The sequence below is a fragment of the Canis aureus genome, chromosome 25 (genome assembly GCF_053574225.1).
Source record: "Canis aureus isolate CA01 chromosome 25, VMU_Caureus_v.1.0, whole genome shotgun sequence".
In the NCBI taxonomy this organism is placed as follows: Eukaryota; Metazoa; Chordata; class Mammalia; order Carnivora; family Canidae; genus Canis; species Canis aureus.
Genome location: NC_135635.1, coordinates 37,799,137 through 38,357,511, shown reverse-complemented (window position 1 = coordinate 38,357,511; position 558,375 = coordinate 37,799,137). Strand labels below are relative to the sequence as shown.

General features: G+C 41.0%; 13 protein-coding genes, 1 long non-coding RNA gene and 4 other non-coding genes across 65 annotated transcripts; 9 read left to right on the top strand and 9 right to left on the bottom strand.

The window, feature by feature from the left end:
- Window positions 1-29,528: 29,528 nt before the first annotated feature.
- On the bottom strand, window positions 29,529-35,693 carry NANOG (Nanog homeobox). Its single transcript, XM_077871888.1, has 4 exons — window positions 35,543-35,693; window positions 33,238-33,503; window positions 30,510-30,596; window positions 29,529-30,370 (listed from the first exon to the last, which is right to left on the bottom strand). Exons 1-4 carry the CDS (start codon window positions 35,691-35,693, stop codon window positions 29,969-29,971), a joined length of 906 nt encoding a protein of 301 aa, XP_077728014.1. The 3' UTR covers window positions 29,529-29,968.
- Window positions 35,694-61,961: 26,268 nt separating this feature from the next.
- Window positions 61,962-65,607, bottom strand: NANOGNB (NANOG neighbor homeobox). Its single transcript, XM_077871795.1, is given in 5 exon segments — window positions 61,962-62,391; window positions 62,393-62,743; window positions 63,812-63,833; window positions 65,140-65,219; window positions 65,330-65,607. Coding segments are annotated over 5 exon segments (987 nt in total). The 5' UTR covers window positions 65,603-65,607; the 3' UTR covers window positions 61,962-62,130.
- Window positions 65,608-93,989: 28,382 nt separating this feature from the next.
- DPPA3 (developmental pluripotency associated 3) lies at window positions 93,990-179,597 on the bottom strand. 10 transcript variants are annotated; one of them, XM_077871170.1, is made up of 9 exons: window positions 179,171-179,201; window positions 167,458-167,530; window positions 138,723-138,803; window positions 130,607-130,781; window positions 128,145-128,410; window positions 127,893-127,925; window positions 126,624-126,730; window positions 116,235-116,340; window positions 93,991-94,671 (listed from the first exon to the last, which is right to left on the bottom strand). In XM_077871170.1, exons 4-9 carry the CDS (start codon window positions 130,689-130,691, stop codon window positions 94,543-94,545), a joined length of 726 nt encoding a protein of 241 aa, XP_077727296.1. In that variant the 5' UTR covers window positions 130,692-130,781; window positions 138,723-138,803; window positions 167,458-167,530; window positions 179,171-179,201; the 3' UTR covers window positions 93,991-94,542. The 10 variants fall into 10 exon arrangements, with proteins under 10 accessions (XP_077727289.1, XP_077727296.1, XP_077727295.1 ...); XM_077871167.1 differs by lacking the exon at window positions 138,723-138,803 and adding an exon at window positions 134,864-135,074 and having other exon boundaries at window positions 93,992-94,671; window positions 179,171-179,208; XM_077871169.1 differs by lacking the exon at window positions 167,458-167,530 and having other exon boundaries at window positions 179,171-179,303.
- Window positions 108,384-108,486, top strand: LOC144297780 (U6 spliceosomal RNA). Its single transcript, XR_013364645.1, has one exon. It is a non-coding gene; the product is annotated as a U6 spliceosomal RNA (small nuclear RNA).
- On the top strand, window positions 164,540-168,209 carry GDF3 (growth differentiation factor 3). The gene is made up of 2 exons (XM_077871162.1): window positions 164,540-164,889; window positions 167,318-168,209. The coding sequence occupies exons 1-2, from the start codon at window positions 164,622-164,624 to the stop codon at window positions 168,145-168,147; spliced, it is 1,098 nt and encodes a 365-aa protein (XP_077727288.1). The 5' UTR covers window positions 164,540-164,621; the 3' UTR covers window positions 168,148-168,209.
- A 37-nt stretch (window positions 179,598-179,634) lies between the features above and the next one.
- APOBEC1 (apolipoprotein B mRNA editing enzyme catalytic subunit 1) lies at window positions 179,635-191,006 on the top strand. Of its 2 annotated transcripts, none has more exons than XM_077871174.1 (6): window positions 179,635-179,759; window positions 180,087-180,250; window positions 186,617-186,644; window positions 188,448-188,845; window positions 189,245-189,363; window positions 190,490-191,006. In XM_077871174.1, exons 2-6 carry the CDS (start codon window positions 180,235-180,237, stop codon window positions 190,637-190,639), a joined length of 711 nt encoding a protein of 236 aa, XP_077727300.1. In that variant the 5' UTR covers window positions 179,635-179,759; window positions 180,087-180,234; the 3' UTR covers window positions 190,640-191,006. The 2 variants fall into 2 exon arrangements, with proteins under 2 accessions (XP_077727300.1, XP_077727301.1); XM_077871175.1 differs by having other exon boundaries at window positions 179,711-179,824.
- An 8,385-nt stretch (window positions 191,007-199,391) lies between these two features.
- Window positions 199,392-369,597, top strand: RIMKLB (ribosomal modification protein rimK like family member B). Of its 10 annotated transcripts, XM_077871157.1 has the most exons (11): window positions 199,392-199,854; window positions 201,223-201,312; window positions 213,819-213,886; window positions 314,073-314,305; window positions 345,046-345,276; window positions 349,609-349,695; window positions 350,988-351,191; window positions 357,443-362,047; window positions 364,216-364,293; window positions 364,742-364,903; window positions 368,664-369,597. In XM_077871157.1, exons 4-8 carry the CDS (start codon window positions 314,131-314,133, stop codon window positions 357,904-357,906), a joined length of 1,161 nt encoding a protein of 386 aa, XP_077727283.1. In that variant the 5' UTR covers window positions 199,392-199,854; window positions 201,223-201,312; window positions 213,819-213,886; window positions 314,073-314,130; the 3' UTR covers window positions 357,907-362,047; window positions 364,216-364,293; window positions 364,742-364,903; window positions 368,664-369,597. The 10 variants fall into 10 exon arrangements, with proteins under 10 accessions (XP_077727283.1, XP_077727285.1, XP_077727282.1 ...); XM_077871159.1 differs by lacking the exon at window positions 201,223-201,312; XM_077871156.1 differs by lacking the exons at window positions 199,392-199,854; window positions 201,223-201,312 and adding an exon at window positions 201,455-201,604.
- Window positions 219,880-229,658, bottom strand: AICDA (activation induced cytidine deaminase). The gene is made up of 5 exons (XM_077871886.1): window positions 229,500-229,658; window positions 223,169-223,316; window positions 221,347-221,617; window positions 220,980-221,095; window positions 219,880-220,596 (listed from the first exon to the last, which is right to left on the bottom strand). Exons 1-5 carry the CDS (start codon window positions 229,607-229,609, stop codon window positions 220,543-220,545), a joined length of 699 nt encoding a protein of 232 aa, XP_077728012.1. The 5' UTR covers window positions 229,610-229,658; the 3' UTR covers window positions 219,880-220,542.
- LOC144297768 (U6 spliceosomal RNA) lies at window positions 227,196-227,298 on the top strand. The gene has a single exon (XR_013364635.1). It is a non-coding gene; the product is annotated as a U6 spliceosomal RNA (small nuclear RNA).
- MFAP5 (microfibril associated protein 5) lies at window positions 251,617-265,235 on the bottom strand. Of its 3 annotated transcripts, XM_077871148.1 has the most exons (10): window positions 264,974-265,234; window positions 264,372-264,431; window positions 263,369-263,404; window positions 260,053-260,097; window positions 259,707-259,739; window positions 259,048-259,083; window positions 257,118-257,147; window positions 255,957-256,044; window positions 255,197-255,270; window positions 251,617-253,323 (listed from the first exon to the last, which is right to left on the bottom strand). In XM_077871148.1, the coding sequence occupies exons 2-10, from the start codon at window positions 264,427-264,429 to the stop codon at window positions 253,211-253,213; spliced, it is 513 nt and encodes a 170-aa protein (XP_077727274.1). In that variant the 5' UTR covers window positions 264,430-264,431; window positions 264,974-265,234; the 3' UTR covers window positions 251,617-253,210. The 3 variants fall into 3 exon arrangements, with proteins under 3 accessions (XP_077727274.1, XP_077727275.1, XP_077727276.1); XM_077871149.1 differs by lacking the exon at window positions 259,048-259,083 and having other exon boundaries at window positions 264,974-265,233; XM_077871150.1 differs by lacking the exons at window positions 257,118-257,147; window positions 259,048-259,083 and having other exon boundaries at window positions 264,974-265,235.
- On the top strand, window positions 354,586-354,689 carry LOC144297776 (U6 spliceosomal RNA). Its single transcript, XR_013364643.1, has one exon. It is a non-coding gene; the product is annotated as a U6 spliceosomal RNA (small nuclear RNA).
- Window positions 369,598-420,315: 50,718 nt separating the features above from the next.
- A2ML1 (alpha-2-macroglobulin like 1) lies at window positions 420,316-450,435 on the top strand. Of its 2 annotated transcripts, none has more exons than XM_077871147.1 (29): window positions 420,316-420,362; window positions 420,785-420,899; window positions 421,225-421,334; window positions 423,093-423,260; window positions 425,300-425,527; window positions 427,465-427,525; window positions 427,775-427,920; window positions 428,613-428,762; window positions 429,316-429,474; window positions 430,732-430,825; window positions 431,204-431,324; window positions 432,363-432,591; window positions 432,722-432,848; window positions 434,432-434,553; window positions 435,128-435,179; window positions 435,540-435,623; window positions 437,230-437,406; window positions 437,571-437,652; window positions 438,185-438,341; window positions 439,869-439,943; window positions 440,300-440,462; window positions 441,856-442,070; window positions 445,464-445,679; window positions 445,845-445,972; window positions 446,130-446,220; window positions 446,581-446,649; window positions 447,985-448,087; window positions 448,542-448,583; window positions 449,559-450,435. In XM_077871147.1, the coding sequence occupies exons 2-28, from the start codon at window positions 420,821-420,823 to the stop codon at window positions 448,580-448,582; spliced, it is 3,447 nt and encodes a 1,148-aa protein (XP_077727273.1). In that variant the 5' UTR covers window positions 420,316-420,362; window positions 420,785-420,820; the 3' UTR covers window position 448,583; window positions 449,559-450,435. The 2 variants fall into 2 exon arrangements, with proteins under 2 accessions (XP_077727273.1, XP_077727272.1); XM_077871146.1 differs by having other exon boundaries at window positions 449,554-450,433.
- Window positions 450,436-470,378: 19,943 nt separating this feature from the next.
- Window positions 470,379-474,789, bottom strand: LOC144297273 (uncharacterized). Of its 7 annotated transcripts, none has more exons than XR_013364340.1 (3): window positions 474,702-474,789; window positions 472,472-472,685; window positions 470,379-470,941 (listed from the first exon to the last, which is right to left on the bottom strand). It is a non-coding gene; the product is annotated as an uncharacterized LOC144297273 (long non-coding RNA). The 7 variants fall into 7 exon arrangements; XR_013364336.1 differs by having other exon boundaries at window positions 474,616-474,763; XR_013364338.1 differs by lacking the exon at window positions 474,702-474,789 and adding an exon at window positions 474,141-474,254.
- Window positions 474,530-497,618, top strand: PHC1 (polyhomeotic homolog 1). Of its 10 annotated transcripts, XM_077871129.1 has the most exons (16): window positions 474,611-474,665; window positions 474,955-475,064; window positions 477,619-477,776; window positions 479,283-479,393; window positions 480,383-480,463; window positions 481,034-481,183; window positions 481,786-481,941; window positions 487,359-487,854; window positions 489,891-490,690; window positions 491,501-491,648; window positions 491,900-492,111; window positions 492,688-492,802; window positions 493,660-493,786; window positions 494,000-494,150; window positions 494,603-494,834; window positions 496,205-497,618. In XM_077871129.1, the coding sequence occupies exons 3-16, from the start codon at window positions 477,663-477,665 to the stop codon at window positions 496,357-496,359; spliced, it is 3,048 nt and encodes a 1,015-aa protein (XP_077727255.1). In that variant the 5' UTR covers window positions 474,611-474,665; window positions 474,955-475,064; window positions 477,619-477,662; the 3' UTR covers window positions 496,360-497,618. The 10 variants fall into 10 exon arrangements, 9 of the variants coding, with proteins under 9 accessions (XP_077727253.1, XP_077727255.1, XP_077727254.1 ...); XM_077871127.1 differs by lacking the exon at window positions 474,955-475,064 and having other exon boundaries at window positions 474,530-474,665; XM_077871128.1 differs by lacking the exon at window positions 474,611-474,665 and having other exon boundaries at window positions 474,772-475,064.
- M6PR (mannose-6-phosphate receptor, cation dependent) lies at window positions 496,227-506,847 on the bottom strand. Of its 5 annotated transcripts, XM_077871134.1 has the most exons (8): window positions 506,639-506,780; window positions 505,792-505,849; window positions 503,001-503,180; window positions 501,774-501,940; window positions 500,433-500,542; window positions 500,019-500,149; window positions 499,362-499,488; window positions 496,227-498,887 (listed from the first exon to the last, which is right to left on the bottom strand). In XM_077871134.1, exons 3-8 carry the CDS (start codon window positions 503,177-503,179, stop codon window positions 498,765-498,767), a joined length of 837 nt encoding a protein of 278 aa, XP_077727260.1. In that variant the 5' UTR covers window position 503,180; window positions 505,792-505,849; window positions 506,639-506,780; the 3' UTR covers window positions 496,227-498,764. The 5 variants fall into 5 exon arrangements, with proteins under 5 accessions (XP_077727260.1, XP_077727258.1, XP_077727259.1 ...); XM_077871132.1 differs by lacking the exon at window positions 505,792-505,849 and having other exon boundaries at window positions 506,639-506,847; XM_077871133.1 differs by lacking the exons at window positions 505,792-505,849; window positions 506,639-506,780 and adding an exon at window positions 506,309-506,502.
- LOC144297798 (small nucleolar RNA SNORA76) lies at window positions 501,101-501,205 on the bottom strand. The gene has a single exon (XR_013364660.1). It is a non-coding gene; the product is annotated as a small nucleolar RNA SNORA76 (small nucleolar RNA).
- Window positions 506,848-507,002: 155 nt separating the features above from the next.
- Window positions 507,003-510,328, bottom strand: LOC144297272 (uncharacterized). Of its 2 annotated transcripts, XM_077871143.1 has the most exons (4): window positions 510,204-510,328; window positions 509,710-509,746; window positions 508,732-508,883; window positions 507,003-507,607 (listed from the first exon to the last, which is right to left on the bottom strand). In XM_077871143.1, the coding sequence occupies exon 4, from the start codon at window positions 507,491-507,493 to the stop codon at window positions 507,098-507,100; it is 396 nt and encodes a 131-aa protein (XP_077727269.1). In that variant the 5' UTR covers window positions 507,494-507,607; window positions 508,732-508,883; window positions 509,710-509,746; window positions 510,204-510,328; the 3' UTR covers window positions 507,003-507,097. The 2 variants fall into 2 exon arrangements, with proteins under 2 accessions (XP_077727269.1, XP_077727270.1); XM_077871144.1 differs by lacking the exon at window positions 508,732-508,883.
- Window positions 508,193-552,757, top strand: KLRG1 (killer cell lectin like receptor G1). 6 transcript variants are annotated; one of them, XM_077871138.1, is made up of 9 exons: window positions 508,193-508,620; window positions 513,465-513,613; window positions 519,836-520,466; window positions 524,511-524,913; window positions 527,644-527,692; window positions 531,529-531,633; window positions 534,050-534,219; window positions 551,219-551,319; window positions 551,613-552,757. In XM_077871138.1, the coding sequence occupies exons 4-9, from the start codon at window positions 524,821-524,823 to the stop codon at window positions 551,722-551,724; spliced, it is 630 nt and encodes a 209-aa protein (XP_077727264.1). In that variant the 5' UTR covers window positions 508,193-508,620; window positions 513,465-513,613; window positions 519,836-520,466; window positions 524,511-524,820; the 3' UTR covers window positions 551,725-552,757. The 6 variants fall into 6 exon arrangements, with proteins under 6 accessions (XP_077727264.1, XP_077727265.1, XP_077727263.1 ...); XM_077871139.1 differs by lacking the exon at window positions 519,836-520,466 and having other exon boundaries at window positions 524,794-524,913; XM_077871137.1 differs by lacking the exon at window positions 519,836-520,466.
- Window positions 552,758-558,375: the final 5,618 nt, after the last annotated feature.

Genomic DNA, 558,375 nt, shown 5'->3' with positions numbered 1-558,375 from the left:
TTTGAATGGCTTTTTATTTCTGTTTAGCTCAGGCATGAGCTCCATAAAGACTGCCTTATTGGCAAACAGTCCCTCACACTTCTCTTTAGTGAATGAGAATGAAACCCTGAATGTCCTGAAAGAACTTGGTGACTGCACCATAACCCCCATAATTGTGGGGATCTTAGCTCCCTTTTTCCATCTTTTATTTATTGATTGGAGAAAGAGTGGGAGAGGGAGAACCAGACTCCCCAGTGAGCAGGGAGGTGGAGACACAGGTATGGATCCCAGGACCCAGAGATCACTACCTGAGCAGAAGGAGGAGGATTAACTGAGCCACCCAGGTGCCCCTCCCTTTTTCCATCTTTTAATTCATTCTCCAGGGGCACCTGGGTGGCTCACTGGTTGAGTGTCTGCCTTCAGCTCAGGTTGTGATCCCAGGGTCTTGGGACTAAGTCCCACATAAGGCTCCCTGCAGGGAACCTGCTTCTCCCTTTGCTTATGTCTCTGCCATTCTCTGTCTCATAAATAAATAAAATATTTAAAAAATAATACTGCATTCTTGAATAACCAGAGTAATCAAAACAGATCCTGTCACTGCCCTTAAAGCCTTCCCATTACATCTTGTCACACTTAAAATATCATCCAAACTCCTTTACTCTGGCCTGTAGATTCTGTGACCGTACATCCCAGCTCACTCCTATTACCCTAGTGTAACTTAGGGTATACTGCTTCTCATTCATTATCAAAATCACTTTAAAGATATCTTACGGTTACTCTACCTAAAAGGTTTGCTTCCCCAACTTCATCTCTTGCTATTCTGCTCACAGAAGTCTAGCCCCACTGGCCATTATAGTTCTCAACTCAAGTTCATTATCAATAGCTTTTTTACATTTGTCCCATTGTGCTTAGAACATTTTGCCTAAAAGGAAAAAAAAAAAAAACATTTTGCCTCAAAATTTTGTATGGCTCAGTCTATTTTGTAAGTTAGGTCTTAATTAACAACCACTGAAATATAAACTCAAAAGCAAATACCTTGTCTGTCTCACTGCTACTTTGAACACAGCGGAACATGGCTGGCTCCTATCAGAAGATAAAAACCACACAATGATTTAAACAGTGTAATATAGGGGATCCCTGGGTGGCGCAGCAGTTTAGCCCCTGCCTTTGGCTCAGGGCGTGATCCGGGCTTGTGGGATCAAGTCCCACATCAGGCTCCCTGCATGGAGCCTGCTTCTCTCTCTGCCTCTCTGTGTCTCTCATGAATAAATAAATAAATCTTTTTAAAAATATATTGTCAAACTGGGGCACCAGGCTGGCTTAGTGACTCTCAATCTCAGTGTTGAATGTGAACCCCACATTAGATGTAGAGAATACTTGATTTTTTTTTTTTTAAGTAAAAAATAATAGGAGGGGCACCTGGCTGGCTCAGTCGGAGCATGCAACTCTTAATCTAATCTTGGAGCTGTGAGTTCAAGCCCTACATTGGACGAAGAGCGTACTTTATTTTTATTTTTCAAGAGACATAGGCAGAGGGAGAATCAGGCTCCCTGTGGGGAGCCCAATGCAGAACTCCATCCCAGGACCCCGGGATCATGACCTGAACCAAAGGCAGACACTCAACCACTGAGCCACCAGGTGCCCTGAGGAGTGTACTTCAAATATATATATTTACATATATTTACTTATTTATTTATAATTAAAAAGAAAAATAATAGCAGAACTCAATATGGTACCCTAGAGCTAAGGGAGAGTACCCAAGGAGAGACACACTTGGGAGAGAAGGTTCAGATGCTTAACCTAAAACTGAGCCACCCAGGCATCCCCTGAGGCTGTGGTGTGGGAAGCAAGGTCACTTCAGGTGAGCCACAGCTGGTGGCCAGATATGTGAGTGTACAGAAGAAGTCAGGGCACCAATATTGTGGGGTGGGGGGCGGTACTTGAGGCCTTTTGAGAAGTGATTGCCAGACATGGGCTGGGGCTGTGAGGAGACTATGGGAACTTGCATTCTGGGTGCATGGCTGAAGCAGGGTGCCACCAAATGTTCTGTTATTTATGGTGTAGCCACTGGAAATAGCAGGAAAAGACCCTTCTTTCTACAGTATTTTTCCAGCACCATCTACTGAGAAAACTTCATTGGGCTTAACACTCTCAAGAAGAAATGATTTAAAAAAAATAAAAAATAAATAAATGATTTAGGGGCACCTTAGTGGCTTAGTCAGTTAAGCATCTGCCTTTTCTGGGGTCATGATCCCAGAGTCTTGGGATTGAGCCCTTGGCTCCCTGCTCAGCAGGGAACCTGCTTCTCCCTCTCCCCCTGCTTGTGCATGCCTGTCTCTGTCAAAGAAAATCTTTTTTTTAGGGCACCTGGGTGGCTCAGTGTTTGAGCATCTGCCTTTGGCTCAGGTCGTGATCCCCAGAGTCCTGGGATCAAGTCCCACCTCAGGCTCCCCACAGGGAGCCTGCTTCTCTTTCAGCCTATGTCTCTGCCTCTCTCTCTGTGTGTCTGTCATGACACACATTCATGGGTAGACGCTCAACCGCTGAGCCACCCAGGGGTGCCCCCCAAATTTTTTTTTTTTTTTTTTAAATAACGATTTAAAGGAATTCCATCCATTACCAAAACAGTGAAGGACGAATTGGGAGCTGAGAGGCAAATAAATCAGTACTGGCACGTTAGATGGCTGGCTGGCTGAAATGAACCGAGTTTGACAGAATGTACTCTTTCCACATCTCCCAAACCTACCCGTGCTTTTGATAAAATTCAGGTTGAACATACCCTTTTTTTTTTTTTTTTTTGGAGCCTAAGATGTTGCACCACCTCTGTTCAAGGTTCCAACTAGAGGTCTGCAGCGGAAGTAGGGGGGTGGCCCCCGCCCAGCGTTGGGCAAGGGAGGAAGGGGAGAGGAAGGGGGGCCCCTGAGCCTGGATGCTGGCCGCAGGTGAGCCCCACCCTCAAGCTCTGGCTCTGCGTCCTGGAGCTTCCCTAGGCCGTCCCATCACCACCGAGAACTCCTTGGACGTCGATCCCCAAAGTAACCGCAACGAATCCCCCAGCGTCAACTCTGTCTTTGATCATGGTCCTGGGTGCGGGCCAGGGCACCCGCGGCCTCGCCAGGAGCCCTCCTTCCTTTGGGTCGTCGCCCTGCACCCCCGGCTCCCGCCGCCGGCAGAGAGCCCTGAACCTGCGGTTTCCGGCGCTACGCCCCGCCAGCCGCAGGCCTGGCCCTGAGGCCGGCCCCGCCCACGCCCACGGCCCGCCCACGGCCCCGCCCTCCCCTGCGGCGCGGCTGGAGGCCCGCGGGGCTGGAGGAAACCACGGGCACCGCGGGAGGCGGGGCTTCGGCCGCGCCTTCACTGCGCAGGCGTGGACGGCCCCGCACCTGTCCGCGTTCCATTTCTTTGCTTTGGCATCATTGAAACGATTTCTGGCTCTAGTCTAGGGCATAACCCGGCAAACCATCCAATGCAGGTATTTCTCACCTGTCCTATTATAAAGTGATTTTAACGACTCTTCCTCGGTTGCTCTAGGCTTAGTGACTTAATAAGGCCGAAGCATGTGAATTAGATTTCAGAAATTAAATCCAAATCTCACTTTTTTTAGATTTATTTATTTATTTATTCTTGAGAGACACACAGAGAGAGGCAGAGACACAGGCAGAGGGAGAAGCAGGCTCCTTGCAGGGAGCCCGATGTGGGGCTCGATCCTGGGACTGCGGGATCACGCCCTGAGCCAAAGGGAGATGCTCAACCGCTGGGCCACCCAGGCGTCCCTTTTGTTGTTGTTGTTGTTGTTGTTGTTGTTGTTGTTTTTTGTTTAATGAGGAAATTGAGCCCAATGAATGAATTGGCAAAAAGGGCTGGCACGGCACCTCTGTCTCTCGACTCAATGCTTGAGGACTGGAATAAAGTTAAGTAGCCGATGAGGTGTAAGGGTGCCAGTTTCTGCATATAGTTACCAAAATATTTTATTAACAAGTATTTAAATTATTTTAAATATTTTACTTATTTACTTGAGAGAGAGAGTATGAGTAGGGGAGTGGGCAGAGGAAGAAGCACAGTCCAGCTCAATATTGGGGAGTTACCTCCAACCCAGGACCCTGGGATCACGACCTGGGCAAAGGTAGACCCTTAACCCAGGTGCCTCAAGAGGTGTTTTATCTTTACCAATCTGAAGTGTGAAAGGGATCCTATACTTTTAGGTTTACATTTTTATTATGACATTGGGTATTTTTTTAGAGCTAGGAGTTGTTTGCATTTCCTTATCTGAGAACCATTTGTATGTATCAGAGGTAAAATATTTTGAAAAGGACATGTTTTAGTGAAGAAACAAGACAAACTGAATAGAAAATAGATTTTTTTTTGAAAATAGATTTTATAGGTAAAATAGTTATCATATGACACACCAAGTCCACTCCTAGGTATATTACCCAAGAAAAATGAAAAAAGATGCCTGGGTGGCTCAGTCGAGTGGCTGCCTTTGGCCAGGGCGTGATCCCTGGGTGCTGGGATCCAGTCCCACATCAGGCTTCCCTCAGGGAACCTGCTTCTCCTTCTGCCTATGTCTCTGCCTCTCTCTGTGTGTCTCTCATGAATAAATAAATAAAATCTTTTAAAAAAAATGCTTAGGGCAGCCCTGGTGGCACAGCGGTTTAGTGCCTCCTGCAGCCCAGGGCATGATCCTGGAGACCCTGGATCGAGTCCCCCATCAGGCTCTCTGCGTGGAGCCTGCTTCTCCCTCTGCCTGTGTCTCTGCCTCTCTCTCTGTGTGTGTCTCTCTCATGAATAAATAAATAAAATCTTTAAAAAAAAAAAAGGTTAATGTCTTAGCCTGTTCAGGCTGCTTTAACAAAATACCATGGACTAGGTAGCTGATAAACAACAGAAGTGTGGAGATCCTTGGGGTGGCTCAGTGGTTTAGCACGTGACTTGGGCCCAGGGCATGATCCTGCCTGCTTCTCCCTCTGCCTGTGTCTCTGCCTCTTTCTCTCTCTGTGTGTGAATAAATAAATAAAATATTTACCAAAAAGAAAAAACAACCAGAAGTGTATTTCTCACAGTTTTGGTCTAGACACTGAAGTCCAAGATGAAAGTGCCAGTTTGGTAAGTCTTATAAAAGCATTAATCTCATTCGTGAGGTCTCTTCCCTCAAGACCTTATCATCTCCCAAAGACCCCACCAACTTATACCATGACATTGGGTTAACATTAGGACTCTAACATATACATTTGGGGGGACACAAACATTTACAGTATAGTTAAGATGGTTTTGATTTTTTTTTAATTTGATCAAGTTTAAGTCATCTATTGTTCATGTCTACTAGATTGACAAAACTTTACAGATTGTAAGTATCAACTGTGGGCAAGCATGCAAAAATGGGAACTGTCTTTACCGCTAGTAAGAGTATAAAAATATACCACCACTTTAGAAAGCAAAGCACGGCTTTCTAGGAAAGTTGACTGTGCCCCAATTCTTCATCCACCCCCCCCCACCCCACCCCCCATTCCATGCTCTTTTTCAAATGGTTTTGTAGTTTTGTTATGGTCTGAATATTTGTGCCCCCCACAATCAGGTGTGGCCTTCGGGAAATGATTAGATCATGAGGGTGAAGCTCTCATGAATAGGATTAGTGCCCTTACAGAGGCTCCCTACCCCCAAAGAATTCCCACTCCTTCCCTCATGTGAGATTACAGCAAAAAGGTGGCAGTCCATGAACCAGGAAGTTAGCTCTCATCAGACACTAAATCTGCTGATGGCTTGATCTTGGACTTCCCAGCCTCCAGAACCGTGAGAAATGAATTCCTGTTGTTTATAACTCACTTAGTATGGTATTTTTGTTATAGCAACCCAAATAGGGGTATGCTTCCATTTGTTTGTTTATTTCAGCCAAGTTGTGCTTGAACTCCAGACTATGAGATCAAGAGTTGCATGCATTTCCAACTGAGGCAGCCAGACACCTCTCTTTTTTTTTTTTTTTCCAATTTATTTTTTTTTCATGCTTCCCTTTAATTTTAGGTTCAGCCATTTGACATGACTTGGCCAATAAAATAAGGCAAAAGAAGTACCTGTCTCAGCTCTAAGCCCAGGCCTTAAGAGATCATGCCTATTATCATTTACCCACTTGCATATCTGCCATTGCCAGGAAAGAGCTTCCCTGGGTAATGGCTGCAAACTTAGCCTGGCCTCCAGAGTAAACATATAGAGATCTCTTAGTCCAAACCAGAGAAGCCTCACTCAGCTAAATCTGTAGCTTGAGGCTTAGCCAAACTCAACCTGTATCTGCTGACCACTCCTAGCCTATTTCACAGATACCAGAGTGGTAATAAATAATTGTTATTTTATTTATTTTTTAAGATTTTATTCATTATTCATAAGAGACACAGAGAGAGAGGCAGAGACACAGGCAGAGGGAGAAGCAGGCTCCCTGTGAGGATCACGACTTGAGCCAAATGCAGACACTCAACCACTGAGCCACCCAGGTGCCCCAGTAATTATTTTAAGCTACTGAATTTGGGGGCTTTATGAGCAAAAGATAATTGTAGGATACTACTACCTAATGTCCCGTATAACTCCATGCTTAATCATATACCTAAAAGAAATTTTGCACTAAATTTAGGCAAAGATAGATGCTGAGAGACCGTTAGAAACTATTGCAATTATCTAGGTGAGAGGTGACTCTGACTTGGTACCAGTGGGGCTGGAAGAATTGGCAACAGCTATGTGGCTTTAATAACAGATGTATCTCAAGTCTAAAGATCTGGAAACTCAAAAGAAAAAGAATCAATAAATGCCAGGCAAACTTTAATTAAAAGAGAGTTATTTGAAAAAAAAAAAAAAGAGAGAGAGAGAGAGTTATTTGGGCAGCCCGGGTGGCTCATAGGTTTAGCACCACCTTCAGCCCAGGGTATGATACTGGAGACCCGGGATCGAGTCCCACATCAGGCTCCCTGCATAGAGCCTGCTTCTCCCTCTGCCTGTGTTTCTGCCTCTCTCTCTCTCTCTCTTTCTCTCTCTGTGTCTCTCATGAAGAAGTAAATAAAATCTTAAAAATAATAATAAAAAAGAGTTATTTGGGGGCACCTGGCTGGCTGGTGGAATATAGGACTTTTTTTTTTTTTTTTTTAAGATTTTATTAATCTGGGTGACTCAGACACCTGGGTGGCTCAGCAGTTGAGCCTCTGCCTTTGGCTCAGGGCCTGATCCCCAGGTCCTAGGATGGAGTCCCACATGGGGCTCCCTGCATGGAGCCTGCTTCTCCCTCTGCCTGTGTCTCTGCCTCTTTCTGTGTGTCTCTCATGAATAAATAAATAAATAAAATCTTTTTTAAAAAATGCTACTAAAAATATTTTATTCATTCATTTATTCATTCATTTATTCATTTTTGCCCTGGAGCATAGGACTCTTGGTCTCAGGGTTGTGAGTTTAAGCCCCACATTGGGATTTAAAATGAAATTAAAGTGCAGCCTGGGTGGCTCAGCGGTTTGAGCGCCTGCCTTCTGCCCAGGGCGTGATCCTGGAGTCCCAGGATGGAGTCCCATGTCGGACTCCCTGCATGGAGCCTGCTCCTCCCTCTGCCTGTGTCTCTGCCTCTCTCTGTGTGTGTCTATCATGAGTAAATAAATAAAATCTTAGATAAAAAAATAAAATGAAATTAAAGGGGGATGCCTGGGTAGCTTAGCGGTTGAGCACCTCCCTCTTGCCCAAGGCATGATTCCCTGGATCCTGAGATCTAGTCCCACATCAGGCTCCCTGCATGGATCCTGCTTCTCCCTGTCTGTGTCTCTGCCTCTGTGTGTGTGTGTCTCTCATGAATAAATAAGGAAGATCTTTTAAAAAATAAAATAGGGCAGCCCCGGTGGCGCAGCGGTATAGCGCCGCCTGCAGCCCCAGGCGTGATCCTGGAGACCCGGGATCGAGTCCCTCGTCAGGCTCCCTGCGTGGTGCCTGCTTCTCCCTCTGCCTGTGTCTCTGCCTCTCTCTCTCTCTCTTTCTCTCTCTCTCTGTGTGTGTGTGTCTCTATGAATAAATAATCTTTAAAAATAAATAAATAAATAAATAAATAAATAAATAAATAAATAAATAATAAAATAAAGGGCAGCCCAGGTAGCTCAGCAGTTTAGAGTCACATTTGGTCCAGGATGTAATCCTGGAGATCTGGGATTGAGTCCCGCGTTGGGCTCCCTGCGTGGAGCCTGCTTCTCCGTCTGCCTCTCTGTGTCTCTCATGAATAAATAAATAAAATCTTTTAAAAAATAAAAAAAGACAAAAAAGACCCAACTTACCATGAACATATAGCAGTTTTAAATATATATAAACCAAATAAAATGATACCAAAATATATAAAGCAAAACTGATAAAATTAGCACACCAACCATAACAGTTGCAGAATTTGACATGTCAATTTCAATTATTGTATATGAAATAAATTAACATTTTGTTTGTCGGGATCCCTGGGTGGCGCAGCGGTTTGGTGCCTGCCTTTGGCCCAGGGCGCAATCCTGGAGACCCGGGATCGAATCCCACGTCGGGCTCCCGGTGCATGGAGCCTGCTTCTCCCTCTGCCTGTGTCTCTGGGCCTCTCTCTCTCTCTCTCTCTATCATAAATAAATAAAAATTAAAAAAAACAAAAAAAACCCATTTTGTTTGTCATATATTTTGCAAATGTAGATTTCTCTTTTCTTCCCCTATGCTATGGAATTAAAAAATAATTATTATTAATCAAATTTAATAATCTTGGGGCACCTGGGTAGCTCAGTCAGTTAAGCATCTGTTCAGCTCAGGTTGTGATCCCAGAATCCTGGGATCCGCCAGCACCAGACTGCCTTTCCCCTTGCTGGTGCACTCTCTCTCTCTGTCAAATAAATAAATAAAATCTTAAAAAAAGAAAAAAGACTTTTATCCGAGTATTATAAGTATTAAATATTAAAAATATTTATCGGAAAAAAATATATATATATTTATCGGGATCCCTGGGTGGCGCAGCGGTTTAGCGCCTGCCTTCGGCCCAGGGCGTGATCCTGGAGACCCGGGATCGAGTCCCACGTCGGGTTCCCGGTGCATGGAGCCTGCTTCTCCCTCTGCCTGTGTCTCTGCCTCTCTCTCTCTCTCTCTCTCTCTCTCTCACTGTGTGCCTATCATAAATAAGAAATAAAAAAATAAATAAAAAATAAAAATAAATAAAATAAAAATAAAAAAAATAAAAATATTTATCAATGTTTCTTCTAGTAATTTTGTAGCTTTCACTTATGTTTAAATCTTTGATTTCTTTGGGATTTATTTGTGGGTATGCTGTAAAACAAGAATTCATCTTTGTGTTTTTATCAATACCTAGCCAATATCTTTTACTCAACAATCCATCTTTTCTTTTTTCTTTTTTTAGATTTCATTTACTTATTCAAGAGACAGCACAAGGGGGAGAGAGACAGCAAGAAGGACAGAGGGAGAGGGAGAAGCAGACTCTCCACTGAGCAGGGAGAGTCAGTGCATGACTCAATCCCAGGACCCGGGGATCATGACCTTAGCCAAAGGCAGACACTCAACCAACTAAGCCACCCAGGCACCCCTCCATCTTTTTTACTTTGATTTGAAATACCAACTTTACCATACATTAAATTTTCATATGTACTTGGTACTATTTTGGGCCATCTTTGTCCCATTGATCTATTTTTTCTGCAGCACTAAATTACATACATATTTCAAAAATATCTGCTGGGCTACTCTCTCATTTTCCTTTTTTGGAATTTTTCAGGATTAATTTTTTCAGCTTCCAAAAAGAAACACATCCTATGTGTATATATATACACATACACACATAGATATCTATATATATATACACACACACATAGGATAGATAGATAGATAATTAGTGTGTGTGTGTAAAGGGATAGAAGTTTATTAAGTAAAGATACAGACAAAGCTCTCAGGAGTGAAAGGGGTCCCCACAAATTTGCCCCCATCCTTCTAACATTTTAATTGAGATAACATTGAATGTAAATTCATACAAGGAGCACCAACATTTTAAAAATATTAAGTTTTCCTATCTGTACAGTCCTCACAAGAGTTTTGGTGGTTTTTTTTTTTTTTAAGATCTTTCTTTCTTTCTTTCTTTCTTTCTTTCTTTCTTTCTTTCTTTCTTTCTGAGAGAGAGCACATGAGCAATGGGAGGGACAGAGAGGGTATGGGAGAGAAACTGAAACTGACTCCACACAGAGCAAGGACCACAGAGCCTGACTTGGAGATGATGACCTGAACCAATATAACACAGCTGGCCATTTAAATGACTAAGCCACTCAGGCACCGCTTCAGAAGAATTTTCTAGTTTTACTCATACAACTTCTCATAAAATACTTAGGAGATATTTTATATAATTTTATTTTATTGGTGCTTATTGCAAATGGCTAGTTTAGTAATGAAAAATAGGTTTAGGGACACCTGGATTGCTTAATGGTTGAACATCTACCTTCAGCTCAGGTCGTGATCCCAGGGTCCTAGGATCAAGTCCCTCATCGGGCTCCCCACAGGGAACCTCTCTCCCACTGCCTTTGGCTCTGCCTCTCTCTCTGTGTCTCTCATGAAGAAATAAATAAAATCTTTAAACCAGATAAGAAAAACAGGTTTAGTAGAACCTGAAAAATAAAACAATGGAGTATTTTCCATCACTGCAAGTGTATCTCAGCAATGTTTATGTAAGAACTCTTTAAAATAGGGATCCCTGGGTGGCGCAGCGGTTTAGCGCCTGCCTTTGGCCCAGGGCGCAATCCTGGAGACCCGGGATCGAATCCCACGTCAGGCTCCTGGTGCATGGAGCCTGCTTCTCCCTCTGCCTGTGTCTCTCTCACTGTGTACCTATCATAAATAAATAAAATAAAATAAAATTAAAAAAAAAAAGAACTCTTTAAAATATTATTTTAGGGGCACCTGAGTAGTGTAGTCAGTTGAGTGTTGGACTTTCACTTTCTGCTCAAGTCATGATCTCAGGATCATAAGATCAAGCCCTGTGATGGGCTCCACACTCAGTGGAGTCTACTTTTAGATTCTCTTTGCCAAAAAAAAAAAAAGATTCTCTTTGCCTCTGCCCTTCCTTTTTTTTTTTTTTTTTTTAAGATTTTATTTATTTATTCATGAGAGACACACAGAGAGAGGCAGAGACACAGAGGAAGAAGCAGGCTCCCAACAGGGAGCCTGATGTGGGACTTGATCCCTTGGCCCAGGGTCACACCCTGAGCCAAAGGCAGATGTTCAACCGCTCAACTGCTGAGTGACCCAGGCATCCCTCCCTCTGCTCAGGCTTGCTCTCTCTCTCTCTCAAAAATAAATACATAAATAAATGAATCTTTATGTTAAAAGTAGTATTCTAGGGCAGCCCGGGTGGCTCAGTGGTTTAGTGCCACCTTCGGCTGAGGGCCTGATCCTGGAGACCTGGGATTGAGTCCTGCGTCGGGCTCCCTGCATGGAGCCTCTCTGCCTCTCTCTCTCTCTGTGTGTCTTTCATGAATAAATAAATAAAATCTGGGGGATCCCTGGGTGGCTCAGTGGTTTAACGCCTGCCTTCGACCCAGGGCATGATCCTGGAGACCTGGGATCGAGTCCCACGTCAGGCTCCTGCTTGGAGCCTGCTTCTCCCTCTGCCTGTGTCTCTGCCTCTCTCTCTCTTTCTCTCTGTTTCTCTCATGAATAAATAAATAAAATCTTTTTAAAAATTAATTAATTAATTAATTAATTAAATCTTAAAAAAAAAAACAACAACCATAGCATTCTAATCAACACTGGTATATCCAATCAATGTGAGTGGAAGGATGGATTTATATGCCTTCTGTTTTACAGTGCTAAGTAGAGAAAGCATTTCCCAGTCAGATACAATATCCATTCCTAAAATATATTCAGGCAAAGGAGATATAACCATTTCACATAAAGCCAGTTCAAACATACCACTTTCCACCCAAATTTTCACCTTAATCTCTTCCCTTGAATTCTTATATCTTTCCAACATAACTGTAGCCCCTATTAGGACTTCACCAACAGATTTTAGAACCATAGTGCATGGGGCTGCCATGTCAAGCATCCTAGAAATGTCGGGACTACTGGGTGGCTCAGCGGTTGGGCATCTGCCTTCAGCTCAGGTCATGATCCTGGGGTCCTGGGATCAAGTCCCACATCCGGCTCCCTGCATGGAGCCTGCTTCTCCCTCTGCCTGTGTCTCTGCCTCTCTCTGTGTGTCTCTGATGAATAAATGAATAACATATTAAAAAAAAAAAAAAGGATCCTAGAAATGTCACTTCTCCACCCACTGACTATTTTACTTACTCATGTGCATATGGCTTTGAGTCCCCAAATGGAGTCAGGCCAACAAACCAAGGCTGTTTCATCATTTCTTTTTTTTTTTTTCCATCATTTCTTATTTTGATTAATTGCAAGAACATCACTCCAGGTAATTGGAGATCAAATTTCTTGAATTCTTCTAAACTAAGGCAAAGAAAGCATGCTTGTTTAGGGCCATTCAATTTTTTTTCAATTTTTAAAAAAAATCAGCAGCAGCTAATTTATTTTAAAGATTTATTTATTTATTCATTCATTCGAGAGAGAGACACACAAAGAGAGGCAGAGACACAGGCAGAGAGAGAAGCAGGCTCCAAGCAGGGAGCCTGATGTGGGACTGGATGCCAGGTCTCCAGGACCACCCCCTGGGCCGAAGGCGGCACTAAACCGCTGAGCCACCCAGGCATACTGTAACAGTTTCATAGTCTTATGGTTTATGTTACTCCAGGTCCTTCCTGTAATATGCCAATTTTCTGTAGAAAGAGACCACAGAAACAAATTAGAAATAAGGCATTATAATTTATGAGAATTATAGTGTAGAAAGTAAGCAAAATGCTTATTAAATAGGACTAAGGTATCAGCACTCCAGGCTTTAAAATTAAAATCATAGGTTCTCAGGGTACCTGGGTGGCTCAGTGGTTGAGCATCAGGTTCTGATACAAAGGTCTGGGATCAAGTTCCATATCAGGCTCTCCATAGGGATCCTGCTTCTCCCTCTGCCTATGTCTCTGCTTCTCTCTGTGTGTCTCTCATGAATGAATGAATGAATGAATGAATGAATGAATCTTTAAAATAAAATAAAATAAAATTATAGGCTCTCTTTTATATATGTTAATATACCAAAGACCCACTCCAATATTTGCCTGGGGGTACGTAGAAAAGGAAGGGCTTGGGGCGGCCCCCACGGCACAGCGGTTTAGCGCCACCTGCAGCCCGGGGTCTGATCCTGGAGGCTCTGGATCGAGTCCCGCGTTGGGCTCCCTGAGTGGAGCCTGCTTCTCCCTCTGCCTGTGTCTCTGCCTCTCTCTCTCTCTCTCTGTGTGTGTCTCTCATGAATAAATAAATATTTAAAAAAAAAAAGAAAAAGAAAAGAAAAGAAAAGAAAGGGCTTCATGACACCATTATAGAAGATTAGATATTTGATGCTTAGCAGGTAAGGAAAAGATGGGCTTTACCATAAATTAGCAATTTCCGAAAAGGTTACTAGAAAGTTAATAACATACATGGGAGTTACTGATAACATACTTTGAAAACAAAAATATAACACTGTTTAGAATAACAAAAAGGGTATATTTTTTTTAAGACTTTGTTTATTTATTCATGAGAGACACAGAGAGAGAGGCAGAGACATTGGCAGAGGGAGAAGCAGACTCTCCGCAAGGAGCCCGATGTGGGACTCGATCCCAGGATCCCGGGATCACACCCTGAGCCAAAGGCAGATGCTCAATGGCTGAGCCACCCAGGCCTCCCGGGTATAATATTTAATATCTTTTTTTTTTTTTTTATAATTTTCATTTATTTATGATAGTCACAGAGAGAGAGAGAGGCAAAGACACAGGCAGAGGGAGAAGCAGGCTCCATGCACTGGAAGCAGGCTCCATGCACCGGGAGCCGGATGTGGGATTCGATCCTGGGTCTCCAGGATCACGCCCTGGGCCAAAGACAGGCGCTAAACCGCTGCGCCACCCAAGGATCCCTAATATTTAATATCTGTAAATGTACTATGATGTTTGTTCAAGGGATTTAAACATTAACCAAGTTTTCTATTAATTGAATGCTTATCTTAATGCATAACTTAGAGTTTTTTTATTATGGAAAGGCTGATTTCCTCCTTATAGTCTAGTAAGACAAAGACTGAGATTTGTCATTGCCTTTAGCACTATGGAGACCATTAGTGATCGTGAGTGGAACAATTTTCATGCAGTGATGGTGTTGAAAATTTGGTTGTGGGGACACCTGGATGGCTCAGTGGTTGAGTGTCTGCCTTTGTCTCAAGTCATGATCCGGGGATCCTGGGATTAAGATTTACATCAGGCTACCCTGGAGGAGCCTCCGTTTCCCTCTGCCTACGTCTCTGCCTCTCTCTCTCTGTGTCTCTCATGAATAAATAAATAAATCTTTAAAAAGAAAAAAAGAAAAATTTGATTGTCATGGGTTCAAAATAGAATGTGAGCATTTCAGACAAAATATACTTAAAGAAGAAAGAATAATAGTGTAGTTGGCTGAATAACGACAGCATACATTCCTAGGAGTGGATCAAAGGTTATTCATATCTTATATTTCCATGCCTATAATTGACATTATTGCGTATATTCTAGGAGCTAAAAAAAAATCTTATTAAACGATTGTCTCATTAAATCCTCACAGGAACCTTTTGAAATAGCTTTGAAGCATTACGTACAAGAAAATTGAAACCCAAAAGACCACAAAGAAACTTGTCCAAGGTCACAAATGACAGAGCTGGGATTTTAATTTGAGTGTTTTCTAACTCAGAAAACCTGATTGGGGCCCTCTTATCTGACCGCCTTTCAGAAGGCCTTACCAAATTACTCTCCTTTCAGTCTTTTTTTTTAATGGTCCCTTTCTTTTATTAATCACATAATTTTTTAAAATTTTATATATTTATTTATTTATGATTTTATTCATTTATTTGATAGAGCAAGCAGGGGAGCAGTAGACAGAGGGAGAGGGAGAGAGAGAGAAGCAGGCTCCCTACAGAGAAGGGAGCTCCATGTAGGGCTCCATCCCAGGACCCTGGGATCATGACCTGAGCCAAAGGCAGACGCCTAACCAACTGAGCCACCCAGGCACCCCTCACATTAATTTTTAAAAGATTTATTTATGTATTTATTTGAGAGAGAATGTGTATACACACACACAGATACAAACACAGGCACACACAGGATCAGGGGAGGGGCAGAGGGAGAGGAAGAGAAAATCTCAAGCAGACCCCTCACTGAACAGGAGCCCAATACAGGACTTGATCTCATGACCTGGAGATCATGACCCAAGGCAGAATGAAGAATCTAGTGCTCTGGATGACTGGGTGGCTCAGCAGCTGAGTGTTTGCCTTGGTTCAGTGCATGAGTCTCACATCGGGCTCCCTGCATGGAGCCTGCTTCTCTCTCTGCCTGTGTCTCTGCCTCTCTCTCTGTCTCTCACGAATAGATTTTTTAAAAAGAAGAATCTGGGGGATCCTTGGGTGGCTCAGTGGTTTAGCGCCTGCCTTCGGACCAGGGCATGATCCTGGAGTCCTGGGATTGAGTCCCACATCGAGCTCCCTGCATGGAGCCTGCTTCTCCCTCTGCCTGTGTCTCTGCCTCTCTCTCTCTCTCTCTCTCTCTGTGTCTCATGAATAAATAATAAAATCTTTAAAAAAATACTAATAGCTAATATGGGAACCTGTTGGTTGGTTTGGAATATATTAAAAAGGTAGACTTGACTAGTAACTATTTGGATATGGTAGGTGTAGGAAAGTAAGTATCCTAGGATAACTGCCAAGCTTCTGGCTATGATAATAGGGTGAATATTGCCATGAACCAGCACAGAAAATCCTGAAAGAGGAGTGTGGGAAGAACATGATGGGTTTGATTTTGGATGTGTTAGATTTGTAAAATTTCCATGAGAACTGTGATTACGGAGTGCTTATCCTGGGAGGTTTTGCATAGGTTAGTACCAATCTTCACCACAAAATAAAAAAATTATTACTTACATTTATTTATTTTATAGACAAGAAAACTGAGTGTCAGAATCAGTCTCAATGAGGATACTGGTGTCTGGATGGCTCAGTTGGTTAAGTGTCTGCCTTCTGCTCAGGTCATGATCCCAGGGTTCTGGGATTGAGTCCATCTCTCTGCTCAGTAGGGAGACTGCTTCTCCTTCTCCCCCTGCCCCCCGTTCAAGCTTTCTCAAATAAATAAATACATCTACTTTTTTTTTTTTTTAAGATTTTATTTATTTATTCATAGAGACACAGAGAGAGAGGCAGAGACACAGGCAGAGGAAGAAGCAGGCATCATACAGACAGCCTGATGTGGGACTCGATCCAGGGTCTCCAGGATCACGCCCCGGGCTGCAGGCGGTGCTAAACTGCTGCGCCACCGGCGCTGCCCCATCTACTTATTTTTAAAATTGTAAAAAAATAAAAAATAAAAAATAAATAAATAAATAAAAAATAAATAAAATTGTATTTAGGGGACCCCTGGGTGGCGCAGCGGTTTAGTGCCGCCTGCAGCCCAGGGCGCGATCCCAGAGATCCTGGATCGAGTCCCATGTCAGGCTCTCTGCATGGTGCCTGCTTCTCCCTCTGCCTGTGTCTCTGCCCCCCTCTCTCTCTCTCTCTCTCTCTCTCTGCGTCTCTATGAATAAATAAATAAAATCTTAAAAAAAAAAAAAAAAAGAGGCTCAATCCCAGGATCCTGGGATTGCGACCTGAGCAGAAGGCAGACACTTAACCAACTGAGCTATCCAGGCGCGCCATAATAAATAAAATCTTTTTAAAATAAATAAATAAACAAGTAAATGGAGATGCCAAGTTGGCAGATATGTCTGATGTGGGCACTGCAGACTCTTAAAGTGAAGATCCAGATTTGAGCAGAGTGAGCCTAGAGGTGCAGAAGTGCAGGTAAAACAAACCAGAGCAAAGCATGAGGACTGATCATAGAACAGGTATGATGGCAGAATGCGGTGGAGTCCTTCAGTCCGCAGAAGAGGAGCAGCCCAGAAGAAGTCTGCAGGGGGATCCCTGGGTGGCTCAGCGGTTTGGCACCTGCCTTTAGCCCAGGGCATGATCCTGGAGTCCCGGTATCCAGTCCCAGCATGGAGTCCCGCATCGGGCTCCCTGCATGGAGCCTGCTTCTCCCTCTGCCTGTGTCTCTGCCTCTTGTGTCTCTTGTGAATGAATACATAAAATCTTAAAAAAAAAAAGAAAAGAAAAAAGAAAAGTCTGCAAGGTAACAGCGGGTGGGAGAGGCATTCACATGCCTCAAGAATAGAGAATTGTTTTTTCAGTAAAGGTGTGATGCAATTAGAAATAAATACATCCGGGATCCCTGGGTGGCGCAGCGGTTTAGCGCCTGCCTTTGGCCCAGGGCGCGATCCTGGAGACCCGGGATCGAATCCCACATCGGGCTCCCGGTGCGTGGAGCCTGCTTCTCCCTCTGCCTGTGTCTCTGCCTCTCTCTCTCTCTCTCTGTGTGACTATCATAAATAAATAAAAATTAAAAAAAAAATAAATATATCCCAAAAGTGGAGGTGTGGTCAATGGAGAAGCTGACAGCAGGCTGCCCCAACAGAAAATTTGGCCCCTCCCTTAATTACTCTAAATTGGGGGGTATTTCCCAGAAAAAGGGTTATTAGCAGAGATGACATTTTATTTTTATAGTCCTGTCTGTACCACAGGGGCCAACATCTAATTAGCAAACATCTGCTTTTCTTTTTGCCCCATGAGTTGCAGTCCTTCTCTTCACAGTTCTCTATCACCAGCTTCTTAGTTCAGTTTGACATACAGACCTCATTTTGCTTGACTGCCTTTGGAATTTCCATATCTGCGTGGATTCCCCATACATACGCTATTAAATTTGGTTTTCTCTTGTTAATCTGTCTTATGTCAATTTGATTCTTAGTCCAGCTGGAGGGACCCTTGAAGGAAACAGAATTCTTTTTTTTTTTTTTTAAGATTATTTATTTTTTATTTGAGAGAGAGCAGAGCTAGTAAGAACATAATTGGCGGGGAGGAGCAGGGGCGAGGTAGAAGCAGGCTTCCAGAAAGGGACAGAATTCTTGCTCCCTGACCTCAGCATTCTGAAATGGAAATAAGTGTGTATGGTGGCTCAGCGGTTTAGTGCCTGCTTTCAGCCTGGGGCATGGTCCTGGAGACCTGGGATCAAGTCCTACATCGGGCTCCCTGCATGGGGCCTGCTTCTCCCACTACCTGTGTCTGTGCCTGCCTCTGTCTCTCATGAATAAATAAATAAAATCTTTAAAAAAATTATTTTAAAAAAAAGGAAATAAGTGTATAGAAATATAGCTAAGGTTATGGATTCCAGACTCAGTTCTTCTTAGATACATGTCCATTGCGAAATTATTACCCTCGTCATCTGTAATAAGATGGCAATGCCTCATCTTGTTTTATGAAAATGAGAGATGCATTTAAAGTAGTTATCATAAAAAAATAAAATAAAATAAAATAAAAATAAAGTAGTTATCATACAGACACCCAAAATAAAGCATTTATCACAGTACTCGGAATATACTTGCTATAAATGTTAGTTTAGAAAGAGTCGGGTTGGGATCCCTTGGGTGGCTCAGTGGTTTAGCGCCTGCTTTTGCACCAGGGCGTGATCCTGGAGTCCCGGGATCGAGTCCCAGTCAGGCTCCCTGCCTGGAAACTGTGTCTCTGCCTTTCTTTCTCTCTCTCTCTCTCTCTCTCTCTGTCTCTCATAAATAAATAAAATCTTAAAAAAAAAAAAAAAAACTCAGGTAAGGTAATATCTAAGGTCAAAGCATTTAGCCATCTGTGTCACCTCCAAGAAGACTGGCACATGTCTCTTCTGCTCACCTCCAACACCTAGCAATACCTGATACCTAGGAAGTATTAATAAATATTCCTTGAATGAGCTAATGAAGGATGAATTTTGAGATGATTTTTATATTTTATTTTGATTTATTACAATGGCTCATGAAGGACCGAAAATGAATTACAGTGGATTGAAAAGGGATGGGGCAGTTTCTCAGGGGAGACAGGCAGGGTTATAGTCAACTCAAACTGGGAAGAAAAGGCAATATACCATTGGATGGGTAATTTAAACTTCCAGAATTTTTAGTTTCTTTACATATAAATGGTAGTTAACCTCAGAGTGTAGTTTAAGGATCATGTGAAATAATATTTATAAATATTTTCCCAGGAAAAGGGAGTGATATAAAAATATGTACTCATAGTAATTTTCTTCCAAGTTGAAACTCGCTTATTTTTCACTGTTCTTTTGGAAAATGCAAGTAGCATAAGGAAAGACACAGTTGGGACGCCTGGGTGGCTCAGTGTTTGAGGTTGAGTATCTGGTTTCAGCTCAGGTGTGATCCCGTGATCCCAGGATCCAGGATGGAGTCCCACATCGGGATCCCTGTGGGGAGCCTGCTTCTCTCTCTGCCTGTGTCTCTGCCTCTCTCTCTATGTCTCCCATGAATAAATACATAATTTTTTTTTAAAAAAAGGAAAGACATAGTAAAGAGCCATTGATGGAGTTAAGAATAATCATATTTCTCTTATCCTGATGAAGGACTTAGAGTGTAGAGTCTCAATAGATCAAAAGAACTGTTTTTCTTTACCTAATGAATAAGAATTGATCAGAGAACCAACCAGTGGAAATTAACGTATCTATGCTGAATGGTTCGTCCAGCAGCGCCCAAGACACCTGTAAAGCTACACAGTTTAGGGAATGTTAAGTATGATCGTAGGATTAAGTGGCTGAAGAAGGATTTGAGATTTAAGAAATGAGATCTGGGATGTAGGAGAGGCTTTAATCAGGGAAGATCTAGGGTTGCAAAAAGGACAGGAATGTGTAGCTAATCTGGTGTTATGTGCACTTGCTAGATAGTCTGAGAACGTTCACTTCAACTGTGGAAAACAATTGAAATTTATGTAACACATAAGGGGCGCTTCCCTGGCTTAGTTGGTGGAGCATGTGACTCTTGATCTTGTGGTTGAGTTCGATCCTGGCATAGGGTGTGGAGATAACTTAAAGAAAAAAATTTTTTTAAGATTTTATTTATTTATTCATGAGAGGAAGAGAGAGAGAGAGAGAGAGGCAAAGACACAGGCAGAGGGAGAAGCAGGCTCCATGCAGGGAGCCTGATGCCAGATTTGATCCCACATCCCAGGATCATGCCCTGAGCTGAAGGCAGATGCTCAACCACTGAGCCACCCAGGTGCCCTAAAAAAAAAAAAAAATTATAGGGGCACCTATGGTGGCTTCAGTCAGTTAAGCATCAGCCTTCGGCTCTTGTCATAGTCCCGGGAGCCTAGAATCAAGCCCCAGGCAGGCCCTGGGGAGCCTGTTTCTCCCTCTCCTCTGCCATTCCCCCTGCTTGTGGTCTCTGGCTCTATCAAATAAGCAAAATCATTTTTAAAAAATTATAGATAAATTAACCAGTAAGACATATTAGATTTAGATAGGCAGAGTACATGTGCATAGAGCCCAGAAAGGAATGAAAGGAGCAAGAGGCACCTAATTCTTTTCTTTAGCCTAACACTAAATATCCTTACATAGCCAAGGCACTCAATCTGTAACTCCGAACTTCAATTGTCCGTCCGTCGTTGACACCCATTCCAACCCCACATGTATTCTGCTCAGCAAGCTAAGGAGAGCTGCTTTTGTGGCCAGGAGTACTTGTGGTGTCTGCGATAGGGCAAGCCTGTGGGATCCTGGCCGGGTACTTTTATTCTGCAGAACCCAGGCCTCCGGTCTCAAATTCTCATCCTCCATCATTGCACCAGACATATCCTATGAACATCCTTGCAACCAGTTCTAAGTACAAGAGCATGACCCATCTCAATCCCCATACTTTGCTCCCTGAGAGTTTGATTAGGTGGATTTTTTTTTTTTTTTTTAAAGATTTTATTTATTTATTCATGATAGTCACAGAGAGAGAGAGAGAGAGAGGCTCAGAGACACAGGCAGAGGGAGAAGCAGGCTCCGTGCACCGGGAGCCCGACGTGGGATTCGATCCCGGGTCTCCAGGATTGCGCCCTGGGCCAAAGGCAGGCGCCAAACCGCTGCGCCACCCAGGGATCCCTGATTAGGTGGATTTAATACAATTCTAGCATCTTAATTTGATCTGTGAGCTCCTCGGGTAGCTTACTTGGTAGGATACTTGGAGCTAGCGCTACCGTTGTATTCAAGTAATTCCTTAGTTTAACCTTCTAGAATTCTCAAGAACACTTTCTTTCTAGGACCACAGAGTTGTACGTCAACCACCCTGAAAGCAGGAATCTTTTAAAGAGACTGGCCACCAGCTGCTGCTTCTTTTCAATCGGGTTTCACTACAACCTCACAGAGGAACCTATTCAAATGCTTACCTTTCAGCATCCTTAGTCGAACTAACTTCCTGTGCCAGAAGCTTTTGTCTGACCCAATTGGCCTTCTTTATTTAACAAATTCCCTTTATCTCCCGCTTGCGGCAAAGCTCACTTGGCCCCAGGGGGCACGCAATATTTACTGAAGTTCCTCCCCCACTTTCCTGCCCCTGTCTGGCAGTTGTCTGACTTTACCTTTAGGTTTGCAATCCTGGCCTGTTTTTCCCCTGTAGACACCAAGTTTTCTGAATAGTAGGATTATTCAGAACAGAATTAAACACGTTCTTTACCCTGAGAACTAGGTGCTTGAAATTCAGTAAGCAAGGCTTTTAATCCTCCCACTTTAGAGCTTTGAATCCGGACTGTAAAATCCAGAAAAGCCAGGCAAATTGACCCAGCATGCTTCTTCCTTTCAAAAGGCACAAACTGAAAGAGAAATGCTAGCTGAAAATGAAGGAAAAGTGAGTTTTTAAAAATAAAATATGATATAGTAACTAAGGACACTGGAAGTAACCACCTCCTTTTGGAAGATGGAGAGAGCAAGATTTCCAAAAGAAAGGGATGTGAGAAGATGGAGCGGTGGCAGGTGAATTTATAATTAATTCCCTTTCTGCCTTATCTCTATTATAGGTAAATGTTCTTGGTGAGTCTGGTGACCAAAAGGATAAGTGGAAGGCTTTACATTGAGTTTGCACCTCTCCTAACTCCTCTTGGCAACTTTTTCAAGCTCTTATGTGGCTTACTTATGAAGATAGTGAATTTTGTTTTTATTAACTTTATTCTCAAACAGCAATCTTACACCTTCTTAGGTATTTATTACATATACATATATAAATTATGTACACATATGGAACATATGTATATATATGTTAATAGTAAAATAATTTGTAGTGGCAAATAACATGTAATATTATAAAACTATTGAGTCATCTTAATTTACTGTTGTGGAAAGATCTCTATGATATATTATTTAAAAAATAAAACAAAACAGGGGCACCTGGGTGGCTCAGTGGTTGAGCATCTGCCTTTGGCTCAGGTTATGATCCTGGGGACCTGGGATCAGTCCCGCATCAGTCTCCCCCGTCAGGGAATCTGCTTCTCCTCTGCCTAAGTCTCTGCCTCTCTCTTTGTGTCTCTCACTCATAAATAAATAAAATCTTTTTTAAAAAAAAACCCAAAACACTCATGTTTCAGGGCACCTGGCTGGCTCAGTGGGAAGAGCCTGCTACTCTTGATCTCTCGGTCATTGGGTTTGAGCCCCACATTGGGTGTAGAGATTACTAAAAAACAAAAAACGGGCAGCCCCAGTGGCTCAGCAGTTTAGCTCCACCTTCAGCCCAGGATGTGATCCTGGAGACCCGGGATCGAGTCCCACATCAGGCTCCCTGCATGGAGCCTGCTTCTCCCTCTGCCTGTGTCTCTGCCTCTTTCTCTTTCTGCGTCTCTCATGAATAAATAAATAAAATTTAAAAATATATATATTAAAAAAAAAACAAAAAATCACAAACCAAAAAACCCACTCATATTTCTGTGTTCATGCACACCATCCATTTTATCTTATTTATTTATTTTTATTCTTTTTAATTTATTTATGATAGTCACAGAGACGGAGAGAGAGAGAGAGAGGCAGAGACATAGGCAGAGGGAGAAGCAGGCTCCATGCACCGGGAGCCCGACGTGGGATTCGATCCCGGGTCTCCAGGATCGCGCCCTGGGCCAAAGGCAGGCGCCAAACCGCTGCGCCACCCAGGGATCCCTATTTCTTAATTTGTAAGCAAGCTCTGTGCCCAATGTGAGGCTCAGACTCACAACCCTGGAGATCAAGAGTCACATGCTCTCCTGACTAAGCCAGTGGGGCACACACTCTGTGACATCTATATACATTTTTTTCTGATGTATTCGTAAGTAGAAAAGGCAGGTTGCAGAAGAAAATATATGATGAAATTCCATATTTGGACAGGAAAAATGTGTTTTAATTCTGTTGTGTGTCATGTGTACACACACAAATGTCTGGAAAGATAATATTAAAGTTAACAGTGATTTTTTTTTTTTTTAAGGGAATGACGAAGTCACATTGAGCTCTTAAGGAGAGTCCCAAAACTCAATCTTTCCCTTAATTCAACTACCTCAGCTTCACCTTTATGTTCTTCATATCAGAAAGATTTTGATAGGAGAAGATTCAAGAGAGAAACCATCTCAACCTTGGCTGATACAGTTAGGAAAATAAAATTTTTTTTTAAAATGTAATTATCAGGGTGCTTTCCTGGCTTAATCAGAAGAGCATGTGACTCTTGATCTCAGGGGTTGTGAGTTCTGGCCTCATGTTGGGTGTAGAGGTGACCTAAATAAATAAATGAATAAATAAATTTAAAAATGTAATTATAAATTTTTATGATTTTTCCAAATAGATATACACCTCTAAATTCTGACATGCAAAGAAGTTGAAGATATAATGCTAAGCGGAAAAAACAAAACAAACTTTTGGAGGAGAATGTATGCTATAATCCTGTTGCAAAATCCATGAAAATTCACATAAAACCATCCTTCTTGGGACTGGGACGTCTGGATGGCTCAGCAGTTAAACTCTGCTTTTGGCTCAGGGCATGATCCTGGAGTCCAGGGATTGAGTCCCACATCGGGCTCCCTGCATGGAGCCTGCTTCTCCCTCGTCCTATGTCTCTGCCGTGCTCTCTCCTGTCTCTCATGAATAAATAAATAAAATCTTAAAAAAAAACAAAAACCATCTATCTTATATACGTCAAAATATTTATTGGAGAAATTAAATAAATTATTCTTACTAGATTCATTTTATGATTCATTTCTCTATGGCTTAATTTGTTTTCAATGGCAAGTTTTAGTTTTGAAATAAAAAAAGCCCGGGCACCTTCTTTCTGCCCATGGGCTCTGCCCCAGGGCTTTCATAAAAACACCTATTTACATGGGCGACATGCAGGGGAAGGGAGGGGGAAAAAAGAGGTCCAATCTTTTATTTATTTATGAAAGAGAAAAAGAGAGCAGAGGTTGCAGCAGGCATAGAAGAGAAGCAGGCTCCCCCCTGAGCAGAGAGCCCGATGTGGGGCTTGATCCCAGGGCCCTAGGATCATGACCAGAGCTGAAGACAGGTAACCAACTGAACCACCCAGGTACCCTTATTTATTTTTAATAGTATATTTATTTATGACAGAGAGTGAGAAAGAGTGTGCATGCAGGGGGGTGTGGTAGTGGGGAGAACAGAGGGAGGGACAGCTCTCTCTTGAGCTGAGTCAGAGCCCACCATGGGGTTTAATTTCAGGTCCCTGAGATCATGACCTGAGCAGAAGGCAGATGTTTAACCACCTGAGCCACCCAGATCCTATCCTTTGAAAAGATAAATCCAGACTGTCTCTGGTTCCCTGATGATCCTGGGTTTCACAGTCCTCTGCCTTTGAGGGTTTGACTTTACCCCAACATTTCACCTGTTGGGAAGAAGAGACAGTAGGTGAATGGCATCTCCAAAATGGCTAATCTCCAAAAGAGAAGGCTGGACACCAGAAGTCATCTTTTTCCTTTTTTCTTCTTTCCTTTCATCTTTATTTTCCCCCTTTTCCTTTCCAGTAATCAAGCATGTTTTATTTTATTTATTTATTTTTTTAAAGATTTTATTTATTCATTCATGATAGACATAGAGAGAGAGAGACAGAGGCAGAGACACAGGCAGAGGGAGAAGCAGGCTCCACGCTGGGAGCCCAATGCGGGACTCGATCCCGGGACTCCAGGATCGCGCCCTGGACCAAAGGCAGGCGCCAAACCGCTGAGCCACCCAGAGATCCCCCTCAAGCATATTTTAAATAGGCATTCTTTTTGGCACTCTGAATCTTAATCCTTGCCCATTCCCAGTGTTCTATAGCTGAACTTAATCCAAAGCAGAAACAAGCAAAAATCAAGCGTATAAAAACATTGTTCCACAACAAAGTTCAGTACTGGAGAGATAACTTTAGGGGCACCTGGGTGGCTCAGTGGTTGAGCATCTGCCTTTGGCTTGGGTCATGATCCTGGGGGCCTGGGATGGAGCCCTGTGGCTGGCTCCCTACTCTAAGGGAGCCTGCTTCTGCCTCTCCCTCTACCTGTTGCTCCTACTGCATGTGTGCACACATACTCTCTAATAAATAAAATCTTCAAAAAAGGGGGGGGGGGAAGACTACCATTTTATAATAGCTATTTTCCTTTTTTTTTCTCTAAGATTTCATTTATTTGTTCACAAGAGACACAGAGAGAGAGATAGAGGCAGAGAAAGAAGCAGGTTCCATGCAGGGAGCCCGACGCGGGACTCGATCCACGGTCTCCAGGATCACACCCTGGGCTTAAGGCGGCGCTAAACCGCTGAGCTACCAGGGCCACCCACTATTTTCCTGTTTCTAGGCTATGGGTCACCATTTAGTATTAACTCATGTGTTGGTAATTCATTATGTGCAATGAATTTTGTAAAAATGGGACATACGGGGGGGATCCTAGAGTGGCTAAGTGGTTTAAGGCCGCCTTCGGCCCAGAGGATGATCCTGGAGTCCTAGGATCAAGTCCCACATCGGGCTTCTGCATGGAGCCGCTTCTGCATGGAGCCTGCTTCTCCCTCTGCCTGTGTCTCTGCCTCTCTCTATCTCTGTGTCTCTCATGAATAAATAAAATCTAAAAAAAAAAAAGACATATTACCAACCCCCCACCCCCATTTCCTTACAGTAAGTGCTACGCCCTAGGTGGGGCCTGAACTCGTGATTCTTGAGATCATAGGTCCCGGCTCCACTGACTGAGCTAGCCAAGTGCCCCTATTAAAAAAATAAATCCTCTACCCTCTTAATTTTTCCTTCACTCAATACGTTTTAAACATAAATGAGGGGCAACCCTGGTGGCGCAGCGGTTAAGCGCCATCTGCAGCCCAGGGTGTTATCCTGGAGGCCCCGGATCGAGTCCCACGTTGGGCTCCCTGCATGAGTCTGCTTCTCCCTCCGCCTGTGTCTCTGCCTCTCTCTGTGTGTCTCTCATGAATAAATAAATAAAATATTTAAAAAAAAACAAAAAAGTTTCAAACTGGGACGCCTGGGTGACTCAGCAGTTGAGCACCAGGGCATGATCCTGGAGTCCCAGGATCGAGTACCACATTGGGCTCCCTGCATGGAGCCTGCTTCTCCCTCTGCCTATGACTCGGCCTCTGTGTCTGTGTCTCTCATAAATAAACAAACAAATAAATAAATAAATAATCTTAAAAAATAAAAAAATAAAAATAAAATAAAACATAAATGAGGGAAGCCCATGTGGCTCAGCGGTTTAGCACCGCCTTCAGCCCAGGGCATGATCCTGAAGACCCGGGATCGAGTCCCAATTCGGGCTCCCTACATGGAGCCTGCTTCTCCTTCTGCCTGTGTCTCTGCCTCTCTCTGATTCTCATGAATAAATAAATCAAATCGTAAAAAAAAATTAAATAAATAAATGAAAAAGCCAAGTGGCAGAACAGTAAGATCCTGTGTTTTTCAAATATCATACCCAGGAGACGCCTGGGTGGCTCAGTTGGTTGGGTGTCTGCCTTTGGCTGTGTTGTGGTCCCAGGGCCCTGGCATCAGACTCACACATGGGGCTCCTTACTCATAGGGGAGTCTCGCTTTCCCTCGTGGGCTCTCTCAAGTAGAATTTTTTTTTTAAGATTTATTTATTTGTTTATTCATGAGAGACACACAGAGAGAGGCAGAGACATAGGCAGAGGGAGAAGCAGGCCCCATGCAGGGAGCCCAATGTGGGACTTGATCCCAGGACTCCAGGATCACACCTGAGCCAAAGGCAGATAGATGCTCAACCGCTGAGTCACCCAGGTGCCCTCAAATAGAATCTTTAAAAAATGAATTAAAATGGGATGCCTGGGTGGCTCAGCAGTTGAGCATCTGCCTTTGGCTCAGAGCTAGATCCTGGGATAGGGGATCAAGTCCCACATCGGGCTCCCTGTGAGGAGCCCACTTCTCCCTCTGCCTGTGTCTCTCTCTTCACTCTGTCTCATGAATAAATAAATCTTAAAAAAAATATAAAATGTCATACTTAAATCTGATTGAATTATAAAACTAAAAATGAGGATTTAGTGGTGATTTCATATACTATTTTAATTGTATCGATGCTGTTTTTATTATCTATGGAATAATATAGTACTTGGCACAAAACTCAAATATCTGGCAGTTTAAAAGAATATTGTGTTGTCCTTGCATCTTGGCAGAAATGATCTCCAATTGCTTCTACAAGATTTTTTTTTTCTAGATTTATTTACGATAGACAGAGAGAGAGAGAGAGAGAGAGGCAGAGACACAGGAGGAAGGAGAAGCAGGCTCCATGCTGGGAGCCCGACGTGGGACTTGATCCCGGGACTCCAGGATTGTGCCCTGGGCCAAAGGCAGGCGCCAAACCGCTGAGCCACCCAGGCATCCCATTTTAATTCATTTTTTAAAGATTCTTTTTGAGGGCACCTGGGTGACTCAGCGGTTGAGCATCTATCTGCCTTTGCCATCTCCGATTTCTTCTGTCAAATGCCTAGATAATTTGATTGGTTAAGGTTACACAGAAGCATTGGAAAATTGGAGGAACCATGAGGGAAATGACCAGGAAACTGCCTGGTTGGTGTCTCTGCTGCTTTGGAAAGTGGATATTCTTGTGGAGGAGCGAGACAGTACTGACTGAAAGGGTGCTCAATCAGATCAATTTGGGGGTGAGCAAGGATGGAAAAGAGTAAAAGCATTAGCATTGTTCCTAGATGCCTGCCTTGCCTCTTCTAAGGTGAGAAGATAATTTACCAGGAAAAAAAAAAAACATCTATTTCAAACTAGCCTCAGACCTTAACATTTCTCTCTGATCCCGTTTATATTTGTCTCTGATGCAGCTTGTAGCATTAATATATATATATATATATTTTAATATATTTATATATACCTTAAACCACATTAAATTGTGCTTTGTAGTCCATAAATTTAAGGGTTTTTTTGTTTTGTTTTGTTTTTTAATGCTGGCTTTGCGGCTCACTGGTTGAGCATCTGCCTTTGGCTGGAGTGTGGTCCCGGAGTCCCAGGATCGAGTCCCACATCGGGCTCCCTGCAGGGAGCCTGCTTCTCCCTCTGCCTGTCTCTCTGGATAAATAAAATCTTTTTTAAAAAATAAAAAATGTCTTAAAATAAGCTTGTTTCAACTTAGTTTTTTCTGGCAGTGTAATTGGACAGAAGGGTGGACACAGAACCTTCCCTGTGAGTTACATTAGCTGACCTTCTCCCCATCCCCTCCTTTTTAAAAAGATTTTATTTACTCATCAGAGATAGAGAGGCAGAGACACACAGGCAGAGGGAGAAGCAGGCTCCATGCAGGGAGCCTGATGTGGGACTCGATCCCAGGTCTCCAGGATCCTGTCCTGAGCTGAAGGCAGACACCCAACCACTGAGCCACCCAGGCATCCCAACATTCTTTTAACTGCAAATAACCACAAATTTTATTGTTTCATTATTATACACATAAGGGAAATAAATTAGTTAAGATTAATTGGTCCGTCACTTAGCATTGCATACTTGGTTATCTTTCCTTTCTTTTTTTTTTTTTTTTTTTTTAAGATTTTACTTATTTATTCTTGAGAGACAGAAACAGAGGGAGAAGCAGGCTCCATGCAGGGAGCCCGACATGGGACTCGATCCTGGGTCTCCAGGATCATGCCCCGGGCAGTCACCCAGGGATCCCTCACTTTTACCCATTTCTTTTTCTTTTTTTTTTTTTTTTTAATTTTTATTTATTTATGGTAGTCACAGAGAGAGAGAGGCGCAGAGACACAGGCAGAGGGAGAAGCAGGCTCCATGCACCAGGAGCCCGACGTGGGATTCGATCCCGGGTCTCCAGGATCGTGCCCTGGGACAAAGGCAGGCGCCAAACCGCTGCACCACCCACGGATCCCACTTTTACCCATTTCTAATAGCAGCCTCCCCCCAATGGCTAGAGAAATTTCAGTTGTTTCCTGTCCCATTGGACTATAAAGACCCATGTTTAGTCCAATTTTTACTCACTGAATGACTGGTGAGATCAGGGTAGAGACAACAGAAGGTAAAGTGGATATTTTATTTGTACTTAAACCATCCAAACTGGTACTATTATCATGATACATTAAAAATACAAGACATCTTTCTACAACTACTAGAATGAACAAATTAACAATTCTAGTAAATCACAAAGGGCAGAGGAAACCAATGAAGCATATTGTATATAGCTTAACCCTTCACCGTTAATTGAGGTGATGAAAACAAGACTCACAATCTCAGAAAATACAATTATCCTTTATCACAGGTCTTTGTATTTTTACTTCCTTTTCTTGATAGAATCTACAGCCTAAAGATACCTGAATTAGTATTACATCTAGTTATCTATAGCCAGAAACATCTTATCATGTTGTCCATAGCAGCCAACGCTACTGAAACCTTTGACTCCAATCCTATCCCCTCAATGGATACAATAAGCATAATGGGACACTATCGAGGCAGAGCTGTAGGACCCTAAAAGACAAATCCTATCAGAAATAATAGTGCCCAAATTGAGATCGAATAATATACTTATCATTACACATCTTCAGGTTGAATGTTCAGAGTAATTTGGGAAAAAATCCATTATTTGCGGAGTACTAAAATACTTAGTGGATTGCTGTAGGACACCATGGCTTTCCCCAGCAGTTTCGAAGATGGACTCCAGATCACCCATAGAATTTTGCTGGAACTGGATCGGGGGCTGCAGCGATTCCTCTTCACAGTTGTGGAGCGGATTGTTCCAGGCCTGGTTGTTCCAGGCTTGAGGGCACCAGGTCTGACTGTTCCAGGAGTGGCTGCTCCAGGATTGGCTGTTCCAGGTCTGGCTGCTCCAATTCGGGTTATTCCAGGCCTGGCTGCTCCACAGTGGGAGGTTTCCAGAAGGGTTCAGCAGGTACCCCTGGCGACAGGGGTAGAAGCCTGCGTATTCCGTGGTGGCAGAGCTGTTCTGAAAGGGAATGGCGGGTTAACCCAAGAGCTCTAAGGAAAATCAGAATTGTGTGTGGGCCGCGTCTTAAGCTTTAGCAATGAGCAGAACGGGAAAGTCCTTGAAAAGAAAGCAGAAAAAAATAAAAGCTTCCTGTTACCTGAGTCACACTGTTGCTCTCCTTTGGCCAGTTGCTTTTCTGCCACCTCTTGCTTTTCATCCTCTGGTTCTGGAACCAGGTTTTAACCTATAAGGGAAAAGTGACAGGAAGACATGAAATACCAGTAGTGCGGATATGCTAGGGATCAAAGATTATTGTTGACATTGTTTCCCCAGACAACAGCTATCTAAAGCTCAGGAACAAGACAGAAACTTCTAGAGTCCTACCTTTCATTCACGGAAACAATGTTCTAGGGATGGAGGTCAACGCCCTTTTTCAATGAGCCTACCAGTTATTTTATTTTATTTTTTTAATTTTTATTTATTTATGATAGTCACAGAGAGAGAGAGAGAGAGAGAGAGAGAGAGGGAGAGAGAGGGGCAGAGACACAGGCAGAGGGAGAAGCAGGCTCCATGCACTGGGAGCCCGATGTGGGATTCGATCCCGGGTCTCCAGGATCGCACCCTGGGCCAAAGGCAGGCGCTAAACCGCTGCGCCACCTAGGGATCCCGAGCCTACCAGTTTAGAGAAGACACATTACATATCTATTCACTAGGAAGTTCACGTTTACTTTTCTTAAAGGATTTTATCTATTTATTCATTGGAGACACAGAGAATCAGAGACACAGGCAGGAGAAGAAAGCCCCACATGGAGAGCCTGATATGGGTCTCGATCCCAGGACCCCAGGGTCACACCCTGGGCCAGAGGCAGATGCTCAACCACTGAGCCACCCAGGCACCCCTAGAAGATTCACATTTATTTTTTTTTTTAATTTTTATTTATTTATGATAGTCACAGAGAGAGAGAGAGGCAGAGACACAGGCAGAGGGAGAAGCAGGCTCCATGCACCGGGAGCCCGACGTGGGATTCGATCCCGGGTCTCCAGGATCGCGCCCTGGGCCAAAGGCAGGTGCTAAACCGCTGCGCCACCCAGGGATCCCGAAGATTCACATTTAAATAAATGTCTAGGAGTGCCTGTGTGGCTCAATGGGTTAAGCGGCTGCCTTAGGCTTGGGTCATAATCTCAAGGTCCTGGTATCCAGCCCCATATCAGGCTCCCTGCTCAGTGGGAAGTCTGCTTCTCCTTTTCCTTGAATGTCCTGCTGTCTTTCTGTGTCAAATAAATAAAAATAAATAAATAAAATAAGAATAAAAAAATGAATGAATGAATGTCTACCCACCTCTTTATTCATACTTACTCACGCCCCTAGTTGGTTAAAGGTACTTTGTGATTAAAAAACCTCGGGGGGGGGGGGGGGGATAAAAAAAAAAAAAACCTCCTCCATAAGCACACTTTTTTTTTTTTTAAGATTTTTAATTTATTTGTTCATGAGAGACACACACAGAGGCAGAGACACAGGCAGAGGGACAAGCAGGCTTCACGCAGCAAGCTCGATGTGGGACTCGATCCTGGATCCTGGGATCACACCCTGGAGCTGAAGGCAGATGCTGAGCCACCCAGGCATCCCCATAAGCACACTTCCATTTAATACAATAATAGTGGTAATTTTAACTCAAAAATTATGAAATATACCACTAGGACAACTATTGAGAAAATATCAAGTTATGTAGGAGCACACAATAAACTTAAACTTCCAAATGATTTACAATGATAAATTAGAAAATGAAATTAAGAAGGACCAGAAGTATGTATGTACAGGTGTACACACACACACAATAACTTATGGAACGGAGGTCTTTGGGGATGCCCGGGTGGCTCAGCGATTGAGCATTTGCCTTTGGCTCAAGGTGTGATCCTGGAGTCCTAGGATCAGAGCCCCACATGGGGCCCTCCTGCGTGGAGCCTGCTTCTCCCTCTGCTTGTTTCTCTGCCTCTCCCTCAGCATCTTTCATGAATAGAGAAATAAAATCTTAAAAAAAAAAAAAAAAAAAAGGAATGGAGGACTTTGTCTAAGTATGGCACCAGTGATAGAAAAACACCATAAAAATATCTGACTGAATAATAAGAATATGAAAAATAATTAACCTTATTAGTAATCATGCATACAGATAAAAGATTCCATTTTAATTTAATAAGCAGTGTTGGTTAAGGACTCTCCCTATCCCGGAAGATGAGATTATACAACTCCTTTGATCAAGGAGAAATTGGAAATATTTTTATGATCTTGGCATGTGCAACATAGAAAAACTAGTTAAGTAAATTATGGCATATTAAAGAGAACCTTTTTTTTAAGATTTTTATTTATTTATTCATGAGAGAACAGAGAGAGTGAGAGAGAGAGAGGCAGAGACACAGGCAGAGGGAAAAGCAGGCTCCATGCAGGGAGCCCGACGTGGGACCCGATCCCAGGACCCCAGGATCACGCCCTGGGCTGAAGGCAGGCACTTTAACTGCTGAGCCACCCAGGTGTCCCAAGATTACTTTTTAAAAAAGATTTTGTTTATTTGACAGAGAAAGCACAAGCAGGGGCAGCAGCAGGCAGAGGGAGAAGCAGGCTTCCTGATAAGCAGGGAGCAATATGTGGGGCTCAGTCCCAGGACCTGGGCACCACGACCCTAGCCAAAGGCATAGACTTAACCGACTGACCCACCCAGGTGCCCTAAAGAGAACATTAAAGATGATCGTGAAATGTTAGAAAGATCTCACTTTCATATTAAAATTATTTGTAGGGTAGGCCCAATAACAGGCTACATGGATGTTAGTAACACTCAGCTGCAAATTAGCGTTTTTATTTCTCACTGCAAGGACAACAAAACCAACACTACCTGCTTATAGCTGAGGTTCAGAATGTTGGAAAGTTCTTGCATCTGCTGGAGACTGAGGTATTTCTGTCTCTGAAATCGATCATTGAGAACATACAGCTGGGTCTGAGAGAACACCGTCCTCATCTTCTGTTTCTTGCCCTGGGTCGCATCTTCCTTCCTCGCTGTTCTCTCCTCTCCAGAGGTGGGTGGGAGTTTTACCCGCGGACTGGTGGAAGAATCCGGGCTGTCCTGAGTAAGCAGATCCATGGAGGAAGGAAGAGGAGAGACTGTTGGGAATAAAAAAGACACTTTTCTCTAAATCTTTTCAAATACTAAATTATCTTTGCAAATTTATGGTTTTCAAAGCATTTTTAAAGTCCTCACAACCTCAGAATTAGGGAGTAAGTAAAAATTTAACTCTTACATGACCCTGAACACTTTTTCTAGTCTTTGTGTGATGCCACTACAGTAAGTATACTAGTTGGCACCTTAAAAAAAAAAAAGTATACACACACACACACACATAACATACACACCCAACATGGAGCTCAAACTCACATCAAGACATCAAGATGAAGAGTCATTTAAAAAAAAAAAAAAATCAAGAGTCACATGGTCCACCAACTGAGCCAGCTAGGCACCCCTTGAACCTCTTTTGACAAAAGCTTTTACTGCAAATTGATGCTCAAGAGCCTAGGCTGTGGCTACTCAGGTGGGAATGATCGCGGGACTCCCTTCGGTAAACGTAACCATCACCCACAGCAGATTCTGGGGACCCTTTAAAATCCAGTTTATTACTTCCCAGTTCTAAACCCCAGGACTAGCAGGAACTGGGAATTCTGCTAGGCTTCTGTTTCAATACAGACTCTGCCCTTTACTAGCTCTGTCACCGCATTTCCAGAATTATTTGTCTCCCTCCCAGAGTTCCTTAAATTGAGTAAAGCAAAGTGGCTGAGAAAGTTGGCTAGCACAGGACCTGGCATATATGGACTTTCTAAGTAATAATTAACTTCCTATATTGCCTACATTTGGTAGCCACTTAGTCTTAATTACAATGCGGTATTTATTCCCCGTGCTCAAATTCAGCTCTCCCCTAGTCATGGAATAAAGTGACAGCCTTTATGGGGCAAGAATTCACAATTTTATGCATTTTGTAAATAGATCGAGAAGGAAAGAAAGTGGTGGTGGACCAAGGACTACAGCGGGGCATCGCCTAAAAATTAGTTCCACAAACTAGCACTTGGCTCGCTAAGGAGATTGTGCCCATTGCTTATTCCTACTTGCTCACACCCAAGGGATGTCTCACGATCCAGCACTGTATTTTCCACATTAGAAATTATGAAAGGACATCAACATGAAGCTTAGGAAAACAGGGTAACGTGTAAATAACTTTTAAGTCACTTTTTATCAGAAGCTTTTAAGAGATGATCTTTTTACCTCAAAGCTTTTAAAAAATGGTAAAAGCTAGTTTTACATTTTCATTTTTAACAACTACTGCGGGATTGATTTACCAAAAAAGTGGTACTACCTTACTTACCTTTACAGTGTCCTCAGCACATCCCCTCCCACATGTGGTTACCATTCAGAAGCCGAACTGGGTTTCAGATCTGGGCTCTAGCCACTTTGACGGTCAGAAGATTAAACCTTCTGGAATTATCTACCATTAAATGGGATGGACATTTCTTCGGGATGTTGGAGACTGGGCATAGCAGCCTCCCAGAAACTCAGAACCGCCCCCTAGTTAACACCCACAGAGCCAAACCAACTACTAGTGTCGTACAAAGGCAAGATATTTCAACAAGGTGACATCCAAGACTAGCCACGCTACTTCTGGCACTCCTGGAAAGACAGACGAGTCAAAAGGGGATGCTCCTCGCACCCCCACCTGCAGCGGTGATGTTAGGATTTCTGGCTTAGCAGTAGCATTAGTATTTAATAGTATTAGTACTAATACTAATTAGTAGTAATTAGTATTAGTATTTACGGTGACTGTGGGCTCAGCACTCCGTGACCACTCGGGCATCAGCTCATTTATCACAACCCATGGGCTTCCCACAGCGCCTGTGCACGCGAGGCCTCAAATACCCCGTCTACTACCGAAAGGCCAGCGCCCCGTGGCCCTCGTCTCTTGCCTGACATCTGACACAGGTGAAAGGCACAGGCCACCAAATTACAACGGAGACAGGTGTCAGAGGTCTAATCGAGGACACCTGCTTAGATTAATGCGCTACAACTGCTCAGGAGGGAAACGAATGGCCCTGCCCCTCCCTCTCCTATCACTCTCCCCGCAGGAGATCAGCTCTTCGAGGGCTGACTTCCCCCTTACCGGTCTCCGCGTGGGGCGTCTCAGCAGAGGACATTGGCAAGGATGCAGGATTTCCTCGGGGCCCGTAAACCTCAGGCATTGGAGAAGGGTCCCTAGAGTTGGGTGCTTGGGGGCCAGGCGGGCATTGGGGAGGAGCTGGATCCGCACTCATGTCGCTGGGTCGGGGGGGGGGGGGACAAAAACAAAGAGCGAGATTGTAAGAAAGGCCCGGGCTTACGGCTCTAGGTGCAAGAGCGGAGCAAGTACGAAGGCCTCCACATGTAAAGAGTAGGGGAAAGACAAGATGCGGCGGGCACCACGCACAGCGAGAGGCCAGCCCCTGGGCAGAAGGGGACTAGTTTGGAGGCCCTGGATTTATAAGGCGGGCTCCGCACCCTCAGCCCCGCCCCTGCTGGCAGCCCCACGCCCACACACACCCCTGCGAATTCGGGTTAATCCTGTCTGCCAGTCTCACCGAGGCCATTGTAATGGAAAAGGTCGCTGCCGGGTAGTCCAGACGGGGTGGGGATCGGGAAAACCCTGGCCCCAGAACCTCGAGAGAAGGCGAACCCCACAATTAAATATTTCTGGGTTCACCACGTTTCCATCCTTTAAAATCAAAGATACCCCTGAAGCTACCTCAGGGGATGGAAACTGACCCCAGGACAATTCATCTCTCCACTTCAGACCCCCTAGGGTCTCAAACCCGAGCTCGTGCTGACAGAAACTTCAACCAGGGAGCTGTTTTCCTCTTCGAGTCCCCCTACGGTCACGGTAAAAAGCATATTGTATGTTGCTAAGGTGTCAGTTGGTGTTAAAAACAGTACTTATTTTCAAGGCCCTCTTAATGTGTTTTAGCTTTCAGAGAGACAGGCAAGTCTTTCCCCCAGGACTGTTGTTTCTCTTTTTTTAAAAAAACAAAAGCCAGAGGAAAGGAGCCGGGGCCTGCTGATCAGCTGACTTTGGTGCCCTGAGGGTAATTACGCACAGGCCATCCGTATGGAAAATTTTACAGTAGTTTTTCTATACACATTGCTGGATAGACTCTTGGCTCAGTTTCCTCATCTGTCCCTCTTCTGTATTGTGTAAAAAGTGAAGAAAATACAAGCTAAATCCTCATAATAGTTGACACATCAGTGATCTATAATATTTGGAACATCAGATCTACACATTTCTGTTAGTAGAAATTCTATCTTTATCCTATGCTCGTGATCTCCAAGTTCTAAATTACCTTTTTGTCATGATTATTATTTTAATATAGTGAACAACATGATAGATTGGGAGCACCCCCTTCTTATTTTATCCGGGACATTCCTAGATGTAAAATAATGAAATTAATTGACCTGTAAACCAACTCAATTGAAAAGAGGGAGGTCAAGAAGAACATCCCCTTAGCAAATGATATTCCTGTAAATGGTCTTGCCAAAGCGTTTGTGACAGGTTCCTTTTAGAGTATGTGTTGGGCCTCTTATCTCTTCTTCCTGAGCAAGCCTCTTCTGGCTTTTCTTCCTCCTCTGGTCCTTTTTTAAATTTTCTTTCTCTGGCCTGGCAATTCTGTCAGTGTCGGGCAATCCCATTCCATCCCCACTCTCATTTTTTTTGTAGTTGTTTTTTGGTTTTGGTTTTTGTTTCCGGTGTGCTTTCCAAAGGACCAGTTTTTACACTTAGGTTTCATCCCCAAGACAAAGATAACTGTGTAGCTTCAATCTTCCTCCCCACTCTCAAATTCAATAATCGAGAAACCTAAGATTTCTTCCTCTTTTCCAATCTCCCCCTCCTAAAAGTATACCCTTAGCCAATTCCAATTATATATTTTTCAGAGATGCAAGTCTGACTAATCCTCCTGTGTACTCCACCACTTGGGTATCCACCTAGAGCTGCTGCTTTGGTTGCACGAAAAGAGATTTTTTTGTTCTTAAGGATGCCAATTCATGAGCATAGGAGTATTGCCTCCACCAAAGCACGGAGATCAATTCTATGTAATCTTTTGTCTTCTCAGACCATCATTCTGGAAGGGAAAAGAAGAGGAACAGGAGTGTCAAGGAAAAGGTGGGTGGAAATACAATGTGCTCAGGCAGACAGTCTCTGTCTCGTTACAGAGGAGGATTTCTTTCTTTCTTTCTTTTTCTTTTCTTTTTTTTTTTTTTAGATTTTATTTATTAATTCATGAGAGACACACATAGAGAAGCGGAGAGACACAGGCAGAGGGAGAAGCAGGCTCCATGTAGCGAGCCCGATGTGGGACTCGATCAGGGGACCCCAGGATCACAAAGGCAGACGCTCAACCACTGAGCCAGCCAGGCATCCCCCAAATAGGATTTCATTAAAAGGGGGAACATGGGATGTCTGGGTGACACAGCTGTTGGGCGTCTGCCTTCGGCTCAGGTCATGATCCTGGTCTGGGATCAAGGCCCGCATCGGGCTCCGTGTGAGAAGCCTGCTTCTCCCTCTGTGTCTCTGCCTCTCCCTCTGTGTCTCTCATAAATAAATTAATTAAATAAAATAAATAAAAGGGGGAACCTGAGTGATGGATGTGAACTGATTGTGCTAATCCTTCTGCAACATCTATGTGTATCAAACCATTATGTTGTGCACCTTACACTAATACAATGTCATATGTCAATTACATCTAAATAAAATTGGAGGAAATTTTTTAAAAAGCAGAAAACTTGACTTCCTGGCTTTCAATTAGCACAGTTGGTAAATGAGTGCAGTCAAGGCCACCAAACACCTTAGTTTGCCCGCAGCTCTCTAAACGGCAGGTACCAGAAGCTTTGTTCTTTGTTGATGGGGGTCTTTGCCTGAAAGCCTGGGCTGAATTCACCCCCATCCCCCACCCGTGTCTCATTGTATTTAGGGTCAGAGCCTCTGCAGTGAAAGACCAAAGGGAAGGGGGCTGGTAGCTAGAAGGCAAAGTCACTACATTCTTTGCCCAGGAAAGCAATTTGAATAAGGTTGAGAATGCTTGGGAAGGTGTCAGAGACCTTGAATTTGTGGGGTGGGCTGTGTGTTGGAGGAGGGGTGTGTTATAATGTGCTTAGAGTCCAGGGCTGCAAATGCAAAAGTGATTTTAGATTTTGTCTTCCTAGGAGTGTAATCCAGAAGGGGGAAGAAAAACAAGAGCTAAATATTAAAAATGAAAAATATTTTTCACTTAAAGGTAAGAAATGCACCGTAGGCAATGTGATGTTTTAAGAGCACAGATGTCCCAACTTTGCATCAGAGTTTGGTGACCTGTCAGGATAAGGAGGTAGTGACAATCATTATAAGTATTTTTAAAAAAGATTTTATTTATTTATTCATGAGAGACACACAGGGAGAGGCATAGACACAGGCCAAGGAAGAAGCAGGCTCCCTGCAGGGAGCCCGATGTGGGACTCGATCCCTGAACTTTGGGATCATGACCTGAGCTGAAGGCAGATGCTCAACACTGAGCCACCCAGGTGTCCCTGTTTCTACTCAATTCTTGTGTACATTTCTGTTCCTGTTTCTCTCTTCTTTACATTGTTTCACTCTACCTAATAAACCCAGTGTATAATTGTTTCTTGTCCCCATATGTACAAACATATGTGTGTATATAGATATATTTAGTGATTTTTAACATTTTATTGGCCAGAAGTATTTATTTATTGCTTATTCAACTAATAGTTCATGAGTGCTTGTCATGTGCTGGAGAGAAAAATAATTAAACATCATCTCCACTTTTGAGGAGCTAACGGTTCAGTAGAGTAGATAAAAATACACCAAAAAGACAGTTATAATGTCGTGTGATGAGAAAAAGTAAAAAACCAAAAAGGAGATATGCATTAGATGCTAATGAACAAATAAGGGAAGGTGTGGCTAGGGAGGGGAATCAGGAAAGACTTCTTGGAGGATGTTCTTTCCATTGAGGCAGAGATTGCAAAAAGGTTGAGAGCATAGGGAAGCGAATTCCAGAAAATGAACACTTTTGGCAAAAGGCAGTATCAGTGTCTTAGAGAAAATGACGGGTTATTGGAAAGTACAGTTGAGAGACCTCAGAGGTAATGAAGTGACCACAACTAGTGGTCAAAACAAAAACAAAAACAAACTAGGGATGCCTGGGTGGCTCAGTGATTGAGCATCTATCTGCCTTCCGCTCAGGGAGTAGTCCCAGGAGGAGTCCCGCATTGGGCTCCCCGTGAGGAGCCTGCCTCTCCCTCTGCCTGTGTCTCTGCCTCTCTCTGTGTGTCTCATGAATAAATAAAGAAAATCTTAAAAAAAAAAAAAAAAAGAGGGACGTCTGGGTGGCTCAGCAGTTGAGCATTTGCCTTTGGCACAGGGCATGATCCTGGGATCTGGGATCAAGTCCCACATCGGGCTCCTTGTGGGAAGCCTGCCTCTCCCTCTGCCGGTGTCTCTGCCTCTCTGTCTGTATCTCTCATGAATAAATAAATAACATCTTTTTTTAAATAAATAACATCTTAGGGCAGCCCCGGTGGTGCAGCGGTTTGGCGCCGCTTGCAGCCTGGAGTGTGATCCTGGAGACCCGGGATTGAGTCCCACATCCAGCTCCCTGCATGGAGCCTGCTTCTCCCTCTGTCTGTGTCTCTGCCTCTCTCTCTGTGTCTATGAATAAATAAATAAAATCTTAAAAAAAAATAATAATAAATAACATCTTAAAAAAGAAAAAAAAGAAAGCAAAACAACCTTGTTAAGTTTTTTTTTAAGAGGTATTTTTTTTAAATTTTTATTTATTTATGATAGTCACAGAGAGAGAGAGAGAGAGAGGCAGAGACACTGGCAGAGGGAGAAGCAGGCTCCATGCACCAGGAGCCCGACGTGGGATTCGATCCCGGGTCTCCAGGATCGCTCCCTGGGCCAAAGGCAGGCGCTAAACCACTGCGCCACCCAAAGATCCCACCTTGTTAAGTTTTTTTTTTTTTTTTTTCCACCTTGTTAAGTTTTTAATTAAATCTTCTTTCTTTAGTTTATCCTCTATTGGTGTTGTACCTGCTAACTTAATGGTTCTCTCTCTGTCTCCTCTCTGGTTCTTCTCATCCCCAGACGTCAAAAAGTTAGAATGTACCAAAGCTTAGTTCTCAAACCTCTTTTCTATCCACACTCACTATATTGGTGATTTTACCCTGTCTTCTTGACTTTCAATACCATCTGTATGCTTTTGACCTTCAAGTGTACATCTTTAACTCAGACCTATTCTGCAAACTCAATCTCATATATTCAACTGCCCACTTAACCTCCCCACTTGGAATTCTAAAGGGCATCACAAAATTAATATTTCAAAAACCAAACTCCCAATATGCCTCCTATAGTCTTCTCTATCTCAGTGTACGACAATTTCATCTTTTTAGCTGCTCAGACCAAAACTTTAAAACCATCCTTGTTGACTGTTCTTCAAAATATATTTAGAATGCAATTGCTTTTTTCTTTTGATTTTTGTGTCCTCCAGTGTTTCTTTTTTCAATTGGTGGAGTGAGTTTTGATCATCACATGGACTAGTGCTTGGGGAACCAGTAGAATAGCAAGAAATGGTTATTTCTTTTAAAGAACATTTATTTAATTTGTTATTGCCTGCATCCCAGGAGAGCTGGGGGCTTGAGATTACCTGTGTCCTCTAGCAAGTGTGCCATTCCAAGCTGCATTTGACTTTTTCTAGAATCTCCAAGGCTACCACTCTCTCTATCCCTTGGATTATTCCAATAGCCACCCAACTGGTTTCCATGTTTGCATCCTAGCCTTCCCATAATCTAGTTTCAACATACCAGCCAGAATGAATTTTCATTAAGACAGGTCATATCAAGGGCACCTGGGTGGCTCAGTCAATTAAGCATCTGCCTTCAGCTCCGGTCATGATCCCAGGAGGATGGAGCCCCAAGTCCAAGTCTGCTCCCTGCTCAGCAGGGAGTCTCCTCCTCCCTCTGCCTCTGCCCTCCCCTCATGCACACTCACTTGTGCTCTTTCTCTTACTCTCTCAAATAAATGAAATCTTTAAAAAAGAAAAAAAGACAAGTTATATCAAGCTATTCCTTTACTCAAAATCCTCTTTCGGCATTCTCACATTTCAAGGAATAAGTTAAAGTCCTGGATTACGTGAACCCTTTTGTTGCTTTGTACTTAACCTCTGTCCTGTCACCTTGTGTTGTCCTCTGCCCACCATGACACTGACCTCCTTGCTGATTCTGGAACAAGCCAGGAAATCTCCAGATTCAAGGCTTTTGCTATCACTCTTATCTCTTGCTGATCTGTTCTTCTCCCAGAAATCTAAGCAGGTTGATCTCTTACCTCCTTTCCATCTCTAATATTACCTTCTCTCTTTTTTTTTTATTTTAATATTTACCCTTCATTTATTTATTTATTTTTAAGATTTTATTTATTTATTCATGAGAGACAGAGAGAGAGAGAGAGGCAGAGACACAGGCAGAGTGAGAAGTAGGCTCCACGCAGGAGCCTGATGTGGGACTTGATCCCGGGACCCCAGGATCACACCCCAGGCCAAAGGCAGGCACTAAACCGATGAGCCACCCAGGGTCCCCTAATTTTACCTTCTCAATAACAACCCCCTATCATTTTCCTCTTGATTTTTCTTCATAACTTTTGTCACCATCTTGCATAGTATCTCTGTTACCTAGCATCCACCTATCTATATCATCTATCATGTTCTATTTCCCTACAACTAAAATACAAGCTAAGGGACGCCTGGCAAGCTTAGAAGACTAAGGGTTATGGGTTCCTCCTAGTCAGAAGATCTTGGGGTTATGGGTTCGAGCCCCACACTGAATGTAGAGATTACTAAAATAAATAATATACTTAAAATAATTATTAAAGGGGATCCCTGGGTGGTGCAGCGGTTTGGCGCCTGCCTTTGGCTCAGGGCGCAATCCTGGAGACCCGCGATCGAATCCCACGTCGGGCTCCCGGTGTATGGAGCCTGCTTCTCCCTCTGCCTCTCTCTCTCTCTCTCTCTGTGACTTTCATTAAAAAAATAATAATAATAAAAAATAATAATAATAATTATTAAAGTATAAGCTGTGTGATGGGGTTCCTGGCTGGCTCAGTCGGAAAAGCATGCAACTCTTCAACTCAGGGTTGTGAGTTCAAGCCTCACATTGGGTATAGAGATTACTTAAATAAATTAATTAAAACTTTTTTTTAAAAGATTTTATTTATTTATTCATGAGAGACAGAGAGAGAGAGAGAGAGAGAGAGGCAGAGACACAAGCAGCGGGAGAAGCAGGCTCCATGCAGGGAGCGGTACTCGATTCCAGGACTTTTAGGATCACGCTCTGAGAGGAAGGCAGACACTCAACTGCTGAGCCACCCAGGCGTCTCAATAACTAAGATCTTAAAAAAAAAAAAAAAAAAAAGGTTCTCCAGGTGGTTCTTTAGCATGCCTTTTTTGAGAACCACCATCTAGAAAGGTACTAGGAAGAGAGTAGATATTTAATCATTATCTGTTGATGAAGGAAGGGGTTTAAATGAGACCTAGGACTTTGTAAGCAAATAGAAGGTAGGAGCCATTTCCTTACATTTAAATATTAAACTGCCTTTCAATGTAATATAGAAAATAATCCTGAAAAAGCAACAATGCTTTTTGCCTCAAGTCCTCTAAACTGAATTCAATGATCCTGAAGCTCTTCTAAAAGAGTCCACATTAGGGATCCCTGGGTGGCACAGCGGTTTGGCGCCTGCCTTTGGCCCAGGGCACGATCCTAGAGACCTGGGATCGAATCCCACGTCGGGCTCCCGGTGCATGGAGCCTGCTTCTCCCTCTACCTATGTCTGCCTCTCTCTCTCTCTGTGTGTGACTATCATAAATAAATAAAAATTAAAAAAAAAAAAAAAAGAGTCCACATTAAACTGCAACAAATCGTCTTTCTGGCCCCTCTGGGAGATAGATTACTCTCAATTTAGCTGTGTGTTATCAAGATAAACCATACAGCCACCAAAACTGGTGGGTTAGAGATTACAGATGGAATTACAAAAGTATATTCTCTACTTACTTTGTCTGTTATCACTATAAGAGCAAAAATACACCTTTCTCCCTAGAAACTTATTATGAAAAATTTCACACTTACATAGGGGTTAATATGATAAATCCTCAATGTATCTGTCACCCAGTTCAAGTAATTTATGGCCACTCTTGTTTCATCAATGGCTTTACCATGAGCACAAGTTTTGAAGTTTAGTAAAAGTTCACCCAACAAAATTTGTGGCATATCATTGACCCCTTTTCCACCATCCAGACTTCTTTTCAGTCAATCAATAGCTATGCCAGGATAATCTTATTTTCCAACACTTCTCCAGGCTGCCATCTCAATGTTCAATACTATTTCCCTGATTCTTGTTCAGGCACCATCTCTCGCCCAGACCTCTGTACACTCCCACTGAACCTGAACCTTCCACACTCTGAACCAACTGTGTACCACAGTGATCTACTTTTTTTTTTTTTTAAGATTTTATTTATTAGAGAGTGACAGAGTGAGCACAAGTGGGGGGAGGGGCAGAGGGAGGAGAAGCAGGCTCCCCTCTGAGCAGGGAACCTGAAGTAGGGCTGGATCCCTGGATCAAGACCTGAGCCAGAGGCAGATGCTCAACTGACTGAACCACCCAAATGTCACTGGAGTGATCTACTTTCAGTTCAGCCCTAGTATCCCTCTGCTTAAATTGTCTAAGGAAGCACCCTGTCAACTCTCTGCCTGCCTCTCAAATCCGTTCTAAGCCTTGGCAAATTACTCTACCCAAGCAATCCCTCCAGTCCTGAATGCTTCCGTCCCCTTCTTTGTTTGGTTCATTTTTAGTTAACTTATTTTATTTTTTTTTTAATTTTTTAAGATTTATTTATTTATTTATTTTTGATAGAGAGAGAGAGAGAGAGAGAGAGAGAGAGAGAGGCAGAGACCCAGGAGGAGGGAGAAGCAGGCTCCATGCCAGGAGCCCTTGAGGGACTCCATCCCGTGACTCCAGGATCGCGCCCTGGACCAAAGGCAGGTGCTAAACCGCTGAGCCACCCAAGGATCCCCAACTTTTTTTTTAAGTCCCCCCCCCCCTACTTAGTTATCTTTTAAGACAGGGATCAGGTGTCAGCTTCTCCACCCCCCTTCTCCCAATAAATTAGGTGTCTCTCTTCTGTGCCTAAATCTCCCACAGCAGTGGTCACTATGCATTTTAGTTATAAGTTTTTGTGTTTGGAATAATAATAACTGGCTGGTGGGGCAGCCCTGGTGACCCAGCGGTTTAGCACCGCCTTCAGCCCAGAGCCTGATCCTGGAGACCCTGGATGGAGTCCCACGTCGGCTCCCTGTGTGGAGCCTGCTTTTGTCTCTACCTCTCTGCCTCTCTGTCTCTCTCTTATAAATAAACAAGTAAAAAATCTTTTTTTTTTTTTAAGTTTTTTTTTTTTTTTTTTTTTAATTTATGATAGTCACACAGAGAGAGAGAGAGAGAGAGGCAGAGACACAGGCAGAGAGAGAAGCAGGCTCCATGCACCGGGAGCCCGACGTGGGACTCGATCCCGGGTCTCCAGGATCGCGCCCTGAGCCAAAGGCAAGCGCCAAACCGCTGCGCCACCCAGGGATCCCAAATAAAAAATCTTTAAAAAAATAAATAGTCTATCACAGTTTTTAAAAAATATTTATTTATTCATGAGAGGGAGGCAGAGACAGAGGCAGAAGCGGGCTCCATGCAGGTATCCCGATGTGGGACTCGATCCCGGGACTCCGGGATCACGCCCTGATCTGAAGGCAGATGCTTAACCGCTGAGCCACCCAGGCGCCCCGTCTATCACAGTTTAAAAAATAATAATAATAATAACTGGCTGGAATAATAATTCCTTAAGGGCCTTATTTGTTACTGTAACCTAATGTGATGCTGATTCAAAGTATAGTCCCTTCCGGCAATAACATCATCACCTGAGAACTTAGTAGAAATCCAGATCATAGGCTTGGTGATACCCTGACCTACTGAGTCAGAATCTCTCGGAGTAGGACCCAAGAATCTGTCTTTTAGGAATCTAATTTATTTTTTAATTTTTTTTATTTATTTATGATAGTCACAGAGAGAGAGAGAGAGGCAGAGACACAGGCAGAGGGAGAAGCAGGCTCCATGCACCAGGAGCCCGACGTGGGATTCAATCCCGGGTCTCCAGGATCGCGCCCTGGGCCAAAGGCAGGCGCCAAACCGCTGCGCCACCCAGGGATCCCTAGAAATCTAATTTTTTTTTTTTTTTTTTTTTTTTTATTCATGATAGTCACACAGAGAGAGACAGAGAGGCAGAAACACAGGCAGAGGGAGGAGCAGGCTCCATGCCGGGAGCCCGACGTGGGATTCGATCCCGGGTCTCCAGGATCACGCCCCGGGCCAAAGGCAGGCGCCAAACCGCTGCGCCACCCAGGGATCCCTAGAAATCTAATTCTTGTGCATCCTGAAGTTTGAAAGCCACTGCTCAAAAAAAAAAAAAAAAAAAAGCCACTGCTCTAGAATACAGTGCTTATCAGTAGCAAAAAATCTCAATACATATTTACTAAATTAATCAGCTCTTGTGTTTAAAACAGATATTCAGAAAATTGGGGAATTACAAGAATTCTCGAAAGAAAAACATCCAAAGAACCACTTCTTTGGTGTGATTCTGTTTCTATTTGTCAAAGTTTAACCAAAGGCTTTTCATATTTAAGAACTAAATTGTACATGTAGCAAATTCTAAGGTCTCCTTGGGGAGAGTTCTGAAGGGTAAACTGAATTGTCAAAGAGCCCTGACCTAGAGCAACACTATTGGTATCAAGGTGTGACTCCCTCTTTCCCACCCTACCCTCCGGGGACCTTCAACCCAACTTGAAAAGGGATTCCTTTTTTCACTCCTATTTGGGCAAGCCCCCAGGGAGGGGAGGAATACCTAGGAATGCCTACCAAAATTTAGGGGAAGTATAAAATTGCTCTGGAACAATGTGATATAATTGGCCCCAAAGAGACAGGCTCCTGGGTTTCTCAGTGGGTGTGAGAGCAGGAGAAAGAATTTGGAAAAATTAGAGGGTGGGAGGGGCTGAAGGAAGTGTGTGTGGGGGAGAATGAGGGAAAAATCTAGCACCTTATTTGTTGCTTTCATTAGCTGTAGTGGGATGAAATAAAGCTGTTAACCCTCAGAATACCGCATCTATATGTTTTATTTGTAATATCTCAGGACACCAGAGTATTCTAATATTGTAAGAGGAATAAAAGGAGAGGGAATAAGAGTGTCCTGCCTTCAGGAGTAAATGAATTAAATTGTGTGAAAGAGCTCAAAGTTAAAAGCAAAATGTGTGATGTTGAAACCTTTTTTTTTTTTTTTTTTTTTTTTTGAGTAATCTCTAGGCCCAACTTGAGGTTTGAATTCACAACCCCGAGAGTTGCATGCTTTTCCAACTGAACCAGCCAGGCGCCTTAGAAATTCAAATTCAGGAAAGCATTTGTTGACTGTACTAGAAAGGGTTAGCACAAAAAGATGAGGCAAAGCTTTTTTTTTTTTTTTAATTAAAATTGAGAAATAACTCGCATACAATGAACAAATCTCAAGTTGTACAACTTGATGAATTTTTTACTCATATATACAGATCAAATGACAACCGTCCAAATAAAGAGAAGGGGATCCCTGGGTAGCTCAGCGGTTTAGCGCCTGCCTTTGGCCCAGGGCATGATCCTGGAGTGCCGGGATCGAGTCCCACATGGGGCTCCTGGCATGGAGCCTGCTTCTCCCTCTGCCTGTGTCTTTGCCTCTCTCTCTCTCTCTCTGTCTCTTATAAATAAATAAATAAATAAAATCTTTAAAAAAAAACAAAACAATAATCAGAGAAGCCACTTCCAGCACACAAGTAGGCCAGCTTGCATTTTTGTTAAATGCTCAGAATCTCAAAATCCAATGTCCTTAGATCTTTGTCATTTTCTTTTGTGTTTCAGACATGAGATAAGACAGCCTGAAATATTTTTTTTTTAAGATTTTATTTATTCATGAGAGACAGAGAGAGAGAGGCAGAGACACAAGCAGAGGGAGAAGCAGGTTCCTCGCAGGGAGCCCCATTCGGGACTTGATCCCAGGATCAGGATCCTGGGATCACGCCCTGAGCCAAAGGCAGATGCTCAACCACTGAGCCACCCTGGTGCCCTACCCCCTCTTTTTTTAAGTAGGCTCCATGCCCCAATATGGGACTTGAACTCAGGAACCTGACAATCAAGGGTTGCATGCTCTAGGGACTGAGCTAGCCAGGCCTCAGTTTTTTTTTTTTTTTTTAATTTTTATTTATTTATGATAGAGAGAGAGAGAGAGAGAGAGAGAGAGAGAGGCAGAGACATAGGCAGAGGGAGAAGCAGGCTCCATGCACCGGGAGCCCGATGTGGGATTCGATCCCGGTTCTCCAGGATCGCGCCCTGGGCCAAAGGCAGGCGCCAAACCGCTGCGCCACCCAGGGATCCCTCAGGTGTTTTTAGATCGATGTATTTGAGATATATTCAAATATTGTTGGAATAAGGGATGAAACTCTTTTTTTTTTTTTTAAGATTTTATTTATTTATTTATGAGAGACACAGAGAGCCTGAGACACAGGCAGAGGGAGAAGTAGGCTCCATGCAGGGAGCCCGACGTGGGACGAGGGACTCGATTCCGGGACTCCAGGATCACACCCTGAGCTGAAGGCAGACGCTTAACCTCTGAGCCACCCAGGCGTACCAGGGATGAAACTCTTGAGAGAGATCTCATTTTAGATTAGTGCATTCATAGTCCATAGCTGGTAACTGAAGCTATAAAATCAACCAGAGTGAACGGGTGGTAACTCACTTTCCCCTTAGGTTTTATATAAGGGTAAAATAAACATTTCAATAGGAAAGACACTTGGGAGATCTCACTCAGATTAGAGTGCGGCAGGGAGTCCAAGAGACAATAGGGCGTGGTGGGGACTAAAATGATGACAGGAATGAAGATTATGTATAAACTCACTCTGGACTTTCACTCCAAGACTGACCTGGCTACAGCCACTGCTGAGTGCCCCATCTGCCAGCAGCCAAGACCTATACTGCATCTCCAACATGGCACCATTCCCCAGGGTGGTGACCAGCTGTCCACCTAGTGACAGGTGGATTACATTGGACAGGTTCCATCTTGGAAGAGGGAACACTTTGTTCCAATTGAAATTGACATTTACTCTGTATAGGAATTTGCCTTTCCTGAACGCAGTGCTTCTGCCAAAACTACCATCTGTGGACCTACAGAACACATATTCACACATTATTGCTTCGGATTGAGGAGCTCATTCCATTGCAAAGGAAGTGCTGCAATGAGTTTATGCTTATGGAATTCACTGGTCTCACAATGTTTCCCACCATTCTTCTTCTTTCTTCTTTTTTTTTTTTTTTTAAGATTTTATTTATTTATTCATGAGAGACACACAGAGAGAGAGGCAGAGACACAGGCAGAGGCAGAAGCAGACTCTATGCAGGGAGCCCGATGCGGGACTCGATCCCGGACTCCAGGATCATGCCCTGAGCTGAAGGCAGATGCTCAACCATTAAGCCACTCAAGCATCCCATCCCATCAATTCTAAGGTAACCAGGTTGAGAAAATGATGGAATAGCCTTTGGAAGACTCAAGTATAGTGCCAGCTAGACGGCAATACCTTTTAGGGCTGGGGCAGTGTCCTCCAGGAAGCTGTGCATGCTCTAAGTCATCATCCAATACATGGCGTTGTCTTCCCATAACCAGAATTTACAAGTCCAGGAATCCAAGGTGTAGAAATAGGTGTGGTATCCCTACTATTATCTCTAGTGATCTACTAGCAAAATTTTTTTAAAAATTTTACTTATTTATTCATGAGAGACACAGAGAGAGGCAGAGACACAGGCAGAGGGAGAAGCAGGCTCCATGCGGGGAGCCTGACGTGGGACTCGATCTCGGGACCCCGGGGTCACCACCTGGGCCGAAGGCTGGTGCTAAGCCACTGAGCCACCCAGGCTGCCCTACTAGCAAAATTTTTGCTTTGAGTCCCAATGATCTTATCCTCTGCTGGTCTAGAGATCATGCTCTATCATTAAGGTCAGTAGAAAGTTATAATAACCCAATCTAGGAAGGACCACTAATGGCCTAGACCCCTGAAGAATAAAGATTTAAGTCACTAGCAGGAAAAAAATTACTATCAGCTGAAGTGCTTGTTGAGGACAAAGGGAATATGTGCCGGTTTCTTAACAAGTTTGATGATTATAATACAATATTGTTGTCCATATCCACTATACTTGTGTTAGAGCTCTAGCGCTTATCTGCTACTGATTGGATTCAGAGGAAATAAGGAATGGGTACTGAAAGAAATTAGATATAAATACCACCGATGCCCATGAGACCAGTTGCAGAAACAAAGGCTGTGATTATTATAAGTGTTTCTTCCCCTTTTTGTTACTGTGTTAGTCTGTTCAGGCTGCCATAACAGAATACCACAGACTTGGTTGCTTGAACAGCAGAAATTCATTTTCTTTCTTTCTTTTTTAATTTATTATTTTATTTTATTTTTTATTTATTTTTATTTTTTTAATTCATTTTCTTATGCTTCTAGAGGCCAGAAGTCCAAGATGACAGTGCTTATATGGTTAAGAAGTGGAGGAAGAAGTTATCCTTAGTCCACATTTCATCTAGCTAGACCAAGGATTAAATTTACATAAGAGATTAATAGGAGAAAAACCCAAAGTTTTATTACATGAACACACAGAGGCCCAATAATAGAATTGAGACCTGAAGAAGTAACCGAAGACAGGCAGTTTTTATACTGTTTAGACAAAAGACAATAAATCTGTGAGGAAATGAAAGGACAAAGAAAACTTAACATTGGGAGTTTCAATTAGTAAGAAATTCTAAACAGAATTTCAGCTGTGGTAATAAATTAGTATAAAGTTAACAAAAGTTATTTCTACAGCCTTCTAGGCTCTGAATTTCCTCTCTCTGGTGAAGGATGTTTCCTTCCCTCCTGGTAGAGAGAGGCTGCCTTTCACCTGGGAGATTTATTCCCTGCCTTCATGGGACAGAGGAGGATATGAGTGTCCTTATGGCACAGGCTATCTCTTAAGTAACTTTTTTTTTAAGTAACTTTTTTTTTTTTTAATTTATTTTTGTTTATTTATGATAGTCATACAGAGAGAGAGAGAGGCAGAGACACAGGCAGAGGGAGAAGCAGGCTCCATGCACCGGGAGCCCGACGTGGGATTCGATCCCGGGTCTCCAGGATCGCGCCCTGGGCCAAAGGCAGGCGCCAAACCACTGCGCCACCCAGGGATCCCTTAAGTAAATTTTTAAAAAAGATTTTATTTATTTTTTCATGAGAGTCACAGAGAGAGAGGCAGAGACATTGAGGGAGAAGCAGACTCCCTGCAGGGAGCCTGATGTGGGAGGAGATCCCGGGACCCTGGGTTGAGTACTTGAGCTGAAGGCAGATGCTCCACCACTAAGCCACTCAAGCATCTCTCTTAAGTAACCTTTGTTGAAAATAATCAATATGCCGGAGTGCCGGAGTGGCCCATTTTGGGGCAGCATGCCTTTGGCCCCCTGCAGTTGGGTTCTGGTGAGAATTCTTCTGGGATTGCAGGTGGCAGACTTCTTGATATGTCCTCACATGGCCTTTTCTCTGTGTGCATACTCTTGGTATCTCCTCCTCTTCTTCCTCTTTTTTTTTTTTTTCTTCCTCTTCTTTTTGAAAGACTTTATTTAGAGCATGAGCAGAGGGAGGGGCAAAGGGAGAGGGAGAGAGAGAATCCCAAGTGGACTCTGCACTAAGCACAAAACCCAAGGTGAGGCTGAGTCCAAGACACTGGGATCATGACCTGTGCCCAAATCAAGAGTCATTTGCTTAAATGACGGAGCCACCCAGGTGTCCCTGTCTCTTAATCTTCTTCTTCTTCTTTTTTTTTTTTTTTTTTTTTTTTTTAAGATTTTTAAATTTATCTATTCATGAGAGACACACAGAGAGAGCCTGAGACACAGTCAGAGGGAGAAGCAGGCTCCATGTAGGGAGCCCGATATGGGACTTGATCCTGGGACTCCAGGATCACCCCCTGAGCCAAAGGCAGACACCCAACTGGTGAGCCACCCAGGCGTCCCTGTCTCTTTTTTTTTTTTTTTTTTTTTAGATTTTATTTATTTACTCATGAGAGACACAGGGAGAGAGAGAGAGAGAGAGAGAGAGAGAGGCAGAGGCAGAGGGAGAAGCAGGCTCCACTCAGGAAGCCTGATGCGGGACTTGATCCTGGGACTCCAGGATCATACCCTGGGCCGAAGGCAGGCACTAAACCACTGAACCACCCAGGGATCCCTCTCTTACTCTTCTTTTTTTTTTTTTTTTAAATATTTATTTATTTATTTTAGCCCTTAAATATTTATTTTACTATTCCAAGTAGTTCTGTTTTGGTACTTTTTTTTTTCCTTTTTATTTATGATAGTCACACACACAGATAGACAGAGGGGCAGAGACACAGGCAGAGGGAGAAGCAGGCTCCACGCACCGGGAGCCCGACGTGGGATTCGATCCCAGGTCTCCAGGATCGCGCCCTGGGCCAAACGCAGGCGCCAAACCGCTGCGCCACCCAGGGATCCCCCTCTCTTACTCTTCTTACAAGGACATCAGTCCTGTTGGATTAGGGCCCTACTCTTATGATATCATTTAACTTAATTACCTGCAGAAAAGTCTTTTCTGCAAATATAGTCACATTGGGAGTTAGGGCTTCAACATACTAACTTGAGGAGGACGTAGTTCAGTCCATAACAGTTATAAATATATGTATGTATATGTGTGTAGCAAATTTTTTTTTTTACTTCCATTTCCTTTTCTTTTTTAAGATTTGAGAGACAGAGAGAGAGTGGGGGGAGGGACAAAGGGAGACAGTCTTCTTCTTCTTCTTTTTTTTTTTTTTTAAGGATTTTATTTATTTATTCATACAGACACACAGAGAGAGAGAGAGGCAGAGATACAGGCAGAGGGAGAAGCAGGCTCCACGCAGAGAGCCTGATGTGGGACTTGATCCAGGGTCTCCAGGATCACGCCCTGGACTGTAGGTGGCGCTAAACCGCTGCGCCACCGGGGCTGCCCAGGGAGACAGTCTTCAAGCTGACTCCTTGCTGAGTGTGGAGCCTGACACAGGACTCCATCTCAAACACATGAGATCATGACCTGAATTGAAACCAAGAATTGGATGCTTAAATGACTGAGCCACCCAGGGTCCCCGTTTACTTCCTTCTCTTATCCTATATCATGGAACATAAGATGTATTCATAATTGTTAACTTCCTATCAGAGTATTTAAGTTATAGGATATGAAGGAAAAGAGTATACATCACCCAAAGACTGCATCATCTCATTGGGAGAGAGCATGTTTTTGGCTGTATGCAGGATAGTTGTATTATCAGAAGTATGACTTTGCTATTTGCCTTATTTGGAGATTAAATGTAGTTTAAATGTATATGGGTGCCAAGTTGCCAAGGTTTCCAGTGTAGGGCTATTGCTAACAAGGTTATGACATTCTTGTATATTTTTTCCTGGTGTACATAAGTAGTTATAAGGACATATACTGAGTAGTGGAGTTGCTGATTTATAGCATATGGGTATTTTTGGCTTTGAAAGATATTGCAAAATGTTTATTTTTCAAGATGTTTTTGCCAATTTATATTCCTATTAACAGTTGATATGAGGTAGTTACTGCATCCTTGCTTATACTTGACACTATCAATTTTTTCAATTTTAGCTATTCTTGTGAGTATATAATTATATTTCATTGTGTTTGCAACTGGCATTTCTTTTTTGGTATCAGTAAAGTTGGGTCATTTGCATTTCTTTTGTGAAATGTCTGCTTAGCTCTTTTGCCCATTTTTCTATTGGGTTGTTTGGCTTCTTATTGATTTGTATTAGTTCTTTATATCTTTTGATGAACAGAAGATCTTAATGCAGTCTAGTTTACCCATTTTTTTTTTGTAATGCTTTTTGTGTCTTGTTTGAGAAATTTTTCTGTCTTGAGGTCATTACACTTCTCTTTTCTTTCCTTTTTTTTTTTTTTTTTTTTGGTGAAAGATTTATTTGATCTGAAGAGAAACCAGAGTATCATTACACTTTTCTATATTGTTTTTTTCCCCATTTTTTTTTATTGTGGTGAAACGCATATAATGTAAAATTCACTATTTAATATTTTTCAGTGTACAGTTCAGTGGCAATAAATACATTCATGATGTTGTGCAGCCATCACTACCATCCATAATCCCAGCGTCTCAGGATCCAGTCCCATATCAGGCTCCCCACTGGGAGCCTACTTCTCCCTATGCCTGTGTCTCTGCCTCTTTCTCTGTGTCTCTCATGAATAAATAAATAAAATCTTAAAAAAAAAAGATTTTATTTATTTATTCATGAGAGACACACACACATAGAGAGAGAGAGAGAGAGAGAGAGAGAGAGGCAGAGACACAGGCAGAGGGAGAAGCAGGCTCCATGCAGGGAGCCTGATGTGGGACTGGATCCTGGGTCTCCAGGATCAGGCCCTGGGCTGAAGGTGACACTAAACCACTGAGCCACCCAGGCTGCCCAAATAAAGAAAATCTCTTTTTTTTTTTTAATTTTTATTTATTTATGATAGTCACAGAGAGAGAGAGAGAGGCAGAGACACAGGCAGAGGAGGAAGCAGGCTCCATGCAGGGAGCCTGACATGGGACTTGATCCCGGGTCTCCAGGATCAAGCCTCGGGCCAAAAGTGCCACTAAACCACTGAGCCACCGGGACTGCCCTTGAGCATCTTTTCATGCACTTATTGGCCATTTATATATCTTTTCTGGAGAAATGTCTTTTCACGTATTTGCCCCCTTTCCCACCAGGAACCCCCACCTTGCAATCCCATTATTTTATTTAGAAAAAATTTTTATTTTATTTTTATTTTATTTTTTTTTAAATATTTTTTTTTCAATTTTTATTTATTTATGATAGTCACAGAGAGAGAGAGAGAGAGAGGCAGAGACACAGGCCGAGGGAGAAGCAGGCTCCATGCACCGGGAGCCCGATGTGGGATTCGATCCCGGGTCCCCAAGATCGCGCCCTGGGCCAAAGGCAGGCGCCAAACCGCTGCGCCACCCAGGGATCCCAGAAAAAAATTTTAAATTGAAGTATAGTTGACACACAATGTTAATCCTTTGTGTATTTTTTTTAAGTTAAAAAAAATTTTTTTAAGTCATCTCTATACCCAACATGGGGCTTGAACTCACAACCCTGTGATCAAGTCCTGTGCTCCACCAACTGAGCCAGCTAGGCACCCTTCCTTTGCCTAGTTTTGAATTGAGTTGTTTGTTTTTTTGTAGTTGAGTTTCAGTAGTTCCCTAAATATTCTGAATCCCTTATCAGATATGATTTGTAAATATTTTCTCCCATTCTGGAGGTTGCCTTTTTACTCTGTTGATCTTGTCTTCTAGTGTACAAATTTTTAAATTTTTACAATTTTGGAGTTTTATTTTATTTATTTTAAAAAAATATTTTATTTATTTATTTGAGACAGAGAGAACAAGCAGGAGCAGCATAAAGGGAAAAGCAGACTCCCCACTGAGGCGGGAGCCCAACATGGGGCTTGATCCCAGGACCCCTGGATCATGACCTGAGCCCAAGGCAGACATTCAACTGAGTGAGCCACCCAGGTGCCCCCAATTTTGGAATTTTTTTTTGTTTTTGTTTTTGTTTTTGTTTTTGTTTTTGTTTTTGGAATTTTTTTTTTTGTTTAAGATTTTGTTTATTTATTCATGAAAGACACAGAGAGAGGCAGAGACACAGGCAAAGGGAGAAGCAGGCTCCATGCAGGGAGCTTGACGTGGGACTCAATCCCTGGTCTCCAGGATCGCACCCTGGGCTGAAGGCGGCGCCAAACTGCTGAGCCACCTGGGCTGCCCTTCTTAAATTTTTTATTTTTTATTTTTTATTTTTATTTATTTTTAATTTTTTCCCCTTCTTAAATTTTTTAAATTAAAATATAGTTTTCTCTGTAGACATGTTACTTATCATTTGTTACATCTAGTTCTAGGTCCTTGAGATTTTTTTTATGCTATTGTACATCACATTCTTTATATATATATATATATATATATACACACACTATATATATATGTATTCTAAAGATATATCTAAAGATATATTCTGAAGATATATATATATATATATATATATATATATATATATATTCTGAAGATTTTATTTATTTACTCATGAGAGATAGCAGAGACATAATGAGAGGCAAAAGGAAGCTCCTTGTAGGGAGCCCAATGTGGGATTTGATCCTGGAACTCTGGGATCACACCCTGAGCCGAAGGCAGATGCTCCACTGATCCACCCAGGTATTCCTCACCTCATATTCTTTTATTAAATTTTATTTTCTTCTCTTGTAAGTTGAAATATGATAGAATTTTATATATTGATTTTTGATCTAGCAACCTTTCTAATTTTTAAATTCTAATAATTTATCTGTAGAATTATAATTTTTATGTACATAATTATGCAATCATATTTTTTTCCTCTTTCAAATTCTTATACCTTGTAATTTTGTGTGCATGTGTCATTATTGTACTTGCTAGGGTTTCCAATACAATAGTAAACAGAAAGTAAAATAATTTGTGGCTACAAATTATTCTCAATCTAAAAGGGAAAGCTTTTGGGGGATCCCTGGGTGGCTGAGCGGTTTAGTGCCTGCTTTTGGCCCAAGGCTGATGCTGGAGTCCCGGGATGGAGTCCCCGGATCGAGTCCCGCATCAGGCTCCCTGCATGGAGCCTGCTTCTCCCTCTGCCTCTCTATGTCTCTCATGAATAGATAAATAAAATATTAAAATAAATAAATAAAAGTGAAGGCTTTTAATGTCTTACCATTAAATATTATATTTGCTATGGCTCAAACTTACACTTTGATTAAGAGGCATGCCTATTTGTAGCAGAACACCTTGTCCTCAGCCCACTTCCTCTAGAAATGTAGGGCAAGTAGGCCCTGTGAAGCCTTGTAAATCTTCCAAAAGCCCTGCCCTGTTCTTGTGGTGGCCCCGGTGTCCTGTAGAGAGGAAAGCGGAGGGGAGGAATTCTCACTAATGCTTCAGTTACAGATGGACCTAGTGGGGGCAATCTGCCTTTGGGGATTACAGTTGCTCTTCAGCCCAACACTGACACCATCTGGATGGAGGAAGAATGATCCATTGCAACCAATGGATTGAATTTAGAGCAGTAGGGTGATTACTCAAAAACCCTGGCCATTAACCTTTGTGTGGACAATTGGACTGCTCTAAGGGATTCATCCTATGGCTTGGACAATGAGAAGGTCTTGTAGGACCAGTATGCATGGAAACAGGGGAGCCTGGCAGACTTACTTGATGGAGCAGGAGACTTGTCCTCAGGGTCGTGAGTTTGAGCCCTACGTTGGGTGTGGTGATTACTTTAAAAATTTTTTAAATAAAAAAAAATATATGTGGAAAGACTTTGGGGTTCACTTGCAAGATCATCACTGTCTTCCCATGTGTAAGGCGCTGATACCCTCTAGCAATCAGGAAGCGAATGCCCTATTTCTGGTACAAGTCCTAGCAACTGGCCCTTCAGTAGATATAGCAAATTGGGTGCATAGAAAGAGTGGCCACTGAAGTGCTTGGATGGGATGGCATTTTGCCAAGGATGCTGGGTTGCCCTTGAAATACAATGACTTGGGGACGCCTGGGTGGCTTAGCATTTGGGCACCTGTCTTCTGTTCAGGTCGTGATCCTGGGATCTGGAATCGAGTCCCACGTTGGGATCCCTACATGGAGCCTGCTTCTTCCTCTGCCTCTCTCTCTCTCTCTCTCATGAATAAATAAATAAAATATTTTTTTAAAGATTTATTTATTTATTTATGATAGACATAGAGAGAGAGGCAGAGACACAGGAGGAGGGAGAAGCAGGCTCCATGCCAGGAGCCCGACGCGGGACTCGATCCCGGGACTCCAGGATCGGGCCCTGGGCCAAAGGCAGGCGCTAAACCCCTGAGCCACCCGGGGATCCCCAATAAATAAATAAAATATTAAAAAAAAAAAAGAACATATCCCTGGAGAGTAAGGGGGAGGGGACATTATTACTGTCTTGTAAGGAGGCACCTGTGGCATTATCCAGAGAATGCTTTGTGGTCATAGTTGATGATTCTGCTCATGTATCATCTTTATTAAATCACATGAGAATACACGTGAACACCCTGAGTGATTTAAACTCTAGCCTAGGGGAATTAATAAATCATGGGGCTCTTGGTAGAAAAAAGTTTATTACTTATTTTGGGAATTATTATCTTAATCTGTGTTTTCTCTTGCATGTGCCTGTATTTCTGCTATGGTATCTGCCTCTAGTGCAGCCAGAGAGCCACCAAATGAGCCAACTCTGTGCTAATGAAACCCTTTGCTCACCCCTCAGGGCACACTTGAGAAGAGGGCATGCAAGATTTTAAGAGCCTGTCACACAAGAAGTAGTGTTGGAGAAAATCAACCAAGAAGATGTGATTGCTGGTTGACCTATGACCCAGCCCTGGGCAGTTGGAGGCTCCTCACCCCCTCCCATGTCCTTGGAATGTATGTTCTGTCCACAGTTCCCACAGTGGGGGGCCATTTTCAAGGACAGAGCCTTGAGGGAGCAAGGTTTTGTTGAGACCATCTGGACGGCATACGTGACTGAGTCCACGGAAGGCCTCTCTACAACTTTGAAGACTGGCAGGCAGATTCCGAGATCCATTCATCTTGTGGCTGCCCAAAGCAAGGCTCATAATTAGTTCCCTGGCTTATTAACTCTGCCACCTACTCATCTGGAACGGTCGGTCTCTTTCTGCTGTCTTTCATTGCCCTCGGTGTGGGGCGCCAGTTACAGATTTCCCTGGGAAAAGTCATGAGGTTACAACCAACAGGGTAGAAGGCAAGAGTTTTTGCTTTTGTTTTTCCCCCTGTGAACTTCAAGCATTTATTTAGAAGGTCCTAGTTCATACCTGGAATATTTCTGGAGCTGTTTTTTACTTCTGCTTAAGTATAATGCCTTATTCAGTAGAGTGCACAGCAGGGTGCGAGGTACTTTCAGGAACAGTATCTCATTTGATTTTTTTTTTTTTAAGATTTTATTTGGGGCAGCCCGGGTGGCTCAGCGGTTTAGCGCCACCTTCAGCCCGGGGTGTGATCCTGGAGTCCTGGAATCGAGTCCCGCATTGGGCTCCCTGCGTGGAGCCTGCTTCTCCCTCTGCCTGTGTCTTTGCCCCTCTCTCTCATGAATAAATAAATCTTTAAAAAAAAAATTATTTATTTGAGAGAGAGCAAGAGAACACAAGCAGAGGGAGGGGCAGAAGAAGGAGAAGCAGGTTCCCCACTGAGCAGGGAGTCCCATGCAGGGGGACCCCCCGGACCCTGAGATCATGACCTGAGCTGAAGGCAGACGCTTAGCTGAGCCACCCAGGTGCCCCACATTTGATTTTTACAATTCAACTGCTTTTATATAAACACAAAAGTATTCCAAATCATGTACAAAAGAAACCCTGCCCTCATCTATGACTCTTTCCCACGCCTGAGGCATCAATGTTGACAACCAAAAAGCCCTATTTTGGGAGGTGCCTGGGTGGCTTACTCCGTTCAGCATTTGACTCTTTTGATTTCAGCTCATGTCATGATCTCAAGGTTGTGAGATTGAGCCCTATGTCTGGGTCTGTGTTGTTCCAATTTAATTTAAAAATTTTTTAAAGATTTTATTTATTTATTCATGAAAGATAGAGGAGAGGCAGAGACACAGGCAGAGGGAGAAGCAGGCTCCATGCAGGGAGCCCAATGCGGGACCTGATCCTGGGACTCCAGGATCACGCCCTAGGCTGAAGGCAGATGCCCAACTGCTTAGCCACCCAGGTGTCCCATCGTTACAATTTTAGTATATGTGCTGCTGAATCGAGAACAATGTCTGGCTCTGTGCTGGGCCTGGAGCCTGCTTAAGATTCTCTCCCTCTCCTGTTCCCCTCTGCTCATTCTCTTTCTTTCCCTAAGAAAACAAAACAAAAAACCCCAAACCCTATTTTGTCTTACTCTTCTGTGATTTTTAAAAAGATTTTATTTATTCATTCATGAGAGATACACAGAGAGAGAGACAGAGACACAGGCAGAGAGAGAAGCAGGCTCTCCACAGGGAGCCCAATGCAGGACTTGATCCCTCCCCTGACCTGTGATCACATCCTAAGCCAAAGGCAGACGCCCAACCACTGAGCCACCCGGGCGTTCCTGTGATTTTGTTAAAAACTGATTTTCCCAGGGTACCTGGGTGGCTCAGTCGGCGAGGTATCTGCCTTCAGCTCAGGTGATGATCCCAGGGTCCTGGGATTGAGCCCTGCATTGGACTATTTGCTTCCAGGGGAGCCTACTTCTCCCTTTCCCTCTGCCTGCTGCTTCCCCCACTTGTGCTCTCTCTCTCTTAAAAACCAAAACTGGTTTTGCCAACTATATTCAACTGTCTCAGTACAGAACATTTTGAGACTCATTTTGAGATTTTGCCAGGCATGTGGAAGGGCAACAGGGCAAAAGACAACCAAGATAAGATGGTGATTCAGGTTTTTTTTTTTTTTTTTTTTGATTCAGGTTGTTAACTACATAATCCAGACTTTAAAGAACTGAATGAGACCAGCGAGTGCTACTAGATCAGAAGAACATAGAGGCATCAAGTCACAAGTTCTCTTTGAGGTTGCATCGAAGCTAGGGAAGGGCAGTACAAACCAGTTGAAAGAACAGAAAAAAAGTTAAGAGGAAAGTGTCTAGGGGATCCCTGGGTGGCTCAGGGGTTTAGCACCTGCCTTTGGCCCAGGGTGCGATCCTGGAGTCCCAGGATGGAGTCCCGTGTCGAGCTCCGGCATGGAGCCTGCTTCTCCCTCTGCCTGTGTCTCTGCCTCTATCTCTCTCTATGTCTATCATAAATAAATAAATAAATAAATAAATAAATAAATAAATAAAATCTTTAAAAAAAAGCATCTACAGTTTGAGATTTCCAGTGTGAAATACCCGTATAACAAGGTCAGATCTTAACCATAAGTGAGTGAAAGTCAGTGAGTTTCAGAAATCTCAAAAACTATAAGGCTTAGATAGTTGGACGGTTCATACTCATGAAATGAAAAATCACACTGATACCAAAGTCCGATGAGAGCTGGGGAGAGACCAGAGCAGTGGTAGATAAGGATCTAGTTTCTTTACTGATCATTTTCCTTACTCCCACTCAAGCTCCAACTTCTCTCATCTTTTTGCCTTCACTTCCTTGTCGATGGTTCATGTGTCTGTTCCCTCTGGCAGAAAACCTGAATAAGCCTGCTTCTCTCTTTTAGTCACACACACCAGATTAAAAAAAAATCACCCTTCCAGGAGCACCATTATGTTTGCAGAGAAAAGTCAAAAGGGGCTGGTTAGAGATATGTTGACAGATGGCAGGATATATCAAACCCTTTAGATCCTACAGTGGGTTTCCCTTTCATTCTCTGAACATTTCCACAGAGGCTAGTCATTTTTTCATTGTTTTTTTAAAAACAAAATCAATGAATATATGTTATACAGAAAAACTTCAAATCCATAGTAGGGAAAAAAATGTTTAGAAACTCCTTTACAGGGCGCCTTGGGTAGCTCAGTGGTTGAGCGTCTGCCTTTGGCTCAGGTCATGATCCCGGGGTCCTGGGATGGGATGGAGTCCCGCAACAGACTCCCTACTGGGAGCTGCTTCTCCCTCTGCCTATGTCTCTGCCTCTTTCATGAATAAATAAATCTTAAAAAAAACCCAAAAACCAAACTTCTTTACACTCACCTCATCCAGTTCTACTCCACAAAGTTAACAATTGTTCTAATTTTTTGTTTATCCTTCTAAAACTCCACTTACACATGAGAATGGTGTCACACAATATTTCACAAGACAGTCCATGTGTTTAACATATATCAAAATGTGTTAAATCTGGAAAACAATTTAAACAAATATGTTAAATCCCCAGAACAAAAGGATCTTCCTAAAACACATTTGAAAATTTCAAATAGGGGATGCCTAGGTGGCTCAGGGGTTGAGCATCTGCCTTTGGCTCAGGGCGTGATCCCAGGGTCCTGGGATTGAGTCCCACATCGGGCTCCCTCTTAAATAAATAAAATCTTAAAAAAATAAAAATAAAAAAAATTTCAAAGAGGTAAAGAGATAAAAGTTATGGAGAAGGTGCAAGAAATTTGAAATCCTCTTGCCCTGGAATGTTAACAGAGAGCATTATGAGTGTATAAACACTATATATGAAATACAAATTGATACAGCCTAGAATATTTGCTAGGTTGTAACTGAAAAGACAGTGTTTACAGCTAAGAGATGCAAGCAGAAATTGAAGCTTAGGCATTAGGAACTGGTATTTTTTTTTTTTTTTTTAAGATTGTATATCTATTCATGAGAGACACAGAGAGGCAGAGACACAGGCCAAGGGAGAAACAGGCTCCTCAAAGGGAGCCCCATGCAGGACTCGATCCTAGGACCCCGGGATCATGCTTTGAGCTGAAGGCAGGTGCTCAACCACTAAGCCACCCAGGTGTCCCCCTCCCCACCCTTTTTAAACAAGTAGGATTTATTGACAGACATGAATAGGGAGGGGGCAGTGTCCAGGTTCTCATGAGTGCAGAGCCCACCATTTTTCCAGGGGGCCATGAGTAGGGATATATTTGACCCCACAGCCATCTGGGATGAGCGGCTTTTCAGTCACCATGTCTTCAAATCCGTCCACATTAAACTTAGTAAAGCCCCACTTCTTGGAGTTGTGGAGCTTCTGGCAGCCAGGGAACTTGAACTTGGCCCTATATAGGACCTCAATCAGCCACTCCTTGTCTTTCAGCTTGGTACAGATGGACACGATGACGTGGCCAGTGTGGGCCCTTGGCCACTGTGCCCTGGGGCTTCCCAAAGGCACCTGGCATACCTTTCTGGAACCTGTCAGCCTCAGCACAAGACAACACCTTGATATAGATGATGTGGAAGGGGTGGAGCCTCACTCAGATGTGAAAACCATCTTTGCCACAGCTTTTCACCATGTACTTGCTAGAACAAATATGGGCAGCCTCCGGAGCTTCAGAGAAAGGCTGCACATATCCATCAGACACTATCTGGCCACATGGTGGGAACTCATCCACTTTTGCCTTCTTCTGCCCCACCTCAAAGATGCAGATTTTGGCATCAGGGGCACCTCTGCAGAAGGGAGATTTTGGATATGACCTGTTCTTCCAATACTACTAATACCTGGAGGAGCAGCAGCCCATGGCGGCACCAGGTTCTTCAGTGGCTGGGAAGGAAAAGAGAGGAACTGGTACCTATTGGTAAAATCACATTTCCCAGCAGTTCAGTTTTCTCATTTATGGTTTAGAATGATGATCAAGTTGAGATAATGCATTAAAAATTGTATATAAATATACATATATAAAAATTCTATATAAAGGCTATTACTTTTAAAAATGTTGATGTTCTGGGATGCCTGGATGGCTCAGCGGTTGGGTGTCTGCCTTCGGCTCAGGGTGTGATCCCAGGATCCGGGATCAGGTCCCGCATGGGGCTCCCTGAGAGGAGCCTGCCTCTCCCTCTGCATGTCTCAAATGATTAAATCAAATCTTTAAAAAAAAAAAGGTGATGTTCTTTTTTTTTTTTAAGATTTCATTCATTTATTCATTTTTAAAAAAAATTTATTTATTCATGAGACACAGAGAGAGAGAGAGAGAGAGAGGCAGAGACACAGGCAGAGGGAGAAGCAGGCTCCATGCACCGGGAGCCCGACGTGGGACTCAATCCCGGGTCTCCAGGATCACACGCTGGGCCAAAGGCAGGCCCTAAACCGCTGAGCCACCCAGGCTGCCCTTGTTTATTTATTCATGAGAGATACAGAGAAAGAAAGGCAGAGACACAGGCAGAGGGAGAAGCAGGACTGGATCCCAGAAGCAATCCGGAGCTGAAGGTGCACGCTCAACCGCTGAGCCACCCAGGTGTCCCCAAAATGTTGATGTTCTTATCTTAATTTTTTCCAGTCATGTGAGGTTCTACCAATAGGAAACACAGAAAAGACAAGCGTCATAAATATTCAGTGTCTAAGGAACAAAAAAAGACAAGATTATGAATTCTATACCGCAATCAATAACCATCTAATGGTTGTAGTTGTATATTTGATAATATGGCTACATGGTAGATGGTGTCGTGTCTGTGTATCCATATGCATTTTTTGTGTTGAGCAGAATAACAAATAGGGCAGTCAACAGTTCTTTGTGTCAGCAGCCAGAACAAGAAGTTTCTTTTTTTACATGTATTCTTACTTTATTAAATCTTGCTAGCATTCTTTAAAGGAAAAACACACAGATAAGTAGGTTACACTGAAGAAATCTAATTTTATAGGAGAATTATTAAGAAGCGTTGGGGCGCCTAGGTGGTTCAGTCGGCTAAATGTCTGCCTCATGATCCCAGTGTCCTGGGATGGAGCCCCATGTCACGGTTGGGCTCCCTGCTCAGCGAGGGGCCTGCTTCTCCCTCTCCCTCTGTTGCTCCCCCTGCGTTTGCTAGTTCTTTCTCTCTGTCTGTCTCTGTCAAATAAATAAAAAAGAAAGGAAAAGAAAAAGCCTTTAAGACACTTCCAGAAGGACGCCTGATGGCTCAGTGGTTGAGCGTCTGCCTTTGGCTCAGGGTGTGATCCCAGAGTCCTGGGATCCAGTCCCACATGAGGTTCCCTGCAGGGACCCTCCTCCCTCTGCCTGTACCTCTGCCTCTGTGTCTCTCGTGAATAAATAAAATCTTTTAAATATATATATATATATAAAGACACTTTCAGGTATTATCTTCAGTGATGCTTGTCTTTATTCTGGGACTTCAAGTCATATTCAGCCCCTACAGCTACCACAAATGCAGCAAATCCCTATTTGAATAATGCACCAAAGGAAACATTGTTTGCAAAGCCAGCCAATGGTTGGCTCCAAGCTTCCTAGCAGCCCCATGGATCCCTTGGCTTATGCGCAGTCAGCTTCTCCTGGACAGATTGAAATGGTTTTCCTTCTGTCTTCCACTGTTTATAATCTGAAGTTCCAGTTTAATAGGACAGCGTCTGATAGCAATCTGACCTCTCGTAGCACTTAATATTCAACCCTCCAGCCAGAACCAAAGGGAAACGGTGGTATATGAAAAGTTTTTGGGGTATCTGAGAGTTATGGGACACAATCTGTCTCTAAAAGTCAATATATGCCGCCTGAAGCCCGGGGTGTGATCCTGGAGACCCGGGATCGAGTCCCGCATGGGGCTTCCTGCATGGAGCCTGCTTCTCCCTCTGCCTGTGTCTCTGCCTCTCTCTCGCTATGAATAAATGAATAAATCTTTAAATAAAATAAAATAAAATAAAAGTCAATATAGGGACGCCTGGGTGGCTCAGCGGTTAAACGCCTGTCTTTGACTCAGGGTGTGATCCTCAGGATGTGATTCTGGGGTCCTGGGATTAAGTCCCACATTGGGCTCCTTGCATGGAGCCTGCTTCTCCCTCTGCCTCTCTCTCTCTGTATCTCTCATGAATAAATAAATAAAATCTTTAAATAAATAAAAGTCAATATGTTCCTTTTTTACTTCCTTACAACTTAGTGTTCTGCATATAAAACAATCTTACCTCTTAGATCTTTTCTTATATTTCTGCTTGTACATATCTTTATTGTAGCTCTTCCTCCTTTTACGAAACCATTGCTTTATCTAAAAAAGTGAAGTTAGGGAAATGATGAACCAAGGAATAAGACCACTGGTTTATATGGGTGATAGCACTACACAGGTGACTCTTTCAATAAAGAAACATGTTGTCATACCTGTTTTACTGTCATGTTAAATTCAAATGCCAGTGATTGGCTATCTCCTCTTGTGGGGCATTTGTTTAACTTAAACATTGCCCAGAGAGTGTCCATGAGGGGTTTGCTGACTAATCGTTCCTGGGGACATCGTTCTTCCTTTTCCTCTTCCTCTTCCAGTTTTTCTTCTACTTCCACTTCTTTTTCTTCTCCTCTTTCTCTCCATTTTTCTTTTCTCCTTTCATCTTCATGATGATTCCTATTTGATTGCTCTGGATTTTGACCACAAAGCATAGCTGGTTCTTTCTGTATAGCAAAATCTGTGGAATAAAATCAAACTGCAGCTAAATTTGACTTTTAGATCATAGTCAACATTCTTCAGTGAAAGAATATATTTGATTCTCATAAAGTAACAGTGTTGTCCATTGTTGGAAAAAAGAGAGGAAAGGAAAAGCAAAATTATTAAAAATCAAGATATTAATAAAAAGATCAGTTTAAAAATAATTTACATTTGGATTTAAATATAGACTGAGTAGGAAAGGGGCTATGTATTGAAATTAATATGTCTTCTTGTGATGTTAGTAAAAAATAGGGACGCCTGGGTGGCTCAGCTATTGAGCGTCTGCCTTTGGCTCAGGGCGTGATCCTGGTCCCAGGAGGGAGTCCCGCATTGGGCTCCCTGCGAGGAGCCTTCTTCTCCCTCTGCCTGTGTGTGTGTGTGTCTCTCTCTCTGTATCTCTCATGAATAAATAAATAAAATCTTTTTTAAAAAAGTAGGTTACCTTGGGGTGCCAGGGGTGGCTCAGTCAGTTAAGCGTCCAACTGTTGATTTTTCCTGAGATCATGAGATCAGAGTTGTGATATCAAGCCTCATGTAGAGACCCTCAGACTCCATGCTCAGTGCAGAGTCGGCTTGAGGTTCTCTTTCTCCTTCTCTCTCTACCTCTCCCCCTGCTTATTCTCTCTATACATACATATATATACATACATACAATCTTAAAAAATATTCACCTTGAAAAAATTATAAATGACCTTACTTTATTATTTTTTTTTAAATGACCTTACTTTAAGGATTATCTAGGCTTTTTATTTTCTCTTGAGAGAATTTTGGCAAGATATATTGTTTTTAGAAATTTGTTCATGTTTCAGTTTTTTCCCAGGATATTTCTGGCATGCACCCATAAACTGACATTATTATTATTATTATTATTATTATTATTAATTAAGTTAGGTTTATACTGAATGTGGGGCTTGAACTTAGGACCTCTAACTAAGAGTTGCATGTTCTATTGAACAAGCCAGCCAGACACCCGATAATTATTAATAAACCACTTTTTACTATAAAGTACTCTGGTTAAAACTACATATAATCCCTCTACTTATACTATTAAAGAAATCAAATCAGTAATTTAAAAATGACCAAGATAAGGCCTCTGGGTAGCTTCGTTGGTTAGGCATCTGACTCTTGATTTTGGCTCAGATCATGATCTCAGGGTGATGGGATTAAACTATGCATTGGGCTCTACACTCAGCATGGAGTCTACTTGTCCCTCCCCTTCCTCCCACTCTCCTCCTCTCTCTCTTTTTCTCTTGGATAAATAAATAAAAATCTTTCTTAAAAAGGAAAAGAGGCTACCTGGGTGGCTCAGTGGCTGAGCATCTGACTTTGGCTCAGGTAGTGGTCCTGGGATCCTGGGATCAGGTCCTGCATCAGGCTCTGTACAGAGAGCCTGCTTTTCCCTCTGCCAAAGTCTCTGCCTCTCTCTCTGTCTCTCATGAATAAATAAGTAAAATCTTTAAAAAAAAAATAATAAAAAAGGATAAAAATAAAACACATCAGAAAAAGAATATATTCAAGAACTTAGTAGAAAGCAATAGTCATTGAGATGGTAAAGTGTTGTACAGATGGACAAATTAACTACTGAAACTGAAAGGGAGTCTAAAAACAGATCCAGGGGATCCCTGGGTGGCTCAGCGGTTTAGCGCCTGCCTTTGGCCCAGGGCATGATCCTGGAGTCCTGGGATCAAGTCCCACATCAGGCTCTCTGCATGGAGCCTGCTTCTCCTTCTGCCTGTGTCTCTGCCTCTCTCTCTCTCATTCTCTCTCTGTCTTTCATGAATAAATAAATAAAATCTTAAAAAAATAAAAACAGATCCATGTATATAATCAAAAGTTGATATATGATAGAGGAAAATTACAGCTCTGTAATGGGCCATTTAATAAGTACTGCTACAGGGATGCTGGGTGGCTCAGTGGTTGAATGCCTGCCTTCGGCTCAGGTCATGATCCCGGAGTCCTGGGATTGAGTCTTGCATTGGGCTCCTCTCGAGGAGCCTGTTTCTCCCACTGCCTGTGGCTCTGCCTCTCTCTGTGTGTGTGTCTCTCATGAATAAATACTATATATATATAAGATTATTTATTTATTTATTTATTTATTTATTTATTTATTTATTTATGATAGAGAGAGAGAGAGAGGCAGAGACACAGGAGGAGGGAGAAGCAGGCTCCATGCCGGGAGCCTGATGTGGGACTTGATCCCGCGACTCCAGGATCGCGCCCTGGGCCAAAGGCAGGCGCTAAACTGCTGAGCCACCCAGGGATCCCAAATAAAATATTTTATTTATTTATTTTTTAGAGATTTTTACTTATTTATTCATGAGAGACAGACAGAGAGGCAGAGACACAGTCAGAGGGAGAAGCAGGCTCCATGCAGGGATCCCGACATGGGACTCGATCCCAGGACTCCAGGTTCACACCCCGGGTGTGAAGGCAGGCAGTAAAACCTCCGAGCCATACAGGGATCCCCCAAATAAAATATTTTAAATAAATAAATACTGCTAGAAAAGATTGATAAAATTTATATTAAAATTAAGAACTGCTGGGATCCCTGGGTGGCGCAGTGGTTTAGCGCCTGCCTTTGGCCCAGGGCACGATCCTGGAGACCCGGGATCGAATCCCACGTCGGGCTCCCTGCATGGAGCCTGCTTCTCCCTCTGCCTATGTCTCTGCCTCTCTCTCTGTGTGTGACTATCATAAATAAATAAAAATTAAAAAAAAAAAAAAGAACTGCTGTGCAAAAATCCCATAAATAAAGTGGAGAGAAAAAACATAAAACTAGAGAAAATATATGTAATAGACTTATGTAATTTATTTCAGGCACCTGGGTGGCTCAGATGGTTGAGTGTCTGTCTGCCTTTGGCTCAGGCCATGATCCTCAGATCCTGGAATCTAGCCCCACATTATGCTCTGGCCCAGCAGGGTGTCTGCTTCTCACTCTTTTCACTGCCTCTCTCTCTCTCTCTCTCAAATGATAAATTTTTTAAAAACTTAAAAAAAAATTTTAAATTTATTTATTTAGAGAGACAGCACAAGTGTGAGGGGCAGATGGAGAGAATCTCAAGCAAGCCCTGCACTGAGCGTAGAGTGCAACACAGGGCTCAATCCCTCCGACCCTGAAATCAGAACCTGAGCTGACACCAAGAGTCAGAAGCTTAACCACCTGGGGTTCCCGTATGCTCCTGTTTAGAAAACAATTTAATGCATTCTTAGAAAATTTTACATTCTGGGCAGCCCCATGGCTCAGCGGTTTAGCGCTGCCTACAGCCCAGGGTATGATCCTGGAGACTCAGGATCGAGTCCTACATCAGGCTCCCTGAATGGAACCTGCTTCTCTCTCTGCCTGTGTCTCTGCCTCTCTCTCTCTCTCTCTCCTCTCTGTGTAGTCTCACGAATAAATAAATGAAATCTTAAGAAAGAAAATTTTACATTCTCTTATCCTTGATATATATACATAGAAAATCTCTTGCAAATGTGCATCAGGAGATGTAGGAATGTAATAGCAATGTGAAAAAATAGAAGTAGAAATAATCCAATGTCTATTGTCACAGGAAGTTAGTGAATTAAAGCCACATTCAACTACAGTTAATTGTAGAAACATAAATTTTGTTTTTTTTTTTTAGATTTTATTCATTTATTCATGAGAGAGAGAGAGAGGCAGAGACGCAGGTAGAGGGAGAAGCAGGCTCCATGTAGGGAGCCTGACGTGGGAGTCAATCCTGGGACTCTAGGATTATGCCCTGTGCCAAAGGCAGGCGCTAAACTGCTAAGCGACCCAGGGATCCCCGTAGAGACATAATTTTGAGTATAAAAAGAACAAGTCTCAAAAGTACATAATAATATTTTTTATTTTATTTTTTCTATTTAAAAAAATTTAAATTAATTTACTTATTTATTCATGATAGACAGAGAGAGAGAGGCAGAGACAACAGGCAGAGGGAGAAGCAGGCTCCATGCCGGGAGCCCGACATGGGGCTCGATCCCGAGACTCCAGGACTGCGCTCTGGGCCAAAGGCAGGCACTAAACCGCTGAGCCACCCCGGGATCCCCATAATAATATATTTTAAAAGCTCAAAAACCAAGGGACATCGGAGTGGCTCAGTGAGTTAAGCAATTGACTCTTGGTTTTAGCTCAGGTCATCATCTCAGGGTGGTGAGATGGAGCCCTGCATGAAGCTCCACGTTCAGCACAGAGTGTGCTCAAGATTCTCTCTCCTTCTCCCCCACCGACTCTGCTCCTCCCCTTGGTCTCTCTCTCTCTCTAAATAAATAAAATCTTTAAAAGCTCAAAAACCAAGTAATATTATTGAAGGGTGCATAAATATGTGATAAAAACTATAAAACTAAGGCAATAATAAAATTCAAGAAGATGGTTAGAAAAACAGGATAGACTAGAGGAGGCATACAGTAAGTAAATGAAATGTATGGATAATGCTATACTTACATTGGTAATGTTACATTACTATATTATTATTTTTTTATTTTTATTTTTTTAAGATTTTATTTATTCATGAGAGACAGGGAGAGGCAGAGACACAGGCAGAAGGAGAAGTAGCCTCCACGCAGAGAGCCCGATGTGGGACTCGATCCTGGGACCCCGGGATCACGACCTGATCCGAAGGTGGCACTAAACCACTGAGCCACCGGGGTTGCCCACTATATTATTTATATATATTTTTAGTACACAGTATATGTTAATACGTAGTTTTATATTTCATAAAATATATTGTTTTTGGAGTTGGTTGGTTGATTATGGGGATCCCTGGGTGGCTCAGCGGTTTAGTGCCTGCCTTTGGCCCAGGGCACAGTCCTGGAGTCTCGGGATCGAGTCCCGCGTCGGGCTCCCTGCATGGAGCCTGCTTCTCCCTCTGCCTGTGTCTCTGCCTCTCTCTCTCTATCTATCAGAGACAGAGATTGGTTCTTGCATGTTCATGTGATTGATTTGGTTATAAATTAAATATATATCAAATATGTATTTGTATATTTCAAATATTACATATAATTTTAAAATATTTTATTTATTTGTCTTGAGAGAGAGAGAAAAAGAGCACAAATGAGGGGGAAGTGCAGAGGAGAGGGAGTCCAATGTAGGGCTCGATCCCAGGAACCCTGGGATCATGACCCGAGCTGAAGGCAGATGCTTAATTGACTGAGTCACCCATGTGTACCTACATATAATTTTTTAAAAAGTAACCTCTAGGGGCACCTGGGTGGCTCAGCAGTGGAGCATCTGCCTTCAGCTCAGGGTATGATCCCAGAGTCCTGGGATCGAGTCCCACATTGCGCTCCTTGCAGGGAGCCTGCTTCTCTCTCTGCCTGTGTGCCTGCCTTTCTCTGAGTCTCTCATGAATAAATAAATAAAATCTTAAAAAAATAAAATAAAACAAACATACTTCATATATTATACTATGGAATATAATACAGCAATAAAAGTATTCAGTCGATCAATAAATACTAACATGGAAAGATGGAAGTCCCAGATATATTTGAAATAAAAGAACCACTTTAAATTAACACATACGGGCATCCCTGGGTGGCTCAGCGGTTTAGCACCTGCCTTCAGCCCAGGGTGTGGTCCTGGAGTGTCAGGATCGAGTCCCACATCCGGCTCCCTGCATGGAGCCTGTTTCTTCCTCTGCCTGTGTCTCTGTCTCTGTGTCTCTCATGAATAAATAAATAAAATCTTAAAAAAATAAACACATACAGTAGAACACATTTATTAGAACAAATCTTTTTTTTTTTTTTTTTTTAAATACAGAGAGAGAGAGAGAGGCAGAGACACAGGCAGAGGGAGAAGCAGGCTCCATGCAGGGAGCCCGACATGGGACTCAATCCTGGGACTCCAGGATCACGTCCTGGGCCGAAGGCAGGCGTTAAACTGCTGAGCCACCCAGGGATCCTGAAAAAGAAATCTTATAAATGTTCACATAGTCAGAAAGTTTCACTGGGAAAATCTACCAACATTTAAATAATAAACACTTCACAAATTCTTCCCCAAACCTCAATTCATTCTGTGAGGCCAGTATTACTTACCCTGTGTTATCAGTCAGGGCTCATCTAGAGAAATAGAACCAGTAGGAGATGTATATGAAGAGACTTACTGCAAAGGAATTGGCTTGCACAGTTAGGGGAACTGTCCAGGCAAGTCTGAAATCCGTAGAGTGGCCGTCAGAAAAGGAAGGCTGGCACTCTTGGGCATCTGGTGAAGCAGCTCTCCACAGGCAGAATTTATTCTCTTCAGAGAAGCCTCAGCTCTACCCCCCACCCCCTGTTTTTTTTTTTAAGATTTTATTTATTTACTCACGAGAGACACACAGAGGCCAAGACACAGGCAGAGGGAGAAGCAGGCTCCATGCAGGGAGCCTGATGCAGAACTTGATCCCAGACCCCAGGGTCACGCCCTGAGCCAGAGTCACGCCCTGAGCCTGAGCAAGTTCAACCACTGAGCCACCCAGGTGTCTCTACCTCAGCTCTACTCTTAAAACCTTAATTGATTGAATTAGGCTTACTCAGTCTATCTAGGATAATCTCCCCTCCTTCAAGTCAACTGATAGAAACTTAAATTAGATTTATAACTTTAAAATACTACCAATACCTACATTAGTGTTTGAGTAACTGGGATCTTTAGCCTAGGTAAGTTGCACATAAAACTGACCATCACACCCTGATGCCAAAACTAGACAGATATTTTAAGAAAAGAAAACCAATTTTTTAAAGATTTATTTGAGAGAAAGACAGAGAGAATGAGTGAGAGGGGTAGAAGGAGAGAATCCCAAGCAGACTCCCTGCTGAGTGTGGAGCTGGAAGTGGGGCTCAATCTCACGACCCTAAGAGGGATCCCTGGGTGGCGCAGCGGTTTGGCGCCTGCCTTTGGCCCAGGGCGCGATCCTGGAGACCCGGGATCGAGTCCCACGTCAGGCTCCCGGTGCATGGAGCCTGCTTCTCCCTCTGCCTGTGTCTCTGCTTCTCTCTCTGTGACTATCATAAATAAGTAAAAATTAAAAAAAAAAAAAAAAAAAGAATATCACGACCCTAAGACCTGAGCCTAAAGCAAGAGTCAGACATCCAACTGACCACACCATCTACATTCCCCTCCCACCCCCATCTTACTTGAAGTATCAGGAGCTTTCAAAGTGTCAGGAGTCCTCTCCACCTTGAAAAGCTTTCTTCTCATAGCTTCCAGCACATCATCTTTTTCCGAGTTTCCTTTTAAATCAATGGCTGCTCCCTCAAATTTTCTTTGGGGTGCCTGGCTCGGTCAGTTGGTAGAACACGCAACTCTTGGTCTCAGGATAATGAATTTGAGCACTGCATTGGGTTTAGAGATTATAAATAATTAAACTTTAAAAGAAAAAAAACAGGGATCCCTGGGTGGCGCAGCGGTTTGGCGCCTGCCTTTGGCCCAGGGCGCGATCCTGGAGACCCGGGATCGAATCCCACGTCGGGCTCCCGGTGCATGGAGCCTGCTTCTCCCTCTGCCTGTGTCTCTGCCTCTCTCTCTCTCTCTCTCTCTCTCTCTCTCTCTCTGTGACTATCAAAAATAAAAAAATAAAAAAAAAATAAAAGAAAAGAAAAAAAACAGTTTTCTTTGTTCCTTCTCTTTCCTCCTACCTTTCCCCAGCCTTGGTCCTATTGAGTCACTCAAGGCTAAATCCCTAGATCTCTTCTCTCCTATTTATACATGGTCCTAGCCTCAGTAATCCATTCTGAAGGATTTAATGCCATCCAAATGGTGACTACCTGCAGATTTTTATCCCTAGGCTCATATATCCAACTCCTAATTCAATATTTCTGCCTCGATGTCCACCAGGTAACTTAAGTGAAACTTAAAATTCCCAGATTTGGAGGCACCTGGGTGGTGTAGTCAGTTAAGCATCTGACTCTTTGTTTTGGCTCAGGTTGTGATCTCAGAGTCATGAGATCGAGCCCTGCTGGGTTCCTTACTGAGCGTGGAGTCTGCTTGAGATTCTCTCTCCCTCTGCCTCTCCTCTTTGCCTATTCTCTCTTTACCTCTCTCTGAAATAAATAAGTAAATCTTAAAAAAAAAAAAAAATTCCCAGGCTCAGTCACAATCCCTTTCACTGAACCCTGACCCACTTTCAGTGCCCCCCACTTGAGCAATGCCAACTCCATTTGTCCAGCTAATTGAGTTAAAAACCTTGGTGGTATCTTTGATTATTTTCCTTTTCTCATAATCCAAACTCAATTTGTCAGAAAAATCTTGCTTTTCTTCCTTCAAAATTCTCAGAATACTACCACTTCTTAACCACCATTATCTCTAGATATATTTCATAACTCTCACTTTTTGTCTTTGCCCTTCCCACCTCATAGTCTGCTTCCAACATAGAATAGTCCTTTAAAAATATAAACTAGGGGATCCCTGGGTGGCTCAGTGGTTTAGCGCCTGCCTTCAGCCCAGGGCTTGATCCTGGAGTCCCGGGATCGAGTCCCACATCAGGCTCCCTGCGTGGAGTCTGCTTCTCCCTCTGCCTGTGTCTCTGCCTCTCTCTCATGAATAAATAAATAAAATCTTAAAAAAAATAAAAATATAAACTAGGTAATACCATTACTCAAAAGTTGACAATGCCTTCCTATTTTTTTTTTCAGAGCAAAAGCCAAAGACTTTACAACAGCTTAGAAAATCCTATAGGATTTGATTTCTTGCTACCTTTCAGATTTCTACTACCATTTCCCTTCACTCCCTTTGCTCCATCCCCTCTGGTTGTCAGGCTTTTTAATAAACAAGCCAAGCACAGTCTCAGTTTAGGGGGCTGCTATTTCCTCTGCCTACAAAGTTACTTCTCCAGATAAAAGCACAACTTTTTCTCCTACCTTCAGTTTACTCTTCAAGTACATTTATTGGTGAAACAGTGACCAGAAATGAGACTTGAGTCAGTATTTGGTGAGACACTTAGGGTTTTTGGATTAGGGTTGGAGGGTAAATGGAAACTACTGGGGAGTTTTAATCTGGGTTGTGATCAGGTAAAATTTATATTGGAAAATTGATTAGAGCTATTCTAACCTGGGGACCATCAGGAGGCTGAAGTCTTTTCCAACTCAGGCTAAGGGTTTTGTGCTGAATATTTAAGACTACTGAATACCATTGAAGAGTTTTAAGGGATGAGATAAACTACAGAGTAAAGAATAGATTGGATTAACAACAATTAGAGACTAGTTTATTCCCGGGTAGTAGAGATTACAGTGATAATAGTGACTAGAACTAAGATAGGTATCATCTGCATCTTGGTTTGTCGATGGGTTGCAAAAAATGAACAGCCAGTGAATTGGATAAATGGGTATGCTGAATCCCCTAAATGCATTGTCTGTTTTTTCTACTTATTTTTTTTTTATTTTTATTTATTCATGATAGTCACAGAGAGAGAGACAGAGAGGCAGAGACACAGGCAGAGGGAGAAGCAGGCTCCATGCACTGGGAGCCTGATGTGGGATTCGATCCCGGGTCTCCAGGATCGTGCCCCGGGACAAAGGCAGGCGCCAAACCGCTGCGCCACCCAGGGATCCCCCAAACCATCTTTATACCAGTGGGTCTTAACTCTTTTTTATTTTATTTTATTTTATTTTATTTTATTTTATTTTATTTTATTTATATCTTATCTTATCTTATCTTATCTTATCTTATTTTATTCATGAGTGACAGAGAGAGAGAGGCAGAGACACAGGCCGAGGGAGAAGCAGGCTCCATGTAAGGAGCCCAACGTGGGACTGGATCCTGGGACTCCAGGATCACGCCCTGTGCCGAAGGCGAAGGCGCTAAACCGCTGAGCCACCCAGGGTTGCCCTTAACTCTTGATGCTCATTAAAATCACCTGGGAGAGCCTGGACTGCACCTTAGAGCAATTTAATCAGAATATCTGTAGGGCAGGGCTCAGGCATTAGCAGCTTCTAAAGTACCTCAGGTGATTCCAATATGCAATCAAGAATAAGCCCACAGCTTTCCTTTTTTTTTTTTAAATTTTTATTTATTTATTTATTTATTTATTTATTTATTTATTTATTTATTTATTTATGATAGTCACAGAGAGAGAGAGAGAGAGGCAGAGACATAGGCAGAGGGAGAAGCAGGCTCCCAGGGATCCCAGCCCACAGCTTTCCATTCAGTCTCTCCTCTTTTGATTAAATCACAGAGAGATGTAAAATGATGATTGTATCAGCACACAATTTTTGGTAGGTATAAATCTGGTTCTCAGAAAGGATTTATGCCTGTTTGATATATTTTAAAAAATAGTAAGTGTGAACTGCTTGGTATACACCTCCCAGGCTAAGGCAACATTGGAAATTAATGTCATCCGCTCTTTTCTTGAGCAAATGAAAAGAAAAAAATAGTGTTGGGAGTATAGTACTTATGGAAGAAGTTTCAGACAAGGAAAGATAGTGTGTCTGATGTATAGATTGACAGTGGAAAGACATTTGAAAGTTTGATACTTGGGATCCCTGGGTGGCGCAGCGGTTTAGCGCCTGCCTTTGGCCCAGGGCACGATCCTGGAGACCCGGGATCAAATCCCAGGTCAGGCTGCGGGTGCATGGAGCCTGCTTCTCCCTCTCCCTGTGTCTCTGCCTCTCTCTCTCTCTCTCTGTGTGACTATCATGAATAAAAAAAAGAAAATTGAAAGTTTGATACTTTAGATAATGGGTTGATAAAGGTCATGTGAAATCATTAGACATTTTGTGCTCTTGTTGATGTTATTTGCCTCTACAGTGGAGATTTTTTAAATGGTGCACAATCTATCTATAGTGATATATATTCTGGTGATTTTAAAAAAAATAATTGATCATTGATCAATTAATATTAATTTATTTTAAAGTAAAATAAATTTTACTCTACACCCAAACTGTGGCTCGAACTCATGACCCTGAGAGCTAGAGTCACATGCTCTACTGACAGCCAGACTCTATTCTGGTGAATTCTTGAAATTCCAGAAAATGGGCAGAATTAGTTATACATCTTTTTAAAAAAAAAAAAGATTTTAATTTATTTATTCATGAGAGACACAGAGAGAGAGAGGCAGAGACACAGGTAGAGGGAGAAACAGGCTGAATGCAGGGAACCGGATGTGGGACTTGATCCCGGGACTCCAGGATCACACCCTGGGCCAGAGGCAGACGCTAAACCGCTGAACCACCCAAGCATCCCACTTTTTTCTTTCTTTTTTTTTTTTTTTACATTTTATTTATTTATTTGACAGAGAGAGAGAGCACAGAGGAAGAGGGTGAAATAGACTCCCCCTACTTGTTGGACTCAATTCCAGGACCCTGAGATCATGACCCAAGCTGAAGGAGGACACAACTGAGCCACCCAGGCACCCCTAGTTAAACATCTTTGTTGGGAAAAAAGATATAAATTTAATTCAAATTTAAATTAATTTTTAGGGCAGCCTGGGTGGCTCAGAGGTTTAGTGTTGCCTTCAGCCCAGCGCGTGATCCTGGAGACCCGGGATGGAGTCCCGCGTTGGGCTCCCTGCATGGAGCCTGCTTCTCCCTCTGCCTGTGTCTCTGCCTCTCTCTCTGTGTGACTCTCATGAATAATTAAAGTCTTTAAAAATTAATTTTTAAAAGGCATTAAATTCATAATACTAGACTTCTCCACAACATGAATTAATGTCAAAAGGTGAAGACACTGATGTCGAGTGACTAAGTTTAGAGATTCTTATTCAGTAAATCTGGGGTAAGGATTGGAATTCTGTATTTTTAAACCTCACTGCAACAAATCATAAAACATCAAGAGAAAGTGTCTGACACAAGATACGGTGTTTAAATAATTGAGAAGATAGTCTTAGGTCTACATTTCTGAGAATTTTTGAAACCCAAGATACAATAAAAGAAAAAAAATAGAACAAATATTCTATGAAGATTAGGCACCGAGGCAGCCCTGGTGGCCCAGCGATTTAGCGCTGCCTTCAGCCTGGGGTGTGATCCTGGAGACCCGGGATGGAGTCCCACCTCAGGCTCCCTGCATGGAGCCTGCTTCTCCCTCTCCCTGTGTCTCTGCCTCTCTCTCTTTCTGTGTGTCTCTGTGTTGTGAATAAATAAATAAAATCTTAAAAAAAAAAAAAGAATAGGCACCGAGGATAAGAACTGTCCAGAAGGAATTGGTTATAGTGATAGAACTGAGGCATGTCATTGGTTTGAAGAAACAATCCTCCAAAAGTTCAACCAATCTCACACTGTAAAGACTAGGAATTGGGGTGCCTGGGTGGCTTGGTGGTTGAGTGTCTGCCTGTGGCTCGGGACATGATCCTGGGGCCCTGGGATCGAGTCCTGCATCAGGCTATCCACAGCGAGCCTGCTTCTCCCTCTGCCTATGTCTCTGCTTCTCTCTCTGAGTCTCTCATGAATAAATAAATAAAATCTTAAAAAAAAAAAGACTGTAGGAATTAAACTACTATTATTGTCTCTGAATTCTCCCAGACAAATTTGGAAGCTCTAAGCTTTCTCTGATCTCTGGAAAATGATTCAAAGGTAAGTTTGAAACAATTATCATATTAATAATATTATCATATTTCATCATTAGTATGCACCAGCATCATAGTTAATAGTTTGGATTAAATATTCCCCTGATGACATTATTCCCAATGGGCTGACATTAAACCTGTCTTACATATGAGTAAACTGGGGCTTAGAAAAATTGAGTAACTTGCTCAAAGTCACATAGATAGCAAGTGATAGCTGAGTGAAGTAAGTCAATCGGAGAAGGACAAACATTATATATTCTCATTCATTTGGGGAATATAAATAATAGTGAAAGGGAATATAAGGGAAGGGAGAAGAAATGTGTGGGAAATATCAGAAAGGGAGACAGAACGTAAAGACTGCTAACTCTGGGAAGCGAACTAGGGGTGGTGGAAGGGGAGGAGGGCGGGGGGTGGGAGTGAATGGGTGACAGGCACTGGAGGTTTTTCTGTATGTTGGTAAATTGAACACCAATAAAAAATAAATTAAAAAAAAAAGATAGCAAGTGATAGAGCCAGGCTCGAGACAAGCTGTCTGATTTCAGTGCCTACGCTTTTAAGATTACACTGTATTTCCTCTCACTAAAGGTAATGGATATTTCCAACTTTGGGAAAGGGCAGAAGTGGAAAGTGTGATATGCATGTGAGACTTCTAGGAGAAATAATTTATTTGAAAGGAATAAAAATGTGAAGAGCAGTATTACAATTTAGACATTAAAGAATATTGATGTCAAGAGGTGTGTTGGTGGCTCAGTTGGTTAAGCATCTGCCTTCTGCTGGGGTCATGATCCCAGAGTCCTGGGATGGAGCCCTGTGTCCAGCTCTCTGCTCCATGGGGAGCCTGCTTCTCCCTCTCCCTCTGGCTCCGCTCACCCTGCTTGTTCTCTCTCTCTCTCTCTCTGTCAAATAAATAAAATCTTTTAACATTTAAAAAAATTAATTTCAAAAAGAAAAAAATTAATTTCAATTTGCTATTTTACATATACCAATCATGGTAAATGATTTAATCAATCATGCCTATGTGATGAAGCATCTGTAAAAACCTTATAAGAAAGAATTTGGAGAGCTTCCAGGTTGGTGAACCTGGAACATATCACATGTCACTGTGTGGGGCCCCAAACCCATTAGACAGAAGCTCCTTCATCTGGGGCCTTGACATGTGTATCTCCTCATCTGGTTGTTGATTTGTATCCTTTAATATTCTTTGTAATAAACCAGTAATCTAATAAATAAACTGGTTTTCTGAGTTTTATGAGCTACTCTGGCCTATTAATCAAACCCAAAAAGGAGGTCATGGGAACCTATTACTTGTAGTCAGTTGGTCAGAAGCACAAGTAACAACCTGGATTTGTGATTGACATTAGAAAGAGAGGTAGACTTATGGGTCTGAGCCCTTGACTTGTGAAATCAGATGCGAACTCTGGGTAGATGGTGTCAGAATTGACTTGAATAGGACAATCAGCTGGTGTTCAGATAATTGCTTGGTGTGAGGGGAAAAAAGCACCCATCAGAATTGGTGTCAGGATTGTATTAAGTATGCATTTTTAGTGTTTAAGTTAATTTTATGTGCTCATTTGCATACATGAAATCAGAGAGAATTGAAATTTGTCTGGAATGTGTGACAAATTTTGTGAGAATATTTTCAGGTGGCAAGTTTAAAGGTATAATGCTAAATACACTGTAACCAGATGCAAATTTGATCTTTCTTTCTTTCTTTCTTTCTTTCTTTCTTTCTTTCTTTCTTTTCTTTTCTTTTCTTTTCTTTTCTTTTCTTTTCTTTTTGAGTTTTATTAGCATCCCCCCAAACTATAAATAGGATGTTCTGTATAAAACATGCTAAGAGATTATAAAACAGGGGCGTCTGAGTGGGTCAGTCAGTTAAGTGTCTGCTTTTGGCTCAGGTCATGTCCCAAGGTCTTGGGAGGAGCCCCACACTCTCCCCTCAGCAGGGAGTCTGCCTCTCTCTCCCTCTCTCTGCCTCTCCCCCTGGCTTGTTCTCTCTCTCAAATAAATAAATAAATAAATAAATAAATAATATTTTAAAAAGATTTTATTTATTTATTCATGAGACACATAGAGAGGCAGAGACATAGGCAGAGAGAGAAGCAGGCTCCATGCAGGGAGCCCGAGGCAGGGACTGGATCTCAGGACCCCTGGATCATGACCTGAGCGGAAGGCAGATGCTCAACCACTGAGCCACCCAGGCATCCCAATAAATAAAATCTTTTTAAAAAAAGGGAAAGAGATTATGAAACAGATTTTGCTATTTATTAGTAGCTTATCACCCACCAAAGTGTTTCTGAGGCAAGGAGGATGATCAATAAAGGTAATCAAATTTCCCTAAAAAGAGTTGGTGGAGAGCTGAGCTAGCCTTCCCTGTCCACACACCAGCCTCACGCTCTGGTGGAAGAAAGGGTTGCAGCTTTGTCAATCCCCGTCAAGTAAAGAGAGTATCTCAGAGTCACTCACAGAGCTGGACTTTGTGTTTGGAAATGCGCAGGGCCTGACACCTGACTCAAGCCGGAGAATGCTTGTGTGAGGCACAGTTGGGAGCTGTCCATGGTGGCCAGAAGGTCCTCCTGGCAGCGGCTTCACTAAGAAGCTGATCAGGCGGCGGTAAGCCATATATATAACCATGTGACAGGGTCTGGGCTGGGCCTGACATGACAGGGCTGCTTTCTCTGGCTTCCCAGGTCATCTATACTAGCAGCCCCTCTTGAAAGGGACGCTGACTACTGGAAGGCTGGTTCTGAGGAGGAAGAACCCTGGGACAAGTGTAAGAGGTACAGCCCTCATATAGAAATTCATGAAAAAGGCACCCAGGGTGGAGATATTTTAAAAGACAATAGAAAATGCCTTGGGAAGACAATCCTGAAGCAGGATCTCTGCCATGTCCAAAGGGCACACTTGGCAGAGTTACAATCACACCAGTAATGTAGGACTTTGTCCTTTTTCTTTAATTTGCCTATCATCTAGCTGAGTCAGACCTTGTTAGGCTGGGGAGGTGCACGCTTTATCATAATTTTTTTTAGGTTTTATTTATTCATGAAAGACACACACACACAGAGGCAGAGACAGAGGCAGAGGGAGAAGCAGGCTCCCTGTGGGGAGCCCAATGTGGGACTCGATCCTGGGATCCTGAGATCACACCCTGAGCTGAAAGCAGACTCTCAACTGCTGAGCCACCCAGATATCCCTCTCATAATTTTTAGATTTCTTAAAATTTCTTTATTCATGAGAGACACACAGAGAGAGGCAGAGACACAGGCAGAGGGAGAAGCAGGCTCCATGCAGGGATCCCGAAGTCAGACTCGTTCTGGGGTCTCCAGGATCACACCTCAGGCTGAAGGCGGTGCCAAACCACTGAGCCACCTGGGCTTCCCCCTCTCATAATTTTTCAAACATTTCCAATGATATATTTGAAATTGTTTTCAATTAGAAAATGAGTTTCACCCCATGGCTGATTTGTCTATTATTTGAAGAATATGTTAAATCCTAGACAGATAACTCTTTTGACAATCTTAAGCCACTGATTTGTTTATTTGTTTATTTTTTTAATTTTTATTTATGAGAGACACACAGAGACAGAGGCAGAGACATAGGCAGAGGGAGCAGCAGGCTCCATACAGGGAGCCTGATGTGGGACTCGATCCCGGGACTCCAGGATCACACCCTGCGCTGAAGGCAGGCGCTTAACCTCTGGAAGGAAGAAAGGGTTGCCATTTATTTTATTTTATTTTTTTTTAATTTTTATTTATTTACGATAGTCACACACACACAGAGAGAGAGAGAGAGAGAGAGAGAGAGGCAGAGACACAGGCAGAGGGAGAAGCAGGCTCCATGCACCGGGAGCCCGACGTGGGTCTCGATCCCGGGTCTCCAGAATCGCGCCCTGGGCCAAAGGCAGGCGCCAAACCGCTGCGCCACCCAGGGATCCCAGGGTTGCCATTTAAATGACAGTTCCTTAAAAGTCCAAACTTTGAGGTCCAAAATCTTTGGGAACACAACTGGACAACATATTCAGCACTGTTTCCATCTCTAGTCCTGTCCATATGCCACTTATGCTGCATGGTAAGATTAAGGAATCAACTAACTTCGTGTATTTTACCCTTTGTTAATTAAGCCGAAACTTAATTGTGTACCGACAAACCTGTAAAAGCCAGTAGAAATTCTGGATTTTCAAGAGTTACTTCAGGGAGGAAAAGTAATGAATCATCACCCACTTTATCTCAATTAGCCAATGATGGTGCCTTCTTCTTCTTCTTCTTCTTCTTCTTCTTCTTCTTCTTCTTCTTCTTCTTCTTCTTCTTTCTTCTTCTTCTTCTTCTTCTTCTTCTTCTTCTTCTTCTTCTTCTTCTTCTTCTTCTTCTTCCTTCTTCTTCTTCTTCTTCTTCTTCTTCTTCTTCTTCTTCTTCTTCTTCTTCTTCTTCTTCCTCTTCTTCTTCTTCTTCTTCTTCTTTGTCTTCTTCTTCCTTTCCAGTCTTTTTTTCAAATTCTATTTTCAAGTCAAAACTTGTCCCTCTAGGGGCACCTGAGTGGCTCAGTCAGTTAAGCGGCTGCCTTAGGCGCAGGTCCTGATCTCAGGCTCCTCGCCCAGCAGGGAATCTGCTTCTCCCTCTCACTCCTCCCCACTGCTCATGCTCATGCTCATGCTCTGTCTCTCTCCCTCAAATAAATGAATAAAATCTTAAAACACAAAACAAAACAAAAAACTTGTCCCTCCAATCTCCAATGAAAACCTGGTAAAAGTTGAACTGTCGGGGCACCTGGGTGGCTAAGTGGTTGAGCATCTACCTTTGGCTCAGGTTGTGATCCTGGGGTCCTGGGATCAAGTCCCACGTCGGGCTCCCCGCATGGAGTCTGCTTCTCCCTCTGCCTGTGTCTCTGCCTCTCTCTCTCTCTCTCTCTCTGTGTGTGTCTCTCATGAATAAATAAATAAAATCTTAAACAAACAAACAAACCAAGAAACCAAAATTGAATTGTCCTGACTGCAATGTGAAAGTTGGCTAGAGACCCTTAGAACTTTAAGGCATCCTAGAGGTATAGTTAAATCACAGAACTAATGTCTATTTTTTTTTTTAAGATTTTATTTTATTTACTCATGAGAGACACAGAGAGAGAGAGAGGCAGAGACACAGGCAGAGGGAGAAGCAGGCTCCATGCAAGGGAGCCCGACGTGGGACTCGATCCCAGGTCTCCAGGATCACACCCCAAGCTGAAGGTGGCACTAAATTGCTGAGCCACCGGGGCTGCCCAAACTAATGTCTATTTTGTCCAGACCTGTGTCTGGGAGCATCAGGCAATCTGCAGCAGTTTCATGAGTGTTATTATGCATTTAATTTAAAATGCCTATTTTTAAAAAAATTTATTTGTTTATTTGACAGAGAGAGAGAGAGCACATGAAGGAAAGGCTTCAGGCAGAAGGAGAGGGAGAAGCAGGCTCTCTTTGGAGCAGGGAGTCTGATGCAGGGCTCAATCCTAGGACCCCAAGATCATGACCTGAGCCAAAGGCAGGCACTTAACTAAGCCACCCAGGCGCCCCTCTATTGTTATCTACTAGGGAAACTTTGGGGAATATCTTAGTCCTCTCACATACAGACACTGAATAAACTCAGTTCTACTTAGTGGTTTGCCATATCAGAGAACTTACTTGGAAAGTGACATGAGGTTGTCTCTATTCTCGTATCTCACAAAAAAGGGGAATCCCCTCACATTACCAAGTCTTGGACTTTGTTTAAGATCATACATTATACTCCCATTATACTCTTGATGTGGTTCAGGAGATACTACTCCAAAATATAGCACTTTGATATATCAAATATTCTAAGCTGAAAGAGTCTGAGAAAACTGCAGGAACAGGAAGGTCACTCTGATCCCACGCCCCTTCTCCCTTGAAATAGGCCATAAAATCCTCCTGTGAAAGGTGCTCTTCCTATACCCAGAGGAAAAGAAAACATCCTTATCTCTGAAGACAAAGAGATGCCTAGAAGAATCCTAACAAACAGGCCTGGCTGGGTTTCTCCTAGTTTACCACAATTAACTCAAACTCTTTGATACATCGTATTTCTTCTCAACTGTCTGCTGTTCATCATACCTAGCATAAAAATACCCAGGTTTAACCATTTCTTTGGGTCTTCATTTTCTTATTTGTTTATTTTAAAATTATTGGGCGGCCCGGTGGCGCAGCGGTTTAGCGCTGCCTGCAGCTCAGGGTGTGATCCTGGAGACCTGGGATCGAGTCCCATGTCGGGCTCCCTGCATGGAGCCTGCTTCTCCCTCTGCCTGTGTCTCTGCCTCTCTCTGTCTCTCATGAATAAATAAATAAAATCTTTAAAAATAAAAAAATAAAATTATGTATTTATTTATTCATGAGAGACACAGAAAGAGAGGCAGAGACACAGGCAGAGGGAGGAGAAGCATGCTCTATGCAAGGAGGCCGATGTGGGACTTGATCTCAGAAATCTGGGATCATGCCCTGAGCCTGAGCCAAAGGCAGACAGAGACTCAACCACTAAGCCAGCCACCCAGGCATCCCTAGGTCTTCATTTTCTTATGAAGTCTCCAGTGTCACATCAAACTTATATGTTAAATGAATTTGTATGCTTTTTTTTTCCTGTTAATCTGTCTTTATTACTTTAATTTTTAGACCCAGCCAGGAACCCTAAGCAAGTTAAAGAAAACTTTTTCCTCCCCTATACTCTATAACTTAGACTGTAAACTCCTTCCAATATGTGAAAGGGTCTTTGACCTACACATGGTAAAGAAGAGAGGAGCAAAGCTAGTTCTGTTTAATTTTTTTTCTTTAAAATCTTTTGTGTCTTTTTTTTAATCTTTCGTATTTTTTAAAAATATTTTGTGTCTTAAACCAGATTGCACACTGTGGACTTAGAAGCCAAGAACTTGGACACTTTTGTTGTCTGATTTTACCATGCCTGGGTATAAGCAAGTGAACTGGTGCTGAAGGGATCCACAGGAGAAGAGACATATCTGTTAATTCTTTGCAGAATTATCCTACCTCAATGGAGTTAAGGACCATCCTCTTTTTTTTTTTTTTTTTTTTAAGGACCATCCTCTTATCATCCTATTTCAGTGGAGTTAAGGATCATCCTCCTATTATCCTACCTTAGTGGAGTTAAGGATGGAATTCTTTGGTTTTTAGCTGATGAATGATGGTTCCAACAGCAGAAACTGAAAATTTTGGAAAGAAATAAGTAGGTGTGTGAATTAGTTTCAGACAACGGGTATAAATGAAGAATATCCCCACCAGTTGAAGATATGACTTTAAAGACCTCAGGAAAGTTCAGAGCTAGACAGTGAACTTGGGAGCCATTAGCATGGTAGTGCAATGATTCATTTAGATGAGATGCATCCAGAAATTGCTTCAAATGGCAAATGGATTTTTAGAAGTTACTTCAGGGTGAAAAAAAAAAATGAATCATCACCATTTCCACCTCAACTAGCCAATAATTTTTTTTTTCTATCTAGACAGTTGTTTCTTCAAATTATATTTTCAAGGCCAAAAATTTGTCCCTCTAACCCCTTATGAAAACCTGATTGTTCAGAAGATGAATATTTTGGGAACAACAAAATTAAAGGGGAAGAATTAATCAGCTATATGATGATAATCATTGATGATCTTTTTTTTTTTCAACTTAAATAATCTCTACACTCAATGTGTGGCTCAAAATCACAACCCCAAGATTGAGAGTCATGCATGTTCTTCTGACTGAGGCACCCAGATGCCCCTCTGTCAGTCTTAATGTAACTATTTTATGTGGCAGGTTGTGGGGAGGTGTGCGGGGGAATGGCAAGGAAATACAGATAACCCTTATCAGAAGTTTGAATGGAAAAAGGAAACAGGTGGGTGAAGCTATTGTCAGACCAAGTTTGTTTTTTTGTTTTGTTTTGTTTTGTTTGTTTGTTTGTTTGTTTGTTTCAGACCAAGTTTAAAGGACAGAGGAAAAGGCAGCAAACGTCTCTGGACTAAGCAAAAGGGTCAGAGTTAAGGACTTAGGTGAGTGTGGTTGGCCTTGAGTAGAATGAAGACAAGGAGGAGTCCCTCAGCTTTTATTCTTAGACCCCAGAAGTGACAGTGACAGGTACCAGGTACCTTTATGAGATGCTTGGGCAGGAGGGGGCATTCCTGGGGGGCAGGGAGGAAATTGAAGAAAGTCGCTTACTGGTCTTAGTTTTTGTCACTGAGTTAGGAGAGAGGATATCTGCTTAGACAAAGGGGAGCAGGGTTCCATGGGGGATATGAGGATTGATGAATAAAAATGATATAAACTGTTTATTGAATACTTTCTATTTAATATAAACTAGCAAGATAAGAATATTACATAATTTTATTTATTTTTTTTTCATAATTTTATTTATGTAATTACAAAATACTTGATTTTATTTATGTAATTATGTAATTACAAAATACTTAAAACAACCCTATAAGATGGAAACTACTAGACTCCTCATTTTATGAACAAGGATGCTGCTGCTTAGAGCAAGTCAGTAGCTTGTCTTAGATCATGGTTTATTTAGTGAGTGGTAGAGCCTGGAGAGAAAGAAGGACTGCTGGATTCCAAATTTCGAAAGTCAGGATGCCATCCAGGAAAGCTCAAGAGATCATCCCCAGGGGATCTGAGAGTCATGAGGTGAGATATCTCTACTCTGATCTGCCTAGCTGCTTGAGAATAATAAGCATCTGTACTTAAAACATTAACAGAAGTCTTGTGTTTCCAGAGTGAAAAAGAACAGGGCAGGTAAGCGATAAAAAGAGATGTGTCAGAACCTTTCTAGCCGGAGTGCAATCAGCAAATCTGAAAGCTCTGCAGGGCGCATTTATCCAAAGGACAAATCTGCTTAACAACAACCCGGTTAAAGTGTGCTGCAGAGGCCTTGTATACAGGTTCTCGTACATTTTCTCCTACAAATGCTCCTTATGGCAATTTTATTGAAGAAGCCACATATGAAATGAGATTAGCAAAACCCCTTTGGCAACATTCCCTGGCACCTCCACCTCTACCCTGCCAAAGGCTCTCAAATTTTGGCATGCATGATAATCCCCAGGAGGCCTTGTTAAAACAGAAGCTCCTGCTGCTCAACCCCATAATTTCTGATTCTGTAGCTCAAAGGTGAGCCTCCAGAATTCGCATATTTGACACACCCCCGGGTGATGGCCAGTGGTGGCCACGCTGCTTCTCCTCCGGGGAGCACACTTTGAGAATCCCCACTCTGGCGTGCTTCACATCCATGCTCAACTGAAGGATTACAAAGGGTAGACCCGTGGGTTAGATTGGAAGTCCTGGTGCACCAACTAATGCCTGAAGGAGAGCTGACCCTCCTGCTCACCACAAGGGACTCCCCATGGTTTGCTTCAAAGGACAGAGCAAAAAAATTAGGACTTTCAGAGCACTAGTTAAAACATTATAGGGATTACACAGATAGCTGAGCTCATCTAAACTTTAACCAACTGAAAGAAGGTTTTTTTTTTTTTTTTTTAAGATTTTATTTATTTATTCATGAGACACAGAGAGAGAGAGAGAGGCAGAGACACAGGCAGAGGGAGAAGCAGGCTCCACGCAGGGAACCCGATGCGGGACTCGATCCTGGATCCCGGGATCACACCCTGAGCCAAAGGCAGATGCTCAACCAGGAAGCCACCCAGGCATCCCAAAAGCAGGTTTTTATTACAGTCTTCTCTTACATCAGACCAGTAATATCTTTATGAATCATAAAGAGCTGCTATTTAGGTATTTTCTACTAAAGAAATTTTAGGAAAACATGGTGCTTTATGACAGAAGACAGAGTGAAAAACTTCAGTGGTCTGTGCCCGATGCTTCTGATGGAAATTTTTTTCAAGCATTCTATTGCTCCATTTCTGGGAAAAGTTTTGTTGTTTTTTTAAAAAAAATTCAAATCACATTGATAATAAATTTTCGTGTGGACTTGAAAAATGTCCTGGTGTTTTAGATGCTGGCAGTTTTAAAATATGAAGTATAAATTCCCAGAGGGCCATTGGTAGAGAAGCACTCACCATATCATTATCTCAGAGACTTTTAAAATATTTTTGAAGAGGGACAATAATAGTATTTATTTTCTTTTTTTTTTTTAATAGTATTTATTTTCAAAGTATGATTAAAAAAACAATAGCTTAAGACCTGATACATATTTTTTTTACCTCTTTTCAATAAAGTTAAACTTGGTTTGTGTAGTAGTTTGCTAGCGCTGCTGTAACAAAGTATAACAATCTGGGTTATGGAGACGTTTATGACATAGTTCTGGAGGCTAGGAGAATAAAATTGAGGAGTTGAAGAAGTTGGGAAGGATCTATAATATTGTTTTTAATTTTTAAATTTATTTTTTAAAAAGATTTTATTTATTTATTCAAGAGAGAGAGAGAGAGAGGCATAAACACAGGCAGAGGGAGAAGCAGGCTCCTTGTGGGGGGGAGTTGATCCCGGGACTCCAGGATCAGGCCCTGGGCTGAAGGTGGCGCTAAACCGCTGAGCCACCTGGGCTTCCCAATATAATACTGTTTTTTAATGGAGATATAAACTTTGCCATAGAGGAAATCTAATGTCTGAGATTAACAAACAAACAAACAAAAAAAAAAAAAAAAAAAAAAGGAGGGGGAGCGGAGAGGGTAAAATGTCAACTTGTTGCTTGAGAAAAATTATTGTTAGGTGAAAGGTACTGGACTATCATCTGAATGCCAAATACAACTGTTCTTTATATCCCCAGGGACAAACATAATGTTCTTTTCCACCTTGGGACCCACTTGCTGGGAAGCTTCTAACTTTGTTTCTTTCTCAGGTACAAATGGATTGTCCAGATCAGGACTCTAGTGCTATAGATGTGCCTGGGGCAGTCTCATTTCTTTTTTTTTCTTTTTTATTTATTTTTTAAATTTATTTATGAGAGACATAGAGAGAGAGACACACACACAGGCAGAGGGAGAAGCAGGCTCCATGCAGGGAGCTCGATGCGGGACTTGATCCCAGATCTCCAGGATCAGGCCCTGAGCTAAAGGTGGCACTAAACCGCTGAGCCACCCGGGTGGGGCGGTCTCATTTCTAACTGCAGGCCTCCCTTGAAAGCTCCAAGAAGTATGTGATGTATAAACATTACATTGTATACTTATGGATAGTAAGACTGGGAAGAAACACAAAAATGTTCAGGCTGATTCTTTCTGAGTAATTCACTTGCAGATGATTTTTATTTTTTCTTTTCACTTTTTGTATTATTTAAATTCTCCAGGATAAAAATGTGATACTTTCAAAGTTAAAAGAAAATACTGTTGTTGTTGTTTTCGTTTTAAGGCTATGACTTATTGATTCATATTAGTGCTACCACTTCTGATAAATATTTATTGCAATTTAGAAGGGCCATTTATTTATTTATTTATTTATTTTTAAAGATTTTATTTATTTATTCATGAGAGACACACAGAGAGAGGCATAGACACAGGCAGAGGGAGAAGCAGGTGAGCTTGTGGTGAGCCCAATGTGGGACTCAATCCCAGGACTCTGGGATCATACCTTGAGCTGAAGGCGGATGCTCAACCACTGAGCCACCCAAGCATCCCTGGAAGGGCCATTTAGACAAAATATAAACACTGACACATCCTTGGTACATCTCAGTTCAGTAAAAAAGCCCTTATCATTTTTACTTGATTGTTAAGTCATCCCCCCACCACACACACACACGTGAATGTGTCCATGTACTGCGTCTGATGTCTCAGTGAGCACTACTGCCATGATTCTTCTGAACCCATAACCACCCAGATTTCAGTACTAAGAATAACCTGAGAAATATTAAAACAAGGAAACAAATAGCAAACTATTGACCACAAATGACATTTATATAATTCAAGGGACTTCTAGTTAAACAGCAGCCAACCGAGGATATTTTTGAGTAATTGCTGAATTTCTTTCTGCATCTAGAGAGAGCGAGTTGCAGTAGAGCTAATCCTCATCCCAAGCAGCAGACTGGGCAACTGAGATAGGAAGAACTTGCCAGGGAGAAAGCAAAGCTGCCTCCACCCAGGCCAGTTAGAGATTTTCCAGGACAGATTAAAACTACTGAGAAATCTGCCCCGATGGGACTTCTCACTCTCGTGTACTTGCTCTGTACACATGAACTAGAAGATAATTAGAAAATGGGGCCCAGGGGCACCTGGCCGGCTCTGTCAGTAGAGCTCGGAACTCCTGATCTCAGGGTTGTAAATTCAAGCCCCCACACTGGATGTAGGGATTACTTAAAAATAAAATCTTAGGGGGCAGCCCAGGTGGCTCAGGGGTTTAGTGCTGCCTTCGGCCCGGGGTGTGATCCTGGAGACCTGGGATCGAGTCCCACATCGGGCTCCCTGCATGGAGCCTGCTTCTCCCTCTGCCTGTGTCTCTGCCTCTCTCTTTCTCTCTCTGTGTGTCTCATGAATAAATAAATAAATAAATAAATAAATAAATAAATAAATAAATAAAATCTTAGGGACCCCTGGGTGGCTCAGTTGTTGAGCATCTGCCTTTGGCTCAGGGGATGATCCTGGGTCTGGGGATCGAATCCTGCATCGAGTCCCACATCGGGCTCCCTGCAAGGAATTTGCTTCTCTCTCTGCCTATGGCTCTGCCTCTTTCTGTGTCTCACATGAATAAATAAATAAAATCTTAAAAAAAAATTAAAAAATAAAATAAACCTTTTTAAAAAGTGGGGCCCAGAGAGGAAGGAAGCAAGGAAGCCTACTGTTTCCTAAACCCTGTGATTGTACATTGCTTTTTATTCACTCACCAAAAAAGTAGAAGGTTTTTTTTTTTCAAGATTTTATTTTTAAGTAATCTCTATACCCAGGGTGGGACTCAAACCCACAACCTCAAGATCAAGTCACACGCTCCACAAACTGAGCCAGCCAGGCATCCCTCCCTTTTTTCCTTGTCTTGCTAAAGGTTTGTCAATTTTATTTATCTTTTTTTTTAATAGCTCTTAATTTTGTTAATCATTTTTGTTTTTCTGCTATTTCATTTATTTCTGCTCTGGTCTTTGTGATTTTCATAGCTTTTTTATTTAAGAAAATTGGATGGATTTGTGATATTGAGTTCTAATCTGGAGCAAAAAGAATCAGATGATCACTCAAGATAAGAAGCTTGTGACGGTCATATTATGATCACTGTTTTACAGATGTGGAAATTGTGTTGATAAGGTCACATAGCTGGTGTGGGGGTGGGGGATGGGGGTGGAGGAGAAGGAAATCTTGGTCTAACCACCTCATGGTCCAATCTTCAGAAATACTCTTTGGAAGTTAGGAGGATGTCTTTTCCAGCCAAAGCAAGTACCTGATAAGATATCAGCATTCCAGAAAAAGTCTATTTTTTCCTGAAGTTATCATGACTTCAGTCATTTTTTTTGTATAAAGAGATTACACCAATAGTCAACCACCTAGGGAAAGAAAAAGTTTTACTTTAGTGGCTCAAACTGGTGCTACTGGAAGAAGCTTTAAAAATACTAAGCCCTGCACTCCATCCTTAGAGATTCTGATTTAATTGGTTTGGGGTATGTCTTAGACATTGGGATTTCTTAGAGCATCTCCATCTCCAAAGCCACTGGTCTAGTTTGGTGCTTTTCAAAGTTCTGTAGCACCTAGGAATCTTGTTAAAATGGAGATGATTCAGTAGGTGTTGAGTGGGACCCAAGAATCTGTGTTTCTAATGACCTACTGCTGTTAATTCACCTTTTTAGTGTCAGGTGTGCAAGGTGACAGAATTATTTTCCTATAACTTAACTAGAGGTTGATGAGCGGGAAGCAAGTTGTAGTGTAAAAAAAAATGCAACTGACTTGAACAAAAGGGGTAGGGGAACTCCTGAGGGAACCAGACTATCAGAGAGGACAAAAGCATTGGGTGGCAGGAAGCAACAGGTGGCCATTAGGGTAGTGAAGTTCTCAGGATTTCAAAAGTTGAGAAAGGGGCTTTGTTGAAGGATCCTATATTAGTCCTCATCGTCCCCCCTGGAGGTGCAGGCTAGGAAAGCACCAACAATTCAAGCTACCATTCTGAAATTTGGGGCGTGGGAGTAGGGAAGTGAGTTGAGTGGCTCACTGGGTGGCTCAGTCAGTTGAGCATCAGCCTTTGGCTGAGGTCATGATCCCAGGGTCCTGGAATTGAGTCTGCCTTGGGCTCCCTGCTCCATGGGGAGCCTGCTTCTCCTCTGCCCCTCCCCCTACTCATTCTCTCGCTCTTTCAAATAAATATATAAACTCTTCTTTTTTTAAAAAATTTTTATTTATTTATGATAGTCACACAGAGAGAGAGAGAGGCAGAAACAGAAGCAGGCTCCATACACCGGGAGCCCGATGTGGGATTCGATCCCAGGTCTCTAGGATCGCGCCCTGGGCCAAAGGCAGGCGCTAAACCGCTGCGCCACCCAGGGATCCCTATATAAACTCTTCAAAAAAATAAAGTACATTTGGTAATGTGGGGTGGGAGAGTCTCCCTGAGTTATAGGGTTCACTGTCCTAAGAAATCCCAGAGTAGAAGATGAACACAGCAAAGACTGAGAATAGGAACATGTGTGTGGAGGGGGCACTGGGCCTTTGAGCAACACACATGTAGGATTTGCTGAGAAGCTCGCCTATTTTTCACTGTAATCTACCTACTAGTCTAAGCTCAATTCTTGGGGAGCCAGGGATGAAAAGGAGAAGTAAAAGGAAAAAGAGAGCTTTTATGTACATAATGTTGACACTAAAAAGTGAAGGAAAGTCCCAGGAAAAACCTAATGGGTTGATGGTGCCACTTTTGCAAATTTCTAAATGCAGCAAGAAGGCAAGAGTGCATTAGAGGTCATTATTGATGAATTCATTTATCGAGTCCTTACTGAAGGCCTGTTATGTGCTCAGTGGTCTTCTAGGTCTTTGGGATACATTAATGAACAAAGCAGACCAGAGACAGAGCTAATAGAGCTTTCTGTGGTGAGAAAAGGGAGATATTTGCAAGACTACAAGATTTTTCTCCAGGAAATGAGAAGCATAGAGGCACAGTTAACCTTTAGAAATTGGTGAGAAATTTCTAAGTAATTTTTAAACTAATAGGTGAAATTTGTTCCTAAAAAATTGTCAGCATTTTGAATGTGAAACCATGAAAACATTTCTCTCTTCTGTTTCTCCGGCCTATTTCTTGTTTATAGCCATCACAAGTCTTTTTTTTTTTTTAAGATTTAATTTATTTATTCATGAGATACACACAGAGAGAGAGGCAGAGACACAGGCAGAGGGAGAAGCAGGCTCCATGCCGGGATCCCGACGCGGGACTGGATCCTGGTCTCCAGGATCACGCCCTGGGCGGAAGGCAGGTTCTCAGACGCTGAGCCACCCAGGGATCCCACCATCACAAGTCTTTACTCTGATTGTGGGTAAATAACAAAGAGGAGGATTTCAGACTTGAGCGTTGGAGGTGCCTAGGTGGCCCATTTGGGCAAGCATCTGCTTTTCACTTAGGTTGTGATCCTAGGGTCCTATGTTGGACTCTGCTCAGGGGGAAGCCTACTTCTCCCTTTCCCTTTGTGCTCTATCCTCCCCCTCAAATAAAAAAAAAAAAATTCTCAAAACAAAACAAAACAAAACAAAAAAAAAAACAAAACCGCACAATACTTGAGCCTGGGAAGAACTTTGTTTGGGATGTGCTATTTTTCTTTCTTTCTTTTTTAAGATTTTATTTATTATTCATGAGAGACACAGAGAGAGAGAGGCAGAGACACAGGCAGAGGGAGAAGCAGGCTCCATGCACCGGGAGCCCCATGCGGGATTCGATCCCGGGTCTCCAGATCACACCCCGGGCTGAAGGCGGCGCTAAACTGCTGAGTCACCGGGGCTGCCCTCATTTTATTTTTAAAGATTTTATTTGTTTATTCATGAGAGACAGAGAGAGAGAGAGAGAGAGAGAGAGAGGCAGAGACAGAAGCAGGCTCCTGAGGGGACTCCAACGCACAGCTCACGTCATTGCACACCGATGTTTCCTGGGCTGAAGTTAAAACCACGGAGAAGCCCAAGCATAAACCAGACACCAGGAAACTTCCTGTCAACCAGGAGTGTCAGTGTGCACAGGCCTTTGCTGCATGTGTTGCCTGATTATGATTGCTTTATGCTTCAGGAAGGTGCAGGTTATCCTCTGTACTAGAACTTTTTTTGCAGTGTTTTGCTGTCTAGATTCTCATTCCTGGTAGTGTGGGCAGTGTGCATTATTATTATTATTTTTAAAGATTTTATTTATTTATTCATGAGACACACACACACACACACACACACACAGGCAGAGACACAGGCAGAGGGAGAAGCAGGCACCATTCAGGGAGCCCGACGTGGGACTCGATCCCGGGTCTCCAGGATCATGCCCTGGGCTGAAGGTGGCGCTAAACCGCTGAGCCACCTGGGCTGCCCCTGGCAGTATGAATTATGATGAACACTTGCCCAAGCAGTGAGGATCCTGCAGTTCGTTTATATGAAGGTCCTGGTAGGTTGGTCCTGGTAGGTTGGGACTGGGGACGCAATGGTGCGGGCTCCACAGGAAGGAGGACTTGATCTGTGGAAGAGCAAGTTATAAATGGCAGATAAGAGTTTGACAGCATGAGATGCTATCACTGGTTACTCATACTATAATTTTTTTTTTTTTAGTATTTATTTATTTATTTTTTTTTATGATAGTCACAGAGAGAGAGAGAGAGGCAGAGACACAGGCAGAGGGAGAAGCAGGCTCCATGCACCGGGAGCCTGATGTGGGACTCGATCCCGGGTCTCCAGGATCGCGCCCTGGGCCAAAGGCAGGGGCCAAACCGCTGCGCCACCCAGGGATCCCCCTCATACTATAATTTGATGAAAATCATAGAGTAGGAGCAAGCGATTTCATGTCTATAGTTTTTAAATAAATCTTAATCCAGTTTTCATATTTGATGTGGCTTTCCAAATCGTTAGTACCGAAGTTAAGCCTCAGACCCTTAATAACCTTAGTGTTTATTGGGGCAGCTGGGTGGTTCAGGGGTTGAGCTTCTGCCTTCAGTTCAGGGCGTGATCCTGGAGTCCTGGGATGCAGTCCCGCATCAGGCTCCCCTTTCTCCCGCTGCCTGTGTCTCTGCCTCTCTCTCTGTGTCTCTCATGAATAAATAAAATCTTAAAAGAAGAACATTAGTATTTATTAAGAGATTTTAGCTATTATATTCTTTAAAGTCTTTTTGTTTTTCTCAAATGTGCCTTTGTACTGAGTATAAAAACAACAGTGCACAAATTATTTTACACTACAATTTACTGAGTTTCTTACTCTGAGACATTTTCTTCTCCTCTAAGTATGAAAAGAGGCAGTCTTTAAAAAAAGAAAAGAGGCAGCCTTCAATGAGAAATTAGTAATTTAAAAAAAAATTAGATCTTCTGTAAGGATAGACTTAAAAAAATATTTTATTTAATTATTCAGCAGAGAGAGAGAGAGAGAGAGAGAGATAAAGCATGAGCAGGAGGGGCAGCAGAAGGAGAGTGAGAAGCAGACTGACTGCAGAGCAGGGAGCTTGATGCAAGGCTCAATCTCAGATCATGACCTGAGCTGAAGGCAGGTGCTTAATGACGGAGCCACGCAGGTGCCCCTAGAATATGCTTTAAAAAAAAAAATTTTTTTTTTAAGCTAGGTTCCATACTCAATGTGGGGGTTGAACTCAAGACCCTGAGATTAAGAGTCACATGCTCTACCTACTGGGCCAGGTGCCCCAAAAATAGACTTTTATTTTTATTTACTTATTTTTTTTTCTTAAAGATTTTATTTTTTTATTCATGAGAGACACAGAGAGAGAGGCAGAAACATAGGCAGAGGGAGAAGCAGGCTCCCTGTGGGGAGCCTGCTGTGGGACTTGATCCCAGGACCCCGGGATCACTACCTGAGCTGAAGGCAGACATTCAACCACTGAGCCACCCAGGCACCCAAGAATAGATTTTTATATCCACAAAATAAACACATATTTACTAGACAAGATGAATGGATCCATGTGGATTTTAAATGGAATGAAATTCATGTAAAAAGTGTGGCCATGGGCAGCCCAGTTGGCTCAGCGGTTTAGCGTCGTCTTCTGCCCAGGGCGTGATCCTGGAGACCCAGGATCGAGTCCCACGTCAGGCTCTCTGCGTGGAGCCTGCTTCCCTCTCTGCCTGTGTCTCTACCTCTCTCTCTGTGTCTCTCAGGAATAAATAAATAAAATCTTAAAAAGAAAATAAAGTGTGGCCTTTTGGCCTCACTGCTGTATCTACCTTACCAAGGTTTCTAGAGTGTGACTTTAAGGCAAAGCAAATTGTGTAAAACTGGGGGCAAGCCAGCTTTATCAACCCTACTTTACTCACATATACAAAGAACATGTATAGAATGGGGAGCTATGGGCAGCCCCGGTGGCGCAGTAGTTTAGCGCCGCCTGCAGCCCAGGGCGTGATCCTGGGGACCCTGGATCGAGTCCCGCGTCAGGCTCTCTGTATGGTGCCTGTGTCTCTGCCTCTCTCTCTCTCTCTCTCTCTCTCTCTGTCTCTATGAATAAATAAATAAAATCTTAAAAAAAGAAAAGAATGGGGAGCTATAATCGAGGGCCACCAAAGTATCGTAGAACATTCACTACAGATTGTATCATCACAAAAGTCAGATGTTTTTGCCCATTTTTTTCTGAGTCCGGATTCGACCTAATATGTTTTCTACATCCCGAGGAAAGAAATCGGGGAATTTTTTTTTTTTTTTTTTTTAGATTTTATTTATTTATTCATGAGAGGGATCCCTGGGTGGCGCAGCGGTTTGGCGCCTGCCTTTGGCCCAGGGCGTGATCTTGGAGACCCAGGATCGAATCCCACATCGGGCTCCCGGTGCATGGAGCCTGCTTCTCCCTCTGCCTGTGTCTCTGCGTCTCTCTCTCTCTCTCTCTCTCTCTATCATAAATAAATAAAAATTAAAAAAATATTTATTCAAGAGAGACACAGAGAGAGAGAGGCAAAGACACAGGCAGAGGGAGGAGCAGGCTCCATGTAGGGAGCCCGATGTGGGACTCGATCCCGGTCTCCAGGATCACACCCTGGGCTGCAGGCGGCGCCACACCACTGCGCCACCGGGGCTGCCCTGTTTTTCTTTTCATTAGAAAACAGAGTCAATTGGAAGAGGTATTAAAGAGTGAAACAAAAAAAAAAAAAAAAAAAAAAAGAGTGAAACATTGCTGGTTTGGCTACAGATAAGCCGATGTCTTTCCTTTCAGACCACATTGTGAATTCCCTTTAAAAACAATTGTAGGGATCCCTGGGTGGCGCAGCGGTTTGGCGCCTGCCTTTGGCCCAGGGCGCGATCCTGGAGACCCGGGATCGAATCCCACGTCGGGCTCCCGGTGCATGGAGCCTGCTTCTCCCTCTGCCTGTCTCTCTCTCTCTCTCTCTCTCTCTCTCTGTGACTATCATAAAAAAAAAAAAATTAAAAACAATTGTAATCTAGGGGTGTCTGGGTGGCTCAGGGGTTGAGCATCTGCCTTTGGCTCAGGGCGTGATACTGGGTCCTGCGATGGAGTCCTGGTCAGGCTCCCCTCGAGGAGCCTGCTTCTCCCTCTTTCTATGTCTCTGCCTCTCTGTGCCTCTCATGAATAAAAATAAATAAATATGTAAATATAAATAAACAAATAAATCTTTTAAAGAATTGTAATCTAAATATTTCGGAATTAAGTTTTTATAACATAGATCCTGCTGAAACTTTTCAGTATAAATGGTATCAGTTATCTTAAGAAGAGACAAGGGCACCTAGGTGGCTCAGTTAGTTAAGCATTCAACTCTTGATTTCAGCTCAGATCATGGTTTCAGGGTCCTGAGATTGAGCCCCGCATCAGGTTCCCTGCTCTGCTTGTCTCCCCTCCTCCTCTCCTCTCTCACAAATAAGTAAATCCTTAAAGTAAAAGAGCTACTTAATAAGCACATTAGTTACATTTTTAAAAAAAGATTTTATTTATTTATTCATGAGAGACACAGAGAGAAAGAGAGAGAGAGAGAGAGGCAGAGACACAGGCAGAGAGAGAAGCAGGCTCCACGCAGGGAGCCCGATGTGGGACTTGATCCCTGGTCTCCAGGATTACTTCCCGGGCTGAAGGCGGCGCTAAACCGCTGAGCCACCTGGGCTGCCCTCTTTTTTTTTTTTTTTTTTAAGATTTTATTTATTTATTGAGAGAGAGTGAGCAAGAGAGAGAGCAGGAGCAGCGGGAGGGGCAGAGGCAGAGGGAAAAGCCGGCTCCCCATTCAGCAGGGAGCTTGATCCAGGACTCAGTCTCAGGACCTGGGGATCCGGGTGACCCGAGCTGAAGGCAGATGCTCAACCAACTGAGCCACCCAAACGTCCCTAGTTATATTATTTCAATGCTATTTTTTATTTATTGCCTTAGATACACTTAGGCACTTACACTTAGATACACTATTTTTTATTTAGTGTAACAATGTTAAAACTTTAGTTACAACTTTTTATAGGCATATATTTGATCAAAAAAAGTATATATTTTTTACTTATGCAGAAACGTATACAGTTTTGTTTCTTTTATCTGACCATGTAAAAGCCGACTATTTAATGGCTTATATATTCTTTTTTTTTTTTTTTTTTTTTTATGATAGTCACAGAGAGTGAGAGAGAGAGGCAGAGACACAGGCAGAGGGAGAAGCAGGCTCCATGCACCGGGAGCCTGACGTGGGATTCGATCCCGGGTCTCCAGGATCGCGCCCTGGGCCAAAGGCAGGCGCTAAACCGCTGCGCCACCCAGGGATCCCCTATATTCTTTTTAAGGCAGAATTTCTCAGACATACTGCATTTGTGCACCTGTCAAAGTTTTTTTACTCCTTTATGAAGAATCTCACAAGGAGATAATGGGCTCTACCCATTCACGGTGACTTGGGAAGTAAGAAGGTTTATACACTTTAAGTAAGCTTCCCCACTAAGTACAGCTTATTATTGACTGCTGCTGTTTTATTTTTTATAGTCATAAACATGTCATGTTTTTATTACTTGACATGAATTAAATTTAGGACACAAGTTGGAGCTATCTTCCCAGAAATACCATTAACAGAAACAATAAATAGTGTATCTGAGATGCAAACTGTAAGCAAATTGATCTGTGGATATTTGTCAGTTCCAAGCAGCAAAATTTGATCCCTGTCCAGGTGCCTGTTTTATTTAATTTTTTAAAAGATTTTATTTATTTATTTGAGAGAGAGAGAGAGAGAGCATAGAGCATGAGTATGGGGGAGGAGCAGACTCCCAGAGAAGGAGAAACAGGCTCCCAGCTAAGCAGGAAGCAGGACAAGGGGCCGACATAGGGCTCGATCCCAGGATCATGACCTGAGCCAAAGGCAGACCCTTAACCAACTGAGCCCCCCAGGCACCCCCAGGTGCTTGTTTTAGCTAGCAGAGAAGCACCAACTGTCCAGGAGAATTCTGTTTGCAGAGGAGTGGGATCGTCCTTTTTTCTCAAACAATTATCTATACTTTCAGCATTCAATTTCAATTATTCAAAGATTCTCTTAGATTTTAATTTTTTTCATATTGTCAGTGTTGAGTTTCTCAGAACTGCTTCTTTTCCTGTGTTCAGCTTTGAGAATACAGGTTTTCCTAACAGAAAAATGTTAGTAAAAAGAATCTTAGAAACAATTAAGTATTCTTCTTCCCCTGAAACTACAAGCAAAGGCTCTCTAGTTCTGCATCATAAAACTGTCCTTGAGTGAAATATCCACGCTCCTTTCTAAGGCCAGTACCTCTTGCCTGATGCTTGAGCTCATCCTCTCAGATTGCTCCCAGCTGTGACTCCGGGAAATCTTGCGGCTGTCTAGTGCGTCATCACTCTTTCCCTCAGTACTTCAGCTTTCCCCTCAGCATACCAATATACTACTAATGCAGAATTCTAGAGCCATCTGGGGACATCTGATGGTAGACTATTAAAATTCCTTAATCCATTTTTAAAGACTTTCCCAGCTGCCTCTAAAAAACAAGAGAATTGAACTTCTTGACATAATTGTGTTCATAAAAGACTCAATCTCAAAACTGGGTTGCCCCTCCCCAATAGCTACTGAATCAGAATCTGCATTTTTAGCAAGATCCCTAGATGCTACATAGAAGTTTGAAAAGCACCAAACTCAACCAATGACTCCCAACGCTAGAATCTGATGTCTGGGCACACTGCAGAGCAATTAACTCAGAATCTCTGGGGGTGGGGGTGGAGTCCGTGTGTGTGTGTATATATATATATATATATATATACATACACACACACATTATAGGCTTTATGCCCAATGTGGGCCTTATACTCACCACCCCAAGATCAAGAGTTGCATGCTATACCAACTGAACCAGTCAAGGGTCAATTTTTTTTTTTTAAGGATTGATTTATTTACTTTAGAAAGAGAAAGAGAGCATGAGAGGGGTAAAGTTTGGACAGAGGATAAGGGGGAGAATCTCAAGCAGACTCCCCACTAAGCAGGGAGCCCACAACCCTGAGCTGAAACCCAGAGTCAGACGATTTAACCAACTGAGCCACCCAGGTGCCTCAACAATATAAAATAATTGATGCCTATTTATATAGCTTCACATCAGGACAAACATAAGTTCTACTTGTTCTACAATAAATGTGGCTAAGATTGACTGCTGGATTGGTGAGATTGCAGTGTAATCTGGAGTAATGGATTTTTATGTAGTGGAAATGACTAAAAGAGGAAGGCCAAATGTATGTATTTGCAAGAGTAATTGTGACTATGGACCATGGCTAAGAAGGGAAGTGCAGCAAGAAGATATGAAAGGGTAGACAGAAATTGAGGCATCAGAGGATTGGAGATTGTGCAAAAGTATGGAAAACTGTCACTCCACAAGTCTTGCCCTTTTGTAAAGTATCCTGGATAATGGGAATAAGAGACCTGGTGTTAATATTCACCAGTATTTGTGTTTCCTTTCTCTTTTGGAGGACACACCTTTTCTGCAGTTAAGAATGACCATATAATTGACTTCTGGCCAATGCAATGTGAGTGGAAGTGACAGGCATCACCCCCAGTCTGGCACAATCCTTTTTCTCTTTTCCACATCTATCGATTGACTGGAGAAGATGCTTAAGACCTAGGAAATGGCAGCACATATGATGGAAGGAGTCTAGGTCTAGATGCTATGGAGAGCCACCTAGCCAAGCATGTTCACATTGGGCTGGAATATGAGCAAGAAATACTGTACTCTTCTGAGGAGTTTGCTGTAAGGAAATTAGCTAAAGACACAGGAGAGTAGCTGATGGTGAGAGTAGCTTTAAGAGAAGGTGTATTTAAAGTGGGGGAAATGAGGACAATTTTGATGCTCATGGACATGATCCACAGGGAGGAAAAAGAAATGATGAATAAGGAGAGAGGGGAGCAACATCCTAGACTAAATCACGGGGATGAGATTTTGTGCACACATGCTGAGTTTGGCATTAGTTAGATGCATAGAGAGGCTGTCTGTTGTAATAGGAGAAAAGGCAGAGCATGTGGGTGCAAGTGCTAAGTTAGAGGCAACATTTTTTTGACTTTTTTTTTAAGATTGTATTTTTAAGTAGTCTCTATACCCAGTGTGGGGCTGGAACCCACAACCCCAAGATCAAGGGTCACATGTTCCACCAACAAAACCATCCAGGTTCACCTGACTTACTTCTTAAAAGCATTTATGTATAGTTTTAATTTTATTTATTTTTTAAATATATTTTTAAAATTTATTCATGAGAGAGAGACAGAGAAAGGCAGAGACATAGGCAGAGAGAGAAGTAGGCTCCATGCAGGGAGCCTGATGCGGGACTCAATCCGGGACTCCAGGATCACGCCCTGAGTTAAAGGCAGATGTTCAACCACTGAGCCACCCAGACGCCCCTATGTATAGCTTTTAAAAACCCAGAAATACAAATATGGATAGCTCCAGTTAGTCCTGGAAAGTCTAACTCATTTCTACAAGGTCAGAAAGTAATTTCATAATATAGAAATACTTCATTTTGTTAAAAAAACATGCTCACCCTATAATATTCTGTGACAAATTATGCTGATATGAACATACTTGAAACATAAATTCTTTTGCACATATCTAAAATAGTTTTCTGGAAGTAACACTGCTTCCTCAAATGGCACGCATGTTTTACATTTTGATAGGTACAGTTGTCCTCCAAAATAGTTTTATTTGAAGAGTAATCAATAGTCCCTGGGTAGATGGCAGTTGTCCAAGGTGTTTGGTGTTAGGGCAGGTGTCAAGGTTGATGGTAAAGTAAGCATGACTACAGAATTAGTAATGGGTTATTGGTGGCTGTCAAACATCGATGGATCAAGATAACTTTCCCATATTAAGGTTTTGTGTGTAGTTGCTTTTGAGTTCCTTTCTGATGTTTCTCTGTCTTTGTCCTTTGATATTTCTGTTTGCTTTAGACATCTAAGTGCTTTCCCATTCATAGCCTATCATGGGTTTCTTCCCTTGTATCTAGTCAATCCTACATCCCACCAACAAAGCTTTCAGCTCAAGCCTCTGTAATAGTTGTCATCAAATTCATCATCAAGGAAGATCAATAGGGGTCCGACCAACATATCTAAAAACTCTCATACCTTACTGAGTAAAATATTATTGTGGTCCAGTTATTGATCTAATGGCCCAACCATCCAGACATTTTTTTCTTTTCCACTTCTGGGAAATATCCACATTCTATCAAAAGCAGAGTTAGTTGCAACATATTGCTAAAAGCTTTTGAATAATAATAAGTTTGTTGAGGGCAAAGATCTCATATTAGAGTAATTATTATCCCACATAAAAGCAGTTGGCGCTTGTTAATGAACACACACTTAATAGTTTCAGTGTAACACTTCAGCACCATGTTGCTGGCCTCTTCCATGTGGTCATGCACTTCCCTTTCCATCAACATCATCCCCTGAGTCTCTCTAATCATGATTGTTTTCAACTTCCTCCATTCTTGATGTGCCTGTTTAAGCATGGGAGTCAAAGTTGAAATGCCCTATACAGGATAAAAATCTATGTATGCTCAGAATGATTGCTATCTAGTTAGAACACTGACAAAAGTAATAAATTTTTTTCCCATGAACTGATTCTTTGATATTCCTTGTAGGTTTTTATACGCAGGCTTATAAAGTTTCTGCTTAACAGGAATATGTGTGTGGAGGGAAAATAGGGTGGTGGGAGGGGCACAGAAATCTTTCAGAGGGGGCACCTGGGTGGCTCAGTCAGTAATGCATCTTACTCTTGATTTTGGTCAGGTCATAATCTCAGGGTCATGGGATGGAGCCCTACATTGAGCTTCATGCTGGGCATGGAGCCTGCTTGGGATTCTTTCTCTCCCTCTCCCTCTCCCCACCCCATTCATGCATACATGCACTCTCTCCACGCCTCTGTCCCCCCCCAAAAAGAAAGAAATCTCTCAGAGGAATACTGACAGCTCCAAATCCTACAGCCTCAGAGTATAATGAGCATAAACTGCTGTGACATTCAAATTTTCCTTATGGAACCCACGTTAGCCAAGATACAAGGGAAGATAAGAAAGAAAGAAAGAAAGAAAGAAAGAAAGAAAGAAAGAAAGAAAGAAAGAAAGAAAGAAAGAAAGAAAGAAGAAAGAAAAGAAAAAAGAAAAGAAAAGAAAAGAAAAGAAAAAAGAAAAGAAAAAAGAAAAGTAAAGAATAAAAGAATGGGGGACGCCTGGGTGGCTTAGTGGTTGGGCATCCGCTTTTGGCTCAGGGCATGATCCCCAGGGTCCTGGGATCGAGTCCTGCATCACACTTCCCATGAGGGGCCTGCTTATCCCTCTGCCTGTGTCTCTGCCTCTCTCTCTCTCTCTGTGTCTCTTATGAATAAATAAATAAAATCATTAAAAAAAGAAAGAACTAATTAAATGTATCTGATGTTGTTTTTTTCAAGTATTTAATTCCTATTAGGCAACTTATATTAGTTTCTGATGCTTAATTTTTAATAATATTTTATTTAATTATTCATGAGAGACACACAGAGAGAGAGAGAGAGAGAGAGAGAGAGGCAGACACAGGCAGAGGGAGAAGCAGGCTCCATGCAGGGAGCCCGACGTGGGACTCAATCCCAGGTCCCCAGGATCACGCCCTGGGCTGAAGGTGGCGCTAAACCGCTGAGCCACCCAGGCTGCCCCTGATGTTTAATTTTAATGTTTTATTTATACACACTTATTTGGTACTGATAACTACAGTAGCATTGAGAGTCTTCTTCCACTGCTAATCCTTGAAAAATATTCAGTAAAAAAGCATAAAATAACAATTTCTCAAACTATTATATTAAATTGTTAAAAGGTACCATTCTAGAGAATGATGTAGACATCATCTTTACCCTTTACATTCTTTAGTACTTTTGCTTCCCATTTTCTCTGATTGGTTCAAATTATTCTTTGTTTTGTTCTGCTCTTGTTTGTTCTGTAATCCCATGAGTGTGAGGAACATCTTGACTCTGTCTTGATGTCATTCCTCAGTTTTGTAAAATCTTGGCCATTTCATCTTCAAAATTTTCTTTTACCTCATTCTTTTTAAATTCTCCTTCTGGAACTCAATTACATATGTTAGACCTTCTCACAAGGACCCATATATGCCACCTAGGCTCTCTCCTGTTGTTTTGTCTTTCTGGTCTTCTGTATGGATTTATTAAAAAAAGATTATTTATGTATGTATATATGTATGTATGTATGTATGTATGTATGTATTTATTATGAGTGACACACAGAGATAGGCAGAGACATCATGCCCTGAGTGAAAAGCAAATGCTCAACTGCTGAGCCACCCAGGCATCCCTGTATGGATATTTTCTTCTCACTTATCTTTCAGTTAACTAAATTTTCTCTCTCTTTTTTTTTTTTAGGTAACCTCTGTGCCAAATGTGAGTCTTGAACTCACAACCCCAAGATCAAGAGTTGTGTGCTCTACGTGTGCTCTACTCACTGAGCCTGCCAGGAACCCCAACTAATTTCTTTTTTTTTTTTTTTTAAGATTTTATTTATTTATTCATGAGAGACACAAAGAGAGAGAGGCAGAGACACAGGCAGCGGGAGAAGCAGGCTCCATGCAGGGAGCCCGACGTGGGACTCGATCCCGGGACTCCAGGATCACGCCCTGGGCCGAAGTAGCCAAACCGCTGAGCCACCCAGGGATCCCCCCAACTAATTTCTTATTCAGCTGTGTTTAATCTGCTGTGAAATTCACGTATTAAGTTCTTAATTTGGGACGCCTGGGTGGCCCAGCGTTTAAGCTTCCGACTTTGGCTCAGGTCGTGATCCTGGAGTCCTGGGATTGAATTCCACATCAGGCTCCCTTCATGGAGCCTGCTTCTCCCTCTGCCTATGTCTCTGCCTCTCTCTGTGTCTCTCATGAATAAATAAAATAAAATCTTTTTTTTTTTTTTTAAAGTTCTTAATTTGTGGAACAGCTGGCTGGCTCAGTGGGTAGAGCATGGGACTTTTGATCTGGGGTCATGAGTTTGAGACCCACATTGGGCATGGTTTTAAAAAAAAGTTCTTAAAAAAATAAAATGATAAAATAAAAAAAAGTTCTTAATTTGTTACTCTTTTTTCCAAATATATACATGTATACTGGGACACCTGGGTGGCTCAGCGGTTGAGTGCCTGCTTTCTGCCCAGGGCGTGGTCCCGGGGTCTTGGGATTAAGTCCCACATCAGTCTCTGCCTCTCTCTCTGTGTCTCTCATGAATAAATAAATAAAATCTTAAAAAAAGAACAAACTCCCAAACCCAAATATACATATATACATATATAATGTATGGATATATACACATATGTATATATATTTTTTAGTTTCTAGTGCTTTGCTGAAAATTTTCCTTCTATTACTTATATTCTTAAGCATATTAATCATAGGTATTTTAAGTCTGATTCTAATAACTCTAATCTCTGGACCTGGGTTTTATTTTATTTTCTGTTTAAGTCAACTCTTGTCTTTTTTTTTTAATTTTTTTTTTAAATTTTTATTTATTTATGATAGTCACAGAGAGAGAGAGAGAGAGGCAGAGACACAGGCAGAGGGAGAAGCAGGCTCCATGCACCGGGAGCCTGATGTGGGATTCAATCCTGGGTCTCCAGGATCGCGCCCTGGGCCAAAGGCAGGCGCCAAACCGCTGCGCCACCCAGGGATCCCAACTCTTGTCTTTTTGTATGTCTAATATTGTTTATTAAATACTAGATATTATGTATACAAACTTAAGTCGGAGCATAACTCCCCATCCCCCCCCCTTTTTTTAACTCTCCATCCCTTAAATGTGGCTGTGCATAGGACTTCTTTCCAAAGAGTACAATACAAAGGAGGATAAAAGAGTAAATTTACAATGGAGAAAACTGACAAACATTACCTCAGCCAGGTGATCAAGGTCAACGTTAATAGCAATAAGCATGTTGATAGTATGTATCCTTGATATGATGAGATGACAATGGGACTTTACCTCTGGTTTTGCTCTGAAAAACCCTCAATCCAATTTATCATGAGAAATATATCAAATTTCAATATGGGACATTGTACAAAATATATGACCAATATTCCTCCATCAAGGTCATCAAAAACAAGGAAAATCTGAGAAACTGTCACAGCCTGAAGAAATTTAAGACTTGATGACTAAATGTAATGTATCCTGGTTAAATCTGGAACAGAAAAAGAACAGTAGGTTGTAAAATAAGAAAATCTGAATAAAGTATAGGCTTTAGTCAATAATAATGTATCATTATTGGGTCATTAGTAGTGATGACCATACCATACCGATGTTAATAGTAGGAGAAACTGGGTAGGTAGTATATACAGGAAACTTGGTACTATCATCTCAATTTATTATTATTATTATTTATCTTTTTTTATCATCTCAATTTAAATCTAAAACTATTTAGGACACCTGGGTGGCTCAGTCGTTGAGTGTCTGCCTTTGGCTCAGGGTGTGATCCCAGGGTTCTGGGATCGAGTCCTGCATCAGGCTCCCCACAGGGAGCCTGCTTCTCCCTCTGCCTGTGTCTCTGCTTCTCTCTGTGTCTCTCATGAATAATAATTTTTAAAAAAAGATTGTATTTATTTATTCATGAGACACACAAACACAGAGGCAGAGACACAGGCAGAGGGAGAAGCAGGCTCCCTGCAAGAAGCCCGATGTGGACCACAGGATCATGACTAGCCTAAGGCAGGCACCCAACCACCGAGCCACCCAGGCATCCCCCAAATTTACTTTTGCAAATGTCAGTCTTTATGAGGTCAGAATCTATTTTTCACCCTCCAATATTCCCTGAGGGCAGCTCAGGGTGGGTCCTACACTTGTTTCTCCCTTCTTAACCTGTGAGATTCCTGAAACTATTCAGATTCCCAGCCTCTGAATTGCCATTTTCAGGGTGGGTACCTAGTCTTTCCGGCACTGCTGAGTCAGCAAGAGGCAGGTCCAGGCTTCCCTTCTCTGATACCTTGGCTTCTTCAATTCCTTACTGCATTGAAAGCTCTCTGATGCTTTCAAGTAGTAGTAGTTGTTGTTGTTTTAAGATTTTATTTATTCATGAGAGACAGAGAGGCAGAGACACAAGCAAAGGGAGAAGCAGGCTCCCTGCAGAGAGTCTGATGTGGAACTCGATCCCAGGACCCAGGGAACACAACCTGAGCTGAAGGCAGTCGCTCAACCACTGAGCCACCCAGGCATCCCTCAAGTAGTTTTTGTGTTTATCCAGCTTTCCCTGATCTCAGCAGAGAGTTGACCTGACACCAGCTATTCAGTCACAATCCAAACTGGAAATTTCTGCTTCTCATTTTTTAGATTGCTTTTCATTTCCTCACCGATACCAAAATACTGAAAAACACTTCTGCTTTCCATGAATCCTGGAGCTTCTTCTTTCAGCCAGCCAGTAATTTAGTAATAACATTTTTTAAAAGATTTTATTTATTTATTTGTAAGAGAGGAGAGAGCAAATGGGACAGCACAAGCAGGGGGGTGGCGGAGGCAGAGGGAGAGGGAGAGGGAGAAGCACGCTACCCACGGAGCAGGGAGCTTGCTGCGGGTGGAGCTGGATCCCAACACCCTGGGATCATGACCTAAGCAGAAGATAGATGATTAACCAACTGAGACACCTAAGTGCCCCTAGTAATAGCATCTTAAACATCAGTCAGATAAAAAAAAATTACATAGATGCTAGAAATGATTAATAACTAATTAAGGAATAAAATTAGAGAGTCAACAGGAAAGAACCAAGTGACATGACTAAAATCATCTTCTAGGAAAGTAAAAGGTACTGGTATCTGTGCTTGCTTCAGTAGTTAAATTGGAAAGGTACAGAGATTAGCATGGCCTCTGTTCAAGGGTGACACATAAATTCATGAAGTGTTCCATATTAAAAAAAAAAATGTACTGGCATCCGGTCTGTTATTTTGATAAATACCCTAGTGATCGAGCTCTCTAACTGCACTAGCAGGACAGCAAAGTTCCAAAATAAGAACTAACACAGATGAATTCACTTTCTTTAATTCCATATAGATCGAAGATGAGCCTGGAATATCTTGTGGTACCAAAAAGTAAGGAAATACTCAAAAGAGTGATGGCCACATGTCAAAAGGATGTAGTATGAAGGCTGAACTGGCTCTCACTAGCCACATCTAGGAGAATTTGAATATGTTTCCTTAAATATTTATAAACTACTTATATTACTAATAAATTATGAAGTTATGCTTACCATAAATTGAATTTCCACCAAATTAATCAGCTCTTATTTTAATTTTTTATTTTTTTTAAAGATTTACATATTTATTTATTCATGATAAACATAGAGAGTGAGACAGAGGCAGAGACACAGGAGGAGGGAGAAGCAGGCTCCATGCCGAGAGCCTGATATGGGACTTGATCCCGGGACTCCAGGATCACACCCTGGGGCCAAAGGCAGGTGCTAAACCGCTGAGCCACCCAGGGATCCCAGCTCTTATAATCTGATATGTTAGACTAACATAATTGTTTGAATATTATTAGAAGGAGATTCATAATCATATGATCATAAAGCTGATCAGTAAACTTACACTAAAACTAGTTAAAATAATTTTATTTTTTTAACTTTTTTTGTGTGTGTGTGGCACCGGGCTGGCTCAGTCAGTAGAGTATATGACTCCTGATCTTGGGGTTGTGATTTCAAGCCCCATGTTGGCTGTAAAGATGACTTACAAGTAAAATATTGAAAAAAATAAAAATACTTTTTTTCTTTGTGTTATCTTTTTTCTAGAGTGAGAGTTAGGGGCAATAAAGTCTAGATCTTTTCTAGCTTTATATCCCACTCTCTTCTGCATTCAGAACATCATCAATCCTTCATTCCTATGTTCAAATCTTTTTTTTTTTTTTTAAGATTTTATTTATTTATTCATGAGAGACACAGAGAGAGAGGGAGAGAGGCAGAGACACAGACAGAGGGAGAAGCAGGCTCCATGCAGGGAGCCCGACATGGGACTCCATCCCGGGTCTCCAGGATCATGCCCTGGGCCCAAGACAGCGCTAAACTGCTGAGCCACCCAGGCTGCCCCATTCCTATGTTCATATTAAGATTTTTGCATTTGGGGAGCCTGGGTGGCTCAGTCAGGTAAAAGTCCGACTCTTTAAATATTTATCTGGAATACTAAGTTTTGAAGTGCCCTCTCCATGTGTCCTGGCCTTCCTTGTCCCATCCTAGTCCCTGTCCTTCCTCTCCTATGGCCAGTAACACCCATTCCCTTATTCCGCAAACATTGGTAGATATTGCCAAATGACCCTGGGGTGGGGGGTGGGGGGGAACTGCCCCTAGCTGAGAACCACTGCTCCAATGGTGTTAAATATCACTTTCCTGGCTCACACTGCACCCGGGTTCCTGTCAGGAATCCTGATTCCCTTAACACTCCCCTCTAGGAGTCCCTTTCATCCGGATCAACCAGGTTTTTATCGCTAGAAACTGCTGCTCTATTTGGTCCCAGGATTAGAAAAGGTAAATACATTTTCAGCTGCTGGAAGATGGCATTCGAAGAATGGACAAACCCTTTTAATTTCTAAGAAAGAGAATTCTTGGCATAGCCTACTAATCGCAGAAGCAGTTGAGATCATGTGGTATTGTGACCCTAATCTAGACAAGATAGTGCCCGCACAACCCATTTCCTAACTTCCAAACACACATTCTAGAGGTTGTCTCAGAGAATGAATTTGTGCAGGATAATTTTTAACAGTCATATCTGGTTTTAGATTCTCTACTTCCTGGCTTGTGACTTAAGTCAAATATTCAGGTTTTCTAAGACTTCCATCTTAGGGATACTCCTCGGTGTAATGAGCATCATGATACCCACTGCACAAAGTGTTGCAGATAAAAAGATGATCTAATTTTTATTTATTTTATTAATGATAGTCACACACAGAGAGAGAGGCAGAGACACAGGCAGAGGGAGAAGCAGGCTCCATGCACTGGGAGCCCGACGTGGGACTCGATCCCGGGTCTCCAGGATCACGCCCTGGGCCAAAGGCAGGCGCTAAACCGCTGCGCCACCCAGGGATCCCGATGATCTAATTTTTAAAAACTTCTCTGGACTTGCCACAAATTAAAATGTTGCAGGAGCACCCGAGTGGCTTAGTTGTGAAGCATTTGCCTTCAGCTCAGGTCATCATCTCCCGGTCCTGGGATCCAGCCGCCCCCCCCCCCTTCCCCCAACCACCCCCGTGTCAGACTCTGGGAGTCTGCTTCTCCATCTGCTCCTTCCCCTGCTCTTGCTCGCTGTTTCTCTCTGAAAAGGTTGTAGTTCCCCTGGCCATTGGAGCCTCTCTGCTGACTCCTTTCTTGCCTGTGGACAGGCTCCCTGGTGAACATCATGTTCATGTTCCTCCCGCATAGGAGTGAGACATGCTCTCTAGCCATACATGTCATCAGGCATGAAGGTGGCTTCACTTTTCAGATCTCTTCGGGGACAGATCCTGAAACCTAATAAAACCCCTGCTTCTGGGTAGGATGTACAATGTACCCCAGCTTTTGGGTGCCTTGGAGCTGGAGCAACTGGGATTGAAAACTGCTACCAGGTTTGGCACATTAGAGTCAGGAGCTTGGCTGATTTCAACGAGGAAAACCCGTGCATCCATCTGTTAAATCATCATAGAAGGTGGTCTTTGGGGTCTTTAGCTTTTTTTGCTGCAAGTTGTACATGTCTCAATGGCTCCACCTGCTGTCAGAAAGAAGAACGTGACTTCATCCCTCACATTTTTAGACTTGGGGTCAGAGCGAAGTTAGTGGGGGGATTGGGAAGGATGGGACTCCTTCTGCTACTGTTTTATCAGAACCCTCCTGGACTGAGGACTTGGTGAGTAGCTTTCTGACTCAGGTTTGTTTATATTTTAAGTCTGTCGCTTCTGTTATATTAATAGCACTCCAATCTATGTTTTTCCCTTTGTGACAAGGTTTTACTTAGAGCTGGTGAAAAATGCATATATAACTATTCAGATTTCTTCCTTCTACAGATATTATTGGTATGTTGTGATTTTGTAGGAAATTTTTAAGTAAATTTCAAATTTATCAGGGTAAGGATTTACATGCTTTTTTTTTCAGTTTTACTGAGCTATAATTGGCATATAACATCATGTAAGTTTAAGATGTACAATGTGATGATTTGATACATGTATATATTGCAAAATGTTTATGACAATAAGGTTAATTACATCCATCCCCTCTCATAATTATCATTTCATTGTTGTTGTTGTTGTTGCTATGGTGGGTACATTAAAGTTTTACTCTTATAACAACTTTCGAGGATACAATAGAGTATCACTAACCATAGTCACCGTGTTGTACATTAGCTCTCTGGAATTTACTCCTCTTATGACTTACATCTTATTGTAAGACTCATCTTATTTTTTTTTTTTTTTTAAGACTCATCTTATTGATGAACATCTCCCCATTTCTCTCCCCATGCCCAGCCCCAGGCAAACACCATTCTACTCCGTTTCTATAAGTTTGACTTTTTTGGATTCCACATGTAAGATCATGTAGTATTTGTCTTTCTCTGACTTTATTTCACTTAGCCTAATACTCTCAAGGTCCATCTACATTTTTGCAAATAGAATTTCCTTCTTTTTTTATGGCTGAATATGACACTTTTAAAAATTTATTTTTCTTAAAGATTTTATTTATTCATGAGAGACACACAGAGAGAGAAGAAGCAGAGACCTAGGCAGAGGGAGAAGGAGGCTCCCAGCAGGGAGCCCGATGTGGGACTCCATCCCTGGACCCTGGGATTACCACCTGAGCCAAAGGCAACCGGTCAACCACTGAGCTGCCCAGGCATCCCTATTTCCAAATTTTTGAAGAACCTTCACTATTTTCCACAGTGGCTGCACCAATTTACATTCCCACCAACAGTGCACGAGGATTCCCTTTTCTCCACATTCTTACCAACACTTGTTATGTCTTATCTTGATAATAGTCATTTTAACAAGTGTGAGGTTCTCTTATTATATTTAGAGCTTTTTTTTTTTTAATTTTTATTTATTTATGATAGTCACACAGAGAGAGGCAGAGACATAGGCAGAGGGAGAAGCAGGCTCCATGCACCGGGAGCCCGATGTGGGATTCGATCCCGGGTCTCCAGGATCACGCCCTGGGCCAAAGGCAGGCGCTAAACCGCTGCGCCACCCAGGGATCCCTATTTAGAGCTTTTGGAATAAATAGGAATGCCATGTATTTTCATTCCTAAAATCAGAATGTGTGCCTTATCTTTTTAAAATAATCAAGTCCTTCCAGATTTTATCAAAATTGTTAAAAGATTTTGTTTTTTAAGTAATCTCTACACCCAATGTGGGGCTCAAACTTATAACTCCAAGATCAAGAGTCACATGATATAACTGAGTCATCCAGGTGCCCCCAGAATTTGGTAGACCTTTAAAATCTTGCATTCGATTTGTTTTTTTTTTAAGTGAGTGTGTTCCATTTACCCCTCAATTGCTGTTGCTCCTGAGGTTATAGTTCTGTGGCTTTCAAGGTGGAGACACACTCTCTGTGGCTCTTTGTCAGGAGCTGAAAGTTGCTCTCCTGAGTAGATCCTTCTAAACCAAGCATGACTCATTTTCCCTAAACAGTCAGCCTATCCATGTATATGACTCCTATTGGGATGTAATGGGAGAAGCAGGCTTGAAATGCGTATGTATTACCAGGGGCCATGCTATTAAGTCTATTCCCGTATTATACCATCTTCTCTAATAAAAGACAAAGGAAGCGAAACACACTCAAAAACCTCTATGTCAGGGTGACTGGGTGGCTCAGTTGCTTAAGCATCTGCCTCCTGCTCAGGTCAGGATCCTGGGGTCCTGGGATCTCGGAGCCTCACATTGGGTTCCCTTCTCAATGGAGAGCCTGTTTCTCCCTCTCCCTTGGCCCTCCACCCCACACCCTGCTTATACTCTCTCATAAATTAATTAATCAATTAATTAATTTTTAAAGATTTATTTATTCATTCATGAGAGACACACACAGAGAGAGGCAGAGACACAGGCAGAGGGAGAAGCAGGCTCCTTGCAGGGAGCCGGATGTGGGACTTGATCCCAGATCTCAGAATCACGCCCTGAGCCAAAGGCAGATGCTCAACCACTGAACCATCCGGGTGTCCCTCTCATAAATTCTTTTTTTTTTTTTTCCTCTCATAAATTCTTAAAATTTAGTTTCCTCCTTTAAAAACAAAAAGACAAACAAAAAACCCCTCTACATCTACCCACTAACCTGGGTAGATGGTATTGAGCAGATTAATTCCAGACCAAGACCTTAACAGTCATCCAGAGCCCTCTGTCTGTTTAGCTACACTAGGCCATTTCAAACACTCTGTCAGGGTGCAGACAGGAAAGCCGAAACCACACCAGGTATTTCAAACATCGCAAATCTATGAAGAGGAATTGTTATGAAAATATTTGAAGGGATCCCTGGGTGGCGCAGTGGTTTAGCGCCTGCCTTTGGCCCAGGGCGCGATCCTGGAGACCCGGGATCAAATCCCACGTCGGGCTCCCTGCGTGGAGCCTGCTTCTCCCTCTGCCTGTGTCTCTGCCTCTCTCTCTCTCTCTCTCAGTGACTATCATAAATAAATGAAGAGCTCATGGAGCAAACTGAGAAGGGCGGGTAACCCGAAGTGTAGTGTTTGCAGGTGTTGCTCCACACCCAGGGCAGGGAGATCTGAGCACAGAACACACTCCCTGCCAACAATATTGCCAGAACCCCTAGAGTCTGCTGCTGAAACTGCCCAAGCCTGTATAGCCTGCAGCCTTGCATTGTTAGAGGGGAGCTTTCCAGAAACAGAGATAGAACAATGGCTTCTCCCATTTTCCTGTCTTCCAGTCTCTCCCAGGACTTCCTCTCTTTGGTCAAACACAACCAGAACCCAGCTGCCCACAGATTCCAGGAAGTACAATTTACAGGGGTCTAGTCCTCTGCAAAACAGAGCAGAGCACAAGGATAGATGTTCTGTTTCCATTCCACTGAAGAGTGGAAATGGAACTGAGGACAGGAAAATAATTGGACTACTCACCTTTTGGGTTTTGTCTTTATTTTTTGTTTGTTTGTTTATAGCAGGGGAGAGGGGGGGTGCAGAGGGACAGGGAGAGAATCTAATGCAAGTTCCAAACCCTGCACGGAGCCTAATTTCAGGATCCTGAGCTGAAATCAAAAGTCAGATGCATAACTGACCCAGCTACCTAGATGCCCTTAGATTTTTTTCTTAAAGATTTTATTTATTTGAGAATGAGACAGAGAGAAAGAGAGAAAGCACACAGAGGAAGAGGGATAAGCAGACTCCCCACTGAGCAGGGAACCTGATGCAGGGCTCAAACCCAGGGAGCCTGATGCAGGGCTCAAACCCAGGGCCCTGTGATCATGACCTGAGCCAAAGGCAGATGCCCAGCCATCTGAGCCACCCAGCTGCTTCTAGATTGATTGATTGATTGATTTATGATTGTATTTATTCATGAGAGACACACAGAAAGAGAGAGGCAGAGACACAGGCAGAGGGAGAAGCAGGCTCCATGCAGGTAGCCTCATTCGGGACTCGATCCCAGACCCCAGGATCACGCCCTGAGCCAAAGGCAGACGCTCACCTGCTGAGCCACCGAGGTGTCCCTAGATGGTTGTTTTTAAATAAAATGAGACAAGTATCTGTCTCCCAAACTCTAGAGAACACATGTTAGCTCTCTGATTGTCCAAAGCATCCCTTTATTTGGCTTGAGATGGGCAGTGAGCAGCAAAGCACAACAAACTTCCATGTTGCTGAAATCGAAATACTGAATAACTTTTTTAATCTCATGGTTATCCTGTAACAATTGTGTCGATGTTTTGCACTGAGGATGCAAAGGCAGAAGTGGGGAAGACGCTGGTGCCTTCCCATGACTGGAAACAGTGGTACCAAACTTCACTAATACTTACTGTCTAGTTTGCTACCAGGCCTGCACAGTAAAACTAAGTGCCACTGTCACTAAGGAACGTTTTTGACTGTAGTAAATGGAAGGATGTGTAAAGTGCTCTAACTCCAGGCAGCTCCAGCCCGGGCTCTGGTTAGCCTTACCTTATTCTGGACCCAGATACTTAGAGAACAGCAGGTTTGTTTATCTGTGAGAGTAAGGCAACTGAAGACCTCTTTGTACCACCTATAAAATCAACAATGCCTCATGGATTATGTCTTTTTTTTTTTTTAAGATTTATTTATTGACTCGAGAGAGAGACAGCAGAGAGCGTGCACTCAGAAGGAAGGGCAGAGGAAGAGGGAGAAAGAATCTCAAGCAGACTCACTGCGGAGTAAGGAGCCTGCCCTGGGGCTTGATCTCAAGACCCTGAGGTCCCAACATAACCTGAAATCAAGAGTTGGACACTTAACTGGCTGAGCCCAGGTGCCAGGGGTCACCTTAATAAGGGTCTAGTTACCATGTAGAGGGAAAGTCCCTCAGAGCTCCTGCTCATATGATAACAGAAATGATTATAGGGTGAGCATAAAATAAAGGTATTCCAGATAGGCAAGTTTCTTTTCATAGAAAGCTGCAAAGGCAATATTTATCAAAATAGGGAAGGAACCCCCCCCCCCCCAAAAAAAAGGAAATGAGCATGAGCTCAGGAAAAGGCAACAACTCATTACCTGAAGATGATGAGGAAAGTAGCTCCACAGTGACAGGTATACACAGGCATAGAGAACAAAAAATCCACATGCATGCCCAGAAAGCTTCAGGAAGGAATTTGGATAACTGGGAAAGAATTCAGAGTTGAATTACTGATCAGCACTGATAAAACAAAGTGTGTAGAAAAAAATTAATCCCTGAGAAGATAGTTATGCAGAAAAGGAAAAATAATTTGCTACGTCTTTTTTCATTTTCTAACACCTTTTTTTTTCTCAAGATTTGTTTATTTATTTATTCAGAGAGAGAGAGAGAGAGAAAAGCAGAGGACACAGGCAGAGGGAGAAGCAGGCTCCATGCAGCGAGCCCGACGTGGGACTTGATCCAGGGTCTCCAGGATCATACCCTGGGCTGCAGGAGGCGCTAAACTGCTGCGCCACCGGGGCTGCCCTCTAACACCATTTTTTAAAAAAAAGTTTTAATTTAAATTCCAGTTAACACACAATGTGGTATTAGTTTCCAGTGTATGATCTACTGATTCAGTATTTCCTTATGTCACCTGGTGGTCATTAAGTTAATGGTCGTTCCAGTTGGAACTCCTTTTCTCCTCACCTCCCTACATTTCAGTTATATGTTATTATATTTCACATCCCTTGGTATGTGTTAAGTTCCTTCACTGATTTACTTTTTGAGATTTTATTTATTGATTGATGAGAGACACACAGAGAGGTGCAGACACAGGCAAGAGCGAGAGGCAGGCTCCCTGCGGGGATCCTGATGTGGGACTTGATCCCAGGACCTCGGGATCACGCCTGAGCCAGAGGCAGATGCTCTACTGCTGAGCCACCCAGGTGTCCCCCTTCACTGATTTTTATGTAAACATTCGTTTTCACTGCTTTTGTGTTTCCTCAAGGTGGCCTCTTCTCTCCCCTTCAGCTGTGGAGTTTGTTGTCCGCCTTCAGGTCGACTTCTGGGGTATTGAGAATGGTTTGTTAGTTTTCTAGTTGTGTTGGTGGGAGGAGGTGAGCCTAGGTCCTTCTCCACCAAGGCCATCTTCCCGTTCCTATGTATTTCCGTTTTTAATAACTTTCAGAGTCCTGATAATCAGAGTGGGAGTTTAATGTACAAGGCCTTCTGCTGAGGAATCAAGAAACAGCAAGACAGGGGCACCTGGGTGGCTCAGCCGTGATCCCGGAGTCCTGGGATCGAGTCCCACATCAGGCTCCCTCTGACCATGTCTCTGCCACTCTCTCTGTCTCTCATGAATAAATGATAATTTATTATTATTATTTTTTAAATTCTGGACTTGAAGACACTGGAAAACATGGTCAACACTATTGACCTTTTGCTTTGGGGGCTCTCTGCACGGCGGTCAGCATACCGGGCTTTTACCCCCTCTACCCACTAGATGTCAGTAACACTCCCTTATTTGCCAAACTGGGGAGAGGAGGAACTACTGGCTGTTTTCATCTGTCTTAGCTTTACAATGTGCAGCTCTCAACATCTTACTGATTCTGTCTTCTCAGGTTGAGAGGTAAAAAGAATTTAAAGATTTTAAGAAGGTTTTGGGGATTGATATATGTGGACCACATACAAGGTTTTCCCCTAGAGTTGCTTTTCCTTTCCTGAGAAGGAAATTTAGACAGGAAGGTCTTTACAGATACTGTCAGAGAATCATGGGCAGTAATTACCAACTTTGGCCATATGTTAGAATCAGCTGCGGGAGAAATGTATGCATATTTCCTCCTCAACCTCAACCATGCCCGGGAAAACACTGAATTGGTTTGGAGATGGGCCCAGAATAGGTATTGTTTAAAAGCACCTTGGGAGACTCTACTTGCAATCTCTGCAGAGAAGCACTGATCTAGGAATGAGATGAAGCCTGGGTAGCAAACAATGATTAGGCTGAACACAATTTTTTTTTTCCCCATAGAAAATACTTGATGGGGCAAAGAATGATTCTCAAAGGGGAACAAACTGATTTTTCCAGCAGCTTCAAGTATCTGAAACATGGATGCAGCTTGTCTGAATACAGACAAGAGAGTTTGGATTTCTTTCCAAGTATCTGTGGGGGAAATCTTCAAAATTTAAGATATTAATCATTAAAATCCATTTCCAAGTTGAATTTGATGTAGTTTTTTTTTTTTTTAAGATTTTATTTATTTATTCATGACAGACACACACAGAGAGAGAGAGAGAGAGAGGCAGAGACACAGGCAGAGGGAGAAGCAGGCTCCATGCAGGGAGCCTGATGTGGGACTTGAACCAGGGTCTCCAGGATCACGTCCTGGCCTGAATGCAGGTGCTAAACCGCTGAGCCACCCGGAAATCCCTTGAGGTGGTTTCAAATAAGTCATATATCTGCAATAAACCAGTTTAAGTCGAGAGAATATTTTTACCTTGAAAGAGATAAAAGCAAATATTCTATCTCTAGCCAATTTTGCTTGAACATTAAATCCAGCACCAGGGCAGCCCCAGTGGTACAGCGGTTTGGCGCCGCCTGCAGCCTGGGGTGTGATCCTGGAGTCACTGTGTTCTTTGCACGTATTTAAGCATGTCTCTCACCTAGATAGAATTCAGTTTCATCTCTAACATAAACACCTTCAATTTTCTTTAAAGATTTAATCTATTCATGAGAGACACAGAGAAAGAATCAGAGACATAGGCAGAGGGAGAAGCAGGCTCCCTTGATGTGGGACTTGATCCCGGGAACCCTGGATCAGGACCTGAGCTGAAGGCAGACTCAATGACTGGACCACCTGGGTGACCCACCGTCAATTTTTTTTTTTCCTTTTTACCTTCAATTTTAAGAAGAGCTGTGTGATTCCTTTGGTTTCAGAGACACCAGTTATAGTCAGCAAAAATGGCCTTAGAAGTCCTTTCGCCAGCATCACTACAGCCTCCAAAATGGCAGGAGAGAGCCTTAGGTAAAAGTTGAGGACTTATATTCAAGCACAGCTCACCTTGTACTTTTTTTTTTTTTTTTCACCTTGTACTTTCTGTCCTCCTTCACGCAGTATTGTCCAGAGTGCATTACTCAAACACAAAGATAAACCTGGAGTATCTGAGAAGTGTTATTTTTCTTCAGTTCTATTTCTTTGATGTTTTAGAAACAGTGGGATCTTGTGCAGTCTAATGAACAATTTGGAGTACTGCTGTTTTGTTGTTTCTGAATGTGGGTTGAACAAATCCTCCTTAGGGTAATTATTTCTTTTTAAATCTTCTGTGTTCTTAAGGATAAATGAACTAAACAGCTTTTTTTCATTCACAGAAATTGGGGCATGAAGATGAGCCTTAGTAATTCAAAACTGAGGGGCACCTGGCTGGTGGCATCAGAAGAACATGGGACTCTTGATCTCAGGGTCATGAGTTCAAGCCCCACGTTGGGCAGAGACTACTTAAATCTTTATTTTTAAAAAGTATAATAGGGCACCTGGGTGGCTCAGTGGTTGAGTGTCTGCCTTTGGCTCAGGTCGTGATCCTGGGGTTCTGGGATTGAGTCCTGTATCAGGCTCCCCACAGACAGCCTGCTTCTCCCTCTTCCTATGTCTCTGCTTCTCTCTTATAAAATCTTTTAAAAAATTAAATTAAGGGATCCCTGGGTGGTGCAGCGGTTTGGCTCCTGCCTTTGGCCCAGGGCGCGATCCTGGAGACCCGGGATCGAATCCCACATCAGGCTCCCAGTGCATGGAGCCTGCTTCTCCCTCTGCCTGTGTCTCTGCCTCTCTCTCTCTCTCTCTGTGACTATCATAAATAAATAAAAAAAATTTAAATTAAAATTGAAATTTTAAAAAGTGGAATACCGAGGAAGAGGAAAAGGATTCCAGAATTCACTATCCTGAGCGCTGAATTCTGTTCTGATGTCCAGGTAATTCCTTTCAATACTATTCAAATATTCTTTAATGCATTTGCGACAGACTAAGAGTTGCTTTTCAAGTCGGTTTTCTGTCTCCTTTGGTAAAACTTTAATTTTTTGCTTGGCATATTGCACCCTCAGCTAAATATATGTTTCCAAACCACTCTTATTAGTATGGCTACAGGATTGAATGCTAGCCAAAGAGGAATAAGCAGAGGTGTTGTAGGAAGCCTCCCAAAAGGATCCCTGAAAGATTCAATAAGCTAATTGTGGTCTATACATGCTACAATGTTTGAACTGGAAAACATGTTAAACGAAATAAACTAGACATAAAAGGACAATTATATGATTACACTTATATGAGGTAGGTAGGATATGCTGATGGCTGCACAATGGGAATGTACTTTATGCCAGTGAACTAATTACCAATGGTTAAAATGGTAAATATTATGGTGTCTATTTTATTTTTTATTTATGATAGTCGCACAGAGAGAGAGAGAGAGAGGCAGAGACACAGGCAGAGGGAGAAGCAGGCTCCATGCACCGGGAGCCCGACGTGGGATTCGATCCCGGGTCTCCAGGATCGCGCCCTGGGCCAAAGGCAGGCGCCAAACCGCTGCGCCACCCAGGGATCCCTATGGTGTGTATTTTGACCACAATAATGACACAAGGAGTTTGATTTTTGACAAAGGTGTGGAATTCAATGGAAGAAAGATGGCCTTTCAACAAATGCTGCTAGAGCAGTTGGAAATCTATACGGGCGGGATCCCTGGGTGGCGCAGCGGTTTGGCCCCTGCCTTTGGCCCAGGGCGTGATCCCGGAGACCCAGAATCGAATCCCACATCGGGCTCCCGGTGCATGGAGCCTGCTTCTCCCTCTGCCTGGGTCTCTGCCTCCCTCTCTCTCTCTCTATCATAAATAAATTAAAAAATTAAAAAAAAAAAGGAAATCTATACGCAAACAACAACAACAAAAAAAACAAAAACCCTCTGCTTCATACCTTATACAAAAAAAAATTTTTTTTTTAAATTTTTATTTACTTATGATAGGCACACAGTGAGAGAGAGAGGCAGAGACACAGGCAGAGGGAGAAGCAGGCTCCATGCACCGGGAGCCCAACGTGGGATTCGATCCTGAATCCTCAGGATCGCGCCCTGGGCCAAAGGCAGGCGCCAAACCGCTGCACCACCCAGGGATCCCCCTTATACAAAAATTAACTGAAAACGAGAATCATGGACTTAAAACAAAACTAAACATCAGAAAACATCTTAAAGATCTAGGGGTAGGGAACGCCTGGGTGGCTCAGTGGTTGAGCTGGTCTTGATCCTAGGGTCCTGGGATCAAGTCCCTCATCGGGCTCCCAGAAGGGAGCCTGTTTTTTTTTTTTTTCTCTTTATTTATTCATGAGACACACACACACACAGGCAGAGACACAGGCAGAGGGAGAAGCAGGCTCCCCTCTGGGGAGCTCTGTCGGGTCTCTTCATGAATACATAAAATTAAAAAAAAAAATCTAAAGGTAAGCAAATAATTCTCAAGAGTTGACACAAAAGCAGGATTCCACCCCTACCCCCACCCAAAAAAGCAGGATCCCTAAAAGGAAAAATCTGTAAGTTGAACTTCATTAAAATTAAGAACTATTGCTCCATAAAAAAATTTTAGGAGCATAAAAATAAAGCAAAAGGATATATATAAAAAAAAAAAAAAACCAAAGTGGGGAAAAATATTTGCAAACCACGTATTTTCAATGTAGATGAAACAGGCCTCTACTGGAAGATGCCATCTATGACTTTCATAGCTAGTGAGAAGTCAGGCCTGGCTTCAGAGCTTCAAAGAACAGGCTAATGTTAGTGGATAATGTCTCTGGTGACTCTAAGCTGAAGCCAATATTCATTCAACATTCTGAAAATTCTAGGGCCCTTAAGAATTATGCTAAATGTACTCTGCTTATGTTCTATAAGTGGAATAGCCTGTGTGACAGCACGTCTGGTTACAACATGGTTTACTGAATATTTTAAGTCCACTGTTGAGTCCTACTGCTCAAAAGAAAAGATTTCCTTTCACATGACTGCTCATTGACAATACACCTGGTCACCCAAGAGCTCTGATGGTGATGTCCTGTGAGGTTCATGTTGTTTCTTGGCTGCTAATACATCCATTCTGCAGCTCATGAAACAGGGCTTTCACCTTTCAAGTCTTATTTTTAGACTTGAGTCTTATTTAAGAAATACCTTTTGTAAAGCTATAACTGCCATTGATAGTGAATTTTAATAGATCTGGGTAAAATATATTGAAAACCTGGAAAATCATTCTTGATGCCATTAAGAACATTATTCAAGGTAAGAGGTCAAAATAAATATTAACAAGTTATGAAGTTGATTCCAATCCTCATTGGAGGATTTTGAGGAGTTCAAGACTACAGTAGAGTTAATATAGATGTGGTTGAAACAGCAAGAGAACTAGAATCAGTGGCGGAGCATTAAGATGTGACTGAAGTGCTGCCATCTCATGATCAAACTTGAATGAGAGTTTTTTTTCTAATGAAAGAACAGAAAGAGCAAAGAAAGTTGTTTCTTGGGCAGCCCAAGTGGCTCAGCGGTTTAGCGCCATCTTTAACCCAGGGTGTGATCCTGGAGACCTGGGATCGAGTCCCACATCCAGCTCCCTGCATGGAGCCTGCTTCTCCCTCTGTGTCTCTGCCTCTGTCTCTCATGAATAAATAAAATCTTAAAAAAAGTTGCTTGAGATGGAACCTACTTCTGTTGAAGATGCTGTGAAGATTGTTGAAATACAGAGAACTTAGAATAGTACATTGTACATTAACTTAAAGTTGATAAAGCAGCAGCAGTTTGAGAGGATCGACTCCAATCCTGAAAGTTCTGTGGGCAAAACGCTATCAAATAGCATAGATGGATGCTACACAGAAATTGTCCTGGAAAATGCTACACAGAATTGATGAAGCAAACTTCATTGTTGCCTTCAACATTGGAGGCCAGACCATTGGCCAGTAAAAGTATTACCACTGGCTGAAAACTCAAATGGTTAATATTTTTAGCAAAAAAGTATTTAAGGCATCTAAATTTTTTTTAGACCTAATGCTTTTGCACATTAATAAACTAAGTATAATGTAAAACCTAACTTTTATAGGCACCGAAAACCAAGATTCATTTGACTGGCTTTGTTGTGAGACTTGCTTTATGACAGTGGTCTGGTCCAAACTCACAACTCCAAGGTATGTTTGCAAATAGTAGAAAGAACAAGAAAATTAAGTGGAAATATTTAAAGGATGCATAGGAAAAAATAAAGGCAATCCAAAATACACAGGACTGAACTCCCCAGGGAAAACAAAAGGAATGGAACAGGACAATTATGAGGAAAGCCCTCAGGAAACTAAATGAAACAAAGAACACACCAAGTTCAAGAGGAAATGATCCAAAATGGTCCAAACAGAGAGCTATTTGAGGAGCTATCTTTAAAGATAAAAAGCCCTTTTGAACCATCAGGCAAAAAGAGAAACACGTGAAGGGGTGGAGAGGGGGAAGGGGGAGCAAGCTGGCCTCAGCTCTCATTAACACTCAGCATTTACAACATTTCAACAATGCTTCTAATATCCTTGAGCAAAAGGAGACAAGTGGTCAAGAAAAAAAGAACAGTTTGAAATATTAAAGACTTCAGGGCACTGAGTCCTTTCTGAAGAAAGCACTAGAGAACAAGTGAGGAGTAACTGGTTAAGTACAGAAAAGACACAGCAATGAGCGTTACATATATGTAACCGCAGGAAAAAGGAATTTTTAAAAAAAATTTAAGGAAAAAGGACTTTAAGGGACAAAAATGGATATAGAATAGTTGTTTCCGGGGATCCCTGGGTGGCTCAGCGTTTTAGCACCTGCCTTTGGCCCAGGGCGTGATCCTGGAGTCACAGGATCGAGTCCCACATAGGGTTCCCTGCATGGAGCCTGCTTCTTCCCCTGTGTGTCTGCCTCTTTCTGTGTATCTCTCATGAATAAATAAAATCTTAAAAAAAAAAAGTTTCCTATGAAAACTTGAGTTCAGCAAGACAAAGCTGAATATATAATTTAATGGACTCCAAATTAAGAGGTAGAGAAGACAAGGGTAAGGAAGGAAAAAAGGGGAAAATGTAGTAATAATCACTGTTTGCATTAGGAAAATAGGTACTAAAAGTAAAAATGTTAATAAAGTTATATGAAATTTGAATTCTCCTAAATTCCCAAACTATTACATACAAATATAGCTGGCATGATAAAGTGGAGATAAAAAAAAAAATTACCCACCGAAACATTTTCAGATCGTGTTAGACCACAAAACCTAAATCTTTGCTGCCTAAGTCACAAGAATGATATAGAAAGGCTGAATATGAAGGAATCGTATAATTTTGCCTACGTCTCTTAAATGACTCATTACATAATACTCTTGCTCAAGTTACAAGTACTTGAGGTTTAAGGGTTGTAACATCTGAAATTTACTTCCAAATACCTCAGTAAAAAGTGTTAAACATGGCTAATATCTAGATGAGTTGTGTACATAAGCTTATTGCTCTAGCCTTGGGAATTGTTTGAAATTTCTTAGAAAGCTAAAAATAAGTGTAGGGGCAACCTGGCTAGCCGGGTCAGTAGACTCTTGATTTCAGGGTTGTGAGTTTCAGCCCCACTGAAGTAATAGTTTACATTGGGTGGAAGTTAATTTAAAATATTTTAAGACTGTATTTGAGAAAGATAGTGGTGAGAAAGGACAAGCAGCGGGGAGAGGGAGAAGCAGGCTTCCTGCTGGGCAGGGAGCCCAAAGAGAGGCTCATTCCCAAGACCCCAAGATCCTGAGCCGAAAGCAGGTGATGCTTAATTGAGTAGCCCAGGGACCTGTAAAACTAAGGCAAAAAAAAAAAAAAAGAAAGTTGACACCTGTTCTATATTGCAATCAGTGAGGAAATCTAACATAAAATCCCTTAACACCTGATAAATGAACTTTTTTTCATGATAATCTCTTTTAGAAGTTCCTTTATTTATTCATGAGACAGAGAGGCAGAGACAGGCGAAGGAGAAGCAGGCTCCCTATGGGGAGCTCGATGTGGACCTGATCCCAGATTCCAGGATCAGGACCTGAGCCAAAGGCAGACACCTGAGCCACCCAGGTGCCCAAAGAAAGGAACTTAAGAGGAAAGATGAAGAGGCACACAATAGAGCATTTGCTTTAGGCACAGGCAGTATTTCCATCTCACACCAGCCATTTCTTACGTGGTCTTGAATGGGCTTAATGAATACAGAACACATACTGTGTAATCTTGTTCCAAGTTTCACCAAGCCTGCCCACACTTACCATGTTGGTAGACTAGGGTAGCCCGACTAGTTTTAGGTAGAATAACCCCTGAAGACCTACCTTGGTAGCAAGCAGGGGCTAACATTTAATATCCCAAGACATCACTGCTGCACTTGCCATTTATTGCGGCCAGTCCTCTCAAGTTCATGCTTGGTTTCTGCCTCCACTCCATTCTGAAGACCCACAGATCATTTCTTACCAGGGATTTATCGCATGGGATTTATTTCTTCAGCCTAGGTCTTTAGTGGCTTCTCTTATGTACGGTGTTCTTGTAAATGAACAAAACTCTGAACACATGCTCCAATTCTATCTCCCTCCCAGTTGAGAGCTCTTCCAGAAGTTGGTATGGACAAGTATCTGTGTCCTTAATTTCTAACCTTACCCCCAAAGGTATCAAATTTCTTCCCAACAGGACAATATCACACATTAAAATGTCAGGTTACATTATAGCAATGTCATGAGGTAAGAACTATTGTTCACTGAATACACAGCTAGCAAAAGCAATCAAAAAAATAAGATTTTGACTGCTATCACGAGGAGAAACAGGGGGACCAGCAGAGGGAGAGGGAGCAGGCTCCCCGCTAAGCAGGGAGCCTGATGTGGGGCTCAATCCCAGGACCCTGGGATCACAACCTGAGCTGAAAGCAGATATTTGACTGAGCCACCCAAACACGCCCCAATAACAAGACTCTTTAAGTATTCAAATAAGTCTCAATTTTAATAAGATCCTCTACATACACATTTGCTACTAAAAATTGAAATAGCACATCAAAAAAGTTACAATTTCTGAAAACCAGAAAAATCTACCTTATGCACACCCTCCCCTAATTATACTCTAACCAAACCACCCCAAGTTTTCTGTGTATTCCTTCTGCACAAGTTACTTGGCTTCCGATTTTTTGATGTTAGGTTTTATCTTAATGACTTTAGGCTTCTCAAACACTTAGGCACACTCAAAACCTAGTAGTGCTTCCTTAGGTCAAATTGAAAAGTGGACATAAACTGACACCATTCAAATGCAAACTACAGGAACTGAAGTCATTCAAATGAAAACTACAGGATTCCTCACAAACTACTAATATCAAACTAGAATAGATACAAGACAGTTTATATCATAGATTATTAAAATATTACAATTTGTCTTAACATAGAACAGCTTTCCCGAGCTGCTGCATAACGATCCTAGAATTACTCATCAGAGGAAATAGTACAAGTTTATGTTTACATTGGCTCCGAGTCATAATTATTCTCCATGCTGGTATCCTCAGAAACATCTTTATGATACAGGCAATAATGACAGGTACATCTAAATCTTTCCACTCTGGATTCACCCTGGGGTGGGGAGAGGAAGAAATGGATTAATTGCACCATGAGCTGTAAACAACTCTCAAATCTAGGCTTGGTTTTTATTAATAACCTTTTAAAGTAGACTACACACAGAGCACGGAGCCCATGCGGGGCTTGAACTCACCACCTAGATCAAGACATGAACGGAGATCAAGAGGTAGATGCTTAACGAACTGAGCCACCCAGCAGAGCCACCTCTAGAATAGCCTTTGGAATACACCTTTTTTTAGGGACAATGAGGCAGGATTGAAACGTGGGTACTAAAGAATGCCCTATTGTGGGTCATTATGTGATGGTAACAGCTGATTGTCCAACAAGAATATATTCTGGTGTCATTCTCGGAAGGTCTTAAATGTGAGCAATTACTTCTCAACACTGAACTCGGGTTGTATGCCCTCTTACTATGGAGTATTGTCATGACTTTTTTAAAAACATTTGCGGGGGGGGGGGGGCAGGCTCAGTGGACAGAAACACAGGCAGAGGGAGAAGCAGGCTCCATGAAGGGAGCCCGATGTGGGACCCAATCGTGGGACTCCAGATCATGCCCTGGGCTGAAAGCAGGCACCAAACCACTGAGCCACCCAGGAATCCCTCCATGACCATGTTTTTGACAGCACTTGAAGTACAAATATACCACACCAAGAGTTGGCCTTAATGTAAGAAATAGACTGGAGGTGAGGTCAGTGTAGGTTCATCAGCTACCAATTTATCATCCTGGCATGGAATGTTCAGTGGAGGAGACTGTGTTCAGGAGGTGTGTGGGAACACTGGACTTTCTGATCAATTTTGCCATTAACAAAACTACACTAAACATTACAAATATGAATGGATTTCTCCAGAGTTTCTAGATATTCCGAAATTCAAAGTCAATTTACCTTTCCTTCTCTCAAAAAGAAAAAACAAGAAATAGGGTGCCTGGGTGGCTCAGTTGGTTAAGCGTCTGCCTTTAGCTCAGGTCATGTTCCCAGGGGCGCTGGGACTGAGACCCGCGTCTCGGGCTTCCTGCTCAGTGGAAAGACCATTTCTCTCTCTCCGTCACCCCCCTTGCTTATGCAGTCTTACTCTGTTACATGGATAAATAACATCTTTTAGAATACAAATCAGATACCCACCCACATGTATCATTTGAAAAAAAATCTTATTTTACCTCAATTTCCTGCTCTGGTAGATCCTTTTGAAGCTTTATGGGAAGAAAAACAAATGATTGAAAATTAGATTACTAATATTATACATCTACTGGAAGATAAAAATTGGAGAATGTTAAAAATCCCAGTGTTATTCACACCCTGCGCTCACCAGGATAGTTGAGTGACTGCTGCTCATTCTTAATTGCTTGTGCACTTCCACTCCCCCACCCCTGCCCCCATGGGGAAACGCTGTCTAGATCACTGGAACCTACCATGGACCGCTTGTTGAGGTAGCGCTGGTACTGAATCAATCGAATCATCCTCTCCATCCTTTCTTTCCTAGCAGTTAACAGAGTCCTCACTCCACTCCTCTTCCTGTTGTTGCTGAGGATGCGGTCAACAAGCCCCTGTGGTTTCTTCTCTCTCTCCTGCTGCTGGGGTGGATAGTCTGGTAGAGGGGAAGGGAGTTTGATACTAGGGTCGAGAGTCAGTTTGCTAAGGTTCTTTACTAACACTTCGGACATGGTTTGAACAGCTGCTGAAAGAAAAGAGAAAGATCCATTAGGGTGCATTCCATCATCCAGTAGTTACTGGTCTCAGGCTCCAAGTAGGTCTGCTCTTAAGCAGATCAATGACGGACAATGGAAGGTTTTTCAGGGTGGAAGATCACATAGCACGTTACCTACTGTGCCATCTAACACACTGCACATGGTGAGAGGGTTTGAGAACATGCTTAAGAATCTGCTTTGATGGGGGGCACCTGGGTAGCTCAGTTGGCTAAGCAGTTGACTCTCGATCCCAGCTCAGGTGTTGATCTCATGATCTCAGGGTCCTGGGACAGACAGAGCTCCCTGTCCAGCTCTGTGCTCAGTATGGAGTCAGTTTGTCCCTCTCCCTCTTGCACTCTAGCTCTAAAAATAAATAAAACCTTAAAAGATAATCCATTATGATGGGAAACAGTTTGTTCTTTTTTATTTTATTTTTTTATTTTATTTTTTTATTTTTTTTGAAACAGTTTGTTCTTAAAAAAAAAAAAAAAAAATCCACCCCCTTCCTATTATTGGTAGTTCTGAAGGTTATTTTTCCCCTACAGGGATAAAAGATACCTAAGTGTATGATTCCAATTGGAATAACATGGGACCCCCCCTCCCCCCAAAATTCAGGTATTGGCAGTTTTTCCATTTTCCCTTCTGTTAATTTGTAATAGAAGGTGGGGGCAGACAACAAAGTACCAATGCAAGTCAAAAATCAGTAAACAAGTTTCAGCAGCTCAACGTGGTAACAATTATTCCCCTCTTTGGGATACCTGAGTAGTTCAACACTTGAGCATCTGCCTTCCACTCAGGGCGTGATCCCGGGTCCAGGGATTGAGTCCTGCATCGGGCTTCCTGCAGGGAGCCTGCTTCTCCCTCTGCCTGTGTCTCTGTCTCTCTCTGTGGGTCTCTCATGAATATATAAAATCTTTAAAAAATTACACACGTCTTCAATTTTCTTAGGGGCAGGGGCACACACTGAAATAGACAAACCTCAAATACAACAGTCCTTATACAGAACTAGGAAGCTGAACTGGCTGTTACCCTCTTCACTTATAACCAACCATTTCATGGTATGAACTCAAACACTCCTTTGTTTTGGGAGATCAGCCACTCACTTGCCTCTCTGATCCAAACCATTATGCATACCCCATACTCCTATCTCATAAAGGAGTTAACATTAATTCTTCCTGATGAAAACATTAAGAGTCAGGATCCATTTCACTTCTAGGGACTTGTGCACAAGTAATAAAGATCCCTAGTTGTGGAACCATGAAGTACTAAGGCAGAGTCAAGGAAACGCAGAGATCGAATTATACAGATATTCTCTTCACTAATCTTCCCCCTATATATACCCACCCAGATTCTTTTCTCAAAGGAGGTGAGGTGGGGTGGGGTGGGGTGGGCAGGTCTGGATTGGGAAGGGGATGCTGCCGGAATATTAAATATCAGTAAGCTTCCCACCCAGCTTTCTAGCTGCCCAGTGAGGATTGGCTCGGGGTTACCTACCACCACCCAGCCCCACCATTAGTCAGGGTAGTGAGGTTTCAAGTCCATTGGTTTTCTGTGGCCAAGCCTGGGATTGGGTGAAGCTCCAAGAAATAAGTTTTGGCACAGGTGGAACCCAAGAAGGAGAGGACCCCGTTAATATTTCTGGAGCTTTGTTCCTAAGAAAGCCCTCCAGAGTTTGTCCTACTAATTTACATTAAAGAGCACATTCACTGGCTTTTTTAAGTGTGTCCCTTGGATTTCCTCTGAAAAGCCACTTCTTCATTTATTAACATTCCTAAAGGATAAATTCAGCTGCAAAACCAGTCCAGAGAAGTTTGGGGAGATGAAGAAAAACTTTAGGTTAATCTGGAATTCAGGTTTCTTGTATTTTGTTCCTTTTTACCATTCCTGATCCGTATGGCTAATAGGCAGACATTTTGAGCCAGGACCTAGAAGGATTCTGATTGCTCTTCCCCAGAAGCTGGGCTGGAAACATTTAAGTGTTCCTGAGTGTAGAAAGCAGAGAATGCAGGCCTCAACACTCCTTCCCCAGTCTTCCTTTGCGTGTTTATCACTGGGGGTACCCACACGACCTAGGCCCTACCTGGATGGAAGTAGTTTTTCACTTCGCTGCATTCCTCCTTAAGACTGAAGTCAACTTAAGAAGGAGGGCAACCTCTTCACTCGAATAAAGGGTACATCCGACTTACCTGAACCTTCCTGAGAGTGCTCTTCAGGAAACATCTGAGATGATCCCGGGGCCCAGGCTGGGTGCAGCTGCTTTGGTGAATCCATTGAAACCCTAGCTGTGGACCGAAGCTCCTGGATCTTTGAGTGCCAGTGGGAGGTGATGCTCAAGACTCAAACTTGCTAGCCTGGGAAGAGCTTTAGAGCCCAGAAAGAGCAAGAAAAAAATCCAAATTCCAACAAAGCCTGGCGTAGCAAGAGGAAGAACAAACCTCAAAGTTTCGGTCGGGTTTCCTCTTAAAACGAAAGATAAGCCAATCAGCCAGCCTATTTTAATGTAAATGGTAATGGTTAAGGGGATAAGGTGAGTGGGCGTAGTAGTATTAGTGGACTAATAGGGTAATTCTTCATCTGCTCTGCATCTAAACAATCATACTCTGTCACGTAGGCTGGAAAATTGTAAAAGAGCCTCGGTGCTTGTGTCTCCCAAGGGCTGCCTCAAAAATCAGTTTTTCTCGAACTACTTCTGGAGATGGTTACAGGTTTGTGGACTGGGCTTTAAAGTGTTATAGTGCGGAGATGAAGCGTGGTCCCCCCCAACTGCTAATTATTTCCCAATTAAATTAACTGAGAAAGGGACAGCTGGGTTGCTCAGTGGTTGAGCATCTGCCTTCAGCTCAGGTTGGGATCCCAGGATCGAGTCCCACATCCCTCTGCCTGTGTCTCTGCCTCTTTCTGTGTGTCTCTCATGAATAAATAAATAAAATATTTTTTAAAAAATTAACTGAGAAAGTCCCTAAAAGTTTTCCTTGGGGATGCCTGTGTGGCTCAATGTTAATTGAGCGGCTGCCTTTGGCTCAGGGCGTGGTCCTGGAGTCCCTGGATTGAGTGAAAAGTTTTCCTCATCTCTGACACATTTAAACCTGTGGATGCCAGTAAGGGAATGAGAGCAGAAATGAAGTGTCTTTTTAAATTTTTTTTTGGAAGTGTGTCTTATAAATACTTTAATAGCTTGATGTTTTATGGATGTGTACTTTGGATCTGTAATCTTAGTTTGTCTTATGGACGATTAATTGAATTGCAATTAACATTTGTGAGCAGCTGAAATTAACTAAATGTATAAGCTCTCACCCCCACCCCAATACTGTACTGAACTCGGGCAAAGAGCACCCACATTAACTGCTGATTGCCTGCAGGAGGTGGGAGAACAAGTTACCCCCCAAACATGTTTTTCCCATCTTCTATGTGCAGCTTCCCTTAAACCCCCTGTAGCTGGAAATCATGAGAAAATACTCAAAGGCAATCTTGCTTCTTTTTACTAAAAAGCAAAAGTCGAAGTTATGATCAAGAGATATTTTGGAGGAGATGAGGAACAGCCATAAAGGCATGTGAGGTTGCAATTTTTTATTCACGTGGTTCTCAAAAAGTATGGCCTTCAGACAGCATCAACAGCACCTGGTAACTTGTTGGATTCGATTAGAAAGCAGTGAGCACCAACCCAGATCCAAGGAATCAGAGCCGGCCCAGCAGTTTGGCAGGGCCTCCCAGGTGATCCTGCTCTGTGCTAAAGTTTAAGGAGCACTGCTTTATGGCACTCTTAACTCTCCACGCCTGTTGTGTTCTCAGATGTTCTCCCCTTTGCCCTGGGTACCGGTCCTGCAGCAGTGTCTCAGAATTTCATTGGAGAAGTAAGGGCAACAATCAGATTGAAGGAGATGTGAGATGACAAGCGTGAAAGGGGCTGGCATAGACTCTCACTCAAAAGATCCAGACTTAGAGGAGAGCCATTGCTACTGGAAGGTGTGGGATGTGGATGGTGAAGATTCAATTTGCTTCAACATAGAGAAGCTGAGCCAAAAGAAGGTTAAAAAATATGAGAGACAAGAGGATAGTTGGGAAAACACTCCCTAAATATGCTTTAAAAAGACTAGATCTTAAAAATCTTTAAAATTTATAACACTTTTTTAGTTAACCTGTTTTTTTCTTTATAGTATGAAAGATGAGGTTAGAGGCCAAACGGATTGAAACAACTTGAAAAAAAATCCACAAAAACAAAACCCAGACTGTAAAAGAACACATCAAGAAAACAATCCGGGATCCCTGGGTGGCGCAGCGGTTTGGCCCCTGCCTTTGGCTCTGCCTCTCTCTCTCTCTCTCTCTCTCTCTCTCTCTCTGTGTGTGACTATCATAAATAAATAAAAATTAAAAAAAAAAGAAAAGAAAACAATCCCTAGGGGCAACCCCGGTGGCTCAGCGGTTTAGCACCGCCTTTAGCCCAGGGCCTGATCCTGGAGACCCAGGATCTCATGACATGTCTCTCTGTCTCTCATGAATAAATAAATAAAATCTTAAAAAAAAAAAGAAAACGATCCCTAATTTCTCCAGAGATAAGAAATCCTTTTTTTATTTTTATTTATTTTATTTTATTTTTTTTATGATAGGCACGCAGTGAGAGAGAGGCAGAGACACAGGCAGAGGGAGAGGCAGGCTCCATGCACCGGGAGCCCGACGCGGGATTCGATCCTGGGTCTCCAGGATCGCGCCCTGGGCCAAAGGCAGGCGCCAAACCGCTGCGCCACCCAGGGATCCCTTTTTATTTTATTTTATTTTATTTTTTTTTTATTTAACAGAGATAAGAAATCCTATGTAGTATTTTTGAAACAAACAGGATGCACCTTCTAGAACAGGAAAACGGAAAAAAAAAAAAAAAAAAGCCCTGGAAATTAGAAGTTTGGTATTAGAAACAACAACAAAAAAATGGTTTAAAGATAAAATCAAAGATATCCCCTTAATAAAGTAAAGCAGAACTACAAACATGTAAAATAGAGCAAATATAAGAAAACGAGAATTTTAAGGGACGCCTGGGTGGCTTAATGATCCAACGTCTGCTTTCAGCTCAGGGAGTGATCCCAGGGTCCTGGATCAAGCCCTACATCGGGCTATCCTCAGGGAGCCTGCTTCTCCCTCTGCCTACGTCTCTGTCTCTCTGTATGTCTCATGAATAAAAAAATAAAATCTTAAAAAAAGAAAAGGTGAGAATTTTAAGATTCAGAATATAATGGCTTCAGATTCCCCAACAACACTGAATGTTAGAGGATAATGGAGAAAAACCTTCCAAATTCTGAAGGAAAATGCTTTCCAACCTAGAATTCTGTATATAGTCAAAGTATTGAGCATGTTTGGAACATTCTCGGATACTCAAAAATGTCATCACCAGGAGAGATTCCTTTGTCTTGTGGGAAATGAACTGGATACAAGAACACTACCAGGTAGTACTCTTAAGGTCATGAAACAGAAAGGCTCACCAACCACATTAAAAAGCTCCTATTAGGCAGGGGTGCCCGGGTGGCTCAGTAGTTTAGCTCCGTGTTTATCCCAGGATGTGATCCTGGAGACCTGGGATCGAGTCCCACGTCAGGCCACATGCTTGGAGCCTACTTCTCTCTCTGCCTCTCTCTGTGTCTCTCATGAATAAATAAATAAAATCTTAAAAAAGGGAAAAAGCTCCTATCTCACTATATTTCAACTTCAGGTGCACAGCAAAAAGCAAGTGATGAGGTAAACAAATGGATTCAGAATGTCAAAAACCAGATAACAGGCTCAAAATGGAGTTGTTCCTGCTACGCTCCATATCACCAAATTGATACTGAATGTAATTAGTTTTGGCTCTGCCAGAAGTGAAATCTGAAGCCAGGAGTCTCCTGATTGGCGAGTTAGGGAATCTGCCAGTAGACCTCTGCCATTCCCTACAGGAAAGTCCCCTTGTATTAACCAATCTACTTTTTCACCCAGTACCACTTCCTTACTCCTGCTCCCGTCTGCCTATAAAATCTTGTTTACCACTTTTTAAATTTTTTTATTTATTTATGATAGTCACAGAGAGAGGGAGAGAAAGAGAGACAGGCAGAGGGAGAAGCAGGCTCCATGCCGGGAGGGAGCCCGACGTGAGATTCGATCCCGGGTCTCCAGGATTGCGCCCTGGGCCAAAGGCAGGCGCCAAACCACTGCACCACCCAGGGATCCCTTGTTTACCACTTTAGAATTCCTTTCTACCTGCTAGATTGGATGTTGCCCAATTCGTGAATTATTGAATAAAGCCAATATGATCTTTAAAATTGATTCCACTGAATTTTGTTTTTTCGGGAAATAGGATACAGTCGAGTCGGAACTTAGTTCCCAAGCTAAGGGATATGCAGTCGATAGACTTCAATACATAGTCCCCTAAAATATGACATCTTGGCTGATCAAATATTTTAAGCTGAGAGGTGCCCTTCCCATACCTGCAAGAAACGAACATCCTCATCTTCAAGACAGAGGGACACTGATAAGAATCCAAATGAAGGGCAGCCCCAGTGGCGCAGTGGTTTGGCGCCGCCTGCAGCCAGGGGTGTGATCCTGGAGAGCCAGGATCGAGTCCCATGTCGAGCTCCCTGCGTGGAGCCTGCTTCTCCCTCTGCCTGTCTCTCTCTCTCCTTCTCTCTGTGTGTGTCTCTACAAATAAATAAATAAAATCTTTAAAAAAAAAAAAAAAAAAAAGGAATCCAAATGAAGGGGCACCTGAGTGGCTCAGTGGGTTACGTGTCTGACTCTTGGTTTTGGCTCAAGTCATGATCTCAGGGTCCTGGGACCAAGCTCCACATCAGGCTTGCACTGCAGAGTCTGCTTGAGATTCTCTCCTCTACCCCTTCCCTGCCCCACACCCAACACTCTCTCATATAAATAAATAAAAATTTTTAAGGTTTTATTTATTTATTTGAGACAGAGCACAAGCATGGGGATCAGAAGAGGGAGAGGGAGAAGTAGGCGCCCCACCAAGCAGGGGGCCCAATGTGGGACTCAATCCCAAGACCCTGGGATCATGACCTGAGCACCCCAAGTACCCCTAAATAATGTTTTTTGTTTGCTTGTTTGTTTGTTTTTAAGAACCGAAATGAACAGGCCTTGCTAAGTTTCCCTTTTTACTACAATTACCTCATACTCCTTAACCCATGACTGTCCGCTCTTCATCAAATCTAGCATAAAAAGATTCAGCTTACCCACTTGTTTGGGTCTTCGTTTCCTTATGAAGGCTGCTGTAAGTAAAATTTATACTGAGTGAATGTGTATGCTTTTCCCTTGCTAATCTGTCTTTGTCAGTTTAATTTTTAGACCCAGTCAGAGACCTTAACAGGGTCAGGAAAGCTTCTTCCTTCCTCACACACTGTTTATATATGTTTGTCTCTTGACTGCTTCATCCTTCACCTTTGATGGGGTTGTCATGAGAACCAAAGCTGAGGTTTGAGGAAAGAGCCCCTAAACAGAGAGTGCCAGGTACCAAGAACGCACCCTCTTTCCACCAGTGGCCATAGCTGTAGCTGGCCAATTAGCCCGGTGAGCAATCATGAATTTTGTTTGCATTTCAAGGGCAGAGCCTATGTGGTCCCACAATGAGATAATAGTGGGTACCACTAATGCGTTACTGACGGTTGACATAGTTGTCACTCACAGGTGATATGATTGTGACTTGTTTTTTCCATCCTTTTCTTTCTGTAAGTAATAACTCTTTTTTTTTTTAAGATTTATTTATTCATGAGAGACACACACAGAAAGAGGCAGAGACACAGGCAGAGGGAGAAGCAGGACCCTGATCCAGGACTCAATCCCAGGACCAGGATCCCAAGACCCCGGATACACAACCTAAGCCAAGGGTAGATGCTCAACCACTGAGCCACTCAGGTGCCCCTTGTAATATATTTTTTTTTTTAAAGATTTTATTTATTTATTCATGATAGTCACAGAGAGAGAGAGAGGCAGAGACACAGGCAGAGGGAGAAGCAGGCTCCATGCACCGGGAGCCCGACGTGGGACTCGATCCCGGGTCTCCAGGATCGCGCCCTGGGCCAAAGGCAGGCGCCAAACCGCTGCGCCACCCAGGGATCCCGCCCCTTGTAATATTGATTACTATTTTACTTACTGGATATATATTTTATAACCTACTGTATGTTTAAACACACATAATGAAATCTGCCTATATCTCATGTGCTAGTTATTTAGTGAACATCCACACTTAACTATGAGTTTCATCTTTGTCTCATAAGCTGCTAGCTTAAGGGTATCATCCATCCCATTTCTTTTTTCCCTCTATTGCAGAATTGAATACATTCAAATAACATTTTATTTTATTTTATTTTACTATTTTATTTTATTTTATTTTATTTTATTTATTTTCAAATAACATTTTAAATGCACATTATATAGGGTGCCTGAGTGGCTTAGTGGTTGAGCATCTGGTGTTAGTGGTTGAGCAATCCTGGGATTGGGTCTCACATTGGGCTTCTTCCAGGAGGCCTGCTTCTCCCTGTGCCTATATGTCTCTGCCTTTCTCTCTGTGTCTCTCTTGAATAAATAAAAAAAAATTTTAAATCAAAAGAAAAAAAAGCTCATTATATATACATCAATGTGAGAAAGTTATATGATCTCACTTAAATGAGGAATTTAAGAAACAAAACATAGAAGCATAGGGTAAGGAAGGGAAATATAAAACAAGATTAAATCATGGAGACAAACCATAAGAGACAATCATAGGAAACAAATTGAGGGTTGCTGAAGGGGAGGGGGGAGGAGGGATGGGATAATGGGGTAACAGGCATTAAGGAGGGCACTTTTTTTGATGTGATGAGCACTGGGTATTATATGCACCTGATGAATCACTGAACACTTCTCTCTCTCTGAAACTGCATTAGGTGTTATTTAATTGAATTTAAATTTTACAAATAAATAAATAAATAAATTTTATAAATAAAGAAATAAATACATGCACCTTATACCTTTTACCAGGAATGCTGATCTAACTAAAACAGAAAATAACCAAATTAGAAGGATAAGGAGATTTGAAATTTGTGAATGTGTGGTAGAGGAGAAGATAAAGCTAAATCTCTGTTGAAAGTCATTAATAATGCCCAATACCAAAAAAAGGAAGGAAGGAAGGAAGAGAGAGGAGACAAATATATAAAATCAAGAAATATCATTATAGGATTCCTGGGTGGCGCAGCGGTTTGGCGCCTGCCTTTGGCCCGGGGCGCGGTCCTGGAGACCCGGGGTCGAGTCCCACGTCGGGCTCCCTGCGTGGAGCCTGCTTCTCCCTCTGCCTGTGTCTCTGCCTCTCTGTCTCTCTCTGTGTGACTATCATGAATAAATAAATAAAATCTTTAAAAAAAAAAGAAATATCATTATAAACATGCTATTGTGAAATATGGAGATACACACACACACACACATACACAGAAAATCCGCCAAAAAAATTTAAGGCGGGTGCTCCTCAGAAATAAAATGGAGAGGGCAGCTGAAGACAGTGTTCACAAATCCACAATTGTGGGCTACTTTACAGAATATGCACATATAACTTTTTAAAAAGTAGAAAAATAGGAAATATTCAGAAAATAGGAAGTATTCAGGAAACAAAAATGAACATGTTTCACGCTTAGGTTAGGAGAGGTGGGGTTTTTAGGGAGAATATGAAAGGTTTGAGGAGATTCAAAATGTTGAGAAAGGAACAATATAATTACAAAAACGTTGCCAGATTTCATACAGAATATCAAGAACCATGGGACACCTGGGTGGCTCAGCAGTTGAGTGCCTGCCTTCTGCCCAGGGCGTGATCCTGGCTTCCTGCATGGAGCTGCTTCTCCCTCTGCCTATGTCTCTGCCTCTGTCTCTCTCTCTCTCTCCATGTATCTCATGAATAGATAAATAAAATCTTAAAAAAAAAAAAGAAAAAAGAAAAAGAAAATCAAGAACCAAGTTAGATTTATTTATTTATTTATTTATTTATTTATTTATTTATTTATTTTAGATTTTATTTATTTATTCATGAGAGACACAGAGAGAGAGAGAGAGAGAGAGAGAGGTAGAGACACAGGCAGAGGGAGAAGCAGGCTCCATGCAGGAAGCCCAATGTGGGACTCGATCCTGGTACTCTGCGATCACTCCCTGAGCCAAAGGCAGACGCTCAACTGCTGAGCCACCCAGGCGTTCCCCCAAGTTAGATTTAAAGGACAAATAATACAGTAAAAAAAGAAAGAAAGAAAGAAATTGCAGCATATATGACAGATAAAGAACACAATAATACTAATGAATAATGAATAAGAATCCAGGGGGCACCTGGCTGGCTCAGTCTGAGGAATCTGCAACTCTTGATCTTAGACTCCTAGGTTCAAGCCCCACATTGGGTGTAGAGATTACCTAAATGAATAAAACAACAACAAAATCTATTAGATGAATTTCAAAAAAACGCAAAGATTTCTCATCTGAGGAAGTATGAGTAAACTAACGTGTAAAATATTTCACTTCTACTCAAGTTTTTTTTTTTAATTTTTTATTTATTTATGATAGTCACACAGAGAGAGAGAGAGAGAGGCAGAGACACAGGCAGAGGGAGAAGCAGGCTCCATGCACCGGAAGCCCCATGCGGGATTCGATCCCGGGTCTCCAGGATCGCGCCCTGGGCCAAAGGCAGGCGCTAAACCGCTGTGCCACCCAGGGTTCCCTCTACTCAAGTTTTAAAACCCTAATTCAGATAGCTTTTAAACTATTGCATGGCAATTTTAGAATAGATAATACTAGGAAAGATGTATTGTGAGATTAGCATTTCCCATAGTTGGCAGCTGTGAATGAAATCTTTGAAATATTGTCTAACAATAGATATTAAGAGCTTTAAAATACATACATGCAAAACATGAGATTTCAGACCAGGTAAACTCTTCAATTATCTCTAGTACCTAACACATTACAGATCCATAGACATGAAACACTTGCTTGTTGAGTGAATTAACACTTAAGACCAACATCTCTACTTAGAGTATTATTAAAAACCAAATTCGGGGATCCCTGGGTGGCGCAGCGGTTTGGCGCCTGCCTTTGGCCCAGGGCGCGATCCTGGAGACCCGGGATCGAGTCCCACGTCGGGCTCCCGGTGCAAGGAGCCTGCTTCTCCCTCTGCCTGTGTCTCTGCCTCTCTCTCTCTCTCTCTCTCTGTATGACTATCATAAATAAAAAAACAAAAACAAAAAAAAAAAACAAAAAAAAAACACAAATTCAACTGAGTACATTTTAAAGATCTATATTGGCTTTCTTCAACGATCCATGAATGGGAGGGCAACCCATCTAGTGGATAGAATGGAGCTCCCAGGACTGCACAAAATGAAGGGAGACAGGAGCATCAAGGGCATTACACCAGGTAAAAAACCTCATTGGAAAAAATAAATAAATAAATAAATAAACTCACTGGTTATTGCAAGGTCACTTTCCTTTAGGGGATGTTGGGATTCCATCAGGCCGACTACCTAACTAGTGTCGATCAGGCGATTCCTGATTGATTGGTTTAAGATATCATCTCTGGGAAAGCTGAGACCATAATTAAGTCTCAGTTTGATGAAGTGTGTCTTAACATAAGTGAGTCGTCTTGGGCCTGTTACCTTGGTTCTAATGCTATCAAAATGGGCACAGATGTCCAAGGGAATCTCAGACACATAAACATATGGTGAACCAATGCATACCGTTTACATTTTCCATTTTTGAAAGTTGGAAATATGAATTATCTTTTCTTAGTAAGAACTAATAGCTAGGATTACAAAATAGAGCTGGGGGAAGAGAGCTTAATAGGAAGAAGGAAAAGAGGAGAGAGCAGCTGGGAAGCTGTCCCAACCCATGTAAGGGCTTGAATTCTCTCAGATGTTGGGGCTCTTTTCCAGACATCAAGAACTGTTGATGTTTTCAATGGATAGTGTTATTTAATTAAATAGAAGGAAAGGAGAAACCAATGTATCAAACAATTTGCTCATACAAGTTACAGTTCCATGGATATATTATTTTTAAAGTAAATTAACGTCACAATTACAAAATATATGTGTAACTAATATCTTCTTGGATTCTGCATGATTTACTATTTTGCAAGGAGAGATGTTAATGATGTAGTATTTTTAAAAATGTTTTGAGATATAATTGACATATGACATCACGTAAGGTTAATAAAAATGGTGTGTTCATTTGATTCATTTATATATTGTAATACGATTCCACTTTGGGGTTAGCTAACACCTCTATCACATCACATAATTATTTATTTCACGAGGAAGAAATTAAAATCTAGTCCTTTAGCAACTTTCAAGTTTACAACATGGTATTGTTGTCTATAATCACTATTTTGTGATCAGAGCTCCAGAACTCATTTATGTACTAGTTGCACATGATTTACTCTTCTACTATCCCTAGTGCTTTGTTACTTGTTTCTTCCTGTTGTTCTCCACTACCCTCAACAGAAGACAAAGTAGGAAACCCACAGGAGGTGAAAGAAGTGTTTGACAGGAAAAGCTTCAGAGAACTGGTCCCAGTTAGCTCCAAATTTTTCGGTTGGGGAAGATTGCCACTATTCTCCCTCTTGTCCTATAATACACAGGTCTAGCTTGCAAAGCAGGGTGGATTTTTAGGCGATCTCAAAGAGATACAACTAGAAAAGATAGGCTCTTTAAATTTTCCAATAGAATTGTGGAAGTTGTGGTTTTGTGAGAGAATAGAATTGGAAGCATATCAGTTCTAATTCAATCTCAATACCCACCCACTTAATTCTTTCAGTCAATGGTTCATTTCTTTTTAAATGGACTGGCAGATGGGTTTATTTGATAGGTTAAAAAGGGGTAAGAGTTGAATTTCTAGGCCAGTCCCACCTACCATTTTATTGGAAGTCAGCTGTAATTGAGCTAAAGTTGTTTTTCAGATCAACTTGAAGCAAAATATCGCCTCTCTGACAGACCTCTGGGAGGTCAGATCTAGATCTGTTCAGATCTAGGTGGAACTTCAAGCTGTGACTAGAGAGCTCCATGGACCCACCGCAGAAGTTTCCTTTGAACTTCAGGATTCACAGATGGGCAGGGGAGAAAATTAAGGGGAAGACACAGATAAGCCTGATAACTCCCTTCTTGACAATGGGTAATTTCAGATTCCTTGTATTAATTTCCAGACCTTGAAGGAGGAAAAAAACTAAGTACACTTCCTCAAGCCAGAAGCAGAAAGCTTGTAAGTCCCTCCTGTAGCAAAACAGGAGGGCAAAGGGAAAATCTGTGAAGGGTGAACTACATTATTGAACTATGTTAACAATGCATTGTTAAAAAAACAACAACAACAACACAATGCATTGTTAAGAACAAGACAACAGGGATCCCTGGGTGGCGCAGCGGTTTGGCGCCTGCCTTTGGCCCGGGGCGCGATCCTGGAGACCCGGGATTGAATCCCACGTCGGGCTCCCGGGTGCATGGAGCCTGCTTCTCCCTCTGCCTATGTCTCTGCCTCTCTCTCTCTCTCTCTCTGACTATCATAAATAAATTAAAAAAAAAAAAAAAAAAAGAACAAGACAACATGTTGGCAAATTTAAATTAAAAAAAAAAAAAAAAAGAAGACCACAGGCACGAAATGGAGTCACTTGCGCTAAGCCCCACCTCACCAAACCTAGAATTAATTACAACTTTGGCTCTTCTAGAAATGGAATCTCAAACCTGCCAATCAGGGATCACCTGATCAGCCAGCACTAGTTAGGTAATCTGATAGATTACTTTATTATTCCCTAAAGGTAAGTAACCTTGTCAGAACCAAGCTGCTTTTTTGCCTAAGTATAATGTCCTGTTCCTGTTCCCTTCTGCCTTAAAAGTCTTTAATTTTGTACAGCTCGTGGGAGCTCTTTTCTATCTGCTGGATTGAATGCTTCCCCATTCCAACTGATTTTTGCTCAAGTAAACTCTGACAATTTTTAATATGTCTAAATTCATCTTAAAAAATTTTGGGGGGGGAGGGTCAGCCCGGGTAGCTCAGTGGTTTAGCACCGCCTTTGGCCCAGGGCTTGATCCCGGAGACTCGGGATCCAGTTCCATGTCGGGCTCCCTGCAAGGAGCCTGCTTCTCCCTCTGCCTGTGTCTCTGCTCCCCCGCCCCTTAAAAAAATAAGTAAATAAAATCTTTATTTTTTTATTTTATTTTATTTTTTTTACTAAATCAGTTCATACCATTTTATTCATATTGGAGCTCCACTGGAGTCAGGGATGAAGTGTCCTCTTTCATTCTAAGAATGAAATCTTGAAGTAACATCTCAGGTGCTCTCTGAGCTAACTGGTCATCAGAAGGCAGGATCCCTAATTTCTCTGAATTACTGGTTTCTCTGTTTTCTGGAGGCATCGAATTAATCATCATGCTGCCAAAATCCAAACGGAGCCAGTCATCAGTGTCCTTCCCTTCTCTTAATATGAGGCAAACTTTAACATCTCAGGCATTTGTGCATTTTTTTTCTTTTTCCTTCTTTCTTTCTTTTCTTTCTTTCTTTCTTTCTTTCTTTCTTTCTTTCTTTCTTTCTTTCTTTTCTTTTCTTTCTTTCTTTCTTGACTTTATTTATTCATGAGAGACACAGAGAAAGGCAGAGACATAGGCAGAGGGAGAAGCCGGCTCCCTGCGGGGACCCCGATGCGGGACTCCATCCCAGGACCCCGGGATCATGCCCTCTGCGCCACGCAGGCTCCTCTGCGCTTTTCACGACGTGGTGGGTAGGCCACGGCGCTGGGGCCTGGCGGAAGCTGCCTACCAATCACAAAGTAATCTGTATATTTCATTTCTGTTGGAAACTTCATCTCACAAGTCTTGCATTTTCTAGCTTCCAAAGGAAAACCAGCATATCGATGTGTCAACGTTAGGGCCCGAAGGCTGTGCCACGCCTGACCAGGCGCCTCCGCGCCAGCTGCCCCGCGTGGGTTGGGGGGACCGCGGCCCGTGCACCTGCTGAGGCCGCCGCCCAACGCCGCAGCCAGCAGCCCCCGGCGCCCCGCCCCGCCGCGCCTGCCGAAGCTTATCGCTTAACCGCCCAGAAGCGTCCAGTACCCGGAGTGTTCAACAGTGAAATAGCTTCAACTGGAGGTTGGAGGAGGCGGGAAGTCTTTTAAGATCAGATGAAGGGAATTTAAAATTCTAATCTGCCGCAGGAGTTTAAACTGATGGAGCCGGCGCCCCGGCTGTACTTTCTCTCTTATCTGGTGGAGCCCACCCCTGCCCTCCAGGCGGCTTCTCTAGCTCAGAAAGGTTTTCCGTCGTCTGGTTGGTTTCAGGTCAGGCAACGGAGCCACAGGTGAGATAAAAGCTTTGCCTCCGAGGGACGCCTGGGAGGCTCAGCGGTTGAGCACCTGCCCCCGGCTCAGGGCGTGGTCCGCGGGTCTCAGGATCGAGCCCCGCATCGGGCTCCCTGCCTGGGGCCTGCTTCTGCCTCGGCCCGTGTCTCTGCCTCTGTGTGTGTGTGTGTTTCGTGAATAAATAAATCTTTATAAAAAAGAAAAGTTTTGCCTTCGGGAGCAAATATTCTGGTGGATTGAGACAACAAACCATAGATCCAAAATATAGGGTGGGTCGTGAAAAGTATTCCGAAGAGAGGTAAAGCCTGGTACGGGAGAGGCGAAAGCTGCTGTTTGGGAAGATCCTCAAACAACACGGTTTCTGCGTTGCCTGCGCTCAGTCCGCGGCTCTGGGCTGGGTTTGGCTGGGCGGGTCTCCCCCTACACGCCTCTGCTTCTCCCCCCTTTCTGCGGCCCCTGCCTGGGTCCCTCAGCCCAGTGTGTCCCCTTTGCGCTGGTTCAGGTTGTCCGCTGCATCTCGAGTGGAGAAGCCTGTTTCCCCCGGTGTCCAAGGCCATCTGCCCTGATAAGGCCCGACACGCGTCAAGCGGGGGGTAAGCAGCGGGGCTCCCGGCACCTGCGCCCACCCGGGCACCGGGACTCTGCAGCCCCGCGCGCCCGCCACACCCAACCGCTCCAGGCTTTGCCTCTTTTCTTGCCCGCGCCGCCTGCGGCTGCTTTCCTTTCCGCGAATCCACCTTAGTTCGCGAAATTCCACAACGAAGAATCAATATTCCCCGGGTTCGAATCCTGGGTCTGTCAATGATTGAAAGGCTTAGTGGAAAACATTTAATGACTTTACAATGGGAGAGCCGGCTAAAGAGCGGCCTGCTGGGCAGGGTTCTGATAGGAAGAGCTCAGTATGGGGGTAAATGTCCCAACATCTGCGGTTTGAAGGAAAATCCTGGAACCATAAGGTACTGGCTAACTAGTCAATTAGGCCTACCAGAAGAAAGCCGGGGGGTGGCTGGTTTGGGGGAGCGCCTGGGTGGCTCCATCCGCTAAAGCATCTACCTTCCTCTTACGTGATGATCCCAGGGTCCTGGGATGGAGTCCCGCAGAGGGCTCCCTGCCCAGTGAAGTCTGCTTGTCCCTCTACCTCTGCCCCTCCCTCTGCTGTGATCTCTCTCTGTCTTATATAAAATCTTTGTAAAGAAGAGGGAAAAGAAAAAGAAAAAAGGAGGATGGGCATAATTCCCCACTCCTTTTTTTTCTTCTTTTTTTCTTCTTTAAAGATTTTATTTATTTATTCATGAGCGACAGAGAGAGAGAGAGAGGCAGAGACATAGGCAGAGGGAGAAGCAGGCTTCATGCAGGAAGACCGATGCTGGACTCGATCCTGGGAGTCCGGGATCACATCCTGAGCCAAAGGCAGATGCTCAACCGCTGACCACCCAGGCATCCCAACTCCCCACTCCTTAAGTGTGGGCTGGACAGCCTCATTTCATTTCAAAATGTACAGTATGGAAAGTGGGGGTTGGGGGCACAGTGGTGGAGAAACCTACCAAACATGATGACCTCAGCCAGGTGATCAAGGGCAACGTCAAGAGTGATAAGTCACATTGGTAGCGCGTACCCTTGATCTGAAATGATGAAAATGACACTTTGCCACTGTGGTCTCCTTTCAGTAATCTGTAACCCTGATCTCTTCACAAGAAAAAAAAAATAAGGATGAATTCCAGTACTGCAATATCGTACAAAATACCTCACTAGGACTCCTCCAAATTGTCAAGGTAGTCGATAACAAGTCAAGTCTAAGGAATTCCCCAGCCAAGAGAAAGCTAACGAGGACAGGACTGCGACAAGTAATGTGGTGTCCCGTGTGGGATCGTGGAACAGGAAAAGGACATTAGGTAAAAGCTAAATAAAGGAAATATAAAATAAATTTTGACTTTAATAATATATTAATATTGGTTTATTAATGTTAACAAATGTACCATTCTAAAGTAAGAAAATAATAGGGGACACGGTCATATTTGCTTCTCGATTTTCCTATAAATCTAAAGCTATTGGCAAAAAAATGAAGTCTATTCCATCAAGGGCATAGCTCTTGGAAGTTTGACCTTTTATCCTTTATACACAGTCAGCAGCTTCAGCCTTTTCTACCTTTGCTTCCCTCGGGTTACCTTTACTTTTATTAGGAATTTTGTATATCTTTCTTTCTTTTTTTTTTTTTTTTTTAAGATTCTATTTATTTATTCAGGAGAGACACAGGCACACAGTCAGAGGGAGAAACAGGCACACTGCAAGGAGCCCAATGCAGGACTCAATCCCAGGACCCTGGATCAGGACCTGAGCCAAAGGCAGACGCTCAACCACTGAGCCACCCAGGTGACCTAAGATTTATTTTGAAGTAATCTCCACACCCAATGTGGGCTCCAACTCAGCACTCCAAGATCAAGAGTTGAATGCTTTACCAACTGAGCCAGCCTGGTGCCCCTGTTTATATTAGAATTCCTAATGTTTTGTGTAGTTGCATAGATTTTGAGTGTTTTTGTCTCTTTACCCTATATTCTCCATAATGACTGCATGTGTGTTTCTGTTTGTGAGCATATGCACACACATAATTTTGCAGGACATGAGACTTTTCTGAAGTTGTATGTGACAGGCTGAATCATGGCCCTCAAAAGGTGTCCACATTCAGTTCCCTGGAACCTGTGAATATGTTACTTTACATGGCAAAAGAGACTTTGCAGATGTCATTAAGTTAAGATTCAAGACACCAGAAGATGATCCTGGATAATCCAGGTAGGCCCAAGATAATAATAAAGGTCTTTGTAATAGGGAGGTTGAGGGGCCAGACAGACAAGCTTAGAAGAAACGAAATACTGTTTTCATTTGGGTTACAGAACAGTAGCAGATGAGAGACAAGGTCATAATGACCCCAGACTCAGCTTCCTATTAATATCTCCCCCTGGCACAGGAGAGAGGCCTACCCATGGGTATTGATGAAACTGGACCTGACATTAAGTGCTTGGGAATATGGTGTGCAAATTTTTTCATCCACATTCTAAGGGAGGTGTCTCTACCCTGTGTGCAATGAGAATACTTCCATCTATGTTCTGGATTTCAGCCCCCTCTTCCTCAGGGAAATGGCTTTTCCTCTTGCTTTCTGTCTTCAACTCTGGTTCCTTCCCATGAATATGTTTGAACAGGTCTAAGTCCCTACCTACAAAAAATACCACTTTTTTTCTTTTCTTTCCTTCTTTCTTTCTTTCTTTCTTTTCTTTCTTTCTTTCTTTCTTTCTTTCTTTCTTTCTTTCTTTCTTTCTTTCTTTCTCTTTCTTTCTTTCTTTCTTTCTTTCTTTCTTTCTTTCTTTCTTTCTTTCTTCCTTCCTTCCTTCCTTCCTTCCTTCCTTCCTTCCTTCCTTCCTTCCCTCCTTCCTTCCTTTCTTTTCTTTCTTCTTTCTTTCTCTTTCTTTCTTTCTTCTCTTTCTTCTCTTTCTTTCTTTCTTTCTTTCTTTCTTTCTTTCTTTCTTTCTTTCTTTCTTTCTTTCTTTCCCTCCCTCCCTCCCTCCCTCCCTCCCTTCCTTCCTTCCTTCCTTCCTTCCTTCCTTCCTTCCTTCCTTCCTTCCTTTCTTCCTTCCTCTTTCTCTCTTTTCTTTATTTCTTTCTTGATTTTATTTTTAAGTAATCTCTACACCCAACTCAGGGTTCAAACTCACAACCCCAAGATCAAGGGCTGCATGCTCCACTGACTAAGCCAGCCAGGTGCCCCCCAAATACCTCTTTCTTTCCTTCTCTCTTTCTACTTTATCTCTTATCTGCTGTTCAATGCCGATTTCTCAATATCAGCCCTTTCCTTTTCTGGTCTCTCATCCCTCAATCTGGGGCCTACCTGCTCCCTTGAAGAGCTTTCTGTAGCTGCTCTGTATATATATATATTTAAAGGTTTTATTTATTCATTCATGAGAGACACACACAGAAAGAGAGAGAGAGAGAGGCAGAGACACAGGCAGAGGGAGAAGCAGGCTCCATGTAGGGACCTCCTAACTACTTAGGAGTTTAGGACTCAATCCCGGGTCTCCAGGATCACACCCTGGACTGAAGGCGGCGCTAAATTGCTGAGCCACCCGGGCTGCTCTGCTCTGTTCATATTTAACAAAGTCCTCTAAACACCTAGTGGACCTTGTTTAGGCCTTCTTCTCAGAAATATTTGACCCCTTTCAAAAAGTCTTTCTTAAAACATTTAACTTATACAACACTACATTCTTCAGGATTTCTTTTTATCTAGAAGGAAAGACACTTTTTCCTTGCATTTTCTGTTAAAAGAAAATGTTTTTAAACTGAAAAAGGATAAGAAAAAAAGAAAAGATAAACTGAGGTAAGGCACTTGGCTGGCTTAGTCAGTAGAGCATGTGACACTTGATCTCAGGGTTATGAGTTTGAATCCCACATTGGGCATGGAGCCTACATAAAAAGAATTGAAAAAAGAAAGATAAACTGAGACGTATTGAAATTTTTTTAAGAGTTTATTTGAGCAAAGTTTATTTCAATCAGACAGCACCAAACTGAAAGTAGTTAGGAGCACTGTAAGGACAGGACCAGAGGGAAAGACACACAAAGTTTAGAAGAGAAGCAAGAAAATTATTTGGGGGGATCCCTGGGTGGTGCAGTGGTTTGGCGCCTGCCTTTGGCCCAGGGCGCTATCCTGGAGACCCGGGATCGAATCCCACGTCGGGCTCCCGGTGCATGGAGCCTGCTTCTCCCTCTGCCTGTGTCTCTGCCTCTCTCTCTCTCTCTGTGTGACTATCATAAATAAATAAAGAAAAAAAATATTTAAAAAAAATAAATAAAAGATGAAGAGTGAGTCAAAGCGTTAAAAAAAAAAAAAAGAAAATTATTTGGTTGATTGGCTATTGCTTAAAGCCTTGGTGGCTATGCTGGTTGTCCCTAGCATTTTGATTTTGTAATCTTGAGGCATTCATGGGCTTCGATTTTGGTTTATTTATGTAGGCTCCATGGCATTAGAGTCACATCAGTCTAATGGCCTCCTTTTCTAATTAATTAAACAGTTCTTTCTGTGGATTCTGCACTGTGTCCGTGATTTTTCTCATGGTACATTAGATGTCGTCAAGGATCTCATGGATGTGATTTAAGAAGTTAAAGAACTCCCTAAAAATGCAATCAGGGTTGTGAATATGTTTTCTCTGGGAAGCAGATAGATTACTTTCATTACATTTTTCTAAGTGTCCCGGATTCATAAAAGATAATGATCCATTGCTCTGAGCAAGCTTCCTGGGCAATCCAGTGACACCTAAATTGGCATATGCAACTCTCCACTCAACGTCTCTTTGGACATTAAGGCGGCAGCTGAGCTTTACCCCCAAACCTGCTCTACTTCCTCTATTTTCTACCTCAATGATTGGCACCCTCATCCATCCAGCTGCCCAGGTCCAAAGCCTCACTGCCATATAGAATTCCTCCTTTTCTTTAGCCTAGATACTCAATCACTAATTCTGTTTAGTTGTATGTATTTATTTTCATGTCTCTCCAATCCTTGCTGCTAAAGCCACTGTTATTTCCAGTCAGAATTACTGAGCCAGTCCCCTAGTTGACCTCCTCCTATTACTTAGTTCTCTGTGATCCATTTCTCTTCCCATTGAGGGTATGTTTTGCTGAAAGGTTATGGGGAAATCCAACCCATGCCCTACTATGGGGCTTTATTAGTCCAGAAGAGACTGTGTCTAAATGACTGTCTAGAGATGAAATCTTAAAAAAAAAAAGTACTACAGTTGATGTGTGCTATCAAGCAGATGCTGGCCTCATGAGAGCCACCGTGATGACAAACTTGCTTTTATTTATTTATTTATTTATTTATTTTGATTTTTTATTCATTTATGATAGTCACAGAGAGAGAGAGGGGGGCAGAGACATAGGCAGAGGGAGAAGCAGGCTCCATGCACCGGGAGCCTGATGTGGGATTCGATCCCGGGTCTCCAGGATCACGCCCTGGGCCAAAGGCAGGCGCCAAACCGCTGCGCCACCCAGGGATCCCGACAAACTTGCTTTTAAACTCCTCAAAGCCCACTGCCCGCCAAATGAAGTCCACATTTTTCATATGGTTTACAGGGCTTCTCCTGCTCTAACCCCTCTTCTATTTTATCATCTTATCACTTCCCCCAGGGTTTGGTTTAGGGCTCTGCTCAATTCTCAATCTCATCCCAAGTCCTGTGTGCCTGCAAGCCCCAGATGTCAGGCACATGTGCAGCTCCCTGCTGCCCCACCTGTCCCCCAAATCCCATGATGGTAATGGCGAATACTTGTTAAGGCTGAGTCGGGCTGAGCGCTTTGCTTTAATTATTTCCTTATCCTCACAACATCCATATAGGAAAAGTACCTTTTTTTGGATAAGGAAACTAAGACATAGAAGTTAAGTAACTTGCACAAAGCCACATGGGAAATAGTGATGGAGCCCTGGAAAGATCCAGGCAGTTGGCCTTCAGAGTACATGTCATAACCACGTCTCTAGCCTTACTGAAATGGCATTTCTTCCAGGAAGCACCTCAGATCCCTCATTTCTAGGTAAGGCACTTTTCACATTGCTGCCTCCGGATGCTGTACTCACCCTATTACATCATCATTGTTGGTTTTCTTACCAGTCCCCTGACCAGAATGTTAACCCCATGAAAGAAAGCAGTTGTTCAAAAATGTCATTAGTATGGTGGCATTCACACTGCCTTGCCAGGGACCCATATTAAGAAATATACCCAGGGTGGGATACCTGTGTGGCTCAGCGGTTGAGCATCTGCCTTTGGCCCAGGGCATGAACCTGGAGTCCCAGTATCGAGTCCCACATCGGGCTTCCTGCATGGAGCCTGCTTCTATCTTCTCTTGCTGCCTATGTCTCTGCCTCTCTCTCTCTCTCTCTCTGTCTCTCTGTGTTTGTCTCTCATGAATAAATAAATAAAATCTTTAAAAAAAAGAAAGAAAAAAAGAAACAAACAAACAAACAAGCAAACAAACAAACCCAGGGCATCTGGGTGGCTCAGTCCCTCAAATGTCTGCTTTCTGCTGGGGTCATGATCCCAGGACTTTGGTATCAAGCCCCAAGTTGGGCTCTCTGCTTAGTGGGAAGCCTGCTTCACCCTCTCCCTCTGTCTCCCTCTTCCTTTCCCTTTGCCTTCTGCTCCCCCTGCTTGTACGCACGTGCTCTCTCTCTCTCTGTCAAATAAATAAATATTTTTTTTAAAAAAAAAGGAAGAAATATACCCAATATAGAGGTGGGTGCCTTGAGGACTCAGTTGGTAGAGCATGCGATTGTTGATCTTAAGGTCATTAAGTTTGAGCCCTACACTGGGTATAGAGATTACTTAATCTTCCAAAAAAATAAATAAAAGGAAGAATAAATATAAACACTATAAAATTTAAAAAATAAAATAAAAAAATTAACTCCCCTCCCAAAAAAAGAGAAAGAAATATATTAAGTAACATATCCAGATAAATATTAATAGCTAAAATTTTCAGGAAAGAATTAGCCATTGTGCAATGCACTCATATTATCTACAGGGTTTTTTTTTTAAGATTTTATTTATTTATTCATTCATAAGAGACACACAGAGAGAGAGAGAGAGAGAGAGAGAGAGAGGCAGAGACACAGGCAGAGGGAGAAGAAGGCTTGCCCGAGGGAGCCCAATGCAGGACTGGATCCCGGACCAAGGGATCACACCCTGAACTGAAGGCAAATGCTCAACCACTTCATCAAGATAAGAAGCTTTTGCACAGCAAAGGATACAGTCAACAAAACTCAAAGACAACCTACAGAATGGGAGAAGATATTTGCAAATGACATATCAGATAAAGGGCTAGTTTCCAAGATCTATAAAGAACTTCTTAAACTCAACACCAAAGAAACAAACAATCCAATCATGAAATGGGCAAAAGACATGAACAGAAATCTCACAGAGGAAGACATAGACATGGCCAACATGCATATGAGAAAATGCTCTGCATCACTTGCCATCAGGGAAATACAAATCAAAACTACAATGAGATACCACCTCACACCAGTGAGAATGGGGAAAATTAACAAGGCAGGAAACAACAAATGTTGGAGAGGATGCGGAGAAAAGGGAACCCTCTTACACTGTTGGTGGGAATGTGAACTGGTGCAGCCACTCTGGAAAACTGTGTGGAGGTTCCTCAAAGAGTTAAAAATATACCTGCCCTACGACCCAGCAATTGCACTGTTGGGGATTTACCCCAAAGATACAAATGCAATGAAACGCCGGGACACCTGCACCCCGATGTTTATAGCAGCAATGGCCACGATAGCCAAACTGTGGAAGGAGCCTCGGTGTCCAACGAAAGATGAGTGGATAAAGAAGATGTGGTTTATGTATACAATGGAATATTACTCAGCTATTAGAAATGACAAATACCCACCATTTGCTTCAACGTGGATGGAACTGGAGGGTATTATGCTGAGTGAAGTAAGCCAGTCGGAGAAGGACAAACATTATATGTTCTCATTCATTTGGGGAATATAAATAATAGTGAAAGGGAATAGAAGGGAAGGGAGAAGAAATGTGTGGGAAATATCAGAAAGGGAGACAGAACGTAAAGACTGCTAACTCAGGGAAACGAACTAGGGGTGGTGGAAGGGGAGGAGGGCGGGGGGTGGGAGTGAATGGGTGACGGGCACTGGGGGTTATTCTGTATGTTAGTAAATTGAACACCAATAAAAAATAAATTAAAAAAATAGTAATAAAGGGACCCCTGGGTGGCGCAGCGGTTTGGCGCCTGCCTTTGGCCCAGGGCATGATCCTGGAGACCCGGGATCGAATCCCACGTCGGGCTCCCGCTGCATGGAGCCTGCTTCTCCCTCTGCTTGTGTCTCTGCCTCTCTCTCTCTCTCTCTCTGTGACTATCATAAATAAATAAAAATTAAAAAAAAAAAATAATAATAAAATAAATAAATAAAAAAAATAATGAAGGCAAATGCTCAACCACTGAACCACCCTGGTGTACCAGTTTATTTTATTTTTTTTTAAGATTGTATTTATTTATTCATGAGAAATACAGAGAGAGGCAGAGACAGGGAGAAGGAGAAGCAGGCTTCCTGCAGTGAGCCTGATGTGGGACTTGATCCCAGGACCCTGGGATCACGACTTGAGCCAAAGAAAGATGCCCAACCACTGAGCCACCCAGGTGTCCCCAGTTTTTTTTTTTTCAATGCCGACACACAAAATTTATTTCGATATTCATTAATGAGTCAAAACAAAGGTTGAAAAACACTCACCTAGGGCCCTTGGGTAATTCAATTGGTTAAGCCTCTGCCTCGGGCTCATAACATGATCGGGGGGGGGGGGGGGGGGGGCCTGGGATGTCCCCACATCAGGCTCCCTGCTCTGCAAGGAGTCGGCTTCTCCTTCTGCCCCTCCCCCCATTCATTCTCTTTCTCAAATTAATAAATAAAATCTTAAGAAAAAAAGAAAAACACCCACCTCGTGCATTGCCTGGAACAAAGTTAGGACACCATAATATCTGTTTAGTCATTTGTTTGATTGTTAAATCGATGGGCACGTATATTTCATACTCATCTATATAGTAAGTCACATTTAGTCAAAGAATGAGTGCATCAGTTTTCAAGGTTGTTTTGGTTTTTGTTCTTTCTACCTCAACCTTAAAATTTGTTAATTCTGCTACTGCTTTTGAAACAGCAAAAATAAACTTGGAGCTCCTGAATCTCAACAGAGGTTAAAGAGGTTAATCCTAAGGGTAAAGGTCAAGAGCAACATTTTTTCTATTATCTTCCAACCCTTTAAAACAAGAATAACTTTTAAAAATTTGTTATCTAAGAATGCGAGGCTTACAAAACATTGTTATCCAAAGTAATACAAATGACCCCACCAATCCTTATCAAGGGCTAATTTCTACCCTTGGAGGAAAGGAGAACTACTTTTTGTTTTCTTTGCTCTAGGCCCAGACATTCAGGGTAACGTTTTAGATAAAATAAACGACTTAAAATAGCATTAATATTTTATTTCCCTTGCCTTCAGAAAAAACTAAAAGATTCACACACAAGCTGTTATCCAGAAGAGAGACTGTTCATAAACATTTAAATTGCCATTCAAGTAATTTCTTAGTCATAATATACAAAATATCAAATATGACATTTTATCATGAAATATTATTTTATCTTTCATCTAATTTTTATTTCCAAAGTTATTTCGGCAGCCCCAGTGGCTCAGTGGTTTAGCGTCGCCTTCAGCCCAGGGCATGATCCTGGATACCTAGAATGGAATTCCATGTCGGGCTCCCTGCATGGAGCCTGCTTCTCCCTCTGCCTGTCTCTGCCTCTCTCTCTCGCTCTGTGTCTCTCATGAATAAATAAAATAAAATCTTAAAAAGAAAAAAGTTATTCAATTCTGTGTTAAATATTTATCCTATCTAAAATACATAATTGACTGTTGCTCTATGTATTTATTTATTTATTTATTTATTTATTTATTTATTTATTATTTTAAAAATATTTTATTTATCTATCCATAAGAGACACAGGGAGAGGCAGAGACATAGGCAGAAGGAGAAGCAGGCTTCCCACGGGGAGCCCGACGTGGGACTTGATCCCACGACCCCAGGATCACGACCTGAGCCAAAGGCAGATGCTCAACCACTGGGCTACCTAGGCGTCCCAGCAATTCTATATTGTATAAAAACCTATAATATGCATATTCCTTGACCCAATAATTCCATTTCTAGAAAGTTGTTCTGTAGAATTACTTGAAGTGCCCAAAGATATTTCTACTTATTTATTCAACAAGTAATATTTACTTATTTATTATATTTATTGAGTAGTGACTGTCTTACCCCACTAGAATGTAAGTTGTTTGAGGCCAGGGATTTTTATCTGTTTAGCTCACTCGTACATCCCAAATGTGTAAAACAATGCCTGGCACAAATATCCATTGAAGAGATTAATGAAATTATTTGTATGTTAAAAAATACATGCTGTGAAGGATGTATTTTTGAAAGTAAAGGAGACTGCAAGCGTGAGAGAAGAGCACAAGTTGGAGAGTAAAATGGAATGGTAAGACTACACTTTAATGAGAGAGTGAGGGATCCCTGGGTGGCGCAGCGGTTTGGCGCCTGCCTTTGGCCCAGGGCGCTATCCTGGAGACCCGGGATCGAATCCCACATCAGGCTCCCGGTGCATGGAGCCTGCTTCTCCCTCTGCCTGTGTCTCTCTCTCTCTCTCTCTCTCTGTGACTATCATGAATAAATAAATAAAATCTTTAAAAAAAAAAAATAATGAGAGAGTGAGGAATGTGTAGAGACTTGGAGGTGAGAAAGTCAGACATGGGGACATCTAGTGAAAGTTTTCCTGGCAGAGGGAGCTGTGAGCACATAAAAAATTTAGAATAGCACCAGTGGAGGAGAAGGAAGATTTTTCTCTCTCTTTTTCTCTCTCTTTCTCTCTCTCTCTCTCTCTCTCTCTCTCTCTCTCACACACACACACACACACACACACACACACACAAAACAAATTGGAGTAGCAGCCAAATCACTGTGCTGGAGCCAAGTGAGCAAGGGGCAAAATTAGTAGATGAGGCAACTGGGATAGGATCTTGTAGACAATGACTTTTCCTTGGAGTAAAACAGCCACTGGAGGGTTTATGAGCAGAAGAATGAATGAGTTAACTGACCTTTTTAAAGAATTTGGCTGATGTAGGGTACCTGGGTGGCTCAGTCAGTTGAGTGGTTCAGCATCCAACTCTTGATTTTGTCTCAGGTCACAATCTCAGAGTTGTGGGTTGGAGACACCTGTCTGGCTCACCACTCAAGCAGGGAGTCTGCTTGAAATTCAATCTCCCTCTCCCTCTGCCCCTCCCACCTCTCATGTACATGCATTCTTTCTTTTTTTCTCTCTCTCTCAAATAAATAAAAAAATCTTTTTTTAAAAAAAGATTTATTTATTTATTCATGAGAGACACAGAGAGAGACAGAGACAAAGGCAGAGGGAGAAGCAGGCTCCCTGTGGGGAGCCCGATAAGAGACTCAATCCCAGGACTCCAGGACCATGCCCTGGACCGAAGGCAGGTGCTCAACTGCTGAGCCACCCAGGCATCCCTAAATAAATCTTAAAGAAAATAATTTGGCTGATGTGTTGAGAACAGACTGGTGGGGATGGGGATAGGCCAAGATTGGAGGCAGAGATCAATTCAGAGGTTACAGTAAAGAAGAAATAACAGTGTCTGAGATTAGAGTGGCTGCCGTGGAGTACAGATTCTGAAAATATTTTGAAAATCGAGCCAGGAGAATTTCCTGATGAACTGAATATGGGGTATGAGAAAATGGAGTCAAGGAATTCTAAGGGTTTGCAGAGGGGTAGGGTACATAGAGCAGAAATTCCAGTTTGAATAACATAAAATTTTACAATGAATTTTAGACACCCAAGAGGAGACGAGTAGATAGCTTAGTAAAATGGTTCTGAAAGAGATGATCTGAGCATACAAAAAGTCATCAGGATATATATATATATATATATTTATATATATGATGTTTGAAGCCATAGCTTAGATGAGATCAAGGTGGTGAATGCAATTAGAGAAGAAAAGAGACCTGAGACCCAAGGTTGGGATACCCCAACTATAAAAGACCAGTGGGAAGAGGAAGCAGAAAAGGAGCTTGGGAATGAATGACCAGTGAGATAGGTGGTAAACCAAGAGAGAGAGCACACTATCCTGGAAGCCAAGTAAGGGTAGGAAGTGGGAGAAAGTGATCAACTGGGTGAAAACCTGCTGAGGGATAAAGTCAGATGAAAGTCAACAACTCAGTATTAGATTTGGTTGGTGCCCTGGACAAGAGCAGCGCTGTAAAATGAAAGAATAAAACAGGTGCCTGGCTGGTTTAGTTGGTGAGCATGTGACTTTTGATCTGTGGTCATGAGTTCAAGCCCCATGTTGGGTTTAAAAAAAGAAAGAATAAGACAGCAAATATAATGAATTATTTCAAGAAGTTTTCGGCAAGGGGCACTTGGGTGGTTCAGTGGTTAAGTGTCTGCCTTTGGCTCAGATCGTGATCCTAGGGTCCTGGGATTGAGTCCTGCATTAGGCTCCCCCTGCTTCTCCCTCTGCCTGTGTCTCTGCCTCTCTCTGTGTGTCTTTCATGAACAAATAAAGTTAAAAATAAATAAATACTGCTTCTCCCTCTGCCTGTGTCTCTGCCTCTCTCTGTGTGTGTCTCTCATGAATAAATAAATTAAAAATCAATCAATTAATTAATTTTTAAAAATGCTTAATAGTAAAAAAGTGGTGCCTGGGTGGCACAGTCAGTTAAGTGTTGGACTCTTGGTCTTGGTTCAGGTTGTGATCGCCAGGTTGTCAAGTGAGCCCCAGGTTGGGCTCTATGCTCAGCAAGGAGTCTGCTTGGGATTCTCTCTCCCTCTCCTTCTGTTCTGGTGTATAACTCACTTCAAACAAACAGACAAGTCAAAAAATCAAACAAAATGAAAGGTCAGATTCTTTCCAAAAATATATTGTTAGTGTGTTGGCTTTGGAGGTGCCCTCAACAAATTCTTATTCTGCCTGTTTGGGTAATCCCTTATTGCCTGTGCTCATTCCTCTTTTCTCTAAAAATTGCAGGAGAGATGTCTATGGTGACCAGGGTGTGGGTTGTTGTAAGTAGTATAGAAAATCTTTTTTTTTTTTTATTTTATTTATTTATTTATTTATTTATTTATTTATTTATTTATTTATTTATGATAGTCACACAGAGAGAGAGAGAGAGAGAGAGAGGCAGACACAGGCAGAGGGAGAAGCAGGCTCCATGCACCGGGAGCCCGACGTGAGGCGCTAAACCACTGCACCACCCAGGGATCCCTCAACTTTTTCTGAAGTGTCCATACTAATACTATGACTTGGTATCATGTCTAAAAATGATGAGGACAGAAGGGCGCCTGGCTGGCTCAGTGGTTACAGCCTGGGATTCTTGGTCTCAAGTTGTGGGTTTGGCCCCATGTTGGCTGTAGAGGTTACTTAAAAATAAAAATCTTAAAAAAAAAAAAAAAAATATATATATATATACATATATATATATAAAGGGACACCTGGATGGCTCAGCGGTTTAGCACCTGCTTTCAGCCCAAGGTATGATCCTGGAGTCCCGGGATGGAGTCCTACATCGGGCTCCCTGCATGGAACCTGCTTCTCCCTCTGCCTGTGTCTCTGCCTCTCTCTGTGTGTCTCTCATGAATAAATAAATAAATAAATAATTTTTTTAAATGATAAGGATGTCTACAATTCAACTGAGAAGAAAAGATTAAAAAACAAAACAAAAACGTTTCAGTGTCTTTTTATTACAGGAAAAGAGGAATATATATATATATATATCAGTAGGAGAGTGTGAGTGAGGTCAGTGGGTTGGGTTAGAGAACTTCATTCTTTATTTGAAGTTCTCCTTAATGTTACTACCATTTCTTTCCCTGTAGGACTTTGTATTGTCACTTCTATACCTTAGTCCTTAGAATGGTTTTCTAGACAATCAGTAAATATTTGTTCACCTCCTGGCAGAAGCATCTGTATCACTCTGTGCTTTGGTAGTTATGACTACGTTGGTTTAATAACCTTTTTATGATGATAAAACTAATAAATATTTAGTATACAAATTTTGGAAACTATAAAATTTACAAAAGTTATAAGAAATAACAACTATTAACATATTGATATCAATCTTCCAGGCTTTTTTCTGTGCCTATTTGTGTAAAATTGGCTTTTCTATATATTGTTTCAAAATCTGCTTTTTTTGCTTAATAATACTCATGGCTATGCTTCTATAGCATTAAGTATTTTTTCAACATTACTTATGGTTGAATAATATTTAATTTGTAGATAATCTATAATGTATTTACTATTATACAGTTAGGGGGGCAGCCCAGGTGGCTCAGCGCTTTAGCGCCACCTTCAGCTCAGGGCCTAATTCTGGAGACCTGGGATCGAGTCCCAGTCGGGCTCCCTGCATGGAGCCTGCTTCTCCCTCTGCCTGTGTCTCTGCCTCTCTGTGTCTCTCATAAATAAATAAAATCTTAAAAAAAAAAAAAAAAAAAAAAAAGACCTGAGCTATTATACAGTTAGGTTATTTTCAAATTTTCTTGATAAGAAATAATACTAAAATGAATAAAATTATAATTCTTTGTCCACTCCCATTAATTAATTCACTCAACCAATATTCATCAAATGCCCATCATTTGTCCCTACCCTCATGGAGCTTATAGTCTAGTGGCTTAGAATCATATTCCAGAATCAGAATTGCTGATCAGAGAATATGAGTATTTTTTTAAAAAACTGTGGTAAAATGTACATAACACAAACTTTATCATATTAATCATTCTTTTTTTTTTTTTTTAAGTCATCTCTATGGATGCCTAGGTGGCTCAGTGGTTGGGCATCTGCCTTTGCCTCAGGTCATGATCCTGGAGTCCCAGGATCGAGTCCCACATCAGGCTCCTCGCAGGGAGCCTGCTTCTCCCTCTGCCTATGTCTCTCCCTCTCTGTGTGTGTCTCTCATGAATAAATAAATAACTTTTAAAGAAAAAGTCATAAAAAATAAATAAATAAATAAATAAATAAATAAATAAATAATTTTAAAAAAGTGATCTCTACCCCCTACATGGGACTCAAATTCATGACTCCAAGATCAAGAGTCATACCCTCTACCCACTGACCCAGCCAGGTGCCCTGCTATTGTCTTTTCTCATCTTCCCAGTTGATAGACATTTTATTGCTTTAATCTGCTTTTTTTTTTCCTAGTGAGGATGAACATCATTTATACTTATGATCACAATAATTCTGGTGGACTGATATATTTTGTTTGTTTTATTGATTATAAAACCAAAGATCAGAGAAACAACTTGTGCAGGACTGCCCAGACAGTGAATGATAGACCTGGGGTTTTAATCTAAGTCCATGACTACAGAGCCATATTGCCTCCCTTTTTGAATTTCTGATTTGGGCTGAAAATCCAGAATCACAATGTTTTTGTTTGTAAAATCCTTAAAGACAATCCAATTCAATCATGTGATTTTATAGGTAAAGAAAGTGAGGCCCAGGGATGCCTGGGTGGCTCAGTGGTTGGACGTCTGCTCAGGGTATGATCCCGGGGTGCCAGGATCGAGTCCCATGTTAGGCTCTCTGCATGGAGCCCGCTTCTCCCTCTGCCTCTGTCTCTGCCTCTATCTCTCTCTGTCTTTCATAAATAAAATCTTTAAAAAAAAAAAAAAAAAAAGGTGAGGCCCAGATAGGTTAACCCTTTGTGACATCTCAGACCATTTAAATCTTTCTATTTAAAAAATTTCCATGCCTGGGTATGTATCAAAATGCTGGCACTGAGTGAAATAACCAAGATTACACAGGCCATTAGAGGAGCTGTGATTAACTTAGGTTTTCTGACTCTTGCTTGATTTGGTGCTTTTTCTTGCTATATATAAATTGCTATATTGCATACCCTCAATTATTTTCTTTCCTTGATTATGTCCCCTTTCATAAGTAAAAATGATAACAATAATTAATACCAGCTAATTTTTATCCAGTAGGTCAAATGACAAAACTAAAACACGTTAGTAACAAGTTTGATGTCTTTTTTTTTTTTTTTTTTTTTGATGTCCCTTATTTAAGAGAAAACAATCAAGGATTGGGAGAGTACAGGCCTCACAGCAGAGGGACACTCTTCTCTAGGGATTGGTTCAAGTGTCGGGTTTTTTGTTTTGGTTTGTTTTGTTTTAAAGATTTTATTTATTCATGAGAGACACACACACAGAGAGAGGCAGAGACATAAGCAGAGGAAGGAGAAGCAGGCTCCATGCAGAGAGCCTGATGTGGGGCTTAACCCTGGGACCCCGGGATCATGCCCTGAGCCAAAGGCAGATGCCCAACCACTGAGCCACCCAGGTATCCCTGCAAGTGTCGGTTTTATGGAGCTTTAGAAGAAGCAATATGAAAACAAGGCATGATTGGCTAGGAGGTTGGGGATTTCCTTAGAAGGCTAGCAAGTTCTACTTTTTTTTTTTTTTTTTTGCAAGTTCTACTTTCAAGGGAAAGGTGTGCTAGCTAGCTAAAGCTGAGTTGAGGATTGTGATTGATGTATGTTAAGTTTTCTTTGGTAGGGGTTTCCATAAACGCAGGCTAACTTAGATGTAGGTTTGTGATGTGGGCACCAGGCCCCTGGGGTGGCCTAAATTTCATGGGTCCCAATATACTAATGAACTTTATCAAGTGTCTTCAATGGCAGACATTGAACTGAGCATTGAGTACACATCATCCCATCAGATTTCCTCAGCACCTTAGCAAAGAATGTTTTATTCTTACTTTACAGTTGAGTGACTTGGTCATGATCACACAACTTCTAAGTGATGGAGCCTGAATTTAAACCAGTTTGTCTGATTCTGACTTTAAGAAAAGTTAAACAAGGAAAAACAAAATGCAACTGACACTTATTGTTGAAAACAGGTAGAGATTATAGATTATTTTAAAAGTGCTAACTTTTCACTTTTTAGAATGCCAGCAGGAGGAGATAGGAGAAATGGAAATGGAGAAAACTTGGCTATCCAGAAGAAGACGACCTCTGGAAATAGCACTGATCCATTTGATCATTTATTTATTGCCTAGATATCTCCTGAATGTCTACTACCTGCCAGACACTTACATGGGCTGTGGAGATACTTAGAAAAAATTACACAGTGAAAATACTTAGATGGAAACACATGATTCCAATTCCCCAGAAGTATATCATCTGGGAGGGACAGAGGTAAACGACACAGTGAGATGCACTGTAGGAAGCGCTGTAACCGGTGCCCACTTGAGGTTCAGTGGGAGAAAGAAACCTCTACATCTACTTTGGTGAGTCAAGAGGTTTTTGCAGTGGAAATAAACTTTGAACTTGGTCTGGGGCAAGGCTCTCAGATGAAATGAGCTCACAGGGGAACGACAAATAGATCAATATCATTATAGCATTAACACTGCCGATGGTGGGTGGGAGGAAATGAGACTGGCTGGTGATAGTGATGTGGGAAACAAAGGCAAAAGAGATGTAACTTAAATGAAAATCTCCTTACAGCTTACAGCCCACTGATAGGTTCCTGGAACATGGACCAGGGAATCCAAGGCTGCCTTAGTACCTTCAAATTTATTTTATTTATTTATTTATTTAAAGATTTTATTTATTTTTCATGAGAGACACAGAGAGAGAGACAGAGACACAGGCAGAGGGAGAAGCAGGCTCCATGCAGGGAGCCAAATGTGGGACTCGATCTCGGGACTCCAGGATCACACACTGGGCTGGAGGCAGATGATTAACCGCTGAGCCACCCAGGAGTACCCCTTCATGTTTAAAAGTAACCTGATTGGGGCACCTGGGTGGCTCAGTGGTTGAGCATCTACCTTTGGCTCAGGTCATGATCCCAAGGTCTTGGGATCCAGTCCCACATCAGGCTCCCCGTGGGGGGCTCTGCTTTTCCCACTGCTTACGTCTTTGCCTCTTTCTCTGTGTCTCTCATGAATAAACAAATTAAATCTCTAAGAAATATAATAAAAGTAACCTTATCTTGGCACAGCCCACCCCTCAAGGTCCTGAAAGCCTTGCTTCCAGATTCCTTGGAGACTTGCGCTATCCCTCACCCCCACTAATTAAAAAGTATACAGTCTGTCACTCCTCACAATCCCAGGACAGTTCTTTCTGCCCACAGGTCCCGTCCCATGAGCAGGGAAGGGGTGAAGGTCTAGACAGGAGAGATAAGAGGCCCCTGACTCCTGTGACTGGGTTCCAGAACTATTTCTGGCAGGTAGAGATGTCGAGACTCAGCACAACAAGAGGTAAGGGGACAGACGGCACAAGAATCTCAAGGCCACAAGCTTCCCAATTGGTTCTCAAGAAAAGACTGCCACTAAAAGCCCTCAGTGGAACCCTTCAAGACCCTCTCACTCCAGAGAGCTTTTTCTTTCCTTTCTGCTCTCACCTCCACTTGATAAACGTTTACTTCACTTCACCCTTTTGTGTCTGCGAAATTTACTCTTCACTCTGTGAGACAAGAACCCTGGAATCCTGCAACAATATGGGTGCCAGACCAATACAGTCTTTGAATGCCAAGCTAGAGTTTTGATTTTATCCTGTAGATGATGGGAAACTATTATTATTACTTTAAGATTTTATTTATTTAAGAGGGGGGGGGGAGCAGTAGAGGAAGAGGGAGAAACAGACTCCCCACTAAGCAGGGAGCCCGATGCGGGGCTCAATTCTAGGACCCCAGGATCATGACTTGAGCTGAAGGCAGAAGAGACATTTAATCAACTGAGCCATCCAGGTGCCTCAATGGGAGACTATTATATATTAGACACAACATTTTGTTTTTCCTTTGAGGGAAACAAGGTTTTAGAATAGGTGGTATAAAAGAATGTAAAATAAAGTTCCTGTTCTCAAAAAGCATGAAAATTAGTTTGGCAAGAAAGCAGCTAATTCTTCTATAGCATTTGGAAATCTCCTAAGGGGTTTGTAAAATGACAAAATACAACACCAGAAATTGATGTGTGCTGCCATAAACTCAATAACCTCCATGCCTTTCCACGGTTGTTCCTTCAGCCTTGAATACACGATTGTCTTGCTGAAAAATGTCTACCTCATCTTTGAAGCTCTCTCCTCTGGGAACACTCTATGTTTGCCATTTGGCAGGCGTTGTGCAGAACGTTTTAAAGACATCATCTTTTCAGAGTCCTATAACAAATTAGAAGGTCAGCTTTTCTTTTCAGGTGAGAAAACAAAAACTTCAGAAGGTGAAGTGGCATGCCCAATTACATATAACTAAAAAGTAATGGAATCAAAATTAACCCAGTCAGTCCAATTTTTGACTTTTAATCAGGAAGGGCCAAGTTAGGGCCCAGGTGGCTCAGCGGTTTAGCGCTGCCTTCAGCCCAGGGCGTGATCCTAGAGACCTGGGATCGAGTCCCACATCGGGCTCCCTGCATGGAGTCTGCTTCTCCCTCTGCCTGTGTCTTTGCCTCTCTCTCTCTCTGTGTCTCTCATGAATAAATAAATAAAATCTTAAAAAAAAAAATTAAAAAAAAAAAAAGGAAGGGCCAAGTTAGGGGCGCCTGGCTGGCTTAGTTGGAGGAACCCCTTGATCTTGGTGTTGTGAGTTCAAGCCCCATGTTGGGTGTAGAGATTGCTTAAATAAAACTTTACATAAAAAGGAAGGGTAAAGTTAGGTGAACAAAATTCAATCCCTCTTAGAGCTGAAAACAGTGTAGATTGAATTCCTTGGGTGAAGTTTTCTCCTCCTTTTTAAAAAAATATTTTATTTATTTATTTATTCATGAGGGACACACAGAGAGAGGCAGAGACAGACAGAGGGAGAAGCAAGCTCCTAGTGGGGAACCTGATGTGGGACTTGATCCCAAGACCTGGGATCACACCCCGAGCTGAAGGCAGATGCTCAACTGCCGAGCCACCCAGGCGTCCCAAGTTGGGTTTCCCACATCGTTGTGGATATGGTCTAATGGAAATCCACCTATGTATTTGTCAATGACAAGACTTTGCATTTTTCATTACTATTCTAGCACCTTACCTCAAAGCCTTACACAAATAGATGCTTAATCAATGTTTGTTAAATGAATAAATGCATGTATCCTTTCCCCTCTGTCTACCGCTGACAAACCTCAAATTTTTGTGAACTTTTGAGGGGAAAGAGTAGAGGAAAAGAAGAGAAAAAAAAATTCGATGTCCTTTCACATCCAATTGCCTTTGAGAAGCTGGGAAGAGAGCAATTCACACTTGATAATCTTACATCAGATAAAATTAGCAGCACTTGAATTGCCAGGCAGTCAGGCGCTAAGGCTCTCTCCATCCCAGCTAGCAAGCTTGGTCTCAGTTCAGAGGCCATGATTCCTTCCCGGACTGTCTTGGCTCTCCGCCTCCTGTTAACTGTGGCTTTGGCCCAAACATTCCAATTTCAAGAACATGTCTTTCTCCAATTTCTGGGCTTAGACAAAGTGCCTTCACCCCAGAAGTTCCAACCTGTGCCTTCTATCTTGAAGAAAATTTTCCAGGATCAAGAGGCAGCAGCGATCAATGGGGACTCCCAAGATGTATGCTACATAAAGGATCTTGGTATCAGTGGGAACATACTCCGACTTCTCCTGGATAAAGGTAAGGAAATTAGAGTGCTTTCTAGACAAAGGTGTGGCAGTAGATGGAATGAAGAAAGAAGGACAAGGTCACAATTACCAAGGGGTTTGTAGAAGGCCTTGTGCTGGTAGTTTACATATTTTATCTCATTTAATCCTGACCACATCCCGAGATTCAAAAGGTAGGTTTTCTTATCAGCTTTTTAACAATAAGGAAAGTAGGTCTCAGACAGTAGATAACCTGTAAGCTATTCAAGATCATACAGCCAGTGTGTGAGCAAAGTCAGGGTTCAAAACAGGTTTTTTCTGAACCGACCCTTTTGTACTACAGGTAAGGGGGTTGGAGTGAGGGTGCAATTATGGCTCAGGTATCACTCTTCAGCCCACAATTTATGCATTGTGGTGCCTTTGATATGGCAAGCAGGGGGCGGTGAGCATTTGGAGTCCAGTTTGCCTTGGGGACTCTTGCTTCCGGTCTCCACACCTCCCCACTACTTTTAGATAGAAATGGCTTGTGATTTGTGAGTACAGAGCACTGATATATATGCCATTGTCATGCCCTTCAGATGAGGATCTGATTGACATTTTATAATTTGTCAAACTGACACCACCCACCAAAATTGCCTAGGCTGATGGTTAAAAGTAGACTAAATAAATAAATAAATAAATAAATAAATAAATAAATAGTTGGTTCTCCTTACCGGTTCCTGAGCCTCACTCTCCCACCCAATTCTTATTCAAAGCCAGAGATGGGTGTTGTAATCTGCATTTCTGTAAAGCTTCCCAGGGTCGGGGGGTGGGGATCAGAAGAGGAATGGAGAACCCCGATTGGTTGGTTTTACAGTAACTGGAGAGAAAATTTGGAAAATTTGAATACTTATTTGTCCTGGAAGCATTTCTGGGATACCTACTATGTGCTGGGAACTGTGTTTGGCTATGGGAATATAGAACTTAAAGTCTGCCTTTTAAGAGTTCATAAATGATAGAAGAAAAAAATTTGTAAAAAGGAGATAGAAAAACATAAAACTGCCACACTTTATGCTAAGTATTATTATGTTAAAGACTCTAGGCCTTGGGGGTGGGGGTCCAGGCACAATTCCTGGAGGAAGGTTAAAAGTTATGGGAAGCTAGTTGAAGAGTTTCCTTGGAAAGAGTAGAAAACAGCCATGCAAAAACTATGATTTTTGTGGTGACCATAATCCCATCAAATGATACAGGAAAGGGCGTAATTTTGCCATTATCCATCCCTAACCTCCACATAGAGAAAACTATTATAAATAGTTTATACATATATTATCCCAGACTTTTTTCCTTTGTGTATATTTATGATAGAAGCTTGTATTTTTTTTGATAAATGGGGTCATAATTACTCAAGTATTATGACTATCTCATACAAATCAGAACTAAAGGTTATAATTTATCTCACTTTATTTTTTTATTTTTTATGTCTTAAAAATTTTATTTATTTATTCATGAGAGACAGAGAGAGAGAGAGGCAGAGACACAGGCAGAGGGAGAAGCAGGCTCCATGCAGGGAGCCCGAGTTGGGACTCGATCCCGGTTCTCCAGGATCACACCCCGGGGCTGAAGGTGATTTACTTGAGAGAGAGAGAGAGAGAGAGAGAGCATGAGGAGAGGTGCAGTGAGAAAAGGAAGCAGACTCCTCACTGAGCAGGGAGACTGATGTGGGGCTCAATCCCAGGACCTGGGATCATGGCCTGAATTAAAGGCAGGCACTTAACTAACTGAGGCACCCAGCCACCCCCAGCCTAGAATGTTCTTTTTGTTGTTATTGTTAAAGATTTTATTTATTTATTTATGAGAGACAGAGGCAGAGACAGAGGCAGAGGGAGAAGCAGGGTCCATGCAGGGAGCCCAATGCCGGACTCGGGATCCCGGGATCACGCCCTGAGCTGAAGGCAGACGCTCAACCGCTGAGCCACCCAGGCGTCCCGATCCTTTTTTTCCACCTAGAACGTTCTTACATTTTTGTGCCATGGGTCCCTTTGGCCTTTCTATTGAAGCTGATGGACCCCTTCTCAGAGTAATGGCTTACATACCTAAAATAAAATATTTAGAATTCCCAAAGAAATCAATTATTACAATACATTTGTAAAAATATTTGAAACCAAATGTGTGTATAGTAACATACATGGATGCTAGAGTTCTGTGAAAATAAAGAAGTAATTCTTTTTCCCATCCAAGTTCATGGACCTTCTAAATTCTATCCAGGACCCCTTGGGGACCTGTGGATGTGAAGATAAGAAACTCTGGTCTCAAGTGAGGAGTGAGAGGAACAAATCCTTCCAATGGTAGGGTTTGAGTAACTCACCATTTTCTGCCCTTATTTTGTATATGTAGATATCATATAACATTTGACACTTCTATCATCTAGGTGGATATGAAGTCAAATATGTTATGGTGACTCTCACTTCTCTGTTCCAATTCAGGTCTCTTTCTTTACTCCAAGAAACGTCCCCAAGCCTCCTCTTGCCTCCAGAAATTCCTCTACTTTAACCTCTCTGCCATTAAAGATAAGGAGCTGTTAACAATGGCCCAACTGGGCCTGGATTTGGGGCCCAACACTTACTATAAGCCAGGACCGGAACTGGAGTTGGCTCTGTCCCTGGTTCAGGAGCCTCACGGGTGGGGCCAGTCCATCCCTAAACCAGGTAAAATGCTTGTATTACAGTCAGTACCATGGCCTCGAGGTGTCGTCCACTTCAACCTGCTGGATGTGGCTAAGGATTGGAATAACAACCCCAGGAAGAACTTAGGTTTGTTGCTAGAAATACTGGTGAAAGGAAACAGAGACTTTGTGGTGAATTTTCAGCTTCAGGACACCTGTGCCAGACTGAGACAGTCCCTTCATGCTTCCCTGCTGGTGGTGACTCTCAACCCTGAGCAGTGCCACCCTTCTTCCCGGAAAAGGAGGGAAGCCATCCTTTTCCCTAAGGCTTCTTGCCAGAACCTCTGCCATCGTCACCAGCTATTCATCAACTTCCAGGACTTAGGTTGGCACAAGTGGATTATTGCTCCCAAAGGGTTCATGGCAAACTACTGCCATGGAGATTGTCCTTTCTCACTGACCACCTCCCTCAACAGCTCCAATTATGCGTTCATGCAAGCCCTGATGCATGCGGTTGACCCAGAGATCCCCCAGGCTGTCTGTATCCCCATCAAGCTGTCCCCCATTTCCATGCTCTATCAGGACAATGATGACAATGTCATTTTACGACATTATGAAGACATGGTGGTTGACGAATGTGGATGTGGGTAGGCTGTTAGAAATAGAAGGAGTGCCCTTACAGTAAATCTAATAAAATTAGAAACTTGGTTTATGACTTCTTGGATCTAAAATAACAATATATTTATGTTTAAATTTTGTCTTCTTGGAAAATCCATCATGATTAATGATCTCCCTAATTACATACACACACATGGACACACACACACATTCAGCCCTAATGATCTAACAGTCATGATGTAAATAGGGAGATATTAAGTATAATTTATGCTAATAAATTAGAAACTGTCTTCCTAGAAAAAAAAAATAAATAACAGAGTCATGATGCACTTGACAGTATGTTAGACTCTAGATAGGAGACTGGCATTTATTGGTGGCCTATTATAGGCAGGCATTAAACTGTGTTTTACCTATAAACATCATTACAGGATGTTTTTTGAGGTAGGCCTTATTATTTATACTTCATAGATATTGAAGGTGAATAACAAATTTCCCTAAAGTCATCAACTTTCCCTGGCAGATCTCACAGGCTAACAACGTTACTTTTTTTTTTTTTTTAACAATGTTACTTTAAAAAAATTATTTTGATGAGCATCTGGGTAGCTGGTTAAGTAGCAGACTCTTGATTTTGACTCAGGTCATGATCTCAGGATCCTGGGGTTGAGCCCAGAGTCAGAATCAGGTTCCACGCTCAGGGGGGAGTATACTTGAAGATTCTGTCTCCCTATTCCTCTGCCTCTCCCCCTGCTCACGTACACACGCTCTCAAATAAATCTTTTAAAAAATTATTTTGAGACAATACAAAATAATAAGAAAAATATGATCAAAACTGTACCTGATATCTACATTTCCTTCTGGTCCTTTATTGTTATATATGATTATTTTTAAAAGATTTTATTTATTTATTCATGAGAGACACAGAGAGAGACAGATACAGGCAGAGGGAGAAGCAGGCTCCTCACAGGGAGCCTGATGTGGGACTTGATCACCGGACCCAGGATCATGCCCTTTGCCAAAGGCAGATGCTCAACTGCTGAGCCACCCAGGTGTCCCGTTATATATGATTTTTATAGCTCAGATCACACTGTACATATAATTTTTTTAAAGATTTTATTTATTTATTCATGAGAGACACAGAGAGAGAGAGAGAAGCAGAGACACAGGCAGAGGGAGAAGCAGGCTCCATGCAGGGAGCCCGATGTGGGACTTGATCCCCGGGATTCCAGGACCACGCCCTGGGCCGAAGGCAGGTGCTAAACCGCTGAGCCACCCAGGGATCCCCTGTACATATAATTTTGTATCTTCCTGTATTCAACCTTACCATAGGACTTCTTTTCATATCACCAACATCTACATAGTTCTTTTAATGGCTGTATTATATACAATTAGATGATTATTTAGATACATATTTTACTTAAGAAAGTTTATCATTGGGCATTATTATATTGTTTACAATTTTCATGGTGGAATACTGTTATGATTCTTTGTATATCATTGTCCATATCTTGTCCCCACTTAGAAAAATTTTAGACATGGAATTACAGAGTCAAAGGCATAAATTGATTTCCATAATTAATAGAAAATATACTGATATGAAATATGCATATGTTGTAGGGTAAAATGCAAAATTCACACAGACTTCAAGTACAAAACTCTAGACTTTGTAGGATACTTGGAGTTGTAGCAGGAAGTAGGAGTTCACTCATCTTTCTTGTTGAGAGAACTAAAGCAGAAGTTTGTGAATCACTGCTTCATTTAGTCCCTTTTTTTTTTTTTAAGATTTTATTTATTTATTCATAGAAACACAGAGAGAGAATGAGAGGCAGAGAACACAGGCAGAGGGAGAAGCAGGCCCCATGCAGAGAGCTCAACGTGGGACTCGATCCAGGGTCTCCAGGATCATGCCTGGGCTGCAGGCGGCGCTAAACCGCTGCGCCACCAGGGCTACCCAATTTAGTACTACCCTTTTTTAATGCCATTTGTCACTGTCTTATGTCAACTTCACCACTCTCACCTGGATTATTGCCACAACTTTTAACTGAATTGTGGTTTTATTTTTAAGTTTTTAAAAATGTCAATTATTACAATTTAACTATATTACAAATACACATATAGATGCCCACATAATATTCCCAGTCTCTTTTCCCATTCTCGTAATGAAACCACCATACTGAAGTTGATATATTTTTAAACTATTATTTATTTATTTATTTATTTACTTACTTATTTCAGAGAGAGAGAGAGAGAGAGCACAAACATGAGCATGGGGAAGGACAGAAGGAGAAGCAGAGTCCCCACTGAGCAGGGAACCTGAGGTGGGACTCAACCCCAGGACCCTGGGATCATGATCTGAGCTGAAGGCAGATGCTTAACTAAGCCACCTAGGCACCCCACTGAAGCTGATATGTCTTTCCCATTCTACAATTTGAATACATGTATTTGAAATCATAAATAGATAAATCATTGCTGCATAAATACGTAAACTTTATAGAAACAATATTGGAGTATATTTTTCTACAACATTTTTTCCCTCTACTATTTCACGTATAATTAATTTTCCCCCTCTGCTGAGTCATAATCCATTACATGTATATTTCACAATAGATTTATCCATTATTGAACACTGGAGGCATTCAAACAAACTGCTACAATCATTTCAATAGGATGGACACAAAGTCTCTTTGCAATCTCTTTGTCCAGCCGGGACTTCCTTGTAGCACAGCAGTGAAGGGGTAATTATAAGGAGAAGGGACTACAGAACTTGTAGCAACTCTGAATGCATATCCTTGAACACAAACAGAACTGATCGATAAAAAGCACCTTGTCAAATGCGTTTGAACCAGGAACACTGTTCTGACAGGTTTTGGGGAGATTGGCTTTAGACATACCATTTAGAACAAGTTAGTGGAACAATCAGGATGTTGCCAACAATAGTAACTGTCAATATGTTTACAGAAGTACTTTCAAATTATATATATTTTAAAATTTTATTTATTCATGAGAGACACAGAGAGGCAGAGACACAGGCAGAGGGAGAAGCAGGCTCCATGCAGGGAGCCCGATGTGGGACTCATCTTGGGGCCCTGGGATCATGCCCTGAGCCAAAAGCAGACGCTCAACTGCTAAGCCACCCAGGTGTCCTGCAAGTTATACTTGTTGAAGAAAGAGCTAAGCTCAGTGTAACAGAAGATGGTTGTTTTGGTAAAGGTGGCAATGCTTTGGTGGGGCTTCTGCAGTGCCAGCATTCTTGGTAGTCCATTCAGGCTTGAACAAGTGAATCTGATTGGTATAGACAAAATTCATAAAAATTCACCTGCAAACCAGTCATCAATATGTGAGTTTACAATAAGATGCCAAGGGAAGAGGATTAGCCAGCATAGTATGTTTGATTGAAAAGTACACGTGGAAAACAAGTTATCGTAATATATATTTTGGAAATCAGAGGAAGGGAATTAGCTAAATGATCTAAATGGCGAGATTTATTAACCTCCAGATGCAAACAGTAGAGGAATTGTAGTCATTTCAGATCATACCCTCCTATTAACATTCTTTAATCAGTCTACAATATGCTTGCTTGGATAATGGCTTTCTTATTTATAATATCACATGCTAAGCTTTGTTTATTGAGTAAATAAGCTGCTCATTTGATTGGGGTGACCCCAGATTATGTTGGACAAACATTATAAATCATCTTGTAGGGCAGTTTATTTCTGAAGAAAATTATCTGTTTTTTTTTTTTTTTAATTTTTATTTATTTATGATAGTCACAGAGAGAGAGAGAGGCAGAGACACAGGCAGAGGGAGAAGCAGGCTCCATGCACCGGGAGCCTGACGTGGGACTCCATCCTGAGTCTCCCGGATCGCGCCCTGGGCCAAAGGCAGGCGCCAAACCGCTGTGCCACCCAGGGATCCCCGTATCTGTTGTTTTATTTCACTGAGGGACGCCTGGGTGGCTCAGTGGTTGAGCATCTCTCCTTTGGCTCAGGGCGTGATCCTAGGGTCCAGGATGGAGTCCCACATCAGGATCCCTGCAGGGGGCCTGCTTCTCCCTCTGCCTGTGTCTCTGCCTTTCTGTGAATAAATAAATAAAATCTTTTTTTTTTTTAAGTTTCATTTCATTGAAGTGATATTTATTTTTATACACTATCATTTTTGATGATATATATTTACTGAACTTTAGGATCAGCATAACAATAACTTCTTGAACAGTATGTTTGAGGGCAGCCCTGGTGGTACAGCGGTTTAGTACCGCCTGCAGCCCGGGGTGTGATCCTGGAGACCTGGGGACCTGGGATCGAGTCCTGCGTGGGGCTCCCTACGTGGGGCTCCCTACGTGGGGCCTGCTTCTCCCTCTGCCTGTGTCTCTGCCTCTATCTATCTCTCTCTCTGTGTCTCTATGAATAAATAAAATCTTTAAAAAATAAATAAATACAGTATGTTTGGGGGAAAAACCTGGTTATTCAATCTTCTCCTTGATTGAGTTCTAGGTAAATAGAAATTTACTGTAAATGGCACACCTGGGTGATTGAGTCAGTTAAGTGTCTGCCTTTGGCTCAGGTCATGATCCCAGGGTCCTGTGATTGAGCCCTATGTGGGGCTTCCCCACTCAGCAGGGAGTCTGCTTTTCCCTCTCCTCCCCATCTGTGCTCTCTCTTCTCTGTTTCTCTCTCTCTTAAATAAATAAAATCAAGGAAGAAAGAAAGAAAGAGAGAAAGAAATTAAGAAATTTACTGTAAGGACTAGTTTTGGTAAAACAGGTAATCTGATCCAAAAGTGCTTAGGAAAAAAACCCACAAAACTGCTTAGGAAATATTGAATTTGAGTTTTTTTTTTAAAGATTTTATTTATTTATTCATGATAGACATAGAGAGAGGCAGAGACACAGGCAAAGGGAGAAGCAGGCTCCATGCCAGGAGCCGGACGTGGGACTCGATCCGGGACTCCAGGATCACACTCTGGGCCAAAGGCAGGTGCTGAACTGCTGAGCCATCCAGGGATCCCCTGAATTTGAGATTTTATTTTATTTTATTTTATTTTATTTTTATTTTTTTTAAATTTTTATTTATTTATGATAGTCACAGAGAGAGAAAGAGAGGCAGAGACACAGGCAGAGAGAAGCAGGCTCCATGCACCGGGAGCCCGACGTGGGAATCGATCCTGGGTCTCCAGGATCGCGCCCTAGGCCAAAGGCAGGCGCCAAACCGCTGCGCCACCCAGGGATCCCTGAATTTGAGATTTTAGAAGAGAGATGGACAAAATCAAAATGGTTTCTTTAAATCAACTGGCATTAAAATATTAGAACAGAAATAGTAGTAATTATAAAATGCCATCATACCACTGTTCGTGGTAATTTTTTTTAAAGATATTTATTTATTTATTTATTTATTTATTTATTTATTTATTTATTTATTTGAGAGAGACACAGAGAGAGGCAGAAACATAGGTAGAGGGCAGCCCCGGTGGTGCAGCGGTTTGGCGCCGCCTGCAGCCTAGGGCGTGATCCTGGAGACCCTGGATCGAGTCCCACGTCAGGCTCCCTGCATGGAGCCTGCTTCTCCCTCTGCCTGTGTCTCTGCCTCTCTCTCTGTGTGTGTCTCTATGAATAAATAAATAAATAATCTTAAAAAAAAAAAAAAAAGAAACATAGGTAGAGGGAGAAGCAGGCTCCATGCAGGGAGCCCAATGTGGGACTCCATCCCGACCCTGGGATCACATCCTGAGCCAAAGGCAGATGCTCAACCCCTGAGCCACCCAGGCATCCCTGTTAGTGGTATTAATCAAAGTATTAGAACAGTGAAAATACTAAAGAAGGAATACTTTCAGACTAGAATGGGGGGAAGAAAAACGGAGGTGTGAATAAAATTTAAAGTACTCATTAAATAATAAACAATTGGGTCTATGTTATAGTAATTCTTTGACATGGAGCATGTAATTAAGTAGAGTCTTATATCTGCAGAGAATCCTCTGCATTTAAGGGAAAAAATTCAATCTCTCTCAGAACTCCTTGACTTCTCATTTCTCTGGGGCCTTTCAACTGCCTTGGGCTGCTTTATTGGTAGGAAAGTGAGCGCTGACCTCGGTGAGTTATTGTCACTAGGGGTGGGGTGGCAAAAGAGTGTGGCCTACAGAAAACCACAGAGTGGTTGGAGGAACAATGCTGAGGTTGGTCAGCTGTACAAAAGGCCAGTACATCAGTTCACTCTTATACATATATATTTTCCAGAATTTCTGTCTCTGTCCCCACACCTGTCATCCTGATGAGGAGAACAAAGGTGAGAGAAATGGAGCCAAAATCAATCTCCTTATGAAGCAGGAGAGCTTGGTTCTTGTCTCATGGAGTTAAAGGATGAATCTCTCAGACAAAGGAGAGTGAGTAAATCGATAGTTTATTAAGTGAAGATATAGAGAACACTCTCAGGAGTGAGAAGGGTCCTGACAGGGTTGCCACTGTAGGTTTTTTAGACTGGTCTTTTATTGAAAACTTGACCGGGGAGCTTGCAGCCTTGAGATTCTTGTGCGGTCTTGGTGTGAGCAAGGACTGTTGAGAACACCCTTACTGACTGTGGTCTGGTCATTTTCTGTGATTACATTGTGGCCACCAAAGAAAAATACACCCTAACATCTGGGGTCAGGCGGTCTGGTTTATTCCCTTATCTCTGGTTTTCTTATATCAGCATTTTAGAAACTTTGTTGTGTGAGCCTGATTCCATGGCCCCCTATCCATCTCTCCCTGCCTAGTCCTGTCTCTCACCCACTTACAGCTTGCAGCCCAGTGACAGAGACCTGAAATGTGCAGAGTGTGACCTTCCATGAAGAACCCATGGCTGCCTTAATGTCTTCATGTTTATGTTTTATTAAAGACTAGAAGAAACCTTATCTTAACAGCAGCTGGCTCCTCAAGGTCCCGAAGGCCTTGCTTCTAAATTCCTTAGAGACCTACACTATCCCTAACCCCGGCTAACGAAAAAACATATAGTCACTTCTTACAATCTCACTGCAGCTCTTTCTGCCCATGGGTCCTCTCCCCATGCTATAATAAAACCACCTTTTTGCACTCTAAAATATCTCAAGAATTCTTTCTTCTTTCTTTTTTCTTTCTTTCTTTCTTTCTTTCTTTCTTTCTTTCTTTCTTTCTTTCTTCCTTCCTTCCTTCCTTCCTTCCTTCCTTCCTTCCTTCCTTCCTTCCTTTCTTTCTTCCTTTCTTTCTTTCTTTCTTTCTTCTTTTTTGGGGGGGTGGAGGGTTAAAGATTTTTATTTGAGAGAGAGAGAGCATGAGCAGAGGGAGAGGGGGAGGGAGAAGCAGACTCCCTGCCAAGCAGGGAGTCCCACCTGGGGCTTGATCCCAGGACCCTGGAGTCATAACGTGGGCGGACACAAATGCTTAACCAACTGAGCCACTCAGGCACCCCAAGAATTCTTTCTTGACCATTGGGCTCCTTGATCCCGCATCAGTCCTTTCCCTGGAGAACGCTGGTCCTGGTGCAGAAGGCCCAGATGGCCAGGGGCGCGCCAAGAGCCTGGTCGCTTGAGGTCAGTAGGGAAGGGCACAGGCACTGTGACCACGCAGCGTCTGTCCTGTTAGCCTGGCAGCCTCAGAGCAGCTGCTGCAGCGAGTGGCTAGCCAGCCCAGGAGAAGCCCAGTTTAGAGCAGATTGTTCATGCGACACTGGTGCTCTGGGTCGCGGGGAGCAGCACCTGACACTGGCCACCAGGCCTTATTTCCCAGGACCTAGTGCAGTAATTGGCATGTAATAAACAATAACTATCGGTTCTGGGGGACAGGGGGTGGCCACAGCCCAGAGAACTGGTGACCCCTGCCCCCTGACTCCCAGAATAATCATTTCAGCTATTTAAAACTTTTTAAAAAAAATATTTTATTTATTTATTAATGAGAGACACACAGAGAGAGGCAGAGACAGAGGCAGAGGGAGAAGCAGGCTTCCCACAAGGAGCGCCATGTGGCACTTGATCCCAGATCCTGGGATCATGCCCTGAGCCCAAGGCAGATGCTCAACTGCTGAGCCACCCCGGTGTCCCCCTAATCATTTCAGCTATTATCACAGAGTTTTCTGTGCTTTGCTTGTGAGTAGAATACTTGGAGTCGCTAAGCTCAAAATAAGATGTTGGCTGGTCCCAGAGACAGAGGGTAGCCAAGGTTGCAACTGAAAAAAGGTTTGGAGGGAGGTCAGAGAATGTAGAAGGGGTGTCTCTGGATTTGTTCTGTCCAAACACAGTTGAAGAGACAGATCCATGGGACTGCCAGGAGCACTGCCTTCTCTTACTTTTTGTTTAATTGTTTGCTTAGCAACATTAAACAGCAAGCTGGTACAATTATTTTGGGATAAAAATTGTATCACATATTTTGCAACCATTACCTTTGCCATGTTGCAGTGATGTGAAATTTATCTTTCTGAGAAAGATGCGCACAGATCTTTTGGAACCTTACTTGAGAATGGCTGGTTTAGCTATAATCTATATTTTCATCTTTCAAAAAAATAATAATTATGCAGTGATTAATACAGGTAATTGCCCAAGGTCTCCTGGAACAATAATTAAATCAATAGGTATTTTGAAAGGAAGAATATGATAACTGCCAAAGATATCAACAGAATACACATGGAAACTGAGAGGTGGGAGCAAATCCACCTAAACTTGACTCTTGATATAGGGTCATAAGTTCAATTCCCATGTTGGGCATAGAGTTTACTTAAAAAAAAAAAAAAAAAAAAGCTAGAACAAAGGCAGGAAATAGATGGCAGAAATTGAAGATTTATTTACAGGGGGTTGAATTTGTTAATTATATTGCTTTTCTGCCCTCTGCTGATTAAAACAGGGAAGAGTAAGTTATTAAAATACATGATTCCTAATATCTGGAGGATCAAGGGTGTCCTTGAGAACCTGATAAGACATATAGACTCTCCTCCAGAATATAATATACATAAATACAGAATATTTTGCAAATAATTTCAGTTGTTTCATGGAATCCCTGAAGTGTAAACTATAGGATTGTGAAGAACACATTCTTCTTGAGGTTTCTTTCTTCTTTGTTTCATTATTTCATTCTTCCTGGTTTCCTTCCTTCCTTTTTCTTTTTTTCTTAAAGATTTTATTTATTTTTAAAATTTTATTTATTTATTCGTGAGAGACACACAGAGAGAGGCAAAGACAGAAGCATAGGGAGAAACAGGCTTCTTGCAAGGAGTCTAATGCGGGACTCCATCCCAGGACCCCGGGATCACGCCCTGAGCTGAAGGCAGATGCTCAACCGCTAAGCCACCCAGGCGTCCCAAATTCAGTGGTTTTAATAACTATATTCACAAGTGTAAATCCATTACAACTGTATAACTCCAGAAATTTTCATTAACCCCCAAAATAAATCCCATTTCCATTAGCACATAGTCCCCAAGTCCTCTCACTGCCTGCCCCCATCCTCTGGCAACACTAAAGTACTTTCTATCTCTATGGATTTACCTCTTCTGGAAATCTCATATAAACAGAATCAACACGTAGTCTGTTGTGACTGGGTTCTTTCACCGAGGATAATGTTTTCAAGCTTCATCTGTGTTGTAGTGTATATCAGTATTTCCTTCCTTTTAATAGCTGAATATTATTTCACTGTATGGATATGCCTCAACTTATTTATCTGTTTATCAGTTGATGGATATTTGAATTGTTTCTGCCTATTGACTAGTATGATCTTTTTTTAAGATTTTATTTTTAATTATATTCATTTTTTTTTTAAGAGAGAGCACATGGGTGAAGGGGGGGGAAGAGGGAGAGAGAGAATTTTTTTTTTTAAAGGTTTTGTTTATTTATTCATTAGAGAGAGAGAGAGAGAGAGGCAGAGACACAGGCAGAGGGAGAAGTAGGCTCCCTCAGGGAGCCTGATGTGGGACTGGATCCCGGGACTCCAGGATCAGGCCCTGGGCCGAAGGCAGACCACCCAGGTATCCCTCTTACAAATAATTATTGTCATGTGTATCATATCTGATAGTTCTGAGTTTTCTTTATAGATAGATAGATAGATAGATAGATAGATAGATAGAGATAGATTTATTTATTTGAGAGAGAGAGACAGAGTAAGTGGGGGCAGAGGAGCAGAGGGAATCTCAAGCAACCCACCCCTACCCCCCACCGCCCTGCTGACACACAGCTCCATGCAAGCCTCAGTCCCACAACCCAGAGATCACAACCTGAGCTGAAACCAAGAGTCGGAGGCTTAATCAACTGACTCACCCAAGGCGCCCCGGTTCTGAGTTTTTTTAACACAAAATCTAATCAAAAGTACCCTTAATGACAAACATTCGATAAGAATTCTAATAGAAACAAACTTGAATTATACTTTGCCTTAACTATCGCGTATATGCTTTCCGTGACTGTGCCATATTAGTATCTTCATGCTGCTATAACAGATTATGACAAATTTAGTGGGTAAAACAATATAAATTATCATATAGCTCTGGAGGTCAGAAATACACAATAGGGCATGCCTGGGAGGCTCAGCGGTTGAGCGTCTGCCCTTGGCTCAGGGTGTAATCCCGGGGTCCAGGATGGAGTCCCCATCCAGCTCCCTGCATGGAGCCTCCGTGTCTCTTCCCTCTTCCTGTGTCTCTGGCTCTCTTTCTGTGTCTTTCATGAATAAGTAAATAAAATCTTAAAAAAAGAAAAGAAAAGAAATAGACAATAGGGTCTCACTGGCTAAAATCAAGGTGTCATCAGGCCAGCGTTTCTTTAGGGAGGCTCTAGGGAAAAATCCATTTTCATGCCCTTCCAAGCCTAGAAGCTGTCCTCATTCCTTGAATCATGGCCCCTTCCAGTCTTATCTCTGCTTTCATATTTGCACGGCTTTCTCTCAGTCCGATTCTTTTGCATCACTCTTATAAGAGTACTTTTGATTAGATTGAGACCACTCATAATAGAGGTAAGATTACTTCTTACCTCAAGATCCTTAACTTAATCACACCTGCAAAGTCCTATATGCCCTTGTAAGGTACTGCACTTACAGGTTCTAGATATTAGGAGGCAGACGTCTCTGGGTGGCTGTTATTCTACTTACCATAAATATAACTTTGAAACACTTGGCTTCTGAAGGACCTTCGTTTATGATGTGGCACTTCTGCTCCTTCTTCAAAACTCTCAGCTGTCACTCCAAACTGCTTTCCTTGTGGGAGTTGCAGCTTATCTTTCATAATTAAGGAATATCTTTTATTTAGGGCTCCAGTATAGGGTTCATGGTACTTGAGATTCAAATTCAGGAGCTCTAGATCTGAGACCCTAGAGGGAGGGAGACTTAGGTCTTGAAAATGACCTCAATTCTGGGAGTCTGTACTGAAACTCAGAGATGTTTGAGCCAAAGTTCAGACAACAGGAGGCAATGGTAATCTGGAGCACAGTTTTCACTGTAGTCTCAAGAAAAATGAAAAACCAGAAGTGGACTTGGCCATACACTTAACCTTGGCTTCAAAAAGGAAGGAAGATCATGTGAAACTTGTACATTAATTGCCCAACTCAGAGGCCAAAGTCCTACTGATTTTGCATCTAACAGTGCCCTTCCCCATTCCAACAGGATTAAGGGCAAAGAGCAAAATAAGAGGAAGTTAGAAATAAATAATAGTTAAAAGGCAAGTCCACAGAATCTTCACCAGGTAACATTGAAAGTCTTCAGGTTTTTTGTTGTTGTTGTTTTTTAGTCTTCAGGTTATACAAACAGGTTAATACTCTCTTCCCTTTGTTCTTCCTTTGTGCTCCCTAATAAGGAATGATGGGTCAGTCTTCTCTCAGCCTTCACTCAAAGGAAAGGGAAAAGTTACCAAATTCGGATGTTATCGGGGAAGAACATAGAAATTTGGTTCTCCTTAGTGATTTACTCTACAGGATTAATTATTTGAATCACAAGCTTTGTTATCAAAACATTGATGCAAATCCCCACGCTAATGTCCTTCTTTAATCTGTTCCTTGTTTGTACAATCTAGGTACCCAGTAACTGCCTGACTTGGGACTGAGTCATCCTCTGCCCAAGCCAGGTAGCAGTTGTCACACCTGTGACGTTCAGGCATGTTGTTGGTAAGAGCAATCAGCACAATATATAGTTCCAGCGGAAATGTCCGGTGACAGAGCACCATGGCTTCTGACAAAGGTAAACTGGACCCAGAGTCTGGCAAACTCTCTATTCTTGAAAAGGGCAAAAACTGTGTGTGTGTGTGTGTGTGTGTGCACGCGTGCGCTAGCGCGTCTCCTGCCTGTACTTTTGTCCTTAGGCATTTTTCAACTTTTCTATTTCTTAATATATTGATATTATTCTTAAACAAGGTTTATTATTATTAATACTAACTTTTCACATCCACAAATGATTTTGATCAAATGACACCAAATCAACAATGCTTATTTCACCATAATATAAAATAAAGTAAAAAATATAACTGTTAATATATATATGTATAACTGTTAAATAACAGTTTAAAATAGCAACAGAAATGAAAGAACAAGCTCATATTCATTGATAATTTAAGATTCAGTTACTTAATGTTGGAGAAATTCGTGGGAGAGAGAGGACACTTTAGGATGTGGAAGGAAATGATTTTCAGCTGAAGTGAGATTTGAGCTGGATCCTAAAAGGGTTTCAGAATTTGGTTTGGCAAAAAGGAAGAGAGTCTTGACTGATACAAAGAGCTTGAGAGAATTTATAAAGATCATGTGTGGAAATAAAAGAATAAACTGGTTTTGGCTCAGGTTGTGATCTCAGGGTTGTGAGATCAAGCCCTGCATTGGGCTCTGTGTTCAGCTGGGAGTCTGCTTAAGGATTCTCTCTCTGCATTTCCCCACCACACTGTCTCTCTCTCTCAAATAAATAAATGAAAATATAAAAATATAAAAGAAAGAAAGAGAAATTTCTGGGTGGGTTGGTGCTTGGGTGTCTGCCTTTGGCTCAGGGCATAATCCCGGGATCGAGTTCTGCATTGGGCCCGCTTCTCCCTCTGTCTATGTCTCTGCCTCTCTGTGTGTCTCTCATGAATAAATAAATAAAATCTTTAAAGAAAAAAAGAGAAATCTTTAAAGAAAGAAAGAGTTCAAAGAAAGAGAGAAAGAAAGAAAACAAACCTGGAGTGATATTATAGATGGCTTTTGAGTGCCAAGCTAAGGAAATTGAGCTTGATCTTTTTAGAGAAAATTTTTGGAGAATTTGTGAATAGCATAGCCATGACTAAAATAGTGCTTTTTTTTAAATTTTCTTTTATTTTTTTAGAGAGGGTGAGGGGGTGAGGGGCAGAGAGGGAGAGAGAAAGAGAGAGTCTTAAGCAGGCTCCATACCCAGCATGGAGCCCAACATGAAGCTCCATCTCACAATCCTGAGATCACAACCTGAGCCAAAATCAACAGTTGAACTCTTAAGCAGGTTCCCCTAAAATAGTGCTTTAGACATACTTAGCTGGCTTTGGCGCCTTTGTGACGGCAAGCAGAAAAGACTTGGAAGCAAAGAGACCCATTAGGAGACTTTGCGGGAATACGAGCATGATGATAGCAGAGGATATATATATATATCAGTCTTAGATTTTAATAACAATATTTTTTACTCCATTATGCTTTTCCTCTACTAAAATTCTCTTGTGTGTGTTGGGGGAAAGACTAAAAGCATTATTAAGTGTCTGGGTAATATCCCTGGCTTTCCTCTGAAGGTGGTCTGTTTTTTCCTCTCAAACCATCCCAACTCATGTGACTGCTATTATTGCCTTGCATCAAAGGGGTATAGATTCTGAAAATATATCTCACTCTTTCTTTTTCTTATTTCTTCTTTTTTAATAAGATTTTATTTATTTATTTGACAGAGAGCAATAGCACAAGCAGAGGCAGCAGCAGGCAGAGGGAGAGGGAGAAGCAGGCTCCCTGATGAGCAAGGAGCCCTATGGCGGGCTTGCTCCCAGGACCCTGACATCATGACCTGAGCTGAAGGCAGACACTTAAGTGACTGAGCCACCCAGGTGCTCCTTTCTCTCTCTCTTTTTTTTTTCTTTAAGATTTTATTCATTTATTTGAGAGAGAGAGAGAATACAAGCAGTGGGAGGGACAGAGGGAGAGAGAGAAGCAGACTCTCTACTGAGCAGGGAGCCTGATGTAGGGCTCAATCCCGGAGGGATTTTGACCCGAGCCAAAAGGCAGACACTTAACTGAATGAGCCACTCAGGTTCCCCTATCTCATTCTTTCTTTCTGAAGTTCTCACTGCTGCTTCACCCAGAGTTCTCCCACCATTAATATGACCTTCTTCTATAGCTATGGCCTCTGTTTCTACAGGGCTCCCTCTGAGTGGACCTGCTGCTTCAAAGGCCCCAATTTGGATTGTCTGAGATGTATCCATTCTAAGATATTAGCCACCTTCTTCTTCCTCCATCTCAGTGCTTAAATTCCCTGTACATCCTCTTAAGGATAAGAGGTTTACTCTTCAGGTCACACTTAGGATAGTGTTTCTTGACTCTGTCCTTTTTCTAGATATCTGGTTAATTTCTCTTTTTATTTTTAATTTTTTTTAATTTTTTATTTTTTTAAAGATTTATATATTTATTTATGATAGACATAGAGAGAGAGAGAGAGAGAGAGAGAGGCAGAGACACAGGAGGAGGGAGAAGCAGGCTCCATGCCAGGAGCCCGATGTGGGACCTGATCCCGGGACTCCAGGATCATGCCCTGGGCCAAAGGCAGGTGCTAAACCGCTGAGCCACCCAGGGATCCCCTAATTTCTCTTTTTAAAGGTCTCACACTCCAGAGACACCTGGGTGGCTCAGTCGATTAAGTGACTGACTCTTGATCTTAGGGTTGTGGGATCCAGACCTCTCTCACCCACAACATTGGGCTCCATGCTGGACTTGCAGTCTGCTTAAGATTCTCGCTTTCTCTAAAAAAAAAAAAAAAAAAAAAAAAAAAAGACAAGAGAAGAAAAAGAAAAGAAAAATGTCCCACATTCTAGCTAGAATTATAGCTCCCCGCTGGGTAACTCTCTACTATCTAGTACAAATGCACAGAGAGTGGCCACACACATACACAGAACTGAGGAGGAAAAAACTTTTCCTTTACCCTCTTAGATTCTGTTTTGGGGCCCCTGCAGATTTAAACTACCAAAAGACAGATTAGCAAAAGAAAAGACAAAATCATGTACAAGAGTTCACAAAAATGGGACTCAAAAAGGTGGTTAGTGTTTAGGGCTTGTATACCATCTTCATAGGAAAGCAGAGAGTTAGAAGAGCACTTATGGGAACACAAATAAACTTTTAGGAAATAGAGATGGGCCCTTAGGAGAATAGATACCCATATGATAATTTTGTGACAATGTCTGTGTGGGCGTGTATCTTGAGTGGTAAGAGACAATCTCCTCTGGTTGTTCCAGGGAATGGGATTTATGACAATTGGTTTCTTTTGAGTTTTTTTGAAAGCCTCTGCTTGTAGGAAAATAAGGGATTTCAGGGCAAGGCAGTCTCTTTTTAAATGTTTTCAAATCCAAATTATTTTTGTGCCTAAGTGGCACATTCTGGACACCTCAACACGTGCACGTGCATGCACGCGCACACATACACTCACACACAGAAAGCCTTGGGCAAAATGCCTCCTATTTTGGAGGAAGTGTCTTCCAGGTCTTTTGACTCTTCTTGGCTTAAAAACATCACCACAGGGGCACCTGGGTGGCTCAGTCGGTTAAGTGTCTGCCTTTGGCTCAGCTCCTGATCCCAGGGGCCTAGGATCGAGCCCCGCATTGGGCTCTTTACCCAGTGGGGAGTCTCCTCCTTCCCCCCTCCTGCTTGTGCTCTCTCTTTTTCAAATAAATACATAAAATCTTAAAAAACAAAACAAAACACACCTCAGAGTTAAGGTTTGCCAGGAGGATAGACTGAATGTCCTGCCTGCAGCTCAGCATAGCCACATCACCCTCAGAGGTGGCAGTGATGTATGCACCTCTCTGGCCCACTGAGGAAGGGTATCATGTGGGGGAACCATCTGCTCTGTGTCTCCTCTTTCTTGGAAAAGAGACTGGTGGGATGCCTGGGTGGCTCAGCAGTTGGCATCTGCCTTCAGCTCAGGGCGTGATCCTGGAGTCCCAGGATAGAGTCCCACATCAGGCTCCCCACAGGGAGCCTACTCCTCCCTCTGCCTTTCTCTCTCTGTGCCTCTCATGAATAAATAAATAAGATCTTAAAAAAGAGAGAGAGAGACTGGTAATAATGACAATAGAGCCTTTTGATTTATTGGTCCTTTTATCCCATTTCCACAAATTTTATCTTTCAAATAACCAGGGAGCAAACACCATGAGTTCTCGTTGAAAAAAAAAAAAAAAAATCCATGGGCTTCCAAATAAAAAAAAAAAGACTTGCATTTCTGTTCTCAAAGTTTTAGTATTCTGTGCTGTGAATACTCTGAATTCAGGCGAGGCCAGTGCTCATTTTATCTCTCCAAAGCTCCGTTTTGAGAGGCATGGGCCTCTAAATTCCAGGACTTGAACTTGAATCATCCTTATATGCTCTCATGGTTCCCAGGACACTTTGAGAATACAATCTGTGGCTTAGAATATAAACTCCACGAGCATAAAGATAGGGATTTGCTTTGGTTCCTGTTCCTGTCCTTCAAAGGCCTACATTTCGTAGGCCTGTCATCAACATTTGTTGAAAGGATGGGGCACCTGTGTGGTTCAGTCAGTTGAGCTTCCAACTGTTGATTTTGGCTCAGGTCTTGATCTCGGCTCAGGTCTCGATCTTAGGGTTGTGAGATTGAGCCCCGAATCAGGCTCCATGCTGGGTGCAGAGCCTGCTTACGATTCTTTCTCTCTCCTTCTGTTCCTCCACCCCCTCTAGAAACAATAACAACAACAACAATGAAAACCTAAAAAAACTAAACAAAATCCCAAAAAACATTTGTTGAAAGCTTAAATAAGTGAAACCCCCACTTTCCCTACACAGACTATAGTTTGCCAGGTTTCAGGGGTGACTTACCTGCTGGTCACCAGTAGGCTCTTCGTGGCCATTCTTGATATCTGGCCCTATGTGACAGCAAAAGGATGGGCACAGGAACCAAACAGGGCTCTTGGCTGTTCCATGGAGTCTTTTGACTAAAGGAGGATCAGGATTATCTCCATTCCCTGAAACCTTGTGCACTGAGATCTCAGATGACTGGTCATGGCCATGTTGACTCAACTTTTACTTCCTGGCTCCCAATTCCCCTGTTAATATTATTGTTCTTTTCTTTCCCTAAGGGCACTGGTTGTTGCTTCTTGCTCTTCCTCCTTCTGTGTTAGCATGATTCAGAGGGAGAAGTCTGTCACCCTTGAGATCCTCTATGCAGCAGCATTTTGCAGTCAATGCCTTCAGTACCCGCTGGGCTCCAGGTGAAGCCTGGTTCTCTTCTATTGGTTCAATAATATCTTTCTGTGTGTACTTTGCAAATGTTTTTTCACTCCTGTCACTTATGCAGATGCTTTTTCTCATTCCTCTTGATTTGTGGTTAAATAGGCTCTATCTATGCTCATGACCCTGAGATCAAGAGTCTCAGGGTCATGAAAATGTTATCTCTATACCCAACATGTGACTCGAACTCACAACCCTGAGATCAAGAGTTGCAAGCTCTATGGACTGAGCCAGCCAGGCACCCCCATGCTGTTGTTGCTGTTGTTGTTGTTGTTTAAATATTTTATTTATTCATGAGAGACACAGAGAGAGGCAGAGGGAGAAGCAGGCTCCCCTTGAAGAGCCCAATATGGGGCTCAATCCTGGGACCTGGGATTATGACCTGAGCTAAATGTTGGTAGCTAAAGGTAGCTAAAAGACGCTCAACCACTGAGCCACCCAGTGCCCCTCCATTTTGTTGTTTCTAATTGAGAAACTGCCAAACTGTTTCCTAGAGTGGCTGTACCAATTTACATTCCCACCAGCAATATATGAGAGATCCACTTTCTTTGCATAATGCTGTTCTCCACCCCCCCCCATATATATAATGGATAGTAGTGAGATTCATTCAGTCATTTGTTTAATAAATACCTATTGCAAACCAACATGTTTCAGGCAGTGTGATAGGATCTGGAACAAGATATACATAACCCATATCCCACATAATTTACAATTCAGTGTTATTATAGGCATATAAATACCAATCAAAATATAGCATCATTGCTATGTTGAAGGAAGTACAGAATGCTATGGAAGTACATAGAAATTACACAAGAGCCTCTGAGGAATGACTTTCTCATTGCACTTAATCATTCTTGTTGGAGCATTAAGGAGGATTACTTGGTTTGGGATTGGGTAAATAGATTTCATCAGAGCCCTTAAAAACTTGCTTTTCTTGGTAGTCCAATCCAATTAATACTGGAGATAATTTTTTTTTTTTTTTTTTGGAGAGAATCTTTAAACTCCATTTTCTGATATGGGTTTGCAGGTTTGGAAGACAGAGTTTTTGTTTTTGTTTTTGTTTTTGTTTTTAGCTAAATTTGTGTGTGGGTGTTCTTTGACATAATCATCTCTTGGTCAACAGGTCCTTCAGCTGGAGATGCCACCTTGAGGTAAGAATAATACTATCATAGTGACCATTTTTTTAGAAGATTTTATTTATTTATTCATGAAAGACACACAGAGAGAGGCAGAGACATAGGCAGAGAGAGAGTACTTTACTTTTTGTTTCAATAATTACCTTCCGGGGGATCCCTGGGTGGCGCAGCGGTTTGGCGCCTGCCTTTGGCCCAGGGCGCGATCCTGGAGACCTGGGATCGAATCCCACGTCAGGCTCCCGGTGCATGGAGCCTGCTTCTCCCTCTGCCTGTGTCTCTGCCTCTCTCTCTCTCTCTCTGTGACTATCATAAATAAATAAAAAAAAAAAAAAAAAAAAAAAGAATCATCTGGGGGATCATTTAAAAAAAAAAAAATAATAATAATTACCTTCCAATGGGGCACCTGGGTCGCTCAATGGTTGAGCATCTGCCTTTGGCTCAGGTCATGATCCCAGGGTCCTGGGATTGAGTCCCACATTGGGCTCCCCACAGGAAGCCTGCTTCTCTCTCTGCCTATGTCTCTGCCTCTCTCTGTGTGTCTCTCATGGCTGGAGAAATAAAATCTTAAAAAAAAAAAAAAAAAAAGTACCTTCCAGCTTTGTTCTGTTATTGTCTTACCTTTGTTTCTTTTCTGTTTAAATCACATGATTGAATAGCTACTAGTGAAAAATCCGGAGAACTCATTTGTCACTTTGATTTCATCTTTTTGTTTCATACTATATACCCATTTTCAAACATAGCATTATAGCAGGGGGTCATCTGTCAGGGAATATGGGTGGAAGGATTGATCTATGTAATAAATAAATGTAATACTTTAGGGATGAATGGAAATATTAGGATGTAATAAGCTGTTGACTCAACCATATTACAAAAAAGAGCCCTCAGCACAATCCTGAGTGTCCCCCGAGTTCCAGCTTTGACGCATGGAAAGTATTAAATCTAAAGATGTCATTGGGAGGGGTGCCTGGCTGGCTCAGTCAGTAGAGCATGTTACTCTTGATCTCGGTGTTGTAAGTTTGAGCCCCACACTGGGTGTAGAGATGACTTAAAAATAAAAGCTTAAGAAAATAAATGAATAAAGATGTCATTGGGAGCAGTTTGAATTTTTTTCTTATGAGGAATTAGTATACAGAATTTATTGTGGAAGAATCCTAAGGCTGAATCTCTCTCTTCTTACATTTGGCAACAGAATCTTGTTGGCAATTTGAGGCTTCTATGCCCAAAAATCTAGTTAGAGTCCACTAAGGCATGAAGATTAACAATTGGGACATGGCATTTCTATGGTGAGATAGAAAGATTAAAATATAAAGAGAAAGCTTATTTTTAAAATTTTTTAAAAAATATTTTAGTTATTTATTTGAGAGAGAGACAGAACATGAGTGGAGGACAGAGAGAGAGGGAAAAATGGACAGTTTGCTGAGCAGGGAGCCCAAGTGGAGCTTGATCCCAGGACCCTGAGATCATGACCTGAGCTGAAGGCAGATGCTTAACTGACTGAGCCACACAGGTGCCCCAAAGAGAAGCCTTTAAAAGAGCAACAAAGACACCTTTATATCTGAATTTAAAATTACCAAGTAATGGTATAAAGAGAGTGATAACCAAATAGCATGAGTTGGGAAAAATCTCTTCACTATGCTTGTGAGAGAAACTTTGATAATTCAAAAGGACCTCCTGAGGTAACTGAGAAATAGAATAGAAAAAAAAGTTTTCTGAGATGTCATGTTTTAGATCTGCCTGGTAGAAGAGGGGAGCAGGAAATGATTTCTAAGGTCCCTCTAAAGATAGCATGACCACATGGGAGTGCTTTTTGTGTTTCAGGAGGAGAATTGAACCCTGGGAATTTGAAGGCTTCTTTGACCCTAGAGAACTCCGTAAAGAGACCTGCCTCCTCTATGAAATCCAGTGGGGCACAAGCCATAAGACCTGGCGAAACTCAGGCAAAAACACCACCAACCATGTGGAAATCAATTTTATAGAAAAGTTTGCTGCAGAAAGACAGTATTGCCCATCCATTCGCTGCTCCATCACCTGGTTCCTGTCCTGGAGTCCCTGTTGGGAATGCTCCAATGCTATTAGGGGATTTTTGAGTCAACACCCTAGTGTGACTCTGGTTATTTATGTGGCCCGGCTTTTCTGGCACACGGATCCACAAAACCGGCAAGGACTCAGGGATCTCATTAATAGTGGTGTGACTATCCAGATTATGACAGTCCCAGGTAAACACAATAAACAAAGAGTCTTGGGTGTTGATGGGAGACTGTGGTACTGGCATGTTTCAAGGCCAGGAGCTTGATTATCCCACTCTGGAAGTCTCAGAAGTAAAAGTCCAAAATAACATGAGAAAGGACCAGGTCTGATCTTCATAGTAAGGAAAATATCAAAAAGAGGACTCCTTTCTCCATTCCTGCCACTATAACCTCTCAGCTGTCTTCAAATAAACTACATTGTCTTATTTTAGGGATTCTGGGGGGAGTTTAGCCTATATCCAACAGCAAATAGACTACTGGGCTTTATCTAAACTGTATAAGAAAAAAAAAAAACTATATAAGTGAGGCTCTCTTTAAAGTAACTTTCTGCTGTATTTGTTGAATGAACCAAGATTTGTGTTTCCTTAGAGTATGATCACTGCTGGAGGAATTTTGTCAACTACCCACCTGGGAAAGAAGATCACTGGCCAAGATACCCTGTTCTATGGATGAAGCTATATGCACTGGAACTTCACTGCATAATTCTAGTAAGTTACTTTAAGGGACGAGATTCTGATGCCAAAAGAAGCATCCTTCTTCAAACTTCTTTTCCGATAAATTGACATGTACACTCACCATCTGTCATTTATATTGAAATTTGGTTATTTAACTACTTGATCCATCTGAAAAAAATGTGAGAATAAAATGATCTCTTTGTAGGAAGTAAGTGGGAGAAGGAAAAGGATAAACTGGTCTGTGATATATGTGGACTCCATATTAATTTGATATTACTATTATCATTATTTTTTAATTATCATTATTTTTTTAAATGATTTTATTTATTTATTTGTGAGAGACAGAGAGAGAGAGAGAGAGAGAGAGAGAGAGTCAGAGACACAGGCAGAGGGAGAAGCAGGCTCCATGCAGGGAGCTGGATGTGGGACTAAGTCCGCGACTCCAGGATCACGCCCTGGGCTGAAGGCAGGTGCTAAACCACTGAGCCACCCAGGGATCCCTACTATTATCATTATTATTACAACACTTACTGGCTTTACAGAATGGCAGATATTCTCCTTTCCTATATTGGTGTGTGTCATCCTATTGAAGAAATGGAGGTGTCTCATTTGTATTCTCTTCAAAGTTGTTCAATAATCTTTCAACTAATGTTTTAAAATGTTTGTGGTAGGGGGGTTTGGGTGGCTTAGTTGGTTAAGTGGCCAACTCTTTTTTTTTTTTTTTTAAGGTTTTATTTATTTATTCATGAGAGACACAAGAGAGAGGCAGAGACATAAGCAGAGGGAGAAGCAGGCTCCCTGTGGAGAGCCCGATGTGGGACTCCATCCCAGGACCTGGGTTCATACCCTGAGTCAGAGGCAGATGCTCAACCACTGAGCTACCCAGACATACCAAGCGGTCAGCTCTTGATTTTGACTTGGATCAGGATCTTGGGGTCCTGGGATCCAGCCTCCGTCAGGCTCTACACTCAGTAGGGAGTCTACTTGAAGATTCTCTCTCTCCCTCTGCCACTCCCCCCCGCCCCCCACTTCAACTTTTCTCTTTCTCTCAGATAAATAAATACATCTTAAAAAAAATAAAATAAGAGAAAATAAAACAAAATGTTTGTGGTAATAATAGTATCAAGAAAAATATTATTCTAACTTTTTTTTCTTCCAGAATCTCCCTCCCTGTTTAAAGATTTCAAGAAGAAATCAGCATCAGCTTACATTGTTCAGACTTACTCTTCAAGACTGCCATTACCAAACAATTCCACCTCCTATCCTTTTAGATATGGGGTTGATACAACCTCTTGTGACTTGGAGATGAATAGAGTGGTTCCTTCCATGACACTGTTTCTGTATCAGGCACTGAAAACCCATGGAAGAGTGAATGCTTTTGGAATGTAGAAATTTTCAGTTTGTGTTTCTATACATCAAAAATGAATCATCCAAAAAAGAAATTAAAAAAAAAATCCTAGTCACAATAGCATCAAAAATAAAATACCTCAGAATAAATTTAACAAAGGAAGTGAAAGGTTTGTACACTGCAAAACCCAGGACGTTGATGGAAGACATTGCAGAACATGCAAATACATGAAAATATAACCCATGTTCATGGGTCAGTAGAATTAATTTTATTAAAATTTCCATACTACCCAAAGTGATCTGTAGAATAAATGCAATCTGTATCAAGATTCTAATGGTATTTTTTTTTTACAGAAATAGAAAAACAATTCTAAATTTCATATGAAACTAAAAAAGAGGGATGCCTGGGTGGCTCAGCAGTTGGGCATCTGCCTTTGGTCAGGGCCTGATCCTGGGATCAGGGATCAAGTCCCCCAAAGGGCTCCCTGCGTAGAAACTGCTTCTCCCTTTGCCTGTGTCTCTGCCTCTGTGTGTGTGTGTCTCTCTCTCTATGAATAAAATAAATAAATAATCTTAAAAAAATAAAAAATAAAAAGCTTCTGCATAGCCAAAGAAACAACCAGTAAAATGAAAAGGCGACCTATGGGATGGGAGAAAATATTTGCAAACTACATATCTAATGAGGGGCAAGTATTCAAAATATATAATGAACTCATACAACTCAAGAGCAAAAGAACTAAACAATCTGATTTTAAAATGGGCAAAGGACCTGAATAGATATTTTTCCAAAGAAGATTTTCAAATGGCCAACACCTATGTGAAAAGTTGTACAACATTACTAATAATCAGGGAAATGCAAAACTACAATGAAATATCACTTCACACCTGTTAGAATTTCTATCATCAAAAATATAATTGATGGGCAGCCTGGGGGCCCAACCAGTTAAACTTCTGCCTTTGGCCAGGTCATGATCCCAGGGTCATGGGATCAAGCCCTGCATCAGGCTCCCAGCTCAGTAGGAAATCTGCTTCTCCCTCTCCCTCTTCTTCCTTGCTCATGCTCTTTCTCTCTCCTCTCTCAAATAAATAAATAAATAATATGTTAAAAAATAATAAGTGATAACAAATGTTAGTGAGATTGTGGAGAAAAGGGAACAGTTGTACACTGTTGGTGGGAATGTAAATTGGTAGAGCCACCATGGAAAACAGTATGGAAGTTTCTCAAAAAATTAAAAATAGAAATACAATGGGGTGCCTGAGTGTCTCAGTTGGTTGAGCATCCAATTCTTGATCACAGGTCTTGATCTCAGGGTCATGAGTTGGGTGTGGTGCCTACTTAAAAAAGAAAAAAGAACTACAGTATGATTCAACAATGTTTTTCCTGAGTATATATCTGAAGGAAACAAAATCGCTATCTTGGGGTTCCTGGGTGGCTCAGTAGGTTAAGCATCTGCCTTTGGCTCAGGTCATGATCCCAAGGTCCAGGGATTAAGCCCTGAGTCAGGCTCACTGCTCAGTGGGGAGTCTACTTCTCCCTCTCCCTCTGCCTGCTGCTCCCCCAACCCCCGCTGTATCCTTTCTCTCTGAAATAAATAAAATCTTAAAAAAAAAAAAATGAAATCACTGTCTCAAGATATTTGTACCCAATGTTCATTGCAACATTGTTTATAATAGTTGAAGACATGGAAACAACCTATGTGTCCATCAATAGGAATGAATAAAGAAAATGTGATGTATATTATATACATACCCACATATATACATATATAGATGTGTGTATACACACACGCGAAGATTATATAGCCATAAAAAGGAGGTAATTCTGCTATTTGTGACAACATGGATGAAACTTAAGGGAATTATGCTATTTGAAATAGAAAAGACAGATACTATATGATCTCAGTTATGTGTGGAATCTAAAAAATCCAAATTCATAGAAACAGAGAAGATTAGTGTTTGAAGGGCAGGGATGAAGGTAGTCAAAGGGTAAAAACTTCCAGTTTTAAGATAAATAAGTTCTGGGGATGTAATGTACCACATGGTGATTATATTTAACAATACTGTATTGTATACTTGAAGTTTGCTAAGAGAGTGGATCTTAAATGTTCTTACCACACAGTCTCACACACACACACACACACACACACACACACAACTGTAACTATGTGAGGTGATGGATGTGTTTACTCACTTTATTGTAGTAATCATTTTGCAATATATATTATATCAAATCACTATGTTGTACCCCTTAAACTTACACAATGTTGTATGTTAACTATGTCCCAATAATGCTAGAGGAAAAAAAAGAATTTAAAAAAAAATCTAGAAATTTTAGCAAACAGTACTGTCATGGAGCATGTCACCTACTGCCCTCTTATAAATTATTCCAGTCCATTGTGGCTTTAAGACAACAATAAATATTTATTGTGTCAGCTTTATCAGGAATTCATGAGTAACTTATCAGAGTGTTTGTGGCTCAGGATCTCTCAAGAGGTTTCAGTGAAGCTGTCAGCCAGGGATGCAGTCATCTCCAGGCTTGACTGAGGCTAGAGAATATGCTTCCCAGATGGCACAGTCACAAGACTGGAAAGTAGGTGCTAGTGGTTGAAGGGAGGTCTGTTTATTGCCAGGATGCCTCTCCCCAGGCTGCTTAGGTGTCCTCATTTAAGGCAGCCAGCTTTCTACAGAGTAAGTTGCCTAAGAGAGACCAAGTTGGAAGTTGCCCCGTCTTTAATGACTCAGTCTTGGAATCATACACCACTTCTTCTGCAGTGTTATATTGGTAATGCCAGACAGCCATGATTCATGTGGGAGGGGACGACACAAGGACTTGAATCCCAGGAGGTGAGAATCACTGGAGGCCATCTTGCATTTTAACTGTAGGGACTTTTGCCGTGTGTTTGGGACAAATAATTACATGGAACCAATTTCTAAGATGCTAAAGGGAAACAAGGAACAGGTCATACTTATTTCTGACTCAGGACATCGTAAGATTTTTTTTTTTTTAAAGATTTTATTTATTCATGAGACACAGAGAGAGAGAGAGGCAGAGACACAGGCAGAGGGAGAAGCAGGCTCCATGCAGGGAGCCCGACATGGGACTTGATCCCGGGACTCCAGGATCATGGCCTAGGCCAAAGGCAGACACTCAACCACTGAGCCACCCAGGCATCCCAGGACATCGTAAGATTTTTTTTTTTTTCTTAATTTTTTTTTTTTTATGATAGTCACAGAGAGAGAGAGAGAGAGAGAGAGAGAGAGAGGCAGAGACACAGGCAGAGGGAGAAGCAGGCTCCATGCACCGGGAGCCCGACGTGGGACTCGATCCAGGGTCTCCAGGATCACGCCCTGGGCCAAAGGCAGGCGCCAAACCGCTGCGCCACCCAGGGATCCCAGGACATCGTAAGATTTAACAGAAGATTTACTAGTCAGAATTTATAGGATGATTTACTGTCGTAATTATCAACATCTTAAACTTTGAGTGGCTAAATGCAAAAAAACAGTTATTTCTTCCTCACACTGCAGCCTAATGTAAACTGGGTGAGAGTGTCGTGGATCTGTGCAGTTTTTTGGGACCCAAATTCCTTCCATGTCCTATGGCCTTCGGAGAATTCTGGAGTTCTCCACATTCAGCCCCTCATAGGAGAGAGAGCACACATGGGAGAATAGAGAGACAGAGACAAAAAGCATTAATTTGTGTGAAAGAGTGTATTTTATTTATTTTATTTTATTTTATTTATATTTATTTTATTTTATTTATATTTATTTTATTTATTTTATTTTTAAATTTATTTTATTTATTTTATTTTTAAATTTATTTTATTTTATTTTATTTTATTTTATTTTTTTTATTTATTTTATTTTATTTTATTTTATTTTATTTTATTTTATTTTATTTTATTTTATTTATTTTATTTAAGTAGGCTCCATGTTGGGCAGCCCGGGTGGCTCAGTGGTTTAGTGCCGCCTTCCGCCCGAGGCATGATGCTGGAGACCCGGGATAGAGTCCCACATCGGCCTCCCTGCATGGAACCTGCTCCTCCCTCTGCCTGTGTCTCTGCCTCTCTCTCTCTGCCTCTCTCAAATAAATAAACAAACAAACAAACAAACTCCATGGCTAGCATGGAATCCAACACGGGGCTTGAACTCATGACCCTGAGATCAAGACCCAAGGTGAGATCAAGAGTCTGACACTCAACTGACTGAGCCACCCGGGTGCCTTGAAAGAGTACTTTTAGAATCAAGGACTGGAAATGACAAACATCACTTCTGATTCAGTTCCACTAAGCAGAAGCAGTCATGTGGCTCCACTCAACTCTAAGAAAGACAGAAACATGGTCCAGGAAAAGAAGAAAATGGAGTTTGGTGAACACATAAAGTGCCTGCCACATGAGGAAACTAGGAAATGGAAAGATTATGCAATTTAGCCAGGGTCAGAAAAAGAACACCATGGAACTAAATAAAGCCAGTGTGCTTTTTAAAAAAATTATTTAATTAAAAAATTTTTTTGTTTGGGCATTCAGGATATGCCAGTAACCAACATCTCACCAATTTTCATAATGGAGGGACGCCTGGGTGGCTCAGCAGTTAAACATCGGCCCTCTGCTCCGGGCATGATCCTGGAGACCCAGGATCGAGTCCCACATCGGGCTCCCTGCGTGGAGCCTGCTTTTCTCTCTGCCTCTCTCTCTCTGTGTCTCTCATGAATAAATACGTAAAATCTTAAAAAGAAAAAACAACTTTCATAATGGAGTCAGATTGGCTCAGATACTTGCTTTGCTTGCCCTCCTGGGTTGGCATGGGGAATGCAACTCAGTTTTCTGGGTAGGTGTGTGGGGGGGGCATAAATACAGGCTGGGAACTTTTTTTTTTTTTTTAAAGATTTTATTTATTTATTCATGAGAGAGCCAAAGGCAGACACTCAACTGCTGAGCTACCCAGGCATCCTGAGGTTGGGAACTTATGGAAATGTCCATACGAAAATTATATGCATTTTTAATTTAATTTAATTTAATTTAATTTTTTAAATTTTTATTTATTTATGATAGTCACACATAGAGAGAGAGAGAGAGAGAGAGAGAGAGAGAGGCAGAGACACAGGCAGAGGGAGAAGCAGGCTCCATGCACCGGGAGCCCGACGTGGGATTCGATCCCGGGTCTCCAGGATGACGCCCTGGGCCAAAGGCAGGCGCCAAACCTCTGCACAACCCAGGGATCCCCTATATGCATTTTTTAATTAAAAATTTTTTTAAAGATTTATTTCTTTATTAGAGAAAGAGAGTGAAAGACATAGAGTGCAAACTGGGGAGAGGGGAGAGAAGAGAGAGAGAAAATCTCTAGCAGATTCCCTGCTGAGCTGGAACCCAGAATGGGGCTGGATCCTATGACCCTGAGATCATGACCTGAGCTAAAATCATTAATAAATAAAAATAAAATCTTTATTTATTTATTTTTTAAAAAAGATTTTATTTATTTACTCATAGAAACAGAGACAGAGAGAGAGGCAGAGACACAGGCAGAGGGAGAAGCAGGCTCCATGCAGAGAGCCTGAGGTGGGACTCAATCCAGGGTCTCCAGGATCACGCCCCGGGTTGTAGGCGGCGCCAAACCGCTGCGCCACCGGGGCTGCCCAAAATAAAACCTTTAAAAGAAATAGTTTATTTTTAAGTCATTTCTATGCCCAATGTGGAGCTTGATTAAGAACTCCGAGATCAAGAGTCATATGCTCTACTGAGCCAGCCAGCCACCCTGCCTTGTCTTGTATATTAAATATATTCCTCCATAGTACACACCCCCAATCACTTACCTTTTGTCAATTTATTCTTGCTTTAAAAGTTTTTGCTAGGGACAGCTGGGTGGCTCAGTGTTTGAGCATCTGCCTTTGGCTCAGGTCATGATCCCAGGGTCCTGGGATGGAGCGTCCCTGCAGGGAGCCAGCTTCTCTCTCTCTCTCTCTCTCTCTCTCTCTCTCTCTCCCCCTCTGTGTGTCTATCATGAATAAATAAACAAAATCTTTCAAAAAAATAAAAGTTTTTGCTAACTATGAGGCGCCTGGGTGACTCAGGCAGTTAAACATCTGGCTCTTGATTTCAGTTCACGTCATTTTTTAGAGTTATGAGAACCTGTTGGGGCTCCATTCCCAGCCCGGAATCCGCTTATGGTTCTCTCCCTCTCCCTCTGCTTCCACCCTCCAACCCCGTGTCTCTCTCTCTCTCTCTCTCTCTCTCCCTCAAAAAAAAAAAAAAAAAAAAAAATTTTCCTGCTAACTTGATGGGACACCTGGCTGGTTCAGTCCATAGAGAATGTGAATCTTGATCTTGGGGTGATGATTTCTTTTTTTTTTTTTGGGGGGGGGGTGATGATTTCAAGCCTCATGTCACTTGTAGACATTACTTAAAAATAAAATCTTAAAAAAAAAACATTTTGTTAATTTGATTTGGGAAGTTGGTAATGGATAAGTCATTAAAGTGTGAATCATAAGTAACACAAGAATTACATGACAAAGTTATAGAACAATATGGGAAAGACTTAAAACTCTAAATAAACACATAACATATTAAGTAAGGATATACCTATGATCATCATATTTCTTGAAGAAAAATAAGTTTAGATTGACCCTTAGTGAATCTCTGAGGTCAATATAAATTTTTTCAATTTTGAAATCTCCATCTTGCTCAAATATACTCAATCTGGTCGTTTAATTTCTGTTGTGTGTCTGAACCTTTTCACATTCACTACTCTCATCAAATTTTTCCCTGTACTGTTCCTTCATCTCACCATTCTACCTTATGCAAAATCCACTTGACTTGCCTCACTCATCTTTATTTCCACAGTGACTAGGTCAGTGGCAAATATAGGACCTCCCTGTCTATACAATCATTTCATTAGGAAAAAAAACCCCCAATAATTTAAAACTACTAAAGGCTACATGAGAGGGTACAAGGAACACTGTATGTCAGAAAACCTAAAAATGTTCATAGCTCTGTCATTTAAACACTGTAACCTTGAATAAGTATATTAACTCGTCTGGGCCTTAATTTAATCATCTATAAATTTTAGTGATCATGGCTTAAGGAAAAGATTAAGATGATATATGGTTTAAGGAAAGGGAAGATTGAAGTCAGAAACTTCTATTTCTCTACTCCATTAGCCATCTATTGCTATATAATAAATTACCCCCAAAACCTTGTGGTTGAGTCAAGACACACTTTCATTTTCTGTGGCAAGAACTTGGGAGTGGCTAGGTGGGTGGTTCTTGGTGTGGGTTTAGAATTTGACTCTAGTACTTCAGCACTTCTAATAGATCTGCCATTTGTCAAACATTTGCAAATTTTGTTAATATTTCAAATCCACAGGGCTCCTGGGTGACTCAGTTGGTTAAGCATCAGACTCTTGATTTCAGCTCAGGTCATGATCTCAGTGAGGGTTGTGAGATTGAGCCCTGCCTGCCTCAGGCTTCTCACTGGGCATACAGCCTCTTTTAAGATTCTTTCTCTCTCTCTCAGGGCACTTGGATGTCTCAGTGGTTGAACATCTCCCTTTGGCTCAGGTTGTGATCTGTGGGTCCTGGGATTGAGTCCCGCATCAGGCTCCCCACAGGGAGCCTGCTTCTCCCTCTGCCTATGTCTCTGCCTTTCAATCTGTGTCTCTCATGAATAAATAAATAAAATCTTAAAAAAAAAAAAAAAGATTCTCTCTCTCCCTCACCCTCTGCCCCTCCCTTCTCTTCCTTTCTCTTCCAAAAAATAAAATCTACATCATTTCTGCAGGAAGTTGGTTTTCTTTCCAGTTTTTAAAATTTCCTTGCCTGATTTATAGAAAACTGATAGTATCGGAATTTTCTTATATGTCATGGGGGGGGGAGGGGGGCTGTTGATCCGAGACTGTCATATCAACCTTGGGAACTCTTGCCAGATGTATTAATAGGAAATACCCAAGTTGGTTTTTTCCTACAGAATGGGCTGACTTGAATTTTGTTTGTGAGACAGGAATAATATTGTCTGCTCAGGAAAATTTCAAGCACAGAAGAGAGAAGAAAAAAATTCCCAGGGCTCCCAGGGTAATAGTAGATTCAGTAAGCAATTACATAGTTTTGGGCATGAAGTCAGTGGTCCAGAAAGAATGTATCTAAGAAAAAGCGTGAACTTCCAGTTTTCCCACATTCTTGCCAACACTGGGTAATGGAAAAACAGTCCCTCTAGGAATTGTCTGTTATTATCCTTTGCCTATTTCTCTTTTGGTTTTTGTCATCTCTCCTCTATTAATTTGTAAGAGAGCTTTGTACATTAGAGAAAACATCCATTTCTGTGATATGTATTTTTCCCTTTTGATTTTGTTTTTTCTGTGCTCGTTTCAGCAGCACATATACTAAAATTGATTTTGTTTTTTCTTCCCCTTAGGAGAAATGTTAATTTTATGTAGTCACATATATAAATTTCTAGTTCTATATCATGCTGCGAAAGGTAATTTGTGTATCGGAACTATGCTATTGTGAATTATAATTTGAATTGTCATCAATATATATTTGGTCTTCATCCATATTTCTAGCATAGAGCTTCTAAAACCCTTGGAATTTCCTAAGTGGCTGGAGGGATGAAGGATTAAAGCCTCTTTTGTTATGTTAATGAGGTAATTTTTGGAATGCCCCAAGTCACTTAAGAAAGAGGGGTGGTTGCCAGGGGAACTGACCACGTGGTTAGAGGGTTGGAACTTCCAGTTCCAAGTTCCAGGAGGGGAGAGGAACTGGAGGTTAAATGGATCACCAGTGGCCAATAACTTAATCCATCATTGCTGAAGCACCAGAGCCATCATTCTTAAAAACTAAAGGGACAGGGTTTGAACAACTTCAGGGATGGTGAACAGCTGGAGATTTCAGGAGAGCTTTGTGCTTGGGGAGGGTGTGGAAGCTCCCATCATTTCCCCACACCTTGCTTAATGTATCTATTCTGATTGTTCCTGAGTTATATCCTTTTATAAGAAGCTGGCACTCTAGGAAGTAAAATGTTTCACTGAGTTCTATGAGGCCCTCCAGCAAATTAAACCCTGGGAGTGTTGTAGGAGCCTCTGATTTATAACCAGTTGGTCAAAAACACAGGTGATAGCCTGAACTTGTGATTGCCATCCTATTGCAGGGAGTTGCTGGAAACTTCAGTTTGTAGCTGGTCAGTCAAGACACAGGTAATGAACCTGCCATTGGTGTCTGAAGGCAGGGATTGGGGTATGGGAGGTGTGTGACAATCTTCGTGAGACTGAGACCTTATTATGTGGAATCTGATGCTATCTCCCAGTAAATAGTGTCAGAAATGACACCAGCTGGTGTCCTAAGCATTGCTTTGTGGTGTATGTGGGTGTCACCTTCCTTTCCTATTGGAATTGGGCCCAGAACCTCATTTAGGTACCCACAAAATGGTGGCCAGTCCACGTCACAAAACTAGCTGAAACCTAAGTCAGCTCCTACTTATAAGAAAGACATGCTCCGTTGTGGGTTTTTTTTTTTTTTTTAAGATTTTTATTTATTTATTCATGAGAAACACACAGAGAGAAAGAGGCACAGACAGAGGCACAGGCAGAGGGAGAAGCAGGCTCCATGCAGGGAGCCTGATGTGGGACTCGATCCCAGGTCCCCAGGATCACACCCTGGGCCAAAGGGAGTGCTAAACCTCTGAGCCACCCGGGCTGCCCCGACATGCTCCATTGTTAAAGAAACATGACAGACTAATCACGCGCCTCCCGCTCAGCTTTAGCTCACCTTGCCCTAGAAAATAGGTTTTTTTTTTTTTTTTTTTTAAATAGCTTTATAAGGAAATCCCTGACACCCTAGTTAATCATGCCACGTTTTCAAGTTGTGGCTTCTAAATGACTTATATAACTCACTCTTGGCCAAACATCCCTGAGAAGAGTGCTTCATTGCTTATGAGGGACCATACTCCCCTAGTACTGGATGATTTTCCCTTGAGTGAAGGACATCAAACTTGTTTGTTTTACTTTCATCTTTAACGATGCTTATTAAGGGACTCCTGGGTGGCTCAGTGGCTGAGTGTCTGCCTTTAGCTCAAGTCCCACATCAGGCTCCCTACAGGGAGCCTGCTTTTCCCTTTGTCTGTGTCTCTGCCTCTCTGTGTTTCTCATGAATAAATAAAATCTTAAAAACAAAAACAAAACAATGTATATTAAGACTCTTACCTCTTCCAGAGTATAAATATATTCACTCAGGGCCCCTGGATGGCTCAGTGGTTGAGCATCTTCCTTTGGTTCAGGTAGTGATCCCAGGGTCCTGGGATCAAGTCCCACATAAGCCTCTGCTCAGCGGGGAGCCTGCTTCTCCCTCTCCCTATGTCTGTGTGTCTCATAAATAAATAAAATCTTAAAATATATATCTATAGATATATATTCACTCATCTCCACCTCCTCCCACCCAAGATGGGGGGAGAGAGTTGACAAGAAAAACCAAGTAGACTCACCATGCTCTACAGCTATAGGGGCCCACTTGGGATTGTGATCTTAAATTCATAGTCTTTAATCTACCTTTTGTGTGGCCTTCTCCAGTTACACTGAGCTGCTAAGGTGTAGGCACGGAGAGTGCAGATGGGGTTTTAGCAGATGACAGCAATAAAGTGAGGAGCAAAATAGTTTCAGGTGAGTCGGAGTCTGAGCTGGATAAGAAAGAAAATAGAGAGGGCTGGTGGGTTGGGAAAAGTCAGAAAGGTCAACCAGCTAGAAATCTTGATAAGATCATTAAATAGGTCTCGTGGGTGTATTTAAACAATCAAGCTTGAAGAATGGTATGCTATAATCAGAAACAGGATGGATTAACTATTTTGAAAGCAAAGTACCTACAATTGATAACATAGCTGAGGGTGTGACCCAGGAAGTCTGTGGTGAGTTCCAGTAAAACATAGAAAGGAGGAGGAGGTCAAGTAACTAAGAGGTAAGCCCCATGACTGTCTTGCTGTTTTCTTGGTGTTCTTAATAAGTTTCAGAATTTTCCTTGGTGTTCTCACATGTTTCTTTTCATAGATGAACTTTGGAATAATTTTATGGGATTCTGAAAGGTCTGTTAGGATTTTCAAAATGTCTGGGGCGCCTGGGTGGCTCAGTGGTTGGGCATCTGCCTTTGGCTCAGGGCGATTCCCAGGTCCTGGGATCGAGTCCCACAAGACTTGTCTTGTCTCAGGGAGCCTGCTTCTCCCTCTGCCTGTGTCTGTGCCTCTCTGTGTCTCTTAATAAAATCTTAAAAAATTTTTTTTTGAAATGTCACCGTTGAGGCTGTAAATGGCAGATGAAAAAAGGCAACTTTTCCTCTATTCTCCAAAAATGTGGTCCTGTGTCCATTTCTTCCCAGCCAAGTTTCTTAAAATTATTTTATTTACCTATCTTTTGCTCCTCAACTCCTTCAGAAAACCTATGCTAAGGACAGGTAAACTCTCTTCAATTTTTATCTTCACGTATTTGCAGAGATTTAGTAAAACCAATTTGGGAGATAGCAGTGACTAAAACAGAACTCACCTTGGCTTTCATGTGCTCAAATACTAGTTTACTCCTTCAATAAAAAACACACTTCTCATAAGATCTCATCCATGTCCATGGCTTCAACTATAATCAGAGGTGATGGTCATAAGATACTAACAATGGATATCACCCAAGCGCCAACTAAATCGGAACAGGGCACCAGCCAATCAGACAGCTAGCCTGGTTGCACTGTTATGTTGGCTGAATATCAGCCCAACCTACAATATTAAATACTATATGATATTATGATGTCTGATAGTTAAGAGAACAACTGGAACGTCCAGACTGCTCAAGTTCTAGCTCTTAGTTCCTGCTGTGTGACCAAGGGCAAGTTACTTTACCTGTTCCACTTTCTTCCTCTAAATGGGGATAGTGGAATCACTATCATGGGGTTGCTAGGAGAATCAAATGAGATATACATGGAAAGCATTTAGAACAGCCTGGGATATAATAAGCACTCAAAAAATGAAAGCTATTATTATTTGGTATTTTACAACTATGTCTCTAATCCTGACTCCCTGCTCCCACCCCAGCTTCAAAGTTATAGATGAAGTGGCTTTCTTCTGCTCCCAACTATACCATGGATGCTTGGGAAACCTACAAGTCTCAGTATAATTAGTAGAGGCAGCTTTGTAAATAAATCGGGGAAATGAATTTTATATGCCCTTGATTATAGGTACTAGGTTGAATGGGGAAAAATAATACAAACAGTAAATATAATAAGGTACTTATCATATACTGGGTACTGTTAAAAGTTGGTCATGTATATGGACCGATTTAATGTTAGCAGCTGTCCCATCAAATAAGTCCTGTTACTATTCCCACTTTGTAAATAAGAAAGCAAGCACAGAAAGTTCACATGATTTGACCAAGGTCACATACCTATTAAGTTTTAAATGTCTCTGCTTCCAGAGTTTAAGTTCTTTGTCATGCCACTATACTGCCTCACCAAAGAGGAAGCAGTTATTTGTGACAAAAAGAGCATTTCTTATAACTTTCTCTACATATCAGATCTATTTCCCACTGGGTACTGTACCAAAGAAAGATTAACAGTAACTCGAAGTAAGATTATGGGACAGATGAGCCATCCTGGGACAGGATACAATTCTGAGCTTAAGCTGTTATTGCCATATAAGTCATTGCTGTATTTAAAGTATATATTTACAAAATCTCATCTTTGAGCGAGCCAAGGTGAAAATATTTCATTAAGAATAATATTATAACTTTTTTTTAAAAAAGATTTTATTTATTTATTTGAGAGAGAGAGAGAGAGAAAGAGAGCAACAGTGGCAGGGAGGGGGAGAGGGAGCGAAGCAGGGAGCCAGATGTGGGGCTCGGTCCCAGGACCCCGAGATCATGACCGGAGCTGAAGGCAGATGCTCAACTAACTGAGCCACCCATGTGCCCCTGTAACTTTCTTAGGAAAAAAAACAAGTGTGAGAGCTTGTACTCTAAGTAGATGATCACCACAGGTTCCTCTAATTTTGTCATTCTATTCTTGACGGATTTTGTGTTTTTACGACTCTGGTTCAACTTTACCAATCTTTATGAAGGCCCTTGCAAATTTCTGTAGCTCACTGGTTTCAACATTCTTTATCCCTCTTGGCTTAATTTTGGGTTTGGATCTCATCTCTGATAAAGGGTACATGAAGGCCTCATGGGATTTAAATCAGAAGGAAAAAGAAACCAAATTTCACGGACCATGACAGCTTTAAAACCCTAGGGGAAGATTTTTATTTGATTAACACTCAAAGGTGGTTATTTGTGCTGTGCAGATTTCATGGTCCAAAGATTAGAACAGCTTGCTATGCATCAACCTAGCCAGGCTTTGTACCTATCTCTCCAATGGTGTGTGACTTCAGACAAGTTCTGTCCTGAGCTGGCCTTTCTACAGCTAACCTGTCCAGATCCTGATAATCACACCTTCCTCTTTCCTCTCAGCCACATGTGGGATAGCTCTAGCATCCCCAGGACACTTTACTGTCTCTTTTTGGCTCCCTTAAGCCCTATTCTCACCTTGTAAATAGTGAAAGTATGGCATCTGTTGCTTCCAGGATTCTGACCATTTTTATGAAATCAGTGGGAAATATATTCTTGATTTTCCCAGGTTTGTGGGCATTGGCAATATTCGGTAATTGTTTTTTTGTGAACCACCACATGGATGCATGTATTAGTTTGTTGTTTTGGCTTAGAAAATCAGGAATAAAGGAGACACCAGCCCTCAACTTGGACACCTGTATGGAATGGGACCTAAGTATGCCTCTTGTATACCCAACTGTGCAGTGCTAGCAACCAGATCCTGTCTTTGGGTTACATGCTAGACTCAGAAAAAGGTGGGCAATTCCTCAAGCATCTACTTTTTTTCATTTTTATTGGAGTTGGATGCTGGTTTGTGAGCTAGAAATTTCAGTGAGGGTATATCTGAATAGAGGGAGGTTGTTGGAGAGAGAATCTAAAGGAATTATTAACTGTCACTATAGTAGCTTTAAGAGGAGGGGGCAGTCTTCAAAGCTTGGATTGGAGGTAGGGGAGACATACCAAGAAGCAAACCAGTCAACTTCTCTAGCTTGGATTTTCTATTAGTACTTGATGCTTTTACTTTATGCTACAACTTGTCAAGTATCTTACACTAGGGGCACCTGGGTGGCTCAGCGGTTGAGCATCTGCCTTCGATTCAGGGCATGATCCTGGGTCTGGGGATCTAGTCCCACATTGGGCTCCCTGCGAGGAGCCTGCTTCTCCCTCTGCCTGTGTCTCTGCCTCTCTCTCAGTGTCTCTCATGAATAAATAAATAAATTCTTTAAAAAAACCAAACATATCTTAGACAAGCTGGTGGATGGTGTGTAGATCTTCCTGGGCTTTTGACAAATGCACAGAGGTTTGACCAAGTTCATAGGATAAAGCCATTGGATAGTTCCTAGGGTAAAGCCAGAGCCAAAGGATAGCTGCTGAAAAATGGTATAGTCTTAGAGGAGTAAATTATTCTATGGGATTTCTGTGAAGGTAAGGTTGGTGAGCCAATCATATTCTTTGAGACATAAATGGCAGAGACACTCTCCCAGGGTCTGACTAGTATTAAGAAGAAGACTTGCACAGTATTTTTTAGAATAATGATCTAAAAGGAGAGCCACATGGGAGATTATATTGCCAAGTAAGCAACAGAGGTAGAATAATCTAGTCTTAAAATAATAAGGAAAACTGCCTCCTTATATCTTCTTCAAAATTCAAACCCCTAATGAGGGACATGTTTGTACAGTTTTCTTTTCTTTTTTTTTTTTTTTTTTAAGATTTTATTTATTCATGAGAGAGGCAGAGAGAGGCAGAGACATAGGCAGAGGGAGAAGCAGGCTCCCTGCTGGGAGCCTGATACAGGACCCGATCCCAGAACCCCAGGATCATGACCTGAACCGAAGGCAGATGCTCAATCACTGTGCCACCCAGGTGCCTGTTCGTACAGTTTTCCCAGCTGTATCCCAAATTACATTTCCATGGAGAGTCACATGCTTCCTACGAACATCCTTATACCACAAGGTAATAAACTTCTCAGCCTTCAGTAAAGAGTTATATATCACTTCAAGGCATTTTTTTCCCGCAGGGAAACAAGTTATCCCCTATATGATAAATAAAGAATAATAAGACCATGCTGAAATATAGGTCAACTTCCTTTGCACCAGCCTTAGAGTTCATGCACAAAAATTTTTTTTTCATGCACAAAATTAAAAAGGTATTGCAAATCATAGAAACCGAGTCTTCTAAGGAAATAATAAAACCATGTAAGAATGGAAAGATATTCCATTCTTCTCTGTTTTTTGTTTTTTAACAGGAAGAAAACAAATTTAATTTTATATGTATAGGAGCCCTGTAAAAATATAAGACTCAAAGAAGTGACCAAAGAAGGAAGCTTTTAGAAAGAAACACAAATTTATAAAAAATTGGCAAGACAAAGGGGTTTGGGTTTGGAGTAGTAAATTGTTGCATAAGTAAAAGTTTTATTTATATAGCCTTCTTGGCCCTGTATTCCCTCTCTCTGGTGAGCAGGATGCCTTCTACTCTCCCAGTACAAGGGAGGTAACTTTCACATGGGAGATTTATGTACTGCTTCCAGGAGGACAAAGGAGGGTCAGAGCGTCCTCCTTGCATCAGCTTTTTCTCAAGTACCTTTGATTCACAATAATCAGTATGAGGCATACTTGGAGGTGGTATATTCTGTTCTCCTTCAACCCGAAAACGTTAAACTTGAGAATGACAAGCGTCTACCACCTATGTTTGATAAAACAAGAGACTCTGTCAGGGATTAAAGGGAATACCCAGGGCAGTATATGACTGGGGTGGGGGGTGAGGGCATCCTCAGGTTCACCAACTAGATTCACTCATGGACTTGGGAAAGAGGCATGTATAAGATACGATCATGAGTGATGGATCAAGGAGATCACTAGGAACTATCTTAAGACCTGCTATGTTGTGGCGTGCTTTACATTCTTTTATGAGGTGATCAGTCAAGTGCAGCCATAAGAGGAGACTGAGATACTCAGGAAAAATTTATTATATTCACAGGTTCTAGAGACAGGAGGCACAGCATGCCATACAGGGCCACATGAAAGAACATCAGAGTGGTCAGTGAGCAGAAGCCTGGAGGGAGCAGAACGTTTAGGGGAGAGCATTGGTTTTCAGGGGGAAAGGCAAGGCAGAGTAGGGTAAATAGTTTAGGACTATCTAGCTTGATTAATTTTGTTGGGCTCTAACCTATAGTGGTGGTCTCTACTTGCCTGGTGCCTGGTCCTGGGATGAAAAAGGGAGAAGAATTTTGCTTCCTGGGGATATCGGCCAAATAAGGAGGTATGGCTATGGATTTGTTAGTTTGCACATCAAGGACATGCTGAGTCCTTGCTATCTCTACGACTGAAGGTGGTTGTGTTGTTTTTTTAATTTAATTTAATTTTTTTAATTTTATATATTTTTTAAAGATTTTATTTATTCATTCATGAGAGACACAGAGAGACAGAGAGAGAGAGAGGCAGAGACACAGGCAGAGGGAGAAGCAGGCTCCATGCAGGGAGCCCGATGCCGGATTCGATCCCCGGTTTCCAGGACCACACCCTGGGCCAAAGGCAGCGCTAAACGGCTGAGCCACCTGGGCTTCCCTAATTTTAATTTTTTTAAGTAATCTCTATGCCCAACATGTGACTCAGACTCTATCAACTGAGCCAGCCAGATGACCGTTTCTAAGGTGTCAAAATATCATAATATACAGAAAAAGCTTTAAAATATGTACAGCACAGGGGATTCTACTATGTATCAGTTGCATATATGTAACATTAAATTTATACATAAGTTAAGTAACTTTGGCCAATTGGCACATTATATTTTGTTGGTATTTACTTAAACATTTGTTTATGTTGCTTTTCAGCAGTTTGGCAGTGGGTAGCTGAGTATTTTAGAGGTGTTTGCTTTTAGATCTTAAATGGTTTTTAGACCTTTGAAAAGTTTATAAGGCCTAGGGTAGCTCAGACTCCAGGTCATAACCTAGTTTACCAAATCACCTGATGTCTTTTTTTTTTTTAAGATTTTATTTATTTATTCAAGAAACAGAGAGGCAGAGACACAGGCAGAGGGAGAAGCAGGCTCCATGCTGGAAGCTGGACGTGGGACTCGATCCTGGGTCTCCAAGATCATGCCCTGGGCCGAAGGCAGCACTAAACTGCTGAGCCACCCGGGGTTGCCCTACCTGATGTCTTTTAATCTACCTTCACATTTTTCAGGAGTGATGGCTTGTGGTGGTGATCTCAAGTTTTGATGGGTATCATATCAGCCCTCCACTCAGTAAGACCAGGCAAATTCACCCTTGACTAATGTACTGTGCAAACCTTGGCCTGCTATAATACCAAGCATCAACTGATCTGAAACACTACAGAAAAGATAAAGCCATCCTGCCCCCCATCAAAACAGAAGATATTATTTGTGCCTCCCAGGCAAGAGAAGTAGCCTGATTGCAGGCAATCTCAGAAGAATTAAGAATCTGCTGATTAGTTTGACCTGTAGCTCTGCTTAAGATGCAATCAATTGGGCCCCTGGGTGGCTCGGTTGAGTGTCCAACTCGTGATTTCAGCTCAGGTCGTGATCTTAGGGTCATGAGATTGAGCCCAATGTCAGGCTCTGTGCTAAGTGTGGAGCTTGCTTGGGATTCTCTCTCTGTCTCTGCCCCTGTCCCCCTCCCCCTACAATGTGCACACAAGTGCACACTCTCTCATAAAAAAATCAGTCAGAACACCACGAATCAGGGTGTACCATGTTTCAGATTATTTTCTAAAAACAATAATGGACAAAAGAATACAAATCCTATAATTCCCTCTCATACTGTCAAACTTTATGAAAGAGCAATTTCCTACTATTGCTCCCAATCCCCAATTCTTCCCTGCTTATTGTTTCTTCACCCTGATGTATCCACCTTTTCACTGAAGCCCTGTTGTTCACCTTTACATCATTAAATCCAATCAGTGCTTATTTTTTTTTTTTAAGATTTTATCTACCTAATCATGAGAGACACACAGAGAGGCAGAGACATAGGCAGAGGGAGAAGCAGGCTCCCCACAAGGAGCCGGATGCCAGACTCAATCCCCACCCTGGGATTACGCCCTGAGCTGAAGGTAGTTGCTCAACCGCTGAGCCACCCAGGTGACCCAGTACTTATTATCTTATCTGCTTCTAACCACTCCTTTGTGAAAATTCCCTACTCCTTTGCCTCCATGGATGCTGCTCCCTTGGTTTCCCCCCTTTTTTCCCCTGGATGTCTCTTTTGAGACCCATTCTTAGATTCTTCTTTCCCTTTCTACACCTTACCTGTCTGTGATCCCCAGTTATCCCTCTCATCTCTTTGCATTTAATATCTTTTCTTCTTGGGGACCTCCTATACATGCATGAATTCATTTAAGAAGGCACGAGCCTGGAGTGCCTGGGTGATTCAGTCAGTTAAGCATCTGCCTTTGGCTCAGGTCATGATCCCAGGGTCCTTGGATCAAGCCTTGCACCTGCTCCCTGCTCAGCGGGAAGCTTGCTTCTCCTTCTCCCTTTGCATGCTCCTCTCTCTGCTTGTGCTCTCTCTCTCTGTCAAGTAAATAAATAAAATCTTTTAAAAAAGAATATACATATAAATATATAAATATATATATATGGAGACACCTGGGTTGCTCAGTGGTTGCCTTCAGTTCAGGGCGTGATCCTGGGGTCCTAGGATGGAGTCCCACATCGGGCTCCCTGCATGGAGCCTGCTTCTCCCTCTGCCTATGTTTCTGCCTCTCTCTCTGTGTTTCTCATGAATAAATAAATAATCTTAAAAAATATATATATGTGAGAGCATAAGGCTGATGACTACCAAATCTATTTTTCCAACCGACATCTATTATTTACAACCATTTTCCTGCTGTTATGCCTCAACGTAAACCTGTAGTCCTCAAGAAACAACAGATGTTGGCAAGGATGCAGAGACAAGGGAACCCTCTTACACTGTTGGTGGGAATGCAAATTGCAGCCACTCTGGAAAACAGTATGGATGTTCCTCCAAAAGTTAAAAGTAGAGCTACCAACAACTCAGCAATTGCACTACTAGGTATTTACTCCAAAGATACAAATGTAGGGATCTGATGGGACACCTGCACCCCAATATTTATAGCAGCGATGCCCACAATAACCAAACTATGGAAAGAGCCCAGATGTCTATCAACAGATAAATGAATAAAGATGTGTTGTATATACACAGTGGAATATTACTCAGCCACCAAAAAGAATGAAATCTTGCCACTTGCAACGATATGGATGGAACTAGAGAGTTTTATGCTAAATGAAATAATTCAAAGAAAGACGATTATCATATGATTTCACTCATGTGGAATTTAAGAAACAAAACATGAACATAGGGGAAGGGAAGGAAAAGAAAATAAGATGAAAATAGAGAGGGAGAGGGCCCCTGGGTGACTCATGGTTGAACATCTGCCTTTGGCTCAGGGCATGAGCCTGGAGTCCTAGGATCGAGTCCCATATTGGGCTCCCTGCAGGGAGCCTGCTTCTCCCTCTGCCTGTGTCTCTCATGTGTCTCTCCCTGTGTCTCTCAGGAATAAGTAAATAAAATCATAAAGAAAAGAATAGGGAGGTAAACCATAAGAGATGCTGAACTCTAGGAAACAAAAAATGAGGGTTGCTGGATGGGAGGTGGGGGGGGATGTGGTAACTGAGAGATGGGCATGAGAGGGCATGTGATGTAATGAGCACTGGGTGTTACACACGCAACTGATGAATCACCCCTCAACCACACCTCTTCCACAACTAATTAGCTAAGGCAGAGGCCACTCCTTAATATTCACCAGTGCCCTCCCTCATCCATGACTCTAGTCCTGCCTTAAAGTCTTCATCCATTTTATCCAGGCCTAACTGCTGTAGTATTTTAAGAAACCTTCCAGTCTCCAGTGGATCCTGTCTAATTCATCCTCCAGCCCACTGCCAGAATGTTCCTAAATGGCAAGATGTATCAAGTTAGGCACCCCCCCTTGGAAAAAAAAGCCTTCTGGATATTCTCCATAGCCTTTAGTTTTAAAATTAAACTCCTCAACTTAAGACAAGGGTTTTCATGATCAGGCTTCTGCTGATAGAGGAACTCAGCTTTATCTCCAATCACCTTGTTCTCCCACTGCTGAGTCACACCAATTTATACCTTCTGCACTCCTTAAACCTCTCCATCTTTAAACGTGCTATTCTTCCTGCCAAGTGTATCCTTATCACTTTTCACTCCTAACTTCTTTTTTTTTTCTTAATGATTTTATTTATTTATTCATGAGAGACACACAGAGAGAGGCATAGGCAGAAGGAGAAGCAGGCTCCCCATGGGAAGTCCGATGTGGGACTTGATCCCAGGACCTCAGAATCATGACCTGAGCCAAAGGCAGATACTCAACCACTGAGCCACCCAGGTGCCCCTCACTCCTAACTTCTTTTAATGTAAGCAAGAAGACTGGGAGGAGGCATAAGTGGAGCTCTGGAAGGATAGTAATGTTCTACTTCTGGATCTTGGTGTTTGTTATACATTCATGAAAATTTTCAGAGTGTCATTTGTGATTCATGCACTTTTCTCTATGTGCATAATATTTACATTTTTAAAAATATTTAAAACTTAAAAATATTAAGATCCTGGCTATTCTGTTCTGGGAAGCCTTCTTTGGAACTTTAAACTAATTAAAACAACTTCCTCCACATGTCAGCGTGTTTGAGTCAAATTGTATGTAATTGTGGATTGGTAGCCTCTCTTTTCTAGGACTTTTTTTAATTTTTTTTAAGATTTTATTTATTTATTCATGAGAGACAGAGAGAGAGAGAGAGGCAGAGACACAGGCAGAGGGAGAAGCAGACTCCACGCAGGGAGCCCAATGCAGGACTCCATCCCGGGACTCCAGGATCATGCCCTGGGCGGAAGGCAGGTGCTAAACCACTGAGCCACCCAGGGATTCCCTCTAGGAGCTTTTTAAGGGTAAAGACTATTTCTCATTAACCTTGTAGCATGATCACCCACCACAGTGTTTGACAAAATAGTAGGTGCTCAAAAGATAGATGATACAGAAACAGATGACTCTTCTCCTTCTGCTTTGAAGGAGACATGGCCACCCTGACCAGTCATAGTCAATAGAAAATGGAGCTCGATTCCAGAGTTTTGAGACAGAGCTCTGTTCCTACCAAAATCAGTGATTTTTACTAGACTACTGAAGAGTTAAGCTAAGATTGAGTAGAGGAGAATCAAGATGGAAATATCGAGAATGAATAGACACAGATTCAAAGCCTAGAACAACAGAGATTAGAACTGAGATGATTCAATGACACTGAATTTAGAGCACAGACAGGACAGAAATAAGCCAAGGGGGTCCTGGTAATGGTGAGAAACACAAGCTGGCGTTGGGCTTTGAGTGTAGAATTAAAGTGTTACTCCTGCATGAGTCATGCTGGCTTATGGGATCATTGGATAAAGAGACAGGTTAGGCAAGGATGGGGCCACTGGGTGAGACCCTGGGGCCCAGGTATGATGTATTTCTCTCAAATACAACTATTTTTGAAGAGCAACACTCCAGTCACTGTAGAAACCTGTGATTTGCTTTTCATTCACTCTTCCTTTGCAACATTCACATCTAATCACTTGTCTCTTCAAAGTCTACAGACTGGTTCATGCCTCTCATTTCTAATTCCTATGGACAGCACCTTGGTAGGAACATGTTTTAAACAGCCCAGGAGATAGTTGAGGCAATTAAATTGTCCCTCTTTGGGGAATTTGAAAAAATTGCCAAGTAGCCATAATGTTTATGAATAAAACAACAACAACAACAACAATAAAAACAGAAGATGGAAGCATCCAAGAGGGATTGTATGCAAGTTCAAGTATTATGGAACAGAAACTTGGAGTAGAGGAAGTAAGACAATTAGAGAGGTGAACAGGGTTGCCTGGCTGGCTCAGTCCATGGAATGTGCAGCTCTTGATCTTGAGGTTGTGAGTTCAAGCCCCACCTTGGGTGTAGAGATCACTTAAGATAAAATCTTAAAAAATATATATATATATAAATAAGGGAGATGAACAGAGCGAACACTTAGGGGGGAAAAGGAGACTCTAAGAGAGACAGAGGCCATGTGTTCCCTGAAAAAGAGAGAAAGTAGTCAGTCACTCGAACCCTATCAGTTGCTAGTGAAACCATCTCACTTTTCCAGTTAGCCTACCTGTGACTGAAATAAATCTCCTTTTTATGTGTAAATTGAGCCGGTCTCTGCAACTAAGTGGGTTACATTAATACAAGTAAGCTTCAGAATCACAGGTACCTAAATTTGAATCTACTTTGGGGGCACCTTGGTGACTCAGTTGGTTAAGCATCTGCTTTCAGCTCAGGCCTTGATCCCAAGTACTGCATCGGGCTCCCTGCTCCATGGGGAGCCTCCTTCTCCCTCTGCCTCTGTGTCTCTTATGAATAAAAAAATCAACCAATCAACCAAACAATCAATCAATCAATCAATCAATCAATCACTTTGGTAGCTGACCGTGGGACTATAATGTAGTGACCGAGGTAATGTGTAAAGCAATTAGAGCCACTACAGGTTATAAGGTCTGCACTCAAAGATGGTAACTGTGGGGGCGCCTGAGTAGCTCAGTCAGTTAAGCATATGACTTCAGCTCAGATCATGATCTTAGGGTCCTGGTCCCAGGGTCCTGGGATAAGCCCCCACACTCAGCAGTGAGTCTGCTTCTTGTTTCTAATTCTGTCCCTCCCCCAGCTTGTGCACGCTCTCTCTCAAATAAATACATTTTAAAAAATCTTTAAAAAACTTTAAAAATGGTAACTGTGATACGTGTTTTTTTTGTTTTTGTTCTTTACGTATACATCCTGTGACATGTTTTTGTGAGTCAATTTGGCTTGGTCCCAGTTATTCAAAGACTAACCCTGGTGTTACTCTGGGATATTCTGTTGATAAGCCTAGAGTCCATAATCAGTGGACGGTAAGATTCCTAGATAATCTGGGTGGGCCTAATTCAATTAGTTTAAAGGATATAAGAACAGAACTGAGGCTTCCACAGAGAAATTTACCTGAGGACTAAAGCATTGGTTTCTGCCCTAAAGCTCCTGCTTGTCTTCGTGGTGGCCAGCGCAGATTCCAGATCCCAGCCTCTGCAAAGGCCTGCAATCACGTAAGCCAACTCCTTAATGTAGATCTCCTTCTCTTTCTCTCGGCGAGCTCCAACTAAGACTCGTACAGATCGCTGAACCCTCAAAACATGTTTCATAAATCACTGGTAGTAGAAGAAAGCTTTTAGACGTTGAAAGACCCATGCCTCTCCTAGACTTATTTTATTGGAATTATCTCAATTCCTTAGTGGTGGAATAGTCTATGTTAGTAGATAAACATAGGAGAATATGAAGTAATAAATACGAGTCCTAAATTTTAAATGGTATTCTCCTCGCTTCAATTTTAATTATTCAAACTTTAGAGTTACATTTCTTTTGTTGAAATATACAAAATAAAAGTGAAAGTTCCCTCTCCCCTGCCTTCCCATCCAATTTTTCTCTTTGGATGTAATCACAGCTCATAGTTTGGATTTTATCTATGCAGCACTTTTGCTAACCAAGTATCTATATAAATATATGTATATATGGAAGTTCAATGTAGACATATATGCATATTTAAGCATAAATGAGATCAACCTATACAAAGTGTTTTGAAACAATTGTTTTTTCACTTATTAATGGTGCTTTGGATATTTTTTTATGTCTGTTTTACTGGCTGCTTGGAGTTTATTTTCTATTTGGTGCAGGGCACATGGTTACAAGGTGTCAGAAGAACTTTTGTGTGGCTTGGATAGTAAAGAGTAGAGTTCTCTCAACTCCCTTTTTGGTATTTAGCTGTTTTGATATAAAAGTACTCAACTGCTTCTGCTGGCTGCAGCCTGACTACTCTACGGGGAGGGGAGCGGTGGGGAGGAGTTCTGATAAGCCTAGCATCTTCTGAAACCTAGTGGCTGGTCTTGGCCACTCAGGACTGGGGCCCAGTGTTGGCCTTGTCAGGCTGGCCACTGGGCCGCTTCCTCATGGCTTCCAGAGCCATGTCACAGGTGATGGAACCACTGGAGGCCTGGGAAGAGTCTTCAGCCTTCTGGGTACCTCAACTCTAGAGCCACGAATGGGAAAGTGAACTTCCGGTAAAAGAAGCTGCTTGTCCCCAGGGACCCTGGTCAGCATAGGGAGATGGGAATGGTGAGAGATGGCTTCTCCAGGATGCCCTGCCTTCCGCAGGAGCTGTTGATGGAAGTAGAACCCTCCGTGGCTTGGGTAATAGTCCTGGGTGGCCATGATCCAGATTCTGGAGTGGGGGCTGGATGACATACTGTCCCTGTGCACTGGTGGAAATCTTAGGCGACCCCTCGTGGGCCTTTCCTCTGGATGGCAGGTGGTGGGGACCAGGAACCAGGACCCTAGGACACAGCCCACTTGCAGGGAGACAGGAAAAGCCTGCTGGATCACCTAGGTTTAGGCAGGTCCTGTCTTTTTCTATATACACTTATGTAGCTTTACAGTATTCTTTAAAAATATATATATTTTGGGCCCCTTGGTGGCTCAGTGGTTGAGTGTCTGCCTTTGGCTCAGGTCATGATCCTGGGGTCCTGGGATCTCTGCCTCTCTCTGTGGCTCTCATAAATAAATAAAATCTTTAAAAAAAATAAAATCTTTAAAAGAAAAAAGTTATTTTATTTAGAACACAAGTGAGGGAAGAGGAAAAGAGAGGGAGAGAGGCTCTCAAGCCCACTCCAGACACAGCAGGAGCTGCTAGGGGTTAGATCTCACCGCCTTGATATGGAGACCTGAGCTGAAACCAAGAGTCTGGTGCTTAATGGACTGAGCCCACCCAGGGAGCCTCACAGTATCGGGACTCTAAATTATAGACTCCTCTAAGTATGGATGTTCTATGCTTACACATTCCACTACTGGCTTTGTTATTTACAATTTCTCCCTACTACAGGGTTGGTTTGTACATATCTTTGTATATATAATCTTGGGTACATCTAAGAGATTTTTTTCAAGTTAGTTTCCAAGGAATGAAATCGCAAAGTTAAAGGTAATAGGTATTTAAAATACTATATAAGTTGCTTCTCCCACCAAAAATACATAGGATTAACAATTTCATCATAGTGATATCAATGTTTAAAATATGTAACAGAATTTATAAAGGTCACTCTTGAACCATTCATCACTTTATTCACAGAGATTTTTGGAAATATACTAAAGTATTTAACGTTTCCCCCACCGTCCTGGTAAATTTCAACCTCTTCTATCAATTTTTTTATTTATTCAACCTACAATGATCTCTTCCTTCTAGAAATCCAAAGCATTATTGTTAACACTTATTTGTCACTAAGTCATACAGTGACTGGCTTCTCAAGCTGCATTGTAGTTGCACCGTTTAACTTCCAAAAGTTAGAACAACTATAGAGTTGTGCCCAAGGGTGGTTCAGTGGACTGTGTTGGACTCTTGATTCTGGCTCAGGTCATGATCTTGGGGTCGTGAGATGGAGCCCTGCATTGGGCTCCCCACTCACTGGGGAGTCGGCTTGAGGTTTTCTCCCTCTCCATCTGGCCCTCCCCACACTCAAATAAATAAATAAAATCTTTTATTTATTTATTTATTTATTTATTTATTTATTTATTTATTTATTTATTTTTAAACTTTTTATTTATTTATGATAGTCACAGAGAGAGAGAGAGGCAGAGACATAGGCAGAGGGAGAAGCAGACTCCATGCACTGGGAGCCCGACGTGGGATTCGATCCCGGGTCTCCAGGATTGCGCCCTGGGCCAAAGGCAGGCGCTAAACCACTGCGCCACCCAGGGATCCCCAATAAAATCTTTTTAAAAAAATGTGGCCAAGACTATGGGGAAAAAAAATCAGTCAAATTAGCGAGGAGATTAGTTAAATCCAATCAAGTAGTGAAAGAAGTTAGCTGCAACAGGATATCAAATTCCATCTACCCAAATTGGGTAACTACCATTTACTTGCTGAGAGTACTTAGGGATCTCCTGTTGACAAATCAACACTATAAAAGGGCTGGTATTCTATTCTATTCCAATAGAATAAACTTGGAGCTTTGTAGTTCTCGAGATTCCACTTCTCAGTGAAATTACTGAGAATTAGTGAATATCATGACTATTGCAATAGACTAAGATGTTGGTAGCTCCAACTAAGATATGCCAATGGCCTCCATCCAGAGACAATAAATAACACGTCTCTTGTAGTTGAACGAGTGGGATTTATTACTCTTGCCGTGAGGAACAATCCACATAATGGGGAGCTATATTAGCCATAAAGTGTCTCAGTAAGAGACACACCCTCTCATTGAGACACTTCATGACTATGAATCTTATTACAGAATTTGGGCTTTGGTTTGGCGATTTGAGGGAGAGGCTAGGAAAATGGGGATTTGTTAGATTAGAAATTGTGAGAGAATTAGGTCAGTTCTATAATTGGGTGTGTCCCATCTTTCGGGCGGGCTGACTAGACAAGGATAAAACTGTAATTGGTAAAGAAGTAGCAATTTCTTTCCAGCCAAGAGAGGTGGTGTTTGGTATTTTGCCGGTGGCTCAGACAAATTATGAAATGGTTTTGCTCTCTCTCATTTTATCAGTCTGAGTAATCTTGTCTGAGGTTGGTATTTTGTGAGATTGTTTATGTCCATCAGAAAAATAACAATGACCTGGTTTCTAGAAGTGTCAAGCCAGCTTTGAACTATTAGGGGCTTTTTTTGTTTTTGTTTTTCTCTTTCTTAGTTACTAGTAGAGGGGAAAGAGAAAAGTAAATAAATTCAAGAAGTATTTAGCATACAAAGTCAATAGGACCATATATGGGGGCGCCGAGGGTGATGTCAAGGGTGATTTCTAGGTTTCTATCCTGCAAACGAAAAGGGTAGCAAAGCTAATCACTAAGATAGTACCAGCTTTGTGTTATCTTCTAATTTAATACTTACCAAAAATATGTAAAAAGTTCATATTATCATACCCATATAGAGATCAGAAATTAAGGCTATAAAGGGGTTAAATATATCTTGCCCACTGTTACATAGAAACAGAATTCAAATTCAAGGTCGCCTGACTCAAATCATACCGACTTGTCTTAATTGAGATAAGATTCACAAAACATAAAATTTACATTTGTAAGTCCTTTTATAAATTCACACAGGTGTAAATTTTAGCTCTCTAAAATACACACAATTTAGTGGGTTTTAGTACATTCGGAATGTTTTGCAACCGTCACCACCATTGAGTTGCATTGAATTGTAGACCATTTTCGTCACCCCCAAGAGAAACTCCATATGTGATAAGTAATTCCCATACCCTTCTCCCTCTTGCCCCTGGCAACCACTGATCTTTCTGTCTCTGTGGGGTTACGTGTTCTGGACATTTCGTAGAAATGGAACCATGAAATGTGGCATTTTGTGTCTGGCTTTCCTTCTGTTGGCACGATGTTTTCAAGATTCATCCACATTGTAGCATGTGTCTGCTTCATTCCTTTTTATGACTGAATAAAATAGTGTTGTATGGATATAGCACCTTTGTTTTATCTACCCATCACTTGACGGACACTTCATGTTTCCAAATTTTTGGCTTTTAGGAATACTCCTGCTGTAAATATTCATGTATGCGTTTTTGTTTCAAAACTCAGAGTTTAATCTCTTGGATATATACCTAGAGGTGGAACTGCTGGGTTATATAATAATTCAATGTTTAGGTTTTGAGGAACCATGATAGCAGCTGCACAGCTGCACATTTCCACCGGTAAATATATGGAAGGTTTCAGTTTCTCCACATTCTTAATTGTTTTTGCTGTTGTTGATAGCCTCCTAATAGTAAGAGTGGAATCTGATTGTGGCCTTGATTTGCATTTCCCTAGTGACTAAGGATGTTGAGTACCTTTCATGTGCTTATTACCCATTTGTATATTTTTGGAAAATGTGTATTCAAATCTTTTGGTCATTTTTAAGTTAGGTTTTTTATGTTCTAAGAGTTCTTTGTGTATTCTGTCTACTAGACTCCTACTGGGTATATTATTTATAAATATTTTCTCCCATTTTGCAAGTTGTCTTTTCACTTCTTACTACTGCCTTTGTACAAAAGCTTTTAATTTTAACGAATCCAATTTCTCTATATTTTTCCTTCTGTTGCTTGACTTGTCATATCCAAGGTTGTGAATATTTTCACCTATGTTTCCCTCTAAGGGTTTTATAGTTTTAGTTCTTAAATGTAGGTATTTGGTAAATTTTGAGTTGACTTTTGTATAAAGTATGTGGTAGAGATCCAAAGTAATTCTTTTGCATATAGATATCCAGTTGTCCCAGCACCGTTTGCTGAAAAGGATTATTCTTTCTCCTATTGACTGGTCCGGGCACCTGTTTGAGTGAATGCACAACACAACTGTGTATTTAATTTGTCCTGTGGATCTACTTATCAGCATTGCAAGAGTTGCTAGGTAATAAGTGCACAGTGAGGGCAGCCTGGGTGGCTCAGTGGTTTGGCCCCACCTTCAGCCCAGGGTGTGATCCTGGGGACCTGGGATCGAGTCCCACATCGGGCTCCCTGCGTGGAGCCTGCTTCTCCCTTGCCTGTGTCTCTACCTCTCTTCTCTCTGTGTCTCTCATGAATAAATAAATAAAATCTTTAAAAAAAAATAAGTGCACAGTGATGGTTATATTGACTATTTTTCTCACAGTCAAGGACAGTTGTTATGAATAGGCACTCTCTGCCATACTGGCTCCCTACATTTTGCTGGATAAAACACTATTTCTTTGCAACGTTCTGCCATCCTTCCTTTCCAAATATTCTTTTTTTTTTATTTTTTTATTTTTTTATCATACTCTCTTACACAGTGAGCATTTCTTTGAGAGAAGCATCACATACATACAAAAAATAGGAAAGGTTGGCCTGGTTGGCATTGTTCAAGTTAAGAGACCCACTGGAGAGAACTGATTTTTCTCTTCTCAACATTGAGACAACTCCTTTCCAAGTGTTACCTAATCTTATATGTGAAATTTGTGGTTGTGGTTTCTGACCTACTGACTTCTTTAAAGGGATTTATGTTTCCAGATGTGTCAGTTGAGGCATCAACTAATTTTAGAGTGTCTTCTTCACAGTCCTCATATTCATTTCAAGAACCTTTATTATAAAATAGCCTGAAGGTGATCATGCATATTTTATACCAAGAAAAATTGTCTTATGTACAAACGAAAACATATCTCAGACAATGAAAACATACAGCACATGCTTATATATTAATGCCTTTGTTAGATGTTTTGGGATTACGATCCCCCAGGTCCTTTCATTAGGAGGTCTATAGAGATCATGGACTGGTAAAAGTTTGTTCACTTGAAAGCGAGCTCCAAAGGAAGAGTAGAAAAATCTATCACTAATATTGAGAACTCCGTCTGAATCAAATAACAAAGGATACATATTATAAAAACATTTGATCTTCTCACCATGCTTTTAAGGTTTGTTTCCTCCCCGCCTAAGAGTCTTAGAACAGGACACTTTCGGTGCTCCCCGACCCTGCAATTCGGTCATTTCCCAGTAGGGGTCGCTGTTGCATCAAAAACTGCACCACTTGCAGCCTATAACCCTGTTGGGCCTCAGTTCCTTCTGTACTTTCAAGACTTGTTTCTTTTTTTACAAAGTCCTGTATATGAATATTTTCCTCTCTAGACTTTGAGAAAGTGAGAGTTGAAGAAAAACAGAATTCTTGAGATTATCCTTTTACCCACTGTCCTCAGAGATGGTTCACTGTATGTGACATTCTTGGAGGTTGGTATCAAAGTCCCAAAGTACGAAATGCATCTCGTAAGTCATCAACCTCATACAGGGGCTGTTGAGAAAGAGAAATAAACTGAGTGGATGAATTTGTAACATTTTGTTGGGCAGTGAATTCTGGGGAATAGGAAAAGGAGAGGCTAGAATCCTACCAGGAGAAAACCACAATCCTGCGGGGAGTCTAAAGGAGACGCTTGTGGGTGATGAGAGGGGACCCGAAGGGCTGTCGGCAGAGGGCTCGGAGTCGTGAAACAACAGATGAGCAAACTCAGAGGTGGGAGAAAGGACTATAAGGCATACAATGAGGGGGAAAAGAGATACCCACACACTCATGCACAGATGACAATGTAAAGAATGTAAGAGAGGAAAATAGAAGTAGCTCCAGGAAAAGATGGCTTTGGAGAGAGAAAGAAAACGAGAAGCAAAGAAGCCCCTTACCAAAAGAATGCGTCGAAGCTGTCTGGATAGTCGAACGGAATTTTCGTGCAACCCCTCCCAGGCTTTGAAAGTTTTTTCACGATTTTCCACAAAAGTATTCCAGCAATAAAAATAATCTTTAAAAAGGTAGGGGAACGGGGCAGAAGATAGTTCAGATCCCACACGTAGAGGAAAGAAAGGGAACCCTGCCCCAACCCCTTCTAAGTCGCATTTCCCCCAAAGCCTAGTATCCAAGCCCTTAATGCCCTTCCTCCTGTTCCCGTCCGGGTTTTGGCTGAATTCCGCGCCCCCCCCCCCGCCCCCCGCCCCGGCCCCCAATTTTCCGCGGTCTGAGCTGCGGTCCCGAACCGCCAGGTCCCCCGCGCACCCTTGAAGGTCATGATGGCGATCTGGACGCCCGCCCGGTGCAGCCGCCGCAGCCCCTCGGGCTCCGCCTTGCGGTCCTCGCAGAAGTAGAGGCGCGCGGCGAAGATCCTGAGGCTGAGGTTGGGGTACCCGCGCAGGAAGTCCGCCACGTGCCGCGCGCAGTCGTAGCAGGGGCTCCAGGACGTGAACCAGGTGACGCGGTAGCACCGGCCGGGGTCCAGGTCCCAGTCGGAGATGTAGCGGAGGAAGAGCAGCTCCACGTGGCAGCCCGACTGCGGACAGAGCAGGGGTGGGGCGTTTACCGGCCTCGCCGGCGTGCGGGGCCTTCACGGTCCCTCGTTCCTCTGCCTCCCACGGTCGCCTTTTTTGGGGTGTCTGCCCTTTGGGGGGGCTTTAGGTTACAAAAGGGCTATGCATTTTCTGTGGAGCAGAAAAGCAGGAGGATGAGATGCATCTGTCTAAAGTAGCATCGCACTATCCGGAGTTTGGAGTGCTGGCCTGCCACGTCCCCACCCCCCTTTTTTTTGTTCTTTTTTTTTTTTTTTTTTTTCTTGCGCCTTTGAAGAGAAAGAAAATGTTCTGGAAGGGCCCAGGGCTGTAAAACATTGCGGAAATACACCAGACCACTGGTGGAGGCAGGAAACAGGCTGGGAGGACTGAAAGGGGTAAAGTAGGCTATGCTCAGGCCAACAGAGGGGTTTGTAAGAGAAATAATAGGCGCTGCTCTGGGTTCAGAACCAATTAAATAAGGTGTTTGCTATCCTGTGATCCCTGGGATTGTAATATAATCGCGCAATAGTGAGCTATAGCAAGTCTGCTTAGTATCGCAGAAAAGTCGTTAGTCCTAGAATCTGAAGATCTAGGTCCATTTCCTTGGCATCACCACTCCGGTGAGTGGGACAACTCACCCAACTCTTGAATCTTCTAAGTCCTTACCAGTAAAATGGGCTGGTATCGTGGCGATTAAATGAGAAGGATCAAAGGGTTGGTAACAGCAAAGCCTTCTCTACTTAGAATGTGTCACCAAACAGGAAAGAGATTAGAATGTGGAGCAATTGCAGTGAGCTAATTTACACAATACAAATGGGGGCAAAGGAAATTGAATAGTAAGATAAACACTTTAAGAGGAGAGCCAGACAACGTTCTTCTACCTATGGATTCTTCCCTGGATCCCACCAAAATCAGATGTCACTGCCTGTTTTGAGACAGAAAATATTTATTGGCAGAAGCTTATGGAAACCCATCTGAACATGGTGAAGTCGCTTGGAAATGTAATTCTGTGATCTCCTAGATGCTGAGATTGATTTAACTAATCAACCAGTCGCAGCTTCCGTGGTATTCTAGGTCTCACCATACTGAATGCACTCCTTGGCCTACGGTCTATTTGAGCAAGAGGGACTGGAAATTATTTGGAAAACAGAATTGAGTCATTAATTGTTCCTTTTCCTTAATTCTCAAAAATTCTTAAAAACTTGTTTTTACATTTAAACTTTAGCTTGAATGAGCTGATAACATTTTTCCAAACCAAAAGGCTCTTGCGTTTGATTTCCTTAATCTCAAAGGTAGTTTGGATGCTGGGGAAAGGGAAGGAAAATTTGGGGGCAGTTACTCTTGGCACTGATGCAAGGTATGGCAGTAACGTGCCAACATGATTGGGGAGGACATAAGATGGCATGCTTTGGGGCATACCTAATGTAATTCCATGGACATATAAAAAACAAAGATTTGAGGAATCTAGTGGAGACCTAAACCTGAAACAGCTGAAAAGCTGCGGATGGTTCTGAAAGCGCCTGCAGTCTAGCTTGGAAGCAAATAACTGATACCTTGTTTCGAAGGTGACCAAAGTCCAGAGAAAAGGAGGTGGCACTATCCCGCCGCTTCACCACGTAGCACAAGTAAGTCTCATGGCGACCCTTCGCCCAGCGGACATTCTTGAAATGGTAAAGAAACTTCCTCTGCTTCATCAGGAGGCTGTGGATGAGGAGAGGGAGGGACATGCAGAAGCACAGCTCATTCTCTGGTCACTCCTGGCTTTTCTTCAGCTTTTTAAAAAAATCTGTGATGGCTTGAGCCAAACCAGAGAAGATTCTCTTCCTTACTTGGCTGGCTGCGTGAGACCTACTGAACTTGGAACCCTTTTAGTGCTTATATTTAAGACCAAAGGACAGGTAGTCAGAACCCCCAAACCATAGGAACTCACAGGACCGTCTGCTCCCACAGCTGTCCGTTAGATGTGGACAACTTGGACACTTATGAACTTGGTCCTCGGTTCTATAATTATTTTTTCAGAGATCTCCCCCTCCCCAACTCTACCTAAATGTCCAATAGGCACTTCAGACTCAACATGGTCAATACAGTAGTCCTAAACTGTCCCCTGTCCTGACCTTCCTGTCTCCTTACTTTTCCATCTCAAGTAACCAGGCTCAAAGCTTGGGGTCATCTATGATTCTTCTCCTTCTTCGTTCCTCATATTTAAGTAATGATCTAAATTTGATGCAAATTTCCAAATATTTATTTTTTTCTAGTATTTTTATTTTTTACTTTTATTTTTTAAGATTTTATTTATTTGAGAGTGTGAGAAAGGGAGTATGAGAGGGAGGAGGGTGTGAGGGAGAAGCAGACTCCCCATTGAGCAGGGAGCCCCGTGTGGGACTTGATCCTGGGACTCTAGAATCATGACTCAGGCTGAAGGCAGATGCCCAACTAACTGAGCTACCCAGGTGCCCCAGTATTTTTATTTTTTATTTCATTTGAGTTTTTAAAAGATTTTATTTGAGAGACAGTGCCCACAAGCAGGGGGGAGGGGCAAAGGGAGAAGGAGAAGCAGACTCCCCGCTGAGCAGGGAGCCCAATGCAGGGCTCCATCCCAGGATCCTGGGATCGCACCACCTGAGCCACCCAGATGCCTCAGTATTTTTATTTTTTAAACGTCCAAATATTTCTTGAGTTTGTACCTACACTATTTCCTGTTTTCTGCTTCCATCCAAGCCCACACCTTCTTTCTATCTCTTGTCCTGGCCTCTCAGTTGATCTGTCTGCCCCTAGTCCCTCAGAAAGAATATTCTCCATGCTGTGCCAGAGTGATCTCACAAAAACCCAGGAGTGACCATGTTATTTCTATGCTGAAAATCCCTAGTGAATTTCTTCTGCTCACAGGATAAATCCCAAATTCTGATGTGGTATTTAGGCCAGTTTTTACATTTGATCATCAATCTGCATTTCTAGCCTCCTTTCCCACTACTTTTCCCCTTCCCGTCCCTGTCTGCTGTTGGCTGTACAGCCGAATCCCTGGCACTGGTGTCTGATTCTGAGGCTTTTTCTTTCCAGTCACCTTGTTGCTGTACTTGCTCTCAGTGAATGCTTTCCTACCTTTTTCCACTGGACAAAACTCAGATCCTTCAAAGCTGGCTCACAGTTCAACTCTTCTTTCTCACTACTACTATTCCAAAATTTCTAGGCAAAAAATCAAACACTAGTAGCAACAAAAAACTCTCCTGTACTTTTTGTTTTCCAGGTTATCCCTATCAAAGCCCTCATGTTCTGTCACAAGTTGATCACTGACATCTGTCTCCCCAATTAAACTGTGTTCAGAGGCACAAAGTGTCACTTTATGAGAAATATTTCTTTTAATATAAGAGTAATACTTGACTGTTGTTAACTTGTATAACACAAAAGGTTGGAGGTTTTATGTGTAAAAAAATTTTTTAGAGGTTTTATTTATTTATTCATGTGAGACAGAGAGAGGCAGAGACACAGACAGAGGGAGAAGCAGGCTCGATGCAGGGAGCCTGATGTCGGAGTTGATCTCAGGACCGGGATCACGCCCTGAGCCAAAGGCAGATGCCCAACTTCTGAGCCACCTGGCATCCCTATATGTAAAAATATTAAAGAATTAAAATTTAGGGGCATCTGGGTGGCTCTATCGGTTAAGCATCTGACCCTTGATTTTGACTGAGGTCATGATCTCAGGGTTGTGAGATCAAGCCCACATTGGGCTCCCCACTCAGTGGGGAGTCTGCTTAAGAGTCTCTCTCTTTCCCTCTGCCATTCCCTCCCACAACTAGCACACACACACACTCTCAAAACCATTAAAAAATTTTATATTTAAAAAATCTAAAATTTAAGATACAGTGTCTAAAGATATTTGGATGTATCTAATGATAGTTACTATTAGAATTTTTGTTTTCCTGGGAATCGCTGGGTGGCTCAGCGGTTCAGCGCCTGCCTTTGGCCCAGTGCATGATCCTGGAGTCCTGGAATTGAGTCCCACATCGGGTTCCCTGCATGGAGCCTGCATCTCCCTCTGCCTGTGTCTCTGCCTCTCTCTCTCTCTCTCACTCTCTCTCTCTCTCTCTCTCATGAATAAATAAATAAAATCTTTAAGAAAAATTTTTTTGTTTTCCTAATCTTTTTACAGGCATGTTTACATGATTTTGATTATACTGATTTTGTATGCAATTTTGCATTGTTTTTTTTTTTTAAGATTTTATTTATTTATTCATGAGAGACACAGAGAGAGAGAGAGAGAGAGAGGCAGAGACACAGGCAGAGGGAGAAGCAGGCTCCGTGCAGGGAGCCCAACGTGGGACCGATCCTGAGGCCCCAGGATCACACCCTGGGCTGAAGGTGGCGTTAAACCACCATGCTGCAGGGGCTGCCCACATTCTGTTTTTTAACTTGGCAACATAATCTAAATATTACTCTGTGTTGCTCACATGCAGGGACTGGTTGCTCTAGCTTCCTCATGCCTAACCGTGTTTTGCATGTCATATGCACTAAATTGAACTGAATCTGTGGCAATACTCTCGACTAACCAAAGTTTCTTTGCAGTTGTGGATATAACAACCTATACAGTGTGGTTGATACCAAAGCCCTAATGATGTCTCTGGTGTTTGTCCCAGGTCTTTTCCAGAAATGTATTTATCAAGTTGTGGAGGTAATGCTGCCACCTAATGGCATTGGCCAGAAGTGCAGTAAACTTGTAAAAGTGAAGACCTAAGAAGGATTTGAATACGGTTTGCTGGCAAGAGAATTGAAACTTTTTTTACCTTTATTTATTTTTTTAACATTGAGGTATAATTTACATATGCCACCAATTTAAAATGTGTGATTTTATGAGTACTGGCAAATGTAAACACCCAAACTGCAACCACAGAACATTTCCAGAGCACTCCTCCCCACAGTTTGCTCATTCACCTTTTCAATCAGTTCTTCCCCACTCCCCTAGGCAACCACTAATCTGCTTTCTGTAACTTTACATTACTATCCACTTCCTAGAAGTCATTACAAGTCCTACATTATCTCTTCCTTTGTGTCTGACTTCTTTCACTTATCATAATGACTTTGGAATTCTTTTATAGTGTTGCACGTGTCAGTAGTTGGATCCTTTTTACTGCAAAGTAATATTCCATTACATGGCTATTGCACATTTATCCATTCACCTGTAGATGGACAGTTGGGTTGTTTCCACTTTGGGGCTATTGTGAATAAAGTTTCTACAAACATGGAGCAGCCTTAGGGCATACATATGTTGAGAATTAATTTTTATGTACTGCATGTGATAGGCCCTGAATTTAAAAGTTAAATACCCAAGCATCCACCTTATTAGGTAAGCAAGGATGAGCTTTTTATAGCTGTCTCAATTTAAATGTCGCGCTTCACACACATGAAGCTTATTGAAATACACTTTAAGTCCTCAGAGAACTAGATTTTGTCATCAGTATACACATATCAAACATTATAAAAATTGTTTAATATTTTTTTAGAATTAAAAGTTAGCAGGAATCTGAAATGAATGCTAACAAAGATCTAATAACTATTGGCTTTAATTTAAAATGATAATTTTACTGCTTGCTTTGGCAGCACATATACTAAAATTGGAATGATACTGAGAAGATTATCATGGCCCCTGTGCAAGGATGACATGCAAATTCATGAGGCATCCCATATTTTTTGACCAAGATCATAAGTTTTGATGGTGAAAACATGACAATAAATTTTCATATACCAAAATATAAAATAAAATACAACAAATTGATACTTTTGTAGTAATCATCATAGCACTTACCACCATTACTATTACTGTTGTGACATAATTAGCAAATAATCCTTAGCATATATAAACCGAATACATATTAAGTGCTTAATACAGCAGTAAAAGGGAACAGAATCTCTTGGAGCTCAGTTTTAAGTAGATTAAGCATCATTCCTTACTGATAAATTTCTTTAAACAGGTAATCTACCCTCCTAGGCTATATGGCTGAGAAAGGGATGGAAACGGGTACTGTATAATGCACACCAGGCCATACGAAGATGATCTACTACTTGGAGAAAGAAAAGGTGTTCTGGGAGTATAGGAAAGGACATGGCATAGGTCAGGGAATTCAGATGGACTTTTGCCTTCTGCCTTACATGAAAATATGTAGGTATGTAGGTATTGTTTCTATCAGAAGTGATCAGTCACAGTGAAGCAGATTGGTTGACTATGATCCTTTAATTAACTTCCTTGGTCCAATCACTTTCCTTCAACTATAGCTAGGAGCCGGGTTTCAAGTACCCTGTTCTCTTAGTTTCTCTTTTGGGTACAAAGGACTTTGTAGAGGCAGTTTTTCAAGCTCACAGGTTGACAGCTGCTCTAGACAGCTGTGTTCTGTGAGGCAGAACATTGCCGCATCCCCAGCAACGCAGACCAGAGACAAATGGGTTAAAAATAATCGTGACCAAGTCCTCTCCTGTGGTGTGCCATCACTAATGCCCTCTGTAGGTCTTATTTTCCCTAATCATAATTATGTATTTCCCTTTTTCTCCTGTTGAATCTCATCTTTTTCCCTTTTGCCTTTGAATTCCAACTATTAATCATTGCTTTGCATTTCATTAAGTACAAATATTTTCATTGAACCCTTTGCCTCTGATTTATACCTCAGATTAATTTTCAAAGTCTCAGTGCAAGCTGGGCAGACATTTAACATTTTTACCCAAGAAAATTTTCTGAAGAAAATTTAGGCTTCCATTAAAAAATCATAATTCTGGTGGCACTTGGCTGGCTCAGCCAGTGGAGCGTGCAACTCTTGATCTCAGGTTTGTCAGTTCGAACCCGTCTGTTGGGTGTACAGATTACTTCAAAATACAATCTTTAAGAAAAAAAACGCCTTAATTTAGTAGTGTAATTTCTTTGTGAAGGAGTTAAATTGAGTTAAAGTATATGGATTAGATAGGACTCTCATGTTTGTAGTAATCATAAAAGCAGGAATAAAATAAGTTGTGATAATTGTCATAAACTGCATGTGAAAATCTTACAAAATACATTTTAAGAAATAAGTTGAGGGGATGCCTGGGTGGCTCAGTGGTTGGGCATCTGCCTTCAGCTCAGGGCGTGGGTGTGATCCTAGGATCCAGGATCGAGTCCTACATTGGGGAGCCTGCTTCTCCCTCTGCCTATGTCTCTACCTCTCTCTGTCTCTGATGAATAAATAAAGAAATCTTTAAAAAAAAAAAAGAAATTAAAAAAAAAAGAAATAAGTTGATGTCTGAAGAACTTGGAAAACTAGGTAGATAGTAAAAATGCCATTAACTGCCTAGCAATTGTACCTATAATGTTAACTTATTGCCTGAGGTCTTCTTCCCGTAGTAGATACATTGCATCATAGAAACTTGTAAGCAGTTTTTAATATTGGCATTAAAAAAATAATTTCCTTATTTATTTGTAAGTAAATGATTCAGTAAAGGTTCCCTAGGAAAGTTTACAAGTCCTTTTGTGGTAGAATATTTACAGAATTATTATTATAACTTCCACTACTGTTTTTAGTATAGACATTCTTGCTATTACCTTTCACAATTTGAATCTCTAAACACGTGCTATATTAAAAAAAAAGCATTTACTATGTCAATATTATTATCATAAATTAGTTCTAATTGCAGAACATGGCCTTACATGGCACATAACTGTTCTTTTGAATATGGAAGAGAGACAGAACCAAGAGAATTAAGCAGAGAGCTTGTAAGATCTGAACAGATGAGACAGATCCTGAAAAATGAATGTGCATATTGACCAAGCAGTGAGTCAGATAGTGAGAGGAGAGAAAGGGACCCATCTGAAAACTCAGATTTGCTCTAAGAGAAAAGTCAATGCCACCACCCGTGAGGAGACTGCTTTACCTGTCCATAGTGGATTCCAGAGTGTCTTTCTTAGTCTTAGGCCAAGGAGGGCTTGCCTCAAGTTCTGCTGCTTCACTGATTCTGTCTGGCAAGGCATTGGCCCCACACATTCAAATTTGAGCTTGCCCTCTTTGGCTCCTCCCCCCAAGGCATCATCACCTCCAGGTACCCCAACAGCCTTCCTCCTGTTTGGGTCAAAAAAACATAGGCGGGGCTGTCATAGGCAGAGTCATGTAAGTAAGTGATTGCTTAATGTATAGGTTCCTTTAAGGCTGCATCTCTAAAAATCCAGTCTATGCTCCACAGGTAACAAAGATCAGGAAGGAGATCGCAAAAGAGTAATTTTTGCTGGGGCACCTGGGTGACTCAGTGATTGAGTGTCTGCCTTTGGCTCAGGTCGTGATCCTGGGGTCCTGGGATCGAGTCCTGCATGGGGCTCCCCCCCCGGGGGGCCTGCATCTCTCTACCTACATCTCTCTGCTGCGTCTCCACGTCTCATGAATAAATAAATACAATTTTTTTTAAAAAGAGTAATTTTTGCCAAAGCTGTCTTTTCCACGAAAGCCATATGTTTTGAAGTCAGAAGGAGCGGCATCCCAAACCATTAAAAAGAATGTTCATTTCATTAGACAGAGTCGACATCTAAATGACTGCCTTGAACTTGGAAAACAGTTTGGGCTTTTCAAATAAAAGGCTTTAAATTCCTACCCTTGGGATGTCTGGGTGGCTCAGCGGTTAAGCATCTGCCTTCAGCTCAGGGCGTGATCCTGGAGACCTGGGATCGAGTCCCACGTCGAGCTTCTGGCATGGAGCCTGCTTCTTCCTCTGCCTGTGTCTCTGCCTCTCTCTGTGTGTCTCTCATGAATAAATAAATAAAATCTTTAAAATTAATTAATTAATTAGTTCCTATCCTCATACGATTTGGTCTATTAAAGGTTTTGCTTCTCCCTCCTACCTCAGTCTACATGCGTTCTATTACTTCATTCGGTAGAAACTTAATACCAGAAAGAAAGAAAGAAAGAAAGAAAGAAAGAAAGAAAGAAAGAAAGAAAGAAAGAGGGAGAGAGAGAGAGAGAGAGAGAGAGAGAGAGAGAAAGGAAAGAAAGAAAAGAAAGAAAGAAAGAAAGAAAGAAAGAAAGAAAGAAAGAAAGAAAGAAAGAAAGAAAGAAAGTTACTACCACACTACATGATAGAAATTGTGGTTTCCATGCACTGGTAATACAATGGTGAGTAAAGCAGCTAGGGTCTCCTCCCTTCCTGCCTCAAGGCTTTAAACACCACCTATACATTGATTCCCAAATCTGTAGCTCCAGCTTGGACCACTTCCTTGAACTCAAGACAAATGCACACCACTTCTGCCTCAGCATCTTCATTTAAATATCTGATGGGCATCTCAAACATGCCTCAACCTGAGCTCCTGTTCTCTCTCTCAACACACCTGTTCCTTTTGCCACCTTTCCTATCTTGATGGCGATGTCATCCCTCCCACTGCTCAGACCAATGTGGCAGCCTTCCTTGTTTGCTTCTCTTCCTCTTAATGTCTTAATTATCAAATCCTGCTAACTCTACTTGCAGAATAAACCCAGAATGGACCACTTTTCAACACCCCCAGGTCCAAGCAACCCAGATTGCTGCGTTTAGCTTCCCCACTGGTTTTCCTGCTTCATCCTCCTTCAATTACAGGCTGTTCTCCACACAAGAGTCAGATTCATCCTTTTGAAACCCTTTAGATTAGGGGTGCACAGGTGACTCAGTTGGTTGAGCATCCCCCTTCAGCTCAGATCATGAGATCAGGGTCCATGGTATTGAGGCCCGTGTCAGGCTCTGCTGAGCAGGGAGTCTGCTTCTCCATCTCCGTCTGTGCTCTCACTCTCTCTCAAATAAACAAAATATTGAAAACCTTTAGATCATGTCACTCCTCTATCTAAACTCTCCCTGTCTCCCCATTCTCTCAGTTATAGCCAATATCCTAACAGGACTCATAAGACCCTCTGCCATCTGCTCCTGCTTTACCTCTAAACTCTCACCCTTGGGGAGCCTGTCTGGCTCAGCTGGTAGGGCTTGCAACTCTTGATCTAGGGGTTATAAGTTTGCTTTCCATATTGGGTGTAGAGATTACTTTAAAAAATAAAATCTTAAAAAAATTCACCTTCATCTCTCCTTTCCTTACTTACACAAAGAACACACACTCCTGCCCCGGCCTTTGCACATACTGACCCCCTGCCTGGAGTGCTCTTTCCTTGTATATCATTATGCATTTAAAAAAATTTTTTTTTAAATTTTAATTGCAGTATAGCAAATATATAGTATTGTATTCATTTCAGGTTTTTAAAAATATTTTATTTATTCATGAGAGAGAGAGGAGAGAGAGAGAGAGAGAAAGAGACATAGGCAAAGAAGCAGAGACAAGCAGGCTCCATGCAGGGAGCCGGATGTGGGACTTGATCCTGGGATTCCAGTATCATGCCCTGGGCCAAAGGCAGGCGCTCAACAGCTGACCCACCTAGGAGTCCCCATTTCAAGTGTTATATCATCAAAGTTTGATTTCCTTGTTTATGTCTTTACTCAAATATATCTTTGTAGTTGAGACTTTTCCTGGTGACCGCATCTAAAATGCAAGGAGCTGGATGCAAGACTCGAATCTGGATTCCGGGATCACTGAATTGTTGGAGAAATCCAAGGGAATAATACTATGTGAGAAGTCACAAATAGGCTAATTTTGTCTCTTATAGTTTAGGAAAGAATTTTGAAGGACGCCTGGGTGGCTCAGTGGTTAAGTGTCTGCCTTTGGCTCAGGTTGTGATCCCAGGGTCCTGGGATGGAGTCCCCATCAGGCTCTCCACAGGGAGCCTGCTTCTCCCTCTGCCTATCTGTGTCTCTCGTGAATAAATCAAATCTTTTAAAAAATTTTTTTTGAAAAAGTTAGTTTCTTCACAAGGCTCTGCTCAAGACCACACCTCATTCCTAGTTTTGTTCTCCTGCTGTCCAGTCTACTCCTCTTGGTCAAAAAGCCTCTTTTTCTCACTTCCACGGGGAAATTCTACCTTGTATTCTCCTGGATTATTCTTACTCATGGGTCCATTTCCTATCTAGACATTTGTTTCTCCAAATCTTTATTTCTGAAACAGATTCTGAGGGCACCAGAAAAATGATAACCACTCACCTTTGGCACTCTGAATTCCATAAAATGGTTGAATGGGGAAAGAAGGGGAGGGCACTTCACAAATTCCTCTGCAGAGACTACAGTGAGGCAGGGCCATGGACAATCTGATCCCTTTAAGTTAGGTTGTCTCCTCAGATATGGGTTGGGCCTTTACCCTATTTTCATCCAATTATCCAGAGAATTATGCACACATACACACATCTTCCTAAAAGATAAATATTAATTTTTAGAGGTGGTGGTATCTCTAAATCCAAAAAATAGAAGAGAAAAAAATTTCCCAACTGCACAAATGATATTGCTGCTTGCACTTCTCATGATATGCAAAGCTGTATTAGTTTCCTTTATATATTATGTCCCTCTGAGGGACGCCTGGGTGACTCAATAGTTGAATGTCTGCCTTCGGCTCAGGGTGTGATCCTAGGATCTAGGATCAAGTCTTACACTGGGTTCCCTGCTGGGAGCCTGCTTCTCCCTCTGCCTTTGTCTCTGTCTCTCTTTCTATATCTCTCATGAATAAATAAATAAATCTTTAAAAATAACTGTGTCCCTCTGTTCCAGCCAGAAATAAGAAAACTAGCCTATTGCTGATTCACATGCCTCTTTGTTTGGTTTGATTTGTGTTCACTTTGGGCAATTCTAATCATTGCTAAGTGTATGGTTCAGTAGCATTGATTACATTCACAATGTTGTACAACCATCATCCCTATGTGTTTCCAAAATGTTTTTATGACCCAAAAAGGAGCTTCATATCTATTAAGCAATAGCTCAGCATTCCCTCTTTCTACATCCTGGTAACCTCAAATCTGCTTTCTTAATGAATTTACCTGCTCTAGATATTGCATATAAGTGAAAAATATTCAATGTTTGTCCATTTGAGTTTGGTTTATTTTACCTTGTATAATGTTTTCAAGATTCATCCATGTTATAGCATGTATCAGAACTTCATCCCTTTTTATGGTTTATACATTTATAATGTTCCATTGTATGTATGTAGCACATTCTAGTTATCCATTCATTTGTTGATGGACACTCCAGGTATTTCCATCTTTTGCTTATTGTTCATAGTGTTGCAATGAAGATTTGCCTGAGTCCTTGTTTTCAAAACTAGAAGTGGAATCACCTTTTTTTTTTTTTTTGTGGAATCACCTTCTGAATGACAACTCTGACACACATATAGGCACTTGCGTACACATACACACATATACACGTGCATACAAATTCTGGCCTAAGGGCCCCTGGCTGGCTCAGTGGAATGTGGGACTCTTTTTTTTTTTTTTTAAGATTTTATTTATTTATTCATGAGAGACAGAGAGAGAGAGAGGCAGAGACACAAGCAGAGGGAAAAGCAGGCTCCATGCAAGGAGCCGGATGCGAGACTTGAATTGGGATCCTGGGATCACGAACTGAGCTGAAGGCAGATGCTCAACCACTGAGCCACCCAGGCATCCTGGAATGTAGGACTCTTGATCTGAACATCATAAGTTCAAGCACCATGTTGGGCGTAGGGGTTACTAAAAAAATTAAAAACCTAAAAAAAATCTGCACCAAACTATGAAGTTATAGTTTTGGTTGTTTTTTTTTTTTTTTTTTTTTTTTTTTTTTTATCTTTGATAGTCACAGAGAGAGAGAGAGGCAGAGACACTGGCAGAGGGAGAAGCAGGCTCCATGCACCGGGAGCCCGACGTGGGATTCGATTCCGGGTCTCCAGGATCGCGCCCTGGGTCAAAGGCAGGCGCTAAACCACTGCGCCACCCAGGGATCCCCTGAAGTTATAGTTTTAAAATCCAATGGTTCCTCACATAAGAGCCCTCTTTTCTGCTCAGCCTTTTGCCGGGGAGAGATTTTCATTCTTTTCATAATGTTACATGTCTAACAAGCCCAGCCGGTAGCTGGGAAGTAGAATAACTATACCTGAGATCTGAACTCAAGTCAGCCCTTTCTTCCATAGGATCCATGCAATACTGTCATGGTGGTTAAACCAATCCCACAGGCTGTAATCAGATTGACCATATCAACTCAGCTTTCTCAGAGCTACAGAGAAGGATTTTCCCCTGTATTACTGTGTCACTTAGAATTGGGTTTGGCTATATATGTCAGGCAAACTCAATGAATTACTTATGGAAGATATAATTTCATGAATTACTTACAGAAGATGTAATTTCTTTCCCACATAAAACATGTACATGACTAGCAAGTAATCTAAATCTAATTGAAATATGTTTGGAGCTCTTTATTTTGTCAACAGAGTATCTGTGGGTCTCATTTTCAGCCAGAGTGTTTTTCTCATCTCAGCTCAATGATGAGGCTTGAGTCTCAGCCATACCAAGGGGAAATGAAATGCTGTGTATCAGGAACCAAAGAATAGGGGTTGTGGGAGAGAAAATAGAAAGGTGGCTATGGGGGACACCTGATTGGTTATATGTTGAAGCATACAACTTGATCTCCGGTCTGGGTTTTAAATTTGAACCCCACGTTGGGTGTGGAGATTACTTTTTAAAAGGTAGAGTCGGGGATCTCTGGGTGGCTCAGAGTTTAGTGCCTGCCTTCCGCCCAGGGTGTAATCCTAGAGTCCATGGATCGAGTCCCACATCAGGCTCCCTGCATGGAGCCTGCTTCTCCTGCCTGTGTCTCTGCCTCTCTTTCTCTCTCTCTGTGTCTCTCATGAATAAATAAATAAATAATCTGAAAAACAAACAAAAGGGTGGAGTCAATTCCTCCAAACTGGTTTCTGAAGCAGAATTATCTGTAGATATTTATTTATTTCATCTGTAATGTAGATTTGATACGGTGTTGGCAAAATCTATTAATACAACATGAGTACATTCTTGTATATCTTGCATTTGAATATCATACTTTTCACTGTATAGACTAAAGATTTTCTCCAAAAGATGTAAATACTTTAAATATTTATTACTTGAAAATGAAGGTGGTGCAGAGAAAAAAATCTGTTTTGATGTTCTGCTTTGGGACAATTTAGAAAGTGCTCTTGTAAGTTATAAAATGAAATTCATTCAATTAATTTTTGTTAAAGATTTTATTTATTCATGAGAGACAGAGAGAGAGAGAGGCAGAGACATAGGCAGAGGGAGAAGGAGGCTCCCTCTTGGGAGCCTAACGTGGGACTCGATCCCAGGACTCTGGAATCACACCCTGAGCCAAAGGCAAATGCTCAACTGCTGAGCCACCCAGGCAACCCCCAATTAATATTTATTGAAGGCCTACTATGAGAAAACATAAGGCTGAGCTTTGAAGGGGAACAATGATGCATACTGTAATTCTTCAAGGAATTCATTTTCGTTTAAAGCTTCAAAAATAGATAATGAGATGACAATATGAAAGAATTAAATGTCAATGAAAGACAAATCTGAAATTACAGAATCAGGGGTGCCTGGGTGGCTCAGTCTATTGTGGGTGGTCATGGAATCCACCCACCACCCACCCCCCTTCCACCACCCCCCCGCCCCGTCCCTCTCCTTCTGCTCCTCCCCACACTCTCTGTCTCTGTCTCTCTCTTTCAAATAAATAAATAATCTTAAAATAAAAATTATGGGATCCCTGGGTGGCGCAGCGGTTTGGCGCTTGCCTTTGGCCCAGGGCGCGATCCTGGAGACCCGGGATCGAGTCCCACGTCGGGCTCCAGGTGCATGGAGCCTGCTTCTCCCTCTGCCTGTGTCTCTGCCTCTCTCTCTCTCTCTCTCTCTCTCTCTCTCTCTCTCTGTGTGTGACTATCATAAATAAATTTTTAAAAAATTATAGAATCATAGTATCTCAGAGTTGGAGGAATCTTAGTGTATATCTAGCCTTATGCTTCTCGAAATGACATGCATATTTGGAGATATTCCTAAATATGAGTGCATGACAGGATATTAGGGAGCAGATCAAACCTGTAGGATAAATATGTCATGCTATCCTAGAACACAAAAGGTTTCCAAAGATTAGGGGGAATAGCATTTTTATTTTATGTATTTACTTATTTTTTCCTAAGTGGAAAGAATGTACCAAACATACTTTGTGCTTTTCTTAAGCAAATGACAAAGACCTAGTTTACCAGCTTTAGTTTTTTAAACTGAAGCTTAATATTACTTATTTATTTATTCATGAGAGACACAGAGAGAAAGGCAGAGACATAGAGGGAGGAAGCAGGCTCCTCACAGGGAGCCCAATGTGGGACTTGATCCCCAGAAGGGGATCTTACCCTGAACCAAAGGCAGATGCTAACTGCTGAGCCACCCAGGTGTTCCTTAATATTACATATTTAAACAACTGTCAAAATTTACTAAGTTGCCAGCATTAAAGAACAACTGGAAAAACATCCTCAGTTTGTATTAAATGAGAAATGTATTACCATTAATGCTTTAATATCTCTCACTACTAAATACTGAAAAAATTGAAATTATTTTGTGGAAGATTCATCTTGGCCATATTTTTTTAAAGATTTAAAAAAATATTTTATTTGTCAAAGAGAGAAGGAGCACAAGCAGAGGAGAGGCAGGCAGAGGGAGAAGCAGGCTCCCCACTGAGCAAGGAGCCAGATTCAGGACTTAATCCCCTGACCCTGGATCATGATCCGAGCCAAAGGCAGACACCCAACCAACTGAGCCACCCAGGTGTCCCCATCTGTTGATGTTAACTTCACAGCAGGCTGGCTCTACTTGGCTCATGCTGCAAATACAATGGAAAAGCAGGTCCATATTGGTGCTAGTGTATGAAAGAATCCTGGCCACCTTGGATTACATTTAATAAAAAAGCAAGGATTATTTGAAGTAGAATATAATATGCACATTTGTTTTTCTTATTTTTATAGCTTTTCCCCAATATGTAAAATGTAAAAGTTCTTAAAACATGGAAGATTTCAGAGATGATTATTCTCCCTTGTATGTATGTAGAGTAAGCCCACATCTGGCAGGCACACAAGTGTGACAGCTAATATAACATCATGTAAATATTAAGAATTAAACAGATCCCATGGAAATTTCAGCCTAGTGTGGGTTGTTTGGGATTGGATCCTCAGATGCTCAGCATTTATTTGCTCTTTTATAGGATGTTTGAATGGGGGGGGGGGAGATTTTGAGGAACAATGGTTCTCTAATTCTCCATAGGAAGCGTGAATCCTAAAGCATCCCAAACAGTGGTCTCCTAACCTCTTGTATAATTCTAGTCACAGGACATACATCACCCACTTAGCTGTAGAAAGTGAGCTCAGATACCTACTGTGTGTGAACCTGAAACTGAGATACTTGGAATTTGTGGAATACGCCTGAAAAAAACTTTTCATCCTCTCTCCAGGTAACAGAAGCTCCATGAGCAAAATCAGGGACTATTTTGATGTATTTCATCTGTTTTAGCAACAATGAGTAGCTTAGTTTGGTATGAATGATGGCTCACAACAAAATAATGATCACAGGTAAAATTGAGATGTTATTCATATTTCATGTAATCTTCTTAAGGAATGCTTTTGGATATATTTTTTTAAGATTTTATTTATTATTTATTTAAAAAAATTTTTTTTATTAATTTTTATTTATTTATGATAGTCACACACACAGAGAGAGAGAGAGAGAGAGAGAGAGGCAGAGACACAGGCAGAGGGAGAAGCAGGCTCCATGCACCGGGAGCCCTACGTGGAAATCGATCCCGGGTCTCCAGGATGACGCCCTGGGCCAAAGGCAGGCGCCAAACCACTGCGCCACCCAGGGATCCCTAAGATTTTATTTATTGGGATCACTAGGGTGGCTCAGTAGTTGAGCATCTGCCTTTGGCCCAGGGTGTGATCTTGGGCTCCTGGATCGAGTCCCACATTGGGCCTCCTACGTGGAGCCTGCTTCTCCCTCTGCCTGTGTCTTTGCCTCTCTGTCTCTCATGAATAAATAAATAAATATTTTTTAAAAAGATTTTACGATCCTGGAGACTCAGGATCGAATCCCACATCGGGCTCCCGGTACATGGAGCCTGCTTCTCCCTCTGCCTGTGTCTCTGCCTCTCTCTCTGTGTGTGACTATCATAAATAATAATAATTTAAAAATATATTAAAAAAAAGATTTTATTTATTCATGGGAGACACAGAGAGGCAGAGACACAGACAGAGGGAGAAGCAGGCTCCCCACAGATCAGGGAGCCAGATGTGGGACTTGATCCCAGGACCTCGGGATCACGACCCAAGCCAAAGGCAGATGCTCAACCACCAAGCCACCCAAGTGCCCTTTTAAGGAAAGCTTTTGAACAAAGTGGAGAATTATATACCTTGCATAATGGCTGTAAATCAAAAGCTACTATAGAGGCATGACTTGTCCAGCATAAGAAAATAATTTTTTTTTTTTTTCTCAGAAAGCTGTATTCCTGCTTCCCTTTCTTTTAAAGGAAGGAAAATGACATCTCTTCTAAGTACCATAGCATTTTTCATTGGCATTTGGAGCTGGTACAGTTAAAAAGACAATTCTGCAGGGTTTCATTTTGCTATTTTTAAAACTTTCCTTACTAATTACCCTCTCTCCTCACCAACTTCTCTTGAAAAACCACAGGACAACCTGGTGAGTTTATTTTTGACAAAAACAACAAGATTTGGAAATTATGCCTCTGACTGGGTGAAGGTTTGGACATCTGGACTTCACCACCACTGATCTTCACCATGGGAAGCCAGAGGTGAAGTTTCATTCTGGCCAGCACAGGAGGCCAAAAGGCCCCCTGGGAATCCTCCAGGGCACACATTCCTGGGTCTGTGAGCCAAGATGCTCAGATAATGACTCCCCAGGCCACTATTTTTGGACACCAGGTAGATTGTTCAATATGATACTTTCTTGTTTTTGAAAAAGCCCAAAAAAGGGATCCTTGTGGGTAAAGTGTGGGTTTGGAGTGCTTCAACTTCTGCATTTCCTGATTTTTGTTTTTCTCAGTTGAGTACCAGACACATTACTGAATTTCTCTGGGGTATCAAGAAACTGAGGGACAGATCTTTAAACATATACAGGAATTACTCACTCACCTTCTGCTGTGCAGCTGCCCAGGTCTCATTGAGGTTGAGAGAACCAAAAAAACAAGTATTCATCAAAAGCCTAGTGCTGGGCAAAGGGCTGAAGAAAAAGTTATTTTCGATGGGAAAAGTCACGGAAGAAGCTTCATTGATCATGCACATAATGAAAAATAGTATAGGGTAGTGGGAAAAGTTAGGTTTTGAAATTAAGTACATTAAGAGTTGAATTGTCTCCACCACTTCCTAGCAAAGTGTCTGAATGTGTTTCAGTTTCCCCACGTGTAAAATGTGAACAAAAATAGTAAAAACAGCTAACCTTTATTGTGCACATACTTTAGGTCAGGTTTTGTGCCAAGCATGTTACATATATTTTACTTTAGTATAGGAGATAGAAACTATTATCCCAACTTTCAGGCATGAGCACTGAAGCTCAGATTTGAAACTATTATCTTGCAGGATTCTTAAATATAATGTAAGCAAGGGACTCCTCCTGTTGCCTAGCGCATGGCAGATAATCTATAAAGAACACCTGGTTTTATAAAATAATATAGAATGGATATATTTAGAAGGCCAGATCTTTCAAAATATCAATTGTGATCGTCAGCACATTATGGGAGAACATGGTTTTCTGATTAGTAGCAAAGTATGAGTGAGGAGTTTTGTGGTTCTCACACTTCAGTGTGAGTGAGTGTATAAAATTGCAGATTCCAGTATTTAATCCCTAAAGAGTTTATTCAGTAAGTCTGGAATGCAGCCCAGGTTCTCTGCCTTCCTGACAAGCAGCCTTTCATTCCAAAGCAGGTGGTCCGGTTGGACCTAAATTTGAAAAATATTGGCTGAGAGGAGCTCAAATTTCTCCCAACTCTAAAATTCTGTTTGTATGACCTCACTCTAAAATTTTGTGTTTGTATGACTTCAGAGTTTTGAAAAATTGGTGTGTGTTTGCTTCATTGCTTTTTAGCCATTTGGAATGCCAGGGAAAATTAGAGATGCTCCAAATAACATGGAGATCTTTTCTCTTTTTGTGGGTAGGTGCATTCCAAAGACCAAATTCCATGTTGTTTGTTTGCTCAGTGATATAATATAAGGAAGGATAATTGCAATCATGACAAAATATCTCTAAAGTGGATAAGGGACAGTCCTAAAGAAAGTATGACATCTGATAAACAATATGTTACCCATAGAATTGCCATTCTCCTATTTCTCTTTTAACTAGTCTGGGACACTTGAAATAAAATCACCTTCTGCTCTAAGGAAGTCCTGGCACCATATTGGCAAATTCTTCCTCTGTTTTTATAGAGTCTGTGCTGATCATTGCCTTTCTTCTCAATAATTGTTCTGTCACTAATTAAATCACAGCCCTCTTGGTTTTATTATATTGTGTTCTTTAAAAAAAAAAATTATCCATGAGAGACACACAGAGATAGAAACATAGGCAGAGGGAGAAGCAGGCTCCCTGCAGGGAATCAGATGTGGGACTCTATCCCAGGACCCCAGGATCATGCCTCAAGCCAAAGGCAGACACTCACCCACTGAGCCACCCAGTCATCCCTATTATATTCAGTATTCTTGATGAGATTTGAGAAAGAACTGCTTGATATCAGTAGCTCCAAATTGTTACCTGGTTTCCTCTCCCCCCATGACCCTCACATCTTTCCTCCTACTCCACTCAATCAACATGTGGCTAAAAGTACCAACAAAGATCTCTTCACTTTACCAGAGGGGAACTGGAAGAGCTAACTACATCACTAATACTGGAAAAAACATTACTAGTACACTCAGCATTTTCATTAATTCATTCAGCATGGTCCTGGCTCCCACACATTCTGGTTACTTTAGACCTCCATCCACAGGTTCCATAGAGGAGGTATGGCTACAGATTGAAACAAGTAAAGTCAAAGTTCTCCCTATTGGGACAGTTATTTTGGATATGCTCTGTAATTAGTTGCTTATGCCCCATACAACCTTTTTAAAAATATTTTATTTATTTGAGAAAGAGAGAATATGTGAGTGCATACACATGCAAGCAGGGGGAGGAGCGGAGCAGAGGTGAGGGAGAGGGATGAATAGACTCTGCTGAGCTCTGAGCCTGATATGGGGCTTATGACCCTAGCTAAAACCAAGAGATAGATACTTAACTGACTGAGCCACCCAGGCTACAGATAATCTTAACAAGCGGGGTTATGGCAGATACAATAGGTCACAGCGTATATGATTCCATTTATATGAAATATTCAGTATAGGTGAATCCTGAGAGGCAGAAAGCAGATTGGTGGCTTCCCAGGGAGTAGAGGGAGGAGGAATTGAGAGTAATTGCATAATGGATATGGAGTTTTTCTTTGGGGTGATGAAAAAGCTTTGGAAATAGAGGAGCACCTGGTTGGCTCAGTCAGAAAAATGTGCAACTCTTGATCTTGGGGTCATGAGATGGAGACCCATATTGGGTTTACTTAAATAAGTAAACTTAAAAAGTTTTGGATGTTTTGGAAGATATGTACAATTTGCATACTAAATGTTGCTAAATTGTACACTTTAAGATAGTTTTATGTTATGTGAATCTCATAAATTCTTGATTAATTCAGAGACTTCTGAATAAACAGCCATAAAAAGGAGGAGATGATGACAGGGCTATTCTCATTATGCATGATGTTAGTCATTAGTATGGAAGACAGTCTAGAGTAAGGGAAGCAAAGGTGATATACACCCTGGGACAAAGGAGAGGATAGTAATGGGAATGGGAGGGACGAACTGAGATATAAATGACAAATTCACTTGACCAACACTCGGGGAGCAGGTGCTAATGGGGAACTGAAGGCTGTGGGTGCGGCTGTACAAAATGAAGGGCCTCTTTGTTTCTTAACAGGAGGAAACACAATACTTTTTAGTATAAATTAAAGCATTGCTTTATCTCTAATCAAAAATTAAACCTGAAAACAAGAAAACGTATGCCATTGTAGAATACCAAAGGTGTTACAGATTGAGTAACAAAGAAGTTACTCTAATCTCATTGAGGGAAAGACACCATGTCTTTCTTGACTTTGTATTCCCAGCACTGTGCCAGGCATGGGTAGTCAAATGTTGCTGCTGATCAGGTACTCTTCTAATCATCTAATTCACTTAATCTTACAATGGCCGTAGGCATTTGGTATCATTGAGTTCTTCTGAGGCACAGAAAGGTTAGGATCACAATGGTGGAATTAGGCTTTGCACCCAGGTAGTCTAGCTTCTGTTTGTGTTCTGAAACACTTGCTATATTTCCTGAAAGAATCAAAGAAATAATAATTAAAAGACTGACTAGTCAACAAACATAGATTCTCTTTATCCTTCTGAAGAGAGGAAAAAATCTGAATGTCTTTGGCACTTCCCATGTTATTTCTTCTGGCCAGATTCATTGCTCTCGACCATTGGCTGTGTGCAAAAAATTTCCGAGTAGCCTAGTTCCTGGGTAGTCTATGGCAGCATGTGAAAGCAAGCCAACACCTGCTTTCCACCTTAATTTTAATAAGGGAGCACACATCACATTCCTCACAGGGTAAAAAAAGCATTGGGCACCCTGTGATAATTAAGGAAACAAATAAGTAGTATTGTATCATCCAGTTCTAGTCTCCAAAATTAATAAAACCTTCAGTCTGTCCTGTAAAATTAGTGACCTCTAGCAGAAACAATTTTATACATATCTTTGGCAATGGTGATGTCTGAAACTAGCCTTTGACGACATGCTAACCATGTGGAAAAAATTGCTGTTTTTCCATCAGGAGTGGACTAGTAAATTTGGTTATCTAAAGAGTCTAATTTTGAGGGATGCCTGAGTGGCTCAGCGGTTGAGCATCTGCCTTCAGCTCAGGTTGTGATCCCGGGGTCCTGGGATCAAGTCCCACATCAGGCTCCCCGTGGGGAGACTGCTTTTCCCTCTGCCTATGTCTCTACCTCTCTCTCTCTGTGACTCATGAATAAATAAAATCTTTTTTAAAAAATCTAATTTTTATATTTAAGTATACTGTATTTTTTGTACCAATTTTTGAAAAGTCTAAACTCTCTTACAAACCTTTGGCAACTCAAATACTTCTGACTTTTAAATACTTTGTCTCCGGGATCCCTGGGTGGCTCAGTGGTTTAGCACCTGCCTTCAGCCCAGGGCATGATCCTGGAGTCCCTCGCTGGGCTCTCTGCATGGGGCCAGCTTCTCCCTCTGCCTGTGTCTCTGCCTCTCTCTCTCTGTGTCTCTCATGAATAAATAAATAAAATCTTTAAAAATAAATAAACAAACAAACAAATAAATAAACACTTTTGTCTCCAAATCTTCCTTTTGCAATGGAAGGAACATTAAGTTTTAGAATTCATGGGTTCAGCCTTCTTTCCACTGTGCTACATTTTATGAAGTCAGCAGTACTTCTTCACTTCTCAAAACCTTATTCTCTGTCCCCAAAATAGAAGCAATGATCCCCTTAAATGCTCACCTTGTGGATTGTTCTCAGAATGAAATATGAGGTTCCTAAAATACAAAAAACAACCTGATAAAAAAAATTTAAGTGAAATGTAGTCTGGGTTAGTTGGAGTAGGAGGTGGCATCATGTGAATCACCATCCACCACAAGTTGAGTGCCAGGACTCCAAGAGCTGGGGCATCTACTGAAGGCTAGGCAGGCTGAACAGGTTTCTGGCCAGATGAGCCAATTATACCTTCAACCAAGTTGTGCCAAAAATGTTTGAATCACACCAGCCAGCCACCTCGGTTCCTTTCTTGGACCATTGGAAGATGAAGTTTCCTGGCCCAGATGACAAAACAGCTGTGTTGTAGGGACAGTATCAGATGGCCTTGTATGTCCCCTACATGCCAAACTATCTGTTTGCACTGGCACACCCACAGGCTCAAGGGCAGAGACCCGATCAGTACCTTAGACCAGCTGGCCCCAGGGTTCCCCAAGGGATGTGGTGCCATAGTGACCTGCACTCCCATTCTCCAAAGGGCCAAGAGGTGTATGGGCATTTGGGCAAGGTCTTGCAGAAACGGGCATAGCCAACCAGACCCTAAGTGCTCTCTAAGGGCCGAGCATGCCAGGGGTGGAGGATGTCTGCCAGGGCCTGCAAAAACTCACCCTGGATCCTGCTCTCTCATTAAGATTTTAGATGTTGAAAAAAAATTTTAAATTAGAAAACTTGAATTAGAGAGAAACTAGTATTAGTGATATTGTACACCTTTTGCAGATTTCCACACCTGTCTGCTCAGTGGCTAACCAGCAAGGGTTACCTCATTTTGTAACAAGAGAAGGAAGAGCCAACCTACTCAAGAATAGTTAGGGAGAAATCCATCCATTTTAGGCAGAAAAAAAATCTTATTTTATTAAATATGTAATATTACAAGTGCTAACCCTTTTGAATACATGATCTTGTTAATTCTCAGAACCACTGCTAAGGTAGATGTATTCCCATAAATCTACAGTTGAGCAGGAACATACAATTACTGAGTGCTATGTCAGGACTGGCCCTGAAACAAACACAGATTCCTTTATGTTAAATTAAACAGGATGATATAAATATATTTTTTGTTTTTTCTTAAAGATTTTACTTATTTATTCTTGAGACACAGAGAGAGAGGCAGAGACATAGGCAGAGGGAGAAGCAGGATCCCTGCGGGTAACCTGATGGTGGGACCTGATCCCAGGACCCTGGGTCATGACCTGAGCCAAAAGCAGACAGTCAACCACTGAGCCACCCAAGTGTCCCTAAATATATATTTTATTATACCTAGAACCATGTTGATTTGAGTGTAGGTGCCCCATGCATAGATATTTTTTAGTTGCTATTTTTTAGTTGCTATTTTTAGTTGCTATTTTTTAGTTGCAAGAGAAATTATTCCTGCCCTATGTCATTACAACATCCTGTAATTCTTATGAATTGTACTTACACATTCTTTTTTTTTTTTTTAATTTTTATTTATTTATGATAGTCACAGAGAGAGAGAGAGAGGCAGAGACACAGGCAGAGGGAGAAGCAGGCTCCATGCACCAGGAGCCCGATGTGGGATTCGATCCCGGGTCTCCAGGATCATGCCCTGAGCCAAAGGCAGGCGCCAAACTGCTGCGCCACCCAGGGATCCCTGTACTTACACATTCAATCTATAATTTATGAAATATTGTACTTGATCACTTATCACACTGCCAGATCTTTCTATCCCACTTCCTGTGAGATATTGGCAACATAAGAGCATAGTTTAACATTACCGAGTTAATGATTACCTTCCAGCAAACTAGTTTCTCTGAGTAACCAGTTGAGGAGCTGTCATTCATGATTTTATATGAACATTTTCGAAGTAATTTTTGTTTTCAACACATTGATTTTGAGGTTAACATTACACATTTTCATAAACTTATTTATATTAATAATACTTTGTTGGGGCGCCTGGCTGCCTCAGTCAGTGGAGCATGCTACTCTTGATCTCAGGGTTGTGAGTCTGAGCCCTGTGTTGGGTATAGAGATTACTAAAATAAATAAAATCTTTAAAAAAATTGGTTTCCCTTCCTCCCCAAATCTCATCCCTTTTGGAATGGATGGATAGATATATGGATGTAATTTTATACAAATGGAAGAAAACTTTTTCTGTGCAGTCTTCATTATCCTTTATTGTAACTCCTTGCATTTGACCTTTAGGGACAGAACAACGTATTAGGACACAGTGTATAATGACATAGTTGAAACATCAATGCCCATCAATCAATCCCTTACGGATCATTTGGGTTATTTTCCATTAAACTGTTTCTTTAAATTTGCTCAGAGTTCATCTGTTCCCTTTTTTTCCAGATTAAGGGAGGAGGTGAATCTCACACAAATTTAAGAGATCATCCTGAATTCAATCCTCATGGATTATCATCTAAATTTAACAATATACTCCATAGGGATCCCTGGGTGGCGCAGTGGTTTGGCGCCTGCCTTTGGCCCAGGGCGCGATCCTGGAGACCAGGGATCGAGTCCCACGTCGGGCTCCCGGTGCATGGAGCCTGCTTCTCCCTCTGCCTGTGTCTCTGCCTTTCTCTCTCTCTCTCTCTCTGTGTGACTATCATAAATAAAATATATATATAGGGATCCCTGGGTGGCGCAGCGGTTTGGCGCCTGCCTTTGGCCCAGGGCGCGATCCTGGAGACCCGGGATCGAATCCCACATCGGGCTCCCAGTGCATGGAGCCTGCTTCTCCCTCTGCCTGTGTCTCTGCCTCTCTCTCTCTCTCTCTCTCTCTCTCTCTCTATGTGTGACTATCATAAATAAATTTAAAAAAAAATATATATATATATATATATACACTCCATAAAGCTACACATATGGTAGGTAAATCCGCAAAAGAAAGGAAAAGGGAGAGAAAAAAAAATTAGCAGAGCTAGAGAAAAGGACCCCCTGGTTTAGTCAAGAAAAAACCAGAACCTTCCTGAAAGTGATTGGACAAATTGAAATTAAAAAACAAAAAAAAACAAAAAAAAAAACAAAAAAAAAAAACACCTTCATCAGCTATTAAAAAAAAAAAAATGAAGGTTTGAGGTGAAATGAAGCTCAATTTGTCAACAGGAAGCTATGGGCTCTGCACCTCTATTTATATAAATAGCATTTGCTTTTTCCATCTTTGGTTCTGCCCAGAAGTTGTTGTCTGACCGCTGCTTCTGGCTCTGCTTGACTGGTTTTTAGAAAAAAAGAAAAGAAAAAGAAACTGTGGCCACATGTTCCTTTCTCTACCACACACAACCTCTACAAGTCACTTTCCCTGAAGTTTGGTTAGTGAAAATGCTAAATGATACAGGATTTCAATGTTTATTGGAGTGTTGTATTTTTTTTTTAAGTTTTTTTTTTTTTTTTTTTTTAATGATAGTCACAGAGAGAGAGAGGCAGAGACATAGGCAGAGAGAGAAGCAGGCTCCATGCACCGGGAGCCCGACGTGGGACTCGATCCCTGGTCTCCAGGATCGCGCCCTGGGCCAAAGGCAGGCGCCAAACAGCTGCGCCACCCAAGGATCCCTGGAGTGTTGTATTTTTAACCAAATCTGCCTCCCCGAGTTGACAAAATTATAAGGACAGTCCTGACTTCTTTCTGCTGTGCTCTTGAGGTCTTTCCATTCTACCCTGTAAAGTTCCAGGTCTCTCGGGACCTCTTTGCCACACTTTCCAAATTCCCTTTTCCCATCAAGTCTGTGAATTGCAGTCTTCCAACATTCTGGTCCCTTGCCTTGATGCCAACCTGTCATTCTCTCCCATCTGCTAACTCCCCTTGTCTGGGGTCTGGGAGTTTCTTCTCAGATTTCTTTCTTCACTGGGTTACAGCTGCTTCGGTACTGAAGGCAGGGTAACCCAAGAGGCTGCACCGTAAGTTGTTTGCACCTCTGACCTGTGTAACACATTTGGTTTGACACAAACACCCTGAGGCAGAGGAGGGAGGGGCTTGCGGCTAGCAACATCCACTGATTGATGTCATCAAAAGTAAGGCCCAAAAGTGGGGAGACCAGCTGGAGTTTGCACCATCTGCTTGTGAGTCAAAAGAATACTTAAGAGAAAGTGTGCACCGAAATATATTTAGAGTATAGTGCACACGTGAATTTCCCATTCAAGGAGAATTTTCCTAAGCATGAAGTGTGGAAAACATTAGGCTCAGAGCAGGAGCAGTTCAATTGTGGAGGAGGAAACAAGAGATAACCTCACAGGTGGGCAGATGAAGGTGCCATCCCATCTTTCAAAATACCAGGGGGACGCCTGGGTGGCTCAGAGGTTGAGCGTCTGTCTTTGGCTCAAGGTGTGATCTCGGGGTTCCAGGATCAAGTCCTGAATCGGGCTCCCTGTGAGGAGCCTGCTTCTCCCTCTGCCTATGTCTCTGCCTCTCGCTCTGTCTTTTCATGAATAAATAAGTAAAAACTTTGAAAAAGAAAGTACCAGGAAGACATTCAATCTCAAAAAGATACTCTCCTAAAGATACTTTCACCAAATCCTTTAATTCCAAGGCTAAAAATGCACTGATATGTTTCCAAATATTTTTCATCAAAATATAAATGCCTTGGGACACCTGAGTGGCTCAGTGGTTGGTTGAGCATCTGCCTTCGTCTCAGGGCATGATCCTGGGATTCAGGATCAAGTCCCACATTGGGCTCCCTACAGGGAGCCTGCTTCTCCCTCTGCCTGTGTCGCTGCCTCTCTCTCTGTGTCTCTCATGAATAAATAAAATCTATCTCTCTCTATATATTTATTAATAAATTCCTTGCTGAAGAGCGATATCAGTTGTACTCACCAGGAAAGGGATAGTATTAATGCCTACAAGAGTAAAAAATTTTCAAAGCTTTTCATGGGAGGAACAAGGAATGAAAACTAGAACATCAGAAATGGGGCAAAGATGAAAAACAAGGAGGTAAATGAAATTCTGCCAGTGGACAAGAGAACAGAGGGAAAGAACAGGACCGTGGCTTCTGGCTGGCCCAGTTGGTTGAGCGATTGACTCTTGGTTTCAGCTCAGGTTGTGAATTGGAACCCCACTGTTGCCCCCCACCCCTGTGAGGTCCCCTATTCTGCTCTATACTCGGGGGGGAGTCCGCTTATGGTTCTCTCCTTCTCCTCCTCCCTCTGCATTCTCTCTCCTTCTCTTAAAAACAAAACAAAAACCAAAAACAAACAAACAAAAAAACCAGGACCAGGCACCTGGGTGGCTCAGTGGTTGAGCAACTGCCTTTGGCTCAGGTCGTGATCCCAGAGTCCTGGATTTGAGTCTCGCATTGGGTTGCCTGTGGGGAGCCTGCTTCTCCCTCTGCCTATGTCTCTGCCTCTCTCTCTGTGTCTCTTATGAATAAATAAAATCTTAAAAAACAAAACAAAACAAAAACAGGACCAATACAATATCCTGAAACTAATCTGGGACTGTCTTTATGAGAAAGTTGTGGCAGAAAATAAGAATCTCTAAGCATAAGGAAAGAAAGAATGGGCAGCAAGTTAGAAATGTTGGTTTACATATCAAGAGTTAAAAAGGTAGAAAATATAAGAACAATGAGAACTAGGAAAACACTGAAATATGATCATGCAGAAGAGAAGTGAGAATAAAGCATGAAGCTTTACCTAGGAAGACTGTTGGGACTGAAGGGGGCAAAAAGAAAAAGAATTCTCTGAATTGAATTTTCTGGAGGAGAGTAGATTTGATGTGTTGGAGAACCAATGGCAAAGTTGTGGAGTGAGGAAGGATATAATAGAGAATAGTGGAATAGAACACTACTGGTGCTCTATTTGCAAAGTGGGATAAAACTGTAAATTGAGGTGGGGGTGCACCTGGGGGGCACAGTTGGTTAAGCCTCTGACTCTTGGTTTTGGCTAAGGTCATGATCTCAGAGTTGTGAGATTGAGCCCCAAGTCGGGCTCCACAGTCAGTACAGAATCATCTTGAGATATTCTCTCCTTCTGCTCTTCCCTACTACATGTGCTCACTCTCCCTAGAATAAATCCTTTAAAAAAATGCATATGAAAAAAAAATGCATATGGACACCTGGGTGGCTTAGTCATTGAGTGTTGGACTCTTGATTTCACTCAGGCCATGATCTCAGGGTCATGGGATCAGGCTCTGCGCTTAGGATGGAGTCTACTTGTCCCTCTCCCTCTGGACCCACTACCCACTCATATACTCTCTCCTCAAATAATATCTTTTTTTTTAAGATGTTATTTATTTATTCATGAGACACACACACACACACACACACACACAGAGGCAGAGACATGGGCAGAGAGAGAAGCAGGCTCCACGCAGGGAGCCCGAAGCAGGACTCAATCCCAGGACTCCAGGATCACACCCTGAGCCAAAGGCAGATGCTTAGCCACTGAGCCACCCAGCTGTCCCTCAAATAATATCTTTAAAAAAGAAAAACTAAAAAAAAATTATTTAAATGAAAAAAGCATAAATTTTGATCTTTCTAGACATATAAGAGAACAAAGAAACAGATCAAAGACCACTCTCCTGAAAAGGAATGAAGAAAAATTTATTTTAAAATATTTAATTTGAAGTATACACAATACTGGGAATTGAAGTGCTTTGTGCCACTTCATTCAATATACGGTAGGAGGGTCATGTTCATGGTGAGATTCTTAAATGATTCTTGGAAATTCTGTGCCTATGAGATTTCTTTACAGTGGGTATAATATTCACTTAATAGATATATCTATACAGAAATACTTTTAGAGGATGTGGAGCAGAGATTACATACTTTGGGTCTTTTCCTAGCATTTCTCTTTAATCAGTTGTGCAAATCCCATTAAACTAAATTGTTTCTTTTTTTTTTTTTTTAATTTTTATTTATTTATGGTAGTCACAGAGAGAGAGAGAGAGAGGCAGAGACATAGGCAGAGGGAGAAGCAGGCTCCGTGCACTGGGAGCCCGATGTGGGATTCGATCCCGGGTCTCCAGGATCGCGCCCTGGGCCAAAGGCAGGCGCCAAACCGCTGCGCCACCCAGGGATCCCTTTTTTTTTTTTTTTTTTTAATTTTTATTTATACTAAATTGTTTCTTAATAGCAAGAGTCTGATGCACATTAATATAGTTGAATTCTTTCAATATGAAAAGAATCTAACTCTACCAAGTAGAGTGGAATTTTTTTTTTTGTAACTTGCCTCGAATTCCCTGACTTCCTAGTTAAATTCCACAGGCTTTTTTGGAATGTTACTAAGTTATTCAGATAGAAGGATCTGTGTAGTATGTAACTGGTCACTTATAACGGGAATTTTGTCTATTATGTTGTAGACTGCTGTCTTCATAGAGGATATTTCTCCTGTTATAAAGAAGATGAGGTGGTTGTGAATTAGACTGCCTCTAGGCTTCAGGAAATATGAATGATGCATTTAAACCTTGAGAATCACAGAATGGAAAGAAACTGTAGAACCAACATAAAATTAACTTTGTTGTGTAAAGATGGGAAATTAAACCTAGTTTACTTGTTTCTTGGTTTACCTGATTACTGCTAGAGCCAGGATAAGAATGTAGTTGTCTGAATATTGTCTTTCTTTTTTTTTTTTTTTAATATTGTCTTTCTTTAACACTTTTTTTTAATAAACTATTAGGTAAATTTGGTCTGCCTGCCTTTAAGCCCCAAATCAGGCTCTTCCAGGCTCGTCAATGTGGTTCCAAGAGAAAACCAGCAGGGGCATTAGTTTCAGGCGAGGCAGCTCCCAGATTCAGAGGAGATTAATTTTTTTACCCCCTAAGGAGTATTCACTCAAAGACATGGAATGGGAGCTGTCAGTACCAGCTGTGCTTGAGTTTCTGACCGAAAATGATGAAGAATGGGCTTAATTATGCTAACAGATTGAAAATCTAGACATACACTCTCCAATACACAATTAGAGATATTTTCTATATAGATCATGAGCGTTACATGTGTACAAAAAAGTTAACGTTAGGCTGTGGTAAAGTAACCATTTAATGCTGAGGCTCTATTTGGGAAATACACTACAAAAGTTAATATCCGTGGCTGTCATCTCATGACACCAGTAGAGCAAAAATTAATCACGTCAAATTAATTCTGTTACACAGTGTGATCTTTTTTTTTATACTAACCATTTCTTATGGAAAGCAAGTCCTCTTGGATGATCCTCTCGCCAGCCCATCACAGGCTCTACATATACATGTACCCAGTGTGGACTGAGAAGCATTACTTTGTAGATGTATTTTCAATAAAGAAAAGAAATTAGTTTTACATTAAAAAAAAAAAAATCAGGCTCTTCCAGAGCCCATTTGCATGGTGATCTCTACAGACCCTGGTTATTGATGAGGATGAAAGAAGTAGCAACAAATCAAGGAACCTCAGACCAATGCTATGGTTTCACATTAAATTGTCTAACTTGTGAGGGTGGGCCAACCTCCATATGACCAAAAATGAGTAGGTAAATAGGACTTTGCACCTCTACTTGTTGTACAACTGCATGAAAAAGTGAATAGGAAACCACGAGTCCAAGTTCCATACTTGGTCTACTCTTCTCCTTTATCCTTGGCCTCCGAACCTAGCAGATGTCATCTTGGGTCTTTATATATTGCCAGTAGGATTGTATAACTTGGTTCCAGAGAATTCTCTAAGACTACAGAAATTACCATGACTCTTCTCAAAGAAGACCTGCCAGGCAAATCCCAGCAAAATAGTTAAAATAAGAGTAATGAGTACTATGTAAATGAGTGGGGAGTTAATCTAGGAAACTCTTCTTAAATAAATGGAGTTCTATGACTAGTTAAATAGACAGCAATAGGTTCTTCCACCTTAAGATCTATTTCAGACAGATTCAATAGTAAATATTAACCTAAAGTTTATTTTTCTTTGAAATTCTATGTAGAATGTTTGTATATAAGCCACATGGTTATCGTTAATCTACTATGTCTATGATATTGAGAAGCGGTGAAACCATGCAATAATATAGACCTTATGTTATCAGTCTGAGTGAAAAATCAGGGAGTGGGGGCAAAAGCTAGGTACTGCAAAGGGATTGGTTTAAGAAATACTAATGTCTATGGGTTAGCTGACAATGGTTGGATAAGGAGATCCTTCTTGTTAGAGCGTTTTCTTCCTCCCTCCCACACATTCTTCTTTCTGCTTGACGATCACAGACCACTGGGTCTCTGCAAATTCACACTTTCACAGGGAGGAAGTCGGAAGTAGTTGGAGCGACGGAGTCGCCTTGGGGGTAAACCAGCCATCTGACGGCAAAGTTCATCTAGAAGAGAGACAGAGCATAATGGAATGGGAATGCAAAAAGATAAGAGGTCCTCTTTTATGAGAAAGAGAAGACCATAGGGTGCTGTAGTGAAAGATCGAAGAGAAATAGATCTGAGCTAGAACCCCAGATCTGCAGCTTCCTGGTTATTTATTACTTACTAGAAAGTTTAACTTTTCTCAACCTCACTATCCCTTCCAAGTATAGGCATGCAATACCTGCCTCGATGGTGTACTTGTGGATATTAAATTCAAATAATGTATGCAAAGTACCTAGCACAGGTGGCCAGTCAATTTTAGGTTCCTCTGTATACCTCGCTCCCAATTCTTACAATCATGGATTTATTAAATCTCAAAAAAAAAAATGAAATTCAATCATTCATTGTATATTTAAGTGTTTACTGTACAAATAGCTAACTTTAGCAAGTCCCTTGAGACACTTGAAAGTGCCTAGAGTCCCAAATACTCATCTTCAATCTCAAGGTGCTTCCCTTGCAGGTGGCTTGCGCAAGGTTGAGGGGGGCAAGCAGCAAGTTTCCTTCTGCGAAGTTAACTACAGCTCTTACTCAGGAGCTCAGTGCAAGATAGGCTGCTGAGTCAGAAGGGGCTGTGTCTGTGGTGCCTTCACCAACCGCACTTATCGTTTGGGGCTGGCCGTGGGGAAGGTGAGAAGTATCTTTGTTTCCACAATGCACGGTTTATAACCACATGGTTTGTACCCTTGTAATCGTTCTTATAAAGTTTTTCTACCCTCTTTTACTTCTAAAATTTCACAATAAGTCATGTAAATGGTTCCTGGAATTGGTAGACTGTTTAAAATGTTGCCAGCTTCTAAAAGTCCAGTCTTTCTTTTTAAAGATTTTATTTATTTATTCATGAGAGACACACAGAGAGAGGCAAAGACATAGGCAGAGAGAGAAGCAGGCTCCCTGCAGGGGGCCTCATGTGGGACTTGATCCCAGGATCCCTGAGCTAAAGGCAGACAGACGCTCAAGCACTGAGCCACGCAGGTGCCCCAGGCTGGGGTTTATTTGTTTGTTTTCCTTATAGGACTTATCTAAACATCAATATCTGAATTAGTGGAGTTATTATTACTATTTTTTAAGTAATCTCTATACCCAACCTGTGGCTTAAATTCATGACCCCAAGATCAAGGGCTACATGCTCCCCAGGCTGAGCTAGCCAGGTGCCCCTGACTTGGCTTTTCACCTAGAGCCTCAGTGAATGATCTTCAAAGCAGCAAGAGCTTCAGAAAGCTATATGTATAGGATAGGTTGGGGGTTGCAATCAAGCTGGAAAGAGATCCAACTGTACTTTTCTTAGGGTTGTGTTAAGCATACTTCTTTACTTAGATTGCTCATTTAAGAGCATCTGGGTGGCTCAGTGATTGAGCATCTGCCTTTGGTTCAGGTCACGATCCCTGGGTACTAGGACCAAGTCCCATATCAGGCCCCCTGTAGGGAGTCTGCTTTTCCCTCAGCCTATGTCTCTGCCTCTCTCTGTGTCTCTCATGAATAAATAAAATCTTTTTAAAAAATGCTTATTTAGCAGGGCACCTGGGTGGCTCAGTCAGTTGAGCATCTGCCTTCAGCTCAGGTCATGATCTCAGGGTCCTGGGATCAAGCCCTCCATCCCATCAGGCTCCCTGCTCAGTGGGGAGCCTGCTTCTCTCTCTCCCCTCTGCTATTCCCCCCACTTATGCTCTCCCTGTCTCTCAAATAAAATCTTAAAAAAAAAAATTGGTCATTTAGCATAACTTGGTGGAGCAGGGACTGATAAGGCCTAAAGCCCTCCTTGGAAGCCAGACCTTGGGTCCCTCACGATCATGTCTATTCACCTCTCTCATAACTGCCCCTCCCCAGATATCATCTTACCTTTCATAACTTCGTGTTCTTTACAGACAAGACGGGAGCAGATCTCATTGTTGATGATATACATACGTCGTAAACTGCCATGGTCCCAGTAACATGGTTAAGGAAGGAGATAGAAAAAAAAAAAGGAAGGAGATAGAAAAAAGGATTGATGGAGAACTAGCCTAGGCTGAGTGTGCCTCCTCAACTTCCATATTCTCCACTCTCCCCTATCTGTTCTCCTCTTCTGGATTTCCTTAATTATTTTGGATTGCTTTTTTTTTCTCTCCCAGAGGAGTAAAGGGGATAGACTGGAATTAATCCTTCTTCTTTTTTATTTTTTTTTTTTATTTTTTTTTTTTATTTTTTTTTTAATTTTTTTTTTAATTTTTTTTTTTAATCCTTCTTCTTAGTGAAACTTACCCACTCCACCTAGAGTCAGGTTTAATGCTCCTTGCTAGTTTTTACCTTTAGAGTTGGATCTTTTACTTTGGCCTTTTTCTATGAGGTAATAGATTCACTGTACCAGTATTTCTCTCATGACTGTCTTTTTCTCAGCCCTCTCCTCACTTGCCTACTAGCATCTAGTCTTATTGGTCAGTCTGTCCTCCATATACCTCAATTTAAGCTCTAGGTTCTATCTGGTACCAGCAGGAATAGCAAGGAGGGTCACCTTAAAAACTTTTGTGCCACCAAAGATTGAAATTCCATAGTGAGTGCTCTTTAAATAGTTACTGACACGAAAACACTATAGAAGAATCTGCATCTCCTGGGATTCTTTTACCTTGTGAAACATAGCTGATGAATGCATTGCTTGACTGGCCGGTGCACAGAGTAGAGTCTCGTGCAAGCAAATTTTTCATCCCGGCAATCTGAAGAAGTCCAACATAGAAAACAGAGGCATAAACAAAGGATTCAAGAGATGAAAGAAGATAGAATGGGGAAAAAATATAAGTATTCTCTACACAGGATCTTTGTAAGTTGGAGAATGCCCTCCTTGTTCACAAAAGCAGAACAGGAGGAAATTGGCTAAAATAAAATTTAGGTGCTTTCCTACTTGGAAGCAGAAGTAGATAAAATAATCTCTAAGAGTTCTTCTAGGAAAGTCTTTCTAGGTTTATCCAGGTGGCAGTAGGAAATACAAAATTGAAATGCTGCTGCTTACCCCATTCTATAGAATAAGAATTCTTAAGTGGGTCATAGTTTCCGTTTCAGTAGTTTCCAATTTTAGATGCACATCAGAATCATCAGTACAATAGAGAATGCAACTTTGGCCATGATAACTAGAGTAATATTGAGTCCTTGTAGTCACTCCCTGACTCACTAACCATCACAGAAAGTCCATAGGTAGTTTAAGAAGAGGACTGTTACCAGACTATCCAACAGTGCTTCCATATTGTCTCCCATGAGTTTGAGGATAGGAGCTCAAAAAAAAGGAGGGTACTAAAAATATTCTTTTTTTTTTTTTTTCATCATTCGATATGGCTTTATTTTCTGATCGTCCAAGTGCGTCCCACAACCAGCCTGAGCCCTGAACAGTCGGCAGTCCTGACATCCCGCCCCCGGGAGGAGGACACCCACTCGGCGCCTGGGCCAACGCCGGTGCCCGCGTCCTGCCCCCCATAAAAATATTCTTTACAGAGAATTGGAAGCTGGGCAGCCCGGGTGGCTTAGCGGTTTAGTGCCACCTTCAGCCCAGGGCGTGATCCTGGAAACCCAGGATCCAGTCCCAGGTTGGGCTCCCCACATGGAGCTTGCTTCTCCCTCTACCTGTGTCTCTGCCTCTCTCTGTGTGTCTCTCATGAATAAATAAAATCTTAAAAAAAAAATAATAATCGGAAGCAAGCTGGAAGGTATACCAAGTACCCTCCAAAGAATAAGAAGGTATATGAATCCCCAAGAAGAAAGCTGAAGAAAAAAAAAGACATGCAAAAGATAATCATACCTGCTGTGGTATTTTTATCATTGGGTGAAGCTGGAAGGCAGAAATTTCATTGAGTTATTACCAGTTCTAGAATTCATTACCTCTGTAACTGTCATGTTGCCTCACTTGGGACCCATACGGGGGTCCATAAATAAAAAACAAGTGAGTTGGTAATGCTTTTAGCAACATCTAAAAACCCATAATGGGCTGTTTGATCCACAAAATTGTAGAGATTTATAAGTTAGAATGGGAAATTTGATATTGCCTTTCTCCTTTCTCTTCTAGAATTGAAAACTGCATGGTTGTGTTGTTGACAAAAAACAAATTTAGTAGGGACACAAGGCAAGTAGCCATATGCCCAGAAGGGCTTCCTCCTACAGCTAAGGAGAGAAATGAATGTTAACCTGTAGAAGCTCATTTTCATAAAAGAAAATCACCTCTCTGTAAATCAGATATCTAATCAGAAATTAGATAAAAGTTATTTAGCAAAGAATAGCAAAGGTCACAGCCATAGCCAAACCTAACCTATGGTCAAGCTAAATAGGGACCTAGTTTGTAGAATGAATAATAAGTTAAGGATCAAGATGAGTTTTGGGAATACACTAACCATGGGAGTTATGTCATAATGCCATTGGAAGAGTTGCTGATAGATAGGATACTATACAAAGTGTAGTAGGTGATCTCTCATCTATCCCCTGGTTTCAATTGCAGGCTTACATGCTGAGAAGTCTCAAACTTCCAGCCCCAATCTCTTCTAAGCTCCAGACCTATGAAGCCACCTGCCATTTTATGGAAGAGTTTGTGGATTTTTCAGAGATCCTTCAAATCCAACGTATCTTAAACTGTCTGATCTTTCCCTTCACCAGTTAAAACCATTCTTCGGTGAATGGTACCACCATCTACCCAACCGAACACTAGATATCATCTCAACAGTCCTCTCACACAACTCACACTTAATTCTCTCTATCTCTACCTTAGTTCAGGCCACCATCTTTTACTGGAACTAGTGCAATAGCATTCTGGCTGAATTTCCAGTTCAAAAATCTGATGGGAATCTTTCTTTGTCTAAACTAGTCTCTGATGCTTTTTTATTTTCATCCTAAGCCTTTGGGCATAGTGTTTTCTTTACCCAGAAGCTCTTCTGCCTGTTTACTCGATTCACTGTTTTTTGTCTTTCAAGAAGCAACTTAATCAATGTCCCCTCCACAGAAGCCTGTTCTGACCCCCCAGCCCTGAATATTCTCAAGGACTCTTTCTAGAGCTTCCACAGCTTCTTTTGCTTATCCTGACCATGGCATTTTGTGAAACTGAATAAAGTTATGTTTCTTTACCTTGTGTATTACACAACAAATATCTAGTAAAAGAAATCGGCTTCATATTCCTGGCATTTAATAGTAGGTTTTCAGTAACTATTTCTTCAAAATCATCTAGTTTTTGTCTCCTTTTCTCACATCCTACCACTGTTTCTTGTAGATTTTGCCTTAATCATTTAATAAACCTCGTTTCTTCAATGTGCCAAGCTCTATTTTGTGTTGACATCTTTGAACATACTGTTCCCTCTTTAACTGCCTGGCCGTCTCCAATACTTCTTTCAAGAATTGATTTAACCATTTCTTCTAGAAAGTTACCCTTTATCTTCCCAAATATTGATCTGTTTATATATTTGTCTTGCCTTTACCCATCCGGTCTTGGGATCTTTGAGGGAAAGATCACATGTTGGTATTTTGTATATCAAACACCCAGCACAGTCTCTGCTTGTTAAGGAATCAAAAATGTCATTAATTTAAATTGAACTATTGGAAGAATGTGCTACATAAATAGAAAGTGCTACATAGAATGTGTAGTCCTATCTATTTGGGATCCTTCACCAGCTGTAACTGCCTTCCATAATGGGTTCTGGGGAAAGCCCAGAACGGCCCCAGTGGCCCTGGGATCCCACATCTGAACTCACCCAGGTCATCTGTGGAAGGCTCGATATCGGCCAGAACTGAAAAGGCACAAAACAGCAGGTGTGAGGAGGGCTTTGAGTTGGCAAGGGAGAAGGCAGAGGATAAAAAGGGAGAATGGGAGGGTGCCTGGGTGGCTCAGTTGGTTAAGCGTCTGACTCTTGGTTTTGGCTCAGGTCCTGATATCAAGATCTTGAGAGAAATCCCAGCATGGGGCTTTGCACTGGGCCTGAGCATGGAGTCTGCCTAGGATTCTCTCTGCTCTTTCCTGCCCCCTCCCCCACTCCAAAAAAAAAAAAAAAGATTTAGAAAATGGGAGGATGGAGGTATCAGGCAAAGTCAAGGCTATGGCTGGATTTGTGTATTATATCCAAGGAAATAGAGTTAATTGAAGAAATTATGAATTTTTTTTGGTACTATTTGGCCTACTGACATTATACTTTATTATGCATGCCTTATTTTAGTTATGCATCCACTTTGTTTCATCTATTTAGAGGACTGGGGGACTCTGTTTCCTTTTATCCCACTGTCACTGAACAAAACACCCCCAATCCCTCTATCCCTTTCTCAGAGATAAAAGCACAGGATTAATTAAAAGCTGGAATGAATATTGTGAATATCACCAAGAATCATGCCATTGTAAAAGAACGGTAATAAAATTTACCTGTTTCGTCTGTAGAGGGCTCATTCACCAGATCTACAAAGATACAACATAGGTAATAAAAAAACATAGGCAGGAAAAGTTGTAAAGGGAAGCAGGATAAAGGGATGATCTAAAAGGAGGCAAGAAAGATTGAAGTGAAAGGATGTAGTTTAAGGGACTTCCACAGAAGGAAATAGGAGAGAAAAGACTGGGCATATTCACAGCATCAGTGGCATCTATGACAGATACGAGGGTCTGCATGAGCGCCCACTAATTTCTGTTCTACTCCTCATTTATCTTTGTTGGACATCACCCTCGATCCTTCTATTCCTGGTACAAAAGCAAAGAAATAAAAAGGGTAGCTTACTTGGATCCTCTGTAAATGTTTCTGGTGTCACTGGAGTCACATCATCTGAATGAAAAAACAAATCAGAAAACATTTTATTATTTTTTTAACGATTTGATTTGTTCATTTGAGAGAAGGGGAGGGAGAGAGAGAGAACAGACTCCCCACTGAGCAGGGAGTCCAACGTGGGGCTGAAATATAGGACCTTGGGATCATGACCTGAGCCAAAGGCATATGCTTAACCGACTGAGCCACACAGGCACCCCAGGAAAACATTTTTTTACATTTAGTGCCTCCCATTCTTGCACTCCCAGTAAGTGGCTAGCACAGCTGCCAGCCCACAGCAAGTATCCCACAACCCAAACAAATATCCATTTCCCGCTTCCATGAATATACCTATGCGGTCCTAACATAGAATGTCCTTTTCCCTTTGTCTCTCACATGCCCATCAGATAATCCTCCACAGGCATCCACTTTCCTAGTCAGACTTTGGTTTAGGAAGAGAAGAATAACATATTTAATTGTCCTACAAAATAATAATGTATGTCGCTAATTTGAGTTTACTATGTGGCAAGCACTATTTAAATCTGTTTGTACAGATGATAAAATTGAGCACCGGCTAAGTAAATAATTTACCCAGGGTCATAGAGCTGTGATAAGTACAGTGGATTGATGACCTCTTTGTAATACTTATTTTAAGTGAAAATTGTCTTTCCCAAAGACCCTGATTTTGATAATTACAATTTTGAAATAATTGGATATCACTTTGCTGATATACTTACATACAAGCATATTCACCAAAGATGATGTTGATTTTTTTTTTAAGATTTAAAAAAAAAAAATTATTCATGAGCGACACAGAGACTGGCAGAGAGAGGAGCAGGATCCCTGTGGGGAGCCCGATGTGGGACTTGATCCCAGGACCCTGGGATCACTACCAGAGCTGAAGGCAGACAGATGCTCAACCACTGAGCCACACCGGTGCCTGATGTTGATTATTTTCTGGTGCTTAGTGAGAAGTGAGGTGAGGAGAAGGGAGGGGATACTTGTAGAGAATACCTTGCAGTTGTTCATTGGAAAATAAAGGCAGGAGGAGAAAAAAAAAAGGTTCAGGTCTTAAGGTGGAATCTATTATGATACACTAGAAAAATGTATCTGAAACTATAAATAATAGCACTACCTGAAACAAACTGTCTCAACCTTAAGAAACAAAATGACAGGGCAGCCCTGGTGGTGCAGTGGTTTAGCGCTGCCTACAGCCTGGGGTGTGATCCTGGAGACCTGGGATCAAGTCCTGCATTGGGCTTCCTGCATGGGGCCTGCTTCTTCCTCTGCCTGTGTCTCTGCCTCTCTCTCTCTCTGAATGAATAAATAAATCTTTAAAAAAAATAAGAAGAAAAATGACAAAGCAGTGTTCACATCTAAATATTTAATAAATATTCCATCTTCAATTATCCTTTATTGCACACGACTTCTCATCATAATCTAGTTTGCCCACCAGGGGTCAGCAAATTCTTTCTGCTTTGACTTTTTTTCTTAAACTGGTGTCTAAATGCCATGTTTAGTCTGGAAAGAATAGCATTTTTAGAAAGCATGCCAGAGCTATTGATCATTGTGGCAGAAGCAAAACACAAATAAAACATTGTGAAGCAATTTACTGGCTTACTACTTACATCATCCTCTTTTTAAAAAATTCAGGTAGAAGGGGATCCCTGGGTGGCTAGGCAGTTTAGTACCTGCCTTCGGCCCAGGGCCTGCTCCTGGAGTCCCGGGATCAAGTCCCACATCAGGCTCCTTGCATGGAGCCTGCTTCTCCCTCTGCCTGTGTCTCTGCCTCTCTCTCTCTGTGTCTCTCATGAATAAATAAATAAAATCTTAAAAAAAAAAATTCAGGTAGAAAGTCATGAGATTTGACCAAAGAGCCTTTTTATATTTAACACTCAGCATTAGTTTTCATATTTCAGAACAAATTTTCGTAAAAGAAATCCAAGTCTGTTCTAATCCCCCAGGACATATAAAAAAAAAAAAAACCATTAACCCTAGTCATTCTGAAAACCATAAGAGGGGAGTGGAGCCTCTCAGGGTGTAGCCTGGTCCCACCAGTTCCCTTCCTCTCTAGCTACATTCGGGGCCAGCCACTCACAGAAATGGAAGTGAACCAGTGGGAGAGCAGAGGGGTTGAGAGTGATTCCTTGCTGTCACCTCAGAATTTCTGGATAAAGTAATCTATTTCGGTATATTCCTCAGATTACCTACCTTTTCCATGAGCTACCACTGTGTAAATCCTTATCTAGAATTCATGAATGTTCTCTGAAAAGAAATCTTAAGTAGACATTTCAGAAATCATATATTCCTGCTAGGATAGCATCACAAATATGTAGACAAGGACCTGACCTTAACCAGCCCAGAGAAATGAATTCAGAATTTTTTTGCTAATGCTGAATGCTGATATAGGTTCAGAAACTTAGGGATTTGGATCCCTTTACCCACAGCAGGAAAAAAAAGAGTTGTTTCTATATTTTCTGTACCAGGATGCAAAGAAAGAAATGATATTGTGTCCCAATGCACACATAGAAAATTGAAGCAAGTATAATAAGGTAATCTTTTACTCTTGGAATGTACTAGTAATGTACTCCATTTTTATTTTAGTGTATACTAATTCATTAAAAATACCCATTGTGATCTGCTAATTTGATTTTATGGCCCTTTAATGGCTTATATACTGCTCTCAAGGGTCGGGAAAAGTAGGAGATAAGTTGTAATTATATTGAATGTCTGGAGGCAGAGTGGAGATGTTTATTGGAGTCTCTGTCATTGAACCGAAGGAAGCCAAAACATTTGGGTTTGGTCCATTAGTGCCAGAATTTCACTGTAGCACTGAGATGCCTTCTTTTTCTGCCTGCATGTTAGCTTCTCCATTGTTATATGGAGAAGAAAATGCTGTTAGGATTAGTGGCGCTTTCTGAGTGAGATAAGAGCTGTATAGGAGAGTGGGAAAAACAGATGGGCATAGTGGACGTTTTCGGCAAGGTACTTCAGTTGTTAAAAGAGGTAAAGTTTTATGAACTGGATAATAGGATTGTGGAAACTGGTGAATTGGAGCCTATTTTCCACACATTGGCACTGTGTCCCTCTGTTATATTATACATTCTTTAACTCTGAACATTCATCTATACTATCCTGATAATCCCAGCAGATAGGGTGCCTGGCTGTCTTGTCAGAAGAGCATATGACTCTTGATTCACAGGGTCTTGAGTTCAAGCCTCACACTGGGGGTAGAGATTACTTAAATATTTTTTGAAAACACAGAAGAGCCCAGATCCAAGAATTTACCTACCTCCTCGTTGACCACTGACTCCTAGTGGTGTCCACTCTGTACCAAAGGACAGAGAAAAGGGTTAAATGACTCCAGCTCCCCATCCCATATGGTTTTTATTAGATGAACCAGAAAATGATGAGAAACTGGTTGTACTCGATTTTTCTGCACTGTATTTCTATATGGTTCAATACAACATCACTCAGACCATTAATGACGTGGAAGTACTCAAGAAAAATAAGTTCCTGAGAAGAAAGCCATGCTTTGCCAAGCCCTGACTCCAGATGCCCTGTTACCCCCCTTTCCTAGCAGAAGGAGTGGGATCTTGTTCAGCACCCGGGGCCAGCAGCCTCTCTACTGTGTCCTGTAGTATCCCCACAGCCATCTTACTAGCTACACTACTGAACAAAGCACAAAATGATTTTCTTACGGTGTGTATCTGGCAAAATGAGAAAATAAAGCAGGATTTCTCTGCGGTCCGAAGATCACTTTCTGTGGCCAATCTCCTAGCTCCATTCTGTGAAACCTGTGATGGCTTTTCTTAGCTTACAGCCTGGCACATGTTTTCATGTGTCCCTGTGAATACATTTGTGTATATGCTGGAGCTAGTATGGGTTAGGTGGGAGCATATATTCCTCCACTGTGTCCCTTCATGTATTGAATTTGGCCCAGTTTATTAGTTGTCTCCATATCATGCCATTGTGTATCAGCTTCTTGCTCCTCTGTTTACTTGTATCTTTCATTGTGTGTGACCCTCTTTTGGTTAATAGGCCTTTGTGTGGATCTTCTACTCAGAACTCAGGATATGTCCTCCCAAGTCTGAGGTCATCTCTGATTTCATCTCAGCCCCTGCTTCTCAGAACCAAATCTGTCCTTTTCTTTAATGGCGATTCTAGAACTCAGTAGCAAGCACCTCTGCTGCCAGTCTCCTTCACCATCCCTCTATCCTGCCCTCTAACACACACATCCACACACACCGAGGAGCTGGCATTGCAGGGAGAAAAGATTCAAGGTAGGGACTCACCAGAGGGGATGATGAGCACGGTGAGATACAGCAGCACCTTGGGTCCCGTGAGCAACATGTCTAGTGGGAGTGTTGGGAGAGTAGAGGCTGTAATGCTCGCAGACACATCAGCATTGAGGTCCAGGCAAGGGTACCTGGAGGGCCCCTGTCTCTTTGTCTGCCCAGGGCTTTCCCTGGTCCCCCCTCTGACTCCAGGCCTTTCTCTCCTTTCTTTCACTGAACATTTATTTTCCTTCAAATTATCTTCTTTGCCCACTCACCGTTATTCTCATTCTCACTCCTTTTTTCTGCCAAGTCAGAGGAAACCTTACATTCTAACTGGTATCTTTGCTCATGTCCTGTGGCCGCTTTCAACCCCCAGTGTCTTATAGTCCTTTTCAATATCTGTGGCTTCTTAATATCATCTGCTTACCTCAGTATCTTGTCTCTTGAATTCCATGGATAATTGGGATATTCGCTCAATTCTCAGTCATTGTCATTCCCTATTGCCCCACTCTGGCCTTTCAGTTTAACACACACACACACACACACACACACACACACCCAACCCACCCAACACACCCTCTTGTCTGTTTAGGGTTTTATACAATCAAACAACTCACTGTGTATTTCTCCTCTGCTCTTTTCACCGAGTCCGTTGGCTGCCGAATGCGGCTCTCTCCTTCTCACGCTGTTTCTACTTTGGCTGGAGAATAAGATGAACAGAGCCACTCCCTGGGAAGGACTTCAAATTTGGCCTACTCTGAAACAATGAGATGAGGGAGAGCGAGGGAGAGAGAGAGAGAGAGAGCACGCGAGACAGAGAGAGAGAGAGAGAGAGAGAGCGCACCAGGCTAGAGGAGTGTGATGAGACTGGAATGAGAAGGGGGCTGGGGATTTGCACTCACTCACACCCTCATTCCAAAGGTTATGACCACACCAGTGAGTGATACTGCTGCTCCCTAGGAGGCCTGGCTCCCACTCACAAATGCCTTTCTTCCATGAGCCTCTTTTCCAAACTCTTGCAACCCAGCCCCTGGCCCACCTCTGCTGTGGGTTCCTTCTTACCTAAATAGTTCCATTTCATGCTTGGACAGCCTGCTCCTTCTCTGGCCATCTTCCATGTTTGCAACCTCCTCCTTTCTCACTTTCTTTTTCTTTTTTTTTTTTCTCACTTTATTTTTCGACATTCATTTCTTCAACTCTAACAAATTTCTTTCTTTCTTTCTTTCTTTCTTTCTTTCTTTCTTTCTTTCTTTCTTTCTTTCTTTCTTTCTTTCTTTTCTTTCTTCATCCTTCTTGACCCACACACTCAAGAATGTGGTTTTTTTCCCCCTCTCAGGGAATTCTATTCATTCCATTTTCAAACACACACAGATACCACCTGAGTTTTGTCCAATGGGAGGGTTGGCTGTTGTTAGGGTTAGGAAAAGCTGAAAAATACAGTACCCTTTGAATCCTTTTGAAATGTGGAGGAGCTCTGTGAGAAGACACGTTAGCCTTCTTTTTGTCTTTTGGCTTTATGTTTATGCTCAGAACCTTGGTTGCTGGCATCTTGAGGATAAAATGCCATTGGAAGCCCAAAGAACATTGGGTGCCAAGTTCATTCCATTTGCCTTATTTTCCAACAGTACTTTTCTTCATATCGTGGAATATGTAGATAACATGTTCTCTGATCCAGAAGTTTTAAAGACTTTGTATTTGCTCTTATTCACAGAAACATAGTGGCTGGACTGGTAAAAATACCTCCACTTTGGAAGGAATACATTAGAATTACAGAAAGTTCAATCTAAGGAATCAGTGACCATGTGTGCATTTAAAAGTGTATTAAGTTTCAAGTTGTCTCTTAGCTCCCTGAGTCTGCATCGTGTATCTCCCTGAGGAGAGTATATAGGTAGAGAGAGCAGATCTTGTTAATAGAATACAGACTAGACAAGGAAAAAGAGTTAGAGAAAGGAAGGAGGGAGGGAGAGGAAAGAAGGAAGGAAGGAAGGGAGGGAGGGAGGGAAGGAGGGAGGGAGGGAGGAAGGAAGGAAGGAAGGAAGGAAGGAAGGAAGGAAGGGAGGGAGGGAGGAAGGAAGCTGGTTAGTTGGGAGGAAGGGAGAACAATGGACATAATCAGAAATAAGGAAATAGCACCTTTGGCTCCTCCAAAGGAGCGATACATGTTCCATCTCTGAGATACATGGGTGCTGATCAGTCTCTAGAACAAATCTGAGTACCAAACCCAGCTCCTCCTCGTCTGCCTGGACGAGAACTTACTCTTCGCCCATCTGTTCTGCAGTGAGAATGTAGAGACTGGAAAACAGATGTGATTCTAATCTGGTGAGAGTCAGGGAAAGAAAAGGCAGGGAGGTGGGGGTAGGGAAAGAAACAACAACAAAAAGCCAGATGCAATTCAGAGCTAAGGCAGGACATATAATAGAGAGCTTAGAGCAACAATCATGTTTTCCATGAAGCTCAGACAGATGGACAAACTGAACTCAGGCCAATCATTTGGCAGCAAGAGCAATGACCTCAACATGCTGGCCCAGCTCGAGACCATAGCATAGGAAAGCCTCCCCAGGCAGTAGGAGGGGGTGCTCTCCTGGGGTCGCAGGAGGGAGTCTGAAGCTGGGGCAGTGAAAATGGAACAGAATGTTCAGAGTAAGGCAGAGGGAGAAGGCAGGGAGGGACCAGGGGCTTAGAAGGAAAGGAGAGGAAACCGGCAAGCACTGGGGAAAGCAAAAACTTCATCTATTCCTGCTGGGCTTATAGTCATTCAAGAATGCAGTGTGTTTTGAGGTAGTCTGATTAGTGTTTCTCCCTTGCAGCTATGGTGGCCCCTTTATCCTGGCGTTGTTCCCCCATTTGTTTTCAGAGTTCAGGCTGGGATGCCCAGGTTTGGAGAACCTCAGATTAACTTTTCTCAAGGTGATTTGGTCAGCACCTGTTCTATGATCCCATCAGTTTATCACTGGAGTATGTGGAGTCACGATCAGCACAAATAGTCAAAAAATGAGCAACCATGAGGTGCCAAGGTGGCTCAGTCAGTTGGGCAACTGCCTTGGGCTCAGGTCGTAGTCCTGGGGTCCTGAGACTCAGCCCTGCCTCGAGCTCTCTGCTTGGCAGGGAGCTTGCTTCTCCCTCTCTCTCTGCTGCTCCCCTTGCTCATGTGCACACACTCTTTTTCAAATAAATAAAAACTTTTAAAACAAGAGGAAAGAAAGAAAGAAAGAAAGAAAGAAAGAAAGAAAGAAAGAAAGAAAGAAAGAAAGAAAGAAAGAAAGAAAGAAAGAAATGAACAGCCACCATCCAGAGCTGTGAGAGTATAATTTTCAGTTCTCACTGATCCTGGGGAAGAACTCCCAGGGCAACAGCAGTCTATGCTCCCCTCAACATAGACTGATCTGGGAAGCCCAGGTGGCTCAGCGGTTTAGCACCACCTTCAGCCTGGGGCGTGATCTTGGAGACCCAGGATCGAGTCCTGAGTTAGGCTCCCTGCATGGAGCCTGCTTCTCCCTCTGCCTGTGTCTCTGCCCCCTCCCCCTGTGTGTGTGTGTGTGTGTGTGTGTGTGTGTGTGTCTTTCATGAATAAATAAATAAAATATTTTAAAAAGAAACAAAAGAAACATAGACTGATCTGTGGGTAGAGAGAACATTCTCCAGCAACAGGAAAGTCCCCCATGAAACTGTCTGGAACCATCTGGCAGGTGCAGAAGCCATTTAAAGCAGGCAAGGTAATGTTTGAGTTACCTAGGAATTTTTCCTTTTCCAAAAGGGTCTCCAGTCAATGGAAGTTGGTTAAAGTGCAAAGAAACAGAAGGGAAGCAGACAAGAGAGCTCAGCAAGCTGGCTCTATTCATCTGTTTATTGGCCTGTAAAGAATACACCCATTAGCTGAAGGCCTCTGGGCAAATGTACAGAAACGTTATTACTACAGTCCAATCTAACTAAATTAAATCCAGGGCCTAAATGCAAAAAAAAAAAAAAAAAAAAAAACATAAAAGGAAGGCAAGAAGGGGGGAGGATTATACGAGGTGGGGAAGGAGAAAACACAGAGAGCCTGTGTGTGTAGAGGAATGAAGCAATAAACTAGTAATAGCCAAACTTAAAAGATGGACTCAGTGTAGGAGTTAGACGCTAGCAAACATATGTCGTCAGACAACTGCCCACTTCTTAGTAGCCCAGATGTGCTGTAACACACTCCATCCCTCTGTGCTTTGCACTGTGTGTTCCTTTCTGACCTAATTCCAATTCAGTAAATAAATGCTCATATATACATCGAATCCCAGGTTAGATGCTATGCTATCTCTTCCCAGAAACCTGTCCTAGTATCCTCTGCTTCTGGAGAGTTTTGTTTGGGTTTTTAAAGTAAGCTCTGCACCCAATGTGGAGCTTGAACTCACCACCCTGAGATCCAGTCACATGCTCTACTGACTGAGCCAGCCAGGTGCCCCTGCTTCGAAAGAGCTTATCAGGAACAGCCTGGGTGGTTTAGCACCACCTTTGGCCCAGGGTGTGATCCTGGAGACCCCGGATCGAGTCCCACATTGGGCTCCCTGCATGGGGCCTGCTTCTCCCTCTGCCTGTGTCTCTGCCTTCCTCTCTCTGTGTGTTTCTCATGAATGAATAAATAAAATCTTTATAAAAAATAAAAAGAGCTTATCATTTTCTCGATTGAGCTACCTTTTTATTTATTTTTATGATTATGTCTCAATGATGGGGAAACACAGGGCTAGCTGAGGACAAGTCATGAGCCCAGGGCAGCATATTGACAAGTCCTTGAACAGGCAGAGGGACATTCCTCTACGAACTCAACTGCCTCGATACATTGCTAAGGGCAATAGGCAATCTTAGCCTGCCCCCCAGGATCCTGTAAGTCTACATTAATGGATAAAAATTCCTTTAGAAATTCCCTTTTTCGGGCAGCCCGGGTGGCTCAGCGGTTTAGCGCCATCTTCAGCCCAGAGCCTGATCCCAGGATCGAGTCCCACATCAGGCTTCCTGCATGGAGCCTGCTTCTCCCTCTGACTATGTCTCTGCCTCTCTCTGTGTCTCTCATGAATAAATAAATTAAAAATCTTAAAAAAAAAAAAAAAAGAAAAAAAGAAATTCCCTGTTTCTCTACTCCCAAATACATGTTGGTAATCATCCCTCAAGCATATGACCTATGGGTATACATCTGAAGGGTCTCATGACTAAGGTTTTATTAGACGGTAATGAGGGACCTCTTCCCAACAATAGCTAGCCCCCTCAGGGTCCTGGAAACCTGGCTTCCAAAATCCCTTAGAGAGTATGCTATCCTCAAACCCCTCCCAAGTCCCAGGTATATAATCAGCCACTCCTCCCAGGCCCTGGGCAGCAGCTCTTCCTGTCCATGGGTCCAATCCTCGGGTGCTTTAATAAAACCACTATTCTGCACCAAAGATGTCTCAAGAATTCTTTCTTGGTCGTCGGCTCCGGACCTCACCTATATTCCAAAACTTCATCATTCAACTCTATTATATTCTTTCATTTGCATGTCTGCATTCCTGATTAGACAGAGTTCTGACATTGCAGAGGCAAGCTCTTACTCATCTCTGGCTGATATTAAGATTAGCACTAAAAAGTCAAAATTTGGTCATTCGAGGTGAGTTGAGATGAAGACTTAAAATAGGAACTTGCTATTTCCAAGTAGAAAATTTGAAAACCTGAGTCAACTGCAAAGAAGTACAGGATAGAATTCTAGAGAAGAAAGTAGTTTGAGAATACACAAGGAAAAAAAAAAAAAAAAAGAGAATACACAAGGAGTGTAGCCTAAGTGGAACAAATATCCAGTGTATTGAAGTGACCTGAGATGAATAGAGCAAAAGGAAATAGTTATTTAAAAAATAACAATAATTTTGTTATTGTTCAGAAACAAAGGAATTCTGGCACCAAGACTGTAAAATCAGTGCATGTAAAACATGTAATCTAAATCTACAGTAATTAGTACTTCCGTCCTACCATTTTGTTTGCGTAAATCTGATTGCACTGGTGGTCTTGCACTGTATACCCACACGCCCTTGGCCATGCAAATGTAAAATGCTCCATCCAGCTTCAGGATTTTTATTTTTATTTTTTAAAAGATTTATTTATTCATGAAAGACACAGAGGGACAGAGGCAGAGACACAGGCAGAGGGAGAAGGCTCCATGCAGGGAGCCAGATGTGGGACTCCATCCCGGGACTCCAAGAGCACACCCCGAGCCAAAGGCAGATGTTCAACCGCTGAGCCACCCAGGTGTCCCAGTTTCAGGATTCAATTAAGATTTCCAAAACCCACAACAACAATAACAAATTTAGCTGATAAAACTGGCTATAAACAAAGTAGGACAAATACTAGAAATTTATTAATGGGAAGGAAATTTCTATCTTCCCTGTCTACTCATTAGAAAACAAAACAGAAAGTCTGGACTTTGCAACTATAGGGGGAAAAACAGGAAAATTCAATTGTATATAATTATTAACAATAGCTAACATAATACATTTGTAGATGTGTATGATACCTATTTATAAGCAGCCTGCAGGAGTGGGGAGGCATGATCACCACCTCCTTTTCTTTAACCACTTGAGTGTGGGCTGGATTTAGGGACCACTAGCAAATAGAATGCAGCAAAGGAATGGTGTATATCTTCCCAGATGAGATTACAAAGACTGGCTTCTAGAATTAGTGCTCTCTTTTGATCTCTTGCTTGCTGTTTGCTCTGAACAAAGCCAGCTGCCAGGCTGTGAGCTACTCTATAGTAATGTTCATGTGAAAGAAGGCATGTCTCTAGCCAACAGTCAGCAACCTCAGGACAGCAAAAAGCCATGTGAATGAACTTGGAAGTAGATCTTCCCTCAACTGGGCCTTGAGGAAACTGCAGCTCCAGCCAATGTCTTGACCATAGCCTGAGACTGAGCCAGAGATACGCGGCTAAGCTGTACTTGCAGTCCTAATCAACAGAAATTTGGAAACTAAATTTTTGCTGCTTTAAGCTGCTAAATAACTAATATGTCCTATACTACATTACAAACTATTTTATCTATTATATAAATAACATATTTCTAACTGTATATGCTATATAATAATGTAATATTATATTGATACAATATATGAAAGACTAAATTAGCTATTATGTGTTAGCTATTTATATATATATAAATATATTCTAGTTAGTGGTGATGACTAATGTTTATGGAATATTGACCATATGCTAGACACCATGTTAAAAAAATATGATCAGGGATGCCTAGGTGGCTCAGTCAGTGGCTTAGCGTCTGCCTTTGGCTCAGGTTGTGGCCCTGGGTCCTGGGATGGAGTCCTGCATTGAGCTCCCTGTGAATAGCCTGCTTCCCCTCCTCTGCCTACGTCTCTGTCTCTCTCTGTGTCTCTCATGAATAAATAAAATCTTTAAAAAGTTATGATTATGCTACTTCACTGTAAAGCATAAAGAGGGATGCCTGGGTGTCTCAGTGGTTGAGTGTCTGCTTTCAGCCCAGGGTGTGATCCAGAGTTCTGGGATCGAGTCCCCCATTGGGCTCCCTGTGAGGAGCATGCTTCTCCCTCTGCCTGTGTTTCTGCCTCCCTCTCGGTGTCCCTCATGAACAAATAAATAAAATCTTAAAAAAAAAAAAAAAAAAAAAGCATAAAGAAAAGAGAAAGATGGGGATGCCTGGGTGGCTCAGTGGTTGAGTATCTGCCTTTGGCTCAGGGCATGATCCTGGTGTCCCGGGATCAAGTCCTACTTTGGGCTCTTTGCATGGAGTCTTCTTCTCCTCCCTCTGCCTGGGTCTCTGCCTCTCTCTCTCTCTGTCTCTCATGAATAAATAAAATCTTTTTTTTAAAAAAAAGGAAAGATTAAAGGAAACAACAGATAATGGAGAAAGGAAAGACACAGATAGGAAGAAAAAAAAGGAGAGAGAAAAGAGGATGTGAGAGACAGAACTCATGTGGAAACCACAAAATTATCCTGTAATATTCAATATGAATGATTGGCATAATTCAGTAGTATAATTTACTTGAAATGTAGACCATAAAAAAAAAAAAAAAACAATTTGAGGCACCTGCCTGGTTCAGTCTGTAGAGCATGTGACTTTTGATCTCAGGGTTGTAAGTTTGAGCCCCATACTGAGTGTGGAGATTACTTAAAGTATTTTTAAAAACATTAAACAATCACAAAATCTGGTTTGTAAGAATGAGCTAAAGGAATTTAAATAATTTTGCCTGAAGAAAAAACCTAAAAGAGGAACTTAATAATTTTTAAATGTGCTAGTGAGGATTTGGGTAAAGTTTTTTATTTACCACTTCCATAAATATTAGGACACAGTAAAAATGAATTTATTCTGGCATTTAGTTTAAATTATATATTGAAGTGACATCCTGCATAAATGAGTGTGAATATTTTATACTTATTTACTGTGCCTGAGTGGCTCAGTGGGTGGATTTGTGCAACTTTTTTTTTTAAGATTCTTTTTCTTTTTTTTTTTTTTTAGATTTTATTTATTTATTCATGACAGACAGAGAGAGAGGCAGAGACACAGGCAGAGGGAGAAGCAAGCTCCATGCAGGGAGCCCGACGTGAGATTCGATACTGGGTCTCCAGGATCACGCCCTGGACTGAAGATGGCTCTAAACTGCTGAGCCACCCGAGCTGCCCCTGTAGACTTCTTTAGTGACTTAAGGTGGATATATTTCTAGAAACAGCATGATGGATTGGAAAGTCATTAAAGTTGGAACTCTTCATAAGTAGGCTCCACACCACACTTAGTGTGGGGCTTGAACTCATGACCCTGAGATCAAGAGCCACAGCTGAGCCAGTCAGGCTGTCCATGATTTTTTCTGGTAGAAGAGTGAAGGAGACTCTCAGAGCTGTCCCAAAGATGGTGATGGGCAGGAGTACAGTGCCACTCTTAGAAACACTGCATACTGGTTGGTCGATTTTTCCTTGATTTTGTGTGTCAATCAGGCGGAAATTCTGCTTTACATGGTGTTGTCTACAGGATCCAAAGTGGCCTCGCTCCAACAGCTAGCTGGCCCTAGCTGCCCACAGGAATCCATGACGGGGTTGCTGGCAATGGTTCTCTTCCATTAGTGTTAACTCATTTGGGTTTTGACAGTGTAGCCATGGGTTGAGATGGAGCATTCCAAGAACCAAAGGAAGAAGTGGAGCTCTGTTAAGACTCAGACTTCATTACCCAGCATCTCTCTCCCACATCCTATTGGTCAAAAGAAATCTCCACGGTCAGTCCCAGTTTTAGGGAAGGAGCACCAGACTCCCTCCTGATGGGAGGAGAGTCAAAAAATGTGCAGCAATCTTTAATCTACCACAGGGCCTCTGAGGTTAAAGTGAATCTTTTCAACAGCCTAGGTAAGTGCCAAACAGACAACATTTGTATTTTGCTCTTTCCTGGAAACCTCATTCACTGCTCTTGCCAATGCTAAGCACAGCTGTCCTACAAGGGCCTCTTTGATGCTCAGTATTATAGATGAACGGTACTCTCATTTTCTTGTTTTCCGCAGCATTGGGCACTGTTGACCAATCCTCCTTGTTGACGTATTCTCTTCCCGTGCATGGCATCTCTGACACCTCATCCCTCTTTCCCTCTCTGCTCCATTCTGTGTTCTTTACAGTTTTTTTTTTCTTCTGTTCATGCTTAACATGCTGGTTATTGTCAAGGTACTCACACCAACATCTCTCATTAGTACATTCTGTCCCTCATTAGTCATGTTCACTCTCATGTTTGTAGGCTTATACTCCCAGATCCACACCTCAGTCTAATTTACATCTGTTTCTCTACCTCTGAATGTCCCACACATATCTCTGTTTGGGATATGTCCCACAGGCACCCTGAGTCAGTCTAGAGTTGACCTGAGCAAGGAAGCAAGCCTAAGAGCAGACTCTGGCTGAGCTTTCAGGAGTGACAACCAAGAGACTCCATTGCCCCTCCTACCATCAGAAGGCTCCCTTCCAGACTGAGACATCACCACTCAAGCTCTAGAACTACCCTGGCTCTGCCACGATCCACAAAATGGACCCTCACTTCCTGCCTTTCTCCTCACTTACTGTGGTTTTGACTTCAAGTCTTCTACTAGTGCAAATGGTTGCTGGGACTTAACTAACATCCCAACTCCAGCTGTAGTAGAGTCTCGGGTTTGTAGTTTGTAGTTTCCCACCCCATAATGCAGAAAGGTACCTTAGAAGGAGGTTTGAACAAATGTTGAGTAAGCTAAATTATGATGTCTTAGTGTCTTAGGTGGCATCACCTTCTTCCCTGCACGGTGTCATCCCCCCCGCCCTCCCCCCCAAACCTCCCTTAGGACTGTGCTGCTACTAACTGCCCAGCTATGAATTGAAATATGGTGAGTCATGCTCAGGCTCCCCCCATTTCTTTTTCTCTCCACCTGAGTCCTTTCCCACACACCTTTTGTCATCAGAATTCTATTGATGTTATATCCTTTATCTTTCACATCCATCCATTCTATTATTCCCATCACCACTTGAGTTCAGCCCAGCTATTACTCTCAGTTTCAGCATTTCTCCACCCTTACAACACAAAGCATCAGGAGTACTATTTCTAGCAATGGTCAGATTAAGTCACCTGCTGGCTTCAAACCCTTAAAGGTTCCTTATCCTTAGGGTATGGATGGAATTCTTAGTATGCATACATGGCTATTTATAATACTTTTATCTCTCATCACCAGTGCTCCAACCCACCCAGTCTATCTATATCTTGGACATTTGCACCTTGCTTTTCTAAATTTTTTTAAATTTTTATTTATTTATGATAGTTACAGAGAGAGAGAGAGGCAGAGACACAGGCAGAGGGAGAAACAGGCTCCATGCACCAGGAGCCCGATGTGGGATTCTATCCCCGGTCTCCAGGATCACGCCCTGGGCCAAAGGCAGGCGCTAAACCGCTGCGCCACCCAGGGATCCCTGCACCTTGCTTTTCACCTCTACTGAATTACTTGCACTTCTGAAAAGCTGCAACCTCTCTTTTGCTTCTAAGCCACTGTACATGCTATGTTCTATTTGCCACACCTCCACCATAATCCTCACTTTCCCACAATCTTTTTGTTCAGCTGGCTAATTTTTAATCATCCTTTTTAATTCAGCTTGGGTAATAATTCCTTTGAATTGTTATCCAGAGCGTCTCCACCACAATGAGTGGCTCAGTGCGAATAGATGGTGTGTGCCCAAAACGAAGTGTGGAGACTCAGTCTGCGCTTCGGAAAGAAGTGTTGAGGGGAGAGGATGTATTTCCTAGAACTGGTCACAAGAGGGCAGCAAATAACTGCTTTAGGTCACCTAGGCAGTTTTGCTGCCTTTTCTTGCATCCCATATACTATTCCAACTGTCTATTGATATTTATGTAGCACGACTCTGGAGCTATGCCTAATGAGATGGAAAATTTCTAATGACTCAGAATCGTACTTCATTTATATTCTGATCGGTTTCTTCATGCCAGCCACTTCACTGCGTACTGGTAACTACAAAAAGATGAATCAGCAGCACCTGGTTGGCTCAGTTCTTATAGTGTAGGACTCTGTGAGTTCAAGCCCCATGATGAGTATAGAAATTACTTTAAAAAAAATGAATCAGTCACAGTTCCTACATTCAAAAAATCAATAATTTAGTACAAAAGAGAAGTATTTCTGAACTGTCTTTATTCCTTGACATATGAAGAAACAAGTGACTTGACCCATTTTCATCAGTAGCAAAGACAGTTTCAGATGGCGGCACAATGGCCAGTTTCAGAGGGCACCTGGCTAGCTCCGTGGGAGGAGCATGGAACTCTTGATCTCCATTTAGCCTACAGCTTAGTTAAAAGGATAGTGGGATGGTTGGTTATTGGGTTCAAGTAAGATAGTCTCCTAAATGACTGACATGTTTGAAGACCACATTACCAGGAACCCAGCTAATTCCACCCAAGTAATTCTCGGGTGGCTGGGAAAGCATGTTCCATCCCAAGCCCCCTGTTTTTCTCTTTGTCTTTAACAGACTTGAGCAGCGTTATGTTCACAACAAAAATGAAGTGAAAAGTACAGAAAATTCCTATATAACCTTTGCTCTCCACACCCACATCTTCACCCACTATCAGAATGGTGCATTTGTTAGAGCTGATGAATCTACACCTATGCATCATTATCACCCAAAGCCCAGAGTTTACCTTTTTTGCCGTTTTAAGTTCTGTAGGTTATGACAATGTAATGTATCATGACCTGTTCCATCATTAGAATGTTATACCGATTCACTACCCTAAAAATGCTCTTTAAAAAAAAAAAAAAAGTAAGCTTTATGCCCAACATACAAGCTTTATGCGGTGTGAACTCAAGACCTTAAGATCAGCAGCTGCATGCTCCTCCAACTCAGCCAGCCAGGTGCCCCCAAAATGCTCTATTTATCCCACCCTCCCCTCTAAGCTCTGACAAGTGACTCTACTGCCCCATAGTTTTGCCTTTTTTTCTGGAATATATATAGTTGGAATTTTTTTTTAAGTTGGAATATTTTATACTATGTAGCCTTTCCAGATTGGCTTCTTTCACTTAGTAATATGCATTTAAGATTCTTCCATGCTTTTCAATGGCTCGATAGCTCATTTCTTTTTAGTGCTGAATAGTATTCCATTGTCTGGATAAAACGATTTCATTATCTGCTCACCTACTTACTGAAGGACATCTTAGTCTCTCCCAAGTTTGGGCAATTATGAATAAAGCTGCTCTAAGCATCTGTGTGCAGGTTTTTGTGCAGACATAAGTTTTTCCTTTGGGTATATATCAAGGAGCAGAATTAATAGATCCTATGTTAAGAGTATGTTTGCTTTTACAAGGAACAACCAAACTGTCTCTTCAAAGTGGCAGTATCATTTTGCATTTCCTCCGGCAATGATTGAGAATTCCTGTTCTTCTGCATCCTTGCCATTCTTTCATGTTATCAATGTTTTGGATTTCAGCCATTCTAACAGCCATGTAGTGATAGCTCATTGTCTTCAGTTCACAATTCTCTCATGACATATGATACCTCCGGAGTGTATTTTTGTTTAGATTTTATTTATTCATGAGAGACACATAGAGAGAGGCAGAGACACAGGCAGAGGGAGAAGCAGGCTCCCTGCAGGGAGCCTAATGTGGGACTCGATCCTGGATCCCAGGATCATGACCTGAGTCAAAGGCACAGGCTCAACCACTGAGCCTGAGCCACCCAGGCGTCCTTCCAGAGTATTTTTCATATGGCTATTTAGCATCTACGTCTTTACTGGTGAGGTGTATAGGTGGGTCTTTTGCCTTTTTTTTTTTTTTTAATTTTTTATTTGGGAGGGAGACAGAATGAACTATGGAGAGGGCCAGAGGGAAAGAGAGAGAAGCAGACTCCTTGCTGAAGAGGAAGCCTGATGTAGAGCTCTATCCCAGTACCTGAGCCAAAGGCACATGTTAACTGCCTGAGCAACCCAGAAACCCCCTCCCCTGTTTTGTTTTGTTTTTTTTAGGTTTTTTTTTTTTTTTTTTTTTTTTTTTTTGCTAATTTTTAAATCAGGTCCGTTTTCTTATTGTTGAATTTTAGGGCTTAAAGACTGTGTGTGTGTGTGTGTGTGTGTGTGTGTGTGTTTAAGATTTTATTTATTTATTCATGAGAGACACACAGAGAGAGAGGGGCAGAGACATAGGCAGCAGGCTCCATGCAGGGAACCCAATGTGGGACTCGATCTTGGGACTCCAGGATCACGACCTGAGCCAAAGGCAGGCACTCAACTGCTGAGACACCCAGGAGTCCCATGGCTTAAAGACTTTGGATAACAGTTCTATATCAGATGTGTTTTGTTTCTGTGGCTTGTCTTATTCTCTTGACATTGCCTTGTGCTGAGCAGAAGATCAGATTTTTAATGAGGCCCAGCTTACTATTTCTTTCATGGATCATGACTTTGATGCCGTATCTAAAAAGTCATCTACATATCCATGGTTATCTGCTATCTTCCAGGGTCTTTCGCAGTTCTGCTATCTTTCAGGGGTTTTGCAGTTTTGTGTTTTAGATCTATGATTCCTTTTGAGAAGGCTGTGAGCTCTATATCTAGATTCATGGATTGTTTTTTTTGGGGGGGGGGAGGCACACGGCCATTGGGTTGTTCCAGCATGATTTGTAGAAGACTGCCTTTGATCCATTGTATTGCCTTTGCTCCTTTGCCAAAGATCAGCTGACTATATCTATGTGGGTCTATTTCTGAGCTTTCTATTCTGTCCCTTTGATGCATTTGTCTATTCTTTTGCCAATGTTACACTGTCTTGATTACCGTGGCTTTATAGTACGTTTTCTCAGATTTATACATAAGTATTATATTTTGTTGGGTGCTGTGACAATGTAAGGTATATATATTGAGTCTTAGCTTACCCACAAACACTTCCTAAAACCCTTGGAATTGATACGTGTCTTTTTGGATGTTAATGAGGTGACTGGTGGTTGGGGACTCCAGGATAGCCTCGGGATGGGTGCTGGTTGCCAAGGGAACAAACCAAATAATTAGAGGGCTGGAACTTTTGAGTCCTACCTCCTAGGATGCAGTAACTGCTAATGGACAATGATTGAATCTACAACCCCCATGTAATGAAACTTCCATTAAAAAAACAAGCAAAAAAAAAAAAACCTAACCAACTGGATTTGAAGAGCTTCTGTGAACACATTCAAGTGCTGAGAGGGTGGTGTGGCCTGAGAGGACATGGTAGCTCTACACTCATCCCTCATACCGTTCCCTATGCATCCCTACCATTTAGCTGCTCCTAAGCTGTAGCCTTTATAATAAATGGATGATAATAGGTAAAGCACTTTCTTGAGTTCTGTGAGCCATTCTAGCAAATTATTGAACTCAAGGATGGACTCCTGATTTATAGCTGTTAGAAGAGAGGCAGGATGTACAATTGATAGATGGGAGCAGTCTGTGGGACTGAGCCCCTAACTTGTGAGATCTGAGATTAACTTCAGGTAGATAGTGTTGAATTGTAGGATGCACAGCTGGAGTTTGAGAATTGATCAATGAGTTAAACAACCCTATTTGGTGTCAAAAGTGTTGTGAATAGAGAAGAGACAGAAGCTTTTCCTTTCAGGTGATAATGTACTTTTTTTTTAAAGGACTTTTTAATTTATTTATTTGAGAGCTCAAAAGCAGGGGGAGGGGCAGAGGGAAAAAGAGAATCTCAAGCCACTCCACACTGAATGCAGAGCCCAACACAGGGCTCCATCCCATGACCTGATAGACATGACCTGAGCCAAAACCAGGAGTTGGACGCCCAAACAACTGGGCCACCCAGGTGCCCCATAAATGGTATTTTTTAATGTCAAATTCCACTTGTTCTTTGCTTGCATTTGGAAAAATGTATTTTGTATAACTCTATATTCTGCAACTCTGCTAGTTTCAGGAAGGTTTTTTATTTTTATTTATTTATTTATTTATTTTAAAAATATTTTATTTATTTATTCATGAGAGAGAAAGAGAGGGAGAGAGAAGCAAGCTCCACGCAGGGAGCCTGATGTGGGATTTGATCCTGGGACCCAGGATCACGCCCCGGGCCAAAGGCAGGCACTAAACCGCTGAGCCACTCAGGGATCCCCTATTTATTTATTTATTTTGATCAACTCCTTAAGATTTTCTATATAGATTATCAAGTCATCTGTAAATAGACAATTTTATTTCTTCATTCTCAATCTGTACACCTCATCTTTGCTATTCTTATTGCATTAGCTAGACTTCCATTATGCTGTTGAAGAGTAGTGATGAGATGATACATCCTTGCCTTGTTCATGATCATAGTGTGAAATTGTCTAATATCTCACTATTAAGTATGATATTAGGTAGAGATTTCTATCTGTCAGCTCTGCAGCAGTGATGAAGTTTTGGAATATAGGTAAGGTCCAGAGCTGACGACCAAGAAAGAATTCTTGACGTCTTTGGTGCAAAATGGTGGTTTTATTAATGCACAGGGCAGTACCTATTGGCAGGGAATGGCTAACTATATTCTTTCAAGTTGGGAGTTTTGGGGATAGCGTACTCTATAAGGAATTTTGGAAGCCAAGTTTCCAGGACCTTAAGGGGGCTAGCTATTGTTGGGAAAATGTCCCTCATTACCATCTAATAAAACCTTAGTCATGAGACCCTTCAGATGTATACCCATAGGTCATATGCTTGGAGGATGATTGCCAACATGTATCTTGGGGGTAGAGAAAAAGGGAATTTCTTTTTTTTTTTTAATAAAGATTTTATTTATTTATTCATGAGACACACACACACACACACACAGAGGCAGAGACACAGGCAGAGGGAGAAGCAGGCCCCACGCAGGGAGCCCGACATGGGACTCGATCCTGGGTCTCCAGGATCAGGCCCTGGGCTGAAGGCAGCAAACCACTGAGCCACCAGGGCTGCCCCGAAAAAGGGAATTTCTAAAGGAATTTTTATTCACTAATGTAGACTTACAGGATCCTGGGGGGTGGGCTAAGATTGCCTATTGCCCTTAGCAATATATCGAGGCAGTTGAGTTCATAGAGGAATGTCCCTCTGCCTGTTCAAGGACTTGTCAATGTGCTGCCCTAGGCTTGTGCTTTGTGGTCAGCTGGCCCTCTCTCCCCCAACAGCAGAACAATGTGATCCCAGTAAAGACTGAGTAGTTCCCCTTAACGTAGGAATGCAAAGTATCCCAGTGGGATGTCCCATTGCAGATCACAGTAGATAATTCCTTTCTCTGGCAGGATGAGGCTTGGTATTTTCAGCAGCACCTCATGTTGGTCCATGGTGAGATTTGGAACGATGGTTGTTTCTTGCATCTTCCATATCTTTACAGTATGGGGTGCCTTGACAGGGTACCCAGTCTGGCATAGGAGTCAACAGGCCTTACTGGGTGATCTTTCAAATGTATTAAAGCCTAGGACAGGAGTGCCTGGCTGGCTCCATTAGTAGAGAAAACGATTCTTGATCTTGGGATTGGACATCAAGCCCTATGTTGGGTGTAGGGATTACAAAAAAAAAAAAAAACTAAAATAAAATAAAAATTTCACAGTTGTAGAACCCCTCGTTCTTCTAAGAGAAAAGACGCTGTCTTTTTAAGTAATCAAAGACTTGCTAAAAGCCCAGGGTGTGATCCTGGGGTCATGGATTGAGTCCCACTTCGGGCTTCCTGAATGGAGACTGCTTCTCCTCTGTGTCTCTGCCTCTCTCTCTCTCTCTTTCTATGTCCCCCATGCATAAATAAATACAATCTTAAAAAAAAAAAAACTTAAAAAAAAAACTTGCTAAGACAAAACATAGCCTTTTTATCTTGGCAGATTACATTAAATTTTTATGTATTGGAGTGCCTGGGTGGCTCAGTCAGTTAAGTGTCTGCCTTTGCCTCTAGTCATGATCCTAAGATCATGGGATCAAGTCCCGCATTAGGCTCCCTGCTCAGCAGAGAGCCTGCTTCTCCCTGTTTCCCTCTGCCTGCTGCTCTGCCTTGTGCCCTCTCTCTCATTCTCTGACAAATAAGATCTTAAAAAAAAATCCTTTTCTTTTTTAACTTAAATAAATCCATTCTGATCTTAGCTTCACTACACATAAAATTCCTTTCTCAATATTCCTTTCCACAAACTTTCTGTAATTTTCTGTATCCATTCAGCTTTACTCTATCATATTTTTTTCATCTTGGAACAGTAATTTTACTTGAGGATAAATTCACTCTCCCCCTTTACCAAAAGAGAACAACCCCCCTCATGTCCTTCACATCTTTCCTTACTCCCTTAAACTCCACCACATTCTACTTGCCTTATTTTCATTCATAGTCATTTCCTTCCACCCTTATTATTTCTAGTAATTTTGTAAAAAAAAAAAAAAAAAAAAAAAAAAAGCTTGCCTGTTTTACAAATCAATGGTGGTAGTACCCTCCAGAGATTTATTTTTTTTTTAAGATTTTTTTTATTTATTCATGAAAGACACAGAGAGGCAGAGACACAGGCAAAGGGATAAGCAGGCTCCACGCAGGGAGCCCGACGCAGAACTCGAACCCGGGGCTCCAGGATCATGCCCTGGGCTGAAGGCGGTGCTAAACCGCTGAGCCACCCCGGCTACCCCCTTCCAGAGACTAAAAAAAAAAAATCACATATACACAACATACATCTACACAGATCGCTTTTATTTCACTCTCTTGGCTACAGCTTTTTACTGAATATTTGTGATCTTTTGGAGGCTACCGAGTAGATTGGGGCAAGGGAACTTATACAACACTATATTATTATTATTTTTTAATATTTAATTTATTTATTCATGGTAGACAGAGAGGGAGAGAGGCAGAGGACACAGGCAGAGGGAGAAGCAGGCTCCACTCAGGGAGCCCGAGGTGGCGCTAAAACGCTGAGCCATCCAGGGATCCCTCCAACACTATATTATAAAAACCTTTCTGCTCCTGGTCTTTTCTTTGTATGCAATGTTTTAGTTATCTCCTAGGTGTTTACATTTCAAAGACATGATAAGATTTACAATTTCAAGGGGAGCAAAGAAACCACGTTAAGTTTTTGCCCTAGGCATTTTGGGCTAATTGCTACTTAAAATTGCTTTTGTAGGGCAGCCTGGGTGGCTCAATGGTTTAGCAGGACCTTTGGCCCAGGTCATGATCCTGAAGACCCGGGTTCTAGTCCTGGTAGGGCTCCCTGCGTGGAGCCTGCTTCTCCCTCTGCCTGTGTCTCTGCCTCTCTCTCTGTGTCTCTCATGAATAGGTAAATAAAATCTTTTAAAAAAATTGCTTTTGTAGGATGCCTGGGTGACCCAGGCTCAGTGGTTGAGCATCTGCCTTAGGCTCAGGGTGTGATCCCAAGATCCGGGATCTAGTCCCATATTGGGCTCCTTGTGGGAAGCCTACTTGCCCCTCTGTGTCTCTGCCTCTCTGTGTCTCTCATGAATAAATAAATAAAAATTTTAAAAAAAGAAAGAAAATGGCCCTCTAAAGTTTCCAGATTATTCTGCTTTCCTACCTTGTCAGCCAGCCCCAAAACTAGAAGAACAGTGGAAACCTTCATGCTCTTCTTCCAGTTTCCCAACTCCAGCTGCAGTGTCTGGTTGGACACTTGTGCCAGCTAAACTGCCCACAAGTAGGAGCCATTACAGCAGCCATGTGTCCCTCCCCTCCTTTTGTACAGTATACTATGCAGCTCCTCAAATAGGCACATCAAACCAGCCAGCGTTTTCAGGATGTCTTCATACTCATGTGTCAATCTGCAGGCATCTAACACAGAAGCCACCTCTTTCACTGACAGGGAAGTCAATGGCCATCTAGGATCTCTTCTGTAGACACCTCTTTCCTGGGGCCTATTCCTTTGCTTTCCTGCTTGGTTTACCAATTTTTAGCTTGCAAATTGGTCCTGTATTTTGTCAGCAAAGAGAGACTGAAGAGGCAGACCTTTCCAAATTGGTAAATGGCAGGTTTTATAAGCTAAGGAATTTACTTACAAAGCTTGTCTTAGGTGGTCTCAAGATGAGATCTATGCTCCTGCCTGCCAAATCTTAAAAGTTTATATATAGAGGCCTTAACTGTGTTTAGTCACATCTATTGTGCAGATAGTCTCAACAACCCATTTCTATCTCAAGGCTGTCTCCTTGGGGCAGCTGCTGGGAATAAGGAAGGCAAGCAAAATGCTTATTCCAAAGACTACATGAGGGAGAGAGGCCCTTTAATTGTCCAGATCTTGCCAGTCCAGCGGGGGGTCATGCTTTCTTGATGATCTCCTCCAACACTAAGTTGGACCCACTTCAATTCTGGCTTGTTCCTGAATCCAGTCTGGAAAAAAATACTCAAATAAAGCTCCTAACACAGAAGCTGCAGAGCTAGATCAGTGAGGCACCAGACACAGGGACAAAGCAGTGAGTTCATTGGGCTACTTGGTATCATTGGGTTGCTCATTGATCCTGGGGATTATCAAAAGTCTCCTTTGGTTCCCTCTGCTAACACCAGGACTATTAAAAAGATAAACAGAGACATATTAACATTTTTAGGAATTTATTTGAACAAAAATCTATTTGAATTGGGCAGCACCAAACTGGAAGTGGTTATGAGTGCTCTACCCATAAGAACTCTGTGAGAGGGACCCTGGGTCACTCAGTGGTTGAGCATCTGCCTTTGGCTCAGGTCGTGGTCCTGGGGTCCTGGGATCAAGTCCCACATTGGGCTCCCCTTGAGAGCCTACTTCTCCCTCTATGTTTTTGCCTCTCTCTGTGTGTCCCTCATGTCTTTCAAAATCTTGAAGAAAAAAAAAAAAAGAATCCCCTGATTGGTAGATAAGATACAGGATGGCCAAATAAATTTGAATTTCAGATAAATAGCAGATAAATTTTTAGCATATTTCAAATACTGCAGTATTCGCAAGAAATCTCATCTGTTTTAACCGAAATTTAGTGCACTTTTTCTCCAACCATGGATAAATACTTTCAAATTGGTTGTTTGGGGGATCCCAGGGTGGCTTAGCGGTTTAGCGCCTGCCTTCAGCCCAGGGAGTGATCCTGGAGTCCCGGGATCGAGTCCCACATCGGGCTCCTTGCATGGAGCCTGCTTCTCCCTCTGCCTGTGTCTCTGCCTCTCTCTCTATGTGTCTCTCTTGAATAAATAAATTAAATCTTTAAAACAAAACAAAACAAAACAAAACAAAACAACAAATTGGTTGTTTGAATCTTCCTTGTGTCAGATACATGTGATGGGTGTCTATTTTGTTTTTTTAGGAAATTTCAAAGTATATAATCACATGAGTTGATTCTCTTTATCACGGATTTTCTGTTTTTTAAGAGAGAGAGAGAGAGAGAGAGCAGGGGAGGGGCAGAGGGAAAAGGAGAGGGAGAGAATCTTACCCAGGCTCTGGGCCCAGTACAGAGGCTGATGCAGGGTTTGATCTCAAGAGGCTAAGATCATGACCTGAGCCGAAATCAAGACTCAGATGTTTAAACAAGTGAGCCATCCAGGAGCCCCTCAGTGATTCTCTTTTTAACCATTTGTAATCTCTCCTACTACTAAGGTTACCTTAGTGACTTCCTGGGTAACAAAAAGCTTGAGAAACTGTTATAACTAATCTGTCACACTTTTATCTCATTTGTTTCTCCTTTTCCTTTTACACCTGCTCTATTTCTCTCTCCTCCTCCCTCTTGTCTTTCCTTCTTAAGTCTGTTTCTTTGCTTTTGTTCGAGTTGTCTTTCTTGAAATTTCTACCATGGCTTTCTCTTTTCCACTTCCTTCTCTCTTTTCTTTCTTTTTTTTCCTTCTCTTTTTCTCTCCTCCCTGCCTTCTCTGAAAGCCTTCCATGTCAAAATCAGGCTCAGTAAGAACAAGTTAGGTCAGTAGGAACTGGCCTACGGTGTTGTGTTCAAGAAGGAGATTCTGTTCCGACAATCCCTTTGCCAGAGCAAGTTCTCGGCTGGGAGAACAGAGAGCTTCAAGAAATAATTCCTTTGCCTGAGGATCTGTTGGGAGGGTGATGGATGGCACTGCAGTTACTACTTCGGGAACTGCAGGAAAAGGAGGGGAGCCACTGCCAGGCAGCGGGGAGGAGGTGGCTGGGAAAAAGAGCCAGTCAGGAAGAGCTTATGAAAGGGGAGGAGAATGTACTGGCTGTGTATGCTGCATGCAAAAGACCTTTCTGCAGATATTGTGTCTTTGTGAGCTGACTGCAGAGGCCATGTGCATGCAGAATGTGTGTGAATGTATGTGTTGCTGATTTCAGATCATGGGTCTGTGCGAACTGCTGAGTACAAGAATCGGGAATGTATTGTTGAAAGGATTTTGCAGTCAGAGTGCTTGTTTGTGGTTGTATGGTATGTGTGACTGACTTTTTGCCAAATGCACTGTTCTGATTCCAGCTCTGAAAGTTTAGTGGAAGTCTGGCCGACTAAGCCAAGACACAACAAAGTCCGAAAGAAACATGGGGGCAAAGATGAGCTGGAGATAGAGAGCTGTTGTAAAAAGAAGGGGAAAAAGATTTGAAGAAAGAGGGAATGAGAAAACAGAAGATTGAACAATAGAAATTCCATTCTTAGAAATTTGAGAGGAGGAGGGAAAGAAAAGTAACATTCTTCCAGATATAGGCATTGTATTTCCCTAGTTCTTCCTGCACCTTGTTGAGATTGTTCCTAATTTTCCTCTTTCTTTCTAGACAAGTCTATCTAAACATATATGCTACAGGTATATTTTGAGTATGCCAGGAGATGTTGTAAAACTTAAGTTATCCAAACAGGAGCATTGATGGTCTTAAAAGAGAAAAAAGGTTTGTTTTATTGTTGCTGTTAGGAAAGCTACTGGACTGGACATAATGGAAGGACATTCATTCTTTTTAAAATTTAGTTTCTTCCTTTTTTTCAAAAAAGATTTTATATATTCATTCATAAAAGACAGAGAGAGACAGAGAGAGAGAGAGAGAGAGGCAGAGACACAGGCAGAGACACAGGCAGAGGGAGAAGCAGGCTCCATGCAGGGAGCCCGATGTGGGACTCCCTGGTCTCCAGGTTCACGCTCAAGGCCAAAGGCAGTTGCTCAACTGCTGAGCCACCCAGGCGTCCCAAGGACATTCAGTTTTGATCAGAGATTAATTGAACAGCATCAGAGAATTATCTTTGTGGTGATTAATAATGTGAGGTTCAGAAGCACGAGCATTGAAACATACTCTATCTCCACATTCCAGTGGTGGTTATTATTACTACAGTTATTAACAAAATTTAACAGGGACTACTTACACCTGGAATGAAATACTTAACTTAGTCCTAAGAACTTGTAGATCTAGACAGATAAACCTAGAGGCATCATAATCTTGCACTTGGATGTGGGCCGTGGAGGGAAGTTTCAGTTGGGAGCATCCCAGTTTTGCTTTGTTGCCAAAACACTAATTACATATTTTTTATTTCAAATTATAACCATTACAGTGTCTTTCTCATCTCTTCACTTGCATCATTTTTTAAGTATAAGAGGTTAGAAATTATTATAATTACATTTGCAGTGCTACTTTTGCCCCATCATTAATAGGTCTTTTGTTTCATTCAGCCATCTTTTCCTCCTTTTCTTTGTTATGTCTTCCTCTTCATCATGGTTCCCTGGATTTGATTAAAATTCTCTTTAACTTCTTGCCTCACCTGTCTCTCCTTTATCAAAATAATTATTTATCAGGCTTGTCTTTCTCCTCATTCCTTTCTCTGGTGTCTTTGTCTCCAGCAGAGGGGGTCTGAGGGTGATAGGAGGTAGGGATGAGGCCTGGGAGAAGGCAGGCTGGGAGGGGGAGGAGGAAGTGGTGCTTCAGCTGTTTCTGCAATCAGCCTATGAAAGGCTGATTTAAGCTCGCCTCTGTAAATTCCTAGCCTCCCGGCCCACAGATCACTCTTCAAAGAGTCTCTCTACTTTCCCACCTTAAATTCCACCTCCCCTTCTCCCCACCACATTTCTCGGGTGACATCACTTTCTGCCAGCTGTGACTGCCAGGGACACTGACCTACTTTTGCCCTCTCTATTAGGCACCAAACCCTGGCTTCTTGGCTAAACTCTGAATTTCTGGTAACCACTTGTTTGCCCCAGTGTGTCCGTTTGGTCCCTTTTAAACCATGAAACATTTCATGATCTCTCATAAGGCAGTAGTTTTATTTTTAGTCTTTAAATGTTGAGAAAAAGCATAATGATAAAAAGCTTTCATGACTTGAGCAAATTCATTTATTACTTAAATGGTTGTTTCGTTCTTTTTAAAGATTTTATTTATTTATTCATCAAAGACACACAGAGAGAGACAGAGAGAGGCAGAGAGAAGCAGTCTCTGTTCAGGGAGCCTGATGTGGGACTCAATCCCAGGACTCCAGGATCACAACCTGGACTGAAGGCAAGGGCTCAACCGCTGAGCCACCCGGCGTCCCTACTTAAATGGTAGTTAATCAAAATGGAATCTCTATAGTTGGAGAATAACAAGTACTGGTCATTTTTTTTAAGATTTTATTTATTTATTCCTGAGAGACACAGAGACAAGAGAGAGGGAGAGAGAGGCAGAGACATAGGCAAAGGGAAAAGCAGGCTCCATGCAGGAAGCCCGATGTGGGACTCCATCCTGGGACTCCAGGATCATGCCCTGGGTCGAAGGCAGGCTCTAAACCACTGAGCCACCCAGGCATCCCAGGTGTTAGTAATTTTTTGTTGAGTATAGGTATGCTTGGCTAATGGACTCTTAGATCCTTTGTGACAAATTCTACCACGTATTTGCGAGTGTTTGGTATATGATATTGGAGACTTAAGCCCAAAGCCCATTTTATTTTTGAATAAAAGTTTACACACAGTTGTCCCCTCCCCCTTACTCTCCAGGGATATGTTCTTTTTTTTTTTTTTAATATTTTATTTATTTATTCATGAGAGAGCGAGGCAGAAGAAGAAGCAGGCTCCATGCAGGGAGCCCGATATGGGACTTGATCCTGGGACTCCAGGATAACACTCTGAGCCGAAGGCAGACACTAAACCGCTGAGCCACCCAGGGATCCCCACCAGGGATATGTTCTAAGACCCCTAGTGGATGCCTGAAATCACAGGTAGCATATAGTCTGTTTTTTCCTGTACATACGCACCTATGATAAACTTTAATTTATAAATTGTGCATAGTACAAGATTAGTGATTAAGCTAATAATAGAATAATTATAACAATATACAGTAATAAAAGTTATATGAATGTGCTATTTCAAATATCTTGTGCTGTATTCCCACTTCTTCTGGTGATAGTATGGGATGACTCAATGTCTGTGTGATGAGATGAAGTGAGGTGAATGACACTGTGACATAGTGTTAAGCTATTGACAAGGATCATCTGCTTCCTGACCTTGGTTGACTGTGAATAACTGAAATCACAGAATGCAAACCACGGACAAGTGGGGCTACAGTAATAAGAAGTGGGGGATAGGGATCCCTGGGTGGCGCAGCGGTTTGGCGCCTGCCTTTGGCCCAGGGCGCGATCCTGGAGACTCGGGATCGAATCCCACGTCGGGCTTCCGGTGCATGGGGCCTGCTTCTCCCTCTGCCTATGTCTCTGCCTCTCTCTCTCTCTCTCTCTCTCTCTCTCTGTGTGTATGTGTGACTATCATAAATAAATAAAAATTAAAAAAAAAAAGAAAGAAATGGGGGATATTGGAGAGAAAACCAATTTTAGAGCTTTTGGAGGGATTAGAAGAAATAGTTAAGAACATCTAGTTTGGGGATGCCTGAGTAACTCAGTGGTTGAGCATATGCCTTTGGCTCACAGCGTGATCCTGGAGTCCCGGGATTGAGTCCCACGTTGGGCTTCTTGCATGGAGCCTGCTTCTCCCTCTGCCTGTGTCTCTGCCTCTCTCTCTCTCTCTCTGTGTGTCTCTCATGAATAAATAAATAAAATCTTAGAAAAAAAAGAAAGAGAGAGAGAGAGAGTATCTAGTTTGATGCTTGGATTCAAGTTATGGTTGAGTCATTTGCTAGCTGTGTGAATTTGGATAAGCTACTCAGCCTCTCAGTGCCTCCATTTGCTTATTTGAAAAGAAGATACTGAGGGATACCTGGCTGGCTCAGTGGTTGAGCGTCTGCCTTTGGCTGTGGTCAAGGTCCTGGGATCCTGGGATCAAGTGCCGCACTGGGCTCCTCTGAGGGAGCCTGCTTCTCCTTTACCTATGTCTCTGTCTGTGTCTCAGTGTCTTTCATGAATAAATAAAATCTTTTAAAAAAATGTTTGCTATATATAATTCCATATTATAAAACATTTTAGGTGTATTATGAGCCTGGGGACAAATAACTAAATATGTTTCAAGTATTTTTTTTTAAGATTTATTTATTTATTTATTCACAAGAGACACACACACACACACACACAGAGGCAGAGACACAGACAGAGGGAGAAGCAGGCTCCATGCAGGGATCCCGATGTGGGACTCGATCCTGGGACTCCAGAATCATGCCCTGGGTCGAAGGCAGGCTCTAAACCGCTGAGCCACCCAGGGATCCTGTCAAGTATTTTTTTTTTTAAAGATTTTATTTATTTATTCATTACAGACACAGAGAGAGAGAGAGAGAGAGGCAGAGCACAGGCAGGGGGAGAAGCAGGCTCCATACAGGGAGCCCAATGTGGGACTCGACCCCGGGTCTCCAGGATCAGACCCTGGGCTGAAGGCAGATGCTCAACCGCTGAGCCACTCAGGCGTCCCTGTCAAGTATTTTTTTTGATAATTCTCTCATACCTATGTTTTCATTCTTCATTTCTCTACTAGTTAAGCCAATATTACAGATCCTCTATCTAAGTCTAGGTTGCCCATGCTAGTTATCTAGAAAAGTTCTGGGAAACAAGAAGGATTGGACCTGTATATTAGAGATTTGTCTAGCAATTGCATTGTGTCACTCAACGTGGATTTTTCTTTCTTCTCTTTACTCTCTCTTCTGATTTTTTATCATGCCGTTGGGATAAAACTCAAGTTGCAAAACAGAGAGAAAGAAGAAAAATCAAGCAGTTGGGAATTTAGGTGGAGTTGGCAGGAAGAAATGTTAAATAACGGCAAGGAAGTTAATAAAAAACTAACTCAACAATTGATATGGGGTTTGCAAGCCAAGAAAGCAAAAGTGATGTAAAAACAAAATAAAAGGAGCCTCTGGTTAGCTCATTTGGTTAGGCTTCCATTCTACTCAGGTCCTGTTTTAGGTTTGTGGGATCTGATCAAATCCTGCATAGGGGCTCCACACCCAGCCGGGGGTGGGGCATGGGGTGGGGTGTCTAGTTGGGATGCTCTCTCTCTCTCTGCCCCTCTCTCTGCATGAGTACGTGCTTTCTCTCTTTAAAATCTTTATTTTATTTTTTTAAAGATTTTATTTTTTATTCATGAGAGACATAGGCAGAGGGAGAAGCAGGTTCCATGGAGGAAGCCTGATACGGGACTCTATCCCAGGACCTCGGGATCATGCCCTGAGCAAAAGGCAAATGCTCAACCGCTGAGCCACCTAGGCATCTCTAAAATAAATATTAAAAAATAAATAAATAGAAAATAATGCATAGGGCAAATAAGAATTTGGACAGAATACATAAAAATTATTCTGTTTCTTTGCACTAAGGACAACTACATAAACTTAGACTCATGAATAGGGCTCCATAGTCTAATTTCTTTTTCAATGTGCAAAAGACAGCAAAGCAGACCAGGGCAATCATGGCAGTGCTAGGTCACAAGAATACTTCTAGAATTTTTATTCAATATGTAAATGTTTGTTCATAATTTGGGGCACTGATGAATTCTGACTGATCCTTATAGACCTTGTGTGGTTTAAATATCAGCATTTCTGGTGCCTGGGTGGCTTAGTTAGTTAAGCCTCCAACTCTTGATTTTGACTCAGGTCATGATCCAGGGTTGTGAGATCAAGCCCCATGTTGGGCTCTGTGCTCAGCACTGAGGTAGCTCAAGATTCTCTCTTCCTCTGCCCCTCCCCCTGCTTGTGCTCTCTCTCTCTCTCTTAAATAAATAAGATCTTAAAAAAAATCAACATTTCTATTGTTGAAATGGCTACTAATTCATTTATATTTCCCTGTACTGAGGGTCTTTCTTGTTTTTTTTTTCCTTTATTATTCGAGGCTTGCTCTATTATGTAGAAGAAAACACACTGCTTTCCACATTTACTTATTCCATTCTATTTTCCTTTATTCTTCCCAGATTGATACACTTTAAAAAAATTGTCAAATTTTACATTTTATTTAAATTCAATGTAGTTAACATATACTATATTAGTAGTTTCAGGGGTTGAATTTAGTGATTCATCAGTCGCATATGACACCCAGTGCTAACTACATTAAGTACCCTCCTTACCCAATTACCCCATTCCTCCACCCACCACATTTAAACATTTTTAAATTTTATTTATCTTTTAAAGATTTTATTTATTATCCATGAGAGACACAGAGAGAGAGGCAGAGACCAGGCAGAGGGAGAAACAGGCTCCATGCAGGGAGCCCGACAGGATCACGCCCCTAGCTGAAGGCGGCGCTAAACCGCTGAGCCACCCGGGCTGCCCTAAACATTTTTTATTTTATTTATTTTTTCTTTTTTCTTTTTCCTAAACATTTTTTAAAGTAATCTCTACCCTCAACATGGAGCTCAAAATCAATCCTGAGATCAAGAGCTGCATTCTCTACCTACTGAGCCAGCCTGGTGCCCCCAAATTGATACACTTTTAAAATACTCCAGTGAACAGGGAACAGGAGACTAGGAAATTACCAGCAATGATTTAATCTCATTGCTTCAATTTTCTGTCGGGACTAGCAGTATTTGCTTAACCTTACTAAATTGCTTGAGGCTAAAATTAATTTAAATGTTGAAGGCTTTAAGGAACATTTACAAATGGTTATTTTTCTCAAACTTTCATGTGTCTAAGAATTACTTGGGATACAAATTAAAACCGTAGAGTCATGGCTGGTTCTGTAAGCTTTCAGTTTGGCTCAAAAAATGCAGATACACAAGCTGATTCAGAAGGTCAGAGATGAGGGCCATGGAATCTGCATTTTAAACAAGCATTCTAGGTTATTTTTATGTGGTAGAGAAAAAGAAATATTCCTTGCAACCAGATACAATTACAGGAGGGGGAAACCTACATTAGTCCTCTAAGTCTTATTTTTCTTTACATTGTTTCCTCCTGATTCAGCAAATCCAGGACTTCACTGCCTCCCCTCCCATCCTCCTTTGTGTCTGGCATTGGCATTTTCTTAGCATAGTTAGAGAGACGCTCAGTTTAATGTGTAGAAATGGAGTGGCGGAAAAGGAGGAGGGATGTGGGTGGGGAAAGGCTAGATCAGTATTTAGCTATTCTAACTGTGAAGACTGTTGTTGTCGGGCTGGTTCTAGCCGGCTGGTTCAGGGAGAGGAAGCCGTGGGGAGAGTTAGATCTACTGCAGCTGCTGTTACCATTTCTTATTTGCTAGTGTAGGTTCTGATGTGACACCCACTACCTTTTCTCCACCAACATGAATTTTACAGTAATCACATTAGATATGCCATAAAGAATACTATTTTAGGTACTGATAATAATCCTGGATTCATTCCTGTTTACAATTCTCTTTACTACTTTGAGGACTTTAATTTTGATCAAATCCCAGCTTGTTTTCTTGTGTAAACCGGGAGGAAAAGATTTGCACCAGATGGTGTCTATGGGGTACTTAAAGATTTTTGTTTGACATGCATCGTAGGTAATAATATGTGCATTATGTTTTTCTGCCTGATGTAGAGGATACATCACTGCAACACAAGTCAAATCAGCGGCATGGGATTGGTTGGACCCGGACAACTTTGTTAGGGGAGCTTTTATTTTCATCAACTCCTTGCATTTTATGTGCCTTCCACCTAGTATATCCATATTGTATACCGAAGAGCTTGTATTTTTCTTAAGGATTTTATTTATTTGAGAGAGAGAGAGCGCGAGTGCACATAAGTGGGGGGGGGGGGGGAGGAGAGGGGGGTGCAGAGGGAAAGGGAGAAGCAGACTCTCTGCTAAGCTGGGAACCCCATGTGGGGCTCCATCCCAGGATCCTGGATCATGACCTGAGCCAAAGGTCATGACTAACCAACTTAACCAACTGAGCCACCCAGGTGCTCCTACCAAGAACCTTTAAAAGTGCTTCTTGCTGCAAATCTAGCCATCATATTCTAACCAGTTAATACGATTAACTGAAATGTGTCTAGATAATGTACACATTTCAATACAGTCAGTCATATGTAGTTAATTCTAAAATCTCTGTTGTCAAAAATAAAATAAAATAAATAAATAAAATAAAATAAAATAAAATGAAATAAAATAAAATCTCTGTTGTCTAAACCTGGTTCAGCTTGGATGCATAATAGAATTCCTCAGAGAGCATTAAAAAATATTGGTGCTTCCATCCAAATCACAGATATTCTGATTAAATCAGTTTTTAAAAAGCTCTCCATTGATTATAATGTGTCTAGGGAGGAGAGCACAAATATGGAAGTGTTTTTGTTTAGGTAAAAGATGCATTTCAATTTAGTCTCAAATATATTACTTATACATTGGGACATGCAGTAAATGTGTATAACTATTTGTACTATTACACATATTTAAATATTGTATAACTTGTCTTAGATATTTGACCTTTTTTGGTATCTGTCTTGTATAATAATAGCCTAAAAAAAAATAATAATAGCCTATAAGTATCTTACCTATATATAATCAATTTTTATTTTTTTATTTTTAAAGATTTTATTTATTTATTCATGAGAGACACGAGGCAGAAACATAGGCAGAAGGAGAGAAACAGTCTCCATGCAGGGAGCCTGATGCGGGACTTGATCCTGGAACTCGATCCTGGGACTCCAGGATTAGGCCCTGGTCTGAAGGCAGGTGCTAAACCTCTGAGCCACCCAGGGATCCCCTATTTAATCAATTTTTAAAGTAGGTTCCAGGCACAGGATAGAGCCCAAAATAGGACTTGAACTCAGAGCCCTGAGATCAAGAGTTAAATGCTCACCTGACTGCCCACCCAGCTGCCATACATACATATATATTTAAGGATTTTATTTTTAAATAATCTCTACACTCAATGTTGGGCCAAACTCAGAATCCCAAGATTGATCAAGAGGTACATGTTCTATGTACTGAGCCAGTCAGTTGCCCCAATAGCTAATAATTTTGGGGCACTTACTATGTAGTACATTGTATTTAAGTTACCTCAATCTTTATTTTGTTGATGAGGTAACTGAGGCTTACAGAGTTTAAGCAACAAATCACATGCCACTAATAAATAAAGCTGGGATTTCAAATAAAATTAATCTGATTCCAGAGACGCCAGGCTCCTTATATATTCTCAAGGGATTCACCCAGCTGATGAATATTAATTGGCTAAAGAATATTAATTTTATGGTTAAAAATGAGTGGTGTACAAGCTACTTAAAATATTTATTTATTTATTACAGATTTTATTTATTTATTTATTTTTATTTATTTATTTATTTATTTTTTTAAAGATTTTATTTATTTATTCATAGAGACAGAGAGAGAGGGCCAGAGACACAGGCAGAGGGAGAAGCAGGCACGATACAGAGAGCCAGACAGGGGACTCGATCCCAGGTCTCCAGGATCACGCCCTCGGCGGCAGGCATCGCCAAACTGCTCCACCACCTGGGCTGCCCGGTTTTATTTTTTATTTATTCATGACACACAGAGAGAGAGGCAGAGACATAGGCAGAGGGAGAAGCAGGCTTCCTACATGGAGCCCCATGTGGATGTGATCCCAGGATTCCGAGATCATGCCCTAAGTCAAAGGCAGATGCTCAACCACCCAACTATTCCTAAAATACTTTTTTATTTTAAGGTACTCTACCCCCAATATGAAGATCAAACTCGGGACCCAAGCCTAAGTCACATGCTTTACCAAATGAGCCAGCCAGTTGCCCCAAAATACTTTTGCATATATTGCTACCAAAAGGAGATGTGAGTCCATACCTGTCTAAACAGCAACCATAGGGCACCTGGGTGGCTCAGTTGGTTAAGCAGCTGCTTTTTTTTTTTTTTTTTTTTTTTTTTTTTTTTTTTTTTTAAGCAGCTGCTTTTGGCTCAGGTCATGATCTCAGGGTCCTGGGATGGAATCCCACATCAGGCTCCCTGCTTAGTGGGGAGTCTGCTTCTCCCTCTCTCTCTCCCTCTGCACCTCCCCACTGCTAATGCTCATGGTCTCTCTCTCTCTCTCTTTCTGGCTGTCTTAAATAAATAAAATATTAAAAAAAAAAAAACCATAGCAACCATAAAGAACAAAGAATATGACTGAGTCTAAGGAACTGAACCTTTTTGGACCTTGCTTTCTATTATAGAAATGTCAAAAATACTTTCTTCTCACTCATTACTTCATACAAAAATAGAAGCTATGATTTTGATCATTCTTCTAAATATTATCTTATATAGTGATGCTTTAAAATGAGCCATATCCTTGGCTTTCCTTTTTTTTTTTTTTTTTTTAAAGATGTCATTTATTTTAGAGAGTACATGCACACGAGTGGGGAAGGGGCAGAAGGAGAGACAGAGAGAGAGAGAGAATCTCAAGCTGACTCCATGCTGAGCAGGAGCCTGATGCAGCAGCCACATCCTTGACCTGGAGATCTTGATTTGAGTCAAACTAAAGAGTCAGGTGCTCTATTGACTGACCCACACAGGCACCCCTCCTTGGCTTTGCATTTGTTTGTTTGTTTGTTTATGAGAGAGCAAGAACGAGCAAAGGGAGAGGAACAGAGGGAGAAGGAGAAGCAGACTGCCTGCTGAGCAGGGACCCCAACGGAGGGCTTGATCCCAGAACCCCAAGATCATGACCTGAGCTAAAGGCAGATGCTCAGCCGTCTGAGCCACTCAGGCACCACTTGGTTTTGCTTTTAAGAACATAGTTCTGGGACACCTGGGTGGCTCAGCGGTTAAAACGTCTGCCTTCGGTTCAGGGCATGATCCTAGAGTCCCAGGATCAAGTCCCACATCGGGCTCCCTGCATGGAACCTGCTTCTCCCTCTGCCTGTGTCTCTGCCTCTCTCTCTGTGTCTCTCATGAATAAATAAACAAAATCTTAAAAAAAAAAAAAAAAGAACATAGTTCTGTTTGGGGCACCTCAGTGGCTCAGTTGATTAAGTGTCAGACTCTTGGTTTTGGCTTGGGTCATGATCTCAGAGTTGTGAGGTGGAGTCTGCCTTGGGCTCCGTGCTCAGAAGGGAGTCTATTTGAGGATTCTTTCTCTCTCTCTCCTGCCTCTCCCCCTCCCTGTGTGCCCATGCACATACTCTCTCTTTTCTTTAAAATAGATAAAACCAAAACAAACAAACAAAAAACATAGTTCTGTTTTTTTTTTTTGTTTGTTTGTTTCTTTCTGACTACCTTAAGTGGAAAGCAATGTTGTATACATTATGAATTTCTTTGGTTGTATCTGGCACATAATGACAGTACATGAATACATAGCATTTAAAATTTTTTTTTATTTTTTAATTTTTAAAAAAAAGATTCTATTTATTTATTCATGAGAGACCCAGAAAGGCAGAGACAAAGGCAGGGGGGGAGAAGCAGGCTCCCTGCAGGGAGCCCAATGTGGGACTCAATCCCAGGTCTCTAGGGATCAGGAACCTGAGCTGAAGGCAGATGCTCAACCACTGAGCCACCCAGGTACCCCGATAGCATTTTTTTTAAAGGCAAGTGGTCAGTGAATTAATAGTCTAATACTCCCTACCCACAGTTTCATCCTTTTTCTGGGTGATACATGGTTACCCCAAATTGAGTTTCTTAAAATTAGGACTGAAAGATAGGCTACGTTTTATTGATAATCTGCGGGGCCAATCATGCAACCTTCTCCCTCTGTCAATTTTCCCATTTATCTTTGACCAGATTCTCATTGTATTAGTATCTCTGTGATCAAGGAAGCTTGATCACAAAATGCTTCTCTTTTGTCTTTAGGTTGAATATACTTTGTTTCAGGAGACTGAATATCAGGGTGGAAATAAATAGCAACATTTTAGCTCTGTAGACTTTACCCCCTTTCTTCTTCTTTTTTAATTTTTATTTATTTATGATAGTCACAGAGAGAGAGAGAGAGAGAGGCAGAGACATAGGCAGAGGGAGAAGCAGGCTCCATGCAGGGAGCCCGAATGTGGGACTCGATCCCGGGTCTTCAGGATCGCGCCCTGGGCCAAAGGCAGGCACTAAACCGCTGCGCCACCCAGGGATCCCACCCCCTTTCTTCTTTAGGTAGTGTGTCATGTAGCACATTTATTTCTCTAACTGTGTCCTTTGTGAAAACTGTTCACTATCCTAGGTTACTCTCGGTGGCAAAATACAGCAGTAGTATACACTTAAAATACCGTTTGCTTTGTGCTGAGCATTAAGTCCTATACACTTACTGGGTCATTTACTCCTTATCAATTCAATGAAGTAATTAGTTCTATTTTTTTTTTAAGATCTTATTTATTTAAGAGAGGGAGCAACTACAAGCCGGGGAGAGGAACAGAGGGAGATGGAGAAGCAGACTCCTCCTTGAGCAGAGAGCTGTAAGGGGGGGGCGGGAAGTAGGGTTGGATCCTGGATCCTAGTGACCTGAGGGAAGGCCAGGCACCTAACTGACTGAGCCACCCAGGGCGGTGACTACTTTTAAAGTTTCTATCAAATATTTTTATAGATAACTTGTGCAATCAAGTATATTAAGATACAGAGAAGTCAGGGTACTTTTATTATTATTTTTTTAAAGATTTATTCATGAGAGACAGAGAGGCAGAGACATAGGCAGAGGGAGAAGCAGGCTCCCTGTGGGGAGCCTGATGCAGCAAGACTCAATCCCAGGATCCTGGGATCACCACCTAAGCCAAAGGCAGATGCTCAACCACGGAGCCTCCCAGGTGCCCCGAGGTCAAGGTACTTTAGAAGATCACTTAAGTAAGTGAAACTACAAGTCTGGTCCAGTCCCACAAGTTACCGCTCTGGGTTATGCTCTATCTCTTAAACGACTAAGTACTGAGTGAAATCAGAGGGGGGGAGGGGGGGAGGCAGACCAAAAAGATTGGGAAAGAGGAGCGCTGAAAGGAATTTGTTGGCTGAGGCTGCTCAGAATGGAATGTGACTCAAGAAGGCAAACTGGTTAGGACATTTATTGGATCTCCTATCTGGGATCTCTGGTGATAATAAATGAATAAGGTTATTTGGAAATGAATTTGCCATGTAAAGTATCATGGTCATCTGTTGCATGGTTTCATTCTTCATGATCTAGAAAACCCAACAGTAAGTAACATAGCTGAACACACTCATTGCTAGCTTCCTTTGGACCATCAGTTTATTTTTATAGACAGCTTGGATTTTCAAAATGCTCCTAAATAGATTTCGTTCTCACAGCAACCTTGGAACAGACTCTAGGCTTCTTATAACAAAGGCTCAGAGGAAGTTAAGGAACTGATTTGCCCGAGGTCAGTGCTGGCTTCCAAGGAGCGAAGCTGGCTGGACCACACTACCCTGTCTGTATCTTTTAACCCCCTTCAAGCCCTGAAAATATGATGTACTGTAGTTTCAAAAATCTGCCCCACGTCGTACAGAGGCAAGATCTTTATTCCGCACACGGATAAAAGGATCTTCCAGGTATTGATCTTTGTTCCCCGTCTTGCCTCCGGGCGCGGGCTCGGGCGCCGCCAGGGCTGCGCGGGAGGTGGGCCGGGCCGGGCCGGGCCGGGCCGGGCCGGAGCCCGAGGCGGGGACCGCAGGCAGCACACGGCCCCCGCGAGGCTTGAGGGCCGGCGTCAGGGTTCAAAGTGTGGACGAATGGGGCCCCAGGAGGGAACGTGAGGGCGAGGAGGGTGGACAACGGAAGGCATCAATCTCGCGGTTCCAGCTGGGAACAAACCTCGCCCCCCCACCCGTTTCCTTTGCTCGGTGAGGACGGTTTGGCGGCGGGTGGGGAAAGCGCGTCCTCGAAGCGCTCTCGCGCTCCCATCGCCCTCCCGGCGCGCGCGCCCCGTCGCGGCTCCGGCACCCGAGAGGCCGGCGATGGCTGCGAGAGCGGACGCGGAGCCCGGGGGGCGGGTCCCGCCGCAGGTGTCGGATCCGCTAGGCCCGGCTCGGCGGGCTGGCCCGGCCCCTCGGCCCGCCGGCCGCCGCCCCCTGCCCGCCGCCCCCCCCGCCCGCCGCGCCGCCGCGCCTGGGGGGCGGGGCCGGGGCCGGGGCGCGCGAGGGTCCTCCGCACGCGGGCGGGCGGCGCGCGGCGCCTCGGTCTGGGGAGCGCGAGGCGGTCTCCGCCGGCGTCGCGCGCGCTGTGTGTGAGCGGGGTCGCGCGCGCGCGCACTACAGGCGAGTGAGGGAGCGAGGGAGCGAGGAGCGAGGAGCGGCCGGGTGTGAGTGTGTGCGGGGGTGGGGGCGAGTGTGTGCGGCGGTGGGGGCGAGGGGGAGCCAGACCGACCGCGAGGCCGTGAGAAAGGGGGCGAGTGTGCGAGGGCGCCGGGCCTGGCTGCGGGAGCCGCGGTGGCGGAGGAGAAAGGAGGCGGCTCCCGGCATCCCGACCCCCTCCCCCTCCCCGTCCCCATCTCCTTGTCGGACTTCCAGCCCGCCCGGCCGCCCGCGGTTCCCTCGGAGGCCCCAGCCCGGCTCCGCCGGCCGAGAGCCAGGGAGGAGCCGCCGTCCCCAGGTGAGCGGTGCGGGTGGCTTCCCTCCCCAGGTGGGGCGGCGTGAGGCGGAGGCGCGCCCCTCCCCCCAGCGGGCGACTGCAGCCGGAGGGACTCGGCGACGAGACGGGGCTCGGCCGGGGCCGGCGGAGGCCGGGGGTCGCTGCGCGGCGGGAGGCGGCGGGGAGCCCGGCCGGGGCGTGTGCGGGGAGGAGGCTGGTGAAGCCGTGGCCGTGTGACGGGGGGACTGTGGGAGCGAGGCAGCGCCCTCGGGCGTCGAGTGTGCCTCCCCCAGTCTGAGGGGGTGTGGTGGCCCTGCGAGTGCTGGTCGGAGTAGAACACGCGTGCGGCCAACCTGTCCTTGAGAGTGTGGTGATCTCCCACCCCTGCCTCCATCAGACATTCCTGCGGTGTGACCGGGGGAAGAGGCTGTGCTGCCGATTGTACTGCACTTAGGATGGCTTAAATGCCCGGTTTTCCTCCTGACACGTAAGATTGTAGAAAGTGGGACAGTCATTCCTCTTTCTCTTTTGACAGTCCTCTGAGTGAGAATGAGCTGACAAATAATCGCCTATTTGAATCTGTTTTTTTTTTTTGTAAGCATTTGACCACGATGCACACCTTGCCTCTCCATCCCCTCCCTTAAAAAAACCCCAAAGAGAAGATAATAACTTCAGATTTGCCTTACTAATGTATCCTTATCTCTGATTGCAGATTTGTAATCCCCAGTATTTTATCCCATTTGTGGGTTTGAAGAGAGATGGGGCCTTAATTGTATTCAGTGAGTGAGGTTATTATGCTAACCGTGTTGAATGTGACTTCGGTGTAAATTCTTTCAGCTTGCTGTTATTTTCCCATTAATTACATAAATTGTTCCCACGTCTTTCTTTCGGGAGTTGGGCTGAATTCTAAACCTGTATGGAAAATACACGGGGCAGTCTAATATGGGAGACACTCCTTTTTTGTGGACTTGACGTTTATTATATTTAACGAAACTCTTATTTGTTAACCATTAGAATTTAAATGCTCTGTAGATCTCATTTCTTTCACATTTAAAGGTCATTTTTTCCTGTTTTTTAGAGAAAGAATTCATTGTCAAAATACTTTAAGATATTTATTTGGAATAAAACAGTCTGAAATTCCAGTCATAAGGATTGATCATTTATTTACTAACTTTTAGAATGACAACTTGTAATTTTAGAGTCATAGTTAAATTTCTTTTCTAATGCTTATTTGGTTAGTGTGTTAAAGGGGAGGAGACCTATCTTGTTTAGAGGTAATTTTATTTCTATCTTTGTCAGTGCAATTAATTTCCTTCTTTTATGCAGTACATTTAGTTGTTAGTTTGGCAAGATGGCTGTTGATGTTTTCATCTTTTTCTGTCTGCTTTTTTTTTTCCCTCTCTTGCTTTCCTCTTACCCCCACCAGGTGTTGGAGTCTGCTTGTAGGGGAGGGGGGCATTCTGTGTTTCTGAGAACAGAGAGCCAAGAGGGGGAGCAGCAAATTCAGTCACTTAGAATCCTCCACTCAGTGAAGATCCTTTTTTCTGTTCCCGCCTTTCCCCCTGCAGGGGGTAAGGAGTTGTTTATTTCTAATCTTTACACTTTGGGCTACCAGCTAAAATTCCACTTAGGTTTCTGGTGAATATCTTTAAAAAAATTTTTTTTTCATTTTCTTTGATTGTCTTGAATTCAGTAGCATCTGAGGATGGAGGGGACAGTGACAACAATAAATTTCCCTTTTTTCCTTTTCCTTCTCATTGAGTCCCCTTTTCCTCTCCAGAGGGAAATTACTAGCAATGTTTTATAAATCCTTTACCCCTTTTTAGCCATATCATGAAGAAACAAACTAAAGAGAATATATATATATTTTTAACTCAGACCAATGAATGTCAACCAGCCTTCAGTCATTAGTGTGTTGGAGCACAGGATAAAACATGGCTTTAAAAAAAAATCTCTCTCAATTCTTGATTTCCTCAGTTTGTATCCACCTGGGATTTGCTACTGGGGTAAGTCACTAGCCGGATTTCTCAACTTCTCCCTTCCCTATGAGCTGAAAGACTGAACATCATAAACACTGGATGGGGTTGGGGGGGGAGGAGAGAGATCACAGCCAGTTGTTCCACAGTTTGAGAAGTAGCTTTTATCATCTTCCTCTGGGAAGCAGGCAAAGACTCCTAAACTGAGTGAAAATGGGTGGAGGAAGAACTTCTGTACCCAGGAACATGTGAAGAGTGAGAAAAACAAACAAACAAACACGCACACACACACACAAAAGAAGGGTGAGTTTTGTGTTTGTTACTGGGGGTGTAGTTTAGTGATGTGGATTTGTAGAGTTTATGGCATGTTAGCTTACAGAATATTCTCTGCAAGTGGGATTAAGTCATAAGCATATGGGAAAAGAGCCTTGAGAAATTAGAATCTAATGTTATTTTAAAATCTGGGAGTAGATTGTGATAAGAATAATGAAAATATTTTAATGTTAACTGTACTGCCATGTGCAGTTTCAAGAGGTTGAATAGGAGAGATTAGGTACAGATGTTGGGGAAATTGTCTTTCATTATTTGGGAATTTTCCTGCTTGTCATATTAAGAGCTGTTAAATGGTAACACACTACCTCAAAATACCTGTGGATAGTATATTTTAGATTCATGTACCATATGCGTCTGTGTACATATTAGGTTTGCAGAAAAGAACTGACTTTCTGGCTTCATAACTCCTACTATGGTATTTTTACAATGTTTTCTTTTCCAATGTTTTTTTCCTTTCAAAATTGGCTTGAAGGACAAAAGCTACAGAGCTAGTCAGCTCTACTCCCTTAGAGCCTGGTCTGCATAGAACCCATCTGCTTATATCTTTTTTATTCCTTTTACTAAAATTATAAGTTTTTTTTTCCTTCTGACTTTGTTAGCAAAGCTAATTATTTAAGGATAAGTTGTATAACAACGATGGAAAGTAGCATTAGGCTTTTTTTTTTTTTTTAAGATTTTATTTATTCATTCATGAGAGACACACAACAGAGAGAGAGAGAGAGGCAGAGACACAGGCAGAGGGAGAAGCAGGCTCCATGCAGGGAGCCTGATGTGAGACTCCTTCCTGGGTCTCCAGGATCACGCCCTGGGCTGAAGGCGGCGCTAAACCACTGAGCCACCCAGGCTGCCCGGGTTGTTTTTTTATGAGAAATTGAAAAGACAAATTAGGAATTTAAAACATTTTATTTATTTGAGAGAGAGAAAGGGGGGAAGTAGTGGGAGAGAATTTTCAAGCAGATTCCCTCCAGTGCAGAGCCCAACTCCTGTCTCTATCCTATGACCCATGAGATCATGACCTGAGCTGAAAAGCCAAGAGTCACCACCAATCAAGCCACCCAGGCATCTTGATAAATTATGAATTTTTACAGCTATGTTTAGATGGTGGTACACATTGGCCTGGTATTAGATATTGAAAATAGCTATGATTTTTTTGATACTGTCTTACGGTTCAGTGTAACAGACTCCTTTAAAATAATTTCTAACCCCTAACCGTAACATTTGTCTCTCAAACATGAGGTTCTATGTTACCTGCTAAGGATAATAGAGAACAAAATGGAGATTCTGTCTTCATGGAGTTCACAATCTAATTTCATTGATCATTGTTCTTTTCATCTGGTGGTGTGTTCTCCCAGCAGTGTCTGGAGGAATCTACTAGATTCTTCTAAAATGTGTACAATTTGTCAATTGATGAAGTAAAATTTGTATAAGCATCGATACGCCTAAATAATTTTTGCAGCCCTTTCAAAAGTGGTAGTAAATCATCAAGTTGTGACCAATAAAAAAAAATTCTACAATTGTTGAATCACTCAGGTGTCTTGTAACACCTGAAACTAATATAAAACTGTGTTAACTGGAATTAAAATTAAAAAAATTCCAAACATACCCCTTAAATGTTTTTACTTTATTCAGCTCCTTACTTTCCCTTTCTCTCTCCTCTTCCCTTTTTAACCTTTTTGATATTAGCTCTTGGATTCATGTTCTTAGGAATAAAGAGATAAGATCTCCAAAATGGAACATGGATTTCTTTTCTTTTCTTTTTTTTTTTTTTTTTGGTACATGGATTTCTATGTTAGATTATAGCAATTCTCTTTTACTGCTCTGCTGTCCCATATTTGGCAGCATTTCAGACGTTGATAGTTGTGTTTTTGTTTTAAAGATTTTATTCATGAGAGAGAGACAGGGGCAGAGACATAGGCAGAGGGGAGACAGGAGCCCTATGTGGAACTGGATCCCAAGACCCTGAAATCAGGACCTGAGCCAAAGGCAGACAAACTCTACCACTGAGCCAGCCAGGTGCTCCCAGACATTGATAGTACATCTTGGAAATTCATGCAGGTTTGTCTAAATAGCAAACTTGAAATCTTCCTGAGTTCTTAGTTAGCTTATTCCTTTGACATGTGATTTAGTTAGCTGTATCTATAAAGTCTTCAGCTTGAGTGTATTAATCTGTTTCTCAACTCCTTCTTCTTCTTTTTTTTAAAGATTTCATTTATTCATGAGAGGCACAGAGAGGCAGACATAGGCAGAGGAGGAAGCAGGCTCCCTGCTGTGCCGGGAGCCTGATGCAGGACTGGGTGCCAGGACCTTGGGATCATGACCTGAGCCAAAAGCAGATGCTAAACCACTGAGCCACCCAGGTGCCCCCAACTCATATTTCAAAATAAGGTCCAGAAAGAAAATATGGGAAAGAAGGCCCAACATTTAGTATGTTAAGCATGATGAATTTTTTTAAAAGATTTTTTTTAAAAATAATATTCCAAGTTGGAGCTCTAACCTCACAACCCTGAGCTCAAGAGTTGCATGGTCCACTGACTGAATCAGCCAGGCGTCCCTAAAACATGGTGAACTTTGAGCGGGCCACACTGCATAGTGTATCTCAGGACAGTTTTGCAAATTTTGTGCCATATTCCAGAGAGAGCTACTTTGATTTAACATTCCTGTATTAAGTGAAATCATTAGAAGTTTTATTTGGATTCCAGAGAAAACTTTTTTTTTTAAGAGAAAATATTTTTTCCAGAGAAAAGGCTTTTTTTTTTTAAGATTTTATTTGGGACACCTGGGTGGCTCAGTGGTTAAGTGCCTGCCTTCAGCTCAGGGTGTGATCCCGGATTCCTGGGATTGAGTCCCACGTTGGACTCCCTATATGGAGCCTGCCTCTCCCTCTGCCTGTGTCTCTGCTCTTCGCCCCCCCCCCCCCATCTCTCATGAATAAATAAATTAAATTTATTCATGAGAGACACAGAGAGAGGCAGAGGGGGGAGAAGCAGGCTCCATGCAGGAGCCTGACATGGGACTCGATCCTGGAACTCTAGAATCACATCCTGAGCTGAAGGCAGACGCTCAACTGCTGAGCCACCCAGGCATCATCCTGAGACAACATTTTTTATCTTATTTTATTTTATTTTTTAATTTTTTTTAAAGATTTATTTATTTATGATAGACAGAGGGGGGCGCAGAGACACAGGAGGAGGGAGAAGCAGGCTCCATGACGGGAGCCCGACGTGGGACTCGATCCTGGGACTCCAGAATCGCGCCCTGGGCCAAAGGCGGGCGCTAAACCACTGAGCCACCCAGGGATCCCCGAGGCAACGTTTTTTTTTTTTTTTTTTTCTTTAGACAACGTTTTTTAAAGAATATTTTTTAAGTAATCTTTACATCCAACATGAGGCTCAAACGCACAATGCAGAGATTAAGAGTGTCATGTTCCACTGACTGAACAGCCAGGTGCTCCATCCAGAAAAAACGTTTTAAAAAAGTTTAATCAGTTTTATAGAGTGCTTGCTTCGGCAGCACGTATACTAATTAGTTTTAGACCACAAACTATTTTGGGAAATTTAGTAACAGAACTACAGGTAATCCAAGGTAACAGTTTTCTGATCCTTTAGATGAATATGTGTTAAATTTGCATGTTAATTTGCTCATGACATTTGTCTTATCCAGTTTTATTTTTACTGTCATAAAATACACACAGCATAAAATTTACCATCTTAATAATTTTTTAAGTATGCAGGTATTAACTATATACCTGTTAGTGGTGTTAACTATATATTCTTGTGCAACTGTCTACCATATTCATCTCTAGAACTCTTCATATTGCATAAACAAACTGTTTCCTAATAAAACTAAGTCTCGATTCCCCCAACACCCCAACCCCTGGCAACCACCATTCTATTTTCTGTGAATTTGGCTATTATATACTGATGCATAATGTCTTCCCAAGTTCATCCATGTGGTGTAGTATGTATTGGAATTTTTTTTATTTTTTATTTTTTTAAAAGATTTTATTTATTTATGAGAGACACAGAGAGAGAGGCAGAGACACAGGCAGAGGAAGAAGCAGGCTCCATGCAGGAAGTCTGACGTGGGACTTAATCCTGGGTCCCCAGGATCAGGCCCTGGGTTGAAGGTGGCCCTAAACCGCTGAGCCACCCAGGCTGCCCTGTATTGGAATTTAATTCCTTTTTAAGGCATTATATGTATATTCTGTATTTTACTCTTTTATTTTTTAATAAATTAATTTTTATTGGTGTTCAATTTACCAACATACAGAATAACACCCAGTGCTCATCCCGTCAAGTGTCCCCCTCAATGCCCGTCACCCACTCACCCCCACCCCCCCGCCCTCCTCCCCTTCCACCACCCCTAGTTCGTTTCCCAGAGTTAGGAGTCTTTATGTTCTGTCTCCCTTTCTGACATTTCCCACACATTTCTTCTCCCTTCCCTTCTATTCCCTTTCACTATTATTTATATTCCCCAAATGAATGAGAACATACACTGTTTGTCCTTCTCCAATTGACTTATTTCACTCAGCTGTATTTTACTCTTTTAGTCATCTTTTGATGAACACTTGGGTTGCTTTTACCTCTAGTTATTATAATGCTGCTGTGAACATGTGTGTGCAGACCCCTCTTTGTGAAGACTCTGCCTTCATTTCTTCTGGTTATATACCTAAAACTAGAATTACTAGGTCAAATGGTAATTCTGTTTTTAAGTTGTTTCTTTTTTTTTTTTTAAGATTTTATTTATTTATTCATGAGAGAGAGAGAGGCAGAGACAGGCAGAGGGAGAAGCAGGCTCTGTGCAGAGAGCCTGTTGTGGGACTCCATCCCTGGGACTCCAGGACCACGCCTTGGGCTGAAGGCGGCGCTAAACCACTGAGCCACCCAGGGATCCCAAGAGAATCCCTCTTATAAACAATACCACTACTTGCTGATGTCTGCAAACTTTGATGTTAAGGGAATAATTTCCTATAACTTTTGGGCAAGGTATGGTAGACTATACTTGTTAAGGTAAAGTTCTATGGCCTACAATAAAGAATTACCAAATATTGACATAAGCAAAAGAGGTAGTAGGTGGTCCAAGGTTATGGTACCACACAATTGTCTGGGATTCAAGTTCTAACAGGTAGCTGTGCTTTTCTTAGGGTTCACTCCTGTCCTCATAGTCCAGGTGGTAGTTAGTCCTGACATTTACATTCTAGGTAGCAGGATGGAAGAAGGGCAAAGGGGCAGCATATCTCTCAAATATGCATTTTTTTAAAAGATTTTATTTATTCATGAGAGACACATAGAGATGCAGAGACATAGGGAGAGGGAGAAGCAGGCTTCTCATTGAATAAAATTTACTTATATGACTGCATCTTGTCTGCCATGGAGTGTATAGAATTTGAATTCACTCTGGACTTTATCACTTTGTAATTTTGCAAATCTAGACAAGGTTAACTAACATCTCTCCTGGAACAGCCTCACTTGCCAAATGAACACAATAATGCTTCAAGGGATGGTTGTGAAATGAGAAGCTACAAATTGCCTAACACAATATTTGGTATATATATGATCACTTACAATGTGGAATTCTTATATTTTTCCAGATTCCTTTCAGTGTCTTTAGGCATGGTAGAAAAAAGTAGAAAGAAATCGGAAAACCTGAAACCTATTTCTGGCTTAATTATTGTGGTAATTGTCCCCTCTCAGTCTTTGGATTCTAAGTTTATATGCTGTGTCTTTTTTTTTTAATTAATTTTTAATTATTTTTATTGGAGTTCAATTTGCCAACATATAGCATATCTATATGCTGTGTCTTACCTGGAATAATTTTCCTAGTAGTAAGAGGTACCTTAATATCTTCAAATGGTACATTGTAATTGTGCTTTTTTCCCCTAGCGGAATAATTACCATTGGGAAGGGGTTCTCATGAGATAAATGAATGAATTACTTTATTTATGATTCCCATTTAATTAGCCCTGCCTAGACTATTGATAGATGACACTGACTTTGTTTTTTTTTTAAGATTTTATTTAATTATTCATGAGAGACAGAGAGAGGAGAGACATAGAGGGAGAGATGACAGTGACTGTTACTGGTGTGTGTATCCAGAAGTTTGCATGGGAAAACTATCTCAAATGTAAAAGTGAATTTTCTTTGAATGTCTCCTTGTTAAAAAAAACAACAACAACAAAAAAAAACAAAAGAAAAACAGTAGCAGTTTATCAGTATTTATTTATTTATTTATTGTAGCATTTATTTAGTATCTGATATTTGCACATTGTTTTCCTTGATACTGTGGTGGAAATGAAGAAACAGGAAGAAAATTAGTTGATCTGAGTTTACATTACTCCTTTGTATATGTGGACATTTGCAAATGCTGTATTTTTCTGACTTATTTTTCTGACTGTTGGAGAATGAACTCTTTTCTTAAAAATACCTTACTGGGTAACCAAACCTATTCCTTTAAGTGTCGTGGGGAAAAAAAAGAACTATTTTACCTTTACAAGGGAGTCTTTAATGGCTTTTAAAACTGACTATAATCTGAAGTTTTTTATTTTTAAGAATCAGGACTATCATTTTATTGGTGGATTTTTGGTCTCCTGGACTGTGTAGATTTAGCGTTATGCTTTTGACTCTCATCAGTCCCCCCCCCCCCCCCCCGGGTGTTCATGGATGGGATAAATAGAAAAAATAGATATGTTGGAGGAGGCACTGGCCTACTGGTTTCCACCTGACCCACAGGAAGGTGGCCTCCCAGGAGGGCCATAGATTGGAGGGGGGAGGGGAAGGGGGAGGGAAAGGGGGAGGGAACGCAGAGCCTCTGCCTTTGTGGTTGGAAAGTCTTTGTTGTTGGTATTCTTAGATGTGAATTCCAGTAGAGCAGCCTGATAAAGGCAAGCAACCCTGGGTGCCTGAGGATGGTCAGCTGCTCCACTACCTGTTGAAATAGAAGAGGACCATTGGGTAGCAAGAGTTGTGCTTTTTCTTTCTCTGGCAATAAACTGGTCTTTGGAGATCATTGTAAAATTATACTGGATAAAAAATTGGTTGGTGTCTCTTGAAGATACCAGCACCAATGAGATGGTAATTAACAAGCTGGAGGTTGTTAAGCTGACTTGCCCTTTTCAAGCTGGGGATGTCATCTACTTGATGTACATTGGAACACAATGTGGCATACCTCTGTGATTCTTTATATGAAAAGCAAGACAAATCTTTTGAAGCTGATAAAAATGTATTTCAGGGGCACCTGGGTAGCTCAGTGGTTGAGTGTCATCTGCATTTGGCTCAGGTTGTGATCCCAGGATCCTGGGATCGAATTCTGCATTGGGCTCCCCACAGGGAGCCTGCTTCTCCCTCTACCCATGTCTTTGCTGCGCTCTCTGTGTTTCTCATGAATAAATAAAATATTTAAAAAAATTGTATTCCGTATGAACAAAGGTATCTTGGTACAGGGCAACAAGGTCATGATCCCCAGATCTTGTCATATTGGCTGCCACTAGGTGGGCTTTGAGGAACACAGTCATTGACATTGATGTTGGAACTCTTCAAACTGGTGTCTACCTCTTTCATAGAGTTTTCTGTAGGGTGACAGCATTTCTCTAGTTTCAGATCTGGTTGTGCGGGTATCTCCTATGAAAGTATGTAGTCCCGTTGTGTCAAATGATGAGATCTCTAGCCTTGCTTCCAGATCATGAAGGCGAGAAAGAACATTATTTTCTTTGTTAGAATCCCAGGGTCAAGAGGATTTGGAGCCCATTAAAAAGAAAATGAAAGAAAGAAAAAAAAAGAAGAAAATGAAAGGAGGGAAACCTGGGTGGCTTAGTCACTTAAGCATCTGCCTTTGGCTCATTCATGATCCCACAGTCCTGGGATCGAGCCCCACTGTTGGACTTCCTGCTGGACAGGGAGTCTTCTCCTTTTTTTGCCCCTCTCCCCTGCTCTTGCTCTCTCTCTAAATAAAATAAAAAATATGTATTTATTTTTTTAAAAAGATGTATTTATTCATGAAAGACCGAGAGAGAGTCAGAGACATAGAGAGAGAAGCAGGCTTCTCGCAGAGAGCCTGATGTGGGATTTGGTCCCTGCACCGGGATCATGTCCTGAGCCAAAGGCAGACACTCAACCACTGAGCCACCTAGGGGTCCCAGAAATCTGTAAAAAAAAAAAATAAAGGAGATGGGGAGGCTAACCTGAACTTGGCTGTTGTCAGTTACATACTAGTGTGGAAACACCCAAAGATTATGCAAGGGTATTAGAGCTGCAGCCATGAAGCCAGACATGGTGATGCTCACGTGCATGATCTATCGGGAGTTGCTGCACAACTACATGAGACTGTAGCCCAGGTGTGTGTTTGTCTGATTATAAAATGATTAAAAAACATCATGTATTACTCTTGTGGCTTGGGCATTTTCTATGACTTGTCACATCAGTATTGGCAAGCATTTCTGCTTCCCAGTTGCCAGTGGTTGTAACATCCTATCCTGATTTCTGTTGGGACCTGATTTCTGTTGTACTCATTCAGTACACATTCACGCAGTAAAATTCAGTCATACTGGTCAACAGATGATGTTTAAGACCCAGGTGTCAGGGAAGGCACCAAGATGGCTCCAGAGTATTGGAGTATTGGCTCCATTGACAGGGTGTTTCCAAAACAACTCGGTCTAATTGGGTCATTTTTACAGTGCCCCTTTCAAGGGAAACTGGGGATCTCTACATTAGGTACTCTGGTGCGACTTTCCTTTTGTGGAGCTTTTCCTTTGAAACTTCTCAATGACGACATCTTCCACAGCTGCAGGTCACACTCGTGTGTATCTCCCATGTTATTTTATTCCTTCCCTGCTTTCCCGTGATTGATGCCTTTGAGACCCTGGGTTGTGGGGCAGATGGGTGAGTGTTGTAGTCATAGCAGGCCACGGTTGTGGGGGGGGTGCTGTGTGTGTGTGTGTGTGTGTGTGTGTGTGGTGGCTCATTTGGCTTATGATGTTCTAGTCTAATTGTGTGCATCATGTTAAGGGTGGAGTAGGCCCTTCTGACTGAGAACCTGGAGAATGCATGACTGGTGTATGAGGGACCACTTCTAAGTTCTGTAATGCTGGAAGCTGTTCATCTGAATGGCCGTTGCTTCCCTTAGTTCTTAGCCTTGTTCTTTTTTCTATGTTACATTTGCCATTAGGATTTTTTTGGTGGGGGGGATTTTTGTTTAGGTAGGCTCCTTGCCCAACGTGAGGATTGAACTCACAACCGAGGTCAACAGTCGCATTCTTTACTGACTGAGCCAGCCAGAGACCTTGGGAATTTCAATTTTGTAAAAAGTTTTCTTTCTTTTCTTTTCTTCTCTTCTCTTTTCTTTCTTTCTTTCTTTCTTTCTTTCTTTCTTTCTTTCTTTTCTTTTCTTTTCTTTTCTTTTCTTTTCTTTTCTTTTCTTTTCTTTTCTTTTCTTTTCTTTTCTTTTTTTCGTTGAAATCACCTGTTAGTAAAACTTTTAACTTTTTGCTTCTTAGGAAAATAATTTTCAACTGTCGTCTTGTTCATGATACAAGCTCTTGTTCATGATGTAAACTCTGAGAAGCAGCACTATTTCTGGAAGAATGTCCTTTTTTATATTCTAGTAAACAATCTGTGTTTGTTTAAAAAATTTAAAGTAAGCATAAAAACATTGAGTAAGAGCATGCTATCCCCTGACTGAAATAAATTTTAGTGAATGGACCCCAATGTTTATTTTTTGAAAGTTTTTTCCCATATTCTTGAACTATTAATTTTTATTAAATTTGCTATATAAATGACTTTAGTGTTGCTACTCCTCTAATAACACAGGTGTTACTCTCTCATTATTTAATACATTCTTGGGGGTGCTTGGGTGGCTCAGTTGGTTAAAAGTCTGCCTTCAGCTCAGGTCCTGGGATCGAGCCCCACATTGGGCTCCCTGCTCAGTGGGGAGTCTGCTTGTACCTTTCCCTCTGCTCTCTCAAATAAATAAAATCTTTTTTTTTTTTTTAATTTTTATTTATTTATGATAGTCACACAGAGAGAGAGAGAGAGAGAGAGAGGCAGAGACATAGGCAGAGGGAGAAGCAGGCTCCATGCACTGGGAGCCCGACGTGGGATTTGATCCCGGGTCTCCAGGATCGCGCTCTGGGCCAAAGGCAGGTGTTACACCGCTGCGCCACCCAGGGATCCCAAATAAATAAAATCTTAAAAATTCCTGTAGATATGTTTGTAATAAAATATATAACAAATTTTTTTTTAAATTTTTATTTATGATAGAGAGAGAGAGAGAGAGAGAGAGGCAGAGAAAGGCAGAGGGAGAAGCAGGCTCCATGCACTGAGAGCCCGACGTGGGATTCGATCCCAGGTCTCCAAGATCGCGCCCTGGGCCAAAGGCAGGCGCCAAACCGCTGCGCCACCCAGGGATCCCCAAAATTGAATAAACTATAGATGTATGAGTATACATAAATGGAGTTTATCATAATTGAAGGGATGGGGATGTACTGATGATTATAATTCATCTATTTTATATTAAGGGATTTGCATTTTGGGGGAAAGAATAAATCAGTCAAAAGTAGATGATAAGATTAAAGTACATTCCTAGATAGTATATACTAACACAGGGATTGGCATTGAATATATAATATAGAAAATCAGACTTTTACTAAGTGACATGCTGTAATTATAAAACTACAATGCTAGCTTTCCCGGTGGAAGATGGAGAAATTGTGTTTCAGGGGAGGTTGTGAGTTTCTGTATTTCTAGCAGTATAAAAGTTTGATTTGAATGGAAGGGAAGTCATTAATTTTGTGTGTTTGTATAGTTAATATATAATCACAGCATTTGTGTGAAAGCCAAGAATTAAGTAGATTTTTATTTATTTTTTTCTTTTTTTAAGTAGATTTTTATAAACATTAATGTATATGTTTTTAAAATTTTTATTTATTTATTTATTCATGAGAGATACAGAGAGAGGCAGAGACACAGGCAGAGGGAGAAGTAGGCTCCCCATATGGAGCCCGATGCGGGACTGTCTGGACCCCCGGGATCATACCCTGAGCCAAAGGCAGACGCTCAACTTCTGAGCCACCCATGCGTCCCATTAATATATTTTTTTAAGTGATCTCTAGGCCTGATGTGGGGCTCTTAATCATGACCCCAAAAGAGTTGCACATTTTACCAACTGAGCCAGCCAGGTGCACCAAATTTCTTTTTTCTTTTCAACAAGAGAAAATCAATTAAAATTAATTTTATATTTTTGTATGTAAGGGGGAGTCACAGAGACATGAAACTCCTTAAGTTGAATTCTTTATTTACCCTATATGTGAATTTTGTCTTTCTGTGTAGAAAGAATCGGCATTCAGGAAGAAATAATCCAGGAAAAAGGAAGAGCAAGCAGATCAAGATGTGTAGCTCTGTGGCTGCAAAGTTGTGGTTTTTGACAGATCGTCGAATCAGGGAAGACTATCCCCAAAAAGAAATTTTACGAGCATTAAAGGCCAAGTGTTGTGAGGAGGAATTGGACTTTAGGGCTGTGGTGATGGATGAGGTGGTACTGACAATCGAGCAAGGAAATCTGGGTAAGTCTATACTAAGTAATTTAAGATTTTTATCTTAGAATATATTGTAACTACCTTTTTAAGGAATAATTTGGAGGAAGGAATTGTTAACAGCCTTATTACTAAGTATCATCTAATCTTAAAATCTAGCATATGTTATGGAAGTAATGAAAATACCAGTATTTATTGAACCTCTTAATTTATTATTTAGGAAATATTTGAGAGAGAAATTAAAAATGATCTAGTAATTTTTTTCCCATTATTGCTGTCTTCTAATTTTTTTTTTAAAGACTTTATTTATTCATGAGACACAGAGAGAAAGAGAGAGAGAGAGGGAGAGACACAGGCAGAGAGAGAAGCAGGCTCCATGCAGGGAACTTGATGTGGGACTCGATCCTGGGTTTCCAGGATCAGGCCCTGGGCTGAAGGTGGCACTGAACCGCTGAGCCACCCGGGGTGCCCACTTGTCTTCTAATTTTAAAATACCTTATTTATAACATGCTCCTAAGAGAATTTGCACCTCATGGAGGTCCTTTTAATAAATGCATCAAATTCCTTTTTTTTAAAACTATTTTTTTTAAAACACAGCATTTTATTTATTTATTCATGAGAGACACACACAGAGATAGAGAGAAAGAGAGAGAGAGGGAGAGACACAGGCAGAGGGAGAAGCAGGCTCCATGCAGGGAGCTTGACGTGGGACTCTATCCTGGGTCTCCAGGATCACACCCTGGGCCGAAGGCAGGCGCTAAACTGCTGAGCCACCCGGGCTGCCCATAAACGCATCAAATTCCACATATGATTTCTTTTTTAAGATTTTATTTATAGAAAAAAAAAAAGATTTTATTTATTTTAGAGAGAGTACAAACAGGAGGAGAGGCAGAGTGAGAAAAGACACCCCCCCACGCCCAGCAGGGAGCTGACGCAGGGCTAGATCCCAGGACCCTGATATCATAATCTGAGCCGAAGTCAGATGCTCAACCGAGACACCCAGGGCCCCTTCGCATGTGATTCTTAATTTTTTTTCCTGTATATTTTATATAGATAGTGTAAAATAATAATACAATTTTTTTTTCTTTTACTGGATAGAAGTATCCTAATGATTTGACTCAAGTAGTGATGTAATTTTTAATATTTCATGTTTAAGGGTTCCAAGGGGAAAATATCTTAGAAATACAGAAATTCTTTATTTTTTTATTTTTATTTTTATTTTTTTTATGATAGTCACAGAGAGAGAGAGAGAGGCAGAGACACAGGCAGAGGGAGAAGCAGGCTCCATGCACCGGGAGCCCGACGTGGGATTCGATCCCGGGTCTCCAGGATCGCGCCCTGGGCCAAAGACAGGCGCTAAACCGCTGCGCCACCCAGGGATCCCCAGAAATTCTTTAGAACTGAGGAGTCTTTACATCTTTGGAAAACTATGACTTGTAGCTAAATTGGTCATTTTTCTTAGCTTTATATGGTGGTGGCATATATGTGGCATTTTTAATTTCAGAAAATACTTTAGAATTTACTGATGGAATTGGATAAGGGTATAAAATACCCAAAATAGATTCTACATCACTTATCTTGCTTTGTGTCTAGAATCATGAGGCCAGGTGTTTTAATTTCCTCATCAATAAAATGGAGAGATGGTTATTGTGAGAATTTATAGTATTAAGTATATAAATCTGTTATTAGGGTAATTTCATACATAGACCAGTTAATAGATCTAGAATCTTACCTGATTAATAATAATGAAGGGACATGTGGATGACTTAGTGGTTGAGCATTTGCTTTTGGCTCAGGTTGTGATCCTGAGATCAAGTCCCACATTGGGCTTCCTGTATGGAGCCTGCTTCTCCCTCTGCCTGTGTCTCTCCCTATCTTCTGTGTCTCTCATGAATAAATAAAATCTTTAAAAACAAATACATGATACTATAGTTTAAGTAGGTAGAGTCTCTTAGCAAATAGTTACTCTTTACTGTGCCCTCTTGACATTTATTTCATTCTCATTACCTCTCAACAGTTAGTTTTTTTTTACGACAGATTTTTCATATGTAAATTAATTTACATAAAAGAGTTAATAGGTAGAAAAGCAGAATGAGCCCCATTTTAGCACAAATGATTCTCATTGCTCATGTAGAATCAAAAGTAATTGTTGCTTTAGAAGTAACTTATTTAGAACTGAACTGTTTCAGGACGCCTGGGTGGCTCACCAGTTAAGCCTCTGCCTTTGGTTCCCCCAGGATCAAGTCCCGCATTGGGCTCCCTGCATGGAGCCTGCTTCTCCCTCTGCCTGTCTCTCTGCCTCTCTCTCTCTGTGTCTCTCATGAATAAATAAATAAAATATTTAAAAGAAAAAACCAGAACTGTTTCTAGATTGTTTCACTTGAGTGTGTAAGTAGTTAGTACTTTTATTATTATTATTTTTTTTCTTTTATTATTTTTTTAAAAGATTTTATTTATTCATGACACACACACACACACACACACGCACACGCACGCACACACACACACACAGAGGCAGAGAGAGGGAGAAGCAGGCTCCATGCAGGGAGCCCAACATGGGACTCAAATGGGACTTGACCCCGGGTCTCCAGGATCACACCCTGGGCTGAAGGTGGTGCTAAACCACTTAGCCACCAGGGCTGCCCTAGTTAGTACTTTTATAGAAAAGATGCACACTGTTTTCAGTCAGGTTTTCTTTTTTTAATTATAACTTCCTAGGTCCAGCAACTAGTTACTCAGATTCCAAAGATTTGGGATACAGCATACTTCATTCCTAAACATAATTTGAGTACTTACTATGTGTTAGTTAATTGGTATGTTGTGTAAAATGAGACAAAAAGTAAGATTAACATTAATCAAGTGATTATACGAATAAGTGTAAAATAGTTACAACTTTAAAATGGACGGATGTCACTTTGCACCCCCCTGTCCTGCACCTATGACAGATACTCCTGATCAAAGCAAGGTAAATCTTTTTAAAATCCTGAATCTAGGGGCACCTGGGTGGCTCAATCTGTTAAGCATTTGACCCTTGATTTCAGTTAAGGTCACGATCTCAGGGTCCTGGCATCTAGCCCCTTCGGACTCTGTGGTCAGCAGGGACTCTATTTGAGATTCTCGCGCTCTGCCCTTCCCCCCTGTTCATGTGCATGTATGTGCTCGTTCTCTCTCTAAGTTTGGCTCCTGCCTTTGGCCCAGGGTGTGACCCTGGAGTCTGGGGATCGAGTTTTGCATCGGGCTCCCTGTGTGGAGCCTGCTTCTCCCTCTGCCTATGTCTCTGCCTCTCTGTCTTTTGGTCTCTCTCATGAAAAAATAAATAAAGTCTTAAAAAAAAAAATACAAATTTTCTCTTTAAAATAATTACATCTTAAAGAAAAATAAAATCCAGAATCTATTACATGCTTTTAACAGTATACAGCTTTTCAACATAAGTGCATGTACAGTTGTTGAGATTGGAGTCAGAGACTTGGATGCTGTATTATGTTAGGAGCCATTCTCTCCAAGAATGTGTGAAAAGAGGATTAAAGGCCAGTGTGGTACATAGCTCACTAAACACCACTTCCACAAACTTATGGTGTATGTTTCTGTGTTTTAAAGGTTGGAAAAGGGATGCCTGGGTGGCTCAGCGTTTGAGTGTCTTGCCTTCGGCTCTCTCTGTGTCTCTCATGAATAAATAAATAAAATCTTAAAAAGAAAAGTTGGAAAACCAAAAGCTGCATAAACAGATATTGGCAAGGATAATAGAGAAATTGGAGCCCCCTCCTATATTGCTAAATGGAATATAAAGTGGTACAGTCCTTGCCTGTGTCTCTGCCTCTCTCTCTCTCTCTGTGACTATAATAAATAAATAAAAATTAAAAAAAAAAAAAAAAGGGATCCCTGGGTGGCGCAGCGGTTTGGCGCCTGCCTTTGGCCCAGGGCGCGATCCTGGAGACCCGGGATCGAATCCCACGTCGGGCTCCCGGTGCATGGAGCCTGCTTCTCCCTCTGCCTGTGTCTCTGCCTCTCTCTCTCTCTCTGTGACTATAATAAATAAATAAAAATTAAAAAAAAAAAATAAAGTGGTACAGTCCCTTTGGGAAACAGTTTGGCAGTTCCTTTAAAGGTTAAATGTAGAATTACCATAGGATCTATCCCATTCCTGCATACTACCTAAGAAGAATGACAACATACGTTTGGGAGAGTTTAAGATGGGTTGGTGTTAATTGTTCTTAAATGTTTGGTAGAATTTACCAGTGAAAACATCTGATGCTATGCATTTCCTTGTTTGGAGATTTTGGATTACTGGTTAAATATATCTGTTCTGAATTTTTATTTCTTAATGATTCAGTCTTACTAGGTTGTATATTGCTAGGAATTTACCCATTTTTTCTAAGTTATCCAATTTGTTTACATATTTGTTCATAGTTGTCTCTTAGAATCCCTTTTATTTCTGTGATATCCATTGTAACATCTCACTTCATTTCTAATTTTTATTTAAGTCCTCTCTTTTTTTTTTAAAGATTTTATTTATTCATGAGAGACCCAAAAAAGCAGAGACACGGGCAGAGAGAGAAATAGGCTCCCGATGGGGGACCCCGATGCGGGACTTGATCCCAGGGCTCCGGGACTGCGACCCGGGCCAAAGGCAGATGCTCAACCCCTGAACCACCCAAGTGCCCGAAGTCCTCTTTTTTTCTTAGTCTAACTGAAGGTTTGCCAATTTGTTGATCTTTCCAAAAATCTGGGTCTTGATTTTTTTTTCTCTTTTCTGTTTCGTTATTTGTGTTTTAATCTTTATTTCTCTCTTCTGTTAATTGTGGGTTTTGTTCTTTTTCCTCTTGTTCATGGTGTTAGGTTGTTGATTTGAGATTTATCCTTTTTTTTTTTTTTTTTAATTATTCATTCAGAGAGAGCGAGAGAGAGGCAGAGACACAGGCAGAGGGAGAAGCAGGGTCCACGCAGGAAGCCCGATGTGGGACTTGACCCCGGGTCTCCAGGATCACACCCCAGGCTGCAGGCGGCGCTAAACCTCTGGGCCACCGGGGCTGCCCGAGATTTATTTTTTTTTAACGTGCATTTTTTGATGTGCATGTTTATAGCTCTTCCCTTCCCTCTAAACAGTGTTTTCACTACATCCCATGAGTTTTGGTATGCTGTGTTTCACTTTTATCTTAAGATATTTTCTTTCTTTCTTTTTTTTTTTTTAAGATTTTATTTATTTATTCATGAGAGACAGAGAGAGGCAGAGGGAGAAGCAGGCTCCGTGTGGGGAACCCAATGTGGGACTTGATTCCGGGACTCCAGGATTACGCCCTGGGCCGAAGGCAGGCGCCAAACTGCTGAGCTGCCCAGGGATTCCCCTATCTTAAGATATTTTGTAATTTCCCTTGTGACTTCTTTTGTCTTGCTTGTTTATGAGTGTGTTATTTCGAGGTGCCTTCGTGGCTCAGTCCGTTAAGCAGGCAACTATTGGTTTCAGCTCAGGTCCTGATCTTAGGGTTGTGAGATCAAGCCCTGTGTCGGGCTCAGTGCTGGGCAACGAACCTACTTAAGATTCTCTCTCCCTTGATCCCTGGGTGGCGCAGCGGTTTGGCGCCTGCCTTTGGCCCAGGGCGCGATCCTGGAGACCCGGGATCGAATCCCACGTCGGGCTCCCGGTGCATGGAGCCTGCTTCTCCCTCTGCCTGTGTCTCTGCCTCTCTCTCTCTCTCTCCCTGTGTGACTATCATAAATAAATAAAGAAAAAATATTAAAAAAAAAAAAAAAAAGATTCTCTCTCCCCCCACCAAAAAAAAAAAAAATAGATTCTCTCTCCCTCTCCCTCTGCCCTTCCCCGCCCTCAAAAAAAAGTATTATTTTCTAATTTCCAGATATTTGTAAAGTCTGTTTCCTTTTGTTAATTTCTAGTTTCATTTCATTGAAACTTGAAAAGATAACTTGGTATTATAACAGTATTTTTAAATTTGTTAGGTCCCTTTGGTCTGTATTATTTTCTAGTTATTTTGTTTCCTTTTTAGATTTTTCTCTCTGTTTACTCTATCCATTATTAAAAGTAGGGTGTTTCATGATTTAGTATTAGTGTCTATTTCTCTTTGTGGTCTCTCACTGTTTCATATATGTGGGTGCTATATTAGGTGCATGCATATTTATAATTGTTATAGCTTCCCGGTGAATTGACTCATCATTATAATGATGATTATCTCTTGTGACAGTTTTTCCTCTGAAAGCCTGTTTTGTCTCATAAGTAGGGCCACATCTACTCTCTTGCTAATAACCATTTGCACAGAGTATCTTTTCTCAGCCTTTCACTTTCAGGCTTTGAGTGTCCTTACATCTAAAGTGAGTCTCTTTTTGATACTGTATAGGTGGATCTTGTTTTTTGGTTCATTTTGTTCTTCTGTATCTTTATTTATTTTTAAATAAAAAGGATTTTATTTATTTATTTATTTTACTTATTCAGGAGAGACAGAGAAAGGCAGAGACATAGGCAGAGGGAGAAACAGGTTCCCTGAGGGGAGCACTTGATCCCAGGACTCTGGGATCAGGCGCTCAACCACTGAGCCACCCAAGTGCCCCGCCTCTGTATCTTTAAAAAAATATTTTTTTTTAGGCACAAAGGGAGGGGCAGAGAAGGAGAATCTCCAGAGGACTGTCCCTACTGAGTGCAGAGAGGGAGACAGAGCTTGACCTCATGGCCTACAAGACCATGACCTGAGCTGAAACCACAAGTTGGATGCTTATTCAACTGAGACACCCAGTCACCCCTCTTCCATTTACTTTTAATGTGATTACTGAAGGAGCAAGACTTATTGTTTCTGTTTTATTTTCTATATGTCATAAACCCATTTTGTCTCCCTTTTCCTCTTTTGTTACCTTCCTTTGTGTCTTGTTAATTTGTTGCAGTGCATTACTGTGAAGATTACATAATACATTGTATAATTTTAATCTATTTTAGATGATAAATTTATTCATATGTAAAATCTACCCTTATAAATTTCTCCTTAAGTTTTTTATATTTATATTTTATTTTATTTATTTATTTTTTAAAGATTTTATTTATTCATGACTGACACAGAGAGAGAGAGAGGCAGAGACACAGGCAGAGGGAGAAATAGGCTCCATGCAGGGAGCCTGATGTGGGACTCCATCCCAGGTTTCCAGGATCACACCCCAAACTCTGAAGGTGGTGCTAAACCGCTGGCAGTTTTTTATAACTTTAAAATAAGCTCTAGGCCCAATATGGGGCTTGAACTCAGGACTCTAAGATCAAAATTTGCATGCTATTCTGACTGATCCAGCCAGGTGATTCTTTATGCTTTTAACATTTAAATGCTATACCAGCAATAACACTGATTTATGCACTATTTTAGGCTTCTGTTCGTATTTATATATTTACCTTTATCCAAAAGCTTTATTTTTTATGCCTTTGTGTTGCCTTCTAGCATTCCTTTTTTTTTTTATTTTAATTTTTATTTATTTATGATAGTCACAGAGAGAGAGAGGCAGAGACATAGGCAGAGGGAGAAGCAGGCTCCATGCACCGGGAGCCCGATGTGGGATTCGATCCTGGGTCTCCAGAATCGCGCCCTGGGCCAAAGGCAGGCACCAAACTGCTGCGCCACCTAGGGATCCCTTTTTTTTTTTTTCCTAATTTTATTATTCACAAGAAACACAGAGAGGGACAGAGACAAAGACAGAGGGAGAAGTAGGTTCCATGCAGGGGCCCGATGTGGGACTTGATCCCAGGACCCTAGGATCATGCCCTGAGCCAAAGACAGACACTCAACCGCTGAACCACCCAGGGGTCCCATAGCATTCTTTTTTTTAAGATTTTATTTTTAAGTAATCTCTGCTCCCAATGTGGGCCTTGAATTTACAACTCTGAGATCAAGAGTTGCATGCTCCACTGATGGAGTGAGCCACAACCCCTGCCCTATAACATTCTTTTTCAACCTGGACTCTCTTTAGCATTTCTTTTATGGCCAGACTATTGGTGAGGAACTCCTTAGGTTTTTTTTATCTGGGAAAAATCTTTATTTCTCCATTTTTGAAGGCCAATTTTATTTGAAAGATTTAAAAAAAAAATTTATTCATGAGAGACAGAGAGAGGGGCAGAGACATAGGTAGAGGGAGAATTTGACTCCCCATGGGGATCCTGATGCAGGACTCAATCCCAGAACTCTGGGATCACAACCTGAGCCAAAGGCAGATGCTCAACCACTGAGCCACCCTAGCGTCCATTGAAGGACAGTTTTGCTGGATATATTGTTCTTGATTGTTACTTTTTATTTCAGCTCTTTGAATATGGATCTTACTATTCTGGCCTGTGTGATTCTTTTTTTTTTTTTAAGATTTTATTTATTTATTCATGAGAGGCACAGAGAGAGAGAGGCAGAGACACAGGCAAAGAGGGAAACAGGCTCCATGCAGGGAGCCCAATGTGGGACTTGATCCCGGATCTCCAGGATCATGCCCCAGGCTGAAGGCAGGCACCAAACCACTGAGCAATCCAGGGATACCCACCTGTGTGATTTCTATTGAGAAATGTTTTAATACTGTTATGGGAGCTCCTTTGTTTAGGATAGATTGCTTTCCTTTTGTAAGATTTTATTTATTTGAGAGAGAGAGAGAGAAAGAGAGCGAGCAGAAGCAGGAGAAGCTGACTTTCCACTGAGCAGGGAGCCTGACGTGGGGCTTGATCCCAAGACCCAAGGATAATGATCTGAGCCCAAGGCAGATCCTTAACCAACTGAGCCACCCACCCACCTCCTCTTTCTGATTCCAAATTTTTGGTCTTTGACTTTCTTTTTTTTTTTTTTTCTTTTTTTTTTTTTAAAGTTTTTTTTTTTAGTTTTTTTATTTATGATAGAGAGAGAGAGAGGCAGAGACACAGGCAGAGGGAGAAGCAGGCTCCATGCACCTGGAGCCCGATGTGGGATTCGATCCCGGGTCTCCAGGATCGCGCCCTGGGCCAAAGGCAGGCGCCAAACTGCTGAGCCACCCAGGGATCCCCTGACTTTCTTTTTTAAAGAAAGATTTGTTTATTTCAGAGAGGGAGTGCACTGGGGGATGGGCAGAGAGAGGGAGAGTAAGAGAGTGTGTTAAGCAGACTCTGCTGAGTTTAGAACCTGATATTGGCTCAATCTTACAACCCTGAAATGAGCACCTGAGCCAGAACCAAGAGTTGGACACTTAACTGACTGTGCCAGGCATGTGCCCCTGTCTTTGACTTTTTAGCTTGATTTTGAGCCTCACTGTGAGTCTCTTTAGGTTCATCCTACTTGAATATCCATTTCTTTTCCCAGATTGGGGTACTTTTCAGTCATTATTTTGTCAAATAAATTTTCTGCCTTTTTGTCTTGCTCTTTTCCTTCTGAGAGTTCTATAATATCAATATTGATCTACTTGAGGGGTACCTGGGTTGCCCCATCAGTTAAGTGTCAGACTCTTGATTTCAGCTCAGGTCATGATCTCAGGGTTGTGAGATCCATGCTGAGCATGGAGCTGCTTAAGATTCTCTCTGCTGGGACGCTTGGGTGGCTCAATGGTTGGTGTCTGCCTTTGGCTCAGGGCGTGACCCTGGAATCCCGGGATTGAGTCCCATGTCAGGCTCCTTGTGTGGAGCCTGCTTCTCCCTCTGCCTGTGTCTCTGCCTCTCTCTTGTGTCTTTCATGAATAAACAAAACCTTTAGAAAGAAAAATGACTCTCTCTGCCACCCAACCCCCAAAAGAGTTTGGAAGTGCTCTATACGAAGGCAATCCATAGAGATTGAGAATGATGGTTGTTTTTTCAAATGTTGAAATACCAATAAAAAATGATAACACATAGAGAGAAACATGGTATAATCAGAGAACCAAAATAAATATCCAGAAATGACCCTAAGGAAACAAAGATCTAGTACAATTGAAACTAATGGAACATTGTATGTGAAATATACTTCACTAAAAAAAATGTTTTTAAGAGTTCCTAGGTGGCTCAATTGGTTAGGCATCATGCTCTGATTATGACTGGGTTGTGAGATTGAGCCTTATGTCAGGCTTCATTCTCGGAGTCAGCTTCATATTCTCTCCCTCCCTCAGCCCCTCCCCTCTTATATGCTCACTCTGTCTCTCGCAGATAAATCTCCAAACCGTCTACTCCATTATAGCTTTGTCTTTCTTTTATTTGTTAGTGTCACAAAATTATATATCTTTATACATTTTGTTTCAAAAAACATCTTTTATCTTTTATTTTTTAAAGATTTTATTTATTTATTTATTTATTTAAGATTTTATTTATTTATTCATGAGAGACACACACAGAGAGAAGCAGAGACATAGGCAGAGGGAGAAGCAGGCTCCACACAGGGAGCCCGATGTGGGACTCGATCCCAGGTCTCCAGGACCACGTCCCGGGCTGAAGGTGGCGCTAAACTGCTGGGCCACCCAGGGATCCCCAGATTTTATTTATTCATGACAGACACACACACACACACAGAGAGGCAGAGACACAGGCAGAAGGAGAAGCAGGCTCCATGCAGGGAGCCTGACGTGGGATACGGGTCTCCAAGATCATGCCCTGGGCTGAAGGCGGTGCTAAATCGCTGAGCCACCCAGGCTGCCCATAAATAATCTTTTAAAATGCATTAGTATCCTAAGTTTGTAGGAAACAGGAATTGGGAGTTAACAACCAGTGACTTTTCACATTAATGACTTTATTTTTTTTTTTAAATGTGTTAATTGCCATTGTCATGTAGAAACAAAAAGTATGGTTAGACTGTTGTCACAATAATACTAGCTTTTTAAATTGCACATGTATTTACCTTTATTGAGATCTTTATTTGTCTGATTTTGAGTTAATGTCTAGTATCCTTTCACTTCACCTTGGCAGGACTTCTTTGAATGTTTATTGCAGGACAGGTCTAGTGGTCATTTACTTTTTCAACTTCTATTTTTCTGGGAATGTCTTAATTTCTCCCTCAATTTTGAATGACAGTTTTGTTGGATATAAGATTTTTGGTTGATTTTTATTTTTGCACTGTGAATATTTTGGCCCCTGATCTTTTGGCCTCCAGTATTTCTAATGAGAAATCTGCTGATAATTCCATTGAAGATCCTTAGTATGTGATGATTTGCTTCTTTCTTCATTTAAGATTCTTTGTCTTGGGTTTTAAAAGTTGATTATTGGGTTGCCTGGGTGGCTCATTTGGTTAAGCGTCTAGCTTCAGCTCAGTCATGGGTCCTGGGATCAAGTCCCGCATTGGGCTCCCTGCTCATCAGGGAGTCTCCTTCTCTCTCTCCCTCTGATTCTCCCCCCCTCCTCCTGTTCTCACTCCTTCTGCTCTCTCTCTTAAATGAATAAGAGTTTTGTTTTTTTTTTTTTTAGAAAAAAAAAAGGTTTGATTGTAGTGCATCCTCAGCATGAATCTGAGTTCATTTTACTTGGAGATTGTTAAGGTACTTGGATGTTTCTATTCATGTCTTTCATCAAATTCTTGATGTTTTCAGCCATTATTTCCTCAGATACTCTCTCTGCCCTTTTCTTTCCCTCCTATTCCCCATCCCATTCACTCTCTGGTTCTCTACCTTACTTCTGGGACTCCTACAATACATGTCTCTTCAAGTTTAGTGATTCTTTTTTCTGTCTGCTCAGATCTGCCTTTGTATCTGTGTGGAGAATTTTTCACATCTGTTATTGGACTTTTCATTTTCAGCTCTACAATTACTCCTTGGTGTCTGTGTTCTTTTTTTTTTGTCTATATTTCTATTTGTTTCACTCATGGTTTTCTTGATTTTCTTCTCATGTTTCTTTAGTTCTTTTACTATCATTGAGACAGTTGTTTTAACATCCTTGTCTAATATATGTGGTATTAGTACTTTTTCAGGAACTGTTTCTATTGATTTATTATTCCTTTGAATGGCTATACTTCCCTGTTTCTTTGTATGCCTTGTGAGTTTTTGTTGAATATTGCATATTTGAATCTAATAATGTAACTCTGGGAGTTAGATTCCTGTCCTTCCCCAGGGTTTGTGTTTTTTACCTTTTTTTTTTTTTTTTTTAATTGTTACAGGCTCTTCCATGTCCTGGGGATTAGCCTGGGCTGTAAATTTAATGTCTTGTCAGGACTTTATAAATCTTTACTTAGTTGTGCACAGTCATTTTGTAATTTTTCCCATATGTGCAATTGTTTATTGCTGTAGTCCTAGTCTTTCATGTCTGGTTCCTGAAAGGGGAAAAAGGATAAGACATAGGGAAGCAGAGAGGATATTTGAAGAAACAAATCCCTTTTTAAAAAAATTTTTATTTATTTATGATAGTCACACACAGAGAGAGAGAGAGAGGCAGAGACACAGGCAGAGGGAGAAACAGCCTCCATGCAGGGAGCCCGATGTGGGATTCGATCCTGGGTCTCCAGGATCGCGCCCTGGGCCAAAGGCAGGGGCTAAACCGCTGCGCCACTCAGTGTTCTCTGAAGAAACAAACCCTTGAAAGTCACTTCACCTGGACAGGGAGGGGCTTGTAACAGTAGGTGGGGGTAGTACAACAATAATGGCTATTGGTTCTTTGTCTGCAACTCTGTGATCAGAAGCTACAACCAGCATCAGAGGAGAGATCTCTAATATTTGCAGGACAGGATCTTTTTAGTGAATTTTGGCTTCTGCAAGCTATGTCAGCTGCCTCAGGAACAGGTGCACAGTTGTGCGTTAAGGGTGGGAGATGGATAGTGCTACTATGCTTAGAGGGTGAAATTGATCAAAATTTGCTGAATTTTCCATTGTAGTCATTTCCTGAAAGTTAGAATCCTTCAACAGACTTTTGGGGTTCTAAAACAGTTATATCTGACAGATTTTGCCAGTGCAATAAATGTCTAGGGGTGGGAGACAGATTCCTGGTACACCCTACTCCAGAAGAATTTATTTATTTATTTGAGAGTGTGCATGAGTACATGTGAAGAGGGGAGAGGCAAAGGGAGAGGAAGAAGCAGACTCTTGGCTGAGCAGGGAGCCTGATGTTGGGCCCAATTTCAGGACCCAGGATTATGACCTGACTTGAAGGCAGGCAACTAACTGACTGAGCCACCAAGACACCTCTCTGTTGTCATTTTTTATTGTGGTTCTGTTTGTTGTTGTTGTTGTTGTTGTGTTGTTTTATATTTAATTTTGGGAATAAATCTCTTATTGGTTATACATATTGTGAATATTTTCTTTCACTGGTTGGCTTTTCATTCTGTTAATGGAATCTTTTGGTGGGTAAAAGTTGCCAATTTTACTTAGGTTATTATATTTCTACTTTTTTTGGTTAGTGCTTTTTGTGTTCTAGTTAAGAAATATTTATGTACCTAAGAATTCCTTTGAGATACATACTGAAATATCTACTTGATAAAGTATGACATTGTTAAGGAAAATTATGATGTTGGAGAAAAGGACATACGGTATGGAACCATTTTTCTAAAGAGAGAGTATATGCAATTATAACCTTTGCTGGGATCCTCTGATTTTATACTTTACCTGTGAAGACCTTTGTTGTCTTATTTCGGAAGAGATTGGCAAGAACTCAATTTTTGTTTTCCAAAACTCATTTCATACCTGAAATAATCTGTAATCTCCTTTTCACACATTGTTTCTGAAGAGATGTTGAGTCTGGAAATTTGAGTCTGTTTTTTTCTTTTTAAAAATGAGTTTGTAAGAAGAAATCAGTTTGCTTTTACATATACCGTATTACTTTGGTGTTTTGGTTTTAATTTCTAGATTTACAAATTGCCTACTTTTAATATAGGCATACAATTTGTTGCTGTGTCCCTCCCCTCCCCCCTTCCCGTTTAATGTTAGAGTTCTCTTATGATAGTTGATGATTTGATTAGTTGAAGCAGTTACTGTCAATGAGACCTTAGCTGCTCCTAATTTATTGGGCCAATCCTCACTCTTTGGTATTTTTTTCCCATTGTTACATTAGTAGATAAACCTATCCCCAAATAACACGTAAGTAATTGAAACATTTTAATTTATTTTCAACATTTTCCTTAAATATTCCCCTAGAAGTTTCCTCTTAGTTAATTGCGAAGGAAAGAGAAGGGAATAATTTGAGAGCAGTACTACATACAAAGTATAGCACTAGGCATATATATCTTGTTTTTTTTCTCTTTTTAAAAACACGAATAGCTTTATAATTTTACTAATTACAAAGTGACACACATAGTACTGAAATATAAAATTAAATATCATTTGAAATTTTATCATCCATAAAATGATCACTGCTAAACACACATATAAATGAATTAAAGCATATATACTCTTCTTTAAACCTTTTTGCTTATCAGTGAGTGTCACTTGTGTGCCAAGATATTTTAGGTACTGGAGACACAGAGTTTAGCAAAAAGACATGTTTTTTTTTTTTTTTTTTTTTTTTTAAAGACATGTTCTAATAACTGGTTTATGACTTCTTTAAGGTAAGTGGGAAACATGGACATTATACAAAAGTCAAAGAAATGATTACATACTAAGTGGTATAAAAGAAAAATACAGTGTGATTTGAAAATCAAATGGAATCTATGGACTCAATAGAATCAAATGAAACCCATGGAATCTACTTTTATTTCTTTTTAGGATTTTTTATTAAGTAATCTCTATGCTTAGCATGGGGCTTGAACCCACAACTCTGAGATCAAGAGTCACATGCTCTACCAACTAAGCCAGCTAGGTACCCCAATGGAATCTAATTTAGACTGAGAGGTTAGAAAAGGCCTCTTTAAAGAAGTGACACTAAAACCTGAAGGATAAGTAGGTGTTACCCAGGTGTACAGTGAGAGGAAAAGTATATGCATTGCTTTTACATAGTTCTAGAAGAGGAGTCACTGTTCACTGCCCAACTGTCCTCCAGAAATTGATACTACTGTGTCCTTTTCCAGTATGCTCTCCAGTGTGATTGTTTGCATTTTAATGTTAATTAGATGACAAATGGCCCTGGTTGAGTCACTTTTCTGCTTAATCTTTTAGGAACTTGGACTGTGATTCCAAACCCAGCTGGACAGTGAGATTTACAGTTGAGTATTTCCTTAAGTCAGAAAATAAGTTGAGTATTCAAAGGAAAAACCTTTAACAATTTCAGTCATCAGGAAGAAATTTCTTTTATGAACTCAGGCTCTTTCCCCCGATTATCACAATAGTTGGGAGCTTTGATTATACTTAGTCTCCATGCTAAATTGGTCTGCATTTTTATTAATTCCCCAGTGAGATACTTGAATCAAATTTTATGTTTTCTGCAGTACTGAGTGCCTATACCAGTTTATCAGAGCAATTGCGTATCCGATTCCAAAGTAGTTCAGGAAAGTGAAACAATTGGATTAGTTGTACCTATAATGCTTTAAACTTTTTCTCATATAGGGATCAAATTGCTCATGGAAATGGCTGTAGTTTTTATATACAATGTTGAATATTATAAATTAAGGTATGAATATAAAATGTATGTTCATATGAATACAAGTTACAATGATAATTTATAGACAAGAAATGAGATAAATTAGGAAATGTGAGGGATCCTGGGTGGCGCAGCGGTTTAGTGCCTGCCTTTGGCCCGGGGCGCGATCCTGGGGTCCCAGGATCAAGTCCCACATCGGGCTCCCTGCATGGAGCCTGCTTCTCCCTCTGCCTGTGTTTCTGCCTCTCTCTCCCCCTATGTCTATCATGAATAAATAAATAAAATCTTTAAAAAAAAATTAGGAAATGTGATATTCTTGCAAATAAAAAGAGTAGGTTCTTAATTATAGATGCCATGTCAAAATAATTTCTTGGTAATGATTTTGGATAATTTTAGCGATAAAGACCTTGATTATCTCTGGTCTATGCCCCCAAAATATAGTCATTAAAGTTAACCAAAACTGTCCTAACAAATATTATTAAATAGTGTGGACTGCATAAAAGGTAGATAAAGTTGATAATTCAGTTCTTGGCTTTTAGTCTTGGCCTTCGGTATCTATGCCCCCATTCCCCTGTCCTGCCTTTTAACTAACAGCACCTGGATTTCATTTTGAGAAATCCCCTCTTCCATATTGTGCAGTCTTGGTGAGACTGTTGGTCATCAGTGCCCTGCCCCTTGATAGTCAAGCTAGGCCGTAGGTTGGAAGTCTTTGTCTCTTTTCCTGTTTTTTTTTTTTCTGTTGTTGTTTTAAGATTTTTTTATTTTAGGGGATCCCTGGATGGCTCAGCAGTTTGGTGCCTGCCTTCGGCCCAGGGCGTGATCCTGGAGACGTGGGATTGAGTCCCGCGTCGGGTTCCCTGCATGGAGCCTGCTTCTCCCTCTGCCTGTGTCTCTGCATCCCTCTCTCTCTCTCTGTGTCTCATGAATAAATAAAATCTTTAAAAAAAAAAAGATTTTTTTTTATTTTAGTGAAGGAGAAAGTGCAAGTGGGGGTAGGGACAGAGAGAGAGAGGGAGAGAATCTCAAGCAGAGTCTGCACTGAGTGTGGAGCCTGACTCTGGGCTCCATCTCACAACTGTGAGATCATGACCTGAGCCAAAATCAAGAGTTGGGTGCTCAAGTGACAGAGCTACACAGGCGCCTTCTCTTCCCTTTGAATTCTAGCAGTTTGACTCAAGGATGGGAGAATGTTTATTATTTAATGATGTTGATGTGGAACCTAGAGATTCTGGGTTGTTTCTTGGTCCTAGATTCCCAGAATGGCCCTAGTCTTTTTTCTTCGCCGGTTTTTGTCATCGTTCTTTTTAGTGCTAAGTACAATCCTATATCCATCCATTAATTTTTTTCTTGCTCAACTTAACTAGAGATATTTTAGTTGGTTATAAATCATATAACCTTAACCAATTCAGAAATTAATTCCAGAGAGCTTATTGCAGATGGTAGACCTTCAGAGAACTGATTAGTTGGCATGGACAGGACAAAAAAATCAAATTTGGACCTTCTAGAATGAGGAGTTCAAATCTCAGTTCTTTTTTCAAAGCAAATAATAAAATTCAGGAGCTTTCTAGTATCTGGGCCTATATGTCCAACTTAGCCATTAAGAGTACATTACTGAAGAGTCTTCCAGCTGTCATGCTGCTTAGGAAATTAGCACAGCTAGAGATTTGGAGGGAATTCATGTGACATAAAAATAGAGATTGGGCTTTAGAGCTAGCTAGATCTAATTGTCCTGGCTGTTCTAGTTATTAAACCTTTTGCAGTTGGTCAGACTGGTTGTCTGGTTTTATCTACTTACTGAGAAATTAAATCTGTTGGTAAATTCTCTTTCCAACAAGGAGGAATAAAAATTAAAAGGCCTACTCCACAATGTTGTGCTCAGGACTACTTGAGATGTGTAAAAAATTCCCTGCTTGGCATCTTACATATAGTAAACATTCATTAAATGGTACTATTATTAATTAGGAACAAGAAAACATAATTTTCTAATGTTTATGCAAATAACTTTAAAAATTAATTATTTATTTTTTTTGTTTTTTTTTTTAATTTTTATTTATTTATGAGAGTCACACACAGAGAGAGAGAGAGAGAGAGAGAGGCAGAGACATAGGCAGAGGGAGAAGCAGGCTCCATGCACTGGGAGCCCGATGTGGGATTCGATCCAGGGTCTCCAGGATCGCGCCCTCGGCCAAAGGCAGGCGCTAAACCGCTGCGCCACCCAGGGATCCCTAATTATTTATTTTAAGTATGCTCTACATCCCATGTGGGACTTGAACTCATGAGCCAGGTGCCCCTTTTGCACAGTACTTTCGGTAGTTGTGAAATTAGGTGATCTGATTCTAGAAGACTATTCTGTGAGAGGTACCCAAGTGACAAGTCACCAGAGAACCAGAGTAGTAGTGAATTTAGTTACTCAACTGAGTTAGGCAAAGAATGTTATTAGTCTGAGGTCTTAGAATTCAAATTATAGGGACACCTGAGTGGCTCAGTGGTTAAGTGTCTGCCTTTAGCCCAGGGCATAATCCTGGAGTCCCAGAATCAAGTCCCGCAGAATCAAGTCCTACATCGGACTCCCTGCATGGATCCTGCTTCTCTCTCTGCCTAAGTCTCTGCCTCTCTCTCTCATGAATAAATAAATAAAATCCCTTTTTTTAAAAAAAGAATTCAAATTATAAAGTTATATTTCTGTTACAAACACTTAACAATATTCAAACGTTATTACAAATATCAACTCATTTAATCCTGGCAATAATCGCATGAGGTTGGTACTGTTATTGTTTGTTTTACAAATAAGAAAATAGAATCCTAGATTGGTTAAATGTTTTTTGACCTACATCATAAAGCGGTAGATGGAGGAGCCAAGATTTAGAATCTGGCAGTCTGTCTTCCGATTTTGGAATATATTTGTATTTCTTCCCTTTTCCTACATATAAAGTGGTATACTATAAATAGTCTTCTGTCTCTTCGTTGTTTCCTCCATTTGATTCTATATAGGATATCTTATGCAAATAATATCTGCAAAAGATGACAGTTTTCTAGTTTCTTTGCCTCTTATTTTTCTTAGTTTACTGGATTAAGTAGAACCTCTAATACAATGTTGAATAAAAATGATGATGGTGAGCACAGTTTTCTTCTGCTTGATCTTTTTTTTTTTTTTTTTTTTTAGATTTTATTTATTTATTCATGAGAATACGCAGAGAGGAGAGAGAGAGAAAGAGAGGCAGAGACACAGGCAGAGGGAGAAGCAGGCCCCATGCAGGGAACCTGATGTGGGACTCGATTCTGGGTCTCTAGGATCATGCCCTGGGCTGAAGGTGGCGCTATACCGCTGAGCCAGCCAGGCTGCCCATCTTGCTTGATCTTAAAAGGAGTATTTTGAGTTTGTTCCAATAAAAAAAACTCCCATTTGCTGCAGATCTTTTTGGCAAATACGTTTTACCAGAAAGAAAAGGAAATTTTCTGTGGTCAAAGAAGTGTTTCTTCTTAAACAACGTACTCCTCAAAAGTTGTTTATGGTCAGTTTGGTTTTAGCTGTTTTAGTGGGTATAAATGGTGTCTAGTTGTGATTTTGTATCCCAGTGTAGTAATAATAATAAGGTTGAGTATCTTTTTTTTTTAAGATTTATTTATTTTAGGGAGAGAGAACATGAACAGGAGGGGCAGAGGGGGGAAGGAGAGAGAATCTCAAGCAGAACTGCACACTGAGCATAGAGCCAGATGTGGGGCTCTATCTCAGGTCTCTGAAATAAAGTCCTGAGCAGAAAACCAGAGTTGGACGCTTAACCAACTATGCCACCCAGGCACCTGTATATCTTATTGATTTTTTAAAAGATTTTACTTATTTATGCATGAGAAACACAGAGAGAGAGGCAGAGACCTAGCAGAAGGAGAAGCAGGCTCCCTGCAAGGAGCCTGATGTGGGACTTGATCCTGGGATTCCAGGATCACGCCCTGAGCTGAAAGCAGATACTCAACTACTGAGCCACCCCAGGTGTCCCCCCACTGGCATCTGTATTCATAAATTTTATAATGAGCTCACAAGTTCCACACATTTCAGAACACTTGGAATTTTTATTAGGATTTTTAAAATTTTTGTTATTTATATATTTATTTTTATTTATTTATTTATTTATTTATTTATTTAATATTTATTCATGAGAGACACGAGAAGAGAGAGGGGGGAAGAGACACAGGCAGAGGGAGAAGCAGGCTCCATGAAGGGAACCCGATGCGGAACTCGATCCCGGGTCTCCAGGATCATGCCCTGGGCTGAAGGCAACGCTAAACCTCTGAGCCACCGGGGCTGTCCTTTATTTTTTATTTTTAAAAGATTTTATTTATTTATTCATGAGAAACACAGAGGCAGAGACACAGGCAGAGGGAGAAGCAGGCTCCCTAAGGGGAGCCCGATGTGGAACTCGATCCTAAGAGCCTGGCCTGGGATCGTGCCCTGAGCCAAAGGCAGACGCTCAATCACTGAGCCATCCAGGTGTCCCTAGGAATTTTTTTTTAAATATAGATCAGTTTTGGAAGAGATGACTCATTCTATTGAACCTTCCAATATGGAAGAATTTGCATGTGCTCTTATACTTGTTCTCTCTCATTGTCTTTAATGTTTCTATGAAATTTTGTGATTTTTATTCCCAGAGAACTTGTACATCTTTTGTTAGATGTACTTAATCCTATGAATTTTATACATCTGCTGCTATTGTAAATGATAACAATAAAAGTTTTTTTTTTTTCTAATTCATTGCTGGTTGAGTTTATTAATATTGACAGGTGGGGAATCCCTGGGTGGCTCAGTGGTTTGGTGCCTGCCTTTGACCCAGGACATGGTCCTGGAGTCCCGGGAATGAGTCCTGCATCTGGCTCCCTGGGTAGCTTGCTTCTCCCTCTGCCTGTGTCTCTGCCTCTCTCTCTCTGTATCTCTCATGAATAAATACATCTTTAAAAAATGATATTGACGGGCAAATAACTCACTTCGATAATTTATGATATTTTTGATTGCTTTTAAAATTGTATCATATACAAGTAATAACAATTTTATACTTCATTTCCAATCCTTATATCTCACTTCCTTTTCTTGACAGCACAGGGCAGGACCTTTGGGACCATATTGGATTAAATAGTTACAGTGAACATTCTAGTCTTACTCTTGATCTCAGAGGAAAGCTTTCAACATTAAACCAGTAAGAATGATGTTGTCGTAGGATTTTTAAGATATCCTTTATCAGATTAAGGAAATTTCCTTCTATGAGTATGCCAAAAGATTTTTTAAAATCCTGAATGCTTGTTGCATTTTATCAGTGTTCATACATCTACTGAATGGTTAAACATATTTTTACCTATTGCAAATTACATGATTGGTTTTTACAAGTTAAACCAACCTAAAAATTTTAGAATAAACCTAACTTGCTTATGATTTTTATTGTTATTACAGTGGTGGGTTTAATTTGTTAATATTTGAAGATTTTTATATTAATATTTATGAAGGAGATTGGCTTGTAACTTTCCTTTTGTGAACTTGTCACTGTCCTTTTCTGCTAAGTTGTTTGGCCTCACAAAAAGGGCTGGACAGTGTTTGTTTTTAATTTATTTATTCATGAGAGACAGAGATAGAGAGAGAGAGAGAGATGCCAAGACATAGGCAGAAGGAGAAGCAGGCTCCATGCAGGGAGTCCGATGTGGGACTTGATCTTGGGACTCCGGGATCAGCCCTGAGCCAAAGGCAGATGCTTAACCGCTGAGCCACCCAGGCGTCCCTGTTTTAGATTTCTTTTTACAGTTTTGGTACATTGTATTTTTCTAGGAATTTTTGTACATTTTATCTAAGTTTTCAGATGTGTTGTTAACAAAATCATTATCTTTTTAATGACCACAGGGTATATGGTGAAGCTCCCGTTTTATTCTCAACTTTATTTGTTCCCCTTTTTTTCCTTCCTCTATAGCAGTCTTGCTAGGGACTTAACACATTTTTTATTTTGGGTGAGGGGCCCCCACAAAATTTAAATTTGGTTGTATTTTTTATTGATGTTTGCTTTGTATTCAATTAATTTCTGTTCTCTTAATTTTTTTTTCCTTCTACTTACCTTGCATTTTTTAGATGTTAACATGATTTCTTGTTGGTCTTTTTGAGTTTGCTAGTTTTTCTAACACATTTTTTTTTTAAGATTTTATTTTCTTTATTTATTCACGAGAGACAAACAGAAAGAGGCAGAGACACAGGCAGAGGCAGAAGCAGGCTCCATGCAGGGAGCCCGATGTGGGACTCAATCTCAGGATCAGGATGACGCCCTGGGCCAAAGGCAGACGCTCAATCGCTGAGCCACCTAGGCATCCCTTCTAAAACAATTTATAAGGGACAATTTTGTTTAGGCAGTATAGCTTCAGACTCATACCTGGCTTTAAATCCCTTTTGATGCTTCTTGAAAACTGGGAGATAAGTTTAAATTTCAATATATAATAATTGAGCATTTACTGTATGCCAAATAGTGCTGGTAGACATTAGCTGTTAAGAAGATTCCTACTCTCAGGGAATTTACTTTCTGCTTTATTCATTTCCCAGCTGCAGGAGGGAATGGTGGGTGACAGTGATGATTAAAGTGCATATTATGTGCTGGGTACTTTTTCACTAATGTAGACCAACCTAATCCTCAGCACAACTCTATAAAGGAACTATTCTTAGTGTTCCCATTTTACAGATGAGGAACTTGAGTCACAGAGAAGTTAATTTGTCTGAGCTTACACAGTGGGCAAGTGGCTGAAGTAGGTTTGAATCAGATGAAGGGTTATTGTTACAGGCATGCCAGCGAAGACCTTGCAATAGATCTGTCTCTTTTTGCCTTTGCTATTCCCTCACCATTATCCCTTGCTATTTGGGGATCTAAACAAAAATATTTGAGGGAAAAGCCTTAATCTCCTACATTCCCTATAGTTTTCCTGGGAACATTCAGTATTCAAGAGTTTGATATAGTTCCCCTCCTTTTGTTATTAATTATTCCATAACCTTTAACTTATTTTTAAGATTATATAAATATTTATATAAATACGTATTTATATTTGTTTTTACTTATATATATCTGAATTTAGAAAGTTCTAGTTATCATTAGTTGTGTAAGCTGCTATTGATTTCCAAAATATTGGTAAAACAGATTAATAGAAATATTTTTCTTTATCCTGGAGCCACTGTTACAAAGAAGTTTGCCCTTTTAAAAGCGGACAGAGGGGGCTTTGCCTACATCACAAGGAAGCTTTGCTGCCTGTCTCCTTTCTTCTGCAGCTGCAGTTCATTTATGTCTGGCTTCATTAACAGTGACTTGAATTATACATTTACCCACCCATGTCCTGTACAGCTTCTCTTACCATTTCAGGAAATCTTGCTATTGGGGTGGGGGTGGGGGGAATAAAATAATTAGGTTAGATATAGTATTTCAACTTGTAATTTTTAAATTAGGGTAATAGTAAAGGAAAAAACTTTATAAAAGGTTTTCATGCTAAATTAGCAAAATAGAAGTATATCTTGTCTCTAATAGTTCTTGTACGTAAAATATTAAAAATATTAGATATAGTTTTGATTGGGACTGGGGAACAAAAGAGATAAACAAGTTTTATTGCTATTAATAGATACCATTTGTGCCATCAACCTACCCTCCCCAGCATTGTAAACTGAGGGTAATTGATAGCCACTAACAATTATTAAGCACTTACTGTATGCCAGTCATTTATTAGGTACTTTACATGCATTTTTTCCCTCTTGTCTTCATCCTTAAAAACTCTCAAGTGGGGTTAGAATTTTATCCCAAAGCTCAGTGTCTTAAAGAGGGTGTTCAGCAAATGTTTTTGAATATATATAAAAGAAGGAATACATAAATGGAAGAGGCCCTTAAAGGCATTTTGTTTTCTTATTTATCAATTTTAGTAAGTATTTCTCCTAGATAATTTTTTTAAAAACTATCCATGGAAATGCTGATGAGAATGTACTCTCAAGCCATTAGAGCTTGAATGTTGGCATTTGTAAAATTTGAAGGAAATGAATAATTTAATTTTTTTTGTTAGGAGATGAATTATTTTAGTTAGTGACATCACATTTGTTTAATTGATGTTTCCTTTCTACCAATTTTTGGGGTAGAGTTGGTTATATTGACCTCGGATTCTTTGGTAAAGGTACTTGGTAAAGTAGCCAATCAATCACTACCTTCAATAAAGATGCTTTTATAAAATGGACAGTGATAATCTGATTGCTTGTTTACCTGCTTTCCCTCTTCCTCTTTCTTTCTTTCTTTCTTTCTTTCTTTCTTTCTTTCTTTCTTTCTTTCTTTCTTTCTTTCTTTCTTTCTTTCTTCTTTCTTTCTGATTTTATTTATTTATTTATGAGAAACAGAAAGAGAGAGGCAGAGACACAGGCAGAGGGAGAAGCAGGTTCCATGCAGGGAGCCCAATGCAGAACTGGATCTTGGGACCCCAGGATCCCTCCCTGAGCCTCCCTGATCCCTCCCTGAGACACTTAACCGATGAGCCACCCAGGCATCCCATCTTCTTTCTTTTTTAAAACTTTAATTCAATTTAAGAAAAAAAAAAAAAAAAAAGACCACCAAACAATTCACCCATTTTCTCTCCCTTTTTTTTTAAACACATGACTGTCAGCTGCAGTGTAGCAGTGCTCAGTGATAATGAGGTACACTGTTATAGTTGTCTTCCTTTTCTTTCTCTCTATGCCACTGATGAGGGATCTGGAAAGGAATTTTATTGGTTCCTTATCATATCCAAAGAGGCTTACCTTTGAAGAAAATAATTTTGTTTTTACCTGGGATTACTAGCTAAGACTTGGAAACAAATTGGAGGGAAAAAGGATTGTTGAGGAGGGCTAAAGAAAGCTATTTTGATAGGAAACAATATATATCCTGTTAGGAAGCAACTAAGCAGATAGGAAAGGCATCATATATATTCTGATGAGAAAGGATTCTTTTAATTTTTTTTTTAAAGATTTTACTTATTAGATCACTTGCCTGCATGAGCAGGGGGAGGGGCAGAGGGAGAGGGAGAAGCAGACTCTCTGCTGAGCAGGGAGAGCCCAATTTGGGGCTCAATCCCAATCCCTAGGATCTTGATCCTGAGGATCATGACCTCAGGCACACACCCACTGACTGAGCCACCCAGGCACCTATGGATTCTTCTTTTTCCTTTTCTTTTCTCTTTTCTTTTCTTTCTCTTTTTTTTCGATTTCATCTATTCATGAGAGAGGCAGAGACATAGGCAGAGGGAGAAGCAGGCTTCCCAAGGGGAGTCTGACATGGGACCCAATCCTAGGACCCTCAGGACCCCTGCCCTGAGCCGAAGGCAGACACTCAACTGCTGAGCCACCCAGGTGTACTGGCACCTGTGGATTCTTAATTTTATACTTGTTTTAGGTATTTCATAATTATTAGCTGTTTGAATTCTTACATACCCTTATTAGAAACCTTATAGTCCTTTAGTACATAAATACCCATTATCTGATTGTCCTATCAAAAATACTTGATTTTGATTAGTTTGGAACCTAGTAAGGGAAACAAGACAGTAATTAAAAAAAAAAAAAAAGTTTAGGAGGACATTTCTTATGTGTTAGATATACATGAAGACAGATTTGCACTTTGCATTTAATGGTAGGCATTAGTTCTGTCTGAACAATTGGAAAATAGGTTTATAGTGATGGAGTATCTTAATGTTCAGAATTATTTGGTCTTTTTTTTGGTGATAAGATGCTTGAGATTTTAGAATGTGGGGAATACCACTTTTTGGTAAATTTTTAATAGTTTTGTTGGTTAAGTAATGGATCAGTTTCCTGAACTATTGACCTAAACAACATAATTTTGTTACTTGAATTTAGCTGGGGTGAATATGGAGCTCAAAGTTGTTAATCTCTTATACTGCCAACTTGTTGCTCTTTTCTTTTCTTTTTTCTTTTCATTTCTTTTCTTTCTTTTCTTTTTTTTTCTTTTTTCTTTTCTTTTCTTTTCTTTTCTTTTCTTTTCTTTTCTTTTCTTTCTTTTCTTTCTTTTTCCTTCCTTCCTTCCTTCCTTCCTTCCTTCCTTCCTTCCTTCCTTCCTTCCTTCCTTCCTTCCTTCCTTCCTTCCTTCCTTCCTTCCTTCCTTCCTTCCTTCCTTCCTTCCTTCCTTCCTTCCTTCCTTCTTTCTCCAACTTGCTTTTTCTAGCTAGAACTCTGGGAAAAAAACATTTCTGGACCTAGATTTGGTTCAGATTACCTTTAGCAAGTTATTCTGTGTTTTAGGTTTTCCTTCTCGCTTCTTCCAAGATATGAACTAATAATTTTATTGTGTTAAGTAACACAACATAAATGGCAGGGGAAGTAGGGTAGTGGTAGAAAGTAAATGGGGTTTTAGTGTTCGTGAAAGGATGAGAAACCATTAAAAAACAAAAGAGAAAAAGCTCAGCAGCAAACCCTGGAGATTTAGAAATAGGAATGACCAACATCAGTTTTCTTTGGGTGAATTTGATATGTCTTGGTTTCTGCCCCCACCCTACCCGCACTTTGTATTTAAAATTTTGAGTAAATAAAATAAAATTTTGAGTGAATATATAAGTTAAAAGAATAGAATTATGGATAGCTATATTCTTGCTGTCTATATGGAGTGTTCAGTAATAAGCTTTTGTTTTATATCTCTTTCTCCTTATATACATTACACACAGCTTTTTGAGAGTTATTAGTCTTTCATGACAAGTAGCTGTACCTGTTTTCGTGTTACCCCTAAATTCTTCAATATCTGTAGCCAAAAAATAGACACTGTCCTATAGAATTTAATACCATTAGCATATCTTAAGAAATGAATAATTCTTTAATGTCATCTAATAAATACTAGAGTCAGATTTTCACAGTTAATTCTAAAATATCTTTCCGTTATTCTTTTCAGATCAGGCTTTCTTTGTAAAAGTGTTCATGCAAGGATATTTGGATGTAACGTCTACTTAGTCTTCCTAACTCTAGAACTCCCTTCTTCAGTGACATCAACTTTTTGAAGTAATCGGAACAGTTATCTTAAATGTCTCATTCTTTGTTTGTCTAAGAGTTTCCTTGTGGTGTCTGCCTTCTGAAGTTGCTAGTGAATTGGTATGCTTAGATACAGGTTATACATTTTGAGCAAAAAATTGCTGCCTAGGTGGTGGTAGTTACTTAATAGTATATTCAACCAGGAGGCACAAAATGATCGTCTGTGTCCCACTGGTAGTGATGCTAACTTTGATCCCAGGGTAATATAGTCGGTCTGTTACAAAAACCTGTTTTTACTTTTGGCTTAGCAAATCAGATATTTTGGCATTATACAAATATCCCATCAACCTTTTCTTAATGCTTTTTTTCTTCCTTAATGCTTTTAACATCTTTGATCCTTGCTTGAATCACTTACTGCATTGGGCTTTACAAAATGATTATATTTCAACTTTAGTTATTCTTCTATTTTAATTGGCATTTGTCTCTAAGGAAGAGCTTTTCCCACCTTTTCCTGGTAAACTGTAGTTCCTGCTGAAATGGTAGGATAAATGTAATTTTTTCCTCATTATTTACTGGTTTTTAGAATAAGGAATTATGTTGTAGTCCTTTCAGTGATAGCAGATGAGGCTTTTTTTTTTTTTTAATTGCCCTGTCTCTATAATTATGAATTCATGAACTTTTTTTGCATTAAGTGTGTTATCAGTTAATTGGCCTTTTTGATGGTCAAATCATCCAAAATTTGGCTAATGGGAACCCCTCCATATTGTCTCCTGTTTCAGTGACACATCTCCAGTAGTCTTTGAGTGCTTCCTTGATCTATGGAACAGAGATTGTGTGGGTTTTTAATTGTGTACAATAGTACCTTCAATTGAAACTTTCAGTTAAAATTCTTTCAGTTCCCCCCCTTTTTAAAGATAAAACATTTAAGAGCTACAATAAATAAATAAATAAATAAATAAATAACATTCTTACAATTCTGTAAGCTCTAAATATCTCAGAAATCTTGAAGGATCCTCTGGAACAATAGCAAATGGAGGGAAAAAATATCAGCAAGGAACCTGTTTTTTTCTTTTTGTTTGTTTGTTCGTTTCTTGTTTACTGAGGACAAAAACACTAGTATTTTTAGTGGTGTGGCCAAATTCTACTCTCATAAAGCACAAGGTTACAGTAGGGCTACATAAGAGATTCTCTACCTTAATTATTGGCAAGGAGATTTTTAAAAAAATTTTATTTATGTATTCATGAGACAGAGAGAGAGAGGGAAAGGCAGAGACACAGGCAGAGGGAGAAGCAGGCTCCATGCAGGGAACCCGACGTGGGACTCGATCCTGGGTCTCCAGGACCAGGCCCTGGGCTGAAGGCAGCGCTAAACCACTGAGCCACTCAGGCTGCCCCAAGGAGATTGTTTATATCCCAAAGGGATCTTTCAACATGGAGAATAATCAGCCCATAGCACCTTCTGACTCTGCATTAATAATAGCAGTAGGCTTTTAGTTCATAATACACATTAAAAATCATTTTATTTTTCATCATAAGTGTACTTCTTAATCTCCATTCTCTTTTTTTCCCATCCCTCCCCCCACCCCTCTGGTAGCCATAAATTTGATCTCCAGAGTTGATTCTGTTCTTTGGTTTGTCCCTCTGTCTCTTTCCTTTGCTTATCTGTTTTGTTTTTTAAGTTCCATGTAAGAGATCGATCATATGGTATTTGTCTTTCTCTGACTGGCATATTTCACTTAGCATAATATTCTAGCTCCATCCATGTCATTACAAATAGCAAGATTTCATTCTTTTTTATGGCTGAATAATATCCCATTATATATATATATACACACACACACACACACACACACACACATGCCATATCTTCTTTAGCCATTCATCTATTAGTGGACACCTGGGCTGCTTTCATAGTTCAGCTATTGTAAATAGTGCTACAATAAACACAAGGGTGCATGTTTCCCTTTTGGTTAGTGTTTTTGTATTTTTGGGTAAATACTCAGTATAATTTTGAGAAGGGTGATTCTATTTTTAATTATTTGAGGAACCTCCATATTATTTTCCAAAATGGTTGGACTAATTTGTATTCCCATGGACAGTGCAAGAGGATTTTTTCTTAACATCCTCACCAACACTTGTTTCTACCTAATACTTTTTTTTTTAAAGTAGGCTCCACTCCCAGTATGGAGCCCAGTGTAGGTCCCAAATTCATGACCCTGAGGTCAAGACCTGAGCTGAGATCAAGAGTTGGGCGCTTAACTGAGTCACCCAAGTGCTCCTATAAAATAAATTTCTTACCTCAAAAATACAAGAATAAAAATCCTGCCCATTGCTTTTCTGAGGTTAACTTATTATTGACTGTTAATGCTTGATCATGCGCTTAATCTGAAATGTAAAATCTGAACCAGTTTCACAAAGTGAGGTTTAAGATATGCAAAAAAATGTGTGTGTGTGTATTTGAGGAAGCGGAGTCAAAAACAAAAGAGTGGTAAGCACATTCAACTGCACTACCTATTTTACAGTGAGTGGTGGTATTGTGTAGGAAATTTTTAAAGATTTATTTATTTATTCATGATAGAGAGAGAGAGAGCGGCAGAGACACAGGCAGAGGGAGAAGCAGGCTCCATGCAGGGAGCCCAACGTGGGACTCGATCCCGGGACTCCAGGATCGCGCCCTGGGCCAAAGGCAGGCGCCAAACCGCTGAGCCACCCAGGGATGCCTGTGTAGGAAATTTTATACACATTCATGTGCATGTGTGTACTGAATAACAGGGATCTAAGCAAAGAGTTATTTCTTGTGTTTCAGTTTTATAAGCTGTACATCATATATACTAGTACCATTTGCTAAGAGTGCCTAAGAGGTCAGTAACACGGCAGAGTTGTGAGAGATGTTGCTTTGCCTTTTTAGGCTCACATTGATCTGTACCTGCCCTTCTTTCTAACTGTAGTTCACCTTCTGCTTGTCTAAAATAACAAAGTGTTTCTGATACAAGAGGTATTGAATTTCTTTCCATCCTCAGTAATACCCACATATGTAGTATGCAGATCTGCACTTTGGGGTAAAGTACTCCCATGCTCCTGATTTCTGGTGACAGCAGATAGGTGGTTTCTATTGTTGGTGTGTAGACTAAGAGTGGAACATTTCTATTACTATATGATCTGTGTACATACATTTGATTATTATTCAACCATTAAAAGGAAGGAAATCCTGCCTTTTGTAACAATACGGATGGACCTTCTGGGTACTATGTTAAGAAAAGTAAGTCAGACAAGGAAAAGCAGATACTGTATATGATCTTATTTATATGAGGAATCAAAAAAAGCCAAACTCGTACGTACAGAGAGTAGTTTGGTGGTTGCCAGAGGTGGGTGGTGGGGTGGGGAAATGGGAGATGGTGGTCAAACGTTACAGACTTCCAAGTTATAAGATAAATAATCCTAGAGATACAATGTTAAACATGTTGACTGTGACTAACAATAGTGTATTGTATATTTATTTATTTATTATATATATATTTTAAGAGAGAGCAGGGGTGGGGAGGAGAAGGGGAGATACAGATACCTTATTCCTTTATTATTTAGGACCTCTTTAGATAGAATGGTAATGGATAAAATCCAAGGAACTTCTCCTTTTATTTATTTTTTTAAATATTTTATTTTCAAGTAACTTTTAGACCTAGCTTGGGGCTAGAACCCACAACCTTGTTTTTTGTTTTTGTTTTTGTTTTTTGTTTTTTGTTTTTTTTAGAACCTCCAACCTTGTGATTAAGAGTTGCACACTCTACCAACTGAGCCACCAGGTGCCCTAAGATTTGCTTTTTAAAAAACATAGTATTATGTATGTGGACATTTTTCTGTCTCTCAACAGATTATGAGATTCTTTTTAATTTTATTAAGTAAGTTCTACACCCAGTGTGAGACTTGAACTCACATGCTCTACCAACTGAGCCAGCCAGCTGCCCCTATGACATTCTTTTTAAAAGGCTATGTGGGGATCCCTGGGTGGCACAGCGGTTTGGCGCCTGCCTTTGGCCCAGGGCGCGATCCTGGAGACCCGGGATCGAATCCCACGTCAGGCTCCCGGTGCATGGAGCCTGCTTCTCCCTCTGCCTGTGTCTCTGCCTCTCTCTCTCTCTGTCTCACTGTGTGCCTATCATTAAAAAAAAAAAGAAAAAAAAAAAGGCTATGTGGTATTTCATTGTATTGACGCACATACCATAGTTTTTTTTGACCACTGCAGAATTTTTCTCATTAAATTTTTTTTTTTTGTAAAAGAATATAATTTAAGTAGGAATGTCTCTTTGTTCCGGTGAAATCTTAACAAAATGGTACATTTAGTTTTGTGACCCAAGCTTTTGTATATTTTGGTATATTCCCTTTTAATGGTTTTGGCTTCACTCCTATATATTTCAGGTCTACGGATCAATGGAGAACTAATTACTGCCTATCCCCAAGTGGTTGTAGTGAGAGTACCAACCCCTTGGGTACAAAGTGATAGCGACATCACTGTTTTGCGCCATTTAGAGAAGATGGGATGCCGGTTGATGAACCGACCTCAAGCCATCCTGAACTGTGTTAATAAGTTCTGGACATTTCAGGAGTTGGCTGGCCATGGTGTTCCTCTGCCAGATACTTTCTCTTATGGTAAGTTCACCAATAAGAATTTACAGTCTAAGTTTTTACAGCACTTACAGTTTTGAAAGCCATACTAAATTGAGTTATGTGATGAAAGAAATTTGTAAACTTAAAGATACTTCTTAAAAAAATAACTTACAGGGACACCTGGGTGGCTTAGAGGTTGAGTGTCTGGCTTCTGCCCAGGACGTGGTCCTAGAGTCCCAGGATCAAGTCCCAACATCGGGCTTCTTGCAGGGAGCCTGCTTCTCTCTCTGCTGCCTTTGCTCTGCCTCTCCTTCTGTGTGTGTCTCTTGTGAATAAATAAAATCTTTAAAAAAAAAAAAAAAAGGAAAGAAATAACTTATAGGGGTTCCTGGGTGTCTCAGTTTGTTAGGCATCTGCCTTAGGCCCTGGTCATGATTTTGGGGTTCTGTGTTGCGAGTTCCGCATTGGCTCTCCGCTCAGCAGGGAGCCTGTGCCTCTGTCTCCCTCTGAATGCTCTGCATACTTATGCACTCTCTCTCTTTCTCTGTTAAATTAATACATAAAAGTCTTAAAAAACCTTTCAGTTTTAAACTGGGCACGAGAATTATGAATCCTGTGTTAAGATTTAATTCCATGATATTGGTAGAGTTGATTTAACAAACTTTTCTTGTAAAGGGCCAAAAAGTAAATATTTTGCACTTTCAGGGCCATAAATTCTCTCTTGTGACCCTCTGTAATGTTATTGTATTGTGAAAGCTGCTATCGACCACACTTAACCAATAAAACTTTTAAAGATTTTATTTATTTATTCATGAGAGACACAGAAAGGGACACAAATACAGACAGAGGAGAGGCAGGCTCCATGCAGGAAGCCCGATGTGGGACTCGATCCCGGGACTCCAGGATCACTCCCTGGGCCGAAGGCAGATGCTCAGCCACTGTGACACGCCTGGGTGGCACGGTGGTTGAGTGTTTGTCTTTGTTTTTTTTTTTTTTTTTTTTTTTTTTTTTTTTTTTTTTTTTTTTTTTTTTGAGTGTTTGTCTTTGGTTCAGGTCACGATCCTTGGTCCTGGGATGGAGTCCCACATCAAGCTCCCTGCAGGGGAGCCTGCTTCTCCCTCTGCTTATATCTCTGTGGATCAGCACTCTCATAAAGAATGATAAAAATGTCTGAGCAGTGCCAGATTGCTATAAAAGTTTCCAGTGCTTACTCTTATATTTATCTGATCACATCAGTAGCAGAGAAATCACAGATAGGCACAGGTTACTGGACAACAGTTTTGAGTAGCACTGATATAAATAATATTATGTTAATATATTTCCTGCCTGTCCAGTTCCTTTGTTTAGAGAAGATCAAACTTACTATAGATCATTACAATTTTCCATAAAGACAGTTCTTCAAATAAATGTTCAGTGGTGTGCTTGGAGAGTTAATGAGGCATTCTTTTAAAAAAGATTGATTTATGAGAAAGAGTGCACACACGTGGGGAAGAGCAGAGAGAGAAAGGGACAAGCAAAGTCTGCACTGAGTGTGGAGCCCAACTCAGGGCTCAGGCTCATGACTCTGAGATCATGACCTGAGCCGAAATCAAGTCTCATGTTTAACCGACTGAGTCACCCAGGCACCCCAACTTGAATATTTTATTTTATTTTTTTAAAGTCCTTTGCCTTTTTAAAAAAATTTTTTATTTATTTATGATAGTCACAGAGAGAGAGAGAGAGAGGTAGAGACACAGGCAGAGGGAGAAGCAGGCTCCATGCACCGGGAGCCCGACGCGGGACTCGATCCCGGGTCTCCAGGATCGCGCCCCGGGCCAAAGGCAGGCGCCAAACCGCTGCACCACCCAGGGATCCCCCAACTTGAATATTTTATTTTTATTTTTATTTTTTTTAATATTTTTTTTCTTTATTTATTTATGATAGTCACACACAGAGAGAGGCAGAGACACAGGCAGAGGGAGAAGCAGGCTCCATGCACCGGGAGCCCGACGTGGGACTTGATCCCGGGTCTCCAGGTTCGCGCCCTGGGCCAAAGGCAGGCGCCAAACCGCTGCGCCACCCAGGAATTCCCCCCAACTTGAATATTTTAAAGAAATGAACCAAGTCTCCAAGTCTGTAGGGCATGTGTGGATATATTGCTATTTTTAGCAATTGCACAAGAAGAGACTATAAGAATAGTTTGAGAATTCTGTCAGATGCTTTTGGGATATTTTTGCTTATATCATGGGTCTCCACTTCTGATTTCAAGAGGATGGAAAAGAGAAAATGGGGCAGCCTGGGTGGCCCAGTGGTTTAGCGCTGCCTTCGGCCCAGGGTGTGATCCTAGAGTCCTTGGGATCGAGTCCATGTCAGGCTCCCTGCATGGAGCCTGCTTCTCCCTCTGCCTGTGTCTCTGCCTCTCTCTCTGTGTGTCTCTCATGAATGAATAAATAAAATATTTTTTAAAAAGAAAGAAAAAAAAAAGAAAGAAAAGAGAAAATGGTTACCAAATTAACAAATGTTACCTGTGCTCTAATGTTGAAGGTTTATTTTATTTATTTATTTTAAAGATTTCATTTGTTTATTCATGAGAGACAGAGACAGAGGGAGAGAGCGAGAGAACGAGAGAGAGAGAGAGAGAGAAGCAGGCTCCATGCAGGGAGCCCGACGCAGGACTCGATCCCGGGTCTCCAGGATCATGCCCTGGGCTGAAGGCGGCACTAAGCCACTGAGCCAACTGGGCTGCCTATGTTGAAGGTTTAAAATCAGGTGACTGAATCATCTTAATTTCTCTAAACTGCAAACCTATCATATTGCAGTTACTTAGAGAACTTTTTCGTGGTTTAATTTTTTTTTATATCACCATGCTGATTTTTTACAACTATAGTTCATTTTTGCTGTAATCTTATTACTGTATCACTTGTTCATAGGCAATAAAAACAGTAAAGAACAAAACTCATTGATACTGGGTGGCTCAGTGTAGAAAGAACTGATGAATACTGGAGATTATAAAAGTTAATTTGTGTTTGAGAGGGAGAGAACACATGTAGGATCTTTCAACCTTGGATGAGTCTTCTAAACAGACTCATTCTTCTAAACAGGGAGATAAATCTACACTGAAGTAGATCTTGATGCTTCTGTTTTTTATGTAGTGGAAGAATAAGGGATAAAAGTAGAAAATATTGTATAGAATTAGGAAAATTTTAGCTGAAAGATACTTAATTTCTTGAAGTTAGATACTAGCATATTTATAGTTTAAAATGGCTTTCAGGGATCCCTGGGTAGCGCAGCGGTTTGGCGCCTGCCTTTGGCCCAGGGCGCGATCCTGGAGACCCGGGATCGAGTCCCACGTCGGGCTCCTGGTGCATGGAGCCTGCTTCTCCCTCTGCCTGTGTCTCTGCCTCTCTCTCTCTCTGTGTGACTATCATAAATAAATAAAAAAAGAAAAAAAAAATAAAATGGCTTTCATCCATTTCAAAGGGCTTGTTTTATTTTTATTTATTTATTTTTAAAGATTTATTTATTCATTCATTCAGAGAGAGCGAAGAGAGAGGCAGAGACACAGGCGGAGGGAGAAGCAGGCTCCATGCAGGGAGCCCGATGTGGGACTCGATCCTGGGTCTTCAGGATCACACCCTGGGCTGCAGGCGGTGCTACTGCTACGCCACCGGGGCTGCCCTAAAGGGCTTGTTTTAAAATGGTATTTGACTGTACTTTCAGCTTTTTTTTTTTTTTTTTTTTTAAGATTTTTATTTATTTGTGAGAGAGACACACAGAGAGAGAGAGAGAGGCAGAGACACAGACACAGAGGAGAAAAAGGCTTCATGCAGGAAGCCCGATGTGGGACTCGATCCTGGGACTACAGGATCAGGCCCTGGGCCGAAGGCAGGTGCCAAACCACTGAGCCACCCAGGGATCCCAGCTTTTTTTTTTCTTAAAGTAGCCTCCATGCTGGGCATGGGGCTTGAGCTCAAAACGCTGAGATCCTGAGATCAAGACTTTAGCTGAGATCCAGATTCAGATGTTTATTTTTTATTTTTAAGATTTTATTTATTTATTCATGAGAGACAGAGAGAGAGAGGCAGAGGCACAGGCAGAGGGAGAAGCAGGCTCCATGCAGGGAGCCCGATGTGGGACTCAATCCCGGGTCTCCAGGATCAGGCCCTGGGCTGAAGGCGGTGCTAAACCGCTGAGCCACCTATGCTGCCCCAGATTCAGATGTTTAACTGCCTGAGCCACACAGGTGCCCCTCAATTTTTAATTACTTTCTTTAGGAAAATTTAGCCATCATGTTCATAACCTTCTACCTCCTCTGTTTTGCTGACTTTAGTATAGATAAAACTTACCACAAAACACCTTTGTTACTGTTCTTAATTTCTTTTTTGCTTATGTCAGGTGGTCATGAAAATTTTGCTAAAATGATTGATGAAGCAGAAGTACTGGAGTTTCCAATGGTAGTAAAGAATACACGAGGTCATAGAGGTGTGTATGAATTGCTACTATGGAACATCATTTGACTTTACTCTTAATAATTAATAAGGGTGATTATACAAAATACATTTCTATTAATCTGATTAATGCTATTATTCTCTTTGTATTTTCTCATGGTTATTGACTAGATAGTAACCTTATCAATTGAAATATATACCTTTCGAAGCAGGACTTTGGGAAAATAGAAGGAAATTGTTGGTGCATGGTACTTGAAACAGAAGTCTACTGTGAGTTCAGTTTGGCTAGAAGTGATTTCTGTTAATTTAGTGGTTGTCATAGAAAATTTAAGATGCATATTTCATTTAGACCAACTTTCAAATTATATTTTTATCTTCCTTTTTAACAATGCAAGGACCTTAGATCACTAACACCAGTCATCCCTGTCCCAATTTACATAGTTTAAAGACTTAAATATATAAAGCAAAACTATGAAGCTGTAGAAGAAAGTATATAAAGATATCTTAAATGACTTCAGAGTAAGGAAGGATTTCTTAAGGCATAAAATATTCATGAATCCAAGTACTTCATAAAGCTTAATGCCTTCACGGGGATAGTTGGATCGTGATCCAGCTGGGGCTGTTGAGTGTATTGTTTATAATTGGGTCTCCAGTATGGCAGCCAGGAAGTCTTAGGGCTCCACAGAGAGGCTCCAGTGAACACAGAAGCTGCATGACCTTTTATGAATTAGCCTCAGAAGTCATACAGAAAAGCTTCTGCTGTGTTGAATCCTCCTAGATTCAAAATGAAAGGATAAAGATTCCCCCTTTTCTTGATGGGAAGAATGTCAAAGGATTTATACTCATGTTTTAAAAACAGCCTCTTGTTTTGGCACAAAAATTGACAAATACAGCAATGTAATTGATAGTGAACTCAAATAAAACTAGGTATGTAGTAACATACTTCTGTTTTACTGTATGCATATGTTATATATATTGTATGATAATATGTAAGACACATTTTTACTTGGAGGGAAATGTTTTACTAATAAATGAGGCTGGCATTGTTGGCTCACCTGGAAGAATACAAATCTTAGACACTTATTTCATGACATATAACAAAATAAATTATGGATTACTGTAGAAATTCAGGGAGTGGTAAGAGATTATTAACTTTATCTTTAAATACATTTTTGCATTGTTTTACTAATTACCATAACTGTTACTTTGGTTAAAATGTAATGGATTCTCAAAGAGCAGGTTGAGACCCAAGAAGAGGCAGGTAATACATACAACTGCTGTCAATATGATGACTTAATATTTTTTAAAATTCTTTTTCAATATCAGGCAAAGCTGTTTTCTTGGCTCGAGATAAGCACCATTTGGCTGATCTAAGCCATCTTATTCGCCACGAAGCTCCATACCTGTTTCAGAAGTATGTTAAGGAGTCTCATGGACGGGATGTGCGTGTCATTGTTGTGGGAGGCCGTGTAGTTGGCACCATGTTACGTTGTTCAACAGATGGAAGGATGCAAAGCAACTGCTCACTAGGTAAAAACAATGCAGGTGTCTTTCTAGTATATATAGTATTATAATAGCTTGTCCAGTGAGTATTCATATATAACTACTACAGACTTTTTACTTAATAGGCTAAAAAACTCGTAACTATATCAGTAGACTTGTAACGAATATAATAAATAGTTTTGAATTGTTTTTCTGGTAATAAAATTGGATTTTTCTGAATCATAAATTTGTTTCTACCTGTGCTCAATTTGTAACCCAATTCACACTTGTGTGAAATATCTGACCAGAGTTAAAGATTCCATCTCCGGTGATACACTGATTTTGTATGTAATTGGAATTCATTCAAACTGTTTCCTAACCTATTTTACCCATCAGTTCAAACAAGATTATTGATTTTACTTTAATGGTGTATTTTTTGAGATCTCTTATTGTTAAAGTGCCTTAGAACTTAGTTGGGTTTTTTCTTTTCTGTGTATTTCATTTTCTTAGTCATCTGATCTGGATTGCATCTTTATTTATTTATTTATTTTTTTAATATTTTTTTTCAATTTTTATTTATTTATGATAGTCACAGAGAGAGAGAGAGAGAGAGGCAGAGACACAGGCAGAGGGAGAAGCAGGCTCCATGCACCGGGAGCCCGACGTGGGATTCGATCCCGGGTCTCCAGGATCGCGCCCTGGGCCAAAGGCAGGCGCCAAACCGCTGCGCCACCCAGGGATCCCATGGATTGCATCTTTAAATACTATCTATGTTTTTATTTTCAAGTTTATATCTCCATTTTAGGCTTTCTCCTTGAACTCCAAGTACATATAAATAACTGTCCACTCAGTATGTCCAAGTAGTTGTCTAACAGATATTTTAATCCTCTCCAAAACTGGACTTCCAATCTAATTCCCCCTCTTAGTGTGTTTCACCTCATATTCTCCTTATCATTTAATGGCAATTCTTGTTGAGTCTCTTGTTGAGACTCTTGTAGAGCCATCTGAATCTTTTTTTTTTTTTTTTTAAGATTTTATTTATTTATTCATAGAGACAGAGAGAGAGAGAGAGAAGTAGAGGGAGAAGCGGGCTCCATGCAGGGGGCCTGACGTAGGATTCCATCCCGGGTCTCCAGGATCACGCCCCGGGCTGCAGGCGGCGCTAAACCGCTGCACCACTGGGGCTGCCTGAGTCATCTGAATCTTACACCACGTATCAAAACTGTCAGATTTCAATTTCTTTATATTTCTGCTCTCTAAACGTATCCAAATCTGACAGTTTCTCATTATCTCTGCCAGTAACATTGTCTTACCTTATTTGGATTACTTGTTGTATCCCCTGATTGGTCATCTTGCTTCCATCCTTAGTCTCCTACAGTGTCTTCCTAATACAGCAGCGATGTGATCTTTTTAAAATACAAGTGCAATCAAGTCAAGCTTTGTTTAAAATCCTCCAGTGGTTCCCTGTTTCATTCAAAGTACACTAGTCTATAGTCTTACAGTAGACTAACAGACCCTGCATTATTTGCCCGTGTTACCTCTAAGAAATACAAACACAGGGATAAATCTCAGAAACATAATGTTGAGAAAAAATTAAAGTCACCTAAGAGAGTACATGTTGTATGATTCTATTTATATAAAATATAAATATATGCAAAAATCTATAGTAGTTTGCTGGGAATATAAATTTATGCAGTAAACTATAAAAAAAATATACTGGGAGGTGCCTGGGTGCCTCAGTGGTTGAGCGTCTGCCTTGGCTCAGGTCGTGATCCTGTGGAACTGGGAATGAGTCCCGCATCAGGCTCCCTGCAGGTAGCCCACTTCTCCCTTTGCCTGTGTCTCTGCCTCTCTCTGTGTATCTCATGAATGAATAAATAAAATCTTAAATATATATATATATATGTATATTTGTATATATTTGCGTGTGTGTGTATATATACACATATATATTGATAAATTTGAAATTCAGTATAGGGGCATAGAATAGGAGCACAGGGGATTTGAAAGCTAACAGTGGTAAATAACCTCTTTTCTACTCTAAAAAATGATTTCTGGAAAAAAAAATAAAAGCAAAAAAAAATGATTTCTGCCTCCTGGCATTAGTTCTTCATATCCCATTTTCCATTTTTCATCCCATCATAATATACTTATTTGCCGCTACAGAGCTGAATGGCATCTTTTCATTTTTGGGACACTTTTTTTTTTTCTTTTAAGATTTTATTTATTTATTCATGAGAGACAGAGAGAGAAAGAGGCAGTGACACAGGCAGAGGGAGAAGCAGGCTCCATGCAGAGAGCCTGATGTGGGACTCGATCCTGGGACTCCAGGATCACGCACGCCCTGGGCTGAAGGCGGCGCTAAACCACTGAGCCACCCAGGGATTCCCTTCTGGGACACTTTTACTTTCTTACGTTTCTACTGTGAGATTTAATTAACAATTACTTTTTATACTTTAAGCAAAAGAAATTAAAAAGGTAAGTTAATTTTACATTAAGAAGTGATACTTTTAAAATTTTGAAGTAACTGAGGCTTTTCCTAGGAAAGTATGTACCCATTAACCAGCTTGAGAAATAAGTTATCAATTGAATTAAGTTCTCTGTTTACCCCCCCCACCATGGTTATTTTTCCTTTTCCTCCCCAAGTTCTGAATTTGTTTCTCTTTCCCTTAAAAGTGCTTTCAGTACTTCTGTCTTGATAAACAACTATACCTCCCAGGTGCCCCCATGACTTATTACTGGAAGTCTGTACCTCTTAATCACCTCCTTCACCTATTATACCCCATCCCTCCCACTCTGGCAGCAGGTTGTTCAGAGGCCTAAAAAAGACCTCTGAAAATAGGAATTTTCTTATATTCAATATTTACAGTAATGGCAATTACCATCTCTTTAGCACCGGTACTGTAGTAAGTGCTTTATGACTATTGCTGGATCAAAATGTATTTACTTTTAATTTTTATAGATGTGGGCAAGTTAATTTCCCAGAAAACTATATGTGTATTTCTACTTCTGACATATTAAAATACCTTTTTTCCTCCCAGCCCACAAGCACTAGTGTTACTTTTTTCTTTTTCAGGTTTTTGCCAATCTAACGGGAGTTAAATGCTATCTCACTGTTTCTTTCAGTTTATTTCTCTGTTAATGATGGGAGTATCTTTTCATAGCTTGTTGATAATTTATGTGTATTTATATATGAATTACTTTTATTATATTTGTCCTCTTTTCAGTTAGGTAGTTTGTCATTTTTGTTCAACATTTCTGACCTATAATAACCAATAAATGCTACCTATAGAGCAGCTATCCTCAGTTAAACAGCCCAAAATGCCACTATTCAGTTTCTAAATTCTTACCAGTTGAGAATCACTGCTTTAGAATCTCCAGTACAGTGTTGTGTAATGATTGCAAGTATCTAAGTTTCTGATTTTCATTGAACTTGCTTTAATGAAAATTAAAGCTCACTTTGGCAGCATATAAACAATACAGAGAAGATTAGCATGGCCCCTACACAAGGTTGTCATGCAAATTTATGAAATGTTCCTATTTTTACAGTGGAATATTACTTAGCCATCAGAAAGGATGAATGCTTACCATTACTTCAATATGGATAGAACTGGAGGGATGCTGAGTGCAATAAGTCAATCAGGGAAAGACAGTTATCATGTGGTTTCACTCATATGTGGAATATAAGAAATAGTGAAAGGGATTATAAAGGAAAGGGAGGAGACTAAGTGTGGATAAATTAAAGAGGAAGACAAACCATAAGACTCCTAACTGGGAAACAAAGGATTGCAGAAGGGGAGGAGGGTGGAGATGGGGTAACTGGGTGACGGGCACTAAGGAAGGCCCGTGGGATGATGGGATGAGCACTTGGTGTTATATATGTCATACTATATGTTGCCAAATTGAATTTGAATGAAATATTTAAAAAATAAAAAAATAGCAATTAAATGGATTTAATGATTTGCTATTTCGGATATTTAAGTACCTTTACTAGAGTTTGTTTTTTTTTGTTTTGTTTTGTTTTGTTTTTTGTTTTTTTTTAGTAGGAATGAATTTTATCTAGTGCCTTTGGCGTCCTTGTATTGATAAGATCATTAGTGTGTTTTTCCACCTTTAATTTCTTTATGTATTGCATTTTGTTGATAAATTTTAGATTTAAAACAGTTTTTGAAAAAGTTTATTTTTTTTAAGTTTTTTTATTTATTTATGATAGTCACAGAGAGAGAGGGAGGCAGAGACACAGGCAGAGGGAGAAGCAGGCTCCATGCACCGGGAGCCCGACGTGGGATTCGATCCCGGGTCTCCAGGATCGCGCCCTGGGCCAAAGGCAGGCGCCAAACTGCTGCGCCACCCAGGGATCCCTAAAACAGTTTTTGAACTACCCTTGCAATTGTAGAATAAACCTTCTTTAAATGGTAATAGCATATTTTTGACTGGAATTCCTTTAGTATTTCATGTAAATATTTACATCTATTTTAATAATTAAAGATTGGCCCATAGTGTTTTAAAAGCATCTTGATCATTTTTTATATCAAAGTTATATAACATTCGTTCTTTGACTGTATTGGGGGAATTTTTATTCTTTTCCTAGGGCATTTTATAGGTAAAGTAACATTGGAATAAAGGATAGCTAAACAAAACTCCACTTTGAACCCATTTGGTCCTGATTCTTTTTGTAGAAGTACTTCTTTTATCACCTCTCCAGTCTCTTCTGTAATAACAGTTGGCCTCTTTAAAGTTTGCTGCTTCTTGGATCAATGTTGATATTGATAATCTCTCATTTGCTTAGAAATCAACCATTTGTTTCAGGTTTCAGGTTTTGATACCAGTTTGAGATAATTGCTTACGCTTATTTGAACCTCTGCTTTGTCTGCAGTTCTGTCTTTGATATCATTCATAATCTTCTCAAAGTAGCATTTGGATTTCTTTTGTTCTATTTTTTCTATTCTAGTCATTCAACTTTTTGTCTTTATTAAATCTTTCTTCTCAGTTCCTTTTTCTAAGAGTACTTAATTTCTTATTTCAAAGTAAAAGTTTTGGTATGAAGTGTTTTTACAGGTGGGTTTCATTTTCCTTTAGGGGATCAGTGTTGCAATTTGAGTCCTTAATAATCTTTTGGTTACTTAAATCATTAATTTATAATTTCTGAAATTCTTGGGGCAGCCCGGGTGGCTCAGTGGTTTAGCACCGCCTTCAGCCCAGGGCCTGATCCTGGAGATCCGGATTGAGTCCCACATCAGGCTGCCTGCATGGAGCCTGTTTCTCCCTCCACTCGGCTTGAGTGTCTAACTCTTGATTTCAGCTTGGGTCATGATCTCAGGGTTGTGAGGTCCCACAGTGAGCTGATTGTGGAGCCTGCTTGGGATTCTTTCTGTCCCTTCAGTCTGTCCCAGCTCCCGCATACAAGCTCTTTCTTTGTCAAAAAAAAGAAAGAAAAATTAATGTTTTGTTTGTTTTGGGCCAATGCATGATTGATTACTGTCAATATTTGATAAAAGAAAAAATATATATGAATATATACTAATTCAAGAGATGTAAGGCTATAAAGTGAAGTTTATTTTTGACTTCGTCCCTTATCTCTTTGCCCATCCCTTTAGTTTTCAAAAATTGTTTCCATTTAGTACAGCATATAGATAAACTTTGTCTTTCATACCAATCTGATCAGTTTCCACCTTTTCCATGGGAAATTTGAGTTTTGTTTTTAGTGTAATTGCCAATACAATTCATTTTATTCCTTCAGTTTTATCTTGTGTGTATTATTTAAATTGTTTCTTCCTCTTTTTTTCTTTTTTCTAATGTTTGGTGGTTTGTAAGCTACCGTTAATTCCATTTCCATCCCTTTTCCCAAACTCCTGTCAATCTGCATGCTCATTCATGTTTTAACATTCCGTTAATGGCTAACCTCTTTTCCTATGCTCCAATCAGACATATTTCTTCCTATTATTTGGAAAGGTAACAGTTTTCCCTGATACTCTTTTCTACTCTCCTTCCTTTATAAAACTATGAACTCTTCAGGATAACTTCCCCTCGATCCATATTATTGCAAGTAAGATAGGTATCTATGAAAGTTTAATGCCATGTTCCGAAAAAAATAGCATTTTGAAAAAGTACTAAGTTATTTCTTTGAATTGGACAAGGATTCTCTAATGAAGAAAACTTAGACTTCAAAAGCCACAATTTTACACCAGAATGGCACCTTTGTTATCATTACTGATTTAAGAGTTAACGTTAGAGGCAAGCTTTAGTTTTACTTCAGAAATTTATCATTTCGGTAACTTCTCTTGTTTCTTTTTTGCCAGGTGGTGTGGGGATGATGTGCTCGTTGAGTGAACAAGGAAAGCAGCTAGCTATCCAGGTGTCTAATATCCTAGGGATGGATGTGTGTGGCATTGACCTATTGATGAAAGATGACGGCTCCTTCTGTGTCTGCGAGGCCAATGCAAATGTAGGTTTCATCGCCTTTGATAAGGCTTGTAATCTAGATGTAGCTGGTATCATAGCGGACTATGCCGCCTCCCTCCTGCCCTCTGGCCGGCTCACCCGGCGTATGTCCCTGCTCTCCGTGGTGTCCACGGCCAGTGAGACTAGTGAGCCGGAGCTGGGTCCCCCAGCCAGCACTGCTGTCGACAACATGAGCGCAAGTTCCAGCTCTGTTGACAGCGACCCTGAAAGCACGGAGCGAGAGCTACTCACCAAGCTCCCAGGGGGCGTATTCAACATGAACCAGCTGATAGCCAATGAAATCAAACTCCTGGTGGAGTGACTCCACCGGTAAATAATTAACCAACAAAACCCTTGTAAAACTCACTTTCTTTTTCTTCTTTTTTTTTCTTTCTTTCTTTCTTTCTTTTTTTTTTAACCAACTTGCAATGCTGTTCATGGAAGGTACTCAGGAAGATGAGAGAAAATTGATTAGAATTAGTTAGGAGAGAAGAAAGGGGAAATAGACTAGACCTCTACTGTTGTTACTGACTTCCATTTACAGATACTACAGATAGAAAGGCAGAAGAGGTGAGATTCAGAAAAACGTCAGGCTCTTATAGTTAACCTCCCCCCCCCCCCATAGTTACCCTTTTAAATTAATCAAAAATATGTAGCTCTCAGGCCATGAAAAACACAGTTTTTTTTCATGGTCCCTTGCTTTTGCTTTTGTACAGTTCCTACAAATTTTAGCATAGCATAACTCACATTGTGTTGCAAAGATGTAACGAGTGAGGAAAACATCTACCTAAATTACAGAAATTTTTACATGCAAATCTGAAAATTCTGACTTTACCATATTAACTAGCAACTTTATGTTCATAGTTTATGAAATCTTGAGCTCTTTTACTGGGATTTATGATTTTTGGTTTTTGGTTTTCCCTTAATTTGGGTGGGAGGGCAACATTAATATGACCCAATAAAGGTCTTTTAATGACAAAACTGACATTTTTGCATGATGGGGAAATGAACAGTATTGCAATGTCTGGTACACAAAATGACATTTACTCCAATGTAGATAAAATTACACTAGTTTAAAATATGTGCATTGACTTGTATTTGTTAGTGTTTTAATCTTTTTTGAAAGATATATGCTCTGTTAATGTTGCAAATTTTTTTTAATACATGCTAGTCTAACATTCCCTGAACTATGCCTGCATCTTTAACAATGGCCAAAGTGAAGAAAGTGCTACCTTTTTTGTTAACAAGACACTGACTTGAAACATGTGCATTTAAAGCCTTTTCCTTTTTCCTTTTTTCTTTTGGTGGTGGGGCATTTAAAGTATAAGGACACGGAAAAATATTTTTGGGGAGCAGATCAAGGGCCTATAAGTTCTTAAGCATAAAATTGAAGTGATTTATAATACCAGCGTTATATATTTGCATTTTTCACATTTTAGGAGGGAGTATATATGTGTGTGTGTGCACGCATGCATGTGTATGTGTTTTGCTTTTTGTTTACACCAACCGATCAAAAAGGATAGATTCTAGAAAATGGAGCATGATGGGGAAACAGTTTTACTTTAAATAACAAATAACTTGTTTTAATAACTACACTGGGGTAGACGTACTCACTAAAGACATAGAATAGATGCTTCTTAGGGTTTTTTATGTATATGTATGTTGTTTGTTTTTTTTCTTTGGTTCTAGACTGTTCAGTGTATGATTTATTCAAGGCTACATGCTTTTCTCTGCTTCTGGCTGTGCATTTTCTATTACACGTAGGTTTTAGGGGGGTGGACTGGATGTTTTTGTTTGGGGACTTATTTTGCAGTATTAAGTCTCTTATAGCCCAACTCTGAAGCCTTCAATACTGTCCACTCTTTATATTCCTTTAATTTCTGAAGTTATAAAAGCCCCAGAATGGCATATAACACGAGCCTTTAGAACATGGGTAAATCTATTTGAATAATGGTTTAGAAGGTGTGTTAAGAAATGGAGATGCTCCAGAGCTCAACGTAATTTTTTTAAACAGCAAGTTCCATCTCACTACAATCCTCTGAAGCTTTTACTCGAGTCCTTTCTTGCCTCTCCAGTGCTTTTTTCCTTCAGATGGACCTTAAGCATAATTTCTTGGACACTACTAGAGAGACTTCAAGGCAATAATAAAAGAGCAGTATTAACCAGCTCTAACAGAGGTTTGATCATGCTTGTACAGTTTTCCCCCGTTTTAAAAAGGAATGTAATAAAATTTGTTTTTTTCCATAGAATTAAATAATATTAAAATTGAGTGAAAGGTTGATTGCTGGCAAATAGAATAGTACCTCTAATCCGTGCAGTGTCTCATTTCACCTCAGAAAAAGATGATAAGAGGATTTTCTAATTTATTTTAAGATATTCTAATCTCATTTAAAGAATTTGACTTGCATAGGGTTATTGTGGGCCTTACTGTGTGTGTGTATATATATATACACACATATGTATGTGTATATATATATACATATAAAAGTACCTCTGACTCATTAACAGAAAGAAACACTTGGTACTTCTTTCACTGAATGATCATAGGAGGATGCATAATATTTGGGATAGAGAAATAAATGAGGGAGAAAGAAGTGCTTAATTAATTCATTCATATGTTTGTGTAGAAACCATCTGGTTGTTGCATAATGATACATTACTTGCATATTACATGCATATAGATTTACCAATTTTTAAAACAAATAGAACACATACACTGATGAAAAACTCAGGGTTTCTGTTGGGTGGGATAAGGTGTCAGGAAAAATGTAGATAGCCTTTGAAAACATTTTATCAGACTAACCAAATATAAGAATTATTGGAGACTATTTCACCTTTAGTTTTATTCACTACTGATCCATCTTTTGTGCATTCACACTATATTAAAACATAGCTTTACGAACCTATTTCTGGATTTGCACTCACATGTTAGAATGAGAAGGGTAGGAATGGTCATCTTAGGGTTTAAAACATGAATATCTTCTTGAACTCCCTCAAAAATTAAGGTAAAGAATATGAACAAATCATTCTGGAAGAACCCAAATGAAACACCCCAGATATTTAAGTGAAAGTTAAATATATTTTCATATTGTTGAATAACTTTTGTATAATCTTCATTGCTATTATGAGAGGTAAAAATGTATTTATTAAATATGTATAATTTCTATCATGCCCAAATCTGAATTATTGTAAAATTGTATATTGTTAAAATTGTAATTCTTAATTGTATTTTAAAAGTAATTCTTTCTGCTATTGTTTTTATGTTACCTATGATGAAAATTGGACTACACACACACACACACACACACACACTATTCAATTTAAAATTTTTAATAGTTTTTTTCTTTTTTTGGTGCCTAATAATTGATTGGTCATTTCTGCTGGCTTTTGCTCCACTGAACTTTGAAATCTTTCTGTACATGCTATCAATAAGAAAATATGCTGGAACATTAGAAAAACCACCAAGAGACTTGATTTCATCAAGCACTTTATCAGACTTTTGAGAAGGTATCGAAGGCATTGAGAGAATTGACTTTCAAAATCATCTTTTTCTCAAGAAGAAAACAATGGAAAACAAATTCTCTTCATTCAGTGAATCCTCAGTTTGGGGTCTGGGGAGCTTAGAGACATTGTGAAATCAAATCTTGTGTTACATTTTTCTCCTGGCTCACTCTTTTTGAGAAGGTTTATGGGCTATATGGCTGGTGAGACACGATCCCCTCCTAAGAAAATGTAGGTGCTCAGACAGGTAACCTCTGCTGCTACTGTTTTTATTTGTTTGTTTGTTTGTTTAATTTCATTTCAAAATTTGTTTTTGTTATACTAGGATATTCTTTAATGTAATATATTGCAGGATTTATAACCAGGTTCACTGCTTTCTTTCTTTCTTTCTTTTTTTTTTCTTAAAAAAAAAAAAAACAAAGTTTCATTTAAGATACATTTAGGCGCCTTTGAAGCTTGGATTTTGGAATGTTTCAGTAGTGGACAGAAATCTGCTGTTGGAATCTTCTAGTCTTCCAGGTTTAATTTGAAATGTTTTTAGTTTTGTTTTGGATTTTCGTGTGGTATTTTATTTCCTTTATATCAGTGCCCTTTTGCCATGCTGTTTTGGGGTGGCTGCCTAACTCTAGTGAAAATTCTTCTATATTAACGAAAGTTTGGTGTTTTAAATTCCTTAATGTTTTGCATTTTTTACAATTGTTTTTTAAAGAAATATTCTAACTGCTTGCACTGTTACTGTTCTTTGCCAGCCTTTTCAGGAGCCAAAAAAACAAAAACAAACAAACAAAAAAATACCCAGAGAAAAAACTTTCCTTCTTCCCCCTTCCTGATGATGAGTGAGAAGTATTGAGAACTTTCGGGGTCAGTGCCCTTCTAAACTCCCCTTCCCCCAATAATGCAGCTGTATAATGAATGGTAAATGCAGCGGTTTGGATTCAGGCACAGCCCCAGCCTGCTTGCAGGTAATTTGACTCTCCTTTCTTTGCATCGCAAGGCTAACTTTCTTTTTTAAAAATTTTCTTTCTTTATGTACTTTAAAGGCAACCATGGGTTTGTAAAAACTCTTGTTTAAAAAATAACGCATAACTAAATCTAACATAATTTGATTAAAGAAGAACTTTTGGGGTTAAAGTTTGAATTGGTTGGGATGAACTCAGAACTTTCTTTGGGGATTTACTTTAGCCATTTAGATAACTCCATTCCTTGCATATATGTCTATAATTAAGTATTTCAGAGTGTGACTTTTTTTGGCTTTGTTTTCGTTTTGGGTTTGTTTGTTTCTTCCATTGTGCTACTCTGGCTTAAGCTTTTTCAGGGGTTGGTGTTCCGAATACACAGTGAGCTCACAGTATAAAGACATCAATTAGGAGTTGACAGGTATGGAAAACTAGAGTTTTGAAAAGGTAAAATTAGGTTCTAGGATATATATATGGTAAAAACTCACCATAGTGTTGAGTTGATCTTAGTGCTTCTCCTTGACATAATTATAAAAGTGAAAAGGAATGATGAGACAAAGATAATAGAAAGCATTTCAGTTATTTTAGGAACAGTATGATTTCAGAACTAATCATTTTAGCATTTCTAAGATACTAGATCTAACAGAAAAGTATGAGGTTATCATAATGGTTTAAGCATTAAAAAATTACAGGTTTGAACAGATTGGAGGGCATTTCTGAAGCACAAATCAGTAAGCACGTTAACCAAGGCTATAAAATATAAAAGTCAGTGGCAGGAATGAGGAATACAACTTGTCCATTGTAATAGCCTTTCCATTAGTTAGTTAATGTAGTATCCTCTGCTCTGTCTATCCTAGTCCACCTGCCCTTTCCTCCTCTCTTCTGTCTTTCCTAAAGTTTTAGTTCTAATATGACTTATCAATGGGAAGATATCCTTTTTCTGCTAGGTAGAATTTTAGTGACAGTGGTCAGGACCACTTCAAGATATACTTCTGCATAATTTTATTCGTTGGCTTTAGATGTCCTCTCCAAAGTGGCTTTAAGTTCACTAGTTAGCTAATAGGATATCCTTGTTTGTAATGCATTTTATAGCTGAAGGCATAACATAATTCTTTAACCTTTCTTGTGCTTCAGTTCATTTGTTTAAGATGGGGCCAGTCTTTCCCCTAAACATCTTAAGACAAAAATATTTATGTGTTGAGCTAAAATTTACTAACAGAGGAATCCCAACTGCCTCCTGCAGGAATTTATAACTTATACTAAAAAAGACTTGAACCAGAGAAACTTGTCCTCTTGCTAAGAGTGACCAGCATTAGCATGTGTGGACTATGCGATTGCATGGGACATGGAGGATTTAACAGTCTCCATTCTGCTGTCCCCATGAAGATTACTGACTTGTTAAGAATGACCTTGCTTTCAGATTTCACCATATTCAAACTTACTAGCTGGGCCTTATATAGCATATATACCTGGCTGCAATTGTTGGGTTTGGGAACATGAGGGGTGGGGTGAATTGTTGTTGTTTTAGGTTTCAGTCAGACAGACATCACTGTGCCCCAGTTCCCAGAAGCACAGCAGGCCTCTAGAAGCATCCGTGGGAACGGCGCAGTCCTGACATCACCAACTCTCCTGCTCAGGCTCATCCCATATACAGAGGTCAAAGGGTGGGGTTTGAGATCGGGGGAAGGAATGAGAAAGTAGAAACAATGTCACTGCAGTGCCACTGTTGACTAGCCTTTGGTGCTTATGTCAGTGTTTGTTTTATTTTTTATGTTGGCAAAATACGTATTTTGGGGTAAAGTTAATGGGAGGGTGGAACAAAAACAAGCCATTACTATCATTACTAGTTCATTATTGGATACTATTCTTTAGAAACTACTATGGAATAAACTTGAAACTTAGACCTTCAATGACAAAGAGAATGGGAATAGAAATGAATCTCAGGACTTTAACAAACAGAAAACATTTATGTTAGTTTCCAGTTCTACAACTGCTATTACATTTGTGCCTCTGTCTCCCTTTTTCACCCTAATTTTTTTGTGTATGTATATAGTTTGAGGAAATGTGCATTTGTGATCAGTCCTTTTAAAAGGACTTAATGACTTTATTACTCTTGCGAAAGATATACCCAATGCTTATATGGGCATACAAATGCTACCCTATTTTAAATGTAGGTGGCGTATGTGTTCGTGTTTTAATGTATTCAGAGCCATTGGGCAATAAGCAGTCCAGAACATTGAAAACTCATGCAGGTAAAGCATCTAACACCTTTAGTTTCTAGATTTACCTTTAAAAACTCCTTTATTGCTGCATCTTCCACAATTCTTTAATAGTCTCTGAACTTAAAATTTGCAGGAGTTGTGGACTACCTCATTAAAATTTTAAGTTGCACACTTATAAGATTGTAGGGATAGGTGAAAAAGGAAAGTGTAACAAAAGAAATGGCTCCCTGCGATGGCAACTGCTGAGTGTCTAAATCTTTCCAGTTAAAAAAGGAAATTGCCAGCTTAGCATGAATATTGATCATACATTGTTTGGTTTTCTGTGATTGGGATTTTTGTTGTTTTGACTTTGGCGGGGAGGTCTTGGAAAATCAGTGAGAAAGCTCATACACATGTGAAAGTATGAAATGTTTTAGGAATTTTTCCATTTAATCTGAATAATAAGCAAGAACTTTTTCTATATACCCTTCTGCTGCAGCAGAGAGATAAACTGGTAGGTGGCAGCAGAAGAAGGAATTCTTCAGATTGATGGCTACTGAAAGGATCTACATAGGAGAAGAGATAGAGCATAACATATCAAGTCAAGCAAAGGGGGCATAAAGTGGAAACAGGACTAAAATTTTTGGATTTTGACTAAATGGTAAGTTATTTTCAACTAAGAGTCTGTTATCAGTCTGATAGTGGTGTTATATGCCATTGTGATATTAAATCACAAATGGTTCTGTAAGTTCTTGCATTAGGATGAATTTAGCCTAACTAGGGTACTATCATTTTTTAATTTGGAAAAAAAAAATCAATATGTAAAATTAGGGATCTTTCCCCAGTATGTTGATATATATGAACCTTTTTCCAGCTTTATTGAGATACAATTTATAATTATAAGATATTTAAAGTGTACAATATGATTTGATAGGTGTATACATTATAAAAGAATCCCCCCACACAAGCTATTCTGTTAACATCCAATATGTGAATCTCAATGATGACAAAAATTATGCTTCTCATAGTAAATCTGAGTTTTAAAAATCTGCAAGATAAATGAAATATACATTGTCTAACTATTTGGAAGAAATAAAAGTCTGTGTCCGTTTCATTGGCAGCACTGGGGGGATAGCAACAAAAAAGTAGGTAATTGGGAAAACTTATGGGGTGAAAATGATTTTTTTTTCTTCAACTGTCTCTTACCTAGTCCTTTTTCTTGTCATTGTGTCTGCCCATCAGTTCCATTCTGTTCACTTCTCTTTGTTGCTTATCTGTCTCTGCTCACTTTCTTCCATTTTCTTTAGTTGTGTTTTTGTCTCCCTGTCTTTGTATCTCTTCCTCACCTTGGTCTCTTTGTATGCCTCTCAGTTCATTACCTCAGAAATTAACTTTTCCAGTGTTGCCATTTTTCACCTCTGCCTTCCATTTTTACTGTGTGCGTCTCTCCCCCACACACTTTTTTTTTTTGTCTCCCCCTTTTCATTTGCATTCTCTTTATCTGTAACTGCCAGGGTAAACCGTTTCATTTTCTTTGCATCAACAACTGCCTTAAGACATTTTAATCAGAGTATCAACATTTTGATTATCTATTTTAGAATTTGGTGAGAAAAATAAAAAATAAAAAAAATAAAACAGAATTTGGTGAGGCTGAATAGAAGAAATTGTTTTTTTTTTTTAAGTCCCTGAAGTTAAGATTAAATTTCAGAATTGTAATTAATTAATTAATTTGTTTATTTAAAGATTTTATTTATTTATGAGAGAGAGAGAGAGGCACAGGCACAGGCAGAGGGAGAAGCAGGCTCCATGCAGGGAGCCCGATGTGGGACTTGATCCCTGGACTCCAGGATCACGCCCTAGGCCAAAGGCAGGCGCTAAACCGCTGAGCCACCCAGGCTGCCCTCATCTAGACTTTTAACTTCAAATTGATTCAGTCAGATATCACTGCCCCAGTTCCCAGAAGCACAGCAGGCCTCTAGGAGCATCCGTGATTTTTAAAGTTTCTTTTTTTTATTTTTATTTTTTAAGATTTTATTTATTTATTCATGAGAGACAGAGAGAGAGAGAGAGAGGCAGAGACACAGGCAGAGGGAGAAGCAGGCTCCACACAGAAGCCCGGCATGGGACTCCATCCCAGGACTCCAGGATCATGATGCTCTGGGCCAAAGGCAGGCACTAAGCCACTGAGCCACCCAGGGATTCCCTTTTTTTTTTATTTTTAAAGTTTCTAATGAAATCAGAAAATGAGCAGAGCAGTTATTATTTTATAGATTTTTACTAGAGAAAATAAAATTTTTATTGAGCTATTTGGCATATACTCTAAGCTTTAGATGTACAACACAATGATTTATTATTTATAGACATTGGGAAATTATCACTATAGTAAGTTTAGGTAGTATGCATCATTATACATAATTAGAAAATTTTTTTTTCTTATAATGAGGACTTTAAAGGATCTACTCTCACTAACTTTTAAATAGTACGGGATCCCTGGGTGGCGCAGCGGTTTAGCGCCTGCCTTTGGCCCAGGGCGCGATCCTGGAGACCCGGGATCGAATCCCACGTCGGGCTCCCAGTGCATGGAGCCTGCTTCTCCCTCTGCCTATGTCTCTGCCTCTCTCTCTCTCTCTGTGTGACTATCACAAAAAAAATAAAATTAAATAAATAAATAAATAAATAAATAAATAAATAAATAAATAAATAAGCAGTACAGCATTATGACAGGTATTTTATAACTGGAGAGAAAGTAAACTTTTAGTCTTTCAGATAAAAGTAAGCTAATAATAAGTCTTTTCTAGAATACACATGTGAACATTTTAGAACTGTTAATTAGCTTCCTTAAAGTAGCACACAAGTAATTGTTTTCAAATTTTTTTTATAGGTCAGGTTGTTTTTTGTTGTTGTTGTTGTTTTAAGATTTTATTTATTTATTTATTCATTCATGAGAGACAGAGAGAGAGAGAGAGGCAGAGACCCAGGCAGAGGGAGAAGCAGGCTTCATGCAAGGAGCCCGATGTGGGACTCAGTCCTGGATCCTGGGATCACGCCCTGAGCCAAAGGCAGACATTCAACTGCTGAGCCACCCAGGCATCCCTGCTTTCAAATTTTATAGAAATTAAAAACAGGATATCCAGAGGACAAATTAGTATTTAAAGAAAAGGAATGCTGATTCCTATTAATATATGTAGTAACAGATTGAACTACCAGCATACAGGTGCCCTCCATAGAAGTTTAGAATTTTTAAGCTGGAAAACTTAGAGGCTATATATAATAATCTTGAATATGCTAGTAAGGAAACTAAGGTTCAGAGAAGTTAGTAACTTTCCCAAGATTATAGAACCAGAGCACGGACCTGTCTCCTACATGCTAATAGAGTGCTCATTGCATTATATATCACATATCTTTGAAAATATATTGTAGGAACTGAAGAAATGGAATGCTCTGTAATAAGAGCTGTGATATACCAGTAAGAAGTTAGCAATGGTTATCTAATATAGGGTGGGGAGTCTATTCAAATAAAGGATATTAAGGCAAGCTGTGGGTGACTATTTTAGATGACTTATATGTAAAATTAAAGAGTACATCATTTACAGGGTTTGGTAAATGAAAAGGTGTCCTGTGTTAAGACACAAGAGGCCTTCAGGCTCTTTGCAATTTCTAGTTAAGGGAGAAGAGGATTGGATTCCTTAGATCTAGTATATCATGGATGAATAGTAACATGAAGCGATCTTTTCTAACAGTTTTGTCTTTATCACAAATTCTGGTTCGTTTATAAATGTCAGTGCTTTAGAACTGAAGGAAGATGACCAACTTGAATTTTTATCTGAAGCAAAATTTATTGTTTATTGTGTATCTTACTGAAAAGGTAACCTAGGGATGCCTGGCTGGTTCTGTCTGTAGAGCATGTGACTCCTGATCTTAGGGTTGTGAGTTCAAGCCATACATTGGACATAGAGCCTACTTAAAATAAAAATTAAGAAAAAAATGTAACCTAGGGTAATAGAGTAAGAACATAACATCTAAATATAATTTTGTTTGTTTAGGCATTTTGGTATAATTTATGTTTTATTTTATGTTTTGTGTGATATTCTGCAAGGATTATTTTTGCCTTAAGGTTTTCCTCTTAGTACAGTTATTTCTAACTAAAATCACAGTTGTCTATACTAATATTGCAGATGCATATTTATATGTCAAAATAACAGACTATACCTTAGTATACTTTGTATACCTTTTGCAGCTGAGATCCCAAAGGTAAAGCGTGATAATCACAAACTAGTTGTAAATTTTTTTGATAATCTAGACAGTTGTAATATTTTATTGTCACATTTGTTTTCAATATTTTCTTTTTCTTTTTTCTCATCTTAATTATAAAGACTGTTTAAATCTGATTTAAGTGAGCTGTGTGTGTTTTTCCCCTCTAGGTTCTTTTGAAGTAACCAGTGATCGTTTTTGCTTATTACTTCATTCACAGAATGGACGAAGATAGATTTGACTGTATGTCTTTTGAAATGGAGGATAGAAATACCCAGAACAAGGAAGCAGTAGCTCTAACCTGTTTGATTCAATGTGTTTCCTAAAATAAAAATACCAGAACTGGGAATTAAATAGTATGGAGTATGATTTGTTCCTTTGGCAGTTATTCCTGCCCACTCCATCATATATGAATTCACTTTAGACTGTATGGCTAGACTTGAACTCTAGTTCCACATGTATCATTCTCTTTATTCTTTTCTTTTCTCCACTTTGTGAACTCCTTTGGTTCTTGACATACTAATTTTTCTATAATATATATTCTGAAATGATTACTTCTCCTCTTAGAACATAGGCCCTAAAATACGTATAATTTTACATGTAAATATGTATTACATGGATTTACCCCTGCCTCTCTCCATCCCATTTTATCTGTCCATGCTGAGTAACTGTTTCTGTGTTTTTTAATTTCTGAAGAAATGCAGCCTTTTTTCTGTTTCACTCTGACAGGGCTCTGGCATATGCTTATCACAGCATCACTCATTATATTTTAATCTTCTTGTGACTAGAGGCCATATCTGACCCACTATATTTGAACTATAGAAGATCTGATACATACATGTGTATACAGAGGCAATCCTAGTACTTAGGACAAAAAATACTGATATTCTTTGTAGTCAGATATTGATACAAATCCTAATTCCATTATTTACTGGTTACATGGACTTTGGACGAATCACCCTCTTCAAACCACAAGGGAGTATTTGTAAAAATTGGAAATGAATGTACCTACATTACTAGATTCATGTGTAAGTACAGTTTTGCTATAACACATGTGTAGTGCTTAGCACATGTTTGAATAATAAATGCTGATCTTTAATTCTATCAATTTTGGGTATGGATATCTTTTTCAAGAGCTACTGAATCTTTTCATTTGGAGTCCATAAGATTTTCTTTCTTTATTACTTTTTGGTTTTCCTATTTAAGTTCCTTTCATAAGATTTCATGGTTGGAACATTGTGTATGCATATGTATGTGCATGTACACATTTCTGGCATTTCTCCTAATCTAGACTGATTGTTCCTTATCTCCACACCTCATTGACTGAGGAATTTTGTATAAGAAACCTTTTATCTTCTCTATTTTCTCCAGTTTTTCCCTGTCAGCTCATAACAAAAATACTTTTTCTTATAAATCAGCAGAACAAAACAAGTGAGGAATATGCATACCATGCACCATAAGGAATAATTTAGGATAATATGACTTGTTTTCCTAAAAATAATTTGAAATGACTTAAAACAGAGATGTACTAAAACAAATGGAGAAGCCAAAATAAAGGGCAAAAATACGGTGAAACAAGGGTTAACATCATGCAAATGCATACTATCAGGTCTTATACATTTGCTTAGAGGTGGAACAAAATTGGCAAAGAGTGGAATAAGATAATTACAGGGGCACCTCAATGGCTCAGTTGGTTGGTCGGCTGACTCTTGATTTCTTCGGCTCAAATCAGACTGCTTGATTTGAATCCTGACCCTGCTACTTAGGAGCTGTGACATTTTGGACAAGTTACTTAACCTTTCTGTGCCTTAGTTTCCTCATTAGTTTTTTGTTTTTGTTTTTAATAATCTATTTATTCATGAGAGACACAGAGAGGCAGAGACATAGGCAGAGGGAGAAGTGGGGCTCAATCCCAGGACCCTGGGATTACAACCTGAGCCAAAGGTAGATGCTCAACCATTGAACCACCCAGGTGCTCCAACAAATACAGTCTTTAAAAACTAAAAGTTTACTATTTAAAGCATCTATGCTAGTGTCACTTTGGATCCTCCAACAGGCAGACACTAAGATGGAGTTAAATTTGCTGAAGGTGTTTTGAAGACGATGTAAGTGAAGGTTATTAAGAGAGAGGGAACAGTATATGACACCTATGACAGAAGAGAAAAATATTGAATGGAAAAAGCATCAGACCTAAGCTGCTCTGAGAAAGCCTCTGCCAAGCTGATAGAATGTTAGACCAGATTACCCATTATGGCAGTTCTGTATTGGGCAGAACTGGCCTGGCTAGTATGTTAGGAGTAGCCTTAGAAGAAATCATGGCCTCCATACAAATGCTGTGACAGATCAGGAGTTGAAGCTGGAGGCTGCTTGCATCAAGTTTTCTTTTTTCCCCAGCTTGACTAAGATATAATTGAAATGTAACATTGTATTAATTTAAAGTGTATAGCAATGATTTGCTATGTATATATACCGCAAAATTATTACAGTGAGTTTAGTTAACATCCATTACCACAGTTATAAATGTTTTTTCTTATTATGAGACTTTTAAAGATCTACTTTCTTAGGAACTTTAAAATACTTGACATAGCATTCTTACCTGTGGTCCACATGCTGTATATTATACCACCCAGATCTCTTATAACGGGAGGTTTGTACCTTTTGGCCACCTATACTTATTATCCTGGTCCTTTCTGCAAATCCACCTCTGACAAATCTGATCTTTTTTTCATATGAGGTTTTGTTTTTTAGATTCCACATATGAGCTCATTACAATATTTGTCTTTTTCTGTCAGACTTTATTTCACTTGGCATAATGCCTCCAAGTTCCATCCATGTTGTCACAGATGGCAAGACTTCCTTTTTTATAGCTGAATAATACCCCATTGCATCTAGTTTGCATCTAGATACATTATTTTTATCCAGTCATTCATTGATGGACACTTTAAGTTGTTTCCATACCATGGCTATTGGCTATTGTAAAGCTTAGTGAACATGGGGTTGCAGATACTGGATCACATAGTACTATTTTTACTCTTTTGAGGGGTCTCCATAATGTTTTTCATGGTGGCTGTCCCAATTTACATTCCTACCAGCAGTGTACAAGATTTTCCTTTACTCCACATCCTTGCCAGCATATTTCTTTTTTTTTTTTTCTCTCTTGTCTTTTTGATAATAGCCATTCTAATAGGTGTGAAGTGATAGCTCATTGTGGTTTTGATTTGCATTTTTCTGATTTGTGATGTTGCTTTTTCATGTGCCTATTGGCCACTTATATCTCCTATTTGGAAAAATTTCTATTCAGGTCCTCCATTTTTATTAACTATTTTCAGATATATAATTTGCACATATTTTCTACCATTCCATAGATGGCCTCTTCATGGTTTCCTTCACTCTGTAAAAGCTTTTTAGTTTGATGTAGTCCTTTTGGTTTTGTTTGCCTTTGCTTTTGGTGTCAATCCAAAAAAACTATTGCCAAGGTCATTGACAAGGAACTTACCCTCTGTTTTCTTCTAGGAATTTTATGGTTTAAACCCTAATGTTCAAGTCTTTGATTTATTTTTTGTCTTTCATTTATTTTGAGTTAATTCTTATATATGTCTTATGGTAAGGTTCATTTTCATTCTTTTTGCATGTGGCTGTCCAGTTTTCTAACACCGTTTATATTATAGTATCCTTTACTCATTGTATATTGTTGGCTACATTTTTAATTAATTGGGCATATAGGTGTGGGTTTATTTCTAGGCTCGTATTCTGTTCAGTTGATTTATGTGTCTATTTGTATGTCAATGTCATACTGTATTATTATAGCTTTGTTATATAGTTTGAAATCAAAAAGTATGAGGTCTCTAGCTTTGTTCTTTGCATCAGGTTTTTTTTTTACACTACATTTTATTTTTTTTATAGATTTATTTTTTATTGATGTTCAATTTGCCAACATATAGAATAACACCCAGTGCTCATCCCATCAAGTGCCCCCCCCTCAGTGCCCGTCACCCAGTCACCCCTGCCCCCCACCCACCTCCCCTTCCACCACCCTTAGTTCATTTCCCAGAGTTAGGAGTCTCATGTTCTGCATCAGGTTTTTTTTAAGGGATTTGAGAGCACACCTCTGTGGCAACTCCATTTCACCCCTTACGCTGCACAGATTTGTTCCACATACTTTTGGGGAGCAGCTCCTTTATAGTTCCATGAATCCCTTACATAAAAGCTGTATCCTATCTTCTCTCACCACTGACACACATCATACTATAGATCTGGTGGATCATATGGCCCAAGTTGCAGGGTTGCTTGCACCCCAGCCTGAGTCTTCTACAGATCCCTTTTCTGATCCAGGTCCTACTCAAACTTATTAACCTTTTATGTCCTCCAGTTTGTGGGTTGGAATGCTGTTTCTAGGTGGAATGTGTTAACTCCATAATCCAGAGAGAGCCACCAGGTATTGTGCTTCCTGTCATGAAACAGGTGATGCAAGTGTAGCAAGGTTTAACTTTGTAGGGGTGTTCCAGCATGCCCTTTACCACTGGGTCTTCTAAAAACTTCATAAGAAAAAAAAAAATAAATAAATAAATAAAATAAAAAAATAAAAACTTCATAAGAATAGTAGACCCTCAGATCTTATAAAGTTTACCTCCCACCCTTTGAAACATGTATCTCCACAAGGCCTTCAATGTGGTAAACTTTCGCTTTTCTTGTCTAATCAGCATGATGTCATTGATGTGATGTTCTGTGGAATGTCCATATGACCTGTAATGTAGATTAATTCATCAAAGGTGCAATGGTTAACATCCCTGGAGCAAAACTATGAATATTTTCTATTCTATGTAGGTACAAACTATTTTTGGTCCTCTTCTGTTCAAGATAGAATTTTTTTTTTTTATTTACCAGATCAATGGCTGTATATTAGGCACCTGAGATCTAATAGCACTGCTGTGTGCAGTCATTGGCTAGGAGTAAGCGAAGAAGACAGTCGGCTTGAATGCTGAAGTGGATCCGAAAGAGGAACAGCTGGAGACTGGCCAGTCAACTACATTTTTCACAGCACTTTAGGAGAGATCTGATTGGTAAACCTCATTGGCTGTGGTAAACAGATGAGTCTCAAGAAGAAAGGAAACTGGAAAGATCCACCAGTATCCCCACCCCTCCTGATCTTACTCCCTGGAGGGAATTATTGTTAACATTTTCTTGCAAAAAAAAAAAAAAAGGCATGCATTTTTCCCCCTTAAACCCAATGGGACCATGATATAAAGCGTCCCATAACTTCACAACAATACTTTAAGTATCTTGCAATACAAATAGGTATACTGCTACCTCAGTTTAAGCAGCTACATACAATTTTATTTGCTTTTGTCAATTTATTTCCATGTCTTAGTTACATGAAATATCCAGTATTTTTTTAAAAGATTTTATTTATTCACGAGAGACAGAAGCAGAGACACAGGCAGAGGGAGAAGTGGGCTCGCTGCAGGAACCCCCATGCAGGACTCAATACCCAGACCTGGGATCACGCCCTGAGCCTAAGGCAGATACTCAACTGCTGAGCCACCCAGGCATCCCTCCAGTTTTTAGATGAAATTTCTCTTCTTAAAAATTTTTTTCTATTAAAAAATGTTTTTCTATTATATGCCACCAAACAAGTCTAATACAAGAAAAGAGAATGAGAAAAATAGAAAATAAACTTTGACAAAATTTCTTAGAATAACCAACTGAAAATTTTTTGAAAAGAAATTGAGCTTTGCATTTGTTTGCTGTAACAAAACAAAAACTGACTTAATTCTGTAATCCAGAAGGTTTATTATACTGACCTGAGTGGCACTAGGTCTAATGGAGGATAGCGGGACCATAACAGGGATGTAGTAGGATTAAAGAATTGCCAGGTCTAATTAACATCTAGGGACTATGCAGTGCCAGCAGGAATAGTGAAGCCATTTCTACCATTTCAATAAAATCCATTGAGTATTTAAACACACACTCAGGGGATATATTCAAAATCCATATTTGGCCTAATTAGGGTAGAGGATCATAAAGCAAAAAGAAAAGAAAAGCTGCCAATCCAATATTTCCAAAACAATTTTTATAGTCCTCAATTTTATTTTCATATATACTCCATCTCTAAATCTACAGGAAAAATCCATTTGAGTGAAAACATGACTAGACAGAAACAGTACAGGGGATCCCTGGGTGGCGCAGCGGTTTGGCGCCTGCCTTTGGCCCAGGGCGCGATCCTGGAGACCCGGGATCGAATCCCACGTCGGGCTCCCGGTGTATGGAGCCTGCTTCTCCCTCTGCCTGTGTCTCTGGCTCTGTCTCTCAGTCTTTCATGAATAAATAAAATAAATAAAATCTTTAAAAAAAAAGAAACAGTACATATTTGTTGGGCAAGTAATAAACATTGTACATTCATTTTATAAGCAGAGGAATTAGCATAATTCTAGACCACTTTATGTGAAGCATCTGTGCCAAAGAGCCTGAAATAGTATATAGTAGGCCTAGTGTGGGTTAAAGAGGCCTGACTTGATATCATAAATGCATTATACATACCTAAGTGTAGATCTATACAGGTTTCCCAGTTCATGGAGTTTGCAATGAAGTCAACTAATAAGAATAATCAAGTTCATTACATGCCAATAGTATCTAATAACCCTAGCCTAATCATTTGACAAGTATCATGCATAGTGAGCAAAGAAGTTAGAAAAGACTCTAAATTTCACCTGCTCCACATACTAGTTTGTGGACAAATTAAACTTTTCTATGCAATTTTTTTATCTGCAAGAGATAATCAGTTTTCCTTTATTTGGAAGTAATCCTAATAACATTTGGTACATAATTGATATTAAAGAAATGGCTCTCCTAGAATTTCTCCCCTTTGCACTGAACAATCAACAAAGATACGGGATAATGTAGGTCTTCCGTGAGCCAGAATTCTGCTGGGATATGAAGAAAAGGAAATACCTGTAAACAATTAAAAACATTTACGTGGGGACACCTGGTGTGAGCATCTGCCTTCCGCTCAGGGCATGATCCTGGGTCCAGAGATCGGTTCTGCATTGGGCTCCCTGCCTGTCCCTCTGTCTATGGCTCTGCCTCTCTCTGTCTCATGAATAAACAAAATCTTAAGAAAACACATTTGCATAATAGCAAAACAAACAACAGAATGCAAGAATGTTTGCAAATCCCGTACCTGATAAGAAATTAATATCCAGAATATTTAGAGAAAACTCAGCAATAGGAAAAACAATCAAATTTAAAAACAGGCAGAGGGATCCCTGGGTGGCGCAGCGGTTTGGCCCCTGCCTTTGGCCCAGGGCGCGATCCTGGAGACCCGGGATCGAATCCCACATCGGGCTCCCGGTGCATGGAGCCTGCTTCTCCCTCTGCCTGTGTCTCTGCCTCTCTCTCTCTCTCTCTCTCTCTCTCTCTCTCTCTCTCTCGCTGTGACTATCATAAATTTAAAAACAAAACAAAAAAAACAGGCAGACATATCTCCAAAGATGTGCAAATGGCCAATAAGCACATGAAAAAGACGCCCAACATTAGTAATGAGCGAAGTAACCTAAGTAACATTAACGAAGTGCAAATCAGACTATGTGACATCATCTTAACTCTTAACCGGATAACTAATAACAAGTGTTGGCAAGATAGGTCAGCCCCTCCTGATACACATAGTTTCCCACAACAATAAAAGGGAGTGGCAGTTTTCTTTCACAGAAGACAGGAGGTGAAGAAGGAAACGAAAATGGTTGAGGAATGTTAATATAGACTTGTCTTGGGGCTCCTGGGTCACCCAATTGGTAGAGCATCCAACTCTTGTTTTCAGCTCAGGTCATGATCTCAATTGTGAGATCAATCCCTGCAGGGGCTCCCCAATCAGTGGGGAATCTGCTTAAGAATCTTTCCCTCTGCCCTTCTACCCACACTCTCTAAATAAAATTTTCTTTAAAAGACAGTATCATCTTAATGGAGAAAAATAATAATTGAAAGATTAAGGCATAGATTTGGAGAAATTAAGTACTTTTTAATGATCACATACTAACAAACCCAAGATACAGAAACACGAGCCTTGGGCAGCCCTGGTGGTGCAGCGGTTTGGCGCCCCTTGCAGTCTGGGGTGTGATCCTGGAGACCCGGGATCGAGTCCCACATTGGGCTTCCTGCATGGAGTCTGCTTCTGTCTCTGCCTTTCTCTCTCTCTGAGTAAATAAATAAATCTTTAAAAAAAGAAAAACCACTAGCCTTTTGTTAACTCATAGTCACTACTATCAGAGTAGGGATTTCAAGGATTTTGGTCTGTTTTTTTTTTTTTTAATTTTTTAAAATTTATTTATGATAGTCACAGAGAGAGAGAGAGAGAGGCAGAGACATAGGCAGAGGGAGAAGCAGGCTCCATGCACCGGGAGCCCGATGTGGGATTCGATCCCGGGTCTCCAGGATAGCGCCCTGGGCCAAAGGCAGGCGCTAAACCGCTGCACCACCCAGGGATCCCAATTTTGGTCTGTTTTATAATGACCTGGTAAAGGAAAATTAGTTGGAATAGTTCCGGATACTCAGGAAGTAAGAATGAAATATCTTCCACTAAGTATTGCAGTAGGCAAAATTCTAAAACAGCCCTCAAGATTCCCATCTCCCAGTGTACATGCCCTATATAGTTCCCTCTCCTTGAATGGAATCTTTGAATATGATGAGATATTCCTGTGATTAGGTTATCTTATATGGCACAGGTAAAGGGATTTTGCTATTAGAATTTAGGCCTCTAATCAATTTACTTTAAGTTAATCAAAAGGTGGGTCTTGGTAGGTCCTACCTAATTAGGTGAGCCAATTAAAAAGAAGATCTAGAGGACAGGGATAGGAGAAATAAGATTTGAAGCAGCAGAGACTTGTTGGCCTTAAAGAAACAAACTGCCATATGGAGAGGTCCATATGGCAAGGAAAAGTGAGAGTCAAGCCTAAACTATCACCACCAACCAGCCAATCCTTTGGTCCCACAATCACGAGGAACTGAACTCTACCAACAGCTAGTCAACTTGGAGCCTCATGAAATTGCAGCTTAGGTAAGAACTGAGACTTGTGTCCAGATTCCTGACTCATGATAACGCTAAGATAATAAATATATGTTTCAAACCACAAAAACTTGTGGTAGTTTGTTATACAGCAATGGAAACCTAACGTAACTATCTTTATAGTAAAAATATTTATAAAATAAACATTTAATATTTTTATGTACATGTATTATACATTACATAAATATATAAATATGTTTTATACTATAAAACATAGTATGTAGACTGGCAGATTTGTGCTGTGTTGTCTGATGGTGGGTAGCTTATAGGTTCACAGCCATAGGGATCTAGTATATTAAATGATTTAGGGCAATAGCATTATGTGATGGAGAGAGTGCTGAACTGAGAGACAGGAAATAGTATTGTGTACTAGTTTAGCCATGAGTAACCCTAGATAAATCATTTAATTTGGGGGAGCTTCAGTTCCCTCATCTGGAAAAGGAAGGAATTAGACTGGTTCGTGGTGATAGTTGTACAACAATGTGAATGTACTTAATGCCGTTGAACACTTAAAAATGATTAAAAGGGTAAATTTTATGTATGTTTCACCACCATTTTTTTAAAAATGTTTGGAACACAATTCTGCCATTAATTTCTAAGGTGCTCATTTTACCACATTTCTATCAGCATCAAAAATGTTGAGAAAATGAAAAAAAGAAAAAAATGTTGACAAATTTTAAAAAGATGGTGATACTGTATCATAAGTCTTCAATGAATTCTAATAGGAATATTAGACATTTTGCCCTTTGAAATTATGTTTATGAGGCATTTCAAGTTGAGCTTAATATCAGATCTTCTTTTTTTTTTTTTTTTAAGATTTTATTTATTCATGACAGACACAGAGAGAGGCAGAGACATAGGCAGAGGGAGTAGCAGGCTCCATGCAGGGAGCCCTATGTGGGACATGATCCCAGTAACCTGGGACCATGACCTGAACCAAAGGCAGATGCTCAACCACTGAGCCACCCAGGCGCCCTCAGATCCTCTTTCCAGAGTCTGAGTCCCTTTATTCTCATCTCAGCCAGATTTTGGGTTAATTTCTGATCGTTAGTAAAACACATTAAAAAATTAAATAAATAAATAAATAAATAAATAAATATAAAAAATAAATAAAACACATTAAATATCTCTTGTTCAACAATAACACTTAGCATCAAATAACCTTTGTTATTGGCAAGACACACTCTGATATATTACATTTTTGGTAATTGAATTTCTGTTTTTGTCTCCTATAGGTGGATACCTATTTTTGTAACCTTCCTAGTATCCTAATTCTCTATGACTTTCATACTTAAAGTGTGTACTGTGCACTATTTTAGCTGCTTAGGTTAGAATAAGGAAAAACAAAAAAAGCCTCGCCATTATTTACTTTTTAGTACAGTAGAGGAAACAGTAAATTATAAATGTGATTAAGCTGAAAATATTCCTGGAATGTTTGAGGAACAGCAGTGAATATGGATGGACAGAGCAGTAGTAGGTCAGAGAGGTAATGAAGAGACAGGATAACTGTAGACATTGTTTTAATTTGAGGGAAATTGAAAGGCACTGCATACTTTTTAACAGAAAAGTAATAGGATGGGGCACCTGGGTGGTTCAGTTGGTTAAACCTCTTCCTTTGGCCCAGGTCATGACCCCAGGGACCTGGGATGGAGCCCTGCTGAGCAAGGTGCCTGCTTTTCCCTCTCCCTCTGCTCCTCACCCTGCTTGTGCTCTCTCTCTCTGTCAAATAAAATCTTTAGGAAAAAAGAAAAGTAATATAATCTATATTTTAAAAGACTCAATAAGACTCCTTTTAGCTACACTGTTGATAATAGACTCTGGACAATCACAGGTAGAAACAGGGAGACTATGGAAATAATATAAGCAAGAGGATTTCTACTTCTTGCCAATATGGGGTAACAGAGACTAAATTTTTTTTTTAAGATTTTATTTATTCATTCATGAGAGACACAGAGAGAGGCAGAGACAGAGGGAGAAGCAGGCTCCCTGCAAGGAGCCTGATGTGGGACTCATTCCTAGGACTCCAGAATCATGCCTTGAGCCAAAGGCAGACACTCAACCCCTGAACTAACAGAGACTAATTTGCATCCCAACAGAGACTAAATTTGCCCTGCCATCTGAAAAAACTAAAAAAAACAGGACATAATATATAAAACAAATATTGAATGTCAGCAGAAGATAATGATTCCTATAGAGAGGGAAAACAACTCAGGTGAGCCCTGTGATTGCCTGCATACTACATGGAGATTTTCCTCATCACAGTGCGGGGAAAGGCAGACAGGGGCCTTGTAGACTTACTGAGTTGAAGATACAGAGTTGAGAAGTAGAAAACCAGCACAGTGGGAATTCTCAGAGCAGAGTCCCAGAGAGGAAAGGGCTGCATAGATGAGTACAGAGTTTGCAGAATATCTCCCTGAGTTTTTGGATGAGTACTGTTCAGCACATGTGTATGAAGACACTATGTAAGGACAGAAAAAGAACTGCCTGAAATCACTAGTGGGAACAGTCCCTGGGGCTCACAAGAGATTTGGAATAGTACTCCCACCAGCCAGAGTGGAAAAACTAAGTAGATCATGGGGCGAAAAGTCGAGAACTCTGAAGGGTATTGCTTCAGGCGTCGGGGGAAAAAATTGCCCTAGACTAAAGGCTGCTCCATCATACCTAACAGCCTTAAAAGAAAGCCTCCATCACAGTTGGGGCAGACAATAGATTAGATTAAAAATTCTTTAAAAGGAAAAGGTGAGGAATGAGATGGGTAGATAGACTTTGCAAACTCCAACATATTCCTGGGATCTAAGGGGCCACATGCATGAGTAGGGCTGTACACATGTTCAGGAAAGATCTGAGAAGGTCCTAAGCTCTTACTTTTGACTGGCCTTGTGAGTACAGAAGCAGAAAATAAAAGCTAAGATAAAGTGTAAACTGCCTGGGTCAATGTAGAAGATGTGCTCCAACATGTACAAAGACCTCTCCACAAAGATGGAGATTTACTGGCTTTAGGATCTAAGGAAATTTCTCTCCAATTATTAACTGACCATTGAGCTGAGGAGGTGCATACGCACGTGTGCGCACGTGCACGCGCACACACACACACACACACACACATAGAGAATTTACAGAATCAATCCAGAAGAGTCACTGAACAAACAACTACAAGTAGCAACAACAAACCCTGGGAAGTGGAGAGAATCTGATTTCCAGAGTTGTTTAATTATATTATTTGAAATGCCCCATTTTCAACAAAAATAAGCACATATGCAAAGAAACAGGAAAGTATGGTCTATACATAAAAGGAAAGAAAGCATTCAGTAGAAACTGTACCTGAGGAAGAGCAAATGATTTACTAGACAAATATTTTAAATCAGCTATTTAAAATATGTTCAAAGAACTAAAAGAAAACTAGATCTAAAGAATTAAAGTTTGAGAACAATGTCTCATCAAATTAAGTATTGATAAAAAGTATGAAAAGGATCCAGATAAAATTTTTGGAGTTGAAATATACTATATCTGAAATGAAATAAACACTAAAGGAGCTTTGAGCAAGAATAATTAAGAATCAGCAAACTTGAGGATAGGTCAATTAAGATTGACAACATAAAATGGGAGGAGGTGTGAAGCCATAAATAAATATACAGTTTTTGTAAACTATCAAAATTAAATTTGTATTAATCGAAGTTAGAGTGCTATCAATTAAGATGTTAATCCACAGAGCAACCACTAAGAAAATAATTTTAAAATATATAGTAATACGATAAGGAAATGAAAATAATACCATAGGATCATCTATTTAGCAGAAAAGGATGCAGGAATGAAAGAACTGAGAAATGATAAGCCATATAGTAAATGGCAAAATGGCAGACATCTATCCTCCTTTATCTGTTAACATTAAATGTAAGCAGGTTAAATTCTCAAACAGCAGAAATTGGCATATGACTATATAAAAGGAAAAAAATACTCAATTTTATGTTGCTATTTTAGATTCAAAGAAAGAGAAGGTTTACAATAAAAGGATGGTAAAATATATGCAATGAAATAGTAGCCAAAAGAAAACTTGAGTACTGTACTAATATCAGAAAATATGGATTTTAAGGCAAAAATTGTTACAAGAGAGAAAAAAAAGGACATAATAATAAAGGTTAGTCTATCAAGAAGAAATAACATATATACACCTAATAACAGAAACTCAAAAAGCAGGGTGCCTCTGTGACTCAGTGGGTTAAGCTTCTGCCTTGGGCTCAGGCCATGATCTCAGATCCCTGGGATGGAGCCCACATCAGGTTCCCTACTCTGTGGGGGAGCCTGCTTCTCCTCTTTCTCTACCTGCTGCTCTACCTACTTGTGCTCTCTACCAAATAAAAAAGAAAATCTTTTTAAAAAAATCAAAAAGCATGAAGCAAAAATAAAAATAAAAAAATAAAAAATAAAAAAATAAAAGGACAAAATTGACAGGAGGAGAAAAAATACCAACTTTTGATAATAAAATCAGGCAGAAGAGGGATCCCTGGGTGGCGCAGTGGTTTAGCGCCTGCCTTTGGCCCAGGGCGCGATCCTGGAGACCCGGGATCGAATCCCACGTCAGCCTCCCGGTGCATGGAGCCTGCTTCTCCCTCTGCCTGTGTCTCTGCCTCTCTCTCTCTCTGTGACTATCATAAAATAAATAAAAATTAAAAAAATAAAAAATAAAAAAAAATAAATAAAATCAGGCAGAAGAGTAACAAGTAAATAGGAGCTTAAACAGCAGTAAAAACCAAGTATACCTAATAGCTATGGAATACTTCAATACCCAACAGCAGCAAAAGATGTATTTCTCTCTAGCACATACAAAACATTCTCCAGTATACAACATATGCTATACCATAAAAAAAACTTCAACAAATTTAAAAGGATTGAGATTATACAAGTTATATTCTCTAACCACAATGGAAGAAATTACAAACCAATAACAGAAAGAAATTAGGAGAATTCACAGCTATGTGGAAATTAGACAACACCTAAGTAATCAATGGACCAAAGAAGAAATCACAAGGAAATGGGGAAATAATTTGGGATAATAAAAATAAAGATGCAATACACAGAAATGTATAGGATACAATGAAAGCAATGGTTAGAGGTAAATTTATATTGTAAAAACCTATATTAAGAAAAGAAGAAAGAACTCCAATCATTTACCTGAACTTCTACCTTAGGAACTGAGAAGAGAAGAGCAAAGTAAACCCAAAACAAGTGGAAGGAAGGAAATAATAAATACTAGAGTAGAAATTAATGAAATAGAGAATACAAAAGCAATCCAGAAAATTAAAAAAAAAGGTGGTTCTTTAAAATGAACAAGAAGTGCCTGGGTGGCCTCAGGTGGTTAAGTGTCTGCCTTTGGCTCAGGTCATGATCTTGGGGTCCTGAGATTGAGTCCCACATTAAGCTCCCTGCTCAGCATGGAGTCTGCTTTTCCCTCTTCCTCTTTCTGTTCAGTCTCTCAAATAAAATGTTTTAAAAAATAAGAAAATAGGGGCGCCTGGATGGCTCAGTGGTTCAGCATCTGCCTTTGGCTCATGACATTATCCTGGGATCAAGTCCCGCATCAGGCTGCTACTCCCCACCTCCACAGGGAGCCTGCTTCTCCTTCTGCCTATGTCTTTGCTTCTCTCTGTGTGTCTTTCATGAATAGATAACATCTTTAAAAAAATAAAATAAAATGAACAACAAAATTGATAGACCATTAGCTAAACTGACCAAGGTGGGAGTGATGTGGAGAGAATACTCAAATTATTGAAACTATGAATGAAATAGGGGATATTACTATTGACTTTACTGAGATAAAAAGGTTATAAGGCAGTATTATGAACAACTGTATTTCAACAAATTAGATATCTGGAAAAAAGACAAATTACTAGAAAAACACAAACTACCAAAACGGACTCAAGGTAATATAGAAAATCTGAAATAGATACATAAAAATTAAAGATATTGAGTTAGTAATAAAAATTTCTTACAAAGTCTGCCTCTCTCTCTCTCTCATGAGTAAATAAAATCTTTAAAAAAAAAAATTCTTACAAAGAAAAACCCTGCCCAGGGAGCTTTACTAATAAATCCTACTAAATGCTTAAGAATTAATACCAATTCTTCATGAACTCTTCCAAAAACTAGAAGAGTAAGAAATACTACTCAATTCACTCTGTAAAGCCAGTATTACCATGATACCGAAACTTGACAAATCAGAAACTATCAGAATCTTAAAATCAGAATTCATAAATCATGAATATAGATGAAAAAATCCTCACCAAACACTAGCAAAGTGAATGTAGCTTTTTATATAAAAAGGACTGTAGGGGATCCCTGGGTGGCGCAGCGTTTGGCGCCTGCCTTTGGCCCAGGGCGCGATCCTGGAGACCCGGGATCGAATCCCACGTCGGGCTCCCGGTGCATGGAGCCTGCTTCTCCCTCTGCCTGTGTCTCTGGCTCTCTCTCTCTCTCTGTGTGACTATCATAAATAAATAAAAATTAAAAAGGACTGTATGCCATGGCCAAGGAAGATTTATCTTAGGAATGCAAAGTTAATCATCCAGAATCAGTGAAATAATGTAATATGCCATTATCAATAGAATAAAGGTCAAAACCACATGAATATCTCATTATGAGTGGCAGAAAAAGTTTTTGACAAAATCCAATACCCTTACATGATAAATAAATTAGGAATAGAAGGAAACTCCTTTGATTGGACAAAGGACATCTGGCGAGGTTGAGTCAATTCAAACATTAGTATAATCCATCACATCCATCATATCAAAATATATCAATAGATGTAGAAAAGGCAAAATCCATCCCCCATTTTTGATTAAAAATTTTAAAAATAAAACAAAACCCCACAACTAAACAAACTAGAAAGAGAGGGAAACTCCCAACTTGACAAAGAATATCTGCCCCAAAAACTTATAGCTAACATCATAATTAACAAGGAGAAATCATATGCTTTCCTTTTAGGCCAGGATCAGGGCAAAGATGTTCTCTCTCACCTTGCATGTAGCAATAGTTCATTTCTTTTTATTGTTGAATAGAATTCCATGTACACTGTCACCTATTCCTTCTATTTTCTGGAAAAGCTGGTGGAGAATTACTATCATCCTCTAAATATTTGTAGAATTCATCAGGGAATACCATATGAGCCTAGAGTTTTCTTTGTGGGAAGGTTTTCAAATATAAATTTGATTTCTTTAATGTAAATAGGACTAGTTACATTATTTTTTCTTGAAAGAGCTTTGTAGTCTGTATTTTCAAAAAATTTCTCCATTTATCTCAGTTGTCAAATGTGTTGTCATAACATTGTTTATAATATTTCCTCATCTTTTTGATGTCACTAGGATGTTCTTAGTATTTTGTACTTGCCTCATTAGTTAACTTGGCCGAGTCTTTTTCTTTTTCCCCTAAAGATTTTATTCATTTATTCATAAGAGACAAGAGGAGAGGCAGAAACACAGGCAGATGTGAGGAGCCTGATGTGGGACTCAATCCCAGGAACCCGGAATCACGCTGTGAACTGACGGCAGAGGCTCAACCGCAGAGCCACTCAGGCATCCCTAACTTGGCCCAATCTTAAAACTCCCCAGCTGGTAGAGAAACAAGTATACTTAACCAAAATTTCAAAATCTCTACTAGAGTTTTCTCTGAAAACATTTAAAATTTCTTAATTGCCCTTCAATTACTTCTTAGGAGACTGGGTGTGTTTGAAACACTGGTCAATCATTGAGAAGATTAGAGATGTAGGAGATATATAAAAAGATTGAATAAAATCAGTGAAATGAGGGGCGCCTGGCTGGATCAGTCAGTGGAGCATGGGACTCTATCTCGGGATTGTGAGTTCAAGACCCACATTGAGTGTAGAGATTAATTTTTAAACAATTAGAGAAATGAAAAGAATCTGAATAAGTCACTTCGGTCATCCTTCTGCCATGAGTTAAGTTCATGTTTAAACAATGTGGGCCAATTACATTTTAGCTTAGTTTCTTAAAACTTCTTTCACAAAGATTGTTACCTCCCTTTAGCCATCTAGCCCAAAGATAACAATCTGTCTGAAAGTATGTTTCCTAGTCTGTGCTAATATGACTGTCTATTTCTGTTCATGCCTTTTAAAATAAAAGGGGCTTTAGGGGCACCTAGGTGGTTTAGTGATTGAGCATCTGCCTTTGACTCAGGTCGTGATCCCAGGATCCTGGGATTAAGTAACATGTCAGGATCCCCGTGAAGAGCCTGCCTTTCCTTCTGCCTATGTCTGCCTCTCTCTGTGTCTCTCATGAATAAATAAATAAAATCGTTTTAAAAAATAAAATAATTGGTTTGTCCTAGTCTAAAGCCCTCGCTCCCTTGAATGGGTCCCTTGTACTCTGATTCCATCTACTGGTTGGAGCCAGAAATTACAATGGATTTCACCATCAGTCCACTTTATTTTACTGCTGTGAATATGGAACTTGTTATTGATGGAAACAGACATCTCTTTTAGGAACTTGGTGACATTCTTTGGATTTTTAAATATCTTAATCTTGGGGCGTCTGGGTGGCTCAGTCGGTTAAGGGTCTGCCATTGGCTCAGATCATGATTCCAGGGTCCTGGGATCCCAGGGGCTTCTTGCTCAGCAGAGAGCCTGCTTCTCCCTTTCCCTCTGCCTGCCACTCCCCCTGCTTCTGCTCTCTCTGTCTTTCTGTGTCAAATAAATAACATCTTTTTAAAAATCGTGTTTTAAAAAATAAACATCTTGGGGCAGCCCAGGTGGCTCAGTGGTTTAGTGCCACCTTCAGCCCAGGGCCTGATCCTGGAGACCCAGAATTGAGTCCCATGTCAGGCTCCCTGCATGAAGCCTGCTTCTCCCTCTGCCTGTGTCTCTGCCTCTCTCTCTCTCTATCTCTGCATCTCTCATGAATAAACAAATAAAATCTTAAAAATATAAACATCTTAATCTTTCATCTTACCCCTTCAAATTCCCACCAAATCTGTCCAAAGACCTTGACAAGGTCAGACAGAAGCAAAGGCATTTTTAGAAGTCATTTTTAGGATGCTTTTGGAATTCTTATAGAATCCTATTATGCCTACTTGTTAGACAAGTCTCTGAATATAAGTCTCTACTGTTAATTTTTCAGTTATTGGAGAAGTAGAATAAATTCAAGATAAGTTCCATGCAAATGTCTAATTGATATTTGATAATAGGTCAATGCTAAATTTATAATTAGACTTTTTTTTCTTAGTGGTTTTCCTAGGGTTACCATTAATATCTTAATTTATAACAGTCTAGTTTGGATTAATGCCAATCTAACTTCAAGAGTACATAAAATTCTATTCTTATGTAGCTGTGCCCCCTACCATGCTGTTATTGTTGAAAATTACATCTTTATACATATATGCCTAACAATTTAGATTTGTAATTATTGCATTATGCAGTTTCTTTTTTAAAAAAGATTTAATTTATTTATTTGAGAGAGAGAGAATGAGAGAGCACAAGCATGGGGCACAAGAGCAGGGGGAGGGGCAGAGGCAAAGGGAGAAGAAGACTCTGCTGAGCAGGGAACCTGATACGGAGCTAGATCCCAGGACCTGGAGATCATGATCTGAGCCAAAGGCTAACAACGGACTGAGCCATCCCATCTCCAAACACGTTGTACATTTATACTCTATTTTTACATTTATCTTCATAATTGCCTTTACTTGTACTCTTTATTTTATTCATGAGGCTTTAAGGGGCACCTGACTGGCTCAGTTGGTAGACCATGTGACTCTTGATCTTGGGGCTATGAGTTTAAGCCGCACACTAGGTGGAGATCTTACTTAAAAAAAAAAAAAAGAGGATTCAATTACTGTCTAAAGTCCTATTTCGAGATGCCTGGGTGGCTCAGTGGTTAAGTGTCTGCCTTCACCCCAGGGCATGATCCTGGAGTCCTGGGGTCAAGTCCCAAATCAAGCTCCCTGCATGGAGTCTGCTTCTGCCTCTGCCTCTGCCTGTGTCTCTGCCTCTCTCTCTGTGTCTTTCATGAGTAAATAAGTGAAATCTTAAATAATAATAATAATAATAATAATAATGTCCTTTTATTTTAACCTGAAGGATTCCCTATAGGATTTCTTGTAAGCAGAAATCTGTAAGCAGGTCTGTTACTAAGGAAACCTTGAAGTTCTTGTTTATCTGGAAATGTCTTTTAATTTCACCATTTTGGAAGGTATTTTTGCTGGATATAGAATTCTTTTTTTTTTTTTTTTTTTTTTGGATATAGAATTCTTGAACGAGGGACGCCTGGGTGGCTCAGCAGTTAAGCCTCTGGTCCAGGGCGTGGTCCCAGTCTGGGGATCCAGTCCCGAATCGAATCAGGCTTCCTGTGAGGAGCTGGCTTCCTCCCTCTATGTCTCTACCTCTCTTTGTGTGTCTCTCATGAATAAATAAATAAAATAAATAAATATGTAATATTAAGCTTCGGTTTAAAAAAGTAAAGCTGGTAAACTAGGTCATTTGCTTAAAAAAAAGCACAAAGTATGTTTGTTACATTCTTTCCTAAGTGGAAAGAATGTAAAAAATAAATAAGTAAATACATAAAATAAAAATGCTATTTCCCCCTAATCTTTGGAAACCTTTTGTGTTCTAGGATAGCATGACATATTTATCCTATAGTTTTAATCTGCTCCCTGATATCCTGTCATGCACTCATACTTAGGAATATCTCCAAATATGCATGTCATTTCGAGAAGCATAAGGCTAGATATACACTAAGATTCCTCCAACTCTGAGATACTATGATTCTATAATTTTTATTTTTTTAAGATTATTTATTTATTTGAAAGAGAGAGACAGAGACAGAGAGTGTGGGGAGGAGCAGAAGGAGAGGGACGGGGGGGCGGGGGGGGGCGCGGGATTCCATGACCACCCACAATGGACTGAGCCACCCAGGCACCCCTGATTCTGTAATTTAAGATTTGTCTTTCATTGACATTTAATTCTTTCATATTGTCATCTCATTATCTATTTTTGAAGCTTTAAACAAAAATGAATTCCTTAAAGAATTACAATGTGCATCATTGTTCCCCTTCAAAGCTCAGCCTTATGCTTTCTCATAGTAGGCCTTCAATAAATATTAATTGGGATTGCCAGTGGTTGAGCATCTGCCTTTGGCTCAGGGTGTGATTCCGGAGTTCTGGTCGAGTCCCGCATTAGGCTCCTAGGAGGGAGCCTGCTTCTCCCTCTGCCTATGTCTCTGCCTCTCTCTGTGTCTCTCATGAATAAATAAATAAAATCTTAAAAAAAGAAAAGAAAAGAAAAGAATTCAAGAATTCTTGAATGACAGTTGTTTTTTTCTTTCAGTACTTTATTTTTTTTTTTTTTTTTTTTTTTTTTTTTTTTTAATTTTTATTTATTCATGATAGGCACACAGTGAGAGAGAGAGGCAGAGACACAGGCAGAGGGAGAAGCAGGCTCCATGCACCGGCAGCCTGACGTGGGATTCGATCCCGGATCTCCAGGATCGTGCCCTGGGCCAAAGGCAGGCGCCAAACCGCTGCGCCACCCAGGGATCCCTCTTTCAGTACTTTAAATATATCATCTATTTTGGTCTCCATAGCTTCTTTTTTGCTTTATAAAGATTTTATTTTTTAAGTAATCTCTACACCCAACAAAGGGCTCAGACCTACAACCCTGAGATCAAGAGTTGCTCATCTAGCAACTGAACCAGCCAGGCACCTCTGATCTACATGGTTTCTGAGCAATCACCTGTTAATCTTATGGAAGATTTCTTATTCATAATGAATTGTTCTCTCTTGCTGTTTTCAAGATTCTCTCCTCTTTTCAGAGTTGTAATACAACTGGGTGTGGAGTTCATTGCACTTAGTTGTGTAGATTAATGTGTTTTTTAAAAATCAAATTTGGGGGATCCCTGGATGGCTCAGCAGTTTAGCGCTTGCCTTTGGCCCAGGGGGTGATCCTGGAGTCCTGGTATCGAGTCCCGCGTCAGGCTCCTGGCATGGCGTCTGCTTCTCCCTCTGCCTGTGTCTCTGCCTCTCTCTCTATCATGAATAAATAAATAAAATCTTTAAAAAAATGAAATTTGGGGAATTTTAGACAATTATTTCTTTAAATGTTTTTTTCTGGGATCCCTGGTTGGCTCAGTGGTTTAGTGCCTGCTTTCGGCCTAGGTGGTGATCCTGGAGTCCGGGGTTCGAGTCCCATGTCGGGCTCCCTGCACGGAGCCTGCTTCTCCCTCTGCCTGTATAATAAATTAAAATCTTAAAAAAAGAATGTTTTTTTCTGCTCCTCTCCCTTTCAGCACTTCCATAATGAGTATGTTGGCATGCTTGATGGTCTCACAGGTTTTTAGGGCTCTGTTTATTTTCCTTCATTCTTTTTCTGTTCCTCATGCTAGGTAATCTCAATGGACACATCTTTAAATTCACTGATTTCTTTTCTTTCTTCTTCTTTGCTTTTTTTTTTTTTTTTTTTTACTGCCTGCTCAAATTTGGTGTTGAGCCCCTGTAGTGAATTTTTCATTTCAGTTCTTTTATTTTTCAACCCCAGAGTTTCTACTTGTTTCCACTTTTATTTTTTAAATATTTTACTTATTTATTCATGAGAGGCACAGAGAGAGAGAGAGGCGGAGACATAGGCAGAGAAGTAGGCTCCCTGTGAGGAGCCCGATGTGGAACTTATCCTGGGCCTCCAGGATCAGGCCCTGAGCTAAAGTTGGCGCTAAACCGCTGAGCCACCTGGGCTGCTCTGTTTCCACTTTTATAAATTGCTATCTCTCTATTGATGGTCTTTATTTAGTGAAATATTGTTCCCATACTTTTTATAAGTTTTTAGACATTGTTTTCTTTAGTAATTTAAACCTAATTAAAATAATTGATTTAAAGTCTTTGTATAGGGCAGCACCGGTGGCTTAATGGTTTAGCGCCGCCTTCAGCCCAGGGCGTGATCCTGGAGTCCCAGGACCGAGTCCCAGGACCGAGTCCCACGTAGGGCTCCCAGCATGGATCCTGCTTCTCCCTCTGCCTGTGTCTCTGCCATTCTCTCTGTGTCTCTAATAAATAAATAAAATCTTAAAAAAAAATAAATAAATAAAGTCTTTGTCTAGTATGTTCCAGGACTTTAGGGACTATTTCTATTGATTTTTCCCCCCTGTGAATAGGTCAAATTTTCTTGCTTCTAGTATTTTTTTGTTGAAAACAACATTTCAAATAATATAATATAGCATCTCCAGAAATCAAATTCTTCTGCTTTTTCAAGATTTACTATTGTTGCTGCTTTTTATAGTTGTATTTTTGTTTGTCCAGAGACTTCTGAACTAATTCCATAGAATTTTTCAATGTGTCTATGGATCTCTCATTCCTCAGTGTTTTTTTTTTTTTAAAGCATTTTGGTTAGTCTATTATTTATGCCATCATCTAAGGCAACTATAATGTTAAAATATTCAACAAAAGCTCTTTCTCCATTTCTCTGGGGTGTTTAGCAGTAGGCAAATTTGTGTGAGGTTGCATAAAGAAAAGACTTTCCAGTAGTCTTCCAGGGAACCATTAGCAAATGGTCAAATAATGACATTTTTTTGGGGAATGAGATTCTTTCCACATTCCCCCCTACCCCCATTATTAGAAAAGCATGCTATTTTTCAAGTTTACTGTGGTACTGGGGAGTGAGGAATGGACTAAGGAGAGGAAATGTCAAAGTTCACTGCTCTTACCAGGATTCAGATGTTTTTCTTAAATGTTCTCTGGATGCTGCAAACCTTTAGTTGATTTCGAGGTTCTAAAGCTGATCCTAATGATTTTGCCAGGATTTTTGTTGTTTTTAGAGATCCTTACTGCATGTTTTTTTGCTAAAATCACTCCAATTCAACCTTTTGCTCTCATTTTAAAAATTCATTCAGCAGAGTCTGGGTGGCTAAGTCAGTTAAGCATCTGATTCTTGATTTCAGCTCAGGTCATGATCTCAGAGTCAGGAAATTCATGCCCAGCACAGAGCGTGCTTAAGATTTTCTCTTTCCCTTTCCTTTTGCTCCTTCCCCCACTAAAAAATAAGTTAACAATAATTTTAAAAATAAATAAATATTCATTCATATTTATTAAATGCCTACCATAGGTAGACACTGTTCTAAATGGACTGAGGATATAGCATGATGGTTCAGTTGCTGTCTGAGTTTGGGTGTGGTTGGGTGGTAATTTCATTTGCCACCCAACCACATGCATTCATGTTTGAACTTTGACACATGGTGTAGTTTCCTCAAATGGATTTGAAGAAGAAATAGTGAAGCCTATAATTAGTAGAGAAGGGTGGAGAAGACACAGAGGCAAGCAAGGTGTGTCCCTAACTTCAGCTGGTTCATCCTTTCCATTTCCCCAAATTATAACTTGATTTTCTTAGCTCCTGACTTTCTAGTAGTAGAGTCTCAAATCAGTAGTTCTGGAGTGTGATGAAAATAGGCCCTTGTATTCTGGCCTCCTCTGGAATGAGAACAGAAAGCTGGCTTGCTAAGAATACTATTCCTTAAGGGATAGTATTCAAGATGTCTTGTAAGAGATTACTAAATAAGGTGAGCCAGTGGCTTTTGGAGAACAAAGTATTCACAGGAAATGTTAGCAAGTGGAAGACTAAAGACTGTTTATGAAAAAGTAGGAATAATCTGGACTTGAAAAAAGAACATCGCTGAGTAAAATGGTGTGGGACTAAATATAAAATATATTTTTAAAAGGATCAAAAAAGTTGGGATACTACAAATAAAGAAGCATTCCAAGCACACCAAAACAACTTTTTTTTTTCCTTAGCTGTACTGAGTCCTTATCACCAGGAAGTTTTTGGTGTGTATGAATGGGAATTTTATGAGTACCCTCAAATAAATATTTTATACATTATATAACTATAATATAGTTAACTTAGTTATGCATAAAATAATAACCTATTAGGATAAGATGATAACAATAAGACAATATGTAATACATATAATTGTTATTCCAGAAATACTTTTATTATTTACAATAAAGGTCCACGTGCAAGAACCCTTTCAAGTAATATATTATGGTGTTTATTCAGGGTTAAACCCTCAAGTCAGGGGACACCTGAGTGGCTCAGTGGTTGAGCGTCTGCCTTTGACTCAGGTCATGAACCTTTGATCCTGGGATCAAGTCCCACATCGGGCTCCCCTCAGGGAGACTGCTTCTCTGGGCCTATGTCTCTGTCCTCTCTCTGTGTCTGTCATGAATAAATGAATAAAATCTTAAAAAACAAAACAAAACTCTCAAGTCAGGATTCTGATACCTAGAACAAAACTAAGCAGGCTAACTCTTTACAGAATAATTATTAACATGGCTATTTCCTCTGTATGTGCCATGTGATGTGCCAGCAATAGGATTTTATGCAGCCTAAAATTTGGAGATTGTTAAACCCTGAATATTTTTCCCCACCAAATTCCAGGCAGATTATCAGACTGATAACTGCATTAAATAGATTTTTAGGGATGCCTGGGTGGCTCAGCGGTTTAGAGCCTGCCTTTGGCCCAGGGCGTGATCCTGGAGTCCTGGGATTGAGTCCCATTTCGGGCTCCCTGCATGGAGTCTGCTTCTCCCTCTGCCTATGTCTCTGCCTCTCTCTCTGTGTGTATCTCTCGTGAATAAATAAATAAATAAATAATCTTTAAAAAATAGATTTTTAAATGTATCAGAAAAGATAAAAATATTTGACTGAAAGGATAGTAAAGAGAAGTAAACAACTCCTAATGTAAGGTCAGCTAGCCTCCCACAGAGGAATTGGTAATACTAGAGCTAGGTGATTCTCCTTATATAGAAAGCAGAAACAGGATGATGAGACACCTGGGTGGCTTAGCCGTTGAGCGTTGAGCGCTGCCTTCAGCTCAGGGCATGATCCTGGGATTCTGGGATTGAGTCCAGCTCAATCCCCTCTGCCCTGTCTGCCTCTCTCAGTTTCTCTCCCTCTGCCCTGTCTCTGCCTCTCTCAGTCTCTCTCTCTCTCTCTGTGTCTCTCATGAATAAATACATAAAATCTTAAAAAAAAAAAAAAAGAAAAGAAACAGGATGATGGGACAAAGGAGAGAAAAGACTGGCCAAAATCAAGCTTATATCATATTCTTATAACATGCCAATGTTATGGGCAAATCACATTCTTGGGGGCCTCAAGGAGTGTTCATGCTCTGGAGTTTATTTCAAAAGCAGTTTAAGTTGAGAGCAGACATGGAGAGATTTCCTGATTCTAAATCAAAATAAGTATTAGATAGATCAGTAAGTATAATTGGTAGGAATGTATTTGGACTAAATTAGTGTAAATATAATACTTAACTAGTGAAGCATGTTTGAAATATCTTCCCCCTGCTGCAGGATTTCTTGAGATATAATCCACAAATAACACTGTGTTAGTTTAAGGCTAAAACACGGTGATTTGATATATGTATATGTTGTGAAATGATTTCCATATTAAGGTTAGTAACTACATCTATCTCTTCATAGAGTTATAATCTTTGTATGTGTACTAAGAACATTTAAGATCTACCATCTTTGCAAATTTCAAGTATACAATACAGTATTGTTAACTACAGTCACCTATGATGCACATTTGAATCCCTGAACTTATTATAACTGAAAGTTTTTTTAATAAAGATTTTATTTATTTATTCATGAGAGACTGAATGAGAGGCAGAGACACAGGCAGAGGGAGAAGCAGGCTCCCTGCAGGAAGCCCAGTGTGGGACTCAATCCTGGGACTCCAGGATCATGCCCTGGGCAGAAGGCAGGAGCTAAACCGCTGAGCCACCCAGGGATCCCCATAACTGAAAGTTTATACACTTTGACCACATCTCCCCATTTCTCCCTCCGTCAGCCCCTGGTAACCACCATTCTACTATGTTTCTATGAGTTCAAGTTTTTTAGATTCCACATATAAGCAAGATCATATCGTATTTGTCTTTTTCTGCCCTCGAGTTTCACCCATGATGTAGGATGAAAATAGTAGATAGTAGGATTTCCTTCTTTTTTATGGTTGAATAGTATTCCAGTGTGAGTGTGTGTGTGCGCGCACGCATGTGCGCACATATGTGTGTGTACATACCATACTTTCTTTATTTATCCATTGACAACAAGATTGCTTCCATGTCTTGGTAATTGTGAATAATGCTACAATGAACATGAGGATGCAGCTATATCTTCGATATAGAGATTTCATTTCCTTTGGATATATACCCAAAAGTGGAATTACTGGATCATATATGGTCATTATATTTTTAATTCTTGAAGAACTTCTATACTATTTTTCATAGTGGCTGCCCCAGTTTACAACCCACTAACAGAGCACAAGAGTTCCTGCTTCTCTTCATCTGCACCAACATTTGTTATCTTTTTTCTTTTTAATAATAGCAATTCTAACAGGTGTGCGATGCTATCTATCTCACTGTGGTTTGATTTTTATTTTTTAGTACAGTTGACATACAGTGTTGTTAGTTTCGATGTACACATGGTGATTCAACATCTCTATATACTATGTGCTATGCTCACCACAAGTATAACTACCATCTGTCACCATACAAGGCTATTACAATATCACTGACTGTATTTCCCTATGCTGTGTCTCTTATCCCCATGACTTATTCATTCCATAACTGGAAGTCTGTACCTCTCACTCCTCTTCATCCATTTTGTCTATCTCCCTACCTTCTTTTCCTCTGGCAACCATCAGTTTGTTTTCTATATTTACAAGTCTGATTCTGCTTTTTGGTGTTTATTCATTTGTTTTATTTTTTAGATTTATATATGAGTGAAATCGTATGGTATTTGTCTTTCTCAGTCTGACTTATTTCACTTAGTATGTTATCATAGGTACTGTAGGTCCATCCATGTTGTAGCAAATGGCAAGATCTCATCCCTTTTTAATGGCTATGTAATATACAAGTGTGCACAATGTACACAGTTGTGTAAAATCACATTGTACACAAATGTGTGTATATGTTTATGTACACACAACATCTTTTTATCCATTCATTTGTCTATCAGTGGATTCTTCAGTTGCTTCCATATCTTAGCTACAGTAAATAATGCTGCAATAAACATAGGGATGCATATATTTTCTTGAGTTAGTGTTTGTTTTCTTTGGGTAAATACCCAGTAGTAGAATTATTAGATCATATGGTACTTCTATTTTTAATCTTTTGAGGAACTTCCATACTGCTTTCCATCATGGCTCTACCAATTTACATTCCTATCAACAGTATGTGAGAGTTCTTTTTTCTCTACATCCTTACCAATACTTACTATTTCTTGTGTTTTTGATTGTAGCCATTCTGACAGGTGTGATATGATATCTCATTGTGGTTTTTTTTTTAAGATTTTATTTATTTATTCATGAGACACACACACGGAGAGAGAGGCAGAGATACAGGCAGAGATAGAAGCAGGCTCCATGCAGGGAGCCCGATGTGGGACTTGATCCTCGGACTCCAGAATCATGCCCTGAGCCAAAGGCAGACGCTCAACTGCTGAGCCACCCAGGTGTTCCAGTCTTCACATTTTGTCTAAGTCTCTGTGCCTGTTTCTTTTTTTTTTTTTTTTAATTTTTATTTATTTATGATGGTCACACACACAGAGAGAGAGGCAGAGACACAGGCAGAGGGAGAAGCAGGCTCCATGCACCGAGAGCCCGACGTGGGATTCAATCCCGGGTCTCCAGAATCGCGCCCTGGGCCAAAGGCAGGCGCCAAACCGCTGCGCCACCCAGGGATCCCCTCTTCTTTACCTTTAGTTGTGGATTTGTTCTGTCAGTCTTCAGATCAATTTCTGGGGTATATAGGATGATTTGATAGTTATCTAATTCTATTCATGGAATCAAGTAAACCTAGAGTTGTCCTACTCCACCATCGTCTTCCTCTCCAATTCTAGCACCATACTATTTACATTACTATAGATTTCTAATATAGTTTTACATAAGAAGTGTAATGATCCAGCTTTATTATTCACAAGATTGCTTTGGCTATTTGGACTTTTGTGGTTTCATATGAATTTTAGTGTTTAGTTTTCCATTTCTGTGAAAAAAAAAGCCATTGGATTTTTTAAAAAATGATTTCATTATTTATTTATTCATGAGAGAACAGAGAGAGAGGCAGAGACACAGGCAGAGGGAGAATCAGGCTTCTCGCAGGGAACCTGATGGGGGACTTGATCCCAGGACCCCAGGATCATTCTTTGAGTCAAAGGCAGACGCTCAACTGCTGAGTCACCCAGGACTCCCGTCATTGGTTTTTTGATAAGGGTTGCATTGAGTTTATAGATTACCTTGGATAGTATGGACATTTTGAAAATATTATGACCCATAAACTTGAGATATCTTTCTATGTATTTGTGTTGTCTTCATTTTTTTCATTAATGTCTTATAGTTTCCACATGTACAGATCTTTTACCTCCTCAGTTAAATTTATTCCTAAGTATATTATTGGTTTTAATGTTATTGTAAATGGGATTTTTACAAGTTTCTTTTTCAGATAGTTTATTGTTTGAAGTATCTATAAGGTAAGACTGGCTTACCAGTAGTTGAAAGCTACCTGACACTCTTCATGGTCACTTCAGGGAGAGACAGATAGAAAGGAGAGGGATAATATAGGATAGAACCATGTATTTATTTACTTATTTTTTTTAAAATATTTATTTATTTATGATAGTCACACAGAGAGAGAGAGAGAGGCAGAGACACAGGCAGAGGGAGAAGCAGGCTCCATGCACCCGGAGCCCGACGTGGGATTCCATCCCGGGTCTCCAGAATCGCGCCCTGGGCCAAAGGCAGGCGCCAAACCGCTGCGCCACCCAGGGATCCCCGAACCATGTATTTAAAAACAAGTAGTAGGGATGCCTGGGTGGCTCAGCGGTTGAGCGTCTGCCTTTGGCCCAGGGAGTGATCCTGGAGTTCCAGGGTTGAGCTCCCTGCATGGAGCCTGCTTCTCTCTCTGCCTATGTCTCTGTCTCTCTCCATGTGTCTCTTAGGAATAGATAAATAAAATCTAAAAAAATAAATAAATAAAAACAAGTAGTAAAAAAATAAAAAATAATAAAGTTGAGTAGTTATTAATAATAGAAAGAAAATGGAATATAATTTAGAATATTTCAAAATTCTGGATTTCATGTTATCTAAATTTGTGTTCATTTTTATATAACCTTTCTATAGACTGTGAATACACAGTATAATAAAATTGATTTTTAAAAAATCAGGGGCAGAGGGAGAAGAAGGCTCCATGCAAGGAGCCTGATGTGGGACTTGATCTTGGGACTCCAGGATCACACACTGAGCCAAAAGCAAATGATTAACCACTGAGCCACCCAGGTGCCCCTAAAATTGATTATTTACTTAAGAATTTATTTGATGTAGGGGCACCTGGGTGGCCCAGTGGTTGAACGTCTGCCTTTGGCTCAGGTCATGATCTCAGGACTCAGATCAAGTCCTACATCAAGCTCCCCTCAGGGAACCTGCTTCCCCTCTGCCTATGTCTTTGCCTCTCTCTCTGTCTCTCAAGAATAAATAAATAAAATCTTTTTTTAAACAAAGAATTTTTTTTTAAGATTTTATTTATTTATTCATGAGAATAATGAGGCAGAGACACAGGCAGAGGGAGAAGCAGGCTCCATGCAGGGAGCCCAACATGAGACTGGATCCCGGGTCTCCAGGATCACACCCTGGGCTGAAGGCGGTGCTAAACCAATGAGCCACCAGGGCTGCCCCAGAATTTTTTTTTTTTTAAGGAATTTATTGGCAAATTGAACACCAATAAAAAATAAATTTATTTAAAAAAAGGAATTTATTTGATGCAGACTAAAATTAAAATTGGACATACTGGTTTTCCCTTGTATCCATATCAGTCGGACCCCCCAAAGTCAACCACAAAGGGTTCCATACCTAGAGAAGGGAGCTTTGCTGTGTATATGTATATGTGTACCTATTGTGTATGTTTGTCATGGGAATGACAGAAACATGCAGGAATTATCTTAAACTGTAGAAACAAGTTTCCGAGTGTATTTCCAACAAGGCTCTGATGGGATATTTATGGAAGGTCTAATCATGATCTTGTTAGTACTCACCAGTGTTCACTGTTTGACTGAAAGCTTCCTAGGTGGCAGGTACTATATTAAATGCAGAGATAAAATAATTAGCAAAATGGAGTTCCTGTCCTCAGAGGTTAGAGTCTGTGCACACCAGAGAGGTTTCCAAATGAATGTAGACATGTGTCTTATATTCCGGGCCTTTGAATGCTAACTAACTATGCCATGGTGTAGATTAACATTCACTGTTTTACTTACATGTTACTGTTTTATGGGTATATATTAAAGAAAATGATAAACAATAAAACACAGAGGCAGCCCTTCATATTTTCTGAATAGCTCTCCTTTCTCATCAAGGGAGAATTGATCTGGATTCATTCCACCGAGAGCTCATTAGCGTTGGCATCTTATTTCTTTGACCTCATATGGTTACCAGGTCCATTTTATTCCATGTAGCAGAGTACCAAACTATAATTGCTGATGATAAGTTCAGAGAAGTGCTGGGAAAAACTGACTACAAGAGAAAGAGAACAAAGAGGGAAAGGCAGACAATTTCATTACCTCTTTCTATTGGACATTGGTGTGGGAAGTGCAGAAGAGAGTTGACTTTCTGCACTTCTATTATCAGAGCCTTGCTCTAACTCCAGGAAACTACTCTTAGACCTAGCATTACAGCAGCTATCCTCAAACTATGGTCCCTGGACCAGGAGCCTGCATCCCCCTGAGAACTTGTTCAAAATGCAAATTCTCAGGCCCTGCCACAGATCAATGACTCAGAAACTCTGGGACAGGGGCCCAACAAAAGCTATTTCAACAAACATTTTTATCATGTCTCTCTTATGAATAAATCAATTGAAACAAAAGATAGATTCTTTGAGGGCACCTGGCTGCCTCAATTGGTAGAGTGTGTAACTCTTGATCTTAATGTTGTGAGTTCAAGCCCCACCCTGAATGTGGAGCCTACTTAAAAAAAAAAACAAAAAAGAAAAGATAGATCCTTCTTCCTAGTATGTGAAATTAGCTGCAGGAAAGAACAATTAATTAATGGTGCCACTAATTCCACTAATCATAAAATCATACCAACCAGGAGCTACACACAGGGAAGAACATTGAAAGAGTGTGAAGAGCAGGAGCAGAGGAAATTAATTTGAAGTAATTAAGAGATGGATAAGATGTGGGATAATCTTTGCCTTTTGCTCCTTATTTATGCATTCACACTGAGTACCTAGACTAGGGGAAGAATTAGCATAAGCTTTGACTCTCTAAAGCATCTCACAGAATGGGTTGAGAAAGAAGAAGTAAAGAAGTAAAGAGCGAGAAGACAAGATGGTTGGTGCTATGGTCAACCTCACTAGGTACCCAGGTTTGGAGGCACAGGAAAAAGAGAAGTTAGTTCTATCTGGAGCAGTGGAAACTATGAGGTAGGGTAGAAATGCCCTCATGGAAGTATTAGCTAAATCTGGAAGGATGATGAGAGATTCTCCAGGTAGAGGAGGAGAAAAGGCAATCCAGGCAAAGGGAATAGCACAGATGAAAGCTACACATATAATAAAGTCTTTTCCTGTCTGCCTTGCTATGTCTTTGTCTCTCTCTTCTGCTGATCATGTGGAACCCTCAGTGTAGCCATACAAAAGTAAACATCTATCTACAGATCTTTCTCTATTTATTTATTTAATTTTTAAAAAGATTTTATTTATTTATCCATGAGGAACACAGAAATAGAGGCAGAGACAATAGAAGCAGGCTCACTGCAGGGATCCTGATACAGGACTCCAGCCTAGGACCCACGTGCCCAATATTTCTCTTTTTAATGAAAGTTGCAAGTTTTTCAGTTTAAAAAACACTGAAACTAGGGGTACCTGGGTGGCTCAGTTGGTTAAGCTATCTGCCTTGTGCTCAGATCATGATCTCCATATCCTCTGACTGAGGCCCTCATTGGGCTCCCTGCTCAGTGGGGAGCCTGCCTCTCCCTCTGGCCCTCCCCCATGCTCGTGCTCTCTCTCTCTCTCTCTGTCAAATAAATAAGTAAAGTCTTTTTAAAAAAATACTGAAACAAATTTACTTTTGTTGTTTTTTTCCTAATCTCCAGATCTTTTTATTATTATTATTTAAAACATTTGTAAACGATAGTTTATTTAAGTAGGCTCTGTACACAACATGGGCTCAAACTCACAATCCCAAGATCAAGAATCACATGCTGTACTAACTGAAGCACCCAGGTGCCCCTATTTTCATTTTTAATTATGGTAAAAAAAATGATATAAAATTTACCCTTTTAATCAGTGTTAAGTATACAGTTAAGGAGGGTTAATCATATTCACATTGTTGTGTAACAATTCTCCAAATCTTGCTTATATCATTCTTTAAAATGCTGATTGCATGAAAGTTGCTAACCCTGAGAAATCTGTTCCACCATAATCTTTTTTTTTTTTTTTTAATTTTTTATTTATCCATGATAGTCACAGAGAGAGACAGAGAGAGAGAGGCAGAAACATAGGCAGAGGGAGAAGCAGGCTCCACGCAGGGAGCCTGACATGGATTCGATCCCGGGTCTCCAGGATCGTGCCCCGGGCCAAAGGCAGGCGCTAAACCGCTGCGCCACCCAGGGATCCCCACCATAATCTTTAATAATATTAAAGCTAACATTTGTAGGAAGCTAAGTATGTGTCAGGCACTATTCTATATACTTTCCATGAATCAGATCATTTGATTCTTACACCAACTTTGTAAGATTTGTGCTATTATTATTCTCATTTTGTAGATGAAGAAACCAAAGCACAGAGAGGTTAATACCTTGTCAAGAGTCACACAGTTAACAAATGGCATTCAGTATACAGATGCTTTGCACCATTGTCTTTCTTCTGCAAGACTGGTATGTTCTGGTTGCCAGGGCAGCAAATAGCTGTTTTAAATCTCCCTTTGCAGTGAGGTTAACTTCCTAGAAATTCAAGCAAATACATTTGATGTAACTAAGCACCCTTTCTAACTCAGGGAATACTATTTTTTCATTCCATGATTACTATATTACTGGATGCACAGATAGCTCCCATAACTAGAACCATTCCTTTTTTTTTTTTAAAGATTTTATTTATTTATTCATGAGAGACACACAGAGAGAGAGGCAGAAACACAGGCAGAAGGAGAAGCAGGCTCCATGCAGGGAGCCTGATGCGGAACTCGATCTGGGACTCCAGGATCATGCCCCGAGCCAAAGGCAGGCACCCAACTGCCAAGCCACCCAAGTATCCCAACTAGAACCATTCCTATATCTGTCCTAGCTTCTCTTTTAGATCCACAGGATTGGAAAATATTCAATACTATCCCAAAGTTAATCAATCTTATCTGCTAGAATCAAAGGGCCAGGATAAAAGACTAATGGCTAAAGAGAATTAAGGTTTCTTTCTCTCTTTGTTTTTTAAGATTTTATTTATCTATTCATGAGAGACACACAGAGAGAGGCAGAGACATAGGCAGAGGAAGAAGCAGGCTCCCAGAGGGAAGCCTGATGTGGGACTTGATCCCAGGACCCTGGGGTCATGACCTGAGTCAAAGGCAGAGGCTCAACCACAGAGCCACCCAGGTATTCTGAATTAAGGTGTCTTTATGGGCTTTTGGAAAAGCTGAGAGAAGTAGACATGAGTAGCAGTGGGCCCTGAAAAAGTTACAAAGGGAAGAGGAGAAAAAATTCATCAGGAAATTCAAAATATGAGAAAAGGAAAAGGTGCCAAAGAAATTATGCAGAGTAGGTTCCTCAGTGTTTCTTCTTTTTTCATTCCCTTTGTCTTGACATGTAAAAAATGCCTCATCCCTATGATGTAGCCCAGAATGAACTATTTTTTGCTTTAGGCAGTCATTTATCTTTTAGAGTGATTAAAAATGGATTAAAAAAAAGATTTTATTTATTTATTCATGAGACACAGAGAGAGAGAGAGAGAGAGAGAAGCAGAGGGAGAAGCAGGCTCCCTGCAAAGACCCCGATAGGGGACTTGATCCTGGACTTCCAGGGTCACGCCCTGGGCCAAAGGCAGACGCTCAACCACTGAGCCATCCAGGAGTCCCTAAAATTGGATTTGAATGGATTTTATGTTTATTTTATTTGATATAATTTCCAGAGATCTTCATTTATTTGTGCAATTTCTGTCTGGTATCTTGAGAGGAGTTAGCTAACTTTCTGTAAATGATCAGATAGTAAATAATGAGGCTTTGCATGCCAAATGGTCTCTTTAATCCCTCAAGTCCACCAGGATAACACAAAGGCAAATGAGTATTACTGTGCTCAAATAAAACTTTATTTACAAAACTTGTAGGAGGCTGGATTTAACCTGCAGGCTATAGTTTACCTCTCCCTGTCATATCTGCGGCCTTAAGAACTTCCTTTATTTTTTAATTTTAATTTTTAAAAAAGATTTAATTAATTAATTAATGAGAGAGAGACAGCATGTGCACGAGCAGAGGGAGGGGCAGAAGGAGAGGGAGAGGCAGGCTCTTTGCTAAGCAGGGAACCCAATGCAGGGCTTGATCCCAGGACCCCGAGATCATGACCTGAGCCAAAGGCAGATGTTTAACCAACTGAGCCACCCAGGTGCCTCAAGAACTCCCTTTAATATTCCTTGTAGCACAGATATGGCAATACATTTTCTCAGCTTTGGTTTCTCTGAAAAAGTCTTTTTTCCCTTCATTATTGAAAGATATTTTTGTTGGCTACAGAATGCTGAATTGGGGGTTTTTTCCTTCAGTATTTTGAAGATGTCAATCCATTATCTTTTGGTTAACATTGTTTCTCATGAGAAGTTTAGTATAATTCTATATATAATGCAGTTTTTCCATATATAATGTAGTTTTTTCCTCTGACCATATTCAAGACTTCTTCTTTATCTCTAATTTCCAGCAGGTTGAAAATAAGGTGATTAGATTGTGTGTTTTTGTTTTTAAGTAGGCTCGACACCTAGAGTGGAGCCCAGTGTGGGGCTTGAACTCACAACCCTAACATCAAGACCTGAGCTGAGATCAAGAGTTGGACGCTTAAGCAACTGAGCCACCCAGGTGCTCCTAGGTGTGTTTTGTTTTGTTTTGTTTTATTTTCCCTCCTCTAGGTGTGTTTTATTTATTTTTTTATTTTTATTTTTATTTTTTAATTTATTTTTGATAGTCACAGAGAGAGAGAGAGGCAGAGACATAGGCAGTGGGAGAAGCAGGCTCCATGCACCGGGAGCCCGACGTGGGATTCGATCCCGGGTCTCCAGGATCGCGCCCTGGGCCAAAGGCAGGCGCCAAACCGCTGCTCCACCCAGGGATCCCTCTAGGTGTGTTTTATTTTGGCATTTATCCTGCTTGGAATTTCTATGATTTTTTATTCTGTTTTTAGAGGTCTTTTATTATTTTTGGAAAATTCTTACCTCTTATCTCTTCAAACATTTCTTCTACTTGTTCTCTCTTCTCTTTCTAGGATTTTTTTTTAAAGATTTTATTTATTTATTCATGAGAATACACAGAGAGGAGAGAGAGAAGCAGAGACACAGGCAGAAGGAGAAGCAGGCTCCATGCAGGGAGCCCGATGTGGGACTCGATCCTGGGTCTCCAGGATCACACCCTGGGCTGAAGGCGGCACTAAACTGCTGAGCCACTGGGGCTGCCCTCTAGGATTTTTTTTTTTAAATATTTTATTTATTTATGAGAAACACACACACAGAGAGAGAGAGAGAGAGAGGAGCAGGGACACAGGCAGAGGGAGAAGCAGGCTCTGTGCAGGGAACTTGATGTGGGACTCGATCTTGGATCTCCAGGATCAGGCCCTGGGCTGAAGGCAGTGCTAAACTGCTGGGCCACCGGGGCTGCCCCTCTTTCTAGGATTCTAATGACATATATTTTATTTATTTATTTATTTATTTATTTATTTATTTATTTATTTATTTATTTAGATTTTATTTATTTATTCATGAGAGACACAGAGAGAGAATGGCAGAGACACAGGAAGAGGGAGAAGCAGGCTCCATGCAGGGTACGTGATGTGGGACTTGATCCCGGGTCTCCAGGATCATGCCTTGGGCTGAAGGTGGCACCAAACCGCTGAGCAACCGGGACTGCCCATGACATATATTTTAAACCAGTTGATATGTTCCTGTAGCTCTTGGATATGCTATTTGATTTTTTTTCCAGTTTTACTGAGAAATAATTGACATACATCCCTGCATAAGTTTAAGGCATACAGCATGATAGTTTGATTTACAATATTGTGAAATGATTACCATAATAGGTTCAGCTAGCATTCATCTTCTTATATAGATACAATAAAAAGGAAAAAAAGAAAGAAAAAAATTCTCCTCTGATGAAAAAGAACTCTTTCCTAATTGGGGAGCCTGGTTGGCTCATTTAGTGAAGGATGTGATTTTTTTTATCTCAGGGTCATGAGTTCAAGCCCTCTCTTAGGCATGAAGCCTACTTAAAATAAAAATAAAATAAATTTAAAATATAACTTTCCTATAAATCCTACAGCAGTGTTTGCTAGAGTCATCACTAGTATGTATTTATCATATAGCTGGATGCTTGTACCTTTTGACCACCATCCTTCAACTCCCCTTCCCCTCTATCTTTGGTAACCACAAGTCTGATCTTTCTTTCTATAAGATTTGTTTGTTTGCTTGTTTGTTTGTTTGAGACAGAATGAGTGTGCATGTGGTGTGGAAGTAGAGTAGGGGCGAGGGACAGAGGGAGAGGGAGAGAGACAATCTGAAGCAGGCTCCATGTTCAGCATGGAGCCTGATGTGGGGCTTGATTTTCCAATCCTGAGATCATGACCTGAGCAGAAATCAAGAGTTGGATGCATAATTGACTGAGACACCCAGGCACCGGTTTTGTTTTTTAGATTCCCACATAAAAATGAGATCATATAGTATTTGACTTTTTCTGACTTATTTTGCTTAGCATAAGGCCCTTAGGGTCCATCCATGTTGTAAATTGTAGGAGTTCTTCTTTTTTTTGGCTAAAAAATATTCCAGTGTGTGTGTGTGTGTGTGTGTGTGTGTGTGTTGTGTGTGTGTGTATTCATATATATCACAATTTCTTTATCCTTTCATCCATCAGTGGACACTTAGGTTATTTTCATGTATTGTCTAAATAATATTGCTGTGAACATGGGGGTGCAGATATCTTTTCAAGTTAGTGTTTCATTTCCTTTGTATATAGTCCCAGGAGTGGAACTGTGATATCATATGATAGTTCTTTTTTTAAGTTTTGAAAATCCTCCATACTGTTTACCATGGTTGCTGCACCAATTTATAATCTCATCAACAGCTCACAAGTGTTCTCTTTTCTCCACATATCAGCTAGTATTTGTTACCTCTTCCCTTTTTGAGGAGATTAATTTTTTTTCCACTTTTTTTCTTTGTTTTCTAATTGGATAATTTCTATTGAGCTATCTATAAGATAGATATTGCTTATTTTCCGAACTGTGTCAAGTTTACTTATGAGCCTGAAGAAGGAACTGCTTATTCTTGATACTTTATTTTTTTTAATTTTTAGCACTTCTAATTGACTTTGTCACTTCCATCCTTCTGCTGAAGTTTCCCATCTGTTTATGGATGTTGTCCACCTTTTTCATCACATTTCTTAACATATTACTTCTAGTCATTTTATTTATTTATTTATTTTAAAGATTTTTGTTTTAAAGTAGTTTCTACATCCAATAAGAGGCTCAAACTTACGACCCTAAGATCAAGAGTCACATGCTCTACTGACTGAGCCAGCCAGGAGCCTCTCTTCTAGCCACTTTAAAGTCTCATTTAGGTAGATCTTACACCTATATTATCCCTGAGTCTGGTTCTGTCAGTTGCTTTGTATCTTCAAAGGGTGTTGTCACCATTGTTGTCTTTGTCATCATCAGCATCATCATCTTTTTGTAAGTCATAATAATTTTTTTCTTTTTAAATAGAGCTCTACACCCAACATGGGGCTTAAACTCACAATCCTGAGATCAGGAGTTGCATGCTCTACTGACTGAGCCAGCCAGGCACCTCATCATATAATTTTTGATTGAATGCCGGACATCTTATGTAAAATGGGAAATTTAGGTTAAGTAGCCTTTATGTCTGAAAAGGGACACATGTCTTCTCAGGCAGTTTAGCATGATAGATGGGAGTCATTCTAGTTAAAAGATGAGGTGGATTTAGGGTTTGCTCTTTCAGTGCACCATAGGCTTCAAATTCTTATGGTGCTTTATACTTAGGATAGGGTCTGGAATGCTGGGGGGTTTTCTCAATGTTTGTTTTCCACTTTCAGCTCTCAACCTTCTCTATATACAATATAGGCACCACAGAGATGGTCTCTCTCTATATTCTTGCTCTGCCAGGGGTGAACTGCTGCTACTTGTTGTGTTTTGCTAGGGTGCTTATGAGAGGGTGTAGTAGTTCTCTCTTGTCCTTTTCACCTTCAGTTCTCTCTTGTCCTCTTCACCTTCAGTCTCTCTTGTCCTTTTCACCAGTTGATATGCCTGGGCTTGGAGGATAAGATTTTCTTAGGATTCCTGCCTCTACTCCCAATCAAACTCTGCCTTGTGTGTGTGTGGCAGGTCTTATGTGGGAAAGATTTTTCTGCCCTTCCTTCAATCTTAGAAAACCTCTGCCCTTCCTTCAATCTTAGAAATGTGCACGAGGAGTTCTGAGCCCACCCCACCTGCCACCTGCCCTGCGCACCTCGGCCCCCTGGCGCTTCCTAAAAGCCCCCCTTCCTGTGGCCCCGATAGCTGTGGCTCCAGGCTTACTGAAGATGTGCTTGAACGGGCCCAAATCCCCGAGGTGCAGTTGTGGGCTGGCCACCCTCCATGCACGGAGTCCCACAGGACTGTGCGGCTCACTTCTGAGAACTGACTGCATCAAGGCGCCGCAGCCTCACCATATCTGTGGGGAGTAACGCAGTTCCTGCCGTTTCCTTGAAGACCAAGAAGTGATCATAGTATTACAATGAGCTCTGCTGAGAGCTCTTGGCCGGCCTCTGGGGGGTGGCTACCCCTTCCCGGGGTGCTGGGGAGGGGCTGCCACAATGTTTAGTCTCCAAAAACACAAACGCTTGTGACGAGAATCTCATTAATGTACTTTAAATTACAGTTGCTTTTTTCTCCTAGCTTCATTTTTTTGTTGAAAAAAAAAAAGAATCCCATAAAATGAAAAAAAAAAAAAAAGTATGGGTATAGAATTCTAGGCTGAGATCTATTTCTTTTCCCTCCCTGTGGGATACATGTATATATATATATATATATATATATATATATATATATTTTTTTTTTTCTTCTTTATCCTTCCCCTGGCAACAGTGGGTCTTTACCTGTGCAACAATGGGGCAACAGTATTTACTGCTACTCCCCAGAACTTTAAGCCTTTGGAAGGAGTCTGAGCAGCTGAGGCCTTTCCTACAGGATAGATAATACTGCCCTCTATGTCTGCAATACTATGGGAGGCTCTTTTTAGTCTCATTCTTTTGCAGTCTTTTTTTTTTTTTTTTAAGGTTTTATTTATTTATTCATGAGATACACAGAGAGAGAAGCAGAGACATAGGCAGAGGGAGAAGCAGGCTCCTCGTAGGAGCCCGATGTGGCACTTGATCCCTGGACTCGGGATCACACCCTGAGCTGAAGGCAGACGCTCAAACGCTGAGCCACCCAGGCATCCCTTTTGCAGTCTTTCTTATGAGCACTTGATAAAGGTCTTAGAAGACATCCTGTAAATAAGTACAAGCTTCCCATGTGGCACACAGAGATTTTTTTGTAGTTACTCTAGCTCACACTAGACCTTTAGTAATTCATTAAAAATTTAGCTATGTTCTTACTTGGTTCTATGATGGCTTAAATACCTCCCATGTTCTGGCACAGATGAGACGATTCAACACTCAGTCTCTTCTTAGAAGGAACTGTGCCTTCTTGGATTTCAGGCTACTTGAGTTAACCTGCACCTTTCAACTTTTTGGTTCAAGAAAAGTTATAGTGATGCCTGGGTGGCTCAGTGATTGAGCATCTGCCTTTGGCTCAGGTGATGATCCCAGGGTCCTGGGATTGAACTCCACATCAGGCTCCCCACAGGGAGCCTACTTCTCCCTCTGCCTATGTCTCTGCATGGCTCTCTGTGTCTTTCATGAATAAATAAATAAATAAAACCTTAAAAAAAAAGTTACAATTTTGCAGCTTATCTATCTTTTTCTCACTATCAGGGATGGAAAAATGCTCTTTCCAGTTTTTTTTTTACATCCTAAGTGGAAGTGGAACTTCCTACATATTGTTTTGTTTTGTTTTTTCCCTACATATTGTTTTGTATCATATTCCCTCTTTCCCACCCTGCCATTCAATTAGTATTGCAAACAATTCCCCTTGTCATGGAAATATTATTTTTAATGGCTGTGTATTATTGCTTGATATTAATATAGCAAAATCTTCAACCAAATTTATATTATTGGGCATTGTAACAGACCTAACATTTGATTTTCTCAGAATTTTATCCCAATATACTTACTATAGCAGTGGACTCCTTCCTTTAGAGAACCCCCATGTCCAATTCATGTGTCTTTTTGGGGTTGCCAAACGTAGGACTTTATTGTACTGGCCTCTGGGTGATAAGAATGACCCAGGTCCTCTCTGTTGTAGTATCTTGGCTACAATGATCAATTCAGAAGTGAACATGTGAGTAAAGGAGGAACAAAATCCTTCTCAGACATTTCTCTGAGTTGGATAAGAAATTTCTGTCTCTTGGGATCATAGAGCTGGAAGGATTCCCAGCTCCCTCTTCTCCACTACTTGATGGAAATCCTGTGTGCAAGGGGACTGAAAGATTGAGAGAAATGAGTCTTGGCAGTGTCAATGCCTAATTTCAGGCCATAGCATTTCCATTTTCTCTGGTTCCTTCAATTCTTCATGTCTGATCCACCTAGTTACCAAAAATTCTTTTTTGTTTAAGTTGGTTTGATTTGGGTTGATTATTGTTCCAGAAAGTATCCTCACAAATTCATATTGAAGGTAGCATTCAAGTCTTGCCATTATAAAGAATACAGTGAAGAAGCTTAGAGTAGATAGATCTTTTGCATATATTCAGGCTCTCTCTCCCCATTAAGAAACATTTCCAAAACAGGAGTTGCTGGGTCATAGAAATTGAAAAGGGTTTTGACGTGTGTGAAATTGCCTTCAGAAGTTTTCCATTTATACTTTTGTAAGGAGTATATATGTCCCTATTTCTATATAGTCACTCAAATACTGAGTATTATTAATTTTTTAAATTCCCAACTAGATATATACTGCTTTTTCTATTGATACTGTTCCTATATCTGTGTTCCCAAGTATGTCTTAATAGAATAATAAAAAGAGAACAAAGATCAAGTGTGGATGGAAATTTGGAATGAAACCAGAAAAAAAGGGAGGAGTCCAAAATTTGTTCTGAGAGATTTCCACTGTGAATACTCAGCCCTGAGTTTTCCCCAGAATAGGTATTAAGGACTGGCTGAGCCAGTATGAATGTATCAGGGAGAAATAAATTTGAGGAAGTGAACAGAAGTCCTACCTAGGGTTACCACCCTAGCCTGAGGCTCTAATAGGTGATTGGCTGTAGCTTTAATCAAAGCTCCTGTGGGGTTGTATATATGTTATAGCATGGATGCAGACTTCTGGTTCCTGCTCTTGAGGAAGTTCACCCACAAGGATGTGGGCTCAACTCCTTCTAGGAATATTGACCCTATCACCAGCCATTGCAGAAAAATATCTCCCGTAAGTGTTTGGTATCAGAGTGGACTGAAGGCAGAGGGCAGGTGGCTTCTTTTTTTTTTTTCTTTCAGATTTTACTTATTTATTCATGAGAGACACGGGGGGGGGGGGGGGGCAGAGACACAGGCAGAGGGAGAAGCAGGCTCCATGCAGGGAGCCCGACATGGGACTCAATCCCGGGTCTCCAGGATCACACCCTGGGCTAAAGGCTGCACCAAACCGCTGAGCCACCCAGGCTGCCCAGGGCAGGTGGTTTCTTTGTCTATTTTTCTCAAGTGTAAATATGGGAGAGAACTGATAACCTCTGATTTAATTTCCTCCTCATCTGTACCTTCTTTGGATCCATTTCTCCTTTATCCAGAGAGAAAAGCAGAGGTACCAAAAGGAAGCTTTAAGAAAGATAATGTTAAAAAAAAAAAAAAAAAGATAACGTTAAAATATAGTAGACTCCTCATACTCTGGTCTCTGTAACAGAATTAATTTCCTTTTTGGTCCCTAGGTGTAGGTTCTCAGTGATGGCCTCCTAAATATGGTTGGTTTAAGGCTGTATGTATACTGAGTTATTTGTTATTTGTCTGTTTCTCCATTATAGAAAATAAGGTTCACAGAGGCAGAAGCAGTCTGTTTAATTCACTGCTATATGCTGAGTGCTTAGGAGAAGGCTTAACTTTTCATTGAATGAATGAATCATTATTGCCCTGAAATCCTTTTGCTTCCTTAATAGAAACTACCTGGTGACATTACCAGCCAGGCTTAACTTCCCCTCTACCCAGAAAGTTTGTTTGGATCTGAGCCCTGGGTCCCATGATTTAAAATTCACTATTACCCTGGAGACCAAGGATAAGACTCAGAAGTTGCTAGAAACCTCTGGATTGAAGAAGAGGCTCTTACGCTGCACTTCCTTTCCGGTAAGCACACATTCAACCCCAGCTCTGCTTCCTTCCTTCTTATCCTCCTTCCTAGGGACATAGGCAATCTAACTTTAAGTATGATTTCCATTATTTTACTTCTGCCACGGTTTTTAAACCTGTCTCCCCTAAACTTAAACTCAACTCCTGGCTATAATTTATTCACGATTTCCTTGACCTTGGATTTCTTTTTTTAGCTTTTGACTTTAACCTCTAAATACTGTTTCCCTTCTTCTTCCTGGCAATTTGTTTTATGGCCCTACCCTTGCGACTCCCATCTAACTCAGTTGATTCCATTCTCAATATCCTAATCTACAGAGCTCCCTTCTCTTGTCCAGGTACCACCTCCTGCTGGTGGCACAGAAGAAGTTGCTACAGTCTGGGTGTCCGGGACTGGAAATAATATCAGCTTTGAGGAGAAGAAAACAGTTCTAATTGAGAGGGAGGGGAATGGCATCTTTATACAAACGGACAAACCTATCTACAGCCCAGGGCAGGAAGGTAAGAGACACACATATGGGATTAGACAAGACAAGGCAAACCACTGCACATATTCAGAAAGAGGAGCTTTGTGGTTTGGTGGTAGGTCTACGGGACAGGCAGCAGGGACAAAGGTCTGCAAGGATGAAGGGTCACAGATGTTGTATACACGCTGTGTTACATAAGCAGGAGTTAGTGGGTAGAGTTGCTAGTGTGTGTGTATCCGAAACAAAAGTACACATTTTTCCTGGGCTGGAATTTGGCAAGTTTAACTGGGCTGCTGGTCTTAGAGCAAGCTGCTTGTATATGAATATGAAAGCATCAAGGGCATGTGGCTTGAGCCCCTCTTATTTGTACTTTGTGCCTTCTTCCTTATTAGGGCATTCCATTCTAACATTTCCAAGTCAGGAGCCTTGAAGAGAGACCCTTTGGGGGCTTTGATCTCTCTTTCAGACTAAGTTTTTTTTTTTTTTAAAGTTAAGCCTGATGGGGTTTTGCTGACTCAGAAGTGTGTGTGGGGAAGTAGAAAGGGTGGAAGAAAGATTCGGAGAGGGGGAAATCCCCTTTGTTAATGATGTCTGTTCTGTCCTAGTGCACTTCCGCATTGTCACCCTGAACAGCAGCTTTGTTCCAGTGAATGACAAGGTAAGAATTAAGTTGGGAAGAGTGAAAGAGAGAGGACTAGGACAGCCTGAGAGTACTAGAGTAGGCAAAAGAAGAGATTCTTTTAACAGTGTGATGAGGTAAAGTCCTCTGAGATGCAGAATGTTTGTGCTAGCCTCAGGGTAAAGTCTAAACCCTCCTTGTCCTTGCTCCTAAAAACAGACAGAGGTGTCCAGTTCTCAGGTTGATAGCTGAGAACATCAATTAGGTTAACATTCCTGAGAGATGCTCATATCCATTGTCATTTTATTTATTTTAAAAAATATTTTATTTATTTACTTGACAGAGAGAGAGAGAGAGAGAGAGAGAGCACGTGCACACACAGGCAGGGGAAGAAGGAAAAGCAGAGTCCCCGCAGGGCAGGGAGTGCAATTAGGGACTCAGTCCCAGGACCCTGGATCATGACCTGAGCCCAAGACAGATGCTTAACTGACAGAGCCGCCCAGGTGCCCCTCCACTGTTGTTTTATTAAAAGGATTTTTACAAACTTGAAGGCTTTCTCTCCAGGAATGACACCACATGGCTTTGCAGTTCAGATACTAGAAATAATTCAGGAGTATGTTTAACAAAAAGAAGAAATAAGGGCAGCCCGGGTGGTTCAGCAGTTTAGCGCCCCCTTCAGTCCAGGGTGTGAACCTGGAGACCTGGGTTCGAATTCCGAGTGGGGCTCCCTGCATGGAGCCTGCTTCTCCCTCTGCCTGTGTCTCTGCCCCCTCCCTCTGTGTCTCTCATGAATAAATAAATCTTAAAAAAAAAAAAAAAGAAGAAGAAGAAATAAGAATATCCATCCCTACCATCTTTTTTTCCTTCTTAAAATTTATTTGACAGAGAGAGAGGGAGAGAACAAGCAGGGGGAATGGCAGCAGAGGAAGAGGGAGAAACAGGCTCTCCCAGAGCAGTAGAGCAGGGAGCAGGATGCAGGGCTTGATCCCAAGACCCTGGGATCATGACCTGAGCAGAAAGCAGATGTTTAACTGACTGAGCCACACAGGCACCTCTCCCTGACCCATCTTTTTTTTTTTACTACAAGGCAAGGTGTTTGATAAAGTAGGCAATTCTCTTAAGACTACATTATGTGCCAAAGGTAAAAATGTGGTAACGTTTGGCAATTACTTAAATGTTCCTTGAATAACTCAATCCCTAGGATCATAAGCATTACAATACGTTTAATCTCAGTTTAGGGTTTGTGTCATTTTTACTTTTATGAAATACTTACCTCTCGGAGATCCCTGTTTCCTTCTTTCTCTTTGGGTCACAGCCCGTGATACATGCTGTGTCATGAAGCTTTTAAAGATAATGATAGGGCAAGCATTATTTTTATTTCCATCTCCATGTTCTCAGAGCTCTTTCCTTTCCCTACAGACAGTGAAGCGATCAGCTTATTGATTAGTAGCTTCCTCCACCACTACCTTCTTCCCCAATTTAGAATTCTTTTTAGTTGCTCCTTCCTATCACCTGTGTGCTTTCTTTATCAATCTGGTTTACTATTGCCTACTTATTTCTCAACAGACTGTTAATCCCAGAGCTGAAAGGAGGAAGCACTAGGGCGGAGCATGACCACAGTTTAGTGTTATTTTAGACTACTGCTCCCTGAACGTGGATCTCATTAGTTACCCTTGTTACACTATTTTTCCTCTGCTCAAATTAGACCCCATTACTGATGATTGTTCTGATTTCCATCATTATTCTCTATTTCTGTTGTAAAATTACTCCTTTCTCCTCATGCCACTTCTTTAGCCAGCACCCACTCCAAGTTCCAATTTGAAACACTGAAAATTTGAAATTCCAATTTGAAATCCTGAAATAAACTAAAGGAATTTTACTAAGGAACCGAGGAGAAAAATTGTGAGGTTACAGAACACAATATTTTATCCTTAGGCAACTGAAATACATGTTAGATTAACTGAGCCCATCTAATTTGGTTGCTACAACCATTTACTCAGAAATCTCAGCCTGCTTACAGTTGAAAATGCTCTCTTCCTAGCATTGTTGAACTCTTGTTTTTTTCCAGAGCCTACTTCTGGGTAATTGGTGTCCTCCCTGCTTCTTGACTCTGTGAGAAGAGTACTTTGTCATCTGAGAAGTGTTCTTTTTCTGTAACTTTTAGCAATCCATAGTGGTCTTATTTCTGTCTCCTTATTGTCAATATATCTCCAGTTTGTGAAAGTTTTGTCTCCCCCTTGATCCTAAAAGGCAGCAGAATGTGCCAGCCCAAAATGCACAACTTTGCCATGTGGATTATTTTGAGCTGGAGGCAATCAAGAGCCAGAATACACAAGAAATTTTTCTTGCCTCTCCCTTAACTGAGCCACCCAGTGGGTTAAGTGTCTGACTCTTGATTTTGGCTCAGGTCAGGTCTCAGGGTTGTGATATCGAGCCCTGCTTTGGGCTCCATGCTTAGCGTGGAGTCTGCTTGAGATTTCCTCCCTCTTTTTCTGCCCCTTTCCCTGCTGTGCTCTCTCTCTCTCTCTCAAATAAATAACACATATAAAAAAAATAAAAGTAAGTTGCAGACATCTTTACATGTTACTCCTGAACATTTTAGCATGAATCTTTTTTTTTTTTTTTTTTTTTATGATAGTCACACAGAGAGACAGAGAGAGAGGCAGAGACATAGGCAAAGGGAGAAGCAGGCTCCATGCACTGGGAGCCTGACGTGGGATTCGATCCCAGGTCTCCAGGATTGCACCCTGGGCCAAAAGCAGGCGCTAAACCGCTCACCACCCAGGGATCCCAGCCTGAATCTTTTTAAAATTACATCTTAGGGATGCCTGTGGCTCAGTGGGTGGAGGGTATGATCTTGATCTCAGGAGTGTGAGTTTGAGCTATATGATGGGTGTAGAGATTACTGAAAATTAAAGTCTTAAACAAATACATCTTAAATAATCATGATATCATTTTCAAACCTAAGAAAATTAAAAATAATCATTTAACATCATTTAATACCTAGCCTTAAATCATTTTTAAAAATGACTTTACAGTTTTTTCTTTTTTTTTTTACAGTTTTTTTTTTTTTTTTTTCAAACTAGGATCTGCCCAAATTCATGCATTACATTTGATTAGGTCTTTTAAATTTCTCTTAATTTAAAGTAATCTTATTTTCTCATTATTTACTTCTCTTTTTTTAAAGAGAGAGAGAGGGAGAGAAAGTGATCAGGCTAAATGACTTGTAGACTTTTGAGGAAGCCTAGTTGTCTTATAGAATATTCAACATTGTTGATTTGTCTGATTTATTACTTTCTTGTGTAGTTGAACTTGTTCTCCTATCTTCTGGAAGTAGTTCTGAGGTCTTAATTAGATTTAAGCTAAACATATTCAGCAAAAATATTTATTAGGTAATGCTGTGAACCTCCAATGTATTCTTCAAGAGACCCATAATGTCAGGTTGTCCCATTATTAGTGATGGTGAGTTTGATTTCTTGCTCAAGGTGGTGACAGCCTAATTTCTCCAGTGTAAAGGAATGTCTTCTTCTTCTTCTTCTTCTTCTTCTTCTTCTTCTTCTTCTTCTTCTTCTTCTTTTTAAGATTTTATTTATTTATTCATGAGAGACACAGAGAGAGAGAGAGACAGAGACACAGGCAGAGGGAGAAGCAGGCTCCTTGTAGGGAGCCTGACGTGGGACTCGATCCAGGGGCTCCAGGATCACTACCTGGACTGAGGGCGGCGCTAAATCGCTGAGCCACCCAGGCTGCCCCGAATGTCTTCTTTTTAAACTTTTTTTTTTTTTTTTTTTTTTTTTTTTTTTTTTTTTATGATAGTCACACACAGAGAGAGAGAGAGAGAGAGAGGCAGAGACACAGGCAGAGGGAGAAGCAGGCTCCATGCACCGGGAGCCCGACGTGGGATTCGATCCCGGGTCTCCAGGATCGCGCCCTGGGCCAAAGGCAGGCGCCAAACCGCTGCGCCACCCAGGGATCCCTTTTTAAACATTTTTTAGTTCTATGCCCAACATGGGGCTTGGACTCACAACCTCGAGATCAAGAGTCACATGCTCTACTGACTGAGCCAGCCGGGTACTCCTGTCTTTTTTCTAATTAGCAAGTAATTTTGGTGACACTTTGGCACCTAGCCCAATAACCTATTCACCACTAACTGTGTGGTTTTAGCATCCATCTACTTGAAGTCCTTTGATGGAACTCTTTTAAACAAATTTTTTTTTAGAAATTAAATTTATGATGCTACCAGTGGCATTCAGATAGCAGAGGAGGAGACAAGGAAATAGTTGGCTCCCAAGAAGAGGTTTAAACGTCGGGAAGCCTCCAGATGTTAATACTTTCTTTTAAGGCATGTTGTGGTAGAGCTCGGTCCTGGAGCACTAAAAGATGCTGAAGGGTCGGAAGCCTCATTTCTTCATATTTTCTGGAGACTGGCAATCCCTTTGAGGAAATCTCTTCCCCCTCCTCCCTTAGCTAATAAACGTTTGTTCCAATGTTACCTGTATGAGGGCACAAAAGAGTCATTTAGGAAGAAAGAAGTGAATAACAGAGAAAGAAAGAGACCCTTGGGGGATCCCTGGGTGGCGCAGCGGTTTGGCGCCTGCCTTTGGCCCAGGGCGCGATCCTGGAGACCCGGGATTGAGTCCCACGTCGGGCTCCCGGTGCATGGAGCCTGCTTCTCCCTCTGCCTATGTCTCTGCCTCTTTCTCTCTCTGTGACTATCATAAATAAATAAATTAATTAATTAAAAAAAAAGAAAAGAAAGAGGCCCTTGTGAACTTTTTGCTTTCAGCTTATTCTTAACACTGCCCCAGCTTTAACTCACCTTATCTGATTTTCCTTTTCAGTACTCCATGGTGGAACTGCAGGTAAGTAGAAGTTTCCTTTTTTTTCCCTGTCAGTTGTGGAAAAGGGGAAATGAATTTGGTGCTAAACCTTGAAGCCAGAAACAGCTCTGAGATCTTGGCCCAGAGCCCAAGACTCTGCCCCAGTACAAAGCACCCGGAGTTGTACCCAAGCCATGCCTGTTTTCCTGCCTGTGTGCCCCCCACCCTCTCAGTCCTGAACTGCTGAGATAAGAATACCAGGCTTGGTTCAGTACTCCTCTTATTCTAAGAGCTATTGTCATAGACACTCAACAGTTGAATAGGGCAGGAATACCTGTAGGAAGTGCTAAGAAGGAGAGGGACTAGAAGGGTGAATAGGCCACAGCAACCTCTCCCCTGTTCTATTAAACCATCTTTCAAGTATCTTAGATACAATAAACTCCCTCAGCATTGCCCCTAAATAGGTAGGAAAAACAAATACTCTTTGTAAAGGACATCCTAAAGCTCACTTTCTGAAATTGACAATAACACCTTTGAGGACTCCGTCTGATTATTTGAATACAAGGATGCTTTTTGTCCCAAATGGGATCGGAACTATAGGAAAATTTATTTCCTTTAGTAATAAATAATTTTTTAAAGATTTTATTTATTTATTTATTTATTTATTTATTTATTTATTTTTATTTTTTTATGATAGTCACAGAGAGAGAGAGAGAGAGAGGCAGAGACATAGGCAGAGGGAGAAGCAGGCTCCATGCACCAGGAGCCCGATGTGGGATTCGATCCCGGGTCTCCAGGATCGCACCCTGGGCCAAAGGCAGGCGCCAAACCGCTGCGCCACCCAGGGATCCCCAGATTTTATTTATTTATTCATGAGAGGCACACAGAGAGAGAGAGAGAGAGGCAGAGACACAGGCAGAGGGAGAAGCAGACTCCCTGCAGGGAGCCTGACGTGGGACTTGATCCTGGATTTCCAGGATCATACCCTGGGCTGAAGGCGGCACTAAATGGCTGAGCCACTGAGGCTGCCCTCATTTAGTAATAAATTATAAATGCAACAGGGAGCTCTTCCTGGGCACAAACCATGGGGGGCATGAACACGGAGTGGGATTCTTTACCTGTGCTTTGCATCTTTACCTGCGTTTTGCAGTGCAGAGTGAGAAACAGGCAGGTACATCATGAGTTTCTTTCTAATGACCACAGGATCCAAATAGCAACAGGATTGCACAGTGGCTGGAAGTGGTACCTCAGCAAGGCATTGCAGACCTATCCTTCCAACTGGCACCAGAGGCAATGCTGGGAACCTATATGGTAGCAGTGGCTGGGGGCATGGCCTTTGGCACCTTCAGTGTGGAAGAATATGGTAGGTGGGAGAATTAGCAGGTCAAAAGGTGGGACATAATCTTGTCCCCAAATCAGCAGAGGTAAAATAAATCTACTATGGGAGGGATTTTTTAATTCATATTGAATCCATGCTAAACCAGCTAATAACTTTAGTAGGAGCATTTTACCTTAATAATCCCCCCTTAATTTAATTAATTTAATTTTGACTGTTTTTATATCCCTCTGCCCAGTCCCTATATGGTCAAATCCTCTTCCTATTTCTTTCCCATTTCGGTTTCCACCCTCTCTAGTGTTGCCTAAGTTTAAGGTGGATGTGGTGGAGCCCAAGCAGTTATCAACAGTGGAAGAATCCTTCTTAGTCAAGATTTGTTGTAGGTAAGAGTAAAGCTCTGGCTCTGGTGGAGATTAAAGCTTTATTGAGAAGAGTGACAAGGCAATGTTTTGAGGAAAGAGATTATGGGTGCAGTGGTTAAGACTTGAGATATTTTATGTGGTCCAGAATCATGACTTCTCCAAGAATACATTTTCTAATTGTGTTTCTGCCCTTACTTACTTACTTTTTTTTTTTTTTTTAAGATTTTATTTATTTGACAGAGAGCAAACACAAGCAGGGGGAGTGGCAGAAGGAGTGGGAGAAGCAGGCTCCCCATGGAGCAGGGAGCTGGACACAGGGCTCCATCCCAGGACCCTGGGATCTTGACTTGAGCCAAGGCAGATGCCTAACCCACTGAGCCACCCAGGGACCCCCTGTCTGCTCTTACTGTCCCCTGCTCGCTCAGTCAGCATTATTGACTTAGTGTCTACCTTATGCAGAACACAATATTGAATCCTATGGAGAAATAGTAGTAAGGAGAAAGAAAGACACTATCTCTGTCCTTCAGATGGTACTTATTGTGTAGTGGCAATATCGTAAGGCTTTGAGTGAGGCAGGGATGTGAGCAAGACTAGTGAAGGACTGTCATTTCTTTCAGAAGTTAGGGTATAGAAAAGAAGGGAAAGTGGTGGTTAGGAAAAGGAGGGTTGGATCTTAAGTGGAATCTCCCAACTCTGACTTCTCATGCTTTTCTGGGTTAGGTACACCTACGGAAAGCCCATGCTAGGGACAGCACAGGTATCAGTGTGTCAAAAGCCATATAGCTACCATTTTCCAGAGCCAGAACAGCAACAGCTACCTGACAGATGCACAAACCTTTCTGGACAGGTGAGTAAATGGGTTGTGGAAAAGAAGCTTATTCGTATGTCCTAATGGGTAGCTAAGCACTTGTATAAAAAAATCAAGAAAGGAATTTAAGAAATGAAACAGATGAACATGGGGGTAAAAAGAGAGGCTTTTAACTCTAGAGAACAAACTGACGGTTGCTGGAAGAGGAGTGAGGGAATGGAGTAACTGGGTGGTGGGCATTAAGGAAGGCACTCGTGATGAGCACTGGATGTTATATATAAGTGATGAATCACAAAATTCTACTACTGAAACTAATATGTTAACTAACAGGAATTTAAATAAAAATTTTAAAAAGAAAAAAGAATTAAAAAATGGTAAAAAAAAAAAAAGGTGGTAAAAAACCCAAAGTAGAAATCATTTCACACAATTATTGCCCTAGTTCCTTTTTCTTTTTTTTTTTCTTTTTAAAGATTTTATTTATTCATTCATGAGAGACACAGAGAGACAGAGACATAGGCAGAGGGAGAAGCAGGCTCCCTGCAGGGAGCCGGATGTGGGACTTAGTCCCAGGACCCTGAGATCATGACCTGAGCCAAAAGCAGACGCTCAACCACTGAGTCAACCAGGTGCCCCTTATTGCCCTAGTTCCAAAGAACAGAGAAGTCTTCTTTATTCTAAACAGATGAATTTTTTTAGAATTCTATCACAGACTCAAGAAATTAACCTAAATCCTTGGAAGGTACGATTTTCCTTCCCTGCAGTTGGTTCTTTGCCCCCTTTCATATCTTGGACCTTCAAAGTTATTCATGATTGTATATATGCAGTTGTAGACTATGTTATAGTTGAGTTTTTCTGTTTTAAAGGTGGAGAGACTAGAGCATGGAGATAAGAATTTCTTTCTTAGGGATGCCTGGGTGGTCAGTGGTTGAGCGTCTGCCTTCAACCCAGGTCAGGATCCCGGGGTCCTGGGATCGAATCCAACTTCGGGCTCCCTGCAAGGAGCCCACCACTCCATCTGCCCATGTCTTTGCCTCTCTCTCAATGTCTCTCATGAATAAATAAGATCTTTGGGGGGGGGGGAGAATTTCTATGGTACATTATGAAATGAGAGTAAAAGTTAGGTTATTCATCCTCTTTCTCTCTCCCTGATTGCGTCTCTAGACTGACAAAGCAGGATGCTTCTCAGCTTCTGTGGACATGTCTACCTTCAACCTCACTGGGTATATGTACAGCCACAGCATCAATATTGTGGCTATTGTGGTGGAAGAAGGAACAGGTAAGTGGGATATTCCTTGGTTCATTAAGAAAAGAGAAAGGAGAAGGGCTATTCCAGACTTACTCAGAGGATTTAAGACTTACCCTCATTAGTGTTTGGAAATGACTGTTCATAGTTCATAGTCAAAGGAAAATGCTAGATTCCAATCTGTCATCCATTACCTATTTCCCCAAAAGTTTGAGGAGGAGGAGTTTGTTTGGATCTTTGGCCAGAAATATGTTCAGCTTTATATTTCCAGTAGCACCATCCTTTCAGGGATTTTATGTTAAACATGAAGATGAGGATATCAGGTATTTAGGTTGTCTATGTCTGTTTCCCTCTGCAGGAGTAGAGGCCAATACTACTCGGGATATCTACATTTCTTCACAAATGGGATCAATAACCTTTGAAGACACCAAAAATTTTTATTACCCCAATTTTCCCTTCAGTGGGAAGGTATGTTAAAATTTGGTCTACACAAAAAAATGCTTTACCATCCACTGTTGCCTTCTTCCTGTAGACATATAATAATGTCTAATTTAGCATTGTTTTTAGTACTTTACACATTTACTTATTTAATCTTTATTAGAATCCAATGAGGTAGGGATCCCTGAGTGGCGCAGCGGTTTGGCGCCTGCCTTTGGCCCAGGGCGCAATCCTGGAGACCTGGGATTGAATCCTGTGTCGGGCTCCCGGTGCATGGAGCCTGCTTCTCCCTCTGCCTGTGTCTCTGCCTCTCTCTCTCTCTCTGTGTGACTATCATAAATAAATAAATAATTAAAAAAAATAGAATCCAATGAGGTAGACACTACTATTAGCCTCATTTTACAGATGAAGAGACTGAGGCACAGAGAAGTTAAGTAAGTTTCCAGAAGTTATACAGCTGGTAAGTGGCAATTAAGATCAAACCCAGGCAGCTTGCATACAGAGTATATACTCTAAATTCCTTAGGCTGTGCTGCCCTTAATCTCATGAGATGTGTTTTGAATATTAATGTGACGTTATTGCCTTTCCCAACGCCAGGGGCTCATATTCTAATGTTTAAGTTTTTGAATTTGGGACTCCTGGGTGCCTCAGTGGTTGAGTGTCTGCCTTTGGATCAGGGTGTGATTCCGGAGTCCCAGGTTTGAGTCTCACATCAGGCTCCTGCGAGGAGTCCGCTTCTCTCTCTGCCTATGTCTCTGCCTCTCTCTGTGTGTCTCAGGAATAAATAAAATCTTAAAAATCAATCAACCAATCAATCTGAATTTTAGACCTGCAAGGAAGGTATCTATCCATCTAGTGTGGCTCCTCATCTAAGCAAGATTAATGTTAAATTTTCCTCAACAGAGAGCCATTTATAGCTCCATTTAAAAAAATTTATTTATTTATTTGAGACAGAGAGAGAGAGAAAGAAAATGAGTGGGGATGGGGGAAGGGTAGAGGGGGAGGGCAAAGCAGACTCCCTGCTTAACAGGAAACCCCACATGGGGCTTGATACCAGGGCTCCAAGATCATGACCTGAGTCAAAAACAGACGCTTAATTGACTGAGCCACCTAGGCACCCACCATTTACAGCTCCTTAAACTGTTTTTTCAGAGACTTAAAATTTTGTTAGTGTCTTCTTTCTTTCTTTTTAAAAAAACATTTATTTAAGTAATCTCTATGCCCAATGTAGGGCTTGAACTCATGACCCCCAGATGAGGTGCATGCTCTACTGACTGAGCCAGCCAGGTGCCTCGCCTGTCTTCTTTCTGATACTTAAAAAATCTATCCCTCTCTTCAGCTTATATTTTTTAACTTCCAAATAACTGCTCCACAGAATAACCTTGTATATTTTTAGATACATTTAGATCCATCCTTAGTCATTTTTTCTCTAGACCAAGAGTGATCCACATTTTCTTAGGGCCTAAGGATTATACAATTTGGGAGTAAAAGGGGACTCTGTTTTAAAAAATTAAAGCAAAATAATGTACAGAGAGCCTTGGAAGGGGCCTGTGTAAATCAAGGGTCCTAGAGTTTCATTAGCTACATGGCAAATATCCAGGCTGAGCTATTTCTATTTGTTCTCCCTTCTTCATAGATGTTAGTTTCCAATGTTTGAATCACATTTACCTGTTTCTGGGCTCTTTCCTGAAATGTATTCTTTGAGTTTCTTTTATCACCTCACTTTACTTTATACTTGCACCTACTCCAAACCTAACTCTCTAATGCCCTGATAATCTTTATGCCCAGGTAAGAGTTAGGGGCCATGATGGCTCCCTTCTCAAGAATCATCCAGTATTTTTGGTGATTAATGGCATAAATGGAACCATCAACCAGACCCTAACAACTGACAATGATGGCCTTGCTCCCTTCAAGCTGGATACAGTAAATTGGAATGGGAGAGATATTTCTCTGGAGGTAAGGCTTTCCTTAGGGAAAACTTCAGACGTTTCTTGTTTCTCTCCCCTCCTCCCTCTTTTGTAATTTCATCTCCATCACTTACCAGTCCTGCTTCCCAGTTGACAAAAGGATTTGTTTATTTATGTGTTATTTTATTTTATTTATTTATTTATGAGACGGGGAAGGGCAGAGGGAGAGGGAGAGAGAGTCTCAAGCAGATTACCCACTGAGGATGGAGCACAGAGCACAGAGCCCAACACCAGGCACAATTCCAGTACCTCAAGATCCTGACCTGAGCCAAAACCAAGTCTGTGTGCACAACCGACTGAGCCACCAGGGTGCCCAGGTTTTTTTTTTTTTTTAATGTCAATCTAATAAATGACCCTTCAGATAAAAATAGTTATTTCTACTAACTTATCTTACAACATATCCCCATCTATTTGATCCTATATTTAAAATCAGAGTAAGGAGGGAAAAATAATTCAAAGTCATTTTCTTCCTTCTATCTTCCTCCGCCCACCTGCCCCAGTCTATTACTCATAACTATGACAAAAAAGGGATGCCTGGGTGGCTCATCAATTGAGCATCTGCCTTTGGCTGAGGGCATGATCCTGGGTCAAGTCCCACATCGGGCTCCCTGTGAGGAGCCTGCTTCTCCCTCTGCCTATGCCTCTGCCTCTCTTTCTGTGTGTCTCTCATCAATAAATAAATAAATCTTAGGGATCTCTGGGTGGCGCAGCGGTTTGGCGCCTGCCTTTGGCCCAGGGCGCGATCCTGGAGACCCAGGATCGAATCCCACATCGGGCTCCCGGTGCATGGAGCCTGCTTCTCCCTCTGCCTGTGTCTCTGCCTCTCTCTCTCTCTCTCTGTGACTATCATAAATAAATAAAAATAAAAAAAATAAAAAATAAAAATAAATAAATCTTAAAAAAAATGACAAAGAAGAAAACTCTAGGTTTTGGACAACTTATAGGGAAGGCTACTAACATCGGTTATTGACTGTGACACAATGCTGCTCAACAAACAACTACAAAACTTTAGTATGATACAACAAGCATTTATTGCTCATGCATCTGGGGTAGTCAGGCCACTCTGCTTATCTTGGTGGGCTTTCTTACATGTGTGTGGATCAACTGACTGAAGGCCAGTCTCCCATGCTCTGGCAAGCTGTCCTGGGTGTATATATATATATGTATTTTAAAGATTTTATTTATATATTTATTCATGAGAACAGAGAGAGAGAGAGAGGCAGACATTGGCAGAGGGAGAAGCAGGCTTTTTGCAGGGAACCTGATGTAGGACTCGATCCCAGGACCAGGGATCATGCCCTGAGCTGAAGGCAGATACTCAACCACTGAGCTACCCAGGCATCCCTGTCCTGAGTATATTCTTATGGCAACAGTGAGATATAGGAGTAAAAGTGTACTCCCCAAGGGTTTTTCTAGGCCTCTACTTAGCTTGCTTATGCTCACATCCCATTCCCAGCAAGTCACGTGGTGGGCTTGCAGGTAGGCTAACAGGGCATTCATTGTAAGATTATATGATAAAGGACATTAATCCAAGGAGGGAGGAATTGTGCTGTTAATGCCATCATTCAGCCATACTACTTAAGCAAACATACAATTTGTGTTGTGGCTAATTTAGTTCTTTACACGAGGCTCTCACTCTACTTAGAAATAACTACCTCTAAGTTATAATAATCTTGTTGTCTTTTATGCCTAGTTTTATTATCCATAGGTTGTATTCTTTAATTTCTGTGTAATCTTAGCCATGCTTATCTATATCCTCTGCATCAGTCCATGAAGGTTTATCATCCATAATTGCCCCTTACTTCATAGCTATAATTCAGCCCTTATGTCACTCCACTATATACCAAAATGCTGCCGTGAGGAGTTTCTCAACCATCCTTGGTTGGACCTATTGTAAAATATCTACATGCCATTCTTAGGCAATGAAGATTTGATTGAGAGGGATCTGTTTAAAAACCATAACAAGTCCATGGGCTTAATATGGTTGGGGTATATGTTAAAAGCCTTTTTCTATCTCTCTTTTCTTAGGCCAGATTCCAAATGGAAGATTTGGTATATAATCCAGGAGAGAGGCCTCATTACTACCAAAATGATTATCTGCACCTGCAGGCCTTCTACAACACAACTCAGAGCTTCCTTGGCATCCACCCGCTAAGTGGACTCTTGGCATGTAGCCAGCCCCAGGAAGTGCTGGTGGACTATTACATTGATCCAGCTGATGCAAACCCTGACCAGGAAATCATCTTCTCCTACTATGTGAGACAGGGAAATGAGGGCTGGTGAAATTGCACTAGGGAAGGAAAGGAAATGAGGAGAGTGAGCTGGAGAGGGTGAATAGACTGTCTAGAGATGTAATGCAAGTCACATAGGTAATTTCAAAATGCTTAGAAGCCATATTTAAAAAATTAAAAGAATAGGTAAAACTAATTTAATCTATTTATTTAAAAAGATTTATTGATTTATGAGAGAAAGTGAGAAGACATATGCACAAGTAGGGGGAGGGGCAGAGGAAGAGGGAGAGAGAGAATCCCAAGCAGATTCTCCACTGAGCATGGAGACTGACCTGGAACTCCATCCCAGGACCCCAAGATCATGATCTGAGCCAAATCAAGAGTCTGCCACTTAAAAAAAAAAAAAAAAAAAAGAGTCTGCCACTTAATTGACTGAGCCAGCCAGGCACCCCTATGTAAAACTAATTTTAAAAATATATTTTAGGGGCACCTGGCTGGCTCATTTGGGGGAATGTGTGGCTTTTGATCTTGGGGTCATGAGTTCAAGCCCTATATTGGGTATGGAGATTCCTTAAGTAAGTAAACTAAAAAAATTTTTAAGTAAACAATGATCATATATACCTAACATATGATCATGAAATCCACATCAAAATTATTAATAGATATTTCACATTTTTTGTTTCAGCTGAGTTTCAAGTCTTTGAAACTCAATGTATTTTATAGTAGCCACATATCAAAGGCTCCAGCAGTCACTTGTGGCTAGTGGCTAGCATATTGCACAGTGTAAGTGCAAAGGATGAGGGGAGATGAGAAAAAAGAAATTTTAAACAGGAAAATTGTGTGGGAAGATAAAATGAGGAATTAAGGACAAAACATTGCTGGCCAGGGTTGATTGGGAGCTGGGTGGGTGAGGGAGGGAGAGAGGGAGGAAGGTATGGGACTCAGAATAAATTTCATGGTGTTTCATTGGTCAATATTTTAAAATAGATGATAAAGGTTAAAATTAATATGAATAGCAGCTTTGTTGTGGAAAGCTATAACTTGTAGCTTGAAGGAAATGTGTAAAGATAAGCAGCTTTATTGGTCACCTTGGTGATAGTAAGGAATTAGATTTGTGTAAATACTGGGTTTGATGGCACAGAATCTCTCTTCTCTTATCATCCTCTCAAAGTTTCTGAAGGATTTTTCTCCTCCCCATTGACTCATTTCAGTGTCTTCATCAAGCTGAAACAATCAGCCTGACACAACAGAATGAGGAGTCAGGGTGATAGAACATGCAATACCTTCCAGGACAGGGATGTGGTGAGGCCCAGAAGAAGTAGCCAGGCTGATTAGTATAGAAGGGCTGAGTGTCAGCTGGGAGTCTGAGGAGCTGGCTATAAAGCTGTTGACAGCAGTCTGAGGTGACAGCCCTGCTTAGAAAGTTTCACTGAATTTGGTTTCAAGGGAGTGAACAGGAAGGAAAAGGAAAGTCAGAGGATTTCTCCTCCAGAGACTCAAATGTCAGAGAGCTCAAGGTAGTTTAAAGGATACTCATTTCCGTTGAATTTTTAATTAAGTGATCATAAGAAAAAAGGTAATGAAGATGGATTTTAGGTAACTTAATGTTATTAAAATTACAAAAGAATAAAACCTGAAGACCTTCAAGAATTGGTAGATAGCTATCTGTTGTGAAGAGTGGTTTCTCTTCTATTTGGGCCCAAGGTACTAAGTAAGACCTTTGTCTCCTCCCATCTACCCCTGTGGTTCTCAGGCAGACCCCCAGGAGGAAGAATCATCAGGACTCTTGGCACCATCTGACATTTGACAAACTGATGGACACTGCCTGAAGTATTGGCCCAGGCACTGGAGCTATGAAAGGAACCTCTCCTTACAGAGGGCAGGGATACTCCAGAGTAGGGTCAAGTCTAAACTCCTATCATTTCTGTACTGTTGATTTTTTTTTCCCCCTTCTTTTTTTAGTTAATAGGGAAAGGGCACTTGGAGATGGAGGGACAGAAACACCTGAACTCTGAGAAGGAAGGTGAGTGTTCATGTTTCTGTTGAAAGACCAAGGATATTTTGAACTTCCAGGAAATATTGTTATACTAGAAGCAAAAGAAGAAGCAACAAGAACAGGACACTAGTGATAACCACAGGAGGACAGGAAATGGGAAGTAACTTGTACTACAAGGCCTATAGCTGGCCCAATGAGAAGAGCAGGCATGTGGTTGGAGATTATTGGTCGACAAGTGTGCATTCTCATCTCTGTGTATTCTCTTTTCTTTTTCAGGAATGAAAGGCTCCTTCTCCCTCTCACTGACCTTCAATTCCAGACTAGCCCCTGATCCTTCCCTAGTGGTCTATGCCATTTTTCCCAGTGGAGGCATTATAGCTGACAAAATTCAGTTCTCAGTAGAGATGTGTTTTGACAATCAGGTAAAATGGCAGTTGAGGAAGCTGAAGAAAAGGTCTGGGCATAGAGATGTGTATGCTGGGGTTGGAAATCAGGCAGATGCAGGGAAATAAGATCATATTGAAGTCAATGTCATTATTGTATTTATATTTTCAGTATGTTTTGCTGAAATCTATCTCCTGCTTCTTTTTAAGAAGTCCTGCTGGGAAAAAAAAAAAAAAAAAGAAGTCCTGCTGGGAGAGGCATCTGGGTGGCTCAGAGGTTGGGCATCTGCCTTTGGCTCAGGGCGTGATCCCGGGGTCCCGGGATCGAGTCCTACATCAGGCTCCCCGCATGGAGCCTGCTTCTCCCTCTGCCTGTGTCTCTGCCTCTCTCTCTGTGTCTCTCATGAATAAATAAAATATTTAAAAGAAAAAAAAGAAGAAGTCCCTGCTGGGAAATTGTATATTCTATTTGGCTATTCTTTCTTTCTAGTTTTTGTCTCTTAAACTTTCTATATTATTCTGTGCTATGCTGCTTACTTTTTCCAATTATACCACAAGATGTGTGTTCTAAAAGGGCTAGACTTTACAAAAAAAAAAAAAAATCAGTATAAAAGTGAGTGAATTGTCTTGAACACCGGAGTTGGGGCATATTGGCTGATGATCCAGATTACATTGTTTCTCTTCCTCTCCAGGCTGACCTGATCCACAAGTTATCATTTCCCTTTCTGCAGGTTTCCCTTGGCTTCTCACCTTCCAAGCAGCTTCCAGGAGCAGATGTGGAACTACAGCTACAGGCAGCTCCTGGATCGCTGTGTGCAGTCCGGGCTGTGGATGAGAGTGTCTCACTGCTTAGGCCGGAGAGAGAGCTAAGCAACAACTCTGTGAGCAGTCTGCTAATGGATGGGGAAGAGGGATTTGGCAGAGAAGACAGTTTGATTGAATTAGAATAGAAGATGGATTTCAGGGAGTGGGAAAGAAAATCTGAGGGGTGGTAGGAAAGCTGGTGTGGAAGTGAAGGTAAAACAATAGTGAGAAAGGCATGGTTCATGTGGACATAGAGGTAGAAAAGGTGTGATAGGGGATAAGGGTGAAATATTATTGAAAAAAGTAAGAGAGAGATGAAAATTTAAAAGATAGGGAAGGGGTAGGGTGCCTGGGAGGCTTAGTTGGTTAAGTGTTCAACTCTTGATGTCAGCTCAGGTCTTGGTCTTGGGTCTTGAGTTCAAGTTCCACCTTGGACTCCATGCTGGGTGTGGAGCCTACTTAAAAAAAAAAGTAAGGAAAGGATTATGGTGGAACAAATACAGGAAGAATTCTGGAGTAATGAAGAGAAATATTACAAGAGCGGTGAACTATGGCACGAGACTCTGAGAGAAATTTTTCAACTGATTTCACTTTGTCAGTAGTTTATTTCCTTTTCCTCTCGTATTTCAGGTCTATAGGATGTTCTCATTCTGGTATGGCCACTACCCCTATCAGGTGGCTGAATATGATGAGTGTCCAGTGTCTGGCCCCTGGTATGCTCCTCAGCCCCTCTCAGCTATGTGGAGGCCTTGGTTCTCTGAAGGCATGGACCTTTTCCATCTTTTCCAGGTAGATGTTCTCACCCATTGTTCTTATAGAAACAATGGTGGTGGGGTGAGGTGAGGAAGGAAAATCCATATCTAAAAAAAATGAGGGACTCATGTGGGCACTGAAGGATAAAATCTTGGAAGAAACTCCTGATGTGTGAAGTAGTTTCCCTTGGTCCTTATGCTTGAACTAGGGTCCCATTTGTGCAATTGCATTGGAAGAGAGCCACTGTGAGAGGCTGTGTTCAGCCTCTCTCTGTCCCTAAGCAAACTGATTTCCATGGGATCAATCAAGAAGGAAAAATGAGGAAAGGTAGACCAGGGGTCTCTTAACATTATTATAAAAAATACTACATGAGTAGAAATTGAGTCCTTTATGTGTGAGCAGAAGTTGGGGATCTATGGCCCAAAGCTGATCAGGAAGTCTCTGAAGGAACCATGTCTTGTTCAGCTTTGTAGTCTCTCTAATGACTGACCCTTCCTAACACTCAATGTATTTTTGTTGAATTGGCTGAGCTGATTTGACGCCTGCCCTCAGAAAGTTCAGTCTAAATTAAATAGTAAGGACACAGTGACTAATATTTGGAAGAAGCATTAAACATATTTGACAATAAAATAAGTGGAATACAATTCAGCCATAAAAAGGAATGAAATCTTGCCATTTGTGACAACATGGATAGATCCTGAGGGTATTCTGCTAAGTGAAAAAAGTCAGAGAAAGACAAATACCATACAACCTCACTTATATGTGGAATCTAAAAATCAATGACAACAACAGCAAAACCAAGCTAATGGATACACAGAATAATTTGGTGGTTGCCAGAGGCAGGGGGTCTGGGGTGGGCAAAATGAGTGAAGGTTGTCAAAAGGTTCAGACATCCAGTTATAAAATAAATAAGTCCTGGGGATGTAATGTACAGCATGGTGACATCATGGTTGACATTGCACTGCATATTTGAAAGTTGCTAAAGAATAGATCTTCAAAGTGCTCATCACAAGAAAAAATTTTTTTTGTAATGATGTATGGTGATGGATGTTAACTAGACTTTTTGTGGTGATCATTTTGCAAAGTATATATTTAAAAAATTGAAAGCCTTTCACATTAGCTGACAGAAGTGAACACACCTTGGTGGCTGAGTATTGGGTATTAACCACCAGTCTCACAATTAATAGGAAAAGAATATCAGTCCTCGGGGAGTGGAATTCCTAGGCAGTTGCCCTGGTGGTAAGGGAAGGGACCACCTTAACACTTCACTCTGGTTTCTTTGGTGCCTATCAGGGCATGGGCCTGAAAATACTGTCCAATGCCAAAATTAAGAAGCCAGTAGATTGCATTCACCAGCCTCTGGAATACAGCTTTTCAATGGGTGAAGGTAAGCTACCTGTGTGACCTGTGGATCCTCTGAGATGTTTAAATCATGGCACTTGAAACTCTGTCCCTGCACTGAGCCTCTAGCTTCAGGACAGCAATGGGCTGTGGGTCATAGAAGCAGGTAGGGAGATCTCTCTCCCAGGGGAGAGCTTTTGAAGCCTGAATTCCTTACTTCTTCATCCCCTGGCCAAATCTCCTCATCTGTCACTTCCCCCTGATGGCCTTATGACTAGTCAGTTCTTCAGAGGTCCTTCCCTCTTGTCTCTGACTGGATGTTCTCTGTTTCCCTCTAAATTTCTTCCTAGTAGTTTGGACTCAAGTTATCTTACAACAGAAGTCTTCCGTTTCCCCCCAATTCCCTTATTTTTGTTTTCCTTAGCAAATTATAATATTGGTACAGTGAATTCTGAGTCATCATCTTCTTCATCACTTCAGTCAGAGGACTCTCAGGTCCGCCAGTACTTCCCGGAGACCTGGCTCTGGGATCTGTTTCCTATTGGGTAAGTGATGCTTCAAAGGTACTGCAGAGAACTCACACTCAGATCATTTCTAATGAATCTAAGTCTCAAGCAAAGAAAGTTTAATGGTGATATGGGAAATTGCTTCTTTCCCTGAATTCTTAGGGAATTATAGACAATCCTTCAAAACAAACTCACATGTCTCCACATTTACACAGTGCAGACAGCACATTCTGAGTCCAGGTCCAACAAATATAAAGGCACATGTTGACATCAATTCCTGCTCACTGCTTACCTGATTTTTTTTTCTCTACAATTTTATTTATTTGACAGAGAGAGAAAGAGCACAAATAGGCAGAGCAGCAGGCAGAGGGAGAGGGAGAAGCAGGCTCCCCACTGAGCAGAGAGCCTGATGTGGAGCTCTATCCCAGGACCCTGGGATCATGAGAAGCTGAAGGCAGACTCTTTTTTTTTTTTTGAAGATTTTATTTACTTATTCATGGAAGACACAGAGAGAGGCAGAGACATAGTCAGAAGGAGAAGCAGACTCCCTGCAGGGGACCCAATGCAGGACTTGATCCCAGTACTCAAGGATCACACTTTGAGCAGAAGGCAGTCGCCCAACCACTGAGCCACCCAGGCGCCCCTTACCTGCTCATTATCCATGAACGAATGACATAATGACAAGCCCCATCTCATCCCAAGGCACATGTGTCCTGCAGCCCCATGAAAAGATGCTCAATATCACTAATCATCAGAGATAAGCAACTCAAAACCCCAATGAGATATCACCTCACAGATTCAGAGGGCACTGGCCTCTTTCAGATATGTTTGCACACATGTGCCCACCTTTACTCACTCACCCCCTCACATACTCAAGTACCCCCTTTCTCCATATTCCTAGCCACCTACTTGAAGGTTCACACTCTGAGATTTGCATGTTCCTCAGTTCAGTTGGCTTTTTATATTCCTCCACCATCAGCAACAACAAAAAATGACTTTGGCAGTGAATATCTATAGCTTAATTCACAATGTTCTCCTCCTGCTATGTACCTCACTTGGGTTCTTGTGTCCTCACAGTGACTCAGGGAAGGAGGCTGTCCATCTTACAGTTCCTGATACCATCACTGAGTGGAAGGCCATGACTTTTTGTACCTCCCAGTCCAGCGGCTTTGGTCTTTCACCTACTGTTGGACTGACTGCTTTCAAGCCATTCTTTGTTGACCTGACTCTCCCTTACTCAGTAGTTCGTGGGGAATCCTTTCGCCTTACTGCCACCATCTTCAATTATCTAAAGGACTGCATCAGGGTAAGATCTGGGGATACAGGAAGCAGATGTCCCTGGAAAAGAGATGAGATGTGTCTTCACCCCCACATTTCCCTAAGCCTCTGTGGGTTGTTTCCTGTACTCAGACCCTTTATTTCTTAAACATCTGTAGGTTCAGACTAATCTGGCTACATCAGATAAATACCAGGTGGAATCGTGGACAGATTCTCAGGGATCCAGCTGTCTCTGTGCTGATGAAGCAAAAACGTATCACTGGAATATCACAGCTATCAAATTGGGTAAGAGAAGGAAGTGGTAGAGGAATAAAGGAAAGCATACAGCAAAAGCTCAGTGATTGAGAACTTTACCTTTTCCTGTCCTGCATTTGCTTTGTTCTTTCTTCCTCATTTTGTTTACCTCTATTTTTTTCCCTCCTAAGTCTATGCTATAAATAAATAAGCAGATGTTTTTTGATAGATCATGAAAAAATTATCCAAACAAGATTACTATGAGTGTGAAAGGGGAGCTTTTAGGGTGTCTGAATGGCTCTGTCCGTTAAGCATCTGCCTTCTGCTCAGGTAATAATCCCAGGATCCTGGAATTGAGTCCTGCATCGGGCTCCCGGTTCAGCAGGGAGTCTTCTTCTCCTTCAACTTCTCCCTCTTGCTCGTGCTCTCTCTCACTCTTGCTCTCAAATAAATAAATAAAATCTTAAAAAAAGAAAGGAAAAGGGGAGCTTTTGATATTTATGCCAGGACAAGGGATATATAGTCATGTTACTAATCAAATAGTTACTACGAGCCCACCACTATTCTAACTGCTTGGCATGTAGTAACTCATTTAAAACCCTGGTTTTCAGAAGTATTTATACTTCTAAAACTATCTATAATATAAATATTCTATCTACTACGGCTTGACAAATCACCCTAAAACTTAGTGGCTTGGGGCGCCTGAGTGGCTCAGTCTGTTAAGCATCTGCTTTTGGCTCAGGTCATGATCTCAGGGTCCAGAGTCATGCTAAGTGGGGAGTCCGCTTCTCCCTCTCCCTCTGCTCCCGCCACCCCCTGCTCATGCTGTCATTGTCTCTCAAAGAAATAAAATCCTTTAAAAAACCCAATAATTTAAAGGCTTAAAAGAGCAAACATTTATGATCACCCAGTTTCCATGGGCCAGTAATCTAGGTGCAGAATGTAGCAGGGTGCCTCTAGCTCAAGGTCTGTCATGAAATACCAGTCAAGCTGTCAGCAGGGCTGTGTTCTTATCTGGAGACTTGACTAGGAGATGATCCATTTCCACACACCTTCCAAAGTCTCTGTCCCTCACAGGCCACAATTCTTGGCCTCAGCTGTGGGCCAGTAGCCTCATCAGTATCTCATCACATGAATCTTTCCACTGGGCTGCCTCAGGACAGGACAGCTGGCTTCCTGCAGAGCAAGTGGCCCAAGAGAAAGAGTGCACCTGAGACAAAAGCTATATTCTTTTTTATAACTTAATCTCAGAAATGGCATCTCATTGCTCCTGCCCTATCCGCCTCATTAAAAGTGAGTCACGTAGTCCAGCCCATGCTCTGAGAGGAATTTACACAAGGTGTAAATATCGGGATGCAGGGATCACTGGGGGCCCTCAAAGGCTGTCTGCCTCACTGGACCACCATTTGGACTTCACCTGGAAGCTTGTTAGAAATGAAAAAAAAAAAAAAGAAAAAGAAAAGAAATATCAGTATAGGTCTTGCCCCAGATGTACTGAGTCAGTTTGTATTCTAAAAGATCCACAGGTCTTTGCATGCCATTAAGTTTAAGAAGCATTGGTCTAGAGGGGAAGAGACCTCTTTGGTACCTCTCGTAATAGGGTTAATGCCTTCCTTTCTCCTTCTTTCTTCTAGGTCATGTAAACTTTACTATCACTACTAAGATTCTGGACAGCAGTGAACTCTGTAGGGGGGAAAAGGGGTTCATTCCAGCAAAGGGCCAGAGTGACACACTTATCAAACCAGTTCTGGTCAAGGTGAGTTTTCTGCAGGCCTAGCTTCGGAGGTGGAGATAGCAGTCACCCCAGGGATGTTGTGTGTGTGTCTAGCTATACTGTGAGTCCCTCACAGGTGTCTCATTCCCACTTCAATCAGGTAGCTCACCTTCCTTCTTCTGTGGTGCCTTTCTGCCCTTAATTATTTGCTTAACCCATTCCAATGCTCTATGAAAGTGCCTAATACAGTACCTGGTACTTTATTATAGAGACGCACTAAATGTCAGTTTCTCTTATTAAAATCTCTAATATTATCATTAATTGCTTTTTTCATCCCATTATGAATACCATTGTCAGTCCTCCCTCTTAGAAGTTTTCTAAACTTGTCCTTAGTTCTATCCCATTCTCAGAAAGAATTTTATTGATAGGCTCATCCCGGCATTGAAATAGAGTTCTCCTGAGTTTCAAAGAGAAACTCTGTTCTCTCCAATTCTAAGAAGCCCTGGAGGCACAGGGAGGGCTTCTCCCCATTTCCCTTCCGCTTCCTGTTCCTTCATTGCCACCTGCCCAGACATTCATCTTCATTGTTTTTACCCTATGTCTCTCTTCATGTCAGCCTGAGGGAGTCCTTGTGGAGAAGACATACAGCTCATTGCTATGCCCAAAAGGTGGGTGAATACAGAGAGGGGTTGGTGCTGAGAATTTCCCTAGGCAACAAGAGATTTTTGTAGGCTAAGGAAGGAATATACAGGACTAGAAGAAATAGGAGAATCTGGAGTGCTATCCCTAGTAGGGTGGATTAGCTGAGAGACACGATGAAGAAGAAAAAATGTACAACACAATTATGTGTTTTGGGGGGATTTATTTTCAGCAGAGAGCACTATGAGTAGGTTAAAAAAATTGCCTCCATCCAATGGAAAACACTGGGTACAGAAAACATTAGATTATAGACAGTTTTCCTATGGTTTGGGCTTGAACTCCCAATACTTCTACCTTCTATAGTTTCTCCTTTTCTCTGCCTCTCACAGGACAAGTGGCTTCAGAATCTATCTCCCTGGAGCTCCCTGTGGATGTTGTTCCTGATTCAACCAAGGCTTATGTTACAGTTCTGGGTAAATAGCCAGAGATCCTTGTTCAAAAGAAAAAAAAAGACTGAAATCTGCCAAAGCATGGAGTGGGGTTGGCCATGTAGACTTATCTGAAGGAAGGCATGTTAGATTAGAAGTGACAGAGAGCTTATTTTATAGTTGGTAAATACACTCTATAAGTAACAGTACACGTGGGATTAGATAGATGTATGTGATAGTTAAAAACAGAAAGGAGTCTGGACAGAGGAAGTTAAAGGTCAAGGAAGCTTCATATGTATTTAGGTTCACCAACATGGTCTATAAATTGAGTAGAGAAGAGACATAGTGTTTGTAGCAGCCATTTAAAAAATGAAGACTTTATTTGAGTATAGTTTAGGGAAGATAAAACTATTTACACAGATGGGACACTTCACTCTGGGCAAGGAGAGGGATTGAGTAGAAAAGCATGAGCTTGAAAATAATATCTGAGTTGGGATCTTGGTTCTACTATTTAATGGCCATGTGACCTTGAAAAAATTAGTGGACAGTCCTGATCCTTTTTTTCCCTCTGTAAGACAGTGATGATAACCTACCTCTAAGATTGGTATAAAAATTAAATATAATATAAAGTTTCCAGGGATCCCTGGGTAGCTCAGTGGTTTTGCGCCTGCCTTTGGCCCAGGGCCGATCCTGGGGTCCCAGGATCAAGTCCCGCGTTGGTCTCCCAGCATGGAGCCTGCTTCTCCCTCTGCCTGTGTCTCTGCCTCTCTCTCTCTCTCTATGTCTATCATAAATAAATAAAAATAAATCTTTAAAAATATATATATAAAATTTCCATATGTATCTAGCATATAGTAGGAGCCCTGGATGTGTTAGATTATTTCTTTATATTTATCCCTACCAAAATACTTTCCAGGTTAAAATTTCTCTATCTTTGAAGGTATTAGATTCATACTTGTCATATAGAACTCATTGTAGTATATAGCTTACTCTCTAGGCTTGTCTTTCATACTGCATTGTGGGCTCCTTGAGGACAACAGCCATGTCTTTTTAATTTCTATTTCTGGTACATTTCCTGCCACATAATTGACATTAGTACATGTTTAGATTTGAATTGAACTTAATGGCTAAAGTGCATTAATGGGTCACTTATGTCAGGCTTACTGGTTTATAAAATAAATATATGGCTAGGTCAGTAGCTATAACTGGAAAAAGGTGCCGGGATTGTGTGTGCTTGAGGGGAACATGGCAATTTGGAGGATAATGTATTTATATGTGGTGGAGGACCTTAGCAATTGAGTCTAAGTATTGTGGGTTTTGTTATGTCACTACCAGCCCCAGTGACACGTCCTCTTAAAAACCCCGAATTCCCCTAGGTAGCCTATGTACTTCTCTGTGTATTCCAGTACCTTGTGTGAACCCGATATTATAGTGCTATATTATAATTGTTTAAAACGAATCTACTTATAATGTTCTGTCAATGTTTACCTCTCTGATTGTGATCTTTTGAGGTAAAGACTGTATTTGACTTATTGTCTCCTAGGCACAGTGTAGGTACTCAACTAAATGATAGCTGGTACATGTTTGTTAAATGAAAGACGTAACTCACAAGGGCTCCTTCTATCATCAACTTTCTCCTTTTGGATCTCAGGAGACATTATGGGCACGGCCCTACAGAACCTAGACAATCTGGTGCAGATGCCAAGGGGCTGTGGGGAGCAGAACATGGTCTTGTTTGCTCCCATAATCTACGTCTTGCAGTATCTGGAGAGGGCAAGGCTGCTGACTGAAGAAATCAAGTCTCAGGCAGTGGGTTTCCTGAAAATAGGTGAGTTGGTTCAATCTTTCTTCTTGGACAAATTCTCTAGGACCCATGATAAGTTAATAAGATACAGGGGAGTTCCCCCTGAAGTGTTCTGCACCCTTGAAAGCCTTGAAAGGCATATTTTTTGAAGTTGTCCCTGTGATCTAACATCATATCTGGCTTCCCAGGGTACCAGAAGGAGCTAATGTACAAACACAGCAACGGCTCATACAGTGCCTTTGGGGAGCAGGATGGAGATGGAAACACATGGTAATATTGCCCAGTTCTCAGTGTACTCCAGAGCATAATTCCTGGGTCTAAGGAACAATTCCTCTATCTCTCCTCTTAACCCTATTTCTTCTTCTTTTTAAAATTTTATTTAAATTCAATTAATTAACGTATAATGTATTATTGGTTTCAGAGGTAGAGGTCAGTGATTCATCAGTCTTATATAACACCCAGTGTTCATTATATTACGCGCCCTCCTTAATGTCCATCACCCAGTTACCCTATCCCTTCACCTCCCTCCCCTCCAGTGAACCCGTTCCTTCTTATATCTATCTTCTCTACCTCTTTAATATTGTTTATTTCAGCCTCATGTATGGTCAAGCCCCTCACCTTTCTCCCTGACCTTGTGACTCTCCAATTCTTGTCCCCATTAATGCCCAATAATATCTCCCTTTTTTAGCCTTATGTTTTCTTAATCCTCTTCTGGAACCATATACCAAAATAAAATATAAAACTATTGTACCCTTGCTGGGGAATCCCCCTTCATGCCACACTTCTGTCTTTACCCATATAGGCTGACAGCGTTTGTCACCAAATGCTTTGGCCAAGCTCAAGAATTTATCTTCATTGATGACAAGAATATCCAGGATGCTCTCAAGTGGATGGCGGGAAACCAGCTCCCCAACGGTTGCTATGCTAATGTGGGAAACCTCATTCACACAGCTATGAAGGTGCAAATCTGCCCTAGGGTCTTCAGCCCACTGTCAGGTCTGGGAGGAATTTGCACCTCTGACTAAGCAGAATCAAAAGAGCATAAGCCTGGGAGTCAGTGTTCTTTAGGTCTGAGTCCTAGCTCTAAGTGACCTTGCTCAAAATGCTTAACCAATCTGAGCCTCAGCTTCCATATCTGTAGAATTAGAAAATGTACTGACGCATGGCTCTCACATCAGCAGCTCCTGAGAACGAGTTTGAAATGCAAATTCTAGTCCTACCCTGGACCTACTCTGAGAAACTCTGGGGATGTGGGCCAGCAATTTGTATTTTTAACAAGCCCTGGAGGTGGTTCTGACATTTGTGAAAGTATGAGAACCACTGGACGAGACATTCACTGAGTTGTATACTATCTCCCTAAATCTGGAGCAAGGCCATTTTGGTGAGGACTGATAGACAGCCTAGTGTTTTTTGTAAGAGGTTTACTCTGTGCCGGGCACTGCTCTAAGCACTTCGTTTATTTGATATTACTTAATGTCTACAACAAATTAATGAGCTAGCTGCTGGTATGCCATTATTAATCCCATTTTACAGATGAAGAAATTTAGGTGCAGAGATTAAGTGAACTGCCCAAGGTGAATGCTAATGCAGGGTAGGACTGTAATTTGAATCATGGCCTCAGAACTCCACAGGCACTGCCCTTGCCCATTCACTGCATTGCTGGTACCCCTCCTGAACACAGGATGAGGTGTTACGATACATCCGGAGAATTTGTTCAATTCAGAGTATGCCCAGTGAAAGAAAAGATTTGTATGTATGTTACTAGAGAAATCATTTACATTGCTGTTCCAGGGCTTGGATTACAAATCTTGAGCATTAAAAAAAAAGTCTCTATAAAGGATTCATTAGTTTTCCTTATGCAAGATTTTATTAGTGCCCCCAAGGTGCTCTCCTCTTACATACTGTGTGAAATACATGTGGAAGTAGCACAAACCAGGGCTTGACTCCAACAAGATCCCAGAGGTCTTCCCTTTTCCTCTTTTACCAGACCCAGCCAGTCTATTAAGAAACCCATCACCAGTATAGCAAGCTTAGTGGTGTAGTGCAGGAGCTCCATAATTAAACTCCCTGAGTTCAAATCCTAGTCCCTGTTTATTAGCTGTGTAATCTCGAGCAACCTGTTTAATCTTTTTTTTTTTCTTACGGAATTCCTTATAGGATGAGGATAACAATTTAGATTAGCTGTTTTTAAAAACTTGCTAATATCTTTCCATGAAAGGGATTAAACAGGGCAGGTGTCACCTTATCTCTCCTGGAGAAGAGGCTGGGCCTTTTACTTCTGGAGAGGATGTCCATTTGAAGAGGCACAGATTCAGTAAGAACCTGAGAATAAGAGATTTTTCTCCTTATCCCCTCCACTGTGTTTGTTTGCTTATTTGTTTAAATAATCCACCCATTAAGAGGGGATGCTTTTTTGCAAATTGCACATAATTCTTGCATATGCTGTGCTGTCTGCTGCCCTGACGTGGGGTCCTTGTACCCTCTAGGGCGGTGTTGAAGATGAGATTTCCCTGACTGCATACATCACAGCTGCATTGCTGGAAATGGGAATGACCGCACATGTAAGTATCTCTAGCTTTTTCTCTTTATATCCTTCTTATTGTGCCTAGTTGTAGAGGAATTCAACTACTTTTAATCCCTGTTCACCCTTATAAACTCAAAAAGAATACAACGAAGGGCACCTGGATGGCTCAGTGGTTGAGTGTCTGCCTTTGGCTCAGGCCATGATCCCGGGGTCCTGGGATCCAGTCCTACATTGGGCTTCCTGTGGCAAGCCCGCTTCTCCCTCTGCCTCTCTCTGTGTCTCTCATGAATAAAATCTTAACAAAACAAAACAAAAAGGATGTGATGATTTCCTTATCCCTTCCCATTTTCCCAGGAATGCCTTATTAAGTCAGTTCTTTATCTTACTTTTCAGGACCCAATGGTGAGTCAGGGTCTGAAGTGCCTCCGAGACTCTGTTTCCTCTACTACCAACCTCTACACACAGGGCCTCCTTGCTTATACTTTCTCTCTGGCTGGGGAGATGGACATCAGAAACGTTCTTCTTGAAAAGTTAGACCAGCAGGCTATCATCTCAGGTATGTTGGCCATGTTAGGAGTTCTTTGAAATTATGAAAATATGTTGTGAGTTATCTATAGTTTTCACTAGTCCCCATGGTCCCACATATATTCTATCATATCTAGGATTCCTTTTAGGAAAAGTTGTGAAGTCATTAGATCATTGTTGAGAGTTTTGTGAGAAAGCCCATGGAAGTCTTTAAAGGCATTGTTATACTTTTGACATGAAGAGGAAAGAGATGGTAGAAGCTAATCAGAAGACCTATGGGCATTATAGAATCTCCCTTTTATAAAGGTCTTTAACAATTCTTTGTATGAGATCACTGAGGTTGATGGGGTAAAAGTTAAACTTAGAGATTTCTTTCTTATTTCTTCTTTTTTTGGAGGAGAGGGGTAGGGAATGGCAGAGGGAGAGGGAGAGAGAGAATCTTAAGCAAGCTCCATTACCAGTTGGTGGGGCCCCACTCTTGGTTTCAGAACAGGTAATGATCTCAGGGTGGTGAGATCCAGCCCTATGTCAGGCTCCATGGTCAGTGGGGAGTCTGCTTGGAATTCTTTCTTTTCTCTGTCCCACCCCCAACTTGTACACACACACACACACTCTCTCTCTCTCTCTCAAATAAGTAAATAAATCTTTTTTAAAAAAATGTTAAACTTGGGCTGCCTGGGTGGCTCAGTGGTTTAGTGCTGCCTTCAGCCCAGGGCGTGATCCTGGAGACCCTGGATTGAGTCCCACGTCAGGCTCCCTGCATGGAGCCTGCTTCTCCCTCTTCCTGTGTCTCTGCCTCTCTCTGTTTCTCGAATAAATAAATAAATAAATAATCTTTTTTAAAAAGTTAAACTTTTGATTAAATAAAATAAAAGCTGAGGGACACCTGGGTTCAGGTCTGCCTTCAGCTCAGGGTGTGATCCTGGAGTCCCGAGATCGAGTCCCACATTGTGCTAGCCCACTTCTCCCTCTGCCTATGTCTCTGCCTCTCTCTCTGTGTTTCTCATGAATAAATAAATGAAATCTTTAAAAAAATAAAATAAAATAAAGGCTGAAAAATTAAAAATGGAATTCCATAAGTCAAAAAAATGCCCCAAAATACATAAGATTATTGTAAGTTTCTACTTACCTATATCTACTAGCATTAGAATTTATAAATTAATGAGAGTGGTTTTCATATAATTACTGGAAGCGTTTACTGATATTCTCAGCTTCACCATGGGTAATTTCGTCTGACTCTACACACACACTTATGCGCACACACATCTCTGTGTAAACATAATAGCCAAAATATCAAAAGATTTGAAAAATATTTTTTTCTACCTCATGATTAACTTTTGGTTGGTACTTGCTCTGCTCTAGGGTGTAGCATTTACAAATTGAATATGAGAAACCATTTCCTATTTTTGCTTCTTTTTCCATAGAAGGGTCTATTCACTGGAGCCAAAAGCCTATTCCGTCATTGGATGACAGACCTTGGTCTCAGCCTGAGGCTGTAGATGTGGAACTTACAGCATATATATTACTGGCCCAACTTAGCAAAGCCAGCCTGACTCAAAAGGAGATAGCCAAGGCCACTGCGATAGTGGCTTGGTTAACCAAGCAACGTAATGCATATGGGGGCTTCTCTTCTACTCAGGTAAATAGCCTCCTTTCCAACTGTCACACATCAGGTAGGATTAGGTCCTGTGTGGAAATAGAAAAAAACAAAACAAAACGGTAACAACAAAGCTATTGCCCTTGACTTCTAGGTCAAGGGACTTCTAATTCTGTATAGAGAGAAAAAGCAAAATAATATTGGATCATATGAACACATAAATAGTACAATATGCATTTAATTCTCTTTCTTTTTAGAGTATGAAACATCATGAGATCAGTGTTTTACATGTGAATAGGACATATATAATTATGGTGAAATTATATGTTAAAAGCTTAGAAATGAGTTGGAAGCATAAAAGCAAGGTTTTACGGGTATACTTCCTTCTACTACTGGGAGGTTAGTAAGATATATAATCTCTACTCTAAAAAAGTTAACAAACTAGAAGTAAAGTTAGGAAAAGTGCGGGACACCTGGGTGGCTCAGTGGTTTAGCACCTGCCTTTGGCTCAGGGTGTGATCCTAGAGTTCCCGGATCAAGTCTCACATCAGGCTCCCTGCAGGGAGCCTGCTTCTCCCTCTGCCTGTATTTCTGCCTCTGTCTCTCATGAATAAATAAATAAAATCTTAAAAAAAAAAAGTAGGAAAAGTTCTAATAATTACAGAGCAGGATTTGGTTATATAACATAAGATACAAAAGATACAAAATAATGCATTTCAAAAGGGAGCAAGACCTTACATCAACTTGAAGGATAAGAAAAATCTTCAGGAGAATGACATTTGAGGTAGATCTAGAATAATATGTAGCAGTGCCTGGCTGACTTATTCAGTAGAGCATGTGACTTTTGTTCCTGGGGTCATGAGTTCAAGCCCCACATTGAGTGTAGAACCTACTTAAAAGATGATAGATAGATAGATAGATAGATAAAAAAATAGATGATAGATAGATAGATAGATAGATAGATAGATAGATAGATAGATAGATGAAATAAAAGGGTATGTAAGATTGTAAGATTTTGGGAGGCAGCTATTGAAAGGAAGGGGAAATGGCTTGAGCAGAGACAACAGTTTGCAAAAGTATAGGATGACTCTTGGGAAAACTGGGTTATCTAAAGCATAAAGGGACTTCAGTTTAGAAAGTTAGGGCAGCTTTATACTATGAAGGAGGCCCTTGCATAACAGACTCAAGATTTTGAGGAGATATTGATTTTTTTAAAACTTTGTTTCAGGAAGATTGACCTGTTATTTGTATAGCGGGTGGTTTAGAGGTGGAAGACACTGGATTTGAAGAGATAAGGACAATATTTCATTTGTCTAGGTTAGGAGTAAGAAAATTGAATTAGGTGGCAGTGAGGGAAAAAGGGATAGAATTGCACGATAAATTCTAATAGCATCATAAAAATTGTCTTAGATGATCATAAAGAGAGTAGTCATTAATTCATTTGTTCTGCAAATGTTTTTTTTTTAATTTTTATTTATTTATGATAGTCACACAGAGAGAGAGAGAGAGAGAGGCAGAGACACAGGCAGAGGGAGAAGCAGGCTCCATGCACCAAGAGCCCGACGTGGGATTCGATCCTGGGTTTCCAGGATCGCACCCAGGATATATAAAGGCAGGAGCTAAACCGCTGCACCACCCAGGGATCCCCGCAAATGGTATTAAATACATACCATGTCCAATTCACTAAGGATACAAAATAATCAAGAAAACATTTTGCTTACCCTTGTAAAGATTATATTCTGACTTGTTGAAATTAGGGCCAGATTCACTGAAGATGTAACATGTACATTAGACCTGGAAAAGGAATAGATTTTTATTGATACAGTGTTTGGTAAAGATGTTAAGAGCACTAAGCTTGAATATAGTAAAGACTTAATTGAGGGACGCTTGGGTGGCTCAGTGGTTGAGTGTCGGCCTTTGGTTCAGGGCATGATCCTGGACCTAGGATCCCAGGATCGAGTCCCACATCAGGTTCCCTGCATGAGCCTGCTTCTCCCTCTGCCTGTGTCTCTGCCTCTCTCTCTCTCTCTCTCTCTCTCTCTTTTCTCTCTCTCTGTCTCTCATGAATAAATAAATAAAATCTTAAAAAGACTTAATTGAAATCTTAAAAAATTATATAGTACTATATACTTCCTTACTTCAAGGCCAAAGATCAGGAAGGACTTCTTGCTGAGCCCTAAATAATTATGACATACAATTTTAGAAAGCAGTGAGTGAAATGTTTAGAACTCTCAGTGACACATATGTCAAAATTGTTTTTGAATAAAATTCTTAGCTATTACAAGAAGTCATATAGCACTTAACACTGGTTTTCCAGCTAATAATGAGGTCTCATTTCTTGAATTGTTTCCACATATTTGAGTAATAAGGACCTCCTTGGATCCAGTTCACAGAGAGTAGACAAAAAGTTGTTTGTAGATGGTCAACTGCACAGCTATCACTTATTCACAGATTTCCCAGGGTGGGTGACCTGTCTTCCTATTTTTATATGACCATGTGATGTCTACAACTGTTCTTTTAAACTTGGATTAGGAAGAAAGTGGGGTTCCTTTATTCTGTAGATATTGCACTAAGTGTCAAGCATATAGACATACTCGTAGCAGTAAAATATAACAATTTTCTGAACATTTCACTCTCTTTTTTCTTTACTTGTAGTTTATATAAATCATGTTTTCAGAATAAACAAGTTCCAACTACATGATGCCATACTCTCTTAGTGGCAGTTTATCTGTCTTATACCAGAATGATGAAAAGATTGTCATAAGACACAGTGGTGAAGAAGCCTTGGTTTGCAAGATAGGATCCACTGATACCCTCTCCAGCTGTGCCATAGAAGACCATTACGCAGCTAAACAACTGAAGAATGTGCAATTTTTAGGGCTATCACTGCTTGTTTCCTCTCTAAATAAGGAAACTGCAAAATACATACTGAACAGTTATCCACTTGTTTATAACTATAGCCCGTTCTGAAGCTACGTTTGGTTGAATATGAGTATGAGGGATGCCTGGGTGGCTCAGCAGTTGAGCATCTGCCCTTGACTCAGGGAGTGATCCTGGGGTCCCAGGATCAAGTCCCACGTCAGGCTTCCTGCATTGAGCCTGCTTCTCCCTCTGCCTATGTCTCTGCCTTTCTCTTTGTGTGTCTCTCATGAATAAATAAAAATAAAATCTTAAAAAAAAAAGAATATGAATATGAGATTAGCCTAGTGACCTATAGGCGTATAGTTTAATACTAGCTTGATGGCAATTTTCTACACAGGCAAGATATCGTTTCTATGTCAGCTTCCACAGCATTAATGAATGTGGTTCTTAGATACTTAGAAGAGGTGTTGTCCAAGCTGATGAACAACAACTATATATATAGGTTATGGGGTTGTTTGAGGCTAATGCCAGTGGCTCACAAAATGTAAGCATATGCTTGATTGTCTTCTTTAGGATACTGTAGTTGCTCTCCAAGCTCTTGCCAAATATGCCACTGTAGCCTATGTAACATCTGAAAAAGTCAACCTGGCTGTAAAATCCAATAAGAATTTCCAGCACACTTTCAGCATTCAGGCTGCCAACCGGTTGGTGCTTCAGCAGGAAACTCTGCCCAGTATCCCTGGAGTGTACACCTTGGAAGCCTCAGGCCAGGGCTGTGTCTATGTGCAGGTAAGTAGAGATCCATGAGAACAAACATGCATTGGGAAGGAGAGTCCAAGGGCATCTTTGCCACCAGGAGAATCTTTACTCTATCTCGTTTATAAAGAGAATAGTTTGGACTGTGTGATAAAGTTCTTCCCAGTTCTGATTTGGTTATCTATTTCCCCCTGCTAGATGGTGCTGATATACCATATTCCCCCTCCTAAGTTTGTGGACACCTTTAGTCTTAGTGTGGAAATGGGAAAAGCTAGATGTGAGCAAGCTACTTCACCTCGATCCTTGATGCTCACCATACACACCAGGTAAGAAAAGCTGGTGGTGGGGGCACCTGGATCATAGAAGCATAGAGTTGTGTGTGTGTATTTGTGTGCATGTGTGTATATGTGTGTGCTGGGGATACAGAGTATGCTGAGAGGGAAAATAATGGGTTCACACTAATGTGCTTCTTTCTGCCCTTAGTTACGTGGGGAGTCGCAGTTCTTCCAATATGGCCATTGTAGAAGTGAAGATGCTTTCTGGGTTCAGCCCCAAGGAGGGTACCAATCAGTTAGTAAGTCTGTTCTATTTTCTGCATTTAACTAACTCCAAGGGGACCTAACATTATCCCTAAAAAACTGGTGAAGTGGGCTTTATGGTATATACATACAACTCATGATTGTATTGTTTTGGTGTGCTACAACAGTGCATCAGATACATAAAATGGAAACTGGAATAGTTGTGGTTCTTTTTTCTTACTTTCTCCACAGTATATATTGTCTCCTTGATCATGACAGAGCTTTGGAATATTACCCTAAGGGATACGAAGGCTCTGGATCTTAGTCTGTTTTATTTTTCCCTTTCTTTTTTTTTTTTTATTTATTTTTTATTTTTTATTTTTTATTATTTTTTTATTTTTCCCTTTCTTATTCAGCTTCTCCAACAACCTCTGGTGAAGAAGGTGGAATCTGGAACTGATATCCTGAACATTTATTTGGAAGAGGTAGGTATTCAGAAGTGAACCTAAGAGTTTAATTTCTTTTTTTTTTTTTTCTGAGAAGAGTTTAATTTCTTATGAAGCTTTGCAACTTCCTAATATTAATAGGTTAGTACATATACTCTATATACTAGTGTCACATACACAGGGATAAAAGAGAATGGGTCCACAGCCATGAAATGAATTCTACCTCCATGCTGGTATACTATATCAAATATTCTTATTCACTTCCAGTGCAGTACTGTCTAACAGATATGTAATATGAACTATCTATATCATTTAAAAATGTGTAGGCCAGGGGTGCCTGGATGGCTTAGCTGGTTATGCATCTGCCTTTGGCTCAGGTCATGATCCCAGGGTCCTGAGATAGAGCCCCACCCATGTCAGGCTACCTGCTCAGTGGGGAGCCTGCCTCTCCCTCTCCATTTGCCTCTTCCCCAGCTCATGCTTTTTCTAGCTCTCTCTCAAAAATAAATAGATAAAATATTTATTTATTTATTTATTTATTTATTTATTTATTTATTTATTTATTTATTTTAAGATTTTTAAAATTTATTCATGAGAAACACAGAAAGAGAGAGAGGGGCAGAGACACAGGTAAAGGGAGAAGCAGGCTTCTTGCAGGGAGCCCGATGTGGGACTCTATCCCGGGTCTCCAGAATCACACCCTGGCCCAAGGTGGCACTAAACCGTTGAGCCACCCAGGTTGCCCCAAAATATATATCTTTTTAATGTGTAGTCTAGAATGTGACCATTTTAAGATAAGGTGGTCAGGGAAGGCCTCTCTGAGGAGATATTATCTGATAGGAGACTGGAATGAAGAGAGAAAACCAAAAGGGAGCATAGAACTGTTTAAATAAAATGAAAATTTGTTTCTTTGGCCACTTCAATTAACCAAGGGTTAGAGTAGACCAAGAACGGAGAGAACCAATTTATAGAAGGGCCAGAAAGCTATAAGATCCTAAGAAGAAAGAGCCAGGAAGTCAGCAGAAGCCAGTATCTCTAAGACTGGTATGGGGCAGAAGGGTTGGTAGAAGGGTTTCAGAAAATTTATGTGAAGACAAAAGTCTTTTAGCCTCCACATTATACAGAGTGTTATTTTCACTTTAGTTTTATTTTTTTCTTAATTTTTATTTATTTATGATAGTCACAGAGAGAGAGAGAGAGGCAGAGGCATAGGCAGAAGGAGAAGCAGGCTCCATGCACCGGGAGCCCAATGTGGGATTCGATCCCGGGTCTCCAGGATTGCGCCCTGGGCCAAAGGCAGGCGCTAAACTGCTGCGCCACCCAGGGATCCCTCACTTTAGTTTTAATATGATATTTTGTCTTTGTTCTCCACAGCTGAGCAAGAAGACTCAGACCTATTCCTTTACCATCAGCCAAAGTGTGTTGGTCACTAACCTGAAACCAGCAACCATCACAGTCTATGACTACTACCTCCCAGGTGAGGGCTAAGAAGATATACTTGTGTCTCCCAACATATATCTGCCTCATTCTTCATGACATCTCTCTTAATTTTACAAATACTCCTTCCTAAACCAAGTAGCACATAATTACATTATTCAATCTCCTAAAACATCATAATTTAATTATGTCATTCTTAAGTCTTCTGTGCTAGGGATATTTTATAAGATGAGGTCTATAGACCAAAGAACAATACAGACCACAGTTCTTTAAGGACTATTCTGAATATTTTTTCTGTGATTAATAATTTACCACAATATTAGCATTTGGAAGTTTCCTATAATTCTTTTTTTCCCCCCTATAATTCTTAATATGCTTGTAACCTAAATGGATCCTCTGAAAAAGGCTAAAGCAGTAGTTTTCATGGAGTATTTTCTCTTTGAATGTATGAGGCTTATAATGTAATGATTGATACATGTCATTTCATTTTACAGATGAACGGGCAACAATTCAGTACTCTGACCCCTGTGAATGAGGTAAGGGTGAGCTTTAGGGTAGGCTGACCATATTTAATAGTTAAGGAGATTTTCTTCTGAGTTACTATTATTGTATTTTGGAAATTAATTTTTGATAGAAAGTGGGCTTTCTTTTTTTGTCTTAAACTTTTCTTTCTTTTTTTTTTTTTTAAGTAAACTCTACACCCAATGTAGGGCTCAAACTCACAACCCTGAAATCAAGTCACATGCTCTACTGAGCCAGCCAGGCACCCCCTTTTCTGTCCCAAACTCTGAAAGAAAGAATAATAATCTCCATAGTTCACACCAGAAAAAGTTAATAGTGGCATCTGATTGAGGGCTTCTATGTGATTTTTATTTTTTTAAAGATTTATTTATTATTTTAGAGAGAGAGAGGCAGAGAGATAGAGCATGAGTGGGGAGAGGGTAGAGAGATGGGGAGAGAAGCAGACTCCCTGCTGAGCTGGAGCCTGGATGATAGGGCTTGACCCTGAGATCATAACCTGAGCTGAAATCAATAGTTGGACACTTAACCAACTGAGCCACCCAGGCACCCCTCTATGTGATTTTTAAAAAACAGTATTTTTTTCTTAAAACAAAACAAAACAACAACAAAAAAAACAGTAATTTTTTTCTGATTGAAATTGATGAATTTTAAAAATTGTTTTTTTAAATTCTACATCTTTATTTTATAAAAATACTAAGGGAAAAGTAAAGATTATCTGATTCTACTCCCCTGAGAACACTATTAATAATCTCATCATGCATCTGTGAGATTTTTTCTAGATAGGAAAAAACTGAGGACATGTCTAGCTGGCTCAGTTGGGAGAGCCTATGAATCTTGATGTCAGGGTTGTGAGTTTAAACCTCACCATTGGTACAGAGATAAATTTTAAAAAATATATTTTTAAAAATGGATAGGAAAAAGATCCTCTATACTTGTGAAGATTTCCTGAGTGTAATGATGTCTTCTTTTTTTTTCCTCTCCCAGGATAGAAGTTGTAAAGAGACCAATTTAATCCTTTGTGACATTACTGGACAGCCTTCTTCTGCCTCTTAAAGGAAAACTCATTTAATCAAATAATATGATTTCTCTGATTGATAGTAACAGCTGAGCAGGTTTGAAGCTCAGCTACTTTCTACTACTTCACAGATGCATAGGTGCTAGAATAAAGGGCTGGAGGAGATGAGGGGAATTATATGGAAAAGACCACGGGGAGAGATGTGGTTTAGCCATGTAGGGAACTCTCCAGAGATGATATGGAGGTAGAGGGTGATCCAAGAAAGATAAAAATGTCTTCTTGGAGGTTAAATCTAAGAGAGGATATAATTTAGGGCTTTGGGAATAGATTTAAAAAGTTTTTTTCTTTGAAAATAAAATCTGTGTCCTTGACTTTGTGCATATTTCTATGGATACCAAAGATTCTATTTCAAGATGATGATCATCCCTTACCAAAACTCACATTTTGGCTTCTTTAAACCTTTTGACCCAGGAATGCCTGGGTGGCTCAGCAGTTGAGCCTCTGCCTTTGGCTCAGGATGTAATCCCGGCGTTCCAGGGTTGAGTCCCACATTGGGCTCCTACATGAAGCCTGCTTCTCCTGTCTCTGCCTCTCTGTGTCTCTTGTGAATACATAAGTAAAATATTTCTCCTTTTGACCCAGACATGTCAGAGAATCATATTACGGATTCAGAGAGGGGTCAGAGTAGAGAACCCTAATTAAGGGGCTGACTGTGTTCAGCCAGCCAGCACTGTAGGGCAACACAGTGATTGATAGCAAGAAGAGTGGCTGGCCAGGATTCCCTATCTCTGCTTTTCTCCTTCAGGATTCCTCTAGGCTTTTTCTATAGGGGATACCTATCTTTGTGTACTCTTTCTTGGGCAATGTTTTTGTTTTAGAAACAGGATTGGAGGGGTGCCTGAGTGGCTCAGTTGGTTAAGCTTCTGCCTTTGCCTCAGGTCATGATCCCAGGGTGCTGGGATCAAGCCCTGTATCAGGCTCCCTCTCAGTCCCTTTCCCTCTACCTGCTGCTCCACCTACTTGTGCTCTCCCTTTCTCTGTCAAATATATGAAATCGAAAGAAAGAAAGAAAGAAAGAAAGAAAGAAAGAAAGAAAGAAAGAAAGAAAGAAAGAAGAATGCTTTTTTTTTTTTTTTAGATGAATGCTATTTAAACAGAGAAGATCATCTAGGTAATCATGCCTTTTAAGCCTGGATAGTCACTCTCTGATCTTCTTCCTCTAGATTTTATTTTATTTTATTTTTTTCCTCTAGATTTTAAATTTTGACCAAAAGAGTCAAGGGAAAGTCAGTCCATGATGTAGAGATATTTTCCTAAGCCCTGGGCCATACTTGAAAAACTATTCGTTCCCTGTCTCCCCCACCCTAGATTCTGCCCTGGGCCTCTTAGGAGTTCCCAAAATAAGAGAAAATGGAGAACAAGTTCAAAGGAGGTCATCTCCAAGCCTGCCTTACTCTTTGGGCGTAACTGGAAGAGAATAGAGAGAACTCTAAAGAAAAGAGGGCACTTATGAATGCTCCTCCCACTCCTGAACACTCTACACTCTGTAGCATTGGCTCTGTAGCTCCTACCAGAGCATCCTCTTTTTTGTAATGGAGGAGAATGGTGATCCTCAAGACTTAAGTTGTATCTGGATAGGATATTTTAAATAAATACAGAAACTATTGTATCTTTTGGGCTTCAGATTGAAAAAGAATATTCTTACAATTTAAATTATCAACTACACTAATAGAAGGATATAAATGAAAAAATGTACATTGTTTGGGACATGTGGGTGGCTCAGTCAGTTAACCATCTGCTTTTGGCTCAGGTCATGATCCTGGGGTCTTGGGATGGAGCCCCAACAAGGGAGCAGGGAGCCTGCTCCCTCTCCCTCTGCCTGTGGTTCCACCTGCTTGTGCCCGTGCTCTCTCTCTCTCTCTCTCTGTCAAATAAATAAAATCTTTAAAAAATTTACATTATTCAGCTTACTGAAATATAAACATTTCTGCATATCTGAGAAGCATGGTGATTGTAAGGATTAAGTGACACTTGGCATTATTATAGTACTTATAGTACTCAAGACATGCATTTATTAATTTATTGATGTTAAAGATTTTAAAGATTCTGCCTCCCACTTAGGCTTTTTTTTTTTTTTTTTTTTTTTAAGATTCCATTTATTGGGACGCCTGGGTGGTTCAGCGGTTGGGCGCCTGCCTTTGGCTCAGGTCGTGATCACAGGATCTGGGATCGATTCCCACATTGGGCTTCCTGGGTGGAGCCTGCTTCTTCTTCTGCTTGGGTCTCTGTCTCTCTCTCAGTGTTTCTTGTGAATGAATAAATAAAATCTTAAAAAAAAAAAAGATAGCCTTGGCTATTCCATATTCTATATGAATAGCCTGTTAATTTCTTCAGAACACCTGCTGGGAACCTAGAAGAATTATCTTCAAGCTATAGACTTGCAGATTACTGACATCTTTAGAGTAAAATCTTTCAATTTACAAATATGCTTTATCCCTCAATTTAAGGGTGTTTTTAATTTCTCTCATCAGTATTTTATAGTTTTCAATGTAGTGGTGTTGTGCATCTTATGTCAGGTTTATTCCAAGGTATTTGATGGGGTTTTTTTTGTTACTATAGGTTTTTTTTTTTTTTTCTTGGATCTTTACCTTTTTTTTTTTTTTTTTAAGATTTTATTTATTGGGACGCCTGGGTGGCTCAGTGATTGGACATCTGCCTTCGGCTCAGGGTGTGAGCAGAGACATAGGTAGAGGGGGAAGCAGGCTCTCCATGGAGATCCCGATGCAGGACACAATTCTAGGACCCCAGGATCACGCCCTGAGCCAAGGGCAGATGCTCAACCACTGAGCCACCCAGCCATCCCATGGTATCAGTCTTTAAATTTAATTTCCTGGGATCCCTGGGTGGCGCAGAGGTTTGGCACCTGCCTTTGGCCCAGGGCGCGATCCTGGAGACCTGGGATCGAATCCCACATCAGGCTCCCGATGCATGGAGCCTGCTTCTCCCTCTACCTATGTCTCTGCTTCTCTCTCTCTCTCTGTGACTATCATAAATAAATAAAAATTAAAAAAAAATTTCCTATTTGTTTTATCTTTGGACTTGAATCCAGCGACCTTTCTTTTTTTTTTTTTTTTAATTTTTTATTCATTTATGATAGTCACAGAGAGAGAGCGAGAGAGAGAGGCAGAGAGAGAAGCAGGCTCCATGCACCGGGAGCCTGATGTGGGATTCGATCCCGGATCTCCAGGATCGCGCCCTGGGCCAAAGGCAGGCGCCAAACCGCTGCGCCACCCAGGGATCCCCCAGCGACCTTTCTAAATCCACTTATTGTCTTGACTTTTCCTTAGACTTTTAGATTATTTAGATACAAGACCTTGTTATCTATATAACAGTGCAGTGGACTCTGTGGCATACCACCTATATCTATTCCTGTTCAGGTTAGAAGTACTTATTTCCTCCAGCTACTGAAAGCGTTAACAGCTGGCAATTTACCATGGTGTTCCTTCTGGATTACTGCCCTCAGCTATGATCTCCCATTTCCCAGCGACAAGCTCGTAATCAATAACTGGCCAGTGTGGGGAATAAAAATTCTACCTTTTTGCCTCAATTCAGGAACACTCTTCACAACCATCTCAGCTCTAGGGTTCCTCGTGAGATTCGTAGTGACAGAATTAATTGCAGCCCAGCTTCTCCCTTCACCAACAACAGGCATTGGTCTTAAGATCATTCCTAATAAATTTCCTACATGCAAACCTACATCTCAAAGTCTGCTTTCTAGAGAATCTGATTTGAAACTGTGTTACCAGAATTGGTCCAGGAAAAAAGACTAAATTGTGCTTTTGTTGCTGAATCATCAATGGACCATCTGCTGAAGAGGACCTCATCACTGCAGGCAGGTGGAGCATTCACGGCCCCTGGCATCTCTGGCAGCACAATTGTTAAAATTTTCATCTGCATTGGAGTGAAATGGCATATCTATAGAAGGAAATTCAGGAGACTGGGCATTGTGTTAGGTGTTTGAGAAGTACAAGGAAAATAGTATTTATAACAGTATAGTTTAATATAGTGGTATAATATAACAACATATTAACATAGAATTGTATATTATATAATATCACATTATATCATGTATTAATATATAATCATACATCAATATATCAATCATCATTAATAGTAATTAATATATTAATTGATATATTCTATATGTGCCACATATAATACTATAATAGTGTTCTGTATTAAAATAATAGTATTTATTAGGACAATGGAATTGGATGACTTTTGACAAGGATCATAGATACTTTGGAGAGAATTACATCTTGAGGGTTTAATTAATAAGCAATTAAATGTGGGGCACCTAGGTGGCTCAGTGGGGGGAGCATCTGACTCTTGATTTCAGCTCAGGTCATGATCTTAGGGTTATGAGATCAGCTCCTGGAGTTGGGCTTCTTGCTGACTGTGGACGGTGCTTAAGATTCTCTCTGTCTTCCTCTGCCCCTCCCCCCAATTCATGCACTCTCTCTCTCTAAAAAAATAAATAAATAAAACAAGCAATTAAATGCTAAATATGAAAGCAGAGGGCCTCTTGGCAAAATATAAAAATTGTCAACTTCTGCAGCCACAGTGCAGGAAAATCTGAAGTCAAGGCAAAACATTTTGCTATAAGAGGAACAGCTCCAGAGAAAGTTGAATTCTCTTTTTTTTTTTTTTTTTTTAAAAAGGGGACATGACCCTTTTTTTTTTTAAATTTTTATTTATTTATGATAGTCCCAGAGAGAGAAAGAGAGGCAGAGACACAGGCAGAGGGAGAAGCAGGCTCCATGCACCAGGAGCCCGATGTGGGATTCGATCCCGGGTCTCCAGGATCACGCCCTGAGCCAAAGGCAGGCGCCAAACCGCTGCGCCACCTAGGGATCCCGAGAAAGTTGAATTCTCAGACATTGCCAGACTGCTATGCCAAGGTCAAAGCACTCTTTGGGAAGGACTTGGACCCTAGATATTGGGATGGGGATGTCACAATTGATTCACTCGTGGGTTTTTTTTGTTTGTTTGTTTTGTTTTTTAAGATTTTATTTAGGGACGCCTGGGTGGCTCAGCGGTTAAGCGTCTGCCTTTGGCCCAGAGCATTATCCTGGAGTCCCTGGATCAAGTCCCATATGGGGCTCTTGCAGGGAGCCTGCTCCTCCCTCTGCCTGTGTCTCTGCCTCTCTCTCTGTGTCTCATGAAAAATAAAATCTTGGGCAGCCCCAGTGGCGCAGCGGTTTAGCGCCACCTGCAGCCCGGGGCATGATCCTGGGGACCCTGGATAGAGTCCTGTGTTGGGCTCCCTGCATGGAGCCTGCTTCTCCCTCTGCCTGTGTCTCTGCCTCTCTCTCTGTCTCTATGAATAAATAAATAAATAAATCTTTTAAAAAAAGAAAATATTACTTTTAAAAATATTTATTTATTCATGAGACACAGAGAGAGAGAGAGAGGCAGAGACACAGACAGGGACAAGCAGGCAGGCTCCCTGCAGGAGCCCCATGTGGAATTCGACCTGGGATGTCACTCTAAGACAACCGCTGAGCCACCCAGGTGTCCCAGATATACTCATGTTTCTGAATTTTCAAAATTCAAAATGAATTCAAAATGGAAAATGGCCCACTCCTCCCTATTAAATGCTGGAATTTCTTGCTTAAAGATGAGGCAGAGGCTTCCACCTTGCAAGATGGCACATGATCCCCTCAGGATATGTCCCTTATTCCTCTCCTGTTCATTACTTCAAAAAGTGGTGATGAGGATAAAATAATATATTCATATGAAGTACTTACATACTTATCCAGAGGGACGGAGAGATGAATTACAAATTAGCATGAAAAAACTTTTGGGAGTGATGGATATGTTCATTATCTCGATTGTGGTGATAATTTCAGGGTTGGATACATATGTCAAAATTCATCAGATTGTACACTTTAAGGGCACTTGGCTGGCTGAGTCGATGAAGCGTGTGACTCTTGATTTCAGGGTTGTGAGTTCAAGCCCCACATTTAGTGTATAGATTACTTAAATAAATATAATTCTAAAAAATTGTACACTTTAAGTATGTGGGTTAGTTATACTAATTTTACCTTAAAGCCATTTACAAAATATTATTTGGCAGTTAGTAAGTATTCAATAAACATTAGCTATAATTGTGTGGAGAGATCCTGAACCCTTCTTTCCAGGAATTAGGTTCCATGCCCATTTAAATCCTCTGCCACGTAACTGAGTCTGTCCTGTTAATCTAGCACCTTCTTTTACAGCCTCAGGAAAGGGTGGAGGCAGCCTGTATCTAGGCAAGAAAGTGACACCTTCTGGCCGGAGAGGAGAGTACACAATGGTATCTTGCTTTTAAGTGTTCAGATTTTACTTCGTTTTTGTTTTTGTTTTTGTTTTTATCATTTATTTTGGAATAGATAAAACACTCTGATGTAAAATTCAGGGGTACCAAAAAAAAAAAAATAACCACCCTACCTTCCCCGTCTCTTTCCTCAGTTTGATCCTCAAGAGTAACTCCTGTTAATTTGGTCAAATGCTAGCTCCTTGAAAATATTACTCAGGGGCCCCTGAGTGGCTCAGTGGTTGGGCATCTGCCCTCAGCTCAGGGCATAATCCTGGAGTCCCCGAGGATCCAGTACCTGGATCGAGTCCCGTTATCGGGTCTCCAGGACCACTCCTCCGGCTGAAGGCGGCGCCCAAACCGCTGAGCCACCCGGGCTGCCCAGCTAAGCAGTTTCAAATGGTTTTCCTGGATGTTCCTGAATTGAACACTACAACTATTTGTAACTTTTATTTTCCGGGCAAGAATTTCCTGGGATACTAAATTCCTGTTGATAAAGACGGTGGAATAGTAAAGTCAAATTCATGTAAACAGTACACTGTGTGGGTGTAGATCGTTCTCAGTTTCTTGTATATGTTTTCAGAAATATTCTGTGCATGTTCAATACACATGTATGCATTTAAGAAATGTCATTTTAAAAAATACTTATTTATTTATTCATGAGAAACAGAGAGAGAGGCAGAGAGACATAGATAGGCAGAGGGAGAAGCAGGCTCCCTGCAGGGATCCCGATGGAGACTCAATCCCGGATCCCAGTATCAAGCCCTGAGCCAAAAGCAAAGATGCTCAACTGCTGAGCCACCCAGGTGTCCCAAGAAATGTCATTTTTAAAAAAAGTTAAGGGCAGCCCGGGTGGCTCAGCGATTTAGCGCCGCCTTCAGCCCAGGGCCTGCCTGATCCTGGAGACTCGGGATAGAGTCCCCTGCAGGGAGCCTGCTTCTCCCTCTGCCCCTGTCTCTGCCTCTCTTTCTCTCTGTGTCTCTCATGAATAAATAAATAAAATCTTAAAAAAAAAAAAAAAAAAAAGCATCTGCCTTCTGCTCAGGTCCTGATCCCAGGAGCCTGGGATGGAGCCCTGCATCTGGCTCTCTGCTCAGCAGGGAGCCCGCTTCTCCCTCTCTGCCATTCCTCCTTGCTTATGCTCTCTTTTTCTCTCTGTCAAATAAATAAAATCTGTAAAAAAGAAAGAAAGAAAGAAAGAAAGAAAGAAAGAAAGAAAGAAAGAAAGAAAGAAAGAAAGAAAGAAAGAAAGAAATTGGGTATAAGATATTCCTTAGGGAACCCTGGGTGGCGCAGCGGTTTAGCACCTGCCTTTGGCCCAGGGCGCGATCTGGGAAACCCGGGATCGAATCCCACGTCGGGCTCCCAGTGCATGGAGCCTGCTTCTCCCTCTGCCTGTGTCTCTGCCTCTCTCTCTCTCTCTGTGTGACTATCATAAATAAATAAAAAAAAAAAAATTAAAAAAAAGATATTCCTTAAATAATAGCTATCCAATAGCATTTGCTCTGTAGTGATACATGATGTACTTTTTTCAGAATATGCATGTTTTTATCTCTTTATGTTGAGTGGAATTACTGTTGGAAGAATTCTACTAGCATTTTTCCCCTTCAACAATTTGTCTAACAGATGATGGTTTTGGCAAAACCAGAGGGACACATTTTCTTTTATTCCTGTTTTTTTGTTTTCCATCTTAAAGTGCAGTTATAAGACTATACGACAGTGGAAGCAAGAATTATTCCACAGCACTGAAATATGAAGGCAACTGGAGAGGGCTTTATTTTTATTTAATTTTTATTTATTTATGATAGTCACACACAGAGAGAGAGAGAGAGAGGCAGAGAGAGAAGCAGGCTCCATGCACTGGGAGCCCGACGTGGGATTCGATCCCGGGTCTCCAGGATCACGCCCTGGGCTAAAGGCAGGCGCCAAACCGCTGCGCCACCCAGGGTTCCCCGAGAGGGCTTTATTAAATACATGTTCATTGGGTATCTACTCAGTTCCAGGTGCTGTGCTGGCACAGGATGAATATGATAACTACACTCTCTGCCCTTATAGGGTGTACTTACGGCTTAACGAGGAAGATAAACCCTGAACAAAAATTATGAGTTGAATGAATATAACAAAGAGCAGGAGGTATGGGAACCTAATCTAATCTTAGGACCAAAGTAAGGCTTCCCAGCTGATGCTGGTGCTGCGTGCAGAGGGATAAGCAAGAATAATATAGGTATAGGGATCCCTGGGTGGCGCAGCGGTTTGGCGCCTGCCTTTGGCCCAGGGCGCGATCTGGGCCCTGGGCCAAAGTATGTAGATTTTCTCAGTTAAAAATCATCATCCTGGAGGTGCCTGGCTGGCTCAGTCAGAAGAGCGCATGACTCTTGATTTTAGGGCCTTGAGTTTGACCCCCCACATTGAGTGTAAAGATTACTTAAATGAAACTTAAAAAGAAACTCATCATTTTGAACACATAAGAATCTATTCTGTGACTAACATCCCTCATCAGTGCAAGCCTCTCATGTTAGTGATCCTAGGGAAAGACAACACTGTACTACTTTTTAGTTTTTAGATGCAATGAAAAGCATTTTCTAAATCCTGCATAAAGTTCAAGAATTGACCACCACTAGCAGAAGAGAGAATTATTATAATTTTTTTTAGTACGAAAAGGGTCTCTAGAAATCACCTAAAATGATCTCTTTATTTTTTTATTTTTTATTTTTTAAGATTTTATTTATTTATTAATTCATGAATAAATAATAAATAAATAAATCCACCCAGGCTGCCCTAAAATGATCTCTTTAAATGAAAAATGATGAAACTGAGACCCAAAGTACAGAATTCTTTATGACATTCAAGACAAGCAGTACAGGAGACCCGAGGGCTACAGAAATTGAACAGGTTATATAATCTCACAGAAAATCTAATGTGCTGATATGTTTCCTCAACAATTAGTCTTCCGTGATGTGTGGAAGGTGGAGATGATTTAAAATAAAAGATAAGGAATCCTGGGCTTCTTTTTAAAATATTTTAAATTAAATATTAATAATTAAATATTGATAATATTATTTTAATAATTAAATATTAAGGATTTTATTTATTTGAGAAAGTGAGAGCAGAGTGAGAATAGAGAGAGAGAGAGAGAGAGCATGAGCAGGGGTGAAGGGGAGAGGGAGAGGGAGAGGGATAAGCAGACTCCCTGCTGAGTGAGGAGCCTTATGCCCAGCCAATCCCAGGACCCCAAAATCATGACCAGAGCTGAAGACAGATGCTTAACCAATTGAGCCACCCAACTGCCCCTTCCTTTTTTTTAAACTAGAAAATTGTTGCTCTGGAGAAATTCTAGACAAATGTTCAGAGGGTATCTTACCAAGGGGATGAGGAATTTTCTTAATTAGGCTTCAATTTTGTTTTCCAGGTAGGACTCACCAGTGTATGTTCTCTGTGGTTATGGCTCCACCTTTGGGAGATCTCTTTGCCATTATTGTCCTTGGCCACTTCTGAAGAAGACATTAGATCCCTGAGGAGGGTTTACAGCTTGCTCATTGCCTACAAAAGATTAAGCATCTAGGAGTCTTTTTTATTTTATTTATTTTATTTATTTTTTTATCTAGGAGTCATTTTAAATTTCCCATAGTTACAGTTTTCCTAATTCAGGTTCATGGTTTCAAAGTTAGTCAGCTTGTTATCTCTTTTATTCTTGTCAGCTCTGTGTGTCATTAGCCACATCAGTAATTCTTTCAAGACTTATATCTTTCTTAATCTGTGGCTACTGTAGCTTTGGTTGGGAGAGCTATACTCTAATCCATTTTTTCTAGCTGAAAGAATTTACTGGGCAATACATTAATCCTTTCTGGTTTTACTAACTAAGGGGGTTATCATACTTTGATTTGATCTTTGCCACAAAACTAAGGTCTGATTGGCCTCTATTATTCAAAAGCTTTTTTTTTTTTTAGACTTTATTTATTCACAGGAGACAGAGAGAGAGAGACAGAGAGAGAGAGAGAGAGGCAGAGACACAGGCAGAGGGAGAAGCAGGCTCCGTGCAGGGAGCCCGATGTGGGACTCCATCCCAGGACTGGATCCCAGGACTCCAGGATCACGCCCTGGGCTGAAGGCAGGTGCTACACCGTTGAGCCACCCAGGTATACCCCTATTATTCAAAAGTTTTATCACAAAGTTGCCTCTTCCAATCCCATTATATGCCCAGAGTTTTGGATTCTCTTTTCCCTTATACTCCAGATTGAAGACTGGCCAGTTCTTTGCCATGGTCATCTCTTGTAGTACCTTTTCAATTTCAGTTGAATGCAGTATCCAAACCATGCTACTACCAATATTCTATTTTCCAACTTCTTCAAGAGCTATAATATGGTCAAACACATTTTTGACTTTCCAGTTATTATAGACAGAATAACAATATATTGTTCCAGACTCTCGGTTCTCCAGTTGGTTTCTTCATCATCTGCTGACTAGTTCTTAAGTTAAAGTTACATATTTTAGGAATTTAATGAGAACAGCACCACATTTCCAGTTCCAATGAGTCAGGATTTGTTATAAGTTGCCAAAGTAAACAAACTTAAAACTTAGTGCTTAAAGACATTTATTTCTCATTTTTCATGTCTATGGAGGGTTGGATCTGTGCTCCATGTTATCTTTATTCCAGGGCCCAAAGTGACTAAACAGCTGCCATATTGAGTATTGCTATATTTTGTGGCAGAGGAAAAGGGAACAAGGTTAATTGGGTGCACCAGTCCTTGAGGCTTCTGCTCAGAAGTTATACATATCACATCCACTCACATTTCACTGGCCAGAGCAGTTCACATAGCCATACCTAACTTCTAGTGGGCAGGGAAGTACAGTCCTACCATATGCCCAGAAAGAGAAAGATCTGGAACATTTGTGACACTAGTGATACTAGTGACATTGTGATACTAGTTTTCTTCTTTTCTTCTATCCACTGTCCAGAGATAATGTATCATATGGTTTTTATTATAAAAAAAAATTTTTTTTAAGGTTAAAAAAATTTATTTGAGAGAGAGAAAAAACACAAGCAGGGGGAAAGAGAGAAGCAAACTCCCCGCAGAGCAGGGAGCCCAACCATGTGGGGCTCGATCCCAGGACCCTGAGATCATCACCTGAGCTGAAGGCAGACACTTAACTATCTGAGCCACACAGGCACCACTATCATATGGTTTTGGTATTTTCAGTAAAGAAGAATTTGTACATGTTGGTTGTCTGCTGCAATTTACATTAAAAATTTTCTTCTATCCTACCATATTACAAACTTTTTAAGAACAGGCATGTTTTATAGTTCTTCTGTATCCCTTACATTGCAGAGCGGTGTTGAAAACATAATACAAGCTAAAATGTATACATATTATTTTCTCTTATAAAGTGTCTTATTTCGGGACACCCGGGTGGCTCAGCGGTTTGGCGCCACCTTCGGCCCAGGGCCTGATCTTGGAGACCCGGGATCCAGTCCCACATCAGGCTCCCTGCGTGGAGCCTGCTTCTCCCTCTGCCTGTGTCTCTGCCTCTCTCTCTCTAGCTGTGTCTCTATGAATAAATAATAAATAAAATCTTTAAAAAAAAAATAAAGTGTCTTATTTCTATGGGACTGAGTTAACTCTCAAATGAAGCTTTCGACAAATTTCAATTTTCTTTCCTAGAACTTGTAACTTTTGTCTTACAGCCTTTTCTAATTGATTATTTTATTTTATACTTAACAAATATTATGATGACTCAAAGGAGATGTTACACTCATTTATAATTAAGTAGTAGAAATCAGGGATATTCATTATTTCACTCCACAGCTCACCTTTTGGCACAACAGCCTTAGTGGCTTTACAACCCAAGAAACCATTGACATAATTTGGACTGTATTTGCCAAGGGAAAGCAGGGCCAGTAGATTGGGAACATGCTACTTATTTGCAGTCGTTTCTGTCTAGATCTGGCTGCTCTCTAAAGCCTTCCAGGAAACCAGATTAAAGACAGAGTTTGAGGGCAGCCCGGGTGGCTCAGTGGTTTGGCGCTGCCTTCAGCCCAGGGCCTGATCCTGAAGACCAGGGATTGAGTCCTTCATCAGGCTTCCTGCAGGGAGTCTGCTTCTCCCTCTGTCTGTGTCTTGCCTCTCTCTGTCTCTATGTCTCTCATGAATAAATAAATAAGATCTTAAAAAAAAAAAAATTGTCTTTTGGTCAGTTTGATCCAGAAAGGATTCTTTAAGAGTTTCCCTCTGACCAAATTCCATATGGAGTTTCCTCCGTATTCTGACCAAACCCTACTACAGATATTATTTGTTACTTTATCGTAGGAAGAGCAACTCTTTTGGAGACCAGATTAGGGGGACATTAATATCTTGAGTCTGTAAAATCTTAGAGAGTCCTTATCACAACCTGCTTTACACTCTGGTTGTTAATAATAACCACAATTCCAATATTTTTTTCAATGCTTACCAAGGATAATCAACGGGCTATCTGAATTGTACTCATTATTCACTTAATTTTCACAACAACCTTGAAAGTAGGTAGAGGCTTCATTTTACAGATAAGGAAAATGAGATTTACACAGGTTATGTCGTGCTCGCTTCGGCAGCACATATACACAGGTTATGTTACATGCATAGGACCAAGTAAGTGGCAGAGCTAGCAAGTAGCAGAACCAGAATCTGAACCTAGATTTCAAAGTTCATGCCTTTTAATTTTTCTTATTAAAGTCTTTTATTTAAAAAATAAATAAATAAATAAATAAAGTGTTTTATTTGATTCTTTTTTCATACTTAAATTTTGTTAGTTAACATATAGGGCAATATTGGTTTCTGGAGTAAAATTCAGTGATTTATCACTTCCATACAACACCCAGTGCTCATCACAAGTGCCCTCTTTTATTTATTTATTTTTTTTATAATTTTTTTTAAATTTATTTATGATAGTCACAGAGAGAGAGAGAGAAGAGGCAGAGACACAGGCAGAGGGAGAAGCAGGCTCCATGCACCGGGAGCCCGACGTGGGATTCGATCCCGGGTCTCCAGGATCGCGCCCTGGGCCAAAGGCCGGCGCCAAACCCCTGCGCCACCCAGGGATCCCAAGTGCCCTCTTTTAATACCCATCCCTCATCTAGCCTATCACCCACCCTCCTTCCTCTATCAGCCCTCAGTTCATCAAGGGTCCCTTATGGTTTATTTCCCTCTCTCCTTTTTTTCTGTTCCCCTTTCCCATATGTTCACCTGTTTTCTTTCTTAAGTTCCAAATATGAGTGAGATCATATAGTCTTTGTCTTTCTCTGACTGACTTATTCCACTTACCATAATACCCTCGAGCTCCATCCATGCGTTTGCAAATGACAAGGTTTCATTCTTTTGATGGCTAATATTCCATTATATATATGTAATATTCCATTATATTCAATTATATTCCATATACTTTATATATATTATATATATAATATTCCATTTATATATATATCCATTTTTAAATCTTTTTTATCTATTCATCAGTCAGTGGACATTTGTGCTCTCTCCATAGTTTGCTATTGTTGATAATACTGTTATAAACATCAGGATGTATGTATCCCTTCGAATCTGTGTTTTTGTATCCTTAAAGTTTATGCTCTTAACTGCAATAACAGACTTAAATAATGTATATTCCTGACTTTGTTACCCAGTTATATTAATTCCTTGAAAGGAATGAATATTTTTGTTCATCTCAGTGCATCCATAATGTTTATAGCACAGTATGTTGAACAAAGTAAATAATTAAATAATGGGAAATATCTATTAATTTTCTGCAGGTCGTTATGTTTGTGCAAAGAATTACAGGGTTTTTTTTTTTTTTTAAAAAAGAATTACAGGTTTAGGTATATGAACCCAGGTTTTATGAATGATGCATCTGAAGTGAATTAGAATATATCTATACCACTCCAAAATATGCCACTTTGGCATAAGAATTATTTTGAGCTAAAGGCAATTTAGAAAGAGCAGATGCAAGAAAAACTTTCTACCCTTCCCCTCTCCCTGTCTAAAATCAGAGCATAAATTTCCCTTTGTGAAGGTGTCTTCCTCCCCTCTCCCACACCAAGAAAAGGAGAACAGATGTTTAACCACCAGACACAATAAGAGAGATGCAGCACTGAGATACGTTTGCACAAACAAGCCTCGCTAAGGTCACCTTTATTTTCCATTAGTTCCCTCATATATTTATCTTCTCACAGTTTACCAGTCCTAGAAATCTTAACCCTTTTTTTCTTTGTCTTATCACTTCTCCACAAATTTTTTGCCCTTTGTTAAAATGGTAGACAGAGTCACATTTCTAACTGCTTTTTGGATTTTCAATTCTTTCCTATGATGCCCATTCCTTCTGTATGAAAAAAAATTTTTTTTTCTTCTGTTAATCTGTCTTTTGTCAATCTATCCACAGGCCCCAACTACAGAACTTAATAGAGTAGAAGAAAGTTTTTTTCCTCCCCTACACATTTAAAAGTTAAAAAATCAGACTACCTTTGTGATAGTAAAATAGCCCCATTTAACAAGACTTAACAAGTTGTTAGGCTACAGAAGCCACATCTCACATAGGATCGACAATGTTGCTTTCTCTACTTGAATTACTTTAAATTGTTCTCAATACAAAATGAAGGACACAATGACTAATCAAATGATATCATAGTTTATGGCTTCAAAAATCTAAACTTAAAAAAAATTCTAAACTTCTCTTTACTTATATGTCCAGTTTAAACTTTTGGGGAAAATGGTTGAATCTATCAATAAAGTGTAGAATTATTAAAGCTGAACACACCTAGATACATCCTGGAGGCAATACTTTCAAATTTCCCATTAATATTCTTGATGCTAGAATCCATTCAGGCTTGCTTTTTCATTCAATAATTTCACAATGGGGTGCCTGGCTGGCTCAGTCAGAAAAGCATGTGACTCTTGATCTTAGGGTTGTTTGAGCCCCATGTGGGATGTACAGATTACTCAAATAAATAAAAACTGAAATTTTTGGTTTATGTGCAGAAAATTCATTTATGTTCAAATAATATACTTCTAACCCTAGCCATCATCTTATAAATATATGATATTGACATAAGTTCAGCATAAATTTATTGCTACAAACAAAAAACATCAAAACTGTGTATTGTATTGATAATAGGTCATCTTTCTATGGGAACTACAGCTTATCTTTAGTTAACAAGAGTCCATAGGAGATATGTTCTGTGTTGTGTGTGTGTGTGTGTGTGTCTGATAGGTGAGTGGATAGGTGCATGTGTGTATGGAGGATTGGAAAGGCAGAAAGAAAAAATTTAAAGGATAGAAAAAGACAACTATAAAATCACAAGGCAGGCCTCGATAAGAAGTCATCTAAGTAGAAGTTTTTAACCATTTTACTGCCACAGCATGAATGACATTTTCACATGCCATCCCTACCCTGACTCTTCTCTATAAAAGGGGTCCAGGATTATGTCTAATTCTGGCTACCAGCATTAGTTCACCCACTTAAGAACATACTGGGATGCCTGGCTGGCTCAGTTAGTAGAGTGTGTAACCCTTGATCTCAGGATTATGAGTTCAAGTCCCCCCTTAGGTATAAGGATTACTTAAAAAAATAAAATCTTTAAAAAAGGAAAGAAAATACAGACATAACTGTTATGGATTATAGTTTTACAATAGTCATTGAAATATAAAACATACACATATTTTGACTGAATAGCAACACATTAAGGAACTTATTTTATAGTTATGCTTGCATCTATATGTACTATACATGTTTTTTTTTTTAAGATTATTTATTTATTTATTCATGGTAGACATAGAGAGAGAGAGAGGCAGAGACACAGGCAGAGGGAGAAGCAGGCCCTATGCTGGGAGCCCGATGCAGGACTCGATCCCGGGACCCCAGGATTGCACCCTGGGCCAAAGGCAGGTGCTGAACCACTGAGCCACCCAGGGATCCCCTGTACTATACATGTTTAAGGCTATTGTGATTATAAAATATTACAAATAACTAAAATGTTCATCAATATATCTATATTGTATAATAACAAAAATGTCCATTCAATATATATATACAAGGGAATACTATGCAGTTCTACATATTTTCTTTAGGATAATCACTAGGGTCTATCTTTACACAAAAAAGCTTGGAGGTGGACATGGATGACTCAGTTGGTTGAAAGAGGGACTCTTAATTTTGGCTTAGGTCATGATCTCCAGGCTCTGCACCAGCACGGTGGCTGCTTATCTCTCTTAGGGTCTCTGGCTGGGTCTAAAAGCCAAAATGACAAAGACAGAATAACAGAAGAAAGGCAGATAAATTTATTTAATTTCATTTTGATGTGACAAAGGAGCCTTCGTAAGGAAATGAAGACCCAAAGAAATGGTTAAGCTTGAGTATTTTTATGCCAGGTGTGATGACGAGCAGATAGTTGAGGAGAAATATGGTATGATCAAGAGTATGAAGTAATTGGGGGAAACTCAGCATGTGCTGTTCAGATTCTTTGTGCCATTCTTTTATCTTTAGAGCTAAGGATGTTCCTTGCCTCCACGTATAGGGAAGGCACCTTTCACATTAGGCTTTTATGACTTATTTCAGGGAAGAAGGTTTAGGAGAGGGTCAGATGACATTTCTATTTCTGCTGTTCCCTCTAACTCCTTCAGCTGAAAATAATCAGTATGCCAAGGTGCTACATTTTGGGGTTCAGGACACACATTTTCAGTGTGTCCTGAACTCCATCATTCCTCTAATGCACTGGCATATGATCCCTCTGCCTAGAGGAAATAGAAACAGGACTGCCTCTCACTCCCTTCAGATCTTAACTACTATCTTGTCTGTGAGGTCTTCCCTGACAATGCTACTTAAATTCTAAGCTACATCCCCCCAATTCTCCCAACTGCTTGCTATTTAATATTTTTTCTCCTTTGTACTTGTCATCGTAACATTCTACGGATTATGGATTTTACTTATGTTTATTATTCCCTTTGCGCCCACCCCCCACCCCCCGCACTAGAGTGCAAGTTCCATGAGGGTAAGAATTTTTGTCTGTTTTGTCTACTAATGGATGTTCATGGCAGAAAGAAATGGCTGTCTCATTGTAGGCCCTCAAACTATTTTTGGTGAATACTGAATACACAGATGAATTAGATATAGGGTATGAACTAAAGAGAACAGTCACGGATGATTCTAAAGTTTTTTGCCTAGATAACTGGGATTGCCATTATCTTAGCTGGGCAAGTCTGAGGAGCAGATTTCCTGTGATTATTGGTGGTCTCTCATACATATCTCTAGAATGCAATCAGGAAGGAAACCCAGGCAGAGTGTTTGTTTTTTTTTTTTAATAAAGATTTTATTTATTTATTTGAGAGAGAGCATGAGTAGGAGGTGGGGTGGTGGGGAGGAGAAGCACAGGGAGAGGTAGAAGGACAAGCAGACTCCCCACTCAGTGCAGAGCCTGATGTGGGACTTGATCTCAGGACCCTGAGAACATGATAAGAGTGCTTAACTGACTGAGCCACCCAGGTGCCCCAGGCAGAATGCTTTGACAGGGAGATCCATTCTCCCTGATTCTGACAACTCTAACAATTTCTTACTCAGATTTATAGATGTCAAAAAGATTACCCAAAAGTTAGAAATGAAGGAAGAAGTTACTATGTGTCCTTTCAGCTTAGGACTGGGTTTGTGTCTCTGGTTTCCTATTGACTGGGTTACTTTACAACTGTAAAGAGGCAGAGATTAACTCATAGATGCAAATACTTCCGATCTAGTGAAGGAAAAAATAATCCTTAAGGTTATGATTCATGGTTCAATAGGAACCATTAACCAGTTTTGTATCCAACCCAGCAATCTTCTCTAACATTCCTTTATTAAATTGACTGTAAACACCCAGCTTCTCAAGTGAACTTTGAGCTGATTTTAATGTCTCATTGGTTCTTTCATTACTTAACAAGTTATACAAAACCTTTGACACATGTTCACTTTACATTTGTAGGAGACTTATGATTCTACCTTTTTGAAAATTATACTTTAATATCATTTTCACAGAATTGAAAAGCTGCCACTCAAAATGATTCCTGGGCACTTATTCATTGATTAGTCCAAGCATGTGATAAAATACATTCTCCTGTTGTTAGCATACAAAGGAGTATTGAAGTTGGCAATTGGCTGGACTTCAGGCAGCAGAAAAGGCCTAAAATTAGCTCCTGCGTTTTGAAATATTGGTTACCTTATGTGTTAGTTTTCTATTGCTGCTGTAACAACTCAGTTGTTTAAGGCAGGCTCTAAACTGCTGAGTCACCTGGGGATCCTGGTAATTTTTTTTAAAGCAATCTCTACACCCAACCTAGAGCTTTAACTCACAACCCCGAGATCAAGAGGTGCATGTTCTTCTGACAGAGCCAGGTAGCCCTCCAAGGAGGTAAATCTTGTACACAGGGAAGGGAATATACTCTTTTCTTATGATAGTAATAAAGGGGAATATGCCACGCCAAAAAATACACATTGGCATAAAGATTATTTTGAGCTGAAGGTGAGTGAGAATTAACAGATGCCAGACAAGTTCTTCCCCTAATAAATTTCCCTTTGAGGAAGATCCCACCTGCACAGTTTGGTTTTGGGCACAGGAGACAAGTGAGCAATCCCTGCAATTTAGCATCCCTGAAAGCCCAAATCCTTTTTCATTTATTAAGAAGGGCGTATAAGCTTCTGAGTTGAAGTGGTTTTTTGACTTTTACTTCTTTTCTGTGAACTCGCATACAAATAAATATTAATAAAATTGTGTGCCTTTTCTCCTGTTAATCTACCTTTTGTTAGTTTAATTCATGGGCCCCCATTAAGAGACTAAACATTTTTCCTCCTTAACAGTAAGTTCATTAACTGAACTCATTAGTGTATGAACTCATTAACTCAATTAGTTAATAAATCTGTGATGTATGTTGAATAAAAAATAGTGATTTAGGGGGCACCTGAGTGGCTCAGTAGTTAAGCATCTGCATTCTGCTCAGATCATGATCCCGGGGTCCTGGGATCCAAGTCGAGCTTGGAGCTTTCGTGTGGGGTTCCCAGTCCAGTGGGGAGTTTGCTTCTCCCTCTCCCTCTGTCCCTCCCTCCGCTTCAATTTACTGCTCTTGCTGGCTCTCTCCAATGAACATATTTAAAAAATCTTTAGGGCAGCCCGGGTAGCTCAGCGGTTTAGTGCCTGCCTTTGGCCCATGGTGTGCTCCTGGAATCCTGAGATCGAGTCCCACATCGGGCTCCCTGCATGGAGCCTGCTTCTCCCTCTGCCTGTGTCTCTGCCTCTTTCTCTCTCTCTATGTCTATCATGAATAAATAAAATTTTTAAAAAAATAAAAAAATCTTTAAAAAATAGTGATTTAGATACATCTGATTATGACGAAAATATATTGAGTTACTAAAGGAAACTAATAATAATAGATGTGTCTGACATCGTATAAAATAATTTATAAATGTTACACTTATCTCCCATTTTACGAAATGCTATTCCCATTTCACAAAAAGAAAGTCAAGGCTGAGAGAAGGTATATTATCTGCCCTTAATTGCATGCTAACAGTCTAAACTGGTGAATCCTATGTTATTGTCAACTTTGTTACTTGAGGATATGGGGGTGTATTCGTTTCTTTTGATGGAAATGCTGGATGCAATACTGAGCAGAACCAATGAATATGGTGATTTTAAACTTCTACTCTAAACGAAGTATGGCCAGTTGATTAAGTTTTGGAATATAGGTGAGGTCTGGAGCCGATGACCAAAAGAGAATTCTTGAGACGTCTTTGGTGCAAAATGGTGGTTTTATTAAAGCACAGGGGACAGGACCCATGGGCAGGAAGGGCTGCTGCCCCAGGCCTGTGAGGGGTGGCTGATTATATACCTGGGAGTTGGGAGGGGTTTGAGGATAGCATACTCTCTAGGGAATTTTGGAAGCCAGGTTTGCAGGACCTTGAGGGTGCTAGCTATTGATGGGAAAAGGTCACTTATTACCATCTAATAAAACCTGAGTCATGAAACCCTTCAGATGTGTATCAGTGGGCCATGTGCTTGGGTGATGACTGCCAGCACGTATATTGCTGGGGGGGGGGGGGGGGGGGCAGCAGAGGGTTATAGATAAGGAAATTTCTAAAGGAATTTTTATACATTAGACTTACAGGATCCTGGGGGTCTAAGATTGCCTTTTGCCCTTAGCAAAGTATTAATATTGAGGCAGTTAGGTCCACAGAGAATGTTACTCTGCCTGTTTCAAGGACTTGTCAATATGGTGCCTGGGGTTGTGCTTTGTCCTCATCCAGTCCTCTGTTCTCTCATCAAGTGTAGTAGAGGAAAAAGTTTTCCTTGACCCTCTTAGGGTCCTTGGCTGAGCCTGAGAATTAAGTTGACAAAGACAAATTATCAGGAGAAAAGCATACGAAATGTTTCAAAATGGTTAAAGAAGACAATTTAGGTGACATAAACAAATTTTATTTAACACCTTAAGTAGTGGACAGTTTTCATTCAGAGAACTGCAAACTGGAGCAGAAGGCAGGAAGCGTTTATAGGATAAACAATAAAGAACAAGGAAATATGTAAAGAGCTCAGGTTTGGCTTGGTGTTTGGGGATTGGCTGATTGGATATATTGAGTTTGTGGCCTGGTGAAGCATTTGCAGGGACATGAAATTTATCTAAATTTCAATTTACTGGCCCAGCTTCCTGGGCAGAAGAGACTCCATCTTGGACCTACGAATTTATTTCATCAAAATTTATTTAATATAAATTTGATGTAACTTGGGAGCCTTCATAAGAAAATGAAGACTCAAAGAAATAGACCAGTGTGCTGTTGTGCTAGGTTTGATAAAGGGTGAACAGTTGTAGAGGAACATCCTAAGTTAAGGAGTATGAGGTAATTGTTCTAAATTGGGAGAAATTTAGCAAGGCCTGTTAGGATTCTTCTTGGTTGACCTTTGTAAACTTCACAGATAAGGATGCTCTTTTCCACCCAGGGCACTTCTCACAGGAGGGTTTTATGACCTGTTTTAGAGAAGAAGGAAGAGAAAAAGAATAGTTTAGAATGACTTTCCTGCTTCTGCCATTTTCTCAAACTCCTTCAGCTTAAAATAGTCACTATTTTAGGTGCTATATTTTGGGGTAGTGTGCCCTGAGAATTCCATCCTAGGTATTTGTGGTGAGGAATAAGAGGTATTTTTTAATCTTTTAATCCCATTTTTCTTTTTTTTTTTTTCAGTTGAGAGAAGGGCAACCATCTAGGAAATTAATTCAGTTAATCTTTATTGGACATGTCCTATTTGGTAGAGATTATGAAATTTCCCTTTTTTACATTCATCTTTTAGCCTACAATTTTCTCCAATTAAAATTGAGGGGCTTAGATAATTTTAAAATTCTTTTTTGCTTTAAAAACTTAAAAGAGTCTATAAATCCTTTTAATCTCCATCTCATTTTTCTCCCAACTAGATCTTAAAATGGCATACAGAATGGTAGCATGGGGGTGTGACGTGTATGGTGGTTCACATTTGCAACTGGTGGTGGTTAGAGTAAAGGTTATGATTTTCTATTTTCCCTACTTCATCCAGTCCACATTTGCATAGAATGATTAAAGAAGACGATTTAGATGTGGTGATCATATTTGTTTACCTACTTTGTTACCTGTAAACAGACACATTCCAATGATACCAACACCTCTAGGGTTAAGGGCAATCTCTTCCTCTACAATTCATTGTGGAATTCTGGGCTTGGAAGGTTTGAAGAAAGCGTATTCAGTGTCGGTTGATATGCAAAATTGTATTGGCCAGCCTACTATCCTATTTACTTTAGTTGCGGCCAGTTGAGTTCCTTTCAAATCCTGATCTTTCCGTATTTAGGTATGTTTGCAGGAGGAGGGCTTCTACTTCTCAACAGCTAGAATGCATTTCCTTTTCACCTGTTTAGGCTAATGACTTTCAGTGTTATGCAGAGTAAAGAAATTATTTAGCTTCCATTCAGGAGAACTATTTCGTTTGAAAAAGAAAAGACTAATTCCAACAGAATCATTAAATGAAAATGAGAAAGTTTAGCAAAATTCTAAAAAAAAAAAAAGTCAGTTAAGGATTTCCTATGCATTACAAATTGTTTTGCTGTTTAGATCTAGCGAGACAAATTCTTCAGTACCTCTTTCTTTCCAAGCTGATTTAGTCCTCAAGAATGATTTTTCTATGGATGGAGTTTTCCCAAACACTTCACTTTATTATTGCTCCATTTCCTTTTTATCCTGAAAATTTCTTTGGAAAATTGCTTAGACCCAGGTCTGTCTTAGAGGGAAATGAAGCTGAAAAGAATTACTGTGAAATACAGGGTACAAGCCTTTAGGTCAGAAAATTAAACTGCTGGTTCGTATCAATAAGACCTGGCCTGTGACTAGATTTATATCATTCAACAAAATTACACATCACCATTCTCTTCTTCCCTAAGATCATCTAAACGTGTAACTTTTAGTAGATGTAGGGGCCGGTGACCAGACAATACAAAGTCTTTAGAGGCGGGATGCATCTATATGTACATAGATACCGTAGCTGTGATTGGGCTTCACTTTTGACGGGGCTGGAATGGCCATGTTCAAGCAGGTATGCAACTTCCACAGGCTTTTGAAAAGTTCTCTCTGGCACCTGGATTCCTACCCAGGAATATTTTCCTGCGATGTATTACAGGCCTTCTCCAGGCACTTCAGAGCAACAATTCTCCCGTGGAACCGCAGGAGTAGCAATGTGAACGTTGTTATCATCTGAAAATTATGGACACCAGTTTTTCATTGGCCCTAGGAGATTGAGCTTAGGCTGTGAGCCTCCGCAAGAAAGCTTTAAACTTCTTTGACATGCCAAAAACCCAAGTTTGAATTAAATGACTAATGCTTTACCTAGTTTTTACCACCAGCTCTCTGCCAGGATCATTTCAATTCATCCTCTGCCAAAGCCTGTCAACCATCCTGGCAACGTAGCCTTTCACCTCCCCACACCTCCTGCCTCTCTCTGCTTTTGCAGTCCTTTGGCTGCCCTCCGGGTTCCTTCCCTCACAGACCCGTCTGGCTGGTTCCTAGAAGCCTGGCAGGGATTGCTCTCGGACATACATCTGGCTATACCACCAACTAAGGGCCGGGAGTCCGAACACACCTCTCTCTCCGTGCAAATCGAAACGGATCTCATTTACGAACAAAGAGGACACTCGGAGGTTTTTCCTCTGAAAACAAATCACGCGTTGGCTTTTAAAGGAGAGCATCGTGGGGGGGGGGGGAGTGGACAGAGAAAAATAACGGACGAGAACAGTGCTGAAGGGGAAAAAAAGGAGGTAAAAAAAAAAAAAAAAGTGGCCGAGGAGGCCGGCGGGGAAAGCAGCAGCGTCGGTAAGGGGCTCACGGGGAGTCCCAGCCGCGCGCGGGGCAACGGGGGCGGTCAGCTCTGTGTGCGCCCCGCAGCGCTGCTCCGACACAGGGGGCGGCACCCACGGGTGCTCGGCGGGTTCCCGCACCGGGACTCCACGCTGGCAAGCCGCTACCGGGACTAAAACGGGCAAGGCCACCGCCGCCGCATCCCGGGCAGCATCCCCAGATACGGCCCCATTGTTCTACGGCCTCGTCGTCCTCCTTCGCACGCCCGGGGGCGCACACGCACACGCGACCCGCGGAGGGCACACGAGCGTGCAACCCACGGCACGTCTAAGCGGGCTGCAGCTCGGAGGCGCGCGTCGGCGCCCTGCGGGGCAGCCCCGGACAGCCCCGGCGCAGCCTGCTTTCCCGCCTTCTCCGAGGCCAGGCGAGGCGAGGCGAGGCGAGGCGAGGCGAGGTCGGGACAATCGGCCTCCCCCTCCCGCTCCTCGGCCTTCCCTGCCCGCGCTCTCCCGGCCTCGGCCGTGGCCGCTTCCCCAGCCTGTCGTCCCTCTGGGGTCGCGGCTTCGCCTTCTCCCTCTTGGCGCGACCGTCCCTTTGATCCTTTCTTTCTCTACCTTATTCCCAGAAGCTCCTGAAAAATACCTCCTTTTTCTCTCCCCCTTTTCACGTCACTTCCCTCCCTTCGCCTCGACGAGCGCGCCTTCCCCGCTAGAGGCCAGCACTTTCTCAGTTTCGTCCCTCCAACCGGCGAGCAGAACTCGGAGAGAAAGAAGGAGGGAAAAAAAAAAAAAAAAAGAGGAGAAAGAGCGAGCGAGCGAGCGAGGAGGGGGGAGCCACACAAAAAGCCCCACCAACCCCGAGGCCCGAGAGCGCGGAGGCCCGGGAGCGGCGTCGTCATGGCAACGGGCGCCGGCAGGAAGCGAGGGACGCGCGGGAGGGGGCGGGGGAGGCCGCCGAGGGGAGGGGACGGGAGGGGAGGGGAGGGGAGGGGAGGGGAGGGGCGCGGAGGGCGGGGAGGGGTCCGGCTGCCCCGGAAGCACCTCCCCGCAGCCCCCTCCTCCAGCCCGGCCCGCAGCCCCCGGCCTGCAGCCCCCACCCTCTCGGCCCGGCAGGAAGTGACAGGCCCCGAGCGAGCCCCGGAGGCCTGGCGGAGCCGCGGCCGGGCCCGCACCCGGAGCGGCGGGAGGGGCGGGGAGCGGCGGCCGCGCCGGGCCCCTCCCACCCCGCCCTCGGCGCCCCCGCCCCTCCAGGAAGGGGAGGAGGCGAGGGGAGCCCGCCGCGGAGGCCGAGCGAGCCCCCCGCCCAGCCCGGCGACTGGGGACCCCGGCACCTGAGGTGGACGCCCCCCGGGAGCCCTCGGGTGCGGAGCCGGGCGCGAAGGTAACCGTGCGGCCGCGGGCCGGGGAGGGGCAGGACCTCTGGGGGCTCGGCTGCGCGGGGATGTGCCTGCAGCCGCCGGCGTCCGTGCAACGCCCCAGGTACCTCCCCCAGCGCCTTCCCTGCCTCCCGCGGGCGCTCGGCTCTGCGGTCCTCGGCTCCGTCCGTCCGCCCCAGCCTCTGGCTGCTCATTTCGCCGCGCTGAATGCCGTCCGTCCGTCAGCCCAGTTGCTTCTGACTGCTCGTGTGCTCATTCATTTTTCCTTCTCCGACTTTGGTCCTGCCACCCAAGCATGCTGTCTGGTTGGTGACCCCCCTGCCTTTTTTCTGGTCCGCTTGGTGCCTCAGTCTCCCATTCCGTGACTCCCGTCTGTGTGTCTCCTGCTTGTCTCCCTGCCCTCGGTAAGCACATTTCCCGGCGCGCCTGGGTCGCTTCGCCCCTGGCACCGCTCTGTGTGCCCCTTCCCTTCCCCCGGTGCCTTTGATTCCTCTTTGGAGCCCCATTCTCCTCAGGGCTGCGTGGACAGCGAGAGCCTTGCTGGCGCTTGCTGTCCCCATTCCCCGCCCGGAGCACCTCCATTCCTCGCGCACGGTCTTCCCCCGACTCCCTTCTGTGTCCCACACTGTTTAGGGAGATTTGTTCCCTCCAACTCTTGGCTGTGTGGCCCGAGTGCCAGGTGCACTTCACGGTCTTGTCTAGGAGCTCCCTTCCGCAGATCTGTGCTGCTCACCCGGGCCGGCCCAACCCGTGCACACTCCCCTGCTACCTTTGAAGATGACTGTACTTTAGCTATTGTGGGGACCTCCGCGGATCGGCGTCTTGCACTTTCTCTTGTGGCGTAATGTTGAAAATGGAAACGCACTGTGCCTCCCAAACTTTTTATTGTTTTCATTTTCTGTGTTTAATTTTGCCGTCCCAACACTGAATGCGAGTGAATAGATTATGTGCCTGGGAACCAGGAATTCTGGCTTTGAGGTCACTTTCTCCTGATTTTATTCCGTAAGCCAGCCCCCTTTACATCTCTATCTTCATCTCACGGTCTGGGAAAAAAAAAAAAAAAAAAAAGTTACTAAGATTTCCATTTTAGGGGACCTGAGGGGTCATATGGTTAATTAGCATTTTCACCTATGAAGGTAGGAATTAATGTCTCCTCTAGCTAGTAAAGGGGCCTCGTGTCTCTTGAGTCCAGTGAACTAAGTCCATTGATCTATACAACTATGCCATGCTGCCTCTAATCCTTACCCGCTTTTTTTCTTCACATGCTGATAATGAGGATTCATGGGTCTGTATCTGTTTAGTGCTTTCATATTGTGGCAAAAGATGTGGGAGAAGATAATAACTAGAGTTGAAGCTGATGTGATTTCTCCTGTGTACTTCTTGGGTTATATCCATGTCTGCACTGACATTTGCTATACCTGAATAAAACTGAAGAGATGGGGGTTGAGTTGAGTACTTGGGGGGTAACGATGCAGTCAGGTAATACCAGGAAGGGAATAGTAAGAAATCTCCCCAGCTCTGTTTCCAATGCCAAGTGGTTTGATTTTACTTACTTTGTCTTGGATGTAATCATGATAAATCCATTTAAAAAAAAACTGTTGACAAGCCTTAGCAGAAATTCTGGTTTGATGTTTACATTCCTAAACCAACTATTGCTTTGCTGACCCAATATTTCTAGTGGCCCCATGCCTCCAAACTAGAGAATATATAGTGTCTAGGCCTAACAAAAGAGAGGGGGAAAAAAAATGAACAAAAAGATTTTATTGTCATTTAGTGGTTTTTGGAGCATATTTCTTCTCCCTCATCTCCTCTCTCTGCTTAGTTCTTAGCAACGTCTTCATGACTTTTTGCAGATTTTAGTGTAGACCCCAGAGGGTAAATTCTGACTGCTAAAATGAACTAAAAAGTTGAGTTTTACTTTCTTGAAGATTTTCATTGCTGTGTATTTAATACGTTTAATACCTGGCAGTCATACATTACCTTCAGTTGTGAAGGCTTTTCTGCAAATGGGGAAATGAGGTGCCAGCAGGGAAAGTGACATGCCCAGGGTGTTTTTATTAGTAGCCTGAGCTGGAACCAGGCACCTATTTGGACTGTAGACTGTTTTACCTCCTAGTTTTTGTTTTGTTTTAAAATTTTATGTATTTAAGTAATCTCTACACGCAATGTGGTGCTCGAACTCACGACCTGAAGATCAAGAGTCCAACGCTTTTTCACTGAGCCAACCAGGCGGCCCTCTATCTCTAGTTTTATGACTTTCTATGATGCGTTTAACATATCTGCATCATAAACCGCTCCTCCATAAAATGAGGACGGTGATACTCAAACCAAATGATACTGCCTTTATCATAGATTTTTATTTATTTATTTTTTGGTTTGAGGAAGTAGCCTGTGTTAATATATAAAGACTCGATACTAGGATAACTTCTTTACCCTCAGAAAACCTCATTTCTACAATTATAAGATGGGGATAATTGTATTTACCTTAAAGCACTGTAGGGTAATGGAGATGAAGAGCCTAGTCCAGTAAGAGGAGGCACCTGGTGGCTTCTCGGTAAATGGTGACCACTGTTAAAGTGATGCTGGTAATGAGGTCACAGGTGCAGATGAAACTGAGAAAATAGCAACTTTTAAGTGGGAATATTTTAAACTGTTAAAAAATGCTATGGGGATGTAAGGTAGCCTTAGTATTATGAATCTGAAATTCTGGCCATTTGATATTTAATAGATAGTCATGAGGAAATATGTAAAGGTTTCTTTTGAGACATTGCATAGCTTCAGAAGATGGTATGGGAAACATATGGTTGTAAGTGTGTATTGCAGATTTGATAGTTGAAGAAGCCCAAGGAATCATGGCTGATGGAACGAAGAGGAAGAGTTTTAGATAACTTGAATAATAACGTGAAATAATAGCTTGAGATCAGGTGTGAATTTTAATCCTTTGCTACTTCCATCTAGGTCTTGAGTCAGAGCACCAGCTTTGGGGACCCTGGACCACCATCATGGAGACTGAGAGTGAGCAGAACTCCAACTCCACCAATGGGAGCTCCAGCTCTGGGGGCAGCTCTCGGCCCCAGATAGCTCAGATGTCACTGTATGAACGGCAAGCGGTGCAGGTGAGCCTCAGTCCTGAGGGGCTGTGCTCTGTGGGTATTGACTTTGGGTGGGCACGGGTGTTGGAAGATAATGCCTCTTAGTTCCTTTCCAGCAAACTGGGGGATTTGGATTAGGTGACAACTAATGTTCCTTCCAGCTCTGAGAATCTTAGGAGTTTACAACAGTTTGAGCAAGCAAACAGAGAATGAGAGTCAGTCTTTAAATCAGGGTTTCAGTTCATGTAGCTAGATTCTTTTTTTTTTTTCCCAAAGATTTTATTTATTCCTGAGAGACACACACAGAGAGAGGCAGAGACACAGGCAGAGGGAGAAGCAGGCTCCATTCCATGCAGGGAGCCTGATGTGGGACTCCATCCCGGGTCTCCAGGGTCACACCCCAGGCTGAAGGCGGCGCTAGACCTCTGAGCCACCGGGGCTGCCCAATGTAGCTAGAGTCTAACTAAGCATTTCTCTTCATGGATTGTCAGGTTTTTAATCTTTGGCTTTTCTTGTAAATCACCCTGAGTAATGGAAGTCTAAAACTCATTGGAGTTTTATTTTTAGAAATAGTAATTCCACGCTTTAAAAAATGTTGGGAATGGGGCATTTTACTCAAAATTTCTTGGTTGCTAAAATCATTCTGCACATCGGAAGGATAGTTCTAATTATTAAAGAATAAGAATACAGTAATATCCCAGAGGTAACCCTAAAACTGCATTACCAGTATCATCTTTATAAATACCTACTGTAAATATTTGAAAATGCCAGTTAATTTGGAAATTTACCTGATGATAGGATCTTTCACAAGCCACTGTTTACTCTTTTTCATCATTTTCAACCATTTGGGGCTCTGTCACCTTAACTGTGTCCCTAGAATATGGTCTCTTGTCTTCTCTTCCATTCATTCATTTTTAAGTAGGCTCTGTGCTCAGCTTATAGCCCAACATGGAGCCCAGTGTGGGCCTTGAACTCAAACCCTGAGATCAAAGACCTGAGCTGAGATCAAGAGTTTGATGCTTAACTGACTGAGCCACTTAGACACCCTATTTTAATTTTTTTTAAAGTAAAGCTCTATGCCCAGTCTTGGGCTTGTACTCACAAGCCCAGACCAAGAGTCGCATGTTCTACTGACTGAGCCAGCATGGTGCCCCTTTTTCTCTTTATATTAATCGACATCCAATTTATTTTCAAGTTGTTTAGTCTTAGTTTCTTTCCTTGCTATATCATGTGTTTCCACATTCCATTTTGGGAATTAAGAGTTCATGTGAGTTAGATTGCTTTACTTTTCTTTATATACAAGAATAGAGCATAACAGAATTAATTGTTTCTCCACTTTTTGAAGACTATGTGAACTTACAAGTTCTAATATAAAAATGGACAAATCACATGTTGTTGATTTAGCCACACTCCCCATCTTCGTTTTTCTCCTTTCCAGTTGTCCCTTTCACCAGATCATAGTCATTTGCATAGAATAGGAATTAGGAGTGATTCATTCTAAGTGGGTTGATCCTCTCTTTTTCCTCTTAGGCTCTACAGGCACTGCAGCGTCAGCCCAATGCAGCTCAGTATTTCCACCAGTTCATGCTCCAGCAGCAGCTCAGCAATGCCCAACTGCATAGCCTGGCTGCGGTCCAGCAGGTGAGAGGTCAGCAGCCAGCTGGCCCAAGAGGGAAGGGGATAGGCACTACAGGTGGGTCAGGGGGTACTGCCTCCTCCACTAAGTCATAGGCTAGAAATGGTCTTCTGCCTCCTGTCCTCCCGTAGGAGGAAGAAAGGATCTTAGTTTTGAGAGTTGCAGTAGGAACTGGAAGGTAGAATGGCTATGTTCTAGAACTGCATTGTCCAATGTGGTGGTCACTAGCCACTATGTATCTACTGAGCACTTAAAACGTGGCCAGTCCAAATGGATATGTACAATCAAATTTTGGATTTCAGAGACTTAGTATAAAGAAATGTAAAATATCTCAGTAGTTTGTTGTTATTGGTTACATGTTAGACTTATTAGCTTAAGTAAAATAAAGTTTATATCTCCAGTTTCTTTTCACTTTTTTATTTTTTATTTTTATTTTTTAAGATTTTATTTATTTATTCATGAGAGACACAGAGAGAGAGAGAGGCAGAGACGCAGGTAGAGGGAGAAGCAGGCTCCATGCAGGGAGCCCGATGTGGGACTCCATCCGGGGTCTCCAGGATCATGCCCTGCGCTGAAGGCGGTGCTAAACCGCTGGAGCCACCTGGGCTACCCTCTTTTCACTTTTTAAAAAAATGTGCATACTAGAAGGTTATTTGTGTGGCTCACGTTGTATTTGTTCTGGACAGCCCTAGGTTAGACTTAGGAGAGACTCATGATAAGACCCGATCAAAGGTTCTTCTACCTAAAAGAAAGTGGGAGGAGGAGGAGGAGGACAGGTTACCCAATTGCCCCAGAAGGGTCGTGTGGGAGTTATTAGGTTGGTATACGTGGTAATATAAGGGTTTCTGGGGATAGTGATTATACTTTTCCTTGCTCCAGTGTAGAGTCTCTGGGTTCTTATCTGAAATCTCTATTGCATTTTGTGCTTGTGATAAGATTGAGTCTTTTCCTTCGTTGTCTTTGCTCTGCTCCTGTTTCCTTACCCCTTTTATAGGCCACGATTGCTGCCAGTCGCCAGGCCAGCTCTCCAAACACCAGCACTGCACAGCAGCAGACTACCACCAGCCAGGCCTCGGTGAGGACTGACTGCATCTTCCCACTGAGAGGCTTCCCTCCCTGGGTCTCTGTCTCAGGGTGGAAACAGCTTTGTGTATTGAGTCATCAATGGCAATTATTGCTCTTATGTTAGAGAGTGTTAGTAGAAGGGAAACAACTGACCTGAATCTATATAGGAGTCTTAGTGAGGAGGTTTAAGAAAGTAGGAAGGAAATCCTGGGGAAGAAGAGGAAGTAACAAAGGAAAGGGACTGGTCTCTGGACCCTTTAAAGAGGAGTGAAGTCTGTTCTGTTTTGTTCCTTTTCCCTCTCAGCTGTTAATGCTAGTGGTTAGGGACTAGTTTCTTTACTTTGGTATGACCCTGCAGTATCCAGGATGACAGTTATGGACAGGAAAAGTATTATTCGTTTCCCTCTGACTCTGAAAATGAGATACTCTTCTAAAAAAAAAAAAAAAAAAAAAAAAAAAAAGAAAGAAAGAAAATGAGATATTCTGTTCTTGACTGTGTCCCCTCTGAATTTGTCAGTGATGTGCATTTATTTTTACCTCTCCTAAATCCTTAGTTCTGGTTGCTTTCTGTACCACACAGATCAATCTGGCCACCACGTCGGCCGCCCAGCTCATCAGCCGATCCCAGAGTGTGAGCTCTCCCAGTGCTACCACTTTGACCCAATCTGTGCTACTGGGAAACACCACCTCCCCACCTCTCAACCAGTCCCAGGCCCAGATGTATCTACGGGTAAGCCACAAACACAACCACCATCGTTCCAGGGGCATAATTGTTATGCCCCTGGCAAAGACTTGCGTGAAAGCTGTTTGGTTTAACCATGGTTGCCCAGATTACGTTAAGATATGCTGATCTACTTCCTAGGCCTTACTTACCTCTAGAAGTGATGCTTAGTATTCACAGGTAGCCTGCAGATTACATTGAGATCCTAAGAGAGAAGATGTTCGCCTGAACATTTGACTGAAGTAGTGTCACATATAGTCTAATCTTTAAATCTGTGGCTCGAGTACACAAATTCTGAGTGTTATCTCTTAGCCTATCTACTTACTGTACATGAGTACTTGTTCTAAAATCCTCATTGTCTCAACTTCTTTGATGTTTGACTCTTTGGTGTCAATCTGTAGTTTTATATACATTTTAGGTTTCCTTCTGGATGATTCATCGCATATGGAGAATAAGGGTCTCCTGGGTTGGTGTGGAAAGGGGTAGGGCTTAGCAGTTTCGTATCTTCTGTTTATTTTGTCTTGTGGTCCTTCCCTTCCATTTCTCCTGTCTTTCTTCTTCTCCTCTTGTTCTCTTTCCTTTGTTCTTCCTCTTCCTCCTCTCCTTGCCAGCCACAGCTGGGAAACCTATTGCAGGTAAACCGGACCCTGGGCCGGAATGTGCCTCTAGCCTCCCAACTCATCCTGATGCCTAACGGGGCAGTGGCTGCAGTCCAGCAGGAGGTGCCATCTGCTCAGTCTCCGGGAGTTCATACAGATGCAGACCAGGTCAGTGGCAACCACTTGACCTGTGGATGGGCACTGGGGAGGATGAAGGGAACCACCACAGACCAGGGCCCACCCTGTTACTCCGTGACTGCTTCTCAGGATTCTTATTTTTTTCTCCCCTTTTCTTAATTTCTGCAGAACTTGAATCCCTTGTAACTGTTGAGTTATTTGAGTTAGGAACAGAAGTGGTTGTGACTGAGAACAGCCCTGCAGGTCTGGGAAGCTGTATTCTCCATGCAGGGCAGATTTCCTTACATTCTTTTAGCCCTCCACGGCTCAGCTTTATTCAGGAGGTCTTATTCTCTTTCTTGGCGATGCACTCCAAAAAATAAGGGACGATCGAGGGACTTCTGTAGTTAGGTAAATGTGAAGCCAACCTGGCTGACTTGCTGAAAGAATATTTGATTCTCTCTCTTTATGAGTTACTGTGGCTATAGACTTTCAGCAGTCTGTTTCTACTCCCGGGGTGCCCAGGAAAGTCTTCCTCACCATTGCTTTTCATGCCTCATCCCCCAAATATGTTTGTTTCAAGACTGAAGTTTTCGCTTCTTATGAATGGAATACAAATTGAGGTTTCATAGTAACTTTTTCCACTCTCTTAGTTTAGCAGTTGGCAAGTAAATATTGAGGTTGAGCTTTTTCTCCTGATGTGCTCAGGTTATCCTCGAAAATTTGGAAGATTGAAAAGGAAGACAAGTCAAATCTTCAAATATCTTAGAGCACAAAGAAGTACAAAGGAAATGGTACTAAGTTGGGGTGACACTTGAGTTTAGAGAAGAGTTGGCTGCATTCCTGCTCAGTGACTTTTGGGATATTTGAGCAGATTCTTGAAGGATTGGTTGGATTCGATTTGCAGTAGGAAGAAAACTGGAGAGAGAACAGTATGTGTAAAGGCATGACTCGTATGTGACTGAGTTAGGGATGAGTGGATAAAGTGGAGGCAGCACGCTTGATGGTAGAAAAGGTCATTGTCAGGGAGAAGTCTGAAAGCCAAGCAAAGGTAGCAGGGGTCATGGCTGACTATTGAATAGCACATTAATAGGATAAGGAAAACACTTTGGAAAGAATCACCTAGGAACATATGCCTGGAGAGGAAAGAGAAGTTAAAGAACCTAATAAGAGACTCTTGGGGGTCATTTAGTTACTAGGATAAGACCTTTGTTTTAGACTACGGTAACAGCAGTGGGAAGAGAGGATGAGGTTGAGACTGGTTTCGTATTCAGTTCTTTCATTTATCTGTCTCTTTATTCATCAAATACCTCAGTGCCAATATGTGGAGGGGCCAAGGTAGTGGTTGAAAATATGGATCTTTTTAGATTTTATTTATTTATTCAGACACAGAGAAGGCAGAGACACAGGCAAGGGAAGAAGCAGGCTCCTCACAGAGAGCCTGATGTGGGACTCGATCCCGGGACTCCAGGATTATGCCCTGAGCCAAAGGCAGATGCTCAACCGCTGAGCCACTCAGGCATCCCGAAAATATGGATCTTTTATTAGGGTCAGATTCCAAGTCCATGATTTACTCTGTGACGGAGGCAGATGGCCTAACATCTTTTTTGCCAGTATCTTCGTATATAAAATAGCTATTGTTAAATACCTACCTTGAGGTGTGTTGAGGATTAAATGAATTATAGGTGTAAGTGTGCGAACACTGGACTGGTAGACATTACAAACCATTGAAACACCAGACATTAAGGAAAGAATCACCTGGATGATTTAATATTTGCTTCATTAGAAAGTACAGAGTGCCTTGAATACACAGAAGGAGACCTAATTCAGCCTTGGGACTCCGGGAAAGTCAAGGCTGCCCAGAGGAGGTGACATTTATCATTTTTTTAAAAAGATTTTATTTATTCATTCATGGGAAACAGAAACAGTGCGAGAGAGAGGCAGAGAGAGAGAGAGAGAAGCAGGCTCCATGCAGGGAGCCCAATGTGGGACTCAATCCCGGGTCTCCAGGATCAAGCCCTGGGCCCGAAGGCTGAGCCACCCAGGCTGTCCGGAGGTGACATTTAAATTGAGTATCCCAGGAAGATGTGGATGGGGAGTGGTGAAAGCAGGGAAAATCTAGATTTGAGAAAAACTTAGAAGATCTTTGAAAAAGGAAAACTGATTTTGAGGGAGGTGCTGGATACAACAGTGAGGTGGCTGCTTAGTGCTACTTTTGAGATGAATGTTGGAGAAGCGGATTTAGGGTGAAGTTTAGTTTTGGATATACACCAGGTCATGTGGTCAGCAGTTTTATATATCTGGTACTTGAGCTTAGAGGGAAGGTCTGCGTGGGGGATAACATTAAGAGTAGTGGACACAGAGATGATAATTGATATCAAGAGAACATTTGGCATTGCTGAGGGAAAGGTATGGATTGACAAGAGAAAAGCCTTTAAGATGGAGCCCTGAGGGTTAGATCTGTTCCTTAGAAAATGGAATAGTTCAAGGTCGAATAGAGGCTGATGGACTGGCAGAGGGGAGTATGAAAGAGTGACAGGGACACAGGACAATCTGGATTGTGTGGTGTCATAAAGAGAAAGGAGCAAAATGTTGGAAGTGGCAGGGAGTCTTTTGTCTAATACAGTAGGGATGACAAGAAAGGTAGAGTTTACTCTGTTACGGATGGAGAACCGTATCAGTGGAGTTCAGGGTTGTTGAAACCAAAGTAGTATGACTTGAGGAATGGCTGGATGGTGAGACTAGATGCAGTGAATCTAAATAATCACTACCAGTTTATTGATAGCAGGAAAGGAGGATGAAGCTGGGGTTGGGTATGTGGGGTTCAGGTGTGATGGGAGGGCACCATTAGCAAAGAGGTTGAAGAGACAGGAAGGAAGTGAGAAGGAAGCTCCTTGAGAAGGAAGAGGAGTGGGGCCTTGAGTGGGGAAGGATTTGATCAGGAGGGAGGAAAGAAGGGAGAGCAGGGAAAAGGAAGTGGTGGGTGTTTATGAGGGGAATGTGTAGATTTAGTGATGGAACTGCTGAAATGTGCTCATGTAGTGGTTTATTGTCTCTACAGCGGTGATGGGGAAGAGCAAGTGGTATATCCTGAGGTATATCGGGAGACGAGGAAAGTTTTATTTTATTTTATTTTATTTTTTTTTAAGATTTTATTTATTTACTCATGAGAGACACAGAGAGGCAGAGACACAGGCAGAAGGAGAAACAGGCTCCACACAGGAAGCCTGACATGGGACTTGATCCCGGGTCTCCAGGATCGCGCCTTGGGCTGAAGGCGGCGCTAAACCACTGAGCCACCTGGGCTGCCCCATGAGGAAAGTTTTAAATCGCTATTATGGAAAGCTGATTAGAAAAACCCTATTATGTAATTGCCGGATCACATTAAGTGCCCCGGCACCCAATCCTGATAATTCTTGTAAATCTCTCTCAAAAGCTGTCACCTCTTTACTGCTTGTCTGAACTCAGGTTCTTTTTATTTTTTACCTGAATTACTGTACTGGTTTTCTAAATGGTGTCTTTGACTTCCTCCTTGTCTACCTCTAAACATCTTCCATATTACTATCAAAATAAGTTTTTTAAAAGAAAATGTATGTTGTTACTAACATTTTAAATGGTACTACTGGTATGCCGAATTTGATAAATCATAATCCTTGGTTCATGACATCCTCTCCACAGTGGTCCATTTATGGGCCACTTTTATTTACTTACTATATTTTAATGATGTAATAAGCAAACCTCAGTTCTACCCATTGCCTGCCGCTACCCACGGTAATAACCATTCTGATTCCTAGGTTCTTCCTTTCCTGTGTTCCGTTTTCTACAGTTTTATTGTGTTTACATATATTTTTAAACAGTATTTTATATTATGGAAAATTTCAAACTTAATGCAAAAATAGAAAAAAATATGACTCCCTTTGTACCTACCAACCAGCTGCAACATTTATCAACACATGGCCATTTTAACCAGGCCACTTTCCTCCACCTGTGGACTATTTAGAAGTAAATTCCAGATACCATATTTTATACACACACACACACATATATATACACACATATATGTATACACATACATACACACATATGTATATATACACACATGTATATATATGTATATGTATGTATTTGTATTTGTATTTAAATTTATAAGGTTTTTGTGCTGTATATAATTTGGGGAGAATCCTTTCTTAATAGCTTATTGTCAAAATCCATCCATATTGTTGCATGTTACTGTATTTTATTAATTTTGATTTCTGTGTAGTATTCAACTGTGTGAATATACTGTAGTTCCTTCCTCTCTTCTGACAATGGCCATTTAGGTTGCTTCCAGACTTCTGTTAACTATGAATAGAGCTGCTGTGGCATTCTTACACATGCCTCCTGTTGTATATAGCAAGAGTTTCTCTTGTAGGATTCCTGGATTTGAGAGTGTGTGAATGTTCAACTTTAGGACGGGATGCCAAACTATTTTCCAAAGTGGTTGTGCCTCCATCAGCAATGTTTACAAGAATGGTTTCAGCTGTAGAGTTGATTATGTTTATTCTGATTAATATTCTTCAGTGGCTTCCTGTCATCAGTTAAGTGCTCATCAGTCCTCTCTTTATATTTTGGAGTACTTACTATGTCAGGCACTGTGCTAGGTGCTGGAAATATTAACAACGGGGGAGATAGATAAACTTCTGTTTCCGAACTGAAGTTCAGACTCTCCTCATTTTAATACACCAAGCCCTTCCTGGTCTGGTACCTTTCTACACCCTCAGCTTCAATCTGTCTTCCTAGCTTCATTTCTTTCCATTCCCTCTAACTCACCTCAAACATAATGAAATATTTATCATTTCCAGAAATGCTATGTTCTTTCTTGGCTCAATGGTCTTTCAGATATTGTTACTTTTTCTTCACACTTCCACCTTTGCTGTCACTCATGGAGTCACAGATCAAACAAAAGACTGTTTTGGGAAGTCTTCCCTAATCTCCCTGGTCTGAGTCCATCTTCCTTCTCTGTGCTACAATAGCATATGTCTCTGCATAGTAGAATACGGTTATTAGTGATTTTCTCGTCTGTCTTTTCTGGTAGAAAGTACCCATTAAGAGCAGAGACCGTGACTTTCGTTCCTGCATTTCCAGTATCCAGTGTAGTGCCTGAAGCATAGTAGGTATTTGGCCGATGTTGAAGGAACGGAGGAAGAAGGAAAATCTGAGCCATCTCGAAGGAATAAATGAGCAAACTTGCAGATAGATTTGATAGTGAATAAAGGAGACTGAAAATCAAATAGGATTCAAGAGTCTCTCCCTGGGTGACTGGAAGGACTTTAATGTATATGATTGTAAAGGTTGGGGGGGATACCCTGTGCAGAGGCTGGGGAATATCTGTAACTGTCTTCACTGCTTCTGAACTAGTCACAGAAAGCTCTGACCTCAGTGCCTCCTGTTCCCCTTTTCTCAATGTATCTTTTTCTTTTATCTTGCAGGTGCAGAATTTGGCAGTGAGGAACCAACAGGCCTCGGCCCAAGGACCCCAAATGCAAGGCTCTGCTCCGAAGGCCATTCCTCCTGGAGCCTCCCCTGTCTCCAGCCTCTCCCAGGCCTCCAGCCAGGCCCTTGCTGTAGCTCAGGCGTCCTCTGGGGCCTCAGGCCAGTCCCTCAACCTCAGTCAAGCTGGTGGAGGCAGTGGGAGTAGCATCCCAGGGTCCCTGGGTCCCGGTGGAGGTGGCCAGGCCCCTGGCGGCTTGGGCCAGTTGCCTTCCTCAGGAATGGGTGGGGGTGGGAGCTGTCCCAGGAAGGGCACAGGAGTGGTGCAGCCCTTACCTGCAGCCCAAGCAGTGACTGTGAGTCAGGGAAGCCAGACAGAAGCAGAGAGTGCAGCAGCCAAGAAGGCAGAAGCAGATGGGGCTGGTCAGCAGAACGTGGGCATGAACCTGACACGGACAGCTACCCCTGCTCCCAGCCAGACCCTTATTAGCTCAGGTAAGCTGTCACCTCTCAGAGTATCCTTATTCTCTTAGAACTTGTTTGAAATCTTCAGAGTACGTCTCTTTGACATTGTTCTTGCTTTTCTTAGTCCTGGAGTAGTGGAAGGAGGGAAAATGATATCAGCCTTGATCATATTAGTCCAGGGAGAGAGGAGGACCGGTAACAGATACATCTGTATTTCCACCAGGCAGCAGTCCGTTTACAAACTACTTTGTCCCCATCTTCTTAGGCCCTGAGTTTGTCAGTTTTCTCATCCTACCCATTCATTTACCCAGTTCATACTGAATTGCCTACTGTGTTGGAGGAGGTGTTAGGGATGCATCTTTGAAAAAAAAGATTCCTGTCCTCATGGAGCTCATGATTTAGCTTGAGAGGAGATGGCTCTTCCCCTCACTCATCATCTTGATGATGATGGTTTGGATCAGGGTAGAGTGGAGTTGTTATAAGTGCCTTGGAGCACTTAGGACTAGCAAATAGAGCCACGGTTTAATATAGTCAACTTGTGCTCCTCTGTATCAATGATAAGGATAAAAAAAGGGATGCCTGGGTGGCTCAGTAGGTGAGCATCTCTTTGGCTTAGGTTGGGATCCCGGGGTCCTGGGACTGAGTCCCATGTCAGGCTCCCCGCAGGGAACCTGATTCTCCCTCTGCCTGTGTCTCTGCCTCTCTCTGTGTGTCTCTCTTGAATAAATAAATAAAATATTTTTAAAAAGTATAAAAAAAGAATAAATAATAATAACCCCAAATGGTTTATAGTTGCTTTTGGACTGTGGTTCCGTATAGTTAGGTGGGTGCACCTTATTTGGTAATGTTTATTTTTGCCTGCCTTGTTTCTAGCACTTTAGTTGTTGCTCTATTTGGATGATTTACTTATAAAAAATTAAGAGTTCGGGTGCCTTGGTGGCTCAGTTGGTAAAGCGTCTGCCTCCGGCTTAGGTCATGATCCCAGGGTTCTGGGATTGAGCCCTGCTTTGGGCTCCCTGCTCGGTGGGGAGCTTGCTTCTGCCTCTCCTGGCTCGTGCTCTCTCACTGTCTCTGGCTCTCTCAAACAAAAAAATAAAAATCTTTAAAAATATTTAAAAATTAAGAGTTAATTATCAGGCTGTATGACTACTACCTGTTTATATACCATAGCACTTCTGTTTCCAAAGTGCTTTCATCTCACATGTGCTCTCTGGACAATCTGAGGGCATAGGGGGTGGGGGAGATTGTAGGTTCCACCTACAGTGGAGAAAATTGGGTCAAGTCTGAGCCTAAATAGCAGCTAACTCTTAAGACTTCTCATAGGTAGTGACCTAAACTGATGTTTCTAAAAAATCGAGCCTTTCACAGGAAGATGTTGGAATCTTTACCTCTGTGGGCATTTACTCTCTGGGTGACCATTAAGTCTTTTTCTTGTGCTGGGCACTGGGCTGGGTTCTAGGGATGTAAAAATAAATAAAGCAGGGACTGAGCCCTTGAACTTAGTCTAATCATACAGAAGATGGGCCAGCCATTCTCTGCTGGGTCAGACTAACAGGATTTAGTATAACGAAGGAAATAAAAGTTAGATGGCTGCCAGAAATGATTGAGGACTGTGAAATGATTGGGCAAGGGAGTTTCTTCCCTTAAGGTCTTGAACTGTGGAGAGAGAGAGTTGGTAATGTCTGGCTCAGAAGAAAAAGTACAAATGAAGTGATCTCTAGGCCCTTCCAGGCTAGATCTTCATTCACTATATGATACCAAAGCTAAGAACACTTTGAAAAGAGCGGCCTGGGTGGCTCAGTGGTTTAATGCCACCTTCAGCCCAGGGCATGATCTTGGAGACCTGGGTTCGAGTCCCATGTTGGGCTCCCTGCATGGAGCCTACTTCTCCCTCTGCTTTTGTCTCTGCCTCCCTCTCTCTGTGTGTCTCATGAATAAGAAAATAAAATCTTAAAAAAAAAAAAAAAAAAAGGAACACCTTGGAAAGGTGATTTTAATTTCAATTTTAATTTAAAGGCTGATTATTTTCTGCTCTTGTCTGTTCTGTGCCGGGCTTATTCCTCTAGCCACCTACACGCAGATCCAGCCCCATTCCTTGATTCAGCAACAGCAGCAGATCCACCTCCAGCAGAAGCAGGTGGTAATCCAGCAGCAGATCGCCATCCACCACCAGCAGCAGTTCCAGCACCGGCAGTCCCAGCTCCTCCACACAGCCACACACCTCCAGTTGGCCCAGCAGCAGCAGCAACAGCAGCAGCAGCCAGCACCGCCGCCGCCACCACCACCACCGCCACCACCGGCCACAACCCTCACTGCCCCTCAGCCACCGCAGGTCCCACCTACTCAGCAGGTCCCACCTTCCCAGTCTCAGCAGCAAGCCCAGACCCTGGTTGTGCAACCCATGCTGCAGTCTTCGCCCTTGTCCCTCCCACCTGACCCAACCCCTAAGCCACCCCTCCCCATCCAGTCCAAGCCACCTGTAGCACCTATCAAGCCGCCTCAGTTAGGGGCTGCTAAGATGTCAGCCACCCAGCAGCCACCACCCCATATCCCTGTGCAAGTCGTGGGCACCCGGCAGCCAGGGACAGCCCAGGCACAGGCTTTGGGCTTGGCGCAGCTGGCGGCTGCCGTACCTACGTCCCGGGGGATGCCCAATACGGTACAGCCCGGGCAGGCCCATTTGGCCTCCTCACCGCCTTCGTCCCAGGCTCCTGGTGCGCTGCAGGAGTGCCCCCCAACGCTAGCCTCTGGGATGAGCCTGGCTCCGGTGCAGGGGACCGCACATGTGGTAAAGGGGGCTACAACATCCTCCCCTGTTGTAGCCCAGGTACCTGCTGCCTTCTACATGCAGTCTGTGCACCTGCCGGTGAGTGATGTTAGATGGCTTTGAGGGCACAGTCCCCTTTGAGTGGACCTGGGGCTCAGTGGACATAGAGCTTAACTTAGGGGGCAGTGAAGAGTTGAGAAGGTTGATGTACTGATATTTATCATGTTACCTTAATTACTTTCTTAGAAGCCCCATCTCCAAATACAACCACCCCGGGACTTATGAATCAAGAGGGGAGGGTACCACAAACATTCAGTCTGCAACAGATACAAAGTTACTATGTGTGAGTGCCTGTGTGTGAGAATATGGTATTACATCAGCTGCTCTCTTAATCATTGCATTGCTTCATCCGTGACAACTATTTGTTATAAACTATACAACTTAAAAGATACTGGTATGTACTTCTTTTGTAAGACATTGATGGAAGGTTAAGATACTGGTACTTACTTGTTTCTTTTGTAAGAGAGAGAGACATTAATGTATATAATCTGTACTTTATACTCCTAAATTTGCTACTGAAATCATTCTGGGTTTTTGGATCTGTACTGTTAGATCAAGATGTTCTTAATCATCCAAATCAGTCTTTGGAAAAACAGCAATTCTTGGTTGGGCCATAATGAACCCAGGGTCACAAGGTCTAGGTCAGGACTAAATGTAACATTTCTTTTGTACTGATGTAGTAGATAATGCTTCTTGGCAACGACTTGGGAATTTTAGTGTGCCCTGGGAAGTAGACAAATTGGAGAATGTGGAACTAAGAAAATTTTCACTGACAGAATGGGAGTAATGGAGGTTCCTTATATCCTTCACTCATAAATCTTGGTTTCTTTTCTATTCTAAACATTATAGAGCAAACCGCAGACGTTGGCTGTCAAACGCAAGGCAGAGTCTGAAGAGGAGAGAGACGATGTTTCCACACTGGGTTCAATGCTTCCTGCCAAGGTGTCTCCAGTAGCCGAGAGCCCAAAGGCCATGGAGGAGAAGAACAGTCTTGGAGGTGAGGAACTGACTTCTGCAGTGCTATTGGAGTGCAGAGATTAGAGACCTGTTCTGAGAGAGCTCAAAGCTAAGTGTCATTCTGTAGAATATGGGCCTAAACTTGGTAGATGAATGGGTGGATCCAAAAACCAGGACTCCGGTGTTAATGATCAAAGGTGAACGTGTATTATTGTGGAAGATCAGACTGGCTGGGCTAATAATAAATGAGTCCATTGCATCATCCCCTATCTGTTCCTTAATCTGTTCCAGAGAAAGCTGAACCAGTGACTGGTATGAATGCTAATACTCCAAGCAGTGAACTAGTAGCCTTGGCTCCTGCCCCATCCGCACCGCCTCCTACACTAGCCATGGTGTCCAGACAAATGGGTGACTCAAAACCCCCACAGGCCATCGTGAAGCCTCAGATTCTCACCCACATCATTGAAGGCTTCGTTATCCAGGAAGGAGCAGAGCCTTTCCCGGTGAGGGCAGGGCCATAAGGTGGGACTTTCAAGTGGGGACTTGGTCTGATTATTGTCTTTCCAAGTCCACTAAAATCAAGTCTCAGAACTATTTAATTATTAGAGAAGAGTTCAGTGCTACTGTTTATATGGTTAATTGTAAAGAAGGAAGGGAAGGGGGAAAGGAAAGAATATGTGTAGACCACCAAATGAAAATGTTGAGAAGAGGAGAAGAAGCTGTAATGTTTAGTTACACAAATTAGGCTATATTAGAGTGAAGAAATTTGTGGTAGAGAAACTAAGGGACTTTACTAAAGCCCAGAAGTTGCAGAGCCAGGACTAGAACACAGGTATCTGCAACTTTGGAAGGAAAAAGACAAGATAGGGAGCCAAGGCAGGACGCTGTTTTCCAGTGGCTTATCTGAAAACAGCTAGTGAGGGCCTCTTGATTGCCATGTTGAAAAATGTTTCTTCTCTAAACCAGACTTGGTCATTAACTCAGAGAACCAGGTAAAGGTATGACAGAATTGCCGGGGAAAGCTATAGAGAAGCAGAAAGGAATTAGGTTAACTTAACTGTAAACTTTTTCTGGCACAGGTGGGTTGTTCTCAGTTACTGAAAGAGTCTGAGAAGCCATTACAGACTGGCCTCCCGACAGGGCTGAATGAGAATCAGTCGGGGGGCCCCTTGGGAGGGAACAGCCCATCTGCTGGTAAGTATTTATTTAGAGACCCATCTGGGGAAGGAGGCTCCGGGAGAGGTGTTTGAGGGCTAAGTGTAAAATAGTAATTATTTAAAGTGGGAGTTATATGGAGGCCATCTACATATAGGAACTCTATTAAATATCAGAATGTGTAGAATCACACAAAAAGAGTTCCCATAGGATTAGGGTAGTTTTATCAAGCTAACCTCTTGAATTATTTACTGTAAGGATATATTTTTCAAAAGATGATCTAAAATAGGATATTTCTTATATTTTCAGTTCTCCTTATTCTAGAATTTATAATCTTTATTAAGAACTTTTTTTTTTAAGATTTTATTTATTTATTCATGAGAGACAGAGAGAGAGAGGCAGAGATGTAGGCACATGGAGAAGCAGGCTCCATGCAGGAAGCCCGATGTAGGACTCGATTCCGGGACCCTAGGGATCATAACCTGAGCCAAAGGCAGATGTTCAACCACTTAGCCACCCATATGCCCCTATATTAAGGACTCTTGTTTACATTTCTCCCACTGCTTTTGTAAACTCTTATTGGAAGAGGGATCCTATATCTTCTAATTAGTAATTAGTTTCTCTCATCTATTTGAAATGCAGTCTTGTCTGCAGTCTGAGAGTATAAATTGGGATAAAGTTAGTCATCGAGAATGGAAACTAGTCTGGCTTAAGTCAGGAAGACCATGATGTTCTTGAGGCACGTGTCTTTGTGTTTTTGGATTTTGAACTTTATGTTTTAGGGATTCTGAATTAGATTGTTTAGGTCTTTGGGGGGCAAACCCTGAGAGTAATTAGAGTCAGCTGTGGGCCTAATGATGGCCTGAGCAGCAGCAGAACCAGTGACAATTCTCCAGGGATGCCTTGTTTTCCAGAGCTCGATAAGAAGGCGAACCTCCTGAAGTGTGAGTACTGCGGAAAGTATGCTCCTGCTGAGCAGTTTCGAGGCTCCAAGAGATTCTGCTCCATGACCTGCGCTAAGAGGTACCATGGGCACCCCTTCCTCACCTTCAGCACCAGTTCCTCCATCTAATAGTGTGCCCCTTCTCTAGGACCACCTCACAGCTGATGTGTAAGGTCTTCTTCTTTGCTTTCATGTTCTCCCCCAAGTCAGTTCCTAGAACACTAGTTCCCATGGAGGGTAGCAAGGTAGTCTTCTAGAGCACCTCTGACATCCCATATATGCCCTACCTCTAGGTATAATGTGAGCTGTAGTCACCAGTTCCGGGTAAAGAGGAAAAAAATAAAAGATTTCCAAGAATCCAACTATGCTCGTGTTCGTCGGCGTGGGCCTCGCCGCAGCTCCTCCGACATCGCCCGTGCCAAGATCCAGGGCAAGCGCCACCGGGTGAGCTTCAGTCGCAGAGCCAGCTACCTTTAAAATGGTCTCCTTTCCTTTTTCTTTCCCTACCGGGCAATTCCTTTGCCCAGGTGAGAGTCTGAGACCAGAACTCGGAGTCGTGTATTGATGGTATCATTCCCCAATTCCAAGAGATCCTGACTCCTTGTCTTCTTTCACCTGATTACTGGCTCATGTATCCATGAATCATTGCATTACATTATATTTCAGAAAATCTAGATTGATTGTTGGAAGAAGGGAAGAATCAGGAAAGTGAGTTTACTTGAAAGTTACTCGAGAAGTGGACTGGTGACTCTGGGCATTTGCAAACAAAGTATAGTTTTTTCACTTGCAATACTAGTTTTTCCTCAGTATTAACCCAAACCCAGTTGGCTCAGAAGGGGCGGGGGAAGCCTCACGACACTTATTCACAACTCACTGCTTTGTAATGTTCTCCATAGGGTCAAGAGGACTCTAGCCGGGGTTCAGATAATTCCAGTTACGATGAAGCACTCTCTCCAACATCTCCTGGGCCTTTATCTGTGAGAACTGGGCATGGAGAACGTGACCTGGGGAACCCCAATACAGCGCCACTGACACCAGAATTACATGGCATCAACCCTGTGTTCCTGTCCAGCAATCCCAGCCGTTGGAGTGTAGAAGAGGTGTATGAGTTTATTGCTTCTCTACAAGGTATTGAGGGCCTATCTGGTAGGACCCAGATCACATAGATGTTTACTTTTCTGCAGGTCATCCCATATGGGCCATGGGCCTTTGTGACAGGGAACAGAACTGACTTTTAAGCAGTAGGCACTTTAAGTATAGTATGATGAAGGCTCTATTCTTGATATTTACTTAAGGTACTTGCCCACAGCCTGGTTTCCTAATTTCTTTCTGGGCTGACTGTCCTCTACTATGTTGGCAATCTTGCAGTGTTTGATTTTTACTATTATATTTCTTACCAATAATTTTTGGATAAAGTATATTTTATTTATATGTGATTGTGATACCTGATAAGACTTTTTCCACGAAAAGGATTAGAAAGTTAGGAGCATTGTTACCCCACATTCTTCCAGGTAGTATTGTTTATTTTATTTTATTTTTTTTAATTTTTTTTTTTATTATTATTTATTTATGATAGGCAGACAGTGAGAGAGAGAGGCAGAGACACAGGCAGGCTCCATGCACCGGGAGCCCGACGTGGGATTTGATCCTGGGTCTCCAGGATCGCGCCCTGGGCCAAAGGCAGGCGCTAAACCACTGCGCCACCCAGGGATCCCGGTAGTATTGTTTATAAGCTGTTCTTAACAGAGGATGGTTTTCTCCAGAAAAGAAAATCACCCTACCTTTTATTGCCATTTGTCTGGAGTCTGGGCCCTTTTTTGTTTTTTTAAAAGATTTTATTTATTTATTCATGAGCGACACAGAGGCTGAGGGAGAAGCAGGCTTCCTGCGGGGAGCCCGATGTGGGACTCAATCCCAGGATCCTAGAATTACAACCTGAGCCAAAGGTAGATGCTCAACCACTGAGCCACCCAGGAGCCCCTGAACTCTGGGCCCTTAAAAATGTCATAAGGGCTCTGAACTTTTTTTTTCTAGTGTAACTAAGAAGAGGTACAGATCTTGCTCCTTCCCTTTCCTCCCTCTTCAGGCTTTTTGAATGAAGTTCTTTCTGTGGTCAACTTTTTCTTCCTCTTGGCTTTTATTTTTTCTAAAGATTTATTCATGAGAGGCAGAGAGAGAGAGAGGCAGCCTCCCTGTGGGGACCCGGATATGGGACTAGATCCCCAGACCCTGGATCATGCCCTGAGCCGAAGGCAGATGTTCAGCTGCTGAGCCACCCAGGCGTCCCCCTCTCGGCTTTTTTAAATAGCCAGTTTCTCTCTGGTTTCATTTGACTTTCCAAGCTCACCACCTCAGACTTTTATGTTCCTGACTGTAGGATGAGAACCTTGGGAGGAACCACTGCTGGGTCTCCATGTTTTCATCTCGAGTTTCCCCCTCCTATCCTCTGGTGCTGCCATGTAATGTTTCTCATATGTATCCCCACCATTTCCTTATAGGCTGCCAAGAGATTGCAGAGGAGTTTCGTTCCCAGGAGATTGATGGACAGGCCCTTTTATTACTTAAAGAGGAACATCTTATGAGTGCCATGAACATCAAGTTGGGCCCCGCCCTCAAGATCTGCGCCAAGATAAATGTCCTCAAGGAGACCTAAGGTGGCCCTCTTGCACAAACGAGCCTAAGGCAGACACTCTCCACTGTCCAGGTTGTAACCTGGTATCAGCAGACTTTACAGGGAAGAAAGAGCTGTTCCAATTACATAAATCTTCTGTAGAGGGGATTACTGAGACAGGGAAGAAAAGTGCAAGAATTGGTTGCTGGTGCTACATGGCGGCAGCTGTGACATTTTCTCTGGTTCTACCTTATTTTTTAAAATCATTACACTTCTCAGCTACCCTAATCCAATCTTTATAAAAGAGGCAGTCTCGAGAACTAAGACTGCTCAGCCTTATCCTGGAGTGGAGTATCTAGCCAGGGTCTCAGTTTTCCCAGAGGGGTAGACCGAATGGTAAGGTAAGGAAATGGGTGGGACGTAGGTGTGCCTCCACAATGGGAGGTAGGGTTCTTCTAGCTCGTGTGACACAAGGAGTAAAATCTGGTACTCCCCCTCTTCCCTCTGGATCGCCCAACTGTGGCCATGGCCCAGTCTTCTTTGTTGTCACTCTGTTAGTATTGATCGTTCCTCCTGTGTCCATGGCAGGGTCACCAGCCAGTGCAGATTGGGTTGGCATCATTCTGATTCGCTGCAGGGGCTAGAATGTGTGTGGCACATGTGTGGCTGTCATTCTTTCTGCATCCCCCTGCTCCCTTTGGTTTATCTGTTGTGTCTTCTACCCTGCCTTTCTTTTCAGTTCCAACTCTGCTCTGTCCTATAGCTTTATTAAAACGGGAGTGTGTGGGACTGAGGTCAGGAGTATAAGTACCTGCCTTAGGCGCTATTCCTTATACAACAAAAATATTAAATATTTTTTTCCTCCTCAGTAAAAGGATAAAAATTGGTCTCAGTTGTCTCTTACTCCATTTCAGTGTCTCTACTCTTTCATACAAAAGACAAGGGCAACCGGTTTTTTTTTTTTTTTTTAATTTTTTAAGTGTTTTTGTACAAAAAAATGTAATTTTTTTCCTTTTTTGTTTCTGCATTTTTAAAACACCAGTGTGGGGAGGGAATGCAAACAAATAACAAAAAGGATGCTTTTATATAACATTATTTTCCCTGTTTAGAAAGAAGAAAAAAAATCATTCCAATAGTATTTAAAAGTCCAAAGATGAAATAATTTCATTTTCTTCCCTAAAGGCTATAAAAAGCCCCTGCCTATTGATTCCACCATCCTCTTGTGTCCAGTGGAGCCATGTTACTCTTCAATGGCCCAGGTTCACTATTACAGAAAGACTGGGCCAGGCTTCTTGGGCACGTGGCCTATCAAAAAAGTGGAAGCATCAGAGGATTCAGAACCTCTCCCCACAGAAATGTTGTGGGCAAGAAGATACTTCCCTGAGCCAGAAGGGACAGGTACAGCAGCATTCCACACCCAGAGCACAGGATGGCAAAGCCCTAGATGTCCCACCTCTGCTTTCATTCCCTTTCCAGAAGATTTGGGGGGGCAAAGGGGAAGTCGACATGCCTGCGAAGAAAGTGCAACATATTTAGAAATACTAGTAGAGGGAAACATCTTGGAAGAAAAGCTTGGGCCAAGTTTTTACTGCAAGTGGGAGAAGAAAGCCATTGAGGAGATCCCACTACAGGTAAAGACTTCCTTTTCTGGAACCCCTGTAGCACAGGAGGTCCAATTCACCTTCCCTTTCTGAAGGACTAGACTTCTGGATAAGGCATTTTGGCCACATAATGGACTAATGACCATGAGCCCCCAATCCAGGGCCCAGTTCCACAATAAGGTCACTCCAAGGCCAACAAATGATGTGATGGTATTTCATAATCCTCTGAGTGGGAAATTAAATATTTTCCCCATCCTAATCCCAGAGGTGGGAGAAGGAAGTCTGCAACATCTCCAGGCTCTGACCAAATGGCAACACTTGGAATGCAACTAAGTATTACACTGTAGAGTAGTTCAAACAGCAAGAAATTACATCCAGGTTCTCATGGAGACTACTGTAGAGTACAGAGTAACAGCATGAAAGCAATCAAACCTTGTATAAATAATGTTTCTTTGCCTTTTTTTTTTTTTAATTAAAGAAATCCAGTGTCTCAAAAACTTGTGAAAATGTGTTTAAAAAAGTCAGGGAGCCTGCCACACTTTTTTTTTGTTCACTGTAACTATCCTACTTGTACCTTCTGATAGCAAGAGATAGTGTGATGGCCTCTTTTGCACAGGCCCTATTTATCTCTGTCCTACAACTGTACCTCTCTAGAGGAACAATAAAATAGGGAATCAAGGGAAGGCATTTCTACTAGTAGAAGAGAATGCAAATCAACAGCAAACTGAAAAGCAAGAGCAATGTTAAGGGTGGGATGAGAGACTGGAGTGGAGACTGCTTAAGAAATCTGGCTGAGTATGCTTTGGTTTGGGGGACTGAAGAAGCAGCTGGGCATTTAAAGTGCAATCACATTGGTAATAAATGATCATCCCTTTCTTCTGACTCCTCCCCCAGCTGATCATCCCCCACACCACGATACGCAGCAGGCACATTTCGGGGTTTAGAGCGGCACACAAAGTCACAACCATCCTGTAGAGAGAAGCAAAGGAAGGAAATGATCATTTGGAATAACCAACTTCTAGGGTGAGGCAAAATGTACCTGTGGCCTAAGAATACAGCAAGAACTAGGTTTCTTCAAAGATAATGGAGAGAAAACCCAGGACCAGCCAAAATTGAATTCAGGGCTAACAGGAGAAAAATTCTCCTTAGGTCTTTCTTTCTCCCCATCAAGGCCCCTTAATAGCTTTATCAGATTCCTCAATTTAAGCAACAGCGTGTCTCTTCCAACAAGTCTTTAGAAAGACCAGACACTAAGATGCTATACTACTTGTTACTTTGTATTAGGACCAATGAATACTTTGTACTTGTTTTGCTGGGATGTCTGTTTTAGCACCCAAAGTCCTATGTCCCCAGAAATCCCTCAGTCTGGGTCCAAACCAGGATGGTTGGTCACTCAACCCTTGCCCGCAGGCTCCAGACTCAGCAGGTAGTCCTGTTACTTACTGCTACCAGGTTGCCAAGATCTTGCCAGAAGGCTAAGTGGGGAAACTGCTCCATTCCTTTGGCTCCCACCACCAGTCGCTGGTATAGGAACCCCCCGATGATGTAGACTGCGACCAGTGATGCAAACCTATGGAAGAGAGACCTCTCTACTTAAATAATTGAGGGATGGTAAAACTTCAATAATAAAGATAATCTTTCTATTCATTAGCTGTTTCCTATAGTCCATAAAAACAGAAGAAAAAAAACCCTGGGGAGGGTACCTTCTTAAACCAGTTGGAACACTGTCTAAAAGCAAAAGTTCAGGAAAAAATAAGACCTAGTGTGTGACTCTGACTTCTAGCCAAGGATAGGTCCTGTTAGCTATACAGTTTCATTTCTTTAAAAGTTCTTATAATCTAATAGAATGGTATTAAAAACTGTCTGGTCCTCCAGTAATGAGATATAAAGCACCTCTAAATGCAAATATTTATCAGGGGCGAAACATACCTAATTTTTAAAAACTTGCATAGAGTTTAGAGGATTCTCACACAAAGCTTTGCCCCCTCCAGTTATGGCATAGCACACACAATTTGAGTCTAAACATCACCAAGTAATTGAGTTTAAAGAAAAAAGAAAAAAAAAAGGAAGGTTTGGATTGATAAAGGGAAAAGCACTCACGTGACTAGTAAGATAGAACCCACACTGAGGTGTGAGGTCTCCGGAGAACAGGCCAGGCTGCTATCCATTTCAAAGAGGTAGAAACAATCTTGGACTTTGCCTCGCTCCTCAGACACAGGGTTAAAATTGTCCTGATGATGAAAGGACATAACACTACATTTAGTGTACCATTTCCTTTTGACTCCTATTTAGAAAAAGAGAAAACCCACAAGCTACAAAAACATTTGCTTTCTCCTGGTTCAACAACTTATTTTCCATGTATGATGGCAGATAGGTGGTCTGTGGCAGAGGGAAAAACTGAACTAGTTTTCCCTTATCCATCCCAATGTATCTTGTTCCCTCTGGAAATTCTCTCCCACCTCAGGTCAGTCCTTTCATCTCCTCTCTAGGCTAGTGTGGCCCAGGATGCCTCACCGCTAGGGTGTGTCGATTGCAGGAGATCATCACCACCGCGCGACGCTGCTCCATGCCACAGTGATTGTCATATTCATCACCCCCTTTATAGATCAGCATGATCCAATTACCTGAGGAGGGACAATGAGAATGTTGCTTTGGGGTGGGGGAAAAGCAGAGGCAGGCCTGGGTACTATGGTAGAAAGGAATTGAGGAGTTCAATGAAATTGGCTTTAATTCAAATAACCCTTGTCAATATGAGCTCTGGAACCAAGAAATACCAAGCTAAAACTTGCTTTTTTTTTCTAATAGCTTTGAGTTCCCTTAAGATAACTAAAAATCAGATATTCGTGTAATAATCTTAATTTTCCACAATAAAGTTAGGCAACCGATAGTGCAAAAACAATTATGACCCATACTTTGACACTGATTCACATTTTCTGAACACCTGCTAACATCGAAAGAAGAGGTTCCATAAAATTCTTAGATCAGGGATAGCCTAAGATTTAAAATTAGCCACAGATAAATTCAAGGTGGAGGATTTTTAAAATTGGGAGCCATTTCTTCTCTCATATTTATTGCATTCAAGTTTCTTTTGCAAAATATCCTTTGATTCATCAATCACAGGAAGTAAATAAAGATGCTGCTTCTAATCTTGCATATGAAGAAACACAATGACATGGGTGCCGCCATGTTGCTTGCGGTTAAAAGAGTCAGTGGCGGGGGAACCAGGTGGCCCCAGTTATGCGCAGGCATAGCAGGGGCTCAAAGTCACAGGACAACTAAACATGAGCTCGGTCAAAAATCCAGTCTTCCAACCCCTACTCCCAAACTCTTGATGTTATTTTTTATTATATTATTGATATGAGCAAAAATCTGCACTGGAAAATACAGTTATCTGCTTAAGGAATGGAATTAGGCCACAGGTGCTCATAGTCCTTTCCAGCAAAATGATTTTATGGCTTTTGAGAAACATAATAGCACAAGTCAGTAGGACAATTTTTATAGACTGGCTTGCATAAAAGCTTAATCTCTAAAGATGTAACTGGCAAAGTTGGACTAATTCCATGAGAAATGGTCGTGGTTGATATTTTTAAGTCTAGCTTGAAAAACACATTAAGCTACAGAATCCTAGCTAGATTCTTCTTTTTGTATAAGTTTCTCATTAACTTTAAAACAAACATACCAAGGTCCTAAGTCATGGCTCCAGAGGAGCTGTGGAACTATGTATCTTGTGATTTATTGTCTCAGGTGAGCTGAAGCACGTGCACCTTATGATACTCTGAAGAGAATGAGAAAGGCTGACACATACAGGACTGTCAGAGGGATTGACTCGGGGTCAGTTAACAGGGAGAGTCTTACTTCCATTGAAGATGTGAGTCTCGTTGAGTCTCCCTACCACTGTCTCCTTCCCGTTACTTTTGTTGATCTGCACCAGGCCTGCCCCAGAGGTGCGGTTGCCAGCTTCCCGGCACACCCTGAACATGTAGATATATGTGTCTGGGCCCTGGCCCACAGTGCTCTGAAAGCTGTAAGGAGAAGTGAGGAGAAAGAAGGAAGAGAAGAGTTACTGGCTATCAGCCTTAGGAGAAGCAGCCTCTCTTCCTCTACACTCCTTCCCCATTCCCCATCCCAAGAGTGATCAATTTACCTGACGTCACAGCTAAATGTAATAGTGAGTAAATTTGTTGATCATGAGATATCCATCTACTAGTGAATGATTTTTATTTGTTGAATCATGAGACAATCCTAATTGTTGATGATGACAGATTAAAACACAACATCCCAGACAGCTAGATATTCTAGAATACCTGTTCCAGACTGTGCCGGAGTGTCAGCTGCTATTTCCCTGTGAATAAGGATTTACATTCACGGGAAGTATCCCATGGTCCCTTGTTCCTTGAAGATCATCTTCAGATTTATGTACCTGAAGAGTCCTGACATGATGTTTACAGGCCTCAATGTTTATCTGATATTTCTAAATTCCTTTTATATGGAGGTACCAAATAAGGCTTTTAGATTCCTACAAGCTGCTCCTGAATCCAGTCTTGGAAATAGCTATTCTTCTGCATAAGAGAACTCACATTGCTATTAAAAACTGGGCTGAGAATTTGCTCTATAGCATTAAGAAAACAAAAACAAAAACTGTAAGCAGGGATGCCTGGGTGGCTCAGTAAGTTAGGTGTCTGACTCTTGATCTCTAGCTCAGGTCTTGATCTCAGGGTTGTGGATTCAAGCCCTGTGTTGGGTATGCGGCCTACTTAAAAAAAAAAAGGGGGGGCAAGATATCATGGACAATGAGATCAGTATTACGAACATTCAGATTACAGCCATCTCCCAGAGGTTATTATACATGTAGTCCCTCCACATAGAGTAGAAATACTAAAATAAATTCAGTAAGTAGAAGAAACTTTTTTTTTTAAGATTTTATTTTTTTAAAGTAATCTCTGTGCCCAGTGTTGGACTCAAACTTATAACCCCAAGATCAAGAGTCAGATGCTCCACCGACTGAGCCAGCCAGGCGCCCCAGAGGAAAAGATTCTTTAACAAAGTTATTTTCTGAAGCCCTTCAAAGCTCTTTTCATTTACCTTTTGTTATACAGTGGTTGTAGCCTCTTCAGAAGAGCCAACTCTTTCTCTGACTCTCTACCCTTTTCTCCTACCAGGTCACAGGTTTTTTCTTCTGTCTGCCAGGATTCTCTTACTGCCACAGCTAGGAGCAGTGGCAGGAGCAGTCCAGTCCTCCAGCGGCTGAAGAAGGGGAACATCCTTTTGGGAGAGGGTGTGTGTGTGTTGAGGAAGCAGGGAAAGATCAGGAGAGAAGGGAAAGAGAGAAAGCACATGAATGTGTAAGTTTTACAGTTTTATCTTCCATCCATCACTTATTTTATACCAGTCAGTTTTCCTCATTATCATGTTGGGTTTTATTTTCTTGCGTCTATTTTAGCTTTCATCCATTATTTTTTCCTGTCCTTTAATATTCAGAATAGGATTTTTTTTTCCAGAATAGGATTCTTAATCTCTAGGTTTCTCTTTTTATTTTTAAAGTTTTATTTCTTTTGAGAGAATGTGCATCTTTACTGTTTTGTAGAAAGTTAGACTGTGGTATCTCATATTTAAAATCATTACTAGTACATAAAAGCTGCTCCAACCTGTGGCCCTCCCTAAGATAACACTTAAATTATAGCTTAACACTTGATATTGTCTAGTTGAAAGTTATGGAGAAATATGTAAAATAGGGAAAGGGACTTCAGTACTTTGGGTCCTAACTTCTGTCAACAGTCAGGAGCATCCATCAGTCTTTGTTCACATTTACCATAAGAAAGACGACTAGAGATACACATAGCCACAGCATTACAAACTTGACATTTATCTACTTTAATGGCTCATCTCAAAAAACATTCAATCATTTTAATCATCGGAAGAAGAAAATTCACTAGGTCCAAGTGAGCGGTTTAAAGAAGTCTTCCAAAACCCACCTAGGGCTCTACATGTCACAAATCACAAGAGTTTCTAAATTTCCAGTAAGCAGAACTGTCTTTGTACACTTCTAACTGCTGACAATTCTTGGGAGTCACTAAGTTACTTTCCAATTCATCTGCTCCTTGTATTGCTCTAGGAATGGAAACACATGGTTCCATTTCCCAGGCTCATTTTCTTTTCTCTAATCCATCTTCACACCAAGGATATACCGATTTACCCTTGCAAAAGACTTCACTCTGGTATCCAATAATGGTCCTCCAGTCCATTGCTACTTGTTAATTTCATAACAGTGTTACTGCTGCAATACAGAGATCTAATTCTTCCAAACTTTTCCCACTTATAATAACATGCTTCCATCCTTCAAGCCTGGGCTTTGGTTAATACTCTTTAAAGTCCTCTAATTCTTTTCCAGGCTGGTTTATCACCTCCAGTGCATTTCTAGAATATAAAACTAGGCAGAGTTTAATGGGTACCAGTAAGTTTAAAGATTGGAAAATGGAAGCTCTGAGCCCTGACTGAAATCTCTCCTAACTAAACTTACATTTGACCTTCTGTTTTCCACACTCCACTAGAGCAAAAAATGCTTGGGAAGTTGTCTCCCTGACTTTGTGTATTTCCAAAATCAACTCACTATAGTAGTATTTTTTTTTTCACTATAGTAGTATTAATAAAATGTTTCCAGAGAATAATCATCGCCAACCATAAAGTGTAAGGCCCCCATAAACACATTTAAAGCAGTAATAGGAAACTTAATAGAATGCTTGCTTTTTACTGTTAAAAGTACTTAACATGCATTAACTAATTAATTCTCACAAAAACTCTATGCAGTAAATACAATCACTGTCCTTAATTTACAGATGAGAAAACTGAGGCACAGCCAGTGGAGTGACCCAGAACGTCTGGTTCCAGAGTTCACGGTCTACACTTAACCACTACATGTATATCCCCTTTCACATTACTTTTTTGGGGATCAGAGTAGGCAGCCACAGCCTTGCTTTCTTTTTGACAAAGCAGGGGGAAGTGACTCCTCACACAGATCACTGAATAGGAGGTGGAATAAAGAACTCAAACCTCAAACTCCTATCTTCCCTAAATTAACTCATTGCTCAACATACTACGTGACCAGCTGCGTTCCTTAAAAAATATTAAGAGATTCCTTTTATTAGATTGATTTTATACATGCCATATTCCTTATATTTTCTCATGATCTAATTTAAAATTCCAACATCCTGGACTTTACTATATGTGCTGCCAAAGTGAGCACTCAACATCCTGGACTTTCAAGCTCCCCCCCCCCCCCCCCCCCCCGCCCCCCGGACCAGTTTTCTGGAGGAATGCTCATACAGAAGACTGTGTTCTTTGGCTTCAAAGTTAGTTTCTTATCTGTTAACAGTTGATGATTTCTTTTCCCAAATTAAAACAAAGAATCTTACAAAATTGGGATAGGATAAAGGGTTAAACACCCTGCAGTCTGCATTAGTTGAGTTTAACGATCTTTCATTTGCTTATTGGTTCAAGTTAGGATGAGAATCAACTTACATTCTTTTCTCTTTTCTGCTTAATGTTTGTCTATATGTTTGACTCAGTGTAAATGCTCTAAGTGCTTCATCTAGATTACATTAATTTTCACAGCCCAGAAAAGTAGGTATCATTTCTCTCATTTTACAGATGAGGAAGCTGATGCTTACAGAGAGTAAATTATTTGCCCTAGGTCATACAAGTATTAAACATGTATGAAGGTGGTGGGACAACTCGGATGATTCATGGCATACAGCTATTTTCTGGAAAATTTGTAATACGAGGGTGCAAACATCTCTTAGGGAGAGTACGAAACCGAAGGGCTGCCGTAGTTCCCTCTTAAGGTGCTATAATTAGGTGCAATAGTTTGTCTACGTACTTTGGAAGTAAAGGGCAGGACTTTAAGATTTTGAAATATCCTCTTCAGTTTTCTCGTTCTGGAACAGAACGATTTTGGTAATGCTAAACATTTCTCTTCAACGGGATGACCAATGACCAAGCCAGGAATCGGGAAGCAGTTCACACTACGGGGCGTCTGCACCACTCTTTCCCACCCCTCAAGACGAGCCATGAACGTTTTCCGCTTCTCAGTGTAATTTCTACTTTCTGCGGTAGCGGCCCTTATCTCCCGTCTCCAGCAGCCTCCACTTTTAGAAGAGCAGCCTCAATTAGCTAGACCGCCCCAATGCTGGAAAGCCTGAGAGAAGTAGCTCTAGGTCGAGGGGCGGAAGCTCCCTACGAAGAGAAAACACTAGAGAAACCCTCTATTAGCTCCTCCATACCATCCACGAATCCCCTCCAAACTTCTTCCAGGATTCTGGAAATTCTCCTTCCGTCCAGTCTCCTGATTTCCCAATCACCTAGGGCCATATCCTCCCCAAATGATGCCACTTTACCTTCCTTCACGATGCAGATCAAGAAGTCCCCCTCCAGGTATCCGCTGAGCCCTCAAACGACTCCATACCCAGGGTCCCGCCTTTCTTTGCTTTCCGAATACACGTCGGTTCCCTCTCCGGGCTGGGGCGGTCCGTCCTCCCTCGCTCCCTTCGGGGCTCTAACTACCCCTCGCGCCCTAGGGCTCCGGAGCTGGATCTCTGGCTGCACTCCTGGCCAAAGGAGCCCGAGCGGCCCCGGCCCCGGCCCCGGCCCCGGCCCCCGCCCCCGCCCCCGGCGCCGAGGTGTGAGCGCTCTCGGCTCCCCTCCTCCTCCACGCCCCTCACACTCACGTGTCACGGGCGAAGGGAGCAGCCAAGGCGCAGGATCCCCGGCTGAACACCCGTCTGGGGCTGGGCGACGGGGCCAGCGAGGGGCCAGCCGCAGACCCCGGACCCGGGACTCGTGTTAAAGGCCAGCGTTCCCCAGGGCGCCTCGCGGTGCTCCACTCGGGGAACCGGAAACAGGAAGCGCCGGGCGTCCTCCGGGCAACTGCTCCTCCCACTAGACCCCGCGGCATGTGACCGCAGAGCCATTTCGCCCCTTTCCCCTTCCCGGTCTCCCGGCCCATCCCAGACGCTGATTGGCCAGGAGCCTGGGCGTTTAGCCCCGCCCCCGTTCCATCAACTCCAATCACTATCGACATTTTCGAGTCGAAGTCCCCCTTTTCGGGGCGCCTTTCTACCAATGGGGTCTCAGAGTCCCGCCTCCGGACGCCTGGCTCTCGGAGTCACGCGCGGTCACGCGCGGGGTCACGCGCCAGGTCGGCTCCCCGGGAGGTCCCCCTGAAGGGGGTACGCGGAGGCGGGCGGCGGAAGCGGAAATCGGGAAAGGGGGCCGTGGGCCGCGCCTCGGTGGGAGCTGTAGTTCTTACCGCAGCGCTCTTCCCCCTCCCGGTACTTCCCCAGGCCGTTGGCCGTTTGCCGTTTGCCGCCTGCGGGAGGCGCTGTTTCGCCGTCTGCGGGCCCCGAGTCGCGTTGTCTCCAGGTTCGGCACGGAGAGGACAGTGGACAGCGACTGGGCCCCGGGCGGGAGTCGTGCCTTTCTGGACGACACGACACCTTTGTTCTTGATTTCCTTTCTACGGTTTGGGACTTGGAGTCCGTCGTTACGGATACCGTTCTCCGAGACCTCGCCATCCCGGTCATTTTGCGTGAAACACGGCAGCCAGGTCTGTTCACCGGAGGCCTCGAGGCGTTTTGCGTGACGAAGGCTCCGGAACCCAATTCCGTTCGCTCCCTCCGGTCGGCGTTTCTGGTGTCCTGGAGGAAAGAGCAATTCCGTTTTAGCCTTTGTGCCTTGGCCAAGCTCCTCTGCTTTTCCAGCTGAGGTCTGGCTCACTCGTCGCTTGTTGGAGTCTGCGCCTTCCTAGAACTCGGTTCAAATGCTTTTGCTCCTGGGAGCGTCTGGATTAACTCTTCGGAATGAAGATCTCTTTCCTCTAAACGCCCGACAGTTGCCTCTACCTGGTTCTAGCCCGATTTTCTAATGCTTTTTACTCATACGTGGCTTTTGCATGTCCCCCCCCCCCCCTTTGCGGGTGGGGACTGGATTTTGATTCATGGTTCTCATCAGAGCTAGTACAATATTTGGAATCCAGTAATAATAGAAGCCAATACGCACGTAGTTCTGTGGTGCCGGCATGCTTTAAGTGCTGTATTTATTTATTTTTAAAGATTTTATTCATGAGAGAGAGGTGGAGACATAGACTGAGAGAAGCAGGCCCCCTGCCGGGGGAGCCCAATGGGGGCTCAATCCCAGGACTGGGAAATCACCACCCGACGTGCTCTAGACTGAGCCCCCCCAGGTGCCCTGTTTTAAGTGCTTTATTTAATTGATTTTTTAAAAAAGATATTTATTTATTCCTGAGACACACAGAAGGAGAGGCAGAGGGAGAAGCAGGCTCCATGCAGGGAGCCCGACGTGGGACTCGATCCCAGGTCTCCAGGATCATGCCCTCCGAGGGCCGAAGGCAGCGCTAAACCGCTGAGCCAGTGGGGCTGCCCTTCCCACTTGAGTTTTAGAGCTCATGGAGGCTAAGTAACTTACTCAGGGTCCCACAGCTCTTAAGGTGTCAGTATTCAGGTTTCTTATTTTAGGTGTTATATATGCATATAGTTAGTCTTCAGAGTCCAAGCTCTCAAGCGATACCTATGTTCACTTTAGAGGCTCCTGCATTTGTTTATTAATAGGTACATTGAATGCAGCCAAAGTGGTTATCATGTCTGGGTTGGGTTTGGATGTGTTCTCAAGAAAAATATAAGAAAATTACAAGGTGAGTTTCTTTCTGATAATAAAAGTAATTTGTAATCAGAAAATACAGAGGACAAAACAAAAGTACATAAACCCACCAAGAGGTTGTGTATTTCTCTTTGGAATATGTTACCTGGGGATCCCTGGGTGGCGCAGCAGTTTGGCGCCTGCCTTTGGCCCAGGGCGTGATCCTGGAGACCCGGGATCGAATCCCATGTCGCGCTCCCGGTGCATGGAGCCTGCTTCTCCCTCTGCCTATGTCTCTGCCTCTCTCTCTCTCTGTGACTATAATAAATTTAAAAAAAAAAAGGAATATGTTACCTGTTTCTTTTTTTTTTTAAGGTTTATTTATTTATTCATGATAGACACAGAGAGAGAGAGAGAGAAAGGTAGACACAGGAGGAGGGAGAAGCAGGCTCCATGCCGGGAGCCCGACACAGGACTCGATCCCGAGACTCCAGGATCACGCGTGGGCCAAAGGCAGGCGCTAAACTGCTGAGCCACCCAGGGATCCCTTACTGTTTGTTTTTAAAAAACATTTAGTATCAAGTATTTCTCCATGTCACTAACTTTACAAATAAACTTTTTTAAAAAGATTTTATTTATTTATTTATGAGAGGCGGAGACATAGGCAAAAGGAGACACAGGCTTGTTTTTGGGAGCCCCGTGCGGGAATTGATCCCAGGACCCCAGGATCAGACCTGAGCCAAAGGCAGCCACCCAAGTGCCCCTAAAGTTAGGTTATTTAAGTTATTTCTACAGAATTGCTTTTATTAATTCATTCAACAAATATTTACTGAGCAATTTACACTCTTACAGATTTTTGGAGATCCATGAGAAAAAAAGACAAAAAAAAAAAAACCCTTTTACATTGAGCTTTCATTCTACAATTGATACATATTTGTTGGTGAATTCAAATTTTAACTTCAGAAACCTTGCCCCTTGGTCATTGCCTAGAGTAGCATTGGGCTGGAGGGAAGGTGGGTGCATGTTGGAAGTGGTGAAAGGTCCAGCAAAGCAGTTGAGTAGGATGAATAACTTGTCAGATAGGAGTGAGAAGGAGGGAGACAGTTCCCTTTCCATCCACTTACAGATAACTTGGGTTACTTACCTGCTTCTCAGACTTCAGTGCCCATTGTGGAAACCTCCTGTGTCAGGGGCAAAAACTGAAATTTAGTGGGTTTTTTGTTTGTTTTTACCTTTCTGCTCTCTCTCCAGCCACATCATTAACAGGGACATCATACCCATAACCCACACCCCCCCCCCCTCATATACAAGGTTAAATTGCTCACTTTGTTTAGAAAGCAGTTCTGTGAGTTTTGTCCTAAAATCAAATGCTGAGGATGCCTTTTGTTTAGTATAAGCAGAGGAGAGAAAGAGTCCCTCCCAACCTTGTCCAACAGGGATATATTCCAAGACCCCTAGAAACCACAAACAGTACTGAACCCTAATATATACTATATTTTTTTCTTATACATACATACTTATGATAAAGTTTGTGAGACACAGCAAGAGATTAATAATAATAACTACTAATAAAATAGAATAATTATAACAACATATGAGTGTGGTCTCTGTCAAAATAGCTGACTATACTGTACTCACCTTTCTTGTGATGGTGGGAGATGTTAACATACCCACATGATGAGATGAAGTGAGGTGAATGACATAGGTATTATTTAACATTAGGCTGCTATTGACAGATAAGTCAGAAGGAGGATCATCTGTTTCCAGGATGTGGTTGACCTTGAGTAACTGAAACCGTAGAAAGCGAAACTGTGGGTTAGATGAGACTATTGTATCCTGAATTCTTCCTTCAATCCGTTGCTTTGATGACCTGATCTGAGAAGATCTGCTTTTTTGTTAACTTTGAGCTGGGAATTTGGTTGGGAATGGCTTTTTAAACCTCTCAACAGCTTCCTTCTGTATGTGGTACAGGTTTTGCTTTTCACTATCAATCCTCCCTGATCACAATTTGATCTGCTGAGGGATCTTTCAAAATTTGTTTGGTAGTTTCTTTTCTTTTTTTTTTTTTTTAGATTTTATTTATCTATTCATGAGAGACACACAGAGAGAGAGAGAGAGAGACAGGCAGAGGGAGAAGCAGGCTCCATGCAGGGTGCCCGATGTGGACTCGATCCTGGATCTCCAGGATCACGCCCTGGGCTGAAGGCGGTGCTAAACCGCTGAGCCACCCAGGCTGCCCTGTTTGGTAGTTTCTTAATCTTGTTATACATGTGTTTAATTTGCTGTCTTAAACCAGATTTCAGTTTTGAATTTTGATTGATGCTTTCCTTTTAAAATATTTAACATATTTCAAGGACTAAATAAATAAATATATATATATATATTTGTTTTTAGTAATTTTCAATTTTAATATGACTTATCATTTCTAGATGCAAGAATAGTATCGTATTCACCTTGTATTCACCTCGATTTGCCAGTTGTTTATAAATTGTCCCATTTGCTTTATTAGTCTCCCCCCCTACACACACACACACACACACACACACACACACACAGTTTATTTTGAACAATTTGGAAGTTGCCCATCACTGTTAAGTACATTAGTGTGTATTTCCTAAGAACAAAGACATTCTCACCTTATCACAGTGTAATTATCCAAAATTAGAAACTATAACATTGATAGAATATTATTGTCTAATCTATGGTCCATATTCAGATTTCATCAATTATCCCAGTAAATATGCTTTATAATTTTTTCCCATTCCCCAACCACTGAAGTCAAGCAGGAGTCACACATTGTAGTTAGTTGTCATTTTTCTTCATCTTATCTGTCCTTCAGATTTTGAAAAGTACAGGTCACTTAATTTGTAGAATGTCTCTCATTTTAGGTGTGTCTGATATTTCCTCATGATTATATTAGGTATGCATTTTTTGATAACACTAAGAGAGAAGTGGTGTGTTCTTGTATCAGCCAGGACCCAGTTGGAAGAGAGATACTATATCAGTAATTTTTAAGGAAAAATTTAATACAGACTTTTCTTTTTTATTATTATTATTTTTTAAAGATTTTATTTATTTATTCATGAGAGAGAGAGAGAGAGAGAGAGGCAGAGACACAGGCAGAGGGAGAAGCAGGCTCCATGTAGGGAGTCCAACATGGGTCTTGATCCTGGGTCTTCAGGATCATGCCCTGGGCTGAAGGCAGCGCTAAACCACTGAGCCACCTGGGCTGCTCTACAGACTTATTTTCTAGTAAAAAATAATTAGAGGGGATAAACAAGAACTCTAGGTTATCCAGAAGTTACACAGAAATAACAACTACAAAATGTAGCTACTGCTTCTGGGCTGAAGCAGAGTTAGCTAGGAAGTACCTTAGAAACTTGAAGGAAGAGCTAGCTTCCCCAACCACATGGTAGAGTCAGACCTCAGAAGAGAGGGTATAGTTCCTGCCACAGGAACAAGCCACCTACTGATGAGGTAAAGATAAATCGCTGGAGGGTGTGGGTTGATGTTAAACTGCCAGTGGGAGCCTTCCTTTGTCATTTTGACACGTTCCCATAATTTTTTGAGCAAATTCTTTACTCTTGGGTACACAGATGTTCCATGTTTATCTTGCATTTTAATTACCCTAGAATCAGTTATTTCTCTGCCTTAGTGGAGAGTAGTGTTGAGAGACCAGGATGTGATTACAAGGTGTGGTTGTTGCTACTTGTGGGTCACTGCTTTAGAGCCCCTCAGCAGGCAGAGTTAGGAAACCTATATATCTTTCTAAGAATGAGAAACCATGCTCTCATTATACTCAACATATTTATGTTTGTTCACACATGAGAAAACACAGGAAGTAGTTTTATAACTGACAAACCATACTATCGTGTAAAGCAAGCCTACTAATTAGAGTTCAGTATTTGCTTAAAGTTTCATTTTATTTTTGTTGGTGAGGTGAAATTTATAAGTAATGAAATACACAACTCTTAAGGATATAATTCAGTGAATCTTAAAAAGTGCATCATAACTGTAACCACCCTGTAATCAAGATTTGGTAGATTTTCATCGCCCAAGAAATTTCCTCATGTCCCTTTGCAGTCCTGTCTAGGATTTTCATTACAGTGTTGGATAGAAGTGGTAAAATTAGACATCATTGGTCTGCTCCTGGGATAAACCACACTTTGGCATGATGAATTGTCTCATATTTTTTCTGAATTTGATTTGCTGATTTTCTTTCAAAGCTCTTGGTGTCTATTTTCATGTGTTGGAGTCTAATATTTTTTCTTGTAATTGTCGCTTTTGATATCAGAGTCATGATGGTTGCCTAAAATAAGTTGAAGAGTATACTTTTATTTTCTATTTACTGAAGGAACTGTGTTGTTTATTCCTTGAAATTTGATAGAATATGCTATTGAAGTCATCTGAACATGAAGCTTACTTAACAAGATTTGTATTAACAAATTCAATTTCTTTTTTTTTTAAGATTTTATTTATTTATTCATGAGAGACACAGAGTGAGGCAGAGACATAGGCAGAGGGACAAGCGGGCTCCCTGCAGGGACCCTGATGCAGAACTCGATCCCAGAACTTTGGGATCATGCCCTGAGCTGAAGGCCGATGCTCAACCATTGAGCCACTCAGGTGTCCCAACAAATTCAATTTCCTTAGTAGGAAGAGCTATTCAAAAATTTCTGTTTTTTCTCGTGTCAATTGGTAAACTGTGTTTTTCAAGGAATTTTTCCATTTTATGTAAACTGTTAAATTTATTGGCACACAAATATAATATCCCCATATTATCCTTTTAATATCTTTATAGTAATATACTCTCTTCATTCTTAATATTCATAACTTGTCTTCTCTTTTTGTTTCTTGGTAAGTTTTTTTAAAAATGTTTTTTATTTATTTATTCATGAGAAACACAAAGAGAGAGAAAGGCAGAGACACAGGCAGAGGGAGAAGCAGGCTCCATGCAGGGAGCCTGACATGAGACTGGATCTCAGGTCTCTAGGATCAGGCCCTGGGCTGAAGACGGTGCTAAACTGCTGAGCCACCTGGGCTGCCCGGTAAGTTTTGTTAGAAGTTTGTCAGCCAGTAATCTTATCAAATAACCAAATTTTTAGTTTGTTAATTTTTCTGTTGCTTGTGGTTATGTTTTTAAAATTTTACTGTTTAGATTTAAAAATTTCTGACCTTTCTTCTGCTTGCTTTGGTTTTAATTTGCTACTCCTTTTGTATCTTCTTAAATTAGAAACATTATTTTAAATTTTTTTCTTTTGTATTCTCTTAAAGCTCTAACCTTCTCTCTAAGCCACTGTTTTAGCTGTGATCTATACCTTTTCATGTTGCATTTTCTTGATTATTTAGTTTTTAAATAATTTCTAATTTTGTTTATTTTTTTTTCTTTGACCCATGGATTATTTAGAGAGAGAGAGAGAGTGTGTGTGTGTGTGTGTGTGTATTTTAGGCATACAAAAAGTCATGTTAATTATTTTAACAGAACTTAATTTTTTTCTCCCTCTTTCTAATTATCTTTATTATTACATCAATGAAAAAAAATTTCAAGTTAGTTCCAGTGGGTTTTTAACACCTCTCACCTCTCTAATGCTTTTAAAACTTTTTTTTTTTGCTTTTAAAATTTTTAAGAAATTAATTGATTAATTTATGTTTTTTGGGGGGAAAGATTTCTTTTGGAAAGATTTTTATTTTATTATTTATTTGAGAGAGAGCAGGCACAGAGGGGGTGAGCGGGAGAAGCACACTCCCTGCTGAGCAGAAAGCCCAATGCAGGGCTTGATCCCAGGACCCTGAGATCATGACCTGAGCTGAAGGGACACACACCTAAGTGACTGAGCCACCCTGGTGCCCCTGTAACACTGTTTTTAAATTGAGATATAACTGACATATATGTTTTACTTTTGAGTGTACAGTGTAATGATTTGATATATGTATACATTTCAAAATGATTAGCACAATAAGTTTAGTTAGCAGCCATCACCACAGTTACCAATTTTTTTTCTTGTAGTGAGAGCTTTTAAGATCTACTCTCTCAGCAGCTTTCAAATATGTAATACAGTATTGCTAACTATAGTCACCATTCTGTACATTACACCCCCATGATTTATGCATCTTATAATTGGAAGTTTGTACCTTTTAACTAACTTTACCTATCTCCTCTACTCTTATTCCCTATGTCTGGCAACCACCAATCTTTTCTCTGTATCTATGAGTTCAGGGTTTTATTTTGTTTTGTTTTTGTTTTTTAGATCCCATATATAAATGAGATCATACAGTATTTGTTTTTCTCTGTCTGATTTATTTCACTTAATAGTACCTTCACAGTCCATGTATGTTGTCACAAATGACAGGATTTTCTTCTTTTTTATGACCAAATAATATTCCATTATGTATATATACCACAATTTCTTTATTCAGTCACCTATCAGCAGACAGTTTGTTTCAATGTGTTGGCTATTGTGAATAATGCCGCAGTGAACCTGAAAATGCAGATATATTTTGATATAAAAGATATGATAGTGATTTTGTTTTCTTCAGCTGTATAACCAGAAGTGGAATTATTGGATTATATGGTAATTCTATTTTTTAAGATGCCTTCATACTGTGTTCCATAAGGGCTGCACCAATTTCATTCCCACTAATAGTGTACAGGGTTCCCTTTTCCTCATATCCTCTCCATTACTCTAATAACATTTGATATTTCTTATTTTTCTTTGGCTATTTTTTTAAAAAAAGATTTTATTTGTATATTTGAGAGAGAAAGAGTGTGAGGGAGTGAGGGGCAAGGGGTGAGGGACAAGCAGATTCCCCACTGAGCAGAAAGTCCAATGTGGGTCTTGATCCCAGGACCCTGAGATCATGAGCTGAGCCAAAGTACCTAGGCTTCTCTGGCTATTTTTAGAAGTACCCATTCTAACAGGTGTAAGGTAATACCTCATTGTGTTTTTATTTGTATTTCTATGATGATTATAAGTGTGTTTTAAAATTTTTAAATAGGGCAGCCTGTGTGGCTCAGTGGCTTAGCGCTGCCTTCAGTCCCAGGTGTGGTCCTGGAGACCCGGGATCTAGCTCCACGTCAAGCTCCCTGCATGGAATGGAGCCTGCTTCTCCCTCTGCCTGTGTCTCTGCCTCTCTCTCTGTGTGTGTCTCTCATGAATAAATAAATAAAATTAAAAAAAAATAAAATTTTTAAATATTTAGGAACTTTCTAGGTTTTTGATTCCACTCTACTGGTCAAATCTTCAAGATTGTAACATATTGAAATTTATTAAAGCTTGTATTGTTTTTCAGTATGTAATTTACTTGGTAAGCATTTCATTTACATTTAAAGGCATGTGTATTCTGTAGTTGTTTGGTGTCATTTTGTTGGATAAATTTCAATTCGTTCAAGATGGTTGATAGTATTGTTTAAATCTTACATTCTTACTGATTTTTTTGTCTGATTGTTTTATCAGTTATTGAGAAAGGGGTGTTTAAATTTTCATCTATGATTATGGATTTTTTTTTCAATTCAGTGAGATTTTGTTTCATGTATTTTGAAGTTGTATTATTAAGTGCATACTCATTTACAGTTGTTAATATATTTGATGCAGTGATTTATATAACTATGAAATGTACGTCTTGTCAGTTTTGTCATATATTAATTTAACCACTGTGGTAGGCTAAAAAATGTTCCTCACTCCCACCTCCAAAGATGTCTATGTCCTAATCCCTGGAAGCTTTGAATGTATTTCCTTACATGGCAAAAGAAACTGTAGATATGCTTAAATTAAGAACCTTGTAATAGAGATTATGTTGGATTATCCAGGTAGATCCAGTATAATCACACTAAGGTAGTAGAGTAAAAGTTAGAAAAAGGTGATGTAATGATAGAAACAGAGATTGGGGTGATGCACTTTGAAATGGCGGAAGTGGCTTCAAGCCAAGGAATTCAGGCAGCCTATAACAGCAGGAAAATTGGGGTGCCTAGGTGGCTTTGCAGTTAAGCCTCCAACTCTTGGTTTTGGCTCAGGTCATGATTTCAGTTACAAAATCAAGCCCCATGTCGGGCTCTGTGCTCAGTGCAGAGTCTGCTGGAGATTCTCTCCCTCCTTCTCCCTTTGCCCCTCCCCCTGCTCATGCTGTCTCCATCTCCCTCTCCCCCTCTCTAAAACAAACAAACAAACAAACAGACAAACAAATAGAATCATTAAAAAAAAAAGTAGCAGGACAAATCAAGGACATGAATTTTTCCCTGAAGCTTCCAGAAGGAAAGCAGTCTTCTAACATCTTCATTTAAATTTTTTGACACCCAGAACTGTGAAAGGATAAATGTACATTGTTTTAAGTCACTGTTTGTGGTATTTGCTACAGCAACAATAACTAATATTACCACTTTAGGTTTTTTTGTTTACTGTTTGTATGTATCTTTTTCTGTACTTTCTTTCAACCTCTTTCTTTCAACCTGCAGTGCATGTGTTATAACACAGCATATAGTTCATTTTCCCTTTTTCCCTAGTGTTACAATCTGCCATTTATTTGATGTGTTTAGTCTATTTATGATGAATTCAGTTATTGATATGGTTGGCTCTAGGTCTGTCATTTTGCTATTTGTTTATAGTTGTCTTGTATGTTATATTTTCCTTTGTTTTTTCTTTTAGAGAAATTAAGAAAAACACCATCTTGTATATGTTCCTATGTATTTACTCTTTCTGTTTCTTCTTCAGTCTTGTAGGTCTATGTTTTCATCTTGTGACATTTCTTTTCAGTATGAAGTGCTGCTTTTAGCATTTCTTATCGTGCTGGACTGCTAATGACAATTCTATGTTTTTTTTCTAAATAAAAGTCTTTTTTTCCCTCTTTATTTTTGGTGGGTGTGTTTGCTAGATACAGAATTTTGGATTGGTAGTATCATTTACCCCAAACAGCAGATTTATTGAAATATAATTGACATATAGCATTTTGTAAATTTAAGGTATAGAGTGTGATGATTTGATATATGTGTATTTTGTAAAATGATTACCACATAAGTTTAGTTGCTACATTCAGCACCACATATAATTACCTTTGTGTGTGTGTGTGTGTGTGTGTGTGTGTGTGTGGTAAGAATGTTTAACATTTATTCTTAGCAAATTTCAGGTATATAATATAGCATTGTTTTGTTTTTTTTTTTAATATAGCATTGTTAACTGCAATCACCATGTGGTATATTGCATCCCCAGAACTTATTCATCTTTTTTTTTTCAATATTTTATTTATTTATTCATGAGAGACACACACGCAGAGAGGCAGAGACATAGGCAGAGAGAGAAGCAGGCTCCATGCAGGGAGCCCGATGTGGGACTCGATCCCGGGACCCCAGGATCATGCCCTGGCCCCAAGGCTCAACCACTGAGCCACCCAGGCGTCCTGAACTTATTCATCTTATAACTGGAAGTTTATACCTTTTGACCAATATCTCCTCATTTGTCCCACCCTTCAGCCCCTGGCAACTACCATTTTTTCTATTAATATGAGTTTTTTTTTTTAAGATTTTACATGTAAATGAGATCATATAGCATTTCTTTTTCTCTGACTTATTTCCCTTGGCCTAATGCCCTTGAGTTCCATCCATGGTGTCACAAATGGCAGGATTTCCTTCATCTTTGTGGGTTAATAATATTCCATTATATCTGTATACCACATTTTCTTTATCCATTAATCCACTGATGAGCACACAGGTTATTCCCATGTCTTGACTATTGTGAATAATGCTGTAGTGAACAAGGGGGCGCAGATACCTCTTTGACATTGTGATTTAATTTCCTTTAGCTGTAGACCCAGAAGTGGAATTGCTGGATCATATAGTAGTTCTATTTTTAGTTTTTTGAGGAACTTCCATGTTGTTTTCCATAGTGGCTGAACCAATAGTATTATAATTTTGCCTTTTAAAAAAACGGTTTTCAGTTGTCTTTCTTCCTCTTGGTTTCTGATGAGACTTCAGCTATCATTCATGTCATTGTCTCCCTCTGTTAATATGTTGTTTTTCTCTGGCTGCTTGCAATATTTTCTCTTTATCTGGTTTTTAGCAGTTTTGTTATGATGTTTTTAGGTATGATTTTCCTTATATTTATCCTGAATGGGGTTCACTGAATTTCTCATATCTGTACATTTTGCACTAAATTTGGGAAATATTTGATCATTAATTCTTCAAATTCTTTTCTTTCTCCATTATTTTGCTCTTATGTTTCTGGGGCTTCACTTATAAGCACTTGATAATTGTCCTGTAGGACAATTCCTACAGATCACAGAGGCTCTGTTTATTAACTTTTTCTCTTCTTTATATTGGATAATTTCTAGCAATCTATCTTCACATTCCATTGACCTTTTCTTCTATCCTCTCCAGTTTGTTGTTAATCCCATTCAGTTGGGTTTTTATTTTTAAATTTTTTAAAATTTTTATTTTTGGGGTTTTTTAATTTTAGTTTTAAAAATTCTGGATATTATTCTTTTTTGATTAAAATTTTTACTTGATTTTTTAAAATAATTTCTCTCCTAGGATTCTTCATCTTCTTACTCATTATGACTATATTTTCCTCTTGTATATAAGCACATTTATAGCTGTTAATGTCCTTGTTTGCTGATTCCAACATGTATGTCATCTTAAGTTTCTTTTCTAGTTGCTTACTTACCTCTGGGCTGTGGCCCACATTTTTTTATTTCTATGCATTGTAATTCTTTTTTATTGTAGGCTGGAGATTAAATATATTACATTACAGGGAGTCTGCATTATGTTGTCTTTCTTTAAATAAAGTTTTTTATATGAGAATAACATAAGCTTTATAGAAGAGTTTCGAAGGTAGTACATGGAATTTTTTTCATACCCATCGCCTCATTTCTTCTAATTTTTTTTTTTTTTCTGCTTGCTCTGGCGTTTATTACAGCAAGCAAACCTCACTGCCTCAACCTCACAGCTATAAACTAGGATGTGAACCCCCGAAAGCCTATATAAACAGCCAAAATAATGGTTATCAACCCTGGAGACTGAAGCTCCCCAGCCAGTCTTTTAAATGTTTAGAACAGGGACGCCCGGGTGGCTCAGTGGTCGAGCCTCTGCCTTGGGCCCAGGGCGTGATCCCGGCGTCCTGGGATCGAGCCCTACGTGGGGCTCCCTGCTAGGAGCCTGCTCCTCCCTCTGCCTGTGTCTCTGCCTCTCTCTGTGTCTCTCATGAATAGATACAATCTTTGAAAACTAAAATAAAAAGATGAATGTCTAGAACACTTCTGAGAAGCCCTGTTCGCTGGTGGCCCAGCCTATTCACAGGCAACCACTGGGAAACACCGAGAAGGTCTCTCAGAAGGCGGCTTAAGCGTTTTACAAGCAGCGTGCAGTGGGGAGGCAGCAAGTGGCAAACGCTCGAAAGCCCCTGAGGCACACGGTGGAAAGCCCGAGGCTCCTCGTCGTGCGAACCACGAACCACAGAGCGTGACCGCGGGTGGGCATCCTGGCCGGCGGCGAGGCCGCGCTCCAACGCGCTCGGGCCTGCCTGCCCCTGACGCAGGAGCCTCGGGCCGCGGACCGGGGCCTGCAGACCTCGGCGTCCCGGAAGCCTGGTTTCGTTACCCCTCGGCTACTCAGGTTCCGAGGGCTCTCGCTTAGGAGGAGATGGGAGGTGGACAGAAAACCTCCACACGCCGACAATATGAACGTCCCGGCGCTTCCGTAACTCGGAAAAACCCCGTGTGAGGAGGTCTGGCGAAGGCGGCGCGGAATCCACGGCGCAAACTCTGGAGACGAATTTCCTCAGGCGCCGCGTCTAGGGCGGCGCAGGCCGGAGAGCCCCGGTGCCCCGAGGCGGAGGCCGTTTCTCCGGATGTCGGCGTCTTAGGTAACGCCCGCACCGGCATCAGAAGGAAGAATCAATGACTGCTCCGCCATGACTAGTGAGCTGCAGGGTTTCTTTGAATTTCACCGGTTTTTCACTCATGTTCTTTTTCTGTTCCGGGACCTTGGACACCATCTTGCTCATGTTTTCTTGATCCTCTCTGGTCTGTGGTAGTTCCTCAGCATGTTCTTATTGTTCATGACCTTGACATGGTTAGAGAGTACTAGTCAGATATTTAGTAGAATACTTTTCAATTTACAGTTTCCTGATTTTTTTTTTTTTTCATTTTTAGACTGAGATTATGGGTTTTGGTAAAATACCCCACAGTAATTAGTTATCTTTCTTATTGCACCGCATTGAGGGTACGTGATATCAATAAGACTTACTACTGGTGGTTTACATGATCAACTGTTTATACGTAAAAGGTTGTGCTTGATATATATACATATAGGATATACATATAGGTGCGTGTATGTATACAAATGTATGTTGTGCCCAAGATTGCGAATCCGAGAAACCACCAAGGAGCCGACAGCGATGCAAGCGCCCGAGGGTTGATTTGCAAGCCCGAGCTCCGGCCCGGGTACACCCGACACAGCGGAGCAGGGACTTGGACCCCGAAGTGGGTTACAGCTGGGTTTCTTATGGGCTGGTCTAGGGGACCTCCAGAAGGGGTGGAGGAATTTCTCAAGTCTGTGTACATTCTGATATGGGGCTTAAGGGCATTGAGCTCTGTTCTCATTCTAATATGGGATTTTCTGCCCCGCGCGGGCTAGGCTCTGTTGTCTTTCGGATGTGGGATTCCCTGGCAAGGACATTCTGCAGTTTTTCCTGTAAAGTTCAGCTCTTATTCCTCCTATTCACAGGGGCCTAAGATGGCTGTACTTGTGCTAATGCTAAACTTGAGGTGGAATGGCCTTGATTTTTCTCGGCCTCCACAATATATAACGGGAAATTATTCAGCCTTAAAAAAAGAAAGAAATCCTTCTATTTGCAACAACATAGATGAAACAAGAGGACATTGTCTATGTGAAATAAGCCAGACCAGAAAGACAAATTTTGCGTGATCTCACTATGGAGTCTAAGAAAAGAGAAAAGTGTTGAGTTCACAGAAACAGAGTAGAGAGGTCATTGTCAGAGGCTAGTGGTGGGGGGGAAAAGGGGAGATACTGATCAAAGGATATAAACTTTCAGTGAAAAGCTGAATAAGCTCCGGAATCCTAATAGACATACAGCACAGTGACTATAGTTAATAATATGTTAACAGGAGAATGGATAAACAAACCAGTCTCTCCATAGAGTGGAATATATTCAGCAATAGAAAGGAATGAATTATTGATATACACTACACTACAACATGCATGAGGCTCCTTTTATGGCAAACTTGGGAAAGATACAAACTAATCTACAGTGATAAAAGGCAAATCAGTGGATGCCTAGAGAAAGGTGAATGGTAGGCCCAGAAAGGCAGTAGTACAGAGTATAAAGTAACATTTGTTGGTGACAGATACATTTATTTTCTTGATTGTGGTGATGGCTTCACTGGTACATGCATGTATGCTAATTATATCTCAATAAAGCTATTAGAAAATGATATATACTTGAGGGGCACCTGGCTGGCTCAGTCTGTAGAGCATGTGACTCTTGATCTTGGGGTTGTGAGTTCAAGCCCACTGTTGGGTGTAGGAGCCTACTTAAAAGAAAAAATAAATGTATATTTAAAATTTGCTGAGAGTAGATTTCAAGTATTTTCACCCCCCCAACACAAATGGTAACTGTTGGAAGTGTTGAATATATTAATTACATTGTGGTAATCATTTCACCATGTGCACTTATATCAAAAATTCCACATTATATACCTTAAATATATACAATTTTTTTCAATTTAATTAACATGTAGTGTATTATTAGATTCAGAGGTAGAATTTAGTGATTCCTCAGATGCATATAACACTCAGTGCTCATCACATCACGTGTCCTCCTCAATGCCCATCACTCAGTTACCCCACCCCCACCATTCTCCCCACTGGCAACCCCTCAGCTTGTTCCCTATTGTTAAGAATCTCTAATGGTTTGCGTCCCACTCTGTTTTACTCTTATTTTATTTTTCTTTCCCAATGATCATGTGTTTTGTTTCTTAAATTCCACGTATGAGTGAAATCATATGGTATTTGTCTTTGACTGACTTAATTCATCTAGCATAATATCCTCTAGTCCCTCCATGTCTTTGTAAATGGTAATATATCATTCTTTTTGATGGCTGAGTAATAAATATACACAATTTTTTAAAGCTTTTTTTTTAAAAAAAGATTTTACTTATTTATTCATGAGAAACACAGAGAGAGAGGCAGAGACACAGGCAGAGGGAGAAGCAGGCTCCATGCAGGGAGCCCGATGTGGGACTCCCGGATTTCCAGGTTCACGCCCTAGGCCAAAGGCAGACGCTCAACTGCTGAGCCACCCAGGCGTCCAGTATACACAATTTATTTTTATTTTTATTTTTTAAATTTTTTTATTTTTTTAATTAATTTATTTATGATAGTCAGAGAGAGAGAGAGGCAGAGACACAGGCAGAGGGAGAAGCAGGCTCCATGCACCGGGAGCCTGATGTGGGATTCGATCCTGGGTCTCCAGGATGGCGCCCTGGGCCAAAGGCAGGCGCTAAACTGCTGTGCCACCCAGGGATCCCAACACAATTTTTTTTTTTAAACAAACTTTGCTTTTTAAAATTTTATTTTATTTTTATTTATTTTTTATTTTTTAATTAAAAAATTTTTTTTAGTATACGCAATTTTAATTAAAAATGCTGCAGATAAAAGTCAGTATGGAATTCATAGCTTTTTAAAAATTCCTGAGTTGTAATCCAATACTATTATTTATTTTGTTGCTCTAATTGTTTCATTTTTAGCCAATGGGAACTTTGTCAAATTGGTTCCTGTGTCCTTCTGACATGTCCTCATCTTTTGTTTTGTTTTAGTTTTTGAGTACTTCCTCATTTTCTAGCAGTACAAGGTGCCCAGGCTCTTCTTGGATTTTCTGTGCCCTGACCCTAGATTTAGTCATTTCCTCAAAGAGTTCTAGTTCTTATGCTGCCACCACTGCCTCCGTCTCGTCCTCTTCCTTCTTCTTCAGGTCATCTTTTTTTTTTTTTTTTTTTTAAGATTTAATTTATTTATCCATGAGAGACACAGAGAGAGAGAGAGAGGCAGAGACACAGGCAGTGGGAGAAGCAGGCTCAATGGAGGGAGCCTGACGTGGGACTCGACCCCGGGCTCCAGGATCACGCCCTGGGCTGAAGGTGGTGCTAAACCACTGGGCCACTGGGGCTGCCCTTCTTCAGCCCATCTTAACTGTCCCCCACCCCCGTCTTAACTGTTTTTAAGTATACTGCTAAGTAGTGTTAAATATTGTTATGGACTTAATATTTGTGTCCCCTTCCCTCCCCAAAGTCATATGTTGAAAGCTTAACTTCCAGTGTGGCTTTATTTATTTTATGATAGGGTATTTATTTATTTATTTATTTATTTATTTATTTTTAAAATATTATATTTATTTATTCATGAGAGACACAGAGAGAGAGGCATAGACACAGGCAGAGGGAGAAGAAGGCTGCCTGAGGAGAGCCCAATGTGGGACTCGATCCCAGGATCCCGGGATCAGACCTGAGCCAAAAGCAGACCCTCAACCACTGAGCCACCCAGGTACCCCTGTGATGGGGTCTTAAAGTGGTACAAGAATTTCGTCCCCTGAGTGCCCAGGTTCTTGGTTATGCCGCTTTGAAGAATGAAGAGTGATGGGCAGCAGAATAAAGTTTATGAGCAAGAGTATAAAGCTCCCAGAGAGGGAGGGGGGCCAAGCGGGTTGCCCCCAGAGTTTCTAAGTTTAGGGGTTTTTATGAGCTCTTTTAAGCAAAACTTTCTTAAGCGATCAGGGTGTGCTGAGTCATGCCAGTCAGAGCTTTGGTCAGGTATCTGTCTCCCTGTAAGGTTAGGTTACTGTCTCTGCGCTGATGGTCTTTTTTTTGCGGGTATCTGGGGACTTAGGTCTTAACTGCTTCTTGCCTGTGATATTGACAAATGCTTTTGTGGTTGTCTTATTTTAGGACATTTTGCAGAACTCATTTCTGCAAAGGCTGCAAAGCAGAATGCTAGTGTGTTTCTAAGCTGCAGAACAAGACATCAGTGCTATTTTATTTCAGCTGTCCTGTCCATATTTTCTTATTGGAGACCCTAGCCCTGACTACCTGTCCAACTAACTAACTCCTAACAGAAGAAAGTAACTAAAGTTAATGAGGTCATTATGGTGGGGTCCTGATCTGATAGAATTAGTGCCCTTATAAGAAGAGCCACCAGAGAGTGTGCAGGCTCCCTTTCTTCCTGCAAAAGTGCGCTGAGGAAAGGCTACGGAGCACCATGGTGAGAAGGCCACTGCAGCCCAACGGAGGAGTTCTCACCAGATACCAACCCTGCCAGCAGCTTCATCTTGAACTTCCAGTGTCCAGAAATGTGAGCAAATAAATTTCTGTTGTTTAAGCTACTAGTCTAAGGTGTTTTGTTACGGCTGCCTAAGCAGACTGGTACAAGTATATTCACCTTGTTATAAAACATAGCTCCAGGAGTTTCTCATCTTGTAGCACTGAAGCTATAACCATTAAATAATTCCCCATTTCTCCCTCTCCCCAGTTCCAGCAATCACCATTCTATTTTCTGTTTCTATGAATTGACTGCTTTGGATACCTCATATATGCGGAATCACAGAGTATATGTCTTTTTGTGTATGGGTGTGTGTGCCTGCATGTGATGGGCTTATTTCTTTTATCATAATATCTTTTTAAAAAAGGATTATTTATTTGTTTATTTATTTATTCATGAGAGACATAGAGAGGCAGAGAAACAGGCAGAGGAAGAAGTAGGCTCCCTGCAGGAAGCCTCATGCAGGACTTGATCCCAGGGCCCCCTGGATCACGACCTGAGCTGAAGGCAGACACTTAGCCACTGAGCCACCCAGGTATCCCTCATTTATCATAATATCTTCAAGGTCCCTCCATGTTGTAGAGTGTGACACAATTTTCTTCCTTTTTAAGATTGAATAAGATCCCATTTTTTGTATAGACCACATTTTATGTTGTCTTTTTTTTTTTAATTTAAAAAGATTCTATTTATTTATTTGATGGAGAGCATGCATAAGCAGGGGGAGCAGGAGAAGGAGGAGCAGGCTCACCACTGAGCAGGGATCCCGATGTGGGGCTCAGATCCCAGGACCCTGGGATCATGACCCCCAGCCAAAGGCAGATGCCCAGCTGACTGAGCTACCCAAGAACCCCTGTTGTCTTCTTTGTAAGGGCATCAAAGTTTGTTCTTAGAGGCAGCTAAGTTATTGGTAGATCTTTTTGGTTCTGTTGGATTTTACTTATTTTTTTTCCTCTGGGCATACTGGTCAGCATTGTATCACCTCTGGTCTGTATTCAGCTGTCTGCCCTGCAGGGGGCCATCCCAACAGGGGCTTTCAGGGGCCTGTCCTTGGCCTGTGCAGCCTAGCTCTTAGCAAAGGACCACGGCGAAGTCCCATCTAGTTTTTGGACACCTCTTGTCAGTTACCCTGCTTACTCCAGGCACACAAACAGCTCAAAACTTGCATCTCTGCCTCTTAGTGAGCAGCTTAGTGAAACTTAGTGAGACTGCTGTTCTATTTAGGATTCATTTTCCTACTTTGTGCTGGAGAATGGCCCTAGGTAGAACACCAGGTGACCCTGGTGCTCACCTTTGCATGTTCTGTTTTCTTAGGGATCACAGTGCTGCGTGTATTTCTGTGCCTGAAAACAGTTGCCTCGTGTATTTCATGCATTTTGTCATATATATAGTTTTTTTCTGGCTGAAAGGTTAAGTCCAGTCTTACTCTGTTATGGTGGGAAGCAGAACTGTATTAGGTTTTTTTTTTTAATATATATTTTAATGATTATCATTATTTTTTAAAGTGACCTCTGTGCCCAATGTGGAGCTCAAGCTCATGACTCTGAGATCAAGAGTCATGTGCCCTACCAACTGAGCTAGCCAAGCCCCCCAGAGCTATACTAGCTTTTATTCCTATACTCTCCCCGTTTTTCAGCTCTTTCTTATCTTGAACTTATGGAGAGTTTTAATTTCGTTTCTCTTTTCCTTACTTTAATTTTTTATTAACGGTTCACCTATTTAGAAATACATTATTCACACTTTAGTATGTATTTATTTAATTTGTTTCCCTGATAGGTGTCTTTGCACATAAAAATGAGAGGCCAAGGAGAGAAAATATAGTGGAATGTCTGACACTGTGAAGTGTAAAGATTAGAACACAATTGGGAAGATGTTTGGGGGAACATGGGGGTACAGCATATTCACAAGCCATATATATGAAATAGTTCATTTTCTCCATGTTGCCAGGCACAGGCAGCCAACAGTCCATTTCTTTCTTTCCACAGCAGCCAACAGTCCGTTCGTTCTTTCTTTCTTTCTTTCTTTCTTTCTTTCTTTCTTTCTTTCTCTTTCTTTTTTATTTTATTTATTTATTCATGAGAGACAGAGAGAGAGAGAGAGGCAGAGACACAGGCTCCACTCAGGGTGCCCGACGTGGGACTTGACCCCAGGTGTCCAGGATCAGGCCCTGGGCTGAAAGGTGGCGCTAAACCGCTGAGCCACCCGGGCTGCCCCAACAGTCCATTTCTCTTGTTTTACATATCATCAACTAACAGCTCCAAGAAACAATGAAATTGGTCCCATTGGACGTGCACCTATTTTCTGAAAAGGAAACAAAGCAAATATAAAATTTGAGATAAATTCATAACTAAGAACCTCTGTCATTTTTATTCCAGTTTCCTTAATTGAAATTGCTGGACTTTAGAGCACCTTTTCCTTGCTGAATAGAATTAGGTGAGATTGGAATCAATTTAACATGTATTTAATGAGTATCTATGAGAGAGTGTAGTGAGGAAAAAAAAATCACATTTTAGAGTATTAATTTCTTAATCAACTCCAGATTTTGAGTCATTTCCTGAAAATTTACTTCTGTTTTTATCATGCTGGACCATTAAAAAAAAAAAAAAGAACTTGACAACTTTTAAATTTCCTGCCAGCAGTTTAGACATTGTGTCTGTGTTTCCTCACAGACGTGTCTCTTCATACTTCTGTAATTTTACTCTCTCAGCTGAATGTGAATGACATTAGATAAAGATGATTGACAATGATATTTATTCTGTATGGCAGTGGTCTACTGAACCCCAAGCCCAGAATGACTACAGACCACAGCCAAAAGGTGAGTTAATCAAGTTCATGTGCGAAACTGTGCATAGTGGGGGATGAATGGGAGGTAGAATAAGTTTGGAGTACAGGATGTAGAAAAATTGAGGGTACTTTGTTTTGTTTTTTAAAGATTTATTTATTCATTCATTCAGAGAGAGCGAAGAGAGAGGCAGAGACACAGGTGGAGGGAGAAGCAGGCTCCATGCAGGAAGCCTGATGTGAGACTCGATCCCGGGTCCCCAGGATCACACCCCAGGCTGCAGGCGGCGCTAAACCGCTGCGCCACCAGGGCTGCCCAAATTGAGGGTACTTTGAAGGAATACATTTAGTTTAGTTTGGAGTCCAGATTTGGAATATGAAAATCTGGTATATGGTCAAGGATCTGATCTTAGGTCTCAGGTAAAATCTTTTGTAACCATTCACTTCTATGAAACTCAAGCTAAGGCTGTTTAAATTCTAAGTATCTCTCTTTTTCAGACTATGAAATGGGGAGAAAAGATACCAATAACTTTGCTAATGGATAATAGTAAGAGTTTGTTAGAAAAGAAACAGATTCATATTGTCTAGGTTTCCCTCTCACAGTATTGCACTGGAGTGTTTTAGAAATGGGAAGAAGATATCAAGAGTACTACAAATAAGTGTTCCTGGTGATTTTTTGGAGACTTGAGGATGAAAAAGACATTTTTATGTGGACTTCTGAGAGAACACTTCCTAAGACAGGCAGATCATAATTTAAGAGCCAAAATTAATATTTAATTTTATATCTTAGGCAATAAACTCCCATAAAGTATATTCTTCAGTGTGGCTTTATCAGCTTTCTCTCTTTTTGCTACATACTCTTATTATTATGATTTTTAGTGTTGTTCTTTGAAAGCATTGCTATAATTTACTATATCATTCCAGTATACGCGGACATTTGGCTTTATTCTTATGACTATAAATTGTATGGCACTGGGTATTTTCATTTATATATAGATTTCTTTCTTTTGGATAATATCTGTACCAATTTCTAAGCAATAGAAATGTTAAGTCAGAGGAATCTACATTCTAAAGTATAAGTGCAAGGTCACACAGCTGGTACTAAGCTGGAACTTGAATATAATTATTTTGATTTCTAGGCAAAAGGCTTTTTGTATTTATATACAGTACACTTTGCACATTCTTGTTTACTGCCAGGATGCTCATTTCCACCCCAGCTTTCCAGGGTGCTCTACTTGGGAATAGGAAAATAGACTAGGAGCTTTAAAATTACATTAAAAATCTCTTCACAAAACTATTACATGTTTATTATAGAGAATAGGTTAACTATGAAAGCTGATATAAGAAAATAAAAATCACTAATAATTTTACAATGTGATGATTATTACTCTTACTATTTTGATCTATTTTTGCCTGTCTATGTCAACTGTACTTTATGTACTCTACTAAGAGGCTTTTAATATGTATATTTCTTTTTTTTTAAAACAAGATTTTATTTATTTATTTAAGAGAGAGAGAGCATGAGCCAAGGCAGGGAGAGGCAGGGGGAGAGCGTGGGAGAGAAGCAGACTCCCCTGCTGAGCAGGGAGCCAGATTCAGGACTCAACCGCAGGACCCTGAGATCAGCACATCACTGAGCTACCCAGGCGTCCCTCTTTTTTTTTTAATTTAATTTAATTTATTTATTTTAGAGAGGAAGAAAGAGAACATGAGCTGGGGGAGGAGCAGAGGGAGAAGGACAAGCAGACTCCATATGGAGTGCAGAGCCCAACGTGGGGCTTGATCCTGAGGCCCTGAGATCATGAGTCAGAAATCAGGAGTCAGACACTTAACCAACTAAGCCACTCAGGTGCCCCTCACTATGAATTTCTTTTAAGAAGTTCAGAATGCGGCAGCTTGGGTGGCTCAGTGGTTTAGCGCCTGCCTTTAGCCCAGGGTGTGATCCTGGAGACCAGGGATCAAGTCCCACGTTGGGCTCCCTGCATGGAGCCTGCTTCTTCCTCTGCCTGTGTCACTGCCTCTGCCTCTCTCTCTGTGTCTCTCATGAATAAATAAATAAAATCCTAAAAAAAAAAGTTCAGAATGCTAAAATAAATTTAAAAATATAAGGAAGTGGCCCTGCATGGTTCAGTTGATTAGGCGTTTGACCCTGATTTGGACTTAGGATCATAGGATTGAAGCCCTTGTCGAGCTCCGTGGCGGGCACGGAGCCAGTTTAAGATTCTATCTCCACCTCTCCCTCACTTGTAGAAGAAGAAGTTTAGAATGCTTCATGGATATACACACATGTCTACAGTATAATTTATCTAAAATTTAAGTAGTCAAGTGAGACTCCAGATAGTCAGAATTTCCAAATTAAAGATTACCAAATAAAGGGGTCAAAACCAGCACTTAAATTATTACTTTATACACTTTTGTTCTTTACACATAACTCCTACATTGTCAGACTGTGAGACCACTGTGATTTTGAAATATAAGTTTGGATTAAGAAAAATTTAAAAAAAAAAAAAAAAAAAAAAAAGAAAAATTTCCATTTTCCAAATGAAGGAAAATAGTATTCTTATATGTAACATAGTTAATATGAAGTAGTGTTCCATCCTTAAACATATCAACTAAAACTCATTATTCTTTCAGCAATGACAGTTTATAAAGTATTTCTGAGATATAAGTTATTTTATTTTCAATTAAGTTGTAGTTATTTAAATTTTGAATAGGTAATACCCCACGTGGTTCAAAATTCAGAAGTGCAAAAGAAAACGAGAATCCCTCCTGTTTTTGTCTTCAGTGACCTATTTCCTCTCTGCAGAGGCAAACAACACTATCAGATTCTTATGTCTACTTTCAGAGATACTAGCGTACATAATTTTGCAGGATGTTTCTTTCCCGGAACTACCTATCGTGAAAATCAATCCGAATCTGTAAAAAAAAAAAAAAGCATGTCTTTATTCCTTTGTTAGAAGTTACATATTCACTTTATGGCTATATCAAAATGTATTTGACTGGTCTATAACATTTTCTCCTACAAATACTGTTGCCATGAATTGCCTTATAAATATGATATTTTGCATATGGGTATCTGTAGGAAAAAATCCTCAAAGAGAAATTGCTGGATCAAAGGATAAATGCCTTTGCAATTTTTGCAGGCATTGCCAAATTGTCCTTCAAAGAGATTGTACCAATTAATATTTTTACCACTAAAGCATGAAACTGTGTAAGTCAGAACTTCAAAAGAAAAAAAGTATATTTTTAAAAGATTTATTTATTTAATGAGAGAGAGAGTGAGGGAGGGGCAGAGAGAGAGAAAGAATCCTGAGTCAGACTCCCTGCTGAGTGGGGAGCCTGACATGGGGCTTGATCCCAAGATCCTGAGTTCATGACCTGAGCCAAAATCCAGTCGGCTGCTTAACAGACTGAGTCACCCAGGTGCCCCAAGAAAAAGTATTCTTAACTTGATAAACATAGGATGTTCCTTGATAAAGATGTGGGTTGTTATTCTAGACTTGAGAGCAAGTCCCTCATATCCAGCAAAGAAAATTTTAGGGCCTGGGTCTCAGTTCTCATTAGACCAAATTTGTGCAAGGCTCCAGATATCCTTCCTTTGCCTTTTCTTTCCCTTCAACTTTTTTTTTTTTTTTTAAGATTTATTTATTTATTCATTCAGAGAGAGCGAGAGAGAGGCAGAGACAAAGGCAGAGAAAGAAGCAGGCCCCATGCAGGAAGCCCGATGTGGGACTCCATCCTGGGTCTCCAGGATCACACCCCAGGCTGCAGGCAGCACTAAACCGCTGCGCCACCAGGGCTGCCTTCCTTCAACTTTTATTCTAACTTTTACTGTAACTCAGAATTTTATTTTGGATTCTGTTCTTGCAGTTTCTTCTGGCAGGTCCCCTCTCTCACGCCATGTGGCAATAGCTTTGGGATTTCTGAGCACTATTCTTGTGTGTTTCCTGCTTGTTCAGTGGATTCTCTGCCAGGGTAAGTACTAACTTAAATCAAAATCTTTTATTTTGCCTATTTTTTAAAAAAGCTTATTCATTTAAGTAATCTCTACACTCAATGTGGGGCTTGCAGGCTTGCACTCATGACCCTGACATCAAGAGTCACATGCTCTTCTGACTGAACCAACCAAATATCCCTATTTTACTTATATTGTGTTATAAGAGCAATAAAACATAACAGAAAATTTGAAAATTGAAAAATAATGCCAATAGGGACGCCTGGGTGGCTCTGCAGTTGAGCATCTGCCTTTGGCTGGAGTTGTGATCCCGTGGTCTCACGATCGAGCCCCACATCAGACTCCCTGCATGGAGCCTGCTTCTCCCTCTGCCTCTGTCTCTGCCTCTCTCTCTCTGTGTCTCTTATGAATAAGAAAATAAAACCTTTTAAAAAAAGAAAAATAATGCCAACAAAATAACTCACCACTTGTACACATTTCCTGGGTATAGTCTCCTGGGCTTTGACTACATGCATTTGTGTAAGTATTATTTTAACAAAGAATATAAAGTCCTCTAAAATCTTCCCCACTTTCTTTTTAAAGTAAGGCTGGGTATAGTTCTGATCATTATATGCTTATAATTTTGTATATTGCTTTTTAATTATATTATGTCCTAAACACTTTTCTATTTACTATCATATTTATCATGATAATCAAATTATAATTGCATTATTTGTGTATTATTTATGTTTAGCTTTTCATATATAGATATATAAAAATATATTCTGATTTTTTCCAATTAGAGTACTTTCATATTGTCTAAAGTGAAATTTCCTAAAAAAAAAAAAAAAGTGAAATTTTCTAAATTTAATTCTTCTAGGTCATTAAATATGATGATCCAAAAAGCACTCAGTTTATTATTTCACAATCCAGAGTCCTGACTTAAGTTTATGTTATCTGGAAATAATTGTTAGTAACAGATGATTGTTATACAGACTTTATTCATTTGGACTCTAAGAGTTCAGCCCTAGGACCTCTACCTTGACCCAAGTCCTTTGACAAAAGAAACTCCAAGGAAGTTGGGAATTTTTCATTCAGCCTGGGTAATGTCACAGTTGTGTGGAAAAAGCACAAATCTATAAGGTGTCAACTTTGTAACTTGATCTCCAGTACCCTATATTGGTCCCATGCCAAGCCATAGAAAAGTTGTCTAATTTTGACATTTTCAAAAAGGACTGCCTTCACTACCTTTTAACTCCCAAATCTACATTAGGTATATACTCTATTATGCAGTCATTTATCCACACCTATGCTTATTTGATATAATGGCTCATACTTGCCTGTTGTGGAATTGTGCCTATGAGGAGTTTATACAAATGTATTTCGTGGCTGAGCAGGGAGCCCGAAGAAGCAGGGCTCATCCCAGGACCCTGGGATCATGACCTGAGCCGAAGGCAGACACTTAACAAACTGAACCCCTCAGGTGCCCCCTCCTTTTTAAAAGATACAATCCAGCCATTTTAAAGGAATGAGAATGTTCTGTATTTAAAGGAGCCCCGTGAAGAAATTGCATCACTTTGACTTTAGCATCTAATATCCTTCTCTGTTGGAGAGTTTTTGTTTGATAAATTCTTTCTGCTATAAGTCTTTTATTTAATATCTAGTGATGGCAGATAATCACATTTGTGATAAAAGATAAAACACCTATCTTTCACTCTAGTTAAGTTTGCTTTTTCTAGTTTCTGTCTTTTTCTTTTGCATTATCACAGGGTATCAGGTTGAGGTTGGACATTCTGGAAAATTCTCCCTGATTTCAGTAATGAATCTATGCAGTTATGTAGTATGTGCACTGACCTACATAGACAGTGGGCTGACACATACAATGCAGATGCTTGATTATCTTATCTGGTAGGTATATAGCATATGTGTGTAAAGACCTAGCACTAGTGATGTGCTCTGTCCATGGTCCTCAGCCTCGTTGTGTCCGTTTCCTTACTGCTTTAGTCATAGTCACATGCTTGTGTAGTGGAATGTACAGTAGTGATAAAGTTGGACATTATGAAGTTTTTATTTTTACTATTTATTTATTTTTAAATATTTTATTTATTTATTCACGAGGGACACACAAAGAGAGGCAGACACACAGGCAGAGGGAGAAAAGCAGGCCCACTGCAGGGAGCCCGACGTGGGACTCGATCCCAGGACTCCAGGATCACACCCTGAGCCAAAGGCAGACGCCCAACTGCTGAGCCACTAGGTGTCCCCATTATGAAGTTTTTTTTTTTCATTATGAAGTTTTTAATTTGAGGCCATGAATTGTTGTGCCTTTCTCTAAACTTTAGTCTGAAAGGTGCTGGGGCAGGGAAGACTATGGGGCTGCCATAAGCTGTTTACCTCCCATTTCATTTCCAAGACTAAGTGGTGCATAAAGATGTGACCAGTCCTCTTCCTTTCTAGGTTCCAAGTGCAACACGTGTACCAGTTGTTATAGTTGCCCTGACCTCTGGATGAGGTATGGTAACCATTGTTATTACTTCTCAGTGGAGAAAAAAGACTGGAATTCTAGTCTGGAATTCTGCTTAGCTGAAGACTCACATCTCCTTATGTTCACAGACAACCAAGAAATGGTAAATGCAAACATTTAGCAAATGTAGGTTATGTTGGTGAATGGTATTCCAAAGTATCGTGTGTTCTCTTTTGAGGAACAAAAGGAACATTCTTCTCTTTCTCTCCCTTTCTCTCTCCTTGTTCTTTCCTTTCTTTCCTCCTCTACCCCTGCTTCCTTCCTTCTTCCTAGTCCTTACCCTTTCTCTGCCTGACCCAGCAATCTTCATGTGTGGAAACCTAGATGTTTGCATACTCTGGAATGTGTGTACATGTGTGTGCCGGAAATGGAAGGGTGGTGAGTATTACACATAGGAATTAGGCCTGAAATACAGGTCTAATTAAAAGAAAGCATTAGATCTAGAAATATTGGAGTCCAACAACAAGGAGACAGCAGATTCTTGCACAACAGCTGGTGGAATTTGGGAAGGAGGGGAAGAGAGATATCTTGGGGACAAAGAGACTGTGGTAAGGGCTTAAATGTCTTTTAATAATTTCCCTCCATTCTTTGGAATCCAGCAAGTTCTAGACTAGGAAGCAATTGAGATGGGGGGTGAGGGAGAGGCATGAGGAGGAAGAAATTCCAGAAAGTTGGGAAAGAAGAAAGGAAAGTGTGCATGATGATCGTCTGTGTGTGTGTGTGTGTGTGTGTGTGTGTGTATGTGTGAGAGAGAGAGAGATCTTAACCCCCTTGCAGGGCTAAGTTGGCGGGCTCCACTTCCTGTAAGCTTCTCAGATCCTTCCTGTCCACCCAGCAGTCTCCTGGAGGAGAGCTCTTTATTAATCCTAGAGCATCTCAAGGTAATATAAGGAATTGACATCCTGAATACAAAAATCAAATTCTAACTTGTCAATGTAAATAACATATTCAAAGAAAATAAATTCTAATTAGGTTTTTAGTGCTAATTGCATGCTGATTTTTGTGTGTTGATACTGTTTTATGTACTCTTTTTTGGTAGAATCAAGTCATAGAGAACAGTTTGTTAAGAATTAAGCTATTATAACATTGTATAGTGACAAATGCTAATTACTTTTGTAGCACAGCATGCCCAGATTTGTCCAATCACTATGTTGTACATCTGAAGCTAATGTGACATTGTGTGTAAACTGTTCTTCAGTTTTAAAAAAAAGGAATTCAGCTATATTAACATTCTTTGGAGAAATTCAGAGAGATAACTACTCTAAAGCTGTTGAGGAGAAAATAAAGTCCCTAAGTTTTACAACTTCCTATTTTAAGAAAAGATTACAGCATCTAGATTTCTTATTTTCTATCAAATGAGAAATTCCTTTGAAATTCTCCATAGAATCTAATTCCAAATCAGCCTGTCCCTGTGACTTCCTTTTCTTTTATGCCTTCCCCAAACTAGGTGGTAGAATGCATTGGGGTCTATTCATTAGATATATGAAATCTTGGTTTCATGGAATCTGATCATAATAGCCTCGCTTTCTGGGTCTTTTGCAGCAACTCCTATTCTCACTCTGCTGCAGTTGCCTCTGAAGACTTGAGCTGACCAAAGTCAATAGCAGAAGTGAGCAAAGAGCTTGAAACATTGCAGGGCAAATACTGATAAACAGAGTTGTGAGTCATAATGTAAGACTGTACCACAGAGGAGTGTGGTATAGTGTCTATTATAAATAAGGCCAGGTGATAATGAAAGCTAAGGAGGAAAAGAGCTAACGCACAGAATATCTGGGGCTTGTAGGTATTTCTGTTTCTCTGTGCTCCCCCAAAGGAATGGAGGGGTATTAGAGGAATGTCTTTCTATCTTTCTTTACTTTCCCTGAATCCTGCCTCTGCTGTTGAGTAAGCTGAACAGAGTTAGATTGGCTATATTGCCAAAACCAGTTTATTTTCTCATCACGGGGTCTTATGACCCCTTCTGACATTCCTGTGGAGTCTTTCTGGATTCTCTGGTCTAATTCTTTTTCTTGCCTCCAGCTTTTGTCAGATTCTATTAGAACCAGCTTGACTTATATCTGATCTCCTGAGCCTCTTGTTACTAGCATTGTTATTCTTTGGTTCTCAAGGCAAGATTTACATACTATTTTAAGGTATGCTTGATATTCTTAGTATCATACTTAGGACTAAACAGCTACCAAAAGAGCATATGAGTCTATTAAAATAGAAAGTTTTCTTTTTTTTATTTCTTTTTATTGGAGTTCAATTTGCCAACATATAGCATAAAATCCAGTGCTCATCCCATCAAGTGCCCCCCTCAGTGCCCGTCACCCAGTCACCCCAACCCCCCGCCCACCTCCCTTTCCACCACCCCTTGTTCGTTTCCCAGAGTTAGGAGTCTCTCATGTTCCATCACCCTCTCTGATATTTCCCACTCATTTTCCCTCCTTTCCCCTTTATTCCCTTTCACTATAAAATAGAAAGTTTTCAAATTGGCATTCCACTGGTAGAGAATACTGCTAGAGAATTAGTTTGTTATATGCCAGAGGCTATAAAGGTATGGGAAAGTATCTCTCTCATGCTGTTAAATAGTTATCTGTCAGTAGGATACATAAATGTAGCCCACTTCTTAGTTCAGTTACATCAAAATATAATAATAATAATAATAATAATAAATAATAATAATAATAATGAATAGGAAACTAATATATATGGAGCACCGACCATGTGCCAGGTATTTTATGTATATTATTCTCAATTTTCACAGCATATCCTATGAAACAGGATTCAACATCTCCATTTACTGATGAATGAGTGGTTAATGAACAAGAGTTAGTGACAAATGTAAGTCTACAAATCTGGCAGAGCTACATTTTTTTTTTTTTAAATTCAGAGCCAGATTTTAAACTATATCAGCCACGTATAGAAATATTGTACTTGTTGGCTTCCTGATACATCTTGTGCATGCTGAAAAACAAGACAACACTTCCTATTAATTGCCTTCTGTGGATTTTCTATTCTTTTTCTTTTGTTTTTGTTTTTGATGCCTTTTCTGTTCATGTTTAAAAAATTATTTGAAGTTGAAATCTGGAATGTACATTATAGGATTCTTGGGATTTAAATATATTTAAAAAGTAGTGAGATGCTCACTTATTATCTCTTTTTTCTTTCCTGGACTTAAATATTTATTTTATTTTTGAGAGAATAATAAGAAAATTGATGGGGTGCCTGGTGGCTCAGTCAGTTAAGTGTCTGCTTTTGGCTTAGTTCATGATCCCACTGTTCTGGGATCCAGCCTTGCTCAGGGGAGTTTGCTTCTTTCTCCCTCTCCCTCCCACCACTTGTGCTCTCTCTCTTACTTTCTCTCAAATAAATAAAATCTTTAAAAATAATTAATAACAAAATTAAAATTGAATCACTCCATTACTTTTTTAGTTTTTTATGACATCTACTCTATTGTTTCTCTTGTCCTTTGAATTTATCTTTAGATCTTTAGATATATTTAACTTCTTGATTTTTGTTGTCAGATTTTTCTATTAGGCTCAGTTCATTTAGGATATTAGCATTTGTTTTTGTTTAGTTTATTTTTTAGGCCCACTCCACTGCCCCAGAAACCAGTGCCCTTCTGCTCCCTCTCTTCTCTTAGCATTTGTTTGTTATAGTTGTTGGTTTGTTATTTTAAAATGTATGTTGACCAGAGAGTTCTCTGGAAAATACTTTGGTTTCTTTAAATCTATCACGATGCTCCTCACCCTGTAACATCTTTCTTCATTATCATGATGTGAGATTATATCATCGGACTCTTGTTTTAACAACCTCTCATTCAGCCTTAACCCATACTTAACTCTCTATCAGAGTTTATGACTTTGGGACTGTCCCAGTCTTCCTCCTGAACTTTTGATATTGGCTTTTCTTGTTTTTAGGATTTATATCTAAATATACTTAGGGCTTCCTTCTTTGGATACTGCAATACAGACATTACAGTAACATGGTTACTTTCCCCCATATTTTAAAGTAACAGAAAGGACTTTTTTTAATTTCTTTCAGATAGTCATGAGTTTGTTTTTACTACCTTGTGCACTAGCTATGTGAACTCGAGAAATTTTCTTAACCTCTTTGACTCTCAAGTTTCTCACGTGTAAAGTAGAGAAAATTCTTTCCAGTGTTCTTATGATATTAAATGAGAAAATCTGTGTGGGAGTTCCTTTAACGTAGTATGAATCACTTAATTTTAGTTTTTCTTCTTTTCCACTTTAATTCTCCTTGTTGCTCAAAATAAAGCCTAGAACCAAAATAACTTGCTTTATTCTTCTGTCTCCCAAGATATGAAATGCATGAAGTATATGTCATAAAATAAGTTATGACTTGTTGAATTGGGTATTTTCCTTATGAGGAAATCTGAAATATGTTAGAAGTTTCAAAGAAATGCCTGGAAACAGAGGGGGATGGTAGCAGAATTGTTTCACTCTGGAGGTACTTATTGTCTGATAATGTCTGTGTTTTTTTGTCACCCTTTCTTCATAAATAGATCAAAGCAGTGTCTGTGACCTTCACACCAAAGTGCAGGTGTGGTAAATAGGTTAAGATATCTCTCACTTCTTTTTTTTTAACATTTTGCAAAATTGTGGTAGAACATATGCATAACAAAATTTACCATTTCAACCATTTTCAAGTGTACAATTAAGTGGTCCCTGCAGGGAGCCCGCTTCTCCCTCTGCCTGTGTCTCTGCCTCTCTCTGTGTCTCTCATGAATAAATAAATAAAATCTTAAAAAAAAAAAGACAGTAAGACTGTCCATTGATAGATAAATGAATAAGCAAAATTGGTATATCCACATAATTGAATATTATTTAGCCATAAAAAGGAATGAAATTCTGATACATGCTACAGCATGAATTGACCTTAAAAACATGCTAAGTGAGGGACCCCTGGGTGGCTCAGCAGTTGAGCATCTGCCTTTGGTTCAAGACCTGATCCCAGAGTCCCAGGATCAAGTCCCACATCAGGCTCCCCTCAAAGAGCCTGCTTCCCCCTCTGCCTATGTAGGGAGCCTGATGTGAGACTCGATCCAGAACTCCAGAATCATGCCCTAAGCCGAAGGCAGACACTCAACTGCTAAGCCACCCAGGCGTCCCTCTCATTGTCTTTTAAAGAGAGTGTTCTGCACTGGGGGTTATTCTGTATGTTAGTAAATTGAACACCAATAAAAAATAAATTAAAAAAAATAAAATAAAAGAGATGATGGTTAAAAAAAAACAAAAAAAATAGAGAGAGTGTTCTGGTTTACACAGTAAGTCTTAATTGACTTTTAGTATTGTGCACATACACAAGATTATAAGGAACATTCATATCAATGTTAAACTCTAGAGATTTGTAGCCTGTCAAATTTTCCTTTGAAATCTCTTAATGTAGCTGCATGTTTTTATATGATAGTAATTACAGTTTGCATGCTATAAAGTATCAAAGTCTGAAAACATAGGATAAACCTATTTTTAAATAGTATGTTTGTTACATTTTCAAGTAATATGCTCAATATGTTTTTATTCAACCTAAAGATATATTTTCAGGCAAAATTCCTCTAAATTTAAAGATCTAGTTGATTTTTATGTTATGGGTGCTCTGTATTATATATATTTTTTCAAGTTAGTAACCACATCCATTGCTTTAAATACTTCACCTGGAAAGGTATCCGGAGATTGAAGAAAAAAATATTGATGATGTTATTAAAAAATATAACAGATACATTTATTTATTTATTATTATTATTTTTAAACATTTTATTTATTCATGAAAGACACAGAGAGAGAGAGAGAGACAGAGACATAGGCAGAGAGAGAAGCAGGCTCCATGCAGGGAGCCCGATGTGGGACTCAATCCTGGAATCCAGGATCACGCCCTGGGCTGAAGGCAGATGCTCAACTGCTGAGTCACCCAGATGTCCCCAGATACATTTATTTAAAACAGATATATTTATTAAAAAAATACAAGGGCATCAGGGTGGCTCAATCAGTTAAGTGTCTGCCTTCAGCTCAGGTGATGATCACAGGGTCCAGGGATTGAGCCCTACATCCTGCTCCCTGCTGCACAGAGCGTCTGCTTCTTCCTTTCTCTCTCCCTCTGCCTCTCCCCCTGCTTGTGCTCATGGTCTCCTTCTTTCTCTCAAAGAATTAAATACAATCTTTAAAAAAATACATTTATCCTATGTTTCTAGTTTTTTGGACACACTGTGTTTATATATTCTGCTTTTATTACCTAACATCATTTCATTCCTGTTTTTTCCAAACATTAAATTATTTTAGGTATTTATTTTTTAAAGTTCTGTATTATTCTATTATTGCTTATCTATTTTTCATATTTCTTTTTTCTTTTTTTCTTTTTTCTTTTATTTTATTTTTCATATTTCAAGATAAAGTTTTACTTATTTCTAATTGCTATGCAGTTATATGCATATTTTTATGACTTATTTTTCTTGAGGTTATTTTTTAGGATATAATTCCTAAGAATAGATGAGCCCAAGTAACTTTGAGATATTATTAATTTATTTCCATAGGAGTTGAAATAACTTAGATATATCCCACAAACCATCTTAGTTTAGAATTTTAAGGAGTATGTTCTATGCCTTAATAATATCTAAATTACAATTTAAAAATATTACTTGTAGAACCATGTCTATGTGTGTATAATGCATAAATATTGACCTAAAGTATGGCACTGAGTCATGCTGTATCTGATTTTATCTAAGTTCTGTCTCCATTTTGACTTTAGGTTTTGCATTTTTTTCTAAAATATGACTGAACATTACAAACTCTAAAGTAAATACTTTCATATATTTTCCTAGGTGGCGGGGTTACAGTAATAATCAAGAATTCTTGCTGTTAGGGTGCTTACATTTTAGTCAGAGGAAAGACAGACATCCACGAAGTAATTAACATGGTGATATATGCTTTGAAGAAAGTGAAACAGTAAATGTAGGTACTACTTTAGATTGGCCAAGGATGTTGGCCATCTAAGGAGGTAACATTGGAGCTGGGACCTAGGCCTGAATGACACCCATAGGAAAATCTAGGGAAAGGGTATTTCAGGCAGAGGGAAAAGCTATGTAAAGATCATAAAGTAAAAATGACCTTGGCATGTTAAAAGAACTGAAAGAAGGGTCATATGACTGGAAGCTAGTAAATGAATAAAATGGTTGGCAAGGTCTAGATCATGGAAAATCTTATAATATACATAGTAGAAACTTTATATTTTGTTCTGTGTGAAAGAGGAAACCATCAGAAAGTATTAATCAGGGGCACAATATGATCTTATTTATCACTAGAAGGGGAGAGCCTCATATATGAAAGCTTAGCACTGGGAGAGAAAATTTAGATGCTTATTCAATGCGGAGCCTTGGGTAAGCCTTTTGACCAAGGTGAACTTTTTTACTCCTCTGTAAAGAAGAGGATGATAAAACTTGTGCATCTTTCAGGGTTTTTTTTTTTTTTTAAAGCTTCAAGTTTGTATTTAAATTCTAATTAGTTAACACATATGGTAAAATTGGTTTCAGGTATAGAATTTAGTGATTCATCACTTACACATAACACCCAGTGCTCATCACAAGTGCCCTCCTTAATACCCATCACCTACTAGCCTATTCCTCACTCATCTATCTCCATCAACCCTCTGTTTTCTATTGTTGAGTCTTTTATGCTTTGTTTCTCTCTCTCTCTTTGCTTCCCCTATGTCCATCCGTTTTGTTTTTTAAATTCCATATATGAGTGAAATCATACGGTATTTGTCTTTCTCTGACTGACTTATTTTGCTTAGCATAATACCCTCTAGTTCCATCCATGTTATTGCAAATGGCAAGATTTCATTCTTTTTGATGGCTGAGTAATATTCCTATTATATATGTGAATATGTATATTCATATAAACATGAGTATCATTTATATATATATAAATATATATATATATAAGCACACACACACCCCACCTCTTCTTTATCCATTCATCAGCTGATGGACATTTGGGTTCTTTCCATAATTTGGCTATTGTTGATAATGCTGGTATAAACATCAGTGTGCATGTGCACACTTTGAATCAGCATTTTTGTAACCTTGGGTAAATACCTGGTAGTGCAATTGCTGGGTCATAGGGTAGTACTATTTTTAACTTTTTGGGGACAATCCATACTGCTTTCAAAGTGGCTACAGTAGTTATTGGTGGGTTTGCATTCCCACCAACAGTCCAAGAGGGTTCCCCGTTTTCCACATTCTCATCATCATTTGTTGTTTACCATGTTGTTAATTTTAGCCATTCTGACTGGTGTGCAGTGGTATCTCATCATGGTTTTGATTTGTATATCCCTGATGATGAGTGATATTGAACATCTGTTCATGTGTCTCTTAGACATCTGGATGTTTTCTTTGGAAAAATGTCTATTCAAGTCTTCTGGCATTTTCTTAACTGGATTATTTGTTTTTTGGGTGTTAAATTTGATAAGTTCTTTATAGATTTTGGATACTAACCCTTTATCAGATATGTCATTTGTGGGGTGCCTGGGTGGCTCAGTCAGTTAGGCAAATGCCTTTAGCTCAGATCATGATCCCAGGTTTCTGGGATGGAGCCCTACATGGGGCCTGCTCAGTGGGGAGCCTGCTTCCTTTCCCTCTCCCACTGCCTGTTGCTCCCCTCTCGTTGTACTTTTTCTCTGTTAAAGAAAGAGAAAGAAAGAAAGAAAGAAAGAAAGAAAGAAAGAAAGAAAGAAAGAAAGAAAGAAAGAAAGAAAGACTAAAAAAAAAAGATACATCATTTTCAAATCTTCTCCCATTGTATAGGTCATCATTCAGTTTTATTGATTGTTTCTTTCACTATGCAGAAGCTTTTTATCCTGATGAAGTCCCAATAGTTCATTTTTGCCTTTGTTTCCCTTGCTTCTGGAGATGTCTCTAGTAAGAAGTTGTGTGGCTGAGATCAAAGAGGTGGCTGCCTGTATTCTTTTCTAGGATTTTGATGGTTTCCTGTCTCACATTTAGGTCTTCCATCCATTTTGAATTTATTTTTGTGTATGAAGTAGGAATGTGGTCCAATTTCATTCTTCTGCATATTGCTGTCCAGTTTTCCCAACACCGTTTGTTGAAGAGACTGTCTTGATTTCTCTTTCTGCTGCTTCATTATTGGTGTATAGAAGTGCAACAGATTTCTACACATTGATTTTATATCTTTGCTGAATTTGTGTATCAATTCTAGTAATTTTTTGGTGGAATCTTTTGGGTTTTCTACAAAGTATCATGTCATCTGTGGGTAGTGAGAGTTTGACTCTTCTTTGCCAATTTGGATGCCTTTTATTTCTTTTTTTGTCTATTTGCTGAGGCTAGGACTTCTAGTACTATGTTAAATAATGATAGTGGGAGTGGACATCCCTGTCTTATTCCTGACTACAGAATAAAAGCTCTCAGTTTTTCCTCATTCAGGATGATATTAGCTGCAGGTCTTTCATATATGGTTTTTATGATATTGAGGTATGTTCCATCTATCCCTACTTTGTTGAGGGTTTTTTTTTTTATCAAGAATAAGAATAGATGTTGTATTTTGTCAAATGCTTTTTCTGCATCCACTGAGAGGATCATATGGTTCTTATCCTTTATTTTATTAATGTGGCATGTCATGTTGATTGATTTGCGAGTATTGAACCACCCCTAAAGCCCAGGAATAAGTCCTACTTGATTGTGGTGAATAATCTTTTAATGTACTATTGGATTCCACTTGGTAGTATCTTGTTGAGAATTTTTGCATCAATATTCATCAGGGATATTGGCCTATAACTCTCCTTTTTAGTTTCAGAATCAAGCTAATGCTGGCCTCATAGAATGAATGTGGAAGTTTTCCTTCCATTTCTATTTTTTGGGGCAGTTTGAGAAGAATAGGTGTTTACTCTTCTTTAGATGTCTGGTAAAATACCTCTGGGAAGCCACCTGGCCCTGACTTTTGTTTGTCAGGAGATTTTTGATTAATGATTCAATTTCTTTGTTGGTTATGGGTTTAACTCAAATTTGCTAGTTCTTCCTGTTTCAGTTTTGGTAGTTTTATGTTTCTAGGAATTTATCCATTTCTTCCAGATTGCTCAGTTTGTTGACATATAATTTTTTTGATATGCTTTTATAATTGTTTGTATTTCTGTGGTGTTGATTGTGATCTCTCCTTTTTGACTTGTGATTTTATTTATTTGGGTTCTTTCTCTCTTCTTTTCGATAAGTCTGAATAGGGGTTTATCAATTTGATTAATTCTTTCAAAGAACCAGCTCTTAGTATTTTTGATCTGTGGTACTGTTTTTGCACCAAAGGCAGGTGCCAAACCATTGAACCATCCAGGCATCCCTCAATGAGTTTCTTTATGTTTGTTATTAATTGATTTATATATTTGGGTGCTCCCAAGTTGGGGCATAAATATTTACAATTGTTAGATCTTCTTGTTGGATAAACCTCTTACTTATGATATAATGCTCTTTTTTATCTCTTGTTACAGACTTTGGTTTAAAATCTGGTTTGTCTGATATAAATAAGTATGGCTACTTTGGCTTTCTTTTGACATCCATTGGCATGATATATGGTTCTCTATACCCTCACTTTCAATCTGGAGGTGTCATTACACTCGTTTAAAATGAGTCTCTTGTAAGCAATATATAGATAGGTCTTGATTTTTTAATCCATTCTGATACCCTATATCTTTTGATTGGAGCATTTAGTCCACCTCCATTCAGAGTAATTATTGATAGATAAGAATTTAGTGCCATATTATTACCTGTAAAGTTGCTATTTCTGGAGATTTTCTCTGTTCCTGTCTAGTCTTTGTTGCTTTTGGTCTTTCTTTCCCACTTAAAGGGCCCCCTTTAATATTTCTTGCAGGGCTGGTTTAGTAGTCATGAACTCTTTGACTTTTTGTCTGGGAAGATCTTTATCTATTCTTCTAATGATAGCTTCATCAGGTAAAGTATTCTTGGCTGCATATTTTTCCCATTCAGCATGTTGAATACATCATGCCACTCTCTTGTGGCCTGCCAGGTTTTTGTGGAGAGAGCTACTGCTAACCTGATTTATCTTCCCTTATAGGTTAGGGATTTCTTTACCCTTACTACTTTCAGGATTCTTTCCTTATCTCTATATACTGCAAATTGTACTATGACATATCTTGGTGTTGGTCAGCTTTTGTTGAATTTGGTGAGAGTTTCAGTTTCCTGTGCTTCCTGGACTTGAATGACTGTCTCCTTCCCCAGATTAGGGAAGTTTTCAACTATAATTTGTTTAGATAAACTTTCTGCCCCCCCTTCCCTCTCTTCTTATTCTGGGACTCCTATGATATGAATTTTATTGTCCTTTATGGAGTCGCTGAGTTTCGTGAGTCTACATTTGTGATCCAATACTTTTTTCCCCTCTTATTTTCCGCTTCATTATTTTCCATAATTATGTCTCTGTATCACTGATTCATTCCTCTGCTTTGTCCATCCTTGTCATTGCATATAGTCAATTTTGCATCTCAGCTATAGCATTTTTTATTTTGGCCTGACGAGTTTTTAGTTCTTTTATCTCTGCAGAAAGAGATTCTCTGGTGTCGTCTATGCTTTTCTCAAGCCCAGCTAGTATCATCATGATTGTTGTTTTAAATTCTAGTCCAGGCATGTTTGCATTTGTTTTGATTAGTTCCCTGGTTATCACTTCTTGTTCTTTCTTTCTGAGTGAATTCCTCTGTCTTGTCATTTTGTGTAGGTCGCTGTTTTTGTGTATGTTAGGAAAGCCTGTTATGTTTCATGCTCCTGAAAGTAATGGCTATATTAAGAAGAGGTCCTATACTGTCTAGGGCCTGGTGCTTTTTTTTTTTTTAAGATTTATTTATTTATTTATTCATGAGAGACACATAGAGAGAGAGGCAGAGACATAGGCAGAGGGAGAAGCAGGCTCCTCGCAGGGAGCCTGATGTGGGACTTGATCCAGGATCCCGGGATCATGCCCTGAGCCAAAGGCAGATGCTCAACCACTGAGGCATCCCAGGCCTGGTGCTTTGGAAATGTTTCAGCGTGTGCACTGTGCTGTTGTGTTTTGGCTGCTCCTTCCTTCAAGTCAGTCCTCTGCTGAGTTTCTCCTTGCCTGCAGTAGGGAGTGTTTGGACCTTGTCCACAGTGCGGCAAGTTTTAAAGTTTTAACTAGGTGTGTTTTGGTCTGCTTTTAAAGGGGCTAGATCTTATTTCCCCTAGAGCTGGAGCTTTGCAGCACTTCTATGGTCAATAGACTTGGTGTGTGAGGGGTTTGTGCTGGTCTTCTGGGGGAAGAGCCTGCTGTGCTGGTTGTCAGGCTGACTTACCCTAGTAAAGATGCACCTATAGGGTGCAGGGAGGCAGAGCCTGCCACTGTTCAGGAAGCCCTCACAGAGCAAACAGTCTCTCCTCTTGTATTACTGGTTTCCGTCAGATATCTGCCTTCACCCTGTCTGTGGCCAACCCATCTGCCCACCCCATGGCATGGTACTTCTGTGTTTTATCCCAGGTTTATGGCTGGGTTTCAAAACTCCAAATTTTAGGAGCCCCAGCAGCACAGATCACATGGTGCTGATCCTCTGGGGGAAGGTCTTGCCACACTGCAGTTGGTGCCCTTTAGTCCCAGAAAAGTAGTCACATGATTGCACAGTGGCTTGGAGTTTATGGTAAAGCTCAGCAAAAGCCAGCATCAAGATTTGCTGCCCTCAGCAGGTGTCTCTGTTCCTGTGCTAATGAACAGAGCAGCACAGTGGTGCCCACCAGCTCTTTTGTCCCCTGAGAGGCTGAGCCTCCTTTCCCAAATGCACTCCAAGAAGAGGAACTGTCTCTTCCGATGCAACCAAGGGGATCCTCAAACCATGCTGTCTGGTCCCAGGTCTTTGCTTTCCTTCCCCATAGAAGCACTGTTATGGCCGACAGGCTCCACTGGTGGCTAATGGACTTCTGAAGCTTCAGACTTTGGGCTTCCCTGATTGTAAAAACTTAAGATGGTCAGTGGCTCTAGTTTTCCCAGTCAGTGGTTTAGGGGAAGTGTTTCTCTTGTGCAATTCCCTGTGTACTACTTTCTCTTTCTCACTTTCTTGTCTCTTTCTCTCTCTCCAAGATCAAGGCTCCATCTCCTCTGAAGCACCTGCATTTCTTTTCTCCCCAGAATCATGTTTCTGTGCTTCCTACATCCCCTGGTGTGGTTTCTTTTCTTCCTCTAGTTCTGCAGTTTGTTCTCTTAGCATTCAGATCAATTTCTTGGGTATTTAGAATGATTTGATATTTATCTAGCTGTGTTTATGGCACGAGGCAAATCTAGGGTCCCCTTCTGCTCCACCATGTTAATTAGGGTTTTATTTTATAACTGGAAAAAAAAGCCTTGAGAATATCTGAACTAAGTCCTCTTAAGAAAATTAAGGCTAAGCCAGATTAAGCAATTTTTTAATCCTCAGATAGTGGTGAAGAGTTAGTGATAGATGGCAGTATATTGTTTTTGTTTTGTTTTCCTAAATGCCATACTTTTCAGATGAAGTTAGGAATGGATACAAAGGTATTTTGAAAACCTTAATGTAAAACAAATATAAGACATAATTGTTTTCAGGATACCCTATCTTGAGAGAACAAAGCTATAACAGGAGATAGATTATTTGGGAAGGAAGTATTGATACGCAAGTTTTACAGATTTTTCAAATGTTTCATTTAGAAGCCACTGCAACCATGTTTCTTCCATGGAAACTAAGATTGAAATTCAATGAAGAGAAAATAGAAGTAATTCTAAAATGGGAAGTAGCATGAAAGACTTGTTCTTTCTGTTATGGACTACATGTTCGTGCTTTCCAAAATTCATATATTGAAATCCTGATCCTCAACGTGGTGGCATATGAAGATGTGGTCCTTGGGAAATTAGATCATGAGGGTGGGTCCCTCATGATGGGATTAATACCCTTATAAGAGGAGACATGAGAGCGCTTGTCTCTCTTCTCTCTGCCATGTGAGGATACAATGAGAAGATGGTCATCTGCAAATCAGGAAGTAAGCTCTCACCAGATACCAGATCTGTCAGAAACTTGATCTTGAATGTCCCAGCCTTCAGAATTCTGGGAATTAAGTGCCCATAGTTTAAGTCACCCAGTCTATGGTAATTTGTTATAGCAGCCAGAACTAAGACATCCTCTTTTAATGTCTTTCCTGGGAATGCAAAGAAGCTTTATGCTTCTCTTTACTTTAGGAGAAATTCTTTATTCATACCAATGATAGTCTCCTTTTCATACCAATGATAGTCTCCAAGTAAGTAAAGGAAACTAGTCCAGACATAGTTAAGAGAAAAGTCCTTGAATTCTTATCCTTTGGTAACCATCTTCCAATAAAAACAATGTAAAAACTAATATCTTAGTGGTTGCTGGATAAAAAAAAGAGTATTTTCTTCAAAAAGTATTCAACTAAAAAAAATAATAATTAGAAAAAAATAAAAGCACAATAGGATGTTATGAACAACAACAAAAAAAAGTATTCAACTAATTAAGCCATTATTAGAAATTATTGATATGTTTAAATGAACAAAAATGTATAATGTTAGAGGAAAATTAGGAAGTTTAAAAACATTTTTTCCTGAAACTTGAAGAAAGCAGTAATTTTCTTTGATTTTTCAAAAACCTCTAGAGGAGGTTTTTCAGATGGCCTGAGGAGTTCCAAGAGTACTCTGCCATGTTGGGTCTTCCTCGCCCAGCCTCGGTTTTAGGATATCTAACTTTGGATATAATGAGAGACAAATGTGATGTTTTAGCTTTAGTAGATATCCTTATTCATATGTCAGCCTGATCTGTGGCAACACTGGGACCCCAAGAAAGTAAATAATATTGGAATCTAATGTTCTAATATAAGTGTAAGCTGTCTTCTTGGTGTGTTTCATCAAATAGAATGTAGTCTCTTAGCTGAATGTGCATGTTTCTTGACATTTTCTAGGAGTCTCATGATTTTTTCAGAGCTAGAGAAGCACAGTTTATTTTATTTTATTTTATTTTAAAAAATTTTTTATTTTTTAAGTAATTTGTACACCCAATGAGGGACTCAAATTTATAATCCTGAGATGAAGAGTTGCATGCTTTACAGACTGAGCCAGCCAGATGCTCTGAGAAAGCATAGTTTAAAGAGAAGTAGGTTGCAGAGAGATGGACTAAGTAGAGACAAGGCCTTGGGTACTAGGGGAAGACGTTGGGTTCTAGTCCAAGTCTTACCACTAAATTACTGTGGATTAACATATATCACTGCTATTTTTTGAGTTTCCATTCCTCCAAACAATAATTTTAGAGAGTGAGAAGAGAGATCAAAACAAGTTCACCGAATTTGAGAATACAATGCTCTCATGATGGCCACTGCCAAATGAAATGCCTGGTTATCTCAAAGCATTAATGTAGGGAGGAGGCTTGAGACAAATGGTCAGGAAGTATATGATCACAGAAACAAATTATGGCCTTTTTCAAATTATGGCCTTGATCTATCATGTCAAACTCTAACTCAGAGAAAACCAAACCAACCAGGCAACCAAACAAAACAATTAACATACAGGATTCCTGGGAACAACATAGGAAGAACGGGGATATAATTTAGATGCTTTCTTATTTTCCTTTTTTCTTTCCATAAGGGATTTACAGTGACATCCAGGGTTAAGAATAAGAAGTATTGAGAAGATGCCAGGCATTAATTATCTCATTAATTATACATACAGTATTTGCTGGACACACAGAGACATCAGTTATTAAATGTTCACAAATGCTACTGTACATGTGCATACTTACCTACCACTTGTAACCCAAGGGTTTTGGTATCTGTTAAGACACATATGGATACCTCTAAACATTCATTTGTACTCTGAAACATATACAAATAGTGAGCTTCTTATTTTATATGTAAGTATTTTCCATCAATATGTTGATCTTCAGACTTACAGTTTTATCCTTCTTACTCATGAACAAACACATTACTTGTTAACATTAACATCACATTGAAAATTCAGCATCACAAGAAAAGTCTCTGCTATGAAAGCAATTTTCAAAGCTGAGGTGATGTTTATTGTAAACACCAAATCCTACCACAGAATTAATCTTCTGGGATTTATCCTTTATTTTATTCCAGTTACTGAGGCAATTGCCTTAGAGTATAAACTCCTTCATTTGAATGTCAGACTCTACAGAGCAAAGAATCTGTTATCTCTCTTCTAGTGGTAGCATAGAACATAGAGGTGCAGACAGCTTAACTTTATTTTATGCTTGCTTCCCTAAGAACTGTTTTTGTTTTTCTTGTCATATTCAAGATTGATGAGAACGTGGAAAATGGGAGTGTAGTACTGGGAAAAAAACAAGAATATTGCTACAGACTTAATAATAACTTATGTATTAAATGATAATGAGAAAGATGACTGCTTCTATAGTGGTATTTAGCTTTTTTTCTGTAAAAGTTATTTGAATATTTACTAAGTACTTCATCTAATCAAGGAGGAACTTACAACGGAAAGCAGAGATGTAATATTTATCTATCTTTCACATTATAAAAATGCAATTATAGATAGAAAGTTCAATTCTAGGAAATATTCCACTCTGCAATGCATCTCTAGAATTAGAGTTTAAAAGAGAGATTAAGTTATTTGGACTAGGAGGTGGTTTTAATCAGCTTAAACTGCTAACCAAAGTATCACTAGGTGGCTTATACCACAGACATTTATGTCTGACAGTTCTGGAAGCTGGGAAGTCCAAGATCAAGGTGTTGACGGGTTCAGTTGCTGGTGAGAACCTTCTTTGTGGCTTGCAGACAGCTACCCTCTGGTTGTATTCCCTCCTGAAGAGGGAGGTTGAACTGGGGTCTCTTCTCACAAGGGCAGTAATCCCATCATTAATGAGGGGTTCATGACCTCATCTAAACCTAGTTACCTTCCAAAGGCCCCACCCCAGTTACCATCATGTTAGAGGTTAGAGCTTCAACATATGAATTGTGGGGAGAAATGAACATTCAGTCCATAATAATGGTAATGAGAGGGAGTGTAAGGAATAATTATTTGATCATGACACTGAATCTCTTCTTTGGTTTTCTACATTCTCTTAACCTTTTTTTTTATCATCTTCAATCTCTCCATTAGAGCCTGCTTAAAAATTTCCTCAGAAAGGACTACTACTGGATTGGTCTCAGGAACAGTTCTGGTTGGAGGTGGGAAGATGGATCAGCCTTAAACCACTCAAGGTAAGGGGATTCAAAACAAGGGGGGAAGAAAGAGAGAAGGGGAAGAGAAATGATATGACTGGGGAAATAGATCAAGGATAAGAGATGGAGAGGAGAGGAAAAGGTAAGAAAATGAACTAGGGAACATGGGAGGAAATGAATGACGGATGAGAGCCAAAAAAAAAAAAAAAAAAAAAAAAAGATGACATTTTAAAGAGAGGCTCATGAACAGGCTCTGTTTTTATGCCTTCATGCCTTGCAGCTCCTTTATTCTCATGTTCCCTTAAGTGATTGACTTTTCTGATTTCTTACAGTATTCTCTCAAACAGCTTGATACAGAAGTGTGGTACCTTCAGCGAAGCTGGTCTCCGAGCCTCTAGCTGTGAAGTTCTTTTGCCGTGGGTCTGCAAGAGGGTCAGACGTTGATGGGTTGGATCTGTCATAAGGCTCCCTAGAAAGAGGGAGCAGGCCTCTGAGTGATGGCAGAGCCATGAGTGTGTATTTTGTGAATGCTGAACCTTCTAGGACATGGCATTTGATGTAAGATTAGCGCAATGTCCCTAGGATTGATGGTGTATTGCTGGACTCCCTTTGAGTGTTTGGATATTATGTTAACAGTTTAAAGATCAGATCTAGGGACATTTGTGAAATAAAACTTTTTTTTTAGTACTTTTCACTCTAGTGACTGATGCTGCCTCCTTCACCCCATTCCCACTATCTCTGTCAAAAATGTACCTTTCCTCTATGTTATGATCTGATCTGATATAATCCATACAGATATATATACTATTGCTAATGTGTTACAGGGCTTTAATGTGTGCTAGTGGGTTCGCATGTTACTTATTCTTGATAATATATTTTTATCCTAATGGTGGCACTTCACAGATAAAGCTGTATCCTGAAGGATAATGCTGATTGTGAGAATATGAATTGTAGAAAGTGGATGAGAACAGGGTGGTGCTTTCTGCTTCTTAACCCTTCACCACCTAAAGACCTGGCCTTGGCTGAATTTAATTTTTCTGGGTGTGCATAGACATGATGGAATAAATTCATATATGACCATATTGTTTCTATGTTGTGAACGTGTGATTTGCTTGTTAATTTCACAATGGTGGTCAATCTGAGGAAAGTTTACTGAAGCCATTTATGTGCTTGATTCTGCAATTATTTTAGGCACAAATGCCTCAAAAATGAGAAGAACTTTATTATTTCTGTTAAGTGGAGTTTGGACATAGATAAGTAGGGAGTACTGTTTAAAAGATACAGGAGGCAGCACTGAGGGGGACCATCATTCTGTTGATGACACTGGATTATAGCGTCTCATCTTTTTCTAACAGTTGGTTTTTTTTTTTTTAGGAACATGGACTATATCTTATCCACCACTGTATCCCACACACCTAAAGTAGTGCTTGTATTAGTGAAGACTAAATGAATGTATGAATAAAAAATTTAAACCATTCTTATTCTGTTTTTTTTTTCTTTCTGTTAGCCTGTGAGTTAACTAGAGGAATTAAGGGCAAGAAATACAATATTTTCTGATCCTTCCTAACCCCACCCATGTGTGCATTCAATAGCTACCTCTAAAAAGGCAAAGAACCAGTTTCATCTAGATGTGATGTTCTCAGAAGGAAGTGGTGGAAACAAACTCAACAAACTCCAATCTCGTCATGATTTCTTACCTTTGGCTCTGGGACTTCAGGGTGTATCTTGATCATAAATGTGATGGTAGTGATTCCCACGTGGTTAAGGATGTAATGATAATGATTCCACTTGGGCCATGGCTTGGCTGCTACAGCATGCACAATCTCATTTACCTATTCAAAGAGAAACAGAGGAGGATGCTACACTCCTGAACTCTCCCCTGAGCAAGTAGCTTGTGGGCAGCTCTTTTCTGTGGCCCAATGCAGGACTCCATCCCCAGACCAGGATCACTTCCTGAGCCAAAGGCAGATGTTCAATCGCTGAGCTACCCAGGCATCCCCAGTTCAGTCTTTTTGCAAGGACTTCTCACCACCTATCATAATTGGGTCTAGTTCTTCACTCTTCTTTCTCCCTTTAGGATGTTACAGTAGAAATAACTTATCTCCTACTTATTTATGTATTCCCTGGACTAACTCATTAGGGGCCAGGATCAGTTATTTATTTATTAATTAAAAAGATTTATTTATTTATTTATGAGAGACACACACAGAGAGAGGCAGAGACACAGGCAGAGGGAGAAACAAGCCCCATTCAGGAAGCCCCATGTGGGGCTTGATCCCGGGTCTCCAGGATCACACCCTGGGCCAAAGGTGGCACTAAACTGCTGAGCCACCCGGGCTGCCCCAGGATCAGTTATTAACTCAGCTTTTCTACCTTGCCTAGTGAAATAATGTTTATTTATTTTTGTGTATGGTGCAAGAAAGCGGTCCACTTTAATTCTTTTGCATTCAGCTGACCAGTTTTCCTATGCCATTAAAAAACAATTCAGATATTTTATTCAAAGGTTTTCAAAAGAGAGAAAACCGAAAAAACTAACAATCTGATCAAATGTACAACTCATAAATGTCTGTTGGCATTTAGCAACAAGTCTTAGGAAAGAAAACTACAGTTTTCTTTAATCAGGCAAATAAGTTACCACTACCAAGTTTGTGGCACTAGTAAAACAAAAAACGAACTCTCTTGATCATATAGATATCTCTATGAAAATCTTTTTTTTCAGTCTGTAAAAAAGGTCCTTCTTCATGAATGAACTTATAAAATAATTTAATGGCTGTCTACTATGTGATGTATAACTAATTTGTTTTTTAAATGCACAGAGGTTGTGTTTCACAAATCTTACCCAGACAAATATGGCACTTAGTCAGACCTATCTAGCAGCAGGTTGCCCCTCCCCTCTAACTGAGCTACTAGATTTCTATCATAATGCAGAAATCTCAAATAATAAGATACCCAGGTTTATAAATGTACGAGGTACAAGGAGGGTGCTGCGTTCAGTCTGTACTTTCACAAAGCAGTAATACTCCAAGGCGCTTAGAACCAATAATAGAACAACTTTTAAAAAAGGAAACAAAAACAAAACCAAAACACAGTTCTCTTATGACAATGTAATTTTCACTAGACTCAACATTTCTAAGAGTAGCAAGGAATTTTCAAATTATGAAATGTCACTGACATCTATACTCAAATACAATCAGAAAATTTAAGAACCAAGAAGTACTGGAAAGAAGTAACCGCTTAGCCCTAGCTCCTGTGCCATTTGTTGAAGGGACTTTTCCCCTGGAAAAGGCATATTCTTGCCTCTCTGTTAAAGATCCACTGACCATATAACTGTGGGTTTATTTCTGGGTTTTCTCTTCCGTTTCCATTGATTTATGTGTCTGTTCTGTGCCAGTACTATCTTGTTTGGATTACTACAGCTCTGTAGTGTATCTTGCAGTCTTGAATTGTGATACCTCCGGTTTTGTTTTTCTCTTTCGAGATTGCTTTGGCTATTTGGGGTCTTTTGTGGTTCCATACAAATTTTAGGGTTGTCTGTTCTGGTTCTTTGAATAATTCATTGGTGTTTTGACTGGGATTGCATTAAATTTATATATTGCTTTGGGTCATGTAAACATTTTAACAATATTCTTTTTTTAAAAGATATTTTATTATTTTTAAGTAATCTCTAAACCCAATGTGGGGCTTAAACTTACAACTCCTGAGATCAGGAGTCATATGCTTTACTGACTGAGCCAGCCAGACACCCCTAATATTTATTCTTCTAATCTGTGAGCATGGAATATCTTTGCATTTGTTTGTGTTGCCTTCAATTTCTTTTATATATGTGTTTTATGGTTTAGAATACAGTGATTAGAGTTAAACTCCTCAGTTCATGGGTCATCATCTTCATCAGTCATATATGCCTCTCTCACAGTCCATTCACCTTTCCCTTGGCCCTACATCCCCGCTTTCATTTATCTTTTTTCCACAGGAACATACTTTGATGTTTGATATTTTTTTTAAAGATTTTATTTTATTCATGAGAGACACACAGAGAGAGGCAGAGACATAGGCAAAGGGAGAAGCATGCTCCGTGCGGGGAGCCTGATGTGGGACTCGATCTCTGGATCCCAGGATCATGAACCTGAGCCAAAGGCAGACGCTCAACACTGAGCCACCCAGGCATCCCTTGTTTGTGTCCTTATAAAATATGTAGTGTTCTTCTTTGTTTCATATTTAATAAAATTTTTCTATATTTTTCATTGTTTTACTTTTTCCATGAACATGTTTTTTGAGTTCTATTCATGTTGTATTATGTACATGTAATTCATCCTTTTAGCTGCTGCATAATCTCCATTTTATGTGTCCATTCTCTTAATGATGAACACCTAGTTTGGCTTTGTTTCCCCACTATCACAAACAGTGAGGGGTTGGATATTCTCTTCTGTATCCCTACTCCAAAGTCTTCCTCATCTTAGGGAATGACTCTATCTCCACTTAGTTGTTCAGATTCCAACCTGAAGCGCTTCTTGATTTATTTTTTTTTTCCACATCAGCAAATTTTATTATTGCCACCAGAAAAGTATATTCTAAATCTCCTCTTCTTCCCATTTCCACTTTTTAAATAAAAAGATTTATTTATTTGAGAGAGAGAGCATGCACACTAGTGTGAGTGGGAGAAGGGGCAGAGGGGGAGAAACTCAAGTAGACTTCCCACTGAGCATGGAGCCCAGATTGGGCTCTACCTCATGACCCACAAGATCATGACCTGAGCCAAAATCATGAGTGGGATGCTTAATAGACAGAGTCACCCAAGTGCCCTCCTTTTCTACTTTTAGTTCCAATCCAAGCCATATACACCCATGAAAATGTCACCATAATCAAGATGGTGAAACAGCAATTATCCTGAAAAGCTTCCTCACGTCTTTTTGTAATTCCTTCTTCTCTCTCCTCCCTGTCACCCAACACTCTCCCATCCTTAGGAAGCCCTGATCTACTTTATGTCCCTGTAGATTAGATTATATCTTCTAGAGTTTTAGAGTACATAGAGTTTTACAGAGTCATTAAGTATGTTCTGTTTTTTGTGTTCTTTCACTCAGAATCATTGTTTTGAGATTCATTCATGGTGTTGTGTGTATCAATGGTTTATCCTTTTTTATTGCTAATATTCCAGTATATGAGTGTGTCATGATTTGCTTCTTCATTCACTTGATTGGCATTTTGATTGTTTCAGTTTGGGGCTATTAAAAATAAAGGTGTTATGAACATTTGGGTACAGATCTTAGTATGGATATAGGCTTTCTTTTCTCTTGAGTGAAATACTTAGGAGGTGGAATGTCTGGATCATATATGGTAGGTATATGTTTAACTTTTTAAGAAACTGTCACCCCTTTTTTCCAAACCATTTGTACCATTTTATATTCCAGCTAGTAGTGTATGAGAGTTCTAATTTCCTTCACATCTTCGGTGATATTGGGTATAGTCAGTCTTTTCCTTTTTAGCCATTCTAGGAGGTACTCAGTGGTATCTTGTTGTGGTTTTAACTATCATTTCCTTAAAGATCAGTGGTGATGAACATCTTTTCATGTATCCATATATCTTTCTTTGATGAACTATCTCTTCAGATATTTTGCCTACTTATTCATTTTCTTGTTATTGAGTTTTCAGAATTCTTTATATTCTGGATACAAATTCTTACCAGATATACACTTTGTAAATATTTTCTTCCAATCTGTGGTTTTTCTTTTCATTCTCTTAACAGTGTATCTTAAAGAACATAAGTTCTTTAAAAAAAGAAATCTGTGAAAAACCACAGATTGGTTTTTCTTTTCATTCTCTTAACAGTGTATTTTAAAGAACATAAGTTTTTAGTTTTTCTGAAGTCTATTCTATCAATCTTTGTATTATAGTTTGTGTTATTTGTATGTTCTCTAAGACATCTTGGTTTAGGCCAAGTTCATAAAGATTGCCTTTATGTTTCCTTCCAGAAATTCTATAGTTTTAGCTTTTGCATTTAGGTCTCTGATCTGTTTTGATCCAACTTTTATATATGATGTGAGGTATGGGTTGAAATATCTTTTTTCTCTACTTTCTTTTTAATTAAAAAAATTTTAAAAAATTATTTATTTATTTATTCATGAGAGACACCCAGAGTGAGACAGAGACATAGGCAGAGGAAGAAGCAGGATTCCTGAGGGGAGCCCAATGCAGGGCTCAATTCCAGGACCTGGGCATCATGACTTAAGCAGAAGGCAGATGCTTAACCACTGAGCCACTCAAGTGCTTGCTTTCTTTCTTTCTTTCTTTCTTTCTTTCTTTCTTTCTTTCTTTCTTCTTTCTTTCTTTCGAAGGCTAATTGTTCCTGCACCATTTATTGAAATAACTACCCTTTTGTCATGAAGTTCCTTTGGTACCTTTGTGGAATATCAGTGATCATATTGGCCTATTTCTGTGTTTTGTCTTTTGTGCTATTTATTTATATGTCTATGCTTTCATTTCTATACCACTGTAATTTTATCATAGGTCTTGAAATCAAGTAGTATAATCTTCCAACTTTGTTTTTCTTTTTCAAAATTGTTTTTGTTGTTCTAGGTCCTATAATATTTTACTGTAGATCTTAGATAAATATTCTATTCGTGTTATTTTGCAAATGTATGAATTTATCAGGGTGAATTGCTGGATCAATGGATACTTTGTTCAAATGAGCCTACTAATTTAAACTCTCCAGCAATGTATGAGGTAAAGTGCCTGTGGCTCTGTACCTTCCTCCTTATGATCATGAGTTTTCACTCCTGGTTCTATCCTCCTATGCATTTTTACTTAGAGGATCTTTCAGGTTCTTCACATTGGAACCTAGTAATGACAAAGTTAGTAATAACCTTTGCTAGTAATCATCTCTCAAAGCAAAATCTTGATGATAAATAGTCTTTGTTTCCATATTAGTAATGAGGTGGGGAAGGAAATAAAGTGGAGGGGAAAAAACTCTTAGCACACAGGAGAAAGTATGAAAAGAATGTGCTAAAAGCTAAGGAAGGAGTGATTTTGAAGGTGGAGGGAGCATCCATCAATATAAAATGCTAAAGAGACATAAGGTAGCATAATGACAGAAGAGTATTC

What these genes read in the sequence shown, in the direction of transcription:
- M6PR (XM_077871132.1), bottom strand. Translation starts at nt 503,179, where the DNA reads ATGTTCCCCTTCTTCAGCCGCTGGAGGACTGGACTGCTCCTGCCACTG. An exon ending in GACTCACATCTTCAATGGAA is followed by an intron (nt 500,543 to 501,773) that starts GTAAGACTCTCC and finishes GTCCCTCCTCAG; the next exon opens with GTAATTGGATCATGCTGATC. An exon ending in GGTTCTATCTTACTAGTCAC is followed by an intron (nt 499,489 to 500,018) that starts GTGAGTGCTTTT and finishes TCTCTTCCATAG; the next exon opens with GTTTGCATCACTGGTCGCAG.
- GDF3 (XM_077871162.1), top strand. Translation starts at nt 164,622, where the DNA reads ATGATTCCTTCCCGGACTGTCTTGGCTCTCCGCCTCCTGTTAACTGTG. An exon ending in CCGACTTCTCCTGGATAAAG is followed by an intron (nt 164,890 to 167,317) that starts GTAAGGAAATTA and finishes GTTCCAATTCAG; the next exon opens with GTCTCTTTCTTTACTCCAAG.
- AICDA (XM_077871886.1), bottom strand. Translation starts at nt 229,609, where the DNA reads ATGTGTGGGGCCAATGCCTTGCCAGACAGAATCAGTGAAGCAGCAGAA. An exon ending in CTGGAATCCACTATGGACAG is followed by an intron (nt 223,317 to 229,499) that starts GTAAAGCAGTCT and finishes CCTCATCCACAG; the next exon opens with CCTCCTGATGAAGCAGAGGA. An exon ending in TTGGTCACCTTCGAAACAAG is followed by an intron (nt 221,618 to 223,168) that starts GTATCAGTTATT and finishes CTCTGTCCGCAG; the next exon opens with TCGGGCTGCCACGTGGAGCT.
- APOBEC1 (XM_077871174.1), top strand. An exon ending in GCTGGAGATGCCACCTTGAG is followed by an intron (nt 186,645 to 188,447) that starts GTAAGAATAATA and finishes TTTGTGTTTCAG; the next exon opens with GAGGAGAATTGAACCCTGGG. An exon ending in CCAGATTATGACAGTCCCAG is followed by an intron (nt 188,846 to 189,244) that starts GTAAACACAATA and finishes GTGTTTCCTTAG; the next exon opens with AGTATGATCACTGCTGGAGG.
- PHC1 (XM_077871123.1), top strand. An exon ending in TCCATGACCTGCGCTAAGAG is followed by an intron (nt 493,787 to 493,999) that starts GTACCATGGGCA and finishes CCCTACCTCTAG; the next exon opens with GTATAATGTGAGCTGTAGTC. An exon ending in GTTTATTGCTTCTCTACAAG is followed by an intron (nt 494,835 to 496,204) that starts GTATTGAGGGCC and finishes ATTTCCTTATAG; the next exon opens with GCTGCCAAGAGATTGCAGAG.
- NANOG (XM_077871888.1), bottom strand. Translation starts at nt 35,693, where the DNA reads ATGAGTGCGGATCCAGCTCCTCCCCAATGCCCGCCTGGCCCCCAAGCA. An exon ending in TGAACCTCAGCTATAAGCAG is followed by an intron (nt 30,597 to 33,237) that starts GTAGTGTTGGTT and finishes TTTCCCTTATAG; the next exon opens with GTTAAAACCTGGTTCCAGAA. An exon ending in AGAGCAACAGTGTGACTCAG is followed by an intron (nt 30,371 to 30,509) that starts GTAACAGGAAGC and finishes ATTCCCTTTCAG; the next exon opens with AACAGCTCTGCCACCACGGA.
- DPPA3 (XM_077871163.1), bottom strand. Translation starts at nt 179,303, where the DNA reads ATGAAAGATAAGCTGCAACTCCCACAAGGAAAGCAGTTTGGAGTGACA. An exon ending in ACCTCAACAAGCGGTCCATG is followed by an intron (nt 127,926 to 128,144) that starts GTAGGTTCCAGT and finishes CTTCCCATAAAG; the next exon opens with CTTCAAAAGGATCTACCAGA. An exon ending in ACTTTCCTCATCATCTTCAG is followed by an intron (nt 94,672 to 116,234) that starts GTAATGAGTTGT and finishes GCTCTTCCACAG; the next exon opens with ATCAAGTCCTCCTTCCTGTG.
- MFAP5 (XM_077871148.1), bottom strand. Translation starts at nt 264,429, where the DNA reads ATGTTGCTCACGGGACCCAAGGTGCTGCTGTATCTCACCGTGCTCATC. An exon ending in AGTCAGTGGTCAACGAGGAG is followed by an intron (nt 260,098 to 263,368) that starts GTAGGTAAATTC and finishes TTTTTCATTCAG; the next exon opens with ATGATGTGACTCCAGTGACA. An exon ending in TGATAAAAATACCACAGCAG is followed by an intron (nt 256,045 to 257,117) that starts GTATGATTATCT and finishes GGACTTCTTCAG; the next exon opens with ATTGCCGGGATGAAAAATTT.
- RIMKLB (XM_077871159.1), top strand. Translation starts at nt 314,131, where the DNA reads ATGTGTAGCTCTGTGGCTGCAAAGTTGTGGTTTTTGACAGATCGTCGA. An exon ending in AATCGAGCAAGGAAATCTGG is followed by an intron (nt 314,306 to 345,045) that starts GTAAGTCTATAC and finishes TATATATTTCAG; the next exon opens with GTCTACGGATCAATGGAGAA. An exon ending in GCCAGATACTTTCTCTTATG is followed by an intron (nt 345,277 to 349,608) that starts GTAAGTTCACCA and finishes TGCTTATGTCAG; the next exon opens with GTGGTCATGAAAATTTTGCT.
- KLRG1 (XM_077871139.1), top strand. Translation starts at nt 524,821, where the DNA reads ATGGTGAGAAGGCCACTGCAGCCCAACGGAGGAGTTCTCACCAGATAC. An exon ending in TCAGTGGATTCTCTGCCAGG is followed by an intron (nt 531,634 to 534,049) that starts GTAAGTACTAAC and finishes CTTCCTTTCTAG; the next exon opens with GTTCCAAGTGCAACACGTGT. An exon ending in TCACAGACAACCAAGAAATG is followed by an intron (nt 534,220 to 551,218) that starts GTAAATGCAAAC and finishes TCTCTCCATTAG; the next exon opens with AGCCTGCTTAAAAATTTCCT.
- A2ML1 (XM_077871147.1), top strand. Translation starts at nt 420,821, where the DNA reads ATGTCTACCTTCAACCTCACTGGGTATATGTACAGCCACAGCATCAAT. An exon ending in ATTTTCCCTTCAGTGGGAAG is followed by an intron (nt 421,335 to 423,092) that starts GTATGTTAAAAT and finishes CTTTATGCCCAG; the next exon opens with GTAAGAGTTAGGGGCCATGA. An exon ending in GAGAGCTAAGCAACAACTCT is followed by an intron (nt 428,763 to 429,315) that starts GTGAGCAGTCTG and finishes CTCGTATTTCAG; the next exon opens with GTCTATAGGATGTTCTCATT.
- LOC144297272 (XM_077871143.1), bottom strand. Translation starts at nt 507,493, where the DNA reads ATGACCGGGATGGCGAGGTCTCGGAGAACGGTATCCGTAACGACGGAC.